The sequence below is a fragment of the Dipodomys spectabilis genome, unplaced genomic scaffold (assembly GCF_019054845.1).
Source record: "Dipodomys spectabilis isolate Male_0828 unplaced genomic scaffold, ASM1905484v1 ptg000102l, whole genome shotgun sequence".
Classification (NCBI taxonomy): domain Eukaryota; kingdom Metazoa; phylum Chordata; class Mammalia; order Rodentia; family Heteromyidae; genus Dipodomys; species Dipodomys spectabilis.
In genome coordinates this window covers 2,615,043-3,079,198 of record NW_024870779.1, presented here as the reverse complement: position 1 = coordinate 3,079,198, position 464,156 = coordinate 2,615,043, and the positions used below count along the sequence as shown (strand labels likewise).

Below are 464,156 nucleotides of genomic sequence, written 5' to 3'. Positions count from 1 at the left end.
CCATATCTCCATCTAAATAAATAGAGATAGTTATGTATATTTAATATAGCTATTTATAATCTATCTATATATAGATCATCTATTTATAGGTGATCTATAGATACATATAGATATACATATATATCTAAACATTTAGAGATATAAATATGTATATATATGTGAATATGTATTTATATGTATATATGTATATCTTCAGTCTATATCACAAAACAGCACAAATCTGCCAAGATGATGACTCAGAAAATAGGGTGGAGGGGAGAATGATGGAAGGGGGTGACCTTGATCAAGTTGCATTGTACACATAATTGACACGTTGAATCGAATCTCCTTTGTACAACTACTTACAGATAATAAAATACTTTTTAAACAATAGATTATGTATTCATTTCTTGGGACTGTTTTACTAATGACTTGTGGGCAATTAATAGCAAAGGAGATTATATGAAGTCCTTTCCGTCACAGGTAAAGTAGGCAGACAAACAAAACATTATTGGTTAATAAACTAGAATATCATCCTTTAAAAAAATCTCATCAATAGCATTATAAATGTTGATACCCAATTTACCAAGTTAAAGATACTCTCTTTTTTTGGGGGGGGGGTCTGAACTCTGGGCCTGGGTGCTGTCCCTCAGCTCTTCAGCTCAAGGCTAGCGCTCTACCACTGAGCCACCTCCCCAGCCCCAAGATACTCTCTTTTTAAACCAAACCTGGTAGCACAGACCTGGGAAGCTGAGATCAGACTGAGTTACACAGCTACATAGCAAACCTGAATCAATCAGTCAATCAACTCTGTAATATTCTCTCTCTCTCTTTCTCTCCCCCCTCCCCCTCCCTCTCTCTCTCTCTCTCTCTCTCTTTCTCTGTCTCTGTCTCTGTCTCTCTCTGTCTCTTTATCCTTTCTTCTTTCCTTTTTGTTTTTCTGTGCCAAGGCTTCAGGACCTCTTGCTTCTCAATTTCATCATTCATGGCTTGTGCTCTACCACTTGATCCACCCTTCCAGTCCAGCATTTTTCAGGTTGGTTGGATATGGAGTATCTGGTTTTGTGTTTTTTGGTTTTTTTTGTTTTTGTTTTTGTTTTTGTTTTTGCTCAGGCTGGCTTTACACTGAGATCCTCCAAATCTCAGCCTCCTGAGTAGCTAGGATTACAGACATGAGCCACAGTGCTTGGCTCAATTCTCTTTTTGACATGCAAACTGCAGACAGGTCCAGGAAATATGTACATGCATGGATTTAAGTTTTTACGAATTGCATGGTGGCAATGTGCAGTTATTACTGAGGAACACCAAGGTCTGTCTAGGAGAGCTTGCCATATCACACAGGTGCGGAGGGTGGATGTATAAAGGAATGACCCTCACCATTGAACTAGCTGATTCCCATACCTCCACCATCAGACACATCTGTTTCCATCCTCAGCAGCACACTGACAACCAGTATCTTTTCCCCTGAACTTATTTATGACTTAACACATGTAAAACTGCATTTTTTGCAGGTGTAGTCTTTCTGGGTCTAGCCTATCTTGATTTAAAAAATATTAATAATGTTTATTAAGATGAAGGTTCTTGCGTGTGAAATGAACTGTCTCTTCTAGAATGGATATCATAGAAGTGTGGACTATCCACACTCCCTACAGGTGGGTTCTGATGTGGGTGAAATGTCTGCCTGAGCTATAGAGTAATGTACACCACCAGGACAACACTATGAAAGGGTTGGATTGGGCTATTATTCCTTAGAAAGCACACTCCACAGCAAACCAGGTGTAATGTCCCCAGGAGAAAAACCCCAGAGAATGCTGGGACTGTATGATTCACCCTGCACTGAACAATTTTATAGATGTATCCAGTCCCAATGAAGCAGAGAGGAGTAGAGCCCAAGTTCAGATAAATGAGAGGAAATGACCCAGTGTGCCTTTATGCATCTAGACAATACCAGTGGAAGTCTACTAGAGTTATTTCTTCTGAAAATATCCAGATAATTAGAAATTAATTTATATGTTGTTGTTGTTGTTGTTTTATTGCTTTGTTTTGATGACAAGTATGAGGCTTCAACTTGGGGCTTTATACTGTTTCACTTATAGTGAGTGTTCTATCACTTGAGCCATACTTTAGGTTCTGGCTTTTTGCTGGTTAGTTGGAAATAAGAGTCTCTCAGATTTTCCTGGCTGGGCTAGATTCAAATCTAGATTTCAGCCTCCTGAGTAGCTAGGATTATAGACATGAGCTAGAAGTACCTAGAAAAGATTCAGTGTTGTATTTTGTGAAAATTGAGTTCTTCATCATTGTGGTGTAGGGAAATATATGTTATCCTTTGGACTAGATGTTTAATATTACTATTATTTTATTTTGTGTGTGCATGTGCCTATACTGGAGCTTGAACTCTAACCTGGTTTGGTTTGGTTTGGTTTTGCTTTTTGCTTAAGTCCGTTGCTCTACCACCTGAGCCACAAGTCTACCTTTTGATGGTTAATTGAAAATAAGCTTCTCTGAGGTTTGTCTGTGCAGGCTGGCTTTGAACCACAATCCCCAGGTCTCCTGAGTAGCTAAGATTACCTAGGATTACAGATGTGACTCATCAGTGCCCAGCCTTGTTTGTTTTAAAATAGTGTCGGGAAAAGCTCAGGGCCAACAGAGCATGTCATGTAATTAAATTAGGGAGTGTTGCTACCTTCAGATTATGATCTGCAGTTTCACTAGTCATACACTGTATGTGCAACCAACAGTCTCTCTCCCTCCCCCCCTCAAGTGAATTTATGAAGGCTTTCCCCTCGAGAATCATTATTCAGACTAAAGCATTTCCTACCCAATCCACAGAGGAAGAATGCCATTAAAAACTATTAGAAATGTGTGCTTTGTACACAGTCAATGAGGAACTGATTTTCAACACACATTATTAATACAGGGCTGCATCCTTTCCCACCGCTTCAGTGTGAGCATCCTGAGAACTGTGGCTGAACTTCAAGGAGGAGGAAATCATGAGATGCATTTGTTTTTAAATTGAATTAACAAATGTTGGCATGGTGGGGAGTAGAGAAGCAAACGAATTAGATAAGAACATACATCCATGCCTACAATATTTCTCCTACCTAGTTTCTTTCAAAACAATAGTGTGTGTGTGTGTGTGTGTGTGTGTGTGTGTCCGTATTGGGACTTGAACCCAAGGTCTCTCACCCTCCTTCAGCTTATTCCATTCAAAGCTGGAACTCTCCTACCGATCACAACTCCACTTCCAGCTTCTTGCTGGTGAATTGGAGATAAGAGTCTCATGGAATTTTCTGCCTGGCTGGCTGTGCTTGGTGATCCTCAGATCTCAGCCTTCTGAGTAGCCAGGATTAGAGATGTGTGCTACCAGTCTCCCACTGTATGTATTTGATGCTTTGCTTTGGCTTTGCTGATGGAGTCAAGGTTGCTCACATGGGACCAGTGTTCTACCATGAGCTGTACTCCAACCCCTAAAAAAAGTCCATGTAAACTTCCGTAGCATTAGAGGCAGCTGGGGGTGGAGGAATGAGATCATTTCATAATGAGCACAGCAAAATAAAAACTCACTGGAACTGAAGTCCTATTGGACACCAGAGAAGAGAAAGTTGGATTATAAAGAAGATAATTGCTTTAAGAAAAAAAAATCTATTTTTAAGCAAAGGATGTGAGCTATTTAGCATTCCCTCTAAATCAAGCAATGCATGATGATATTCTGTGATGAATGAGTTTACGGCTTAATGAAATCCTACAATTATATTCTAAAAATATGCTTTGGGACTATGATTTGGTAAGCCATTTAGCAATGTTTATGAGCTCTGTGTTTACAACCAACTCATCTCAAAGATGTAACCAACAACAAGAGAAAACATGCACACACACACACACAAAGACAATGGAGGGGAAATTATATATTAGCTAGTTATTTGGCATGAAAAGGATGTTGTGTTGTACTGGGTATAATCAGGTTTTACAATTAGAAAATGTGTGCCTTTTCTATTGATCTAATTATGCTTCTATTTAGATTTTATAAAACTTTAAAAGGAACAACGCTGTTTGCATTATCTGCAAATATTCATAATCAAATATCTACTTAACGTGCTAATAAGTAAAAGAAACACTGTCACACCTATAAATATTCATGAAATACTGGATTTAATTTTAAAAACAGAATGAGACCAACTTATTTGGGGGTGGATTAAGACACCATAGACCAACTTGGCCTTCATCTCAAGATCTTCTTGCCTCAGCCTCCTGAGTGCTTGTGATTAATCTGGCTATTTCTGTTTGTTTGCTTGTTTAAGGGGAGTGTGTGTGTGTGTGTGTGTGTGTGTGTGTGTGTGTGTGTGTGTGTGTCCTAGTGCTTTACCATTTGAGTCATAGCTCCACTTCTGGCTTTTTGGTGGTTAATTGGAGTTGAATCTCACAGAATTTCTTGCCTGAGATGGCTTTGAACCAGATCTTCAGATCTTAGTCTCCTGAATATTTAGGAGTACAGGCATGAGCCACCAGTGCCTAGCTTGGAGACTAGTTTAAGAAGCAGGTGGAATATTATTGTTTATATTTGCCTGAGCAAAGGAAGCAGTTGTATGTATATATTAGACATTAAAATTCCCACTTTCTTGCTGGTTTGCTTGTTATGAGTGATTAAAATTAACCCTGAAAGTTTATTATAGGATCACATTGCTACAGATCACAAACATCCTACTTGTTTTGTTGTTTGTTTATAACAAACTGGATAATATGCTTTCCTGCATGTTTTCCTTTGCTGAGCCAGTCACCGCCCACTCCAGCTCAGCACTTGAATTCTTAGTTGTGGGAGGATGTGTCTAGCAAATTCTTAAAAGGAAGTAGGACTTTTACTCTTTAGAAAATGAACGGAAAGCCCAGTGATTAGATACAAAGCCATATAGAAAAGTACGTTTTTCTCCACAAAGTTTTTAAGTGTATACCTAAGTTCTACATAGATAACTGGCAGGAAGGAGGGAAGTTGTTTTTTGTTTTGTTTTGTTTTAAAGTAGTGTCCTAGCTACTTGGGAGGCTGAGAACTGAGGGTTGCAGTGAAGCCAGCCTAGGCAGAAATGTTGTGATACTCTTTGTTCCAACTAACCAGCAAAAAGCCAAAAGTGGCAGAGTGGTTCAAGTAGTAGAGTGCCAGCCTTGAGCAAATATGCTAAGGGATAGCACCCAGGCATTGAGTTCAAGTAAAAGCCCCAGTACTGGCACAAAAAAGGAAAGGGAAAAAAATACAGCATGGGAGAAGAAGAGAGGAAAAGAGGTGTGGTGCATCATAATTGGCATCAGCTGTCAGCAGATGAAAGTGAATAACTTTCACGTAGGCTTTAAGTTTTCTGTAATAAGATCCATTTAAAATAGTATTGCCTTGGCGCAGTCGTCGCTCATCTCTGTTACTCCAGCTTGTGGGATAGAAATCAGAAAGATTGTGGTGTGAGGTCAACCTAGACAAAATATTAGTGAGACCCTATCGCAAAGAACAGCAGCTGCGGTTCTTCATGTCCATATTCCCAGCTACTCAGAAGGCAGAGGTGAGAGAATTAAGGTTCAAGGCTGGTCCCAGGCAAAAAAGCACAAAATCCTATCTGAAAAATAACTAAAGCAGAGCATGTAAATTCATGGCATGAGTTGTAGAGCACTTGCTTATCAAGTGTAAGACCTTGAGTTCAAAGCCCAATACCTCTACTTAAAAAATAACTCTTTGGATCCAACTAAGTATTTATATGGAGGTTACGTGATGCCAAACGTAATTAGAGAATGAAATTAATAACAATACTAATATGCATAGTAGCTACTGTTATTAAGCATTCATCAAGAAGGGCCAGGAGTAAGTTATAATTCCAGCTACTCAGAAGAAAAAAAAAAACACAAGAATTGTGATTCAAGACCAGAGCAAAAAGGTAGAGAGACAACCCCACCATCCCAATCAGTAAGTTAGGTGTCATAGTACATGCCTATAATCCTAGCTACAGTATCAAGATCACCGTCCAAGACTGACCCAAGACAAAAGGACACGACCCTATCCAAAATACAAACTACAGCAAAAAAAAAAGAAATGGAAGCATGGCTCAGATGGTACAGTATAACCTGAATAAAGAAAAAAAATAAACAAGAACAAAGTAAGGAAACTGGAAAGGTCTGCCTGCAGCAATTAGCTCATAAATCACCGGAAAAAGGGCTTCTTCCTTGCTTTTGTTCTCAAAATCCATCACCATATTGTTATGCTATGCCTCTCTGATAATCAAAGGGGAAAATACCAAGAAAGTCAGGCAGCCAGACAGCAACAGCTTGCAGAGCAAGGGAGAAGGTGGGAGCAGGAAATATCCATACAAAAGACAGACTCTCTGGAGGAAAATCTCCAGAGAGAAACATTCACAAATGTCGACTTTAATATTTGTTTTACAGCTGAGCAGGCCATGGTGTGTTTAATATTTGCATTTTTTACTTCCTTTGTCTAAAACTGAGGTCATGATGGGGCTCCCAGGAGAAATGCAACAAATAATCAGAGGCAGGAAAGTGCTTTGAAAAGAGGAATTATCTGAAAACTTGGTGCCTTGCTGCTTGCCTTTCCGCCACATTTTTAAATGGCTTACCAAATAATAGTCCCAAGAGGAAACTCAACCACATGATGGTCATAAGGGAGAGAGTACTTTGAAAAGCATTACAGGTTTGCATAAACATAAATGCAGGTGGGACAACAAAAAGTACATGAAAATTACAAAGCAGACATTTTTGTAAGCAAACATTACCTCTATAAAATAATTACCCGTTAAAGGAGTCAGAATCAACCATCAAACATCAAACAGTGAATTAATCATTTCAGTTACTTTCCTCATCAGGTGAGACCAAGGAGGTAGACAGTCACACAAGTGAGTGGTTTCCACCGGACTCCATGTTACCTTTCGTGTAAGGACCAAAGCAGTAGATACTTCCTCACCAAGACCAATGTCCCTGCTTGGGAAATTTGGCAACATTTCCAATCTTGATTTCTCAGAAGGTGAAATGGCTTAATTTCAGATGAGTGACTGGAATTTTCTTTCTTAAATTTTATTTATTTAGTTATTTATTCATTCTTCATTCATTCCTTTTTTGAGACAGGATCCCTTTGTGTAGCTCAGACTGGTTCACATTATCAGTCCATCTGCTTCAGCCTCAGATTACAAGTATGCACCACCGTGCTCAGCTTAGTGACCGGAACGTTAGTGCAATGGGTGACTTCTTTATTTCAGCCTAGTCTGTTGGGGTTCATGTAGAAGCCTAGTTCAAAACAATACCTCCCACACACATTGTTCATGTAATGCAGCATTCCATACTGCTTTTAATATATTCAATTGTCTTCTCTTACAGGCTGTAATCGATTAGTTGTAAACACTACAGCCCAAGTAGGCAAGGACTAACTAGGTGAAGAGACAACCGCAATTTTAAAGAAGAGTTGTGACACTGACAGCACTCTCTATAAGAATATACTTCTCAGAAGATTCTAGCTCCTATTATGTCTCCAGCTGTGGCGTTTTGATTTGGGACACAGCATGTTCAATGATAGTTACTCACCTCGTATGAGACATGGAGAAGAATCCTTTGGACACATAGCACATGACACCTCCTTCTTATTTGTAGTGTATCCTGGTGTCATTTTCTGTGAATGTGGTCAGGTAGAGTTGTATATGTATATGTCCAATATGTACTATTTTGTTTTTGTTTTGTGAGAAGAACCCATTTTTGATAACAAGAGTAAATGGCAGAAAATGGAAAAAATAAAATAAAAGCATTAGCAGTTCATGGGTGACTTTTTAGCCATTAAAAGTAGCATTACAAGCTAACTACTGGTGGCTCACACCTATAATCCTAGCTACTCAAGAGTCTGGCAGGAAAGTCTGTGAGACTCTTATCTCAAGAAAGGAAGGAAGGAACGAAGGAACGAAGGAACGAAGGAACGAAGGAAGGAAGGAAGGAAGGAGAAGGGAGGGAAGAAGGGAGGAAAGAAGGAAGAAGGAAAAGAAAGAAAGAAAGAAAGAAAGAAAGAAAGAATGAATGAAAGAAAGAAAGAAAGAAAGAAAGAAAGGAAGGAAGGAAGGAAGGAAGGAAAGAAGGAAGGAAGGAAAAAAAGATGGGCTGGGAAGGTGGCTCAGTGGTAGACTGCTTGCCTTGCATGCATGAGGCTCTGGGTTCGATTCCTCAGCACCACATAAGCAAAAAGAAAAAAGCCAGAAGTGGCGCTGTGGCTCAAGTGGTAGAGCGCTAGCCTTGAGCTGAATAACTGAGGGACAGCGGCCAGGCCCAGACTTCAAGCCCCACGACCGGACTCGTCCCCCCCCAAAAAAAAAAAGAAAGGAGAAAAAGAAAGGAGAAAGAGAAAAGAAAGCTGGAGCTATAGCTCAAGTGTGAGAGTGCTAGCCTTAAATAAACAAAAAAAACCCTACAACCGGCACACACATAAGCACATGTGTGTGCACATAAACACATGCACACACAAAATAACATTACAGAAGAGAATTAAATTATTGTGAATTGGAAACAAATTCACAGAAAGTTCATTGAAAGTGGCATATAATAAAAGAGCATTAAATGCATTAAGTATTAAAAGTATTAAGTAAACATACATATATGCGTATTGTATGTTATATGTATCTGAAATACATAAACCATAATTGCAAAGGTTATTTATCCTTGTGTTTTCTTACTTTGCACATTGACATTTTTGTTGTAATGACAAGAGAGGAAGGTCACTAAAAGTCATTTCCAGCCAGGTTCTGGTGACTCCTGCCTATAATCCCAGCTACTTGGGAGGCTGAAAACAGGAGGATCACAGTTCCAAGGACATCCCAGGTAGAAAAGCTCTCAAGACCCCTTCTCTATCTTACTTAGGTGCAGTAGTGTGAGCTATGTGGGAAAGTGAGATCAGAGGGGTGAGGTTCCAAGCCAGATTAGTAGAAAAGTCCCCACACCCCAACTCCCTCTCCACGGAGGGAAGCCAGACACAATGGCATGCACCAATAAATACAATGCCTACCCTAGGGGGATTGCATTGCAGGCATGTACAAGACAGGAAATGAGACTCTGTTTCAAGAATAACCAGTGAAAAATAGCACTGGAGACATGATTCATCTGTATTGTACCGCTCTCGCAAGCACCAGGCTCTGGGTTCAAACTCCAGTACTACAAAGAAAAGATATCACAACCATCATTTCTCCTTGAGGTGATTTTTGACTATTTGAGATTTTTGCTTGGTACAGCCTGCCTCACCTGTTGCTATGCACAATTTCAATGAGTTTGTCTCCAGATGATGAGATAATTGGACAATGAATGCAGTAGAATAGTATCTGTTGTGGTCTGGAATCCAACACCATTCACTTAATCCCTCTTAAGTTTCACTCACAGAAACAAAGAGAAAGAAACAATTACCCCATAATTCTTCAAATGAAAGTGGCTTTGCTTCCTGTGCTGGCCCTGGGTTTTCTGATTTTTTTTATCCTTCAGCTGTCTTGCATCTTTCGAATATTAGAACGCTGATTTTTTCCCCCTGGCTTTCTCCAGTGACATGCACTTGTGAGCCACAGATTGCCGTCGGGGCTCCCAGACATGGAACACGGAAGTGTTTTCATTGTTGGAGTTTACTGAAAGACAGGCTCCTGCCATTCTGCTGCTGCTGGTCCCAAGCGCAAGAAGACAGAAGAATACTGTGCACTTCCTCAGCTGGAGTTAAGCATGGCACCTTATTTGAACAGATCTATGATAGAAAGAGCCTTGGGGAGCCAGGGATAGTGGCTCACGCCTGTAATCCTAAGTACTCAGAAGGCTGAGATCTGAGAGTCTTGGCTCAAAGCCAGCCCAAGAATATAAATTCATGAGACTTATCTCCAATTAACCAGCAAAACTCCAGAAGGAGAGCTATGGCTCAAATGATACCGTTTTAGCTTTAGGTGAAAAAATCTAAAAGATAGTGCCAACCTGAGCTTAATCCCAAATATCCTCATGGAAAGAAATGGAAGGAAGGAAGGAAGGAAGGAAGGAAGAAAGGAAGGAAGGAAAGAAGGAAGGAAGGAGGGAAGGAAGAAAGGAGGGAAGGAGGTTCGAAGGAAGAAAGGAGGGAAGGAGGGAGGGAGGGAAGGAAGGAAAGAAGGAAGGAAGGAAAGAAAGAAAAAAGAAAAAGAAAGAAAGGGGCTGGAAAGGTGGCTCAGTGGTAGAGCGCTTGCCTTGCATGCATGAAGCCCTGGGTTCGATTCCTCAGCACCACATAAGCAAAAAGAAAAAAGCCAGAGTGGCACTGTGGCTCAAGTGGTAGAGCGCTAGCCTTGAGCTGAAGAGCTGAGGGACAGTGCCCAGGCCCAGAGTTCAGGCCCCACAACCGGACTCAAAAAAAAAAAAAAAAAAGAAAGAAAAAGAGAGAGAGAGAGAAAAAGAGGGAGGGTGGGAGGGAGGGAAACAGGAAGGAAAGAAGGAAGGAATGGAAGGAGGGAGGGAGAGAGGGAGGAAGGGAGAGGGGGAAGGGAGGAAGGAAGGAAGGAAGGAAAGGTGAGTCTTAGGAAAGAAGACCCCAACATTCAAGATGGTTTTGTTAAGTTTTGTCAAGTGATTTGGTTGTTCTCAACCCATTTTTCCAACTGTTAAATGTTCATGGCAACGCATGATCCCCATATTCTACCATAGATTGGTGGCCTCCACCATCGCCACCACCTCCCCTCTCCCAGTGGTGATAGCAAGGGTGGTGGAGAGCCAGTGCCATGGGAGGGGTGAGGCTGGAATGGGGGACAGAGGAGGCAACGCAGCAGCGTGAGGTTCAACCTAATCCAATCCCATCACCCAACCGTCCCTGCATCGCCCAGACTTACTTTCATTACCTAAAATGTGTTACTTGTTATGAGCTTTGTTTCTAACATAAACATCTTTTCTTTACAAAACATATTTTATTGCTTAGGTTTTTACACATAATTCTAAGCTGTTGAAAACATCGTCAAATATGTGAACATAAGAACGCAGGAATATTTCTTTTCAAAAATTGCTGACTTAATTAGTTGTAGCTTTGCTAAAGGAATGTGTGTGTATGTATACATTTCCTAAGCCAAATATTTCTTGTGTGTGCCAACAAAGTCTATTCTAATCTTCCATCCTCCCCCTCCTCCCCCCCCCCCCCCACCACCAGTAATGGGGCTTGAACTCAGGGCCCCACACTCTTGCTTAGCTTTTATCCTGGAGGCTGGCGCTCTACAACTTGAGCCACACCTCCACTTCTGGATTTTTGCTGGTTAACTGGAGATACTTGTCTCTTAGATTTGTCTGCCCAGAGTGTCTTTGCATGGGGATCCTTAAATCTCAGCTTCTTGATTAAGCTGAGATTACAGGTGTGAGCCACTGGTGCCTGGCCTATTCTCATCTTTGTGTAAGTGTCCTTGGAAGTTTAGTTATCTGTAAAACAAGTGCACTGGAACATAAATTAACAACATTGGTCAGAAAACAGATATACACAGTATTAAAATACTGAGCTTTAGCTACATACCAACAGGATAAAGTTCCAAGTGTTTTCTTCATATAAATAAAGGAGAATGAGAGAACAGGTTTAAGGAGACTGATAGTGTGACATTAGACATATTCTATCACGTAATTCTGTAGTAATTAATGCTATTCAAAATGAGCCAGGCACTGGTGGCTCAAGCCTGTAATCCTAGCTACTCAGAGGGCTGAGATCTGAGGATCATGGTTCAAAGCCAGCCTGGGCAGCAAACTCTGTAAGACTCTTATCTCCAGTTAACCACCAGAAGACTGGAAGTCCAGCTGTGGCTCAAAGTGGAAGAATGCTAGCCTGAGCACAAAAGCCCTGGTACATCACCCAGGCCCTCAGTTCGAGCCCCATAACTGAAAAAAACAAAAACAAAACAAAACTGAGTCCTGGTACTGGCCCTTGAACTCAGCACCTCTCACCTCTGGCTTGGTTTTTTGTTGTTTTTTTTTTAATGTAAGGCTACTGCTGTACCACCTGAGTCATGCCTCCACTTCCAGCTTTCTTCTAGTTAATCAGAGATGAGTTTCACATAGTTTTCTGCCTGGATTTGCTTTGAACCACAATCCTTAGACCTCAACCTCCTCACTTAGGTAGGATTACAGGCGTAAGCCACCAGAGCCTGGCTTCAAAATTGAAATTCTTGCTTTGGTTTGTTTTTGTGCTGGGCCTGGGGCTTGAACTCAGCTCCTGAGTGCTGTCCCTGAGCATTTGTGTTCAAAGCTAGTATTCTACTACTTGAGTCAGAGCTCTACTCCTGGCTTTTTTTTTTAGTGTTTAATTGGAAATAAGGGTCTCATAGACTTTTCTTCCCAGGCTGGCTTTGAACCACAATCCTCAGGTCTCAGCCTTTTGAGTAGCTAGGATTACAGGCATCAGCCATCACACCAGAACTGAAAATTCTTTAAATGAGCTTTGTTGGGAAAATGGAGGAGAATGGAAATGGAACAGGCCAGACTCAATCCTCAACAGGTGAGGACTGTTTATTGAGGAACAGTTAGGGGCACAGACCTTCCTGCTGGTTTGGAGGTTGTACAAGGGGACTGGATTTTGGAGTGGGTTTATATTTTGGGGTGGGCAGAGAATAAAAAATGAACAATGGTCTCTTGGAGGCCCAGGGCACTGTCCTTGGCCAGGCCCACAGTAGAAGCGGGGTATGGGAGAAGCTGGGTGTGGGGGCCATTGCCTCTTGGGGGCCAAGGTCAGAATGACCTGCCCATGGACAAGCACATGCGTACACCCCTGGTGCTTTGCTTGACCCTGGGGAATAAGGCAGGATTCAATCCTTCAAGCTTGATATGCCAAATAAAAAAAGATGCCTTTCATGCTCACTTCTGCAGCACATACACTAAAATTGGAGCAATACAGAGATTAGCATGGCCCCTGTGCGAGGCTGACATGCAAATTCATGAAGCATTCCGTATTTTTAAAAAACAAAAAACAGATGCCTTTTGGGAGACACTCTGTCAGAGTCTTCAGATCTACAGAGGTGAAAGCTGTTTGATAGCTTCTCCTGAATATTGTACAACTTCTTTGATTTTTATCTTTGAAGGGACAAAAATGGTTAGATATCAGTTTCCACGTAGGGCTTTTCTTACTCATTCAAGTATCTCAAACCTAAACTTAAAGTCTCAAGGTTTCAGAGTATTATTAAATGCTTTATCAGTACTGAGCAGGGCTTACTCTGAGGTGTATAAAGCTTGTGATGCTTCATTTTAGTGGTTCATTATCCTATTTATTCCACTGAGCAGCAAATGAATAGAGGCAGCAAATGTGTCTCAAGGTATATTGTTGCCAAAGCTGATTCTGGGTAAACCTAAGCAAAAACCCTTCTGTGTGCCACTGTTCCAAATATAAGCAAATACGTGTACCAAAGCCCTGTGATCAGGGGAAAGGAAATAGCAAAGAAGCAGCAGTCAGGTGGAGTTTGCCTGGAAAGGCTTCTAATGCTTTTATGATTAATCAACCTAAGGGAAAATCTAAAGCACGTTTGAAATGTTAAGAATGAACTTTTGGAGAACAACTGTGCTTCAGAGAGTAGCAAAGTATGCAAGGCTGTATGGGGGAGGGGTTGCTCACACCTCCCCAATTCATTCCTTAGAAAGAAGTAGAAAGACCAGGTGGTGGGTGCCTGTAGTTCCACTTCCTCAGAAAGCTGAGATCTGAGAATCCAAGCTAGCTTAAGCAGGCAAGGCCACGAGACTCTGATCTCCAATTAACCGCCTAAATACCAGAAGTGGAGCTGTGGCTCAAGTGGTAGAACACCAACCTGGAGCAAAAAAGTCACACAAAAGCAGGTGGCCCTGAGTTCAAGCCCCAGTACTGGCATTAAATAAATAGAATAAAATGAAGTAACTTGTGCTTATAATGTCGCTCTGTATGGCAGTAGGGGACTCTCAGTAATGATTTCATTCATTCCTATTTCACTTCCTTTTTTGTTCAATCAATGAATCGAGTTATTTAGGAGGAAGTGGAAAAGAAGAAAAAATAATATTAAGCAGGCCCCAATATGAATATCTTACTGATAAAACCTTAAAGCTAATGACTCTATAGAAGTATGAGAAGCTCAGGTATGTTATTAGGCAATTCTACATGATTGTCAGAAGGAGAAATCTGAGGTGACATGCAAAACTAGGTTCATGAAGTATGTGTGTAAAAGGCTACATACAAATTGACAGTTCCTTATCCTGCCCCTTTTTCGGTGATGAGATGTACAAGAAGCTGAATTGCAGCCTAAAATAGATACTACAAAGATGACTAATATTCTCTCTTTTGATTAGCTTATAGTTAGATACTAGATTACCCAGCTAGCCGGTATTTCCCAACCTCCTTTGCAAACAGATCCGGCCTGAAGACGAAGCTCTGGCCACACATAAAGAAATGTTGTGCATCCACAGGATCCAAGCCCAAGATAATCAGCCTGCATTCCTGTTAGGTATGGGTCAGGATGTTGGGGTGTGTTATTGGAATAAGGACACTACCTCTAAAGAACTCAGTAAGGCAAAGTTTAGTTTTGCAGAAGAAAGTGTCACCAGCCAAAAATCTGGCAAGCAAGCATAAAGAGCAGTAGGCTGCTCCCTTTCTACCTGTAACACAGCAGACCCCGCCCGTCTTCTCCAATTGGCTGAGATGTGTTTCACAATTACCTCATGATTGGCTAGTTTGAAGAGAGTAGGATGTATACATTACTCACACCCTCTGCTACTTTATTTGCTGAAATTGTCTTACAATAATCAACTCGAGCTAAGTTGGTAGCCCAATCAAGAACTGTTGAGCAACCCACTTTGATAGAAAAATTGACTTTTCTCACAATCCCCTGCCCCCTACCCTTTTATGTTTAGTTCTGCCTCTGGGAGAACCCAAATCTTCATTTTCCACCGCTAGTTTTATGTTTCTCTTAAAACAGCTCTCTAAAACAGCCATTTTTACTTGATATTAGTATTGTTGTTGTTCTAAAAAAAGCTGAGACCTAGGTACTTCCTTATGAAGACTTGTGTAGAGAATATACTAGATGAGTGAGCCTACAAGGAAATAAATAACTCATAAAACGTATGGGACTCATAAATTTGAACACAGGATCTGAACCAAGAATTCAATCTCTTTACCTATGCAACTCATACAATATGATTTTGCAATTTCAATGATAGATCAACAAAGAAAAACTTGAAGCTATTTGAGGAGCCCAAGTTCTGTGCCTGTTAATTCTATGTCAAGCAAAGCATGCAAACAAAGCAGAGAAAACCTTTCCCTTTTGTATTGACGCTGTCATCCATCCATACATGCTTTCCCAGTTAAGTGAACAGTCTGGTAGGGAAAAATCCTGCAAACTTGACACATAAGCCAGCACACTGGCTTTAAGTATCAACACTATAAATAGCATGGAAGTATTCCAAGATCTTAGAGGGAAGGAGAAAAAAAGACTGTGTTTACTCTTCACCACCTCTAGATAGAATCTAAACATCACATTCCTAAAAGTATAGGCTGTATCAGCCACATACACCCTGACCAATTGCATTCCTTCCGGTCAGCTGAGCTCTGCGGCATGATCTTAGGCTTTGGCTATTTGAGGTAAAGGAACCCTGTGGTCACGCCCGCTTCAGAAAGCTTAAAAATGTGGATTATCTTCAAAGCGGTAATGAGTCATTATTTACCCTTATTGGTTTCAGATTTGTTTAAATTCTTTTGTATTTTTTTTAATGTCAGATGTTTTAAAAATTATCTGTAAGTAGTTGTACAATTCATGTCAGTTTCTGAGTACAATGTTGATGTCAGATTTTCATAGGCAACATTTATCAAATAATGGCTGGGAAAGGATGTGAGCCAAAGCAAGCAATGCTGTCATCAGAAAGACTTCATGCGTACAGCAGATGCCATTGAGCTAATATGATCACATTTATGATTTTGATTCAGACTACAAGAATATCTACAGAACTACAGATTACAGAGGGTCCATGCTTATACCTTATAAACAGAATACATTGGAAACACACACTTATCTAACAAATGTTACATACACATCTAAGTAAAGGAAATTCTCATATCCAAAATCCACAATTCATTTGTCCAACGACCTACACATAGACATACGTAGATATACGAAGTTTAATTAACTAATGAAATGAAAATTATATGCATACTAAATTGAATTCATCTTCAAAAATCTCTCTTGCCAGGTGCTAATAGCTCACACCTGTAATCTTATGTGGTTAGGAATCTGAGATCTGAGGAGCATGGTTCAAAGCCAGCCTGGGCAGTAAAGTTCATGAAACTCTTATCTCCAATTAACCACGGAAAAACCTGGAAGTGGAGCTGTGTCTCAAGTGGTAGAGCACTAGCATTGAATGAAAGAGCTCAGGTACAGAACCCAGATTCTGAGTTCAAGCCCCAGGACCAACACACACACACACATACACACACACACACACACACCAAAGGGAGGGATGGGACTCCAAATGCTTTGGAAAAATGAAGACTAAGGGAGTATGAAAGAAACAATAATTATTTGTTTTGGGGTGTTTTTTTTGGGGGGGGTCCAGTTATGGGGCCTGAACTCTGGGCTTGGGCACTGTCCTTCAGCTCTTCAGCTCAAGGCTAGCGCTCTACCACTTGAGCCACAGCGCCACTTCCGGCTTTTTTCTTTTTGCTTATGTGATGCTGAGGAATCAAACCCAGGGCCTCATGCATGCAAGGCAAGCACTCTACCACTGAACCACCTTCCCAGCCCAAGAAACAATAATTATGCTGATAATTCAGGAACTCATGATTTATTTCTATAATTCTAGCTATTCAGTAGGTTGAATCTGAGGATCATGGTTCAAAGCCATAAAACTCTTATTCCCAATTAACCATTTAAAACTCAGATGTAGAAATGTGGCTCAAGTGGTAGAGTACCAGCCTTGAGTGAAAAGGCTAAGGGACAGTGCCTAGAAAATAATAATAATAATAAGGTTCAAGAATAAAAGATCATCTCAGCTAAGTGCTGGTGGCTCACACCTGTAATCCTAGCTACTCAGGGGCTGAGATAAAAAGATCCAGTTTCAGTCAGCCCATGATACTCTAATCTCCAATTAACCTCCAGAAAGCCAGAAGTGGGGCTATGGCTCAAGGAGATAGAGTGCTAGCTCTTGAGTGAAAGAGCTCAGGGACAGCATCCAAGTCCTGAGTTCAAGCCTCATGACCAACAGAGAAATAATAATGATAAAAGCTAGAAAAGCACTATGTTAAAAAAAAAAAAGTAGTATGTTTTTACTTTCATATTTTTTCCACATTTTGAAAGTAGTCTATAAAACTAATAGTCTCTGCAGTAAAGCGAACGCTTCACCAGGAAAGTCCAAAGGGAAAATGTGCTTCTGTATCTTTGCCTGTATCTCCTCTCAGCATGAGTCAAGTTCTGTAAGGGCTAACCTTTTTTAGAACAACAACAACAATAATAATAATAACATCCTTTTCATCATATCTGTCAAGAATCATTTTTCTTAGCTGGGCACTGGTGGCTCACACCTGTAATCCTAGCTACTCAAGAGAGTCAAATGATTAAGATTCAAAGCCAGCCTGGGCAAAAAAGTCCTCAAAACTCAACCCCCAAAATAACCAGCAAGAAGTTGGATTGTAGGTCTGGCTAAATTGGTAGATCATCAGCTAAGCAGGCATGAGGCGCCGAGTTTAAGTTCTGGTACCAGCGACAAAACTGTTGTTATTTTTTTAATTTAATTTTACTTTTCCATTACTGTACCGTAATAGTTTGAGGGGATTTCATTGTGATAATTCCACAGATGTGTACAATATCTAACTTTTTTTTTTCCTTTTGAGACAAAGGAAAGAAAAAAAGTTTGGGACTTTCGCAGATAGCCTCAAACTCCTAAATTCTCTTGCCTCTACTTCCCTAAGGATTACAGGTGCATGCCACCACCCCAGCCAGTCCAGGTTAGTACTCTATCACTTGAGACACAGCTCCCAGCTCCACTTCTAGACTTTTGCTGATTACTGGGGGATAAGAATCTTAAAGGCTTTCTTGCTCAAGCTTGCTCTGATTTCAATTCTCAGATCTCAGCCTTCTGAGTAGCCAGGATTAAGGCACAAGCCACCAGTACCTAACAGCTTGTCCATTTATACGACAGAATTTTTTTTTTTATTACATGTTTGCAGTACAATTATAAAATCCTCACTTATTTTGCAATACGCCAGAGAAACAAAATTCAAGACGCCAATAATAATACTTTATTTTGATGTAAAACTGGTTTTAATCATGGATTCATTCACATATAAAAAGGAAATTCTCAACATGAAGTGCTTTTGGTTTTCAGCAGAGTTGGTTGTTTTACTGTTCTACACTAATCAAACACTCGCTTGTGCTCACACTGCTGGATGGCATGTGAGTGCCCTCTGCTGGTCAACCTGTTTTATAGCATTCGTCTGAACCAATCTGAAGACACTGCATATTATCAGACTCAAAATCCAAATGCCAAATGAAAGTAAGTTATTCCTAGCCATACAAGGAATCGTCTGCTCAGAATTTGCAATCATGACTCTCACAGGACTCACAGAAGGGTATTTGGGGGGGGGGGGTGTCTTTTGTATTTTTAATTGTTATCATAAAGGTGATGCACAAAGGAGTTAGTTACGTAAGTCAGATAATAAGTACATTTCTTCTTTAAAAATGCCACCCCTTTTCTTGCTCTTTCCCAGTTTTTCCCCCTGGTCCCCACCCACAAGTTGTGTAGTTCATTTTCGACAGAGTGTCTAGCGGGTGCCGCTGCTGCATTTGTCACCCTTTGTCCCGCTATTTCTGTGCCCTCCCCTTGTATTCCCAAAGGCATACAGACAAAAAAAAAAAAAAAAAAAAAGGTGAGAAAACAAAAACAGCAAAAAAGGAAAATCCCTTGTTTCCTTTTCTTGGAGTTCATTTTGATAAATATTATTTTGTATGATCAGGTGCACATAGGCATTACACCTTTCTGTTCCTGTCCTAAGAGTATCCTCCTTTGGATGTCCACTCTCTCCACTTCTCTTCAATCTAGAATTAGAATGCCTAGCTACAGCAATAAGACAAGATGCAGACATAAAGGGGATCCAAATAAGGAAAGAAGAAATAAAACTCTCCCTCTTTACAGATGACATGATCTTGTATTTAAAGAATCCCATAGACTCCACTCCCAAATTACTCAAGCTGATTCAAAACTTTGGCAAAGTAGCAGGGTATAAAATTAACCCCCCAAAATCAATGGCTTTTCTGTATGCCAACAATGAAAAAAATGTGGCTAAAATTAGGAAAGCAACTCCATTTGTAATACCCCCACAAAAAATAAAATACCTAGGAATTAACTTAACCAAAGAAGTGAAGGACCTCTATGATGAAAACTTTAAAATCTTGAAAAAGGAAATCAAAACAGAACATAGAAAATGACAAAACTTCCCATGCTCCTGGATTGGAAAGATTAGCATCTTGAAAATGGCAATACTTCCCAAGGCTATCTACAAATTCAACACGATACCTATCAAAATTCCAACCTCATTCTTCAAGGAAATAGAAGAGGCAATCCAAAAATTCATATGGAACAATAAAAGACCCCGAGTAGCAAAAACGCTCCTCAATGGAAAGAACACTGCTGGAGGAATATCAATACCAAATTTCAAACTTTACTATAAAGCCATAGTAATAAAAACAGCTTGGTACTGGCATAAGAACAGACCTCAGGACCAATGGAATAGAACTGAAAACCCAGAAATGAACCTACAGACCTATAGCCATCTAATCTTCGATAAGGGAGCTAAAAAAAATAGAATGGAAGAAAGACAGCCTCTTTAGTAAATGGTGCTGGCAAAATTGGTCAACTACTTGTAGAAAACTAAAGCTAGATCCTTATATATCACCCTGCACCAGAACCAACTCCAAATGGATCAAAGACCTCAGAGTCAAAGCAGACACTCTGAAAACATTACAGGATGGAATAGGAGAAACCCTAGGTCTCCTTGGCGCAGGCCAAAATTTTCTTAATAGAGACCCGGAAACACAACAAATCAAAGAAAGGTTGGACAAATGGGATTGCATGAAGTTGCAGAGCTTCTGCATGGCAAAGGATATAGCTAGCAAGATCAACAGAAACCCCACAGATTGGGAGAAGATCTTCACTAGCCATACAATGGACAAGGGTCTCATATCTAAAATATACTTGGAACTTAAAAAATTAAATCCCCCAACAACAAATCCTCAAAGAAACAACTGCCCAATAAATAAGTGGGCTAAAGACTTACAGAGAAACTTCTCTGAAGAAGAAAGAAGGATGGCCAATAGACACATGAAGAAATGCTCAACCTCCCTAGACATAAAAGAAATGCAAATCAAACAACATTGAGATACCACCTCACCCCAGTTAGAATGGCAAAAATCAAGAACTCTAACAACAACAGATGCTGGAGGGGATGTGGACAGAAGGGAACTTTACTTCATTGTTGGTGGGAGTGTAAACTTGTTCAACCACTTTGGAAAGCAGTATGGAAGTTCCTCAAAAGACTTCACATAGAGCTCCCCTATGACCCAGCAATCCCACTTTTGGGCATTTACCCAAATGTTTACAAACAAGACCACACTAAAGCTACCAGCACAACTATGTTTATTGCAGCATTATTTACCATAGCTAAGATATGGAACCAACCCAGATGAATGTTTTCTCTCCTACATGGAAGCTAGATCTAAAACACAATGGGATGAATGGATCAAGAAAATGTGGTATATATATACACAATGGAATTCTATGCCTCCATCAGAAAGAATGACATTGCCCCATTTGTTAGGAAATGGAAAGGCTTGGAAAAAATTATATTAAGTGAAGTAAGCCAAGCCCAAAGAGGCATAGGTCCCATGGTTTCCCTTATTTGCAATATCTAGTATATGTCTGAGTCAAGCAGAAAAGGTCAGATAATGTGATGTTAGGAAAATGAACCCTTAGATATGTATTTAAAGATATTTTTCTTTCATGCATTTGTTTCTAACGCATTTATAAGATTATTTCTTTGTTGCTTTGTATGTCCCTCCCCCACAGTATAACCCCTGCTTTCACTATATTTGATGTCGGTATAATTTGTGGAGGAGATGGGGAAAAACAAGTCGTTTAAGGATACAGGTGGACCTGTTGCAACAATGAGAAGTACAAGTTGTCAAAAACGAACTTTACAACTTTGGTGCGGCGGGGGGGGGGGGGGGGGGGGGGGGGGGGGGGGGGGGAGAAGATTGGGGGGGCGGGGGGAGGCAGGGAAGGGATGTGAAGGGTAAACAAAGGAGGAGGCTGCAATGCTTGATAAGAAATGTACTCATTATCTTGCCCATGTAATTGTAACCCCTCTGTACAGTATGTTCACAAAAAATAAAAATTAAAAAAAAAGAGTATCCTCCTTTGGTCTCACCATGTGTGAATGACTAGAGACCTGTACAATTTATCATATCCCATTGTGTTTTAGATCTAGCTTCCATGTAGGAGAGAAAACATGTGGCATTTGTCTCTGAGCTTGGCTCACGTGTTTTGTTAGGTCCATCCAATTTCCCTGAAAGTAACATAATCTTATTCTCTCCAATGGTTGTATAAAATTCCTTTGTGAATAGGTACCACATTTTTCGGATCCACCCATCTATTGAAAGGCATCTGCACTGTTTCCACAACTTGGCTATTGTGAATAGAGCAGCAATGAACATGGATGTGCAAGTATCTTTATGGTATCCTAGCTTATGATGTTCCATTGTATTTTAGATCTAGATTCCACATAAGAGAGAAAACATGCATCCATTTGTCTCTCTGAGCTTGGTTTACCTCACTTAACATGATTTGTTCTAGGTCCATCCATTTTCCTCCAGCAGAATTTTTTTGGCTTTGTGTGTGTGTGTGTGTGTGTGTGTGAAAATACCATACATGGGCAATTACATGGGCAAGATAATGAGTACATTTCTTATCAAGCATTGTTGCCTTCTCCCTTGTTTCCCCTCCAGCAGAATTTTTTAAAAATAATATTTGCTTTCTTTCGCTTTCTCTCTATACTTTGTTATGTTCTCCTGCTAATCTATAAGTTAATTCCAGGCTTGGCATGGTGGCTCATGTCTGTAATCCTAGCTATTCAGAAGGCTGAGTTCAGAGGATCACCATTCACAGCCAGCCTAGCAAAAAAAAAAAGTCTTTGATGCATATTTCCAATTTACCAACAAAAAGCTGGAAGTGGAAGTGTGGCTCAAGTGGTAGAGTGCCAACCTTTTTTTTTTTTTTTGGGGGGGGGGTCCGGTCGTGGGGCCTGAACTCTGGGCCTGGGCACTGTCCCTCAGCTCTTCAGCTCAAGGCTAGCGCTCTACCACTTGAGCCACAGCGCCACTTCCGGCTTTTTTTTTTGCTTATGTGGTGCTGAGGAATTGAACCCAGGGCCTCAGGCATGCAAGGCAAGCACTCTACCACTGAGCCACCTTCCCAGCCCCTAGAGTGCCAACCTTAATCAGACAGAGCTAAATGAGAGCACAAGAATGTGTGAGATAATGAAGCCCCAGTATCAACACACACACACACACACCATTAAATTAAATTAAAACAGCAGAAAGCGTGGCTCAAGTAAAAGTCCTACCTAGCAAAGAATTTTAAAAGCACAAGTAGACAAGGGACTAATCTCCACTAATTCTGACAGGTCTGGAATGGAACAAGATGGATCAGTGAATTCTTAAAGCTCTTCTGATGATTTTGCGAGCCAGTTTTGGGGTTTTATTTTGTTTTGTTTTTTTCTGGTTGTGGGACTTGAACTCTGGGCCTGGGTGCTGTCCCCCAGCTCTTCAGCTCAAGGCAAGCACTCTACCACTTGAGCCACAGTGCCACTTCTTGTTTTCTGGTGATTAATTAGAGACAAGAGTCTCACAGACTTCCCTTCCCAAGCTGGCTTTGAACTGTGATCCTCAGATCTCAGCCTCCTGAGTAGCTAGGATTACAGGCGTGAGCCACTAGCGCCTGCATGAGCCAGGTTTTGTAAGTCTTAGGCTTCTCCATCTATGCAAATGTGCATTGTCTTAGCTGTTCTAATAGCTCAATCTATGCTAGCCAAGATGAAGTCACTAGAACCTCCATGTTTGTTTGAGGATCAGAGAGTGACATGCTCACCCCTGAGAATTTGGTTTCCCTAGGGATGAAAATGGTAGAAGCAGCTCCTTATTCGAAGGAAATGCATGCTGAAATATCAGGATGCTTCAACTTACTTCAACTGGTTCAGAAAAATAAAATAAACACACACACACACACACACACACACACGGGCATATGTGAGGCTTTTTCTGGGCCCTTGTGAATTAACTAAAAGTCCTCCATCTTTGTATTCAGGCCCTTGTCTCAGAGCAATTCTCTGTGGTGTCACTTTGCAATCACCTTGGAGTCCAGGAAACAAAAGCCACTGATAAGTAACTCTCCCTCAAATAAGCCACACCTTCTTCTTAGCATCTTAAAGTGAACAGCCAAAACCTCTGGAGATCCACCCCCTAACCCCCAGGCAACTGGTCTCTCCCCAACTCCTCCAAGGGCAAAGATGGAGCTCAAGATCAATCAGACTACAGCTTGGATTTTGGACCATTTTGACTCTGTACACCTTTCTCACACACACCCAGCAGTCCTTATTTATTTAGCCAGAAGCCAGAGCTGCACCCCTGAAGTTTAGTGTCTGCACCCCTGAAGTTCTACACCCAGTCTTCCCACAGCTGCTTCTTTTTTTTTTTTAAGAGGGTGTCCAGTCGTGGGGCCTGAACTCTGGCCCTGGGCACTGTCCCTCAGCTCTTCAGCTCAAGGCTAGCGCTCTACCACTTGAGCCACAGCACCACTTCTGGCTTTTTTTTTGCTTATGTGGTACTGAGGAATCGAACCAAGGGCCTCAGGCATGCAAGGCAAGCGCTCTACCACTGAGCCACCTTCCCAGCCCAGCTGCTTCTTAATAAATCTCCATTCTTTGCCCTTCATTTGCGTGTGGATGATGTGTTATACATGCAACTTTAGTGGGTATCCTTCATGAGGCAAGATAGATAGATGAGACAGGGAAATTACATTAATTTTTAACAAATATTGAAAGCCCCAGACACAAATTAGAGTCAACAAGTGAACATAAAAGTACTAGACATTGCCGGGCGCTGGTGGCTCACGCCTGTAATCCTAGCTACTCAGGAGGCTGAGATCTGAGGATCGCGGTTCAAAGCCAGCCAGGGCAGGAGAGACCGTGAGACTCCTATCTCCAATAAACCACCAGAAAACCAGAAGTGGTACTGTGGCTCAAGTGGTAGAGCGCTCGCCTTGAGCTGAAGAGCTGAGGGACAGCGCCCAGGCCCAGAGTTCAAGTCCCACGACCGACAAAAAAAAAAGTACTAGACATTGGGGCTGGGAAGGTGGCTTAGTGGTAGAGTGCTTACCTCACATGCATGAGGCCCTGGGTTCAATTTCTCAGCACTACATAACTAGAAAAAGCGGAAGTGGAGCTGTGGCTCAAGTGGTAGAGCACTAGCCTTGAGCTGAAGAGCTGAGGGACAGTGCCCAAGCCCAGAGTTCAAGTCCCATGACCAACATTAAAAAAAAAGTAATAGAAGAAAGAGCCATGTAAGTAAGGGTGGGGGACTCTTGGCAATAATTTTAGGTCTTCAGGAGGCTGAGATCTGAGGATCACAGTTCAAAGTCAACACTAGTACTAGTACCACCCAGCTGCAGAAACATCTGTTGGACTCTCATCTCCAATAAAACAGCACCCCCACCTTCAAAAAAACAGAAGTATGTACTTGTGTTTCTCTGAACTAAGCCATTCTTTCTGTAGTCAGTTTGCAATCATTTTGGAATTCAAGACAACATATCCCTGACCAGAAACATCTCTCTGGGGATCAGAACTGCTCTCAAAAGGGGCAACAAATGGTCCTCAGGACAACCTTCCCCCCTTCCCCCTCCTCCCTCCCTCCTTCCCTTCACCCTCCCTCCCCCACCCAGGCCAGGCAGCTAGGAAACATTCATCCTGACCAGCGATGCCCACAACTTCCTGCAGACCCCTCACAAGACAAGGACTGAAGTGAAGGTGACCACCCAGCTCCAGCTTGTTCCTGGGACTGTTGGCTATGTATACCTTTTGCCTTGTGCCTCACTTACCTGTCTACTAAAGCCTATAGTTCATGTCTGTACCTCAGAGATGGCTGAAAGCACTGAAGTGCTGTCTTCCCATGACTGCCATGAAATAAATCTCCTTTTTCTGCTCTCCACTGGGTATATTTGACATATAGGGTCGAGGGGCCAAACCTGACATGGGGAACTCATGGAGTCTGGGCCTGGAGTCAAAAACCTCGTTTCAATTTGAGATGGAACAAGAACATAATAAATAAATGAACTATATATGTGTGTGTGTGTGTGTGTGTGTATATACACATATATATTTAAGTATATATATCTATACATGTGTATGCATACCTATGTACATCTATACATATAAATACATATACATAGTTTATCTATACACATAAGCACATGTTATACATGTATGTACATGTTTACACACATATATTTACAAAGATACATATATATGTACCAACTATTGCATACTTTATTCAGACATTCATTCCTTTATTCATCGTGGCACAGAAATTGAACCCAGAAAGCCAGGCACCAGTGGCTCATGCCTGTAATCCTAGCTACTCAGGAGGCTGAGATCTGAGGATCATGGTTCAAAGCTAGCCCAGGCAGGAATGTCTATGAGACTCTTATCTCCAATAAACCACTAGAAAACCGGAAGTGGCACTGTGGCTCAAGCAGTAGAGTGCTGGCCTTGAGCTGAAAAGCACAGGGACAGTGCCCAAGCCCAGAGTTCAAGCCCTACAACTGACAAAAAAAAAGATAGCTAGCAAAATGCCAAATGATAGGTATGGGTCAAGGGGTGAAGGGCCAGCTGATCAAACAAGCCAAGCAAACACCAGGCCCTGAGTTCAAGACATGGTACTGGCAGAAAGAGAGAGAAAGAGAGTATGTGTGTGTTAATGAACAAGTCCCGGCACTAGGGCACACTTGCAAAGCTGGGACACCCTCTGGTAAAGCCATCTAGAAAAGACATTTTATCCCTACGTCTGCAAAGAAGGAAATTCTATGAATAACCTTTATGAACAAAGAAAAGATTCTCCCCATCCTCAAGTCTCTAGAACCATCCATGGCCCTGCTCATGTCTGAATTTTTAGACCCCTGACACCTCTACTGACTATAAGAAGGTAAGACAAATGTTTGCTCTATTTCAACATACCAGTCAATTGGGCACAAACAGAAGTCAGGGATGTGTGGATTCATCCTGCTAACTAGAGCTGGGCCTGCAAATACAGCAGAGCTCACAGACGGCCCTAGAATAGATCTTACCTTCATGATTTCTCTTCATGTTGCCACTGTGCTCTCGTGTGTGGGCCTCAGGGTTTCTATTGGGAAGCATTTTCTCTGGATCACAGAGGATGTGCACAGCTGAGGACAAAGCCAACTGCTTCATCTCCATCCAGTGGCCTCGGAGACAAGACTTCCCTTTTTGATGTTCTTATAAAATATTACATAGAAAATTCCTGACAGGCAGCAGCTAGCTCTGAGTGAGGGAGAAAGGCAATCGTTCCCAGAACAATAGATCTTCCACTGGCCTAGGTCAATAAAGCATGCCATAGGTGTCAAAGTTAGAATTGAGTCCACCTCCCGCAGCCTCGGGACAGTGAGTGACTGCCCCATGGGTTATGTCTAGAGAAGGACTGAGCTCTTCAAACCCCTTACACATTAATAAAAATGTGTGCAGGGTCATTCTCACCCTGGAGATGATCTGCTTGCAACCTTTGGAAAGTGTGTTCCAGCTGGGCGCAGGTGGAAGAACAGCCCTTCCCCCCCTCCCTCTTCCAGAAAGATAGCAGGTGGCCTTACCTGACATCACCTGCCTGTGAGCCAGCAAAGGACCTCAGGCTCTGAGGTCACTTCCGGAACTGTCCCATCCCACCTCCTTTGGAAAATAGGAGGTTCTCCAGGCTCTGAGACCCCTTCCCCATCCACTAGGGTCCAACCTCCCCACCTTTCCCTACCTAATCCCTCTCAAACACAAGTCCTCTCCTCTTTTTTTTCTTCTCTTTTCTCTCTGCACACCTCCATCTCTTGAGAGCCAGCAATTTGCTCTCTCCCCACCAATAAACTCTTTTCTGCCTTGACCATCTGGCAGTCTCCTATCAGCTGAATCTTACAGCTCACGCCTGTCATCCTAGCTATTCAGGAGGCTGAGATCTGAGGATTGTGGTTGAAAGACAGCCTGAGCAGGAAAGTCCGTGAGACTCTTATGTCCAATAAACCACCAGAAAACCGGAAGTAGCACTGTGGCTCAAAGTGATACAGTGCTAGCCTTAAGCTGAAGAGCTGAAGGACAGCGCCCAGGTCCAGAGTTCAGGCCCCATGACCCACCAAAAAAACAAAACAAAACAAAACAAAAAAGCTGGAAGTGGAGATATGGCTCCAGTGGCAGAATACCAACCTTGTGTAAAAAAGCTAAGGGAACAGAACCCAGTTTATGCCCTAGTCCACACCACACACACACACACACACACACACACACACACACACACACACACACACCACGCACACCAAAGGAAAAAAAGAAAAGAGAGAAAGGGGGGGGCAGGGGAGAAAGCATATTATTTTCCTAATGAACTTTCCTATAGCTTTCACTGCTGCGTTATGTCTTGCCTGACCACTTATTTCTATCATAGGAGGCAAAAACTGAAATAGCTATTCTGACCTTCTGGTAACAGCTACTTGTTTCAGATTAGATCAAGGAGGGACGGGGAAATCCCTGGAGGACACTATATAGAGAGATAGATATTGTATACATATATGTGTATATATACACTATATAATATATAATAATATATTTAGTTATTTATCTATCCCCCTTCCCCAGAGGATACAACATTTTATTTGGCCAAGTCAGGCCACATAAAGGGAACTGGGAAGGGAATAAAGGGAAGGGAGCTTGATTCTAGATTCAGCTGGGCTAGTCTAAGCAGCAGTTTCTCTGCTCATACCCAGGAGGCTCCAGTGATTTCATTCACACTGCACAGCCAGGATTTCCTCATCTGTGTAATTGTTAGAGGCAACTTGAAAGATGTGTTTACCAGGTTCTATGAACAAACTGAACATCCCCAACTTTATACCTGTGCCCTCTGAGTTCAGCCATTTTCTGCTGCAGTCCTTTTGCAAGCATCTTGTTTGGAGAGGGAAGAGAAGGTTCCCATAATCCTCTTGTGCAGAATGCAAGCTGCCCCTCAGTAAGCATAGGCATTCTTGTTCTGCTCCAGTAACAAAATGATAACTCCTCCAAAATCCCTCCAAGGACAAACATTGAGCTAACGGTCAACCAGGTCTCCCTCACTTGTGACCTGGGACTGTTTTAATTCTCTACCTCTTGACCCCAAGTCTCCCTATTCAATCTGGAGCCAATGTCTGCACCCCAAAGATTGCTGAGATGCACTGAAGCGCTGTCTTCTTGCTGCTGCCATGGAGCAAATCTCCTTTCTCTGCCCTTCACCAGGTCTTTTTATGTGGTATGTGGGGATGACTGGCTGGGCCTAACTTGGGATTCCTGGACTTTGAGTCTGGGGCCTAAAAACCTAGTTTCATAATGAGGCAAACAACACAGTTGTTAGAATGATCATTTATATGGTTATCACAAGTACATAAAGTACTTAATACAGTGTCTGACTTAGAGAACAGCTACACATAAAATTCCAGGGCTGGGAAGGTGGCTCAGTGGTAGAGCACTTGCCTTGCATGCATGAGGCCCTGGGTTCGATTCCTCAAAGCACCACATAAACAGAAAAAGTGACACTGTGGCTCAAGTGGTAGAGTGCTAGCCTTGAGCTGAAGAGCTAAGGGACAGCACCCAGGCCCAGAGTTCAGGCACCACTACCAACACCTAATAAATAAATAAATAAATAAAATTCCAAAAATCAAATCTATGCACTTCAAAGTGCTCCTTAACCAATAATACCACTATTTTATTAATTATGAATTATGTAGCAACATAATCTTCATGACATAATCATGACCCGATAGATAAGAAAGAAATTCATCTTTTTAGATAATTGTTTTAAGGATTACATTCGTTCTTTTCATTTTAACCAAGTCATAAATCTAATCATGATTTCAAAAATCACACAATCTCATCCAAACCTCTATTACTAATTTTCAAATCCATAGTGGAGCAGCAGTCACGTAGTAACTTTTTAATCAGGGGTCATTAATGAGTCATTAACAACAACAACAACAAATCAAAGAAATAATGGAATAAAAGACGGAAAACTCTTACCATAGCCACTGTCACTGTTTTCCAGAAGCTTCTGGGCATTATGTTTTGCTCAAACTGTTCAAAGATGGAAGGGTTTCAGAAATTGTTTCCCGATTCTTAAGTACCCAACAGAAAAATGTCTGTCCTTGGCTAGTTGAAAGGCAAAATAAAAGTGATAACACGCAAGGCATTTCCTTGCATTTTAGCAGCATTTCATTGTACTTCCAACTTACGTGTTCATGTTGCTTTAATTGTGGGGCTGTGTGGGAGGTATTGTCTGGACCCGGCATGCTGATTATTTGGTCAGATGGGAGACTCAGAAGAAAACAAGGGATACAATCTCACTTGCCCTGCTAGTAGGAGGCAAGTATGTGTTGAGGAAATATTTGTCATACTCACCACATTTTTGACATGTACTTGTCTCACGGAGCCAGTGAACAGCTTAGAAGAGAGAAGAATGGTGGCCGTGGCTTCTAGAACCCTCTTTTTAAAACCTCAGCTTTTCCATTTTGAGGTTTTCTTAAAATTGTTTTATTTTTTTTCATTTGTTTTTTGTTGTTTCTTTTGTTGGTTTGTTTTTTGAGATGGAAATTGCCTGAACAGCCCAGGTGGTCCTTGAATTCAGGGTGCCCCTACCACTTCCTCCCTCCTAAGTGCTAGGATGGCAGACATATGTGCCATCACAGCCAGCTTCAAATGTTCTCAAAGGAGGCTTCCGACGGTGGCTCATGCCTATAATCCTTGCTTCTTGGGGGTGGGAGATTGAGCAGATCTCAGTTGGAGACTAGCCAAGGCAAAATGTTCCTGAGACTACATCTCAATCAATAGCCAGACGTAGTAGCAAATGCTTCTCATCCCAGTGACGCTCATGGCAGCCACGAGAGAGAGCTATAAGTAAGAGGCTCTCAGCTGAAGCCAGCTCAAGTATAAACATGAGATGCTATCCTCCAAATAACTAAAGCACAAAGGGCTGGAGGGTGGCTTGGAAGTAGAGTCACCTCTGTCCTAACAGCACCTGTCCTCCCAGCTGCTTGAGATGGAGATCAGGAAGATCAGAACTTGAGACTCACCCAGGCATAAAAGGTAACAAGACATCATCTCAAAAAATCAGCCAACTGGGCATCCCAGTGGTTCACATCTGTAATCCTAGCTACCTAGGAAGCTAAAATCTGAGGATCATAGTTCAAGGCCAGGCAAGGCAGGAAAATCTGTGAGATCTTTATTTACACACATACACACACACACACACACACACACACACACACACACACACACACACGGCTGGAAGTAGAGCTGTGGCTCAAGTGATAGAGCTTCAGCCTTGAGCAAAAAAGCTAAAGGACAGTACTCAGGACCTGAGTTCAAGCCCTAGAAATCACACACACACACACACACACACACACACACACACACACACACACACAGAGCAGATATGATGATGTGTTTATCTGTAATCCCAGCTCCTCGGGATGCATAGGCAGCAGATTCATGGTCTGAGGATAGGCTGGGCACAACCCAGAGACCCTATCTCAAAAATAACTTGAAGGGGAAGGAGTGGCTGTGGGTATAGCTAAAGTTGTGGAACATCTGCCAGTTGTGAAGTCCTAACTTCAAATGTGAGAACTACTAAAACTTAATTAAAAATACCTACTCAGAATCATAAGGAACATGTTAGAGATGATAGAAGTGAGAAGGTGAAGAAATAATACACCCTTTTTGTGTGTATGGTACTGGGACTTGAACTCAGGACCTTACCCTCTTGCTTATTTTTTTTTTCTGCTCAAGGCTGTCATTGTGCCATTTGAGCCCCAATTCTACTAGCATTTTGTTGGTTAATTCAAAATAAGAGTTTCCCAGATTTGTTTACCTGGGCTAGTTTCAAACCTCAGTTCTCAGATCTCAGTTTCCTAAGTAACTAGGATTAAAGGTGTGAGTCATCAGTGTCTCGCTCAGAAATGATGCATCCTTAAAAACAATCATCTAGGGCTGGGAAGGTGGCTCAGTGGTAGAGCGCTTGCCTTGCATGCCAGAGGCCCTGGGTTCGATTCCTCAGCACCACATAAGCAAAAAGAAAAAAGCCAGAAGTGGCGCTGTGGCTCAAGTGGTAGAGCGCTAGCCTTGAGCTGAAGAGCTGAGGAACAGTGCCCAGGCCCAGAGTTCAGGCCCCATGACCAGACCCAAAAAACAACAACAACAACACAAAACAAATAAACTCTGGAGGATCACAGTTCAAAGCCAGCCCAAGCTAAAAAGTCTGTGATACTTCTTCAGCACCATGCTGCATTGGATGAACAGCAGAGTGCGAGCCATGAGCAAAAATACCGAGGAGGGCTTGAAGCTCTGAGTTCAAGCTCCACCATGGGCATTAAAATAATCATCATCATCATCATCATCATCATCATCATCTTCATCATCATCACAGATTCAAAACAGTTGTTTTTGAGCTTCCAGGAAATCTTTCAGATTTTGCTTGTGACTCATGACAGTAACCTTCTTTTACATTCTATCAGTAATTGCAGCTTAATCTAATAATAGTAAAAGAAAACAAAGAGGGTATTGTCTCTTCTTAGAAATTTCTGAAAACTCAGATCTTACAGTCTTTAAAACTGAGAGCAAAAAGCATAAAACTCACAAACCCTTCCCAAACATATTAGCACAAGTCTGACCTCAAGTGGTCAAAGGATGGCATAAGCTCTGACTTAACTAGTTTATGCAGAATACCGATGGCTCACGCCTGTAATCCTAGCTATTCAGGAGGCTGAGATCTGAGGATCTCAGTTCAAAGCCAGCCCGGGCAGGAAAGTCCGTGAGACTCTTATCTCCAATTAACCACTAGAAAACCAAAAGTGGATCTGTGACTCAAATGGTAGAGCTCTAGCCTTGAGCTGAGGGACAGTGCCCAGACCCAGAGTTCAAGACCCATGACTGACAAAAACAAACAAACAAATCAAAAACAAAACAAAACAAAAACTAGCTTGTGTTGGTGGGTATGTGGGGGAAAGGAGCCCATTGCACTGCTGGTGGGAATATAAACTAATACAACCACTCTGGACAGCAGTCGTGATTCCTCAATAAACTAAACATATGGGGCTGGGAAGGTGGCTCAGTGGTAGAGCACTTGCTTGCATGCCTGAGGCCCTGGGTTCAATTCCTCAGCACCACATAAGCAAAAAGAAAAAAGCCGGAAGTGGCGTTGTGGCTCAAGTGGTAGAGCACTAGCCTTGAGCTGAAGAGCTGAGGGACAGCGCCCAGGCCCAGAGTTCAGGCCCCACGACCGGACCCAAAAAATAAATAAATAAATAAACAAAATAAAATAAACATAGATCTTCCCTACGCCCCAGCCATACCACTCCTGAGCATCTACCCTAAACATCATGAGCCAGGATATCATAAAGACACTTGGACACTGGTTGAGGGACAGTGTCCAGACCCTGAGTTCAAGCCCTGACCAACCAAAAAAAAAAAAAGACACTTGCACCTTCATGTTCATTGTTGCACTATTCACAATAGCCACATTGTGGAAACAGCCCAGATTCCCAACAATAGATGAGTGGACAAAACAATGTGGTACCTATACACACAATAGAATTTTACACAGCCATTAGAAAGAATAATATTATGTCATTTGCAGAGAAATGGATAGACCTAGAACATATCATGTTAAGTGAAGTAAACCAAACTCAGAGAGATAGACAGCTTGTGTTTTTTCTCATATACAGAAGCTAGGCCAGGCACCCGTGGCTCACTTCTGTAATCCTAGCTACTCAGGAGGCTGAGATCTGAGGCTCACGGTTCAAAGCCAGCCCAGGCAGGAAAGTCCATGAAACTCTTATCTCCAATGAATCACCAGAAAAACTGGAAGTAGTGCTGTAGCTCAAGTGGTAGAGCGCTTGCCTTGAGGTGAAGAGCTGTGGGACAGCGCTCAGGCCCAGAGTTCAAGCCCCATGACCGACAAAAAAAAAAAAAAAAGAAGCTAGATCTAAAATACATCAGAACGTGATAAATTATACAGAACCGTAAAGAAGCTAACTTAGGGAAGAAACAAAGGCACAATTTCTATGTGTCTCTGATCTTATAAAATAATATATATGGAAATGAACTCCAAGAAATGGAAACGAGATTTTTTTCTTTGTTGTTATTTCTATTTTCTTTTCTTTCTGTCTAGTTAGGGGCAGGGGAGGAGGCCCACAGGATTTGAGGGACAAATGGTGAACAAATGTAGCAGTAGAACTCACTGGATACTATGTTGAAAGTGAACTCTACAACTTGCAGTTGGAGATGGGAGGGAGGGACTGAGAGAGAGCAAGGGAAGGGATGACACTGCGCACAAGGAAATGTGCTCATTACCTGACTTATGTAACTGTAATCCTTCTGTATATCACCTTTATAATGACAAAACAGTAAATTTTAAAGAAACTAGCCTATATTATTATGGTGTGCTTGAGATAATTCCACAGTCATTTAGTCAGTGTTAGCTTACCATCTGAGACTCATCATCAGTGCTATTTTTTTTTTTTTGGGTCCGGTCGTGGGGCCTAAACTCTGGGCCTGGGAGCTGTCCCTCAGCTCTTCAGCTCAAGGCTAGCACTCTACCACTTGTGCCACAGTGCCACTTCCGGCTTTTTTCTTTTTGCTTATGTGGTGCTAAGGAATCGAACCCAGGGCCTCATGCATGCAAGGCGAGCGCTCTACCACTGATCCACCTTCCCAGCCCATCAATGCTATTTTTTAGTTAATTTTTTAAATAAAAGGCATTAGCATTGATACTGTAAAAATTAAAATAAGTTAACAAAGTAGGAAACTTAATGCCCGACACACAATAAGTTCTACATCCAGATGAGCTTTGTATAGCATTAATGCCATGTTTGCTAGGAGACAGGGCCACGGGGGCAAGCTGGGGTGGGAGAATGGGGTCCAAAGTATGCAATGAAGACCTGTGATATACAAAAGAGATCAGGAACAGGTCCACACCTGTGACAGAGCACCAGACTTGAGCCACAAAGCTAAGGCTAAGGGGGAGTACCAGGCTCTGCATTTAAGGCATGTTCCAGTACAAAATGGAGAGTGACAGAGAGGAGGTGGGGAGAGAGAGAGGAAGGGAGAGAGAGGGAGAGAGATTGAGAGACAAGAGATCAATTCATTCTCAGGGCTTTATCTAAGAAGTTCTCCTTCCTCAGCAATAGACCACTGGCCATTACATTAGCAATCTATGATGTCCATTGCCTATATAATCAAGACTAGACATAAGTCATAGGATAGGGTCATCAAGCCTTTTGTTGTAAGAAGTTGGAGTGTGTGTCTGTCTGTCTGTGTCTGTATGTGTGTCTGTCTGTCCGTCTGTGTCTGTACCTGTGTCTGTGTATGTTGTGTGTGTATACTAGTACTGGAGCTTCAACTCAAGGCCACTCACTCTATTCATTTTTGCTTGGCTTTTTCCCTCATAGCTAGTGCTCTACCATTTGAACCATACCTCCAGACCAGCATTTTGCTGGTTAATTGAAGAGTCTCTTAGAAAATGCCTAAACTGACTTTAGATCCTTAGATCTCGGCCTCCTGAGTAATTAGGATAATAGGCATCAGCCATCAACATTTGGTTGGATTTCAGATTTATTTATTTATTTATGTATTGCGGATGGCTTAAATTCATGGCCTGGATACTGTCCCTGAGTTTCTTTTGTTCAAGGAGAGTAGTCTACCTCCTGAGCCATAGCTCCACTTCCAGATTTATGTTTGTCATTTATTGGAGATAAGAGTCTCATGGACTTTCCTGCCCAGGTTGGCTTTGAACTGCAGTCCTCAAATCTAACCTCCCTAAGATTACAGGCATGAACCACTGCTACCCAGCTAAAATTGAATTTTTGAGATGTTCACTTGAACCAAAAATGTAAATTAATTGTTCTCTAGGTAGTTCTGTATTCATAAAAATAGAAAAGACTGGGGCTGGGAAGGTGGCTCAGTGGTAGAGCGCTTGCCTTGCATGCATGAGGCCCTGGGTTTGATTCCTCAGCACCACATAAGCAAAAAAGAAAAAAGCCAGAAGTGGCACTGTGGCTCAAGTGGTAAAGTGTTAGCCTTGAGCTGAAGAGCTGAGGGACAACGCCCAGGCCCAGAGTTCAGGCCCCAGGACCAGACCCCCTCCCCCCCAAAAACAGGAAAGACTTGCCTACAGAGAAAAACGTATGTCCAGAGAGAGGCAGAAATGAGAGAGCTCTAGTGTCTCCTGAGAAACACAAAATCTTCTAAGGAAGCAATTTGCTGGTGTCCTGATAGTTTTCCAGATTGCAGTTCAAGACCTGAGAATACTCAGGGCTAAACTGATACCCTTGACGCCCAGAGATCCCCATGTTCCTTACAGTAAATTTCCATTCCTTCTTAAATCTTGCTTTAGTGAGTTTGTTATTTTCCACTACAATAATCTTGGCTTAGACCCAAGGTAAGTTTAGTATCAATTTCCCACCTAATAGTTGTCCTGAACAGTTAATATTTTACTCTTTAGATATCTGAATATCACTGTTACATAATATAATTTAACATGACAACAGATCAGATAGTGTTCCTCACCAACAGTGTGTGTGTGTGCGTGTGTGTGTGTGTGTGTGTGTGTGTGTGTGTGTGTGTAAATTTTTTGAGCCGGGTGCTGGTGGCTCACACCTGTAATCCTAGCTACTCAGGAGGTCTATGTATATATATAGTTACTCTGGCTGGGAATGTGTCTTAGTGGTAGAGTGCTTGCCTAGCATGCATGAAACCCTGGGTTTGATTCCTCACTACCACATGATCAGAAAAAGCCAGAAATGGCACGGTGGCTCAAGTGGTAGAGTGCTAGTCTTCAGCAAAAGAAGAGGGACAGTGCCCAGGCCCTGATTTCAAGCTCCAGATTTCAAGCTGTTGTTGTTGTTGTTATTGTTATTTGTTAGCTCTTCAGCTCATGGCTAGCACTCTACCACTTGAACCACAGCACCACTTCTGCTTATGTGGTGCTGAGGAATCGAACTCAGGGCCTCATACATGCGAGGCAAACACTCTTGATCCTTTGATTAAGGAGAAAATACCTTTATGCAAAACTACAGGAAAAAAAATCAGTATTTCTTGTCTGTAATCCTAGCTGCTCATCAGACTGAGATCTGAAGATTAGGGCTCAGAGACAGGCAGAATGGGAGTGATAGTGACTCTTATTTCCAATTAACCACCAAAAAGCGAGAAGGGGAACTGTGGCTCAAGTGGTAAAGTGCCAGCCTTGGGCAAAAAATTGCCAGCAAGAGCAGGAGGCCTTGAGTTCAAGACTCAGTTCTGGCACACACACACATACACACACACACGCACACACACACACACACACACACACACACATTCAGTACATTTGGATTTTAAATTCTACAGATATGCAACTTGGACATTTTTCTTAATTAGTTTCAATTAACAGTCACACATACTATTTGAAAGCACAATTATGCTAAACTAGAACTATAACAAAAACAAGTCATCTGGAGTAGAGATCAAGAGCAAGGAGGCCTGTTAGATCTCTGGCAAACCTTCCATGGCTTTTGCAGGTGTATCCCACTGTCATTGCATTTAAGTATATATAAAATAGAGGTAAAACTTGGAAATACTTAGATTTATTATACAGAAAATTTTCAGGAGGGGAGGGGAAGGGAAAAAACAAAATATTTAAATAGAGATACAGGTTGACCCATTATAACAATGAGATGTACAAAGCACTATGTTGAAAAACTAACTTTACAATTTAGGCAGGGGTGAGGGGTGGGGGATGGGGGAGTGTAGTTGTGGAGGTGGGAGGGAAGCGATGGTAGGGGAAAAACAAAGGAGGAGGCAACAATGCTTGCTGAGAAATGTACTCATGACCTTGCTCATGTAACTGTTAACCCCTCTGTACAGTATTTTTACAATAAAAAACTTATTAAAATTTTTTTTCAGGAGGATTTCATCTAACATCACCCACAATAGCCTGCATCAGCCTCCTGGTGCTGGGACTACAAGAAATGCCCCAGCATATCCTGCTGAAGGGCCCACTGGTAATTTTTCAGCACTTGTTTTGCTTCTTGGGTCTCCGTTCATTTACCTTCATCTCCATCCTATTTCTCATTTCATCCTTTCCAGATTTCCCTAAGAGTTCCATGTTTTCCTCACATTATCATGGGAGTCCCAGTCACAGCATAGGAAGAAGATATGCAGAACAGTATCTGGCTCAGTTTAATACGATCTGAACTTCTGGTATTAAAGAATAATGGTTTTAAAGCCACATGTCAGTGGCTCGCACCTGTAATCCTAGCTGCTCAAGAGGCTGTAATCTGAGGGTCACGGTTCAAAGCCATCCTGGGCAGACTAAACCAAGAGACTCCTAGCTCCAATTAACCAGCATTAAGCTCAAACCAGAAGTATGGTTCAAGTGGTAGGGCACCAGTCTTGAGCAAAAAACAAAAACAAAACATAAGCAAGAGGCCCTGAGTACAAACTATAATACTGTCACAAAAGATATTTTTGCCAGTCCTGGGGCTTGAACTCAGGGCCTGGGCACTGTCCCTGAGCTTTTTGCTCAAGGCTAGTACTCTACCATTTGAGCCACAGCGCCACTTCTGTCTTTCTTTGTTTATATGGTACTGAGGAATGGAACCCAGGGCTTCATGCATGCTAGGTAAGCACTTTACCACTAAGACACATTCCCAGCCCACCCCTGGTTATTTTTAACATCAGATTTAATGTTACTACTTACAAATCTAGAACTCAGATTATAATAGTTAAAACACAAATACTTGCTGGAGATGTTTCCCATGAGTTTGATCATAAATACCTTAGAAAAGAGCCCAAACATGAGATGACAAAAATTTACAACAGCCTTAGCTAAAATTTTGTAAAGCTGATTTTACAATTGACAGAAGTCTTGTGATTTTCATTGCATATGGCACTTGAGGATAATAATTATGATTGGCAACATTACACCTACACTATCAAAGCTCTCCTTGTTATAATTAGGAATGCAAGCTGGGTGCTGGTCCCTCACATCTATAATCCTAGCTACTCAGGAGGCTGAGATCTGAGGATCACGGCTCAAAGCCAGCCCAGGCAGCAAAGTCCTCATGAGACTCTCCAATAAACTAATAATTTTTTAAACCCACTGTGGTACTATGGCTTAAGTGATAAAGCGCTAGCCTTGAGCACAAAGAGGCTCAGATACAGTGCCCAGGCCCTGAGCTCAAGCCCAAGGACTGGCAAACATAAAAAATAAAAAATTAGGAATGCAAGCACACATACTTGTAAAAGCCTAGTGGCACTAACAATTTGGAAATTGCTGGTAAAATGTTGGTAAAGTATTCCCCTGGCATTTTAGATATACGTTATATATTCTTAGGGAACACAACTGGAGTTAATGTATATAGGAGTCAGCAACAATTAGCATCATAGTTACCCAGATGGCACACATACATATTAATTTAGTTTTTAGCTTTGGAGTAAAGTGAGAATCTGTGGCTAGGTACAATAAGTGTATTCATAGAAGAAAAAGATTTAAGTTTCTTGCAAAACAGTATCCCTGGCCATCCAATAGGCTATGTATCAGATGATAAACAGATGGGCATAGCATATCTTGCATGTACAACAATGTCCACTTAGCTCGAAGAATAGGGCACAATGAGAGCACTTAATGGTTATCTTGTATGTATAAATACACATAGCCTCTAACGTTGTACATTTTGGCATACCATTTGAATAAAATGTAGATCTATATAGCTGCTGAAGGTGTAGTTCAGGGCCATGCAAGCAAGAGGAGCTGAGTTCAAGCCCTAGTTAGCACTACCACCACACACACACACACACACACACACACACACACACACACACACAAATCTGTTCAGCCAGGCACCGGTGGCTTGTGCCTCTAATACTAGCTACTCAGGAGGCTGAGATCACAGTTTGAAAGTAGCCTGGGCATAGGCTGAAAATACTGGGGTGGGTTGAAGATCTTCACCCTGACCTAAAGCATCTACCAAATGACTTCAGTTGCTTGGGCAAGAGTGTACCTCTCTTTGCCTGAATAAGCCATATGTCTGTTCTTAAACAAGTTTTAAATTATTCACACCATCTCAGTGAACTTACCAAGGAATTCCCAATAATTAGCAAGATTGAGAAAAGAAAAATGTCTCCTTGTAATGATATTTGTGCCACATCCTGCCTGTCGGGTCCATCAGATCAAGATGGCTGCGCCAAGGCTTCTGAGAGGCCAGGCTCTTAGGCAGCTTAATTTTGCGGCCCTCTGTCAGGTGACTGGCACCCTGTAGCTCTGAAAATAACTCCCCTACACCCCACACAATAAGGTGATGAAGTTAAATCCCACTGGAGAGCTCTAGTCTCTTCCTAGTTAGTATTTATTTTCAGGCCCTGTTTGATGCATTTTCTTATCCTCTACCTATTGCACTGTTGTGAGACTTATTGGACATTGTTCCATTTTTGTACAAAAAAAGCCCTTTGTTATAGAAATCAGCATACTTTTTTTTTTTTGGTCAGTCGTGGGGCTTGAACTCTGAACCTGGGTGCTGTCCCTCAGCTCTTCAGCTCAAGGGGAGCGCTCTACCTCTTGAGCGAGTGGTTTATTGGAGATAAAAATCTCATGGACGGGGCTGGGAAGGTGGCTCAGTGGTAGAGTGTTTGCCTTGCATGCATGAGGCCCTGGGTTCGATTCCTCAGCACCACATAAGCAGAAAAAGCTGGAAGTAGTGCTTTGGCTCAAGTGGTAGGGCGCTAGCCTTGAGCTGAAGAGCTGAGGGACAGTGCTCAGGCCCAGAGTTCAGGCCCCATGACCGACAAAAAAAGAATCTCACGGACTTTCCTGCCCAGGCTGGCTTTGAACCACTCTCCTCAGATCTCAGCCTCCTGAGTAGTTAGGATTATAGGCGTGAGCCACCAGCGCCCGGCATCAGCATACTATTTTTTTTGGGGGGGGGGGGGGGGGTCCGGTCGTGGGGCCTGAACTCTGGGCCTGGACGCTGTCCCTCAGCTCTTCAGCTCAAGGCTAGCACTCTACCACTTGAGCCACAGCACCACTTCCGGCTTTTTTCTTTTTTGCTTATGTGGTGCTGAGGCATCGAACCCAGGGCTTCATGCATGCAAGGCAAGTGCTCTACCACTGAGCCACCGCCCCAGCCCCAGCATACTATTTTTTTAACCTGGAGAGAAGATATTATGGTGACTGAACATACAATCAGGTGTCAAATATAAATGTATAAATGCCTTTTTGCTGTCCTGTCAGACATAATATATTCATTTTATATTTGCTGGCAATATTGACAGTTTTGTTTGTGTAAATTCTCATTTCTATCAGGGCGTCATAGATTTCTGAAATTACTATTACAAATGTCTCAACATTGGTTAACTAATTTTTGCCAAGACTATTATTGATCAAGAAAATAAATTCAGGAAGTGGCGCTGTGGCTCAACTGGTAGAGTGTTAGCCTTGAGCTGATAGAGCTCAGGAACAGTGCCCAGGCCCAGAGTTCAAGCCCCACACCCAACCAAAAAAAAAAAAAGAAAAGAAATTCAACAGTCATTAGCAGGGAGGGTGAGAAAGTAGCCTGGCAGAAAAGTGCATGAGACTATCTCCAGTTAACAAGCAACAAGATCAGGCTGGAGGTATAGCTCAAGTGGCAGATCAAAGATGAAAGAATAGATAGGAAAGAAGTTTCAGAAGATTAAAGGATCATTGTAGAAAATTCAATAGTCTACATGCTAAGAGTTCTAGGAAGAACAAGGAAATGAAGAAATGTTCAAGGAAATACTTAACACTTTGAAGGAGATTAATACAGTTCCAGCATAGGTGGAAAATGCCCATATTGAAATGTACTGCTATAAATGGTGATATATAAGGTCTTAAGATATACTGAATAAGAAAAAGTAAAAGGCATATACAAAGAATCAAGAAGCTAGGCACTGATGGCTCATGCCTGTAATCCAAGCTACTCAGGAGGCTGAGACATGAGGATCACGGTTCAAAGCCAGCCCAGGCAGGAAAGTTCATGAGACTCTTATCTCCAACTAACCACCAGAAAACCAGAAGTAGAACTGTGGCTCAAGGTGGTAGAGTGCTTACCTTGAGCAGAAAAGCTCAGAGACAGAGCCTAGTACCTGAGTTCAAGCACCATGACTGACAAAAAAAAAAAAAAAATCAGGAACCTAGATGATAATAACTGTTTCTTGTAAGTGCAATGCTTTGGAATTTTTTTTCTCTTGTGCCAGTCCTAGGACCTGAACTCAGGGCCTGTGCACTTTCCCTGAGCTTTTTTTGCTCATGGCAGGTACTCTTTGACTCCACTCCCAGCTCTTGGATTTTCCCGCCCAGCTGGCTTCAAACTGTGATCCTCAGATCTCAGCCTCCTGAGTAGCTAAGATTACAGGCATGAGCCTCTGGTGCCCAGCAGGGAAATATATTTTGAATGAGTGACCAAATGAGTGAATGAATAAAATTAATACAGAGATATTTAATGGTATCCTAAAGTCATTTGTAAGGAGAACCAGATAGGCTCTTTTACAAGCTATCACCTACAGAATTATTTCATCTGCCTAATTGCTCTATAAAATCCCACTTGAAATAATACATGCTTTTTCTCTATTGAGGCTTTTCAGATTTCAGTGATAAATAATGGCCAGATGGTAAGAGCTTTTCCACAGCAGGTCCTGATGTGGAGATGGACACAGTGTGGGTCTCTGGGAGGGAGCCCATGAGAGCATCTCTGGGGAACTACAAGACTGCTGGGTAAAAAATGGTCAAACAAGGAGATGGGGACAAACAAGTCGTTTAAGGATTCAGGTGGACCTGTTGCAACAATGAGAAGTACAAAATGTCATGTCAAAACCAGCTTTACAATGTCGGTGGGGGGGGGGGAGGGGGGGTATGATTGGGTGGGGGGGAGGGGGGAGGCTGGGAAGGGAGGTGAAGGGTAAACAAAGGAGGAGGCTGCAATGCTTGGTAAGAAATATATGCATTATCCTGCCCATGTAATTGTAACCCCTCTGTACAGTATGTTCTCAAATAAAATAAAATAAAATTTTAAAAAAATGGTCAAACAACAACTAGCTGAGGCCATCCATGGTATACATAGAGAAGATTGTATTTACATAGTACACAATTATATACGCATGTATGTATATGGTAATATGCTGCATAAAGATGGTGGACAATGGTGATTCCACAACACTATATTTGCCTAGTGATGTAGCCTTTTTAGTAAAATACACTATTTGATGGTGTGTGGGTGTGTGTGTGTGCCAGTATTGGAGCTTGAACTTGGGGCATGGGCACTATCCCCTGGCTTTTTTCACACAAGGCCTTACCACTTGAATCACATCTCTACTGGCTCTTTGGTCTCACAGCATTTCCTACATGAGCTGGCTTGGAATCTTTTTCTTTTTTTTTTTTTTCGGGTCCAGTTGTGGGGCCTGAACTCTGGGCGTGGGCACTGTCCCTTAGCTCTTGAGCTCAAGGCTAGTGCTCTACCACTTGAGCCAAAACGCCACTTCTGGCTTTTTTCTTTTTGCTTACGTGGGGCTAAGGGATCAAACCCAGGGCCTCAAGCATGCAAGGCAAGTGCTCTACCACTGAGCCACCTTCCCAGCCCTGGCTTGAAATCTTGATCCTCAGATCTCACCTCCTGAGTAGCTAGGATTATAGGTGTGAGCCATTAGCTGCAGATATGCTTTCAGAACTATGAGGTGAATTCATTTATATTCACCATCACACACCATCCAAACTTTGAAGCAACTGTGAGGATAAAATAAAAATAGTCTGGATTAGTGATTACAATCGTCTCTCATTTCTGAGATTGAAGTATGAAATTATAGCAGCTTCCTTTCCCCTACTTCATGGATTGTTTGCTAATCAATCAGTGCCTGCAAGTCTTCCAGAGGCAATGTCTATGGCCCCAGGGTTCGTGACTGCTTGAGGCCATGACGATGAGGGGTCTGAAGCTGCATCTGGGACTGCTCCAGGCCAGGGTGAGGGATGCAGAACCTCTAGGGGAGGAGGCCTTTGTCCTGATTGCCTGGCTAGGCTCTTCTGCTCTCCTGGGGCCCACTTATGAATCATAGGAATCTCTTCTCCTCTCACAATGGGAAATCAAACAAATGCAAAATTGAACAAGAGAAAAAAAACTGGTGCTTTTCCAGTATCTGACATGGTGATAAACAGGTAGTTACTTACTAACCTACTTTATAACTCCTTCTCCTCTTCCTACTCTTCCTCCTCCTCCCTCCCCCCCTCCACCCCCTTCTCCTCCTCCTTATCATCTTCTTCTTTTGTTGGCTGTAGGGCTTGAAATCTGGGCCTTGGTGCTGTCCCTCACCTCTTCAACTCAAGGCTAGCGCTCTACCACTTGAGTCACAGTGCCACTTCTGGTTTTCTGAGTGATTTATTGGAGGTAAGAGTCTCACAGACTTTCCTGCCTGGGCTGGCTTTGAACCACTCTCCTCAGATCTCAGCCTCCTAAGTAGATAGGATTATAGGCATGAGCCACCAGCACCTGGCTGTCCTCTTCTTCTTCTCCTTCTCTTCTTTCTTCTCCTCCTTCTCTTTCTCCTTCTCCTTCTTCTTTGCCTTCACAGTCACCTTTGCTGTCACCTTCTTCTTCTATCTGAGGATATTATGGTTTGGTGGGTCATGGCAAGATTAGTGGGCTAAAATTTCAATAAGGTCCAATCTCGTACAAGAATTAAAAGACAAAGACTGGGAATGTGGCTTAGTGGTAGAGTCTTGCCTAGCATGCATGAAACCCTGGGTTTCATTCCTCAGTACCACATACACAGAAAAGGCCAGAAGTTCACTGTGGCTCAAGTGGTAGAGCACTAACCTTGAGCTGAAGACCTGAGGGACAGCGCCCAGGACCAGACTTCAAGCCCCACAACCGAAAAATAAAAATAAAAACAAAATAATTTTTAAAAAGATAACATTTCAAGTCCAAAACCCAGAGGGCTAGTTTACTCCATTACTTCTTTGATGCTCTGAAGATTTAAGTTTATTAACCTTAATAAGCTTAATAAATAAAAAGAGCCATTCGAGCCAGGCACTGTTGGCTCACACCTGTAATCCTAGACACTCAGGAGGCCGAGATCTGAGGATCAAGGCTCCAAGTCAACCCAGGCAGAAAAGATCCTGTGAGACTGCGATCAACCACTCAAAAACTGGAAGTGGAGATGTGGCTCCAGTGATAGAGCACTAGCCTTGAGCAAAAGAGCTCAGGGACAACACCACCAGGACCTGAGTTCAAGCCCCACAATCAAGAAAGAAAGAAAGAAAGGAAAGAAGGAAGGGAGGGGAGGAGGGAGAGAGGAAGGAAAGAAAAAGCAATTCAAATTGCAAAGTGAAGTTAACAAATGTAAAATTTTCCGTGCACCAGTGACTCATGCTTGTCATCATAGCTACTGGGGTCGATGATAGCTGAGGGTCACAGCTCAGGCAGAAAACCCTGTGAGACTCATATCTCCATTTAAGCACCAAAAATTCCATAAGTGGAGCTATGGCTCAAGTGGTAGAGTGCTAGCCTTGAGCACAAAAGCTCAGGGACAGTGCCCAGGCACTAAGTTCATGCCCCAGGATCAGAGCGGGGAGGGAGGGAATGCAAAATCCCCTTGAATATGGTATAGTTCATTCCTGTTGATTTGAAGGGCAAAATGTTCCAGAGATTCCATTTCAACACACACACACACACACACACACACACACACACACACACACAATTGTATATATTTGGGTGTGGTAGTATAAATCTGACATTCAATGTACGCAGGAAGTACAAGAGGAGAATTGCTGTCCAGGCCAGACTGGGCCTAGTCACAAGACTTTTTTTTTTTCTCGTTGGTTGTGGGGCCTGAACTCTGGGCCTGGGCACTGTCCCTCAGCATTTCAGCTCAAGGCTAGGGCCCTACCACTTGAGCCACAGTGCTACTTCCAGCCTTTTCTGCTAATGCGGTGCTGAGGAGTCAAACCCAGGGCCTCATGCATGCAAGACAAGCACTCTACCACTGAGACACCTTCCCAGCCCAAGACTCTGTGTGTGTGTGTGTGTGTGTGTGTGTGTGTGTGTGTATGTGTAGTCCTGGAGCTTGAACTTAGGACCTGGGCACTGTCCCTGAGCTTCTTTTGCTCAAAGCTAGCACCCTACTACTTAAGATACAGCCCCACTTCTGACTTTTTTCTGTGTATGAGATACTGAGGAATGGAACCCAGGGTTTCGCGCATGCTAGGCAAGCACTCTACCACGAAGCCACATTCCCAGTCCAAGACTCCATTTTAAAAATAACCAAAGCCTAAAAGGGCAGGGATATGGCTCAATTTGTAGAGTACCTGCCTAGCAAGCCATAAATTTTAACTTGTTGAGGGGGAGGGGATGGGGAGCAAAATCTCATTCACTTTTTTTTTTCCTCATTCATTTTTAATCTGGAGTCAGCAGTAGCGAAGAGGACTTTCAGAAAAGGGCATTACAAGCCACATTTCCTCCTTAACTGGAGATGATAAATGAAGAATGAATAGCCACAAAGAAAGGCAAATTGTGACATTGACACACAGGACAACTACAGTACCGATAATGTGGAAAAGTTCCATTCGTAAGCATGATTTCTTACTTTCAAATTTCCTTATAGGCCTGCCCATTCTATTTTAGTCCTCATACATAGTAATGAGAAAACTTGAACTTCAGAGTGTAAACGCACCCAGATGCCAGGCCCAGTTTGACAGTTTTTCTGGCTGAGTCACCTTGGCAAAGTCATTTAGCCTTACAGTCTCAGATTCCACTGATAATGTAAAAATAATGGCTGCTGTATGAGCAGTGTTGCCCTGGGAATCTGGAGAGTATACCTAGCATATCTGACAACATTGTTTTTACATAATCCACACTTATATTACCTTGACCAGCAGTTTTACTATTACCTTTTCTTTTTTATTTATTTGTTTACTTCTTTTGGTGCCGGGATACTCAGGCTTGAGCTTAGAGCCTGTAGCTCTCACTAAGCTTTCTTGCTCACAGTTAGTGCTCTAGCACTTGAGAAATACCTCCAGTCAAGCTTTTTACTGGTTAATTAAAGATGGAGTCTCTTAGACTTTTCTACCCAGACTCGTGGTTTCACTATTATCTTTGAGCTTATTAGAAATACAAATTAGTGGGTTCCTCTCAGACTTAATGAATCACATAGTCTTGGAGAGGGTCACTTGAGCCACAGCTCCACTTTTGGCTCTTTGCTGGTTAACTAGATTATAGGCTCTTGGATTTGTCTACCTAGACTGGATTTGAACTGTGATCCTCATATCTCAGCCTCCTGAGAGACATGAGCCACTAATACCAGGGTTCTATGTTCTTTCTAAAGCTGTAAATCCTTTTACATTTCAGAGAGCATTTCTTCTATTTGAGAAAGATTTAAAATGCTGTATAGCCTGGAGCCAGTGGCTCACACCTGTAATCTTAGCTACTTAAGAGGCTGAGAACTTGGGGGGAGGGGTAGTGGCGGCGGGGGGGGGGGGGGGGGGGGGGGGGGGGAGACTGAGATCTGAGGATCCTGGTTCAAAGCCAGCCCGGGGCAGAAATGTCTGTGAGACTCTTATCTCCAATTAACCAGACTCTTTTTTTTGGGGGGGGGGGGGGTCCGGTCATGGGCCTGAACTCTGGGCCTAGGCGCTGTCCCTCAGCTCTTCAGCTCAAGGCTAGCACTCTACCACTTGAGCCATAGCGCCACTTCCAGTTTGTTTTTTTTCTGGTTATGTGGTGCTGAGGAATCGAACTCAGGGCCTCATGCATGAAAGGCAAGCGCTCTACCACTGAGCAACCTTCCCAGCCCCCAATTAACCAGACTCTTATCTCTAATAAATTATTCAGAAAAAAGCCAGAAGTGGTGTTGTGGCTGGAGTGGTATCCTTAAACACAAAAAGGCTCAAGGACAGAGCCCAGGCCCTGAGGACTGGCATTAAAAAAAAAAAAAATGCTGCTGGGCGCCAGTGGCTCACACCTGTAATCCTGGCTACACTGGAGGCTAAGATCTGAGGATCACGGTTCAAAGCCAGACTGGGCAGGAAAGACTGTGAGACTTTTATCTCCAATTAACCACCAGAAAACCAGAAGTGGCTCAAGTGGTAGAGCACTTGCCTTGAGCTGAAGAGCTCAGGGACAGCACACAGGCCCAGAGTTCAAGCCCCACTGTATGAAGAAAACTGTGCTTTCAAAGAAGTGTATTAAAACCTGGTTACTATTTAATTACTAACTATAAATCCTTACCCATATGGAATATGGGTTACTTTGTTTCAAATAGTTTCAAATTTGTGGTGGCACTGCTGTTTGAACTCAGGGTTTTCAACTTGCTAGCCAGGCACTCTACCACTTGAGCCCCTACAAATAGTTTTATATAAAGCATTATTTTTCCCATTTAAATTTTCTCTAAGTTGTTGTACAAAGAGGTTTCAATTTTTTTCTTTTTGATACAGGGCCCATGTAACCCAGATTGGCTTCAAACATGCAATCCTGCCTTAGGCTCCCAATACTGGGATTACAGGTGTACATTACTGGATTGGGCTATGTGTATAGCACTTTATTTTTTTCTTAATTTTTTTTATTGTAAAGATACTGTACAGAGGAGTTATAGTTACATGAGCAAAGTAATTAGTACATTTCCTATCGAGCATTGTTTTCTTCCCTACCATCCATTCCCTCCCCACCTCCCCAACTCCTCCCTCCCTCTACCAAAGTTGTAAATTTTGTTTTCAATATATTGTCTTATACATCTTATTATTACAATGGGTCATCCTGAATCCTTATTCAGCATTTTGTTATTTCCCTTCCCCTCCCCAAATTAGAAAAATGTATATACAAAATGCAGGACACCGGAATCAAATACAGAGACAACAGGGGTTGTACCATGGGGGGAAGAACATACAAAGAAACAAACAAAAAAATCACATAGTACATTATAAGTACATTAAAAAAGAACAGCAACAAAGATAAACCTCTTGTGTCCCTATCTTGGGGTCCATTTCGTTTAGTATCAGGTTATATGGTCATATGTACATAGCTTTTGACCTCTTCTGCTTCTCCGAGACATATATTAGTTATTGCAGATAAGGTAAACCATGGAACCTATGTTTCTTTGAGTCTGGTTTGCTTCACTTAATATAATTTTTTCCAAGTCTTTCCATTTCCTAACAAATGGGTCAATGTCATTCTTTCTGATGGAGGCAAAGATTTCCATTGTGTGTGTGTGTGTGTGTGTGTGTGTGTGTGTGTGTGTGACATTTTCTTGATCCATTCATCTACTGAGGGGCATCTGGGTTGGTTCCATATCTTAGCTATGGTGAATAATGGTGTGATAAACATAGTTGTGCTGGTAGCTTTAGTATGGCCTTGTTTGTGGTCATTTGGGTAAATGCCCAAAAGTGGGATTGCTGGGTCATAGGGGAGCTCTATGTGGAGTCTTTTGAGGAACCTCCATACTGCTTTCCAAAGTGGTTGAACAAATTTACACTCCCACCAACAATGGAGTAAGGTTTCCTTTTGACCACATCCCCTCCAGCATCTGTTGTTATTAGATTTCTTGATTCTAGCCATTCTAACTGGGGTGAGGTGGAATCTCAATGTTCTTTTGATTTGCATTTCTTTTATGGCTAGAGAGGTTGAACATTTCTTCATGTGTGTACAGCACTTTAAACCATACTAAATTAGAGGAGACTCTAGGATTTATAGCCTTGGACAAAACAAAACTTCATTATTCTGTATGTATAACCAATCAACTGAGATCTTTCTTCTACCAGTCCCCAATCTCACTGAATCAAATGATCTCAGCAATGTAATCACACACAGATTACTGATACTTTTTAAAATTACTTTTCCCTATTTTACAACCACAATGTTATTTGAGGCATAGATATTTTCTTGAGTTCTGAGAAATATTGTATTACATGGTCTATCAGGGCTCTAAATCTCAGAATTCCATGACTTTGAATTTTCCTTAAGAAAAATATTTTAAACATGTTATATCCACCTGTTTATTCACTTGAGATTTGTACTACTGTCTATTGACTCAGTCAAAAACTGTATTGCCTGGGCTGGGAAGGTGGCTCAGTGGTAGAGTGCTTGCCTTGCATGCATGAGGCCCTGGATTCGAGTCCTCAATACCACGTAAGCAGAAAAGCCAGAAGTAGCACTAGCCTTGAGCTGAAGAGTTGAGGGACAGTGCCAAGGCCCAGAGTTCAGGCCCCATGACTGACAAAAAACAAACTGCATTGGAAGATCCTTTTCCAGTTCATAAGGGTGATGTTTGGGTTCTCTCATGCTGTGTGACATGTGCCTTTCTCTAAACTCTGTTATGATGTGGGCACATAATCTGTCTGATGTGGAAAAAAAAAAAACTTCATTGCCATTGGGGGTGTAGCTCACTGGTTGAATGCTTGCCTAGCAAGCACAAGATCCCCACACCACAGAAATAAAATCATCATCATCATCATCATCATCATCATCATCATCATCATCATCATCATCATCTAAGGATCACAGTTTTAGGCCAATGTGGACAGAGAAGTTTATGAGACTCTTATCTCCAAGTCCCACCAGAAGCTAGAATCGCAACTGTGACTCAAGTGGTAGACTCACAGCCTTAAGTGGAAAAAGTAAGGGGCAGCACCTATGCCCTGAGTTCAAGCCATAATATTGGCACACACATGCATACAAAACAAAGCAATATAGCGCCAGAAGGAGAGAAATAATACTCTTCTCAATGCTCTGACACAACACTGCTCAAATTATTATATTGTCTTGAATGGGAATATATAATCTCATATATCAAGTCCTTAAATGGCAAGCTAAAAATATTTGAAGAATATTTTCTATGAGTATGCCAATCTGAGGGCTTGAACTTAGGGCCTGGGCAGTATCCTTGAGCTTTATTTTCCCAGGACTAGTACTCTACTACTTGAGCCACAGCACCACTTCTAGTTTTGTACTGGTTAATGAAAGATAAGAATATCACAGACTCACCTGCCCAGGTCGGCCTCAAACCATGATCAACAGGTCTCTACCTCCTAAGTAGCTGGGATTATAGGAGTAAGCTATCAGTTCCTGGCCTTAACTCCCAGACAAATTTTATGATGGTTTATTGGAAAATAGAGTTATGCAAAATTTAAAGCATTTCTTGCAAAATCGCAAGTACACAGAAATCACAAAAGGAAATTTGGACAGAGCTAGGGTTGAATATTAGCATTTTGTTAGACACAATTCACACATTTGGGGTTTTAAGTAAATGATGATGGTCAACTTTTAAGGCTCACTCAACTCTGAGATTTAAAAATTCTCTTATGCTTAAAGACCACTTTTGTCATATTTTTGTACCCAGACATTCAAGAAAATCTGTCATACTACTCTGTGAAGGTAAAAGAGGAGCCATCAGAAAGACCTCTTCCCATTTTGAAGCTACCTTATCCTTGAGGAAAGAGAACCAGTAACAAAAATCCCTCCAATGTTAGATAATACCATGTCTAGTCCATATCACAGTGCCCAACACAATATTTTCATCTAGGTTTGATTAATGTCAAAATTAACATTCCTAAAATATTTTACTAAAAAAAATATCCATTCCATACCCAACATGGACAAGTTGAGGAATTTTCCATGATGTAATAGAATAAGCCCCAGTAGAACACAATTTACAATTTTGACAGACACATTGTTACAATATGGCTTTCCAAGAACCCTAAAAAGTACTGATACATAGCTTAAGATTGAAGATTGGTGTGATTCCTTATCCCCAGCATAAACTGTATCAGTTTTTACTATTAATTTCATGAATTCCAATTGGTAAATAGAGTACTAGGCCTATACATTAATAAGTGTTTAGGTAACTTAGAAGAGATCTAAATCTCTGGGAGAAATAATAGATGACCATACATTAGTGAATCAGCACTATTTCTCAGGGAGCTGTTTGTTGAAAGTAAAATAATATCACTTTTGTTGAAATTTATTCAAGGTGTATTTTGGCTTGACCACCCACCACTACAAAAGAAACACAGTATTTGTCCCAGTAATATGAATCTCTGGTCCACAAGCTGCATATGAACTCTGAAATCAGTAGGTCTGGTCCTGGCTTCTGAGGTCAGGACCCAAAGTTTGATTAATCTGAGAGCCTGTTTCAAAGTGAAATTTAATAAATCTAGACCCCTAAGGGACATCATAAATATCCAATGGACCTTGGCAGAAAAAAACAGTTCCTTATCCTTGAAATTGTCAGTTAAATGCCTCAATTGAATAAGAAGAGATGTACAGAGAGAGAGAGAGAGAGAGAGAGAGAGAGAGAGAACTATGTGCTGTGCATTGTGTTAAGTCCTTTACATATATGAATTCATTGGATCCACATCACCACTGGACATGGGTGTTGCATTATCATTTCCATTTTTACACACAGAGAAGGTGACAACAGAAAGACACCCCAAACTGACTCACACACTTGCCCAAGAAGTGGTAGAGCCTTTGGTGCCCATTCTCTCACATGACAACAGTCCCTTGCATTTCTGTTCCCCATGAGATCATGAGTGCCCTGAGGCAGATGCTAGCCTTTTGGTATCCCTACAGTATTTCTAAAGGCCATGCGTGAATTCTGAATTCTGCTGGAATGGATAAAATCCAGAGAAATACAGTTGCTTTGAAGTGGACATTTTTTATTTTGGGGGGGTCCGGTCATGGAGCCTGAACTCTGGGGCTGAGCACTGTCCCTCAGCTCTTCAGCTCAAGGCTTGCGCTCTACTACTTGAGCCACAGCGCCACTTCCGGCTTTTTTCTTTTTGCTTATGTGGTGCTGAGGAATCGAACCCAGGGCCTCAGGCATGCAAGGCAAGCACTCTACCACTGAGCCACCTTCCCAGCCTGAAGTGGAATTTTTTTTCTTTTTACTTTTCTCTTTTTTTTTCTTTTTTGTTGTTGGTCATGGGGCTTGAACTCTGGGCCTGGGCACTGTCCCTCAGCTCTTCAGCTAAAGACTTGTGCTCTAGCACTTGAGCCACAGCTCTGCTTCCGGCTTTTTCTGCTTATGTGGTGCTGAGGAATAGAACCCAGGGCCTCATGCATGCAAGGCAAGCGCTCTACCACTGAACCAAGTTCCAAGCCCCCTTTTTACTTTTTTTTGTCGGTCATGGGGCTTGAACTCTAGGCTTGGGCGCTATCCCTCAGCTTTTCAGCTCAAGGCAAGTGCTCTACCACTTGAGCCACAGCTCCATTTCTGGTTTTCTAGTGGTTTATTGGAGATAAGAGTCTCAGGGACTTTCCTGTCAAGGCTGGCTTTGAATCATGATCCTCAGATCTCAGCCTCTTAAGTAGCAAGGATTACAGGCGTGAGCCATTGGCGCCCAGCCCCTTTTTATTTTTCTTAATGCTTTTCTCCCATAGATAACTTTGCTCATGGAGCCACTGTTAGGAAAGCCTTGGCTCAGGATATGGAATGGCAAGAACAATTCCTCCTCCCAAGAAAGTGAGATTACTTATCTGGTCCGTTGGTGCAAAATAGGAAAACCTCCAAAAGAAGGTGTCTATGAACTAGCTACTTTTCAGATAAAGCCTGGGGCACATCTCTGAGGGCTGATGCATTTAGAAGGACAATTAATACTCATGTCAACCTAGGCTATGCTAAACTCATGGGTGTTTTCTACACTGAATATGGAACACTCTACAGAGTTCATGTTCTTTGGTTGAATGAGATCGTGAATAGTCCTGCTGTGGGGGGGGGGGGGGCACCAGTTTCATGAGGACCCCTGAGTAGTAGCTACTATTCAGGAAAGCATCAACTACCTGGAGACTCAGCAGAATATGCTTCTGATACATCATTTTCATCATTGAAAGAATTTTCTATTAAAATACCAAACATTGCGTTCACATGGCATTAAGCTGTGTCTGCAAATGGTGCTTAAACTCTCCCAAGAGGATTATTCTTCCTATGATACAAAGGAGGTAGTAAGTTAAGTCACTGGGTCCCTTGCATTTTCTAAAGCAATCACTGATTACTTTTAAAATCACCGATCACCTCAAGAATCAGCTGTGTTCATTTCCCCGAGTATGTATTATCCTAGAAATGCTTGTTACTTTAAGATCTTGATAAGGGCTGGGAAGGTGGCTCAGTGGTAGAGTGCTTGCCTTGCATGCATGGGGCTCTGGGTTCAATTTCTCAGCACCACATAAGCAGAAGAAAAAAAAAAGATGGAAGTGGCACTGTGGCTCAAGTGGTAGAGTGCTAGCCTTGAGCTGAAGAGCTAAGGGACAGCGCCCAGGCCCAGAGTGCAGGCCCCACGACCAGATCAAAAAAAAAGAAAAAAAGAAGATCTTGATAATTCATTTATTTCAGTGTATCTTGACAATCCTTTAAGTCATTTTTCTATATTCCAATAGTGACTTTTTTTGGGGGGGGGGGGGTTCTGGTCGTGGGGCCTGAACTCTGGGCCTGGGCACTGTCCCTCAGCTCTTCAGCTCAAGGCTAGCGGTCTACCACTTTAGTCACAGCACCACTTCTGGCTTTTTTTTTCTTTCTGCTTTTGTGGTGCTGAGGAATTGAACCCAGGGCCCCACGCATGCAAGGCAAGCGCTCTACCACTGAGCCACCTTCCCAGCCTCCAATAGTGATTTTTTACATTCTTTTGCCTGGCAATATTTTAAAATTACTATTATTATTTTATTTTTTTCTCCCCCCACTCCCTTCCACTCTATTTTAAAATTATATACACACAATAGCTTTCACTAACTTTATTTTTTCTGAGATTTAAAAATATTATGTACTCAGTACAGCTTACTGTGTCATATCAAATGCAATCCATAAAAGTGTTGGACCAAGTATATCTCTTTACTTTGGAAAAAGTGTACTCATGTGTCATCTGTATTCATTATGGTTTTCACTTTAATGATTACATCAGGCTACTTGGATCTTATGTAATTAGATCACTGCATTAAAAATCTAGAGACTTGAAAAAAATAATAAAATACATAGCAGGTGGAGGGTTTAAAGGAGGTTGTTTAAAAAGCTAGGAGCCAACCATGAACATAGGTGAGATTCTTATCTCCAATTAATCACCAAAAATGCTAGAAATGAAGCTGTGGCTTAAGTAGTAGAGCACTAGACTTGAGGGGGAAAAAAACTAAGGAGTTCAAGCCCCTGAGTTCAAGCTCCAGGTCTGGCCAAAAAAAAAAAAGGAAAAAAAAGGGAAAGTATAGGTAAGTGGTGGAGAATAATTGGGTTGATTTCCAGTGTAGCAAAAAGTAATAAGCCACCAAATCAGAAGGTAGTTGGAGGCTAATGGACAAGGCTACAGGATAATGCTAGGGATGGAAGACCTGGGATCTTAGGTTATTTTCCTAACAACAAGGGGAAAATGTTTAATACCACCTCTACATCCTCTTCCTTCCCCTCCTCCCCCTCCTCCCCCTCCTCCCCCCCTTCTTCACCTTTCTTTCCCTTCCACCTCCACATCCTCTTCACCTTTCTCCCACCTCCTCCACCTCCTCCCACCTCCTCTCTCTCCTCTTTCTCCTCCCATTTGAAACAGTGTTTCAATATTCATTCCAGGTTGGCCTTGAACTTGTGATCTTCCTGTTTTACATTTCAAGTAGTGGGATTATAGGCAAGGGACACTATGCCCAGCTCAAGCTCAAGGGTTTTTATTGTTGTTGTTGGGGTGGGGGGGGGGGAGAGAAAGGAGATTTATTTCATGACAGCCACAATAATACAGCATTCAGTATATCTTCAGCCATCTTCCCAGTCAAGGTTGTAAACAGTCTTGTGATCTCACACACACACACACACACACACACACACACATACATACTTAAAGAATTTTTTTAAATGTAATCCTTGTGTGAAAATGAATTAGAGCAGGACAGAGATTAAAGTAATAACCTGTTTGAGGCTGTTATTATAGCAATACAGCTGGGAAGTTACTGTGACTATAAATAGTACAGACATCAGAACTGGAAAATGAATTTAAGAGGTAAGTCAGGAAGGTTTTTACTGGAGGAGGGAAAAAATGGAGGAAGAGGAAAGAAGGAAGGACAGAAAGAAAAGCGATAGTGGTTCCTAGCTGTATGGCTTTGGGAAAGTGGGTAGAAGGCAATGCGGTTCACTTTTATCTAAGCATTGAGGATGCAAGCAGCTTTAGGAAGGGTCTGTTGATCTTAGGAGAGGGCTGGTGCTCTACTACAAAGAGAATACATTCGGGGCTGGGAAGGTGGCTCAGTGGTAGAGCACTTGCCTTGCTTGCATGAGGCCCTGGGTTCGATGCCTCAGTACCACATAAACAAAAAAGAAAAAAGCTGGAAGTGGCGCTGTGGCTCAAGTGGTAGAGCGCTAGCCTTGAGCTGAAGAGCTGAGGGACAGTGCCCAGGCCCAGCATTCAGGCCCCACAACCGGACCCCAAAAAACAAACAAACAAACAAAAACAAAGAGAATACATTCTAATGAACTAGGGAGTAGAGTATTGAGAAGATACTAGGGTATGGGACACATTGGAATGTGAAGGGGTGGTTAAGAGATCATCTCTACTGTAATCCTTGCTACTCAAGAGAGTGAGATCTAAGGATCCTGGCAGGAAGGTCCAAGAGATTCTTATCTCTAACTACCAGACAACTCAGAAGTGGTGCTATGGTTCAAGTGGTAGATTGCTCACCTTGACCTGAAGAGCTCAGGGATAGCAACTAGGCCTAGAGTTCAAGCCCCATGACCAACACCCCCCCCCAAAAAAAAAAAAAAAACCCATCTCTATTATAAATTGGGAAATAAAAAAATTAGAATAGGTAGATATAGGTGCTGTAGTCCTCTAAGTCCTTTCTCCCCTCTCCCCCTTTCTTTCTTTCCTTCTTTCTTTCTCCCCCCCCCTTTTTTTTTTTGCCAGTCCTGGGGCTTGAACTCAGGGTCTCGTATGTCCCTGATACTGCTCAAGGCTAGCACTCTACCACTTGAGCCACAGATCTGTTTCTAGCCTTTTGGTAGCTAATGGAAGGTGAGTCTCATGGGCTTTCCTACCCAAGCTGGCTTTGAACTACAGTCCTCATAGCTCAGTCTCCTAAATAGCTAGGATTAGGCATGAGCTGGCTTATTTTTCTTTCTTTCTTTCTTTTTTTTTTTTTTTGGTTTGTTGTGGGGCTTGAACTGTGGGCCTGAGCACTGTCGCTGTGATCTTCAGCTCAAGGTGAGTGCTCTACCGCTTTAGCCACAGCACCACTTCTGGTTTTCTAGTGGTTTATTGGAGATAAGAGTCTCAGGGAGGGCTGGGAAGGTGGCTCAGTGGTAGAGCGCTTGCTTTGCATGTCTGAGGTCCTGGGTTCAATTCCTCAGCATCACATAAGCAAAAAAGAAAAAAGCCAGAAGTGGCGTTGTGGCTCAAGTGGTAGAGCGCTAGCCTTGAGCTGAAGAGCTGAGGGATAGTGCCCAGCTCAGAGTTCAGACCCCAAAACTGGACCCCCCCCCAAAAAAAAAAGAGTCTCAGGGACTTTCCTGTTTGGCTGGCTTTGAACCACGATCCTCAGATCTCAGCCTCCTGAGTAGCTAGGATTACAGGCGTCAGCCACTGGCGCCCAGCTTTATTTTTCTTTCTTTTAAAACATAAGCCACATGTAAAACTAAGGGAGTAGTTTATACAAGAATGCCTAAATGTGCATTTAATTTGAGTAGGCTACAGCTATGCTGGTGGGTTAACTGCAAAACCTGGGCTGCATGCTGTGGCCAAATATCCTAATGGGTTATAAAGAGAATGAGTGTTCTCCTACAAAGAAAATAAATTCTGATGGGCTAGATCTGGGGAGATTGAGAAGGTATTAGGGTAGGAGACACATTGGATATGTGAAGGGATGATTTAAGAGAGAGAGATCATCTCTTATAAATCAGGAAATAAAAAATAAAATAGGTAGTTATAGGTGCAGATAGTTTCAGTTAACTAAAAGGAATGCATGTCTTGTTACTTGTATCTTTCTCTAAAGTTAAGAAGCAAGGAATTCCATTTGAGTGGTGGGGAAAGGGTTGAAGAAACCTGAAGGGTTGAGGAATACCATAGGACGGACGATAGTGCTGAAATTCCCTATAAGGTGACACAGGAGGTTGATATTTTAGTTGAACTGGTCTTCACTTCTTTTTCTTTTTTCTTTTTTTGGTCAGTCATGCGGCCTGAACTCCAGGCCTAGGCGCAGTCCCTCAGCTCTTCAGCTCAAGGCTAGCACCTTACCACTTGAGCCACAGCACCACTACTGGCTTTTCTGCTAATATGGTGCTGAGGAATCAAACCCAGGGCCTCATACATGCAAGGCAAGCACTCTACCACTGAGCCACCTTCCCAGCCCCTGGTCTCAATGGAAGGAATTTTCTTCTGCCATACTCTCTACGTCCCAACTAGGAAAGTGGATAATGAGATTTATTCAGATTAAGGGCTTTGGGAGAGAGAAGTAGGAAAGGATAGAGATAATCAAGAAAAAGTAGCTAGGTGTGGTGGTCTATTTTTATAATCCTAGCTACCTGAAGGGCTGAGATTGAGACAAAGTGTTCAGCAAGTGGGGTACCAGTGGCTCACACCTATAATCCTAGCTACTCAGGAGGCTGAGATCTGAGGGTCACACTCAAAGCCAGTCCAGGCAGAAAAGTTTGCAAGATTCTTTTTCTTTTCTTTTTTTTTTTTTTGTTGGTTGTGGGGCCTGAACTCTGGTTCTGGGCTCTGTCTTTGAGCCCTTCAGCTCAAGGCTAGCACTTTACTACTTGAACCACAGTGCCACTTCCAGCTTTTTGTGCTTATGAAGAATCGAAGCCAGGGTCTCATGCATGCAAGGCAAGCACTCTACCACTAAGCCACCTTCCCAGTCCTTGTCTTTTAATTCTTGTACGAGATTGGACCTTATTGAAATTTGAGTCCACTAATCTTGCCATAACCCACCAAACCATAATATCCTTAGATAGAAGAAGAAGGTGACGGCAAAGGTAACAGTGAAGGCGAAGGAGAAGGAGAAAGAGAAGGAGGAGAAGAAGGAGGAGAAAGAGAAAAAGAAGAGGACAGCCAGGTGCCAGTGGCTCACGCTTATAATCCTATCTACTTAGGAGGCTGAGATCTGAGGAGAGTGGTTCAAAGCCAGCACGGGCAGAAAAGTCCGTGAGACTCTTACCTCCAATAAACTACTCAGAAAACCAGAAGTGGCACTGTGACTCAAGTGGTAGAGTGCTAGCCTTGAGCTGAAGAGCTGAAGGACAATACCCAGGCCCAGAGTTCAAGCCCTACAGCCAACAAAAGAAGGAGAAGATGAGGAGGAGAAGGGGGGGGGGGGGGGGGGAGGAAGAGGAAGAGTAGGAAGAGGAGGAGTTATAAAGTAGGTTAATAAGTAACTACCTGTTTATCACCATGTCAGATACTGGAAAAGCACCAGTTTTATTTCTCGTGTTTAATTTTGCATTTGTTTGATTTCCCATTGTGAGAGGTTTGATTTCCCATTGTGAGAGGAGTAGAGATTCCTATGATTCGTAAGTGGGCCCCAGGAGAGCAGAAGGGCCTAGCCAGGCAATCAGGACAAAGGCCTCCTCCCCTAGAGGTTCTGCATCCCTCACCCTGGCCTGGAGCAGTCCCAGATGCAGCTTCAGACCCCTCATTGCCATGGCCTCAAGCAGTCATGAACCCTGGGGCCATAGATGTTGCCTCTGGAAGACTTGCAGGCACTGATTGGTTCCCAAAGGTGGATGCCAGAATAGGTAGCTAGTAGGAGGTGCTAAAGGATACATGGAGAGCTGGTGCAGGCTGTGCGGGACTTCTGATTGGCACTGAGAGGACTTGGAGACTGCCAGTGATCTTTAGAGTTAGGTAGGTCTCTCTCTCTCTCTCTCTCTGTCTCTGTCTGTCTCTCTGTCTCTGTCTGTCTCTCTCTATATGTCTTTCTGTCTGTCTGTCTCTCTCTCTCTCTCTCTTTGTCGGTTGTGGGGCCTGAACTCTGGGCCTGGGCGCTGTCCCTCAGCTCTTCAGCTCAAGGCTAGCGCTCTACCACTTGAGCCGCAGCGCCACTTCTGGCTTTTTTTTTCTTTTTTTTGCTTATGTGGTGCTGGGGAATCAAACCCAGGGCCTCAGGCATGCAAGGCAAGCGCTCTACCACTGAGCCACCTTCCCAGCCCCTATATTCCTATTTGTGAGGTGGAGATAAGTACAATTCTGGTCCAAGGCCAGACTTAGGTGGGGAGTAAGACAGATATATCTTCTCAACAGAAAGAGATAGACATGGTGGCACATCCCTGCATCTCAGCCATGCAGAAGTATAAATAGGAAGATCATAGTCCATGCTGGTCTGGGTAAAAAGTGAGACCCTACTAAAAAATGAGAGCAAATAAGGATTGGAGGTATGGTTTAAAGAGCAGAAGACCTGCCTACCAAACAGTAAGCCTCACCCCCATCTCAAATCCCAGTACTGCAAATAAATAAATAAATAAATAAATTTAAAAAGGAAATGAAATAATGTGCCTTGGAATCTGAACTAGGTAGGGAGAAAAGTAAATGTAAGTGAAGACACAGAAAAGTGAGAGCTGGGTGCCAGTGGCTCATACCTGTAATCTCAGGAGGCTGGGATCTAAGGACTACAGCTTGGGCAGGGAAGCCCACGAGACTCTCAATCATCTTCCATGAACCCACAAAAAGCCAGAGGTGGAGCTGTGGCACAAGTGGTAGAGTGCCAGTCTTGAGCAAAAAAGATAAGGGTCCAAGACCTAGGCCCTGAGTTCAAGTCCTAGTACCAGGGCAAAAAGAAAGCAAGAAAGCAAGGAAGGAAGGAAGAAAGGAAGGAAAAAAGAAGTAGGAGTCACTGGGTCTAGAGATTGCATGGAGATTAAGGATGGTCATAGTAGTTGTGGGATGTTTGAATGTGGAAGAGAAGCAGATCCAAGATGAGATGTTGGACATGGATAATCAGAGTATGTATATCAGAAAGGCTGGTTATGGGCTGGGAAGGTGGCTCAGTGGTAGAGTGCTTGCCTTGCATGCTTGAGGCCCCAGGTTCGATTCTCAGCACCACATAAGCAAAAAAGAAAAAAGCCGGAAGTGGCGCTGTGACTCAAGTGGTAGAGAGCTAGCCTTGAGCTAAAGAGCTGAGGGACAGCGCCCAGGCCCAGAGTTCAGGCGCCACGACCGGACCCCCCTCCAAAAAAAAAAAACACAGAAAGGCTGGTTATGATGGTGTATGCTTGTAATCTCAGCACTTGGGAGGTGTAAAATTCAAGGCCAGTCTGGGCTACACAGGAAGACCTTGGATCAGAAAACAATCTCTGCCCCCACCTTCCAAAAAACAAGAACAACAGAAAATGTTAGGTTTGTATTTTTGTAAATTACTAAATACACAATATTTCAAGGACATATTCTAATTTTGAAACTTTTTTGGTTAAAAACTATGTAAATAGATACACAATTCTATCAATTCTTAATCATACTCCTTTGGAATAGCAGTAAAGAAAATGTATTTAACATATACTTGAAAACAGACACTGATCATTGCACTTGCAATTGCAGACTTAGAATAATTAAACTGGAAAGTAATTTAGAGATGCTTGAATGTAATGATTTCAAAATATGGTCATGCGCTTAGCTGCATGTACATTACTTGTGCACTTTCAGAAATGGTTTCTTTGGTCTCCCTCTATTCTCACTGAATCAGACTCTGAAGGTGGGACAAAGTAACCTGTTTTAACAAATCTTTTAGGTGATTGTTTTAATTTATACCTCTGCTTTGCAGTTACCAAATTCCCACAGACCTTAGCTGAACTAAGTAAAAGCTCAAAAAGGACCCAGGCATGGGCTGGGAAGGTGGCTCAGTAGTAGAGCACCTGCCTTGCATGCCTGAGGCCCTGGGTTCTATTCCTCAGCACCACATAAGCAAAAAAAAAGAAAAAAAAAAGCCAAAAGTGGCACTGTGGCTCAAGTGGTAGAGCGCTAGCCTTGAGCTGAGGAGCTGAGGGACAGCGCCCAGGCCCAGAGTTCAGGCCCCAAGACTGGACCCCCCCCCCCCCCAAAAAAAAAGAAGGACCCAGGCACTGGTGACTTAAGCCTGTAACCCTAGCTACTAAGGAGACTGAGATCTGAGTATCACAATTCGAACCCAGCTTAGACAAATCTGACTTATCAACAATGAACCAGCAAAAAGCCAGAAGCGGCAGTGTTGCTCAAGTGGTAGAGTGCCAGCCTTGCTTTAAGAAAAAAGAAAAAAAAAAGCTAAGGGATTGCACCTAGACCCAGAGTTTAAGTTCCCAGTATCAGCACTAACAAAATAATGGAAACTCCTGGGCTTTGACAGATTGTTTGTTTCAGAAGATACACTTGTTTTTAATTCCCTGTGCATTCTTTTTCATGGTTGCTACAAGGTTACTACACCCCTAGTTTGGCAACTTACCATACATTCTTTTACATTGTCCTCAGGTTAGCTGGACATTTTGCCTGTCTCTACGTGCTAAAAGCAAGGTGTTTTTTCTCCTGGAGGCTCTAGGGGGAGAACTAATTTCCTGCCATTGCCACTTCCAGGAGCTACCCACCATATTCTTTCACTTCTGGTTCCTTCCATTTGACAAACCAGATGGTTTAAACAAATAGTTTATTTCTTTAGACATCTGGAGCATGGACCTAAGACTAGTTGTGTCATATCTACCTCTATAACGGCTCAGTATTGTGTCATTGGCTTATCACAGCAAGTTCATGAAATTTCCTCAAACAAAATAGAATAAATTACATTCATTACATTCTTCTCACCAAGTCAGAAAGGTCACTGGTTCTCTGTGAGACAGATAAGCAAAGGAACTATATGCCCAAAAGACTTCCTGAGTAAGTCCTGGTTACGGGGACAAGTTATTGTCCAAAGGATGTATTTAACCATTAAAATAATAATTCTAGGGGGCGTCAGTGGCTCAGGCCTGTAATCCTAGCTACTCAGGAGGCTGAGAGCTGAGGATCGCGGTTCAAAGCCAGCCCTGGCAGGAGAGTCTGTGAGACTCTTAACTCCAATAAAACCCACCAGGAAACCGGAAGTGACGTTGTGGCTCAAGCGATAGAGCACTCATCTTGAGCTGAAGAGCTGAGGGACAACGCCCAGGCCCAGAGTTCAAGCCCCACGACCGACAACAACAAAAATCTGCTGTTGACTATGGTACAGTGTAGATTTTTGTTGTCGTCTTAAAGATCAATATCGAACAAGTTAAGAAAACCTGATCGCGGGAGCTGAACTGCAGTTGCGAGGCTACGTGGGAGAACTTTGAAAAAGTTGACATCTCCCTTAATAGAAAATGGACTCTTTTTGAAAAAGAAGGGAATGAAAGAAACCGCAAAAGGCCACGAACGATCAACCTGCTACGGGGTCTGGAAGCCATGGGTGCCGACTTGTCAGGTGGGCTGGTTGTTGATTTCTCTTAAAAAGTCTCCTAAAAGGAGAAGAAGGGCGTGGTGCTAGAAGCTTCTCTGACCCGGTCTCTGGAACATTCCCGTGGGGAGGGCCGTCCCCCCCACCTCCCCCGCTGAATGACTGTGTTCCCTCTCCACCGTTTGAAGCTTCAGGTAGCTTTTCCCCCCATTTCCCTTTTTCTTTTTTCCCTTTTTAATGGTTTAATTCCAAGGCCTTCGGAAAGACGTGAACTTTGCAGACTGACGCCAAATACCGCAGCGGCGCGGCCCGCCCTGGCGGCCCCCGGGGCCCGGCCCCACCGGCAGCCTGGACGCAGGGCGGCGGGCGCCTCCCGTCCGGGCCCGGGAGCCCAGCCGGGGCCGCGGGGGGGGAGCCCAGCCGGGGCCGCGGGGGGGGGGGGCGGCGGCGGCTCCGGCGCCCGGGGTGGGGTGGGGGCGGGGAAGCGGCGGCGGCGGCGGCGACCGACGCGACGGAGAGGCGTCCGCACGGCCGGCGCTGATGCACTCACGCCGGGGCGGGGTGTGCGCACGGCCTGAGCGGCGGCAGCAGCAGCAACAGCAGCAGCGACGGCGGCGGCCACTGCCGCAGAACTGAGGGGATCCGGGCGGGGACGCCTGACGGGTGGGCGAAGACCTCGCCGCCCGGACGCGGCGGGTGCGGCCATTTTCGGGCCGGGGACGCAGGGCGGCGTGCGTGTGTCCGTGTGAGCGCCCGCCCGCCCGCCTTCTCCCTCCGGAGGACCCGCGGCCGGGAGAAGCTTCTCGCGCGGCCCGGGCGGGCCGTGGATGGGGGATTCGCGGGCCGAGCGCCGCCGGACCCGGGAAGCGTCGCCGCCGCCGCCCGCGCTCCGCCGGAGGAGGCCGAGGAGGAGGCCCCGGGGCCGCGGCGCCGCCCGCCTCCGCCTCCGCGCCGCCCGCCTCCGCGCCGCCCGCCTCCCCGCCGCGGGGCCCCGCGCGTCAGGGGCCTGCTTTTGTGAAGGCCTCTCCGGACGCGGGGCCGCCGCTCGCCTGACGCGGAGCCCGAGGCCCGCAACCCTGAGGCGGCTACCTTCCCCGGGCGCGGCCCCTCATCCCCGCGAGCACGGTGGCGGCCTGGGCCATGGATTAAGGAGGCGGCGGCGTGGGAGGAGGAAGATGGCGGCCGGCAAGAGCGGCGGCGGCGGCGGCGGTGGCGGCGGCGGCAGCTGCAGCGCCGAGGAGATGACTTTCCTGGAAGGTAACGACGTGTTTTCTGCCCTCCCGGGAGCGGGACCCGTGCGGGAGGGGGGTGTGGGGGGGGAGTCCGGGGCCGCCGCGGCCCCCGGCGCTGGGTGGACTCGAGCCGAGCGGGGCGCGCGGCGGGCGATGGCGGGGAGGGGGCGCGCTGCGACCGCGCCGCGTTCCGGGCCGCCCCGGGGCGAGGGGCTGCGCGGGCCTCGCTGCGGCCCGGCCCGGCCCGGCCCGGCCCGGCCCGGTCCGGCCTGGGGGGGGGGCGGGGGGCGGCCTGGGAGGCGGCGCGCGGGGATCGGGGGCTTTTTTTCCGTGTTGATTTCTCGATGGTGGCCCGAGAGTGCGAGAGCCGACTACATCCGGGCATCGTTAGAAAGTTTGGGGTCGTCGGGGGTGGGTTTGGAAAAGGGGGAAGACCTACTTTGGGGGGGGGGGTTCTGCGGAGTCCCCGGGCTTGGCCTGTGCCACTCAGCGTCCACAGGAGGCCTGGGCCCTGCCTGATCACTTACAAAATAGGTTTTGCTAACATTAAAGAATACATATAAGATTAAGGATAATTGTGACACAATCTGAGGGTCACGGGGTCAGCTGGGTGTGGGGCGGAGAGTCGGGGTAGGTAATGGACGAAGTTTCGTGTTGCCATTCAAGAATTTTTATTCAGTGAAATGTTTACGGTGGGTGGATTCAACCCGTCTTTAGAGGGGGGGGGGAATAAAAGAGAAAGAGGTTTTGCGTCTGGGGTCCGTGGTATTAAGTGTCGTGGTGGCTTTGGGCCGGTTTATTTGTAAATTCTTCCCCCTACCCCTCCGCCTCCTCGGGTAGCTAAATTTCACTTTATTCCAGGCCCGAGAACTTTACATGTTTCTGTTACTTCACTGTCGGTTCCGTGTTGGCTGTCCGTAATCGAGCTTATTGTCAGTACGGTTGGGAAAGTGAGTCTCCGTGTTGGTTAAAAATAATTACACTTGGCGTAATTTTTGCCATTACCGCCCTCCCCCCCCCCCCTCCAGATTCGCTGCGCCTTAGGAGATAAAGTCTAATTGAATCGAAAACCTGTTACCTTGGTTGTTACAGGTTCTGTCGGAGGATGTGGAGGGTTTGGGTGTGCCTTGTTTACTGCTTTGATAACGGCATTTCAGTTATGAAGAGAGGTGTGGGGGGAAAGTGTGTGTGTGTGTTTGTGCACACGCACGCGTGCGCGCAGATCCTGGGGGTTGAACTCAGCCTGGATGCTGTCCCTGAGCTGTTTTGCTCAAGGCTAAGAGTCTTACAGAGTATTCTTGCCCTGGTTGGCTTTTGGCTTCGAACCACGAGCCTCAGAGGATTACAGGCGTGAACCACCAGCACTCTGCTAGTAATTTTCTTAATTCTTGCTATGTCTAAGTGATGAGAGAGCTTTATATGAGATTCTTACCAAGATGATGAAGCTGTGAGTTTTTCTTGAGTTCAGGAAAAGTCTTTGGAACACAATAGGTAACCTGTCAAGAAGCTGATACAGTAGTGCACCTCGTGTTACAGGTAATGATTGTGTTTTTGGTTAATACTGCAAACTCAAAAGATGCTTTCAGCTGTTTATTGTATTCAATGTACACATGATCATACTTTTGTGCTGTATTAGTTTGAGGTTCTCTAGGCTTTTGATTCCATTTAAGTTCTGATTAGGTGGACATAGGGGGAAAAAGAACACAATGGCAACAGATAATGGCTGATCTGAATTGCAAATGATTATTTTAGTTTATGTAAGCAAAGGGTTTTTGGATGTATTTTCACCATGTCTCAGCACTTTTTTTAAGAAAATGGTAGCTTGTTTAGAAATTGAGCATAAGGGGCGAAAGGGTCTTGATTCCTCATAACCAGTTATCATGCATTGTTTTGAATCTTCCTAAATAATGGATAATAGCTAGTACTACTTGCATATGATACTATTTTTCCATTATTCTTTTGGTTCCTTACAGTTTTATTATTGATTGATTGGTTATGCCAGTACAGGGGCTTGAGAATGGGCCCATGCTCTCGCTTGGCCATTTTGCACAAAGTTGGCCCTCTACCACTTGAGCCACACTTATTTCCAGCTTTTTGCTGGTTAATTGGAACTAAGGATCTCAGACTTTTCTGCTTGGGCTGGTTTGAGCCATTGGATCCTGGCAACCTGACAGTCTTACTAATAAAATATTCCATTATAATTTGCCACAGATTTTTGTCTTTCCATGTTTGTGTTTTCAAAGTGTGTCTCCTGTCTCCATAGGTTTTTAAATTTTATTATTAAGACATCGATATACTTATTTCGGTTTTAATATCTACAGCACATTTCTTGAAAATCGGAAGTAGATTTTCATTTATTCATCAGACGTTTATAGCAGTATACACTGCACTGTACCAAGGTGAATAAAAGAGTGCATCAAATAGTCACCAAAGTCCCTATCTTCATAGAGCTTGCATTTTAGTGGGAGATATTCAATAAACAAGTAAAAATAATCCCTTTGGAGCAGTATCTCCAATTTACATATAGTTCCTTTTGCTTTGTTCATGTCTGCTTAGATGTCCTGGCACCACTGCATGGTTTCATGTGTACACATTTACACATAAAATATTTATTTTTATATTCTGTATCAGCACTTAACCAAATGATAAGTTTGTTCCTTTCCAGCCCTACTAAAAAATAGGCTCTGTGAAAGCAATGAGTTTGTTTCTTCACTGTCATATTTCTTATATCTAGAACCTATTTGTTTAAGAAATAAAGCAGACTATACTAGTGTTATGGAAGAAACATACCCAGGACAGATGGAGAAGTTGCTTTCTGGTGTGTAAGCAGGAAAGGCACCCTTCAGGATGATACTGAATAAATGCTTCAAGTATGAGGCTCTCCCAAGGGGATGATTATGAAAGGTTCAAAGGCAATATGGTTCTATTGTTTTCTTTCTTTTTTTGTCTTCCTCATATCTGTTCACCTAACTGTTATCCCTTTCACTTGGTTTTAGCAGGTTCCCCTTAGTTCATTAACCCAATGTGTATTTATTGGATTATCTGCAATGTTAGACACTAAATGATTTACAGTGGTGAGGGGAAATAAACCTATAGTATCTCCACAGAATTTCCCACATGCTGAAGAAAATCACTATCGCCAAGTAATGACATAGGTAAACTTACAACTGTCCTGTACTGTAAAGGAAAGTAGAGATATTTATTAGACAGAAAATTTGATCTAACCAGGGTGGTTTGAAGGGTGAATCAAAAGGGAGGTCGGTGGGAGACAGCTTTCTAGACAGAGGGGATAAAATAAAAGAGTGGGGCACATTTAGGGAAGTAGAGCAGGACAGTGTGGTGCCTGGAAAGAGAATGGAAGGTCATTGGTTACCACATGAAGAAAACTTTAGAGGGGCAAAAACCAGTTAGTGGTTGAAATATAGGGCAAAGATAATGGTAGGTAGCCTGTTTTCCCATTCTTCCTTTTGATAAGCTCCCCCTTTTTTCTACTTTTTGGGAGCACTAACAGTCTACTTATTCTCACATTTATTTCTTCTTTGTACTTGTTTCTATCTAGCTTTTTTGTTATTATTTTCTTCCATTTGAATTACTTTATGTACATTTTATCCCACTTTTCCTCTCCTCCTCTCTCCCCATTAAATTTTCAACCTCTGCTAAAGTATTTGTTTTTTTTGGGGGGGGGGGTCCGGTTGTGGGGCCTGAACTCTGGGCCTGGGTGCTGTCCCTCAGCTCTTCAGCTCAAGGCTAGTGCTCTACCACTTGAGCCACAGCGCCACTTCCGGCTTTTTTCTTTTTGCTTATATGGTGCTGAGGAATCGAACCCAGGGCCTCGAGCATGCAAGGCAAGTGCTCTACCACTGAGCCACCTTCCCAGCCCTGCTAAAGTATTATTACTTTGGTTTGTTTCCCTTTTCATTCCTGGTCTATTTCTCTTGGTAGACCTTAATCTATTAGGTTGAAAAACTGATACTGAGCTAGTGTCCTCTTAGCAACAACAACAAGAAAGCTTTTGCTCTATGAAAAGTGTTCTCCATTACTAGTAGCTTCCTGTATAATGAATAAGAACAGTCCAAAGCTCAATTAGTTTGCCACTTAACCAGAGACAACATATACTTGTATTATAGATTGAATCCAGGGCTTGGCACTTGCTAGGCAAGTGCTCCACCACTTAACTACACCTCCAGCCGTTTTTGTTTTTTGTGTGTTTTTTTTTATTGTGAAAATACTGTACAGAGGGGTTACAATTTTTACATGGGCAAGATAATGAGTACATTTCTTATCAAGCATTGTAGCCTCCTCCTTTGTTTACCCTTCCCATCCCATCCTCCCCCCAGCCCTCCCACCCAACCCTCCTCCACCCACTACCAAAGTTGTAAAGTTTGTATTTCTCATTGTTGCAATGGGTCCATCTGTATCCCTATTTAAACGATTTGTTTTTTCCCTTTCCCTCCACAAATTATAACATCATCAAATACAGTGAAAGCAGGGGTTATACCGTGGGGGAGGGACATACAAAGCAACAAAGAAATAATCTTATAAATGTGTTAGAAACAATCACATGAAAGAAAAAAACATTTGAATACATATCTTAGGGGTCATTTCCCTAACATCAACTTATCTGACTTTTTCTGCTTGACTCAGACATATACTAGTAATTGCAAATAAGGGAAACCATGAGACCTATGTTTCTTTGGGCCTGTCTTACTTCACTTAATATAATTTTTTCCAAGCCTTTCCATTTCCTAACAAATGGGGCAATGTCATTCTTTCTGATGAAGGCATAGAATTCCATTGTGTATATATACCACATTTTCTTGATCCATTCATCTACTGAGGGGCATCTGGGTTGGTTCCATATCTTAGCTATGTAACTAAGGCTGCAATAAATATAGTTGTGCTGGTAGCTTTACTGTGGTCTTGTTTGTGATCATTTGGGTAAATGCCAAAAAGGGGGATTGCTGGGTCATAGGGGAGCTCCATGTGGAGTCTTTTGAGGAACCTCCATACCACTTTCCAAAGTGGTTGAACAAGTTTACACTCCCACCAACAATGCAGTAGGGTTCCCTGCTGTCCACATCCCCTCCAGCATCTGTTATTAGAGTTCTTGATGATAGCCATTCTAACTGGGCTGAGGTGGTATCTCAATGTTGTTTTGATTTGCATTTCTTTTATGGCTAGAGAGGTTGCGCATTTCTTCATGTGTCTATTGCCAGCCGTTTTGTTTTTATTTTATTTTTGCCCTAGAGTATCACCAATTTTTCCCTGGCTGGCCTTGAATTTGCAATACTCTTGCCTCTGTCTCTGGGGTTACTGGCATGTGCAACTATGTGCCTGGCTATTTCGTGCTCTCAACTAAAGCACAGTTTCTCCTACATGGTAGGCATCTTGTGGAGTATGACCAAGGTCTTTAGTTTTCGATGACTCAGGAATATATATCAAAGTTCTCCACTTAGCGCTGCTCTCTTCTCTTCTGATTGTCCTACTTTGAGAAATATCCTTACATTCTGTATTCCTGTAGTAGTTTGTTCCTTGTTCTCATTCCAATTGAAGTAATTCATTTAAATACTCAATTTCATGGATTTACATGAGCTAGAGGAGTAGAACCAAGATTTTACTTGTAGCTCTATTACTTCAAAACACTGTGTGTGCTGTTGGAAAGTCATTAGGCAGCTCATGTTGCTAGGAGTGAGAGCAGAATGGGATGGAGTCCAGTACCCCTTTAAGGGAATGTCCTAACTTTCGTTTTTTTTGGGGTCCGGTCATGGGGCCTGAACTCTGGGCCTGGGCACTGTCCCTCAGCTCTTCAGCTCAAGGCTAGCGCCCTACCACTTGAGCCACAGCGCCACTTCCGGCTTTTTTTTCTTTTTGCTTATGTGGTGCTGAGGAATCCAACCCAGGGCCTCATGCATGCAAGGTAAGCACTCTACCACTGAGCCACCTTCCCAGCCCTGTTCTAACTTTCTTGAAGTAGGTTCCACCTACTAGAGTTCTATACCTCCCATAGAGCCACAAGCTGTTTGGGACACACCTATCCAAATGTACTTATTGCATTCTGAATAGCAGAATGAGATCTTAGCACTGTGTCTTGCTATTCCACCCCCAGTTTGAATTAATCCATTCTGCTGCCCCTGCCCCCCCTGGATTGGGGTTTAATTTAACGGTCTTATGCTTGCTAGACAGGCATTCTTTCCCTTTTTTGTTATGTTTGAGGTGGAATCATCACATCCTGCCTGGGCATGCATGTGGCCCCTGATCTGCCTAATTTAAGTTAGGCTTTCTATTATAGCTAGGTGGCAGGCAAGCCGCCACATGCAGCTTCTTTTGTTGAGATAGAGTTTCATGGACTAATTGGACTAGATCCTCCCAACCTCAGCCTCATGTAGCTAGGATGACAGATTTGCACTACTGTGCCAGCTATGGGTTCAGAAGGGGGCCTGTGTGTGTGCCCAGGCTGGCCTGGGGACCTAGACCTTCCTGTTCTTAAGCCTAAGTGTGTGTGTGTGTGTGTGTGTGTGTGTGTGTGTGTGTGTGTGTAAGTGTAATAATAACCACTGGTGTTTGGCTGTTCTGAGCCTCCTGTGTGTGTGTGTAATAACCACTGGTGTTTGGCTCCTATCTTTTCTGTGTTTTATTTACTGCCTGCCCATTCATCATTTAGTGATCATCTTGGTTTTGGGATGGACTGTACTGGCATCATGGTATTAGTGTTCAGTTTCATTTCCTGACTGTACGGTTGTGATAAGACTGTCTTATCACTGCTTTGAACTGCAGGTACCAGATCTCAGCCTCCTAAGGGGGGGAGGAAAAATCACCAGGACAGTTGATGCTGTGTTGAACCCATTTCTTTTTACTTCCTTCTCTCCTCCAGTTATTTATATTAATTAATTAAAATACATTAGTTGTATGAGGGGCAGTTCCCTGTGAACTTGTGCAAACAGAGTATGGCAATTAAACCCTAGCATTTCTTCTGACCCTTTTCCCCCTTAAGACAATTTCAGCAGGTCTTATTCTTCTATTCTCATGCATTGAAATAAACTACATCAACCATATTCATCCCCATTGACTCATCCTTTCCTCCTACAGGTCTCCACCACACACAAAGAGCCTGTTTTCCAAATGTGTATTAATTGTGCCAGAGTTTACCATATAGTACTCTAGACATGAATACATTTTGACCAGAATAATTTCTGTATTGATCAGCAACTTGTCCATGCTGTATTTTTTGTTTGTTTTGTGCTGGTCCTGGAGCTGGTACTCAAGGCTTGGATAGTGTCCAGAAACTTTTTCGTATCAAGGCTAGTGCTCTAGATGTAATCGAATTACATTTCTATTTTGCCTAAGGATATTGAATGTTTTTTTCATGTAACTATTAGCTGTTTATATTTCTTTTGAGTCTATCTGTTCAGTTTGCTTGTCTATTACTTGGTTTATTTGTTCTTTTGTTTTTTAGTTTTGTGAGTTCTTCGTATATTCTGAATATTAATCCTTTATTTGTTGAAGATTTTCTCATGTTCTATTCTCTTAGTTCTGGTGATTGTTTCTTTTGCTGTGCAGAAACCTTGATGTCTGGGCAGTAAGTCTTTAGTTATTCCTGCATTTTTGGAGTTCTAGTAAAAAAATTACCTGTGCCTATAACTCCCCTCTCTCCATGTTGTCCTGTGTTAGATTTAAAGTTTCAGGTATTACAGTTTGTCATCCGTTTGGAGTTGATTTTTGTACTGCGTGAGAGAGATTATAGTCTTGTGCAAATGAATCAACAGTTTCTTCAACTTAATTGAAGAGGCTGCCTTTTCTCGTGTGTGTGTGTGTGTGTGTGTGTGTGTGTGTGTGTGTGTGTGTGTGTGTGTGTGTCCTCTGACAAAATAAATAGATATAGGTATGTGGAATTTTTTAAATTTGTTTTAGGGTTTTTTGTGTGTGTGTGTGTTTGTGTTCGTCCTGGGGCTTGAACTCTGGTCCTGGGCACTGTCCCTGAACTTCTTTGCTCATAGCAAATGCTTTACCACCTGAACCACAGATTCACTTCTGGCGCTCTCTCTCTCTCTCTCTCTCTCTCTCTCTCTCTCCCCTCCCCTCCCCCCCTCTGTCTCTTTTGGTAGTTAATTGGAGATGAATCTCATGGACACTTCTTCCTGGGCTGGGTTGAAACCACAGTCCTCAAATCTCAGCCTCCTGACTAGCTAGGATTACTGCCTGTGTGGCTTTATTCCTCGATCTTTTATTGTGTTGCATTGGTCTTGGGTCTATTTCTGTGCCAGTACCAAGCTGTTTTTGTTACCGTGGTTCTGTAATATAATTTGAAGGCCAGTATAATGATACCTCCAGGGCTGGGAAGGTGGCTCAGTGGTAGAGCGCTTGCCTTGCATGCATGAGGCCCTGGGTTCAATTCCTCAGCACCACATAAGCAAAAAGAAAAAAACTGGAAGTGGTGCTGTGGCTCAAGTGGTAGAGTGCTAGCCTTGAGCTGAAGAGCTGAGGGACAGCATCCAGGCCCAGAGTTCAGGCCCCACGACTGGACTAAAACAAAACAAAACAATGATACCTCCAGTGTTGCTGTTTTTATTGGAGATTGCTTTTGCTACTTGGAGTCTTTTCATACTTCCACAAGAATTTTTGGATTATTTCTGTATTTCTGTGCAGAATGGCATTGGGATTTTAGTCGGTATTGCATTGAATCTGTAAATTGCTTTTGGAACATGGCTATTTTCTGCCAGTCCATGATCATGGGAGGTCTTTCCATCTTTTGGTGTTGTCAGTATTTTTCTTCATGGTTTTCAGTGGAGGTTTTTCCCTTCCTTGGTTAATACCTAAGTATACCGTTGTTTTAAGGCTATTGAGAATTGTTTTCCTGATTTTTTTTTTCCCTTAGACACACAGATTTTTGAATGTTGATTTTATACAAGAGGCAGACTTTAGTTTGATAGTTACTATTTCCCATGTGTCTTTTTATACTTTATGTGTCTCTGAATTATAAATACATACAACATACTTATATGCATATGCACTTATACACAAGGTATACCTATATAGAGAGAATATACAAAATTAGGTAAGTAAATCATATACTGCATTTGTTCTTTGGCAGCTTCTTATTGTTTGGAGTATTTAACAATGTTGATAACATAGTGAGTGGTTTACTTTTTCTCTTGTTATGAGATATAGTCTTGCTAGCTATGTGACTCAGGCTAACTTTAACTCAAGATACTCTGCCCCTGAGCACTGGGTTTACAAATATGTACCATCACACATGGCTTACTTATTTATTTGCCAGTCCTGGGGCTTGAACTCAGGGCATGGGCACTGCCCCTGAGCTTTTTGCTCAAGGGTAGCACTCTGCCACTTGAGCCACAGTGCCACTTCTGGCATTTTTTATTCTAAAATATAAACATACACTCATTCCTTGGTATCCCAGAAGATGGGTTCCAGGAGCACCAAAATCCTCAATGCTCAAGTCTCTTACATAAAATGATATAGTAATTACCTGTAACCTATGCATATGTTTCTGTATACTTTATCTCTAGATTACTAGTAATACCCAGTACAATATAAGTGCTATGTAAATAGTTGTATCATTTACAGAATGGTGTATTTGCTCATAACACACATTTGTGTTGTTTTTGTTGCTTATTGTTTTCATTTCTTGCCAGTTCTGGGGCTTGGACTCAGGGCCTGGGCACTGTCCCTGAGCTTCTTTTGCTCAAGGCTAGTGCTCTACCATTTGAGCCACAGTACCACTTCCGGCTTTTTCTGTTTATGTGGTACTGTGGAATTGAATCCAGGGCTTCATGCATGCTATGCAAGCTCTCTACGCTCTCTACCACTAAGCCACATTCCCAGCCCTACACATTCTTTTTTTTTTGTATATTCCCTATATGTGGTGGGTTAAAATTGTGCATGTAGAATTTGAGAATACAGATAACTGACTATATACTTTTTTTTTTTTTTTTTTGCCAGTCCTTGGTCTTGAATTCATGGCCTGGGCACTGTCCCTGAGCTTTTGCTCAAGGCTAACTAGCACTCTACCACTTGAGCCACCGTGCCACTTTCAGCTTTTTCTGTTTGTGGTACTGAGGAATTTAACCCAGGGCTTCATGCATTCTAGGCAAGCACTCTACCACTAAACCACATTCCCAGACCTATACTGTTTTTTAAAAAATACAGTCTGTTTATGGAAATATATTGTATGCATTTTGCAACATACATGCAAGTTACTATTGAATACATTGCTACTGTGAACATTTTACTATGTTTTAAATTACTATTGTGAACATTTTTTAAAGTTCATTTCCTTTTCACATATGTATGTATGTGTGTATGGATGGCAGAAGTTGGCAATGTTTCTCTGTAAAAAAAACCCAGAAAGTGGTGGAAATCTTAACTTTTCATAGTTCATAGTCTGTCACAATTATTGAACATGTGCCAGTTCATCAAGAAGACAGATACATATACAAGAGAGTAATGTGTTCCAATGAGACTACTTTTGGGCATTGACATTTTAATATATAATTTTTTTTTTTTTTTTTTGGATCCGGTCGTGGGGCCTGAACTCTGGGCCTGGGCGCTGTCCCTCAGCTCTTCAGCTCAAGGCTAGTGCTCTACCACTTGAGCCACAGCGCCACTTCCAGCTTTTTTCTTTTTGCTTATGTGGTGCTGAGGAATTGAACCCAGGGCCTCAGGCATGCAAGGCAAGCGCTCTGCCACTGAGCCACCTTCCCAGCCCCTTTCCCCTTCATTTTTGGGTCTGTCATTCTCTTAAACTAACACAGTGCAGTTATCAAAGTCAGAAAGTTAATGCTGATATTATACTGTTGTATATTATATATTATATAAATTTTCATCATTTGACTTAAAAATACTTATTAATAGCAAAAGAACAAACTTGTTCAGGATCCTATCTCTTAATCTGGCAATCACTTTTCGGTCTTTTAATTCTAGTTTGCAAAGGTTTTGTTGTGAATGGGTGTTGTCAATTAAATTTGTTGTGAATTATATGTTTTGCTGGGAATGAGTGTTATGAGTTGAATTTATGGTCTTTAAATATTAACTTTGCAGTTTGGAATAAACCCTACTTAAAAGTACCATTGTCAGATTTTGGATCAAATATTCAGACTTCATAGCTACACAATGTTCTTTCTTTCTTTCTTTCTTTCTTTCTTTCTTTCTTTCTTTCTTTCTTTCTTTCTTTCTTTCTTTCTTTCTTTCTCTCCCTTCCTTCCTTTCTTTCTTCCTTTCTTCCTTCCTTCCTTTCCTTCTTTCCTTCTTTCTTTCTTTTTTGGTGCCAGTAGTTACCAGAACTTGAAATCAGGACCTTACACTCCTGCTTGAGTTTTTCTGCTAGTAATTGGTACACTATCACTTAAGCTCTGCCTCCAATCCAATTTTACCTTGGTTAATTAGAGATAAAAGGCTTTCTGACTTTTCTGCCTAGGTAGGCTAGCTTCATATCTTAAGATCTCAGCTTTCTGGCATGGGCCACTGCTGCCTGGCTGATATTTCATTTCTTTCTTTTTTTGGGGGGGAGGAGGTGTCCGGTCGTGGGTCCTGAACTCTGGGCCTGGGCACTGTCCCTCAGCTCAAGGCTAGTGCTCTACCACTTAAGCCACAGCGCCATTTCCGGCTTTTTTTCTTTTTGCTTATGTGGTGCTGAGGAATCGAACCCAGGGCCTCAGGCATGCAAGGCAAGTGCTCTACCACTGAGCCACCTTCCCAGCCCCTGATACTTTCTTTTTAATGTTTGGAAAGGTTTAGGTGAGGTTGGTATTGTTTCATAAAGTATGGAAAAGAATAAGTAGCAAAGCTTTCTGAGTTTTTCTTTGTAGAAAAATTGTAATAATGGTTTTTGTTCTTGAGGTGGTTGTTTTTTGTTGCGGTCCTGAGGCTTGCACTCAGAGTCTGGGTGCTATTCCTGAGCTGCTTTTGCTCAAGGCTATTCTACCACTTGAGCCAGAGCTCTACTTCTGGCTTTTTGGGGGGCGGGAGAAGAGTAGTTTATTGGAGATGAGACTCTCACGGGCTTTTCCTGCTCCTTCCTGCTGGAGTCAAACTGTGATACTCAGATCTCAGCCTCCTACGTGGCTGTGATTATAGGTGCGAGCCACTTGTACCTGGCTCAGATTTTGTTTTGTTTAAATTGCTATTGTGATGTTACAAAATCTTATGTCAGAGTGTAATAGGTATCTTTACAGGCATTTAGGCTTTTTGCTTTTTTGTCTGTGTGTGGTGGTTGTGGTGGTGTTGGGGTTTGAACCCAGGGTCTTGTGCATTCTAGTCAAGTACGTGCTGTAACTATGGAAACATACTCCCTAGACCAGGTTTGTAAGTGTTGATTATACTTGAACTCAGGGCCAGGATATTCTCTGAGCTTTTTTGCTCAAGGCTAGTTACCCTACCACTTGAGCCATAGCTCCATGTCTGGCTTTTTGTGGTTAACTGGAGATGAGTCTCATTCATTTTCCTGCTTGGTCTGGCTTGGAATAGAGTCAGATCTCAGCCTCCTGAGTAGCCAGGATTACAGACCTGAGTCACAAGAGCCCGGCTACATACTTTTTTTTTTTTTTACCAGTCCTTGGGCTTGAACTCAGGACCTGGCACTGTCCCTGAGCTGCTTCTACTCAAGGCTACCACTTGAGCCACATGCCACTTCTGTCTTTTTCTGTGTATGTGGTACTGAGGAATCGAACCCAAGGCCTCATGCATGCTAGGCGAGCGCTCTACAACCAGGCACATTCCCAGCCTACATACTTTTTTTTAATGTAGTAAATACAAAGTTGGTATGGAGGCCCATCTGACCTTCAGAAGGAGTAGAAGGCTTTGAACTACCATCCTCAGTTCTCATCCTCCTGAGAGATAGGTAGTCCAGTAATTTTTAATCTGTCTGTCTCTGTCTGTCTGTCTGTCTGTCTGTCTGTCTCTCTCCCCACCTCTTCCTCCTCCTTCTTTCTCCCTCTTTCTCACTCTTTCCATGCCTCTCTGCCTCCACTCCTCTTCCCCTCCTCTTCCCCTCCTCCTTCCCTTCCTCTGCTGTACACAGAAAGAAAATTGCATAATGGTGCCAATCTTAAAAGCCTCATCTGCACATTATTTATAACTTGTAATAAGGGAGAACATTTGTTATTTTTTGAAAAAATTAATGTTTTTATTAGTGTTTTATTTATATGTTTTCAGGGAGGATTTATATTTTGTTAATCCTGTAGAGGCTCTTTCCTCCCTTAAAAAATTTTAATAAGTTTTTTTATTGTGAAAATACTGTACAGAGGGATTACAGTTACATGAACAAGGTAATGAGTACATTTCTTAGCAAGCATTGTTGCCTCCTCCTTTGTTTTTCCCGTACCATCCCTTCCCTACCACCTCTACAACTATACTCTTTCCCCCCCCCTCCCCCCCAATTTTTTTTTAAATTGTAAGCTGGGTGTTGGCTACTCAGGCCTGTAAGCCTAGATACTCAGGAGGCTGAATCTGAGGTTCAAAGTTAAAAGCCAACCCAGACAGAAAAGTTTGTGACACTGATCTCCAATTAATCAAACAAGCCAGAAGTACAGGTGTGGCTCAAGTAGTAGAGCACCCATCCTTGAGTGAGAATAATCCAAGTGAATACAAGGCCCTCAGCTCAAGCCTCTATACTAGCACACAGAGTTTTTGTTTTGTTTTGTTTTGTCAGTCATAGGGCTTGAACTCTGGGCCTGGATGCTGTCCCTCAGCTCTTCAGCTTAAGGAGAGTACTCTACCATTTGAGCCACAGCGCCATTTTGGTTTTCTGGTAGTTAATTGGAGATAAGCGACTCACGGACTTTCCAACCTGGGCTGGCTTTGAACCGTGATCTTCAGATCTCAGCTTCCTGAGTAGCTAGAATTGCAGGCGTGAGCCACCTGCACCTAGCTCAGAAAGTTTTTTTTAATATTAAATGCACAACTTGAAATTTGCCATTTTAACCATCACCAACCACTGCCATTTCTAGAATTTCTAATTTTTTTCAAATAACTCAGTGTACATTTTTAAATGAATTCTATAGGGCTTGCCTAAGTGTGCATGAAGCCTTGGGTTCAATTCCTCAATACCACATAAACAGAAAAAGAGGAAGTGGCACTGTGGCTCAAGTGGTAGAGTGCTAGCCTTGAGCAAAAAGAAGTTCAGGGACAGTACCTAGGCCCTGAGTTCGAGCCCCAGGACCCCTCCCCCCAAAAAAAATAAAAATAAAAAAACAAAAAAAGAATTCTACATTCCCCTCTAGCTCCTGGTAAGCTCTCTGCTTTTGGTCTGGGAATATACCTATTAAAGCATGTCATGTAAGTGGGATCATATACTATTTGTACTTGTCTTTTCATTGTCTATTTTGTAGTGTGTGCGTAAGTATATCATACTTTTAAAAATTCATCCAGTAACAGACGTTTGGATTGGTTCCACCTTTGGCTTTCTGTGAGTAGTGCGATGCTATGAGCGCTGGGATAGGTTCAAGTCCATGTTTTCAGTTAGTAGCAGTATGTATCTAGAAGTGCAGTTGCTGGATTGTGTATGATAATTTTTTTGGATTTTTTTTATGTTTATATGCTGGTCATGGGCCTTGAACTCAGGGCCTGGGCACTGTCCCTGTGCTTTGAGCCATTTCTAACTTTTACATTGGAGAAAAGACACTTGTGGATTTTCCTGTCCAGGCTGGCTTCAAACCATGATCCTCAGATTTTAGCCTCCTAAGTATTTTAGGATTACAGGCCTGAGCCACCAGCTATCACTTCTGTTTAACTTTTTGAGGAACTTGGAAAAAGAATTTTTAAAAGACTTTTTTTGGGGGAGTGAGGTAGCAGTGCTGGGGGTCGAAACTCATGACCTTATCAAGACAGGCAGTCTTTATTTTTTTTGGGGGGGGTCCGGTTGTGGGGCCTGAACGCCAGGCCTGGGCACTGTCCCTCAGCTCTTCAGCTCAAGGCTAGCGCTCTACCACTTGAGCCACAGCGCCACTTCCAACTTTTTTCTTTTTGCTTATGTGATGCTGAGGAATCGAACCCAGGGTCTCAGGCATGCAAGGCAAGCACTCTACCACTGAGCCACCTTCCCAGCCCAAGACAGGCAATCTTGATCTAGGCCCCAACTGGATTTTTTTTTCTTTTGTAATTCCCACCAACAGTGCACAAGTTTGATTTTTTTCTGTCTCCTATTCAATATTCAGTACTTGCCAGTTTTTTAAAATAGTTCATTGTTATTATAAAGGCAATGTACTTTATAATACAATTGTATTATAAAGGCAACTGTACAATGTACAGTTATATAAGTCAGTTAAAGAGTTTATTACTTTTTTTTTTTGGGGGGTTCGGTCGTGGGGCCTGAACTCTGGGCCTGGGCGCTGTCCCTCAGCTCTTCAGCTCAAGGCTAGCGCTCTACCACTTGAGCCACAGCACCACTTCCGGCTTTTTTGTTTTTACTTATGTGGTGCTGAGGAATCGAACCCAGGGCCTCATGCATGCAAGGCAAGCGCTCTACCACTGAGCCACCTTCCCAGCCCGAGTTCATTACTTTTTGGGCAGTTTTACCCCTTCCCCCTCACTCCCAGTTTCTCCCTCCTGTCTCCACCCACAACTTGAATAGTTCATTTTCAACATAGTGCCTAATGAGTACTACTGCTGCATTTGTTCAGCCTTTTCCCTCCATTTCTGTATCCTCTCCTAAAGACAAATAAACAAGACAGAAAACAGAAACAATAGAGAAAAAAGCCTTGTTTCATTTCCTGAAGTTCTCATTTCATTAAAAATTATTTTATATATTTTATATATTTTAAATATATTAAGATATCTATCCTGATGCTAGAGTACAGTTTACATGGTAGAATGCTTACATAGCAAGCACAAGGCCCTAGGTTCAGTATATGCAAATTTTAAAACATTCTTGCAATTTAGCAGGTAGAGATAGGAGGATCACAGTTGTAGGCCAACGTAGGCAGTTAGCATGCAGTACTAAGTACCTTTTGAACAACACATTTCTCAGAGTTCTTTTTTTTTTTTTGGGTCCGGTCGTGAGGCCTGAATTTCTGGGCCTGGGCCCTGTCCCTCAGCTCTTCAGCTCAAGGCTAGTGCTCTACCACTTGAGCCACAGCGCCACTTCCGGCTTTTTTCTTTTTGCTTATGTGGTGCTGAGGAATCGAACCCAGGGCCTCTGGCATGCAAGGCAAGCGCTCTACCACCTTCCCAGCCCCCACATTTCTCAGAGTTCTGAAGATAATGGTCAAATGAAGTTTCCAGGTTAAATATCTGCGTTCTCCTAGATAGTGCTCTCTCAGTATGTCCTACTCTGATGAAAGGACACGCTCCCTTTGGATCTTTGAGGAGGGCATTAATCCCAGTATCTCCAAAGGCCCTCTTTCTTAGCACCATCATCTTTGGGGTTTGGCTTTCACCATCTGAATTTTTTGGGGGGAGGGTCTGGTCGTGGGGCCTGAACTCTGGGCCTGGGCGCTGTTCCTCAGCTTTTCAGCTCAAGGCTAGCGCTCTACCACTTGAGCCACAGCGCCACCTCCGGCTTTTTTCTTTTTGCTTATGTGGTGCTGAGGAATCGAACCCAGGGCCTCAGGCATGCAAGGCAAGTACTCTATCACTGAGCCATCTTCCCAGCCCCATCACCATCTGAATTTTGAGGCAACATTTAAACCATAGCATTTGCCATGAGGTAGCTATTTTTTTTTAATGGTGTTTGGATTGAACCCAGGTTGTTGAGCATGAGAGAAAGCACAGTCACTGCACTATACTCCCAGTGTATAGATATACTTTTATTTGTGTCTCAGCTCAAAAGTCCAGAGCCATAAATATCTGTACTACATTTTCTTTTAGTAAAATCTCTTTCCCTCCCTCCCTACTTTCTTTTTCCATTGCCCTTTAAGGCATTCAGGTTTCTTCCTGAATTCTTCTGCTGCTGGGACCTTGAACTTTAGTTTTTTGTCAGGAGAGTTCAGGACAAATTCAGCTTTTGAACTTTATTTTTCTCACCATATTCTAATGCTTCAGAGGATATTTCTTTGGTTTTCTGATCTAGTTTTTCTTGTCATCAACCATACTATCTACAGAAAAAACTTTGTTTTTTTATTAATGTGCAGACATGATTGAATTTGAGAAAAAGGTTAGTGCTCTGGGTGAATGAATAAGAATCTGATCCAAGATTGAAAAGCCTTATTTTCTACATTTCATAATACTCAGGTTCCTCCCTCTCCTTGTTTTTATTGTATCTTACTAATTTGAGTTTCTTTCTTTAGCACACACATATATAGATGTTTGTATAGTAGAAAAGACATTTATTGTGTTGTCTCTTTAAAGAAATACGGTATTTACAAGAAATAGAAGAGCAAGTTAAAAGAAAATCTAGAATCATCAGAGAGCTTGGAAATGCTCAAACTTGTTTTACATTGACTAGTTCTATTAATGAATACTTATCTCAGTTTGTTTTTATTTCAGCTTTGGCTAGATCAGAGTCTAAGAAAGATGGAGGTTTTAAAAATAATTGGAGCTTTGATCATGAAGAAGGAAGTGAAGGAGATACAGATAAAGAGTAAGGATTTCTTTCTTGCCTTAGATATTTTATAAGAATTGAACTATTCATTAGAGAATTAATTCCATAGAAAAATTTTTTAACAGTATGGTGGCTTTTGTTTAACTCTAAAATAGTAACAGTAAGGAAAGATAAAACAATTCTTTATTGGTAGTTAATTTGGTGTACTATGTATACATAAATATGATAGCTTAAAAGTGTACCACAGGAGATTTCAAATTAAGACAATAGTTCTTTTTAAGAGAGGGAAAAAAACATTCCATTCAGGCAATAAGTTTTAAAAAGCCTTTATCATATGTAAGTGAGCTGAGATCCCTTGAATTTCATGTAAATTTAAATCTTGTTTTCTTAGGTCAGGTTTTTGCCATTTACAAAATGCTTTCATCTTAGATCAGATTTCCACCAAAGAAATGAATGTTGGTATAGATGATAAACCTAGGTGTTCACCCAGGCAGACGTTAAGAGAAGTGTTCCCTACATTCTGTTGAAATACTGGAAAGTATACGGTGTTAAAAATATATTTTATCTAAGCACCAGTGGCTCACACCTATAATCCTAGCTACTCCATAGGCTGAGCTCTGAGGATCATGGTTCAAAGCCAGCCTGGGCAGATAAATCTGTATCTCCAATTAGCCAGTAAAAAAGCTGGAAGTGGAGTCATGGCTAAAATGGTAGATTACTAGCTCTGAAAAGGGAGAGCAAGAACAGGAGACCCTGAGTTCAAACCCTAGTACCAGTATGTAAAAATATAAGATTTTTGAAACAAGGTCTTGCTATATAATGCAGAATGGCTTGGAACTTGCTATGTTCCTCAGGCTGGCTTCAAACTTGGTGATCCTAGTGCCTTGGCAATCCTTAGTGCTAGGGTTACAGGTATATGTAATTTTTTCCCCCCAGTGCTGGAGATTGAATCTTGGTCCTTGCCCTTGTTAGGCAATCAGTACAGACTACTTCCCCAACCCTAAAATAATAGTTTAGTGTATTTTCATGCTGTAAGTGCAGGAAGTGGAGCTGTGGCTCAAAGTGGTAGATCACTAGCCTTGAGCAGAAAATCTCAGGGTCAGTGCCCACACTATGGGTTTCAAGCCCTACAACTAACAAAAAAAGAAAAAAAAATTTTTATGATGCAAATTCATCTTGTTTCCAGATCCTTGTTACTGGATTAATTCTGAAAGAAACAAACTCAGAAAGAAATACATAATATACATACAAAAGTCTATCAGAACTATAAATGGTTTTTAAAGAAATCTGAACACATGAAAACACTCAGTATATCGAATCAAAATTATAAGTGCTTTATTTCTCTGAGAAATAGCTCTGTTAATGTGATCATTTTAGATTCCTTTAGGTTTTATGTAATGAGAATTTTTAAAAAATAAGTTGGCATAGTTTTTTTCAATCCAAATCAGTTCATAGGTACAGTATATCTTAGTGTCACCTGTGGAGAACTTTGAACTAGTAAATTTCTAATTTAAAGTCAATATCTTATGGTCTTATTTCTTGATTTTTAAATATTTAAAATATTTTCTCTCATAAATACTTTTTATTCATGTAGTTTTGAAAAAAATTAAATGTGTAATTAAGCTGAAAGTTTACATATTTTTCTACTCCTTGTATCATTAAATATAAGGTGGTTTCCAGCATTAAAGGTGGGATTATTAGAAAAGAAATGAAACAAAACAGTTTACATTTTTATTATAAGTAGGTTATAATAGTAGGATTTTACTATGTGTAACAGAATTGTCTTACAAAGTAGATTTTATTTCCTTTGGAAGATTCACCATGGTTAATATATATGTCCTTTGAATGTACTGCTTTGTTCATAAGGTCCTAAGGGACCTTAGTGTTTTTTATCATGTTGAGATTAACATGACCTATTAATATATTAGTCTGATCTTTTAGAATCAGGCTAATGAATCTTAGTGAAAGGTTGATAGTTCCAAGAGTGGTGAACTTATATCATGGTAATATCATTGAAATTACTTTCTTGTCATTAGCTATTTTTTTCCTTCGAAAGAGTGTTTCTTCTGTATTTTGTTTTTAAATTCTTCTCTAAATTTTAATGCAAAACAAAAAGGGAAAATGAATGAGAATATAAAATACATACTTAGCAAAACACAAAATTATGTGTTCATTTAGGGATCAGCAAACCATAGCCTATGGATCAGATCCTGGCAGCCACCTAGTTTGTTAATGTATTGTAACACAGCCATGTATATAATTTGTGCTTGTTTTTATATACTACAATGACAAGAATAAATAGTTGCTATGCAGACCATATTGCCTGCAGAGCCTGAAATACTTAATATTTGGTCCTTTTCAGAAAAAGTATGCTGATTCCTTGATTCAGTAAAAGCATAGAGGGACAGACCTACTGAATTTAATGTGGTGATTATAATTGTTACTTAAGGAATTTTTCTCCCTTATTTCCTATATAGTGGGGCACATCTACTCAGTGTAGAAGATAAGGATTCTCAAACTTCAAATGGAGAAAAGGCAAGTGTTGATTTTTAAAGTGTTTTTCTTTTGGACTACATATTTAAAAATGTTACCTTCAAAAGATCTGCATATTTTCAAATATATTTTTAAGGAGTTGTACAGAGGGATTACAATTCCATAAGTCAGGTAATAAGTACAATTCTTCCTGGGCAATGTCTCCCCTTCCTTTGCTTCCCCTTCCTGTCCCTGCCTATAGTTGTATAGTTCATTTTTTACATAGTGTGTATTGAATACCATGACTGTATTTGTTTATCCTTCCTCCATTTCTGTGACCCCTTCCTTTTGCCCCCTTTAAGAAGACAAAATCAAAACAACTAAAAAATAATAGCAAAAATAAATAAATAAAACATGTTTGAAATTTTGGGGGGGGGGGGTCGGTCGCGGGGCTTGAACTCTGGGCCTGGGCGCTGCCCCTCAGCTCTTCAGCTCAAGGCTAGCACTCTCCCACTTGAGCTGCAGCGCCACTTCTGGTTTTCTGGTAGTTTATTGAAAATAGAGTTCACGCACTTTCTTGCCCAGGCTGGTTTTGAACCGTGATCTTCAGATCTCAGCCTCCTGAGTAGCTAGGATTATAGCCGTGAGCCATCAGCACCCGGTACATGTTTGAAATTTTAAGTCCCAACCTTCCTCTTTCCCACCTGAAACAAATATTCCCAGTTTCATGATTTTAAGTTTAATTGGCAGGTAGCTTTGTATTACTGTAACAAAATACTTACCAAAATATCTATATGAACTAAATAAGGGAAGAACTTTGTTTTGGCTCTCAAAGTTTTGGAGCTTTTACTCTATGGCGCTTGGGCCTATGTAGCAGGGTAGCATCATGGAGTGAGCCAGGTAGTATAGGCAGCTTGTTGCTTCTTGACAGCTGAAGCAAAGAGAGAAAAGGAAGGAGCCAAAGTCTCCACATCTCTTTCAAGGACATTCCCCTAGCCACCTAATTGCCTCCCATTTCCAAAAGGTTCAGTCCAGAGCCTTGCACATGCTAAGGAGGTTCTCTACCTTTGAGCTATATCTCTTGGCCTAAGACAGGTACATTTCTACATTTTTGGTATATACTTAACTTATATACTTTATTGCAGTGTGTCATTTCCCCACATTTTTACCAAAATGTAATATTACATAACTTTTATTTTTTTGTTGATTGTGGGGGCTGAACTTGGCCTGGGTATTGTCCCTCAGCTCTTTAGCTCAAGGCTAGTACCCTACCACTTGAGCCACAGTGCTTATGTGGTGCTGAGGAATTGAACCCAGGGCTTCATGCATGTGAGGCAAGCACTCTACCACTGAGCCAACTTCCCAGCCCCTAGATAATGTTCTTGTAACTGAAAGGTTCTAAGTTTTTAGAAAACCAAATTTCTATAGTTATGAATACTTGAACCAATATATTTATGATTATTAAACCTATGCTGTAAAATAAATATTGCAAGGATCACAGCTCTGGAACAATGAAAACCTTAAATAAAAGTGCTGAGAAATTCCAGTTTCGTTATAGTGTCAGTGTTTTATGCCAAAAATGATGTAAATATTGAGCATTTAAAAATTAATAAGGGGGCTGGGAAGGTAGCTCAGTGGTAGAGCGCTTGCCTTGCATGCATGAGGCCCTAGGTTCAATTCCTCAGCTCCATATAAGCAGAAAGAAAAAAGCTGGAAGTGGCGCTGTGGCTCAAGTGGTAGAGCACTAACCTTGAGCTGAGGAGCTGAGGGACAGCGCCCAGGCCCAGAGTTCAGGCCCCACGACCGGACCCCCAAAAAACAAAAATTTCTATCACTTTTGCTTTTCCATTTTACGATGTAACTCACTGAAGAAGATATTATCTTGGCTCAAAACTTCCAATTCCAAGCCTTGCTTCACCTTTGAAGGGAATAGACATGAAGCAAGGGAAGGCAAGAAGCCCTACAATTGTTTTGTAGCCAGAAGAGATTTCAGATACCAATATTATAAATTGTTTCTTTTTTTTTTTTTATTTTAAACTTTTTATTTGGAAATAATTTCAAATGTTACAAAATAAAAATAGTACGGTGTTAAAAGAGTACAAAAATACACGTTCTATATCTAGATCAACCTTTGTTGATATGCCACACTTTTTGTCCTTGTTTCTTAAACTTTTTTCTTCCAATAGGGTAATCTGCATATCTATCACCATCCTTCAGTGTGTATTTCCTAGTGGTAGGAAGATGATGTTACCTAATGTACATGTGAAACAATGAAATAAGCAAATCTGTCATTCTGAATTCCTGTTTAGTCAGTTTGCCCAATAATACCCTGTCGTTTCCTTCTGAAGAATAGGACTCAGGAGAGGCCAAACAATGCATCTTGTTGGCATATCTCTAACCTGTTTTAAACTACAACAAGAAGTAGCCGTTGTAAACAATGCACCTGATGTATTGAAGAACCTGAACTTCGAGGGCAAGGGCTTGGCTGGTCCTGAGTGCTGCCCAGAGCACTACCTCTTTCACTGCCACCCCCCCCCATCCCCAAGTGGTGAGAGAGTGACTGAGGGTGGGTGTTCACACTAGGCGTGAGTGACGTTGGTCTTGGGCAATAAATTGTTTCTTACAGAAGCTTTTTTAGACCCTAATACCATAGACAGTTAATACTTTTATAAAACGAAAAGTATTCTATCAGGAAGGGAGAAATCAATCAGTATATGAAAAATGGAGACTGGGGATTGAGAAGTTGATTCTTTTAAAAAGATTAGTACTTTTTTATTCTTTACAAATGCTTAGTGGATTCTTCAGCTCATATACTTGAATTTTGAGTGACTTAATAACAAGTAGGTACATACAGATCAGGAGTGGATAACCTGTTTATCTGTTGCTGCTAATTGTGATATTTCTAACATTCTTAGGCTATATAAAAATTACCAATACTGGTAGATGCTTCTGTTTGTCTCATAGTATACTAAATAATTTCAAAGGCCTATAACAACCAGGCTGTGTGATTTCCCCCTACCCCACCCTGGTTTAAATCAATATTGTTTCTTTTCTCTATTTGAAAGTGTACATGGAATTAGAATTTACTTTCCTGTTTTGTTTCACAGAATAATCCTTTTGCCTTTGGGCTTCTACAGTTACAATGACATTTATATAAAGATTCTTTGGTTGTGAAAGCATTAGTGATTATCTCTGTATATTGCCTTTTTACATTTTGGGGAGATTCATTATAGATAGAGTAGGACCATCATTTTTCATGTTCTTTTAGAGCCTGTGTTTTATTTTTAAAAGGAAAAAGAAAAGAATAAAGGAACAAGAAAAATCTTTTTCTTTTTTTTTGGTCGGTAGTGGGGCTTGAACTCTGGGCTTGGGCGCTGTCCCTACGCTCTTCAGCTCAAGGTGAGCGTTCTACCGCTTGAGCCACAGCACCTCTTCCAGTTTTTTAGTTGTTAATTGGAGATAAGAGTCTCACTGATTTTTTTTTTTTTTTTTTTTTTTGGCCTGGACTGGCTTTGAACCGTGATCCTCAGATCTCAGTCTCCTCAGTAGCTAGGATTACAAGTGTGAGCCACTGGCGCCGGGCAAGAAAAATCTAGTAATTTCCTCATCTCTACCTCCGTTTATTTTCAGCTATATCTGATCTGCTGAGTAATTGATTTATTCTTCCTCCCTCTTTCCTCTCCTTCCTCCTCCCTCCCCTCTCCCATCTCTTCCCCTTCCTTCCTCCCCCTCCTTCCCTTCTTTCTCTTCCTCCTCTTCCTCCTCCTCTTCCTCCCTCCTTCATCATTGCTTGTCTTGGGGCTTCAACTCATGGTGCTATCCCTGAGCTTTTGTGGTCAAGGCTAGCACTCTACCACTTGTGCCACAGCTCCACTTAATTGGAGATAAGTCTCATGAACTTTCCTGCCTAGGCTGGCTTTGAACCACGGTCCTCAGAGCTCAACCTTCTAAATAGCTAAGACTACAGACTTTCATTGCTTACTATTTATTTAGTAGTCAGTTGTGGGGCTTGAACTCAGGGCCTAGGCTGAATACTTTTTAAAAATTGGTTTGTGATCATTTTTGGTGAAATACACCACATATTGGTAATTTTATCAACATTTCTCATTTCCAGGGAAATTGTAATTCATGCAGGAAAACATCTTGAACAGTGCTAAAAATGTTAGTCAATTTATGGTTCATTGCTAGAATGATTTTTACATCTTTCAGTGCTTGAAAAGGATCAGAATACTACTATTCATGTCAAATGAAAATGATATAAAATTCAAATTGATGGGCATAAGTAAAATTGCACTGGGCCATATTCATTTATTCATTGTATTTGGCTGGTTTTATGCTACCATAAAAGGTTTTGGACAGTTAAGTTAAATGTAGAAAGACTTGTCTGAAAGACTTGTCTGACCAACAAAACCTAAAATATTTATTATCTGGCCATTTACAGAAAAAAGCTGTTCTCTGTATATTCTTTGTAGTGATGTCCAGTGTTTTGGAGCGGATGGGGGACCGCTGACATAATATGAATCAGAATATCAATTCCAAACTTGCTAAGAACTATTCACTTCATAAGATGGTTGTGAGGTTTATGTCAGACTGTAGTTTATATAATGCATAACACTAGCAGTTTTCCACAGAAGCTACATTAGCAGCATTATATGCAATTATTGCATATAATATTGTAAGTTTATAGTATATAATTGACTTCTGTTATGCCCATGTTTATAGTGAGTTTTCTAATGTGATTGGTTTGTGCTAATCCATCTGTTCACAATAGTTCTGTTTTTTCAGGGAGAGGATTTTTGTTTTTGTTTTTTTCCCCTGGGCCTAGGGCTTAAACTCAAGGCCTAGACTCTGTCCCTGACCCTCTCTTTGCTCAGGGCTAGTGCTCTACCACTTAGGCCACAGTGCCACTTCTGCTCACGGACTTTCCTGCCTAGGCTTGCTTTGAATCACAATCCTCAGATTTCAGCTTCCTGAGTAGCTAGGATTACAGGCGTTTGCCACTGCTGCCTGGTGAGAGTATATCTTTTTTCTTTTTTTAAATTTCTTTATTGAGCTTAAGTGATTACATAAATTTCACAGTATTGTGGGATAGTGATGCTTAACTAAAGTCACAAGCACATTTTAACCTTCACAAGGCGAATTGTCATTGTCATGATCTATAAAGCTTATGAACTCTACAAACTTTGACAATACAACTATTTCTTTCAGATCAGGTGGTAAGTACATTTCTTAGCTTTGCTTAGTGTCAGCTGTTTCCTCTTTCCCTCATCCCTCCCTCCCATCACTGCCCTTGAGTTGCTTAGGTCACTGTCATCAATGTCCAGTGCAGCTGATGGGCCCTTCCGATTCTGTCTAGCTTTCCTCATATGTGCACATGTATCTACCATGTAGGGTCAAGAATATAAAGTCATCTAAAAACCATGTGACAAATTAAGAAGAGGCGCTTCGTTTCTTGAGTCCTGTTTACTTTGTCACATGCAAGAGAACATTTTTTAATTATCTTTTCGTGATACTGCAGTTCAAACTCTGCCTTGTACTTACTAAGCAGTCTACCATTTGAGTCTCATCTTTTTGCTTTTTTTTTGTTTTCTTCAGATAGGGCCTTGGGCCTTGGACCTTTCCTCCTACTCTTGGCCTTTCAAGTTGGTGGGATTATAGGCATGTACCACCTTGCTTGGCTCAAATTTAGATCTTTTTTTTTTTTTTGCCAGTCTTGAACTCAGGCCTGGCCACTGTCCCTGAGCTTCTTTTGCTCAAGGCTACCACTCTACCACTTGAGCCACAGTACCACTTCCAGCCTCTTCTGTTTATGTGGTACTGAAGAATCAAACCCAGGGCTTTATGCATGCTAGGCAAGCACTCTACCACTGAGCCACATTCCCAGTCCCTCAAATTGAAATCTTAATACCACGGCCTCCTGCATCGCTGTATTGCAGGCAAGCACCACCCCACTTTGTTTGGCATTTGAGACAAGGTTTCAATCAATATGTAGCCCAGGTTTACTACCTTGAACTTGCATTCCTTCTAGTATAGCCTCCTGAGTGCTAAAGTTCATGCATTACTTGGAAAATTGTTTTATGCTGAGGAAGAAGGGCAGATTAACTGTGCTTTTTCAAGGATTTTTATACATCATCTGAGTTTTATGAATATAGGAGTACTCTAAATCTTGACTTACTTGTACTTTTTTTTTTTTTTTTTTTGTGCCAGTTATGGGGCTTGATCTCTGGGTCTGGGCATTGTCCCTCAGTTCTTCAGTTCAAGGTTAGCACTCTACCACTTGAGCCACAGTGCCACTTTTGGCTTTTTCTGCTTATGTAGTGCTGAGGAATCAAACCCAGGGCCTCATGCATGCAAAGCAAGTACTCTACCACTGATCCACCTTCCCAGCCCTTACTTGTACTTTTTTCCTTCCCAAAGCAGTAATTTGGTGTAGATGATCAATTTAGGACAAAAATAAAGTCATGAAAAGGAAAAACTATTTGGAGAGTTTGCCAACTGTCTAAAATAGTTTGTGTTGTATTTTAATTTTGCCTTTGCCTATGAATTTTCTGGCAGCTGGAATTGTGTTTTACAATTTTGTACTTGGAAATCTGTACAAATTTACATTGAATGATTCTTTTATAGAGTGACATTTTCCTGTAGCTATGTGTCAAGTGTAACATATAGAAACCTTTTCTAAAGGAACTTGACAAAATAATAAATGCTATCTTTGATGACATACATAGTTACCTGAAGAAGCTGGAACAACTGGTTGTTTATTGCTGACTAAAGTTATCTAGCCTATAGACAACCTATAGGCAACAGAAGTAATTAAATTTTTTTTTCATGTATCCTCCTTTTTTTGGCCAGTCCTGGGGCTTGAACTCAGGGTCTGGGCACTGTCCCTGAGCTGCATTTGTTCAATGATAGCACTCTACCACTTGAACTATAGTGCCCCTTCCAGGTTTTTCTGTTTATGTGGTACTGAGGAATTGAATCCATGCATGCTAGGCAAGCCTTCTACCACTGAGCCACATTCCCAGCTCCTCATGTATTCTCTTGTTCTGTTAATAGGTTGAGGTTTGTCTATGGCTATGCTGTCTTTTTTCTTTTTTGGTCGGTCATGGGGCTTGAACTCTGGGCCTAGGCATTGTCCCTCAGCTCTTCAGCTCAAGGCAAGCACTCTACCACTTGAGCCACAGCACCACTTCCGGTTTTCTGGTGGTTAATTGGAGATGAGTCTCTTGGACTTTGCGGCCTGGGTTGGTTTTAAACCACTATCCTCAGATCTCAGGCTCCTGAGTAGCTAGGATACAGGTCTGAGCCACCGGTGCCTGGCTCCAAATGCTTTCTTAAAAAGAAATTTTGAAAGCCCAGTTCTTTAATTAGAAGCACTTGAGTTAACTATATTGGGATAAGTAAATATGGCTTAAACAATTTTAAGATAAAAAATTAGCACAAAGGACTTTTTAGTGTAAGTACATTGATTTTTGAGATGTTCTGTATCCTATTGTTTTTGAGTTTTTATTGGAATAACATTTTTTTTTCCTCATTTTGCTGCCAATCGGCAATATTTATACAAGCAATACTAAAAAATTCCTCATATTGAAAGGGAAGCATAGGCTTGGGAGCCAGACCAGTCTTTGGCCTAATCCAGTTACTAGTTTGCACATATTTTTGGTTTTTCAGTTCAATTTGCACACAATACTTTCCCTTTTCCAGTTTATCAACAAAGGGGGTAAAGATTTTTGAAAAGAACTGAATTGGGAAATTTGAGGGTTTTCTTTTCTTCTTTTTTTGGGGGGTCTGGTAGTGGGGCCTGAACTGTGGGCTTGGGCGCTGTCCCTTAGCTCTTCAGCTGAAGGCTAGTGCTCTACCACTTGAGCCATAGCACCACTTCCGGCTTTTTTCTTTTTGCTTATGTGGTGCTGAGGCATCGAATCCAGGGTCTCAGGCATGCAAGGCAAGCGCTCTACCACTGAGCCACCTTCCCAGCCCAAATTTGAGGGTTTTCTATCTGTTATTCAACAAGGTCAAGTAATCTGCTCTCTGAGGCACAATAACTGGATCTCAATCTGAACAATGAATGAAATGTATAAAGAAAGAGGTAAAATCAGATATGACATAATTAGCATAATGAATTCTCATAGTAAGTAGCCAGTAAATACTAGTTTCAATAATCTATATGTAGATAAAATAATATGGTTAGTGGGTATTTTGTTTAGTTTTTTGTTTATACAGTAATATTACTTCTATATAAAAAGATAACTAAATGCGAAAGTGATTGTATTCTCTTATTTAGGAAAAGAAAATGAAAGTGATAATCGCATTGTCTATATTCCCTATAGTTCCTGTTTTCCACTGTTTCTCTTGACCTATTTTGCTATGAGTCTGGTTGAAGAATGTGTATTGCATATAAAAATTAGGACTTAATTCATCACATCAGATGAGTTTTAGAGTAGCTACACATTTGCTTTTGCTAGTGCAGATTCTCGGGTCCTTCTCAAGAGTATTGAATCAGAAGAAAATGGAAGATAACACTTGGCTTAGTATATCATCCAGGTAATTGTGGTATGTGCTAAAATTTGAGAACTACTACCATAATCCACCTAGAAATTGAAATGGTTAGCAAAACATTACATTTCCGTCTAATTCAGATTTATTTGCAGGCTGTAATCCTAATCCATACTTCAAGTTGTTTATATAGCCCTTTGTGCTTGTTTCATGTATCCAGAACTCCCATTTTTGCCTCTATAACTTTGGAAGTCCATTGGAAATGTAGCTTCTCAGCATAGGAAAACAGCGCAGAATTTCAATTTGACTCTCTGGATTTCCTGTCCCAATAGTCTCACAAATCAGAAGAGATGAAGAAGAGAAAATGATAAGCAGGGTGTCAAAATAGATATTTTTGGATGAACGAAGACAAGAACTATATTGGGTAATGAACTCTCAGGAGACTTGTTTAGTAGAAGGTACATTTTGAGGTATTGTGAGGGTTCTGTGGGAAGACAGAGGGTCTTATTTGTGAAGAACTAGGGGTCCTGTTATACTGTGAGATCCCCAAGATGATTGTAATAGGTTTATACCTATTGTAATAGGTTTATACCTATACGTGTATACCTATGAAGCATTACCTCACTTTCTGTGTTTATACAGAAACTTTCACACAGGAGACACATATAGAGGCTGGGTGAGATGGTTCATGTTTGTAATGCTAGTTACTTGGGAGTTAGTTAGGGTAGGGTCTTGGCTTGAGGATAGCCTGGCAGAGGAAAGGTAGTAAGACCTCAGCAAATGAACTGGGTGTGGTGGTATACATCTGTACTCCCAGGTTTGTGGTGGGCTATTGGTAGAAACCACTGGCTTGAAAGCTGGCCCTGGACAAAGTATGGAGATCCTACCAAGAAAACAGCTGAAACAAAAATGGCTGAAGGCGAGACTGAGTCTAGCAAGCTCAAGGCCCTGAGTTCAAACCCTGGTACTGCCAAAAAAGAAAAGACATAAGTTAAGATGAGAACTTATTGCTACATTTGGCAATACTACCCTGCATAGTAGTAAGGCCTATCAAGCTGTGTAAATGCTTATATTTTTAACTGTCTAGAGAAAGCTAGCCTAAAATCCACTATCCTTATCTTTTCAAATCTTTGAAAACATTGACATTAAAAGAAAAATCCCATATTCCTTCAAATTTGCATTATCAGATAGTACAATTGAATTACTCTCAGATGGGCACCACTGCTGTCTCCATACATTCTTACTTGGTTTTTAAATAAATGAATTTTCAAGTCATTGTTAATAAATATCATATTATGGTGTTTATTTACTCTAACATTTATGGATCTTTTTACAGTTAAATCGTCCGTCTGAATTTGTTGATAATTCTGGTGATTACATCTTGAAGACATATGTAAAACGAAACAAGGCTGAAAGTTTTAAAACTTTGAAAGGCAACCCAATTGGACTTAACATGTTGAGCAGCAATAAGAAATTGAGGTATAGGCACTTACCACACTTCCTACAGAAAATATAAAGCTAATAGGCCCACTCTGTAGCCTTTGTTTTGAATTTTCCACTTATAACGAGGTAGAGTAGTTCCAATAAGTGGATTTTGCAGTGATTTTTGAGTTCCAAATAAAACATACTGCAAAAAAAATAAAATGTTGGTAGGCTGACATCTTGTGTAGTTGCTTTCAAAAAAAAGAGGAAAGTCTCAGTCCCTAGTTTTAATAATGGAAGTAGAAAGCATAGGGTAGGGTGATCTTGACTCAGAAAATGCTAATTCAGATTATCTCAACAAGAGACTTGTGTTTTTCTTTATATCATCTAGATATAGCCCACGATTCCTATTGGCTATCATCCTAAATTACTGATGCTGTGGGATTGGGCTATCAGTAACAACACAAATAGGGCTGAGACATCAATATTTGATTGCTGCTCTATTTGTAAATCCACTGGTATGATCTATAAATGTTAAATAACTTGAATTAGTGGCATTATCATAAGTAGGATTTAGAACTCCTAGTTTCTACTTGGATTAGAAACATTTGAAAGATGAATTCAGGAAGTAGATAATTAGTGAACAGTTTTACAGTGTAAATTGAATTTATGTTTTGTTTTTTAAGTGATAAAGGTTATTTCTGTATGTGTTCAGATGTTAAAGGATTTAATTTCAGTGTGTATGTAATTTTTTCCCTATTCAAGTTATTCTTTGTTTATTGGCTCTGCAGTGAAAATACACAAACTGCATCATTATGTTCTGGAACAGTAGTTCATGGTAGACGTTTTCATCATGCTCATGTACAGATACCAGTAGTAAAAACCGCAGCCCAAAGGTAAGGATTCTATGTCTCCTTGTAGAGTATATTCAGACACTCTTTAATAGGGATTTCTACTTCAAAAATAACTTTTCTCCTTTGTGTTACTTTACTGTTGTCACTTTATATAAGGAGCTATATCTCTGAAATCACTCATGCTCTGATGATTTTATCATTTTCTGTTTGCATTTTTCACATTCTGTAAGTAAGAATAAAACTTTTATTGGCTTTATAAGGTTTATTAAATTTCATGGTACCAAATGACATGGTTAAATATTTGAGAAATTGTTGATTTTAGCAGTTTCATACAAATTTAGAGATTCTTATTGATCTTGAAAGCACTGTAATAGGAAATGTTTTTGAGGAATTCAGAATTACTTGGGAAGTTGATTTTCCTTCTTAGTTTAAAATTTTTAAGCTTCAGCAGTTAGTCTGTTGATTATAAATACTTTTTTATAACTGGTAAGATTTAATTTTTGATATCCTTTTATGTGCTATATTCTTCACTTTTAAGAATGTCGATCTAGGTCAGTATTCATTAAGACAGTATCATTTGAACCTTTGGAGCCCACACGTTTACGTAGATTTTCAACAACATAAGATACTTGAAATTTAAATTTCCTTCATACTTTTAAGATTTTTTTTTTTATAAAGAAACCTTTCTCTTGTTTACATGTTACTTTATCAGTTTCCATGTGATATTTTAAAAGAAATTTAGTTTAAAATAGAGGAAGGCATTACTGCACATAACACGAATGTGCTAACCATAATGCACAGTACAAACAAATCAAGCTCTTGGACCTACCTGTGGCACAAGCTACAGTGTAGATTGAAAGTAATTTGAGGAAGGTAGGGAAGGAAAGAAGGAAGGGAGGGAGGGAGGGAGGGGAAAGAAAGAAGACACTGTTCATACACAAGTCAACTGAAAGTATAATCAAGTTAACTGATGTATTTTATAGCCAGGTACTAGCTTAATACTGCTTTTGAAGTTTCTGTAGTTTGAATTATTTACAGTGACTTACTCATTTTTATTTTCCTGTTAGAACATTTGAAAAATGATTACAATCTGAAAATTAGGTTGTGTTTTGTTTCATTTCCAAGTCTCACCACCTATTATAGCTTCTAATGCGTATCATTGTTCATCTACATTAAGGTTTAGATTTATTCTATAAGAGCTAATGTTTATTGGTAAAATAGTGAATAGTGTTCCTTAAGAAATAACAATAAGATGTGTGTGTAATCCTTACATTTAGAAAGTTATGCTAAGAACATCATGTCTTTGAGACCAGTCTGGGACTATATTGTAATACCTTGTCTCTGAAAAGAAAAAAAATGAGGAAATGAAATAATAAAAACTTTTATATTCAAAGATAATTTCAGGTGAAAATACTTGGCAAGGATTACTGGGAGCAGTAAAGGAAACTGGAATCAAATAAGCAGGGCAGATTTGTCTGTCTTTTATTCTGGGTATAAATGAACATTTCTTATTCCAGCTGTGGTTTAATTGTCATTAAAAAGATTTTGAAGTTCAAAGATATGTTTTTTTCAGTTTTCTTCAAAAATACGTGGTTTTTAAGCTGTGAAACAGGCATAGATGAGAAGTAGGATATTTGGAGATGAACATATATGATGCAGTCCCTGCTCTTGGAGCTCAGGTTTAATTAGGGTAGAGATAGGTAAGCAGTGATTACATGGTAAGTTCAATAGTAGAGATGTATGTAAGAATATCACAGAGCAGTGAAGAAGTCACAGGACAGGATGTTTTAAAGGGCTTTTGAACCAGGTGCTGGTGGCTTATGCCTGTAATTGTAGCTACACCAGAGGCTGAGATCTGAGGATCATGGTTTGAAGTTAACTGGGGCAACAAAGTCTATGAGAGTCTTATTGAACTACCAGAAAACTGGAAGTGGAGCTGTGGCTAGCCTTGAGCGAAAAAGCTCAGGGACAGCACTCCGGCCCTTAGTTCAATTCCCCCATGACCAACCAAAATAAAAGAGAGCTTTTGAGTGTCCTAGTTAAAAGAGGACATTCTGTGTCTTTAAAAGCACATCGTGTTCAAAGCCACTCGAGAAAAACTTAAGATAGTTGCCTCCAAACAGTTGGCACTACTATGAACCTCAAAGGGAAACACAATAGCTTCCCTACATTTTCTTTTTTTCTGACTTTAAAATTTAAAGTGATGCTTCCAGTTTGGTAACTCACAGAACATTCTTCTTGGGGTGAGTAGTATAGCCTTGTTTTAAAGTGAGTCATAATTGCATGCTGAGTGATTTAAGTTAAGAAAACAAATACTACATACCTTTTTAATCAGAAAGAGGCATGTGAAAATTGTTAAAATATCCCATTTATTTAGTCATGAGAGAGAAATAAGATTTCAGTTTGTTTTCTTAGGCTCTCTTCTTAAATATTTGACCATGCCTTTTCAAGAATTTTTCAGAATTCTACATATCCTTTTTCTGTTGAACAATACATATGAGATTGCTTATATTAAATTAGTTTGTGTATTGATAAGCAAGATTTAAAACATAGTATGTAGTGTATATGAATGTCTTTAAAACAAATTGATCCTATTATAGTTTTGCATTATTGACTATAGTTACTACAACTACAATGACATCAATGAGGTCTTGCCTCTTACATTTTTTTCTTTTTATGTTTTAAGCAATCAGGACCGAAAAGAAAGGTAAGCTTAATATTCATAAAATTAGAGCATGAGTATAGAAGTAAAGCATCAGATTGTTTATATGATTTGAAAAATATCCATTTAATTAGCATTCACATTAAAGCTTATTTTATGAAAGGAAATGTAATGGTACAGTATGATATTTGACTGATATTTTATGTGTGGTTTTGTTTTAGCATTAATTCCTAATGGCCTTTAGAAAAAAAAGTCTCTTATTCCAGACTAGGGTAGTGGTATTTACCTATAGGACTTGCAGCCCATCTCAACAAACAAGCTTAGTGTAAATTTGTATACCTATAACCCCAGCAAGTTGGGAGATACATTAGTAAGCTCCAAAGCTAATCCTGGGCAAGACCCTGTCTGAAAAATGAGTGAAACATAAGAAGCACTGGGGATATGGCTTAAGTGTTGGAGCTCCTAGAGTATGTATACAAGGCCCTGAATTAAACCTCAGTACTGCCAATAAAACTTCCTGCAAAACAAAACTTTCAACTCACTGTGAGGGTGCACCTCTGTAATCCTAGCATTCAGGAGCAGCAGGAGAATCATGAGTTTGAGGCCAGCCTGGACTACATAGTGAGCTCAAGGCCAGTCTATGCTACACAGTGATACCTTGTCTCAAAAAAGAACAAAAATCTTTTATGGTAATACTTTTGTAGTAATACTCCTAATTTCAGTATGGAAGAGGAATAGAATTTAGCACCGTAAGCTTGGAACTAAAACTTCTTTTTTTTTTTTTTTGGTCAGTCATGGGGCCTGAACTCTCGGCCTGGGCGCTGTCCCTCAGCTCTTCAGCTCAAGGCTAGCGCTCTACCACTTGAGCCACAGCACCCACTTCTGGCTTTTTCTGCTTATATGGGGCTGAGGAATCGAACCCAGGGCCTCATGCATGCAAGGCGAGCACTCTACCACTGAGCTACCTTCCCATCCCCAGAACTAAAACTTTTAAACATCAAATGTTTTCTATTTTGGCCCCAAAAAAATTGTAATAGAATTTCATGATCAGCTCTCTATTCTGTCAGTATTTTTTCCATTTAAAAAAACATTTTTAAGTGGAGTTCAAATGTTAAACTGCTAGCCTTTAACAAGAAAACTCAGGGACAGTGCCCAGGTCCTGAGTTCAAGCTCCAGAAGCCACTGGTCCATGCCTTTAATCCTAGAGATTTGAGGATAGTTTGAAACCAGCCCAGGCAAGAAAGTCTGTGAAACTCTTACCTCTAATTAACCACCAAAAAGCTGGAAGTGGAGCTATGGCTCAAGTAGTAGAGTGCCAGCTTTGAGCAAAAAAGATCAGTGCCCAGGCCCCGAGTTCAAATTCAAGCCCAGGACAGTACAGTACATTAATATTATACGTACATATATATGTATGTATATGCATCAACATACAAGATTTCATTTTATCCATAAATGCATACAGTGTACCTTTTTCAGACACACCATCTCCCTGGTTCTCGTTTCTTCCCTTTGTAAGAACACCAGCAGCCAGTGTTTCTTTAGTAATTTGAATTAACATAAATGACATGGACAAAATGATTTTTAAGAATACACGTTTTTGTCAATAGTGAAATGATTGTAATTATTCTAAACTAAGTATCTCTAAGAGCTCCCCCTTCATCCCCCTCACCTCCAATGACAGATAAGTAGAGAAGTGAGTGTGCTTATCTAGTTATACTTTCCTGAGATACCAAAAGTAGTTTTGTTGACACCACCCTTATAACTCCCAAGCAGTTAAAGGCCCTTAAAGCAATACCTTCCCCTGATTGGTGAGTATAGAAGAAGGGAATTCCTATCATTTTATTTCACTTCATAAGAATCATGAAAAAGAAATGTTTTCTTGTCAGTTTTTCTCTTTCAATAAGTCATTACTTCTTGTCAGATACATATCAGTCATTTTATATCATCTTAATTTTTGACTAGCAGAGACTACCTTTGTAGCAAGGCTATAACAAAACATTTAAAATAAAATTGCTGGTAATGGGCATTAAATATATGCAGTCACATGTTTCATCCAAATAATTATTTACCTGTATGTTACAGTTTTAGGTACTGTTACATTCTCAGAATGTTAGATCTTAGATAATTTTCTCTTTCACAGTAACCTTAGTGAGTTTATGTGATTCTTTCCCACTGCTTTTACCGCTTATGCATATTTCTGTACTGGTAGCTTATTCATGGATACATTGAGCAAATATTTACATGCCTAAATGTGCCAGGTATGCTGCAAGTATCAGACTGAAATCCTTAACTCTGGTAGCTTGCAGAAAAGGCCAGAAAACAGATAGTTAACTAGCATAGACCACAGGCTCATTTTTTGTTATGCAATGAATTAATAATCTTTGCCCAACTTTAAAGGAAAAGTTGGGACAAATGAGATAATTATATATTGACTGCACTGTAATAAAAGTAAGATTACTGAAAATAAGTAGTTATAGCATTGAAATTTTTTCATAAAGATTAACTCTAGAGAATGTAAAACTCTTAGATGTATAGGCACAATGTTTTGAAAAGACCCTGTATCACATACACCTGAGTACTCCGCAACTTACTTATTGTTAGGACTAATTTAACCCAGGTCCTTTGGATCCTTCTGTTAAATTACTTTGTTTCTCTCTTTCCACTGGTTTGTGCTAGGAACCTAATACTTTGCACATGCAATACCTTGCATAAGTCTGCTGGTGAGCTGTATCCCCAGGCCTATTTTGAATTTTTCAAAAGTTAAACTAAGAAGAGCCTTTGTGTAATTAACAGATTTTACTTGGTAGTTTTTTATTTCTGTGTTTTCCTCCTCCTGAGTAATAAACGACATTTTTTTTTCTGATCTCTAATGAGTCATCTCTTATCTTACCACATATCTTGTACATAATGAACTGTGAATCTCTGAAATGAATTGCTTATAGAAATACAGTTAATGACGTCGTTTAAGGATTCAGGTGGACCTGTTGCAACAATGAGAAGTACAAAATGTCATGTCAAAACCAGCTTTACAATGTCGGTGGGGGGGTGGAGGGGGGGGTATGATTGGGTGGGGGGGAGGGGGAGGCTGGGAAGGGAGGTGAAGGGTAAACAAAGGAGGAGGCTGCAATGCTTGGTAAGAAATGTATGCATTATCCTGCCCATGTAATTGTAACCCCTCAGTACAGTATGTTCTCAAATAAAATAAAATAAAATAAAAAAAAACAAAAAAACAAAAACCCTATTTGGACAACATTAAAAAAAAAAAGAAATACAGTTAATGTAATGAAAGCAAGGAAGTTATAAAATGTTAATTTGCCCTTGGTTTTTCCATTTGCATATAATAAGGGACATTGGTATATGTTGTAAACTTAAAACCCATTTAAAAAACCATACAAATAAATATACTAAGTTTAGAGTCTGCTAACTTAGAAAAACTGCTGCCAGTTTTCTTTTTATGAGTAATCTTAATAATGTAAATAAACCAGTTTTTTTGAGGGTATTGAGTCTTGAAGTTAGGGCTTTAACATTGCTGCTTTGCTCTTTGACTCAAGGCTGTAGCCTTACCACTTCAGCCATAATTCCTCTAAAATTCTTCCCTGGCTCATGAACAGATGAATTGTGAGTGCAGTTTTGTGCTTGTTCCAGCACCCTAGAATATATAATCTGGTATTTGAATTGCTTATTTTCTTTCTTTGCCCTCTCCCTGGATAAGGAATATAATGACCCATTATAAAATTAAGCACAAACTGGGCACTGATGCTTATCACGCCTGTCATCCTAGCTATTCAGGAGGCTGAGATCTGAGGATCACCGTTCAAAACCAGCTCGGGCAGGGAACTCTGTGAGACTCTTTATCTCCAATAAACCACTCAGAAAACTGGAAATGGTGCTAAGGCTCAAGTGGTAGAGTGCTAGCTTTGAGCTGAAGAACAGCATCTAGGCCCAGAGTTCAAGCCCCACAACTGGACCTTCCCCCAACCACCCCCCCAAAAAATAAAGCACATAGTAGTTATTTTAATTTAAAGCACATAGTAGTTATTTTAATTTAGGATATACTTTCATTATTCTTATTATAAAGAATGTTTCATATTTTAGAGAAGTTTGAAACAAAAACAGTACAAAAGTGAAAAGGATCAAATCAAAACAGGAAATACAAGAGTTGTTTACTATCAGGGTGAGTTTGAAGATGGAGTGTGGTTCTGCACAATACATCCCAGCCACGCAGGTCTGAGATGGGAAGGTTGTAGTTCAAGACAGGCTGGGCAATAGATGGAGAACCCCATCTCCAAAAAGAGAAAAGTATAGCTAGAGATTATAGTTTTTAAAAAGCCACCAAAGAATTGAATGTTATTACATTGTTGCAGTTCATTTCTTTTTTATCTTTTTTTCAATATACCTTTAAATATATTTAACATTCACTATGTGTAGTCATAATGAAAATACAACTCTGTTCTGAATTTTCACCTAATAAATAAGACCTAAACATTTACCTGTATCATTAAATTGGCTTCTAGGAAAACTTTTAATAACCTCATAGAAGTTTATCTTACAAATAAATATAACTTACCCATTTTCCATTTCTGGTTTTCTTTTTTTGGAGGGGGAGGGGGGTCCGGTCTTGGGCCTGAACTCAGCCTGGGTACTGTCCCTTGAGCTCTTCAGCTCAAGGCTAGCGCTCTACCACTTGAGCCATAGCGCCACTTCTGGCTTTTTTCTTTTTGCTTGTGTGGTGCTTGAGAATCGAACCCAGGGCCTCAGGCTTGCAAGGCAAGCGCTCTACCACTGAGCCACCTTCCCAGCCCTATTTCTGGTTTTCTTTACTATCATATAAAACAGATTCATGCAACAACGTTGCATTAAAAATCTTTAACTGCATCTCTTAGAAAAGTCTCTGATAAAAAGGATTCGTTGAGCTAGCCTACAAATGTTTCAGTGAGTACTGCTAAATTTTTATAGGGAAACCAGTACTATAAATTACTGCCTCAAGGTATCTGAAGATTAAATTACATTCAGATGATACTTTCATTCTTGGAATTATAAGAGAGTTGTCTGAAATTTTAAAAATAAAAAGAATTCATCAAGGTAACAGTCAAGGATACTAAAAGCACTTTCACATCTAGTCAGCTGAAGTATGTATGTAAAGAAATTTCATGCATGGTAGTACCTAAAATTAAGTAAATTCACTTACTCATATGTATAAAGAACCAAATTATGATGCATGTATGTGTTATTTAAATCATTTTTCTTTAAAGTGAATTAATATATTAAAATCTGCGGGGGGGGGTTATTAAAGAAATTTGAGTATTTGATTTTCAAACTGATTTGAAAGCATAAATACATGACAAAGAGTTTCCTTTGGAAAAGAATAACTGGACCAGACACTGGTGGCTTATGCCTGTTATAAAAAATATCTGGAGACAAGAGAGATATATCTGCTATATAAAATCTACTGTGAAGAAAATTGAGATTAAACATGGTAATACTAGGAAAAAACTATAAGTATTGTAAGATAGTAAACAAACTAGAGTATCTTTGTATACTCAACTTCCTGTCACCCCTTTCTGTCAATAAGTCAGAGTAAGTCTACAAATGTTTTCAAGTCCATGAATAATGGCATGTGTACTTCAGCTGATGATATGGTAGTTGGGCAGAGTAGCCAGTGGTTTGGTTTTGGACAGCATTGCCATCCTTGTGTGGATTTTGTTTATTGACCTGATGGCTTTGCCTCTGAGCTAGTGCAAGACCTTGAGTATTGTTGTTTTTTTTTTTGGGGGTGGGGGAAGGGGTCCGGTCGTGGGCCTGAACTCTGGGCCTGGGCACTCACTGTCCCTCAGCTCTTCAGCTCAAGGCTAGCGCTCTACCACTTGAGCCACAGCGCCACTTCCGACTTTTTTTCTTTTTGCTTATGTGGTGTTGAGGGATCGAACCCAGGGCCTCATGCATGCAAGGCAAGTGCTCTACCACTGAGCCACCTTCCCAGCCTGACCTTGAGTGTTTTAAACCTCAGTATTGTCAAAATAAAACTCACTCAGGTTCTGGCTTTCAGACAATCACTTTCTAATGAAAGAACCATGGAAAAATGCTGATTCTGGGGACCTGATAAAAGCACAAATTGACTTATGCCAGAAGCCCAGCAATTAAAAGGGTGAATGCTTCAGAAGCAGCATGTGTACTAAAACTTGCAGTGATTCAGGAATGATTGAAATGTGACCCACAAACTAGTATTCTATATTTTATAAATATTGTTACATTTTCCTGTAGTTAATTTAAAAACCAACAACAAAAAGGATAGGTAAGCATACAGGAGCCAACTAAAAGAACTCCCAAGGGATCTACTAAAATTAGATTCTAATCATATAGGTAAAGTAAATGTTATACTGCTATATATAAATCATGTATTAAATCTGGTGCTGGTGACCCATGTTTGTAATCTTAGCTACCTAAAACACTGAGTTCTGAGGATGCTATTCAAAGTCAGCCGGGGAAGAAAATTATGAGATTCTTTTCTCCAATTAATTACCAAGAAGGAAGCTGTGGCCCAAGTGGCAGAGTGCTAGTCTTGAGCAAAAAAAGAAGAAGCTCAATGATAGTGCCAAGGCCCTGAGTCCAAGCCCTAACAATGACACCAAAAAAAGAAAAAAAAATGTATTTTATTATTTTAGCTATCTCAAACAATTTTAGACTAATACTGGATTTGCAAATGAAGTGTAACAAGCTACATAAAATGAACCGGGAGACACAGTAAAGTTCTTTTCCTTAGAGAAGAATTTCATAGTAATGATACTCCCCTCTTCAGACACTCAAGCTTGATGACCCTCCGTCTTTTTCAGTGTGGGCTGGTCTTGTTGCCCAGCAGAGTATGGAAAGAAAAAAAAATAGTTATGCAAGAGATAAATCTGGTAAAGATTACCTTAAGCAAGAAACTAAATTTAATATCAGGGAAAAGTGATATTGATACCATGTACCCCAACTGATATAAGAAGGGAAGTTTACCTCTGGAGTTTTACCCCAGACGTACAACGTCAATCTAATCCTGAGAAAACAGACTGGGGAAGAGAACAAACGTGGTCACCTAATGAATACAGGTGCCCTGAATTAGATCCTGGAAGACAAAACAGGTACTATTGGAATAGCTGAGACAATCCAAATAATGTTGAAAGTTTCACTAGGAATAACTGTTCCAATAATTATTCTTAGGTTTTGTTTTTGTGGCAATACTGGAGGTAGAGCCTAGGGTCTTGCCCTTGGCACACAGGTACTTTCCCACTTGAATCAAGCCCTCACCCTTGATTTATATGTGTGTGTGTATATATATATACATATATATATACATGCATATACATATATGCATGTATATACACAAAGTGTACTTTCCCACTTGAATCAAGCCCTCAGCCCTTGACTTATATGTGTGTGTGTATATATATATATATATATATATACACACACACGCATATACATATATGTATGTATATATACAAAGTGTACTTTCCCACTTGAATCAAGCCCTCAGCCCTTGATTTATATGTATGTATATATACATACGTATGTATATATGTATGTGTGTGTTTTACTATATGTCTTTTGTTTTGTGATTTGGTGCCGGTACTGGAGTAGGACCTAGCTGCTATCTGTGAGATTTTTTTTTTTTTGGCACAACCTGGCACTCCACCATTTGAGTCACGCATCCACTTTCAGCTTCTTTGGATGTTAAATTGGAGTTAAGAGTCTCCTGGGCATTCCCGCTCCAGGCTGGCTTCAAACAACAGTCTTCAGATCTCAGCTTTCAGAGTAGCTGTGATTACATGGTGTCCTAATCTAGGCTGCTACGTATTCAGGTATTAACATTAGGACAAGGAACGCGAGGGAATTACTAAGTGTCTTCACAACTGTTTTGCAAACTTAAAATTACTTCAAAATTAAGTTTACTAGGAAAACTTATTAAACCTTGAACCTTAGTAAACCTTGAACAAAGAGGCCCTTTGATATTATTTTAACAATTCTGGGTCTGGGTGTGTGATTCAAGTGCTATCTGGGAAGCATAACATCCTAAATCCAAATCCCATCAGTGGGGAAGAAAATTATGGATAGAGATTTTGCAATAAATTTTATGCATCTTATAAAATCTTAGGTTCATAAAGTGGGGCTTCTAAAAGATCTAACAAAACAAACACTAAGAAGCAGCAAATTCTACCTGCCTACAAAGAGAGATGAGATGAGAAGAAAATTTGCCTGGTTCTGCTTGATTTGCTACTGAAAAGTAAGACCATAGGTTTGAACTTCATACCAGTTGGGAGTTTTAGATTTCTTTTTGTAAGAATGAATGTATTGATTGCCAGGTATTGGTGGCTAACGCCTGTAAACCTACCTACTCAGGAGGCTGATATCTGAGTGTCACAGTTGGAAGCCAGCCCAGGTAGGAAAGTCCATGAGTTTCTGATCTTTAATCAATCACCAAAAAGCTGGAAGAGCTGTAGCTCAAGTGGTAGAGCACTAGCCTTGAGCAAAAAAGCTCAGGGATGGTGTCCATATCCTGGGTTCAAGTCCCAGGACTGGCACAAGAAAAAAAAAATGAAAGTATCATCAAACTAAGATGCCAACATAGATTAAAGTGATAGAGGGAATGGGAACATATGTGTACATGTGTGGAAATGTTAACAGAATCCCATTGGGCCACTAATTGTGCTCATATTTAAAAATACACTTTTAGAAAAGATTATTTAACAAAATTAAATTTAGAACTGTATTTTAGGCCAGGTGTTGTTGTACACATCTGTCTGTAGTATTGACTGAAGGGAAACTGAGGCAAAGGATTAAATAGTCATGGCTAGCTCTTGTCTCCAAAAGCAAAAGAAAACAATATTTTAGAGATAAGATAGTTTATGACTAGAAAGTTAATTCTTTTATAAATCATATACATCAAGTTATAGTAAAAGTCCTATGTTCTTGCTTTAAAGTGAAGGTATACTTTCTGTATTTTGTTTGTTGTGTCTTTTTTAAATTTTTTAATGGCAGGTATTAGTTGTACATAGGAATTCCATTTGATGTTTCCCTAAGTGCTTACTGTGTATCCCAATTAAGCCCATCCCCTCCAACTCTCCATTATCCTCCCCACCTTCGGGAAGAATTTCACTAGGTTTTATTTTATCTTCATGTATGTAGAATCCTTGACAATATTTTCCTACCTTTACCTTGTTCTTTGCCCTTCCCCATCCTGCTTGCATCCACCCATCTATTTCACATTCTTGACAGTTTTTTTTAGGACTAGATTGTGCAAATTAGAACATGCGATATTTGACTTTCTTAGCCTGGCTTATTTTGTTTAACATAATCTCTAGTTCTACCTATTTTCTTGCAAGTGATATAATTTCATTATTTATAACTTAATAATGCTTATGTGTATACTAATTTTTTCTTGCCCATTTATTGGTTCATGGTTTTAAAACAACACTTAATTTTTTTCTATTTTTATGAAAGAACAGGAAAACTGGCTGTAAAGCCTGAAAATAGGGACAGATTTACATAATTATTAATACTATTGTTACATAATTATTGATATTACATTAATATTTCAGTACACGATAAGATTATGGATATCATGTGATGTTTTCACTGTGTTGATCCTTATTAGCAATGTATGGCTCAGTGTACTGTGTCAAACTGGAAATAACATAGTTCATTGTAGTTTATTTTAATTAATCACTGTGCATGCAAATATGATTTACTATTTCAGATTATTTATATCAGTTATTTTTACTGAATAATCCAGTGCTTTTGGCTTGCCCCAGTGTAAGTAATTAGCAAGTTTGAAATAAAAATAGAAATCTTTTTTTTCCCCAAATTTTTTATTGTGATTAAGTGGTTACATAATTTCCCAAATTTCACAGTATTGTGGGATAGTGATGCTTAGTTAAAGTCACAAACACATTCTAACTTTCATGGAGCAAATTGTCTATCATGGTCTATAACAAAATAGAAATCTTTTATTTCCAGACCTTGTGTCATTCTGTGTCAAAGAATTGCTTTCCTTGTTTCGTTGTCCACATTTTAAGAATGTGCAAGACAGTTGATATTGTGTTCACATTGGTAATATTTTGTTTATATCAGATTCAATTTCTGTGTACAAAGTTGGACATTTTTTCCAGAATATAGAGTTATAAAAATTAGGGTTTGTAAAGCAATTATTTGATTTAAACAAAAGTATTGCATTATATGTATGTAATTCTTCAGTGGACAATGGGAAGACTATAAGAATATGTACTTTGTTTTAGTCCTAATACAGTATAGTTAAAAACTGAAAGCATGTTTCCTTTTTTAGAGCATCATTACTCCCATGACAACATGACACATTCTCAGCATTATAACGTGCACCCTTGTAAATCTTCAGATCTTGGCAGGGTGGAAATTGCTCACTTGTACCAGATGTTGCTCACCTCATCAACACTGGTACAGTATGCCAGGATTCTGTTTCTGGCATTGACATTTAATAATTTTATTACTATGGACAAGTTAATTGTTTTTATTGTGCCTCATCATCAAATACTTTATAACATCATTTGGAATAAAAGAACAAATAGATAATAGATACAAAGCACTTGGAACTGTACCTGGCACATCAACTCAAATGTTTGCTAACTGCTGTTACAGATAGACCATGATCATCACTCTTAATAGCCTTTTATTTGTTTCTTTGTTTTTTCTTTCTCATTTTTTGGTGGTACTGGAGTTTGAGCTTACGGTCTTGTGTTTTTAAGGCAGGTGCTCTACCACTTGGCCTATATTCCCAGCTGTGTCATTGTTATATTTTGTTTTCATTTTAAGTGCTTTTGAGTTTCACAATGTAGGAATATGCCCTGAAAATATTGATCACCAGTGTGAATTGATTTATAAATAATAGGGTAGCCTCTTTTTAATCACCTGATTACAGAGGTCTAGTATTAGTAGATCTTATTAACAGTCAGAAAGTATGTTAAGTATGGTAACTCCTGTAGTTTATTATATACTTTATTGTATACTGTCCCACAGCTAGTTACAGGATTTCTGTTTCACGTATTACAAGGATTATTATTTAAATTGGTTGTATGCTGGGCTGCATCTAGTGATGCATGCATAGAATCCCAACATCTGATAGGCTTAGGTAGGAGGATCTCAAGTTCAAGGCCACCTTTGGTGTATAGTAATTGTGTCAAAAATTTTAAAAACCTGTGAAAGTAGGTTAATATTTAAGGCAGGTGTACTTATTTCCCTCTCATAATGTCATATTACAACTAAAATACTTGTTCCACAGTTGCTAATTTTATACATGGCATTTTGTTTTAGTGATTTTTGTCATTGTTCTCAAGATCAGTGTTTTTACTTAACGTTTCTTAATTGATTTGTTTCTAAAACTAAAGACATTTATAGTAAACTGGACAAATTTAACAATATTGTAGTGTGTAATTCCTTATCCAAAATGTATGACTTTTAATGTTTTTCTTAAAGGTGAGTTTTAGAAAAATTGTACAGGTTTGTACATTTGAGAGATATATAGCACTTTCTAAAGTGATTATTTTGAAAGCTAGATATATCTAGGGTCTGTAGTTCCACTTAGTTGGGAAGCTGAGGCAAGAGGATTGCTTGAGTTCAGGAGTTTGAGGCTGTAGTGAGACATGAATCTCTAAAAATAAAGATCATTAAATTTAATTGAACTGATTACTTTGAAAGGACACTAATTTCAATGTATCAAATACTTATTCAACAATCTGCCTGTATTGACATCTGGGGGATTGATTTTAAGTGAGATAGTCAGTACTTTTTAGAGATTTTACAGTGCCTCTAGCTTTACTTAGTATATTTACATAACATAGTTTTAATATTTTATAGTGTTACTTTCTATATGACAGTGAAGCTAGATTACTTTCAATCCATGTATCCATGTATTTTAAGTATCCCCTTAACATAACATTTTGAAAAGTATATTTCCTATTTGAGTAAAACTATAAATTTCCTTTTATAGGAAGGAATATCCACCTCATGTCCAAAAAGCTGAAATTAATGCTATAAGGATAAGTCGGCCCCAAAGTGTTGGTAAGTGTGAAATTTTTTTTTTTAATTTAATTTTATTTTATTTGAGACCATACTGTACAGAGGGGTTACAATTACATGGGCAGGATAATGCATACATTTCTTACCAAGCATTGCAGCCTCCTCCTTTGTTTACACTTCACCTCCCTTCCCAGCCTCCCCCCTCCCAATCCTTCCCCCCCTCCGCCCCACACCGACATTGTAAAGCTCGTTTTTGACATGACATTTTGTACTTCTCATTGTTGCAACAGGTCCACCTGAATTAAGTGTGAAATTTTATGTGTCACCTGTGAAATATTTTGAATTGCTGCATGAAAAATACAAAATACAACTCTGACTGTAGAACATTCACAGGAGTAATAGAAATATACAGAAAAAATTGTAATTAGAAATTAAGATTTTTGTAATTAGAATTAAAATTTTGACTTTGATAGCAAGATGGTTGCACAGTCAACTGAAAATAGTTGGAAATCTTTCATTGTATTCCTTTTTAAGAAATCCAAAGGTTAACTGTAGATGAGCTATAATATTAGGCTGTATTGTCTTGTATTTTAATGCAAAAATAAAATATGAGGAAGTAACATTTACTTTTACTATTTGAAATCACAGTTTTTTTTTTGAGATGTGTTTCACAGTGTTGGAGGCTGGCCTTGAACTCACAATTCTCTTGCCTAGGCTTCCTAAATACCTGAGACAATAGGCAAATGCCACTGTGCACCATTGTGCCCAGCTGAAAATAGTGATTCTTAACAGTTGTCTTTCCTTGTTTTTAAAGTTGTGATGAGGGCTGGGAAGGTGGCTCAGTGGTAGAGTGTTTGCCTTGCATGCCTGAGGCCCTGGGTTCAATTCCTCAGCACCACATAAACAAAAAGAAAAAAAACCAAAGTGGCGCTGTGGCTCAAGTGGTAGAGCGCTAGCCTTGAGCTGAAGGGCTGAGGGACAGCGCGCAGGCCCAGAGTTTGGGCCCCATGACTGACCAAAAAAAAAAAAGCAAACTTGTGTTGGCTTTCAGTTCTGAACTCTTCAATTATTTTAAACATATAGATTTTCTTGATAGCCAAGAGTTAATGTGAAACTTTCATTCTTTTTTACATTGGGTGAATATCTTTTCTATGTGCCTTGAATATAACCTCTGTTTTATAAAGAGGATTTTTCCAAGCCTGTTTTTATCTTTTCCCTTTAACCTTTAGTTGTTACGTTTGTGAATTATTGCACTTTGCAATACATTGCTTATTCTGTGTTTCCATTTAACAATTTCATTTCAGACAGGTTAAGTGATCTGTTGGTCCATTGATTATGCCATTGATTATGGCTTTAGATGTCAGCATCTAAAAAAAGTAACTTTTTTTTTTGTGGTATTGGAGGTTGAACACCATTTTTACCATTTGAGCTAGTCCCCAAGCCCCTGATAGAAACTTTTTTTTCCCCAGTAACATTAATTAAGTTGTTAGGAATAATTTTTCTTTTTTTGCTGTTAACTTTATTTTATATCTAAAACCAGGACTCAAACTGGCTCTCTGACATTTTTATTCGTTGGCTGATGCCCTGAGCCCCATCCAGCTTTTCATAATTAACATCTTCCTAATCATAGGACCTTTATCAAAACTAAGAAATTGGGAATCAGAAGATTCTCACTTTAGTGGCTTTGTTCAAATTCACCAATTCTTCAGTAATGCCCTTCCCACATTGCAATTAATTGTCATGTTTTATTAGTTTCCTTGACCTTTGTTTTTTGTGAGGTGGGGGTGCTATATCTGAGCTTTGTGCTCAAGGCTAGCTAGCTCTTTATCATTTAAGTCAAAACTTCACTTCCAGCCTTTTTGTTAGTTTATTGGAGATAAAGAGTCTCTCAAACTTCCTGCCCAGGGCTGTGTTCTTAAAAATTTGTAAGCCATAATCCTCAGATCTCAGCCACCTGAGTAACTATTATTACAGGAATGAGCTACTTGCACCAAGCTCTTCCTTGACAATTTTGAAGATGAGGACTCATACATATAGTTAGCTTTGTGTAATGTTTCTCAGTTTTAGGTTAATGACTTTGAATGTGTGGGGTTGGAAATTGTGGCTGTGAGGTTTCTAGGCAGTCATTCTATAACTAGATCCACATTCTACCCCAGGTGATATTAAATGCAATTGAGTATATGAAGTTTTGGCAAGAATCACAAAAATTATGCCCTTTTCAGTGTATCACCTGTTATCTAATGTTGATCTGGTTGGTGACAACCAGATGATCACTTGGTTTAAGGTAGTTTCTATTTAGGTATCTTCACTGTAAATGACTGTTTCTCCTGTAGTAGTTGATAAAGTTCTTAGAGACTTTGAGACTCCTGTTTTTCCTTGGACTTTGACCTACTGATTTGAATACGGCCTTGGTGGACCACACTGGCACAATTCCTTGGTGTGTGTTTAGTGGTAATTTTCTATTCTGATCATTTTATTTGATTATATGTGGACTTGTGGCTTCATGGGACAATTTTTGTAAACTCAGGAGAGGGATATTGATATTTAAGATGTAAACTTTTTATTTTGAGAAGAAGAGTGCTACATTGAGATGCTGGCCTGTTTGTTTAATTACATTAGAGGACAGCAGAGCTGTTTTCAGCTCCTGTTATGTTAGGTAGGTGCTTGTATGTAGGATGAACAGCAATACTAAACTAATACTGTGTGTGTTGTTAACTGAAGATTACATTTGACTAAGTTTCCTTTAGAGATCTTTGATCACAATTCCTGACCTAACTCTTGGAAAAATTTTGTCTTAAAAAGAAATTTGCAAAAATGGTGCTGTGGCTCTAAGCGGTAGAGCACGAGTTGAGCAAAAGAGCTCAGAGACAGTGCCCAGGCCCTGAGTTCAAGCCTTATGACTAACCAAAAAAAAATTATTTTTTTTTTTTTTTGTTGGTCGTGGGGCTTGAACTCGGATTGGGCGCCGCTGTCCCTGTGCTCTTCAGCTCAAGGTGATCGCTCTACTGCTTGAGCCACAGTGTCACTTCCAGTTTTCTAGTGGCTTATTGGAGATAAGAGTCTCGCGGACTGCTGGGGCTGGCTTTGAACCGAGATCCTCAGATCTCAGCCTCCTGAGTAGCTAGGATTACAGGCGTGAGCCACCAGCACCTGGCTAAAAAAAATTTGGGGGGGGGGAGGGGTCGGGTTGTGGGGCCTGAACTCTGGGCCTGGGCACTGTCCCTCAGCTCTTCAGCTCAAGGCTAGCGCTCTACCACTTGAGCCACAGCGCCACTTCCGGCTTTTTTTTCTTTTTGCTTATGTGGTGCTGAGGAATAGAACCCAGGGCCTCATGCATGCAAGGCAAGTACTCTACCACTGAGCCACCTTCTCAGCCCCCTAAAAAAATGTTTTAAAAAGTGTAACAATTTAGCCGGTTGCTGGTGGCTCACACCTGTTGTAATCCTAGCTACTCAGGAAGTTGAGATCTGAGGATCGATCATGGTTCAGAGCCGGCCAGGGCAGGAATGTCTGTGAGACTCTTAATGCCTCTTAATCCCCAGAAAACTGGAAGTGATGCTGTGGCTCAAGTGGTAGAATGCTAGTCTTGAGCTGAAGAGCTGAAGGACAGCTCCCAGGCCCAGAAGTTCAAGCCCTACAACTGACAGGAAAAAGAAAAAAATCTGCAGCCAGGTGCTGGTGGCTCATGCCTGTAATCCTAGCTACTGGGAGGCTGAGATCTAAGGATCATAGTTCAAAGCCAGTCAGGGCAGAAAGTGACCCAGATACTCTTATCTCCAATTAACACTCAGAAACTGGAAGTAGCCCTGTGGCTCAAGTGGTAGAGCTCTAACCTTGAACACAAAGAGGCTTAGAGTTCAAGCCCCACAACTGACAAAAAAAAAAACCTACACGAGTGGAGCTCTGGGGTTCAGGTGGTAGAACTAGAACACTAGTTTTGAGCATAAAAGCTCAACCCCTAGGATAGGCACACACACACACAAATGAAGAGAAATCTGCCTTTTGTATCATCCAAGGTATGTTTCTTTGTTGCTGCCCTATTTATTTTGAATTTAAGATACATTTAATATGAATTTTTAGAATGTAGTCACATCTGTGCTTATCATCCCAGTATCTCCTTTTGTGGTTAAAAAAAAAAAAGCTTCTAAATTGCTAAGCATCATTTTAGATACAAGTCGTGCGTGTGTGTGTGTGTGTGTGTGTGCGCGTGCGTGTGTGCGTGCGCGCGTGCGTGTGTGCGTGTGTGCGTGCGTGTGTGCGTGCGTGCATTTGCGTGCGCGTGCTCGCACTTGTGCAGTTCTGGGGGTTTGAACAACTCCAGTTCTTGCTTTTTGATAGGTAGTTGGGCTGACATTGAACAGCAATCCTCACATTTCAACTTCCTGAGTAGCTAAGATTACAGGCATGAGCCACCAGCCTTAGCCTACATTATATTTTACATCAGATTTGGCCAATTATGGGTTAGATAAATTAAAAAAGTAAAAATTAAATTTGTACTAAGCATGGAGGGCTTTTTGTTGTTTTTAAACAACAGAATAACTTGTGATTCATCTTTACAATATATTAGCCTTTATATGTAATCTTGAGGTGATTTCATTTATATGGGAGGAATTGCACAGATTGTGTGCTACTATACTATCTCATGAAAGTGACTTCAGCATTTGTATATTTTACTATTTGTAAGGGATCTAGGAACCAGTCTTAGGAGACTAGTTTAAAAATGTCCATGTTGCTTGTTTTAAAGCCACAGCACCACTTCTGGCTTTTTCTGCTTATGTGGTGCTGAGGAATCTAACCCAGGGCCTCATGCATGCAAGGCAAGCACTCTACAACTGAGCCACCTTCCCAGCCCTACATAGATTCTTTGTTTCTAAAAGGTTTAGTAAAAAGTTGTGGTAAGGAAAAGGCTTTTCTTTCTGTACATAATTGAATTTTGTAAGACCAAACAAACAGGAAGTGGGATAGGAAAGAGAGCCCAGGCTTGACTTGAATTCCTAGGCTCCTTCAGTCTTCCTGCCTCAGCTTCCCAAGTAGCTGAGAGTATAAGCACACAGCACTGTGCCCTGCTTAGGTAGCCATATTTTAAGACTGGTTTGCTGCAAATTCAGTTTTATAGGTAATAGGTTATAATTTAGATGACTGTTATTTTCTGAAATCTAAAATGTTCTGTTCCTCATTTGTAAACTTATAGTGTGTTACTATATAGCTCTTTAGTAATCTTTTATGTGGACGATCTTTTTTGGGGGGGAGGGGGGGCGGTCCGGTTGTGGGGCCTGAACTCTGGGCCTGGGCACTGTCCCTCAGCTCTTCAGCTCAAGGCTAGCGCTCTACCACTTGAGCCACAGCGCCACTTCCAGCTTTTTCTGTTTTGCTTATGTGGTGCTGAGGAATTGAACCCAGGGCCTCAGGCATGCAAGGCAAGCGCTCTACCACTGAGCCACCTTCCCAGCCCTGTGGACGATCTTTTTATATATCCACTCAGTCAACAAATAAGTTAGCCTCTATAGAAATATAGGAATGATAAAATGATAAAATACAGAATAAACTATAGAAATATAGAAACATCCAGAAGCTGTAGATTCTTCTCTGACACCTCAATTATAAAATCTTGGAAAGGGATAAAAAAGAAGAAAAAAGAGATCATCATTTAGTTTCTTTCTTGCTCGAAGTTAAAAGGTTCTAGCTCTGTGTGTGGTAATAGTTAAGTCACTTTCAGAGATGACATAGAAGCGTCAGCTGTCCTCCTGCATGTACCCTTGTAATTTCATCTTTAAAAATATGTCACATCATTTTGTCTTTGAGTGATTCTTTAATCCAGGAAGCACTTTTTTGTTTCCTACCTTGTACCGTTTCTAGGTGAAAAGTGATGACTAAATTATGATTTCTGCTCTTTTAAAGCTGGAGGAAACATGAGTATGAACAAGTATTAGATTATGAATGAGTGCTACTTGAAATATAAAGTGCTGTAGACACTGAAGTACTGCTTAGTTACCTAGGGTGAGACAGAGTATTTTAGCAAAGAAGAATTTCAATTCATAAGGTAGATTGAGTAGGTTTTGCTTGTAAAGAAAACAGCACATGTTGTATTTAACTGGGTAAAGAGAAAACACTGTGGAGAAATTCACCTTTTTGAAGTAACGTTTAGAAGTAAGGCAAGAATATTATCATGTCTTTCATGCCAAAAATTGGAGTTTAATTAGACATTTAGTTACTAGAATCACGGAAAGATATGTGTTAGAATTGCAGGGTCACAAGGTCGGGGAGTATATATAACCAAGTAATAGGATGCTTGCCACAGATAAATCTGTGTTTATTGCTAAGTACTGCTTCTGCCTTAGTAGCACAGACCAAGCTGATACATTTCTCTTTACAAAGTAATCAAAGTTCTGATTGCTCTTTATTGTATATGTTAAAACACTGGTTTATTTTAGCTAAAACATAATGTTTGCAAATGTACATTTTTTCAGTACTGTTATTTTTTCTCTGTTTCAGAATGTATAATGAAGAAAACAGAAGAGTCTGAATCACAAGTAGAGCCTGAAATTAAGAGGAAAGTACAACAGAAACGACACTGTAGTGCATATCAGCCTACTTCTCCTCTGCCTCCTGCTTCAAAAAAATGTTTAACCCATTTAGAGGTGGGTAGAGAAATTATTCTTTGTTACTGGTCACATAGTATTTTTGTTAATATTGTGTTACTCATTAAATTCTAGGTGATCTTAAGTCATAGAATCATAAGAAACCTAGAAAAGTGAAATAGGCAAACCTGTTAGTACAGACCTGACACACATCACAGATAATGGCTGAAGTTGGGGGGGAGGGGAGTAGACCAACTATCTATATTATTTGCACAAATTCCCCAGTTTTTTGTATTTTTTTATTCCTCTACCTTCCCTTACCCTTTTCCCCTATGATACATACATTTGAGTGGAAATTACAGGCATGATATCCAATGTTTCCTTTTTTTTTTTTTTTTTGTCTTGTCAGTCATGGGGCTTGAACTCTGGGCCTGGGTGCTGTCCCTGAGCTCTTTAGCTCAAGGCTTGTGTTCTGCCACATGAGTCACAGCACCACTTCTGGTTTTCTAACAGTTAATTGGAGATAAGAGTCACAGACTTTCTTGCCCTGGCTGGCTTTGAACTGCAATCCTCAGATCTCAGCTTCCTAAGTAGCTAGGATGATAGGCATGAGCCACTGGCGCCCAGCTTCCTTTTTTTTTTTTTTTTTTCTTTTAAGTGGGATGGCTTTCATATAACCAGAGTACAAGTCTCAAAATTAGAAAACAGTGACTCAAACTTACTATCTATTCCATAACCATTTCATATTTTACCTAAAGAATCTATTTCTGCATAGATGCTTTTAATTTTGAATAATTCCAGTAAATTTTGTCTTTCATGACTTCAGTGTTTGTGTGGAGTACAGGTTATTTACTTTGTATATCTCAAATTGGGTTTATTTGATGTTGCTTCTTTTTTGGGGGGGGGGGGGGGTCCGGTTGTGGGGCCTGAACTCTGGGCCTGGGCGCTGTCTCTCAGCTCTTCAGCTCAAGGCTAGCGCTCAACCACTTGAGTCACAGCGCCACTTCCGGCTTATTTCTTTTTGCTTATGTGGTGCTGAGGAATTGAACCCAGGGCCTCAGGCATACAAGGCAAGCGCTCTACCACTGAGCCAACTTCCCAGCCCCATTGATGTTGCTTCTTAATACTTTTTTCCCAAGAATTCTTCAGAAATGAAACTGATTTCTTTTTTTTAAATATATTTTTATTGTGAAAATACTGTATATAGGGGTTACAATTACATGGGTAAGATAATGAGCACATTTCTTACTAAGCATTGTAGCCTCCTGCTTTGTTTCCCCTTCCCATCCTTTTGCTCCCCCATCCCCCCACCAAAGTTGTAAAGTTCGTTTTTCGACATAACGACTTGTACATGTCATTATTGCAATAGGTCCTCCTGTATCCCTGTTTTATCAATTTGTTTTTTCCCTTCCCCTTCATATATACCAACATCATATATAGTGAAAGCAGGGGTTATACCATGGGGGAGGGACATACAAGGCAACAAAGACATAATCTTATAAATATGAAACTGATTTCTCATTGTACATAACATATCAGGAGTCATGATACCTGTTTTCATATCAGTGATATTTCAACTCTAGTTGTTTCCTAAATATCTATACTGTAAAGTTAATGAGTTTCCGTACCCCTTCCTCCCTCCCTCCCTCCCTCCCTCCCTCCCTTCCTTCTTCCTTCCCTCCCTCCCTCTCTCTCCTTTCCCTTCCCTCCTTCCCTCTCTCTCTTCCCCTCTTTCTCTCTCCTTCTTTTTCCCTTTCTCCTCTTCTCCACGCCCCCCACCCCCACCCCTTGGCTTTAGGGATTTTACCTGTAGTCTGCTCCATGCTGTGATTGTACTCTACCAATTAGATATACTTTAGCCCCGTACTCATTTTATTATTAAAATTCAGGCCATTTTTTCATCTTACCTATTTATGTTGACATGGGAACACAGTTTTTTTTTTTTTCCTTGTTTCCATTTCCTAGAGTTAATTTCAATTTTATATGATCAGAGGCACATAAACATAGATCCTCTGTGTTCCTCCCTTAAGGAAACACAGGATTCTACTTCACTCAAAAGAATTATTTTGACTTTCTGGTGTTTATCAGTTTAGGTTTTTGTGAGTAGTAGTGGTACTGAGGTTTGCATTCATGGCCTCATGCTTATATTAGGATGGTGCTATACTAAAAGCCAAACCTCCAGCTATTTTAATTTGTACTCTTTGGTGGCTTTTTTTTTGTTTTGTTTTGTTTTGTTTTGTTTTGTTTTTGGTTGGTTGGTTGGTTGGTCTGTCATGGGGCTTGAATTCAAGGCCTGGACACTGTTTCTGACCTTTTTTGTTCAAGGCTAGCACTCTATCACTTTGAACCACAGCCCCACTTCTGTTTTTTAGGTGGTTAATTGAAGATTAGAGTCTCAAGTATGTCCTACTTGGCTGGCACTTGGCTGGCTTCCATCCTCAGATCTCAGCCTTCTGAGTATACCCATTATTCTTTGAGTATTCTTTACTGTTTGAGATAACAAGGAGGTCTAGGCTTTTGTTTTCTCTGTTTCAGCTCTACAGTCATCAGTTTCCCCAAGGAACTTTGTTCCTTGAAGTAGAAGGAAAAGTATGCAGGCATTAGTTATTAGTTATGTTCATATATATTGTGTCTGACAGTAGTTCTTCTCTGTAGACAGGACTAGGAAATAATCGTTTGTGTTTTATATCGTTTAGTATGTGAATTAATGTTATATGTATTAAAATTATTTCACACTGGTTACTTTAATGCTAGTCTAATATTACAGTGTTTATTTTAGCTTTTCCCATTTTGCATGATAGTAACTTCATCAATGAGAAACTTGACTCCCTCTTCATGTGTTTTGTTATTTACTCAGTTTTTCTTTGTGTGATCAGTCTCTTGTCTTGCCAGCTGAAGCTCAGCTCAGGCTCTCTTGGCATCTTCTGCTAGGTCCAGATAAGGAAGGAGGAAAAAGGGAGGGAAACTTTTCCTCAGTAGTTTTTGTCTCCTGGGTTACTAGCTGAATACCTCAGAATTTTCAAAAGTTTCCCAAGTAAAGCTAACTTCTTATTTTACTTTAGTTCCAGGACAGTTCTTATTATTTTTCTTAGTGGAGATAAAGAACTGTAGCCAGCTTCTATGGCATTTTTGATTGTGAGCAAAGTAGATGGCTTATCTTCCCATTCATAGTGAATGGAAGTCCACACTATGTACTCCTTCTAAGAAAACAACATTGTTATCTCAGTGTTCCATCACACGAGCTCCTTCTTAAGTATATAGATGAGTATTTGCATGTAACAAGTAACTTTACTTGTACTTTAGTGTTTTTGTTTGTTTGGTTTTTGTTTTCTCAGTGCTAAATTACTGTTCCAGCTCCTTATCACTGAGCTATACCCCTCAGTCCTATAATTGGATGTTTTTTAATTTTGTAAATTTTCCATGTACCAAAAGGGAAGAATGAGATTTTAATTACTTTTTATTTTTAAGAAGAAATTATCCTTAATAAAAATTTTATGAAAAATACATTGTATATTCTTCAGTAAAACTACCTGAGGCAGTATTCAGTATTAAATTCTAAGGGCTAGCCTGGTGCTAGTGGCTCACACCTGTAATCCTAGCTACTTAGGGGCAAGGAAGTCTGTGAAACTTATCTCCAGTTAACCACCAGCATTGGAAGTGGAGCTATAGCTCAAGTAGTAGAGCATGAGCCTTGATCACAGAAGCTCAGGACAGCATCTAGGCCCTGAGTTCAATCCCAGGACTGGCACTAAACAGTGAGCTGGGGGGGTGGGGGTGCAATGTGGAGATTCTTAAGGGTTTTTGTTTTTCTTGGTTTGGTTCCTTTTTATTTATTGTTTTATATTTTGAGTGCTGGGGAATCTAAGCCATGGAGGGTCTTGTACATGTTCTGTAAGCACTCTGTCTTTGAAATAAATCTCCAGCCTTATGAAATTATTAATCTCTAGTTATAAAGACTCTGTAGTTGCTGCAAACAGTTCTAAGACAAGTGTTCTTAGCTGTTGAAAGATGATGTGCCAAGGCTCAGGATTCCTTTTTTTTCTTTTCTTTTTGTCGGTCATGGGGCTTGAACTCGGCCTGAGCGCTGTCCTTCAGCTCTTCAGCTCAAGAGGAGCACTCTATATCTTGAACCACAGCGCCACTTCCGGTTTTCTAGTGTTTTATTGGATATAAGAGTCTTATGGACTTTCTTGCCTGGGCTGGCTCCTCAGATCTCAGCCTCCCAAGTAGCTAGGATTACAGGTGTGAGTCACTGGTACCCGGCATATTTTTTCTTAATATTAGGGATTTCAGTAATAGGGATATACCTTTATTTTTCACTGTCAATTTTTGAAAGTAAATACCTGGGACTTGGCTTTTTCATGAAATTTTGTATGTATGTATGTATATGTTCTGTATACCTTTATTATAGACAGTAAAGTATTGAAGTCAGTCACAGTTTGGTCTCATAGCCTCAGAGTTTTTGCAGTACTGGAAACTAGCACAGAGCCTTGCGCATGCTCTCTATGCTTTCTATCATTAAGGTACACTCCCAGCCTTCTCTTAATTCTTTCCTTTTTTAAAGATTTTCTTGGGGCTGGGAAGGTGGCTTAGTGGTAGAGTGCTTGCCTTGAGCTGAAGAGCTGAGGGACAGTGCCCCTCCTCGCCTCAAAAAAGATTTTCTTAACTAGCATATAATTCTTTTATAAGAGGGGTTTTATTGTGACTTTTTTTTGTATATGTAATGTACCTCATTGAACTCAACTGCCTATGTTCTTCTCTCTTCTCCCTCTCCTTTCTTTCTTTTTTTTTTTTTGGTTGGTGGTGGGGCTAGATCTCTGGGCCTGGGCACTGTCCCCGTGCTCTTCAGCTCAAGGTGAGCACTCTACCGCTTGAGCCACAGCGCCACTTCCTCCCTCTCTTTTCTTAAAATGAGTTCAAAATTGTTTTATTTCCATATATGCACATAAAATACATATTTACCATCTCTATTATCCCTCTCCTTTCCCACTGGTACCAGCTCCCCAACGGAGTTTATTCTCCTGTCATTCACTTTGTTAATATATATTAATTATAATAATGTTTTTCACCTTCCTTACCCTCCAGTTCTTACAGATAGATTAGCTTACATATAGCTTACTGTTGTACTACATAGACATGAAACTCTCCCATATTCTCATGCCTATTGTTGTTATCAGGACCTCGTGATAGTGATGATGGGGAAAAGAGGATTTATATTTGAGACTTCTAGAAGTAGTTTTTTGATGCTAAAGTATACCAAAATATTTTCTTTCTTTTGTTCTTTTGGAACATAAGGTTTCTGAACAGCGTGAATGTTGCCCAAAATGTGGAAAAGAAAAAGAAAACCAGACCAAATGCCAAAGTTGTGGTATTATTTTTCATAATGATTTGCAAAGAAATTGCAGACAAACTGTAACATTAAATGACTCTACTGCAGCATTATTAAGAACGTCAATTCATCAGAATTCTGGTGGACAAAAGTTACAAAACACAGGATTAACAACCAAGAAATTTTATGGAAATAATATGGAAAAGATTCCAATTGATATTATTGTGAACCGTGATGATAGTAGACATCATTATTTGCATGCTAATGGGAAAGTCATTTTGCCGACAAAAATACCCAAAGCCACAAATTTGAAAGAAAGAAAAACAAGCTTGTCTGACCTAAATGACCCAAGTAAGTATATTTTTAAATAATACATTTATTCAATGTCTTCATGTACATTTTTTAGTTTGAATGTATATATACTTGAGAAATGTGGTGTTACTAGGTATCTTGTGTCCAATAAATAACATCCTTTACAGGTACATGATTAAAACATGTCCACATCCTTGGGAAAAAAAATAACAGACTTTGTAAAAGAGAACTGGGTTGGTCCAAGTACTAGTAGTGCTGAGCTTTCTCTTTTAGCATAGTGAATCTGTCTGATTATAAATGCATGTATTTCCTTCTGATAGTGTTTTGGGGCAGATAGATAAAACGGTATATAAGTGCCAAGTAAGTATGACCTGATGTTATATTTGACATATAGCAAGGACTCAGTGAAAATCAGGTTTGCTTTTGTTGTTGTTTAACCACTTTCCTTCTTTCCCTAAAGTTATTTTTGTCTTTGGATATGCTAGAAACGTTCATTCTAAAAGGGAAAAGTTAATTAGGGACTGGTTGATTGAACTACAAGGTACATAGTTGTAGAGCTAGAAGAAGAGTGTATACTTTAGATCTTAGGTATAGACACAGCTGTACATTATATGTAGTGAGAGAATAAATACAGGTTTTACTTACTTTGTGTATTTTTGTGTATGTGATAAGGAGATTTGAACTTGAGGCCTTGAGCTTACTAGGAAGTTCCTCTACTACTTGAGCCATTTCTCCAGGCCTGAATGTGGTTTTTAGGTAGATTATCAAAAACTATAGAAAAAAGTAGTTGATTTGAAAGGGAGCAGACAATGTAGGCATTAAGAATAGATACAAGATTTTGTAAAATACACCTTTAATAATTTAGCCTTAGGAATACATATTATTTTATGTAACTTTAAAATGTGATTTTTACCTATTCATTGGACCTTGTGCTTTCTTAGGCAAGAGCAGTCCCACTTGCACTATGGCTCTAACCCTTTTTGCTTAAGTTATTTTTCACAGAGTCACATTTGTTGCCAGGGCCAACTTCAGACTGCATTTTTGCTCTCGGCCTTTCCATCATGATGGTACAGACATGAGCCATAATATGGCTTTGAGACAAAAGTGTTGCTAACTTTGAAGGGCGGAGTGGTGGGAAGACTTGCTGGCCTTAAATTACCATCTTTTAAACTCTGGCTCATAGTAGCTGGGATTGCAGTCAGGAGCTCCCCCTTACACATGGCCCTACAAAAAATTTAAAATAAAACTTTGTTTTTAATAACAAAAGTTAACCGGTTACATATTTAGTTAATGGGGGAACACAGTTATTTCAAGTGATTAAAGTATTGTGGTTGTACATCCTTAATGTGATATGTTTATTTAAGGTTAACTAGAACTACACAGGAATTCTAGGTCTGTTAAATAGTATTGTTATTTTTGAAAGCATTGACAAAGCAAATGAGTACTTACATTATTGTATCTTTCAGTGTTAGAGAAAAGGAACACAAAAAATAAAATCAAAGAAGCAAAAGACCTGTGTCTTTAAGCTTGAATTATAGATAATGGTGTGAATTTACTATACAAAATATGAAAGACATATTTCCTATATTCATGCATAGAAATACTGAGAAGCAATAAATAAACCCTGGTGTAGAGATGAATGACTTAAAAAACAAAAGAACAGCAATAGTTTTCATATTCATATCTTAAAATGCTATTCTTTACTAATAATAATCAGTTGCTCAGATGTCTTTTTTTTTTTTTTTTTCCTGGTCATGGGGCTTGAACTCTGGGCCTGGGCGTTCCCTCAGCTCTTCAGCTCAAGGTGAGCGCTCTACCACTTGAGCCACAGCGCCACTTCCAGTTTTCTGAGTCCTTTATTGGAGATAAGAGTCTCACAAGCCGGGCGCTGGTGGCTCACGCCTGTAATCCTAGCTACTCAGGAGGCTGAGATCTGAGGATTGTGGTTCAAAGCCAGCCCGGGCAGGGCAGGAGAGACCGTGAGACTCCTATCTCCAATAACCACCAGAAACACCGGAAGTGGCGCTGTAGCTCAAGTGGTAGAGCGCTCGCCTTGAGCTGAAGAGCTGAGGGACAGTGCCCAGGCCCAGAGTTCAAGCCCCACGGCCGACCAAAAAAAAAAAATCTTACAGACTTTCCTCCTCAGGCTGGCTTTGAACTGTAATCCTCAGATCTCAGCCTCCAAAGTAGCTAGGGATTACAGGTGTGAGCCACTGGCACCCAGCCTTAGATGTCTTATTCCAAGTCTGAAGCACTAGATCATCATATGAGAAAGTAATAATTTAAAAAAAAATGTAAAGCTCTATGAACTTGTCAAAAGTATACAGGAGCTAAAGTTGAAGAGCTGCCACTAACCACAAATGAGAGATTTTTTTTGTTTTGTTTTGTTTTTTGTTTTTTGCCAGTCCTGGACTTGAACTCTAGGTCTGGGCGCTGTCCCTCAGCGCTCAAGGCTAGCACTCTACCATTTGAGCCACAGCGCCACTTCTGGCTTTTTCTGCTTATGTGGTGCTGAGGAATCGAACCCAGGGCCTCATGCATGCAAGGCAAGCGCTCTACCACTGAGCCACCTTCCCAGCCTCGAGAGATTTTTGAGTGGCAAAAAGAGTTAAAACTATTAGTCATTGAAATGTTCTGATGTATTAAAAAAAAGAAACTTTAGTTATAATACATCCCACCTCTCAAAGAGATAGGAAAAAAGGTTTTCATTTGTTACCTTGGGACATTGTTTAGAGTTTCAAAGCATTATTCTGAAAACCAGTTAAAATAAAGGGGAATAAGAGATATAAATCAAATCCTATTATAATTCAGTTTAATATAAAAATCTCAATCTATACAGCATTTTACATTATTTTTTCAAAAAGAACTCAGACTTTGTGTTCCCAGCTGTGATACTTTGTAAGGAAGTGTAGATATGAAGCACTTGAGAAGTATATCGATGCATTATCAAAAACTTAACAGTATTTGAATCTTTCCTACTGGTAAGGTATGTATAATAGTTACCTAATAGACACTTATTGGATATTATCACTAAGCCAGCCTTTCAATGAGAAACTAAAGATCCTGAGTAGAGCTGTTATGGTAGGAACCACTAGTGGGAAGGTTTGGTTTATCAAAGAGGTGGTAGAGGATGGGGATGGTGGAAGTAGATTGCTTATATGAATATAGAAAATTAAACATACTGAAATTGTTTTAGGATAGGGAGAGGGTGAACTCGGGGGCAAGATTGATTGGAATACATTGTATACGTGAATTGAAATGTCACAGTGAAATTCCTCCTTGTGGCAGAAATGTATGCCAATAAAAAGTTAACAGCACCAGGCACCAGTGGTTCACACCTGTTATCCTAGCTGGTCAGGAGGCTGAGATCTGAGGATCTTGGTTCAAAGCCAGCCAGCCAGCCTGGGCAGTAAAGTTTGTGAGATCCTTTTCTCCAATGAATTACTAGAAAACCAGAAGTGGCACTGACTCAGAGTGATAGAGTGAAAAAGCTCAAGAGACAGCGCCTAGGTCTTGAGTTCAAGCCCCATGACCAGCCCCCTCCCCCCAAAAAATTACAGCAACAAAAATAATGAAATAAATGAATGTAAGTTAACTCTTTATTATTTTTTTTATTGATGGCAGAGGTGGGTTCTGGTCCTAGGGCTTCAACTCGAGGTTTTTGTATGCTGTTCCCGAGCTTGTTTTGCTCAAGGCTAGTATTCCACCACTGGAACCATAGCTCCACTTCTGACTGTTTTGGTGATTAATTGAAGATACAATCTCATGGACTTAATTGCCCAAGATGGCTTTGAACCATTGATTCTCAGATCTTAGCCTTCTGAGTAGCTTGAATTACAAGGCCTGAGCTGTACCTGGCTGTCCATGTGGTTTTTCCAATACAAATTGTACATGAATTTTTTAAAAGCAATGTTGAGTGCATGCAACTATCTCTCTCTCTGTCTCTCTCTCTCTCTCTCTAACACACACACAGTACTGTGCCAAGCATCTTAAATATATCATTTGTTCTTTGCAGCAGTACTGTGCAGTAGTTACCCTTGTCTCTTCTCACATTGCATACAGAAGAGAAATTAAGCCAACATATAACTAGTTCTGCAAAAAATAAAGGTCAGCATTTGCCCCTGAGACTGGGCAACAATAAAAAGAGACTAGAAGCATAATGGGTATGATGCTCTAGGACATGTACATTAATCAGTAAATATTAACTTGTCATTTATGTGTGGGATATTAAAAATGAGAACTGTTATACATTCATACAGCATAATTTTTCAAGACCCTTCTCAAGGTTTGAAATACTGCAGTGTACAAGACTGTATCTATCCCTGCTTTCTTGCAAAATAAACATTGAAAACAAACCCAAATATTTAATCAGCTGATACAATTGAGTACTGTACATTTATGCTTACTTTAGGTTGGATTGTTAGTCAATATGATATTTAATATTTGATAACAAAGTAGCATATTGAAGGACAAGCAGTCTAAGCAGAACTAAACCTATGATCTTTGAGAAATACTAGCTTGTCTGCCTGAAGCATAAAGAGAGAAAAACAAGAACATTATGGCATAGTTGTAAAATGGTCAGATTGTGTATGTTTAAAAGTAAGAATAAGAAAGTTGGAATTACAATCAAGAATTGTATGGGTGGCTCTGGAAGATTACTATTTAGAGATAATAAGGTTCAGTAATATGTTGAAGGAGTAATTTATCTTCATATGGTAATTTTTCAGGGTCAGAAATGAGCCTGAGTTGACAACTGCCTACTTTTTGGCTTCCCACTATTACAGGGATCATAGGCTCACATCACTGTGACTAGCTTCCCTCAGGGGAGATAGAGTCTCTTGGACCTTTCTGTCCAAGTTGACTGGACCCACTGTCCTCAGCCTTCAAAGTAACTAGGTTTACAGGCATGAGTCACTGGCACTGGCCAGTGGTTTTGTGGTAATAGGAGGTTTCATATTAAAAATACATACATTTTGAAGCTGGGTGCTGGTGGCTCACGCCTGTAACCCTAGATAATCAGAAGGCTGAGATCTAAGGATCGCAGTTCAAAGCCAGCCCAGGCAGTAACACCTGTGAGACTCTATTTCCAGTGAACCACCAGAAAAGCAGAAGTGGCGTTGTGGCCCAAGTGGTAGTGCACTAGCCTTTAGCCTTGAGCTGAAGAGCTCAGGGACCAGTGCTCGGGTCCAGAGTTCAAGACCCACAACCAAAAAAAAAAAGAAAAAAAGAAAAAGCCATTTTGAAAACAGCTTGTAAATAATTTCCATACTTGAAACTTTCTGAAGTTCTAAAGTAAACTTGCTGATAAACATTTAATTTTTGTAACTTGTTTAATTTTTGTAACTTGTTGCTGTAGCTGCATTAATAGTTGTGATTATAGAATTTGTACAATTATAGCACCAATTGCATATTCCTGTAATAAATTTTAAAAGTTGCCAAATAGGGCTGGAGGTGTAGTTCCTACCTTCATGGAATAGAAGATTACTATGAACCTGATCTTAATGTAAAATTTTCTTTATAATATTAGTCATTCTGTCCAGTGATGATGATGATGACGGTGACAGGACTAAGAGAAGAGAGAGCATATCCCCACGACCTGCTGACTCAGCATGTTCTTCCCCAGCTCCATCCACTGGAAAAGTGGAAGCAGCACTAAATGCAAATACCTGCAGAGCAGAGCATGAACTAAGGAGCATTTCGGCAGAGTCAGAGCTAAATACAATTTCATTGCCAAGAAAAGCAAGAATGAAAGACCAGGTACTCTTTATCTTTGTTGTCATGTTTTTTGATAGACTCTTTTGGATGAATTGTTTTTGAAAGCCAATTTGGAAGTGTCAATGGGGAGAAAAATATGGATTATCTACCCATTGGAGCTTAAATACCACTTACAAGATTATTTTAGAAGACTATTAACTACTTATAACAATAAGCTTGAATTAAATAGACTTGAATTAAACTTGTGACAGATTCTTTGCCTTACAGCAAAGTGTGACAGTACAGGTTGAATATTCTTGTCCAGAATATTTGAGGCAGGAACTGTTTTGAATTTCAGATTTCTTTTTCAAATTTTGTAATTTGAATATAAATCTAACCAGCTATGCAGAAATGAGACCAAAATATACATAGGAAATCTCTTTATGTTTGATGTATAAATTATACAGGTATCCTCAAGATAATTTTGAACAATATTTGTAGTGTATCTGACTCTGAACTTACCATTTCAGATCCTATATGAAGTCTTCTACTTTGTCCTAATGCTAACACTCAAAGTTAGGATTTCCCAAAGGGTTGCTCAGCTATATACAAACAGATTTCTTGTGAAATCTAGTAGACAGGAGAAGTCATTTTTTAATTTGTATGTATTTTTCTATAAAGCAGGGTTTTTTGCTTTTGAAGATTTCCTTTTTTTTTTTTTTGGGTCCAGTCGTGAGGCCTGAACTCTGGGCCTGGGCGCTGTCCCTCAGCTCTTCAGCTCAAGGCTAGCGCTCTACCACTTGAGCCACAGCGCCACTTCTGGCTTTTTTTCTTTTTGCTTATGTGGTGCTGAGGAATCGAACCCAGGGCCTCAGGCATGCAAGGCAAGCGCTCTACCACTGAGCCACTTTCCCAGCTCCAAGATTTCCTTTTTTAATTGTTATAAAGGTGATGTACAGAGAGATTACTGTCTGTTTTATTTCTTACAAGATAAAAATTTCAATTCACAGAAAATGTAACAGTAAATATAAAAGAGATCTAAAGATGAATATTTATAATGTAAATGTCAATGTTGTCTGTCATCAGTTATATGCTTTTAAGAGTTTAGAGGAGAAAAATAACAGGAAAAAAAGATAAAGGTTAAAGGAAACAAATACACAAGGAACATTCTCATCAGCCCACTTTATCAAAGTAAGGAAGGTCCTATATGATCAGCAAGGAAGTGTAAGTTAAGAATGAAATGGACTTACACAATTAATACAAAATAATTAGAACTGCTGGCAAGAATACAAAGATCAAATGCATTTTCCCAATTTGCTTATAGAAAAGAAAGTACTTTTGAAAGGGTATGAATTAATGTATACTAATTTTTAAAATATATGCCATATATTGATTAAATTATTCAATCAACTAATTGCCTAGAATAATTACCAGTTATTTGATCAAGTAATTACCTAGAGTCCTCAGTGGAATTCCTCCCCTTTCCTAGCATGTAAGAGTATGCATACAAACATAATGTGTGTTGATAAATAGTACGGACAAAAATAATTGTCCACTAATATAGATGTGGCCGAGGAAGTTATGGTATGATGACGCATTGACCATTGAAAATAAATAAAAATTAAATGAATTAATTTTAGAATTTTATATACTTAACGTTGAGTGGGAATACTGAAAGAGACATATATCTTCTCCTAATTTTTTGAGGGATAAAAACATTTTATAAAATTTGTACATTAAGGGTTTGGGAATGTGGCCTGGGGTAGAGTGCTTGCCTAGCATGTCTGAAACCCCAGGTTCGATTCCTCAGTATCACCTAAACAGAAAAAACTGTAAGTGGCACTGTGACTCAAGTGGTAAAATGCTGGTCTTGAGCAAAAAAAAAAAAGTACAAGCTCAGGGACAGTGCCCAGGCCCTGAGTTCAAGCCCAGTATACCTTTCAAAATGGTGGTCTCACAAATAAACTATGAAATTAAGAGATGAATGTTTTTAACAAAATACTATAAACAGTATTAGATTAGTAAATGCAAAATGAGGTAGGGGAATATAGCGAATTAACTACATGACAAAGTTATAGGCTAGTCTTTTATCTATATTTTAAAATTAGTTGTTTATTTTGCCAGTACTGGTGTTTGAATTCAGCTTTGTACTTGCTGAGCTTGCTCGCTTGGCTCTTTTACTCAGCTGGCACTCTACCACTTGAGCCACCACTCCAGAACCTTATTCCTACAGATCTCAGTTTCCTGAGTATAGCTAGACTTATAAGCATGAGTCACCAGTACCCAACTCTTTTATGTATTTTTAACATTTTTTTTTTATGTTTTTTTTTGTTTTTTTTCCCTTAGTGTTGGGGATCGAACCCAGGGCTTGGTGCTTGCTAGGCAAGTGCTTTATCATTGAACCCTAACCCCAGCCCTTGTATTTTTAATTTCTTAATAATCAAGAAAGAGAAGCAAAGCATTAAAAAGTGAGTAAAGTGTATGACTAAAGTTGAACAAAGTTAGTAATCAAAATAGTGAATATGAATTGAAAAGATTTGGTGTTAACTGTTTAGATTGCCAAAATTTTTAAAAATATGATAGTGTCTCATCTTGATTAGTGTTTGAAGAAATAGACATTTTCTTGGAATTCACTGTAGAAACACTTGTTAATGATAGCTTGCCACTGGGGAAGGTTGTTCAGCATAAAAGAGTTCAATTAAGTCAATAATAAATTTTCCTATATAGAATTGTTAGTTGTAAGTTTTCAGATTAGTAACTGAACCATATGCTATTCAGTGGTCTTTACAGTGATGCTCAATCGGAAGGTGTGTACTGTGGATTCAGCTAGAGCAGCTCTTAACATATAGTACTCAGTTAAATAATCTCACTTGAAAAATAAATCAAAAGATTTTTTTTAAAGTAATCCTTTAGAACTCTTCAGTAAGACCGTTAAAAAAAGATGGAAGCCAGGCACAGGTGGCTTACGTCTGTAATCCTAGCTACCTCAGGAGGCTGGGGTTTTTTTGGTTGTGGGGCTTGAACTCTGGGCGTGGGTGCTGTCCCTCAGCTCTTCAGCTCAAGGCGAGCGCTCTACCACTTGAGCTACAGCGCCACTTCCGGTTTTCTGGTGGTTTATTGGAGATAGGAGTCTCACGGTCTTTCCTGCCCGGGCTGGCTTTGAACCGCGACCCTCAGATCTCAGCCTCCTGAGTAGCTAGGATTACAGGCGTGAGCCACCAGTGCCCGGCTGTCCCTCAGCTCTTGAGCTAATAGAGCCACTTTTGGTTTTCTGGTGGTTAATTGGCGATGAGTCTCACATGTTTTCCTGCCCAGGCTTGCTTTGATCCGCTATCCTCAGATGTCAGCAGAGGCAGGAAAGTCCATGAGACTCTTTGTCTCCAATAAACTACTCAGTAAAAGCTGGAAGTAGCACTGTGGCTCAAGTGGTAGATCGCTGACCTTGAGCATAAAGAGGCTTAGGAACAGTGCCAAGGTCCTGAGTTTAAGCCCCAGGACCTGAAAAGAAAAAAAGACAATATGGAAAAATTTTCCTAAGTGTTAGTATGCTTGAAAAGGCAATTAATATAATAGATGCTATATGATCATAGCATGTTGTTTTATTTTATTGTATTTTTATGTGTTACATTAAACAATTACAGGGTATCATGCTATTTTATACACATGTAGCATAATGTTTAAGTCAGATTAAACATGCCCTTGCTTCCTCAAACATAATTTCTTTATGTTCACAATTTTCAAATTTTTTTTCGTTCTTTTTTTGGTCCATTCGTGGGGCCTGAACTCTGGGCCTGGGTGCTGTCCCTCAGCTCTTCAGCTCAAGGCTAGCGCTCTACCACTTGAGCCACAGCGCCACTTCCGGTTTTTTTCTTTCTGCTATGTGGTGCTGAGGAATCGAACCTAGGGCCTCATGCATGCAAGGCAAGCACTCTACCACTGAGCCACCTTCCCAGCCCATTTTTTGGCTTTTTTTAAATAGTAGAATTTCTAGATCTTATGATAGCTGTTTTTAATTTTTTAGGAGCATTGTTTCAATGCTGTTTTTTTGTGTGTGAAAAAACTGTACATAGGGGTTACAATTACATGGGCAAGATAATGAGTACATTTCTTATCAAGCATTGTAGCCTCCTCCTTTGTTTCCCCTTCCCATCCCTTCCAAGCCTCCCTCCCCACCCAATCCTCTCCCCCCACCCACCAAAGTTGTAAAGTTTGTTTTCGACATGCCAACTTGTATTTCTCATTGTTGCAACGGGTCCACCTGTATCCTTATTTAAACCACTTGTTTTTCCCCTTCCCCTCCACAAATTATACCAACATCAAATACAGTGAAAGCAGAGGTTGGTTATACTGTGGGGGAGGGACATACAAAGCAACAAAGAAATAATCATATAAATGCGTTAGAAGCAAATGCATGAAAGAAAAAAAAAACATTTAAATACATATCTTAGGGTTCATTTTCCTAATATCACCTTACCTGACCTTTTCTGCTTGACTCATACATATACTAACTATTGCAAATGAGGGAAACCATGGGACCTATGTTTCTTTGGGCTTGGCTTACTTCACTTAATATAATTTTTTCCAAGTCTTTCCATTTACTAACAAATGGGGCAATGTCATTCTTTGTGATGGAGGCATAGAATTCCATTGTGTATATATACCACATTTTCTTGATCCATTCATCTACTGAGGGGCATCTGGGTTGGTTCCATTTCTTAGCTATGGTAAATAATGCTGCAATAAACATAGTTGTGCTGGTAGCTTTAGTGTGGTCTTGTTTGTGATCATTTGGGTAAATGCCCAAAAGTGGGATTGCTGAGTCATAGGGGAGCTCTATGTGGAGTCTTTTGAGGAACCTCCATACTACTTTCCAAAGTGGTTGAACAAGTTCACACTCCCACCAACAATGAAGTAAGGTTCCCTTCTGTCCACATCCCCTCCAGCATCTGTTGTTGTTAGAGTTCTTGATTTTTGCCATTCTAACTGGGCTGAGGTGGTATCTTAATATTGTTTTGATTTGCATTTCTTTTATGGCTAGGGAGGTTGAGCATTTCTTCATGTGTCTATTGGCCATCCTTCTTTCTTCTTCAGAGAAGTTTCTCTGTAAGTCTTTAGCCCACTTATTTATTGGGCAGTTGTTTCTTTGAGGATTTGTTGTTGGGGATTTAATTTTTTGAGTTCCAAGTATATTTTAGATATGAGACCCTTGTCCATTGTATGGCTAGTGAAGATCTTCTCCCAATCCGTGGGCTTTCTATTGATCTTGCTAGCTATGTCCTTTGCCATGCAGAAGCTCTGCAACTTCATGCAGTCCCATTTGTCCAACCTTCTTTGGTATGTTGTGTTTCCGGGTCTCTATTAAGAAAATTTTGGCGTGAGCCAAGGAGACCTAAGGTTTCTCCTATTCCATCCTGTAATGTTTTCAGAGTGTCTGCTTTGACTCTGAGGTCTTTGATCCATTTGGAGTTGATTCTGGTGCAGATATATAAGAATCCATTTGGAGTTGATTCTGGTGCAGATATATAAGAATCTAGCTTTATGGGGCTGGGAAGGTGGCTCAGTGGTAGAGCGCTTGCCTTCCATGCCTGAGGCCCTGGGTTTGAGTCCTCAGCACCACATAAGCAAAAAGAAAAAAGCCGGAGGTGGCACTGTGGCTTACGTGGTAGAGCACTAGCCTTGAGCTGAAGAGCTGAGGGACAGTGCCCAGGCCCAGAGTTCAGGTCCCACGACCAGACCCAAAAAAAAAAAAAGGATCTAGCTTTAGATTTCTACAAGTAGTTAACCAATTTTGCCAGCACCATTTAGTGAGGAGGCTGTCTTTCTTCCATTCTATTTTTTTAGCTCCCTTATCAAAAATTAGATGGCTATAGGTCTGTAGGTTCATTTCTGGGTTTTCAATTCTATTCCATTGATCCTGAGGTCTGTTCTTATGCCAGTACATGGTTATCCCAATAGATGCAGAAAAAGCATTCAACAAGATCCAACACCCCTTTATGATGAAGGTTTTGGAAAAATTAGGAATCCATGGAACATTCCTCAATACAATAAAGGCTGTATATGACAAACCTACAGCCAGCATTATACTTAATGGTGAAAAACTAAAGCCATTTTCTCTTAACTCAGGAACAAGACAAGGATGTCCACTCTCTCCACTTCTCTTCAATCTAGAATTAGAATGCCTAGCTACAGCAATAAGGCAAGATGCAAACATAAAGGGGATCCAAATAGGGAAAGAAGAAATAAAACTCTCCCTCTTTGCAGATGACATGATCTTGTATTTAAAGAATCCCATAGACTCCACTTCCAAATTACTCAAGCTGATTCAAAACTTTGGCAAAGTAGCAGGGTATAAAATTAACCCCCTCCAAAAAATCAGTGGCTTTTCTGTATGCCAACAATGAGAAAAGTGTGGCTGAAATTAGGAAAGCAACTCCATTTGTAATAGCCCCACAAAAAATAAAATACCTAGGAATTAACTTAACCAAAGAAGTGAAGGACCTCTATGTGAAAACTTTAAAAACTTGAAAAAGGAAATCAAAACAGAACTTAGAAAATGGGAAAAACTCCCATGCTCCTGGATTGGAAAGATTAACATCGTGAAAATGGCAATACTTCCCAAGGCTATCTACAAATTCAATGCGATACTTATCAAAATTCCAACCTCATTCTTCAAGGAAATAGAAGAGGCAATCCAAAAATTCATATGGAACAATAAAAGACCCCGAATAGCAAAAACGCTCCTCAATGGAAAGAACGCTGCTGGAGGAATATCAGTACCAAATTTCAAACTCTACTATAAAGTCAATGCTGTTTCTGTAATAGTTGTAGTAATTTATGTTCTCACCAACAGTGTATATTAGTATTTCTCTTTTTCTACATTCTTATCAGTATTTGTTATATTTACATCTTTCTGGTAGCAGCCATCCTTACTAGAGTGAGGTAATACCTCCTCTGGTTTTGATTTGGATTTTCTTGATGATTAAGAAGGTTGTACATTATTTTTTCTATGTACCTTTTGGGCATTTGCATGTCATCTTTTGAGAAGTGTCTCTTAAATATATTGCCCAGTTTTTAAATTGGGTTATTTGCATTTTTCTTTATGTATTCCAGATATTGAACCCTTGTTGTGATACATAGTTTGAAAATATTTTCTCTTTCCTTTGTTAATAATTTTCTTTGTTATGCAGTAGTATTTTCATTTGATATGGTCCCATTTCTCTGTTTGTGCCTTTTTTTGGGGGAGGAGGAGGGTCCAGTCGTGGGGCCTGAACTCTGGGCCTGGGTGCTGTCCCTCAGCTCTTCAGCTCAAGGCTAGCGCTCTACCACTTGAGCCACAGCACCACTTCCGGCTTTTTTTCTTTTTGCTTATGTGGTGCTGGGGAATCAAACTCAGGGCCTCATGCATGCAAGGTATGCGCTCTACCACTGAGCCACCTTCTCAGGGGTTTGTACCTTTATTACTGTGCTTTTGTGGTCTTAGAAAATATCTTTTCTGATAAGTGTCTTAAAGTATTCCCTCTCTTCCTGCTAATTTCAAACTTTCAGAATTCATTATTTACCTATTAATTCATTTCTTTGGATTCTCTGTGTAGTGAGAGAGCTTTTTCATTCTTGTGTGTGTATGCATCCAGTTTCTCCAGCATCAGTTATTGGAAAGGGTTATCCTTTCTCTAGTATGTGTTCTTACCATTTCTGTCAAAATCAGTTGCCTGTGTGTGCAGCATGGGTTACTACTGGTCTTTCCATTCTGTTCCACTGGTCTGCAAATGTATATTTACTCAAATATTTTGATTACTACAGATTTCTAGTATATTTTAGAGTCAGTTTACTACCTTGTGTTGTTCTTTTTATTCAAGACCAATTTGGTTAGTTAGGTTTAGGTTTGGTTTTTTGGTTTTTTTTTAACTAGTTAGGTTTTTGTGATTCTTATAAAACCTTCAGGATTTTCATACTTCAGACTCCAAAAACAATGTCATTAGTATTTGATAGAGATTATGTTACATCTATAAATCACATTAGATAGTATGGATAGTAACAGTATTGATTCTTCCTATGGTCTTTCCGTGTGTGTGTGTGTGTGTGTGTGTGTGTGTGTGTGTTCGTTCTTCCAGTTCTTTCTCTTCTGTTACAGAGATCTCTTACTTACTGATTTATTTGGTTTTAAATTTTGTATTTCAAGCAATTTCCTACTGGTATATAGCAACATTACAGGTTTTTGTATGTTTATTTCATATTCTACAATTTTGTTGAATTTTCTTAATCTGGTAGTTATTAATGGAGTTTAGGGGGTTTTCTGTGCATACTGTTTATGTATTTTGTTAAGACATAGATCATAGAAATATCTCAAAAAGGATAATGAAGTTAACTTTCCTAACTCCTAACCATGACAATAGTTCCCATTGACCAGCTTTCTCAGTGCCCCTCTGGGCATATTTTCCTGTTTTTCTGGTTACAGATTTCGAACCCAAAAATTCCATAGTCTGACAAACCTTTTGAAAATTCTCGTATCATGCTCGAGGTTTTAGATTTCAGATTTTTGGATTTTTCAGTAAGATCTACACAAGTATTACAAAAAACCTGAAACACCCCAGTGTGTGCAACCTGTAGTATAATTGTTTTTATTTGAAATTATAGGTATGTAATTTTGTAAGTAATTTGTATATGAGGTATGAAATTATTTAACTGACCAAGTAATTTAACGTATATAAACAGGAACAGTGTTCCTTTTTTTTTTTTTTTTTTGGTCAGTTGTGGAGCTTGAATCCTTGGCCTGGGTGCTGTTCCTAGATTAGAATGATGACTATCATTGTGAAGTTTCAAAGGTGTTTGTGACTTTAGCTAAGTACAACTACACCAAAACACTGAAATTTATGTAGTTACATCATCTAAAGAAAGAAATCTTTGGGGAAGAAAAAGAAAGAAAATCATTAATGGATGGCTTAATTGGTGATTTAAACCCAGGCAATGATTTTCAGAGTACCATTCCTAGCTTTATTTAAATTTGAATTACTACTAAGCTAGAGCTAGATAAAATAGGTAAATCTTGATTTATATAAAAATCATAAATTTATATTTCATCTAACATTGCTGAAAGAAAATCAACTTTATGTATATTATTATACTGTTTCAATGTGCCAGTACTGGAGTTTGAGCTTTTGCTACTTGAGCCATGCCTCTAGTTCTCGGGGGGAGGGGTTGTTTTTTGTTGTTGTTTTTTTTTGTGGGGATTTTGGTTATTGGGAGATAAAAGTGTTTCAGATTTGTCTTCCTGGGCTGAGCCCCAATCTGTAGCCTAAGGTCACAGCTACAGTATAGGTCTGAGGTACCATCACCTAACGTGCCAATTTAGTTTCTTGTATTAAGTTGTTGTGCACATTACTTACTTTATGCTTTGTTTTATAGTAATTTATAACATTTTCTTTTCAGTTTGGCAATTCTCTTGTTAGCACACCTCTAAAACGTCGAAAATTAATTTCTCAAGAAGCTTTAATCAATCCTGTATCTTTAAGCTGCCAAAACACCTTTGAAAGTGTCATTTTAAACTGTCGAAGTATACGAGTAGGAACACTCTTCAGACTACTAATAGAACCTGTAATTGTAAGTATATTATTAAGCTATTTGCTGTATCAATTATATAAGATTTTAAATTCTGTCACCAAGAGTAATCTGTAAGGTATTTACAATTTTTATTAAAGTTAATATCTTAACTGTTATAAGACTTCATATTGCTGCCTATATGAACTTCTCACTGTTGAAATTGTGGATAAAAATGTATCATTAATTTTGTGTTGAGTTTACTACATAGGAAGCTACATTTGATTCTCAACAAATTAGAAAATCTTGCCATATGTTAGTATTGTTAGTATTTGTTCTCATGTTTGCTTAGTGTGTGAAAAAAAATATATTCAGGAACTGTAGTGAGAGAAGTAAGAATCCAAAAGCTTTGGGTTTGCTGTGAACTGCATTATAGCTAGCATTCTACCACTTGAGACTCAGCTCTACTTCCAGCTTTTTTGGTAGTTTAGTGGAGATAAGAGCCTCACAGATTTTCCTGCCTTAGGCTGGCTTAAATTAAATCTGCATGGGCTGGTTAAAATTTTGTTTCCCCAGATCTCAGATTACAGGTATGAGCCACCACTACCCGGACTAGCGTTTGTATTGTATTTATAAGTTCCCCCCTAAGGTGCATTATGTATTTAGACTAGTTAAGCTAGTCTGCAAGATTTTCTGTAGTCTCTACCACTTGTTATTCTGCTGTCACCAGTCCCATTCAAGTGTTTGCTTCTTGTTTGAAACTTTAATGTAATCTTCTTTGTCATCATATTTCTTCTTTCTAATATGTTCTAATCATTGGTAGGTTAATTAATCTTCCATAAATTAATCTTGTGTAAAGCCCTCTGCTTTCTAGACATTGTAATGTGAATTATAACCCTTCCTTCATGGACTAACCCCTCAAACTATACACCAAAATAAATTCTTCTTTTGGGGGGACGGGGGCGGTTTGGTCGTGGTGCCTGAACTCTGGGCCTGGAAACTGTCCTTCAGCTCTTCAGCTCAAGGTTAGCGCTCTGCCACTTGAGCCACAGCGCCACTTCCGGCTTTTTTCTTTTTGCTTATGTGGTGCTGAGGAAATTGAACCCAGAGCCTCATGCATGCAAGGCAAGCACTTTACCACTGAGCCACCTTCCCAGACCCAAAATAAATTCTTCTTAACACCCTTTTCTCCCCCCCCCAAAAAAACAATACAACACAGTGCTGTACTTAATTTCCTTAAGTTTTGCTTTATATTGTTATCTCTATGTTGAACTCTTTCAAGTCCTGTGTTTTATTGTTTATGTATGAACAAAATCTTTTAAGAAAACATAGTTTCGCAGTAGGGAACTTAAAATGTAGTTTTATTATTGTTATTTTCTGGTTAAAAAAAAAGTAGCAACAAGATATATGATCAAAAGAAAAAAATTGTGTATTTATTGGTTAAAATGAAATGTGGCCAGGTTCTGGTGGCTCATGCCTGTAATCCTAGCTACTCAGTAGGCTGAGATAGGGGGATCAAGGTTCAAAGCCAGACCAAGCAAGAAAGTTCTTAACACTCTTCAGTTAACCACCAGAAAACCAGAAGTGGCACTGTGGCTCAAGTGGTAGAGCTCTAGCTTTGAGCTGAAGAACTCAAGGACAGCACCCAGGCCCAGGGTTCAAACCCCATGACCAACAAAAAAAAAAAGTGAAAGGTTTTTTTAGACTAAAACTATGAGTAACTGGCTCCAGCTTGTCATGATTTGAAAAGTAGGAAATGTCAGAAATACTGCAGAGATTTTAAAAGCAAACGATGGCTGTCGTTACCCAATATTATTCTAATCTGGGTCTTTTTCAGTGATATATGAAGCTTACATTTTGTTAACATGGGTTCATAGTGCATATTACCTTCTCTGGTTTCTACTATTTAACAAAAATGTCATTATTTTGGCAAGGCTGGGAACTTGAGTCACATCCCGCATTGTTTTTATAATTTTTTATTTTATTTATTTATTTTTTGGTCAGTCACGGACCTGAACACTGGACCTGGCCACTGTCCCTCAGCTCTTCATCTCAAGGCTAGTGCTCTACCACTTGAGCCACATTGCCACTTCCGGCCTTTTCTGCTTATGTGGTGCTAAGGAATCAAACCCAGGGCCTCATACATGCAGGGCATGAGCCACCTTCCTAGCCTCCTGTTTTTATTTTTATACCTCAAAAATATCCAGGAATACCCTATAGGATTTATGACTCCCTCTTAATACTGTTAAAACTCAGCATATAATCATTATGGTTTTACAGGTTATTTAGACACTTAATAAAATGCTGCATGTTGTTTTGTTTTTTTGTTGGTCATGGAGCTTGACCTCAGAGCCTGGGCGCTGTCCCTGAACTCTTTGGCTCTACAACTTTGAACCACAGTGCCACTTCTAATTTTCTGGTAGTTAATTGAAGATAAGAATCTCACAGACTTTCCTGCCCTGGCTGGCTTCAGACTGTGATCCTCAGATCTCAGCCTCAGATCTCAGGATTACAGGTATAAACCATCAGTGCCCAGCTGCATTATTATTCTTAAAGCTATCAAATGAAGTGGAAGTATAGCTCAAATGGTAGAGTGCCAGCCTTAAACAAAAAAAGCTAAGGAACAGCAGTGCCCAGGCCCTGAGTTCAAGACCTAGTACTAGCACCAAAAACAAAATAAAACCAAAAAAATCTACTATGAACTATACTAAAATTTGGATGAATATTTTTTTCATCAAGTTATGAGTTAGCTTGGAATGCTATGGAGAAGTAGAATTAACATTGTATACTCGCATAGTATTAAAATGTACTGGTATACTTTTGGTAAGTGAAATATATTAGCTGTAAAGTACTTGCTGTATAGTATTAACTTTATAGCATGGGGCTTTCCTAAAGGTTACATTTTGTAGTGAAATGATTTATCTGCAAAGTCATGAATTACCTAAGAAGCAGATGTTTTAGCAAATTCCATATTTATTTAATATTAGGTTATTTAACCTTAAATTCATTCTGATAAGAGCACTATATAGAAATGCCAATTTCAGGGCTGGGAAGGTAGCTCAGTGGTAGAGCACTTGCCTTGCATGCCTGAGGCCCTGGGTTCAATTCCTCAGCGCCACATAAGAAAAAAGCTGGAAGTAGTGCTGTGGCTGAAGTGGTAGAGCGCTAGCCTTGAGCTGAGGGATAGTGCCTAGGCCCAGAGTTCAGGCCCCACGACCGGACCAAAAAAAAAAAAAAAGAAAGAAACACCAATTTCATTTAAATGCAAATACTGTTTTTGAAATAATGTTTTAGTACTAGCCACATAACATATGCCAAAATAGATTCCCTTTCTTGTTTTTCTATTGAAGACACATAAAACCAAAACTTGTTGTTTCCTGTACTATAGTGTAAACTCAGGGACTTGAGACTTCTTGTCTTGCTTGCTCAGGTGGAACTCAACCATTTAAGTCACACTTCAGCCAGGCTTTTTGCTGGTTATTTTGAAGATGGAATATAGCAGGCTTTTTTCTACTTTGGCTGGCTTCTAAACACTATCTCAAGCCTCCTGAATAACTAAAATTACAGTTGTGAACCACTAGTCCCCAGCTTCTCTAAACTAGCAATTAGGGAAAGTTTTGTGAACTCACAAAAAAGGTGAAGCTTCACTTGCTAAAAGTTTTTTTTTTTGTTTGTTTGCTTGTTTTTTTTTGCGAGGGAAGTATTTTGTCTAAACTTGAAACAGTCAATAGCTCAACTTTTCTGCCCCTTGTCATTTAAGATATGTGTAGCAAAATCTTCTTAAGTTTATGATCAGTACTAATTTATTTTATTTTTCTTTTTTAGTTTTCTTTAAATCTTATCAAGATACATCTAGATGGTAAGCTGTTTAACATCTGTTTACTCTTTAGGATTTTATTTATACTGAAGTATTCCATAAGAATAAAAGATTAAATCTTATTTGTCACTAACATAGTCATTCATATAATATATATTTAACAAGGGACATAAATCTTGATGCAATTTCATACTGTAACAAATCTTATTAGAGCCTATTTTTATTTGTAAAATAATGTAGAATCTTCTTTAACATACTGACAGCATTATTAGATACATGCTTAATGTTAAACTTTTCGTTCATGATTTGTCTATCTTAACAGTTGATGTCTTTCCCTTTTGTTTTCCTCCAGGACCAGAGAGTGATCCTATAGAGATTATTTTAAATACCTCTGATCTAACTAAATGTGAATGGTGTAATGTTAGGAAATTACCAGTCGTGTTTCTTCAGGCAACACCAGCAGTTTATCACAAGTTGAGCATGCAACTGCAAATGAGTAAGGAGGATAAAGTTTGGAATGACTGTAAAGGAATCAGTAAGCTAACAAGTAAGTGTGTTAAACAACTTCTAACAAGAGTCACAAACTACTGAATAGCAAAGAGTGAGTACAAGACAGTTGATGTCTATAGATGTGTGTACTTTGAAAGAAGGCATTGTAATATTGTTCAGATGAGGAAAAGCCCCACAAAAATAGGCTAAAGGGGGCTGGGAAGGTGGCTCAGTGGTAGAGCCTTGCATGCATGAGGCCCTGGGTTCGATTCCTCAGCACCACATAAGCAAAAAGAAAAAAGCCGGAGGTGGCACTGTGACTCAAGTGGTAGAGCGCTAGCCTTGAGCTGAAGAGCTGAGGGACAGTGCCCAAGCCTAGAGTTCAGGCCCCACAACAGACCCCCCCCAAAAAAAAAAAAAAAGGCTGAAGATAAACTTGTCCATTTGAAACCTTTTCAAAGTGGGCTAAAATCCAGATCATCTGCATCTGTAATACTCCCTAATCCAAGTAAAGTGAATATGACTTGATATCAATGTTAAGTTTATATTTACCATATATATCTGAAAATCCTTGAGGTAGAAAGTTTACAAGTTCATAGTCTTCATCCTATATAATGAAGAGACTGTTGTCTAGTTTCTTTCCCTCCACATGAATAACAAGGCACAACTGTTAGCACATTTCAGTAGGATTTACTGTTTCAGCTTAATAATGAGTGAATGGTAGCGGTCACTAGTGTTGCACTTGACAATTTCACCTTTATATTTTCTAGAGAATTATCTATTAACTTGTTAAAATTATATATTAACTTGTTCCTTTAGCCTTACAGTCGTATTTGTTTTTTTTTTTAGGTTTGGAAGAACAATACATAATTTTAATTTTTCAGAATGCTCTTGATCCTCATGCAAACATGGTATTTGAAAGTATCATTACTGACATTGGTTTGAAGAATAATGTTTCCAATTTTTTTGCAAAAATTCCTTTTGAAGAAGCCAATAGCAGACTTGTTGCCTGTACAAGAAGCTATGAAGAAAGTATCAAAGGAAGTTGTACACAAAAAGAAAACAAAGTTAAAACTGTAATTATATTTAAGTTTTTTAAAATAATTTTAAATGGTTAATCTTATTTATTTGGTTTTGTGGTACTGGTTTGATCCAAACCCAGAGCCTCACAAATGCTCTGAAAGCACCCTCCCACTGAATCACAACCCCAGCTCCAATAAATGGGTAATTTAAGAAAATGTTTTATTATAATACTGTACACTTCTGTGTTTGTTTTGTTTAATGTCTGTGCGGGTGCCAGAGCTTGACCATAGGGCCTTGAGTTCTCACTCATGGCAGGTGCTCTGTCTCTTGAGCCATGCCTCCAGTTAGTATGCTTTTGGATTTTTAAATTCTGTTTGGAATTTTTGCTTATGATGTAATCTTACATCAAAGCATTAATAATGGATAAGGTTTTTTTTTTTAATATCATGGTACTTAATATAGATCTCAGAATCGCTTTATGTTCCTTTCAGCACTTTTGCTTCTGTTCCATCTGGTTTCCTCTGCTATACATGTATGCACAATACTACATTCAAATAGATTGTTACCTCGTGTCTTAGGTTTGAAGGAGTTTTGGTCTCTTGTCTGCAGTATCATACATTTATATGTTACCTTTACATACATAGTTGAAAACTGGGGAAGTAAGGAATGTATACTATCTGACCTTAATGGTCAAAAGTGTATCTCAGATTATACAGAACTGACATGAGTCAGTTAGATAATGCTGAAGTGAAATGAATGAAACAAGTATGGTATCACTGTACTAATATAACACTTCTACAGTTACAGTGTTACAGTATTGCTGATTGAATTTGTCAGGAATAATTCTCTCAGCCTGGGCCTATATACTTGGAAATATGACAATCTGAAGCACAATATTTTGTTGTTTTTTCCAAGATAGTTCTTTGTTTTTGTAGTTCTAACTGGCATCATCACACCCAGCTGAAACTTTTTTTTTGATTGTGGGGCTTAAACTCAGCCTGGGCGCTGTCCCTCAGCTCTTCAGCTCAAGGTGAGCACTCTACCACTTGAGCCACAGTGCCACTTCCAGATTTTTGGTGGTTAATTGGAGATAAGAGTCTCATAGACTTTCCTTACCTGGGCTGGTTTTGAACTTGGATCCTCAGATCAGCCTCCTGAGTAGCTAGGATTATAGGCGTGAGCCACCAACACCTGGCCAACTTTTTTTTTTTACACTTCTGTGATTCAAACCCAGGTCCTCAAGGATGATAAGCAAATGCTGTTGCAGTTAGTTACACCTCCAGCCCTAAGGCACAGTCTTAATAGTTGAACAAGGCCTCACACAAGTTTTTCAGACATCCTTTTCAAAGTTGTCTCTGCTGTGGAAGGAAAGAGCTGTACAAGCCATAAGACAACTGGAATGAACTCAAATTTCAATGGAAATCTCTTCCCTCTAGGACCCCATGCTTCATTTAGCTCTGTGGAGGGCTGCATCTCATGGCACTGTGCTCCTGAGCCTCTGCCCCACATCCCACAGGTTGCTCGTCATTGAACTTAGGCAACCATGTAATTAATTCTATGTTGCAAGGATAAAGCACTGGAAAACCATTACTTACATACATTGGGGGACTATCATTGTCTAGAAGCTGCAGTGTAAATAGAAGGTACCTCCAAGTCCTGCCTTTTTCTTGCTTTAACTGTTCAGCATCTTGCATACTTTTCAAGATTTATATTTTTAATCTCTTACTTGAAAAGTTTTCTGAGTTGTGCTTGCTATTTTTATAGAAAAATTTCCTGATATAACTTTGTGAATGATTATTTAACTTCCTTTACTTAGGTGTCCTTTGAATCTAAAGTGCAAGCTAGAAATAAGCAGGAATTTCAGTTTTTTGATGATGAGGATGAAACTGGAGAGAACCATACCATCTTCATTGGACCTATAGAAAAGTGAGAAACTCTTCTTCATTTGCAGTGCTTTAGATTTCTTTTCTGTTTCCTTACATTTCAGTTATATATACCTAAAGCTTGCTTTTATTTTATTTTACTACAGATTGATAGTATACCCACCACCTCCAGCTAAGGGGGGCATCTCTGTTACTAATGAAGACCTGCACTGTCTAAGTGAAGGAGAATTTTTAAATGATGTTATTATAGACTTTTATTTGAAGTAAGTTTAATATTTTACAACTTTTTAACATTGTTATTTTATATCTATTTTTATTCTAAAATCAAAAGTGCTTCATTTAGTTCCCTTTATTGCTTTTTTGACCATGTTTAGTCTATCTCTTCTGTGTTTCTGTATTGAACCCAGAGTCTTATGTATGGAAGGCAAGTGCTCCATATTCTGTTTTCACATTTTTTTAAATGAGAATAATTTCTAAAGTGGCTTTGAGGATTAAATGAAATAATACCTGATAAGTGGTAGAGAAAATTTCCAGCATATATACAGAATCTCCCTAAATTAAGGCTTATTGTGTGCTTACTGGTTTGCAATATACAATGCGCATGTGTATGAAACAAAAGTGGACTTACCATCAATATGCCTAGTGCTAATGTTTTCTATTTCACTTCAGTGTCTGTCAAAGCAAAACATTTTTATTCTGGCAGTTGACACCCATTCAGTTGACTTTAGAGCCTACTAATGATTTTACACAACTATTTGGTGTGAAAAAAGTTGTAAAGAGAAATGCTATCATGGCTAATTTTTCTTAAGGCCACCTTGATAGGCATGTGCATTATGGAAGTCTAGAAGAGAGATGATGTAAAAAGGTTTGTTAAGATGCTTCATTTGGAGTTAAGAAGTAACACTGAGAGATCTTGCAAGAGCATGAATTAGAAATAGAGCCAAGAGGACTCTATTTGATTAAATAGATATTAAGGAGTATAGACGATCAGGGAACTCTTAGTTTTCTGGCAAAAAGATGTTGGGACAAAGAAAGCACTAAGTGCAAAAGCAGAACTGCCCCAAGATCCAGCAACCTTACTGTAGGTAACTATTCAAAAGACTTTGAAATGGAAACCACTCTATTATTCATCGATAGATAATGAATAAACAAAATATGGTACATACATATAATGGAATATTCTTACAGAGAGAAAGAAATACTATCACATTTTACAGTAAGGTGGATCTACTTTGAGGATTGACCTCTAATCATGTTCTTCTAGATCTCAGCCTTCTAATTAGGTAGGATTACAGGCAGGAGCCATTATGTCCGGTTTCAATTCTGTTCTTAAAAGAAAATGTTATAGTTCTAGCCAGTGTGGTTCCCCTTATGTTAGTTACATTTTTGAAGAAATCAACAATTCATTCACATCATCCAGTGAGCTGATGCCTTTTGTAGGAATCTGAGTTGGCTTAATGCAAGTGGTATTTCAAGTAACATAGTTTTCATTATAAACTGAGCTTTGGTATTAGCAAATGTTTTAAGTAACAGGTCTCAGGGTTGGAGTCTTGGCTTGGAGTGTCACCCAATGAACAAGAATGTCAAATACCGAGTGTAAGTCCTAGTCTTGGCTAAAAAGAAGTAACAGGTCTCAAGAAAGAATATGCTCTGAGCCGGGCGCTAGTGGTTTACATCTATAATCCTAGCTTCTGGGCAGGCTGAGATTTGAGGATCGTGGTTCAAAATCAACCCAAGCAAGGAAAGTCCGGGAGAATCTTATCTTCAGTAAACCAATCAGAAAACCGGAAGTTGTGCTGTGGCTCAAGTGGTAGAGCACTCACCTTGAGCTGAAGAGTTGAGGGACAGCACCGAGGCCCAGAGGTCAAGCCCCACAACCGACAAAAAAAAAAAAAAGAGAAAAGAATACGCTCTGAAGGTGGCCAAACAAAAGCATTTTTGTTTTTCATTCGACTTTTAGAATATCCTTGTGATAGAATGAAGTTGGTCATAAGCTTGTTTGTATGCCTTCTATAAGAAACTTTATAACAGACAATTAAGTTTATTATAATTTACCTTTGCAAAGTAAAGGCCATTGCTGTTTGTTTTGATATAGAAATAGATCCATGGATAGGATATATATAATTCAAGGAATTGTTTAAAGTGAAATAAATCATACACAGACAGTAGCTTAAGATAGAATCCCCAACTTAAAGTCAACAGTTTAGTGAGCTTCTAATACATTCAGAAATTGTATAACTGTCATTGCAATTAATATTAGAAAATTTTCATTACTCTGGTGGGTAATAGCCCTCATTCTATATTTCTTACCAACCTTACTCCTAGGTAACCACCAGACGGTCTCTATGGATTTGCACTTTCTGGATGACTTATAAAAATGGTGTTATTTGGGGCTGGCTTCTTTCATTTAGCATAATGTTTTCGGGATTCTTCTGTGTTATTGTATATATTAACACTTGATTTCTCTTTGTTGATATATAATAACCCATTGTACATTTTATTTTTCCAACTACTAATGAGCATGTCTATCATTTATGGTTGATTATTTTTAATTATAATGCTATGAGCATTCCTTAAATTTTTTTTTTAACCCTGAAGATTTTTATGTAGATACATAGTTACTTCTCTGACTTGGAGTATGTTCTTGTTTTAAGTCATGAGATCTTCTGGGCACTGGTATCTCATACCTGTAATCCCAGCAACTGAGGAGGTTGAGTGAGGATTGAGGTTCCAAGCCATCCCGGGCAGGAAAGTCCCTGAGACTCTTATCTCCAATGAACTACCAGAAAACCAAAGGGTCTCAAAGTGATACAGCACTCACCTTGAGCAAAAAAAGCTCAGGGACAGAGCCCACGCCTCAAGTTTATCATTACCTGAAACTAATCTGGTGATTATCACATCTAGAATATGAGGCAAACTTAACTAATGACTTATTTCATCTTTAAAGGATAGGTACGATTGCTTATAGCCAAATAAATATTTGTTCACTGCTTAATTAAACTTTACCTGAGCTTTTGGCTGAGGATATAGTGATGTAGCTCAATAGTACATTATGTATGTGGCAGTTAACATTCCCAAGACCTTGAGTTTGACTTGAGCACCACAAAAATTAAAAAATAACAAAAATAATTGTTACATCTATCATACTGAAATTATTTTTGCTTAAAATAGATACTTGGTGCTTGAAAAACTGAAGAAAGAAGAAGCTGACCGAATTCATATATTCAGTTCTTTTTTCTACAAACGCCTTAATCAGAGAGAGAGGAGAAATCATGAAACAAGTAATCTGTCGTAAGTCAAACTCTGAAAATACTTAACAAACATAAGTCACTTGAATTGAATATTTATACTTACCTACTTAATAACTAATTATACTTAAGTATACTTTATAGTTATCCTTCTAAGAAGAATTGGTCCTAGATTCCCCTCACCTTTGAGAAGTCCTATATATAAAATGTTGGAATATTTTGCTTATATGTCCTCCATATACTCTTATTTCCAGATTACCTATTGAACAGTGTAACTGTCATATCAAGTATTTGTTCTGTGTTCTTCACCAGGCATTGTGATCTACATGGTCAGTACAAGTGCAGTTTTTCCTCCCAGATATTTTCTGTCCTCAGTTGAATTTATAGATTGCAGTGGTATTTGAAATACAAAGTAGTAACCTTTGTAATTCACTTGCTTACTATTTTAATTAAATGCAGCCAGGAGGGTTCATTTCTGTTCTTTACAGGTTCATCTTCAGCTGACTTAAGGTCATCTTGTTCTAGCTTTAAGGTATAGCTTTTTTGTTTATATGTTTTTTGTTTTTCACCACTTTCTCTTGAGACAACATTATTTTATTACTAGTTTGTAAATTTAATGCAATTCATAGTTTTGAAATCTCCTGTATATTTGAGATCTAGAGCAGTGTTTCCAATATTTCTTAGATGCTTATAAAATGCAGACTGGTTCTGTTTCATTCTAGCCTTTTCTTTCTTTTCTTTCTTTCTTTTTTTGGGGGGGTGGGGTCCAGTCGTCGGGCCTGAACTCTGGGCCTGGGCGCTGTCCCTCAGCTCTTCAGCTCAAGGCTAGCACTCTACCACTTGAGCCACAGCACCACTTCTGGCTTTTTTCTTTTTGTTTATGTGGTGCTGGAGAATCGAACCCAGGGCCTCATGCATGCAAGGCAAGCGCTCTACCACTGAGCCACCTTCCCAGCCCCACACTCTTGCTTTTTCATCTAAGAGGAATTGTAAGAATAAGCTTTTTTTTTTTTCTTTTTTTTTCCTGGTCTTAGGGCCCTGAGCTCTATTCTTGAGCTTCTTTTCTCAAGGCTAGCACTCTACCAGCTTGATCCACAGCACCACTTCAGGCCTTTTCTGAGTAGTTTATTGGAGATAAGAGTCTCTTAGACTTTTCTGCACAGGCTGGCTGCAAACCACAATCCTCATATCTTGGCCTACTGAGAAACTAGGATTACAGCTGTGAGCCACCAGCACCTGGCAAGAATCTACTTTTAGTGAGCTTTTTGGATAGTTACTCTCAGACAAGTTAAGATAATATCACACCTGAGTAATTTTACTTAACTTCCTGCCCATATAGTGACGGCTTCCTGCTCTGATCCTTGCTGTTAATTGTGCATACAAGATCGGTACATTTTCTTATAGTTGCTGTTGTCTTGAATTTATCTATGGTATGAATATAAACAATATTTTCTGTTTCAGAAGTTCCTAATCTTGTGTCTTCTTGTTGATGGTAGTTAATGATTTTGACCAGTGTTCACAATCTATCCTGCTTTATCTGCTATCAGCTTGTGCTTACTTTTCTTTTCTCCTCACTTATCATAATTCATGTTCCACTGTCTCTCAAATCTGTGGGAATTAAATATTATGGAGAGAAGTTTAGGCCAAGAATCACTTGGCTCTGGACTTAAATAGGATTACAAGACAATAAATTTGTGTTGCTTTACCTACAGAAACAGAAGGAGAGCTACTTTTAAATGCTTCCAGATTCAGTAGTGGGCAATTCCTTATAGTTTTACATTAAATGATCTGCTTTTCCCAGCCTCTTAAACCATCTCATGTAACTCAGCTGTTACTGCTGAGTTTTCATAATTTATAAATCAATACGGACACATTAAGATTATCTCCAAAGCTTACAGTTTATCTCTTTGTTATAGAATACAACAAAAACGACATGGGAGAGTGAAAACATGGACTCGGCATGTAGATATTTTTGAGAAGGATTTTATTTTTGTACCCCTTAATGAAGCGTGAGTAAGAATTTTGTGTAAAAGTAATAGTAGTGTTTTGAAAATATGTTTAATAAGGTGAAGAACTTGTTTTTAAAACTATTTATGTATTATGTGTATTATCTTGTGAAAGTAATGTAATTTAAAACACTAAATCTGGCAAAGAATAGACGACATCATGTACCTTATTCTAAGTTGTCATGATGGTCAATGTGGAATACAGTTATTTTAAGAGTTAATAGTGTTTGTGGTCTAGAAAATATCTACAGATATTTTACTTTATGCATTGTTAATAGAACCTGTTTGTGCAAAGAAGAAACATTGAGAACTAGAAGGAGTTTTCTAAGTAAACAGAGATGCTTAAATTCTTTGTATTCTGATGACTACAGGCTACTCCTCCTCTGCTGACTACAGAGGCAGTAATACACAATATAGAATTACTAAGCAGTTAGGACTCAAGGGTTTTCTTGGTTTGTTTTTCTATGTCCTCCAGCCAGACAGCATGAGGAACTAAACTTGTAGTTGGAAAATTGGGTTTATCTTTTCAGCAGGGTTAGCATGCACCCTGGACGACTCAAATTTCTCAGTAAAGGGTTATTTAAAGGAACTTAAGAAAGAAAACTTAGGTTCCCGTTTGGTGATTTGTGCAGAGTCTTGAGTAGTGGTAGTATGTGTGGATAAAGAAGAAACATTCACTGGGTGCCAGGGGCTCATGCCAGCTACTCAGGAGGTTGAGATCTGGGGATCTCGGTTCAAAGCCAGTCCAGGCAGGAAAGTCCTTGAGACTTATCTCCACCTAACCACCAGAAAAATGGGAAGTGGCACTGTAGTTCAAAGTGGTAGAGTGCTAGCCTTGAGTAAAAGAGCTCAGGGTCAGCACCCAGGCTCCAAGTTCAAGCCCATGACCAAACAAGAATATTCATATTTAACAAAAGAGGGAGATTATTGGTGTTTTGTGACACAGTGTTGACCTCTACACAAATTGTGAAATGGCCATTGTCTCGGTTTTTATTATGGTTGCATCTTTTTATTATGATTATAGCTTTGCAATTGGTTTTTGTGATTGTTCGTGCTTGTTAATAAACCTAGTGGCGCAAGGCTAACTTCTGGCTGTGCTTCTTCACTCTGTCTTTACATCCTTCTCACTGTGAAAACACATTCATTCCCTTTCAGTATGCCCAAACTAAATCTTTTACCTCTTCCCACAAGAAAAAATTATTAATTATGAGACATGTGCTCTGTACTTAGCCCAGTTTTGATTGGGCTAAGGTTATAGGTAACATTGGTTATAGATAACTGTGAAGCACAAATTTTTCAATTCTATGTATATTTTAAAATCATAGTGTCATAATAAAATTTAATTTCTTTATTCTCCTAAATATAAGATTTCTTGAAATTTTATCATATACAGTAACGTGAGACCTATGTATAAGATGAAAGAGAGGAAAGCTATGGTAAGAAATGGATTTCAGAAATTTCTTATAGAAATGAAAATTAATTTAGGGATAGAAGTACAGTCCTCGTAGGAACTGTGTTGATGGAAGCTAATGCCAGTGCTTCTAGCCATCTATGTAAGACTGTGAACAAACATAAAGGTCAGCACAATTTTCTGCAAGAGGACTACGCCATTATAGATGAAAAAATAGCCAACAAATTTTAAAAAAAGTAACACCATAAATACTGATATCTAATAATTATGTTAATTGGGCTTTTATATGCTGTCATTTTCCAGGTGATGGTAATTTATTTAAAGTTAAGGTCATAAAGTATTTGTTAGAAATAATTGCAGTAAATGCTTCAGAAAAGCAAAACTGGGTTTTTTTTAAATTAGAAGTGATCATTTGACTCAGCTTTGTCCTTTTAGACAGACAAAAAGAAAAGGGTTTTTCCTAATTTTTAGATGAAACAAAATCTGTAGTTTATCCATATTGTAATAATTAAGAAATATTACAAAATCTGCTAGTCCAATTTTTTTTTCTCTTTTTGGTGCCAGTCCTGGCACTTGAACTCAGGGCCTGGGTGCTGTCCCTGATCTTTGTTTTGCTAAAGGCTAGTGCTCTACCACTTGAGCCATAGCTCCTTTTTTGACCCTTTGGTGATTAATTGGAGGTAAGAGTATTGGGAGTTCATTGCCCGAGCTGACTTTGAACCATGATCTTCAGTTGCAGCCACCTCAGTAGCTAGGATTACAGGAGTGAGCCACCAGCGACCAGCTTACACTAAATTTTTGTAATATAAATTCTTAGTCATATAAACAAGTGAAAACAGTTTTGGGTTTTTTTTGGGGGGGGAGGTCTGGTCGTGGGGCCTGAACTCTGGGCCTGGGCGCTGTCCCTCAGCTCTTCAGCTCAAGGCTAGCACTCTACCATTTAAGCCACAGCGCCACTTCCAGCTTTTTTCTTTTTGCTTATGTGGTGCTGAGGAATTGAACCCAGGGCCTCAGGTATGCAAGGCAAGCACTCTACCACTGAGCCACCTTCCCAGCCCCAAGTGAAAACAGTTATAAGCAACTATAAATAATTGTTTGAAAAACATCAGCATTGGTAATTTGTTGACAAAGCCAGTGAAAATATTTTAATAGATATTAATTGCCAAGTATTTTTCTAGTAATAGATTTAATCGTTTCTTTATTTTTTTTTACAGTGCACACTGGTTTTTGGCTGTTGTTTGTTTCCCTGGTTTGGAAAAACCAAAATATGAACCTAATCCTCATTACCATGAAAATGGAACCATGCAGAAAAGTTCAGCTGTGGAGGACAGTTGTCTTTCTTCTCCTTTGACCAGTGAAATGGACAGTGGTTCACAAAACTCTCCTGCCAAGCCTGTAATTAAGAAGATGCTAAACAAAAAGCATTGCCTAGCTGTAACGGATTCAAGTGCTGGTCAGGGAGAAAGTGACCTGTGTTATCGAAGAAACATAGGCAGTGTGAAATGTACTGTGAAAAAGAAAAATCATACTACAAGTGAAAATGAAGACACAAATAAAGGAGAAGCTGCAAGCCAGAAGGTGGTTGATAGGTCTAAAAGTGAGAATGGCCTACAGGATGAATGTTTAAGTTCAGTGCATCATCCAGGTATGTACCTTCAAGTTTTGAAATAATTCAGATAGGACTTCTAAAAGGATTATCAGTTTTCTTTTTGTCAGGCATTTTCAGGTAGAATTTACATAAAATGACTTTTCTCATTTTATGTGGTTGCATTTTGTAATTGTATATAGTCATATAATCACTGCCATAAGGAAGACTAAGCTTTTTATCACTACAAAGATGTCTGGTGTCCCTTTTGCAGTTACGTTCTTTCCTCATTCCTTAGACAACGGCTTTGAAACTATAGTAAAGGCTGAGCATCCCTAGTCTGAAATTTGAAATGCTCTAAAATCTGGACTTTTTTTTTTTTTTTGGCAATTGTGGGGCTTGAACTCTGGGCCTGGGCACTGTCCCTTAGCTCTTCAGCTCATGGCTAGCACTCTACCACTTGAGACACAGCACCACTTCCAAATCTGGACCTTTTTGAATATCAACATTCAGGTGTAAAAAAGTCTATACCTGATCTCATAGGTCAGATATATACACAAAATCAAAACACAGATGCACTAAAAATGTTGTATAAAGTTATTCTCTGATGATGCATGAAATATGTGATAATTCACAAATTCAGGATAAATTAGTTGCATAGTCTTTGCTGTTTAAGTTAAATTGAATTCAAGTTGACAATGAAAACATTATTGGATCAGTTAAAGCTCAGTTCCTCACTCCGCACATTCCTGTATTGTGTTCCAGTAGGAAGCTGACAGCTTTTGCCTTTTCTTCTTTCCCGTCTCCTAGTAAGTTGGTTTTCATTTCCTTGAATAAGTTTCATATTTTTAGTCCATTATAAAAACCTTACATTTTATTCAGATTCTTTGCTATGTAGTCGGTTGTATATTCAATCCACAAGTAGTCTTTATACCCTGATAGGGGCATTACACAATGTAGAGACGTATCAAAACATTAGCTGGGAGTCCATTGCTCATATTTGGCATCCAAGCTACTCACTAGGCTGAGTGATTTCTGAGGATCATGGTTTGAAGGCAGACCAGGCAAGAAAGTACTTGAGACTATTTCCAATAGACTACCAAAAAAGCTGAGGTGTGGAGGTGTAGAGGTGTGGCTTGAGCAAAAGAAGCTCTGGGAGCCAGTGCCTCACCCATGAGGTCAAGCCCCAGGACTTGGACCAAAATAAAATAAAACCAGAATCACCAGTACAAAAAATGTTCCTTTGGGCAGTAATCTTAAATGGTCTAAGGTGACTTCAAATAAGAAATGAATTAAAAATTGAAATGTGGGATTTAAAGCAATGGGACAAAACTTGGAGATTCTTAGTGCCCTATCCTACAGGTTAATGTTTTGGTTGATTAAATAGCTAGTTATTCCTGAGGAAATAGTCTCAGAATTTCCAGTAAATATTGAAGTAAAAACATGTTGAATGTGAATTGTGTAATTAATATCCCTGTCCTATTTACAGTATTTGTCTTTTGGTTATGGCCTGTACAGTTATATTTGTTTAGCTTTTAGTATGAATTTAAATACATAAATTGACAAAATGTTTGACAAAACATTAATTTATCACTTTAGTGTGTGGTAACACTTAATATTCTATGTTTTTCTTAATGATTTAATCCAGTGTTGATAATGTCCCTCAGTTTGAAAAGCAATTCTCTAAAGTGTTTTTCTTTGTTTTTCATTAGTGGAAAACTTGAGCAAAACTTTATGCTTCCCAAGAGCTCACATGACCAAAAGCTCAGGGAGTAAGCGTATAGGTCAGCTGAGCCTCCCACGCCACATCTGAGGGGTGTTGAGGCAGTGTGTGCTGTGCACACAGTGGTGGCATATTGAAGGAATAAGAAAAATCTGTAAACATGCTGTCATTTCATTAATAACTCTGCAATTAACCATAGGTCCCTTTATTAAAGCTGACAGCCTATAAATGTATTTTACACAGTTTTAACATAATTTCATCTCTCAAATAGTCACTAGTATTAACCCCTTAGTATCAGATAACATACTAAGTGAGAATTATCTTACTTTAGAGATTACATTGTGTGTGTGTGTGTGTGTGTGTGTGTGTGTGTGTGTGTGTGTGTGTGTGTGTGTGTGTGTCTTGGTCATGGGACTTGAACTCTGGACATGGGTGCTGTCCCTCAGCTCTTCAAGGCAAGCACTCTACCACTTGAGCCACAGCTGGATGCCACCAGTGCCTGCTAAGCCCTTATTTGCTTTAGGTTATTTTATAGGCAGGGTCTTGCTTTTTAACCATTTAAAAATAACTTAAAAGCCTACAAAGGTAAATTCATGCTTTTAAATTTTTGAAATGGCATATATTTTTAAACAGGTCTTAACTTTAATATTGACGATGCTGACTCAATTCCCTTGTAAATCTTCTTTTTAGAGTTTCATTTCCTAAGATTCTTTCAGCAAAAGAATGACTTTTAACAACTTAGATTCTTAGAATGGACCTTTAAAAGTATCCATTTCAGCCGAGCGCGGGTGGCTCATGCCTGTAATCCTCAGGAAGCTGAGATCTGAGGATCACTGTTCAAAGCCAGCCTGGGCAGAAAAGTCCATGAGACTCTTATCCCCAATAAACCACTAGAAAACTGGAAGTGGCGCTGTGGCTCAAGAGGTAGAGCACTTGCCTTGAGCTGAAGAGCTCAGGGATAGCTCCCAGGCCCAGAGTTCAAGCCCCATGACCAAAAAAAGTATCCATTTCAACCTTTTTTTCCCATGAAGCGTTCATTTTCTGCTACCAACACCTATATTTTCCCCAAAGCAACTGTGTTTACTTTTTGTGATCTTTCAATCTTTAGTGGATAATTTTCTTTATTTCACAATTTTAATTTTAATATACTGTGTTATTTTGTGTTCTACAGTTTGCTGTTCCTGTTATTTGGGCATTTGTATTATTTTTCAGACTACAATAGCTCCCATTATATCTGAGCTGGGTACCAGTGGCTCTACTTGTAATCCTAGCTACTCAGGAGGCTAAGATCTAAGGATTGCAATTCAAAGCCAGCTCAAGCAGGAAGGTCCATGAGACGCTTATCTCTAACCACCATAAAGTCTTAAATAGAGCTATAGTTTAAGTATAAAGTGACAATGTTGGGCAAAAAAAAAAGGTGTCTGGTATATCTAGTACACTCAATATGTACATGTATATACATATGTATTTAAGCATAATCTATAAGTATATTTAAATGTAATCATGAATCTGAGAACTTTTAAATTTTAATGAATCTCAGACCCTAAGTAGTAGAAACATTTCTATAATTAACATGTTTTTCTATAATTAACAGGTTTTTATTGAAACTTACTTTTTACCTGGGATATTACATGCTAAAGCAAATTTATCTACTCTGCAGTAATCAATTCATTACTAGCATAGGATTCCTTTAAATTATATAGGGATAGCCTTTTTATTTTAGGATATTTCTTATTATTCTAGATGGCTTAAGCAAAATCAGGCTAAACTATGGTGACCAATCAGCTGAAGGAGCTAAAATGCTCGAAGAGGGACTCATTGACTTCTCAGAGGATCAGGACAACCAGGTAAAGCCTGATACTTGCAAAAGTTCCAATGCGTGTTTTGTTTTGTTGTGTTTGTTCCAGTCCTGGGGCTTGAACTCAGGGCCTGGGCACTGTCCCTGACCTTCTTTTGCGCACTTTTATCACTTGAGCTACAGCTCCACTTACGGCATTTTCTGTTTATTTGATACTGAAGAATCGAGGCCAGGGCTTCATTCATGCAAGCACTCTACCACTAAGCCACATTCCCAGCCTCCAATGTTTTATCTAAGTTTTTCTTTAGAATCTAAGAAGCTACACCTTTGACAATAACTCATCATACTTCCTAGATGTGGATCATATCTCAAAACATGTCTGGTTTTCAAGTTGGAAATCCCCAGGATTAATGTATTCATATTAATACCTTGCAGTTTTTGTTTGGTTTGCTATTATGAATGGGCTGAACTCTTAATATTGCCTCAGAATGTTTTCATATAAAGTTCTTTTTTGCCAAAGTCTGTCAAGCTCAGTGGTAGTCCGCGGGCTTTGATTCCCAATGTCATATTTTAAGAAAGCAATTCTTTCTTTCCAGTTCAGCCACCACCATGCCTGCTTCCTCTGTCGATATAATCATGGGCCATACTTTACCTTTAGTTTAACGACACTGAAGAAAATTTGGTTTATTTTTCAGATATGTGTGGTACACAAGCACAGGAAATATTTTTTAAAGATAAATTTTGTGGCTTCAGTTAAAAAGGAGTGTTTTTTGAGAAGAAAGATCATAAGAATCCTACAGCATACTATTTTCTTAATTTTCTAACTTTTGTTTAGTTAGAACAAACTTTGAGTTTACCCTAACAAAGAAGACGATGAGTTCATTCTCTCCAATATCTTCTTGGGAACAACAGAACTTAGGGGGGAACAGGGGCTTGTGGAGAAGAGTGGTGGTTCTTTGGTTTGCATTGTATTGCTGTAAAGCGTTGTTGTTTTTCCCTTTAGTTTTTATAGGTTGAGTATTCCTAATCTGAAACCCAAAATAACCCTCAAATTTTTTATGTGAATTTCAGATATTTAGATTAAGAATGTTTATGTGGTAATGTCTATGCACATATTCTAGAATCCAGAAAACTTTGAAATCTGAATCATTTCTGGGTTTATAGCACTTATCTGTTAATGTAATCTAATTATTGCTACTATTGATTATTCCAGCCTAAAATTCTAGAGTTTTTCTCAGTGAAAAAATAAGAAAAGCCTCGTTCACTTTACATTCATGACAGAGAAAGATACATCCTAAAATCATTTTCTCTCAAATGAAGTAAATATGTAGTTTTGTTTAAAAAATTAAAAGTTGCCAAATCCCCTTAAATTTTTTTGCTATGAGAAAAATTATAAAAGAAATAAATGTTATTCATGTCCCATTGTAAAATAATTTGTAATCTTTTAGAACTTTATTTATTCTATATGGAGTAAATGGAATTTCTAGTAAATTTCTGATTGTTCTCACTAAAATGTCGGTGTTGTAGCATTAGATAATTGGAATAAAGTAACAATGAAAGTTAGTGTTTGATTACTTACATAGAAATTTTTTCCCCATAATTGGTACAAGGAATTTTTTTGTCCTTGATGCTATTACATTTGGTTATTGTTTATTTAGATAACAGTTTCTAATACTAACTGTAGACTGTTTTTATAGGATGATAGCAGCGATGATGGATTCCTGGCTGATGACAACTGCAATTCAGAAATAGGGCAGTGGCACTTAAAGCCTACTCTGTGTAAACAGTAAGTATTAATTCTATATTTTATAAGCAGTATGATGTTTCATTTACGTACATTCTGAATAAAATATGACTGGGAAGTTTTTATATAAAAACACTTCAGGAGAATTCACAAATGTTGCCAGAATCTTTGAGAAAGGATGAGACATTCTCTCCACGGCAAGGAGTAATAAATTTAGCCTTCTCTTTGTTAGTGTTAAATAGTATCATGTATGTCAGTAAGTAACATGGGCGCGATACCAGTGGCTCACACCTGTTGTAATCCTAGCTACTCAGAAGGCTGAGATCTGAGGATCACAGTTCAAAGTCAGCCAGGGCAGGAAAGCCTGTGAGACTCTTTATCTCCAATAAACCACTCAGAAAACAGAAGTGGTGCTGTGACTCAACTGGTAGAGCACTAGCTAGCCTTGAACTGAAGAGCTGAGGGACAGCGCCTAGGCCCAGAGTTCAAGCCCTAGGACCAACAAAACAAAAAACAAAATATAGTAACATGGGCTTGGGCCTTGTTTATCTTAGGTCTGTAGCTAGTTTAAGAGGACTAAAGGACAGGGTTCAGATGCTATACCTGGAAAAGTCATTGTTGGTTTTCAGAAGGACATGTGCATTCTCAAACTCCTTAGACGATAAAGTATGACCTACATATAGACCTACATATAGAAAATGTTGGCAGAAACTCAAGGAACTTGTATGGCAAACCTCCTTTATATAAGAAAATCTGGAGACCATCAATAGTTGATAATTTGTTCCAGAGTTGGGGTATGGCTTGATGGAAGCATGTGATTAGTATGCACAAGGCTCTGGGTTCACTTCTTAATGTGGAGCTGGGACAGAGAAAGGTATGTGCTCCAAATCCATAAAATATTAGCTAGGAAGAACTGAGGTCCTCAAATATTTCAGAACTTTGACATTATGTTAGAGTCCTTACTTTAGATAAATACTGTTTTATAAAAGTTTGGATCGACCTAGTGAGTGTTTTGAAGTAGAATCATGGGGCAAATAATACTACTACATTGGATATATTTTGTTTTCTACAATAGACTTTAATTAAAAATGAGATTTTTTTAGGTCTGGGAATGTGGCTTAATGGTAGATTGCTTACCTAGCATGCATGACACCCTGGGTTTGATTCTTCAGTAACACATAAACAGAAAAAGCCAGAAGTGGCACTGTGGCTAAAGTGATAGAGAGGCTCAGGGACAGTCCCAGGTCTTGAGTTCAAGCCTCAGGATTGGCCCCCCTCCAAAAAAAAGATTTTTAGAGTATTATATGTCTCTATTTTTCTTTCATTTGTTTTTAGAATATGAGGTTTAAATTTTAATACTTGTGTCAGGGACCCAGTATACACCTGTAATCCTAGCTGCTCAGGAGGCTGAGATCTGAGGATCCCAGTTCAAAGTCAGTCCGAGCAAGAAAGTCTGTGAGACTCTTAGTCCAGTTAGCCACCAAAATGCTGAAAGTGGAACTGTGGCTCATATGGTAGAATGAGCATTAGCCTTAAGACAAGAGTTTAGGGACAGCACTAGACCCTAAGTTCAAGCCTCAGGACTGACACAAACAATGACATTTTCAAGTTTATTTTGACTTTCTACTAAATTCTGAAGAAATTTAGGAACCTTTTGGTGATGTAATGTCTAAAACTCAAATATAGTTATATTATCAAAACTTAGTGTTTAATCATATAATGTTTAATGTAGCTATAGATATTAAAATATTATTGGACTATATATGTCTTTAAGGATTACTTCTCCCTCCTCCCAGTAATTACTGGACAAATAAGAATAATTTTGAAAGTTTTAAATCTTTTTTTTTTTTTTTTTTTGTCAGTCATGGATCTTGAACTCTGGGCCTGGGCACTGTCCCTGAGCTCTTTAACTCAAGGCTAGTGCTCTGCCACTTGAGCCACAGCGCCACTTCTGGTTTTCTGGTGGTTAATTGGAGATAAGAGTCTCAATGGACTTTCCTGCCCAGACTGGCTTTGAATTGTTACCCTCAGATGTCAGCCTCTGAGTAGTTACGATTACAGGAGTGAGCCACCGGCACCCAGCGGTTTTAAATCCTGCTGTACTATTTCAATCTGTTCATGCTTTGTAACATTATAAAGTCTGCAACTTTTGGTCCTTTCTACCCTACAGACCTTGTATCTTACTTATGGACTCACTTAGAGGCCCTTCTCGGTCAAACGTTGTCAAAATTCTAAGAGAGTAAGTTTAAAATTGCACCCCTGCTTTGTTTCATATTCCAGTAGAGATGAGGTAGTATGTGCATTTACATATCTGTGTATTCTTACTACATATGCATTATTGTAGGTATTTAGAAGTGGAATGGGAAGTTAAAAAAGGAAGTAAAAGAAGCTTTTCCAAAGATGTTATGAAAGGCTCTAATCCAAAAGTTCCACAGCAAAACAACTTCAGTGATTGTGGTGTGTACATCTTGCAATACGTAGAGAGCTTTTTTGAGGTAAGTTTCACTTCATTGGATTTCATATAATAATGAAATGCTGTATTTGACTTTATTTTCATATAATAAATATAATGAGTAGGTATTTTGTAGAGAGTTTGCAAAGTAAATTTTTTTTTTATTAAGTAATTGTTCAGAGAGGTTACAATTCCATGTTAAGTTATGAGTACAATGTTAATTGACCAATGTCACCTCTTCCCATTGTATTTCAAAAATTATTCCAGGGAGCAAACAAATTTCCCAAATTGGAGAACTTTTAAGAAAAAATGCTATTTATTGGGCTGAAGACACAGGTCAAGAGATAAAGTGCCTAGCATACACAACGCCCCAAGTCCAGCCTCCAGCACCAACAAAACAAATGAAAAATACTGCATTTAAAAGCTAGGCATCAGTGGCTCACACCTGTAATACTAGCTACTCAGGAGGCTGAGATCTGAGGATCACAGTTCAAAGTAAGCCCAAACAGAAAACTGCATCAGACTCTTTCTAATTAATCACCAAAAAACCAGAAGTGGAGTTGTGGCTCAAGTAATAGACTATTAACCTTTAGCAAAGAAAAGCTTAGAAACAGCAGTCAGCTCCTGAGTTCAATTTCCAAATCTGGGACTAAGCAAGAAAAAATAAACAGTTTACGGATCTCTAGTCTAAGGCTTGTTGACCTGCCCTGACACTGACCAACTTCCCCTCCCACTGGTGCTGTTCACCTTAACAGAAACTTGCTGTGATCCAGACTAACTCCTGCTTCTGCTTCCCCCTCACACATATACTGCTTGAGGTATTTATGCTCCCAGCTCCATTTGCCACTGTTCGTCTTTTTTTAATCATTCTCCCTTTGAGTTCAAAAGGAGACTATCTTTCTAGTTAGGTTATCTCCTTTCTTCCAAATGCATGCATTATCCCTGCTGCTTCTCTGAGCTCAGCAGTACTCTAAGCGTGCTACCAGTTTCTTTTGGGTGCTGTCCTGGAGTCTCTTTGTGCTCAAGACTACATTCTATCACTTAAGCCACAGCGCCACTTCTGTTTTTTCTGAGTAGTTTACTGGAGATGAGTTTCCCTTTTCTGCCCTGGCTGGCTTGGAACCCTGATCCTCAGATCTGAGCCTTCTGAACAGCTAGGATTACAGGCATGAGCCACTGGCTTGCTACACCAGTTTCTTGATGCTTTTCCTACTTTACATTTTATAGGGGCTTTTTGTTGCTGTTAAAAAGGAAATTTTTCATATGGCCTAACAGTGCTTGTGTGAACCAGTCTTTATTAAAGCATATTGCTTCATTTTTCTAATTCTGGTAGATTTCATCCAGCTAGAAGTCATTGTTTCTTTTTTTGTTTGATGTCTTTTTTTTTTTTTTTTGTCTCCATACCATTCTGCCCTGTTGCTTCTGTTACTCCTTGCCTGGCTGACATCTGCATATTGTTCAGGTTTAGTGTAAAGAACAGATCTTTTTGAAATTGTGTTGAGCTCCCAGATGTTTATTTTCAAACTTCCTGCTCTACATTCCTGCCTGTCTTTGTCATATCCATTGTTTTAGTTGTTGAATTATTACATACCTTTCATTTGTTTATTGTGCCAAAACTGGAGCTTGAACTCCGAGCCTCATACTCTCACCTAGCTTTTTTCTCTTAAGGCAGGTACTCTACTGTTTAAGCCAGAGCTTCAATAAAAAGCCAGACAGTAAATATTTTAGGGTTTCTAGTCATATGGCTGTTAGGTAAATTAAAGTAGGCAGGTTTAATTAAGTAGCCAATAAATAGAACACCATGTCAGTATTGTGGTAGGAAGAGACGTTTATTTATTCTGAACTGCCTGCCCCCTGCCTAGTGGAGAGGCTTGGCCAAAAGGGCCTTGAGGGCTGGTTTTCCCTGCCTTAACTAGGAAGGGGTTGGGGGTGGTGGTGGTGGTGTTTGTGGCCAGATAAGGGAACGTGTGGCACCGCCAGATTTGGATGTGACCTTAGAGCTTAACTAGGACCTTCCCATAGTGTGTCCCATGGGAGGTGTGGTTGGGGTGAGGCCCAGAATGTGACTTCGGAGGAGGGGGAGGTGACTGGCTCCAAGTGTGCCAGTTACTAGGTGACATAGGTACTGGGGAGACTTAGCCAAGAGGAGTCTGCCTCACCTTCCCAGGGTGGACCTTACAATGGCCTATCTTTGCGACTCTCAGTTCAACTGTTGTAAAAATAGTTAACAAACCATATGTGAGTTAGTGTGTCCATGTTCCAGTAAGACTTTATTACAAAGGCAGGTGGTGTGTAGATTTTGGCTTGTCTGTAGGTTGCCAATCCTGAATCTAGAGCATAGCACCGATGTGTAGGCAGAAATTGTCCTGTCTCTCCAGTGCCTAGCACAGTGTTTGGCATGCAAAATGTTCATAGTTCATTTTTTAACTTTGGAGTGTTTTGTGATTGAAACTAAAATGTTAGGGGTTCATATATGTGAGTTTTCTAATAGGTATTTACTCTTTATTTTCAGAATCCAATACTTAATTTTGAACTACCTATGAACTTAATGAACTGGTTTCCTCCACCAAGAATGAGAACAAAAAGAGAAGAAATTCGAAACATAATTCTAAAGCTTCAGGAAGCTCAGAGCAAAGAGAAGCAGCAGCACAAGGACACTTGCTCAGAAGCAGCACCGGGCGAGGGAGTGGGGCAGTGTGTCGGCCATGTCTCACACTGACCTGCGGTCATTTGTCCCCTGCCCCGCCTTACTCAGTGACTTCCAACTCTGGCTCTAGACAGTAAAGACCTGAAGTGATTTGGAAATGTTAATGCTTGTATAAATGTCATATAAGAAATTTTCAAAGGAGTATGTATTAAGTAAAAGTGTGTAAATATGTTAATGAGGCCAATTTTTCCAGCATTTATAATTATTTTTTTCACTTGTTAGGAAGCTTTTATGTTTTTTCTGTTAATAGTACTTAAAACTACAACTTCTAAACACAAAATAAAAGAAACTATTTATAGGAAAAATAATAATTTGATTTTTTATCTTTTTTTTGGGTCGGTCGTGGGTTTTGAATTCTGGGCCTGGGCCCAGCTCTTCAGCTCAAGGCGAGTGCTCTACCACTTAAGCCACAGCTCCATTTTCGGATTTCTGGTGGCTAATTGGAGATAAGAGTCTCACAGACTTTCCTGCCCAGGCTGGCTTTGAATTTCGAGCCTCAGATCTCAGCCTCCTAAGTAGCTAGGAATACGGGCGTGAGCCACCGGCACCGTGCTAATTTGATATTCTTTAGTTAACTTGTATATACAGTTCTTCAGTGTGTATGATTTATTTCATGGGAATAGTCAATGATCTATGATAATCCTTTAGAGATCTTCTACATATTTTCTAAAAATGTGAAAATTAAATTAAATCTAAGGCGTTTTGAACTAAAAAGGCATCTTCATATGCTTGAAGAGAAGGAAAAAAGTTTTTGATTCATACGTGTGTTGAGAACCCCAAAATGTAAATATTACTGAATTTATTCAAATAGTTAAGAAACAGTATTAAGAGCAATTTAAAGAAGTCTACCCTTGAATTATACTCCAAAAAATTCTACTTTCATTGTGGCAAATGTATGAAGATATTGAAGACTCAGGTTAAAACTATTTGATAAGTACAGCTTGACTGTCAAATATCCAATGTTACCTTTCTATATTACAGCTCACAGTATGCTGCAATCTGTGTGATATGTATGACAAACATTTTTAATCTGTGTAAACACAGGCTTTAAATAGGAATTTACTATTTTTTGTAATGTCTTTTGCTATTTTTTCATTGATCATTTGTTCTTGTTATTTTGATAAAGTATCAAGACTTTTTGCTTTGAGTTTTTTTGTGCAAATTATTTTTAAACATGAAAGTACTGTCTTTAATCTCATAATGCAGCAGAAATCTTCCACTTTGAATTTCCCTTTAAAAATGCTAAAAGGTAGGATTGAGTGGTAGGTAGCTCCTAAAACACACAAGGCCAGGGGTTTGTATCCCAGTAAAGAAAATACTAAAATGTGAAGCTTTTGATGACACATTTACAACTCACATAGCTATCTTGAATATGTCTGTACAATACTCATTATTGAAAAAGAGTGGTACACCTTTTTTTTTTAATCAACTTTTGAGACTTGAAATTTACATTTTAATTTATTTAAATGTACATGTAACAAAAATAGAATAAACAGGCCATTTTCATCAGCAGCAAGTATTCTGTTTCTAATGACCATCTGGCATGGTGACCACTAATTAGGTCATTTTCTTGAATTTAATAAAATCCATGGGTATTTGGGTCATTGAGTATGTGGTTAACAAAAAAGGCCTATGGAGATTCAGTACTTAAAATGTAAACCTCAGATCACCACTGGTGGTATGGATTTTATGTTTCTGTGTTTTGAGCTGTCGTAACATTCTGCATTTCTGATTATTTCATTTTGTTTTTTACTAATACCTTAGAGCTACTGCCAGACATGAAAAAAAAAAGTTTTATTTTACTAAACTAAATATAACCAAATACTTTTGGATCTCTATCAAGCTAAGACAAGTGAAAACACTTAAAAACAAAATAGAAGTAGCTGTAAGTAAAACTGGCATACTTACATCTATAAATGATGAACTGTGTTCGCCAGAATGTGTTGGCACTGAAAGAACAATTTTAAGAGCCAGGCATGGGGGATTGCTGATCATTCCAGAGGCCTGGGAGCCACAAGCATTGCCTGAGTCTGGGAACTCAAGGACAGCCTGCCTGGGCATCATAATCAAACAAAAGTTGTTCTAAAATGATTTCTTGTTTTTCTTTTCTTTTCTGGTTACATTTTATTCTCTTCAGTTTTGATAAGCTAAAATCACAACTTTTCCCTTGGGCCAACACGTCAAATATTTTTTATTTCTACATGAGATATAGATTGATGCACGTCAACTTCCTAGAGGAGAATACTGAGCTATTTGATAGTATTTGTCCCACCCTGTGTGAACTTTTCGTTTTGAAAATTAAGCTAATGACTGCAGTATATATATTGAAACATTTGGAAGTTGTATGGTTGTGCCTCTAGACATGAGAATCTTTAATATCTGTGCATTCCCTTTATAATTGTGTACTCTGGTCCTTCTAAATGTGGTATAAAGTGGATGGCAACCTTTTAAAATGTGTGATGAGTACTTACGTGTTGTGAAACAGAACTTTAAGGTCTAGAGTTTGTTACTAGACACTGAAACTGCATGACAGGTATCTGATGTCTTAAATTATTAAATAGGTCTGTTGTATTGATTTTCTCACTGGGTAGAATTACAGTTAATCATTTTTAGAAGAGTTTTAGATTACTTGCCATAAATTTTGTATGTGTCCCAGGTGTTGGTATTTGAGGGAACAAAGGTAATGCTTAGTCCCTTCCTTTGCCGTTGCTGAACATACTTCAGACAACTGAAAACTAGTATTTCAAGTTCACTCAGACCTAAAAGGCTAGCTTTCCTTTGCATGTAACCTAGACTTAAACTCTTAGTGAATTAAATGTAGGGGGTTTTATTTGAAAACAGAAAGTGATCATATTTGTATCTTGTTTTAAGTCACCAAAGTGAATTCAGTATTTATCTCCTTAAAACTATTTCTGGTCTCTATGGTAGAATGTAAAAACAATTCCCCCAAAAGTAAAGACCCAAGTGAAATCACAGAATGGGACAGGACCTAGCATAGATGAAGCAGGATGGTGCCACATGCCTAGAAGAGATACGGTAACCTGCCGCTCTGTCTAGAGGTGGAAGGAGTGGCTGGAGACTGGAAGGCAGGCAGCCTAACATGTTCATGAATGAATAGCTTTCTAAAATGGCTACCAGTGTACAGAGGCTTGTCTCTGCAGATCAGAATGCCACAGGTGCTGCCTGCTAAAGCAAATGGGCGGACATTTTTCAGAATTTTTCTTTTCTTTTTTTTTTTTTTTGTTGCTACATTTTGTCCCTTTACCTTCAGGAAGCAAAAAGGTCCGAAAGTTACTGTTCCAAACATTAAATTTTCCCAAATAGGGCTGACCCAGTGAAGGAATGTGAACCTTGGAAAGAAGCCAGTCCAAGTACGTAATGGCAGAGTATCCTCCATCGCACTTGTGGTCCCAAAGCTTGGAAAGGTTCAAAGCTTCCAGGTTCTTAGTGCAGGCCATTCTGGTTGAGTTGTGCTAGAGTAAGGAGTATCTAAAACCAAGAAAGGTGCCAAAAGAAAAAAAGTACTCAGTGAAAATAATAGCATATATATTTACCTTTATATTTTTTCTTTAACTGAAAAGGTATTCAAGCCTGTTAACAGTTTGTTACCATAATTTGGTTTATACATGGTAATAGCATAAGACTTACTTCGATGAAAAGAAACATCCCTACTATGAGCCACTACGTGCCGGAGGTGAAACAAAACCAAATGTTTTCTTACCTTCGTTACAGATGGGCCTTCTCCAGTGTATGCCTTTTGGATAAAGCAGAGTGTATTAAGGGAATTCAGCCTAATCTAGAAGGTTAAGAATTTTCCAGAGGTGTAACATTTGAACTATTGGTAGACATAACTTTCTAGAGGTGATGTAAGGAATAGCACTCAGACTGTCAAAGGCCATGAGGTAGGAAAAATGATTTGTTCTAAATAATAATAGCTTTGTTTATGAAACAAATACTAGACATTGGTTTAGATAAATTCATTTAATCTTTCACAATGACCTTGTGAGATAATATTTGTACAGTTGCTACCCAACTTAATGTGACAAACAAGCCCAAAAAGAAGAGTCATGGCATTTGGACTCAATCTTGCTCAAAGAGCATAGGAGCTGTACTAGATCAAAAATGAAAATAAATTAGATGATCATATTTTACAGAATGTGGCAGAATCTTTATTATTGAAACTAGGCTTCCGGGAGTTGGTTGGATTACATTAATTTTTTAGGGTATGTTTCTTAGAAGGCCTGTGTAAATGAGGTTCAGGATAAATAGCCTAGAACCTGTGTTGAAGATGTCAGTTCTTTACCATGAAAGTCATGCTGCAAGCATTTCATGTAGAGGAGGAATGTGTTCACATGTGATGAAAAAATCACAACAGTAGGAGAGAAGAATGAGCATGAGTCACTACTAATTATGAATTGCTGTAGTAGCTAAATTAGACAGTTAACTTGTGATAGAAATAAGACTTGGATATTTCATTTGAAACTTCCTTTAAGAAATACGAACCATCAGCTGGAAAGGATCTTTTGTTAAAGTCAAAAACCTTTTTTTTTTCTTTTTCTTCATGAGCTAAGCATTGGTAAAGATAGTTTAAACATGTAAAGCTAAAAATGAAAAGAACTAGCTGAATACATTATTGACAAAACTATCTTCTCAAATGAAGCTACCAAAGAAAAGCCAGCTTTGACAAATTTTAAACTTATATTTTCTATAAATACCATGAAAAGAAAATGTAAAATTAGAACTAAATGAAAGTATTCTGTTTACTAGGTAAAGTACTGTACAGCTGTAAAAGCAATTCTTTCTACTTGACTATTTCTGCAATATTTCCAAATATGCTGGGAGGACCTCCTAGAATGCCTGTAACTTAGTTATGTTTCCTATCGTGTGCCGCCATCCAGTCCTCCGCCACAGCTAATTGGATGTCAGTGATGTTGAGGAAAATCGACTTGTAGTATCCACATGACCTACCTAGGAAATAAAAATTGTTCAAGCAGATCTGGGCATCAGGAAATTGAGTTGAGAATAGGAAAGAAATTTGTATGTTGGAAAAAATGTAGATGTGTTGTTTTTTTATTAATGACAGTCTCATAGATTACCTTGTTTTGAAGATCATTTTCCCCACACATTTTTACCTGTGAAATCTTAAGCTTGCATTAGAACTGCAAGGACAGCTGGCCTGGTCTCCATAGTTTTGGATTTAGGTTGGCCATGAGGCCTGTAGAATAATATCACCAGCGTTCTGCAGAGTACGGTATGAAATTATTTTACCCTATTTAACAATGTTTTATTTGTACTTACAAGAAAACATGAATAGCTGGAGCAAGTGAATCAACACTAAAACATTTTGCTCGTTTTTAACTTTTAACCTGTTTTTACTTACCAATTTTTCTTTTTTCTTTCTTTTTTTTTGGGGGGGGGTGGTCTGGTTGTGGGGCCTGAACTCTGGGCCTGGGCGCTGTCCCTCAGCTCTTCAGCTCAAGGCTAGTGCTCTACCACTTGAGCCACAGCGCCACTTCCGGCTTTTTTCTTTTTGCATATGTGGTGCTGAGGAATCGAACCCAAGGCCTCAGGCATGCAAGGCAAGTGCTCTACCACTAAGCCACCTTCCCAGCCCCACCAATTTTTCTTATTTTCCCTATATTCGTATTTTTTTTTTTTTTTGCTATACATCCTATATAGGAATATATGTATAGATTTGTTACAGCCAGAGGGATAGCTCAAATGATAGACATGCCAGATGTGAGTGAAGTAAAATGGAGACCATAAGACCCTGAGTTCAAGCCCCACCATGGTTAAAATAGAAAAGTTAATTTTGTGTGTGTGTGTGTGTGTCAAACCTAGGAGAATTCCTCTCCTCCCCCCCCCCAACCCCGCTAGGAGAATTCTAGAAGCACTTTTCAAAACCTTTTGTCTTTGAGCAATATCTTGTGGGAGTTATTCAGCTGTTGCCTTACTTGGTCAATCTTGCTAGACTTTGTTGTGCCATAATGATAATTGTAAAGACTCAGGACTACTCCCCCACCCCCACCCAGAAGTTTCCTGACTTGGGTCAGGCTGTCTGTCCCACAGAGGAAAGCAGCGGAGCTCTGCTGCTTCGCTCCACTTCCCAGAGCAATGGAGCTGTAAGTTGATCTGGCTTTCATGGCTGCTCCAGAATGGGACAGCAAACTTCAGCTCCACAATTGACCCCTAAAATTCCCATGAGGCAGAAGCAGCATCATTGCCAGCGGCCTGAGCAAGTCAATGCACACTTCGATCTCCAAAGAGAACTAGCAGTCAGTCACCTGTTCCTTCTTGTGACTACCACACCATGAATTCATGAACAAAAAACATTTTCTCCCCGTTCCTTTATATGCCCGCCATCCTGTTTTCCTGGAATAAACTGCCAGGATTGGACAAAGGTCATGCATTCAGGTTTTTCCAATTATTATGAACATCTTCCCAAAGGATCGCAAGCGTTTCCATTTCCTGTAATGACATTGAAATACCTTTTCCCACCAGGCATGGTGGCTCACATCTGTAATCCTAGCTAATTGGGAGGCTGTGATCAATGAGATCATGGTTTTTGAAGCCAGCCCAGGCAAAAGAAAAGTTTGTGAGACTTCATATCAACCAATAAAGTTGGGAGTGGTGGTTCATATATGCCCTACCAGCTACATTGGAGAACTGTGGCCCACGTCCTTGGGCATAAACACAAGTTTCTAGTTTTTAAAAATACAGCAAAACAGAACAGGGGCATGGAACAAATGGTAAGAGTACCTGCCTGGCAAATGTAAGGCTCTGAGTTCATACCCCAGTCCTGCCAAAAAAAAATCCCATATATGTATGTGCCTATACACATGTGTTTATGTACATCAGAACCAATAACATTATAGATCTTTAAATTATGTCTTTCACATATAAAGTTACTGTTATTTGATTTGCATCTCTTTGATCATCAGTTTCAATCGGCATTTTTTTTTACAATGGCTACTCTTTGCCCATTAATATTTAGATTTTGATATTTAATATTGCCATCTGTGTTTTTTGGGTTTTTGTTGTTGCTGCTGTGGTTTTTGCTGTTGTTGTTGTTGTTGTTCTTTTGTTGTGGTTTTTGAGGCAGAATCTTGCATGACCTCATGATCTTCCTGTCTCAGCCTCCCCAGTGCTGGGATTACAGATAGGTAGTACCAGGCCTGGTTACTAAATGTACTTCATCAATGTGTTATTTCTAGGCTTTGTTTACATTTTTCATAGTAGAATTTTTGCATATGCTTTTGAGTTCTCAATACTGATTAAGAAGCCGCTTCTTGACTCAGGATAGTATATACAGTCAAATATTTCTCAGAAACTTTTTAAATTTTAAGTAATAAAAATGTGGCATTTATTTCTGTACGTGACAAAAAATTTATGCGTGTTTTATTCTCAAGAATTTTTTCAAGATTATCATTTGTGCCAGTACCCCTTTATTAAAAGCCCAGTTTCACATTAAAGTTCTGTATTTCTCATGTCTTACTGAGATTTATTTCTGAAGTTTCTACTTTGTAATTTGTGCATTGCTTCATTTGAGTAACTATAGGACACAGTAAAAAAAAAAAACAGGAAAAATATATAAATTTAAGTACTTCCATTATTAGACACACAATGAAAGATAAAAGAACTGAAACTCCATGCTAAAATTCAGTAAGAAAACAATCCATTTGTTTCAAAAAAAAAACTTGGAAGAGGAATTTAAAAATTAAAGCCTGTGAACTGAAACTTATTCTTCCATGCTACTATGCTATCAGGAAAAAAATCATAAAAGATAAATTATCTTTGTTTTGTTTTCGCTGGTCGTGGGCCTGAACTCTGAGGCGCTGTCCCTCAGCTCTTCAGCTCAAGGCCAGCACTCTAGCTACTTGAGCTACAGCACCACTTCCAGCTTTTTCTGCTTATGTGGTACTGAGGAATTGAACCCAGGGCTTCATGCATGCAAGGCAAGCGCTCTACCACTGAGCCACCTTCTCAGCCCCAGATAAATTATCTTTTGAGCCTGATAAAACATCAAAATTTTAAAGGCCAAAAGAAAGACATTACAGATAGATGAATTAAACAGAGATTAACATTTAATTCTATGATCACAATTTGGAAGCTTGAGGGACATAAAGGAATTCTCTGAATGTCAGAAAATACCAGAGCTGATTCAGCAGGTAGACAACTTGATTAGATATTGGTAAAATGATAAAGAGTTGCTACCAAAAAATGTGCCAGAGTTAGATCAACTGATTGGGCGTGTGGGTGGCTTTTTTCTTTTTCTTTGAATGGGCAGATAGAGTGGTGCTGCAGATCAAACCTCAGCCCTGCACTAGGCATACACTAAACCAGCCAGCTACATCTCCAGCCCTACCGCAACTCTTGCTTTTATTTTAGTCTGTTATGGGCCTTGAACTCAGGGCCTGGGCTCTGTCCTTGAGCTTTTTTTTTTTTTTCCTTCCTCAAGGCTTGTGCTGTACCACTTTGAGCCACAGCTCCATTTCCCCTAGATCAACTCTCTTTTTTGTTTTTGTTTTTTAATTTTATTGTGAAAATACTGTACAGAGGGGTTACAATTACATGGGTAAGATAATGAGTACATTTCTTTCTTTTTTTTTTTTTAGATCAACTCTTACATTCAAAGTTTTAACTTAAATCTGAGGCAACTATTCCAGACCATGAAAAGATCGAAACTATCCCAAATTATTTATGAATTCAATTATGCCTTTAAAAAAAATGGTAAATCAGTTCAGAAGTGAGAAGATAGAAGTGGAGCTCTGGGGCGGGGGGGGGGGGGGGGGGGGTGGTCTGGGTTCCATCCAAGCACTGATGAGGGGAGGGGAAGGAACAAGTAGTACATACATGTCAGAAACAAAACCTTTTAAATTAAGGTCAAGAACTAGCTAGGGTCTCTCCTACTTTATTCAATAGTATTTTGTTTGTTTTGTGCCAGTCTTTAACTTGGGCACGTATTCTGAGTTTTTTTGCTAAAGGTTAATGCTCTACCATTTGAACCACAGCTCCGCTTCCAGTTTTATGGTGGTTAATTGGAGATAATGAAGCTCACAGACTTTCTTGCCTAGACTGGCTTCCAACTGCGATCCTTGGATCTCAGCCTCCTGAATAGCTGGGATTGCAGGCATACGCCACCAGTGCCCTGCTTAACAGTGTTAGTAGGATCATAGGAAAAGTACGGAGATTAGCCAGGTGCCTGTAATCCTAACTTCTCAGGAGGCTGAGATGTGAGCATTGAGGCTCGAAGCCAGCCCAAGCAGACAGTTGAGAGACTCTCATTTCCACTTAACCAGCAAAAGCCAGTGTGGATCTATTTAGCTCAAGTGGTAAAGGGCCAGCCTTTAGTGAAAAAGCTGGACAAGACCTTGAGTTTCAAGCTCCCCGAACAAATTAATTAGCAAATAAAAATTGTAAAAGATTAACAAGAAGGGCATATGACCAGAAAGAAAAAAATGCCAGTTTTACTGATGGATATATACCAAAACCTGTCAGACTGGAGAGATATAGTCTTGACTTTTAGATGGAAAGATGAAAAACTTTCTATTTTTAGGGCATAGTTGAGAACATTGCAAGTACTGAAGTGAGCCAGAAATCCAAATTCCTCATTGTTATTACTCTTCTCTGGGCCGTCCATTTCGCTTGGGAGTTTTAGGTTAAACATTCTGCTTATTATCCACAGAATTTGAAATGTTAGTTAGCAGATCTTCAGAACAGTTCTGCAGTTGTTTTTAATCATTAAATCTTCAGAGACTTGGCTATAAATAGGATCATCATGAGACTCCTAGGGAGAAAATATTCTCAAGATACAGCCCTTGGCCATCATTTTCTTAAGTTGCCATGTAACCTACCAAGCCCAGGCAGCAATGGCTCACCAGCTGGAGACAGTATCTACTGGGATTTGCACTCTGGGCTTTGTACTTGCTATGTGGGTGCTCTGCCACCTGAACTATATACCCCCATAGCCTTTTTGCTCTGGTTACTTTTTTAGACGGTGACTTGTTTTTTTACCCAGCCTGGACCCTGATCCTCCAATTTACACTAACATAGCTGAGATGCACACAAGTACACTTGCAGGACAGTGCCCAGCTTTGTCTTGTTGAGATAGCTTCCTGCTACCTTTTTGCATGGATTGGCCTGATAGGAATAAGTTATAAGCAGATAGAATCACAGACATGAGGCACCCATCCAGCTAAATCTGTGTAGTTTTTTCTATAATGTCCTTTCTCTTTTCCTCCTCCACACACAACTGAAAATTTTCAAGAACTAATTCTTATACTTTTGAAAGAGGTGCATTCTGATAACATACTTTACTCTTCAAAAAACTGTTCCTAGACGGGCGCTAGTGGCTCACACCTGTAATCCCATAAGACTTATCTCCAGCTGGAAGTGGCGCTGTGGCTCAAATGGTAGAGTGCTAGCCTTGAGCACACAAAGAGGCTCAGGGACAGTGCCCAGGCCCTGAGTTCAAGGATTGGGGGAAGGGGGAGTTTCTTAGCCAGGTGCCAGTGTCTCATGCCTAAAATCCTAGCTACTCAGGAGGCTGAGATAGGAAAATCATGGTTCAAAGCCAGCCTGGGCAGGAAACGTGGTTAAAAAATGGCGTTATGGCTCAAAGTGGTAGAACGCTAGCCTTGAACAAAAGAGCTCAGGAACAATGCCCAGGCTCTAAGTTCATGCCCCAGGACACACACACACAATGTTGCTTAAAAACCATTACATGGATGCTAACTAACATCCACATGTGAATAACATCAACACTAAGATCCAATATATCATGAAAGATTTAAATGTACATGAGTAAGACTCTCTAATGCCAACTTTGATATGTTGCTGTACTCTCATGACAATAATTATAAAATCTCACTCAAAAGTTCTCAGTGTTTTACATTTGAATGTAAAGTTTAACCCACTTGTATTTGAAATTTTTGAACTTTCCAAATATTTAGATATTGAGGCAAATGGTTTTGTAATTCCCTGGGGTTTATTTTTTTGTGTGTGTTTGTTTTTGTATTGGACTTGTGGCTTAAACATAGGGCCTGTGGGCTATCCCTAAACTTTTTTGCTCAAAGATAGGTCTCTACCACTTGAGCCACAGCTCCACCACTGGCTTTTTGGTGATTAACTGGAGATAAGAGTGTCACAGACTTTCTTGCCCAAGTTAGCTGGTAACCACAATTTTCAGATCTCAGCCTCTGGAATAGCTAGGTTATGGGTGTGAGCCATTGGTGCTTAGATCTCTAGTTTTTTTTTTTTTGGTCGGTCGTGGGGCTTGAACTCTGGGCTTGGGTGCTGTCCCTGTGCTCTTCAGCTCAAAACGAGTGCTTTACTGCTTGAGCCACAGCGCCACTTCCATCTAGTTATTTTTATCATTGTTGGCATGACTAATTATTATTTTGATTGTGATACTGGAGATCAATCTCATGGCCTTATGCATGCTAGGCAAGACTTGCCCACTAACCAGTACTTCTAACTCCACATTGGCTTGATTTTTAGATAAGATATGTCAATATTTCCAAGCTGGCCTGAGCGCCTGAGTTAAATGACCCTGTACCCCAGCCTCCTTAATCGCTGGATCTACAGGTATATACCACCACACCCATGCAGGGTCAAATGGTTGGATCTAAGCATTTAACTACTTATTTTAGTTCTTTCTATCATCTTAAAGTTGTTCCACAGAAGGGTGTCATTTCAACAAGTTAGTGTATGAGTATAGTGCATCTTGAGCAATGTCACCCCTTCCATCATTCTCCCCCATCTCTCCCAACCCCACCCATCCCCTCAAGTGACTGGGTTCCACTTTCACATGTGTATACTAAATATTATGACAATATTCACCCACCCTTCCTCACTCCATCTACCTTCTCTTCCCTTGACCTCCCTAAACATTTATTTTAAAAGATCAAGGGGCTGGGAAGATGGCTCAGTAGTAGAGCGCTTGCCTTGTATGCATAAGGCCCTGGGTTCGATTCCTCAGCACCACATAAACAGAAAAAGCTGGAAGTGTCGCTGTGGCTCAAGTGATAAGAGCTGAAGAGCTGAGAGGGACAATGCCCAGGCCACAACCAAAAAAAAAAAAAGATCAAAAGCACAGTTAAAAGGTTGATTGCACCCAGAAAGCACCTTAGAAATGTTTGTGAACTAGCTTGAGTTAATTTGAATTAGTTTTATATCATCAATAAATATGCAAATGTAATTTTTTTGTTGTTGTTGTTGGTTGTGGGGCTTGAACTCTGGGACTGGGCACTGTCCCTCAGCTCTTCTCTTAAGGTGAGCACTCTACCACTTGAGCCGCAGTGCCACTTCTGGTTTTCTGGTAGTTTATTGGAGATAAGAGTCTCACAGCTTTTCCTGCCTTGGCTGGCTTTGAACCATGATCCTCAGATCTCAGCCTCCTGAGTAGCTAGGATTACAGGCATGAGCACTTGTGCCTGGCTTTACCTATAATGTTGGCAACTTTAAAAACCTTTTCTGTGACAGAACAAGCAGCAAAAAGACAAGTGGATTCACAGAGGTTTATAAAATTGTAATCTGGATTTTTACTATATTTATCAACAAAAGAGAAACATTGTTTTTAAGTATATAGTGTTCTCAATACAAAGAGAGAAAGCTCATGAAAGACTCTACTCAAAAACTAAAACCAGGAGGCTGATCGCCTATAATCCTAGTTACTCAGTAGGCTGAGATCTGAAGAATGAGATTCAAAGCCAGTCTGGGCAGGAAAGTCCATGAGACTCTTTTTTCCAATTGACCAGCAAAAAACTGGAAATGGGGCTGGGGCTCAAGTGGTAGAGCAGTAGCTTTGAGCACAAAAAAGCTCTGAATTCAAGCCCCAGGACTGTTGTGCGCATGAGTACACACACAGACAGGCACAGGAGTTCCCTTCCTCTTTTCCAGACCTCTTAAGTTTCTTAACTTCAAAGAGAAGACCGAGGTGACTGAAGGTCATATTCCCAGGTAACAGCTTGCTGTGTGGATAAATTCTATTCCTTGAATGGCTTCCTGACACTATCTTTTTAAATTTTTATTTAGAAAAATATTTTGAGGGCTGGGAAGGTGGCTCAGTGGCAGAGCGCTTGCCTTGCATGCTCGAGGCCCTGGGTTCGATTCCTCAGCACCACATAAGCAAAAAGAAAAAAGCCGGAAGTGGCGCTGTGGCTCAAGTGGTAGAGTGCTAGCCTTGAGCTGAAGAGCTGAGGGACAGTGCCCAGGCCCAGAGTTCAGGCCCCACGACTGGACCCAAAAAAAAATATATATAAGAAAAATATTTTGATGCCTGTACTAGTGCTTGAACTGGAGCCATGTGTGTGTGTGCTTTGCGGGGAAAGAGGGCTTGAACTTGGTGCCTGGGCGCTATCCCTGTGCTTTTATGATCAAGGTTAGCACCTACCTTTTGAGCCACAGATTCACTTCTGGCTTTTTTTTTTTTTTTTTTTTTTTTGTGGTTAATTGGAGATAAAAGTGTTACAGGCTTTCCTGCCTACATTGGCTTTGAACTGAGCCTCAAATCACAGCCTCCTGAGTAGCTAGGATTATAAGCATGAGCTACTGGTGCTCCACTGGGCCTTGTGTTCTCAGATTTTTCACTCAAGGCTGGCCATTTACTACTTGAACCACAGCTCAGCTTCTAGTTTTTGCTGTACAGTTGAAGATGAGAGTCTCTCCAATTTGTCTGCCCAAGGTGGCTTCGAACCTCAGTCAGTGCTCCTATCTCAGCCACCTGAATAGTTAGGATTACAGGTGTGAGCCACTGACCCTTAGCCCAATTGTATTTTTTAAACATTCACTTAGTGTTGCTTCCATTGGGTCTTTAATTTCACACCCAATCTCTGGCCTGCGTGGAGGAGAGGGTGGCTGGGCACTCACCGGCCATGGTGGCTAACCTGGCACCAATCAGGATGCTTTTGAAAGGGGGTGTGCCTGGAAAGGGAAGGTGTGTGCCAGGCTGTGAATGTGTCTCCCAAGGTTCATGTGCTAGAAACGTAATCCCAAACTCAGACTTCAGTGGAGATGGAAGTGAGCCTTGGGGAGGCCGTGAGGGGACCTGTGATGTGTGAAGAGTGGTGCCAGCATGCTTTTTCTGTCTTACCATGTGAGCCCCTCTGTCATGTTACCACGCTACCAGGAAGCCCTCACCATCCCCGCCACCTAGATACGGACTTTTTGGTCTGCAAAACCATGAACAAAAGAAACCTCTATTCTAAATTACCCAAACTCAGGCTGGGAAGGTGGCTTGGAGGTAGAGTGCTTGCCTCGCATGCATGAAGCCCTGGGTTTGATTCCTCAGTACCCCATAAACAGAAAAAGTTAGAAGTGGCACTGTGGCTCAAGAGGTAGAGCGCTAGCCTTGAGCAAAAAGAAACTCAGGGACAGTGCTCAGGCCCTGAGTTCAGACCCCAGGACTGCCAAAAAAGAAAAAATAAAATAAAAAAATACCTAAACTCAGGTATATGTTATGGCCATCGAAAGTAGGCTAAGACCACATGGAAAGCCCCAAGACCTTTGTCCCTCTTCCATTTGGATGTTCCTCAGTTCTAAATGTTTCCTCAAGTTGTGAGTTATTCCAGTAAATCATCAAACCTAAGAAAGGTGGGGTTCACAAGAACCCCAGTTTATAGGTGCTTGGCTTTTTAATTTTTTTTTTTTTGCCAGTTTGTTTGGGGTATAGCTTCGGTGGTAGAGTGTAACATGTGAGCTGCTTAATTCACAGAGCCAATGTTTTTTTTTCTGTAAACATACACATAAAAATAACTTGAGTTTAACATTTTTACACCAGAATCCAAATACACAAGGCTGGGTATGCTAGTACATGCCTGTAGTCTCAGCTTCTAGGGCAACTCAGGAAGGAGAAATACTTGAGCCCAGGAGTTTGATTGTTTAGATTATTGGGTTATAATAATTCTTTCACAGACATCTTTCTCCTTCCCTCCCTCCCTCTCTCCTCCCTCCCTCTGTTTTCTTTCTTTTTTTCTTCTTTTCTTTTTCTTTTTATGTGCTGGTACTAGGGCTTAAATTCAGGGTCTGGATGTTGTCTCTTAGCTTTTTCACTCAAGGCTAGTACTAGCTCTGCCACTTGAGCCACATGTCCACCCTAAGCTTTTTGCTGGTTAATTGGCAATAAGAGTCTCATGGACTTTCCTGTCCAGGCTGGCTTTGCACCATGACACACTCAGATCTCAGCCTCCTGAGTTGCTAGGATTACAGGCGTGAGCCACTGGTACCAGCCTTCAGAGAGATCATGTCTATGAAAAGACTATTCCTCCTGCTCTCCTCCCACCCTTACCCCATTTGTGGGGAGGAGAAGGGTACCAGCATTGAACTCAGAACCCCACACCTGCTAGAGAAGCACACTTCTATTTTAGCCATGCCCAAGTCCTTTTACTTTGAGTTTGTTTTTTAGATAGAGTCTCACATGATTTTGCCCAGGATCCTGTTTGTCTCCTGAGTGGCGTGGGACCCCAGGTAGCAAAGCCCAGCCTGGCTTCATCCTAACCCACTGATGCTGGGCTTGGTTGTGTGACTTCCTTTGGCCAATAGAATGTGAGCTGCAGTGGTACATACTAATTCTGAGTGTAACTTTGAAGAGGCACCAGAGGCTCTGACCTCTGACCCGAGGAGGACTCACCAGGCTGCTGTGCTGGTGAGCTGCCTAACTAGAGCTGCCCGCGGTGCCCACGTGCTTGCCAGGAGTGAAGCAGCATGTGCCACTGAGATTTTGTTGATTGGCCAGTAAAGATGAGTTGTATAATAAATCTAAATCTCAAGAAAGCCCAGGTGAGTGAATGCGGGGTACAGTATTTCTCTGGGAATTCATTTCATGTCATGTCATGTCATGTCATGTTTACTTCAAGCTCGTGGTTATTAACTATTGGGTCATATTTATGACAGATACCAAATTAGAAACTTTCTGGCTAAAGATTCTTTGGTGCATCCTCGATCTATTTTAAGAAAGTGCTATTTTTAAAGCAAGGAAACCAGCCCAAGGAACATTTTCATTTACTTAATAAACATTTTCAGGAACAATGCGGCAAATCCCCTCTTTCAGCTTTGTGTGTTGATGCCAGTGCTAGGGCTTGAACTCAGGGTCTAGGTGCTGTCCCTGAGCTTTTGTACTCAAGGCTAGCACTCCATCATTTGAGCCACAGCTCTACTTCCTGCTTTGAGTGGTTAGTTGGAGATAAAGAGTCTCACAGACTTTTTTTGCCCCGGCTGGCTGTGAACAGTGATCCTCAGATTGGTATAGGAAAGCCATAGCCTAGTTTTTCTTGAGCCTTTGTTTTCTACAGTAACTTTTGTATTATATAGTATCAATGTTGCATATTTTATTTTAACCTTGATAACAGGTTACAGTTTTATGTATGTATGTATGTATATATGCATGCATGTAAATTCTGGGGCTTGAACTCAGGGCCTGGGTGCTGTCCCTGAGCTCTTTCTCTAGAGGCTAATACTCTACCCTTTGAGCCACAACTCCACTTACAGTTTTTTGGTTCATTGGAGATAAGAGTCTCATGGACTTTCCTGCTGAGCTGGCTTTGAACTGAGATTCTCAGATCTCAATCTCCTGAGTAGCTAGGATTATAGGCGTGAGCCACCAGTGCCCAGCTGGAAACCCAGTTATGTAACCAGTGTTTAAGAGCTGGGCTCAAGTGGCTTATGCTTGTAATCCTAGTTACTCAGGAGGCTGAGATATGAGGGTCATGGTTTGAAGCCAGCCTAGGTAAGAATGTCCATGAGACTCTTATCTCCAATTAACCAACAGAAAGCTGGAAATGGCACGGTGGCTCATAGTGGTAGAATGCTAACCTTGAGTGAACCGGCTTAGGGATAGTGCACAGGTCCAGAGTTCAAGCCCCATCAAAAAAAAAAAAAGATTTTATAAGCTATCTTAAGACCAGGACTGTAGATCAGTGGTAGAAAGCTCATCCAGCATGTCCAAGGTTCTAGTTTTCGTTTCCAGCAGAAGAACAAGTAAAAAAAAATATTGAAGGGATTGGAGTTTATACTGAGACCAGAGGAGACCATAATTATTATTATTATTATTTTTTTAGTAGAGCAAATCATCACTCTTATTTTTTGTGCTGGTGGGGTTTAAACTCAAGGGCTGGGTGCTGTCCCTGAGCTTTTGTGCTCTAAGATTTGAGCCACAGCTCCACACTTCCGGCTTCTTGGTCATTAACTGGAGAGGAGAGTCTTTCAGAAGTTTCCTCCCTAGGCTGGTTTTGAATCTCATCCACAGATCTCAGCCTCCTGAATTGTTAGGATTACAGGTGTGAGCCACGGGCATCAGTCTTTTATTTTAGAGATGATTAACTGGTGGCCTTGTAGAGCATGGGTTACAGGAGGGTACTACTATCATCTGGCCAACTGAAGAGTAGCCGATGGATAGGCAAGACTTGGAATGGTGGTGACCTGGAAAAAGATAATGGTGGTATCTAATGAAGAGACATCCTGGAACTAAAACCAAAGGGACTCAGTCATGGGTGGCAAGTAGGGAGACCAAAGCAAACAAAAAAGGCAGAAGCGATCAGTTACAGGGAATCCTCAGCTGCAATAATGGCATCCATTGGGTGGCCGAAGACTCTTCATATTAAATGCAAAATGAAGGCAAAGCAGTGGACTGAGCACAGAGCCATATTCATTTTTTTTGAATTCAGATTTTTCCTTTGATGCCAGCACTGGAGCTTTTCTTCAGGGGATGGGTGCTGTCCTGAGCTTTTTCCTCTCAGAGCTGGCACTCTATCACTTGAGCCACAGCTCTGCTTCCGATTTTTTGCAGGTTTGAGTCTCAGGGATTTATCTGCCGGGGCTGGCTTCGAACCGAGCTCGGATGGCCGCTTCGCGCGTGGCTAGGATTCCGGGAGCGGGCCGTGGGCGCGGGGCCTGGCTTTGTTTTGGAGTTGAGTCGGGTAAATTTAACAATCTGGACTCCGACTTCTGCCACGGCTGTGAGTTGAAGTTTCCTATTTTGGTTTTCCTTCCTCTTTCCCACCGCCGGGCCTTGTTCTTCACACCGCACCTGGAGACACGCGAGGTCGCCCCGTGCGCCGAGCCCGCCACCGGCCCCCCGCGGCTCCGTGCGCGTGGGTCCCGCACGCCGCACCGCCCACGGTGCGACACGGGAGGATGCGCTCGGGACAGTCCATCTCTCCCGCAAGCAGCCTGGGGACGCCGCTGCGGCCCCGGGCGGCCACCGACCGCACCTGCCCGGCCGCGAACCTGTGACCTGCTCGGGGGTGTACCTGGGTCCCGGAGTCGCGCGCGCTCCTGCCCGCCCGGCGCGGCCCGGGCTCGCTCACTTTCGGGGCAGCTGTGCTCAGACTGCGGCGCACCGCAACCTGACGCACAGGACGCGCTTGGCGGCGGCCGCGACCAACCCACGGCCAGGGAGCAACAAGGACCCCCGGGCGGGCGCCGGGCTGCGGAGGGACCGCGGACGCCGCGCGCCCCCGCGCCACGCACTCCCTCCGCGTTCCCCGCCGCGCGCCCCCGCCATGCCCCTGCCCGCCGCACGCCCCAGGGCTCTCTGAAGCGCGTGTCCGTACTCCTCGCCGCGCGCCCCCGCCGGCAGCACGCTCTGCGCTCGCCCTCCTTCTGCCGCGCGCCCCCGTGTCTCTCCCGCCGCGCGCCCCCGTGTCCTTCCCACCGCGCGCCCCCGTGCCCCCCCGCCGCGCGCCCCCGCGCCCCGCCCTCCAAGGCCCCGCCCCCTCGGGCGCTCCGTAGCCGTGACGTGCGCGCGGCGGGGCCGGGGACTTGGTGGGGCGCCGGCCGGCAGGCGGAGACCGACCGGCTGGTGTCCGAGCAGGAAGCGAGCCTCCGCCTGGTCGGCGACGTCGCCCGGTCCTGCGGCTCATCCGCGCCGTCGTGCTCCCCCTCGCTCTCCTCGCCCGCACCCGTCCCGCAGCCTCGCCGGCCACCGGGCGCTCGGCCGCCGCGCACCTGCCCGCGCTCCCCGCTCCCCGGTGAGTCGTGGGGTCGCGCGGGGCGCCGTCGCTGCTCCCGGGCCCGGCCCCGCCGCGGCCTCCTCGGGCTCGGCGGGCCCGGGGCAGCGCCTGGGGGGGAGCGGGTGAGGGGCCCTGGCTCGCTCCTTCCCCGGGACCCCCCTTCGTACGTCCCCGGCGGACGCGGGCGCTCAGGTGTTCCCCCCGGACCCGAACCCCCGCCGCAGCCGCATCTTCTCCTTGGTCGACGCTCAGAGCCGGGAGGAGAGCGCGGTGGTGTCCGCCGAGGGGACACGAGTGAACCACGTCCGAGACCTGCGTGGACGCGCGGAGGCTCTAGGCGGTCCGGGGCCTTGGGACGGTGCCAGTTTACTGGTGTGGGACGGGAGGAGAACTAGATATTCGTCCTGGCCACCCCGACACACTCCCTAAAGCCAGGCGACTGCTCTCCGTCGGCCGTGGCTTTTCCTTTTAAAGAAAGCATTGCTAGAACGTCCGAGTCAGAAATGCTTCCCCAGGGTCTCAGAAAACCATTACTGACTGAATCACGTAATGGAGAGGGTTACGCGGTAACTCCGATACTACAGGGTGCCCCCGAACACCGCCCTGTGGGATCGGTGTGCTGGGTAAGTTTTATTCGTGCTAGGCACTGGTGGGGTAGATGCATAAACTGGGTGCAAATACAGTCAAGAGTTCGAGAGTGGCGCCCCCCCCCCCCTTAAAACCTCTTCAAGGTTTCTCAGAGGCGATGGTCACACCATAAAACGCGAATCTTGAACTTGGTTGGTGGTGGTCATGGTGCAAAGGTTAGCAGCAAAACATTCCTGTACAAATTAACTCTCCTCTACGTCTTGAGTTGGGGTTTTCCATCTGGACAAAGTTCCGGGGGGAAAAAAAACGACCCTAGTACCTTCTAGCATTATTATTATTATTATTACTATTTTTAAACAGCCACAAATGTTACAAAGTAGTTTGGCTAGAGGTGTGGCTGGGGAGGGGGGGGCGGTGGCGGCTGGGAACAATGTGGCCCTTGAGAATCGCTCATTGACTTTTAAATCTCCAGCTCATTCCCAGTGTTTTCTGTTGCGCAGGAATTACGTGCACGGTGGTAAACAGAAAATCATTTTAGTGTAATGCAGATGTGCGTTGTTGATTTCCATGCCTTATTTATGGATTTATTGGCCTTCCCTGCTGAAGTTACTTACTTGTTTTCCGGATTGAATTGTAGAGAGGAGAGGAGAGCAGGGAGGAATGGATATAGGGTGGGAAGGGAGGTTTGAATTGGTTCAAAGCATAACGTTGCATGCGTGGAAATATCACAGGGAAATCCTCTCCTAAATCCAATAATATAAAAGTCAGGAACAGAAGTACCATCTTTAGGAAAAGATGATCATGATCGAAACTGACATACTTCAGGAAATGATAATCTGCTCTAGAATATGCCTGTGGAAGGAGAAATGTGGGCAGCTTTAATATTTAATGTAAACTCAAAGGAGATATTAAAAGCAAAGATCCGAAGTCAGTCCCACGGGGCTTCTGTGAAAAGAGTTTTCCCCTGTTTATGTTTATGTGATCAAGCTTTAAAATAACAGAGGCCAGGAAATTGGAGAGGCCCAGCCTCTTTTCTCATCCTGTTGTGGCTCGGCCTGGAGTCTGTGGTGTATCATGTAGCCCATTGTTTAGACAACTGGGCTGTCTCTGGTTCGAAAATGCAGCTTTCTTTAGAAAGTTGAAACGATTTGGAGGACCATGCCAGGTTTCAATAAATATGTAAGCACTCAACATTAAAAAAAAACAATGAACCAATTTTCCTTTCATTGATAGTTAATGCTCCATGTTTGCTATATGTAAAATGTTGTCAGGCTGAGAAGAGCACTGGTTTCAAATGTGTGAGGCCCTGACTTCAATCCCCAGTACTGAATGAGGGAAAGAATAAAGTTTTCCATCCTCAGAATTTTTGAACTGGGGAGGGAGGATAGAAGGAGAAGGAGGGAGAAAGAAAGGGAGAGAGAAAGAGAGATGGGGAGGTGCAAAGAGGGGGTAGAGCCATGTACTGGACTTGTGCCAGGATGGGAGGGAACACAAGTAATTTTCCAGTCCGATGGTCTGATCCCTTTCTAGAGCAGAACCTCAAGGCTCTGAGACTGAAATATATAAAGGTTGTGCAGCCTGAGGGTCAAAGTGTGGATTCTTGCCAGGGGCTTCTGCCGCCTCCTCTGTCCTTGCACCAGAGCCTTCAGCTCCTTTGGTGAACTATTAAACCCACCTACGGGACTGGAAGGAAGGCTTGAAAAAGGCCCCCAGGAGGTAGGGCTGGAAGGCGCGCCTCTGATGTGGTTTTGGAGCTTACTTGGAACTTGTTCTTGTGTGTACATCAATTCCCCAGTGATCAGTGGGTGAGGGCGGGTGTTAGCCTTTCTGGTGAAGTTGCAGCATGCTGTCCATAGCATGTGCTTTTATTTTGACAGGTTTCATAGGAAGTAGACTTAAAACTACTCCAACACTGGATTTCATTATCACTAAAATAAGCAATATAATGTTCTTGGTTAGGGTGGAATTTCAAACTTTTTCTTAGATGGGATAGATGTTGCTCATACATGCAGTAGCTACTTTTAAATGGTACATAGTTACCTCTGTAATCTAAGGGGGGAGATTATGATAACTCTTCACCTATTGGGACACTTTAAAAAGAATCAGTGCTAGTACTGGGGCTTGAACTCAGCGCCTTGCCCTGCCCCTTCGCTTTCTCACTAAAGGCTGACCCCTCCGCCACTAGAGCCACATCTTCCTTCCTTCCTTTCTTTTTCTTCCTTCCTCCCTTCCTTCCTCCCTCCCTCCCTCTCTCTCTCTTTCTTCTTTCCTTCCTTCCTTCCTTTCCTTTCTTTCGATGGTAAATAGGAATAAAAGACTCAGGGGCTTTTCTGACTTTACACTATAATCCTCCTATCTCAGCCCCCTGAATAGTTAGGATTACAGGGGTGAGCCACCGGCACCTGGCTAGCACCAATCTTTTTTTTATTGCTTACTTCAGGACTATCTCTTAGCTAAGTATGAAAAAGACAATAAAGTTCCTCTTGTGGAACAAATTAGGAGTCTTACATTGCAGTAGTGTAATGTAAAAAGGCTGAGTTGGGTGGTTGGTTACTTTTACAGGTGTTTTCATTATTTGATCTATTAGGAGTTTTGGAGTACAGGGACACTGGAATCCAAATAAAAATACCAGTCTGACCTCCAGGGGCTTAACATGTAATTACTGGATGACCCACTCTTTTTTTTTTTTTTGAACAGAATCAAACACTGACTAGCATTAAACAAGAGTAATTTAGGAGGCACTATTTATAATGCTCAGAGGTTCTAGAATCTTTTGTATTTAAAATAGTAGCTGGATGCCAGTGGCTCAAGCCTATAACCCTAGCTACTCAGGAAGCTGAGATCTAAGGATCGTGGTTCGAAGCCTGCTGGGGCAGAAAAGTCCATGAGACTCTTATCTCCAAAACCACTCAGCAAAAGCCAGAAGTGGCCGTATGGCTCAAGTAACAGGGGGCTACCCTTGAGCACAAAGAGGTTCAGGGACAGCACCCAGACCCTGAGTTCAAGCCCCAGGACTGGCAATAAAATAAATAAAAAAAGGAAAGTTATACTTTTGAACTTGAGATAACTCAACTGGTATGTCACTTCCCTAGGTAAGGCCTTGAATTCAATTCTCAGTAGTCAAAAAACAAAAAAAAAAAAAAATGGCTGGGCACCCGGAGGAGGTAGCAGGAAGTTGTGATCTGAGGATTAGGTTTCAAAGCCTGTCCTGACAAGACGTCTGAGACTTATTTCCGATTAACCAGCAAAAAGCAAAAAGCCAGATAGTGGAGGTGTGGCTTAGGTGATAGAGTACCAGCACTGAGCAAAAAAGTGAGAAAATGAGGCCACTCTCCAACTCTTTCTCTCTCTCTTTCTCTCTCTCTCTCTCTCTCTCTTTCTCTCTGTCTCTGTCTGTCTGTCTGTCTGTGTGTGTCTCTCTCTCTCTCATGCACACACACACACACAAGTAATTAAAAAACACCTTGATCTTTCATTGATGAATGGACTGGTGGTAATCTTAAAACCTAAGTGTCAGAATATATTTTTGGCTTATAAAAATAAATATATTTTCCTATTGGCTAATAAAGGAGTGCCATGTAGGCTTCAGAAATGGCCACAAGTCCAGCAGAAGTCTGTCTGAGGAGGGAAGCACAGGAAATAAACCCCACCAGACACTTCTGGGCATTGGAAGACTCTTGCTAAGAGAGAGGAAATAATTTGCTGTTGCAGAAAGCATTGTGTCAAACGAAACCAAAACAAGGCAGCACATTCCTGCAGGGCTGCTCACGCGGGTGGATGTGGCATTACCACGCACCTCATAGGAGTCTCCAGACAAAAATACAGGCGCCACCCAGGTGGGCAGTGACGTCACTTGTTGTTGAACTTGAAAAGATCCAGTCACCTTTACAAGGTGAAATATTCTGCATGGCACAATTTTGATTTCTAATAGATGTGCTTAAGCATCTTTTTTTGTTTGTTTGTTTGTTTTTGTTGGTTGTGGGGCCTGAACTCTGGGCCTGGGTGCTGTCCCTCAGCTCTTCAGCTGTAGACTAGCACTCTACCACCTGAACCTCAGCCCCACTTCCGGCTTTTTCTGCTTATGTGATGCTGAGGAATCGAATTGAGGGCCTCATGCATGCAAGGCAAGCACTCTACCACTGAGCCACCTTCCCAGCCCTCTTTCTTTCTTTCTTTTTTTTTTTTTTAAATAAATATTTAGTACTGGCCTGTGCTTTAGATTTCTAGATTTTTCTAGAGTGAAAGATCTTGGGATGTAAGAAATAAGGAAGGAGTGGCAGAGGTGTGGAAACATCATTCATGTGAAATTGAAGGATGAGTTGGGCATTGGTGACTCACACTTCTAATCGTAGCTACTCAGGAGGCTGAGGACTGAGCATCATGGTTCAAAGCCAGATTGTGCAGGAAAGTCTGTGAGAGACACGTGTAATCCTAGCTACTCAGGAGGCTGAGATCTGAGGATGGAGATTCAAAACTAGCCTGGGCAGGATAATCTGTGAGACTCTTATCTCCAAATAACCACCAGAAAACCCGAAGTGAAGCTATGTCTCAAAGTGGTAAAATGCTAGCCTTGAGCAAAAGAGCTCACAGACAGTGTCCAGGCCCTGAGTTCAAGCCCTACCACTGACAATATACGTACATACATACATACATACATACATAAAGTCGAAAGTCAAGCTGGGCTCTGTAGCATACATCTGTAGTCCCAGGACTTGAAGAGGAGCCGGGACAACATAATGAGATACCCTCCAGTTCAACCCAAAACCAAAGGTTACAATGTGAAGATATTTATATCAAAAACTAATACCTTACATTTATATGACTTTATTGCTTTGGAAAATGTTTTATGTTCATTTTGTTCTTAAGGTGATACAGTAGATGTAGTAAGTTTATTCTTGTTCTGAGGATGAGATACATGAAGACGCAAAAACATTGAAAGATGTTTGTTTATGTTAAGACCTGGGGTTTGAACTCAGGGGCTGGGTGCTGTCTCTGAGCTTTTGTACTTATGACTCGCGCTCTACCACTTGTGCCCCACAGCTCCACTTCTGGCTTTCTTGGTGTTTGATTGGAGTCTCATGAACTTTCCTATTTGGGCTGCCTTTGAATTTCATCCTCAGCTCTCAGCCTACTGAGTAGTGAGGGCTATAGGCACGAGCCACCAGGACCTGGCTTCATTGTAGAGTTTTAAGTCAGATCATGTAGGAATCTGAAGAATCAGGGTCACTAAACTTTGTTGCATGCTATTTATTTGGTGACAGCTTGTAGGAAATAGCTCTGGCTACTTGGACCTGCATATCCTCTCTCCAACTCCGAGTGCTGGGATTACAGGTTATTTACTTGTATGCCTGTTGTTTTTTTAAAAAATGGAAGGTTGAAGATGAGCAGGAGGCATTATTATGGAACTAGTTTAACATTTGTAATATACTAATGGACTCAGGTTGGTAAGTAACTTGTAGTTAGAGACTTTTTCAAGAAAATCAGCAGTCAGAAAAGGAAGGAGAAATGTGTTCTGGGCAGTTTGGAGAATATATTTTATTACTTGGAGAGTAGATATTGGTCTAATGATAGTGTCAGTTCTTTGAGGAATCACTGTGCACTTTCATTCTGTGTATGTCTAAAGACCATGCACTGTTCTCAGTACTGAGCATACATGATTAAAACTAAGTCCTTATGCTGAGTATTTTATTGTTGTTTTGAATTAAGTTAATTATAGATTCTTCATGCTGCTATGTAATCAACAGGGCTGATCCCAAAGTCGGGAAATAGTAGTTATGAAAGGGGTGCAATTTGAGGGCTACCTAAAGGTTGATTTGCTCTGAAATGTTCTACTCCTGACCCTCAGTCCGTTGGTGATGTCTGGTGCATTGTGTGACAGTTCTACTCCTGACCCTCAGTCTATTGGTGATGTCCAGTGCATTGTTCAACAGTTCTGTTACTGCCCAGCTCCTAGAAAACAGGGGTGTGTTTCACCAGCTCAGAAAAGATGGCTAAAAGAAAAAATGAAAGGAAAAGAAAAAATGAAAGGGAGCTAAGGACTGATTGTGGGTGTTATAACACAGCAGGGAGTGGCAAGTTGTCCTTCACATGGTGGCTATTGTTTACTAAGTGTTTGCTGTGTGGTAGAGGCTGTGCCAAGTAAGTACTTCTGTACATTAGCTGTTGATCATTCTATCAAGTCAGTGGTACTTCCATTGTGACTGGTTTTACAGATTAGGAAACTGAAGTAGAGATGTTCAGCTTGCTTAAATTCACAGCCAGTACTTGGTGGCAATAGCATTTTAAATGAACATATATACAAGGGGTCTTATTGAGATATTTTCACACATGTATGCAATGTATCTCACTCAACCTCACCCTCCCACTACTTTCTCTTAGCCCACTTCATCTGCTTAAAACAATTCCAAGAGGTTTCATTGTTCTACTCTCATACATACAAATAAAGTTCTTTGACCAGTGTGTCCTCATTTTCCCTTTCCATTAGACTACTTCTGTCCTCACAAATAGCCTGCCTTCCCGCAGGGCCTGCTTTACTTCCCATCATTCATTTTAGTATGTGTTAGTTTCATGAAGGGCTTTACCATAGTATTCAGACATGTGTGCATTATATTTTGCTTAGAATAACTATTGCTTTTCCGCCCATCCCCATCCTCTTCTTAATCAACAGCTTTCATTAAGATTCCTTACACCATCTTCATACACAGTTGTGATGTATCTTGAAATTATTTACCCTTTGTCTTTTTTCTACTCCACTTTCCCTTCTCTCCCTAAATAGTGCCTTAGTTATATAAAATAAATATATACGTATTATATAAAAATAAATTTATAAACTGTAGCTATAATTTAGGATTATTTAGAATTACAGATTATAAATATAAGAATATAAAATTATGAATGTATATATTTATAAATGTAAAATTACATAAATTATAAATTTACATATTTAGAGGTATAACTTATCTAAACTGTCATTTATAAATATAAATATAAAGTACAATTTCAATTCATTTATATGTATATTTTATATGTAAAATATTAGGTCTAGCTTCTGTATTTGAGTGAAAGCATGATACTTGATTTTTGGAGTTTGGCTTATCTCTCACTGACCATGATGGTTCTTAATTCCATCTACTTTCCTGTGCATGACACAATTGGCTGAGTAATATCCCATCTATTGTTGGGCATCTGGGCTGATTTTGTGTTTTGGCTCTTGGGTAGTGTTCACATTTAATCTCTCTGGGACTTTGCATACAGTCTTATGGAAAGAGAGCTCAAGTGCATAAACAGAGAGGGTGCCCAGGAGCACATTGTTGTCTCTGTGCTCTGTCTTTAGACTTACTGCTTCCTGTGACAGCCTGAGGCCTGCCGAATCACTGTATATATGTATGCATGTATATATATATATATGCATGTATGTATGTATTTTTGTTGGTCATAGGGATTTAACTCAGTCTGGGCAATGTCTCTGAGCTCTTTCTGCTCAAGGCTAGAGCTCTATCACTTTAAGCCTCAGCTCCACTTCCAGTTTTCTGGTGGTTCATTGGAGATAAGAGTCTCATGGACTTTCCTGCCTAGGCTGGCTTTGAACACAATCCTCAGATCTCAACCTCCTGAGTAGCTAGGATTACAGGCTTGAGCCACCAGCACCTGGTACAGAGTTGCTTAAATCACAAATACTGACTTGTCCTATTTACTGGATAAGAAGACCCATACACCTGATGGGTTTTGTTTTTGCCACTTCTTTTTCTTTTTTTCTTTTTTTTCCTCCAGGGAAACTCAGGGCCTGGGCACTGTCCCTGAGCTGCTTTTTTTCTTTTTTTTGAGTCCGGTCATGGGGCCTGAACTCTGGGCCTGGGCGCTGTCCTTCAGGTCTTCAGCTCAAGGCTAGCGCTCTACCACTTGAGCCACAGCGCCACTTCCAGCTTTTTTCTTTTTGCTTATGTGGTGCTAAGGAATCGAACCCAGGGCCTCTGGCATGCAAGGCAAGAACTCTACCACTGAGCCACCTTCCTAGCCCTTTTTTTTGCCACTTCTTAACAGGCTTAAATAAATTAATTTCCCTGGCTTTCTGTTTGCTCATTTGTAAAGTGGAGATGATAATATTTTTTGCAAGGTGTGCTTCCGGTGAGGACTGAATTCAATATAGAGGCCTGCACAGCACTGACTCACTGTGAACCCAAAGACACATTATTGTTGTTACTCTTTTCTCCCTCTTCTTCTTCCTCCTCTTCCTCCTCGTCTTCTTTTTAAAATATTAATTGGCTTTACAATTCTAGAATTGGCAGCAGTTCAGAATGCCTGTGTTTTCTCCTCCTCCTCCTGCACCTCTGTGTAAGTGTGTATGTGCACATGAGCACACATGCACCCACACCCACACACCTGCACACCTGCCAGGATCAGGGCTTGAACTCAGTGCCTCATGCTCTTCCTTGACTTTCCAGCTTTCCCGCTTGAGGCTAATACTTGAGCCACTCCTTCACTTCCAGATTTTTGGTTGATTGGAGATGAGAGCCTCTAGGATGTGTCTCAAACTTCAATCCTCATATCTCAGCCTTGTGAGTAGCTAGGATTACTGGTGCCTAGCACTCTTCTTCTTTTGTTTGGCTGTATTTAATAGGGAATTATTATCCAAGAGGTAAACAGCATAAACAGTAGTTTGGGTGGGCCACCAGTTAAAAGGTTCTGAAAATTTTGGGGTGCATCAGAATTCCCTGGGGATCTGGTGAGAACACAGGAGGGGTGTGGCGTTAGGATGTCATCGCCTTCCTCCCCAGAACTTGCACTCAGAACCTGACAACCGAAGCTATCCTGTGCTTAGGGGGCTCCATGTAGAAAGACAAGTCAGATTAACCAGGCCCTGCGTGATTGAAGGAAGTGAAGGCTGAAATACCAAAACTCCACTCGTGTGTGTGTGTGTGTGTGTGTGTGTGTGTGTGTGTGTGTGTGTGTGTTTTAATATCTTATTTGGGGCTAACAGCATTTAGTTCAAGAGGACAATGCAGTGTGAAATTTCACACTTAAGTTGGAATGGCTGTTTTAGCTTATCAGCCAGCTTTGTTGAGAAGTGAATTAGTTATATTTAATATTTTGATTATTATAAAAGTAGCAGTAATATACAAATGCATGCTTGTATAGATCTTAAGAACTAAAACAAGTGATCTTTTACATCAGATTTCTTTAGATAGTGCGCTATTGAGTGATGATTGGGTGGCTCAGGTAGTGGAATCCTTGCCTGGCAAGACATGACTTTGTTGAGTTCACAGTCCTATGCTGCCAAACCAAAACCAAACCAAAACAAAGATCCAAAGCAAAACTAGAGAAAACTATGGAATACGCAGGCTTAGTGATTTCCTTCATTTAGTACCAGGCAAAGAGCCACCAGGGAGGAGAAAGGATGGGTCAATAGGAGGGGGGGGGGAGGGAGAAGTGGAGGGAGAGGGAGGGATAGGGGGGAGGGAGAGAGGGGGGAGGACAAGGAGAGGGGGAAAGGGGGAAGGAAGGAGCTGGTAGAGGCACAATTGCAGATACAGGGAATATCCAGGGAATACCTAGTTACCAGCAGCAGCACGAAGCCCTTACTTCTCCAGAGATGTCCAGAGCTGGGAGGGAGTGGAGGAGGGAGGAGGGAAGAACAGGAGGAGGGAGGGGAGGCCCCAGATGGGGCTCTCTGCCCAAGTGCCGGCCCAGTGGTGATCATCTGTGCAGGCCTCCCCTGGCCAGAGCAGAGCAGGGAGAATAGCTAGGGCAGTAATTAGAACCTTGGGAATTTGTAGCATTTCCTTGGGGAATTTCAAACAACTTAGCATTTTGATACATCTGCAGATAGCTTGAGACTATTTGTCACATCTACGCTTTTTAGAAAATCACTTAACCACACAATTATTTTAGTAATTTTGTGTGTGTGTGTGTGTGTGTGTGTGTGTGTGTGTGTGTGTGTGTGCGTGCGCATGTGCGCGTGCGTGAACTCAGGTCCTCATGTTTACTCAGCTTACTTGCTTAGAAGGCATCTTAACACTTGAGCCATGTTTCCAGCCTATTTTTTGCTGGTTAACTGGAGATGGAGTCTCACGGACTTTTCTGACAAGACTTTGGACCTTTCTTGTCTGGATCTCGGCTTCTTACGTAGCTAGGATTATGGGCATGAACCATAGCACCCTGCTCCACTTAGGTTTTTCCTGATGGTGAAACACAGTTCTCACAGCAACAATGACTAGAAGTGAAGCTATCGCAAGATAATAATTCCTCCTCTCCAAGACCTTTGGAAGACATTGGATTTCTGACTGCATCCTTGGCCATCTCTGTTACTCACCTGTCTTCTGCTATGCCACTTTCTCCTCCCAGCTTGCTTTTTGGTGCTGTGGTTCTTCTTAATTCTGGAGGAAAGTTCATGTTCCTTGTTTTGGATAGATCCTTGTGAGTTACTAAAGAGTTTCTTCTCTTAAAAGAGATGACACAAAAGATTCTAGCATATAAACAGTACTCCTCCCAAATAATTGGATTATGATTCATATTTTCTTTCTTCGATTGCAAGTTCCATGGAAAAACTAAGTATAGGGCCCTGTTCTCAGCTTCCAGAGAAGGAAGAGCTGTATTGCCTAGGTTGAGCAATTAACCTGGCTTACAAGGATTCAGGAAACAAGTAAAGACTCCATTTGGTGGTAAAGGTTATAAGTGAAGTTAAAAAAAAGTTTCTCAGCTTGTCTTTAGAATATAGTAAAAATAAAACAGGTGTGTTATCTACTGAGCTAGCACCTTTCCTTAGAACTGTGTCTTCAGGGTATGTTTCTATGTATCCACATCTGCTGTTTGGCGTGGAAATTTCAAACTTTATGGAATCTTCTAAAAGACTGTTTCTTGTTTGGATTTGATACCGACAGACTTTGGCACCCCACAGCAGAGAATTGAGGTTGTTGATTTTCCCATGTGGCGTCCTTTGAATTTGAAGATGGAGTTATTTCAGAGAGAACTTTTCTCTTCTTCCTTGTTATTTCTTTTTCTAAAATTAGATGAACCAGCTGTGTTTTTGGTTTGTGGGCATGATTTGCTGTCTGTTATTCTTTTGGCCTTAGCATTTGAGGCAAGAACAAAGAGCTGTGTGTATGTTGGGGAGGAATGTATTAGTTCCTCTGATTTTCCCCTTCATTATTCCTGATCTTGAAGGGAGGACGAGCAAGATGATTTATTTATCCATTGTGATGGTGGCTGAGATATTAAACAAATCCACTGCTTACGGTAGCCCTTGAGATCATGAGGAAAACCAATGAAACAAAGAAAGGAAAAAATTAGTGCTTGTATATTCAAAGGGCTAGTTGATAGTTATGTTCATTATGTGTGTGTGTGTGTGTGTGTGAGAGAGAGAGAGAGAGAAAGAGAGAGAGAGAGAGAGAGTCACCACTGGGGCTTGAACTCAATGCCTAGACACTGTCCCTTAGCTTTTTCACACAAGGCTGGTGCTCTACCACTTGAGCCATAACTCTGCCTCCAGTTTTTTTTTGGTGGTTAATTGGACATAAAAATCTTACAGACTTTCCTTCAACCATGATGCTCAGATCTTAGCCTCTTGAGTAATTAGAATTAGAGGGGCGAGCCATAGGGACCAAGTAGGGCTGTGTTAATTTAAGAAAGATTGTCTTTTGTGGGGGGAGGGGAGGAAGGGAGAATGATGCAGAGTGAATGTGATTATATGATTCGATGTGACTATAAATGTTGTAGGTGCCAGAAAAATATTCATTCAATCAGGATTTTTATGTTTTATGTTCTTCTATGTTTTGTAAAGATATTTTCTACTAAAAAGTTTCCTTGGAAAGTAAGGTCTCATGAATTAGTGGTTTCATTTGGTAATATTAACAAATCAACAACAAAGCCAAGATAGTGTGGTAGTTGCACTGTGTTCTGTTCTTGGAGCAGAACATGAGCTATTGTGTGCTAAAGGCGTGTCCCTAGAACTGGTCAGCATGACCTGGACTTTGATTCTCTTCCTTGAGATCTGACTGTTTAGCTATGCAGATTTTCCTTTGTAACAGGAAAAAGAACACACACATACATACACATGTACACAATTTGTTATGAGCCTCAGTAGGGCAGTTTTAGACTCCTAGATCGCCTCCAACATCTGTGGACAACAGAGAGGCTTTGGGTCACATGATTGGTGGCAAAGCTATATGTTCTAATGGTTGGTTGGGTGAGTGATCTAAGGCCTCCAGGAACAATTATGTTATTACGATTATAGTATTACAATATTATTACAATTATGCCAGTTCTCAAGGGCTCTCAATACACCACCATTCTGAATATCTCCCAGTCATTTTCTCCATGAATTCTCACAGACACCATGAGGCGGCTATTATGATTGCCCCATTTCACAGCTGGGCGATGTGAGGCCTAAGGTTTCCTTTGCAGAGCTGATACCTTCACAGAGATTCTGCCTCAAGAGTCTGGGCTTAATTTGGAATTCCACATTGTCAATATTTGTGTGTTCTTTTAGAGACACATAGCTTTGAAAAATTCCATAAGGATTAATCTGTTCATTCTCTCTTTATTGCCACACACACATCATAACACGCACACAGCTGTTGCTTATTTTTAAGTCCAAAGCAGACATCTGTACTGTGTAGCACAGAGCCCCTACTCCAGGTGTAGACCCTCAGATTCCCATTGTACAACAGGCCCAGGCAGGGTGTAAGCCATGCCTATTTTATTTTTATTTATTTATTTGGGTCCGGTCGTGAGCCTGAACTCTGGGCCTGGGCACTGTCCCTCAGCTCTTCAGCTCAAGGCTAGCGCTCTAGCACTTGAGCCACAGTGCCACTTCCGGCTTTTTTCTTTTTGCTTATGTGGTGCTGAGGAATTGAACCCAGGGCCTCTGGCATGCAAGGCATGCACTCTACCACTGAGCCACCTTCCCAGCCCCCATGCCTATTTTAATTGCACACTTTTTTGTGCTCTAAACAATTGCATTTGTGTAAAGCTTTGTGTACAAATTCCATAGTGAATTGAATTATAGGTTGGTTTTTGTTGTTGTTGTGAGACAAGATATTGTTATATCATGCTTGCCTGCCTTGAACTCACAGTTCTCCTGATTCTGCCTCCCAAGTACTGGCTGGCTTTGAATCGAGATTCTCAGATTTCAGCCTCCTGAGTAGCTAGGATTACAGGCCTGTCCAGCATGTGTTTTGACCCGCTTTGGTATGCTGGTATTCTGTACACATCTGTCATTCTATGCTCTAGCTTCATCCACCGACTCCTTAATCACATGCCAGTTTTTCCTCTCTCTCTCTTCTTGCTCAAACAGGGGTTTTATGTGGAATGAGTCAGTCTTACCACCTTTCAGAACTTGCTAGAATTTACTTTGTGTCCTTTAATGCAAGAGATGTAGCTCAGTGGTGGAGCATTTGTCATCAGGAGCAAGGCCATAGGTTTGGTTTCCAACAGCACAAAACAAAGTAACAGAAACACTAAACCCAACACAATTTACTATATGGAGTTATACTTGTAATACATATCAGAATTAGGTGATGTATGTGTATCTTCCATAACTATGTCATGCATTACATTTTTTTTTTTTTGCCGGTCCTGGGGCTTGAACTCAGGGCCTGAGCACTCTGTGTTCAAGGTAAGCACTCTACCACTTGAGCCACAGCACCACTTTCGGCTGTGGTACTGAGGAATCAAACCTTGGGCTTCATGCATGCTAGGCAAGCCCTCTACCACTGAGCTACATTCCCAGCTCTTCATACATTTTAAGTGACTATAGATGCCTGCCTGCCTGCTCACCCTCATCCCCTTCTCTCCCCTCCTCTATCCTTCTCCCTCCTTCCTTCTTTTCTTTTGACAGTGTCTTACCGTGTAGCCCAGAATGGCCTCAAACTTGAAATCTCCCTGTCTTATCCTCCTGAGGGCTTAGATTACAGAAGCATACACCCCCCCCTGGGTGACTATACCTACGAACATTGTAAGATTTTGTGTACACTACTAGATCGCACATCTCAGCATTCCTTTATGCTCTTAAAAGTGATTGAGGATTCCATAAACGTTTTGTTGATGTAGGTTTTGTCTGTATAGGTTTTATTTACTTATGCATTAAAAATTAAAACCTGAGGGTTGGAGGCATGGCTCAGTGAATAGAACACCATACATTGAGTGTATGCATCAGGAACTGAGTTCAAATCCCAGCCTTGGGTCAAAAAAAAAAAAAAAAGGAAATGAAAATGAAAATTTAGAAGTTGAAAATTGTTTAATCCATTTAGTTCTTAGTTCTTATAAGTGTACATTAGCAACAGTGACTTTTTAAAATTTTGAAAAATGGCTTTTCCAAAAAGGTTCAGCAGAAAAAATGGCATTATTTTGCATTTATGTAATTCTCTTCGTTGTCATATTCATTTTTGTTTGCACTTTCTTGTAGTATGTCATTTTGATCAAAATACCAATGTGAAGGAAAACCTGTTCTTGCACCAGATAAGTTGTTGGGAAGGGGAGAATTTTTTGACCTTTTCAGATAACTATTCTTTTTTTTTTGGCTCCTTCACCAAAACTCTGAAGTAGTGACTCTTAAAGTCCTGAGGGCAGTCTTTATCCCAAGACATGGTGTTCTCTGTGTGATAGCATCGCTGGTCTTCTTTGCTTTGTGCGCATCATCAATCTCGCCACGATTCATAGCGTGATGTCTTATGCTTTGGAACATGCTGTTTCACTGAGTTGCCAAATTTAGGTAATACTAACAATTCATTCTGATTGCATGAGAAACATCTTTTAAGTATTGGAAAGCAGTTCTATTCAGAGGGGCACATCTAGACTCTACTTTTCTTTTTCCTTTCTTCTTCTTCTTCTTCTTTTTTTTGTCTGATGTGGGGCCAGACCTCTGGGCCTGGGCTCTGTTTCTCAGCTCTTCAGCTCAAGGCCAGCGCTCTACCACTTGAGCCACAGCGCCACTTACGGTTTTCTGGTGGTTAATTGGAGATAAGAGTCTCAATGGACTTTCCTGCCTGGGCTGGCTTTGAACCGTGTTCCTCAGATCTCAGCCTCCTGAGTAGCTAGGATTACAGGCATGAGCCACTGATGCCAGCTTTATATTCTACTTTTCTACTATTTATTTTTGTATTTGGTGCTGGTATTGGGGCTTGAACTGAGGACCTAGGTGCTGTTCCTTTGCTTTTTCACTCAAGGCGGATGCTATGCCACTTAAGCCCCAACTCTACTTCCAGCCTTTTGGTAACTAATTGGAGATTAGAGTCTCATGGACTGTTGTGTCCAGCCTGGCTTTGAACAATGATCATAATATTTCAGCCTCCTGAGTAGCTAGGATTACAGGTATGAGCCACCTGCCTGGCTATACTTTTCACTTTCTTGAAAACACACTTTTATCACTGCCAACAATATCAACTGCGTTCCCAGGCCAGAACAATGAACGTTTCCAATTTGCCAAATCCTCAAGGTTGACTGGCTGTGGTATGATGCCATTTAGTCTTTCAGTCAAAACAGTGTTTCATGAAATAAAAGGGTAGGTCAAAACACTCAAGTATTTGCCTCGAGGCAGAAATCATTCTGTAAGTGGCAGAAAGACTATTGTATGTGTCTGCTCATCATACAGAATAGCAAAAGCATGCATATTCAGAGATGATTCGGGCACTGTAATCTTTTCTGCTTCATTAAAAGCATTGTGTGTGTGTGTGCGTGTAGATCCTGGGGTTTGAACTCTGGGCTTGGACACTTTCTCAGCGTTTTTTGCTTAAAGCTAGTGTTTTATTACTTGAGCCATATATCCACTTCCAGCTTTTTGGTAGTTAATTGGAGATAAAAGTCTGCACGGCCTGACTTTGAACTGTGATTCTCTGATCTCAGCCTACTGACTAACTAGGATTAAAGCTGTGAGTCACCAGTGTCTGAAGTCAAGGTCATTCTTATGTCACCATCTTTTCTCTATCAGTGCAATGATTTCTGGTACATTTTGTGCCACTCTTCTGATAAAGGCTTAAGTTCTGGAAGTTTTAGCCACCATTGCTTTTCATTCTTATTCAAGCAAGCAGGCACTGTCCTAGGGTTGTTAAGAAAATAATTGTAACCTTGTTGACTACTGATAGTGTCCCAGGGGTCTCCAGAGCATACTGGGAACACTGCTAGGTTTGGGCGATTGCCCTCTTGTATATGTGTTCCAGCTTCCAGTACATTAGACATGGGAAGCCACACGATTCAGATCACCACTTGCCAAGAACATAGCTCCATGTTTTCACTGAGGACTTAAGAAAACTGAGGGACAGTAGGGTAAGAGGCATGCATGGATCCCTGAGGACTGAAAGACAGCGCGCATGGCTTATAGTTTCCAGTTCTCCTCCTCCTCCTCCTCCTCCTCCTCCTCCTCCTCCTCCTCCTCCTCCTCCTCCTCCTCCTCCTCCTCCTCCTCCTCCTCCTCCTCCTCCTCCTCCTCCTCCTCCTCCTCCTCCTCCTCCTCCTCCTCCTCCTCCTCCTCCTCCTCCTCCTCCTCCTCCTCCTCCTCCTCCTCCTCCTCCTCCTCCTCCTCCTCCTCCTCCTCCTCCTCCCCCTCCTCCCCCTCCCCCTCCTCCCCCTCCCCCTCCTCCCCCTCCTCCTCCTCCTCCCCCTCCCCCTCCTCCCCCTCCTCCCCCTCCTCCTCCTCCTCCTCCTCCTCCTCCTCCTCCTCCTCCTCCCTCTCCCCCCCCCCTCCTCCCCCTCCTCCCCCTCCTCCCCCTCCTCCTCCTCTTCCTTTTTTTGTTAGAACTGTGCAGTTACAAATTTGAGTGGTAATTTCAGACACTTTTTATATAAAACTCTGACCAAGCTTTTCTTGTTGTACAACAATATAGACACAATCAAAATTCCTTGGGGGTCAATTTTGAACTCTTAGAATTCTAGGATCAACGTTCATCTATTTCTTCTTTTCAATCCATTTAGTTTGAAATTGCTGTTGTGATCAAATGACAGATTACAAGGCAAGTGGAGATAATTGGACATTTAATGCATAGCCATTGCTTTCCACAAACCTCAAAATATACCCTGGCTAAAATGGCTGTCATCATTTTGGCATTTAATAAGAGAATAACATATGATTATATGTACAAGTGAAAAATATTTGAAGACAATTTGGAGGTGGAGACGGAACCCAGGGTCTCACGGAGGGTGTGGCACTCAATCCCCTGCCCTATTTCTTTTTTAAAAATACGATTTTATTGTTATTATTAAGGTATTGTACAGAGTGACTACACTTTCCTAAGTCAGGTAATGAGTACACGTCTATTTTTCCTTTGCTTTCCCTGTTTCCCACTCCCATTCCCACCCACACTTTGCATAATTCATTTCCCACCTAGTGTCTACTGCGTATCACGAAGGGATATTTCTTTTAAAAAGCATTTCAGTGTGGCAGCATATTCAGAAAAAAGGATGAGCACAGAGACCATTATATTCTCCTTGTTCAGATTCAAGTGATCAATTCACGTGAAACCTGTTTTTCTTTTCCTTTGTATTTATTTCTCCTTTCCATGTATGATTTTAAATTAAATTTCAAGTATTTTATAATTTCACATCCATGTTTGTTTTCAGAAGACAGTATATTTGTTTTGAAATTATTTTTATTAGCTGGGTACCCATGGCTCACGCCTGTAATGCTAGAAGGCTGAGATCTGATGATCGAAGTTCAAAGCCAGTCCAGGCAGGAAAGTCTGTGAGGCTCTTATCTCCAATAAACTACCAGAAAACCGGAAGTGGCGCTGTGGCTCAAGTGGTAGAGCATTCGCCTTGAGCTGAAGAGCTGAGGGACAGAGCCCAGGCCCAGAGTTCAAGCCCCACAACTAACAACAACAACAGTAACAACAAAATTATTTATTAGTATTCATAAATTGTATAAGGGAAATTTTAATTGTGATATTCCCACACATGCATCCAGTTTATCCCTCTCAAACTCACCCACTCAACTGCTCTTCCTTACCCCATCCCTTTTATGTATTAGCATGCCATAGTTGTACAAGGGGGAGTCCAGTGGCATTTACACACATGTAGACAGGTGACCTGATCACCCCTCCCACTCTCCCCCATCCCATCCCCGCTTCTGAAAACAGTTTCAACAATTCTGTCATGCTATTTCCAGCATGCCGGCACACCACATTGGCCATAAGCATCCCATTCACCCTCGTCCTTAGCCCTACCCTGTGCTGATGTCCATCCACTCCACAGAGAGGGCAGACTTGGGGATGTAAAATAAGTTTGAATTCATCTCTTACTAAATTTGGCTTAGTCTCTTCTAGCCTCAACACAAATTAGCAACAAACTTGGATTCTGCCATGAGCCTTGTGTGACCTCTCTGGAGACAAGCTCTGCTAATGGTTCTTATTTTGACTTTCCTCTGGTTCCTCCTTAGCCTCTGTGAATCAGTTCTGCCTTGGTGACTTGACTGAAACTACTCAGCGATGACTGCTGCCCAGTTTGCCTCCACTTACACTCGTTTGTTTTCACATGTCAGTTTCCTCTTCTCATGCATTGATGACAGCCTCTTTCCCTCCCTTCCTCCCTCCCTCCCCCCCCTTCCTCTCTTCCTCCCTCCTTTCCTCCTTCCTCCCTCCCTTCCCCTCTCCTTCCCTTTCTTCCTTCCTGCTAGTCATGGGGCTGGGCTCTGTCCCTTAGCCTTTTTTTTGCTCAAGGCTGACACTCTATGACTTGAGCCACACCTCCACTTTCAGCTTTTTCCCGGTTAATTAGAGATGAGAGGTTCATGAATTTTTCTCCCTAGGCTAGCTTTGAACCATGATCCTCAGATCTCAGCACCCTGAGGAGCTGGGATGGCAGGTGTGAGCCCCCAGTGCCTGCTGTCAACCTCTTCTTGCTGAGACTTCTTGCCCCTTGCACATCATGCTTCCTGCCAAAGGCATATTCTACCTTTCTGGCTCCTTTTCTCCATGGATTCTCACTCTTCCTTTAAAACATCCTGTTTTCTTTCACTGTTAAACTGCTGGTGCTCTAGTAGGTTAGACCTGGTGTGTTCTTTTAAATGACTTAATAATACATCCTTCACTTACTGAAATTACCTGACAGTATTGCCTGTATGTTCATGTTACATGAATATGTGTGTATACATATATAAATAAAAAATTAACATGGTAGACAAAAGGCAATGATTAAATCATGTATATTAATTAATTGGAGTATTAATTTATTTGCTGCAGCATGTGAAGACCCAGGCAGTCCTAAATTCTACAAGGCAGAAAAAAGTAATCAGGTGTTAACATCATTATGTAGAATAATCAGGAATGCAGCTGCCACAATTAGATTAATGAATAGGTGTGTTAAATTGGCAGTTCAAAGACTATGATTAACATTGTTTCAGTAACATGATTTTTCTAGAATGACAAACATCTTTTGGTAAGGTTCCAAATTAAGGTCAGTCTTCTTTCAGTGTGTGTAGCCTTCTATTTCTGGAAAAGTCAAATGTATACTAAAACAATGTAAACATGTTCTGAATATAGATCTGCATATTGTGAATGAGATTCTGAGCTTGTCCATCTTCTCCTGAAAACAGGTTTGCGCTTTAAACTTAGTTTATTGTCATTAATTGGCATCAGAATTAATGGAAAATGTGAAATAAAAAGTAAGAAGCGCTCGTTGTGACACATGCAGGATGGATAGTTTGGTGCATCTTTGCTGTTACTTATTTAGCTACGAGGGCTCACTCTTCAAGTGAGGCGCTGAAGACTTAGATTTGGAATAGGAGGCATTGGAGGTGTGGCCAGTCTTGAGCGAGAAAATTGAGGGACAGCACCCAGACCTGGAGTTCAGGTTCCAGTACTAGGACAAAAAAAATGTTAAATTCTGAATAGGAAAGATGTAGAGTAAATGAAATAAAAATGTTTCATTTTTACTGCTATAAGTAGAAACTGTAATAAATAGGTCATCTTTAAATAACATGACTTACAAATTCCATTCTTAAAGAATTAAACTGATGGAAATTTCCTACATTAAAATAGGAGTTTACTGGGCTGGGAATGTGGCTTAGTGGTAGAGTGCTTGCCTAGCATGCATGAAGCCCTGGGTTCAATTCCTCAGTACCACATAAACAGAAAAAGCCGGAAGTGGTGCTGTGGCTGAAGTGGTAGAGCACTAGCTCTAAACCCAGAGAGGTTCAGGGACAGAGCCCAGGCCCTGAGTTCAAACTCAGAAATGGCAAAAAAAAAAAAAGGAATTTACTATAAAAATAGTATTTTTACTTCTCCGAATATTTTACTGTTGACATTTTTTAAGGTCATTATCTCTTTTGCAAAATACTATTCCAAAATATTGAGGTTTCACTAATCTGTTCTATTTTGGATGTAAATTTAAATACAAAAAATTTTCTTTACAAAGCAAAGTATCTTTCCAATGATAAATAATTCATTTTTATACCATCAAGGGGTATGGCGTATATGAATAAATAAATGAGTTATTTTACAACTGAGACATTGCAATTAAGATACATAAACAGATTCCTTTAAACAGATACTAACTTGAAAGCAAAGCCTTAAATAATTTTCTTTTGTACCATATTCATAAGGAGTTGTTTATTGTTTTGTATTCAGTAATTGAACTTCTAACCTACTTGTGGACCTTAAGTTTTATAGACATTTCCAATGACTATTGTTTGTGTAATTGAAAGATAATTGTGTGTATGAGTGTGTGTGTGTATGTGTGTATGTGAGTTCTTGAGCTTAAACTCAGGGTTTAAGTGCTGTCCCTTAGCTTTTTCACTCAAGACTGGCACTCTACCACTTGCGCCACAGCTCCACTTCTGGATTTTATTTTATTTGTGTGTATGTGTGCAATTGGAGATAAGAGTCTCACAAACTTTCCTACCTGGGCTGGCTTCAAACCATAATTCTCAGATCTCAGCTTCCTGAGTAGGTAGGATTCTAGGCATGAGCCACAGGTGCCTGGTACGGAAAGCTAGATTTTGAATCTTGATGGCTAAATATCATAGCATTGTTGATAAGGACAGGTGGCATTCCTTAAGAAATGTGCACAAATGGGGACTGCTAAGATACACCTTAGTCAGCAGTTCCTTTCCTTACAGAAGTTTCTTTATAATAGGAGCCTGCAAAGGGCCCCTTTATGGCCTCTGCTGGTGTGTGTGGTAGATAGTCCAAGAAGTTGATGAGTAAACCTTTTGGTTCATTCTTTTCTTTTTAGAAAGGAATAGATATATATTTTTTAATTTAAGATCATTTGTGTGTTTCTTTGTTAGAACTACAGCATGTGTATTTGGACAACAGATAACAGATAATAAATATCTTTCTGTGCAAATAAAATTTGAAGGGAGAAATCACCTATATAAAGACATATCCCGAACAATTACATACAATTTATCACATTAAAAACAAACAAAAACCAAAGCTTACCACATTGGGCCATCTGTAATCCCAACACTCAGGAGGCGGAGGCCGAAGATCAGAAGTTCAAGGCCAGCCTGGGCTATATAATGAGAATGTCTCAAATCCCAACAAAGTGAAACAAAACAAAATTTCTCCCAAATTTTTAATTAGATAGCATGAAACTTTTCTTCTTGTCCTCTTTCTAATATAAATGCGATTCAGGGATCTCTTTCCAAATAATTATACCATCGGGAACATGATGAAATACGCACTTGTTGCTGTTGAGGTCAGAGGACATAATTGTAGGGTTGTCACACAGCTCGGACCATCAATCCCAGAATCAAAGGATAGGACCTGCATATCAGACTTTTGTAGAGGTCTCCAAGGATTTCAATGTACAGTTCTCTTTTCCCTACTCTCCTCCTTTCTTCCTTCCCTTCTTTCCTCCCTCACTAGCTTCCTCTGCTTTTTTTTTCTCTTGTCTCTGTCTCTCTTTCTCGCTTCTCTCTCTCTGGGCCTCATGCTTGAACTCAGAGCCTTGGCACTGTCCCTGAGATTATTTTGCTTGGGGCTAGTGCTCTACCACTTTGAGCCACAGCACCACTTCTCTTTTTGGTGTTCTAATTGGAGACAAAAGTCTCACAGATTTTCTTGCCTGAGCTGGCTTTGAACCATGATCTTCAGATATCTGCCTCTTGAGTAGCTAGAAATACAGCCGAGGCACTGGCACCTGGCTTTCTCTGTCTCTGTGTCTCCATCTCTCTCCCTTTTTTCTGGAATCAGAATTGAGGCTATGAATATTCTAGGCAAGTGTTGTACCACTGAGCTACAATCTCAGCCCTCATTTGTTGTTTTTTAAATTTTTAATCTGAGTTTACTGAGGAAACTCATGGTAAAGGGAATGGTTAGAGTTTTCAGCTTTTTTATATTAATGATTAAAATGTGTGGTATCTGAAGGAAGAATTAAAAAAAAAAAACAAAATATTTTCTCATGGTAGAAACGTACTGATTTTAAAATGATTGAAATGGGGGCTAGATGTGTGGCTCAGCATGCAAGTCCTGAGTTCAAACCCTATTGCCACCAAAAAACCCAAACAAAAACAAAAAACCCAGAAACAAACGCAGCTTCGTTTGCATGCTGGTAATAGTGGAGAGTAGAGAGAATGCCCTGCGCTCACTGTGAATAGGAGACTGCTCTGTCCATGTGCGAGGGACATTGTTAACACTTGGTGGAATTTCCCCCAACCATATGTAAAATTACTAAGACTTTCTCTAATAGTGTTTAGTAGTAAATAAGAATTGGAATGTGTGGCTGAATGCTTAGAGCTTAGGGACATAGAGTTTAGAGTGAGAGCCACAGGTGGAGGTGTTTTGGAAGCTGGACTTGATTGAATTGGAAATCAGGTGGCTTAGACACATTTTCAGATTCAGAAGACAGTTAACATATGTCAATCGGTTCTTTTTAGAAGTAGCCACCCAGGAAGGATTAGTGTGTGGGCTGTGTTCTCATCGATTTTAGAGCAGCTTGCTCGTTTATTCACTTAAAAAGTTTATTCTCTTAAAGGTGTGGAGGCCTGGGGCCGTGTTCCAGGGATGGATTTGTGAGCCGTGCAGCTTGCATGCGTCATCAAGCTCATGTTCCAGTACAGAAAGAGACTTGAAAAGCCGTTGTCTGGCTGTGCTTCAGAGGAGCTGTGAGTTAGGAGGGCACGGGGCAGGGATGAGAAGGAACAGTGTGAGAGGTAGTGAGACATTAGTAGGACAGGGTACAAAACAGTCGTGCCTAATCAGTCCCCTTTAAAAATATGCCCCTCCCACCCCAGCCCCACAGCCTCAACCAAAAACAAGTGAATATTTGAAGGCATATTTAAGTGCATTTTCTTTGGGCACTGGTGGCTCACGCCTGTAATCCTCACCACTCAGGAGGCTGAGAGCTGAGGATCACAGTTTGAAGCCATCTGGGCAGGAAAGTATGAGACACTTTTTCTTCAATTACCCAACAAAAAGAGAATTGTCACTTCTTAATAGTTTCCCAAAACATTTTCTTTTTTTTGTTGGTCATGGGGCCTCGGCGCTGTCCCTCAGCTTTTCAGCTCAACGCTAGCATTCTACCACTTGAGCCACAGTGCCAGTTCTGGTTTTCTGGTGGTTTATTGGAGATAAGAGTCTCACAAACTTTCCTGCCTGGACTGGCTTTGAACTGTGATCCTCAGATCTCAGCTTCCTGTGGAGGATTTCAGGCCCTGGATCCTGTTCATCTTTTGATTATCTGTTCCCAATAGATTTCTTTGTCCTTTGTCCTTGTGTCTGTCCTTTACTGCCCCCTCCCCACGCTTTGTGTCAGCACTTTATGCCTCCCGGAGCTATGAGGCACAGCACATGCCTTCCTCCTCAAGTAGGTTATAAACAGCGAGTTTTCATCTTGGGTCTCGAGGACCTAGTACTTTGACCCGTTGTAAAAGAAACTCAATAGAAACTCAATGTAAATGATTTTTGTCATACATTTTAAATGACAGTGTACACTGGCAACTTCTTTTAAAAGTTCCCTTGCTCTAGGCAAGTTTGGGTGAAGGTGGCTGTCCCAGTTTTCATTGCTGGATGGCGTTCTGCAGCCAGGGGCTCACTTCTTGTCTTCTCTCCCAGTTTCCAGTGCTATCTCACCATCCGGGCTGGAGGGAGGTGAGCTAGCTCTGGGGCTCACCTGCTTACAGCTACAGCCACTCTGCCTGAGAGCAGCTTGTGGCTGGCGGGGAGAAAGGAGTGTGTGTGTGTGTGTGTGTGTAGGTATGTATATATACATATAGTGTGTGTGTGTGTGTGTGTGTGTGTGTGTGTGTGTGTGTGTGTGTAGGTATGTATATATACATATAGTGTATGTGTGTGTGTTGTGTGTAGGTATGTATATATACATATAGTGTATGTGTGTGTGTTGTGTGTAGGTATGTATATATACATATCTTCCCAAAGGGGAAATGTCAGAATTTAGTGATAAAAATGGATAAAGTACAGTTTTCTGGAATAATTATTTGCACACTTTATTGTGTGTGTGCTGGTCCTAGTATTTGAACTCAGGACCTGGATGCTGTCCCTGAACTTTTTTGCTCAAGGCTAACCCTCTACCACTGGAGCACACCTCCCATCTGGCTTTCTGCTGGTTATTTGGACATTAGCATCTCAGAGATTTGCCTTCGTGGGCTGGCTTTGAACCTCGAGTCTCCGGAATAGCTAGGATTACAGATGTGAGCCACCAGCACTCAGCCTCAGTTATCTTTTAACACCATGGCATACCCAGAGTGTCTTGATCTGTAGTAGCACCATCCTTGCAGAGCCGGGAGTGGCAAGATGTTGTGTGTGTGTGTGTGTGTGTGTGTGTGTGTGTGTGTGTGTGTGTGTGTGTGTGTGTGTGTGTGTGTATGTACTTATTTATGTGTGGCTGGTGGAGCCAGGTGTGTGTGTGTGTGTGTGTGTGTGTGTGTGTGTGTGTGTGTGTGTGTGTGTGTGTGTGTGTGTGTGTGTATGTACTTATTTATGTGTGGCTGGTGGAGCCCGGTGTGTGGAGGATGGGATTGGGGAACTCAGGTCATTCTGAACAGCTCCTTCTCCATCCTCTCTCTGTCCCGGCTGTTGATGGTGGTGGTGATAGTTCTCTTTTCCTGCCCAGTGTAGCTGGGAGAAGCCATGACTATTCAAGATAGGAGAAGACAAAGGATTGGGGCGGGGGGTGGGGGTGGGGAGGGAAGGCTGTCACCTAAACCACACAGGCACAGATGATCCCCTGTGCAGGGAGTCATCTGATTAACTTTACTCCAGCTGTGAAAGTCTGGAGATAACTTTAATAAAACAAATGACTGTGAACACACTTTCCTTCACGTTTTAAATCTGATCTGCAGCTGGGCATTTTTAAGTCTGTAATTTAATTATTATTTTGTTGTTATTAGGGTGTTGTACAGAGGGGTTACCAGCCCATAAGTAGGTAATGAATACACTTATTTTTAAACAGCGTCACCCCTTTGGAGATGAGCATTTTGTTGGAGGTTGGTGATGGGTTCAAATGCCTTTACTGTTTATTAATGATCTCAGTTTGTATCCATTTCAAGTAGCTTCACGTGTTCTGGATTTATAACCAAGGTTTTGGTGTCTTAAGGCTGCTGCTTTGTCTTTTTTTTTTTTTTTAAATCCTTTTTCTAGAGCTGGTTAAAATCAAAAGTAGAAAGAACGTTCATGCTTTACCCATTGACCGCAGTGATCACTTCACATCTCTGTCATTCGGTTGTATGCTATGTGGCTTGCATTTTCTCCACCAGGCTCTGGTGGCTGTTAACACTTTTCATCCTAGCTCCAACATGCCATCCCGAGATTCAAGTTTCCTTTCTCCTCTTTCCTTCTCCCTGTTAAGCCTGCTTTCCATCTGCCCTTGTTTCTTTGCCCCGTATCTATTATTTTGTGCCATCTCCCAAGCTGGAAGCCATTCTCTCTTTGACCAAGGATCCTGGTGACAGCCGGGTCTCTCTGATATCTGCTTGTTTCGAGTTTTAGCTTTTCACAAAAGAACAAATGATAGTCTCAGATATCCCAGATGCCCTCTTAGCCTCCAGGTGCTTCTAGTTTTCCTACTGTAGGGCTAGCTTTGTTTTGAGTGGCACGTACTGCAGAAGTCACACGCTTGTGTTTGCTTTCGTCCAGATGTGTGACTCTCATGCATCCTCTATTTTGGTGATAGCTCATGGATGGGATTCTTTATTGTACTAATGGAATCCTTCAATTATTCTTTACTTGTTCTTTATTTTATTAATGTAATACTTTTCACAGAGGGGTGGTATTTTCCACTTCCAAGATGGTCTTTGATTTCTCATTAGGGCCTGGGGCTATGTCCATGAAATTCATAAAATTGGTTATTTGGACCAACAACTACTCCTTTGCTAGCATCTTGGATCCATCTATGATGGTCATTTTGATTAGCATTCAGTGCTTTCCAGGATGGTCAGAATTGGAAACTCATTATCTAGGTTGAAATACATTTAAATTATCTTTACTTTTATTTGTGATTCTTTTAAGTGTGTGTGTGTGTGTGTGTGTGTGTGTGTGTGTGTGTGTGAGTGAGTGTTTGTGTGAGTGGGTATGAGTGAGAACAAATGTTTCAAGGATAAGTCTGGCCTCTGCCTTAAGACTGAGAAGGGGGAAGATGTGTGGATGAACTTCTCCACCAGTTTGCTCCTGGTAGAAAGAAGTGAAGTTGAAAGCCTGCATCAGGAGTAAGAGAATCAAGTGGGAGAAAACCAATGGCTTAGCCACACAATATGGAGGTAGGAGCAAAGGAGAAGTTTGGACTTAAGGGTAGAGAAAAATAAAGGTTGCAGCTCTGTTGTAGATAAACGAAAGTCACTTGTCATTTTAATTGTTAGTCCTTGGAGTTGGTAAATGAAAGCCAAGTGTGGTGAAGAGGGGAGTCACTTGGTAACTTTATTTATTTATTTATGCATTTAGTAGGGAGTGCCAGAGATTGAACTCAGGGCCTTGTGTTTGCCAGGCCCTAGCTGCACCATTTGGGCCAAACCTTCAGCGCTTTGGCTGATCAGTTTCTTTTTTAGGCAAGATCTCAAGCTTTTGCCCAGCCTTGGACTCAAATTCTCCCACCTCTGTCTGCCAAACAGGTAGGATTACAGGCATGCGCTACTTTGCCAAGCTTGTTTGTGAGGTAAGGTCTTACTAACTTGTGCCCAGGCTGGCTTTAACTCTAATCCTCCTATCTCTCCCTACCTAGTGGTCATCATGTTTTAGTATTTACACTTTCATGTGTTTTCAAGTGTAGGTTTATTACCTGTATAATGTTTTTCATTAATATGTATAAATTTTAACTTATTTATCTAGTCATTTATTCAGTGGATGATCTATTGGACACCAACTGTTTGCCAAGCTTTATAACTAAGGAGAGGGGATAGAGAGATGTAAATAGGTACATTCTGTTCTATTTAGCACCAATAAGAATGAATTCATATGTGCCAGTCCAGGGGCTTCAACCTAGGTCTTTGTTCTTGAGCCTTTTTGTGCTCAAAGCTAGGGCTCTACCACTTGAGCCACAGCACCACTTCCAGCTTTTTCTGAGTAGTTTATTGGAGATAAGTGTCTCATGGACTTTTCTGCCTAGGCTGGCTTTTAAGCTGCAATCTTCAGATCTCAGCCTTCTGAGTAGCTAGGATTACAGGCACAAACCACCAGTGCCCAGCTAATAAACATTTTTTGATAGAGAGTAGCGAGGTCTGTCAAATAAGCCACAAAGAAAAGCTGAAATTCTACTGAAGTGCATTTGTTTATAATAATTAAGAACACATGCCTTAATTTGTTACATTTAACCATTCTTTTCTAAGTTGGCACATATTTGTACATTGATAATGCATATGTACAACATGCAATAATCAAATCAGAGTGATGAGCTATTCTGCCTTCTCAAATATGATCATTTCTATGTGTTGAAAATCTTTAATTTTTCCTTCAGGTTATTTTGAAATGCACACTAAATTGAAGGCTGTAGTTACTCTGCTGTGCTCCAGAATATTAGAATTAATCCCTTCCCTTTAACTGCATGTGGGTACTTATTATCAAACATTTCCAATCTCTCACTGTGCCTGCCTACCCTTCCTAATCTCTAATGACCCCTAATTATTCTTCACTTATATGTGATCGGCTTTTAGCATGTATACCTGAGTGGGAACTTGCATCATTTGTCTTCTGTGGTTGGCTTATTTCATGTAACATATCTTGTTGTTCTATACATGTTAGGGTACATGATAAGATTTCCTTGTTTTTATGGCTAGATAATATTCCATGTAAATATAGCACTTTTTTCTCCATTAATCCATTGAAGGACATGTGGGTTGATTCCATATTTTGATAGCTGCAGTAGTTATGGGCATGCACCTGCCTCTTTGGTATAATGGTCTCATTTCCTTTGAATAGATACCCAGTAGTGGAATTCCTGGGTCATAGATGAGCTCTCTTGTCAGTTTTAGAGGATTCCTTATGCTGACTTCCATAATGACTATGCTAATTTATATCCCTGCCAACATAGTGCAAGAATTTCCCTCTCTCTGCATCTTCAGTAGCATTTGCTATGTTTAGTTTTACGAATCACTGTCGTTCCATCTGGGGTGAGTAAAAATACCAGAAGAAAACACAGGAAAAATAGACTTAACACATTGGCATAGGCATAAGACCCTAAAAACATTGGCAATAAAAAAATCTTAGATAAACTAAGAAGCTTCTGCATAGCAAAGGAAACAACAGAGTAAAGACAACCTATAGAAGGGGGGAGCATTTGCAATTTTTTTTTATCCGACAGAGGATTAATATGCAACTCAACAGCAAAAAAAAAATCCCCAATAATCAATCACATTACAAATATAAAGTGGTAACTCCTTTGTACAACTACTTAAAGATAATAAAATAAACAAAAAATGGTAGGGAACAGAACAGACATTTTTACTTAAGACATACAAATGTCTAACATGTCTATAAAAATGTTCAACATTCACTTAATCATCAGAGAAATGCAAATCAAAGTAATAATGATATTTATGCATCTTTTTCTTTGTGATTAATGCTGTGTTGGGTCTTATTTTAAATTCTCTGTTCTGAAGTGATGAATGTAATCTATTTTAAGTTATAGAAGAATTATTGTTATTATTTCTGGGCAAGTGCTCTACCACTGAGCGACACCCCAGCCCCTCTCCCTGAACTCTTTGGGTATAAGTTGCAAGCCTACACACTGTCCCTATTCACATAAATGCTTTAGTGTGAGTCATTCTCCCACTTGATAATTGGCAAAAGTGATGTTATTTAAGGTCTGCAGACCTTATTAAAAAATCACCTGTTGTCCCAAAGGTGGCATTCATAACAAATCCAAATCCTAGATAATGCAATAATGCCTGCTCACATGCATTTGTCCAGGCTTTTGTCATCCAAAACAGTTTTTAATCTTTCTTCGTGTTTCATACCTTGACATATTTGAAGCAGTTTGGTGAGTTATTTTGTGTGGCAGCTCTTAATTTGGGATTGTCTGGTATGTTCTTATAAGGAGGTTGGAGCCTATGTTTTGGCAGGAATGCCACCTAAGAAGCAGTGTAATTGCTAAGCAGAATTTTAATGTTGGGGTAAGGTGACATCTGCTGTCTCAGAGATGAAGTTTGTTTTCTGCTTTGTGATTATTAAATATCTTTGGGGAGATGTACATACTTTGAATTTAACATTTATTTCTAAGTACTTGATTTTTTTTTTTTGGTCTGTTGTGGGTCTTGAACTCTAGGTCTGGGCACTGTCCCCCAGCTCTTCAACTCAAGGCAAGTACTTTACCACTTGAGCCACAGTGCCACTTCCGGTTTCCTAGTGGTTTATTAGAGATAAGAGTCTCATGGACTTTCCTGCCTGGAATGGCTTTGAACTGTGATTCTCAGATCTCAGCCTTCTGAGTAGCTAGGATTACAGGTGTGAGCCACCATGCCTGGCAGTACTGGATTTTTTTTTTATGGTATTGTAAATGTTATCTTAGAAAAATTTATTTTCTAAGTTTATTGTATATGGAAACATCAGTCACTTGAAGCCATTGACCTTATACTCCACAAACTTAGTAACCCCCCTTGTTATTACACTTTTTTGTGTGTGCCAGTACTGGGGCTTGAACTCAGGGCCTGGATATTGTACTTCGGCTTCTGTGCTTAAGGCTGTTACTCTACCACTTGAGCTAAAATCACAGTATATCTTGATCAGTGTCACCCCTTCCATCCTTCCCATCTCTGTCAGCTTTTTGGTGGTTGACTGGAGATAAGAGTCTTAGTAATTTTCCTACCCTGGCTGGCTTCAAACCAGGATCCTCAGATCTCAGGCATCCTGAGTAGCTAGGATTACAAGTATGTGCCATCAGTGTCTGGCTACACTATATATTTGTGTCAGCAAGCTTTTGTTGCTATGAGAAAACATGCAAGGAACAACCTAAGGAAGAAGGACTGGTTTTGGCTTTGTTGCTTCTGGACCCTTCATGCTGAGACACACATAATGGCAGCAGGGTATGAGGCAGAAGGGACCTGACCTAATGGAGCCTAGGAAGCAAAGGCAGGAGAGACAGGGCTTGGAGCACCCTCCTTTCTTCAGTGACCTCTTCCTGAGAAAGGCCCTTCTCCCGATGGCCCAGTAAGCTGTGGACTTGCCGAGGGATGAACCTATTCGTGAAGTTGGCATCTCATGGTTCAGTTACCTCCACAGCGCCCCTAGCTGGCGGCCCCATCTCAATGCCTTTTTGGCTCTTCACATCCAATCCATGACAGTACTTACAATATAATGCCTGCATGTAGGGATGTTTTACTGCTTCTTTTGCATCTTTTGTTTCTTTTTCTTTCTGCTGTGACCAAGACCTCAAGTAAAATGTGAAAATGTTGCACAGAACAGGTGGCAGCTGGCATGCTTACTTGGTTTTCAGTCCCAAACCTTGGAAACTTTCCAGGTTTCACAGATATGTATAGATTTTTTCATGTGCACTCACATCAGATTAAGAATTTACCTTCTCTCTAGTTTCCTAGGGGCCCTTTTTTTAAATCACAACTGGTTATTACATATTTTCTGCCTTTTCTTCTTTGTGGTACTGAGATTTGAACTCTGGGCTCTGCCCTTGTTAGGCAAATGCTATACTACTTGTGCCATGCTGCCATACCTTTTGCTTTAGTTATTTTTCAGGCAGGATCTTACACTTTTTGCTTAGGCTGACCTCAGATTGTGTCTATTCTTCTTATATCTTTAACTGTAGCTGGAATTGCAGGTGTGAACCACTGCTCCTGGTATTTTTTTTTTTTTTAGTTTGTTTTTCCACATAGGGGCTTTGTGCTGAGTCAGCCTTGAACTTTAATCCTCCTATTTTTACCTCCCGAGCTGCAAATACAGCATGTGCTACATGGCTAGGATTTTTTTAGTTCTGGATTTGAACTTACGTTTGCTAAGCAATTATTCTACCACTTTAGTCATGCAATGAGCTCTTTTTTGCTCTGGTTATTATTATTATTTTTTTTGGTCCAGTCGTGGGGCCTGAACTCTGGGCCTAGGCGCTGTCCCTCAGCTCTTCAGCTCAAGGAGAGTGCTCTACCACTTGAGCCACAGCGCCACTTCCGGCCTTTTCTTTTTCTGCTTATGTGGTGCTGAGGAATAGAACCCAGGGCCTCATGTATGCAAGGCAAGCGCTCTACCACTGAGCCACCTTCCCAGCCCTCTGGTTATTTTTTTGAGATAGTCATCTTTTGCCCAAGCAGGCCTGGACAATTACTCTCCTATTTATGTTTTCTACAGTAGTTGAGATAACAGGCACACACCACAGTGTCCTGCCTTTTCTGCTAAGATGGGGTCTTGTGAACTTCTTTGTTTGGCTTGGCATGGAATTGCAGTCCCCTGATCTCAACCTCATGATCACCTGGGATTAGAGGCATGAACCAAACCAAATGTGGCTTGAATTTGAAATATACTCTTGAAAATTTTGCCTGGTCTGTCTTTGTCTTCCAAGTATCTGGTTATCAGACTTTTATACTATTAATTTGGTAAGTTTTCTTGATTGTTTTTTAAAAACTACATTTATTGAGGAATAATGTACATTCAGTAAAATTCTTCTTTTATAGGATTTCAGTTGGAGATACAGAGTAGTTTCCACAAAAGTTATCTTACCCTGTTATAGTCAGTTCCAGTTGCTGTTGTGAGCTCTGTCCTTTCGAATAGCTTTATCTGTCCTGTATTTTCGCACAAATGGAGTCTTATACCACTCACTCCTGGCTTCTGGCATTTACTCCGAGGAATGCTTTGAGATTGTCCTTGCTTTTTTGTGGCCCTCACACAATTTGCTGGGTAGTTTTTCATTGTTTGGCCATGCATTTATCTGTACTGGTTATTGAAATTGTTTTCAGCTTGGGGCAATTACCTATGCAGCCACAGTACACACTCACTGACCAAGTCATTGTGTGATGACGTTTCCCTGGCGGCTGTAACAATGTGCAGAGAATGACAAGCACTCGCGATGGCTCTGGTTCATTCGGAACTTGCATCCTCCCCTTTTTATGCTCTTGAATTGTGTATACTAGAGCATTTTGAACTGTGTATACTAGAGCATTTCCGTTAGTTTTTTTTTTTTTGTGAAGCTTATTTTCATTTCACAGTGTTTTTGCTTTGTTTTCTTGGAGATGAATGTTTCACTAGGTTAGCTAGTCTGGTTTCAGATTTGTGAGCTCCACTGATCTTCCATCTCAGCCTCCGGAGTCGCTGAGATTACAGTTGTATCACTATGGCTAGCAATGCTAATTTAAAAAACTTAACAGGTCTCCAAAGATGTAACTAGGCCTTATGATTAGCCTTCTGTCTCCTTACGGAACGCATTTCCAATTATATATTGAGAAAACAAGTCAAAATTGTCTTCCTGAAATGTGTTTTATAAAAAGCCCCCCCCCCCTTTTTCCCTGTGCTGGTGGTTGAACCCAGGGCTTCAAATATTTTACTAAACCATATCCACAACCCAGCAATTTTAGAGATTTAGTTGAAGCTTTTATGTGAATTATAATTGTATAATAAACTACCAATGCTTTAAAATAATCACAATTTAAATGATAATTCATGATAATAATTAAAATATGACAGATATGAAAATATCAGATCAATAAACTTGTTTATGTGCGCTCAAGGCGACAATGAAAATGCTGGAACAGAAAGATGCTTTGTTACAAATCAGACTTCTTGTAAAACATGGACACTTGCTACAAATATGTCTTCTCTCTCTTCTGAAATGTCACCAAAATGACAATCCAGGAATTCAAACAAGAAACCTATAAAGCTATGGGATCAAAGAGGGGAGGAGAAACCACAGTAGCAGGTGAGAAATTGCAGCATGGTTCTGAAAGCAAACACAATTGAAGTCTCCCTTCAAGGCTTGGAGATTGTGGGTGGGGTGGGCAGCACACAGGGCAGGTGTTACCGGCGTGACATCTGTGTCAGAGCTTAGTTCTCTGCCCTGTGCCCATCTTGCCCGAGACCAGAGGTGCCTTGGTTTCTGAAACATGGACTTCAGCAGCAGAAGCCCAACAGCTGAGTGCTAGCCTACAGGAAGGTAACTGGTGCGGCCTGGTTACCGCAGAGTGAAAGCTGCAGAGGGGCTGCTCACCTGCACCAGGCATGGGGGAAGCCTTCCCATGAAGGAGATCAGAACGGTAGCAAACAAGTGAACAGAGACACAGTGGGCGGGGGAATTAACAATGGGACCCTTAGAGCTGGGTGTCAGTGGCTCACGCCTGTAATCCTAGCTAGAGGCTGAGAGCTGAGGATCCTGGTCCAAAGCCAGCCCGGGCAGACACATCTAAGAGACTCTTCATGTCCAATTAAACCTCCCAGGAGTGGAGGTAGGTGTGGCTCAAGTGCTAGAGTGTCAGCCTTGAGCAGAAATACTAAGCAAGAGTATAAGGCCCTCAGTTCAAGTCCCAGTAGCAGCACAAACAAACAAAAAATGTGATTACAGAGTGTTTCAAATGGAAGGGTTAGAGAGTCAAGTGGAAGCCATCTCCAAGCAGATAGGATTCAGGAATGAAGAATTTGGATAAGCTGGGCACTAGTAGCTCACACCTGTAATTCTAGCTACGCTGGAGGTGCAGAGGCAAAGTTGGATCAGAGGAAATAAAAGCAATCTCCTTGAATCACAACATTGAAATATCAAACCTTTAAGGAGATAGAACAGAAAACAAGAAAACATTTAAAGAATAGAATGGGGGCGGACAAATGGAGTGAGGAAAGGTGGGTAAATATGGTCGTAATATTCAATGTACACGTGTGAAAATGGAGCCAGGGAACTTGAGGGGCAGGGTGGGGGTGAGCGAGATGGGGAGTATGATGGAAAGGGGACATTGATCAAGATGCATTGTACTCTCAAGCTCATTGTTGAGTTGAAGCTGCTTTGTACAACTACTTCGTTTGTTTTTGTTTTTTGGTTGGTCATGGGGCTTGAACTCTGGCCTGGGTGCTGTCCCTGAGCTCTTCAGCTCAAGGCTAGCACTCTACCTACCACTTGAGCCACAGCACCACTTCCTGTTTTCTGGTGGTTAATTAGAGATAAGAATATCACGGACTTTCCTGTCCAGGCTGGCTTTGACCCGTGATCATCAGATCTCAGCCTCCTGAGTAGCTAGGATTACAGGTATGAGCCACTGGCGCTTGCCTTTTGTACAGCTACTTGAGGATAATAACAAATATAGGCGATAACAGATAATATGCAGACAATTCCTGACTGCTTTCATGTGTGCAGAAGGGGAACCACCGTGACTTGCTGCGTGTGCAGCAAGCCACGCTATCATGGAAGTTTAGGTCATGTGTGGAGAAGATCCAACCCTCAGGCTTTCATGTCGCAGGGTGAGATAGAGGCAGGTGCCAGCGACTTGGAGCCAGAAAGGTGAAGGGGATTCCTCATGCTGAAACCGTGCAGTCCTGCCCTCCAAAGCCTGAAGAAAAGTGACTCACAATGAAGTTGTTTGTGTTTGGGTGCAGTGAGTCATGGAAGCATGAAGGAAGGTGAAAGACTTGGAACTGGAAAGGACTCAGCCATAAGCTCAGGAGAGGTGAAGGGAAGGCTCTTGCCCTCCCACCTCCCCATTCCAGCAGAGGGGAGCGAGCTTGCCTGCCTTCCTGCCTTCCTGCCTTCCTGCCTTCCTGCCTTCCTGCCTGCCTGCCTGCCTGCCTGCCTGCCTGCCTGCCTTCCTGCCTGTCTGTCTGCCTGCCTGCCTGCCTGCCTGCCTGCCTGCCTGCCTCCCCTCCTTCCACTCATCTTCCTTCCTTCCTTCCTTCCTTCCTTCCTTCCTTCCTTCCTTCCTTCCTTCCTTCCTTCCTTCCTTCCTTCCTTCCTTCCTTCCTTCCTTCCTTCCTTCCTTCCTTTCTCTCTCTCTCTCTCTCTCTTTCCTTCTTTCTTTCATGTTCCCTTTGGCTTTTGGAAAAATCCTAAATGAAAGATCTCTTTGCTTTAGTATAAAATTAACATGAGACGGTGTTGACTGGAAATGTGAGATTGTCATTGCATCTGGATACAGACGACAAAAGTAAGGAAAAGCAGATGCCAGCTTTGAATGTGAGGATATTCCTCCTTGCAGAGTGGCTGCGTGCTTCCAGCAGATTCTCTTCTGGGATGGGAGTGCCTGTGAGTTGAGACTGGATTGTAGCTGAGTGGCATGTTAATTGTTGAAGAATCATTGTGTCCCGAAGTCCAGGCAAAGAATGAGATGGGCAGCGTGGGAACTGAGCGGTGGACCTGCTCTGAAAGTTTTGGATCTAACTCACCTCATTAACGAGGAGCTTTAAAGTTAATCATGCAGAGACTCAGCTGAGTCTTGGTTTTGGTTTTTGGCTGAGAAATACGAAGTGGTTTCAGGAGATGTGTTTGGCGCAGAATGGCAGTTGAGCCGTGGCTTGCAGACTGCATCTGTAATGATTTTATTTCATGCGTCCGCGCCATCTTCAGGTCCCACTCTCCACCCCCAGCTCCTCCATGACTGAGTGTGCTCTGTCTCACCATCCACTGCTACTTGAAACAATTCTTCCTAATTATAGTCAGAAGATGACTGTAGTACCTCCAGGAGCTATTCCAGAATGAATTTGCCAGTTTGTTTGTTTGTTTGTTTGTTTGTTTTTGTTCGGTCGTGGGACCTGAACTCTGGGCCTCGGCACTGTCCCTCAGCTCTTTAGCTCAAGGCTAGCGCTCTACCACTTGAGCCACAGCGCCACTTCCGGCTTTTTTGTTTTTGCTTATGTGGTGCTGAGGAATCGAACCCGGGGCCTCATGCATGCAAGGCAAGTGCTCTACCACTGAGCCACCTTCCCAGCCCCTTGCCAGAGTTTTAATACTGTAACATTTTCACAGCTCCCTGTCCTCCCAGTAGTTGGTAGCTGAAAAATATAGATTGTTTCCCATCTCCATAAACACCTTTGTTTGTCCTTCCAAAAGTTGGTAAAATCACTACTGCCCACAAGAGTTGGAAAATACAATAAAGCAATATTGACAAACCATAAATTCTAGCACACTAAGCTGAGAACTAAATTAGGGAAAATGATTTATTTGTTCCATTATACTTGTTTGCTTTCTTTTTGGGTCAAGTATAATATTTACCCTGAGATTTTAATTAAAATTTTAAGTCATCTAGATGTGGTGTTGCGTGCCTGTAATTCCAGCTGCCCGGGAAGGGGTGGAGCATGGAGATCAAGAATGTGAGATCAGCCCGGGGGAAAAAGTGAGATACTATCTGAAAAACTTAGTAAAAGCAAGAGGGCTAGGAGAATGGCCAAAGCGGTGGAGTGTTTGTCTAGTATGGACCCGACCTGGATATCATCATAAAAATTTCAGTCAAAATATACGGACTGTTATGAAAACTGCTTGAAACCTTTTCAGGTTATCAAGAATCTTCTGAACCAGGTGTGGTAGCTCAGACCTATAATCTCAGCTACTCAGGAGCTGGAGATGGAAAGGAGCACAGTTTGAGGCTAGCTTAGGCAACAGTTAGCTGTCTCATTTCAACCCTTAAGCCATGTGTGGTGGTGCATGTCCTTAGTCCCATCTACATAGGGCGTATGAATAGGAGGATCATGGTCTGGCGCTAGCAATGGGCAGAACCTCAAGATTATCTCCAAAAAATAAAGTAAAAATGGGCTTGGGGTGTAATTGAAGTGACAGGGTGCCTGCTTAGGAAACACAAAGCCCAGAGTTCAAACCCCAATATGGTTCCCCTTGGTCCCCCCTCCCCCCACAAGTAGAGAAGAAAAAGAAAAGCTGGATCTCGGACAGAGGGCCTTGAGGTAGGAATACCGCACGGTGCACACACCCACTTAGCAACACCTTGCTCACCTTGCTCACAAGATGCTTGTAAACCTTTTCAACACAGAAGACCTTTTCTGCCTGAACGGTCACGTGGCATCTCCTCTCGGCACACCTTACCAATGGGAGGTGCACAGGAATAGGTGGAGAGAAGGTGAGAGGGCATGGAAGTGGGTGTAAGAGCTCAGGGGAGGGGCCGCAGTGAGGGAGGAGTGCGGGGATGGAGGGGAAGGAGGTGAGAGAGGAAGGACCAGGTGGGAGACTGGTGTGGAGATCACCCTGGCAGACTGAGGGAGAAAGTAGAATCATCTCTGAGACTGGCACTGGTGGCTCATGCCTGTAATCTTATCTCTTCTGGAGGCTGAGAGCTGAGCCTGGGCAGAAGAGTCTGTGAGACAGTACACTCCAATTAACCAGCAAAAAGCCAGAGGTGGAGGTGTGGCTCAAGCGGTACACTGCTGGCCTTGAGTGAAAAAGCTAACCGAAAGCATGAAGCTCTGAGTTCAAGCCCTACGAACACACACACATACACACACATACACACACAAACACACACACACACACACACACACACACACACACGAGTGGTCTCTGAAAAAGTGTAATGTGGCCTTTGCAACAACAGCTCACGGATGAGTAGATGTGATTATGAGAGCCTGAGAAATGATAAATTACTTTTACACGTGAGAAAATTTGCATTTTAGGGAGAGTATGTTGTTTTCCAAGCATGTTATATAGTAGAGTTGAAAACCAAGTGGCCTTCGAAAAGAAATAGAAGCTTTTCATTCCGTAGGACATCTGTGTGTGATATTGTAATGTATGCATCCAGTTTGATTTTCATTCATATTCCTGACTCATAACTTCCACCTCAAGGTAGGCCAGAGTGCAGAACTTTTCTTTTTAAAGGTGAATAGTAGAGTCTTCCTGCCATGGACTATGAACCAGGCCTGATCCTGCTTAGCTCCTGACATCAGACAAGATCAGCATGGTATGGCCATAGATGCCAACCTCTTCTAAAAGGCCATAAAGAAATGCTCACATGTAGTCTGTCTGGTAGTCAGAAGACCTCTTCATTCCAGAGGCTTCTGCCTGATCCCTGGGACAGACAAATGCTGCACAGAGAAGACGGAGAAAATGCCGAAGAAAACACATCTGGCTGCGTATCCCCAGCCTGCTGATTAGCGTCAGGTGCTACCATGTTCCTCTAATGTTTCTACAAGGTTTGTCTGGCTTCTGATATGCCCATGTAAATATTTCTTCACAAACCCCAAAAGGAGCAAGACTTAGTTCCTGTTCCTCACTCTACAGTTCTCTTTATTTGTATTCTTTGTAATATTTTTTTCTAATAGATCATAAATACAAGTATGAGCTGCCTGAGCAAGTTAATCAAACTCTAGGAGGGAGGTGATTTTTCGTTGTTGTTGTTGTTGTGTGTGTGTGTATGTATGTGTGTGTCTTTTTTTTTTTTTTGTCAGTCCTAGGGCTTGAACTCAGGACCTGGGCACTGACCCTGTGCCTTCTTTTGCTCAAGGCAAGCACTCTACTACTTGAGCCACAGCGCCACTTCTGACCTTTTCTGTTTATGCAGTACCCAGGAATTGAACCCAGAGCTTCATGCATGCTAGGCAAGCACTCTACCACTAAGCCACATTCCCAGCCCATGTGTATCTTTTTTTTTTTTTTTGTCGGTTGTGGGGCTTGTCATGGGGCTTGAACTCTGGGCTTAGGCGCTGTCCCTCAGCTCTCCATTTCAAGGCTAGCGCTCTACTGCTGGAGCACAGTGCCACTTTCAGTTTATTGGAGATAAGAGTCTCATGGACTTTCCTACCCGGGCTGGCTTTGAACTGTGATCCTCAGATCTCAGTCTCCTGAGTAGCTAGGAATACAGGCGTGAACCACCAACGCCTGGCTGTATCTTTGTTTGATATTGGTGTTGGAGCTTGAACTCAGGGCCTGGGTGCTGTCTTTGAGCTATTTTTTCATCAAGGATAGTTTTCTACCACTTGAGCCACATCTCCACATCCAGAATTTGGGTGATGAATTGGAAGAGTCTCATGGACTTTCCTACTTGGGCTGGCTTTGAACCTTGATCTTGAAGCCTCAACCTCTTGAGTAGCTAGAATTATGAGTGTGAATCACTAGCACCTGGCAAGAGACTCTTACATGCATTTAATCAGCAAAAAGCTGGAATTGGAGGCCTGGCTCAAGTGATAGAGAATGAGCCTTGAGTGTAATAGCTGAGGGAGAGCACGAGGCCCCGAGTTCAAGCCCTAGTACTGGCACAAACAAAAATCTGGGGGCTCGCCACTGCGTCTGAGGCAGAGGAGAAGGCAGTTGCAGAGACCTTGGCATGTGGGGTCTGACCCTTTCTCTCTGGGGTGACGTGTCAGCACTGAGCTGGGCTAGAATACCCAGAGGGGCGTGGGGCTGCAGAGCTTATGGCTTGCTCTCTGATGGGAGAAATCTTTGCACCTTTATAGGTCACAGAAGTCTTTTGTGTTGACTGAGGTGTGAGAATAAAAAAACAGGTTTAACCACACAAGATTTGATTCCCTGCGGCCCCATGGGGTCAGTGAATACAGCAGCAGCCACTGAGGAAGAAAGAGTATTAGTTACAAGATGGCAGGCTCTTGCCTTTTTTTTTTTTTCTTGTTCTGGGGCTTGAACTCAAGGCATAGACGCTGTCCCTGAGCTTTTTTTGCTCAAGATTAGCATTCTTCCATTTGGTAGTTAATTGGAGATGAGTTCTCACAGATTTTCCTGACAGGCTGGCTTTGAACTTCGATCCTCAGATCTCAGACTCCTGAATAACACTGTTAACTGGAAAACAAACAGTCTCCGTGTAAGAGATATGTTTAGCTTTTGGCAGTAGCCACTCAACCAAGAAGTTCTAGCTTTTACCTTTTTAAAAATTCATTTTATAATCTACCCATTTAAATCCAGGAGAAATGGGGAAACTGACAGAAAGGTGACATTCATCAAGATGCATTATACTCATACCTTGGCATATTGAACTGTAATCCCTTTGTACAATTACATAAAGATGATGAAAAAATAAAAGTAATTTAAATTTATATATAAATTAAGACTTTACAAGTCAGAAACAAGCATCTCTATGTTTATATAACAAATGATATGAGGAATTTCATAAAGCCTTTACAACTTTTAAACATTTTTTTCTTTTCTTTTTTTTTGCCAGTCGTAGGACTTGAACTCAGGGCCTGGGCACTATCCCTGAGCTTCATTTGCTCAAGGCTAGCACTCTACCACTTGAGCCACAGCACCCCTTCTGGCTTTTACTGTTTATGTGATACTGAGGAATCGAACCCAGGGCTACTTGCATGCTAGGCAAGCACTCTACCACTAGGCCATATACCCAGCCTTTTAAACTATTTTTAAAAAATCATTAAATAGTATGTTCAGACAATATTCTATGTATAACTCTTTTTTTTTTTCCAGATCTATTGACTAATGTTAGCTACTGGTGTCCACAGTCAGCTCTAGGAGGCAAAGTGGTTTCCAGAATTTGAATCTAGGATTTGGTCCTCTAAGTAACTGACAGAGTGTTAACTTGAAATGTTTTCTAGAAGGCTTTTCTAGAACTAATTCAGTGGTAAGGCCAAAGCGTGTGTAAATTTTGGCATGGAAATCAGCGGGAAGGCCCGGTGGAGATGGTGTTCAGTGCGTACAGACACCCATCATGGCCAAGTGCTATGTGCTGCCCAGTTTATTTATTTATTTATTTATTTTGGTCCGGTCGTGGGGTCTGAACTCTGGGGCGGGCACTGTCCCTCAGCTCTTCAGCTCAAGGCTAGCGCTCTACCACTTGAGCCACAGCGCCACTTCCAGCTTTTTTCTTTTTGCTTATGTGGTGCTGAGGAATCGAACCCAGGGCCTCTGGCATGCAAGGCAAGCGCTCTACCACTGAGCCACCTTCCCAGCCCCTGCCCAGTTTTCTTGTAGCATCTGGACAGCATGGAAGCTAATAGCCCTCACTTCACCGATAGACACAAGGGCACTTGCCAGTTTGAAGTTGCGTGCCAAAGGTACACATAACATTGTTTTGATGAGCAAGACCAGGGCCTGGCAAATTGGATCCATCTACTTTATCTCTTTATGCCTTCTGCCTCTACTGGAACTTGAGATCCCTCAGGACAGGAGTCTTGCCCATTCTGTTGACCCTTCAATTGCAATGAAGTGTTTCCTGTTAGATAGAAAGCTGCCGGGCATCGGTGGCTCACGCCTGTAATCCTAGGTACTCAGGAGGCTGAGATCTGAGGATCGAGGTTTAAAACCAGCCTAGGCAGGAAAGTCCGTGAGGCCTTTATCTCCAATAAAAACCACTAGAAAACTGGAAGTGGTGCTGTGGCTCAAGCGGTAGAGCTGAAGAGCGCAGGGACAGCACCCGAGCTCAGAGTTCAAGCCCCACGATGACCAAAAAAAAAAAAAAAAGAAAGAAAAGAAAGCTGCTGAAGGCCAGGCATCTTGTTCCTTTTTTGCTCACCATTGTATACCCAGGACCTGGCAGTCTGTGGCACAGAGCTGACGGCAAAATGAATACTAATTAACTGAAAGAATGGCTGTGGAAGGCATTGTTAGAAGTTTCTCCCTGCCTTCTTGTTTTGTGTAGTGCTAAGTATTTCTAATCTTGCTCCTTCTTCTTCCTCATTGTCCTCATCTTCGTTGTCCTTGTCAGTCATGGGGTTGAACCCAGGGCCTGGGCACTGTCCCCGAGCTTTTCTGCTCAAGGCTAGCGCTCTATCACTTTGAGCCACAGCTCTACTTCCGGTTTTCAGGTGGTTAATTAGAGATGAATCTCCTAGACTTTCCTGGCTTTGAACTGTTTTTCTCAGATCTCAACCTCCTGAGTAGCTAGGATTACAGGCGTGAGCCACCAGCACCTGGCCCATTCTTCTTTCTTTTCTTTTCTTTCCTTATTTTGTTCTTAATACTTTCTTTCTTTCTTCCTCCTTTTAATTCTTTTTTTCATTATCTTCACATAGTTGTATATTTTTTTTGTTATCTTCAGATAGTTTACATACGTGTGTGTGTGTGTGTGTGTGTGTGTGTGTGTGTGTGTGTGTTTGCCGGTCCTGGGGCTTGAATTAAGGGTTTGAGTACTGTCCTTGAGCCTCTCTGTGCTCAAGGCTAGCGTTCTACCACTTAAGCCACAGCACCATTTCCGGCTTTTTCTGTGTATGTGGTATCGAACCCAGGGCTTCATGCATGCTAGGCAAGCACTCTACCACTAAGCCACATTCTCAGCCAGTTGCTTCATTTTGACATATGTATATGTAGCTTGATCAGAATCACCCCTTCCATGGTTCCCCCACATCCCATCCCCACGCCTGCCCTCCCCATGGAAAGGGAATTGTAACACCACCCCTGCGTATCCCATGATGCTTCACAGTTCTATTTGTGTGTAGGTACATGGAGCCTTGGATGCCTGCATTGTGTGGCTGATGCCTGGGGCACATTGCTCAGTCTGGACTCCAGTTTGCTGAAGTAGAGTTCTAGGTTGTAACTACATTTCCTTCAGAATTGTAAAAGCATAGCTTCACTGACTCACTGCTTTGAGTGTCTCTCAGCCCATTTAATTTGTGGTCTCTTGGAAGTCACTTGTTCTTTGGCCCCTTCTATGAAAATGGTTACCTTCCTTCCTTTATTTTCAGTGTCTGGAAATTCAACCAGGGGTATCTGTTTATGTGTGTCTTGTTTTTCAGTTATTTTGTTAAGGACTCAGTGAATATATTTTGGCTAGATTCTAGAAACCCATGCCTTTCTGTGCTATTTAGTTTTTTTTAGGTATTTTATAACCTTTCTATCTTAGGGGGCTGGAGGTTTTTTATTTTTATCCCTCTTGCATACTTTTATTTATTTCATATCTTTTCTTTGTCATTCCTTTTTTATCTCTCTGAAAGAAAACCTCAATTTTATCTTTTATACCTTCTAATGAGTATTATCTTGTAATATTAACTACTTAGGAGGCTGAGACCTGAGGATTATGGTTTGAAGGTAGCCTGGGGAGGAAAGTCCATGAGACTCTTGATTTTCTAAGCACCAAAAAGCAGGAAATGGAGCTGTGGCTCAAGTGGTAGTACACTATCCTTGAGCACAGAAAAGCTCAGGGACAGCACTCAGGCCCTGAGTTCAAGCCCCAGGACCAGCACACACATATACACACCCCCTTCCCTAAAAAAATACACATAAAAAACAAATCCCTCTCTGACTAGAACCCTACCTTTCTGACCTTAGTCATACTCTCCCTCCTAATAGTTTCACCTCCAAATACAGAGACATGGCGGGTTAAGGCTTCCGCACATGCACCTGTGGAGTTATACTGATCTGGTCACACACATTCGGTTTATAACAAGGGATATCGCAGTAGGGACAGCTGGGGCTCACCTCTGAATGCAAAGAACTATGATAGTGGGGGGATTTTTAGTTAAATGACAGTGTGGGGGGTCAGCAGATGGAAATTGCTACAAGGAGTCATGAAGAATTTTGCTAAGCTGACTTAACAGGATTCTTGCTGAGGCAGATCAAGGTCATTTTCCTCAAATATGGGGGAGAAGAAATCTAATCAAATATCTAGGGTGAAGAATTCTCCCTCAAGAGACTCAGAAGGATTCTTGCTATAACCAGGTGATGAAGATCTCTCCAGGTGGGAATCTTAGGAGAAGTATGGCAGGTTCATGTGTACAACCTTTATTGTTCCTGATGATTTTCAGTCCAGACAACAACTTCTAAACTTCTCCTGGCCAGGGGAGAACCTGGTGCATTTGGCCGGCAGTATGGAGTGAGTCTATTGGTTCTAGAAAGTCTCTTTCTCAGTTTCCATCAAGTCATCCTTATTTAAGATATTTCTCTTCACCCTAGTTTTACCTTGTACATCCTTGTGTCTTTTGAGGATTCTGTAGCTTTATAAAAATTTGAGTTGTTTTTCATCCTTCCCAAGTCCTCATCAGGGATTCAGCTCTCTGAGTTTGCTAAGTCAATTGTCTCTCAGCTGTTTATTTACTTTGTTCAAAATGGAGCCATTGTCTCCTCTTTGGTTGTGCCCAACCTTGTGGTGATGTACTCTCTCGCTGATGAATTCTCTCGCTGTGGACTTAGGGCTTTGGTGAGGGAACAGCATTTGGTGTATGTCTTTTAACTTTCCCATTGAAACTGGAAAGCCGCAGGAAATAGTTTAGAATAGTTGAAGTTGCTGTTCTGTTTGGGACTTGGAAGTTTTTGCTTTGGTGATTTCATTTTAATTTTTTTTCATCTCTTTTAAGGATAGTCATGACTGAGTGATCACTCCTAACTGTTCTGTCCTAATTATTTAGAACCATCACAAGACCATTGTTTTGAAAAATTGATAAGTAGTTTGAAGCAGAAGGAGGAGGAGGAAGAACCATGATGAGCAATGATTGGGTGCCGTTAGAGTGGTGATCTCAGTTTTATGTCACTTAATCCTCCCGGCAATTCTATAATGTAAGTGATATTATCCACCATATGGATAAGGATAAAGATAAAGATCAGAACGGTTAAATAACTCGTTGGAGAGCCAGTCTGAGTGTGGTAGCAGTGAGTTTCGTCTGGGTTTTAAGAGTAGTCTCCCATTTCCCTTTCTTCTTTCCCAGTGTATGCCCACCCCCTTCGAGGCAATGGGGGACAGCCATGGTCTGGTGGAGCCAGAATCACGTGATGAGATTTACTTTGAAATAAGTTGACGGGCCTGCTTGGGGGGGGGGGGGGGGAGGGAAGGAGTGGCAGTACTAGAAGCAGGCAGCTAAGTTAATTGCAGAAATCTTAGTAAAGGATAATGTTGGCTTATGCCAGAGTTGATGGAGGAAGTGGGTTTTGGGGAGAAAGCTGACAAGATTCGGAGCTGGAGGAACTGAGGAGGACTCCAGGTTTGATGTGAACTGAATGTTGTCATTGCCTTCATCAATATGGGAAAGAACAAGTTGGGAATGATAGAACAGAGAAATAAATAGCCTACAATAAAATGACTAATCTGATACTCACCCACAAAGATGTGTCAAATAGGTAAATAAACGCCTAGGAACTCAATGGGGGGCTGGGCTGGAGAAATCTATTTATGTATAACTGAAAGATAAATGGCATTTAGAGCCTGGGAATGAGCCAGGATTAGGGAAGGCGTTCACAGTCATGTCTTGTAACACAAGATTCTGGGAAGAATCTTTGTGTCATTTGGTGACTTGGAATTACTGGCAAAGCCAGCAGCCCTGGCTCGGGGGAAGCCACCCACCCCACCCTGCGGCCTCTGCGTAGAAAAGGGTGCAGTAAGCACCGTGCGAGAATGCTAGTCACTGGCACCTTCTTCACTGAACTTGACCCTCACAAGAGACTAGCCCTGTGAACATCCACTCTCCTCATGGAGAGTCCAGCCCCACAGGATGCCCATTAGGGTACTGAGCACACTCATCTTTATGTATAGGTTAATAGTGAAAAAACTAAGTTCCCACTGACATGCTGGAAGCTGGCGATCCGGGATGACCTGCTAGCTGAGGCGCTGTTACGTGTCAGTCTCATAGCATACAATCTCATTAAAACAAAGGACTCTGGCTGTTACATCCGCAGGCTGCTTTAAATTTACCAATGGAATTATACGTGCTATAATTATAAATGCAGCATTACAAGTCAAGAAGCTTTAGAGAATAATTGTAGAACTAGACTGAAATCAACAATAAGCAAAAACTAGAGGCAGTTCACAGTGCCTCTCCATAGATCAATCAGTAACCTGTTGTCAAGCGGTCATTCATTGGCCTAGTACCTAGAGCAGTGTGGTTGAATAGCAAAGTGTTTTGTTCTTTCTGTAATCCTAGCTAACCCGGAGGCTGATTTCTGAGGATTAAGGTTCAAGGCCAGTCCAGGCAAGAAGCCCAAGAGACTTATCTTCAGTTAATCACCAAAAAACCAAAAGTAGAGATATGTCTTAAAAGGTAGAGTACTGGCCTTGAATGAAGATACCAAACAAGAGCACAAGGCCTTGAATTCAAGCCCCTGTACCAGCATACACATGCACACACACACACACACACACAGAAGCTAGAGACAAAAGAATACATAATACCATACATGATATATGGCACCATTTTTATGAAATTTAGAAACAGGTGAAAAAAGGATAGGGAGGATGAAGATGGACCAAAAAGGAGACAGGAGACAACTTTGAGGGGTAAGGGGAATGTTTTGTGTATTGACTAGGTGTTGGTTAAATTGATATATTCGTTTCATCAGATCCAAAATGACCTATTTTCAGTTCCTAGCTAACTATCTCACATAGCATCTCTTCCTACAGTGCAAGCCAGGATACAGTGTAAACAGGAAGTGCTGTGACACGTCTGTCCCTGTGTGGGTGGGGTCAAGTGTGGTTCTCCTCATAGGCATGATGGACAGCAGGCAGTGGCAGAGTTGGTTCTGGTGAAACAAAATGGTGGTAGCCTGCGTCTGCCTGGCCTTCTCCAGAGGTGGCTCAAGGGGGTGGGGAGGGAGAAGGCAGCTGATTACCTGGCTGCCAGGCACAGGCAGGTTTTGATGGGTTGTGATTTACTTGTAAACTTCCCAAGTTATTTGCTCCCTGTTTCCCGAGTTACTCACGGGGCTCCCTTGGCTCCTTGCCCGCAGGAATAAGTGGGTGACGCTCTTCAAAGATGGAAGATGGGAAGCCCGTGTGGGCGCCACACCCCACTGATGGGTTCCAGATGGGCAACATCGTGGACATTGGCCCCGACAGCCTCACCATCGAACCTTTGAACCAAAGGGGCAAGGTGAGTTTCCGAGGGAGACTTAAAAATGTGATGGATTCCAAAAATAGGCATTTTCCCCCCTCCAAAGAGACAGGTGTCTTTCTTCTTACTTATTGAAGCAGAAACACTTGCAATCGTGAAGAAAAAATGAATTTCTAGTAAGATAATCTCAGTTTTCTGCTGACCTCTGTGATTGTTAGAATTCAGATCCCAGGGGAAAAATGAGGTCCAGTGATAAAGTGAGACCGAAAGGTGATGTAGGTCTTTCACAATCACATCATTGAAGAGCTTAGGGACAAAGTGGAAACATTTATTAACTTTTTAATTGCTTATGCCACACTACTGTATGTCTGTGATACAGTCAGCACATTGTAAAAAAATGTGAAAAATTAATAGGAGTCTGTTACTAAATTGAGTCTTTTTGCCTTTATATCTTTGTTTTTTTTGGAGAGTGCTTTTTACTTAATTAGAAGTTAGCATTGATGGACCCATTGCAACAATGAGATGTACTAGTCATTATGTCGAAAACAAACTTTACAACTTTGGTGGGGGAAGTGGCGCTGTGGCTTACGCCGCAGAGCGCAGAGCGCTTGCCTTGAGCTCGGGGACAGTGCCGACGCCCGGAGTTCAAGCTCCACGACTGACAAAAAAAAAAAAAATCTTATTTCCAATACAACTTTGGTGGGGGTGGAGGGGTGGAGGGGGGAGGATGGGAAGGGATGGGAAGGGGAAACAAAGGAGGAGGCTACAATGCTTGATAAGAAATGTACTCGTTATCTTGCCCATGTAATTGTAACCCCTCTGTACAGTATTTTCACAATAAAAAAAAATCTACAAAAAAAAAAAGAAAAAAAAAAAAAAAGAAGTTAGCATTGAGCTGGGCACCAATGGCTCATGCCTATAATCCTAGCTACTCGGGAGGCTGAGCTATGAGAATTGAGTTGTGTAGCCAGCCTGGGCAGACAAATCTGTGAGACTTACCTTAAATTAACCAGTAAAAAGCCAGAACTGGAGGTGTGGCTCAAGTGGTAGAGTGCCAGCTGGGAGCAATGAAAGCTGAACAAAAGCTCGAGGCCCTGAGTTCCAATTCTGGTGCTGGCACACAAAATAATTATTAACATGGAATTTGGGTAAACATATTTTATTAAGTGAAGAGACTAAAGTCTTAAGACTTCCCATCTTACAAATTTTGTGATGATAATGTAAAAGTATGCCTTAATTCTGCAAACATATTTGTTTCCTTTTATAATAGCTTAGACATAGACGAGACAGTGATACAAAATGGAAAATGTGGGGACGGGTGACTGGGATTGGATAATTGCTTACAGAGCAGGCCTCTGTGGTAAACACACCTTTCAGTCTGCAGGAGGACTGGTAAGGCCTTTTTTTTTTTTTTTGTGGGAAAGCCTCACAATTTTCCGCTAGCCAAATATTTCTGTTAAACATTTCTTCTGGCTGAATTAAATTTGTGTATGACATTTCTGTTTACTTTAGACTCTGCAAATGTTCATGAATAATTTATACTCCACTGATACACGGTTAACTAATGCCATATGACTGCCATCCTCCTGGGAACGTTAGAAAAACAGGGCGGCTCTCTCCTGAGGTCTTGGCGGAGAAGATGCTATCGTGTTACTGTAAACAACCCAGGAACCGAAATGCATAATATATATCTTGCTGCGCTAGAGGCGGCCAGCTCTTACTGGGCATTTCTGCAGGAAAGGCAGGGCTTTTCCTCTTATTAATTGTACTTAACAGTGCAGTCCATGTTAAAACAAAGCATCTAAGACTCATTATTTTATGTGTCTGAAAGCTTTTGCTTTTCTTTAGTATGTTTTATAAACCGTAAATCAAAAGGCCAAAGTGAGATGAGAATTTAAGCATCGAGGAAACTTAATCTAAGATGACATGCTTTTTTATATTTTAAATATTTTAATGTGTTATGAGTTGTGCCTTATTAGTGTGAATCAGTTACATAGTAGAACGAATGGGCACATTTTAAATTCTGGAGTTGTGTAGATCTTACTGTTTTCTAGATAATTCTATAAAGTCTTTAGTTCAACATATTCACGTTTATTTTCACCAAAGGTTATTTTCCCTCTTTTTTTGAGGATTAGCATAGTCTGAGATTACGTTTACACTTCCTTCTTCCTCGTCCTCCCCTACCGCTCTATGATCAAGGTCGTAATAGATTGAGTGTCATAATAACCACAAGTTTAAAAAGATCCGTAAGTACAAGAAGTTTTTGCCTACGCTGTTCAAGGTCAAGAGGCTGTCAGCTTATAAATATTAACACGTTAAGAGCATGAAGCGATGGACCACCCAGGTTCACCAGGTGTACTGGTACATCCAGGCGTACTGGCCTAGAGGAAGGACAGGGAGCAGCTGGCAGCTGTTCTGAGAACACTGCTATGATGGTAGCAGTACTTTTTGTTACTGTTTTTTTTTTTTTCCTTTTTAATTTTTTTTCTCTTTTTCTTTGATGTCAGAATGGGGGTTTGAATGATTTCTCTTGGCTTTTTTCTCTCAAGGCTGATGCTCTCCCACATGAGTACCTCCACTCCTGGCTTTTTGGTGGTTAACTGGAGATAAGAGTCTCATGGACTCTTCTGCCTGCGCTGGCTTTGGACCATAGTCCTTAGATCTCAGTCTCCTGAGTAGCTAGGATTGCAGGTGTGAACCACCAGGGCCTGGTAGCAATGGCTGTTAAGTTTTATGTTTGTGATAGATGTTAGTAATAGATTTGATACTGTATTAGGTATGTGGATTGTGTATGTTTGAACTTAGAAGAAATAGATTTACCAAGTGTGTGTATTGTTTATATGTTTGGGTATGTATGTATGCACTAACCAAACAGTTAATCCACTGAAACATTGCCGGCGCAGGCTATAGATCTTCTGTTAAAAAAAGTGTGTTAAAGCCAGGTATGGCAGTGCCTGCCTGGTCTCCCAGCTAGCACTGGCAAGATGAGGCAGAAGCATCGTGAATTGGTTGCCAACCTGGGTCACTATATAGCCAGTTCCAGGTCAGCCTGGCCTACAGAGCAAAACCCTGTTACAAATACACAAGACAACACAAACAGATCTGCCTTGACCATTTAACTATTTGCAATGGACAGGCCTTCAGGCAGAAGCCCCAAGTCGATGGCACGTAGGGCTTGCATTTTCTTCTAACTGTGGACTTTGCTGGTCTTCCCTTACAACAGTCTGGCCTTCATCCTCCTGTCCTGCCTTATTCTTTTGTTTCCACCTCCACCCGTCCTTCTCCAAGGGCTTGAGGATTGCTGCCTCAGTGCCCACCGCTCTCTTTTCCTGGAATGCCACTCTTTATAGCTCTTTGCTTAGCCGGTATCTGTTTACTTTTGAGACCGATTGAGGTCACCCTTCTGAAAAGTTTCCATGGATACTCCTTCTCCTGCTCCCCTGAAATAGAGGAGTAAGTATTGATTATGTTTTCCTTTGAGACTGGTAGTCTTCATTTGTCTGCCCTGCTCTCCCCTCCTTCCTAGGTACTCTGAAAGGAGCAGTTTTATTTGTTCTGTTGTTGGAGTTTGGAGCACTATATTTGCTATGCAGTTTGTGTCCAGTGCTGAGTGGTTAATGTGCCCTTTCAAAGGAAATAATGGATTTGATGGAACAGATTCTGTTCTTGGTGGGGAGAAAGACAGTGGGTCTGGTTGATAATTTGGGGGGTGAAGAAGGGAGAGAAATATCTTTCCGAGCTTGTTTCAGCCCGATGCTCTCATTCTCATCTCAGCAACCATTTGTCTCCCCTTCCCCTCCACCTTTTTTTCTTTAGCTTCTGACTTCCTGCAATCTTTTTACTTGGCATAGTTCCAGCAGCCCTGGCTTTAGCCCGGGTACCCAGGCTGTGGCAAGCAGTGTGCAGTTCTGTGACTTTAGGAGTTATTTTGGAGTGAATTTTTCTGTAGCACCATTGCAATAAAGTGCAGATTGCTTTACCATTCATATACTTTTTTTAAAATAAGTTTTTTATTGTGAAAATACTGTAAGAGGGGTTACAGTTACATGAGCAAGGCAGTGAGTACATTTCTTATCAAGCATTGTTGCCTCCTCCTTTGTTTTTCCCCTACCATCCTTCCCTCCCTCCCACCTCCTCAACTACATTCCCCCTCCTCCCGCCTACCCTCCCCTGCGTGTGTCCCCCCTCCCCTAAATTGTAAAGTTCATTTTTCAACATAGCGTCTTATATATCTCATTGTTGCAATGGGTCAACCTGTATCCTTAAACACTTTGTTTTTTCTCTTTCCCTCCCCAAATTATACCAACATCAAATATAGGAAAAACAGGGGTTATACCGTGGGGGTGGTGTATACAAAGCAACAAAAAAAAAATCACATGGTCATTCATATATTTTTTGTGGTCTATCCTCCAAACTTTTCCATATTTATAATATTGAGAGAGCAAGTGTATAGGCTTACAAAATGATGAAGTATGGGGAGCTTTTGGAGCATAACTGCTTTTTAAGTAGGGGATGACTTGGATTTTACACTGTAAATTAAAATGACAGCCTAGTCTTCTTGTCTTATACAATAATCTTATGTATTTTATATGTGCATATATGTAAGTACACACATGTGTATAAACCTTAGAAGTATTATTATTACTTAGAAGTATTATTATTATTGTTTTGGTGCTAGAGATCAAGCCCAGGGCTTTGCACATGCTAAACATTTACTCCAATACTCTAGTGTGTCCCCAACCTTACAAATATTATTTTAAAATAGTGGAACTATTTTTTCCTGGAAGTTTTACTTGATATAGGTTGGAAACTTCAACCACAAGAGTAGTTGTAAGCATTTAGAGGTATAAATTTATAAATAACTGTTAGAATAGCATAGATTAAAATTTAATTCTTTAGATGTAATTTGAGATCATTTGTTCTCTCTTACAAGATACTGTCTCAGTTCTGCAGAGGGGATCTTAGCACTTAAAGGACAAATAAATGCTATTTTGTGGATACTTGTAATTTCATGGACCAAATATTTGTGGTTACTGTTTTTTATACGACACATATTTATACATGAATGTGTGTCAAATATGTATTACTTACATAATAATATATAGTTTGTTTTGTTTTATCTTACTGAATATTACTTTTTGTTTTAAAAACAATGAAATTATTATATACACTCTAATTTTTTTTGAAAATTTAGCATTTGCTAACTAGCACATTTACAAACTAATATATTTTTTCCCCTTCTGTACTGAGGCTTGAACTCAGGGTCTCATACTCTTGCTTTTTCACTCAAGCTAGCATTTGAGCCACAGTTCCACTTCTGACTCTTTTGATGTTTAGTTGGAGGTAAGTGTCTCAAGGACTAGTGTACCCAGGTTGGCTTTGAACCACATTTCAGCCTCCTGAGTAGCTAGGATTACAGCTCTCAGCTTGGATAGTATTTTCACTAAAGTTATTATCCTGCTTTGGATTAATGCCTTGTTAAGTAGTAGGACCTCTATTATGTGTTAATAAAGAACATATTGGGGCTGGGAAGGTGGTAGAGTGCTTGCCTTATGCACCACATAAGTAGAAAAACCCAGAAGTGGTGCTGTGGCTCAAGTGGTAGAGCACTAGCCTTGAGTTGAAGAGCTGAGGGACAGCACTCAGGCCCCATGACCAAAAAAAAAAAAAAAAAAAGAGAACATATTGTTGTCATTATTACAATGTACACAACCAATTAAGCGCTTGTATTTTTCTCACTATAACAAGTCTCCAGTTTAATGAGCTTTTGTTTTGTTTGTCAGACATTTTTGGCTCTCATAAATCAAGTGTTCCCTGCAGAAGAGGACAGCAAAAAAGATGTAGAAGATAACTGTAAGTATCCTTCTTGGCCCAGAAAAAGAAGCCATCCTTCCAGGAACCAATGAATGGACATTCTGCTTCTCCACTCCCCTGCTCCAAGAGGAAGCGAGGCCCCTGTGACACTGCATTGAGTGAATGGGGATGCACAGTACTAATGCCAGCATGTGCAGGAAAAAGAGGCTTTTTGACTGTCCTTTTTGTGTTATTGCAGCCGTGTCAATGTAGGGCATGGCTGTGACTTCCTGAAAGCTTGAACTCAAAGGTCCCTGAACCTTATCTAGAGTCACGTGATTTTTATGGGCATATATGTGGTTCAGTAGTTTGGAAGCTGAATCTATTAAGATCAGTTAAGATCGCTGTTTGAAGCAACAAATATTTGAGAAAATATTGCATAATTGAAAAATTTATTTTAGAACACTATTTAAATGCTATATTAATTGGACTTATAATAAATATCTTAGCATGTTTAGTGATTAAAAAAAACCCTTTATCCAGCTGGATGCTGGTGGCTCATGGTAATAAGCCTAATTACTCTGGAAACTGAGATCTGTGAGGATTGCAGTTTGAAAGTTGGCCCAGACAATAACATCTACGAGATTCTTGTCTCCAGTTAACCAGAAAAAAAGCTGGAATGGATGTGTTGCTCAAGTGGTAGAGTGCCAGCCTTGAGAAAAAAAACCAAGTGAGAGGGTAAGGCTCTGAGTTTGAGCACACACACACACACACACACACACACACACACACACACACACACACACACACACACACACACACACACGAAAAATTATTATCCGGTGAGCCAGCCTTATTTATTCTTGTATTTTTCCAGCTCTAAGAAGTAATCACTTTTAAGGGGTAGTCTATGTTAGTTGCTTTTCTGTTATTGTAACAAAATACCTGAGTTAACAAGGAGAGGATAGGTTGTTTTAGAGGTTTTGATCTATGGTTGGATGGTTCCATTGCTTATGGGGTTTTGGTGAGGTCATGTGACATGGCAGGAATGCCTGGTAGAGGTCATGTGATATGTCAGGAGTCCATGGTAGTGGTCATGTGACACAGTAGGAGTGCATGGTAGAGGTCATGTGACATGGTAGGAGTGCCTGGTAGAGGTCACATGACACAGCAGGAGCACATGGTAGAGGAGCTGCTCCGGCAGCCCAGAAGCAAAGATAGCTTGAAAGATCAAGGTGTTGCAGTGCCACCATTTTCTTAGATTGAAGGCTTCTTGGGTGGGTCATTCAGTCTGCCTGCAACATGAAATGGATCAAGAAGCAGCATAGATCATAAAAACCAAGTAGTGAAAAATTATGGAAAAAAGTTCCTTTGAATGCAGGTTAACTAAGAGCAGAGTCCGAAACAACAGATAAATAAGAGACTACTGGATTCACAGGAGAGGCCATCAGACCTTAACAGGGACTGTCGGTGGAAAGAGGGAGAAGGGAAAGAGGCTTGGTAGAGATCCAGCTGATATTGTTGGCATGCTTACCATGAACCTGGCGCCACTCTACTTCTTAATGTCATGTAGAAGACTTGGAAGCTCATTTAGAACAAGGAGGATGAGAGAAGATGGCTCTGGTGTCGCCTAAGGTTACAATTTGGATGACTGAGGAAACGATGAGGTGGTTGGTGCTTTTCTGTCTGGCACGCAGTGCAGAGGGAGCATAGGAGATTGGAAACAGATATTGGAAACGGCCATGGTCTGGCTTCCTGTGTGTGTAACCACAGCATGTTTTCTGGTGGACTCTTTCCCGGTCCTGTCAGCGGTGAAGCTCTAGTGACCGGCCTGAGAGTCTCTGCCATCCTTAAGTTTCTTCTGATGTTTCACCTGTGAGCTTCTGAGCCGCAGACTGGATTCATGTCTCACTTTCCCCTTGAACTTGACCTGACTGTCCCTCTCCAGGGTGCATTGTTGAAAGTTCCCACCCAACACATATGCAGACTGGGTTTATTAAAAGCAAGCCTCGTACCGTTGTACTCGCTTTGCTAGATTTATTTTAAATCCCTGGAGTTTATGTCTACTTGAGTTTTATTTTTTTAAATTATTTTTGTGGATCATAGGGCTTGAACTCTGGGCCTGGGCCCTGTCCCTGAGCTTTTTTGTTCAAGGCTAGCACTCTACAACTTTGAGCCACAGCACCGCTTCTGTTTTTCTGGAGTTCATTGGAGATAAGAGTCTCAGGGCCTTTCCTCCCAGGGCTGACTTTGAGCCATGATCCTCAAATCTCAGCCTCCTGAATAGTTAGGATTACAGGTATGAGTCACCAACACCCAGGTGTACCTGAGTTTCAAGAAGATGGAATCCAATCTAACCTAACAAGTAAATTTCAGCTCGGGCCTAAGTGATTACAATGAGGTCAATATATTGTTTTTATCTTAACTGTTTTTGCATTTTCACCTAATGCTTTATGTATTCTTATGTCTTAGGTTCACTAATGTACTTAAATGAAGCCACACTCCTCCATAATATCAAAGTTCGATATAGTAAAGACAGAATCTATGTAAGTATGTGAACTGTGGATTGTGTTTTTGTGGGGATAATGGATTTACATGATTTTGTTAGCTTTGGAATTTTGCAAAAGGAGACCACATGTAATCTGAGCACAATGAAAAGCATATTGTCTGTGAAGACTTATTTTCTCTTTTCTCCCCCATTTATTGCTATACCTCCAGGGCACAGAACAATGCCAAGTACAGAGAGGGCACTGAGTTAAGTAGCTGTGCAGTGACATAGGGAACTCAGATCATCGTGTAATAGCTTTCAGGCTTGAAAATGTTTAATTTTAGTGCCTTAAAAAATACTTCTTACTTCTGGTTTATTTCAATAAATTTTTTGTTTAAATATAATTTTTCATGTTGTTTTGGAGAGAATTTAAGTTAGCCTCTGAAGAATATATGTTAAATTAAATTTGAATGAGGAAAAATATACAAATTAGGATAGAAGGCAGTATCTGAGGAAATATTTGTTAGGTCCTAGAGATACTGTACCTTGAAAGTCTAGACTATTACAAAAAAGAAAGATCATGCTTTTTAAAAATTACTTTCCAACAATGGAAGGGGTAACAATGCTCAATAGGAAGTGTACTCATTACCTTGCTCATGTAACTGTAACCCTCTGTATAGTATCTTTACAATAAAAAAATTAAAAAAAATTATCTTCCAATAGTTGTACAGAGGAGTTTCCATTCAACAAAAGCAGTTTATGATTCATGTGTCTTGATCCATTTCATCATTCTCCCCCATCCCTCCCAGCCCACCCCTTCCTTCAATGTCCTTAATTTTGTAGGATATGCATTGAATTTTATGACTGACTTCTCTTCCCTTTCTCTCTTTATTTGTCTACCCCTCTCTCCTTGTCCCACCCCTGCTTTTGAGTATCCATTTCCTGGTATACATTTTGTTGGACTGTGAGTTAGCCTTTTAAGCAGTTGTACCATTTTGAGTTATCCCCTGAATCTACCATATTTCAGTTAATACACTTACGTACCCTTGCATGCCACCCCAAAGTGTTTACTTATATATTTATAAAATAATTCTAGGTTCCACATAAGAAAAATGTTCACCCTTTGACTCTCCCAGCCTAATTTACTTCACCTAACATTTTTCCAGGTTTGTTTGCAAATGATGCAATATTATTCTTTCTAATGCACAAATAAAGTTCAGTTATGTATGTATATCATATTTTCTTGATCTTTTCCTCTATTGAGGGGAATCTGGGCTGATAAAATAATGTTTTTAACACAAGCACTATTGAAGTGGATACTAAACTATATTTGATTATGTTTGTACTGGGTTTTACTCATAATTATTTATTGGTCATGTACAAAATTTTATTCTCCTATCACCTAGTCATAGATTCCCTTGCTGGATGGAGATAAATTACCTCTATATCATTCTCCTGTTATAAAGATGGGACTCTTCATTATTTTTGAACGAAGAAAGCAATGGCTTCTTGACACTAACTAGATCAAATGACATCCTTAATCTTTTATATCACTCTCAATCTGTCTAATTGTACTTACTTAATTCTGACTAAATTACATTTAGTCTTTGCCATCTGTCCAAGTACTGACAGCTGGGAAATAGAACTAGTCTGTTCCAAGAGAGTTTACTTGCCATCTTCTGCTTATGCACAACATTAACACTTTGCTTTTCTCTTTGATTTTTTTTTTCAAAACCAACAAAATAAAGAGTACATTCAGGTTTACATATTGGTGTTCTTGAGAGGAAATATATTTAAAAGCAACATTCAATCAGCAACTTCATGTTGAGTGGATTCTAATGTGAGCTAAATGCTAGTTTAGAAACTGAATTAATACAAAGTTTGGAGTTTTAAAGCAGTTTAGTTTGTAATAAATCAATGTAAGTTAATTTGGATATAACCAGGAAATGCCAATGCCATCTTCCAAGTAGAACTGAGAATCAGTATCTTCATAGTTTCTGTTATGGTTGGTATGGTTTCTCCCCAGCAAATTACCCTTTTTAATCATAAAACTAGTAAATGTGAGTAATACATAAACAGAACTGTTTTATTATATGTAAATGGAGACAATTTACAATTGTATAATTAATATAAGTGAAGGAAGCAATGTAGAATAGTAGTTTGAATTTGTTGTTTCTTGTTAATCAGTTATCATTAGTCTCTCTTAGATTGAATGAAACAACAGCTAACTCATGTACATATAGAGAGAGACACATATAATATATATGTATATGTATATATTTGTGTGTGTGTGTGTGCACATATGCCAGTCCTGGGGTTTGAACTCAGGGCCTAGCCACTGTCCCTGAGCTTTTTTGTTCTACCTCTTGAGCCACAGCTCCACTTCCAGCTTGTTCTTAATTGGAAATAAGAACCTCACTTTCCTGCCTTAGCTGGCTTTGAACCATGATCCTCAGATCTCAGCCTCCTGAGTAGTTAGGATTACAAGTGTGAGCTTTTGGCACCTGGCCACATTTAGTATTTTTATGATTACTAATATCTTTGACTCTTTGTCTTTGCTAGAAAAGTCATAATCTGAAATTTTTAATTTTTTATTCCAGGAAACAATTTTGGGAATGTCTTTTACATTTCTACATTAATAGTCTGAGACTTCAGTATTTCTACAACATTTCTTTTCCACAATTAGAAACAGAAAAGAGGAAAACAATGACCTTGTGTGTCCTAGTTTTGTCAGTATTACTGAACCACAACTAGGAATTTTATAAATCTGCCTAGTGAATTTTCCTGACCTTTTAAAGCCACAGTTAAATTCCAGAATTTAAAAGAAAATTTAGAGTTGCTCTTGGGGCCCATCAATTGGTAGCATATGTTGTTTTGCAGAACTCTGGGGCCAAGTAATCACCAAAGAGCTAAATCACCACTTAGCATTCACTGATGGAGATGGGGCCAGAGAAGCTGTAACTTCTAACCAGGCCTTCAGTAGCAGGGGAAGTAGGCTATGTGAGAATCTATGCAGATGACCGAAACTCAGTTATAGGAACAGAACAAGGGAAGAAGTAGATTCCATAAATGGAGTCAACAGACACAGCCTAATTGAGGTAGAGAGGGCTAGAAACTCAGATTTCTGTCCGTGGTCCCTTTACTTGGGAGCATATGTGGGAGTAGCATGATTCTTCTGAGATAGCCGAAAGAAGGAAGGAAGGAAAACTGGAAGGAAGGAAGGAAGGAGTAACTTGATTTTGCATTTGCTGACTCTGAGACACTTGTGGAATGCTAAATATATTTATATTATATATATATGTATTTTATATTTATAAAATATTTATTAGGAATTAGAGAAATAATGGCTCCGGTAAGGTTAGGAAAGAGTTGGAGCTGGCAATGCAGATTGTGGCTTCCTGACTGTAGAGAGAATTGCAAGTATCTGTTTGGTGCATATTTATTTTCTTCCATTAGCTTTGCTCAGTTTTTAATAGAAAGTAGTAACCAGGAAATTCCATGTTTCTGTTTTCTGTGTAGACGTATGTTGCCAACATTCTGATTGCAGTAAATCCATACTTCGATATACCTAAAATCTATTCTTCAGATACAATAAAGTCATATCAAGGAAAATCTCTTGGCACAATGCCACCTCATGTCTTTGCCATTGGTAAGTGATTTAACTATATTTTAATCCTTGTCTTTATGTCCTTCAGATTTACTCAGTTTTTCTCTTGGGCTAATGAGGGGGTGCTCTGGATTGAACTGACCTTTTGAAAGATCTGCGTCCTTGTTGCTGTATCAGCATTGTTGGGAGCAGGCATCCTAAGCAGGGGGAACCGATTCTGTGGCCAGCTCATCCGTCACGTTGTCTTTGGAAAATGCCTGTGTCCTCTTGGGTGTGGCTGTGCCGCTGAAAGTAGGAAAATGGTACTTAGTTTTGTGGTGCCAATCCTGGGGCTTGGACTCAGGGCCTGGGCTCTGTCCCTCAATTTTTTGTACAAGGCTAGCATTCTACCACAGCTCCACTTCTCACTTTTTGGAAGCTTTGAACCATGATCCTCAGATCTCAGCCTCCTGAGATTATAAACATGAACCACTGACACTGGCTTGGAAAATGGTACTCTCTGACTCCTCGAGATGGCTGCTCCACCTTAGAAGTGTTCTTCCCAGTTTGAGTCCACGCCTGGCCACGTGTGAGGCCACATTGGTCACATTTGAGCTGTGAGAGCAGACCTCTTCCCTGAGTTCTCCTGGCATCAGAGCTTTATAAAACTAAAAGATGGGAAGTGCTAGTTTCCTGTCTCTCAAGAATCTGTACAAGAAAACAATGTCTCTGTTGAGTTTTTTTCAGCCTTCTTCAAAGCTGAAACCCTTCAGCTCTGAGACACACATTAATTTGATCATAAATAGAAATTACATCCCACATCACCTCTACCAAGGTAGGAGGTTAGCCAGCTCCTTTGCAAACAGACAAAAGCAACTGCTGTCCGCCACGCTTGATGTTGGTGTAAGTGCAGTCTGTTTCACTCTAGGCCCAGCCAGGCTTCACTTCCAGATTTGGTTGATGTGTTTGCTCCGCAACGCTGACTTACATTTGGCTCTGTGATGCCAAGGTGACTTACATTTGGCTCTGTGATGAAAATGTTCTTCTCAGCCTGCAGTTTTTAGAACCTGAATATGAACAAGCACATCACTGGAGATAAGTTACATGTTAAAAAGGCCATTAAAGCAGCTTCTACTTTTTTAGCCTTTTATTGCTAAGAAGTATTTCAAATAGTTCAGTAACAGTGCACAGAACAAGTTGCTGATAAATTGGACGAAAGATAAGTGTCTTCTGGCCTATGGTATTTTAGTTAGTTTTGCATTGCTGTAATGAAATAACTGGCATAGGCTACTTATGAAGAAGAAAGGCTTTATTGTGCTCATAGTTTTGGAGATTCCGAGTCCAAAAGACATAGCACAGGCTCTGTGATGTGGGCCATTCTCTGAGCAGCTGAACCAGTGGTTTGAAGAAGCCAGTACATCCCAGACCAGGAGCAGAGAGGACAGGCGGATGTGCTCATCTGCTGACAACTGTCTCGTGAGAAGTCAAGGGTTGCTGTGAAGGCTCAGGAGCTACCTTCACCAGGACATGTGCTGACCCAGCGGCCTCTCCTTCTGTCACCTTGCAAGGCTTCGCCCTCTCCAGACAGTTCCACTCTGCAGACAGAGGCTTCTGTCATACCCCTGGGGTCTATGTCCAAACCATGGCATTTGGCTCAAATTCTGGCCTTAGCAATAACCAAGGGTGTGGCATATTGCTATTCATTGGTATTAATTCATGGGTAGCACACGCTTGAGAGGAGAAATAGTTGTCTAATTAAGCTGTATAGGTTAGGAACTAACTTTGATGTAGAAGTATCTAAAATTTTAAATCACTTAGACAGATTTAAACTCTGCTTCTTTGTTGTTGTCTTAAAAGTTTATAGCTTAAATTGTTGGAGCGTAAGGGAGATAATTTAAAATTGTATACAAAGCCAGAATTCTGATCCCGGCTGGCTGCTGGTGGCTCATGCCTGTAATCCCAGCTGCTCAGGAGGCTGAGATAGAAGGATTGTGGTTTGAAGCTAGCCCAGGTAGGAAAGTCCAAGAGACTCTTACCTTCAGTGACCCACCAGAAAACCAGAAGTGGCACTGTGGCTCAAAGTGATAGAGCACTAGCCTTTAATGAAAGAACTCAGGGACAGGGTTCAAGCCCGAGTCAAGCCCTATGACTGAAAAAAAATTACACAAATTACAAATCAAGAAAATTTAAAGGAATCAATTTTTCCTACCTTTGAAATGCTGATATATTCTACAAGATATTTAAATTTAATAGTTTTACAAGGAAAACACCCAGAGAATTTTGTCATCATGTGTTGTTTGTTTCCTCCAGCAGAATTTTTGGTTGCCAGATTTCTTAATTGGAAGCTCATTATTTATTTTTCACTGGGGACCTCATTAGCTATGCATTGAGAGCATTTTTTTTAATCCCTCTGCTGATCTGCTCTGGTATTAGGGAGAGTTGAGCCACAGCTCCTAAATATGGAGATATTCTGGCACTAAGTCAGGAGTTGCTTATCTGGATTTCATATTAGCTAGCTGTTAGGAAAGCAGAACATTGAAAGTAAATACCTTCAGAAACATTGTGAACACACTGTGCGACTTTCTGTTGAGTTTGCACTAACCATTAGCATGCATTTATGATTTCATTAGAAACCAGGGCTCCGGAAGTGAACTTCCTTCCCTTCACAGCTATGCTTCCCTCACAGTGTGTGTTTCCCTGCAGCTGACAAGGCCTTCCGAGACATGAAGGTGCTCAAGATGAGCCAGTCCATCATTGTGTCTGGAGAATCCGGAGCTGGCAAAACAGAAAACACAAAATTTGTTCTTAGGTGAGTTACTGGCTAACCTGACATAATTCAAACAGGCTGACATTGTTTCAGTGGTAAAAAAAAAAAAAAAATTGCATAACACAAAATTTTCCCCATTAGGTCTTTTCTGGTACACAGTTTAGTAATATTAAGCAGATACCCATTGCCGTGCTGACAGATTGCACGTGGATTTTCCTCCTGTAAACAGATCCTATGTTCCCGTTTAACAGTTTTCTCCCTTTATCCACTTGCTCCAGGCTCTTGTTTTTCAGTTTCTATCAGTTTAATTACTCCCATTGTCTCCTGTAAGTAGAATCATAGAGTACTTATGTTTTAATATTATTATTTTATGTGACTCCAAATACAGTTCACTTGTGTTTGAGCTGACTAAAGTGGCATATACCTACAGTCCCAGCTACTTGGGATGATGCAGTAGGTGGACTGCTTGAGCTGTGCAGTTAAGGAAAAAAAAAAAAGATTCTCCTGTGTTGTACTACATATGCTAATTTCCTCCCTACATTCTGAAGGTTGAGGAACACTCCCTTATATTTATAGACTACATTTTATTTATCCATGGATTTGTTAGCAATTACTTATATTATTTCTATATCTTGGCTACTGTGAATACTACAGTTATGGAAGCACAAATAACTCTGAAAATTTGAACAGATTGATTTTTTAATACCTTTGCATAATTTACAGCACTTTTTTTTTTTTTTGTGGTTGTGGGGCTTGAACTCAGGGCCTGGGTGCTGTCCCTGAGCCTCTTTGTACTCAAGGCTAGTGATCTACCACTTGAGTCACAGCACCACTTCTGGTTTTTGAGTGGTTTATTGGAGATAAGAGCCTCACTGAGACTTTTCTACCTGGGCTGGCTTCAAACTGCAGTCCTCAGATTTCAGCCTCCAGAGTAGCTAGGATTATAGGCATGAACCACTGGTGCCAGCACAGCATACTTTAGAACGATTTTTTTGTGTGTGTCAGTCCTGGGACTTGAACTCGTGGTGCTGTTCCTGAGCTTTTTTATTTTTATATTTTTTGCTCAAAGCTAATGGTCTACCATTTGACCCACAGCTTTACATCTGACTTTTTGGTGGTTGATTGGAGATAAGAATCTCATGGACTTTCCTGGCTGGGCTGGCTTCAAACTGTGATGCTCAGATCTCAGCCTTCTGAGTAACTAGGATTACAGGCGTGAGCCACCTGTGTGTGGCTACATTCTACCATTTTTAGGAAGCAAATCTGTAGGTTGTTGAATGCCAGCTCTGACATGTTATTTCCATGAAGACCCTAGCAGAGGCTTATGCTGGCTAGGCCAACAGGAAATGTTCCTTCAAACTCCAGAGGCCCAGTGGACATTCTGGTCTCAGGGTTTCTGAGTTTGAAACCTTTTTTTAATTTAAAAAACAATTTTTTTTTTTTTTTGGTCTGGTCGTGGGGCCTGAACTCTGGACCTGGGCGCTGTCCCCCAGCTCTTCAGCTCAAGGCTAACGCTCTACCACTTGAGCCACAGCGCCACTTCTGGCTTTTTTTCTTTTTACTTATGTGGTGCTGGGGAATCGAACCCAGGGCCTCAGGCATGCAAGGCAAGCGCTCTACCACTGAGCCACCTTCCCAGCTCCTGAGTTTGAAACTTTTAAGAATAATTTCAAACCTGTAACAGGATAATTACATTGGAACATAAATTTGTAATTTTTAAAGCTATAATGATGGTTTTGTTTTCCACTTTCCATGTATTAAATGATATTAAAATTGGAATATACTATATGCAATATTTTCATGATTTAATATTTTTTAATCTTGTATTTTAAATAGATACCTGACAGAATCATACGGAACAGGTCAAGATATTGATGATAGAATTGTTGAAGGTATTGCCAGTTTTTAATTTTTTATTGTTAGGAGCATAATAAAATTAACTTAGAAGTATCTGTAGTGTGTGTGTCTACATGTTTGTGTGCCTAGGTGCATGCGCACACATGGTTGTGTGTTTGTGTAGTGTGTGTGCACATGCTGTCACTGGGATTGATTTTAAGGATTCCTGTCCTTGCTTAGCTTTTTTGACTCAAGGCTGGCATTCTACCACTTGGACCACACTTGCATTTCTAGTTTTTTTGCTGGTAAATTGTTAAGAATCTCTCAGATTTGCCTGCTATGGCTAGCTTTGAACCGCTATCCTCAGATCTCAGCCTTCTCTCAGTCACTGGGCTTACACGTTTGAGCCACCAGCACCTGGCTAGATATATTTTTTTGCTTACTCAACACACATTATCTCTCCTGCCACCCTGCACCATGTAGGCACTAAGAAGGAAGGGGTTAAGGATTTCGATTTCATATCCAAACCCCTATAATTAAGGCCTTGAATAAAGTGTAAAGACTGAAAGAAAAAGTATAGGAAACTATCTTCCTGTTTATTTTCTTAACTGTGTGTTCTGTAGAGAAGGAAAGAAGAGTTATTTTATATTAAAGTGCTTTTTCTGGGAGATGACGTATTGTAACAAAATACCATCTCAGAAGGCAGGAGTGCGAGTTGACTCCCGATGCTCTGTCGCTGTCTCACCCCTGTGAAAGTGCTTGTACCTGTCTGGAGCTGCTGCTCTGTGCTGACACCTTGTTGAATCTGCACCTCCTGGGTGCTATGGGCCCTCTCTGGTGTCCTTCCTCACAGATGCTCTCCTCCTGCAGGGAAGTAGGGCTGTCATTGTTGGTTTAAATCTGTTCTGTATCGCCCTCCTGATAGTGCTCCAAGGCCATGAGGCCAGCCAGGCTGCTCTGTGAGGCTTGGCTCCCACTTCTTCCGGTTTAACCTTGCCCCTGTTTTCTCTCGCTCCTATGCCTTAGCCCTGTTGGTTTTCCTGCACGTCTTTGAGGTCTACGCTCTCTCCTTCTTCGCTTTGCCTTCCAGTGTTGTCACTTTTAAAAACAGAATAAGTAATTAATAGAAAAGATAAACCATGGGTTAATTAAAAAAATACTAATTAGTATTCTGGCTTATTTACTTGGGCTGCAGACTCCCTGGGGAATTGGAGCCCCGCCCAGTTTCTTCCATGGCAGTGAGCCTGGTGGGTACAGTGAGCTCCAGTTGAGGGAAGCAATCATTCCAGGAGCAATCATTCCAAGTGCTCCCAGCCCCTGTAACTGGAGAGCTAGGGGAGCACTGGTACTCTATGGAAAGGTGGTTGTCGGTTCAAAAATGACTATATTACTAAAAGCACAAATATGACTGTGTGGTTCAGAGGTCATTATCCTATTATTTTATTTCTATTAACTTTTTAAAAAAATTATTCAGTAAATTACTAGTAAGAGAGTTGTAATGGAGCCCCCTTTGGTCAGTGGCTGGTCATCTGGGCTTCTAGGAGTCCGTTCAGCTTGTTTGCCTCAGTTTTTTTGTCATCTGAAAAGCAAAGAACATACGATACTCTTTAGTTTTAATCATTTATTTCTTTTAGCAAGTGAAATAAATGGAGATTTATCTTTAAGAGGATTTTAAGGCTAGTTTGACTTTCTACTGTGGATTTTTTTACATGAAACATTCTGACTATAAATATGATGAAGCTTTTTTTTATGTTTATGGCCGAAGAATCTTTAAGATTATCATTAAGCTGGTGTGTTTATAACTGAGACTTCGGTGAGTACAAGAATAGATTTGATTCAGTTTTTTTTTTGGGGGGGTGTTCAAGACTTAAACTCAGTACCTGATACTTTCACTCATTGGTTTAGTGCTCTACCAATCCCAAGAATAGAATCTAATATCCAGTCATGAAGTGTGTATGTATATGATGATACAGTAGTAATTAAAATGTTATATTTCATCAAAGGGATTTAAAAAATAGTTGCTTTTAGGGGCCAGTCAGTATTGAGGTTTAAACTCAGAGTCTCAAGTGTGCTAGGCAATCTGTCACTTGAGTTGCACCCCAGTCCTGAAAACTATTATTCTGAATGCTTTTATCATGTAGTTGCATAAACTCTTACTTTGCTAACCCCCATCAGATGCCCCTATGACGTGTTTAATCTGGAGGTTAAATTAAAATACAGCATATTTTAGAAAAGTAAGTCAAACAGTAACTTTCTTACCTGCATTTTGTCTAAGAACTTTGTTGTTTTATCTATTATATTCATTATTCTCAGAGAGATGGTGTACTTGTTAAAACATTGATCATCCTAAGAGTGATTTATTAGTTTTTAATTTTAGAAGCTCATCAATTTGCTGATATCCTTAACTTGCGCAGTCATTAAGGGGGATTTATTTACTTATTGCTGGTCCTGGGGCTTGAACTCAAGTCCTAGACACTGTCCCTGAGCTTCTTTTGCTCGAGGCTAGCACTCTACCACTTGAGCCACAGCGCTACTTCCGGCCTTTTCTGTGTATGTAGTACTGAGGAATTGAAAGGGCTTCGTGCAGGCTAGGCAAGCACTCCACCACTAAGTCACATTCCCAGTGCAAAAGTTAATTTTTAATTAGCATTGTAGGAGTAACTTTTTAACACTGTATTTAAACTTTGTAATCCAGTGACTTTTTGAAGTTTTTTCCTGTAACATTTATATTTCCTTTTTATATCACTTGAGTAGTACTTGAACACAGTGAGTAACTATTAAATATTTATTTGACATCATTTGATAGGTTATGTTAATATTTTTGTGGCCATTTATTATAGCACTTTTTCTAACATTTTTCCCCCTGTGGAGACATACTCTCCATGCTGTTTTTTATCCTTTTCCCACACTCATTTTCTTCATGAGATATTTTCCTTTCTTATTAGCTAATCCACTCTTAGAAGCCTTTGGAAATGCAAAGACCGTTCGCAACAATAATAGCAGTCGATTTGGAAAATTTGTAGAAATTCATTTCAATGAAAAGGTGAGTGCAAGTGACTTTTGGGATATGCTTGGGGAGTGTGTAAAAACACAGGGTTTTAGTAAAATTGATGCTGTATTTGGACTTATGGTAAATAGCTGTGTGTGTGTGTGTGTGTGTGTGTGTGTGTGTGTGTGTGTGTGTGTGTGTGTGTTTGTCCTGTATCCCAGGCTGGCCTTGAGCTTGTGATCCTCCTGCCTCAGTCTTTTGAGCGCTATGTTTACTACATATACTACACACCTAGCTTCTTTGTTATTTTATATAGGAGAATATATATATATATATATATATATATATATATATATATACACACACACATATATACATATGTATATACTGACCAAAAGCACTTTTCACAATTTATAGCCTATCGAATACTGTATTTACTGGAGCTGAAACTTTATAATTTATTATAACTATATAATTTATTCTTTGTCTTGATTACCATGCATCAGTTGTCCATAATCATGGTCTATATAGTATGCTATTTTAGCATATATACAAGTATATATACACACACATACGTAGATAGAGTATACACTGACCAAGTCAGTGAAATTGATATTTTCATCTTCTATATATGTTTACATTTGGAGCCTTTGAGCTCCTGTCTTTACAGACTGTATAATAGATTATTGTAGATACCATCACTGAAGCATAGTCAGTTCTGATCCACTGAGGCTCAAAACTTAGATCTAGGTAGAGACTTATAAAGATTTTGGGGGGGGGGGGGTCGATCATGGGGCTTGAACTCAGGGCCTGGGTACTATCCCTGAACTTTTCTGCTAAAGACTAGCCTAACTCTACCATTTTGAGCCATAGCTCCACTTCCAGTTTTCTGGTAGTTTATTGGAGGTAAGATTCTTGTGGACTTTTCTGCCTGGGCTTCCTTTGACCTCCGATCCTCAGATGTCAACCTCCTGAGTTGCTAGGATTATAAACGTGAGCCACCAATGCCCAGGTTATTAAAGATATCTAAAATGAAAGATGACATCTATGAGACTCAAAGTTAGTCAGTTGTCTTTTTTTTTCCAGTACTGAGACTTAAACTCAGGTCCTGGGTGCTGTCCCTTTAGTTTTTTGTTTTACTGTAGGCTAGCACTCTACCACTTGAACCACAGCACCACTTCTGGCTTTTTGATGGTTAATTGGAGACTAGAGTCTCATGAACTTTCTTGTCTGAGCTGGCTTTGAATATCCATCCTCAGCTTCCAGCCTCCCTAGTAGCTAGGATTACAGGCAGGAACCACAGGTGTCTGGCTGATTGTTTTTTGCTCCTGTATTTGATGAATATTATGACTTCTTTGGTAAACACATTTGTTAGGAACATTTAGCATAATTACCTTATACTTCACCTTTAAATGCAAAAATATATTTTCTCTTAATTTTGTTTTTTAGAGTTCAGTTGTTGGAGGATTTGTTTCACATTATCTTCTGGAGAAATCTAGGATCTGCGTTCAAGGCAAAGAAGAAAGGAATTACCATATCTTTTACAGGTTATGCGCTGGTGCTTCTGAAGATATTAGGGAAAAACTTCATTTGAGCTCTCCAGATAATTTCCGGGTAGGTTGGAAGAAAAGAAATTTCATTTAAGCTTGAAAATGGAATTGCCTTCAGTCCTAAATGATGAAAAAATTATGTATGTTTACTGAGGGTGACTTCCCCAAACAGTAGATGTTAGCAGTGCTCTACATAGCATTAACACTGTGTTAATTGCAAGCAATTGAGAGGGGATTTGGTGCATAAGACAGGACACCAATGAGGTATGTCAAGTGCCATGCTGTTTTGTGGCAGGAGCATCTGCAGGTTTTGATGTCCGGTATCCCTAGGAGGTCAAGGAGCCAGCTCCCTAGAGACACTGAGGATGGCCACATAGGTGTCAGAATGATCACAATACTGATATGCAGATGCCTCTGTTGAGGCAAATTGTTGAGTTTGTAAATGCTGGTTGAGTATCTTACTTCAAATCTCCCAGATGCTAAGCATTATAAAATTGAAGGTGTGGTGTGTATGTGTGTGTGTGTATGTGTTTTTGTGATTGTTTTCAACTCGGGATGCTCAATTGGGAAGTTTATGCAAATACTCAAATTTGTTTAAATATTTATCTGTTTACGTATTTTTGTGCTAGTTCTGGGGCTTGAACTCAGGGCTTGGGTACTGTCGCTGAGCTCACTCGCTCGCTCGCTCTTTCTTTCTTTCTTTCTCTCTATTTCTTTCTCTCTCTCTTTCTTTCTTTCTGTCTCCCTCCCTTCTTTCCTTCTTTCCATCCATCCTTCCTTCCTTCCTTCTTCCTTCCTTCCTTCCTTTCTCTCTCTCTCTCTCCCTCCCTTCTTTCCTTCTTTCTTTCCATCCATCCTTCCTTCCTTCCTTCCTTCCTTCCTTCCTTCCTTCCTTCCTTCCTTTCTCTCTCTCTCTCTCTCTCCCTCCCTCCCTCCCTCCCTCCCTCCCTCCCTCCCTCCCTTCCTTTCTTCTTTCCTTCCTTCCTTTTTCTCAGTCGTGGAGCCTGAACTCTGGGCCTGGGTGCTTCCCCTCAGCTCTTCAGCTCAAGGCTAGCACTCTACCACTTGAGCCACAGCGCCACTTCTGGCTTTTTCTGCTTATGTGGTGCTGAGGAATTGAAGGCAAGCACTCTACCACTGAGCCACCTTCCCACCCTGAGCTTTTACTTTCAAGGCTGGTGTTCTACCACTTGAGCCACAGCCCTGGATTTTTGGTGGCTAACTGGAGGTAAGGGTCTCTTGAGGCTTTCTTGTGTAGACTGGCTTTGGATTACAATCCTCTGATCTTAGCCCCCTGGATAGCAGGGATTACAGGCAGAGGTGCCTGGCTACTCTAAGGTTTTTTAAAACGCTAAAATCCAGACCATTTGGTTTCAAGAACTCAGATATGTGATACTTTACCTGTATAGCTTATAGGAGAGGGCATGTAATTCACTAAGTTAAAAGCCAAATTAATTTAAACTCAGAAATTTATAATAGTTCTATAATATTAGCTTTAAGCTTACCTCTTGATTTACCTATAAGAAAGTTTGCTCAACAGATTAATATTCATAAAGGCCACATGATTATATTCTTCAATTAAACAACAAATAGTTATTGCTTACTTCCTGGACATTGTGCTAGGGTTAAAAAAAATAAATAAGACACAAGATCTGTTCCTGAGCATCTTAGAAGGTGACAGGAATTGCACAGTTTGACAGGTTGAATAATAAGGAGAGATATACCTAGACTAGATCTGCCTGGAGCAGACACGCCTCAGATCCTGTGGCACTTAGGGAGTTTGAAAGGTTTGGCTGAAGGAAGACTTGAGTAACTTGGTAAGAATCCTGAAGTATGTCAAGTGTTAGTTGGCTAGCTGAAGAAAGATGTATTTTTTCCCATGGTAGATGGAAAGGATGAACAAAGAGAGGAAAGAAGCATCTCAAAGGATATAACAGGAAGTGGCAAGGTGGAGACTAGAGAGCTATTAGAAGGCTTTAGGTAGAAAGTTAAGTCTCAGAATCATGCTTTTCTGGCTTTATTTGGAGGTTGGCTTTAAGGTATGTGTAGGAGGATGGGTAGACATTGAAAAACATAGGCAGATTGCTTAGAAGCCTATAGCGGTGGTAGAAGAGTTACTAAAGTGCCTGATTTGGCTCATGGATGACATAGTTATCAGAGGAGGGGAAAAATTAGAAATTAATACAAAGCATTAGAAGGTGGAATTAGACTGACTATAGCAGAAAGAAAGTCTACGGTGATGTTCAAAGATGTGACTGTGGTCACTCGGTGGATATTGTTGTGGGAGCCAGGCATATGGTTGTAGCATGGACAATGGCTAGTTTGAGCTTGCGGATCACTTCAGGGCAGACAACTAGAAGACAGTGGGGACCACTCTCTCCAGATCAGCACCATGCTGGAGGAGGAGGTTTGGGAGGCTTCGGTACTCTGGCGATGGTTACACCATGAGAGTGAGTAGCTGAGGCTGTTTAGAAGAAGGCATCGTGGAGAGAAAGGATGTGCATGTCGCTGTTTTCTTTGTTGTTTTTAATCTGTGCACAGCTAAGTGAGTGCCCTCTGCTCCGCTGTCTCCCTGGCCTGTGCACTGAGGTTTTATGATGCTTCTGGGAAACAGCATTAAATTTGGAGACAGGAATGCTGAAATGATTCATTGCGTAGAACAAGTATTGTACTATGTATAATTTACAGTGGTAACACTGCTGCCCATGAACAGGTAGAAGTCATTATATTGAGGAACTAAGTTTAAAAATTAGATATTGGGGGGCTGGGGGTTTAGCCCAGCAGAAGGGCGCCTGCCCGGCACGCTCAAGGCCCTGGGTTCGGTCCTCAGCCCTGGAAAAAAAAATTAGAGCTTAGGAAAAGCAAACTTCTTTTAAAAAAATAATTTTATTGTTATTATTAAGGTGTTCTACAGAGAGGTTATCATTTTGTAAGTCAGGTGATGAGTACATGTCTGTTTTTGGACAATGTCACCCGTTCCTTTGCTTTTCCATAGTTTCTTCCTCCTTTCCCTGCCCACAAGTTACATAGGTCATTTTTCATATAATATATACTGAATAGCACAATTGCATTTGTTCATCCCTCCCCCTCCCTCCCCCTAAGAGGGGGATAAAAAGCAAAAACAAATACCACCCCACCACCAATAATAGCAACAAAACCCCCCCATGTTTCCATTTTCCATTTTCTGGAAGTATATTTCTTACTTACTTTTTTTTTTTTTTTGGCTAGTCCTGGGGCTTGAACTCAGGGCCTGGGCACTGTCCCTGAGCTTCTTTTGCTCACGGCTAGCACTCTACCACTTGAGCCACAGCTCCACTTCCGGCCTTTTCTGTTTATGTAGTATTGAGGAATTGAACCCAGGGTTTCATGCATGCTAGGCAAGCACTCTACCACTAAGTCACATTCCCAGCCCCAGGATATTATTTCGTAATTGTTCAGAATTCAAAATATTACTCAAAATATTTAGCCACAGTGATTCCACAGATTCAGTAGAAAGGTGATTTCCATGATTGTTTCTAATACTTTAGTTTGGAATCATTTTTGATTTTTATCTTATTTTTATTAACTTATTTTTTATTATCTTTAATTGTACAAAAGGGTTTCAATTCAACATATCAATTTATGATTGCAATGCATCTTGATTAATGTCCATGGGCTATAGATCCTTTTTACTTTCATTAGTTTTTTTTCTGTTTTTTTTTTTTAAATTATCTTTAAGTGGTTGTATAAACGAGTTGCCCTCCAGCAAAGCAGCTTATGAATTCGATGTGTCTTGATCAGTGTCACCCCTTTCATCATTCTCCCATCCCTTCTAACTCCACCCCCTTTAATGGGCTATATCTTTAAAAAGATGTTTGATACTACAACGATGTAATAATATTGACCTTTAAAGTAGGAAATTATGGTGTCAATTTTTTTAATCTTAATCATTTTATTAAACTACATTCAGGTATTAGAACTTTAATATCTCTGGTTTGATCAGGAGGAACACAATGTTTTTAAAATAATAGTCCTGATTTTAACTGAGAGATTAACTAATGCTGATATTATATTTAGAAATTCTTTAAGGTTGCTACTATTTGGCAAGCTGAGTTTTTTTTTTTTTTTTTTTTTTGCTGTGCTACTTCCCTGTGAATCACATATGCTAATTATAATTTAAATTTCTTTGTCACAGTACTTAAACCGTGGCTGTACCAGATACTTTGCTAACAAAGAAACTGACAAACAGATTTTGCAGAATCGCAAAAGTCCTGAGGTATAGTAGACTGTTTTCACTTCAAATGTTTAATGTAAATTTAAAAATTATGCTTTATTTTGGAGTCCCAGTAGGATTTCTTACTCATAAGCTGATGTTTTAAGACCCTAAATAGTTGTGCAAGTCTCCTTCCCACTGATACACCTCTGCTGGTGTCTGCACAGCAGAGTTTCTTAGATTATTAGGCACTTCAAGACTGCAGTAGGGTTTGAAGTAGACAATAGGTTTCATTAAGCATTTGTATGTAAGGATGCTTGTACATTAGAGTATTGCTTTTTTAAAACACAATATTTCTGTAATATAGTGTAAAATATTGTTTCATATTGTTCTTGATAAGTTGTTATAGTATGTCTAGGATTATTTAGATGTAATCATAGCATTATTATTTTTTAAAAGTCATTCACTCTTTAAAGATCTCCAACTTTGTAAATTTTAGTGTATAGTGTTTCAGTAGCAAGTGGTATTGTGTCTATATAAAGGCTTACATTATGAAAACTAAGTCAAGATTATTATAATTAATCTAGTCTCTATTGATTTTATGAAAACCAAGCATTCAGTGGCAAGATAAATTAAATATTTAATTGAACAAGTTTTTGTCATAGTTTTTAATTCTACTTATGTAAACCAGGTATTTTGACTCTTTTTAGATTAGCGTGAAATGGGTTATATATTAAATATATTCATATCAAAGAAACAAAAAGCAAACAAAATTCTAATTATGTCAAATTCTAAGCAGATGAGCCCACAGCTAATTCTTGCTTTACTTGATATTTTATATCCTTTTAAGCATAGATGCCTGAATTTTAAGTCATAAGTTTCATGTTACAGCCATAATCAAATCTTTGCAAAGGAACATTAGTATTTATGTACTTTGCTAAGACTGTTTCCTAGACTTGGCACTGGTGGCTCCCACCTGTAATCCTAGCTACTCAGAAAGCTGAGATCTGAGGACTGTAGTTTGAAGCTAGCCAGCTAGACCCACAAGACACTTACTTTGAATTAGCCAGCAAAAAGCTGGAAGTGGAGCTGTGGCTCAAGTGGTAGATCACTAGCCTCGAGCAAAAAAGCCAACACACACACACACACACACACACACACACACACACACACACACACACACACACACACACACACACACACACACACACACACACACACACACACACACACACACACACACACACACACACACACACACACACACACACACACACGTGTTTTGCCATAGAAAAAACTGAATAGAAAGGAAAGAAAGCTGGTGATTACTCTCCAGAGGGTAGCATGGATGCCTTTCACTAGTGTCAACAACCTTACTCACATTAAAAGAGACAGAATGTGTGCATGTATCATGTCTACAGGTGAACAATGAATTAATGTGTTTAAATTACTTTTTTATGTCTTCATCAGGAAGATGAGGTGATCATTTTGATGATTAAATCCTTTGCTTAATTTCACCGACTGTCCTTCAACTCTGTGTGATTTTTTTTGAGAATGCAGTATTTTCAGTCTGCCATAAAGCAAGTGCATTCACTAGCATTTGATTAAAACTAATTTCTAAGTGAAGCAGGCTTTAATTGTGAGACTAAAAATTCTGCATGATACATATTTCCTGGGAACTTGGGCTGCATGTGATTGTTTCCTTTACTGCTTTTTAAAGAATAAAATGGAATTTCATTTTCTAGACATTTTCCAGAAACTTTGTATTTTATTTGAACATTTTAAAGAACTTTGTGAATTGAGTTCTGACTTCAGCTGGGAACAAAATATTTCCTAGAGGTGACACTTATGCCTGTTAGCCCTCAGGATGTTGTTTCATTATTTGGGCTTTCCTTCTTTATTCTCAAGTTCTGGAAAATTTCCTAGACCAGCTTTTGTGTTCAGGAACTTTTATGCTTCTCTACTAGCTACCGAAGCCCTAACTTTCTTCTTTCCCTTTTCTGAGTTTGTTATAGGTCCTAACAAATGAGTGCTTCAGATGCAAATTTTCTCTTCTCCCCTTTCCTCATGTTTTGAGTCAGTGCATAAATTGCTAGAGTAAGTCTACCAGTGCTTGTTAGTGTACTTTACTTCATACATACATACACAGAAAAGTGAAAATAACCTTTCAGGTCCTGAAAATTGTGCCACCCCATCCATCATTGACTTCTGCTTAACAATGGGGCAGTTGAAAGCGGCTAACCTAAAATAATGCCCTGCTAATTGTCAGAATGAAAACTTCATCATGATTTTTACCTGATTTTTGTTTGCCTATTTTTAGCTGAAAAAAATTGCATGCATTTAAAAAACATTTGGTATCATACATGTGGTGGGATAATTAAATCAGATGGCTAAATCTGTTGGTTCCTCAGTTGTGGGATAATTAAATCAGGTTAATAAATCTGTTACTCCCTTAGTTCTTTTTGGTCTGAGTAATAGATTCATTGCAACTATGACCATTTTCAAAATTCAATTTGTATCTTTAAGATCCTGGAATCATAAGACTTTACAGTTAAAAACATCTTTGAATGGCAAAACGCCTCCATTCTTTCCATTGAAATGATTGTAGATTCACATGTAGTTGTAAGAAATTGCAGGGCCAGATCCTGTGTCCCCTTCCCCCAGCCACTCAGTTTTAGGATGTGTTAGAACACTCCAGCTTCTCTTTGGACGGATTTTACTTTTGCATGTTATGTATGACATTAATAGACTGGTGTAGAGGTTTGGGTTTCCGCAAAAGATGTGACAGTCCATTGATGGCTCTCCTCTTGTTTTCTAGTATGTGAAGGCTGGTTCCCTGAAGGACCCTCTCCTAGATGACCACGGAGATTTTATCCGCATGTGCACAGCCATGAAGAAAATTGGTTTGGGTGATGAAGAAAAGCTCGATCTGTTCCGAGTGGTGGCTGGCGTGCTGCACCTTGGGAACATTGACTTTGAGGAAGCCGGCAGCACTTCAGGTGGTTTCTTTGTGTTTAAAGAGAAGAATAGTATCAGGTGGAATTTTCTAATTTCTTGGATGAAAATCCAGTCTGTGATGTGCATATTCATTAAAATTTCGAGCAGATTACTCACTGACTGCTCCTATGTTTATATTTAGTTAAAATTTCCAACTAACACTTTACTTTTTAAAAAAATAGCCATTAATAGAGAACTTGAACCTTTCCTGGTTCATGTTCCATAGATCTAAACCTGGGTCAGTTCCATTAAGGAAAGCTGATACATAAAAACCTACAGACTTTACCAGTGAGCAATGAAAACATTCAGTCTTAGAGAAACTGAACAGCCTTTAAATGCCCAGTGCCAGTAACTGTTCACCTATAGTCTTTCAGCCTGTATATGCATTAAAGCTTTGGCACAGTTCTGGCTTGGCACACTGGGGCCCATGGGCCCGATCCGGCCCACTGTCTGTTTTTGTGAATGAAATATTATCTATGCCAGTTTCCATGTGGCAGAAGGGTGTTGGGGCAGAGATTACAGGTCCTGTAATGATGACAGTATTTACTATTTGCCTCTATAAAGTCAGCGATTATCCCTTTCCTGCATTGATGCACTCTGTTAGAATCTTACACCAAGGCTGAGTTGAGAACAGTGTGAAGGACCACCTGACTTCGTGGTTAGCAACATAAGCCTTTGCATCAGATCCCTGAGCTCTCTGAACCTTGGTTTCTTCATTTGCAAGAGGAAATCATCCATAAGAAGTGCTTTGGGAGTATAGTACCTTCAACAATATGCGCGAGGAAAGGGGCACAGAGGAAGGGAAGAGCTATTTCAGTATATATGTCAGTCCAGAGGCTTACACTGTGATCCTAGCTACTCCAGATCCTAGCTAGCCATTTCCAAGCTGGTAGAATCAGGAGTAAAGTAGTTGGATAAGCTGGGTGCCAGTAGTTCATGCCTGTAAGCCTTGTTACTTGGGAGGCTGCGATCTGAGGCTCGTGGTTTAGAGCCAGATCATGCAGGAAAACCCTTGAGACTCTTACGTTGAATTAACCACCAAAATGCTGGAATTGGGGCTGTGGCACAAGTGATAGAGCACCATTATTGAGAAAAAGAGCTTAAGAGGCAGCACCCAGGCCTCGAGTTCAAGTCTTAGTACTGGTACCAAAAAAAAAAAAAAAAAAGTCAGTGATAAGAGTTGTACCTGAGTAGAAGTGTTTCCTTAAGCATGTTTCATACCTAGCACTGCTCTCTGCCTTGAAAAAGGAAAAAAATGAGCTATGTGTATGATGTATCATATTGTGCGTTCTATCATGAACATCCTTATCCTGATTGAAACCTTGTAACAATATTGAGGTAGGAGATTTTATGTCTGTTTTGCAGTGGAACCTATGCAGAAGTAATGACTGTGATCATTATTTAATGTAATGAACATAATTCTAATGAGGTTATTAGATGTGAGAGGCTGGGTCTATCCATGTCCGATGAACTCAGCAGCTTGTGTTAATTGTCCCTTGTTTCCCCCAGGCCACCAAGCCTTGTGATCTATGAATGAGCAGACTAAAGTAGACAGTCTCTAATGACTTTCAGATTTAATGTCCTGGGCTGTTTGCAGTCAATACAGTGAGAACAGAGCATTGTGCCCATGCGCATGTTCTTTGACCCCCTCCTCCCCCACAGTGCTATGGGCATGTGTGACCTTGAGGATGTGACCTTGGGAAAGAACTTATGCATCCTGTATCTCAATTTTCCCTCTGTAAAGGGTTGAGAGTATAGCTCTACCTTAATGTTGCAAAGGGATTGAATGGATGAGCTGAATAATTACATGTTTTGAATACTCGAACACAATTGTAATCATGATAAATGTAAGTGAATAAATACAAAATAAAATATACAATTTCTATTTAAAATGCAAATGATTCAAGCAAACTTAAATATTTTTTAATGTGCATTAAAATGTTGCATGAGTATTTTTTAGAGGAATTGGAAAAATAATTTTGAAAATTTGCATATTGCTCTGCAGCTTTGTTATGCAAAGGGAACAGGAGGGAGGGTTGAAGTACCACACGGAATAATCAGCCACACCTTGGCGAATGTGAGAGGTGATCCGTGGCTTTTTCCTGTGTGGTATCTTTGGTCCTGTGAGGGAGCATGCAGATGTCAACTGGCATAGTATTTACGATATCATAAGTTATTATCTCGATAGCTGGAGAGAACTATATATTCAAAAGGAAAATAGTGCATGTTCACATCTTTTCCTCGTTTTTATTCTCAAAGTTCTTTTGATTGTAGGGAAAATGAGAAGAATGTGGATTACATTGGAGTGAGGCAGTGAATTAATTAAGATAGTGAACCTGTTATCTTTTAGTTTATTGACTTTTTTTGGGCTATATTGGGATTTGAATTGAAGGCCTGTACTTGCTAAGCAAACTCTACCACTTGAGCTACACCCTCAACTCTTAGATTATTTTAATATTTGTAGCTAAGATTTTTTTCTATTAGTCTTTGTCTCTTCTGTGACTCTTACCTTAGACCTAAGTGAGGATCACTTGTATTAGTGAATTTAATTTGGCATTTCATGGCAATTTGGGGGAAAAAGAAAACCACTGCAATTATTTTATTGAAAAGTTTATTCCCAATAAATAATTTGACTGTCAGAATTTATTTTTTATTTTTGCACAGTTAAACTGTAGAAAGCACCTCTTAGAACTGCCTATGTTAGATTCCATTTAGCAAAAATGTATGTTATTAAGTAACAGATTTAAGAAAATGAGGAATGTTTTTGCATGAAACCAGAATTATTTTATATAGCTTTTAGCCCTTTTATTTCCTTTTCTTTTCTTTTTTTTTTTTTTTGTGTTGGTCCTGGTGCTCGAACTCAGGGCTTGGGTGCTATCCATGAGCTTCTTTTTGCTCAAGGCTGGTGCTCTACTGCCTGAAATAGCTCCATTTCTACCTTATGCCTATTTAAGATAAAAAAATTAATTTTTTTCTAGGACATTTTGTAAGGAAGAGGAAACATATAGATGAATTCGAGGTTTGTCAGTGCCAGGGCTGGGCAGTCGTGTGGCTCTGCGTGTGGGCTTCAGAAGGGGGGTGATTCACACCCTTTGCAGAATGGCAAGCCCTTCACATAGAGCACAGTGATGGACTGCTGGCTTCTGGAATTTTCTTTCTTTCTTTTTTTTTGGGGGGGGGGTCCGGTCATGGGGCCTGAACTCTGGGCCTGGGCGCTGTCCCTCAGCTCTTCAGCTCAAGGCTAGCACGCTACCACTTGAGCCACAGCGCCACTTCCAGCTTTTTTTTTTTTTCCTTATGTGGTGTTGAGGAATCGAACCCAGGGCCTCATGCATGCAAGGCAAGTGCTCTACCACTGAGCCACCTTCCCAGCCCCTGCTTCTGGAATTTTCTACCCAATACTTTTAGACTGTGGTTGTCAGCAGTTAAACCATGGTTAAGGAGCTGGGAGTTGGTGGCTCATGCCTGTAATCCTAGCCACTCAGGAGGCTGAGATCTGAGGATCACAGTTCCAGGCCAGCCTGGGCAGGAAAGTCCTGAGACTCTTGTCTCTAATTAACCATCAAAAAGGCAGGAGTAGAGCTCTGCCAAACGGTAGGGCACCAGCTTGAAAGAAATAGCTAAGGGATAATGCCCAGTACTAATACAAAACAACAACACAACACAATGACAGAAACTGTCATTACAGGTGCTCTGCCACTCTGGACTTGTCCTGAGCCACTGCGTCTTGTTGATTTTGATTGCCAGGGATGGGGGTGAGGGTGGTCCCCATCAAGGATGGGAAAAAAGTCAAGTGGATTCAGGAATTACAAGTGAACTTTATTCCACAGGTTTACGTAAGTGACGTATAATTCGAAGAAATAGGTTTTGAGACTGCCTTATAGAATGCTTTTTAACTTGGAGTTAAAATTGATTTGATTAGGTGGCTGTAATCTGAAGAATAAATCTGCGCCATCCCTGGAGTACTGTGCGGAGTTGCTGGGTTTGGATCAGGACGATCTCCGAGTGAGTTTAACCACCAGAGTCATGCTCACAACGGCAGGGGGCACCAAAGGAACAGTTATAAAGTAAGTCTCCCAACCGCCCTGAAGCAGTCAAGCTTGCAGTTTGTCAGGGAGAGAGAAATGGGAACACTGAGGTTTATAAGGTGGTGGATCCTCATGCTTCTGCCTTCTCATTTTAGTATTCAGAAAGCTCTGCTGGCTAGATCAAAATTCTGGGAGTCTGGCTGCAGTAAGCCAGTGCATATGTTAATGAGGATTTGCATAGCTTAGAGCCATTCCCTACAGACATGTGACAGCAACAGAATTTATAAGGGAAGAGAAAGGTTTACTTTTGTACGACTGTGGAAATATGAGTTGATTATGTAAATAACTTTCTGACTGTTTCAGGCAACATATCAATTTACCTTAAAAGTAATTTTCTATGCAAATGGCGTGTGCTAAAACTTCTACCAAGTCGAACTTACTTGAGTAAAATATTCAGCCAAAGGAGCTTCTCCTTACCCTGAGATTCTTCATGTTAGAAGAAATTACAAATGATCATAAGTATCTCACTAAGATTTAAAAAATAAACAATTAAGAACTAGAATTGTACCTACATGTGCATATACTTTCAACTCAAATGTTTTCTCTGTGGTATGTCCACACATTTCAGGAACGATTACAGAACATGAAAGTAGAAAAAGGACTATTTAAAAAAATTTAAATTTTATTTTATTTGTTATTTTAAAGGTGATATACAGAGGGTTACAGTTTCATAGCTTGGTAGTGAGTGTATTCTTGAAAAAGGACTATTTTGAGTTTGAGTATCAGACTGACATGAATGACTTCCAAGCCTGCCTGTGGTCTTGGAGCTTGCCCCCTGCTCTGTGGTCATAATTATGCTAGGATTCAGCACGGTGTGTGGAAAAGCTGCTTTATTACAATCTCCTTTCATCATGCACTGATTTTCTTGAGGGACAACAGCTGTGTCTGTGTCTGCCCCTTCTAATAATGTTGTGCTGAGCAGCTACTTTCTGGGCAAGTTGGACAGTCCTAAATAAGGTAAAATAAATCACCAGAGTTGCAAGTTATCTTGAATAAATCCAGTTCATTTCACATTTATAAAAAAAATCAAAAGGATGGTTATTCCTCTGAATAACCCTGATTCTTAATTACTTCTTAATTCTTAAGAATTTATCATGTCGAGTGAAATATAAATTAAGGTTAAAATGATTTTTCAGAAGTGGAGGCATGGCTCAAGTGGTAGAGCGCCATCCTTGAACAAAGAAGCTAAGGGACAACACCTAGGCCCTGACGTTAAGCCCCAGAATAATTAAAAACAACAACATTTTCAAGCCTAAGATTCTTTTGCCCAATAACAGATTTGACTGGATTCTAGATGACTGGATTCTAGGTAATTCCTTTAGTTTCTCTCTTGGACTTTTCTTCTTGGCTCTACTTCAACTTCCTCCTCATCTCTCACCATTGGTGAGAACCAGTCCTTCGTAGGGACACACTCAGGCCCACTGTGACTTCAGGCATCTGTCAATTTGTATGTATATGCAAATTTGTATTATTTGCATATGTGTTGTTTTAAGGAGTTTTTAATTGATGTGGTCTTTTTCTCTAACAGGGTTCCCTTGAAAGTGGAGCAAGCAAATAATGCCCGTGATGCCCTGGCAAAGACAGTGTATAGCCATCTTTTTGACCACGTGGTCAACAGAGTAAACCAGTGTTTTCCTTTTGAAACATCATCCTATTTCATTGGAGTCTTAGATATTGCTGGATTTGGTAAGTTTAGTATCTTTTGTAAGTTATATTTGAGATCTTTTTTTTTGGTGTTATACTAGAGCTTGAACTCAGAGCCTTGTGTTTTTGCTTAGCTTTTTTTGCTTAGGTCTGTTGCTTTACCATTTGTGCCACACTTTCTCTTCTAGCTTTTTACTGGTTGGTTGAGGTAACAGTCTCATGGACTTTTCTGCCTGGTCTAGTTTTGAATCACGATCCTCAGATCTCAGCTTCCAGAGTAGCTAGCTATCGCCACCAGCATCTGACAATATTTGAAATACTTTTGTACATATCAAAAATGTTTTTAAAAAGCCTTTTTTCTCCTTGTACTGCTATTCTCTTGATGTATATATGTTAATAACTGTGTGTTTGTCATGATGCTTGAAAAACTCCAGGAGTAGTTTTGATCCCAGTAAGGCTAAAATTAATACACACTGATCTACACTTCTATAGCGAAGATGTCTGCATGCTCTTAAATGAAAAAACTGAAATAAAAGTAAACTTTTAAGGCTACTAATAAAGAGAATAAGATATATATATATATTTATATATATGTATATATATAAAACAAATGTGTGTGTGCATACACACACACACACATATAAAACACAAATATTTAACAAAGCTATGAAAGCCACTAGTGAACATGTAGAGCCGTGAATAGTTGACATACAATCCTAGTTTATTATTATGTGTAAAAATTACTGCAAGCATTGGCTATTAGTAGCTCTTTCCAATTTCTTTGCCATCACTCAAGTGAAGGTATGTCATTGTTGGGCAAGTTTGGAGCTGCCCAGCCAGAAATGGAACGGACCATTAGTACTGGAACACTGGGTTCTGAATGACTAGTCCGTAAAACCTTGACATGAATCTGATGGTTTTATAATGGGCATGTAAAGTTGTTTCTCCTTTGTGGTTGGTTGGTTTCTGTCAAGTGAAGATTAGAGCTTTTACATTTTGAGAAGAAGGCTTGGCTTTTGATGTGATTAGTGTTTTTAACATTTACGATAAATCTCTATCTTCAGTTCACAGGCAGGTAAAAAAACCTGTTGTTAAAGGGGATGTGGCCAAAAGGGAACCCTACTACATTGTTGATGGGAGTCTAAACTTGTTCAATCACTTTGGAAAGCAATATAGAGGTTCCTCAAAATATCCCACATAGAGCTCCCCTATGACCCAGTAATCCCACTTTTGGGCATTTACCCAAATGATCACAAGCAAGGCCATACTAAAGCTATTGGCACAACTATGTTTCTTGCAGCATTACTTACCATAGCCAAGATATGGAACCAACTCAGATGCCCCTCAGTTGATGAATGGATCAAGAAAATGTAACACACACACACACACACACACACACACACACACACACACACACACACACACACACACACACACACACACACACACACACACACACACACACACACACACACACACACACACACACACACACACACACACACACACACACACACACACACACACACACACTGGAACTCTTTGCCTCCATCATAAAGAGTGATACCGCCCCATTTGTTAGGAAATGGAAAGACTTGGAAAAAAAATTATATTAAGTGAAGTAAGCCAGACCCAAAGAAAAATAGGTACCATGGTTTCTCTTATTTGCAATAACTAGTTTACGTCTAGGATAATCTTACCAGACAAGCAGGAAAGGTCAAAAGCTATACACATATGACCATATAAGATGGTGCTAAGTGAAATGAATTCCAAGATAGGGACACAAGAGTTTTTGTCTTTGTTGCTGTTGTTTTGTAATGTAATATGTGCTTTTTTTGTTTCTTTTGTATATTCTTTCCCCATGGTATAACCTGTTTTCACTGTATTTGATTTTGGTCCTCTGAATCTTGTATATACATCTTTCTGATTTGGGGAGAAGGAAAATAACAAAATGCTGAAACAAGGATACAAGTTGACCCATTGTAACAATGAGATGTACAAGACACTGTGTTGAAAATGAACTTTAAAACTTGAGGGGGGGGAGGAAGGAGTTGTGGAGGTGGGGACAGAAGGGATAGTAGGGGAAAAACAAAGGAGGGGTAACAACGCTCGATAGGAAATGTACTAATTACCTTACTCATTTATCTGTAACCCCTCTGTACAGTATCTTTACAATAAAATATATATTTTAAAAAAGGCAGGTAGGGCTGGGAAGGTGGCTCAGTGGTAGAGTGCTTGCCTTGCATGTATGAGGCCCTGGGTTCTATTCCTCAGCACCACATAAGAAAAAAGAAAAAAGCTGGAAGTGGTGCTGTGGCTCAAGTGGTAGAGTGCTAGTCTTGAGCTGAAGAGCTGAGGGACAGTGCCCAGGCCCAGAGTTCAGGCCCCATGTCTGGACCCTTCCCCCCCCCCCCCCCAAAAAAAAAAAAGTCAGGTAAATCTCCCTCACTGACTGACAAGATTTCATTGTTGGGACATTTGTTTCCTTGTCTACATGAGTTTTAGATTGGTACCCACACCTGCAGTCATAAAATTTTAGAGCTTATGGCTCTTGGTCATTATGTAATACAGCCCTTAAATTTACAAGTGAACAAGTACACTTGCATTTTGAATCATTATTATGATTTAGATTGTTTTAATACTCGTGCTTTCAAAAAATACATTACAAATAGAAGGTAATTTCAGCTACTCAGGAGGCAGAGACAGTTTGAGGATTACAGTTTGAGGATAGTCATGGTAAAAAGTTAGTGAGATCCCATCTTATAAACAAGCCAGGTGTGGTGGTTCATGTCCCAGTTTCTTGGGAAGTAGAGGTGAGAAGAACATGTGTGAGGCCAGCTGGAGCGAAAGGTGAGATCCTGTTAGAGAAAGCAAACGAAAGCACAAAGAACTGGGGCCTGGATCCAAGAGCGAGGCCTGGAGTTCAATCCCCAGTACTGCCGAAAGGAAAAAAGGAGCCAGGTGTAGGACTCTGCAGGGCTCTCATCCCAGCTACACAGGAAGTATAAATAGCAGGGTCGCCTCAGCTTGAATGTAAGAGCCTACATGAAGAATAAAGCACAAGAGGGAGACATGGCTCAAGTGGTAGAACACCCATCCAGCAGGTATAAGGTTTTGAGTTCACACTCCAGTACCATAAAAAGTTACAAATAGTTGATATTTTATCAATGAATTGTAAATATTCATTGAATTATGAATAGTTTATTAATAATTTTTACCATAGAACATTTAGGGTTTCCTGCTTATTAAGCATGTATTTTCCCCTTGAGCCATGTGTCCAGCCCATTTTAGCTGCATAGAATTGAAGGTGTGTAAGTCAGCGCACAGCCAATGTGCTGGTTTTTTTTTTTTTTTTGTCAGTTGTGGGGCTTGAACTCAGGGCCTACATACTGTACCTGATTTTTCTTGCTCAAGGCTAGCAATCCATCACTTTGAGCCATAGCACCACTTCTGGTTTTCTGGTGATTAATTGGAGATAAGAGTCTCATAGACTTTCCTGCCTGGGCTGGCTTCAAGCCTCAATCCTCAGTCTCAACCTCTTGAGCAGCTAGACGTGAGCTACCAGTATCTGGCAGTGTGCTCCATAAGTTTTGAGAAAGGTTCTTTCTCCTTTGTGTTCTCATACCTAGACTATGATTATTCTGTGTGTACTTGCTGCTCTCGATGGAGACAGGCACACACACTTTTGTACCTTGGGATTGGTTGAGGTGAGGCTCTTGTGGACTCTTTTTCTGGGCTGGCCCTGAACCGTAATTCTCTCCACCTCTGCCTCCTAAGTACTTAGGATTATAACCATGTGCCACCAGCATTTAGCCTACATAAAAAAAAAATAGTTTATATTAATTGTACAAAGGGATTTTATTGATGTTAATGAATATTCATATAAACTGCTTTGATGCAATTTTACTCTTATTCCTTCCTCCCCTACTTTTAAAATAATTGTAATGGGTTTATATCGTTTACATACATATGTATGTTGTGCTTTGGTCATCTTCACTGCTGTACTTTGTCCTACCCTTTCACTGTCCAACTCCTGCTGGTGTCCAGCCCCACATAGACCCTCTGCCTCCCCGTTATACCACAGCACTTCTGTGAGAGAGCACATGTGGCGTGTGTCTTTTGCAGCCTGCCTTGCTTCGCTTCATGTGATGCTCTCCAGTTCCACTCATTTTCCTGCAAGTGACATTCGTGTCAATGGCTGAAGACTCCTCCACTTGTTATATGTTCCCCATTGTCTTTCTCATCCTGTGGTTGATGGACACCTAGGAGAGTCCATTAATGTGAATAATGCTGCTGTAAACAAGGATGTATGTGTGGCACCTTGGCTGCAAGCTGACTTACACGCTCTGGATTCTATGCAGGAGTGCTACAGCAGGATCATTTACTTCTAGTTTCCTGAGAGCCTCCATACCAACTGACTTCCATAGCATTTGCGTGAATTGCTTTCATACCCATGGTGTATCTCAGTTCTTCCCTGCCCTTAGCACTACAAAAGTGAGACCAGCATTTGTTGTTTGTTTTACGGATGGCTGATATTCTGATTGGGGTGAGATGGAACCTCAGTATAGGTTTGATTTAGAGAAAGCTATTTCTAAGGCTGAATTTGAGTGCCCAGCAAATTTGTCTTGAAATAAAAACACCTGAGAGAGTGTCGAATAATTGTATTTATTTTTAAGCCTAATTTTAAATGAATTTATTGAGATGCCAGCCTCTTATACCAAAGTCCATTTGTGGGAGTTGATCGCTGATGGCCTTGCTTCTGGTTTTATGTTTTCAGAGTACTTTGAGCACAACAGTTTTGAACAGTTTTGCATCAACTATTGCAACGAGAAACTTCAACAGTTTTTTAACGAAAGGATTCTGAAGGAGGTAATTGCAGCTGTAATTTGAAACTCCGATTTGCATTGAATTGTTTTAACTTCCAGGGAAGAGAAAGACTGAGTGGGTGCTGTGATTAAGGGGAGGAGGTGAGGGAAGGGAGAGGGGCACCCAGCAAGCAGGGGTAGCTGAAGTTTAAGACCCTGATGAATACTTTTGGTGGTAAGGTTTGAACACAGAACCTTGTACTTGGAAGGCAGTGCTCTACCACTTGAGCCATGCACCTCAGATTGTGATGACACACTCTTAGTAGGTACTTCCTCAGAAGGGAAGAGCTGCAACTTCTTGCTAGCAACTTCAGCCAGACTTCGTCCAGCTTACTTCTTTTTCTGATTCTGGTCATCTCTACGTGCGCCATTACTAACCTGCCCTCTCATCCCTCACCTTGCCTCTCTGTCCTTCATCCTGAGTCTGCTTCTGCCACTGCCGCTGCAGCCTGCTTACATCTGTTGCCAGAGGCCAGGGAGCCCCAAGCTCCAGGCTCTGGGGTGTACTGCTGTGGCCTTTAAGCAGCCAGCCCTGGCCAACCATCTTCCATTTCTGGTTCATTAAGAACTTCCCTCCTCTGCCCACAGTAAGGACAGAGGCTAACACCTACAATACTGATGCCAGAACGTTCCTTTCTAATCCAAAGGTAGCTTTGGATCCATGAACTCGTGATTAGACACATTATTTTACCCCTTACATTTGAATTCTCCACAACATTTTCCTGTATTTTTATTTTTATTTATTTATTTTATTTATTTGTTTGTTGCTCGTTTGGCTTGAACTCTTGGCCTGGGTGCTGTCCCTCAGCCCTTCAGCTCAAGGCTAGTGCTCTACCACTTGAGCCATGGTGCCATTTCCATTTTCCAGTATTTTTATTTGTACCTTTGATTTACCTTCCTTTGTATCATTGGAGCGGTTTTTTGCTGCTTGCAGATGCCAGGGATAAGGAGAGTTTAAGTCCAGCTCCATCTTTTCTGGATGGACAAGAAATCAGTTTCCAGAGCACTTTAGCTGTTTTAGGGGTGTCAGCAGGCTGAGCCCCCTTTCCCACCTGCTGCTGGCCCGAGGCCTCTGCTTCTTCTGTGTGAGCACTGCTAGCTCTTCCTGTGCTCACCTCAGCCCCACTCTTTCCCGAGTTCTGCCCTGTGCTGCGTTTGGCTGAGGTGTGCTGGGCCTCCTGTATGCCTTGCCCAACAGTCAGTGCAGTTCTGTCTCTGTGGCTTCCCAGCTGTCATACACGTCACTCATGGGCTCAAGCTAGGTTGTGACATAGATAAATGGGTGTCCTGGATTCTTATTGGTGAGAGAGTTGCTCTGGAAATGCTCTGGCCAGAGGCTTAGGTCTTCCATTGCCTGTTGACGTTTCCCATGCTTGCCCCTTACCTCCCATGCCCATCTTCCATCCAACTAACCCGGCCCCAAGGTCCATCCAGAAGTCACAGCCACCTAAAGAGAAGACATGCCTTCATGTATGGTGACTCTGGGTGTGTGTGTGTGTGTGTGTGTGTGTGAGTGTGAGTGTGTGTGTGTGTGTGTGTGTGTGTGTGTGTGTGTGTATGTGTGTTGAACTCAGGGCCTGGGATCTGTCTCTTGAACTTTTTACATTCAAGGCTGATTCTTTACCATTTGAGCCACAGCTCTACTTCCAGGTTCTTGATGGTTAATTGGACATGAGTCTCAGAGACCTTCCTGCCTAGACTGGATTCAAAGTGTGATCCTCAGAGCTCAGCTTCCTTTGTAGCTAGGATTATAGGCGTGAGCCACAGGCATTCACTTATGGTGACTTTTATAATCATTACAATAAATGAATTTCAAATTTAGACTAAGCTCAAGTGGTCAGTACCTTCTAGAATATCAGAAAACTTTTCTAGTACAGTTCAGGGGAGAAAAGATTTAGATATTCAGAAAGAAAATATGAGGGCACATTAACCTAATCTCACCCATGGGTCATCCATCTGATAATATCCTTTACATTAAAAAAAAATCTGAGTATCCATGAGCTTAGTATATTGACTCTTCCATATTGCATAAGTATTTCCATAGCTGTAATTGCAATGACTTTATTTACAGGAACAAGAACTATATCAGAAGGAAGGTTTGGGTGTGAATGAAGTTCATTATGTGGATAATCAGGATTGCATAGGTATGTATTGTTTTCCATTTATGGAAAGTATGGGATACATACAATGGATACATTTATGAGAATTTTTCTGGGCTCTGATTTTATACACATCACCAGTTACAGGGTGGGAACTGTGGTATTTGAGAGAGGTTTACTTTTGTTTTTTTTTTGGTGCTGCTATTGGGGCTTGAACTGACAGTCTCACATTTTAGCTTTGCTTTTGTGCTCAGAGCTGGTACTCTACCACTTGAGCCATACCTCCACTTCTGGACTTTTTGCTGATCAACTGGGAGGTAAGAGTCTCTTGGACTTTCCTCCTAGGCTGGCTTCAAACTAGGGTCCTCAGATCTCAGACTCTTGAGCTAAGATTATGGGCATGAGCCACTAGCACTTGGCAAGAAGTTTACTTTTTTTTTTTGGTCCATTGTGGGGCTTGACCTCTGGGCCTGGGCACTGTCCCTCAGCTCTTCAGCTCAAGGCTAGCGCTCTACCACTTGAGCCACAGCACCACTTCCGGTTTTCTGGTGGTTAATTGGAGATAAGAGTCTCACAGACTTTCCTGCTGGGGCTAGCTTTGAACCATGATCTTCAGATCTCAGCCTTCTCAGTAGCTAGGATTACAGGCATGAGCCACCGGTGCCCTGCTGAAGTTTACTTCTTTAGTGCTGTTGAGAAGTAATTTTTCTAGGTATCAAAATCAAGCCTTTTCTAAAACCTCTTCTGTTATTGGGATATGTAGACAAGTGAGGAGGAGGCGTCAGAGGCTGGGAGCCGATGGCTTTGTCACCTCAGATGACAAGGCCTTGGGCTTGCCGGGGCTTGCCTCGGGCCTGTTCAGAGAGGCCAGGCCAGCATTGCTCTGGCTGTAAGGGGTCCTCTGTGGTCCCACACGTCCGGTCCAGATAACACCACACCATCCACCAGGACCCCGCTTTCCATGTCTGTCTCAGCAGTGCAGTGTAGCCACCGTTCCCTGTGGTCCCCCAACAGCTGCCCATCTCTTTCTTTTCTTCCCGCCCCATCTCTGAAATCAGATGTTGGGCAAGCTGTTTGTTTTACAAGCCAAATTTGGTGATCCATCAGTAACTTGTGTACTAGACTTGGACATCATAACATTACACTAATAGTAATGTTAGTTTACACTTTTCAAACCACTTTGGCATCCTTCCTGCCCCCCTGCCCCCCCACATTCCCTTAACACACAGTCCTGTCTTCCTTCAGTGCCTTTGACTGTGTGGTTGGCAGTCTGGGTGGAGTCCCTCCCCTTCCGGGTGTTTCCAGTTCATCCTCATCTCTTCCTCCATCTGTGACTCTGCTCTCGTCAGCAGCTTGCGTCACCACACTCTTCCCGCCACCAACTGCCCAAACTATCCTTTTTGGACTGATTTAATTAGAATCTTGATTTCTCTTCTTGCTCAATTCAGCCCTATCCCAGTCAATAGTTTATATAGTGTTTAAGGAGTTGAAATTTTATACTTACTTTGAACAAACAGAAAAAAGCATAATGAAAGCTTTTGCTGTATAAAAACCCGGGCAGGCCAAAGCTTCTGTCGTTTTACTTCGTGTTCAGAAGAGGAGTTAGCTGGGTGAAGGGGAGTTTCTAGTTCTCAGCCTGCTATGCTGGCTTGCAAATGGAGTGGTGATTAGTCACTCTCCTTATGAGTTGTTTTTTTCTAATGCATTAAAGCTATGATGTTACCTTCCAACAAGTGGCCAGATTTGAAATAAAGTTCCATTTGCTCTCAATCCCCTTTGATAGAATACTTTCAAAGTATTATCTGTCATATTGTAGGTAACCAGTCCTTTGAAATTTATGACTCATAAATTGTGAAGTGTTGTTTTTTATCCTATCCTGAGTATTTTGGTTTTTGAAATAGATTTAATTGAAGTGAAGTTAGTGGGAATACTGGATATTTTGGATGAAGAAAATCGCCTTCCCCAGCCCAGTGACCAGCACTTCACATCTGCTGTTCACCAGAAGCACAAGGACCATTTCCGACTCACTGTGAGTTTGCCATTTAATGTGCTGACTGTGCTTGGGGGGAGGGGAGGCGGGGAGATCCACTACACAGTGGACATTGCTGGCCAGAAACATAAGTCATAGAAGGTTTAGAGTGACGATGGCTCAGCATCCTCTACAGATAGACTCTATCAATCTGTTATCTATCTGTCTGTCTATTATGTATCTGTCATCTATAGCTATTATTTACCTTTCAGTTACCTATCATCTATCAATCTATTACCTATCATATCTATGTCTATCAAATATCTATCTTGTGTACATATTTATCATGTAATCTATCCATCTATTACATATCTACCATATCTATCTGCCTTTCTATATGAATCTATTTATCTATTATATGTATCTATCATCTATCTGTCCTATATATATATATATTTATCATGTACTCTACTCTCTATGTTTTTCTATCATCTATTCATCGTTGAGCTATCATCTCTCTCTCTCTCTACATATATGTATCATCTGTATCATCTGTTTCTTACCTATTCATATATCAATTGTCTGTCTATCTGTGTTTGTGTTTTTATCTATGTATGTATCTGTAATGGTAAAGCTCTATATAATCAAATCTCTTTTTCTCTGAATGGAAAGAATTTTGTCTGTCTATACAAAGAAATTTACCTATTGGTCTCATGTTCTTCCTTCTGAACTAAGTGGCCTTTGGTGGCTTTGTTTTGTATCACATGACCTAGGCAATGTTCTAGGGGATGACATTCGTGTGTGTGGCTTAGAACTCTGGTGGAAGAGGGGCTGGGAAGTTGGCACAGTGGTAGAGCGCTTGCTTTGCATGCATGAGGCCCTGGGTTTGATTCCTAAGTACCACATAAGCAAAAAGAAGAAAAGCCGGAAGTGGTGCTGTGGCTCAAGTGGTAGAGCGCTAGCCTTGAGCTGAAGAGCTGAGGGACAGTGCCCAGGCCCAGAGTTCAGGCCCCATGACCGGACCCCCCCCCCAAAAAAACCAAAAAAAAACAAAAAAAAACTCTGGTGGAAGAAACCTGGATTAGGTGGTGATGACCAATTCATTTTGGTCTCCTTCCTGGGAGTTTTGAGTGGGAAATGCACTCAGAGAGGGAGATAGAAGCTGAAGCAACAGGACTAGGTAGTATAAAGGGAAAATAGACATAGACAGTGGTAGAAATAAGTAAGACCACACTTCTGGAAAAGCCAAAGACTAGGTTCCCAAGCCCACTTGAAGCTGAAGTGCTTGCTGTGTTTGTATAAGGTTTTGTTGGTATCCCCTCTCAGCTGTCATCCCCTGAGATCCTACAAGTGGGACTTTATTCTTACACCCAGAAAGTGCCAGGCAGGCACTGAGCAATGAGGATGCCAGTTCCCACCACAGAGGTCAGCGCTGCTCTGCCTTCCCCTGCCTTCCTCCTTCAGTCACCCCGTGAAAAGAGGGGAAAAGAAGATAAAAGCTGCTTAGGGTCACTTGTGGAATTAGGGTGCTAGCAGGCAAACGTCTCCCCTTCTGGGAATTATTCTGAGATTGCAGCATAGCTGTCATTGCTCTGATGACCTCAGGAGGTATGGTAACAAGTATTTTTATTTCCTTTCATGATTGACACCATCCCAGTATATACACAAATCAACCATTGTGCTTGCTACTCATTACTATGTTTTTAAAAAATAGAAAGCCCAAAAGAAAAATGTTATAAAAAACACACACTACAAACAAACCAGAAACCAAACACCTTGATGATGCCCATGTATTAAGTCAGTGGTAAATAGGCTAAGTAGGTTTACTTGAAAAACAGATGTGATTGCATGAACTCCTCTGTGATCTGGAATCCTAGACTAGCCGCCTGCTCAGGTGACTTGTCCTTCTTCTGTGTCCTCGTTATTTCACGTAATACTCAACCTGTGACACTGTTACCTCGGTGGAGATGGAGACACCGTGTACTCCCCACAAAGCTTGTACTCAACGCTGAAAATATCTGTGGAGCTCTCTGTGTTGACAACTCACAGGCTGGAGACCCAGTTTCCTTTTCCAAGTGGACCACGGGTCTAGTCCACAAAACTGGGCTCAGGACCTCAGAGACATGTCATATGGGGAAGGACCTGGCAATTTTTTTTCAAAGAGGAATCAGAACAAGACAGCACATAAATCCTCATTTATGTAGGCTGGTACTTGGTGTTCCTTTGGGACTACCAAGTAAAGAACTCTTAGCATGGGCACTCTTGGAGTGCTTTCACTTGAACATTTGCATTTAATCCTAGTAATTTCCACAAGCTATGGGAGAGGAGACAAATAGGGGAAGCGGAAGAGACCTGCCTGGAAGCCTAGATTACAAGCAGGCAGGAGATCTCACACAGAGCTTCTATTCCTACTCGATGGAGAAGAGCTTCTGTGTTCTAAACATTCTCTAACCTTGAGCAAGCCTCTGCGCCTCCCAACTCATAGATCACTTGTGTGATCATAGATGTGATCACTCTCCCTCGTTAAAAAAAGAGGTGATAGTGGGTGCCGATGGCTCACACCTGTAATCCTAGATACATAGGAGGCTGAGATCTGAAGATCCTGGGTTAAAGCCAGCCTGGGCAGGAAAGTCTGTGAGATTCTTATCTCTAAATACCACCCAAAAGCCACAGTGGAGTTGTGGCTCAAGTGGTAAAGCACTATCTTTGAGCACAAAGATTTATGGATAGAGCTCAGGACAAGAGTTCAAGCCCCAGGCCCAGGACTGGCGCGCGCACACACACACACACACACACACACACACACACACACACACACACACACACACACACACACACACACACACACACACACACACACACACACACACACACACACACACACACACACACACACACACTCTGATAGGCTGTTTTGAGGATCAGATAATGATCACATATGTTGAAAGTATTTCAGAAACTTTAATTCAAACACGAGATCCCACAATTAAATGGTACAACCTTTAAAATGATGTAATTGCTTTGAAAGAGGTTCAGGATCATTGTCCAAGAACCTGTTCAGATGGTTGGTTTTTTTTTTTGTTTTTTTTTTTTTTTTTTTGGGTCCAGTCGTAGGGCCTGAACTCTGGGCCTGGGTGCTGTCCCTCAGCTCTTCAGCTCAAGGCTAGCACTCTACCACGTGAGCCACAGCGCCACTTCTGGCTTTTTTCTTATGTGGTGCTGAGGAATTGAACCCAGGGCCTCGAGCATGCAAGGCAAGTGCTCTACCACTGAGCCACCTTCCCAGCCCCCAGATGGTTGGTTTTGAAACTGTGGACAAGTTCCTGTGCTGAGTTCAGGTGTTTCCTTACCTGGCTGCACATGAAAATTTATCCTTAAAACAAGTGCCACATGCTTTGGGAGGCTTAAAATTCTCTGAAAAATTCTAATCAGCATGAGAATCAAACATCATGTTGTAGATGGAAAGTTTGTATGTTTTTGCATGTGAACCTGAATAACACGTGTGTACATGTATGTGTGTGCTTTTGTGTGTGTTGTCCTTAGCACCTACTTTTTTCCCCTTAGAGATTACAACCAAATACTTTTTAGATTTCACTTATAGTTCAAGCATTGTCCAAAAGCAGTGCAATTATAAAAAAAAAAGTTTGAAAATGCCCTTACAATTTATTCTCCATCTAATGTTGTCCAAAGGAAAGTTTGTAACACCTTCACGTATTGTTTTCCAGATTCCCAGGAAATCTAAGCTGGCAGTCCATAGGAATCTCAGAGATGATGAAGGTTTTATTATCAGGCATTTTGCAGGGGCAGTGTGCTATGAAACAGTGAGTATGATTTATAAGCAGAAAACCTCTTAATGTTGGAGCTGTACGGTAGTGTGGTATTCCCCCCACCGACTTGGAATGGCAATGTAAATCTTCACGTCAGTGAAATGAAGTGAGTAGTTCTGCCCCAAGCTGCCCCAGCCATGCTCGGTGCTAACCATCCACCATTACCCCATAGTGACTGTGTTGGGCAGCTGGGATATGATCACTTAAAGTTCTGTCAGGCAGAGCTGAGGTTCGGGGGATTTACCTCAGCTAGGCTGAACTGTTCTTCTTGCTTTAACTTGCAGACTCAGTTTGTGGAGAAAAATAACGATGCATTGCATATGTCTCTGGAATCCTTAATATGTGAATCCAGGGATAAGTTTATACGGGAATTATTTGAATCGTCTACAAATAACAAAGATACGAAACAGAAAGCCGGAAAACTTAGCTTCATCAGTGTGGGAAACAAATTTAAGGTATTCATATTAAATGAATCTTTAAAAAAATTGTATTTAAAATAACATACATTGTTCTCTATTCTAAAGTGGATAATGTAAATGACAGTCAGATATGCTGTATGTGCCAGGAGAAGACCGGCACTGTTTATACCTGTACTGTAAGAGGGCCTGATGAAGCCCCCGCCACTGAACACAGAAATGTTGGGATCGTGTCCTTTTTCAGGGCGTCACACACCTGAGAGCTCTCCTAATGTCCCTCCTGCCTTCTACTGCGTGGCTGACCTTCAAACCTTCTCTTCTCCTTGTGTTTTCTGTCTCCTTCCTTCAGCAGTTTTGGTTTAGCTGGAATAGTCCAGCTCCGAATGGCTAGAGAAAACTAGTTGAGAGGACAATCAGGCCCAGCCCGGCCTCCAGGTAACGATCGCCTTGGGACTGCCATCCATCCAGTGGCTGGGCATGTTAAGGAGAGTTCCTTGCAAGTGGTCAGCCAGTGTGTAACTCATTTCCATGTGTTTTTCTCTCACAGTGGTGTTAGGAGCATGCACACGACACTAAAATTGAATGAAAGCTTTTGATAATGTCCATCACAGATAAAGGCTCAGGTGTAGCAAACTTGTTAAAGTGCTTATTTAACATTAAAGAATATTTCATCTCTTTTGTTAGTTTTTGATTAGGAATTCTTGGAAAGCCGAGAAGAGGTTGTCTTAGAAATAGAATGCTATTAATTAGTTACAATTATTGAGCAGTTAGTACAAAACAACTTTAAAATCTTTTAATTAAAAAAAAATCTTTTAGTGAACAAAGCTTTATAATATATCCAGTGAAGAGATGGGGATGTAGAAATGTGACTTAAGTGGTAGAATACCAGTTTTGATGGAAAAGTCAAGCAAAGCCCTGAGTTTAAGCCCAAGTACTGGTACACAAAAAAAGTAGTGATCTGTAAGTGCTTAAAAAGAATCATAGAAGGGGCTGGGAAGTTGGCTCAGTGGTAGAGCGCTTGCCTTGCATGCCTGAGGCCCTGGGTTCGATTCCTCAGCACCACATAAGCAAAAAGAAAAAAGCGGGAAGTGGTGCTGTGGCTCACAGTGGTAGAGTGCTAGCCTTGAGCTGAAGAGCTGAGGGACAGCGTTCAGGCCCCACGACCGGACCCAAAAACAAAACAAAACAAAAAAAAAAGAATCATAGAAGTGAAATTAATTTTTCTATGTTACATAAACTATTGCTCTTATATTTATAAAAAATCCATATTTGCTCTATAAAACATGTACTTTAAATATTAAAAATGATACAATCAGGAATGATAATTAATATCAGAATTCTATTAATTAATAGTATAAAACTTCTTTTAGATTGAATGGGCCCCAAATCTGCAGTTTGATGAAATCATATTTCTAAAAGCTAAGGCTTTTTAAAAGTTAAATATAGGCAAAAGCTCATAATACATTTTAGATGAATAAATAAAAAAGCTTTGAATTTTGTCTTAAAATTGTATTCATTAATTAGGAGTTCCTAATGCACTTAATAAGCAACAATTTGAATATTTTTCTATTCTTGAATAGACTTTTTAAAAAATGTGTTCTGTTTTGTTTTTGTGCCAGCTTAGCCTTTTGCTCAGAGCTAGTGCTGTACTACTTGAGCCACAGCTCCACTTCTGGCTCTTTGGTGGTTAATTGGAGATAATAGTCGCATGGACTTGCTTGCACAGGCTAGCTTTGAACTTCAGTCCTCCGATCTCAGCCTCCTGAGTAGCTAGGATTATAGGCATAAGCCACCGGTGCCTTGATAATAGATGGGTTTTAAAATAGTGAAACTGGTGTATATGCAGTGCAACCTGTAGTCTCATGTTATTTGGGAAATGGAGACAGAAAGATCAGTTGTGGCAAGGAGTTGCCGACCTAGGCAGCATGGAAAGACTGTCTCAAAAGAAAAATGAATTTGCTTCATTGAAATGGATATAATTTGTTATGTATATTTCTGCAGTAATAATATAGTATTATTACTAGTAAGAACATACTGAAATTTTAGGTAACATGAATAAAAATGAAGACATTCTCAAAGTTTCTCTTTGATTTGTATAATCTTCATTGAACCTAGAAATGTCTTAGAACTGTTTCTAGACAGCATCATGTAAGCTGGGCACTGGTGGCTTATGCCTGTGTTTCTAGTTCTTCAAAGGCTGAGATCTGAGGATGGAAGCCAGCCTGGACAGAAAAGTTCATGAGGTTCTTATTTCCAGTTAACCAGGAAAAAGCCAGAAGTGGGGGTGTGGTTCAAGTTGTAGAACACCAGTCTCCAGAGCTCGACACCCTGGGTTCAAGCCCCAGTACATAAAGAAGCAAAGGAACAAACAATTATGTACTTTTTACATTAACTGCTGAAAGCTATAACTGAATATTACTAATAAAATATTTCCTATGTGTTTCTGTGGGATACTTTGATGTAAAATGTGAACCTTAATTTTAAACATAAGTCAAGGAGTTCATATTTTTGTATGACACTCAGTTACCCCGTCTCAGGGACCCAGGGCTCCCACGCAAAGGATCATTTCCAGGCTCCTGAAACAACCCTCTTAACTGCTGATGCTTTCGAAGAAGGAATTCTTTTCTATGAAAATCTTACTCATATAAACAGATAGTTGTATGTTTCAAAACTAAAATAAAACATGAGTTGCTCAGTGCCTTACCTTTCTGCTTTATGATTCTTGACTTCTGTTCTTTGGAGATGGACTTTTCTCTTTTCTTTTTTTCCTACTGTTATTAGTTGAATTTTGTTTTTTCTAGTCTTCTGACTCCATCTCAATTTTTTCGGGGGAGGGAGGGAATATCAAGATTAGTTTGTGGATGAAGGCACCTGGATGAAAGGCAAGTTATTTTCTTTCTGCCTTGGTGGCTCTCCTACTTGCTTTTCTGCTAGAATCCAGGTTGATTAAAGTTGTTAGAACTCTGCCCACCAGATAAATGGGGATAATTGGATCTCTTTAATCCAACCTCAAATTCTTTTGAATAACTTAAGCTTGTAATATGGAGTCATACATTACTGTCATAGATAGGAGAATGTAAAATTTTGCTATGACTGTCCATGACTGGACAAATTTTTAATCTCCCTGGATCTCAGTGTCTTCCCTGTATAATGAAGGCAATAATATATTCTTAAGCACAGTGATGCTCTTGAAACATTTTGAGCAGTACTTACTCACAGAAAAACATCATGTAAAAGCACACATGTTATTATAAATTGTACCTATGATTAATATATTAATTTGAGAATTATATCTTAGTGGCTGACACCTATAATCCCAACTATTGGGAAAATCTCTACTCAAGGAAAGCTCACATAAAAAGCTAGCACAACCTATCTCAAGAAAGTAAAATAAAATAGCTACTTGAAATGCACAGTTAGGATGATTCTGGTTCCAAGTGGATCAGTAGGGCAGAGGATGTAAGATCTCATCTAAAAAGAAATAATGAAAGCAAAGTGAGGCTGAGAACCTGCCTAATAAGTGGGTGGCTGTGAGTGTAATACCCTGGTACTATTAAAAAAAAAAAAAAAAACAAGGGGAAAAAATCCTCTTAATTGGTCTTTTCTAAATTGTATAATAAGTATCTCCATATAAAAATCCAGATAAAGATTTTTACACAGTTTATTTTGCAGAGCAGTAAATAAATGATAATGTCCTGAACCAGGATTAATAATAATTATTAATATTAAAAATGTAGGAAAGTAGTAACAGTATTCATTGTTGTTACATAATATTCACTGCCAACTTTATTTTAGAAAACACAAAGTTTTAGAAAGCAATTGAAATTTTAAAATAGTGAAGAACATTCTTGCAGGTTAACCAAAGAATTTTATGTATGCTGTATTACATATACACCAACCCCAGTCTTTAGTTTACACCTCGCTTGCATGTGTTCAAACACAACCTCACTGATCTCACAGTGAACGCATCCCCATCCTCTCATTTACTTCCTTCATTGTCTGCAGTCATTCCCTTATTCATCTTCCCTGCAGACATGCATGTGTGTTAGCATTACTCCTTGCCATTCTTTCTGATGACACAAGTTCTGCTGTTTTAATTCCATATATGCCCTTGGCTGCATTGTGCTCTCTGCCAGTCTGTGCCCTGGAGGTGGCCGCGCTGTGATGTGTTGTGTGTGAATGTCATCTGTGCATGTAATGGAGAGTGAGCGTGAACTCACCCTACTACACGTGCTTTCACTCTCAAATGAGCTGCTTTCCTATCTTTTACAGACACAGTTAAATTTGCTTCTGGATAAACTTCGAAGTACCGTGAGTATATTTAAAAACAAAATATCTGTTTTTGAAGATCCTTTAAAACCATTACTAGCAATTAGAACAAGAATCCTGGAATGATGAGAAGTATATTTTAAATCAGTTTCCTCTTATTAAAAAGAAATTATTTTTTTAAAAGCTGGGTGGAGTATATCATGCCACTAATCTCAGCTCTTTGGAAGCATAAATGGGAGATTGCAGTTTTAAATCAATCTGGGCAAAAAAAGTTAGTGAGACTTTATCTCAACAAATGAGCTGGCTATGGTGGCATGCACATGTAATGGCCAGGTATGTGGCAGGTGTAGGTAGAAGACTGAAGACTGAAATTTGAAGTCTAGCCCCTGGTAAAAATGAGAGATCAAGCCTGGTGCCCTGTAATCTTAGCCACTTTAGAGGCTGAGTTCTGAGGATCATGGTTTGAAACCAACTTGGGCAGGAAAGCCTATAAGACTCTTATCTCTAATAATCACTAAAACACAAAATGGAATTGTGACTTAAGTGACAGAGCACTAGCCTTCCGCAGAGAAATGCTAAGGGACATCACTGAATCCCTGAGTTTAAGCCCCAGGATGAGAGAGAGAGAGAGAGGGAGAGAAGGAGAGAGAAAAGGAGAGGGAGAGAGGGAGAAGGAGAGAGAGGGAGGGAGAAGGAGAGGGAGAGAGGGAGAAGGAAAGGGAGAGGGAGGGGGGAGGGGGAAAAAGAGAGAGAGAGAGACTAATTGAAAAATAACAAGCAAAAAGGGACACTTATGTGTAGCTCAAGTGGTAGAGCACTTGCCTAGCAAGTATGAGGCCCTAATTTCTAAACTCTAATACTGCTAAAAAGAAAGAAAAGAAATTAGTTTCTAAAATGGTTATTGTTTTGGCTAAGTTTGTTCTGGAGAAATGTCAAATATATATGTGAAGTCAAATTATTGTATAAACACATGGCACTCTTGAGCTTATTAAAATTATTTTGTACTTCACAAAGGTGGAAAGAATGAATAACTGATGAAAGAGGCTATTACTTTTTTAAGATCAAGTCTAGGATATAATTTAACTTGATTGTGTTATTCTTGCAGTTTTGATATGGACAAAAATACACCCAATAGTTTTATGTCTTTTTATAAAAGCAAAATTTATTAAGGGCTTATATTTAACTATGCATTTTAGTGGTTCACCCTGCGATTTTTTTTTCTTTTCCTTTCTTTACTTTTCCCCATGTAGTGATGGGCATTGAACCTACAAGCACTCTTATTACTGAACTATATCCCCAGCCTTTGTTTATTTGTGAGACAGAGTCTCATATGTAGTTTAGGTTTTAACCAATAGAAGTACGATAATACATTTTTATGTTCCTTGGTGATTTTCATGTGCTAATATTTAATATGCACCGAAGGTTACTGTTATTTCTAGAAACAAAAAGTGACCATGTTATCATATGTGTTATCTCAAAAATTGCCTTTCTTCCCCCAGGGAGCGAGCTTTATTCGCTGCATCAAACCTAATTTAAAGATGACAAGCCACCACTTCGAAGGGGCTCAGATTCTGTCTCAACTTCAGTGTTCAGGTAGTTCCCTGTTTCCCAAATCTGTGTCACTGTGTGTGTCCGTAGCTATAACTCAAGGGCTACTTACTGATTTACTTCTGTGCTGCTGGGGATTGAGTCCTGGATGCCAGACATGCCAGGTCTACCCCAGTCCTTCAGCAGACTTTATTGGGGTCAATATATACACATGTACATGATTCCATACATAATTTCAAATAATTTATCATTACCTTGATCACTTGAAGTACAATGAAATTTAAAAAATATTCCCATTAGCTATAAGAAAAGCATAGATGGCAAATTATTTGAGCAATAGTGTGAAACAATTTATTGTGAAATAAAACTTTTTTGTTTTTGTCAGTTGTGGGACTTGAACTCAGGGCCTGGGTGCTGTCCCTGAACTTTTACGCTGAAGGCTAGCACTCTACCATGTTGAGCCATAGCACCTCTCTGGTTTCTGGTGGTTAATTGGAGATAAGAGTCTCATGGAAAAGTCTCATGGACTTTCCTGCCTGGGCTTTTTTTTTTTTTTTTTTTAAGTTTACTTTTTGTCATTTGTGGGGCTTGAACTCTGGGCCTGGACACTGTCCTTCAGCTCTTTAGTGCAAGGCAAGCGCTCTACCACTTGAGTCCCAGTGCCATTTCTGGTTTTCTGGTGGTTAATTGGAGATGAGTTTCATGGACTTTCCTGCCCGCCGCTAGCTTTGAACCACAATCCTTGGATCTCAATCACCTGAGTAGCGTGGATTGCATGTATGAGCCACCAGAACCTGTCTAAATAAAACTTTTAAAACACTGAAGCTAAGTTTACAAGCCCACTCATCCCTTTTGGTATCTGATTGAATTCAGGACTTTACACTTACTAAGCAGATGCTCTATCACTTGAGCCACACCTCCAGCCCCTTTTTGAATTGGGTGTTTTCCAGGTAGGGTCTGACTTTGTGCCTGGGCTAGCCTGGACTGAGATCCTCCCATTTGTGCTTCCCTGACCCCTGTCTCTTGGGATAACCAGTGCACACCATCATGCGCAGCCATTGGCTGTGATGGAGTTTCAGGAATTTCTTTTGCCCAAGCTGACCTTGAACTTCTGCCCCTTGATCATTGCCTGCTAGGATTACAAGCTTGAGCCACCATGTCTGGTATTACCCCTCCCCCCTTAAAATTTATATAATTAAAAATCATTAGGTACTTGTACAAAAGGACTTCAATTCAACATGCCAGTATATGAGTATAATGCATCTTGATCAGTGTCTCCCTTCCATCGTTCTTCCATCATCCCTTCCAATCCCACCCATCCTTTCATTACGATATTCCTATATCCTTCATCACCACACATGTACATTGAATATTATGACTGTATTCTCCCACCCTCTCTCCATTTGTCTGCCCTTCCTCCCCTTGATCTCTGCCCCTCCTAACAATACATTTTGGGAAGTGGAGGTGTGGGTCACATAGTAGAGGACCAGCCTTGAACAGAAAAACTGAAACAAAGTTGTTTAAGAGTCTCCCCTACATCTGCTCTGCCTCCTTGTGGACTCAACAGCCCCAGGTCATTCCTGGCTCCCATACAACCAGTCAGGAGGGCGTGGCCTCACTCCTCCTCCTGTGAGAACTGTAGTCCTTGGATTTCCCAGTTCTCGCCTTCCACTCCCTTTCTCCTCAGGAGGATCAGCTTCCTCTAGTTAAGGTGCAGTGGTCACTTGGCTCCTAAGTCAGATGTGGCCGCCATGGCCAATCCCTCCAGCCCAGCTTCTCCCTCCCCTGCCCCCACACCAACCATACCATTTCTCTTGTGCATTACTGGCCGTTCTCAATCCTTCTACAGATGTGTTTCCTTCCACCTGGATGCTATTTTTAGGGAATTTTTGAGTTTAGAATGGACTTGTTTTTGTCATTCTCTATCAGTTGTGGCGCGTGAAACTTTCCAGGATGATTGAAGTACTTAGTGTCTGTGTTATTCAATATGGCAGGCACTAGGTGGACACATTTGACTTGCATGCATTTGAAATGTGACTACAAGCCTTATTTAAAACTGAAATAAACTTTAAAAATAATTTAATTTTAATCTATTAAAATTTAAATAGTCATCTGTGAATAGGCATTGCTATATTCCCTTGGCCGTACTTGACATTTATTCTTTATTCAAGTATTGATTCTGTGTGTGTGTGTGTGCTAGTACTGGGGCTTGAACTTGTGGCCTCATGCTCAAAGTGGTAGAGTGCTAGCCTTGAGCAGAAGCCTGGGGGGGGTTACCCAGGCCCCGAGTTCAAGCCCTGTGACCAAAAACAACAACAACAAAGGTTCTTACATACTTTCCTGCCCGGGCTTGCTTCTGGGTATATATCCAGTCATAGTTTCATGAAACAAAATGGCTAGTCACCTGTTCCAACATTTTTTATTAACTAATCATTTCTGGATTGATTTCAGCAGTCTCAGCTTCAACACCTGAAAGCCAGGTGTTGTAAAGGAAAGTCTTGGTGTTGCCTTTAGCTGTTGAGTCTTTCCCAACCAATTTCACCCTTTTCTTGAAAAGTTCACATTAATAAGGCTGAAATTAAGCACCTAGTAGACTTGAACTGATAATACAATTATCCTATAGGTTTCCCAACTGGTTAGTTTTATTTCACAGGTAAATAAAAGGTTTTTATAGTGAGCTCTCTAGTCTTTTCCTTCTGCTTTATTTGATCCCTTGGGAAAAGTTGTGTTTGAATATTTTAGGGAAGACTGTCAGAACACTGTTCTAAAATTAGCCTCAGTACTTAGAAAATGGCCATGTGTAGGGCTTTGCTTTATATATTGTTATCTATGATAGAGATTCTAAAACAATGTGAACTAGACTCAAGCGTTCTAGAGAGCAGTAGTTTGCCTCTAAGAAACGTTCAAGCTGGCTGTAGATGGCCTTGCACTGGAGAAGTTGCAGGCTGTGGATCAGTTGGGGTATGTTGACTAGAACAATGTCATTTCTCACTGGTGGTAATGGGCCTGATGTGTGTTTCTGAATCTAGGTATGGTGTCTGTTTTGGACTTGATGCAAGGTGGTTTCCCATCTCGAGCTTCATTTCATGAACTCTACAACATGTACAAAAAGTATATGCCGGATAAACTTGCAAGATTGGATCCAAGGCTATTTTGTAAGGTACAGCTGCCACTAAAATGGAAATTTCTGAACAATGAATTATTTCCTATTACTAATTGGAATTTCTATTTTTCAGGCTCTTTTTAAAGCTTTAGGCTTAAATGAAGTTGACTATAAGTTTGGATTAACAAAAGTATTTTTCAGACCTGGCAAAGTAAGTCTATTTTTATTTTAAACATTAACATCATGAATCTGTTAGGGGTTAGTAGATTTTTATTTTTTAAAATTTTTATTTATTTATTTGTTTGTTTGTTTGTTTGTTTGGTCATGGAGCTTGAACTCAGGGCCTGGGCACTGTCCCTGAGCTTTTTCATTCAAGGCTAGTGCTCTACCACTTTGAGCCACAGTGCCACTTCCAGTTTTCTGGTGGTAAACTGGAGATAAGAGTCTCACAGACTTTTCTGCCCTGGCTGGCTTTGAACTGAAATGCTCAGATCTTAGCCTCCTGAGTAGCTAGGATGACAGGTGGAGCTACCAGCATTCAGCATTAGTAGATAGGTAATAATGGTAATAATTTAGGTAATAATGGTTTAATGGTTTATATTGTTATTAGGATTGTATGGTATCAACAGCATGAAATATATGTGTATACACACATACATAATTTTCCCATTTTTTTCAGTTTTACTTAGTGTTAGAATCAGAACATTGAATTTTTTTCTTAAATAGAGGTTAATATTTAAACAAGTTGAAAGTTTTTCTAAAATGTCTTCATGCAGTCTTCAATGACTTGAGATTTCATAGTACTTAGAGTTTCCATTGTTAAGGAAAAGGTATATTAAATAGATGTTATACCTGTACTTAATAGTATTAGAGATTGGACTAGAGTTTGGACTCTCCCCTCCTAAAACCTAGACAGAATGAATAAGTAAATCCTTTCATGTGTAACTATGGAAATATAATCCTATAGTTTTGATATTCATAGATTGTAGAATACTTTATAAGTAATGTGTTCAGAACAGAAGTACCTAACTCCCATTCTCATTTTTCCTGAATTCTTCAATATTGATTTAGTAATTGCATCCTCTAATTGTAAACACAATTGTTACTGAATTTAAATAGCCAAGAAACTAGTTAGATTAAGTAAAACCTTAAGAACTAGCTCTTTTATCTAGTTAATCACAAATCTGATTTCACTTTTTTGTTGTTGGTGGTGGTCGTGGAGCTTGAACTCTGGGCTTGGATGCTGTCTTCAGCTGAAGGCTAGAGCTCTACCGCTTGAACCACAGCACCAGTTCCGGTTTTCTAGTGGTTCATTGGAGATAAGAGTCTCATGGACTTTCCTGCCCAGGCTGGCTTTGAACCTTGATCCTCAGATCTCAGCTTCCTGAGTAGCTAGGATTACAGGCATGAGCCACTGACAGCCAGCTTGATTTCACATTTTTAAGCATGAGATGAATGTTAAATATTTGTTACCAATGAGTGTTCTTTCCTGTGAGTACTTTTTATCATAGGTGATCCATACCACTTCCTACAAAAAAAAATTAAGAGAAAAAGAACATAAAACTCTTGAGACACTTTAGTTTCACTCAGACACATATCATAAACTCAGTGTTTTTCTTACTTGAGAGAGGTCACAATTACTTAATAATTAATGGCTGGATTGGGAAAGTACATGGTCTTACCTCCCCCCAAATCAGAAAGATTTCTTCACCACCTAGAACAATAGACTCTCAAATCACATAGAACAAATAGACTCTCAAATCTGTAATCTCATTATGTTACCTTTAATCTAATTTTGATTAGTGTGATATTCTGGTAAGACATTTCACTCTAATTATTAATAACTAAAGGTCTATTTTATTTGTGTTATCTTTAATCTCCTAGCAGTATTTCCTTATCTTTGTTTAAAATGTGGCTGGTAAGGAAGTGGTGCTGTGGCTCAAGTGGTAGAGTGCTAGCTAGCCTTGAGCTGAAGAGCTGAGGGACAGTGCCCAGGCCCAGAGTTCAAACCCCATGACTGACCAAAACAAACAAAAAAATAGGTTAAAATGGGGTGGTGATTGGGAGAAACAGAATAATCTCAATAGTGAAATAAATAAAACAGGACCTTCACTAGTCCAGGGCTAAAGAATCTGCTAGGGCAGAGATATTTCTGTCCTTTTCTATCATCTTTCTCAATAAAAATCTTTTTTGCTAGTCCTCTGTAATTAACCCATTTAAGATTTTTTTTCAACTTTTATGATTGAATCTGCTACCTAGTAATCAGTGACCTTCTTTACTCCTCAAAAAAGACTCTGAAGGAAAGAGGGAAGAGAAAGGCCACATTTCAGTGCAGCTACTGCTTGGAGCTCGCATTACACCATGCTAAGCTGTGGCTGTGATTGGCATGCAACCATTTTTAGAAAGTCAAATTTGGGCCAAACACTGGCCCATACCAGTGGCTCATCCTGGCTACTGAGGAGGCTCAGATATGAGGATAGTGGTTTGAAGCCAGCACAGGCAGGAAAGTCTGTGAAACTTTTATTTCCAACCACCAAAAAGTTGGAAGTGAAGCTGTGGTTTAAACGGTAGTGTATCAGTCTTGAGTGAAAAGGCTAAGGGACAGAGCCCAGGCCCCATGTTCAAGCCCTTGTAGTGGCATGCACACACACACATGTGCATGCACATACACAGAGGTAACATTTGGCATTTAAATTCAATTTTTTTCTTTGTGTGTTGGAACATACTGCTTTCTAATACTGGTACTAAGTTATTTTACCTTCTAGTTTGCAGAATTTGATCAGATTATGAAGTCTGATCCTGACCATTTAGCAGAGCTGGTTAAGAGAGTCAACCATTGGTTAGTCTGCAGTCGCTGGAAGAAAGTTCAGTGGTGTTCACTCTCAGTCATTAAACGTAAGTATGTTTTTACCAGGCATGGTGGCATGTACCTGAAACTCAGGCATATGGTAGAGATGAGAGTTTAAACAGCCAGCCTGAGCTACAGAGCCAGATAAATCAGACCCTGTCTGAAAAAGCAATCAGTAGTTACAGAAACAAACCTCACAAAGCATAGCCTGTACTGAGGAGGCTGAGGCAGGAGGGTCACAAGTTTGAGACCATTGTAGGCTCACAGGTGGACCTGGACTCAAAGCAAGATAAGACAAACACCATTTCTTCTTCTTTTTGGAAAATACCCAACCATGTTTCATTCTGGACCTAGATTTTGTTCCTTTGGAGGTGGATGGAGTGTGGAATGTTACAAGGTCATCTCAAGGTGGACACTAGGTGACGGACATGATTTCCTTCATACTGTGTGCCTGGAGCCTTGTGTGGAGCATGTGCTAAACCAGCGCTTGTACTCTTCCCTCCTGCTTTTAGATCTGAGTGTGTGAGACATATTTCCTTACGTTACAGCAGTGTGATTTCATTGTGCCCTCTCCAATACAGAATTCACTCTCTTGATTAGTTCTCTTTCTCTCTCTCTCCCTCTCTCTTATTTCCCTTGACCCCCAAAGCTATCCCCACAATTTCAGATTTAAAGCACTCTCCTCTGTCCACATTGCATCTACAATAGATATCTTGAAATTCCAAGGTGATAATAGTCTAAGCATTCTTCTATGCACTGGACCAAGTTGCATTTGTAGCTGTTTCTGCAACTTCTTATCTCTGACCCAAAGTAAGAATCAGGGCAGAATATTTTCAGGTTACTTGCAGGGGTGTGGCAAACCTTTAGTTGTTGAGAACTATTTAATTACATTTATACCTGTGTCCCCTTCTTACCAGACTGCCTGAAATAATGCTGGATAAGGATTCAATAAATCATTTCTTCATAATAGAGAAATTAAAATTTCCCTTGGCGTTAGAAGAAGCATGTAACCAAAGATGATCTTGAGATGTTTTGTTGCATGCTTGTAACTATGGATAAAAAGAAACCTGCAGTAAAGGAAAAAGATAATCTCTTTCCAAGTAAAATATAAACAGATTTGTCAGGGAGTTCAGTGCAGTTAGCGTTTACATGTTGCATTTTGATGGGTGACAAATGGTATTAAAATATGTGTGCTGTTCCAGCCATTCGGCACTCTGCGGTCAGCGAGCAGACAGGGATCTTTGCAGAATGTTAATAGGAAGTACTAGAAATATCTTTCAAGGTCAGGTTGTCCTAGAAAATTGGTTGGGTGCCTGAAGTTAAAAAAGATTCCTGCCTAATATGTTCATTGTGGTTTCTCATAAAAAAGAAGTACTTCTCTTTCTTTTTTGATTTTTAAAAAGATATACTTATTTACATTTCATTGAACAAAAGTGGTCCTGGACAGTTTGGGAAATAGTTGTGTCTAATCATAAGGAAATAGGACAATTTAAAGAGTCTAGGCACATGTGTGATAGGCTTTAGTTTTTATTTGTTTGGTTTTTTTTTTTGTGCCAATCTGGGGACTTGAACTCAAGACCTGGGCATTGTCCTTGAGCTTTTTTGCTTAAGGCTAGTGCTCTGCTCTTTGAGCCACAGCTCCACTTACACCTTTTTGCTGGGCTAGCTTTGAATTCTGATTCTCAGGTCTCAGCATCCTGAGTAATGAGGATTATAAGCATGAGCCACCAACACACGGTATTATATACTTTTCATTTTTAAGAAGTACAGAAAGTTACCAGGTGTTGCCTATAATTCTAGCTACTCAAGAGACTGAGGATAAAGGGTAGGGTCGAAGCCATCCCAGCAGAAAAGTCTGTGAGACTCTTATCTCCAGTTAACCAGCAGAAAGCTAGAAGTGGAGGTAGACCACCAAGCCTTGAGCGAAAGATCCAAATGAGAGTGACAAGGCCCTGAGTTCAAGTCCCCGGAAGACCACACACACACACTCACGCTCACATATATACTCACAATAATATAGGAAATTAATGTTTAAGTTCTTGATTTTAGTGTCTCTGATCTAATGTAACCAAAGTTTCATGTTTCTAGAGAATTGCTTGGTGGGAATGCTTGGCTTTTTAAGAACACATGTTCAATTTAAACTGAACCTTTTCTATCATTTTCTTTTATCCTTATGCATAGTGAAAAACAAAATAAAATACAGAGCAGAAGCTTGTATTAAGATGCAAAAGACTGTCCGAATGTGGCTCTGCAAAAGGAGACACAAACCTCGGTAAGATGCGCATTGTTGGAAGGTGAGCCCAGTGAACCTCGCAGTTAAGGCATAGTGAAAAGCAGCTTGTAGCCTAGGTTCTCCGGAGGACGGTGTTTTAGTCTGTTACCTGTGTCAAATGAGCTCGTTTATTCATCATTTGCCCCACTCTACAAAAGGGTTTGAAGTGGCTTGCCAACACAGAAGAGACAGAAGTAGCTGTTGGAGAGAATTTTGGTTATTTTAATGATCGTGGTGGTTTGAGTTCCTTGATAATGTCAAGTTGACTTTGTTTTTAAAAAAAAATCTCATTCACATTTTGACTGTACTTTGCAAGATTATTTGTAAAATGATTTTGTTTCACTTGGTTACAGTTTTATTGTGAATTGAGTTTTTATTACTTATTTAATCAGTATTACTATAATATACTTTATATATTATAAATTATATTATTATTGTTTAGTATTAGTTTAATTTTTTTATACTTGGAGGTCTGAATTAACTACTGAATCACCACCTTTTCAAAGAGATAATTAAGCTAGGCATTGTGGCTCATACCTATAATACTAGCTACTCAGAATGCTGAGATGATTATGGTTCAAAGCCAGCCTGTGAAGGAAAGTCTGTGAGACTTTGATCTCCAGTTAACCACCCAAAAAGGTCAGAAGTAGGGGTGTGGGAGAGCCACCAGTACCTATGCCCTGAGTTTGAGTCCCAGTACTGCACACATGCACGTAGAAAGGCGTAACTAGATAAGCTCTATGATTTGGAAACGGTTTCCAGGTGAGGAGAGCCGATGAAGTCTTTCACTCCTAGTGTTTGTTTTTTTTTTTTTTCACCTTCATGCATGAAATCCAAACACAGAAAAATGTACGAGATGAAGTGCCCTAGCCAGTAGCATTAGTGTAGTGTTAGGTTTTACTATGAAAAGTCTGCGGGATCATTAAATGGTAAAGTGCCATTTTTCCAGCATCGATGGCCTGGTGAAGGTGGGCACGCTGAAAAAACGGCTGGACAAGTTTAATGAAGTGGTCAGCGCACTAAAAGATGGGAAGCCGGAGGTGATCCGACAGATCAAAGATCTAGAAGTTTCCATCGATGCTTTGATGGCCAAAATTAAGGTAATTTTAACCCAATGACTCTGACTTTTTACTTAGCCTAGTATCTTTTGTGATTGTTATTGAAATGCTATAGAAAAATGTTCTTCATTTTTTAAGTTATTGAAGAGGAGTCTCACTCCAGTATTTTCTCTTAATTTCATAGCAGAAAGATAAAAAAGTAATTTTTTGATTTTGGTGGTTGTTAGCAAAAATATTTTCTTCTTTTTCTTTCTTTTTTTCTTCCTGTGTGTGTATATGTGTGTGTGTGTGTGTGTGTGTATGTGTGTGTGTGTGTGTGTGTGTGTGTGTGTGTGTGTTAGTGCTGGAGCTTGAACTCAAGGCTTCAAGCTCTCACTTAGCTTTTTCTGCTTAAGGTGGTATTCTGTCACTTGAGTCTTACCTATACTTCTGTTTTTTTGGTGGCTAATTGAAGGTAAGAGTTGAATTTATCTGCCAGAGCTGGCTTCAAACTGTGATCTTTTAATCTTAGCCTCCTGAGTAGCGAGTTTTACAGGAGTGAGCCACTAGCACTTGGCCTCATTTCTTACAACTAAAATGCTGTATTTGGTTGGTAAGTTTTTACATAATCGTGACTCAGCAGAATAATTGTTTTGTTTGATGCTTTTCTACTTTCAGAAGCCAACTTTTATTTTACTCGTTTTTCTTTTTGCTGAGTAGGCTACGCAAGTACTCTCCCACTAAGCTCTGGACACAGCCCCCCAGAAACAAACTATTGCATAATAAAAGTAACACATTAGTAAAAATTCATAGAACCCCCAATCACCTTATACCCACACCTTAACATATTCAACAAGTTTGTTGCATATTTTCCTATCTTCCTGAACATGTGTACCTTTTTACATAGTGCTTCATTTTACTTTGTAGTTCATTTTACATCGCTGCCATTATGTTACCTGCTTTGGTCATGCTAATTCCTCATCTTCACAGACACTGTAACATGATTTACTTAGCCAGTATAAAAATGGTAATTAATTTACACCTCAATTTTGTAGAAAAAATTTGGTTCACTTTCTTGATTTTTATTTGATTATCAGTGGGATTATAATTTTTTATTTATTTTTTACTATTTTTTATTGTAGGGATTATAATTTTTTACATGCTAGTTTGCTAAACAAATTTTCTCTTTTTCTTCCTATCATTGCCTCAATTATATTTTTGGATTTCACAGTTTTTCTCAACTAGTTTTCTCTTAGACTAGTGTCAATTCTGTAGCCATAATAAGTTGGTCATATCTTTTGTAGATAGTTTATAGAAAGGGAATAAATAAGAGAAGATAAAAATGCTGCAGACAGATTTAGCTGATTTAAAAAAATCTCTCAAGTGCCATTCTTAATTATTAGGTATTATTATCAATTAAAATTAACCCCATCAGCCAGGCGCTGGTGGCTCATGCCTAAAATCCTAGGTACTCAGGAAGCCACGATCTGAGGATCATGGTTTGATGCCAGGTTGGCAAGAAACTCCAGGAGACTCTTATCTTCAAGTAACCAGCAAAAGATTGGAATTGGAGCTGTGGCTTAAGTGGTAGAGGGCTAGCTTTGAGCAAAAAGACATATCAAGTAATTTTTTTGTGTGTGTGTACTGGTCCTGGGGCTTGAACTTGGGGCCTGGGCACTGTTTTCTGAGCTTCTTTGGCTCAAGGATAGCACTCTACCACTTGAGCCATAGTTCTACTCCTGGCTTTTTTTGGTGTTTAATTGGAGATTAAGAGTCTCATGGACTTTCCTTCCTGGGCTGGCTTGAACTGGGATCCTCAGATCTCAGCCTCCTGAGCTAGGATTACAGGTATGATGGCCATGAAGTAATTGCATAACTACTTCTTAGGAACAATTTGAATTGCTATCAAAGGGAAAAAACTTTAGCTATTTGAGCTAATCATTCCTTAAAAAGTAATTTGTTTCTGGTGGTACTGGGGCATGGGGTACTGATTGTTTTGGGATACCAGGGTTGATCTAGGCTTCCAGCTCTGTTTTTTTTTAAATTTTTATTTTGGAGATGGAGTCTCATGGACTTTTCTGCCCTGGCTGGCTTTGAACTAAGTCACTAAGTGACTTCTATTTGAACAACTGAGCAGTCAGTTGTTACTGGGTCATTTCTGAGGTGATCTTTCTGTCGGTTCTACAAAGAAGCTACATGGACAGTGACACAGATCATCCTCTGTCTCAGCTTCCTGAGGAGCTGGGAGTGTAGGCATGAGCCACTACTCTCCTGGAAAAAAATAGTTTTTAATTGCAACTTTGTTACATTATCCACAGTATGACTACAGATTTTGGTGTCTTCCTTGATAGAAAGTAAGAGTCAACTATTTCTGTTCAAAACATCTTAATAAAAATGTACAAATATTATTTAATATACAAACAGTGAAGATAATTGGCTGTTGCATGCCAGTTTTTTTTTTTACCAGTTTCTGCTATTTATGTGCATATTGGAATCATTTTTAAGAACCATGGCAAAAACCACATGAAATGAAACTTTGAATCGTAACTGCATTTCAGTATATCCTTCAGCAGGATTGAGCATGCTCACATTGTTGTGGGGAAGAAGTAGCTTTTCAAGTATGTGTTTCTGGCTTTGTTGGTACAGTCCACCATGATGACAAGGGAGCAAATACAGAAAGAGTACGACGCGCTTGTGAGATGCTCCGAGAACCTCCTCAGCGCACTGCAGAAAAAGAAGCAGCAAGAGGAGGAAGCAGAGAGGCTGAGGCGGATCCAGGAGGAGATGGAGAAGGAGAGGAAGAGGCGTGAGGAGGACGAGCATCGGCGGAGGAAGGAGGAGGAGGAAAGGCGGATGTAAGGCCTTCTCATTTTCACTCTGACACTACACTGCAGCGCAGACTTGCTAATCACTATGCTTAAGACTGTCTTGATCTGAAAGAGCCCAGCGAGGCCGGCCATCCAGTCCAGGTCTTTCCTTTAGACCTCGAGGAGCAAGTGAATTGTCTAGTCATGTTAATGTAGCGGCAGAAGGGACCCAGAGCTCAGACCCGACTTCAAGCTCCAGGCCTCCGTGTGGCTTCATTAGTCTCTGAGCTTCAGGAGAAGGCAAGGAGGGCAATAAAAAAGAAAATCAGAGTAGAGAAGGGACATTCCGTACAGGTGATGCTAGGACACAGATGACCCTCCTTCCTGTGTGCACCCCACCCGATGTGCCCCAAATGTCACTTCATACCCTTATCCTGGTACCCTCAAACTGAGCGCACAAGGATGAAGGAGACAGCATCTCACTTGGAACTTCTTTAACATGAAAAGATGCAGAAACAACCCATGCACAGGAATAGTCATCATTAAGATAGAATTTCAGGCTTCATTGGGAAATATCACCTCCCAAATCCAGGCAGAATTCCTGCCTATTTGTCTGATAAAGGCACAGATGTCTGGAAGGGAAATGGAAAAATACCAGAGCACGGCTATAACAGAAGGGAGGAGGTTGAGGGGGGACAGGGCGCAGGCCTGCAGGCAGTTAGTAAATCCTCAGCTCTGTCCTCAGCGCAGGGAGAAGCAGGCAGCTGAGGGTTGAGAACAGCTTTCTGGAACTGCCCCAAATTTCCTGACCCCGGCCAACAGTGTGGGAAGTCGCAAGGTTTTTGTGAAGCTTTTTTCTTAGGCTGTCCACTTAGACACCTACATCATAGAAGTGCATGCAGAAACCAGAAAAATGTCTGCCTGTGCGTGTCCCTCGTAGACTGCCAGGCCACCCTGGGTTCATAGCGTCGTTCTCGATGTTGCATGAATTTCCCTTGGAGCCTTGCCAGACTTTCTTGTCTAATAATGTCTCCTGTCTACGGCTTCAGCCATACAACTTTGGAAGCCTGAACTTGGATGGCATCACAGAAGCCTCCAAAAGTCTGGAAGCACAGTGACCCCTGTTTGAACAACTGAGCAGTCAGGTGTTTCTGTGTCACTTCCTAGGCTGCCCTTTGGTCAGCTCCTACAAAGAAGTCAGATGGAAAGGGACAATTTAGCCCCATGTGAGGGGCCTGCCCACCGGACACCTGGTCCCTTCCTCCAGAGGATGTCGAGGTCTCTCCACGCCTCTTCCTCTCTCTGTTCTGATGTCACTGCCCTGTGTATTCCCCAGGGCACAGCTGCAGCATGCCCCCCTTCCCTTCCTGCCACAAGCCTGCCCCTGTGGCCACCAAGAATGGCACATTACAGGTTCCTCCTGCTTCGTCCTCTTTCAGATTTCCTGTGGACCAAGTGAAGCTAGGAACTCTCGGGTTCTAGAAAGATGCATCTACAAAGATGCCCACGGAGTTCAGGAGTTCTGCAGTTTAGAACACCAGGGGAGTGAGCACACGGCCCTCGATGTGCCTTCCGGTCTCTGGAAATCGTTCAGTGATTTTCTAGTGTGGGCATCAAAACAGCTGTGTGGATGGGCTTCAGTCACCGTAGTCTCAGTGTGTTCAAATCACTTCAATTCTCTAACCACATAATTGAGATTTGAGCTCCAGATTTGATGAGGCACCCAAAAATGTCTAAAGATGATTATAGTGAGGTAGAAATCCGCAACCTTATTTAAATGCTGCCAAATTGATTTCTCTGATGGCCTCTCTCTGCCTAACATTCATGAGGTGGCTCTAGGTTAATTCTTCCCTGATTCTTAGAAGATGTCATTCCTCTGAGGGCATGGCAAAGTGTCTACCAGGTCATAGTGATGATGACAGGCAGCAGCCAGAAGCAGCAAACGTCACTCCTTCCTTCTTTAGATGTCCATGTCCAATGTGGAAGTTTAAAAAACATGTTTACTGTTTGGTATTTCTATGCTTAACTCATTCAAGCAATGGATGTTCCAACTTTTCTATTTCCTTTTCCTGCATAACACACACAGTATGATTTTCTATTCCTTATGTCAGAGAATGTATAAAATGGATCACCTGCTGTGTCAGCTGCCCTCACCCCTGTGTAGTAGAGACGTCTTCCACTGTGGGATCTGGGAGGAGATGGGCTGCCCCTCCCCACCCCATCAGCAGACCCCTCTGCATTTACACTTTATCTGCTAAGTGCTTCTGGCTAAGATTGCTATTAGTATAAAACAAGCCCTGTATTATTTACTTTAGTCAACTCATTTTAGAATGAATGTAAAAAAATGGAGAATGAGGAATTGAAAATTGACAATGAGATAGCTAGATCATATGGTAGATCTGTTTTTAAGGGTGCGTGTGTGTGTGTGTGTGTGTGTGTGTGTGTGTGTGTGTGTGTGTGTGTGTGTGTGCTTAGGGGCTTGAGCTCAAGGCTTCCAGTTCTCATTTGGCTTTTTTGCTTAAGATCATCATTCTGCCATTTGAGCAATACCTCCATTTCTGGCTTTTTGCCGCTTAATTGGAGATAAAAGTTTCACAGACTTTCCCTGCCTGGGCTGGGGAATCCTCAGATCTCAGACTCCTGAGTAGCTAGCACTACAGGTGTGAGCCACCAGTGCTCAGCTTTAGCCTTTTGTTGTTATTTACATTCCCTTGAAGTAGTTGTATAATCACATTGCAATTCAACCCATCAGTTTATGAGCACAATTCATCTTGATCAGTTCCATCATTCTCCGCCATCTCTCTCAACCTCACCTATCCCCTCATGGTACCTGGCTCCATTTTCATTTTGTATACTGAATATTATGACTCCATTTGCCCACCCTTCCTTTTTCCATCTATCTGCCCTCTTAACTTCTTTTTAGAGTGGTGGCTGTGTATATTTCTAAAGCTAGTATGACTTCTTTCTACCTCCTCAAAGTTTTAAAACAGGTAACATTTTGGAAGATTGCCAGGTAGAGTGAACAGAGGAACGTGGTTGTTTATTTGTTGCAAGACTAAAGGGAAGTACTTGTAGCTAGGACTTTATAACCAAGTGAATCTAAAAGTATAAATCTTATGGAATAAAATTATACTTTATTGAAGAATTGCTGACAGTGGAGTTAGATTTTATTTTATTCAGAACAAATTGATTATATATGTGGCCTTCAGGTTAATCTGAGTTCCCATTCTGTCACCTTTGTTTATGGTTAATTTACCTTCTTAAGGAGTCTGTATTTTCTAAAAACATTTTGAAGAGTTTTCTATTTTTCCATTAGGAAACTTGAGATGGAAGCAAAGAGAAAACAAGAAGAGGAGGAGAGGAAGAGAAGGGAAGATGATGAAAAGCGCATTCAGGTATCTACTTATGGGACTAAAAGAAGTGAAAATGAGATCAACTGCTAAATCAGCTGGCAGCTGGCTCATCTGGTGTGCCTCAGGGTTTGGGATGGGACTTTGGAGCTAGGGAGGTGGGTTCCAAACCAGGAACTGTCACCAACAGAAAAGGGGCATTGTGTATGGCATAATGAATCGTGTGTGGGTCAGAGTTTCTCTCTGTGTTATTCAGTGGGAGACATAACACATGTATTAAATGAGCTAACATACATGAAAGCATTTAGAATGGTGCCTAGCTCAATTAATATGGCTGATGGTATGCTTAGTGGAAAGTCAGGAAAACATTTACTTAAAAGATACATTTTATGGTTTAAAATATTTCATAACTTTACAGATGCTGGTGTTAAAAGGTTAGGATTAAAGTATTCTTTCCTAAAGTATTTTGAAATTGAGTTGGGGGCTGATAGCTCATGACTATAATTGTAGCTACTCCGAAGGCTGAGATGTAAGAATCTACCGATTGAAGTTTAAAGCCAGTGTGTGTGTGTGTGTGTGTGTGTGTGTGTGTGTGTGTGTGTGTGTGTGTGTAATTAGCAGAAAGTTAGAAGTGGAGCTATGGCTCATATGGTAGAGCGCAGCCTTGAACTAAACAAGAATGTAAAGCCTTAATGTCTTCAAGTCCCAGTAGGGCACACACACAACTGTTACTTTCTAACTTCATAGATGTGGCATTAATAGGATAGGATTCAAGTATTCTTTCTATTCCCAGCTTTTACCAAGATCTCTGTCTGGGAATAACTGGTCATGTATTCAGGTGTGTCTGTCTGGGCTCTGATATGGCCACATGACACTACCAGCTACCCTGCGGGTGTCGGCGGTAATTCGAGCCCCAGGATTCTCACGACGTTTGGGACTCTCAGAACCAGAGTGACAGGGCCAGGTTTGCTCTGCCTTTCCTGCGGCTGTGGGCAAGTGAAGCACCAGGGATAACCTGGGAGGAAACAAGGACTGCCTGCTGGCTAACCCGGGCAGAGTATGTTTCTTGGCCTCGCGAAAGACCTGGTGTGGGGTCCGGGCTTTGGGTCCGCTGGAAGCTATGCCTTGTGATTGGTTAACGGGCCTTTGCGCTCCTCGTGATTGGCTAACGGGTCTCTGTGCGCCTCGTGATTGGCTAACGGGCCTGTGTGCCGGGCAGGCGGAGGTGGAGCTGCAGCTGGCGCGGCAGCGGGAGGAGGAGGCGCAGCAGCAGGCGGTGCTGGAGCAGGAGCGCCGGGACCGCGAGCTGGCCCTGCGCATCGTCCAGAGCGAGGCGGAGCTCATCACCGACGAGGCCCAGGGCGACCTGGCCCTCCGCAGGTACGGGCCGGGCGGGCTGTGCCCTCTCCCCTCTGCCGCGCTTTCCATGTGAGGGAGCAGCGGGAAAACCACAGGAGGAGCTCTGGGGTCCTGCCAGGTCTCGAGGCACGGTCACCTCCGAATCACTTGTATCCGAGGACGGCAGCAGTAGACCCTCCCACCCACATATTAGACTAGTGAAAAAGAAAACGGAAATTGTAATTCGAGCTGTGCAGCAGACCGAAATTGGAAGATCACAGTTCAAAGCCAGCCCAGGCAGAAAAGTCCATTAGCCAGCAAAACATCAGACTGGAGGCATGGCTCAAGTGGTAGAGCACCAGTCATGAACAAAGTAGCTGAGCAAGAGTAAAGGCACCGAGTTCAGGCCCAGAACCAGCAAATGAACGAACGAATGAATAAATTAACAAAAAATAAGAAAATGACTCAGATCTTACTCTAAAACTGCCTGAGTATTGTAACAATTATTTTCTGACTACTTTGTCTCCTCAGATTATAACTACTTGTCAACTACTGTGATTCCTCAGTTTTCTAAAGATTGACACAAGATCTAGTATCTATATTATGTAGTTTAATATAGTTGAGGATGGGATTTTTTTTCTTTTTTTCCTTTTGGTTGGTTCTGAGGTTTGAACTCAGGGCCTTGCATTTGCACAGCTTGCTTGCTCACAGCTGACACTCTACCACAAGAGCCGCACCTACAGTCTGGCATTTTCCTGGTTAATTGGGGATGGAATCTCTTGGACCTTTTTGCTCAGGCTGACTTCAAACTATCATCCTTTGTGTCTCAGCCTTCTGAGTAGCTAGGATTATAGGTGTGAGCCACTGGCAGCAGGCTATTTTTAAATATTGTAGTAGATATGAGAAAGGTTATGGGAGATCTTAATAGTCACAGGAAACTACAAGTCAGTTTTATTTATTACCTAAAAATTCAGAATATAAAACAATAGTTATTTTGATTACTTATAAAAGCAAAGCAAACTTGTTTTTGTGTTAATTTCTTTTACATTTAGGTATAATAAAAAGCACATAAACATAACTTCAGAACAATTTAGGACAAAATACAGTCACTAGATGGAGCTATTTCCTCATGACAAAAGACTGGGTTTCAATTGATTGCAATTCAGATGGTTGAATTTTATTGAATTTTATTGGGCTGAACGCAAAAATGAGGAGGGAAAGAGTTTGTTAAGTTGCTTGCACACACGTTTCTCGTAAGTGATTATTGAAGATGCCCCGAGTCTGAATTATAAATGTTGTAAATATACTGGCTAAGCTATACCACAAAAGTTGTTACAGTAATTATTTGTTGGGTTTATGCCCAGCTCTTGGGCCATTTAATAACAATTCAGTTTAATTAAGCTGTTTTGGTCTGACTGTGGCCATTGTAAATGCATATGGCCTGGCTGCTCTTGTTCCTCCCAGTATGTGTTGGGGTGGCTGGGAGCTTTTGCAGCCTCAGTCGTAGCCAAATTAAGCTTTTAGTAGTGAGGCTCTTGTAGCTCCTCTTCCTGATTTCTTTGAGATGTATTTTAGGTGACAGCACAGGATTTGTCATGGCTCAAGTTCATTTCTTGGGGGCTTGTTACTGGAATAATGGTTAGCACTCACTTCCAAGCTTGATGCTAAACATTTGAGATAGAGAACTGTGTCCTGTGCCAATCGGTATACCGACAGGCCCTCTGTGCACAGTCACTGGCTTGCACGCATCTCCTTCCTGCTGTCAGGGATGTGCACCAGGGGCGGGAATTCACGACCTCTCATGTAGGGGTTGGGAGACTTGGGATTAAGTGAAGCAGAACGAACTACACAATGGGAGCGCTTATAAGTAATGAGGTGGCCAAGCCGTCCCCAATCAAAGGGCAGAAGAGTGGGTGCTAGTGCTCCTGTCTGTAGTCCTGGCGATGGTCCCCTTCTCTGAACCCCGGGTCCTCTCAGCCCCTCCTCTTCTTGGAGTTATTTTAGATGCTGTACTGCAGGATTTATGGCTTCATTATAGATGACGGATGGTCTATACAGATACTCCACATTGGAGGTTTTCTTTTTCTTATTCAGAGGACTGCAAATAAATGTTTTTATTTTTCCCTTGTTAGTGTTGAACTTTTTCTATAACCCACTTACGAGTGAGATTCTCTAAGCCTGTTGTGAAAATATAACAAAAAAAAGTGTTGTTTTGGGTATCTGTGCTGTGTTTTAAAAATTACATATAAATGGATTCTGCTGCAATAAACAATTTTATTTTTTCAGCTTGACTTCCTGCCAAGTAACTCCTAAGTAAGAACTGTTTCCACATATATGTGTTTTAGAATATCTCAATCAGTTACATGTGCAATGCTTGATGCAGTGATTTCAACTGCCTGAAATTATAAAGTAATACATTTTATCAAGGACAAATGTCACAATGTAAGAATTACCCAGTCTATATGTGTTTGCACACTTCTTTATTCTTTCATAATCCTCTGAATGAAGATTTCCAAATATATAACAATTCTGAGTAATCTCACCTAGATTAAAAATAACTGAATTTTCAAAATCAATGAATGAATAATTGGAACCCAAATTTATTACTGGAACCACAGATTTTTACAGTTTGGAATTAGTGATGATATTAACTGAAATATATTCTTTTCACAGAAATGATGGAACAAGACCTAAAATAACTCCGTATGTTATTTCCCTTCTTCTTTTAAAAATAACTTATGTGCACTTTTTGAAGAGAAGTGGTTTCCTCCTTGGAGTAAATTTTAAATTATTTCTTTTGTTAGAAGAGAATGAGATAAGCCATTTTTTTCCATGCAGAGGGAAACTGTTTTAGGCTGTTGTTTAAGCTCTCAGTAATTTATGCTCTGGTCCTTTCTCTGTGTTGTCTTTGCTAAAACTTCAATATCAGTTTGTTGTATGTGCTTTAACTCTCCTTTATCTTAGTCAGAATAGCAGATGTAGAGGGGTAAATAGGAAAACATGAATTATTTAGTTGGTGGTTTCTACCAATATCAAAAAGAGGTCACGATCTGAAGTTGTATGTATAATGTATATTTTTGCAATTTAAGTCCCTTCACAGAGAAACAACCCTAGCAAAGCTTGAAAAGGAAAACATTATACAATATATTCTACAAAGTATGTACATATAGTTATTTATATCTATATCTGAATCTTACCAGCTTCAAGAACTCCAACCCTTATAGTGATAGTCCTCAACTCTGTATCAGATTTTACTACCAATAACAAATACCTTATAAATGATGGAAGCTATGTAGATAACTCTCTACAAATAATACATGTAAAGGAAAAATAAAAGAACACTTACTAATGATAAAATAACACTGTGTTAGTTGCAGCAGAAGACAGAAGTCAGGCGCTTGTGTCCTGCTCATGCACAGAATCCCCTCCAGCCCCAGGTGCATGCTGATACAGGAAGTTGTCTGAGGAACTCAGATGTCATGAAATTTGGATAAATCCTTTCCAAATCCTTAGTCCTCATGAAGGACTAAATCCAACCTCCTGGTGATTGCCTTATATCCACATCCCTAGAAGAACTACTTGTTACAACTATAGTCCTGGTGCCTGTAGCTTACCCCTATAATCCTAGCTACTCAGGAGGCTGAGATCTGAGGATCGTGATTCAAAGCTAGAGCATGAAGAAAGTCCTATTTGATAGTTAATTGGAGGAGTGGTGAAAAAGCTAAGGCCTGGAACTGCCCTGAGTTCAAGCCTCAGTACTGGCACACACACACAAACGCACACTTATTTATTGCAACTGTCAGAACAGTATTGACGTACAAATCTTGGGTTATATATGAAGATGTATCTGCACGTGTGTGTTTCACCGTCACATGTCTGCAGACATGGAAGCTACAGTTCTTTGGGTGGATGGCATTTGGTATGCCTGCTGTTACCCCACTAATGCCAGCAGAGCACACTTACATCAGGGTGTCACCCCACTTCTACCCCAGCCATAGAAACTGCCTCTGAAGGGCTACTCTTGCCATCCCGCTATTACAACAGCGACTGCTATGTGGACAATTTATGCTTGGATTAAAAAATCCTTGCAACCCATGTCTCAGGGAAGTGCATGTGCTGAGGTATAGTTTAGTGAGGCAGCAGAGTAGGAAGTACAAGGTAGTCTAAAGGAAGGGGGAGGCTGAGAGGAAGAGAGCAGGAACTAATGCTGCGAGGACATGGAAATGCCAGGAAATGCAGGATGTCTTGGGAATCAGAAATGGAGAGAGCAATTAGAGACAAATGGGCAGAAGTAGTATATAGCAGACTCACAGGCTACAGGGAACAGAGCTTGACAAATCAAAATGCCAAAAGGTGTGGGCAGGCTGCGGTCTGGCCCTGTGCCAGGCTGGCAGTAGCACTCTCAGCATTTGGTTTTACCTGATTTCCCTTCTAAGATTCTTCTGGACGTGTAGGCATACACTTGCACAGTCCTCTACAAAGCCTCTGGGCCCTGGCTTGTCAGGGTGCGGCCCGGATGCAGTGTTCTGTGATCATTAGGACAGCAGCTGGACGGTTTCACCCACCTGCCCACCCAGGGACAGGTGGACGGGCCCTGCGTCTGCCCACCTTTGGCCCACAGTTGCTCCTGGACTGCTTAACTCACAGCCAAAGGCTGAGCTGGACTGGGTTACACCCTCAGGACTCAAATTCATCAAATCAGGAGAGACGCATGTAGATGCTGGCCTCTTTTCTGTCTGGGGAACTTGGCCGTGCTGAGAGGAGGGGTAATGATCAGTGCATCTTCGCTCACATGGGCTCAGGTAGGAGAACCAGTCACCAGAGACTTACTGCAGCAGTGCCACACAAAGAGAAAGCTTGGTACGCTCATAAGCCTGCTAAAGCCACTTGGCTCTTGAAAGCGGCTCTGCAAACACCAGTGCAGCAGTAGGCTGTCAAAGAGATGGTCCGAACACACCGGAACCTTGAGGCAGATGGTGATAGAATTAAAAATTCTTAACACAATCACACTGAGTTCTAAAGTGAGAAAATTCGGAGAAATCACTGGCTTAAAGAGAGATTGATTGGTAGTATATTGCTCAAAAGATACAGTTTCCAAAAAAAAATTAGATTGCATTTCTTTATGTTTTGTTGCTTGTCCTTCCTAAGTCAGTTTGTAAAGATTGCTTTCCTGGCTATGCCTGCTCAGATAGACTCCCGCCAGCGTCTCGCTGGGGCCAGTGTTCATTGCCAGAGCAGATCCAGTGTCCTGGCTCTTGGCTGGCATCCAGGAAACTGCTCTACAGCAAGTATAACTGATTTGTGAGGTTTGACGTTTACTAGGGTTGGTGGAATAGAATGAATGAGAAACTACTTAACTATGAAGGAAAAGAGCAAATAGCACAAAAAGGAAATAATGAACTTAATGAAGTGTTAATGAGCACATGGAAATTTCCGGCCCACTTCACAGCATTAAGCAAATGCTAAGAAAGGTCACACTCTCCTGGGTGAGGAAAGAAAAATAGGCTCTTCTTCTGTTCATCCTTGGAAGGGCAGAGTGTGCCAGAACTTTCCTGGAGCATGTATGCGTATTGATTTCCTTTTTCTTGTTCTTTTCTGTAAAACAAAAACAAAAAAATCCAAATGATTTGAAATTTTAGAGCTTTGAATGCATTTGATTTTTTAAAAACTCTGACACTGTAAAATATATCAGCTGAATTTACCACCGTTATGGTTTATCTAATTAGTTTATCTAATCACTAAATGTTTCTGGTGCAGAAATCTTGTTTAGAATCTGTACCCTCGCAAACTTTCTGCATTTATTTAGATCATACTGTTTATATTTGGTACATGAAAAATATGAAAAAAAATGGTGTGACTTTACCTGAAAGTTCTTATGTAAAAATAGAGAAGTGGCTCACACCATTAATTCTAGCTACTCATAGAGGCTAAGATCTCAGAAATTGAGGTTCAAAGCCAGTCTGGGCAGAAAGTGCATGGGACTCTTAATCTCCAGTTAACCAGCTAAAAGCTGGAAGTGTAACTGTGCTCAAGTTGATAGAACACCAGCTTTAGTGAAGAGCTCAGGGATAGTGCTCAGGCCCTGAGTTCAAGCCACAGTAGAACTTCAAGCGCGCGCGCACACACACACACACACACACACACAAACACGTTCAAGCATCTTTAACTGGATTTACCATATTTTATGGTTAGCTTGGCTGAGAAGTATATCCTAGCTTTACAAAGTAAAATAATTGTGAATGGTTAATAAACTGATAATAATTGTTAACAAATTGATAGAAGCAATCAGTGTGTGTTGGATGTGTGTAACTGTTGTATTTGTCATTTTTCTTATAGGGAACAAATGGCCAAAGAAATGTCAGAATTTTTGAGTAGGTCAGTGCAGTGTGTTTGGTGAAATACATTTTCATCACAAAAAAATCAAATCAAATCACATTTTAAAATTACTTTTGATTATTTGGACTACAGCCTGTTATATGAATAGCCCACGTTTTCCGTGTAAAATCTCTGTGTAGGAAATACCACTTTGCCCTTACCCCCAGCCCAATACCAAAGAGCTGGAAAAAGTGGGGTTCGGGTTGAGGGTATGGCTCAGTTGATAAGAGTGCTAGCCAATGAGTGAAAACAGCACCAGGTACCGAGTTCAAGTCCTGGTCTCAGACCTGGAAAACAAAAAGAAAAGAAAAAGTAGGGTTCCTGCCCTCATGGCTGTTCCCTGGGGCACAATTGTGTTCAGAGTGGGGGTGAGCCCTTGTTAGCGCTGCTTACCCCTAACAGTGTCCTTATCCTCCCCAGGGAGGGGCTGCTGCCTACTCTTCCCCCATCCCACCCCCCGGGGAGGGGCTACCCCTGTTTGGGAACCAGGTTCCTGCCTGAAGTAAGGGGAGGAAGAGGGTGGCTTCTGAGGCACTGCACGCCACAGGCTGTAGTGGAAAACCCACCTGTCCAAAGCATGCGACTTCCCGGCAGGGTCTGGTCCATTGCTTTAGAAGTGAGTAGGAATCAAAGGCATTTTAATCTTCAACTTTCAAGTTATAAAGTTAATTAAAAATGTTCACTTAATAGATTTTTAAAAAATCAAGTCAGCTTTGCTACTACTTTAATGAATTGTTTACCTGATTGTCTTTATCACAAGTCTAATGATCAGCAAATTGCACCTTTGCTTTGCTATTTTAATTACTTGAAAGCTGAGGGGAGGCATGTGTTTAAGTGTATTTGCATTCATGTACTTCTTCAACCACAGGATATATTTTGCAGCAGGTATATTCTTGTTTGAAGTAACGTGAATGAAAAGCATTAATTATTGGAACTCACAGTGTTACTTCTTAAAAGTATCAAACCACACCTCATGTATATTCTGACAATCTATGAAATTGCATATTTGTCTTGCAAAGAAGAGTAAAAAAAAATGATAATAATTCTCAATTGCTCTTGTAGAAAGACTCCAGGAAGAGCTCTGGCATGGGGGAAGAGAATGTTTTTCATTCATTTTGTTGAATGGCAGTTTAGGGGTCTAGAAGAGAAAAGAATATTTGGTAACTGTTAAATCATCATTTACCATGAAGGGGAGAGCACTTGCTGGTGTGCAGTATGCAGCAGTATGTGGTGTTTGGTGCATAGTGTAGTGTTGCAGAAGTGAAGGCTACACGCAAAGCTGCTGCTCCCATGGCAGGTGAAAAATACAGATTGTACAGAAAAGTAAAACCAATCAGAACGGTAAGACTGAATGGTCATGCCTTGCCTTTACCATGTCAAACACTTCAAAGAGGACATCGTGTAAAACATGCTGGTTTTATTCTCCAAAATAAAAACCTACATCGGCAACAGTAACTTACTAACTTCATTTTAAGCCAACCAGTGAAAAAGTATTCCTTCCTCCCCTTTTTGGAGATAAAAGTCTCATGGCCTTTTTAAAATTGGCGATAAGAGTCTCATGGACTTTTCTACCTGTGCTGGCTTTGAAATGTGGTTCTCAGATCTCAGCCTCCTGAATAGGTTGGATTACAAGTGTGACCCTCCAGTGCCCATGGCGTAATGTCCCCTGACTCAGGAAGAAAGTGACACATTGTTAAATACTATTTCCAGTCAATTAGTTGCTAAGTGACTATGTCTTGAGCATTTGCTGGGATTTCTGTTATCTTTCAAAATGTAACATGGTGAGAAAATATCTGTTGCTTTTTGGGTAGTATACCTTGATAACCCCTCTAAAGAGTAAATCGTGTCCAAGTAGAAGATGAAGAAAGAGAATTTACTTGTGTGATGCCCAGGAAGCATTATTTTGGCTCTTTTTTCCATGTCCTGAAGACTCCAGGATTTAAAGTCTTCCTTTGTTACACTGAGCATAAAGTGCTGCAACTGATTCTGCCTATCTTGTCATGTACAAAGCATAAATCTTTTGCTGAAAAATACTCAGTATTACAGAAAAATTGTTCAGATATTTTCTCAGATGGTTTGCATAAAAACCACATCTTAGCCTGGTGTGGAGGCACATTCTTGTATTTCCAGCAGGAAGATCATGGATTCAAGACCATCCTGGACTCCACAGCAACAATGTATCTCAAATACAAGAAGCTAGCTACTGGTGGCTGATGCATGTATTCCTAGCTACTCAGGAGGCTGAGATCTGAGTCTCTTATCTCCAGTTAATCAGCAAAAAGTCTGGCTCAAGTGGTGGAGCACTACTAGCCTTGAGCAAAAACTGTCAGACAGTGCCCAGGCCCTGAGTTCAAGTCCCAAGAATGGCACACAATTAAAGTCATGTCCTTTGAAACTTCTGTTATGATACCTCATGAGCCCAACGGATCTTCTCCCAACAAGATGGCTCACTAACTGGAAGATTCTGCATGAGGTGTCCTCAGAGTCTCTGGGCTCCAGTAGTTCTTCCAGCCGATCTGTGAGCTGTGGTAGGGTGTGGCTTAGCTGCTCAACTATGGAGGTTGTGTGTATCCAGATGCCCAAGGCGGTTCAGAGCCAGTGAATCTGAAGGGAGCTGAGCAGCTGTGGCTTTCAGAAGTGATCTTACTGGGTGACCTAGGGGCTCAGACACAAACAATATTGTTCAAATGTCATACACAAACATGGTCATTCAAATCTGTTGAAAATTTCTTGACTTTGAGAAATTGGTGCAAATGTAGTTGTGAACTTTATAAATGTTTCCATTATGTAAGAACATTTAAGCTGCTTTCTGGGTCAAATCCAAGGCATATTGGAATGATGGGATCATGATTTTTAACATAAAACCTAATGTAATTATCAAGTAGCACAATGGAAATGCTGATTGACTTGGATTTTATTTTCTTAGTGTACCTTTTCTTTTTCCTTTGTCATGGTGCTGGGGAGTGAACCCAAGGTCTTGCTCTTTCTTGCTCAGTGCTCTACCACAGAGCTACAACCCAGATCTAGCACATCATTCTTAATCGAGTCTGTCAGAGACTCTTTTTTTTTTTTAGAAGTTTCCAGTTTTCAAACTTAAGGACCCTTATATTTGCCTCTTTAGTCAATGTTTCATTCTTATTTCTAGTTTACATATGTAAATATGTATACCCATTTCAGAGGCCCTGCTGTGCAAGCAACCAAGGCAGCTGCTGGAACCAAGAAACACGATCTCAGCAAGTGGAAATATGCCGAACTCCGTGACACCATCAATACTTCATGTGGTGAGTGTGGGAGGCTGGGCAAACGGCGGTCCCTAGTGATGGGTAACAGAACCATACTAGGTCAGGGGACATATAGGTATATTTGTATGAATCAGCTTAAGGCAGTCTTGAAGACGTTGAGGAGGAGCAAATGTTGAAAGGGGTGACACTGATCAAGAGGCATTGTATTCATAAACTGCTTGGCTTGTGCTCTGTTAATGCCTGGCCCTTCTACTGCTAATACCTCTATATATCTAAATAGTTTGTTCATAAATGCAGAGGAGCAGCACTGCAGCCTTTCTTTAGAAAGCAGTTTTTCCTCCAAGGGAAGAATTGCGTTAAACACAACATCCAGAGGATGTCACGTGGTTATAGTTTTGTTTACATTACTGTCTTAATGCAGGGCTCTCATAGGAATGAAAGGATTGCAGTGGGCAGAATTTCTCACTATGTTCTTTTCCTTCTCACTCGAGTATATAACTATAAAAAATGTGTTGCATTCAAACATGGCTTACATTTGAGCACAGACTTTTTATTCTATTTTTCACTTTTATGATTTCGTTTCTTCATCTGAATACTTGTTTCACCCAGATTTTTGTGTGTGGAACAAATGATATAAGATATTAATATTTGAGAAAATGCTTTGTGAATTTGAAACATAATATCACATAATGCTTATTATTACTATTATTATCGTTGTTGTTATTTGTGCTTGAACCCGTGGTTCTGTCTGGGTGCTGTCCTTGAACTTTTTTGCTCAAGGCTAGCACTCTACGACTTGAGCCACTTCTGGCTTTTTGGTGGCTAATTGGAAGTAAGAGTCTCATGGACTTTCCTGCCCTGGTTGGCTATGAACCACTGGCTTTGAAACCTTATTTTGTATGTATCTCTTTATGCTACAAGATAGTTACATTATATGGATAAATTGGGATGTTAATGCTTCCCCCTCTTCACCCTTTCTATGTAATCAATAGATATTGAGCTACTGGCAGCCTGCAGAGAAGAATTCCATAGGCGACTAAAAGTGTATCACGCATGGAAATCTAAGAACAAGAAGAGAAATACTGAAACCGAGCAGCGTGCTCCAAAGTCTGTTACTGATTATGGTAAAAACAAATCTGTATTTCTGAATGTTCCAAAGTCTGTATATTTATGAATGCCTGTAACTCTAGACATGAGATATTTGAGTAAAATATCCAGTGTCATTTTTCTCTCACTGCAGGTGGAGATCAACTGAACTTAGTAGTTATAATGGCCTGTCTCTTATAGCATTCTTTTCATTGAACATACCTTGGAAGTAATATTTGTTAGTATAATTGAATTTGCTCATTGAAATAAGCTACAGGAAAGAATTTTCTTGACTTCAATACAGGTTGTTCAATACTGTTGTGGCGAGATAGTTTTCCCTACGCATACAAACAGAGAGCAAGATTATATGTGAAAATGTAAAGATTACTATAATTCACTTGCTTGGTAAATAAGTTTTACAGATGAAAATGACTATTTTATATTTGCTAAGTAAGATCTGACTTAATTTTTTGTTTTTAAATTTTCCTTTATTTCTAGGTTTCATGTCATTAAGATTTGCTTAGACTACACAAGTTTTTATTTACTTATTTATTCTTACTGGTCTCTTTTTATGCAAAAGACCACATGTATACTTGAATGTAGAAAATAGAGCAGTCTAGCCCAACCCTAGTCAAAGCCACATGGACTTCAGCATGCACTAAGAAGACTTCTGATACATGATTTATTAGTATTTTCATTTTCTAAAAGGTGAAATTGGAACTTCAGTTGTCAACTTGCTACTTTTATACTGGCACAAATTATTTGCTTGATTCCCATTAATATCAAGGTGAGGGGAGGTTAAATATCTTTTTTAAAAGAACGTATTCTGTATACATCACAGTGGTTAGCAGTGCATGAACCAAGTTTACTTAGACATCAGCTCTTGGATATGTTTGATTTTTTTAAATTGTTATTATAAAGGTGGTATACAATGGGGTTACCAGTTTATGTTTGATTTTCTTTCTTGCCATCTTTTTTTTGGGAGGGGGCGGTCCAGTCATGAGGCCTGAACTCTAGGCCTGGGCACTGTCCCTCAGCTCTTCAGCTCAAGGCTAGCGCTCTACCACTTGAGCCACAGCGCCACTTCTGGCTTTTTTCTTTTTGCTTATGTAGTGCTGAGGAATCGAACCCAGGGCCTCAGGCATGCAAGGCAAGCGCTCTACCACTGAGCCACCTTCCCAGCCCTCTTTCTTGCCATCTTACAAGTAAATAATAGCAATCTTCAAATGAAGTCCATCAAATAATGCCATGTTAGTGTTTGTAAGTTGTTGAAGAACAGATTGTGGGTGGGACTGCTGTCACCTCAGCAATCATTAGCGCCAGTAACTGCTCAAGGGTTGTTAGGCAGATGGCAGCTTCTTGAGCGGTACTGTGGTCATATCGGCCACACGATCCTCACAGATACCTCTTCCCTTATGTTTCTGCTCTGTGATTTGCAGATGGCAGGGTGATTCCATTGCCTGCTCATTGTCTGCATATCAGGTTCTGCCATGTTACCTTTGTTTTGTGAAAAAAACAAAACAATATGCTCTCATTCAGTGCAATCTGTTGAGCTGTAAATGTTCCAATGGTGACGATTGCCTTCAACCTGATACGACCAAAGTGATGGATTTAAAAATGTGTATGTCTGAGCAAGTGCACTTTTTATAAGAAGAAGCAATCAGTATGGCGATGCAATCAATATTGTAACAGGTTTTAAGTGAATATACACATATACTTGATCTAACAGCACACAAAAAAAAGGTGCACTTAATACAGAGCTCGCCTGGTTGGTCCAAGTATTGTTTCTACTCCTGATTTATTTAAAAGAACAAATAAAGGAGATTGAGAATTTTTCTGGGTTCCATCCAGGTGTCTGAATAAATTTAGGAATTTTTTTTGTGACTATAGCCCACGTGTATTTAACGGTCATATGTACGAACCCCTTTAAGGATAAAAATCTAATTTCCACTCAGACAAGTACTTCTCTTGCTTTTGCTGATGCAAAACTTCATCTGATCCAGGAGCAGCGGAAGGCAGCCAGGCGCCCATCAGCTCCGTGGGGGAAATCAGTTCTTAGGGGCATCCAGACACCTGTAAAATAGTCTGCTATTACTAGTTAGCAACATTGCACTTCACGAATCTGAGAACTGATGACACCTAGGAGGCAAACAAGATGTAACCTGGCATAGTCAGCTACAAGACTGACACACTAGAAGCCATGGCAAATCCCACAGAATGAGAGATCCACCCCAGGCCTGGCCGAGCTCTCTGCAGGTGGGAGTATCGCTGGCAACCCACTTCCAGGAACTGCAGAGGAGTTTTCAGAAGTGGTTTTTGGGGAGCAGTGGAAATTACCCAGTTAATATTCACAACATTTAATCATTGACAGTAGTGATTGTGGTAATTACTGCATTGTTTCTCAAATTAAAATGGCATAAGCTTTCAAGAGTTAGAAAATCTGAAGAAATTAAGACATGCTGATTATGTGAAAAATGACCCATGTCTGTAGTCACCATTTAAGGATTTTGTTTGGCTATGTCTCAGAATGAAACTGAAATATAGATTTAAATTTCAGTCCTTTTGTGACCTGTACCTCAAATAGAAATAGCCTAAAACATCATGAATCAAAGTGCCATTCCTTCCAAAATCAGAAAGCAGCACTTACTTTGTAGGTATCTGTCTTATAAATAGGGTATTTATTTGTCGCCCCCCCCCCTCCTCAATTGATGGGATGGATTTATAAATTAGAAAATGCTAATTTAACAAGTATTTTTGGCATTTTTATCTTTTCTTCATCGTCAAATATTTATTCACAGATTTTGCACCATTTTTGAACAATTCACGTAAGTCAATGGGGGGATGGTAACTCATGAGCTAACTGGAAAATGGGTTAAAATACTTTATAAAGCACTAACTGGTTTCAAACATTGTTTTGCTACAATGCAAAGTGGAGTTGTAGTACTTTGAACTTGGTCTGCCTATTCCATATATAATATTTAAATTTGAAATGAGGCATTTATTTGGTTCATCCCAAAATGGATATGAAAAACAAAACATGGGGCTGAGAAGGTGTCTCAGTGGTAGAGTGCTTGCCTTGCATGCATGAGGCCCTGAGTTCTATTCCTCAGCTCCAAATAAGCAGAAAAAGCTGGAAGTGGCGCTGTGTCTCAGGTGGTACAGCTCTAGACTTGAGCTGAAGAGCTGAGGGACAGCGCCCAGACCCAGAGTTCAGGCCCCACAACTAGAAAAACAAAACAAAACAAAACACATATCTGAAGATTTTTGTTCTTTTTAAACTTTTGAAACTTTTGAGTATACTACAATTTGCATTGTAGCCAAACTGTATCTTATATAGCAGCTGATCTTTTAGAAGAAAGACTAACTTCTAGGTGCTGGTTTCAGATGCTGCTTTTTCAAGCACTATGTGGTATCTGCATTTCTACCTAAAAAAGATTTGAGGGTTTGCTTTTTTTTTTTTTAATGTTAGCAAATATTTCTTGCAAATAGGGGCAGAGCAGGAAGACTAGAGAGAGGAAACATTGCCTGACATGCAGGAGGGGGAGCAAGAGGCTCAAAAATGGGGATCCTTGTCCTGGGTATATTTGTTTCTTTTTCTTTTTTTGTCTGTACGGCTTGAACTCAGGGCCTGGACACTACCCCTGAGCCTCTTTGTGCTCAAGGTTAGCACTCTACCACTTGAGCCACAGTACCACTTCCAGTGTGTGTTTTTTGAGTGGTTAATTGGAGATAAGAGTCTCAGGGGTACTTTTCTGCCCCACCTGGCTTTGAACTACGATCCTCAGATTTCAGCCTCCTGACTAGCTAGCTAGGATTACAGGCGTGAGCCACCAGCACCTGGCTTCTTTCTCTTTATCAAAAAATAAAATTTATTTTTATTATCCTTCTGTAATTGTACAAAAGGGTTCAGTTCCACATGTCAGTTTGTGAGTACAATGCATCTTGATGAATGTCACCCCTTATTTACATCTGAGCTGGGGCAATTCTAGCCTAAACCCTTACCTAGATTTAGGGTCATGTCAGTAGCAAACTGTAATCATTTTACCGAATTCCTAAGCATTCAGACAATGGGTATAGGGTGAGTCTATTATTACCCAAAACATGGAGTATAGGGTGAGTCTATTATTACCCAAAACATGGAGATAATGACATAACACTTTAGAGTTCCTTTTTTTGTACAGTATTATGTACAATTTTAATAATGGAAAGAGAAGATAATTTTGTTACTTCCTTGTTTTCCTATGAGGCATATCCTTCTCTAAGTTAGAAACTTTAGAGTACAGTAAATCTCTTCTAGAATCAGTTGAGCAGTAATGATTTGGATATGACACTATATTCATTTACCAGCTGGTTAGACCTGATTCTTTTAAGTCCTTTGCATGATTTATGATTTATGTGGTTATGTTTGAAACCTGTTTACACTTTTGAAGATAATACAATTGGATGTGCAAGGAAATTGTTTAGTTTCTAGCTTTTAATTTTCTCTTTTTTTTTTGTTTTGGCCTTTTTTGGGGCTTGAACTGTCCCCGAGCTTCTTTGCTCATGACTAGCACTTTACCACTTGAGCCCAGTGCCACTTCCAGCGTTTTCTGTTTATGTGGTACTGAGGAATAGAATCCAGGGCTTCATGCATGCTAGGCAAGCACTCTACTACAAAACTACATTCCCACCCCCAGTTTTCTGTTTTTGAACTTTCTAGATAGAGCCGACCGGTTTTTTGCCTTTCTCTTCAACAAAACTTCAGTTCTCCAATTAGTAGAAAAGGTTATCAAATACTTTGGTTTCTCAATTTTACTCAATATATTCAGTTACAAGAGACTTATGAGAAAAAAAGTAAGTTAATGGATGACTACCAATATTAAAATAAAGTTTGAACCAACTGAACATAACATTGTCCCTACTTAAAGTGTCAAGAAGGATTGTCTTTTTGATTTTTTCAGCACCTTTAATGTTTAGTGTATTTCCTCCATGGTAGGTAAGGTTTTAAACTTCAAGTATGATCACTGAGTTCTATGTAGCCTCCAGAAACAGGAACAAAAGAATAAGTAAGCTGATCTCTCTTAATACGCTAAAGGTGACCTTGGTGTTTAAAGTCACTAACAGAACTGGCTTCTTATTCTTTCATCGCATATGCAGCATTTGCTAACTGCTCTTGCCTTTCTCTTGTTTGCAATGAAAGCAATTCTGCTCCTGTACCCCTTTGCTGTTCCTTGGTGTGAAAAGTAGAGTGAAGAGTATTTTCATCCTTTCAGTATTTGCAAATTCTTACAAAAGCCATGTGGCTGTTCTTGATTTTTTGATTATATACTTTGTAAGTATGAAGTAAGTGATTGGATCACTTTCAAAGCTGTGAAGATAAAGCATATTAAACAGGCTTGGCAAAATTTTGCTGCTAAAGATGTAAAGCCCCTCAGGGAAATTCTCATATTCGGAGATAAAATAAAAACCCAGTTATTTGTGGGAAAACAGCACAATACTTCACTCTAGCAGATTAGCAAGGGTTTTTCTCTCCTATTGGCAAAGGCTACCCTTTCTACTGATGTCAGTGGATTTTATTCTCAGTGAAATCGCATTTCAAAGTAAGTAAACATTTGAAAGGAAGTTCATTCTTACTGTAATGATTTTTGTGTTTTTGATAGAAGTCTGTTTAATTATCATCTATGTTATCTTGGCCTTCTGAAATCCCCAACTCAATTGACAACACAGACGATTTTTTAAAAAAATACAGCTTCTACTTTGTGTGTGTGAAAATTTTACCTAAATAAATGTTAAATAATTAAATTTTAACTAAAGTCAATAATGTTATTCGGACTTCAAAAATTTTGTTGATTGTAAACAACACAGTAAACACTATGGTAAACTTTAATTCGGAATCTTTTATTTTTGTCCATCATGTGGCTTGAACTCTGGGCCTGGGCGCTGCCCCTCAGCTCTTTAACTCAAGGCTAGTGCTCTGCCACTTGAGCCACAGCACCACTTCCGGTTTCCTGGTGGTTCATTGGAGATCAGAGTCTCACAGACTTTCCTGCCCAGGCTGGTTTTGAACTGCGATCCTCAGATCTCAGCCTCCTGAGTAGCTAGGATTACAGGCGTGAGCCACCGGCGCTTGGTTTAATGGACAATATGAATCTAATAGCATGTTTTCTGACCACGTGAGGTATTTCAGGCCCCTGTAACAGTGGCTTGTGGGTGGGCTGTTGGTGGTGGCTGGGGTGTGTGTCTGTACTGAGCCATCATCTCTTGGGAAAGGCAGGTGTAAGCAAGGCCTTCCGCGCGTGCCCTTCGTGGGCAGCGCTCGCGGCGCTGTCCCGGGTGGGTGCGCGGCGCCCCCGGCCCGGCCCGCCCCGCGTGTCTAACGCCCCGCTCTGTGCACACAGCGCAGCGCAACCCCGCGGCCCAGCTCCCCGCCCGGCAGCAGGAGGTGGAAATGAGCCGGCAGCAGCGCTTCTTCCGCATCCCCTTCATCCGCCCGGCTGACCAGTACAAAGACCCCCAGAGCAAGAAGAAGGGCTGGTGGTACGCGCACTTCGACGGCCCGTGGATCGCCCGGCAGATGGAGCTCCACCCGGACAAGCCGCCCATCCTGCTGGTAGCCGGTGTGTGCGCTTCCCGCGTCCGCTTCCGCTCCCCAGGGCGCCGCAGGGGAGGCTGGGGCCGAGGCCTCCGCGGCGGCGGCGAGGCCGGCAGTGGAACCCCGTCTCCGGGCTAGCTGCTCTCGAACTGATTTCCAACCCCCGTCCCGCGGCGGCGGCGAGGCCGGCAGTGGAACCCCGTCTCCGGGCTAGCTGCTCTCGAACTGATTTCCAACCCCCGTCCCGAGACACTGCACTGGCGTGGGGCGGACGCCGCGTGCCCTCGGGGACCGGCTGGGCCGAGGGTGCGGAGGGTGTTGGGGGGGGTTGGAAGGGTCCTCGGCGGGAGTGGGGGGGCGCGCGCACGCACGCACGCACGCACGCGGATGGTAACTCCCGTCCTCCTGTCCACGCAGGCAAGGACGACATGGAAATGTGCGAGCTGAACCTGGAGGAGACCGGCCTGACCCGCAAGCGCGGGGCGGAGATCCTGCCGCGCCAGTTCGAGGAGATCTGGGAGCGCTGCGGCGGCATCCAGTACCTGCAGAGCGCCATCGAGAGCCGCCAGGCGCGGCCCACCTACGCCACGGCCATGCTGCAGAGCCTGCTCAAGTAGGCCTCGGCCTGGGCGCAAGGCCTGGGCCTGGGCCTGAGGGCGGGGCCTGGGAGCAAGGCCGGGGGCGGGGCCTGGGGCGGGGCCTGGGCCTGGGGGCGGGGCCTGGGCCGGGAGCCCAGCCTGGACCCCCCCACCCCCCAGCCCCCCTACCCTCACCAGCCCACCCCAGCCAGCTGTTCTCATGAATCATGGCTTTGTGTCCCGTGGTTTAAGGTTAATTAAGGTTGTGGATGTGAACTTCTTCCCTTATGCAGCAGCTACTGTAGCTCGCACACCGCCCCTTCCTCTCCTGCTGTACTTGTCAGCAGACTACCTAAGCCTAGCATCACGATTTCTTTTCAAGGAAAAGGGAATCTGGGAGAACCTTCCAAGTCCTTGCTCTTACAGGATGACGTAGTACCTTACAGCTGGAATAATGAAACGTGGGCTGAAAGGTCTTACAAGAATCAAGGTACTTTAAAATGAGCCAAGAATTCCGGTGATTTCGTTCCGGAAAGCAGTGTATTTTTGTCTGCGTTTTCAGGAGCTCATAAAAATACGGGAATTGTGACTTCCCCCTTTCGTTTTGTAGTATGTCCTAGTTTGGGTGAAGCAGTTCTTTCTTCAGTTCTTGAACTCTGGAAAGAGCCTTACTAGGTGTAATAATCGATGCACTACCTGTGCTAATTAAAGGTGGCACTGCTAATCGAGTCCCTCCAGCACGCACTTGGGTTTTCTTTTCTAACAAAGCGTACGCTGCCATCTGAATGTTCTTTTTCTATTTCATAGGCAAATAAAAGAAATGCAGATACTTCTGAGATCTGTTTTGTTTCCTTGGCAAGGGGCACATGGTTTAGGTAGCACCTGTGACTTAACTGGACTGAAATCAGATCTTTTCATTTCATCTCATGGTGATTTTTATATGAGAATCTTGTCCAAGTTTTTTCCTGTGAGTTGGTGTTCTGCTTCAGATTTCTCTTTTTTTTCCTTACATTCCTGGTGTCTTTTCAGCCTTTGAGATTTTTTTTTTGTAATTGTAGAGCTGTTTTATAAGCTTTGTAATTCAAAAATGTCCTGATACTTTGTAATTGTGCGTTTCATGCTACAGAGAATTTCAGAAGAGTTTTCTTGTGTGCTTTTAGTCTTGATCAAATGTCAGCAGTTTCAAGCCTAATATTTATGACTTTCATATTAGGAATTTAGGAACAAAAAATTTATCAAGGAGTTACATTGACATCCTAAGGCATCTTGTTTGTATTTTAGAATAAAATTAGACAGTAAAATTATTCTCTCTACTTTTTCATTGTTGATTTTTAAATACCCTAACCTTTGAAATGAAATTTCAGTGGTTTTTGTTTGTTTCTTAGGAAGAATATCCCAGTTAGGAAAATATTTCCAGGTGGAATAGATTAATGTTTGTAACCACAGTCTCTGTTCTGGGAGCTGCTTCTCTGACAATATGATAATGTGTCTTAACAGAGATATTTATTTATTATGATACTGTGCAAATGATTGCCTTGAGTTAAGGAAATTGCAAAGCACCATCTGTGCTATTAATTGAGAATGTGAATGTGATTGGATTCTGGAGGTTCCACACCCAGGGTCATTTGGGCCTGTGATTGGTGGCACTGGGTGTAGATGCTGAAATAAATGACCGGTTTTCTCTCTCTTGCATCTCTTTGCTTTTAATTGGGGTTTTTATTTGTGTAAGAGAGTGAATGGTAAGCCCAATTTCTTAGGAATGAGTAAAGTCCTTAAAAAAAAAATTAACAGCCCAATTGATTTTTAATGACTCTTTAGTACAGTTTTCTGAAGTACTCTCATATACCTTCTAGATACTTGATAGGTCTAGATGGGAAACAAATCAAGAAGGTTTAAATTCACTAATGAAAGAACTTAATGTTTTGAAGAATTTGTACGAAATACGTGACAGCGATGCACTGTGTTGTCTTTTTTGGTTTTTGACTGATAGTTAATAAAATGACAGTTAATCCGAAGCCAGTTTGTTTCTAATTATGCCACCAACTGCCTAGAAGTTGTCTATTTAAACTTGTCTCCTGAGTTCATCTTGCCTCCTAGGAGAACTGCCCTGATTCAGTTAGTGTGACCTACATTTAGTAAATGCATACACCGCATGCATACATGCACATGCAAGTGCACACGCACGCACACACTCCCTCGCTGGAGGAACTGTCAGCCTATTAGAAATGGCAGAAATGCAATCTTGTGCTCACAACCAAACCCCAAAGACTTAGGAATTAAAATTTACGAAGTCCTTTAACATCAGCCATGTTCACTGAGATTTAAAATGAAATGTTTAAGCCAATATAATGTATACTAATCTTAATGCTTGTCAATACAAGTTCCTCCCCAAAAGAAAATTATTAAAAAGAAGGAACAAAGTGTGTCCACATTCCGCTCCATATTAACGGCCCCTCTAATCCACTTGTATTAAGAGAACATAGGTTTTTTTTTTGTTTTGTTTTTGTGTGTGGTATCTGTCCTGAGGCTTGAACTCAGGGCCTGGGCACTGTCCCTGAACTATTTTGCTCAAGGTCAGTGTGCTACCACTTGAGCCACAGCTTCACTTCTAGCTTTTTGGTGATGAAGTGGAGATAAGAGTCTTATGGACTTTCCTGCCTGGGCTGGCTTCAAATTTTAATCCTCAGATCTCAGCCTCCTGAGTAGCTAGGATTACAGGTGTAAGCCACTGGTGCTCAGCAAGAAAAGTTTTTTTTGTTAGTTGTAAAGTTGGGGTGATGATATCTTCCCAGAGGCTTATATGAGGAAGAAATAAAATAACTTAGGGGCACAAGCGCCCACAAAAGACATTCCCTTGTTATTTGGTTTCTGTTGTGTTTTGTTTCTTGGGAGATGTTGTTGGGTTTGTGAACTCAGGACCTTTAGCTTCCTAGGCTGGTGTTTTAACCATTAAGTCATGCCTTCAGCCAAGCTTCTTGCTCGCTAATTTGTAGAGAGATTCTTGCAAACTTTTCTCCCCAGGACAGCTTTGAACTTTGCTCCTCTGGATTTTAGCCTCCTGAGTAGCTCGTGTGAGCCACTAACACCTGGCTATAGTGATTTTTTATAAGTCATTTCCCCCTCTAACCTAACAAAACCTTTTTCTTTTTTTGTTAAGTAGACAACCCATCAACATCCATAAGGAGCAAATAGATGGTGTTTGTAGAAGATTAGTCAACAGAAACACAAATTAAATAAGAATATACTTTTTTTATTCGTAGGACTTTATTGGTTGGATTTTGTGGGGTATTTTGGTACTGGGGATGAATTTAGGATTACACACACGCTAGGCAAATGCACTTACTATATCCATAGCCCCTAATGGATATTTGTGTGTGTGTGTGTGTGTGTGTGTGTATGTGTGTGTGTGTGTGTGTGTGTGTGTGTGTGTGTGTGTGTGTGTGTGTGTATGCTAGAGCTTGAACTCAGGCCTTGGGTGCTATTCCTGAGTTTCTTTCGCTAATGACTAACACTCTACCACTTGAGCCACAGTTCTGCTTCCAGCTTTTCTTGAGCAGTTTATTAGAGATCAGAATCTCATGTACTTCCCTGACCAGGCTGGCTTTGAGCCACAATCCTTAGATCTCAGCCTCCTGAGTAGCTAGGATTACAGGTGTGAGCCACTGGTACCTAGCTCCTCATGGATATTTTTAAAAGGTATTTTCACTCACAGGTTATTACTGCGGTTCTCAGGACATCCAAATATGTAGACCTTTGGTTCCTCTCACTTGAAAAACCAGGGTTAAGTACATGGATCAGCAAAATATTTACTGAACCAGTGAGTTAATAGCAAGTTAGTACTGGACCTACTTCTGTATATGAAGGAGGAAGCAGAGGTCCAAGGAGGTCAAGCAATTTAGTTCTAGACCTTAAAAAAGATAGACATGGCTTTGCTCTAATCAGGTAGCCAAAAGAATGAAATAACAAAATCATTTTCAGCAACCCTTGCAGATGTACAAAGGGTGATTCCTCTCCCATTCCCCAGCTTCCAGAACGTGAGAGCTTGTCTTTCCCTACTTATTGTTACTGGTGGTCAACAAGCATTGAGTTCCATTTCTCCCCATACATGCATGGAGGATATCTTGTTGTTGTTTGCTTTTTGTTTTTGTGCCAGTCCTAGGGCTTGAACTCAGGGCCTGGGAACTGTCCCTGAAATTCTCCTTTGCTCAAGGATAGCGCTCTACCACTTGAGCTATAGCTCTACTTCCAGCTTTTTGGTAGGTTTTTTGGAGATAAGAATCTCACGGATATTTTTGCCCTGGCTGGCTTCGAACTGTGATCCTCAGGTCTCAGCCTCCTGAGTAGCTAGGATGACAGGTGTGAGCCCCTGGCACCTGGCTGGAAAAGATGTCTTTGAGGAAAGATTTGTAACTGTAGGAGAGGGCCGTGGAGGAGGAGCATTTCAGGTAACAAAGCACACATGGAACTTTGCTGTTTTCACATGAATTAGATAAACTGTAAGAGCAGAACTCAGTTATTAAACTTGGCCAGCAGCAAATTGGCGTTCTATAAATGTGCTTCATAACAGGGTAAGGTGGACAGACTTTGAGAAGTAGAGTTTTGAATGCAGTTAGGTTGAATTAGAGTCAGTGCATTCTTTTTCCCATCAGCAATTTAATGTGTGATGCTAATTCCACTGTTGTTTCAGAAGGTTTATGAGGAGATAATAGGGAAAATGAATGCACATTTGCATGAAGAATCTTTCTTCTTAATTTGTACCAGTGTAGAAAACTCATTTGCAAAACACAAATAGGTTTATTCATTGATCAGTTTCTACTTCTAAAACAATGTATTTGCAATTGTTACTTAATTTTTTCTTGTTTCATGAAAAATAAATGTGCACGCAGTACTTTCCTAAAATACTGATGTACTGAAATTCAAATAAATGCTTTCTACATAGAACATCCTCTTGTGTGTTGTGGTTTAATGCAGTTATGAAGCTGTAGATGGCGCATTTGGCTGGTGTCTCCTGTCGAAATGAGGGAAAAAGTCTGGATTTTGGAAGCTTCATTCAGTCACCTGGGCTTGAGTCTCTAATTCCCCAAGACAAGGGACTCTAAGGGATGGGAACTTCCTTAAACTTTGGTGCCAAACTCTTACCCAGGGAAAAGGCAGGACCAGTGGTGAACCATTACTATCCATTTTGCCCATCTTGCCTGTCTTTCCACCAGTCCTTACTCTTCTGTTTGTGAGAAGACAAACAGGAAGTAAGACTAGGCACCCAAATACTAGGGACCCTTTTCTTTAAGACTGTGCCCCAGGTCTGGAATCTTCCATACCTCTTTGTAGGTCCTCTGTGAGTGGAGATTGGCTCTCTTACCACCTCAGCTCCTAACTGGTGAATGGCCAACAGCTGGGTGCTCCAAAGAGTAAAGAGCTCCCCACATCCCAGAGGACCCCTCTTGTGGAGAACAGAGCATGCGCCCACTTGTCATTCTCCATCACATTATATTCGTGCATGTGTCACACCAGGGCTGAAATGGAGTAGATGGGAGGGAACATATGTTAGCCCATAAATGTGGACACACATGTTCTGTCTTGATGAAATGTTTTTCATGTGCTTTGGGTCATGCTTCTAACAAACTTTGTCTTGGTCTGGGAAGGACCTGGATACAGGTGTGGGTAAGTCTATCCCTTGTTGCCAATCCTTGCTCTGTCACATCGCATACCATACTCCTGATTGAGTCTTTATTCCACACATGATGGGTACCCACTTTTGTGGGAACCTTGGGTGGGGGGAGAGGAGTGGGTACAAAAGCTGTGCACTTGTGAGAACTGCTGGGATTAATTCTTAAGGATTTGTATCCTTTCTTCACAGGGGATTTCCACTTCTCAAAAGATCCATCTCCATTATTAGGAAACATTTGGTTTTATTTTTGGTACCTTATTGTTAAATGTTATTATATTTTGCTGTCTTCATATGTGTGTGTGTGTGTGCATGTGTGCACATGCACATTAGCTGGGGTTTGAACTGTCGCTTTCCCTTAGGCTTTCTGCTCAAGGTTAGTGCTCTATCACTTGAGCCACAGCACTACTTTTTGGTGGTGGTTAATTGTAGGTAAGAGTCTCATGGATTTTCCTGCCTGGGTTGGCTTTGTACTTCCATCCGCAGTTTTTAGTATCCCGAGGGTTAGGATTACAAGTGTGGATGACCAGCATCTGCCAATTTTGCTATCTTTTGGCAGAAGCAAAATCCTCTGCTTAAAATCATTTATCAAACCCATAAAGAAAATCCAGTGGACATCTAGTAAAACAGACTCATTTTATTAAACCTCTAAAAGTTAAGATTTTACAACAAACAAATTGGATGAGAGTTGTACGATTGTAATAATTAGAGAGATGAATTTTTATCAAGTAGGTAAATGAGCTGAATTATATTAATTCCATTTTAGGGGTAAGCAGAGAACAGTTGGTATGACAAAGTATTCCATGCATTTATGTTAGGTAAATGATGGTCAGTGGTGGAAAGTGGGAGTTCATTACGTTATACACCAGAACTTCAGCTTCCCAACCCCTTACCAACACAGTGTCTTCTCTTAAAAGAGCTTTGTGTGATAACAAGAAAGGCCAGATATTTCCTCATGCGATGTGTGTTTCTATGTTATTGTATTTCTCTTCCTCTTAATGAACAATTCAGAAGCTATTGGCAAAAAAATTACTGTCTAGGGAGTACTTGCTTAAGTAAATAAAACCAATGTGCCCAAAATGTTCTTAAAAACTGAAGACTGAACAGAATGCCGGTGGCTCGTGCCTGCAATCTTAGCTACTCAGGAGGCTGAGATCTGAGGATCATGCTTTAAACCCAGGCCAGGTAGGAAAGTCTGTGAGACTCTTATCTCCAATAAACTACTCACAAAACAGGAGGTGGCGCTGTGGCTCAAGTGGTAGAGCACTTGCCTTGAGCTGAAGAGCTGAGGGACAGTGCCCAGGCCCAGAGTTCAAGCCCCATGACTGACCACCCCCCCCCCAAATAAATAAATAAATAAATAAAAAGAAAAAAGAAAAAGAAAAACAAGACTGGAGCTGGACACCTGTGGCTTATACCTGCTATCCTAGCTACTCTGGAGGCTGAGATCTGAGGATTGTGGTTTGAAGCCAGCCTGAGCACAAAAGTCCCAATGTGACTCACCTCTAATTACCCACTCAAAAACCAAAAGTGATGCTGTGGACCAAGAAGTAGAGTGCTAGCCTTGCCCAAGAAGGCTCAGGAACAAAGTCCAGGCCCTGAGTTTAAGCCCCACAAACTGACCAACAAACAAACAAAACCCCCCAAACTAAAACAACCCAGAAAAGTGAAGAATGTGTGTATGTCTGTGTGCAAGCCTCACATTGTATTGTAGAGTATATATATATGGTCAACAAAGTGCTTACATATTACATACATTCAAGCATTTAAGAGAGATGGGTCTCCTCATCTTTGTGTATGTGTGTGTGTGTGTGTGCATATGTACGTGCCATTCCTGGGGCTTAAACTCAGGACCTGGGTGTTGTCCTGGAGCTTTTTCTCCTGAAGGCTAATGCTCTACCACTTGAGCTACAGCTCCACTTCTGGCTTTTTGATGGTCAATTGAAGATAAGAGTCTCACAGACATTCCTGCCTGGACTGGTCTTGAACTGTGATCCTCAGATCTCAGCTTCCCAAGTAGCGAGGGTTACAGGCGTGAGCCTGCAGCACCTGGCACTTCCTCACTCATGTTTGAAATGCATATTGTAATATATCAAGAGCTTGCTTCCTGATAATTTTCAGTCCTCAAAATTATAGCTTGGATATGTTGCAACTGCTCTTTCAGGTGGCTAGAAGTATACTTAATTTTTTAAATCACATTTACTATTATCGAAGATAATCAAAATATATTTTAGATTGTTTTGAGTTTTGATTAAGAGTGTCTTTCTTGTTCAGTTGTCAGATGTATGATTCTTCTACACCTGAGCCTGTCTGGGGCTGGTTTGCAGCGAGGATGAATCTGTGTTCTGATGACCAGTGACTATGCTTGCCTGTGTTTGCACAATGTTCACGGAGTAGATGCAGTTTTCCTTGAGAAAGCAAATCATCTTTCTTGAAATAGGTTATAAGACAGTTCAAATGTTTTCAGTCTCTAATTTGCTTCCCATTCTGTTGGTTGAAGTCTTCAAATCCTACAGCTAGTAATTCAAAATTTCTTTTTTCAGCTACCTGGAAGAGAAAATGTTTTAAAACTTAAGAAAAACCATCCTAGGTCAAATCACATAGTTCATTTCAATATTCCACTCACAGATGAGAAGGTATCTTCCTTTGAAAGACTGTCGAAATATTACTTTTTGTGTGTGTGCCAGACTTGGGGTTAGAACTCAGAGCCTGGCACTGTCCTTGAGCTTTTTGCTCAAGGCTAGCAGTCTACCACTTGAGCCACAGTTCTACTTCCTGCTTTTTAAAAAAGTAGTTAATTGGAGATAAGAATCTCATGGACTTTTTGTGCCCAGGCTGGCTTTAATCACAATCCTCACATCTCAGCCTCCTGAGTAGCTGAGATTATAGGCATGAACCACTGGTACCTGGCTGTTCAAATATTCCTAATGACAATCTACTAGGAATGTATCCCATCTCTTGGAGCAGAGATGGAAAATTATACATGAAATTTACCCTGTTCCTTCCAACTCATACAGACATCATTTCCCATGGCATACATAGAAATCAGGAAGCCTGCGATAATCAACATTTCCATGTAGTTGTTGTCATTACTTTCCTGAAGTAAAATGCCATTACTTCTTTATTTCCTACTGTGGAAAATCAGTTCCTTTTATTTTCTGTAAACTACTTCCTTTAACATGTGGCTTTGAACTCTAGTACGTCACTATTGAATTAGGGCTGTTAGTGCCAGTGGCTTACACCTGTAATCTTAGCTATTCAGGAGGCTGAGATCTAAGGATTATGGTTCAAAGCCAACCTGAGTAGGACAATCCAATTAACCACCAAAAACTGCAAATGGAGCTGTGGGCTCAAGTGGTACAGTTCTAGCTTTGAGCAATAAAGCTCAGGGAAAGTACCCAGGCCTTGAGTTCAAGATCCAGTACTGACACATACATGAAAAGGTTTATTATCCTGCATATTTGACCAATACTGGATCCTGTATCGTGTGTCCTGTCATTTGGCGGTCCTAGTTGAAATGTTTTCTGTTTCTCCATTTTCTCTTTGTTGCAAGAAATTAAAATGGCACCTCTTCCTCACAGTGGCTCCCGATGGCGACACCTTATGGCATTGCTTCCAGGGCCCTGACTGGGTTTGAGTCTGGTAACTTTTTCAAATGCAAGTGTTGAGAGCATTTCCATCTCAAGGGGAATGGATGCTGGCGATTCTCACTCTCTGTTACCATCAAAGATAGTGTAATTTTTGAAACTAGGTCATTTTAGACTATAAATGTCAATGTTTTCTGCCAAAATTATATATTTTTTTAAGCCTTGAAACTCTATGAAGGCTATGTACAACCTGGCTAGAGATACAGTATTTTCTCTTATAAACTAAACATGTGTGTGTGTGTGTGTGTGTGTGTGTGTGTGTGTGTGCCTCTGTGTGTGTGTTGGTGCTTGAGCTCAGGACTTCACGCTCCTGCTCAGCTTTTTCACTCACAGCTGGTGCTCTACCATTTGAGTCATACCTTCAGCTCTAGCTTTTTGCTGGTTAATTAGGGCTAAGAATCTCTTGGATTTGTCTTCCAGGGCTGGATAAAAATTATTATTGTAGGGGCTGGGAAGGTGGCTCAGTGGTAAAGTGCTTGCCCTGCATGCATGAGGCCCTGGGTTCGATTCCTCAGCACCACATAAGCAGAAAAAGTCAGAAATGGCACTGGGCTCAAGTGGTAGAGCACTAGCCTTGAGCTGAAGAGCTGACCTCACAACTGACCAAAAAAAAAAAAAAAAAAAATATTATTGTAAAAATAAGTAATTAATAGAATGAGGATTTTATGAGGGAGACACGCAGGGCACGGAGCAAAACATTTATCCAATGATAAGGTTTTAGGAGTTTTTGAAGGTGGTCCTTTACATAAATCATGTTACTTCTACATGTTTTTACTTTAGCTGACTAGTTGAAATCAAATGTTTTAAAAATAGTTTATATTGAACTATTCTGTGGTGGGAATATTATAAAACACTTGGATGATGTCTGTTATTTTATACACATTCCAGTTCACGTTAACATTCTCTCTCCATCCTTTTCACACCAGTAAATAGTTTCCCTCCTCTTAAAATACTTAATTCAAAAGCCTGGCAAGGAACTGGAGGAGTGGCTCATGTGGTAGAGTGCCAGCCATGAGCAGAAAAAAAAACAAGCAAGAACTCAGGGCCTTGGTTCAAGGCCCAGTGCATACACGTGCGCGTGCAGGTGTGCACACACACACACACACACACACACACACACACACACATTCACACACACACAGAGGCTAATAAAAACTGCTTTACTCATTCCTATTTAAAATAACAGTTGAAGTGGGAGTTAGGTACAGAGATGATTTTCATTGCTTTCACAATTCAAATTCAATTAAAATCATCATGTATAAGCAAGCATGATTTACCTTAGTATTTTGCTCATGTCAGAACTTTTTAACATGAGTTTCATACTCCTGAGAGTGATCTGGTGACCTACAAAAAAAAAAGCAAAAAAAAAAATCTTTGATACATATCCTGTTTTTGGGGGGGCTCATCAACCACAATGGCTATCTTATTTTCTACAGTCTTAATTTTAGAATTCTAACATGTTAGCCCAATAGCCTCATTTCTCATAGCTTAGCACGCTCTTTCTCTAGGCAGCACTCAGCCCATTTAGTAAAGGGTGCAAATGATTAGCCTCGACCCCCTAACCTGAGAGAGCTCTCCTTTGGGATAGCTATAACCATATAGGTTTAAGATCCCTTAAACCTCACAGGTCATCTGGGTCACCTGAGAGGACACTCCTTTGGGGGCAGCTATCACCATAAAAGGCAGCAAGATCCCCCAAATCTCCAAGGTTATAAAAGTTGCCTGAGACAATAGCTTGCACTTCTCTCTTGTGAGAAGGGGTCTTGCTGTCCCTTTATTGGTACTAAACCTTTTCTTGGTTCTTTGTACCTGGATGTCTGTGTGGTTTTGCTGGCAAAGTCTAATTTACTCTAATATAACAAGTGAAGATAGATAGCATATTTGTGTGGGTGTCTTCTGTTAGAGTTGGGGGTTGTGTTCTGAATCCTGACTTTGACTTTCAGTTGGCTTCCTGCTGCTTGGGCATTTTCTCAGAAGGATGGAAGGAAATTCTCCAGAATGATGAGACACTAAAGTCATCTTTTAAAGAGTGGGGTCTATGCAAATTCTGAAACGAGGCTGCTATAAAAATAACTCTACAATAGCATTTTGTTCTTTATTTTTTTTTGTCAGACATGGGGCTTTCTGGGCCTGGGTGCTGTCCTTGAGCTCTAAATTTAGCTCAAGGCTAGTACTCTACCACTTGAGCCACAGCACCACTTCTGGTTTTTGAGTGGTTAAGTGGAGATAAGAGTCTCATCAATGTTCCTGCCTGAGCTGGCTTTGAACTGCGATCCTCATATCTCAGCCTGAGTAGCTAGGATTACAGGTGTGAGCCACCGGCACCCAGCTTAGCATTTTGTTCTTAAAACTTAAAAATATGCTTTAATTTTAGAGATTGATTGATTGTTATTGTTATTATTATTATTACTATTTGTGCCAATTCTGGGGCTTGAACTCAGAGCCTGGGCACTGTCCCTGAGCTTCTTTTTGTCAAGGCTAGCATTCTACCCACTCGAACCACAGCTCCATTTCAGGGATTTTGTTTTTTTTGTTTTTGTTTTTGGTAGTTTAGTGGAGATAAAGGTCTCATGGACTTTCCTGTCTGGGCTGGCTTCAAACCCTGTTCCTGAGATCTTAGCCTCCTGAGTAGCTAGGATTGCAGGTATGAGCCACCGCCGTCAGCCTAAACATATTTTTAACTTAGGATAGATGAGGGTGGGGGGGGATGATGGAAGGAGTGGCACCTATCAAGATGCATTAATTGATATGTTAAATAGAAGCACCTTTGTACAACTATTTAAGAAATAATAATGAAAACTAGAGTTTTATTTTTAAATTTGCTGCCTATGCTTTCAGACATCCATGTGCCTATCGTATATAATTGCTGTTGATCACATGTGCATATTTTGCACGTTATCTTTTCTTGTTACATTAGAAAATAAGCATAACACATCAAGGATATGTTCCTATATAAACTCTTTTATCAGCAAATTTGCTTACGTTATTGTCTTAGAGGTGATATATAGAAGGCTTACCTTTACATACCTCAGGTAATAAGTCCATTTCCTTTCCTGTAGTATCTGCTCCCTCATTCTCTCCCATTCCCTCCCTCCCATCTCTATCCACAAGATGCATGGTTCACTTCCATCAGTGTCCAGTGCAGCCAGTGAGCTCCACTGCTGCTCTTTTTCACCCCTTTCTCTCATTCTGTGTCCTCCCCCTTGCCTTCCCACAGATGTGCACGTGAATACAGTGTATATAATGTAAAGAATACAATCATCAGATAAAAGAAAAACCAATTTAAGAAAAAAGTCCTTTGCTTACATGTCTTTGGAGTTCATTTCAGTATGTGTATAATTTTATATACATATGAAGAGGTGATTGGGTATGGCACCTTTGTGATATTCTCCTCTTTTGGTCTCTCTGTCTATAAGTATCTAGAATTTCGTGTATTTTGTCATGTACCACTGTGTTTTAGAGCTAATTTCTGCATATCAGGGAGAACAGAGGCCATTTGTCTCTCTGATCTTGGCTTACCTCACTTATTTTATTCTAAGTGCTATGTGAAATTCCATTGTGTACTGGTAGCACACTTTTTGGATCCACTCATCTATTGTGGGGGCATCTGAGCTGTTTCCAGATCTTGGCTGTTGTGATTAGTGTAGCAATGAATATGGATGTGCAGGTGTATTTTTCATATCCTGGTTCATGATGTTCAGGGTAGATGCCCAGGAGTTTTTTAGTCCTTTGTGGAACCTCCAGACTGCTTTCCAGAGTGGTTCTGCTAGTTTACATTCCCACCAGCAGTGCAGTAGGGTTACTTTTTCTCCACATCCCAACCAGCATTTGTTGTTGTGAGAATTCAAAATGTTGGCCAATCTAACTGGGGTAAGATGGTGTGTCAGGGTTGTTTTGATTTGCATTTCCTTTATGGCCAGGAATGATGAGCATTTTCCCATGTGTTTTTTTTGTGCCACGTTTACCTTTTCTTCTGAAAAGTCTGTTCTTATCTTCCTTGTCCATTTAGTAATTGGTGTGTTAAGTTCAGGTAGGGTTAGTTTCTTGAACTCCTTGTGTATATTTGATATTAGGTCTTTGTCTGATGTATTGTTGGTAAAGATCTTTTCCCAATTGGTTGGTTGTATTTCTCATTTACTAACTATGTCCTTAGCTGTGCAGAAACTTTTTATTTTAATGTGGTCCCATTTGTCAAGTCTCACTACTATCTGTTGTGCCCCTTGGATTCTATGCAAGAAGTTCCTGCCTGTACTTGTAAGTTATAATGTCTCTTACTCTCTCTTGCAGTAGTATCAGAGTTTGGGGTCTGATGTTGAGGTCTTTCATCTGCTTTGAATTGAGGTTGGTGCATGGGAACAAGCAGGGATCTACTTTTAGTTTTATCCACTTTTGCCAGCACCAATAGTTGAAGAGCCTGTTTTTTCCACTGCATGTCTTTGGTTTCTTTGCCAAATATCAGATGACTGTAAGAATGTGGCTTAATTTCTGGGCCTTCTAATCTGATCCATTGATTCTGGGGTCTATTTTTGTACCAACACCAAGCTGTTTTTGTTCTTATGGGTTTGTAGTTGAGCTTGAAATCTGCTATGGTCATATTGCCTACATTGTTTTTAGTTAGAATTGCTTTGGCTATTCTTGATCTTTTGTTGTTCCATATGAGTATTTGGTTTGTTTTCTCTATCTTGGTATGAGGTTTTGATGGGATTTCATTGACTTGGATATCATTTTTGGCAGTATGGCCATTTTCACACTATTGATTCTACCTATCCATGAACATGGAAAGTCTTTCCATTTCCCAGTGTCCTCTTTGATTTCTTCCTTTAGATTTTTATAGTTTTTACTATAAAGACCTTTTAAGTCTTTGGTTAGGTTAATTCCTAGGGTATTTTTTTGAGGCTATTGCAAATGGAGTTATATTCATGATTTCCCATTCTGCTTGTACATTGTTGGCAAACAGAAAGGCTACTGATTTTTGTGGGCTAATTTTGTATCCTGCTACTTTGCTGAAGTGATTAATTAGTTCTAGGAGTTTGGGGGTGGAGTTTTTTGGGTCTTTTAGGTATAAGATCATGTCATCTGCAAATAGGAACAGTTTATTTTCCTTTTTCCCTATGCAAATCCCTTTAATGTTGTTTCTTGCCTTTTTGTTCTGGCTAAGAATTCCAGGACTATACTGAAGAGGAGAGAGTGGGTATCCTTGCCTTGCTCCTGATTTTAGGGGAAATGGTTTTAGTTTTTCCCCACTTAGTATGATATTGGCTGTTAGTCTGTTGGATATGGATTTTATTGTTTTAAGGAATGTTCCTTCTATTCCTAGTTTCTCCAAAGCTTTTTTTTTTTTTTTGTCAGTCATGGGGCCTGAACTCTCAGCTCTTCAGCTCAAGACCAGCACTCTACCACTTGAGCCATAGTACTACTTCTGGCTTTATCCACTTATGTGGTGCTGAGGAATCGAACCCAGGGCCTCATGCATGCAAGGCAAGAACTCTAACACTGAGCCACCTTCCCAGCCCTCTCCAAAGCTTTTTAACATGAATGGATGTTATATTTTGTCCAAGTCTTTTTCTACATCTATTGAAATGATCATGTGGTTCTTGACCTTGCTTTGTTGACATGTTGAATTACATTTATTGATTTATGTATGTTAAACCAGCCCTGCATCTGTGGGATGAAGCCTAGTTGGTCATACTGTATGATTTTTTAAGTTTGTTTCTCGATTCTGTTGGCTAATATTTTATTGAGGAGCTTTGCATCTGTGTTCATCAGAGAAATTTGTCTGTAGTTCTCTCTCTGTTTTTTTTTTTTTGATCCTTACCAGGTTTTGGGATGAGTGTGATATTAGCTTTATAGAACAAGTTTGGGATTCTCCCTCTGCTTCTATTTCATGAAAAAGCTTGAGGAGTATTGGTATTAGTTCATATTTAGAAGTCTTATAGAATTCAGTGGTGAATCTATCTGGGCCTGGGCTTTTTTCCTTGTTGGAAGACTTTCAATTATTTCCACTATCTCATTGTGTGTTTTTGGTTTGTTTAGCTGGTTAATATCATCTTGGTTCAGTTTAGGCAGTTTGATGCTTCTAGAAATGTGTCCATTTCTGCTAGGTTTTCCTTCTTTAGTGAGTATAGTAGGTTTGAAAGTAGTCTTTTATACTCATTTGGATTTCTTGGCTGTTGTAATGTTTCCTGTGGCATCTCTGATCTTGTTGATTTGAATTTCCTCTCTTCTTTTTTCATTAATCTCACAAGTGGTCTGTCAATTTTATTAATTTTTTTTAAAAAGCCAGCTTTTAGTTTCATTGATTTTATGTATATTTTTATTTCTATTTCATTGATTTCTGCCCTAATCTTTGCAATCTCTCTCCATCTAGTTGTTTTAGACTTGATTTTTTTTCTTGTTTTCCTAGCAGTTTTAATTGCATCATGAGGTTATTTACTTGAGCTGTTTCTGTTTCTTTATATGTGTGCTTAGGCTATGAACTTTCCCCTCAGTACTGCCTTTGCTGTATCCCAGATGTTCAGTTGTGATATATTTTCATTTTCATTGAGTTGTAAGAATTTCTTCCTTAATTTCTTCTGTGACCCAGGTGTTATTCAGTAGTGTGCTGTTCAGTCTCCATTTATTTGACTAATTTCTGCAATATGTTTTCTTGTTGAGAACTAGTTTAATTCCACTGTGGTTGGATAGGATGCAAGGGATTATGCCCATCCTCTTGTATTTGCTTAGGCTCTTTGTGTGAACTATGATATAGTCAATTTTGGAGAATGTTTCGTGGGCTGCTGAGAAGAATGTGAATTGGGTCGTTTTTGGGTGGAATACTCTGTAGATCTCTGTTTAGACCATTTGGGTTATGGTATCATGTGGTTCAAAGGCTTCTTTGCTTATCTTTTGTTTGGTTGACCTGTCCTTTGGTGAGAGTGGGGTGTTAAAATCTCCCACTATCATTGTGTTTGGGTCTATCTTGTTCTGTAAGTCCGAGAGTATTTGTTTAATGTATTTAGGTGCTCCATTATTTGCTACATAAATATTGACCACTGGGATTTCCTCTTTATGTATCATTCCCTTTATTAATATAATAACCTTTCTTGTCTCTTCATACTGATTTTAATGAGAAGTCTATTTTATCAGATATCACAATGGCTACTCCTGCTTTCTTGCAGGGTGCATTTGTGTGTAAGATTTTTTTCCATCCCTTTACATGGAGTTTGTTTTTATCTTTGACTGTGAGTTCTGTCTCTTGGAGACAATAAAGGTATGGATCTTGGTTTTTGGATCCAATCTGCTGTTCTTTTTCTTTGATTGGGGAATTGAGACCATTAATGTTTAGGCTACTATAGAGAGATATGTCATGTTTCCTGCCATTTTTTGATTTCTTGTATTTTGCTTATTTCATCTTTCTGTGCTTACTAAATTGGTTTTCTAGTGATTTTTGTCTGATGTGTTTCCTTGATTTTGATTGTTTTCTTCAGATTCTGCTCTTCCCTTTAGTATTCTTTGTAATGCTGGCTTAGTGTTCATGAATTCCTTTAATTTTTGTTTGTCATGGAAGGTTTTGGTTTTACTATGAAGTACACCAGTTTGGATTGGCAGCTGTTGATCTTCAGGGTTGGGATTATACCATTCCAGGCTCACCTTTCATTAAGAGTTTGTGTGGAGAGGTCTGAAGTGATTCTGATTTTCTTTCCATTGTAATATAGCTCCTTCTTTGATTTTGCAGCATTTAAAATCAATTGATCTAATGTTTTTACTATGATGTGTCTAGAAGTGTTTCTTCTTGGATCCTGTCTACTAGGGTTTCTATGTATTTCTGTTAGGTGGGTGAGATTTTTCTTACAAGTGGGGAAATTCTTAGTTACTATTTTACTGAATAGATTTTCAAATTCTTGCCCCTCATCAATCCCAATTATGCATAGATTTGATTTCTTAGCTGAGTCTGCCAATTCTAGGATTTCTCCTTGGTAAGTTGTGGGTGTTTTATCCGTACCTTTGAGTTTTTGTTCTAGCACAAACAAAGCTAGAACAAAAAGTCTAGCACCTCTGTTTTATCCTTGACTCCTGATAGTCAATTTTCCAATTCACTTATTCTGTTACCTATGGATTCCACTGTGGTTTGTATTGTGGAAATTGAACCATTGGTGCTTCTGCGTTCTTTGTTGAGATCAGTTCTCATAATGTTATTCATCTTTTATTGAGTTGTATAGCATTTGTTTGTATCTCCATATCTTTTGGGGAGGTCTGGATCTTCTTAGTCATTTCTTCTCTGTAGTCTTGTAATTACTTTTGCCTCTCCCCCTTTTATTTCATTGGCATTGCATTGCCATCATTCTTTAATGGTTCATTGTCCTTCCTTTCTTCTTCACTTTCACTGGGGTCCTTCCCTGAATTGTTGTTGGCTTTTGGATTTGGTTTATCTTGTCTGTTCATGAATCTTGTAATCTTTCGTTGGGATTCAGGGAGTGTCGGGACTGCGGAGTTTGGCTTGTTCATGCCCCATGGGTGGCAGCCCTCACTTTGTCTCGGGCACTCTGGGTGCTTAGGCCAGAAAGCTCCTTGTGGATGTTCGGCCCCAAGGTAGCTGAAAGGAGCTTGGTGCAGTCTACAGCGGGGGCTGGGAAGATTCCATTCAGACTTCCAGGATGGAGGTGACCTTCGGAAGGAGTGGGATTTTGTTTTCCCTTGGGTCCCGAGTGGGTTCCCTCTGCCAGGGTATGGTGCTTGGATTGTGTCTTGTGTGTGCGTGCTCCTCTGTCTGCCCACAGTTGCTGATTAGACCTGTCTGCTGTGGGGGGCTGTGGGGGGCTGTGGGAGTGGCTTCAGGCCTCCGGGGAAGGTGGGCTTCGGGAGGGGGTGCTCCCAGTGGAACACAAAAAGTTTGTGTTGCTTCCAAACAGGCCGCATTTCCCTACAGGTGGCCAGGTCTGCGGAGGGCACTGCGGCCCAGCGCCCACCCGGTATGGGGCCTGGCAGCCCCCCACTAGAAGTCAACAGGGGGTGGGGGTGGGGCGGGGGCATGAGGGGTGAGGGGGGAGAGCAGGACCAGGGCCTCTTCGTCCTTCTTGGGCGGGATGGAGAGCTTCTGGGACAGGCTCTGGGGGTCACTGGCAGTGCGGGTCTCCCGTCGGGGGTCCCGTGCAGGATACCCGCTGGTCCTGGAGCTGGCTGTGGGCTGACCTGCAGCACTGCTTGCTGGCCAGAGTGCTGGGCAGCCATGGGTCTGGGAGTTCTCCAGTCCGGGCGGTACCTGGCCGCCTTCTCTGCTCCTTTCTGTGACGTCCAGGGCGGGAGTTGACTGTGACTGAAAGCTGCGGTCCGTGGGCCGGTCCTGGGGTCCATCTGAGCAGGGGCTGTTTTCGCTGCAGGCATGGGATGGGGGGGCTGGGGGTTGGGGGGGCTGGGGAGGTGGGGGGGGCTGAAGGCTGGGGGGAATGGGGGGATGGGGGGATGGAGAGATAGGAGTGGGGAATGGGAGTGGGGGATGGGGGTGGGAGATGGGGGATGGGAGGATGGGGAAAGGGGATGGGAGGATAGAGGGATGGGGATGGGGGATAGGAGGATAGGGGAATGGGAGATGGGGGAAGGAGGGATGGAGTGATGGGGTGGAGGGATGGGGGAGTGGGGGTGGGGGCTGGGGAAGTGGGGGTGGGGGCTGGGGGAGTGGGGCTGGGGGAGTGGGGAATGGGAGAAGGATCTCTGCAGTTTTCCATCCTGATGTATACAGGTTATGAGGTTTGTTCAGTTCCTGCGATTCTCCGCTTGTTCACCTGTTCTTTGCTGTTGATCTCTTGGTGGGGGGGGGGGGGTGCATGTGAAGATCCCAACTCTCTGGTTAGAGAGCTGGGGAAGTTCCCTACTGTTTTGCCATCATCTTCCAAAACTTGCCTTTTTCCTCCCAACATTCTGTCCACTATAATATTAAGAAAAGAGGAAAGGAAGGAAAATCATCTTCCAATCCCAGTGCTTGATGCCAAGATGGCAGAGAGAGAAAAAAAAGGGGTGTGATTTAGGAAACTGAGTAACAAGCTACTTGCTCCCTCTCCCACCACAGGGACATTATTTTTATTTTTATTTTTTTTGGGTCCGGTTGTGGGGCCTGAACTCGGGGCCTGGGCGCTGTCCCTCAGCTCTTCAGCTTAAGGCTACCGCTCTACCACTTGAGCCACAGCACCACTTCCAGCTTTTTCTGCTTATGTGGTACTGAGGAATCGAACCCAGGGCCTCATGCATGCAAGGCAAGTGCTCCACCACTGAGCCACCTTCCCAGCCCTGGGACATCATTTTTTGTTCCTAACTTGCCTTGGTTGGAAGACCCAGAAGCTTCCAGCATATCAGGGAAGTAGATTCCAGGGAGCATAGTCGTCTGTACTAGAGGGGTTGGGGAAAATGGGACTTGAAATGTTCCCACAGGGAGCTCAGGACCTGCATAGGCATTCCAGGAGGATTGAGCTCCCTAATATGGTTGCTTAAATTACTAATCAGACATAAAATTCAAAACAGGACTAGACTATAACTATATCAAACTCCAATCCTTTCTCCCTCTCCTTCAGACTCCCGGTATTCAGGAGAGCAAGGACTCAAGAGAAAATTAGCAACAGCTCCTTAGAAACAACCAGTGCCTCTCCCCGGCCTCTTTCCCACCTGCAGCTGCAGACTGTGACCCTGTAACCTTGCTGACGTTATTGCAGATGCTTCCCTATTATTAAAACCTCCTTGGAAATGCCGCTTTATAAAATCGTTTACTTAAACTTGTTTCCCCAAATTTGGAAACAAGTTTCACTATTATACATATTGTTTCAGAACATTTAATTAGGCTCACTTGATTCTAGGACAAAAATTGGAAATTTATAGAAGAGGAAAACTCAGAAACAATTTACCCTGTTGTAGGCTGAACTGAATTTTCTGCAAAGGTGTAATAAGAATGATGAAAAAGGAAAACTCAGCAAAAGGGGCCTTTGACCATGAAATTTTTCTTGATTCTTGGGAGTTTTTTTTTTTTTTTTGAAGTTCTCAGCACCACTGAATTCATGTATGGAATATCTGAACTGAAGGAGATGAAAAAACGTAGAGGGTATATTCATAAATAATTGAATGGTGAAAAAGAATAGAATGAAAATAAAATGTGTGTGCGTGTGTGCGCGCGCACACGTGCACGTGTGTAATGAGTGACCCCAACTTCGCAGCAGGACGATAGATCACTACATTGATGGAAGTTGCTCTCTGCCTCTCACCAGCCCTCAATCCTGCTCTCCCTTTCCTTCCCTTTCAGATGAATAAGAACAATGAAGCCAACTTTACGGTTCTTTGGAGAAGGCTGTTGCATTGTTCCAGCACTGTGGTTATATCAGATTTGCATCTGAGTGTTGGTTTCAGTGGCAGGCAGGGAATCTGTTTTGCCTTCCAGGTCTACTGTATGCCAAAGGACCCAGACCTCCACTCGTGCCAATGTTTGAGCAGTTTATATCGAGAGTCATCTCATTTATCCCTCATGGAGCCTTTGAATTTATTCCTACGACTATATTAGATGAGGACTTTGAAGCTTATAACAAGGGATGGGGAGACAATGTGGCTCAACTTAGGGGCAGAACTCTAGGTTGTGTGTACATCTACTTCTGAAGTCTTTAACCAGTATGGAATCCATGGCTGTGAGTGTGGACCAAGAAGCTGGATAAACTTAGCGTAGGCCATGGAAACTGGAGAGAACTACTCCTATCAAACTACTATCAAACATTGCTGGTAACAATGTAACACTCCTTTCCCAGAGAAATTTGTCAGTAGCAGCTACTACTACGTTTTACATTTGACTCAGGTACTCTGCTTTTAGGCAATGTTAGCTGCTTCTCAGGTAATGAATGATCAGGTGCAAAATCGATGGCCTCCACTTAGGAACTGGAATGACTGATGGACATGGAGCAGGTCCTGGGACCCTCTGAGCACCCACGGTGCTCCACCTGTGCCCCCACATTGAAGTGGAGGAACCTTCTGGGGGCCACAGAGGTTTGTGATGGAAAGAGGGAATAGGGCTCCACATCGAACATTCTAGAAGGGAATATGGAATCAGGAAATTAAAAGGGCAAGATGGAGGTTCTCTGGGAATTTCTCTCATCTCTGAAAATAAAATAAGCCTCCCTCTTCCCCCTCCCTTCTCCCTACCCCCCATTTCTTTTAGCTGACCCCCACCACCCAGCATCTCGCATGGTTGCTGGTGCCTGGTACCCAGAGAAGTTTGTTGGGTTTGTCTAAAGAGCATCAACATTCCTGTGTATCTGAATTTCTCAAGTCCAAATCATGGCTTTGGGCAAGTTGAGGAAGCGGCGTGTTCTGCCCTCTAGTGGGAGCTGTGTGTCTCCGGATCACTGAGTTCATTCAAGACAATCACTCATGGAGTGATGGGAGGGATGCATTTTGTGTGGGCCTAGGCGCTGTCCCTGAGCTGCATTTCGGTCGAGGCTAGTGCTTTACTACTTGAGCCACAGCCCCACTTCTGGGGCATTTTGGTGGTTGATTGGAGGTAAGACCCTCCTGGTCTTTCCTGCCTAGATTGGCTTCAAACCGTGACCCTCAGATCTCAGATCTCAGGGTTGGAGGAGGGAGCCATAGGCACCTGGTTGCAACTAGGTTTTAGGACTCATTGTCTAAAAGCAGAGTGCCTGAGTCAAATGTAAAATGTAGTAGGTGTTACAATTTTCCCTCCCACCAGCAGTGCTTGATAGAAGTGGTTCTCTCCAGTTTCCATGGCCTACGTTGGTTTTATCCAGCTTCTTTGTGCAAAGTCACAAGTGACAAAGGATATTTTCTTTCTTTCTTTCTTTCTTTTTGAGTTCTCTGGTTATGGGGAGACTGAATATCTTCTATATTTCATCAGACATTTGGATTTCTCCATCTTTTCCTCTTCCTCTTCTTCCTCTCCCCTCCTCCCCCTCCCCTTCCTCCTTTCACCCTTCCCCTCCTCCTCCTCCTTCTCTTCCTCCTCCTCCTCCTTCTCTTCCTCCTCCTCTTCCTCCTCTTCTTCTGGTACTGGTATTTAAATTCAAAATGCTCTTGCTTGGCTTGCTGAGCCATGCCGTTAGCCTGGCATTTTTCTGGTTAATTGCAGATGGAGTCTTGAAGATTTTTCTGTCTGGGCTGGCTTGGAACTGTGATCCTCTAGCTCTCACCTGCTCTAGTAGTTAGGAGTATAGGCATGAGCCATTGTCATTGCACTTTTGGGTTATGTTGCTCATTTTAATATTAGGGTTCTTGTCTCATTGATATATAAGGTTTTATTACCGATGTTCAATCTTTGTCTATGGTATAGACTACAAATATTTTTCTTTGGTCTTATTATTGTTAGCTTTATTCATGACAATTTCTTTCCATAGAAACCTTGATATCTGGGAGTTGGTGTCATAGTTAGGGTGGCCTTTTAGGACAAGATTTATAGAAACATTAAAAATTATTATGTTCATAGTTTGGATAGATTTGGATCTTTGATGTAGAATTGATTTTCTCTAATATGAAATGAATTTTTTAATAAACGAAAGGCCAATTGTACTCTAGCCACATTGACTTGTCCATATTCCCCTGACTAATTTGAAATGCCTGTTAACACGAATTCCCTAATGTATACAGGTCTGAGGAGGGGCATTTGCTCCATCTCTTGTCTATCTGATGGAAGAACCCACAAACATATGCTGTCCAGGTTCACCTGCCAGAGGGCTTGAGAAGAGCGCAGTGTTGTGCTCTCTAGCTCTAGGCCTCCCCACACCCCAAGTCTGGTTGTGCACAGAAACCAACTGTACCCCTCCACATTTCCCCTTTCCACCTAGCACTTCCTGTCTTGCAGTGAAGACCGATTCAACTGAGCATGCCATCCTCAGCTCTAGAGAATGGACTGCGACGCTCATTACAACTGAGGCTACACAAAATATTTAATGGCAGGAAGAAATATTCTAGGTTAAAAGAACAGCAAAAACTGACTATAAACTGCCCAGTACAAGTGGCTCACGCCTGTAATCCTGGCTACTCAAGAGGCTGAGATCTGAGGGTCAGAAATATCCAAGAGACACTAATCTTGAATGAACCAGGAAAAAGCCAGAAGTAGAGTTGTGACTCAAGTGGTAGAGCTCCATTTTGAGTGAAAAAGCTCAGGGACAGCACCTAGACTCTGAGTTTGAGCTCTAGTAATGGCACATGTGCACACATACGTGTGTGTGTGCACACACACACTGACTACAAGACAAGAACTCATTCTAATTCCATTTTGGATTCTTACAAACCAATTCTATAAAATCTAACCACCAAATGGGGATGATAGCAGAGGATTCTTGCTTACCTCTGACTTCTCCATCTTTTGTACCATTCTTAAGATGAACGTTATAATGCTTACAAATGGAGAAGATCCTCACAGTTCTGCAGTGATTAAGGTAGTAGTGGTGTGTTCCCACCCAGATTCTCCCATCCTCTCCTACTGGGCTCATAGAAGCACAGCCCAAGGACCAGAACAGGGTTTTCTAAGGTGACCTTGAGGTGGCCGTGTGCAGCTGTGGAGGCAGAGCAGAGCAGGGCTGGCCTGGCTGGCCTGTGGGTTTGCCCAGAGGCTAAGCTGCGGGAACCACAGACTTAAGGGGCCGTATGATTTAAGCAAAAATTAAAATTGTTACTATAAATCTGATGTACAGAGGGGTTACAGTATATAAGTCAGGAAAAGCGTACATTTCTGTTTGGACAATGTCACCTTTTCCCTCACTGTCTCCCAGTTTTCCCATCCCATCCCAACCCAAGACCGTATGAATTTTGAACCACAACATGATGTAATTTTTGTCATCTACAACATGCACAAACTGCAATCATATTATTTTGCTGGATTTCTTAAACATTACCTCTGTATGTATTAATATATGTTTATGTCTAAGAAATGGAGTGCCTTAAACAAGACTGCTATAGTTTCTTAATATATTTTAATGTATGATTATAGATGTTATAATTAAATATATTAATTAAATTGCAATATGCTAGCTCTATATTTAAATATACATCTAAATCATACATAAGTATAGTGATACATGTTTGCATCAACAAATAAATAATGCATTCTACATTATACAATTAACCATATATTAATATAGAAATAGTACGTAATCTTTGAAATCACAAAACTATCTCTTATGGCTTAGAGGACCATATGAATTTTTCTCTGTGTGTGTGTGTGTGTGTGTGTGCTGGTCCTGAGTCTTGGACTCAGAGCCTTGGGTGCAGACTCTGAGCTTCTGTGCTCAAGGCTGGCACTCTACCACTTGAGTGGTCACATCTTCGGGTGTTGTGGTGATTAATGGCAGATAAGGGTCTCAAGACCCATGGGCTGATGAGCTTCAGAGCCGGGGTTACAGGCGGGAGTTGCTGGCGCCCTGTGTTCTAAGGGGACGCTGGGACGCGTGGCCTACCTGATGGCGCCCTCCGCAGGGGCGCAGCGCTGGGCATCCCCGAGCCCTTGCTCCAGCTGGCAGCGGCACTCAGCCTCCTGGGTCCACGCGTTCCAGACGCACTGGGCGGATTCCCCGCAGGCCAGGAAGCGGCAGGGGTCGGCCTGGTCGCCTGGAAGAGAGGATGGCGGCTGAGCTCAGTGCAGAGGCCAGGGCCCTACTGGGGAGAGAGGCCGAGGTGGGGCGGCCAGACGCGATTGCGGCCGCAGGGGCCACGGGGCCACCCTGGGCTCCTAGACACGCCTGGTCCCGCCCCAGTGTGCCCGCTCCGCTCGCCCCGCCCCACCGGTGGCCACCACCTACCCAGACTTCCTGGGCTGGCTGCATCTACACCTGCTGATGGACAGATGGCGAGAAGCCACGGCCCAGGCCCACGCGGTGCCCAGACCCGTTTCCCGTCCCGTCCTGCTGCTCCATCTTCTGAGTGGCCTTCCCGTCCCTTTTCTAAAGAAGCTCTTTCTAGCCCTTCCCCCCGCCTAGCACGCGCCTTCCCCCTTCCACAGCTTGGCATGCTCCCTTCCTAGGCAACACTAGGCCCATGCTGCGAAGGCAGTCAATAATCAGCCTCCAACCCCCTCTACCTTGGGATGGCACTCCACTGGGGCAGCGACCACCATAGAAGGCAGCAAGAGCCCCTTAGAGTGACCTTCAGGTCTGGGCAGCTGCAGAGCCCTTAGTTACTACGTGGGCAGCAGCCATACATCCTAGTCCACCACGATGAAGCCTCTGGTCCTCATGGCCACACCTAGATCGCCACCTCCTAGCCCCTTCTAGCCCCTCCTAGCTCCAGTAGGTTATATAGGTCAGCTCAGACAAGAGCTGGTGCTTCCTCTCACTCCTCTCTTGTGAGAAGGGGGTCTTGCCGGTCCCTTTACAGGCAATAAAACTTTTCTTTGTTCTTTGTTTCTGGATGTCTGCATGGTTCTCTGGCAAAGTCTAATAAATTCTAACAAACAGTGCTCATCCCTGTTCTTGGTATTATTATTATTATTGTTTTGGGTCCGGTCATGGGGCCTGAACTCTGGGCCTGAGCGCTGTCCCTCAGCTCTTCAGCTCAAGGCTAGTGCGCTACCACTGAGCCACCTTCCCAGCCCCTGGTATTATTTAGGTACTGAGGGAGAACAAGAGGTCATCATGCTTGTGTCTCCTGCATCCAGTGCTCACTGGAAGGGCTTCTTGCTCAATCAGTCATCAATCAATCAATCAATCAGTCACTGGCCTTCTAAGGATTGCCACCAGCATCCCTTATAGACAAGGAACTAGGAAACAGGCTACCAGGTATGCAACTGTCCTTTCAAGAAGTCTGGAGGAAGTAAGAGACGCCTAAAGGTGATTCTACACTGAGAGCCCGAGGCCTTGTCTGTTGACTGAAGCCTTACCACCAAGGGAAGTTTAGAAAAGAGACCATCCTGCAAGAGGTTGCTCTGGGTAGAGTTGTAAAAGGGGTTATGTTTACATGAAAATGAGTGTTTCCACAAGAGAGGGCAGAACAAACAAGAGCACAGGGAAGAGGAAACAGATCAAGGAGCAAGCAGGGGAGGCCCAGTTAGGAAGGAGTAGACTTGTGGAAGGGAAGGGAGAGAAGGAAGACTGGAAAGATAGGAAAGGGCCAAGTTCTGAAAGCCATGTCGAAGGAATTTGAGGTTTTCCCCTCCTCCCCACTGCCGTCCCTAAAGTCCCCCCCCCCCCCCAAACCTGGATTTTACAGCCAGCTGTGAGTCACCAAGGATTTCTCCACAAGGAAAGAATACAATCAGAATTCAGAACTGTGCTGCAGGAGATAGAGAAATTGAACTTTTAATTCTTGGAATTACATCGACCTCAGAGATCATCTGGTCTAATATATTTCCCAAGTGAGGACATTTACAGAGCTCAAATTCAGCAGATTTTATCTATCTTATGCTAAAACAGAAGTGGGATGACTAACAACTTTTTGTAAAAGGCTGTGTGACTCGGTGCAAATGTAAAATTTGTACAGCCAATATGAAAAATGGCATGGAAGTTCCTTTCAAGAGTGCAAATAGCTGGGTGATCATGGCTTATGCTGAGATCTAAGGATGGGGGTTTGGAACCAGCCTGGAGAGAAAAACTCATGTGATGCTTATCTCCAATAAGAGATGGCTCAAATGGGAGAAGATCTATCTTGGGCAAAAAGCCAAGTGAAAGCAGGAGGCGGAATTCAACCCTAGTATCTGCAGACACGCGCGCACACACACACACACACACACACACACACACACACACACACAGAGGAGTAAAAATAGAAGTAGAAATCCCACTGTTGGGAAAGGAAATCAATATATTGAAACCAATATTTTGAAAAGATAACTATTCTCACATTACTGCAGCATTATTCATTAGGGCCAACCTATATCGACCTAAAACTCCACTACTGATGAACTGAAAAAAGTTGTGGTACGTATACCCAATGAATCTCTTCCTTTACAAAAGCATGGACAAGCCCAGAGGGCCTTATGTGAAGTGAAATAAACCAGGCACAGACAAGTGATCTCATTTGTCTATGGAAGCTAAAAATCTTGGTTTGATGAGTGTAGTAGAGAGAAAGGTGGAGCTAGATGTCAAGGAGAGGTGGTGGATGTGAGGGTTGGAGAGATGTGAGTCCCAGACAGGAGGAATAATATCTGTGTCCTACTATACACTAGGGTGACTGGAGTAAACAAAAACAAGCATCATATATTTCAAAATTCAGCAAGAAAAAATACAACATACAAATAGGAGAAAGATTTTTGGATGTTCTCATCAAGTAATAAATTGAGGATCAAGTGTTGACTCCATGTTTTATCCTGACTTGGTGATTACCCATGAATGCATGTTATTCAAATATCATTGTATGCCACAAGTACGCACATTTATGTTTTGATCAGAAATGACAATAAGGGCGCAGTAGACTTCAACTGTAGTCAGAGCTCTTGGTAATTTCCCTTGAGCACAGAAGTTCGGGATCAACCTAGGCAACATAGCAAGCTCCATCTCAAAACAACAAAATAAAAATGACACAAAAGAAAATAATGTATTTTATCAAGGAAATAGAAGAGGCAATCCAAAAATTCATATGGAACAATAAAAGACCCCGAATAGCAAAAATGATCCTTAACAGAAAGAACAGTGCTGGAGGAATGTCAATACCAAATTTCAAACTCTACTACAAAGCCATAGTAATCAAAACAGCTTGGTACTGGCACAAGAACAGACCTCAGGACCAATGGATTAGAATTGAAAACCCAGAAATGAACCTACAGACATATAGCCATCTAATCTTTGATAAGGGAGCTAGAAAAATAGAATGGAAGAAAGACAGCCTCTTCGGTAAATGGCGCTGGCAAAATTGGTTAACTACTTGTAGAAAACTAAAGCTTTATCCTTATATATCACCCTGCACCAGAATCAACTCCAAATGGATCAAAGACCTCGGAGTCAAAGCAGACACTCTGAAAACATTACAGGATGGAATAGGAGAAACCCTAGGTCTCCTTGGCGCAGGCCAAAATTTTCTTAATAGAGACCCGGAAACACAACAAATCAAAGAAAGGTTGGACAAATGGGATTGCATGAAATTGCAGAGCTTCTGCATGGCAAAGGACATAGCTAGCAAGATCAATAGAAAGCCCACGGATTGGGAGAAGATCTTCACTAGCCATACAGTGGACAAGGGTCTCATATCTAAAATATACCTGGAACTCAAATAATTAAATCCCCCAACAACAAATTCTCAGAGAAACAACTACCCAATAAATAAATGGGCTAAAGACTTAAAGAGAAACTTCTCTTTAAAAAGAAGGATGGCTAATAGACACATGAAGAAATGCTCAACCTCTCTAGCCATAAAAGAAATGCAAATCAAAACAACATTGAGATACCACCTCACCCTAGGTAGAATATCTATAATCAAGAACTCCAATAACAACAGATGCTGGAGGGGATGTGGACAGAAGGGAACCTTACTGTATTTTTGGTGGGAGTGTAAACTCGTTCAACCACTTTGGAAAGTAGTATGGAGGTTCCTCAAAAGACTCCACATAGAGCTCCCCTATGACCCAGCAATCCCACTTTTGGGCATTTACCCAAATGATCACAAACAAGACCACACTAAAGCTACCAGCACGACTATGTTTATTGCAGCATTATTTACCATAGCTAAGATATGGAACCATCCCAGATGCCCCTCAGTAGATGAATGGATCAAGAAAATGTGGTATATATACACAATGGAATTTTATGCCTCTATCAGAAAAAATGACATCGCCCCATTTGTTAGGAAATGGAAAGACTTGGAAAAAATTATCTTAAGTGAGGTAAGCCAGGCCCAAAGAAACATAGGTCCCATGGTTTCCCTTATTTGCAATAACTAGTATATATCTGAGACAAGCAGAAAAGGTTGGATAAGTTGAAGTTAGGGGAATGAACCCCAAGATAAGTATTCAAATGTTTCTTTCTTTCATGCAATTGTTTCTAACATATTTATAAGATAATTTCTTTGTTGCTTTGTATGTCCCTCCCCCACGGTATAACCCCTGCTTTCATTGTATTTGATGTTGGTATAATTTGAGGAGGGGAAGGGAAAAAGCAAATTGCTTAAATAGGGATACAGGTGGACCCATTGCAACAATGAGATGTACAAATCGTTATATCGAAAAACGAACTTTACAACTTTGGCTGGGGTGGTGAGGGGTGGGAGATGGGAAGGGATGGGAAGGGGAAACAAAGGAGGAGGCAACAATCCTTGATAAGAAATGTACTCATTATCTTGCCCATGTAATTGTAACCCCTCTGTAAGGTATTTTCACAATTAAAAAAAAAAAAGAAAATAATGTATTTTATGAAACAAATAGAACAGATTTTCTTTGTCCTGCTCTCTTTTTACTGTCCAACATTATCCCCTCCCCTCTTTTTTGTGCTGGTCTTGGGTCTTGAACTCAGGTCCTGGGCACTGTCCTTGACCATTTTTGCTCAAGGTTAATGCTCCTCTGAGGAGATACAGCAAAGGTAGAAAAACTAATGGTGCAGTTTGCCATTTTACTGTAATTTTGTGTAGCTCAGCTAAGCCTAGTCTACGCAGACAACACAGCAAAGCAGTGTTGGAACAATGAGTTTATCCACGTTTGAGGGCCTACATCAGGGATATTTGAAGATTGAATGCAGTCAGTTTACACACTGCTTGATTTCCCCATGTTATTTATTTCAATCAGTCAACAGAGGAGCTCAAGCCTTGTTTGCTGTGTGTAGCTTCCCAGGTACTAAAGACAACAGAGCCATTCAACAAATATCAACTTGACCTTTCAAAACTTTCAGCACTCAAACTTCACATGGGCTCATTTATTTAGAGTATGTATTCATTTGTTTGCTTGTTGGTTGTTTTGTGCTAGTATTGGGGCTCAGACTCAGGGCCTGGGTTTCTAGTTGACTTTCTTTATTTGTTTGGGCAATTCTGAGTTTTAGGCAAACACTGACAATTGGGATGATTCTGGGAAGAAGAGCCTTAGAAAGAACAGAAGGGAACAGATTGGCATTATGAGTAAACATTTTTCATGTGCTGGGGCCGTACTTGAACTCAGGACCTCCCGTCCTCATTTGGCTTTTGTGCTCAAGGGGGGCACTCTATGACTTGAGCCACACCTCCATTTCCAGCTTCTTTCTGGTGAATTGGAGATGAGAGTTTCAAGGACTTTGCTGCCTAGGCTGGCTCTGAACTTGATCCTCAGCTCTCAGCCTCCTGAGTAGTTAGGATTATAAGTGTGAGCCACCCAGGCCTAGCTACCTAGAAGACATTTCTAAGGTATTTCCTTATGTTACTGTTTTTTTTCCTTGTCATACTATAAAGACATTTATCTTTGGGATCATAGATTCATTCATAATAGGCCACAAAATGATTTCTCTCCGCCTTAACAATCCCTGGACATTTGTATAAAATAAATTAGTATGAACTTTTATTCACGTTGTTCTTGATTTGGCCAATAGAAATAAGAATCTATTATTTATGATTACGTAGCACTATCTGAGGAGGGTCTCACGGCTTGGAAAGAGGGAAGAGGTGGAGACTTGAGATCAACAGTAAAAAAAATCATATGCCATTTTCTAGCTGAATACTTTCAAGTCATAGATTGTGGGCGGGGCTGAGGATGTGAAGGGTCATGATTGGCATGTGGAATTTCCCCTGCTTCCTGGCTTTTAAATCCCTTTTAAACAGATTCTTTTTCTGTTGCCACTATGGCTGGATATCTCTAGAACAAATATTTAATATGGTTTGGGTCATCCTTTGGGCTTACTAGAATTGCTTGATGGTGAGATGACTTCATTGTCTGAACGGGTGTGGAGAGCTCTACTGCCAAGCAGTCCTGGCTCTCTCCTGGGGAAGGGGTAGGCAGCCCAGGACTCAGGCAGCCCAGGACTCAGCCACGGTGTGCGGAGCGGGTTAGCAGCTGATGAGAGATGCCAGCCTCCTCTTCACCCACTGGCCCTGGCCTGGTGCTTAGCGTTCCACAAGGCTTCTGGCTGTAGTCAGAGTATTTGTGTCATTCCACTTCACACCAGGTCCTGGAGTGTCTTTAGGGACCTTGACCTTGAGCCCAGTGGCTTCTGGGAAGTCTGACACGTCAACCATGCTCATTGGTTGACATGTCAGACTTCCCAGAATTCCTTCTACAAATGTCTCCCCAACTTAAATGCTCACATCCACCATCTGCCCAGCTTTTCATGAGGTAGAGTGTTTCTCTGCTAGCAAAAGCATGGTTTGAAGCCAGACCTGGCCGAAAAGTCTGTGAGACTCTTATTTCCAACTAGGAAACAGGGAGTGAAGCTATGGCTCAAGTGGTAGGGAACCAGCCTTGAGTGACAAAAGTTAGGGACACTGCCCAGGCCCTGAGTTCAAGTCCCAGTACTGAAAAATGCGAAAGAAGAAAAAAGCAAGCAAGCGAGCTCGAGTGACTGGCTATGCGACAGAACCTCCAGATCTTTCTCCCTTGTTCACATGCGCCATGCAGCCGGCTCAGGGAGGAGCTACTGTGCTGGGCTGGGCTGGGCATCTCTGCATGATTCTCGGGGTTCTGCTGTGGACAGTTTGGAGTATCCGTGCTCCCTTGGATAAACGTCCCCTCCTTCCCTCCCCCCTCCCCAAGGCTGGACGGCTCTCCATTGTGGTGGCTTTGAATTCAGTGAGAAAGATCACCAGGCTCGTAGTGGACAATCGTGTAAGTTCACGGGGCTCCTAGGTTCTGGACACTCCACGGCTTTCCAGTCTCCAAACCTGTGCCTGATCCCCGGGGCATTCACGCTTGGCAGGCGTGGACTGTGCCTCAGTTTCCCCCTCTGCGTACTGCTGGGTGCTCCCAGCCTTTCCTTTCTCTTCTCAGCTCTACCTTTCAAAGGATAAAAAGGATAAAGGTGTCCTTGTCGCCCCTCAATCTGGGGTTGGCCCCCAAACAAAGCATCGCCTCTCCTGGTCCCAAAGCCAGACCTGATGATATCCAGTCCAGCTTCGCCCCGGGCTCGCGGGGGGGGGGGGGGGGGGGGGGGGCGGGGGTTTGGTCCCCCGTGCGATGACGCACGACGGCCGCTGGGTGGCGCCCACGAGCCAAGGATGTGAGACCAGCCTGGGAGGAAAAGGATCGCGAAGCGCAGAAGGGATTTGGTGCCCCCCTGGACCCCTCAGCTTCTGCCCCGAACCCCCGAACCCCTCAGTGCGACCGACGGACGGCAGCGAGGTCTGGTGGTCGGGGCAGCGGCAGGCGACCGTCGAGAGGGCCAGGATGACCCGTGATGGCCTCCTGCGCACCCCGTTCCCCACCCTATTCTTTGCGTGGGGCCTGGGAGAAAAGCAACCTCACATCGCGATCAAAACATTCTGGAAAGGGGGAACACGGACATGGAGGGGCGGGGGGGGGGGGAAGGCAGCTGTGGTCCTCACTGGACACGGCGTTGGAAATGATCGACACAACTTGGGGGTGCGGATGGGGGTGGGATGGGAGGGAGCGAGGAAGGGGAGACACTGCCAGCCAGACTGGACTACAGGTGGCTTTTTACCCAGGCAGTTTCAAGATACAATGAAAAGATTCCTGAGAATGACTATTAATAGTATATTAATACGATTACTATTCTGGGGGAGGGGCTTGAATTGAGAGCCTAGGTGCCATCTTTTAGCTCTTTGCTCAAGGCTGGTGCTCTCCCATTTGAGCCACAGCTCTATGGCTTTTTGCCCCCGGGTTAATTGGAGAGGAGAGTCTCATGGACTTTTCTGCCAGGGTTGGCTTCAAGCTCTGATCCTCAGATCTCAACCTCCTGCGGAGCCAAGATTGCAGGTGGAAGGCACATGCCTGGTCATATTAATGTTTTTTTTTTTTTTTATTGCTATGCCTGAAGGCTGTGAGAGGGCCCCTAGCTCTGGAAATGATGATGACGCATGCGCAGGTGGGCTCTCCGCTTCTTAACTTGTATCACTTTTACATCGGGTGTAGCCATCAGTACTTTGACTGTGTCTCTCTACTGGTGATCCATCTGAGATGGAGTATGGCGGGGGACCTCTCGTTCTGCACAGGCCCATTGGGTCTCTCCCTCCAAGTCCTGACGCATTGTGGGCTTGTGGATCCTCGGAGGAAGTAGATCTGCCCCCTCCCTTCTGTGGAGGCCCAATCCTGTGGAGAACCCCACCAGCAAAGGCCTGCTTCTCAGGCTTGTCCTGGGCCTTGGGGATGGGGGAGGGTGTCTTTAGGTCTCCCTTCTCCTTTCTAGAAAATGACTTTTTTTTTTTTTTTTTTTGGTAGAAATACTGGGGATTGAGCTCAGAATCTCACCCTCCTGCTTAGTTTTGCTAATCCCTGGTGCTCTACCACTTGAGCTCTACCACTCTTTGCTGGTGAATTGGAAATAAGCATCTCAGATTTGTCTGCCAGGGATGGCTGGAACTTCCATCTTCAGATCTCAGCCTCCAGAGTAGCTAGGATTTCAGGTGTGAGCCACCAGCCTGGAGCCAAAGTGAAATATTGAAATGTGGAGATCCTTAACATCCCCGCTGCTCTAATATGGAGCCAAGAGGAGCTTCCTGCCAGACACAGCTGGATGTAATCAGTGATCCCTAGCAAATGTAAGGATCTGTGTTCAAGTTACTATTTCACTGCTTGGTTGGTTGTTTATTGCTGGCTACAAATGTTGTGTTTCTGGCTTATTGTTGAAAGGTATCATTCGAGTGTGTGTAATTATTCAGTGACAATGTATTCTATCTAACAGAGTAATGTGCGTGTGATTGGTGTTTAATGCATACTTGTGGCTAAGAGTGGATTTGTAAGGATCATGGTTTGAAGCCTACTGGGGCTGGAAAGTCCTTGAGACTGTTATCTCCAATGAACCATTACAGAACTGCAAGTGGAGGTGTGGCTCAGGTGGTAGAGTGTTAGCCTTGAGTGGAAAAGTTAAGGAATCAACAATCAGGGCTGTGTTCAAGCCCCAATGCTGAAAAACAAACAAACAGAACCAACAAACCAACCCAAAACAAAACAGCCAAAACAAAGGGGAGATTTGTAAATTTGTGACTTTTTTCTTTGCAAGAATGCAGTTTTCTTTTTAAATCTTTGGATTCTTAGAGCATAACAACCCATTCCAAGAAATTGCATTTGGTGTAGAGTTTTACAGAGTTCATTGAGGAGGAATGAAATGGAAGTATGTTGTCGATCCTTCTCAGTAAACAGCTGCTATGTACCCAGCAGGAGAGTTTAGATGTTTGGGGATTTTGTTTTGTCTTGTTTTAAAAATGAAGCCCCAGGGGAGATGGCAGGAGTCACTGGAACCTAACTCTGAGCCCCAGCTATAGCAGCTGGCCTTTTTGTGTGACCAGTAGAAGGTAAATGAGTTACATGGCTCCCCAATAAACTTCTCTGATTGTATAAGCAGGGATGGAAGTTGGGGTGCTGGCGCCTCATGTCTGCAACCCTAGCTGCTCAGGAGGCTGACATCTTGGAAGACTGAGATTCAAAGTCAGCCTGGGCAGAAAGGTTCATGAGACTCCATCTCCAATCAACCAGCAAAAAGCTGAATGGTGGGTATGATCCAACTGGTGGAGTGCCAAGCAAATAAGCAAGCTAAGCAAGTACACGATCTTGAGTGCAAACCCCAGTATTGGGGGAAAAAGAAAGGGGAGCAATCCCATGTGCTTTCTGTAGTTATTAGGAATACAAGAGATGTAAGAACCGTGGCTATTGTGAATGGTTTTTGTGGTCCGTGTGGCAGTGGGTGATGTCTGCTCCCCTCAAAGCTGGCGATTAAATACATTTTACAAAGAAAATGCTCAACGGCAACCAGTTGACACGTTTGCCATTCGCTAGCTTCTGGTCTCATCTTTACAGAGGCTCTTTATGAATTCAGGGAGACAAGTTCCACGTGGGTTTGAGGTGTTTGAAATCTTCAACCCACACAGCTAACTACCATGAAAGCCCCCCATGCTGGTGAGGCGCCCGACACCCGCTGGAAACGGGTGCAGAATGCACAGCAAGCCCGAGCTACCTCTTCCCCTTGGCAGGCCTCAGTCACAGAAGGGCCTTACGTGGTGTGTACGGCTTATGTCACAGGCTCTCTTCGCCATGCATTCTCTCAGGGCAACTCAAACCAAAGGCGGGAATGACAGCACGGGGCTCTGTGAGTGTGGCCCGCAGAGTGGACTTGGGACCTGGGGACACCCAAGCCAGGCCACCCACCTGGAAACCACGGGGGACTTCCAGTTCTCTCCCCCGCATCTCTCTTCCATCCCCCCTCTTGGCATCAAACCCATGAGCTTGTGAATAATATTTTTCCCAGTATTGCTATCACAAACCTACATTCCTCTCCCTTTTTCTCTTTCTTTTCTTTCCTTCCCTCCCTTCCCTCCCTATCTCCCTCTTTCCATCCCTTCTTCCCTTCTCTTCCCTTCCCTTCCCTCCCTCCTTCCCTCCCTCAATCCCCCTCTTCTTCCTTTCTTCCCTTCCTCCCTCAATCCCTCTTTTTCCCTTCTTCCCTCCCTCTCTTCCCTCCCTCCCTCCCTCCCTCCATTCCTTCCTTCCCTCCCTCCCTCCCTCCCTCCTTCCTTCCTTCCTTCCTTCCTCTATCTTTTATCAATCTATCATCTATCTATCTATCTATCTGACTTTTTCCTTCCTTTTGGGAATGAACTCCATGTGAGTATCTCCTGTCCTCCCTTGCTTCTGCTGACAATATTATTTCTGCATTCACCATTGGAATTTCTCAGCGATCCATTCCCACATCTCTTCCACCCATTTCCAGCCCCCCGCTTTGCTCTGGGCTTGGGCTGACCCCTCCACACACCTGCTCCCTAGAAACAGGTCAATCTGTGAGTGCCCATTTCCTTAGAACCAGTTTTCCATGCCCACCTATTTTTTGGGGGAGAGTGGGGAGTATTTGTAAATCCTTAAGAGATCACATGAATATTGAGTTTAGTTTTTTGCACTTAAAAATCTGAAAAAAATTAACCTAGGTACTATCATAATCATACATTTTAACTAAGTTTTTTTTGTTTTGTTTTGTTTTTTGTCAGTCCTGGGTCTTGAACTATGGGCCTGGTTGCTGTCCCTCAGCTCTTCAGCTCAAGGCAAGCACTCTACCACTTGAGCTACAGTACCACTTCTGGTTTTCTGGTGGTTCATTGGAGATAAGAGTCTCACAGACTTTCCTGCCTGGTCTGGCTTTGAACTGCAACCCTCAGATCTCAGCTTCCTGAGTAGCTAGGATTACAGGCATGAGCCACTGGCTCCTGGCTAGCAGTATTTTAGTTTAAAGCTCTTTTGAGTTTTCCAAAAGCTCACAGCTGTCTACCTTTTGTAAGCCCCATGCACTAAGGATGGAGTTAACATTTTTTGCATGGTTGAATTACATACAAATGGTTATGTAAGTCCTTACACAACCTTCCATCCTGCCTTTTGGCTTGTGTGGCCTAAAACATGTCCTGTCTGGCTCTGGAAGGAACCAAGCAGAGCTGGCTGGGGGTGTCCCTGTCACCTTCACGGCTCTGTGATGGTGGAAGGAATGGGTAGCTGTCCCGATGGGGCTCCTGGGTTTTTTCTTCATTCTCATTCGCTCTCTGGCTATCTACAGACCCCAGCATTGTCACCTCAATGGGTTTTTTCCCCCCCTGTTAATTAATAGGGTGAAATGCATCTTTGGATGGCTCACTAGTGTGCCACCATTAGGTTTCCACGTCTTGAGGCTGAGCCTCTGTGTTGGGGGGGGGGTGGGTAGGACGAATAGGTGACAGGTAGGAAGAGCCTGGCTTGTGCTTCACTGTGTGGAAGGGTACTAGGTAGGACTTCCTACTTCTTTCCTCCCAAGAAGATGGTAAGGAATGTGTGTGTGTGTGTGTGGAGAGAGGGGAGAGAGAGAGAGAGACAGAGGAATCCAGGAACTCAGTGGTGCTCAGCCATATTGCCTGGGAAAAAGTCAAGCTTGGGCTGAACACTGTAATCCTGAAGTAAGGAGGTCAGGTCTGGATGGCGCCATACTGGCCTCATGGTGAATGGTAGGGTCTGGCCTCTGGTCTGCATGCTGGGGGAAGGAAACGCCCCACCCATCACCTGCCTCCCACCTGATGGGCGTGTCTGGATCCCTGGAGGCAGGCACTTGTCTGATAGGTTACTGAATCTGTCAGTCCAGTGCCTGGGACTGGGAGTTTCCTGTGGCCCTGCCCCCTGGGCGGACCTATTTAGGCCCAGACCAGCACAAGAGCCATGACTCCATGCCACGTGTGTCTCCATGATTGTGTCCGGTGTCTTGGCTTCTGGCTCATCTCCATTTATCGTGGCGTCCCAGTTCATCTCTCTATTGGAGCTGAAGTGGCTTGTTGGTATTGTTTCTGTTCTTTCCTCTTTAGTCTGTTTCCAAGCTGTGTTCTGTGCATTTGGGGGCTGCAGGCCTTTGTAACAGTGGGCCGCCTGCTGCCTGCTAACTGTGTAATAAAGACTCTGTCTTCAGTGACTAATTTAGGATCCCCAGTGTGAGGAAGCCTACCTGGGCCTGGCCTCCCTTCCAGCCCCTCTTCCCTTCCTTTCTGTTATTGTTGATGGAACACAAAGCTTCTGAGTGCCTCTTGGCATGGTGGTTTCTTCATTGTGCATAGCCTGGTATCAATAGGAGCCCTTTCTGGGATTACAGGCATGCTCAATCACACACTCTGCTGCTTCTGAAATTTCTAATGAAGCTATTTGTCTCTCTGGGGGTAGGAGTAGGAGTGGGGGTGGGAAACTAAACTAAAAAGGAGCTCTGTTGGATATTGAGTTTATCTGTTGATTTCTATGGGACCTATAAAGTTTCTTCTCTAACTTTTTTTTTTAGTTGTGAAAATACTGGACAGAGACATTCTTTAACTTCTCTAAAGCTGTATTTGATTTTCGAATTCTTCTGCCGTCAAACATTGAAAGGTGGAAACATGGCTGGTATTTTAGCTGCCAGCAGATTTCTTACTTTCTTTCATTCATCCATCCATCCATTCATTCATTTATTTCTAAGTTGTCCATGACTTTAAAATATAGGCTTTTGGACCCTCCCTTATCTAGAAAGGAATATAGATTATGACTTCACTGAAAAGCTGAGGGTAACACCTCAGTGACTTTTGAAAAGTATCGGTCTTCCTTAGAGATTACATGAGTGCCCATTCATTCATTCATTCATTCATTCATTCATTCAAAGTTATCATTCAGACGTACTGCTTCCTCTTGTTTTAGCACCTTTACTGTGCTGGAAGTTTCTGAGCTGGTCAGGCTCAGTTTCAAGCAAGCTCTGGACTGCCTACAGGCCCTCTTCCCAGGCCCTCTGACACAGGAAGGCATGTGGCACTTGACATTGGGTCCCTCCCAACTCTTCCCACCCCACCCCTGTCCCCCCTAAAAGTACAAATTGGGCCTGCATTCCCTCGGGGCAGCTGGAGACACTTTCAGCTTGGGGAATTCAGCATAAGTTTGGCGCTGGAATGGATGTTAACACCATCTCACATTTGCTGGCTGCTTAGAGGAAAAGCAACACAGCAGAAGTGTTCGCAAGAAATTAGTGAAATTAATTTTAGTTCCAACCTCCACATCCACATTTTCTTCTTCCTGATGGTACTCTATGAAAGTCACGATTAATAGTCAAGGTAATGATGGTACTATTACAGTAATAATTACTAACATATATTAGGCAAGTACCGTGTGTTGATTTTTATACTCAGGAGCATAGGCATGTGCTTGGTTAATTCTCACAAGAGTGACCATGGAGACTTCTCTTCGTGCCAGTCCTGGGGCTTGAACTCAGGGCCAGAGTGCTGTTCTTTAGCTTTGTTTGCTCAAGGTTAGCACTCTGTTATTTGAGCCACAGCTCCAGTTCCGGGTTTTTTTTTTTTTTTTTCTGGTTAATTGGAGATAGCAGTCTCATGGACTTTCCTGCCCTGGCTGGTTTTGAACCACAGTCCACAGATCTCAACCTCCTGAGTAGCTAGGCTCACAGGCATGACAGTGTCTGGCTCCAGATTGACATTGTTCCAGTAGTAGAAGTACACAGGATTCAAATGCAAGGCTATGGATACCCATGGCCTATGTGGGTCCTTCTAGTATCAACCAGTGTTCTTTATAGACTTAGCAAGCACTACCACCTTCTCACCTTCATGCTAAACATATCTTGTGCTCAACAGCACAACAATCTCCCCAGCTTTAACTTGATTTTTTTTCTTGTCAGTGTGTGGCTTGAACTCAGGACCTAGGTGCTGTACCTGAGCTCTTTTGCTCAAGGCTAGTGCTTTGAGCCACAGCTCCACTTCTGTTTCTCTGGTGGTTCATTGGAGATAAAGTCTCACAGACTTTCCTGTCCAGGGCTGGCTTTGAACTGTGATCTTCAGATCTCAGACTCCTGAGTAGCTAGGATTACAGGCGTGAGCCACTGGTGCTTGACTAACCTGACTCTGTACACAGACACTGAAAAGCTGGATGGTCCCTAAACACTCTCAGCTCTCAGCTGGAGTGAGGATGGAGGGGCGGGCCCTCACATCACGTGTGATATCCTTCCTATCTTCTTTATCAATGGCTGACAGGAAGAAGACACCCCATCATAACTGGCAGGACCCCTACTTCCCTCTCCACCCCACCCCACTGGCATTTGGAAGGTCTCTTTTTCTTGGGGTGTTCTAGGGTACACTCATCTGCCACCCTTTGGAGGAGCTCCTAGCAGTGTTAGTGCCTTAGGCTGGTGTCTTTTTAAGGCTCCTGTTTACTAAGGTACTAAGGCAAATTTCCTCCAGTTGCTTCAAAGCCTGCTCTGTCAGTGATAAATGTTTCCCACTGAGCTTTCTGGGCTTGCATTTTTGCCCAAGGCCTTTTCCCTCAGCCTCATCCCTGATCAGCCCATGGAGAGCCAAGAAGGCACAGCCAAGGTTCACCTCACTAACTCAGGGCTGATCAGGGAGCTGCGATTTGAACCTCACTAGAAGCTCATTCTGGTCAGAGGTCAAGGGTGTGAAATCTATCGGACACTCCAGGAACAAATACACTTCCTTCAGATGCTTAGAAAACAAAACTTTGAAGTTAATAATAAAAACAGCTTGTGGTGTACACATCACCCATTATATTCACTCTGCTTCATTATAGAAGGAAATGTGTGTGTGTGTGTGTGTGTGTGTGTGTGTGTGTGTGTGTGTGTGTGTGGTGTGTATGCCAGTCAGGGCTTGAATTCAGGCTTTTGCTCAAGGTTAGCACTTTACCACTTGAGCCACACCTCTACTTCCCGGACTTTTGGTGATTAATTGGAGATGAGCATTTCACAGACTTTCCTACCTCGGCTGCCTTGGAACAATGATCCTCAGACCTCAGCCTCCTGAGTAGCTGGGATTCCAGGCAGAGCCAGCAGCACCTGGCTGGCTTCATATTTGAATTTTACTATACTGTTCCAGCTAACTCTTTGTTTTATTCTTATATAGAAGCTGACCTTGGACATAAAACTGGGAAAGAAAGTTATTTTGTTCTTTCTTTAGTGACTATGAAGTAAATCACTTCAGGTTGAGATTTTGATCTGATTATTTTCCTCTCCTTAAGGGGCCATTCTGAGAATTTACAGTGACTGGAAGCTTTCTAACATAGAAACCAAAATAAGTACTAGGAAACAGGTACTTGCAAGGGTCAGGGGTCAAGAGCAGAGGGGTAGAAGCATGAACAGGGACAATGAATAGAATGCAGGCAAGCATGCATTGTCTGCCACAGAACTGAGGAAAGTAAGGACAGGGATGGGGGGAAGAGGGGTGGAGATGTGGAAGGGACGACACAGATCAAGATGCACTGTACACATACATTGCTTTGGTAAATGGCAAAAAATTCAATATATAACCTAAAAATTAAGCAAAGCGAAGGAAGGGGAGAGGGGGGAGGGGGGAGAATGATGAAAGGGGTGTCTTTGATTAAGAGGCCCTGTGTTCACAAACTGCTCTGTTGAAAAGGCAACTCCTCCGTACAACTACTTAAAGAAAACAAAGATACATTAAAAAAAACAAAAGAAAAACCCTCAGATTGTTTGTTTTAGGTCACTAACTGAGAAAGTACTGTTGACTTCTAGCTTAATGTAAATTAGCTTAGCCTGGAGCTACAAAGTAAAAGGAAGTTGTTCTGGAATGAAAGCTTTCTTCTCTCTCTCTCTCTCTCTGTCTGTCCGTCTGTCTGTCTCTGTCTGTCTGTCTGTCTGTCTGTCTGTCTCTGTCTCTTTCTCTCTTATTGTTCTTGGTCATGAAGCTTGAACTCAGGGCTTGGGCCAAGGCTCCTGAACTCTTTTGCTCAAGGCTAATGCTCTACCATTTTGTGCCACAGAACCATTTCTGGTTGTCTAGTGGTTAATTGAAGATGAGAGACTCTGGTGGCTTATTGGAGATGAGAATCTCGTGGACTTTTCCTGTCTGGGCTGGCTTTGAAGTGTGATCTTCAGATCTCATCTCAGCCTCTTGAGTAGCTAGGATTCCAGGCAGAGCCCCAGGTGCTGCTTACTCTATCTTTTGATGTAGAAAAACATTAACCAGCTGCTTCCTTCCTAATGGGGGGGGGTTGCTCCCCAAAAGTTGTTTTTATCAAGTGTGATTTTAATTACACTTTTGTGGCTTGGGAGTTACCTAGCCTGCTCAAAATCAAAACAAAGGGAATCCCCCCCCTCAAATGACCCTCCAGGCACTCTGCTGGGTTTACCTGGTTCAATGTTGAGAGAGTTGCTGTCAATTTCCAGGTCCAGTTCAGCTGCTGAGGACCGAAAATCCTCCAGGACCCCGTGCACAGCCTGGGTGAGGTTGTAGGGCACCCAGCGAGCAAAATGCACCTTGCTGTTCACGATCACGCTCCCATTGCGGAAGCTGAGTATTTCCAGCTGCCTGAATCCAGTGAGATTGGACTGCAGATACGGGACCAGCTGCAAACAAAAGAGCGGTTACCCAGTTATTGTGCTCTAAGTGCTCAGGGCCGCGGATTCCACTTCTCCTCACTTCCTACTATTCAAGACATCTATCTCAATTCTTTTTTTTTTAATTTTTATTGTTCTTATAGTGTTATGCTGCTACTGGGGTTTGAACTCAGGACTTGGGTGCTTTCTCTTAGTTTTTTCACTCTACTACTTTTTGGTGATCAATTGGAGATGAGAGTCTCATGAAGACTTTCTTGTTCAGGCTGGCTTCAAACCTCCATCCTCAGAGCTCAGTCTCCTGGGTAGCTGTGATTAAAGGTGTGAACCATGAGTTCCTGGCTCTTACTTTTATTTTTAGATTTCATGGGAGCCCAGAGCACTGCTACTCAGTGCCTATTTGCAATAATCATGGCTGAGTTTCTACCTTGTTATCAGTCCATTGAGATGGATGGCCAGATACTTCCTTATGAGGATTTGTAAGAACAGATGATTTTCTTTTTAAACCCAAGCCAATGAAATCGGCAAGAAATGCTAGGTTTAGTCACTGTGTGTGTGTATGTGTGTGTGGTATGTGTGCACATGTGCACACACGCACACATGTGCACTGGAACTGGGACTCGTGCTTGGCTTTTTCTGCTCAAGGCTGGCCCTCTATTGGAGATGAGTCTCATTGATTTTGCTACCTGGGCTGGCATGGAACCATGATCCTCAGATCTGAGCTTCCGGAGTATTAGAATTACAGATATGAGCCATTGGTGCCAGGCTACATTTAGTAATTTTGTTTTTTTAAAAAAAGTAAACAAAATATGTTGAGCAGACTGACCTAGGCTTGTATAAATAAATGGGAGTCTATGTAAGTGACCAGACCTATCAGATAAACAAGCTCTGTCAGTCTAGGCAGGCAATGAATGGGTCCTGGGCCAACTTGGCTGGAAATAGCTTCCTGGCCTTCATCCCCCTGGGGGACCATTGCGATGTAGGTCCACCCCCTTATCTGCAGTGTGTGGAGGGGAGAAAGTGGTTCTCAGAGGCTTCTCTCTAAACTGGAACTTAATGACTGGAAGGACCCTTAGGGCATTGTTCTGTGGCTGTCTCTACAGAGCCTCCGATCATCTCCAAGGTCATTCCCCAGAAATATTTGAATCCTAAGTGGTTTCTGCCTCATCCCCCATAGCCACAAGCAGCGAGGAAAGGCAAAGAGATCGAACAGGGATGATGGGATCACATATGCGCTGCGAAATAAATATGGCAATTCAACTTGGGGACTCAGGCAGAGCTCTGCAGCCTTCCCCAACGATAGGAATTTCTCACAGGCGATCTCAGCAAAGACCCAAACCCTTGCCGTCTCCGGAGAGGGTGCGTCCTGGGTGCTCAGCTGGTCTTGGCGGCCTTGAATTCAAGGAAAGCAAGAGGAAGGCCTGGTACCCGGGCCTCCATTTTGTGTTTGTCCTGGTTCTAAGCTGTTCATAGGATCACTTTACAGTTAATCACAGTGGGTTCCAGGAAAGACAGGATGGATCAGTAGTATCGTTATGACCAAGGACTGCTCTTTGCAGGCCAGATTAACCCCCACAGGGGACAATTACCAATAATGAGCAGCCGCACCTGGAGTCAGAGAAATCATCTCATGAGAACCAGATAGCGACCTTCAAATGCCCCCAGCGACCCCTTTCTCTGCCACCAGGGCAACCAGGCCACACTGCCAGCTTGCACTCCTAAATCAAGCAAACTGTGCCTTCTTTGAGTGCTCCTGTCTATACCCCAAAGAGGGCTGAAGAGGATCCAAAGTGCCATTTTCCCGGGCCTCATGGTCCTGTCCTCCTCCTCTCCCAACCTATTTCTTGCCTATCCCTTTCACGAAGTCTCATTTTGCTTCAGTTTTTCTGTTGGACTCAAGGATGGAAGTTGATGAGGTTTGCTGGCTTTCCAGTAACACATCTGGCCCAAGGATGAACCCACAAACTCCACACCCAGGGACCCCCAAGCACAGACAGGTAAGCTGAGAGCTGGTCCCCCCTTCCCCCCCCCCCCTTCCTCTCCAAGGGGGATTCCTCTAACCTGCATTGTACAAGACGATGAGTATCCCATGAGTATCCACGCCACAGACAGACAGACAGAGGGAGGGGAGTCAGAGGAGACCCATGCCACGCCACAGACAGAGAGACAGACAGACAGACAGCAGGAGGGGAGTCAGAGGATACCCATGCCATGCCACAGACAGAGAGACAGACAGAGAGACAGACAGACAGCGGGAGCGGAGTCAGAGGAGACCCATGCCATGCCACAGACAGAGAGACAGACAGACAGACAGACAGACAGCGGGAGCGGAGTCAGAGGAGACCCATGCCATGCTACAGACAGACAGACAGAAAGCAGAAGGGAAGTCAGGGGAGACCCACGCCACGCCACAGACAAACACAGACTGACAGACAGCGGGAGGGGAGTCAGAGGAGACCCACGCCACGCCACGCCACAGACAGACAGACAGCGGGAGGGGAGTCAGGAGACGCGTGTGCACGCACCAGCTGCGTGAAGCGCCGCTCCAGCGCGCGGTACTCGGGCGAGCTCCTGTCGGCCAGGTCCGGGGAGAAGGGCAGGTTGGCCACGCGCAGGCTGAAGAACACCACGAGCTCTGCGCCCCGGCCTGGGCCTGCGGTGCTGGGGCCTGCGGTGCTGGGGCCCGCGGTGAGGTGCGGCCACCCCGGGGCCGCGGACCGGTCCGCACCTTCGCGGTCTCCACGCGCGTCATGGCTCCTCGTGGGTGAGCCGCTGGCGTCCCAGGGCGCAGGTGCGGGCGAGGGCAGCGCAGACCCGGGGCCGGAGGCTGGAGAATCCGCGGGGAAGAGCGTGGGCCCTGGGCGTGCAGCGTCTGCGGGGAGAAGGCGCGAGGTAAGGGAAGGGGGAGTGCCCGAGGGCCAGGCCGCCCAGGGCGGAGGCGGGAGCCGTCCACGGAGGGGAGCTGTCCACGGAGGCGACCTGTCCACGGAGGGGACCCGTCCACGGAGGAGACCCGTCCACGGAGGAGACCCGTCCACGGAGGGGACCCGTCCATGGAGGGGACCCGTCCACGAAGGGGAGCCGTCCACGGAGGAGACCCGTCCACGGAGGAGACCCGTCCACGGAGGAGACCCGTCCACGGAGAACCCGTCCACGGAGGGGACCCATCCATAGAGAACCCGTCCACGGAGGAGACCCGTCCACGGAGGGGACCCGTCCACGGAGAACCCGTCCACGGAGGGGACCCGTCCACGGAGGAGACCCGTCCACAGAGGGGACCCGTCCACGGAGAACCCGTCCACGGAGGAGACCCGTCCACGGAGGAGACCCGTCCACGGAAGAGGCTCCGCGGCCAGCGCATCGCGTCCAGTTTTCCCAAAGAAGAGAAAAGAAGAACCAGCTGCGGTTACCGGTGCTGGTGCGGATGGCCCCGGTCATTTCAACCCTGGGATCGCAGAACAGAGAAGTCGATGCTGGACAGGGAGGAAGGGTCCAAAAGTAGGGAGACCAAGAGTGGGGGTGTTTCTCACTCCATTCAGGCCCACCTTTGACCCCACCCCCTGAATTTGCCAATCCGGTAACAGAAACTAACCACGGACACAGAATGGAACAGAAATTTATGCCCAGGCAAGGAGCTGCACGATTTGAGCTCTGAATTTTCATTCACTTTCTAAGAATCCAAACTTGTATTTTATGCATCTGATTTGTGTGTGTGTGTGTGTGAGAGAGAGAGAGACTGAGAGACAGAGACAGAGAGACAGAGAGAGACAGAGAGAGAGACAAAGAGAGAAATTGTGTCTTGGGCTTGAACTCAGTGCCTGGGTGCTTTTGTTCCAGGCTAGAGCTCTACCATCTGAGCCATGGCTCCACTTCTGACGATTGTTTGGAGTTGAGTCTCATGGACTTTCCTGCAATCCACAGATCTCAGCCTCCTGAGCAGTGAGGATTACAGGTGTGAGCCACCGATGCCTAGATGCACCTGAATTCTTTTGGAATTAATGGTCACATCTTCCTGGACTTACTACTTAAATTTAATCATGCTTTTTCAAAGCTGCATTATTGATTAAGTAATTTGTAATTTGCAAAATTGCAAAATGACATTGACAGGGTAAAGATGTGTTACATGTAATTATATATAATATATATTATATGTTATATAATATATAATTATGTTACATATATACTTACATACTTATGTAATTATACATTAATACATATATTACTAAATGTATACTATACAACACTATACAATAATATACTATATGTATACTGTATGCACTGTAATATATTAATATATTATTTATCAATGTATATATTTCTTCTATATAATTTGAACTTTGTATTGATCAACTTGCTAAATATTTGATCATATGAAAACCTTTTCCAGTGTTAGATTATTATACTCTTTGCATTACTTTTGTAGATGACTGCACATTTGAACTATTGTACTCCCTCATGTTTTCTGTACAAAATTAAAATCAGTAAGTACGTGTACGTTAAGACAGTGGTGCCATGAAATTTTCTGATAAAGAAGATTGATGGGTTATTAACATTTTCCAATAAGCCTAGATCCAGAGCCGCTGATGATATTGAAGGCAGTGGATGTTGGAGGCAGGGGCCGGGGTGGGGAGCGGTGTTTTGTAATTACTTCAGTGGCATTTTGGCAAATATGTGCAGAAGCTTTATTGAAATCGAAATGCTAAGTATGAATGCATTGGCATGAAGATAGCATCTTTGGACTTGCAGTCAGCTAATTCATTACAGCACAAATCAGCAAGTTGGAAGCTTCAGGTGATAAACAGCTCTGAAGGGTAGAATTGTTTTAGTTTTATTACTTTGTTAAAGTGAAACCAGACTATTGAGGTTCTGTCCAGATTTTAGATTTCACCTTATTTTTGCACCCACCTGCAGAGAGTGCTAAGATGTGTGTGTCCAAACCTCAAGATGTCCTTCCAGAAGGCCAGGGCTCACGCCTGTCATTCTAGCTACTCAGCAGGCTGAGATCTAAGGCCAGCCTAAGAAGCAAATTCCATGAGACTCTTATTTCAAATTAGCTAGCAAAAAAAGCCAGAGATAGACTTTGCACCATGGGAAATGCATTGGAATCCAGGCTCTTCTGCTGGGATCCTGATGCTGGTACCATGACAGAGAAGGAGAAAATCTGAAGCAAGAAGCCCAGCGATGGATGTCTTCATTCTGTTCCCAGGCCAGCGGCTCATTACTCAGGGATTAAAACTGTCCTCTGTACTGTGTCAGCGGTCAATTTCTAGCCTTCTTCTGTGGCATCTTAATGTTAAGCCTTCAGAGCCACAACAAACCTCACCAAGGGATTTCCCTGACAGAGCAATTAACTATTTAAATGTAAGGTTGTTGGATAAAACAGACTTGACATGCATCATTGTTAAAAATTACATTTTAAATGGAATTCAAATTTAGTGGAACATCATGTTTTTAAAATTTAATGTAATTTGTTGCAGAACCTAGCAGTTCTATTTAAATGTGATTTCAGAAAATTTTTCTTCTTCCTTCTCTTCTCCTCTTCTCCTCCTCCTCTTCCTCCTCTTCCTGTTCAATATCAAAATTACTAAGGCAATATAGTCAATCCTTTGGGGGGCACTCTTATTTGTGCAGTTATTGGGGCTTGAACTCAAGGCCTTGTGCTCTTGTTTAGCATTTTCTGCTCAAGCCTTGAGCTCTACCATTTGAGTCACACCTCCAGTGTGATCCTCATATCTCTGCTTCCTGAGTATATAGGATTGCAAGTACGAGCCAACAGCACCCACATAAAGTAGTTTGGTTTTTTTTTTTTTTTTTGTTGGTCATGGGGCTTGACCTCTGGGCCTGGGCGCTGTCCCTCAGCTCTTCAGCTCAAGGCGAGTGCTCTACCACTTGAGCTACAGCGCCACTTCTGGTTTTCTGGTGGCTTATTGGAGATAGGAGTCTCACGGTCTCTCCTGCCCGGGCTGGCTTTGAACCGCGATCCTCAGATCTCAGCCTCCTGAGTAGCTAGGATTACAGGCGTGAGCCATTGGTGCCTGGCCACATAAAGTAGTTTTTAAGCACAGATTTTCAAAGCATTTCTCCAAGGTAGTCTTTCTTGGTGACTATTTACCCAAAATAAGGGTGCATTCCAAGAAATCAGAAGAGACACTAAATAAAGTAGGGAAAATTCTAGGAAGATGGTGAGTGGATTTCTTATGGAGACAGATAACTCAGGTATAAAAGTCAACTAAGGCTAAGTTTATCTCAAGAGATAAGAATAGGTCATTTATCTAATAGAACACAAGGCCACACTAAAGCAATCCATGTCATGACAACATTGTTTACCATAGCCAACATGGGGAATCAACCCAGATGCCCCTCAGTTGATGAATGGATCAAGAAAAGGTGGTGTATACACACAATGGAATTCTACTCATCTACAGGAACGAATGATATTGTATCACTTTTAAGGAAATGGGAATACTTGGAAAAAATTACCTGAAGTAAATCAGACCTAGAGAAACATAGGCTGCATGGTCTCCCTCATCTGTGGTAACTAGAATGTGCCTATAAATCTACAAGTAAGCACACTGGATGGTAAGAGAAAAAAAATACCCTGGGTCATGATAAATTATACAGGTCTCTAAGCATTCACATAGTGAGACCAAGGGAGGATATTCTTAGGAGAGGATAACAGTGGCTCAATAACTATGTGCATATGACCATATAAAATAGTATTTATCAAAATGAGCGCTAAGAGATGGGGTTTTTTTCTTTGTTGCTGTTTTTGTTTTTATTTCCCTTTGTCTTGTTTGTTCATTGATCTGTCTTTAGGAAGGTAAAGGGAAGCCCAGAAATGGTGGAACGAAGGGTGAACAAATGTAGCAGACCCTCACTAGACACTGTGTTGAAAATGAACTATACAACTCATGGGAATAGGCCAGAAAAAGTGGGAGAATGAGGGAAGGGCTGACACTGTTAAAAAAGAATGCTACTCATTACCTGACTTATGCAACTGTAAGCCCTCAGCACATCACCTTTACAATAACAATAAATTAATTTTAAAAAGAGACAAGGATATAAAATGCTTGTGTTATCAGGTCCTCTGACACTGTGCTAATGTTTTAAATTTTTTCTTATAATTTTATTAAGCTATAACTAGAGAAAGCAAAAATCATGTGCCAAATATTTTAACATAATGAAATGACTGAAGGATACATTCAACAGAATAAGAGGAAGCCAGAGACAGAGGTGTTAGAGAAAACAAACCAGAAGAAAAGCAAGGGAATTTTAGGGATGATAGTGAAGAGAAAAGTTTGGGAGAACTGTAGTCCAGAGAGAAAGAGTAAGAGGTTTGTAAAAATGGAAATTATAAGTTACTGATGTGGAAAGACATGCTAGAAATTGCAGTGGAGAGTTTGGGTAGAATGTAGCAGTAAGTACAAAAACAAATGAACAAAATGGATGAAATTTAAAAATATTCAAAGGAAACATTAACTTTAGGAAACCAGAAAGGAAACCAAACAAGTAAGTCATCTGTGAATCTGTAATCTGAACTTGGTCAACTGCTTTAAACAAATAAGCAGCAATCAGGGTTGACTGATTAAGAAAAATTGGCTAAATTTTGGTAGACATGCTGAATTTTGGGGCAATTTTGTTTTTCCTTGTTCTTATTCCCTCCTCTCTAGCTCAGTGGTAGACAGGCTCTCAGGGGGCAGCCTAGGCCTCCTTAGCAAAGAATTGTTTGTTTGTTTTGATCTGTCTCCTGACTGCCTGGCAGACAAAGTCAAAGACAGGCCTTTATCTCTCCTAACTAGGAACTCTAGGGAGGAGGCTGATGTGGCTGTCCAGGAGAGTTTGCTGGGAACCCACAAAACTTCTTGCCACTACACCAGGCCGTGAAGAACAGCTGGGGAGGAATCCATAGACCAACCAGAAAGACAGGGTGGGAAGGCTGGAGAAGGAGATCCCCTGGGAACCAGCCTTTCCAAGACTTGGAGCCAGTTCTGAGAAGAATTCTACCCCCTCCCCAGGGCTGTCTGAGTTCTCAGGAGAGATTCCAGAAGGACCTAAGTTCTCTTTCCTCTTGGCCCCAAACTCAGGCCCCCAGCAAAAACATACATGCAAACACATAGAGGATCCCATGCATGATACGGCCCACCTAGCTAAACCCTGGTATTGGTGGGCGTGAGGTACTATGGTGAAATCACTCTGAGCAGTGGACGGGCAGTGTGAGGAGGAAGCACATCAGGAAGTGAAAGTATGTCTGGAGTGGGTGTGGGTAGTGCTGGGAGGGGGCAGGTGAACTGAGAGGGGTAAGAGATCCAACGGAGTGGGGATAATCTATGTGTGAAAGTGGGACAAAGAAAGTGGACGAGACTAGGAAGGAGGGGCTGATTCTGACCAATGCATTGTATTGATAAATGGACATGTTAAAGCAAACACTCTCCTACAACTAATCAATGCTAAGGAGAACAGAAGCAAAACCACCCAGGCTTCTGCCAAAGCAGGGAATGAAGCTTGAAGTTGCAGGGGGGAGAGTACTTTATAATTACAGGTTTCTTTTGGGGGTGATGCAAGGCTTCTGGAATTAGTAGGGAGGATGTACAACATTGACTATACTAAAAAATGACTAAAAAATGACTAATATGGTCAGGTGCTGGTGGCTCACACCTGTAATCTAGCTACTCAGAACACTGAGATCTGAGGACTGTGGTTCCAAGTCAGCGAAGGGAAATAAAGTCCATGAGATTTTTATCTCCAATTAACCAGCAAAAAGCCTGAAGTGGAAGTGTGGCTCAAGTGGTAGAGCACCAGCCTATCCTGAGTTCAAGCTCCTGTGCTGGCACAAAGACAAAAAAAACACGTGAAAACAACTAAAATGATAGAATAATTTATCTCAGTAAAGAGAAATATACTCTATGACATTTCTATATAACATCCAGCCCAGTTGAACCAGGGTGTTTACTGTGATAGTCTAGACCCAGAATAATAGCGTCTCGGTCTTTCCTCTCCCCTTCTGCCCCCACTCCAACAGCTGGCAACCAAGAATCTGTTTTCCATTTTTACAAGTTTTTCATTTTAAATATCACAAACATGGAATAATATAGCATTAGCTAATTTAGTTTAATTTCCTAAAATTCATCAAATTGTTCTATGTATCATTATTTTGTTATATATATATTACATATGATATATGATACAAGTATATAATATAAATCAATCCTACTATATATGATACTTGTGTGTGTGTGTGTGTGTGTGTATGTGTGCCAGTCCTGAGGCTTGGGCAGTTTTTTTTTTTCTCAAGGCTAGCTTTTTTGGGTTTATTGGAGATGAGAGTCTCACAGACTTTCCTACCCAGCTAGCTTTGAACTATGATTCTCAGATCTTAGCCCCTGAGTAGCTAAGATTACAAGTGTGACCTACCAGTTTCTGGCTAGTTTGCTTCTTTTTATTGCAGAGTAGCATTTACACGATATAGTCAAGGCTCAGAAGCTCTAGTCATTCACCCACAGAAGGGCATTTGGGTCATTTTTAATATGTTTGGAGCTGTGGTGAACACAGTTGCTGTGAGCATCCTCCTGCAATGTTTTGTACTAACACAAGTTTCCTTTCTCTACAATAAATGGCTTGAAACATTTCAGCCTTCCTGGCTGTTGTGTGTTAGTCTTTGGGAAACACAAGACTATGGGTGGGGCTCAGTGAATAGATGATCGATTATCTAACAAGTGTGAGGCCCTGAGTTCAAGCCCCAGCACCTCCCATAATCCTTCCCCCACAAAAGGAAAGAAACTCTGACGATAAGGCTCAGCAAGCACCGGCCTTGTGATTTTCAGGGCATTGTGGGATAAGAAAAGTTCTTCCTGGTGTGACAGTGACGGAAGCTTTGTGTTGGACCCTCAGCCTTCATCCATCATCCCACAAGACTACAATGGGTTTCTTTGAAGTCATTTGGTTTCTACTTCTTTATTCTCTTTTGCTAGTAAGAACTCAGGTCAATAAGAGCTACACAAATATTTACATTTAATACCTAAATCTAGTGAAGTCCACGTGGATAATTCTGATTCAAAATTGATTCAATGGAAGGCAATTTTTTTTTCAACTTTAGGCATTCACTTTATACCTTGAAAGAAAGGCATCATCACACAAGCACACTGAAGTTCCTTTAGAAACATTCTTCCATTTGACATTTACAACGCTTTTTATATCAATGAATGTCATTTTGGAAAAATAAATGACATTTTTCTACTGTGCATCTAAAGAACTTGTGAAAAAGAAAATGCATGTTGAAATGCATGGCTGAATTTCTAAGTTGTTTTCATTCCAAGCTGGTTAATAACCTTCTTAGCTGGGCACTGGTGGCTCACTGTAATCCTAACTACTCAGGAGGCTGAGATCTGAAGACTGCAGTTTGAAGTCAGCCAGGAAAGAAAGAAAGAAAGTTCATATAACCTTTATCTCCAATAGAACACCAAAAAAAAAAGCCCAGTGGAGCTGTAGTTCAAGTAGTAGAGCACCCATCTATAGCTTACCCATCTATAGCTCTATCTATCTTTCTATCTATCTATCTATCTATCTATCTATCTATCTATCTATCTATCTATCTATCTATCTATCTATCTATCTATGCCTCTCTCTCTCTGAATCTGTCTGCTGAGCTACCTTCCAGTCCTGTAAACATGTGTTTTGAACATATTACTCTAGTAGGTCAGAGTTGAGCTAGGGAGAACCGTTTTGGGCACAGATTTGAAAAAAGATAAAAGACAGGGTCCAAGCTTCTGCTTCTAAGAGATAGTTTGGAAGCATGAACTTTTTTTCAGAATACCTTCGGAGCTCCAAGGGGAATGATTTCCCACTCAAGCTTCTGAGGATCACTCAGCTCCAAGTGATCTCCGAAATGCACTTGATCTTCCTTTGGAGCATCAGATGACTATTTAATTTCATGTCCTTGATTCTGACAAGGCTACATAAACTGGTATTTGAGGCTGGGTGCAGGTGGCTTGCACCTTTCTTCTTAGCTATTCAAGAGCCTGGAACTAGGGGATCTCGGTTCAAACCAGTCCAGAAGCCAGCCTGGGCAGAAAAGTCAGCAAGAGTCCATCTCTAAAATAATCAGGAAAAAGCCCAGCTGGAGGTGTGGCTCAAGTGGTAGAATCATACACTAGCAATCAGGCTGACAGAACTTGAGACTAAGTTAAAAAAATTCCACAGGACATGTTGGCAGCAGTGGTGTGTGGGTGAAGGCATAATAGATCTGCTGAGCCTGACATGTAAGGGATGTAAGCACAAGGAACTCTGGCTGGGCGCTGTTGCCTCCTATGGGTAATCCTAGCTACGCAGGAGGCTGAGATCTGACCATTACTGTGTGAAGCCATTGTCATGGTCAGAAAGACAGTGAAACTGACTCATCTCCAGTTAACCAGCAAGAAGCCAGAAGCAGAGGCATGGCTCAAGTGGTAGAGTTGCTTGAGTAGAAAAGATAGATGCCATCCATCTCTCACCTGTATTGAAGAATGCCCTAAAGATGCCTAGCTTTCTGAACAAGTAGCCTTTTTCTTTTAGTGTGTTAGCTATGGTTTGAAGACAAAATATTATGTTGAAGGGGTTTACATTTTGCATTAGGACTGCATAAACCAAGGACTTTAATAGTGCCTACTAACACCCCCCCCCCCACAAATAAAATCTGGGAATATTCACAAATTGAAAATCCTATGCCATTACTACAATCATCCACTATCACCCATCTCTAAATTTAATTCCTCCCTCCCTCCCTCCCTCCCTCCCTCCTTCCTTCCTTCCTTCCTTCCTCCCTTCCTCCCTTCCTTCCTTCTTCCTTCCTTCCTTCCATAGAGAATGCCCCTGAGCCAGAGGAAAGCAAGAGAATGGACAGGAGTTGATACAGAAAGAGTGAAAGAGTGTGTTAGGTTAGGTGTAGAAGCTTTCTGGTTGGGTCTGGCCCACATGGAGGAGGCACTGAGCAGAAGAGGTAGACAATTGCTCTCTTCTTCCCTCTGTGTGCCAAGTGATGTCTGCGGCCATGACCTTGTCTCTCCTGTGACTTCTCCAGACAGGTGTCACAGGTCATCAACTTCCTTCAGGTGAGCTGGTCTGGACTCAGGCAATACTCTCTGCTTTCTTACCTTTGGCTCTTTGCTGATGGGTAGAGAAATCACCTGCTTATTTATTTGGTGCTGGTACTGGGACTTGAATTCACTGTCTCTTAGCCTTTCTTTCAGGGCTAGTGCTTTACCACTATGAGCCAAAGCTCCACTTCTAGCCTTCTGGTGGTCAATTGGAGATAACAGTTTCATGGACTTTCCTGCCAGCCTGGCTTTGAACCATAATCCTCAGATCTCAGCCTTCCAAGTAGTTAGGATTACAGGTGTGAGCCCCCAGCACCCAACCGATCTGTAGAATCTTAAAGTAACTCTTTTTCCTCTTTGGCTTCTCTACTCCTTCACCATTGGAGCACCACGTTCTGTACACTGGCTTCTTTATTGTGGTAGTCATTTGAGCCACTGAAGTTGGAGGTACTGGACCATTTTTACTTAGGAAAACTGGGTGCTAAGGAAGGAACTGACCACCAAAAGGGGATTTGAAAAAAAGTCAGGCCAGGCATGGGAGAGGTGGTGTGGGAAGCAGCCAGGAGCCCAGCTTGCAGAGCTGAGATGGGTGAGGAGGCAGAGGAAGTAGGGTCACCTGTTAATTCAGGCATGAGCCAGCATTTTCCAGGTGGTGAGATCAGAATTCAGTCTTAAATAGAATGTTTGAGTCATTAGGAGAAAAGAAAAGCTAATTCCAGAACCTCGCTGCAAACTATTTAGACGTCAGTGAATACTTGAAAAATGAATACACTTCTCATTTAAAATAATGCTTTCATGACTTTTTTTTTCTTGTTTTATTTTTGGTGCTAATTGTGGGGCTTGAACTCAGGGCTTAGGCTTTTCTATGGTATATTGGGGATAAGTCTCTCAGATTTATCTGTCCTGGCTGGCTTTGAACTTCCATCCTCAAATCTCAGCCTCCTGAATCAAAGACCTTGAACTCAAAGCAGACACTCTGAAAACATTACAGGATGGAATAGGAGAAACCCTGGGTCTCCTCGGCTCAGGCCGAAATTTTCTGAATAGAGACCCGGAAACACAACAAATCAAAGAAAGGTTGGACAAATGGGATTGTATAAGGTTGCAGAGCTTCTGCAGGGCAAATGACATAGCTAGCAAGATCAATAGAAAGCCCACGGATTGGGAGAAGATCTTTACTAGCCATACAACGGACAAGGGTCTCATATCTAAAATATACTTGGAACTCAAAAAATTAAACCACCCAACAACAAATCCTCAAAGAAACAACTGCCCAATAAGTAAGTGGGCGAAAGACCTAAAGAGAAGCTTCTCTGAAGAAGAAAGAAGGATGGCCAATAGACACATAAAGAAATGTTCAACATCCCTAGCCATAAAAGAAATGCAAATCAAAACAACATTGAGATATCACCTCACTCCAGTTAGAACGGCAAAAATCAAGAACTCTAACAACAACAGATGCTGGAGGGGATGTGGACAGAGAGGAACCTTACTTCATTGTTGGTGGGAATGTAAACTTGTTCAACCACTTTGGAAAGCAGTATGGAGGTTCCTCAAAAGACTCCATATAGAGCTCCCCAATGACCCAGCAATCCCACTTTTGGGCATTTACCCAAATGACCACAAACAAGTCCACACTAAAGCTACCAGCACAACTATGTTTATTGCAGCATTATTTACCATAGCTAAGATATGGAACCAACCCAGATGCCCCTCAGTAGATGAATGGATCAAGAAGATGTGGTATATATACACAATGGAATTCTATGCCTCCATCAGAAAGAAGGACATTGCCCCATTTGTTAGGAAATGGAAAGGCTTGGAAAAAATTATATTAAGTGAAGTAAGCCAGGCCCAAAGAAACATAGGTCCCATGGTTTCCCTTATTTGCAATATCTAGTATAGGTATGAGTCAAGCGGAAAAAGTCAGAGAATGTGATGTTAGGAAAATGAACCCTCAAATATGTATTTTAATGTTTTTGTTTCTTTCATGCATGTGTTTCTAACGCATTTATAATATTATTTCTTTGTTGCTTTGTATGTCCCTCCCCGACAGTGTAACCCCCGCTTTCACTATATTTGATGTCAGTATAACATGTGGAGGAGACGGGGACAAACAAGTCGTTTAAGGATTCAGGTGGACCTGTTGCAACAATGAGAAGTACAAAATGTCATGTCAAAACCAGCTTTACAATGTCGGTGGGGGGGGGGAGGGGGGGTATGATTGGGTGGGGGGGAGGGGGGAGGCTGGGAAGGGAGGTGAAGGGTAAACAAAGGAGGAGGCTGCAATGCTTGGTAAGAAATGTATGCATTTTCCTGCCCATGTAATTGTAACCCCTCTGTACAGTATGTTCTCAATTAAAATAAAATAAAATTAAAAAAAAAAAATCTCAGCCTCCTGAGTAGCTAAGATTACAGGCGTGAGCCTCAGCACTGAGATTGGCATTTTTCCATTGTGAGTTTGCACACTGATGTTAATGTTCTGCTGTTTTGAAATACTGCACGTAAAATATTCTGTGAAGTACGGAATTTTAGGCTGTCCTTGAACTTTTGTCCCCAAGTCTAGGGTTTTACTCCCAGCACTCTAGTCCTGGTTCTGTCACACAGAATGCGGACATTAGAGGAAGAGAGAGCCAGCATCTGTACAGCAATTCTCAGCAGGAAGATTCTATGGAGTGGAGAAAAAATAATAGCCCATTGTGCACTGCGGTGGGGGAGGGGGGATTCAGGATTATTGTAATACAGTCTGAGGGAAAAAAGAGGTCTGTCAAATCCTGTACAAATTGGTCTTGAATTGGTGGTAAGGTTATTGAAGGCTTAGACAGAGATAGAGCTCTGTATAAAGAGATCTTATTGCTGATCATGAGTTTGCAGAGAAAGTTGGAAATTAGGAAAATGGCCTTAGAATACAAGAGAATGATGCTTGTAATACAACTTGTTTTTGTCAAGAAAAAAACTTCTCCAGAATGAGGGCTGAAAGACACCATTATAGGAATATTGCTAGGAAAAAAATGCCTGAAATGTCAAATTGAATTTCTTGTCCAGCCTGTGACTCACAAAAAGAAAAAAAAAGAAAGCAGGAAAAGTTAACGATGAGGAGAGAAGGTGAGAGTGTTCAGGAGAGAAAGGAATGGAAAAGACATTAGTTTATAGGTGGGAAATGCAAACTTCCAAACCAAAGAAGTCAAGTCAGGAGAAGTTGAGAGAACTAACAAAACAGAAATTTCACATCTAATAAAACAATGGGATCAAATTCTTTTAGAAATGAGACTACTAAAATATATAATGAACATAATGAATCTCAGGAAAAATTTCTCAAAATCACACACACACTCACACACACTCACACACACATACTCACTCACAGGCACCTACCTGCTGTAGGTCTGGAGTGGATGAACATCCTTTCACACTGCTTTCCTAAGGGAATGCCTAGGGGGCAGCCTGGGCTTCCTTCCCAGAAGCCCTTGGGTCTCAGGGTCAACATGTCCACCCAGCATGGTTGTCTTGCTCAGTACTCTCAGTACTGCTGGACTTTCAGAGTCTCTCTCATGTAACTTCTCTTCTTCTGCCTGTCTTGAGTATTTTTCAACTGGGTATCAAGGACTTACACCTATAACCCCAGCTACTCAGTGAAGCTGAGATCTGACTGTTGTGGTTCAAAGCCAGGCAGGGAAACTTATGAGACTTTTATCTCCAACTGAACAGCAAAAAAGCAGGAAGTAGAGGTGTGGCTCAAGTGGTAGAACACCAGTTTTGAGTGGAAAAAAGCCAAGTGAAAACATGAATCTCTGAGTTCAAGTCCCAGTACTGGCACACAGACAGACAGACAGACAGACAGACAGACAGACAGACAGACAGACAGACAGACACACACAGATCATCTTGTAGCTAGAGGTGTGGCTCAAGTGGGAGAGTATCTACCTAGCAAGAGTGAGGCCCTGAGTTCCATACCACCAAAGAAATTACTGAAAATTTACTGTTTACATTAAATATATGTGCAATTGTTTTAAAAAAGTAAAGTCAACATGTACTTATTCAAACTAAGCTTATCTATGTATATATATTCTCATTCAAAATAATCTTATATATGTATGTATCATATAGCATTTAGCATATATATTATATTATGTATATATATAGTCAAATATTAATTTACCCCTCTCTAAATGCTTGCAATTTGCTCTCTATAAACAAAGATTGGCAAGCTTAATGCTGACATCAGATGACATTTAGTAAGCATTTTATTAAAGTCCTGTGGATTAGTGCTTGTTTTAACATTTCCAAGAGCACAAAGCCCCCTCATGAGCTCTGGCGAGGATAGTGCTTATCCTGACAGCTCTGAGGATGTACCAGCCAGCAATGGAGAGCTGTTACTTTTCTTCCCCATTTGTTGCCAAGGAAGATAAAGAGAGGCAGAAGGTACCCAAATCCTATCATCTTTTGGTTTACTCAGTGGTCAAAACATGGCAAATTCTCCCTGAGATGACTGAAATCATCATTTAAACAGAGAGTCCATTTTCCTGACATTTGTGTTTTTTTAAGGTCGGGTGGATGACGTGGCCTGTCACTTTAAGCAGAAGTGTACAACAGTTCTAGAAGGTTGCTGGTTGCCCAAGGACCTTCCTCCTCTACAGAAACACCACTGCAGGCATCGTGCAATCTACTGGTACTTGTAGAAATGCAGTTTCTCCCCTTCCTTCTCTGTCTCTTTTTCCTCTTCCTTCTCTTCTTCCTATCCTTCTTCTTATCAGTGATACTGGGGTTTCAACTCAGGGCCTTGTGTTTGCTAAGCAGGTGCTCTACCACTTGAGCCATACCTTTTTTCTTGCTTTAGTTACTTTCCGGATAGGGTCTTGTGTATTTGAGAGATCCGGCTGGCCTCAAACCCTGATCCTCTAATCCCTGTCTCTCCCAAGTAGTTGGGGTGAGCATGTGCCAGTCACTGTGCTTTGCAAAACCTACTCCTCTGATTAAAATTCAGATTTCTGGGATGGGTACTTCTGTGACACTCCAGCGGGACCCATGAGACAGGTCTTCCTGATGGTCCCACAGGGGCAATGTCAACGTGTGCTTCCACTCTAGCCTCCAACTATAGGTGCCATCAGCAGCTGCACTCTGCAGAAATGTGCAAAGAGGGCAGGAATAGTGGCCTTCCCCTTGATTCTCATGTTTCTTCCTGTCAGCCAATAAGAGGAACACAAGGCAGAAATTCTGTGTGTGTGTGTGTGTGTGTGTGTGTGTGTGTGTGTGTGTGTGTGTCTTGGGGCTTGAATTCAGGGCCTGAGTGCTGATCCTTAGCTTTTTCACTCAAGCATGGTACTCTGCCACTTGAGCCACAGTTCCACTTCCAGCTTTTTTTGCTGATTAATTGGAGATGAGAGTCTCATGGCCTTCCCTGCTAGGGTTGGCTTTGAACTGCAGTCCTTTGATCTCAGCCTCCTGAGTAGTTTAGATTACAGGCATCAGCAACCTCACCCAGCCTCCCCCCTGTGTTTCTTATTATAAATATGCTGCCCATGACCTCATTTCCTGCAGAGGCTCCGCCTGCAAATGCACTCATCACCTTCAGGCTTCAAAGTAAAAATATTGGCAGGATGCAAAACAGTCTTCAACGACAGTGACATATTTTCTCCAGCATTTCTACCCCTCCCCAATGTTGTCTTAATCTCTCTTCCTTCAGTTCTACAGTAACCTTTCTTTTTCTTCGGAAAATGTTCTACATGTAACATCTGAATGATACGTTTTTTAAGGTTTCTGTTAAAATAGCCATAATGGCTTAATCTTGAAATGCATTTAAGGGTTTATTCATGCAGAGCCTTTCTCCTTGTCATTAGAGCTGTTTACCACGAAGCAATGATCCAGTCCATGAAGCTCCACAGTCTACCCTAATGGCAGCAGTGCCTCTAAGTGGAAAGGGAAGGGAAGGGGGAGGAAAGGGCCTCCAGCCATTTGCAAAGAGGCTGCAGAGCTGGGGATGGGTGTGTTGAATTGGGCATGGAGATATAGCACCTCTTGTAGTTTGGCCAGGTAGGTTGCTGGGGGACTGCTGGCTTTGGATGCCAGGGACTCTCTCGCATCGAGATAGCATTAGGAAGACAAAAACTCAACTCTTGGGGAGAGATTGCAGCTGCTATACCCAAAGCGAAAAATACCCAGACACCTCAAACTAAATGAAATAGCAACCAAACATCCAGAGCAAGACTAAATGATCGAATTGCCAGATGCTGATGGCTCCTGCCTGTCATCCCAGCTACTCAGGAGGCTGAGATCTGAGGACCATGGTTCAACGTCAAACTGGGCAGGAAAGTCTGTGAGACTCTTATCTCCAATGAACCACCGGAAAACTGGAAGTGGAGGTATGGCTCAACGTGGTAGAGCACTAGCCCTGAGCAGAAAAGTTTAGAGACAGCACCAGGCCCTGAGTTCAAGCCCCATGATCGACCAAAAAGAAATAGACTTGTCAAACCGAACACTGGCTCAGGATCTGTACGAGAAGAAAGTAGCTCTGTTGAAGTGATCATGGCCACAATATCCTAACCAGCATTGTGAAGAGAATTGGAAGGTGTGGGAGTTTTTCTGTTTTTCAATTTAATTTCCAGTATTTAGTGACCTATTGTTTTTCCTGTCAAATACTGGCTAGATGGTGTGTACGTGTGAGCCCCAAGATCAGAGGAGGAGACAAAGGGGCCAGGAAAGGTTGGCACCTCTGCCTATGTGCTCACCAGGCACTCGAGCAACCACAACAGATAATGGGAAGGCGTTTTGTGGCAGCCCAGGGCTAAGGCCAAGTTCACCGCAGAAACCCACCCACAGCTGCTACTGCTGCCCCAGTGGGCTCTGCATACAAGGGCTCTACAGCTCAGCCTACTCTCCCTCTTCTCTCCCTCCCTCTCTCCTTCCTTCCCTCCCTTCCCCCTACTTTTGATCCTTCCTTCCTTTTTTCTTTTTTTCCCTTCCTACCTTCCTTCCCTTTTACCTTCTATCTTTTTCCTCCCTTCCTCCTTCCTTCTTCCATTTTCCTCCATCCCTTTTTTCTTTTCTTCCTCTTTCCCTCTTTCCTTCCTTCCCTCCTTTCTCTTTTATCTCCTTCCTTCCTTTTTCTCCCCTCCCTCCTCCTCCCTTCCTCCTTCCCTTCCTCCCTCCCTCCCTCCCTTCCTTCCTTTCTTCCTTCCTTCCTTCCTTCCTACCTTCCTTCCTTCCTCCCTCCCTGTCTACCTCCCTCCCTCCCTCCCTCCCTCCCTCCCTCCCTCCTTCCCTCCCTCCCTCTTTTCATTCCTGACAAGGTCACTACATCGCCCAGCCGGCAGGCCTAGTGCTCCTTGCCTCCACTTCCCCACTGGAGCTCACAGCATTAACATTAGCTAGCATTAGCTGTTTTTGGTTTCCTTCTCTTTTCCTCTGCACTTCCTCATGCCCTCACACTGGGTTTCCTTTGGTCATATCTTCCATATGCACTCCTTGAGTGCAGAACCCAAAGCAGGAGAAGCATGGGTGTATCTGCAGGAGAGTCATGAGGTGTGTCTGTCTGCACGACACTCTGCAATTCCTGGTATCTAACAGGCACCATGTCCGGACCTGAAAGCACAGCTTTGGGGGACACAGAACTAAGGCTTATTCCTCCATGGTCTATGGAGACAGGAAGAGATTTCTTGAATCTTCAGAGCCTCACTATTCCTAACATAAGGAGGAAGGAAGATAGAGGAGCCTCAAGGTGACAGGAAGCTGCCTAGAGTTCCAGAAAAATGTAGTGTGTGTGTGTGTGTGTGTGTATCTTCGTGGAGGAAGATGCAATTTCTTACTACAATTGTGCAGATCCGTTCCTCCTGTAGATTTTGATGGATTTGCCTCAGACACACGTGACCAGTTCAATCAAACACTGCAAAGACAACCAGCCCCTACCGCTAAGCAGGTAAGGCCCATCCACTCCACCTGCGGGGACTGGGCAGTGGAGGGCGCTGTTCCTGAGGAGAGGCGAAGAACACGGAATTGGGCAGGAAGATGGAGAACCATAGCTCAGGAGAGAGTCAGAATGTGGGTGTTCTTAAAAAATACCCCTCAGATGGACAGAGCACTGGATTCCCTCAACGGAAAGCCCAAAGGACTGCATGCCTAGTTCAATCTAAGAGAACCAAATTGGAGAGTTTGGAGAATTTCAACTTTGTGTGTGTGTGTGTGTGTGTGTGTGTGTGTGTGTGTGTGCCAACTGGGGTTTGAACTCAGTACTTTGTGCTGTCTTCAGCTTTTTTTTTCTTTCTCAAGGCTAGTGCTCTACCACTTGGGCCATACCTTTACTGGTGGATTTTTGCTGGTGAAGTGCAGATAAGAGTCCGACAGACTTTTCTACTCAGGCTGGCTTCAAATCTGAATCCTCAGATCTCAGCCTCCAATGTAACTATGGTGATGGGTGTTGTCATAGCACTCTCTTTGGACAAAAGGAGGATGACATTTGCTAAAAAAATGCCGAACTTTGCCCAAGTGGGGAGAAAGTGTGGGGAGCTGTTTGGAGATGAGAAGAGGGAATGCTCAGGAGCCCAGCCTCCAGGCATTACTTGCTAGATACCGATGACACAGATCAGCCTACGTGAGGACAGCGGTGACAGAGTTATGAAATCGTAATCATATGCCAGACATATGATTCCCTGGGAATGGGAAAAACGGGAATAAAAACATGATTTTAATTTAAGTATGCAGTCTGGGAGAGATCCCAGACACACTCAACCATAATTTCAGTGCTGTGTGGCAAATGCTTGATGGCAGTATATATGATTTTTCTGTCCTCTTCTTTTCATCGTGGGACCCGAGAACAGATGGTATTCATGACTCATGGATCTGTGGCAGGTTGACTGGACCTGACAGCATGGATTGGAGGCCTCGGGCTGGAAGAATGGAAAGGCATTCCAGGCAGGAAGGGAAAATACTTTGCACAAGGGAAAAGGAAAGACAGTAGGTGCCATATTTTGATAAAGGTGCCTGGTGTGAGCAGTTTATAGCCAAATGCTACTTCTCTACTATTGCTTGGACCTTGGGCTTCTTAGAGAAGATTAAAAAGAGAAGTAGATTCTCTTCATTAGCGCTGACGTTCATGGAGCCAGAATAGGTCACCTTTGTTCGTTCTCTCCTCTCATCCACACACATCATTCCCGACTTAGTTATCCATCAAGTAGGTGGTAGATACTGCAATGAATGAGACAGACCACCGTCCCTGACCTCACAAAACCTTAATATCTGGGTTCTGTTTTGAGTTCATTCAACTTAGCTATTCTCACTGATTTCTTCTGATGAAGTCAAAGACTGAGAAGGGATGGAGAATAATTAGAAATGTGCTAATTTCAACACATTACTCAGGGAATAAAAAGGGTAATAGAAGAATAGCTCTGTCTACAGTTTACTTCACTTAACTGGGCTTGAATTCAGGGCTGGGTACTGTTCCTTGGAGGTTTTGCTCAAGATTGGCACTCTACCCTTTGAGCCCTACTTCCTCTTCTGGCTTTTGGATGGTTAATTGGAGAGGAGAGTCTCAAGAACTTTCCTGCCCTAGGCTGGTTTTGAACTGGGATCCTCAGATCTTAAACACTTGAGTAGCTACATAGTCATGGAAAACTGGCACCTGGCTACGATAGCAAATTATTAAGAGACCTGGATTATGTTCTAAATTGTACAGTTTAGAAATTAAAAATGTGTAATTTGGGAGGGAAATGCTGAAGAGCTGCTTTTGATAGGTCAGATGATCATTCTTAGTGAAGAAAACCAGAGTCCTATCTCTTCCTATACACATCAAAAGCAAACCAAGCCACATGAAATTCTTGCCCCAATGATTTGATACTATTTTTGATTGAATTTGATGCATCTTGTATGGAGGACAGAATGTTGAGTTTCCTTTCTAACTCTCATTTTTATGAAATACAAGTGATCTTAATATAATGGGCTGTGCAAGCAAGAACGACTTGGGATCAATTGCTCTAAAAATATTCCTAATAGAGGACTTCATAATTCTATTCAACATGCCAGTACACTTGGTTTTCTAGAGGCATATTTTGCAAGTCCTTTATCTCAGAGAATTACCTATTAAATTAAACTGCTTAGACTAAAAAATTTCTATGAGCGTTTTACTGAAACTTTAATGACTGGGTAGGCGTTTGGTGACACTAACCTTAGAGATTTTTCTAGGCTAAAATTATCTTAGTAATATCCTGCAGCAGAGTTTTGGAGCCCAGGGTTTCATTTGACTGAAGAAGAGAGAGAGAGCGAGCCAGAATTGATTTGCAGGAAGGAAGTCACAGACTTGTCCAGAACATTCTTCTCTTTGGGTTTGCCCATGTATAAGTGGCACATTTTGCTCTTAGGAATGTTGCCTACTTTGAATTTCCATTTCTCTTTCATTAAGATATGCCATTTATCTCCCCATCTGCACTGATTTAGGAAGCAGATGAATCTGCCCTTAATTACCAACACAGACTATTTGCATTCTTGGCCTATGTTACCAAATATATCTCTCCTTGCTGAACACTAACCAAAATCTCAGTTGAGAGAGAGAATTTTTTACTTGTACAGCTTTGGTTTAAAGTTGCCCTATGAAACCACTCCTCTAGTTATTCTAATTATTCTAAAAGCAGTCCTTGAACAGGGAAGACTGTCAGAACAGAGCTCTTGAGCATCATGGGTGTGTTGGCATCTGTGCTCTTTCTCTACTGAGAACCAGGACGGAAATCCTGACACTGGCTTGGTCCACTGTGGAGGTGGAGCCAGATTCATCACCACCCAGACCAACTACTGAATGAGGATCCGAAGGAGAAAGTTTTCTCCCAAGTAATTTCTCTCTATAAGCATTCAGATCTAAAATTTCATCATTGATTATATTTCCTTTCTAGGAGCTCTGAGCTAAACCACTGAAACATGTCTCTTTAGAATATGATTTCCTCCACAGTCTTCTGATTTCCTACAAAAATGATTAAGGTAAAACTTATGCAACATAAAATCAACCATTTAAAATAAACCATGTAAAGCCATTCAATAGGTTTTAGTACATAAAGTTGTGCCATCACTATTAATAACTAGATTTTTCAATTTCACCATGAGTCATCTTAGTTTTGTCTTTTCCTTTGATTCTTTTTTAAAAACAATTATTATTATTTTTTAAATTTGTGTTGATACTAGGGCTTGAACTCAGGACCTGGGCATTAATGTTTTTGCTCGAGGCTGGCTCTCTACCACTGAAACCACATCTCCACTTCTGGCTTTTTTGGTGGGTAATTGGAGATCAGAGTCTCACAGACTTTCCTGGCTAGACTGGCTTTGATCCTCAGACCTCAGATCTCAACCTCCTGAGTAACTAGAATTTATGGATGTAAGCCACCAGTGCTTTGTTTTGTTTTGATTCTTTTTTATGGTTGGTTGGGGCCTGAACTTTGGGCCTGGGCGCTGTCCCTCAACTCTTTAGCCCAAGGCTAGCGCTCTACCACTTAAGCCACAGTGCCACTTCTGGCATTTTCTGCTAATGTGGTACTGAGGAATCAAACCCAGGGCCTCATGTATGCAAGGCAAGCACTCTACCACTGAGCCACCTTCCCAGTCCTGTTTTGATTCTTTGAAATGAAACCTTATTATGTTACACACATGCATACAAAGTATCATAATTAAAAAAATAAAGTAAGGTTTTAGTGAACACATTAGAAAAATCTAAAAGAAGCTCAAGTGCAAGAGCTCAAGGAAGAGTAATCACCAAATAGATGAATCCAAGGGTTATTTTGTGGAAGCTAGTTGAAGAAGTTTCAAGAAGGGAGTGGTCAGCAAGAGCCCCAGACCAGAAATGTCACACAGAGGCAGAACAAACTCACCCGGCAGGCCAGGTCCTTCCCTGTGCTCTGTCTCCTGCCTGGGTTCACCAAAAGGAAGTGTTGAACTCAAAGTCACATTCTGAAGATAGAAGTTAGGAGGACAGATATTGAGAGAGACATTCTTTGAACTTGAGAAGGCTTATCTTTCCTGTCCTTTAATATTGCTATTTAAATTTCAGCATATCATTTTGGACTTAGGAGTTTTTACTGTAGAAGAAGGTTCTGATTTAAAAATTCTGTCCTCAAGGACAATATGTAGCAGCACATGATCCAAGCTTCTAGGTTAACTCACTTTGTCTGACTAGACACTTGAAATACTTGAAAATGAGTCAATCACATTTCATTTCTTTTGAGTTCTTTCATTTCAAGCGGGACACAACTTAGTCTACACTTCCATTGCTGACCACTAAAATGAGAACTTTGAGCAGACGTTAAATGCATGTAGCTTTCAATGAAATATAAAAATACAAGGAAAAACTGGGAGAGAGGGAGGAAAAAGATGATATTGTCCAAAAGGACATGTACTCCTTGCCTGACTTATGCAACTGTAACCCCTCTGTTTTTAGCATTTTCAAAAAAAATGTAAAAATAACTACTGAATTATCACTTTTACTCTTTAAGACATTCATTTACATTTGCCATATTCCACAAATAAATATGTAGTTAAGATCTTTAGAATTAAAAATAAATTTACAGAATAAATTTTCAAATATTTTTTGTATCTGTATAATACTGAAGGTATGTGTATCTATTTATATAAAAGTCAAAATTAAGATCAAAATTAAAATGAGTCAAAATTAAATAATATGTCCTGGTTTATTCTTTTGAGTTTATAAGATGTGTTTGTGTAATCAACTCCAGGGCGCAGCCTCATTTTAATTGAAACAAAGATCTAACCAAATTTGAGGAATCTTTGAACTTTAGGATATTTGAAATGTATTTGAATTCCATTTTATTAGTACAGTTACTGAAAGTGGGTTGACCAAGTATATTTTTGCAAAAACAGAGAAGCATTGTAATTGGCTTGGCAAAAGGGATTTTTCTCTCTAGTTAGTCAATAAACTGACTTTTGTTGCTGTTGTCGGAAATGTTTGAAGCATTGCTCCTCTTTGAACAAAAGAAGGACAACAAATTCACCTACCTGGGTGATACTGGCTGGAGTGGTAGGCAGTCCTGACTGGGTATCGGGTTCAGAGACTGGAGATGACACCATCACTTCTGTGGGTGAAAAACACACAAGGTTTGGGTATTTATCCTTTTTTTTTCTTTTATGATTGGGGCAATGAAAATAATAAAGTGGAAAAATGTGGCAATAGCCAATTTTTAAAGAATTCTACAAGTAATCATTAAAAAAATTGGGTCTGTGGGGCCTGAACTCTGGGCCTGGGTGCTGTCCTTCAGCTCTTCAGCTCAAGGCTAGTGCTCTACCACTTGAGCCACAGCACCACTTCCAGCCTTTTCTGCTAATGTGGTGCTGAGGAATCGAACCCAGGGCTTCAAGCATGCAAGGCAAGCCTTCTGCCACTGAGCCACCCATGCACTGAAGGACAGACATGAAGGTCACATCTGTAGGTGGATGTGATAAGAATTTCAGTAAAGGGGAGGGTAAAATGGGGAGAAGTTGGTCAGTGGGTGCAAGCATGTGTGTGAACAGAGAGGAGAAATGAGCTGGTCTGCTATTGCTCAGTGGGGTGACTATAGATATGGCAAGATCACTAAAAGCTTCCTGAGTGCTCTCATCCCAGAGAAAGGATAAATGTATGAATATGGAAAAGGATGATTTGACTACATAATGTGTACACATAGCACATCAACACACTGTACTCATAAATATGCACACAATGTATCATGTAGCTACTCAGGAGGCTGATATCTTAGGATTGTGGGGTAAAGACAGACTGGGCTTCATCTCTAATTAACCATCAAAATGCTGGACTGGAGGTGTGGAGAGTGTGAGGCCTATAGTTTAAACCTCATTACCAACACACACACACACACACACACAATTACAAAAAGAATAGTTGGACGGTAGATTTGCAAGTGTTCACTTTTACTGTGCGTATTTATGCCAAGCCTTGAGCCTGATTGGTAAGGCCAGTAGTGATAAAAATCCAACTAAGTTGCAGATTCTTGGTGGCTCATGCCTGTAATCCTAGCTACTCAGGAATCTGAGAGCTGAGCATTGTAGTTGAAAGCCAACACAAGCAGGAAAAGTCCGTGAGACTCTTATCTCCAATTAACTATGCCCTAAAAGCCAGAAGCGGAGCTGTGGCTCAAGTGGTAGAGCACCAACCATGAACACAAACACTCAGAGACAGTATCTAGAATCAGCCTCCCCCCCCCCAAACATGACTAAGCTGACTAAAAAATAAATAGTGAGGATGAATCTCATAATGAAAGACCAATTGTGGAGTCTTCGTTCCATTCTAAATCCTGATTCTCAGGACCCTCCCTCTCTTTCAAGACTCCACAAAGGGAATATCCCAGTCAATGAGCTGATCTTTGAGCTGAATGTGAGCTTGACCTCTTTTACCTTTGGCCTTGTCCCTGAGACCTTTGTGAGTGGGAAGAGTTTGCAGAGCTAAATCAGAGAAACAGAATTGGCAAACAACCATAGTTTCATGCGGCCATGCCTATTTCCTTGTCCACCTATGCCACTGTCTATGGGGTTGCTAGTGAATGCCAGCCTCCTCTCTCTTCAGGTACCCTTTGAGGCTCCTGAGGGTGTCTGATTGCCTTAATGACCACTTTGGGACATTCTCTCTTTGCTGTTACTCTCTCCCCAGGAGGCTGCCTTATATAACTGTGTCAGAGGTGCCTGGCTTCTGTCTGGGATGGCTTAGAATCATTAAGAAACTCTTCAGGCCTGGAGAGAGTGAAGAGACCTTGCTGCTTCTAGCCCTAGGAAGCTGCCTCCTTCCTGTGAGTAGAGGCGAGCTCTTAGGAACAGTTCCTTTATCAACTGCTCTTCAGATGATCCGGATTTCAATGCAACATCTGTCTCCTGCTGCGATCTGACCAACTTATTAGATCAGAGAATCAGTTTAGTTTGTGTCAAGGGAATGGCATTATCCAGGGGTTCTCTCTGCAGGAACCCAGGGGCAGACTGTGGATGACCTGTGCAGGTCTGAAAAAGGTGGATTCTCTAGGTGCTGTCAATAGAAAATAGTCACCAAAGGCTTGTTAAACCAGTTCTAGGAGAGTGAAGAGGAACAGAAATACTGCCACCCGTGGCGTACCTGTCATAGTAGCCATGACTGGCTTTATAGGACCTCAGTTAAAAATTACAGTTTTCATGAGACAGGCAAGCTTCTCTGTGGGAGTTGAGGTGAAGCTTGGAATTAAGACATAGCCCACTGACCTTCAGAGATCTGCGCTGTCCCCGTGTCCAAGGACTGGTCTTCTACTATTCTGCTGAGGAGTTTTTTCAGGTCTACAGGTGGGAGGTTGATTTCTGGTCTTTTGTCCTCTTCCACGGTTCCTTGGTGGGCTCCTTCAGGTTCAATTTTGTTGGAATCGAAAGGCAGGAGATCACCTGGGGGGCGTTTTGCTCGGTCTCTCTTAAAGATGGCTGCCAGTTGTACCTCGATGGAGTTCGAACTGCGAACACAGACAACACATCCCACTGAAAGCCATTAGTGGCTGCAGCCTCTAGCAGCCTCTCAAGAAGTGTCCTACTTAAAACGGTGCATGTTTAGCAGACATTTGAAGGCGTGAAAAAAATAGATATATATACATATTTTAATTCTGAAATTTAGTTTGGAAATTGAATGCCAGCTTCAGGAAGGATTAGGAGCTGAATATTTCCTATATTTATATAATTTTCTTTATATGGTATTTTCTTTTCCTTTTTTTGCCTTTTATTTTATTTTTTAACACTTTTTTTTGTGAGAATACCGTACAGAGGAGTTACAATTACATGGGCAAGATAACGAGTACGTTTCTTATCAAGCATTGTTGCTTCCTCTTTGTTTCCCCTTCCCATCCCTTCCCATACTCCCCCCCCCCCCCCCCCCGCTCCTCCCACCCGCCCCTCCGCCCCTCACCAAAGTTGTAAAGTTCTTTTTTCGACATAACGACTTGTACATCTTATTGTTGCAATGGGTCCACCTGTATCCCTATTTAAACAATTTGTATTTTCCCTTCCCCTCCACAAATTATACCAACATCAAATACAGTGAAAGCAGGGGTTATACTGTGTGGGAGGGACATACAAAGCAACAAAGAAATCATCTTATAAATATGTTAGAAACAATCGCATGAAAGAAAAAAAGCATTCGAATACATATCTTAGGGTTCAGTTCCCTAACATCAACTTATCTGACCTTTTCTGCTTGACTCAGACATACACTAGTTATTGCAAATAAGGGAAACCATGGGACCTATGTTTCTTTGGGCCTGGCTTACTTCACTTAATAGAATTTTTTCCAAGTCTTTCCATTTCCTAACAAATGGGGCAATGTCATTCTTTCTCATGGAGGCATAGAATTCCATTGTGTATATATACCACATCTTCTTGATCCATTCATCTACTGAGGGACATCTGGGTTGGTTCCAGATCTTAGCTATGGTAAATAATGCTGCAATAAACATAGTTGTGCTGGTAGCTTTAGTGTGGTCTTGTTTGTGATCATTTGGGTAAATGTCCAAAAGTGGGATTGCTGGGTCATAGGGGAGCTCTATGTGGAGTCTTTTGAGGAACCTCCATACTGCTTTCCAAAGTGGTTGAGCAAGTTTACACTCCCACCAACAATGCAGTATGGTTCCCTTCTGTCCACATCCCCTCCAGCATTTGTTGTTATTAGAGTTCTTGATTATAGATATCCTACCTGGGGTGAGGTGGTATCTCAATGTTGTTTTGATTTGCATTTCTTTATGGCTAGGGAGGTTGAGCATTTCTTCATGTGTCTATTGGCCATCCTTTTTTCCTCTTCAGTTGTATTTTCTTTATATCATTTGGAAAATAATGTAAGTGGTCCAATGTTAATGGACCTGTGTGTGTGTGTGTGTGTGTGTGTGTGTGTTTTAAAAATCATGAAGTCAGGAAAAGAGATGAATTGTCCTTTCTTTGAAAAATAGAAGTCTTTATGAAGCTCTATGAAATACCAATATAATTTGCAGTAGTAGGACAAAAGGTTATGCATACTGAAACCAGTTCTGTAGGCCATTTGTTTACACAAAGTAATTTTTAGGAAGAACAAAGCCCAAACAATACTTTGGTTGGGCGATGTGGTGGATGTAATCCCAACACTGATAAGGCTGAAGCAGAAGGAAAGGCAATCTGAGGCTAGTAAGGATTGCACAGTAAGACTCTCTAAAATAAACAAACAACACAAAGAAACCTACAAAAATAAGCAGAAGGAGTGTATAAAATAACAGACAGAAGAGAAGAGAAAAGGAGGAAATCAATACATTGTATGGTTCACTGGGTTTACTATCATAGTTATAAACAGAATGCCTTTTTGTATGCAAAAACAGAAACAAGATTATAGCTTGTCCTTGAGCTATAGCTCTGGCTGCAAGAATCAGGGTTGGCCTTTTGGTTCATGCTGTAAATCTACACAGAGGACTGCAGAAGTATTTTAAAGGCCACCGGGATGGATAATGTGTGTTTTTGACATTTCTTCAGACCACACAATTGGGTAGAGTTCATTATTTCACTGGTCAATTGTAGGATCTCAATTACTGAGCACTGCAAAGAATGGAGTATCCTTTCTCACATTCAAAATGACCTTGAAACCAAGGAACACATTCATTTCTCTGTATTAACGCAGATGGGTGCATGTTTGTGTGTGCAGTCACACGAAATCCCCTTACAAGCAATATGTAAGAAATTGTTAAGTCATATTTGCATTGCAACCACACATTTTCACATTTATCTAGTTAGATCTTAGGCTTGATAGGATCTTAACCAAATCAATGTTTCCCTGACTTTCTCATATAGATTTTTTTTCTAATGATATAAAGGTTTAAACTCAAGATCTTGTAGTGGCTTGTTTAGCTGGAACGCTACCACTTGAGCCATACTCCCAGTCCAACTTTTGGCTGATTATTTTGGAGATGAAGTCTCATGAACTTTTCTGCCCCAGCTGCCTTTGAACCAAATCTCAGCCTCCTGAGATGCTAAGATTATAGGCATGAGCCACTGACTCCTGTCTTCACATAGATTATTTATTTTTTTTGAAATTTAATTTAATTTTATTTGTGAACGAACATACTGTACAGAGGGGTTACAATTACATGGGCAGGATAATGCGTACATTTCTTACCAAGCATTGCAGCCTCCTCCTTTGTTTACCCTTCACCTCCCTTCCCAGCCTGCCCCCCTCCCCCCGCAATCCCAATCCTTCTCCTTCCCCCTGGCGCCCCCCCCCCCCCCCCCCCCCCGCCCTGCACCGATGACCAACCTTGTAAAGCTTGTTTTGGACATGACAACTTGTACTTCTCATTGTTGCAACAGGTCCACATTCACATAGATTATTGACCTGTGAGTTTTTATGATTATTTTAATCAACTGCTTCCATTTAAATAAGAAACTTCTAAAAACACATTGGTTTGACACAACCATAATATATAAATACTATTTGTTCAAAAACTAGCATATACATTTGTGGAGGAAAAATATACTGTATTTAAAACATTTAAAAGAATTACCCATCTCTTTCTTTCTTTGGTCTTCATTTTATCCATCATATGCCACAGAAATATGCAAAGGAAGAGAGAATTTTTATAAGACTCATTGAAGTAATTAACGAATTATTTCATATACACAACTTTTTCCCTTGCACTTTCTTCTATATGTGCCTGGAGCTTTGAAGAAAACATACAAAATGCCATCAGAACTTGGGTGGAAACTCTGAAAACTATTTGAATCTCAGGATGTAAGTATCATTATGCCATGTTTATGATGAGAATTTGAGATTTTATTCTTCATGTATCACTGGTTAAAGAAGTTGCAAATTGACTACATGTATTATGCTTTAGGTGGTACTATTGCTAGGGGAGTTTACAAAAAGTTTTTTTTTCTTTTTTTTGTTTTGGTCGGTTGTAGGGCTTGAACTCTGGGCTTGGGCGCTGTCCCTGAACTCTTCAGCTCAAGGTGAGCGCTGTACTGCTTGAGCCACAGTACCACTTCCAGTTTTCTAGTGGTTTATTGGAGATAAGAGTCTCACAGACTTTCCTGCCCGGGCTGGCTTTGAACTTCAATCCTTAGATCTCAGCCTCCTGAGTCACTAGGATTATAGGCGTAAGCCACTGGTACCCAGCTCAAAAAGTGTATTATAAACACCTGCCTTTTTTTCCATTAAATGATTAGTAGTTTATTCTTGAAAGTAATAATCTGATATTGACCCCTAGAACTAGTTTTTGGCCAATAATAATAATAATTCTTATTATTATTAGTGTGTGTGTGTGTGTGTGTGTGTGTGTGTGTGTGTGTGTGGACTAGAGCTTGAACTCAAGTCCTAGGTATTATCTCTTAACATTTTCAATCTAGGCTGGTACTCTGCCACTTGAGCCACACCCTCACTTCTTGCTTTTTGCTGGTTAACTGGAGAGAAGAGGTTGACTTTGAATGGCAACCCTCAGATCTCAGTCTTTTGAGTAGATAGGATTACAGGTGTGAGGCTCAGTGCCTGGCTGAATTCTTCTTTAGTGGATTCATCACACAAGCCCCCCCTTCACGGATATGGGACTACATTCAGAGAGGCAAAGTTTCAGTTAGATGTGGCTGAGGTGGGATTTGAACCCTGGCCTGAGCTTATTTTGCCATGCCACTATTTGCTGGTGCCTAAAAAGAAGGCCCTTTGGTCCATACGGCCAGAACCATTTTAGACTTCGGTGAGCCTATGTGTGGATTTGCTTTAGAAGCCATGTTCAGCTTTTTCGTTTTCCATTTCAAATGCTGGTTGCTTACAAAAATAGCCTACACTTTAGTTGGGTTTTAGGTTAGGGTGACAGTGGTCCTTGGTCATTCTGTGTGGAGTGTCAATTCATCCACCGTTCTTCCTCTCTTGTCACAAGACAGAGATAGACATGCTGTAGACACTTCCACTTTCTACCATGGAGACTGGGCAATCTAGGATTGACCAATCAACACTGAGCTCTGTGAACAGCCTTCCTTCTCCACCAATCAGACATCCATCCACTAGCAGTAAATGCCCCAGGCTTGTTTTCATCTATAGTTTGTAATCTATGGAACTCAGAGAGATGCCAGACTTCTTGGGCCAAGACCCTAGTCTTGCAAACATTTTTTTAAATTTTCAATTGCTTTATAGATGTATCAGTGTGTAAACAAATCGGGCACATCCGCCCTTTCCCCCTACCCTCTTGATACAACTGTTCATCTCTTCTCTGGAACTACAGATCAGTTTGCATTTTGTACAGTTTACTATAAATGGAATCATAGGACACTTCTGTCTGGCTTCTTTCATTCAACATAGGCTTTTTGTTTTTTTTGAGAAGTCGCCATGTTGTTCTGGATTCCATTACTACAGTAAGGATGACTCCACAGTGAAAATTAGCTTCAGTTGTTTTTCTTTTCTTTCTTTCTTTCTTTCTCTTCTCTTTCTTTCTTTCTTTCTTTCTTTCTTTCTTTCTTTCTTTCTTTCTTTCTTTCTTTCTTTCTTTCTTTCTTTCTTTCTTTCTTCCTTTCTTTCTTCCTTCCTTTCTTTCTTTCTTTCTTTCTTTCTTTCTTTCTTTCTTTCTTTCTTTCTTTCTTTCTTTCTTTCTTTCTTTCTTTCTTTCTTTCTTTCTTCCTTCCTTTCTTTCTTTCTTTCTTTCTTGTCATGGAGCCTGAACTCTGGGCCTGGGTGCTGTCCCTCAGCTCTTCAGCTCAAGGCTAGCACTCAGCACTCTACCACTTGAGCCACAGCACCACTTCCGTTTTTTTTTTTCTTTTTGCTTATGTGGGGCTGAGGAATCGAACCCAGGGCCTCGAGCATGCAAGGCAAGCGGTCTACCACTGAGCCACCTTCCCAATCTTTCTTTCTTTCTTTCTTTCTCTCTCTCCTTCCTCCCTTCCTTCCTTTCCTTCTTTCCTCCCTTCCTCCCTTCCTTCCTTTCCTTCTTTCCTCCCTTCCTCCCTTCTTCCCTTCCTCCCTTCCTCCCTTTCTCTCTTTCTTTTCTTTCTTTCTCTTTCTTTCTTTCTTTCTTTCTTTCTTTCTTTCTTTCTTTCTTTCTTTCTTTCTTTCTTTCTTTTCTTTCTTTCTTTCTTTCTTTCTTTCTTTCTTTCTTTCTTTCTTTCCTTCTTTCTTTCCTTCTTGTTGTTTCTGAGGCTTGAACTCTGGGCCTAGGTGTTGTCCCTCAGCTTTTCAGCTCAAGGCTAGCAATCTACCACTTGAATTACAGCGACACTTCCAGTTTTCTGAGTGATTTATTAGAGATAAGAGTCTCACAGCCTTTCCTGCCTAGGCTGGCTTTGAACTGCAATCCTCAGATTTCAGCCTCTTGAGTAGCTAGGATTACAGGCGTGAGCCACTAGTGCCAGGCCTTGGGTTATTTTTCTGTTGCTCTGATGATGGAGCATTTTTGCTTGTTTCCAGCTCTTGGATATTATGCATGAAGCTGCTAAGGATATTTGTGTACCAGCCTGTGGAACACTCTATTCTTGTACTAGATTGAATGACTATTGACACTTTCCCATGCTGGCTGTAAAGGTAAAGCGACATTTACAGCAGAGAGTATGCTCAGTAGATTTAGAGGTGGTCAGGGAATGAAGGAGAAGGGGTGCACTTGAGGGAAGGACGCTGCACACACTTGTGCAATCATGCCAGGGACGGCCCTTTATACTACGAATGTGTGCTGAGAGACGAACTGTAAAAACAATTGTGCTAATAGTAGACATCCTAATGACTCTCCAATTGTGTGGAGGGATTCAAATGATCTCACTGATGGGTAAGTACTTGTGAACTTTGGAGTCAGATTTTATACAAGTGGAAGGAAAGATAGTACCGTGGCACTCACAGGATTTTCAGTCTTCTGTAGGAATCTGGCTTCAGAAGGAAAGCAATTTCCTTATAATGAGTTTACTTTACAATATCCTGAGCACGCCTGTTAATGACTGAAAGTTTGTTCTGCTCCGGAGCTAATTGGTTATTACATTCAAGGGCAAAAATAATGCCAGTACCGGGGATTGAACTCAAGACCTTGGTGCTGTCCCTTAGACTTTTCCCTCAAGGCTGATGCTCCTCCAATCTGAGCCACAGCTCCACTTCTGTTGTTCTTTTTGGTGGTTAGTTGGAGATAAGATTCTCACAGATTTTTCTGCCCCATCTGGCTTCGATTCCTGATACTTAGAACTCAGCCTCTAGAGTAGCCAGGATTGCAGATGTGAGCAACCAGTGCCCTGTCCAGGCATAAAATATTCTCTGGTGGACCCAATTTAACACAATTAAAATCAGCAGTAAAATGTGAATCACACTAGCTTCATAAGCACCTTTGGCAGAAATGAACATAAATCCTTACAGAGATAAACGCCGGGGGGAAATTCAGCTTCCAGTGATAAATCTTTAAAAGCTTTAGCATGGAAAGTTTCATCTTCTAACATTTTGGTTTTCTTCTGAAATAGATTTTGCAAATTGGTTTTTCATTTATTGAAGGGAGGCGCTATGAACATTTAATCATTCACCAGGAGAAGTATTCTCATAGATTCCTTCGGCTTTAGATTAAAATTTTCTTCTTTAACTGCAGTGGTTTATTTAGAAGATCTTGCCATCGATGCAAAATATTTCTCTATCACTTTTTATTTTTCTCTAATCCATCTGATTTCATGTGGAGAACTGCAGAGTAGTGTCTTGAAACTAAAATGAATTTGTTTTGATAGATAATGAGAGTTTCATCTTTGATTACTTTTCAATATTTTCTTCCTTTGGGCAAATCAATAGAACTTTACAGATGGGGAGAAGAAATTAGGTGTGTGCACCCGGAAGCTCTTCTTTACAAGCATTGCTGCCCCGGAAGCTCTTTTATTTTATTTTTTAAAAATAGTTTCATTATCTTTCAGTAGTTGTACAAAGTAGTTGCCATTCAACAAAGTTTATGAATACAAAGCATCTTGACCAGTGTCACCTTTTTTTTTTTTTTAAGCCTTGTTGCATCTAGCATCCTCCTTAAGATGGGAGGTAGGAGAAATTCTGGTGAGGCTGTCTCCATTCTCAGATCCCTTCGGAGCATGGAATCTTAACCTGTTCACACCAAGACTAATATTTACTTGGTGGCATTCCTTTTTTTTTTTTTTAAGCCTTGTTGCATCTAGCATCCTCCTTAAGATGGGAGGTAGGAGAAATTCTGGTGAGGCTGTCTCCATTCTCAGATCCCTTCGGAGCATGGAATCTTAACCTGTTCACACCAAGACTAATATTTACTTGGTGGCATTGTTAAAACAAATAGAGAGGCAAATCATCTTGTTTTTCTCCCAAACTAACTATCTTGTTTTTAATTTTTGTTTTTGGTCCGGTTGTGGGGCCTGAACTCTGGGCCTGGGCGCTGTCCCTCAGCTCTTCAGCTCAAGGCTAGTGCTCTACCTCTTGAGCCACAGCACCACTTCCGGCTTTTTTCTTTTTGCTTATGTGGTGCTGAGGAATCGAACCCAGGGCCTCAGGCATGCAAGGCAAGCGCTCTACCACTGAGCCACCTTCTCAGCCCCCAAACTATCTTATGACCCTTCCTATAGATTTTGGAAATAATGAGCATCTAGGGGGAGACATAAAAATTTTTCCCCAAATCCCTTGAACCTGCCTTACTCTCGGGGTAGAACTGGCTGCATGCCTGTTTGTGCCAAAGCTATGGAAACAGGGTGACATGACATGGCTTTATGATTTCATTTCTTTATTTAAAAATTTAATTTAACAATATCCAAGATGTAACACATTACTGAAGTTCATATGTTCAAGTAAGGTGAAAGATCTTTGTTAGAAATCTGGCTTTTAACCCTGTGCCCATAGGGGCCGTGTTTTCTCCATGTAAGCTTTCCTATCTCTCTTGGGTAACACGGTGAGAGTTAAGCTTGGGTAGGAAGCCAGGTAACCTGAAACCCCAGCAATTCTTTGCTGCTTGTGAGATATTTTCCCGAAAGGTTCATTAGCGTCATTGTCAAGGTCAGCTCTGGAGGAGGCAGCATTTCTGACTCCCAGAAGAAGGAAGGAATACACTTCTGTGCTAACTCTTAAAAATCACTGGGAGTCATATTCTAATTAGACATTTCCTTTATGTGAAATGTATTCAGTCCTCAGGACTTGGCAGAGCTAAACAATGGAGGAAAAAGACCTTATAATTCTCATGACATCTCTTTTAAAATTAGATAAGAAGAAAGTAATTTCAAAATTGAGAAGAGTCCCATTCTCTTACTTACCTAAATCCTAACACATGGATTTCTTTGAATCCTGGAACTTTCTTAAATTCCTTTTGCAACTGCAGAGAGAAAGATATTTGTGACATGTTCTTTGGTTCCACTGGGGCAGATTACCAAAGTGAAAAAAGCCTAAATACTTTTGATGAGCTAGGGGAGAAAATGAAAATGGAAAATTGAAACTTGAAACAACCAAAGAGGTCAAACTCTTTGTTCTCAGTTATTTCTGAAACTCAGAGGAAATTATTTTGCTATTTATTTAGAAGACATGACTGGGTAGTTCTGAGCTGCTTTTATAGTTACTTTATATAATATAGAAAATAACTTTAAGGTGGTATTTGGAGAAAACTTTTCTGGCTACTTGGTAATTTTACTGACACAGAATAATATATTTTCAAACTCTGATTAGAGTTAATTATAGTACTGCTACTATCATGTGTTTTGAATCAAATTGGATGAACTGAGAAATATCTATCATATTAATGATATTCTTAACATCAGAACAACTGCTGTGACTAATTGAACAAGAAGATATATTCTAATCTAACAGATTAGATTTTCTCTTGGAGTTTTGTAGATGTCCAATAAGTTTTAAACATTTGTCCTTATTAATGATTTAGAATTGTTGTACGCAACCACTCCCTCGCCCTCGCCCTATGTCTCCTCCATACACGCTGGCCTTTCCAGGAAGCTCTCTCCTAGCTAAAGTCTCTCATAAAGGTGCTCATTAAATCCTGTGTCACTCTGTGTTCCCTCTTCACCATGGCCTGTCTGTCCTTTCCTGGCTCTATTCCATCCCTCTCAGCAGTCCCTCAGTCTCTTTGCCCCATTTTATTCCTGTCTTAACTCAATCTAGTGAATCTGCAAGCTCCCATCCCTAAACCTGCAGTGAACCCCATAAGCAAAGCAGCCAGCTCTGTACTAGGCCCCATACCCTACCACCCATCCATCTTTCCTGCAGAAAGGGTGGAAGGCGAGAGCAACGAGGGAGAAAAGCTTGGTGGGAGAACCCACTGGACAGTGAGTAGGAACCTCGCCTTGCCTTCCCTCACTCTCTTGTGGCTCCAGCAATCACATGACACATATGAACATCTCCACCTTAGCCACTAACTGAACCTGGCCAAAGCAAGGCCACTCTCTTCCTCTGCAGTCTGCCTTAGCCCTAGGCCTGACTCCGCCTCAGTGAAGGTCAGGAGTATGCATGCTGGCTGCACCAGAGAGCCCAGCAGCCCTAGATCCTGTTTCCCTATGATGCTCGCTACCATGTGATCACCAGACTCCTGCTAGTGTGACTCCCACGAGGTGTTTGCTCCCATCATGTCTGCCTCTTTCTCATTCCCGTGGCTGACACACCCTTCCTCTGAAACTATTGAAATGGGTTTCTTGATTATGGAGGAGAAAGAAGAGGAGGAGGAGGAAGTTGAGGAGGAGAAGAAGGAAAAGGATGAAGAAAGGAAGAAAGGGGAGGAAAAGTCTTTCCCTTTCTAAATTAATTGTTCTATAATCGGTGAATTTTGGGTAAATATCCCAATATGGGCTGCACTCTCTGTTGAATAAGGTCTAATTCTTTTTTCTTTTTCCATCCTGGAGCTCAGGAGCTGTCCCTGAGCTTCTTTTGCTCAAAGAAACTAGCAGTCTACCACTTGAACTATAGCTCCATTTCCAACTTTATTTTTGGTAATTTATTAGCTAATTTATTTGGCAATTTATTTATTTATTTTTGGTAATTTATTAGAAATAAAAGTTCCACAGACTTTCCTGTCAAAGCTGGTTTTGAACTGGGATCCTCAGATCTCAGCCTCCCCAGTAGCTAGGATTACAGGTGTGAACTAGTGGTGCCCAGCAGTTTTAATTATTTTAGAAAGTCTCTTTTGAATCAGTGCCTCTCATTCCATGCAGTCTGGCTGTCATATTTCCTGTCATTTTTTTATGCTCTAGTTCATTTTACACTATATACCATATGAGGTGTGTACCTTGTCCATTTCCTATTCTAAGATCATGCTCCCTGCCCCATGATCTCCCACTCTCGTGTGTGTGTGTGTGTGTGTGTGTGTGTTGGCTTTGCGGCTTGGACTCAGGGCCTCACACTTTTGTGTGGCTTTTTCACTGAAGGCTCACACTCTACCTCTTTAGCCACACCCATATTTCTAGAGTTTTGCTGGTTAGTCGGAGATAAGGGTCTCATGGACTTCTCTTCCCCAGACTGGCTTTGAACTGAGATCTCAGGAGGCTACTCAGCCTCCTGAGTAGCTCTGATTACTGGCATGAGCCACCAGCACCTGGCTCTATGTCTTGTTTTTACATTGTAACCTTTCTTATCCTTAACATCTAGCCAATTGTGGTTGGCAAAGAGGGAATGAGTAGATAGTGTATGAATTGAGTGGATGTCTCCCTCCCATCTGTTCACTCCACTGAGTGTCACCATGGTGCTGTCACCACATCTAACATCACTGCGTCTGTGTTTCTGGTACCCAGGTTCAGAGCAGTCATGTGTACTCAGTCAATCCCCAAATCAGTCGAGGAACTGATTAATGGCCAAGAGCAAGGATACAGCTGGTCACAGACCCCTGGGTAGAAATCTTGGCTATCTCAGGCAATAGCTTTGGATTATATCATGGATCCACCCCCCCCCCCCCCCCCCCCCCGCCCCCACACGCTCCATGGTGGACTGATTCACTTTCTCATTGTACTTTCTTGTACCAATATTAACACTAGTTTTTATTTCCTGAATATCTACAGTGACAAAAATGACTGAAGTTTGGGGACAACAAGGAGATACTTGGGTTTAAATATGGGTTCTATTAGCTAGCTTCTAGCTCTAAGACTGCGTTTATTGCTTAGTCTCTTTACATCTTGGTCTCCTTAGGACAAGGGGATAACCAAATCCATTTGTTAAGGGATCACTAGCAAGTCACAGGTGTCTGGCACACATCTGGCAGACTGGCAGACTGGTGAAGCTCTGTGATTTATTTGCTTCTGCTCCACTTGCCCTATGGGATTCCAGCTGCACCAAAGCTTGTTCTTCTCTGTTTCCCCAGGGATCACAGAACCTGGGACCTGGCAAGGACACAGATACCCTTCAATTAAAAAAAAAACTCAGTGGGAAAAAGCACGATGATAAGGTTCCTTCCCCAGACCAGCAGGAGATCTGGAGAGCTGGATCTCCTGATGTGAAAAGACTGAGAAGCATCACTCTTTGCAGAACTACTCTTCCGCCTGTGAAAATAGTCCATAAGTGCCCAAAGCTTTGCAGAGCTTGGGGTTACCCGGTGAGCAGTGGGGACCAGCCCTGGGAAGGCAGTGGCTTGCGCCTGGAACTCTCCAGAGCGCCCAGTGCTCTGTTGGAGGAGGCAGGGCAGGAGGGTTTACTATTTGCCTGGTCCAGGCCTCTTCTGTGAACATCTCTGTCATCAATTAAGAGTCAGCTTTGCTTAGGAGGGTGTAAAAGATGACCCCCCCAAAAGCTGTGGGTTAATACTGCTTGGGTTATCTTTAGGGCGAACCTTCCGATTGTGCTCTAAGCACTAAATTTCTAATTAAGTGCCCAGTTAATCTTATTAATAATACTAATGCACAAGAGGTTTGTTTGATTCTGCTGGAATGGATGTTAATGGGCTATTATATATATATAAAAAAGCAGCTCTGTTGAGTTTCCCTGAATGTTTACACAGGAGAAAGTATTCAGACAACAGCTAAGCGATCCTGTTTGACATTTGTATTAAATTGCTCATTAGGTTTATTGTGAAAATTAAATTGCTGCAAAGCACTGTCCATTAATTCCTGGTTAGTCCCTAATAGATGTGCTAATGCAGATGGTGGGCTGTGGGGGTGCTCTGGGGTGTGTGTGATTTCCTAATGGCTTACCCTGTGGTGGGGGTGGTCTGGATCAGGAGCTGGGAGGAGACTAAAGGCTGCAGACAGAGGGACTTCTTTTTAGAGGAATGAGACTGCACAAAGCAAATATCAGGATTGAGGAGCTGAGTCTTTGCAACAGGGGTGAGCAAGTTACAGTCTTTGACTAGTTAATATTTTTTTTTGTTTTGTTTTTGTCGGTTGTGGGGCTTGAATGCTGAGCTTGGGTGCTGTCCCTTAGCTCTTCAACTCAAGGCTAACACTCTATCACTTTGAGCCATTGTGTCACTTCTGGTTTTCTGAGTGGTTTATTGGAGATAAGAGTCTCATGGACTTTCCTGCTCAGGCTGGCTTTGAACTGCAATCCTCAGATCTCAGCCTCTTGAGTAGCTAGGATTACAGGCTTGAGTCACTGGTGCCTGACCTGTCTAATTTGCAGAGACTAGAAAAGGGGTGACCAATGGGGTATGATCCAATGGGCGTTTCTCTAGAAATCTGCATCTAGGAAATAGGAGGAACTGGATGATGGCCAAGAGCAAGGATGCAGGCGTGACAGACTGCCTGGGTAGAAATCTTGGTTATACCAAGTAACAGATCTGCCCTTTGTCTGGCAGATTAGTCTTCTCAGGCCCCAGTTGAGAAATAGTTGGGTCCTGTGGCTTATGCCTGTAATCCTTGCTACTCTGAAGGCTGATATCTGAAAGTTGTAGAAAGAAGCCAGCCTGAGGTTTATGAGATTCTTAGCTCCCATTAACTAACAAAATCCAGAACTGGAGGTGTGGCTCGAGTAATAGAACAGCAATATTGAGCAAAGAAGCTAAAAGAGATCCCTCTGGTTCTACTTACTTATAGGATTGTATGAAATATTCAGTGAATTTATACATGTAAATCATCCTAGCATTAGCCATTATTTCTTTACATGGCAGTTAGAAAGTTAGATGTGGAAAGGCATTTTGAGGTCATTTTCAATATGTGAGGGAGGAAACGAAACAGGAAAGCAAGTCATCCTAAATTTTCACAGCTCATTATTGGTAGAGATGAGAATTAAGACTCAGATTTCTTAAGACATACCCAGTACATTTGTTGCTGTCTATTACATTGCTTAGAGAATTAACAACAGATTAGTAGAGAGTCTATGGCCAATTATATAACTTTGAAATACTCTGACTTTATTTTATTTTATTCTTTGTACTAGTTCTGGAGCTTGAACTCAGGGTCTGGGCTCTGATCCTGAGCTTTTGTGCTCAAGACTAGTAGTCTACCACTTGAACCACAGCTCCACTTCTGGCTTTTTGGTGGTTAATTGGAGATATGAGTCTCAGATTTTTCTGCCCAGGTTGGCTTTGAACCATGACCCTCAGATCTCAGGATTCTGAGTAGCTAGGATTGATTACAGGCATGAGCCACCAGCACTCAGCTTACTCTGACTTCCTTCAAGATTTGATAGAAAGAATGATTCAAGGAGCAAATTGAAAGGTCAACAAACTATTCTTTAGTTCATTCTGTCTGCTAATCCATGTTTAAGTACTTGTGTATTTTAGGTGTCAGCACTGGGGCTTGAACTTGGGGCTTGTCTGTTTGCAGCCTGGTGCTCTACCACTTGAGCCACACCTCCACTTCCGGTTTTGTATTTTATGAATCCCTTATGCTGACCTGAAGTTTGTGGAAAGGATGCTATGTGTTTTACTGGCCAAATGCTGATGCAGGGAGAGGTCGGAGGATATTTTGCATCTGGACCTTCTCCTTGGGTGAGGGATGGGAGTATCAGAGTCTCACGTGTGAGAAGCCCGGGGTCTTGGTGTACACTGGCCATGCTGGGTGTGAGGCATGTGCTCATAGGCTAGCCACAAATGTGTTCTGTGAAGTTAGATCTAAATCATAAAAATACATGAAAATATAGACAGGGCCACCTGCATCCACAGACAAACATCTAGACGGAAATGTGGTATACTCAGGAGGGATTTGCAATGGCGAGACTTACAGTTTAACCAAATGAATACCAGGAAGCTGAAATGCATGGGGTGGGGTGAAGTCAAGTGGAAAGAGGGAAGACAAATGGAGGGAGGCAAGGTGAATTAATGCAGTCATAACATTCTGTGTATGACGTGGACATGGAAGCAGGTGCCTTGAGGGGGTGGCTAAGGGTGGGGGAGAAAGGGGAGAACCACAGAAGGGTCACATTGTACTTATACCCTGATGTGTCGGATTGAAACCTTTTTGTACAACTACTTATGGATAATAAAAAATTATATACATGAGCGGGGTGCTGTAATAATAAGTTCATGCCTGTAATCTTAGCTACTCAGGAGGCTGAGATCTGAGCATCCAGATTCCCAGCCAATTCTTGAAACTCCAATCTCCAATTAACTAACAACAAGCCATGGTGGTGCTGTGGCTCAAGTGATAGAACACTAGCCTGGAGTGAAGAAAAAAAGACAAATTTCAGGGACAGGGCCCAAGGCTGAGGTTCTGAGTTCAAGCCCTGGGACAGGCACATTTGCACCTACCTGTGTGCACACATGCACACACACATACACAAATATGAATACAAAATTAAACCTTGTGATTGCGTGATCTCTCAGTGCCAATGTTTTGCAACTGCCTTGTTAATAATTACAGTCCCCTGTTCTCTATTAGGGCATTAGAGTTCAAGATTGTTCTGTCTCAGGGATCCTCAGAGCCTGCTGGTGCTCAGAGTTGGCCAGGAGGGAAGGAGCCACAGAAGTAGCAACACAGACTTGTAAACAAACCAGTGCCATCACGGTCATGGTGAGCCATGTGTACCGCGCTGTGGCCGCAACGCACATTGGGAGTTAGTATGGGCAGTAGAGGGGCTCTGTTTCCACTCCGACCCCTAACCCCAGGACCTAAAATGACACTTGGAGGAAACAAGAAGTGGTGGTGGGGGATGTGCACATAGTTTGCATTTCTGGAAACTGGAATGCGAAGAAGAGAGATGATTCAAAACTGTTCCAAGATACGGCTGGGAAAAAAAGGCAGGAGCTTATCATTGGTATGTAAGTGTGACATTCAGCATTGTAGTTGGATTTAGCCTGCAGGGAATTAGAGCCCTTGAATCCAACCAGGGCCAGATAGATACATGGCTGATTGGAGATGGAGGAGACAAGGTGGGGAAATTCTGCCTTTAGTAATTGATGTCATGTAATAGAGCTGCTTTCACCATCAGCCATGAAAAATGTCATGTTCTTAAATAGCATTGAACTACAAAAGCAGAAATATGGGTTACACCTCTAATTCCTGGCCACTCAGCATTCTGAGGCCTAAGGATCATGGTTCAAAGCCAGCCCTGGCAGAAAAGTCTATGAGATTCTTCTCTCTCATTACTCAGCAAAAAGCCAGAAGTAGAATGATGACTCAAGTGGTAGAGTGCCACCCTTGAGTGAAAAAGCTAAGACATAGTATCCAGGGTCCTAAGTTCAAGCCCCAGGACTGGCATCCACCCCCACCCCAAATACTTCGTAAAGACATAGTAGATGAATTAAAAATTCATATTACAACCCAGCATATTTTCTCATTGGTCTCTATGGGCTCGTTTTATTATTTATTTTTTTCTTAAAAAATTTTAATCTGCTTTACTGATGTTGGATTGACATACAAATAGCGAAACATGCCAGCCATGGTGGCGCCTACCTATAATCCCAGAACCTAGGAGGGGAAGGTCAGATGATTGAGAGTTCAAGGCTAGCCTGGGCTAGAGTGAGTGCTTGTGCGAAAAAAGAATCATAAAATGTGTATGTCTGATTGAATGTTGGAATTAGCACTCATGTAACGTCCTTCAGATACACAGGATGTCTGTAGCTGTTTGTTACATGAAGTCTAAAAACCTACTGATATTCAGAGAAAGCCTCCATGTGAATAATGTCTAAGAATGGAACAGTGACAATGGACAGTTTTCAACTTGGGGACTTCTAGTGTTTGTTTCCTTTTTCATGGTTAAAATAAATTTCTAGGCATGAGAAATTGGAGCCAAAAGGATGTAAGTGCTGCTGACATACTGACTGCTAGCCTCCTGTGACGACCTGATGTGGGGTATATGGTGTGGGCTGGGTCCACTCACCCACCTGCAGCCGTGACTTTTCTGCCAGTTCTTGGTGGTATGGAGATCTGGGATCAGCAAGTTCCGCCTTGAACTTCTGATTTGGGAGAAAGATGCTGAACTCTACCTTCTGATCCAGCAGGCCTTCAGACACGTGAGTGAATCCTGCTTCTCTTTCCTGAGTGAACACAAACAAACAACAAGCCAAAACCCAAAAAGATTTCTGTTCATGCAAACCACATAGCTATTTTACTATAAGATATTGGTTATTATATCAAGAAGCTGATTGTGAATAATCACAAGCCTTTGGAATAAAAGTCCTATGAACTAGAAGCAGCCTCTGAATTTTTCTGAGAGACAAAATAATAAAGCTCCAATGAGTTAACTGTTTTATGGCCCGAGTCCTCATGACTTCACTTACATACAAACATATATACTCCTGCTTTCTCAAATCCAGGGCTATTTTCATATATCAATGTTGCCAAGCACCAGTGGTTCATGCTTATAATCCTAGTTACTCAGGAGACTGAGATATGAGGATCAAGGTTTGAAGCTAGCTTGTACAGGAAAGTCTGTGAGACTCCTATCTCCAATTAATCAGCAAAAACCCAGAAGTAGAGCTGCTGCTTAAGTGGTAGAGCACCAGCCTTGAGTGGAAAAAGCTAAGGGACAGTACGCGCGCACACACACACACACACACACACACACTGTGAGATTGTCTATAAATATTCTATTGCGAACTGGATTAAGGAAAGTAACCTATGGATGCTGACAGATTAATATAATCCTTTTTATAGAGAAGAGTCTAGACTGGTTTAATGATGGAGCATTTGCACCTAAACTTCACACTGAAACTAGTTGAAAAATCCTGGCAAACAGCGCATTTGCGATTTTTCTCAGCAGGAATGACAGATTTGGGTCACCTTTAGAGACAGGCATATGGCTGAGAACAGAATCACTGCTCCCAGGACCTGGATTTGGCCTTGACCATAGAGTGCCAGAGCCTAGAGCATCCTTGTCTGTGGGTCTGGGAAGAAGTGGGTGGCTTTCGTCACTCCGGATTCCCATGTACTCCCAGGACACAGAGAGAGGCCTGGAGTCAGTTTTCAAATGTGGAGTTGGACAGATTTTCAGCCTCAGATATCCAGGTGATACGGAGATATTTACAGCTTCAAGAAATATGTTAGAAAAATGTCTGGAGAAATTAAAGAAGCTGAACGATGAGGACAATCAATGGAAATTGCCATGACAACAGAGATGGACGTGGGTGTGTCAAGAATAAATATTTGGCTGGGTGCTAATGTACCTTCTTAGTAACTTTGAGGTATGTGGTATTACTTGTTTAGAATCAGCATTCTGCACCTTTATGTGCAATCGTTGTACCCTTTTGCCCCTCATGGATTCTCCATGGATTCTTCCCCAGACTTCCTAGATGGGGAGTAGTCTTGATAATCTATATGTATAAAAAGTGGATTAATTTTCAGGCCTCTCCCCCAGTATGTTCAGATTTCTTATGATGTGTTTGGCTGAAATCCACACACGTTTTCCTGAAAGGTTCTCTGGCATCGGATTTCAACCTGTCTGAACTACGTCAGTCTCTCTTCTCTGTTTCCACTGCTAGATTGTCCTCAACCTATGGTGCTTGTGCTCATCTCCTTGCTGGGAACTTTCCCCAAGATTCCTCACCTCAGAATCTATCTCTCTCTCTCTTCTCCCCACAAATGCAGCACTCCACTGCCCTGACCACATTCACACATTTTTTTTTAAAGAAAAAAAAGCAACCAATATCTAAAGGTAGTATTAATCCTAAATCATATTTTCTTTCATCATTTAGGATCTAGAAGTCTTTGCCTCTTTTTAGCTTTTGTAGCACTCATTAACATCTGAACCTACCCTCTATTCATCTGTCTGTCTGTCTGTCTGTCTGTCTGTCTTTCTGCCTCTCTTTCTCTCCTTGTGCCATTACTTGGGCTTGAACTCAAGCCCTAACCACTGTCCCTGAGGCTTTTTCACTCAAGGCTGGTGCTCTACCACTTGTGTTATGTGCTATTTCTGGTTTTCTGGTGGATAACTAAAGATAAGAGACTTAGGGACTTTCCTGCTGGAGCTGGCTCTGAATTGCAATCCTCCGACCTCAGCCTCCTGAGTAGCTAGGATGGCAGGTGTGAGCCACTGCTGCCTGGCTTGACAGGCAAGGTTTATATCCATTTGACCTATTCAGGATGGACATGATTAAGACAAAACTTTGACTCTTGCTGTTAACATGGACATATTCTGTTTCAGTGGAGAAGGAACTTGAGCGATCAGTTGATTCGCATGTAGATGAGAGTCTGTTAGAGTAAGGGTGCCTAAGTTTAGAGTAAGCTGCTTCTTGAATTATTCCCAGATCTCAATCTGTTTCCCTCAGTTCTTCAGCGGCAGTGGATTGTGGAGAGTTCAGGGGGGAGTTTGTCAGGGAAGGACGTGATGGGGAGTGGGCTGGGCCTCTGTTCTCCTGTTTTGCTACACTAGGTAATGAAGTGCTAGACAGACTGGGGACTTCTTACTGTCGCAGGCTTCCTGATGTCTTTCAGAGTGTCATTGAAGATTTCGTTGTCGTGTGTGTCATCAGGAATCAGAGGAAAGGGGCTAAGTGAGACATCGACAGCATCTGTGGAAGCAGAAAAAAATTACAGGCACAAAACAAAGAGACAAGAGTTTATGGTAGGACAAGGTCAAAATTCCACATGCCTTTTCTGTCGCTCTGGTATGTATGGAAAAGTGCACTCTGATTATTAGGATTATGTTTTTTCTGCTGGTACTAGGACTTGAACTCTGGGCCTCACAATTCTTGCTTGGCTTCTCTTGCTCAAGGCTGGTGCTCTACCACTGGAGCCACACCTCCACTTCCAGCTTTTTGCTAGTTAATTGGACCCAAGGGTCTCACATACTTTTCTGCCTGGGCTAACTTTGAACTGTGATCTTCAGATCTCAGCGTCCTGTATAGCCAGGCTTATTATTATTATTACTACTACTTCCATTGTTTATTTTCTTTTTTTAATTTTTTAATTTTTATTTTTTTATTGTGAAAATACTGTACAGAGGGGTTACAATTACATGGGCAAGATAATGAGTACATTTCTTATCAAGCATTGTAGCCTCCGCCATTGTTTCCCCTTTCCATCCCTTCCCATCCACCCCCGGCCCCCCCCCATCCTCCCCCCCCCCCAAATCCACTGTTATTTTTTAAAGATCACAAATAGCCAGGTTAACCTGGAACAAAAAAAAAAAGCTAAGGGTCAACATCCAAGCCCTAGATTCAATCCCCAAAACTGGCATATACACAGAAAAAGCGATCATATAAATAAAGATCATACACACAGACACAGACAGACAGACACATTCGATACTCCTAATCCTAATTACATCCTAATTAAATTCTTTATTCTAGGACCCAAATTGGTCTTTCCCTATGAATGGCATTGTCAAATGCTTTGGCCTGATGAGATCTGATTGTTTTTGTGACTAACAGATGCAAAGACAGACATTTATCTTGAGTTTGTTCTTATGAATTTATTTTTAAAGAGAACCTGCTAATGTTTTAAAGCTTAGATTGCTTTAGCAATCTGAGGCACTAAAAATTTAATCATAAACTCTTAGAGAGGAAAGAACATTAACATATCAATTCTACCTCTTTTAAAAACAGACCACCATAAACCATTTCAGATACCTGAAGAATATTTAATATATTTAAAGAGCTCTTGGAATGGGTTTTGTCTAAGGGAAAAAAATCCTTGTAATACACATGCATTATTATTTTACTTTTTTGTGTGTGCTGGTACTGGGACTTGAACTCCATGTCTGGGCATTTTTGCTCAAGGCCAGTGTTCTCCCATTTGAGCCACAACTCCATTTTCAGCTGGTGATTTTTAAGGCAAAAAGTACATATCCTTTGGCCAAACAGACCCTCAGGAAATGGTACCTGAGCTCTTCCATTGTGTCTAGCTGAGAAACCCTGTGGCAGAGATGGATTGGCAGTGTTACCCTGGCCTTAATTCAAAGTGGTTTCAAACTCTGAAATCCTATGGATAACCATTTATATATAATATATATATAATATATATAAAATAACTATTATATATGATATATGATAATATATGGCATGTGTAAAACAATTCTCCCTCTATTTTACAATAAAGAACTGCTTAGCTATTATATGAGGAGTACATTTTCTTTGTTGTTATTTGTGTATACTATTAGATTGGAAAGAGAAATTATCTAGCCTGTGAAAACAAAGAGCAATTTCTAGGGAGACTGGATTTATCTTCTAGCACATTTAACCTCCTTTGAAAAGCGCTCCCATTTCCTTCACGCCTAAGGTACTTGGTAATGTTTCCAATCAAAACCTAATCTCAGGAAAATGTATTGTAACTGGGAAATTTAGTTACTGAATATTTTCAGTTACAGTAAGTGCAATGAATATCTGATCCTACTTAATCTTCTCCTATCTCTGAATGCTGCATTTATATTTTACGAATTCAAGGCTGAAGCCAAAGAAAGTATTATTATTATTATTATTGGTGGCACTGGGATTTGAACTGGCTTTTGCTCAGCTTATTGGCTGGGCTAGTGCTCGACCATTTGAACCATGTCACTAGCCATGGCTTTTGCTGGTTATTTTGGAGATTGAGTCTCATGGACTTTTCTGCCCAAGCTGGCTTTGAATCTTGATCCTCTAGATCTCAGCCTCCTAAATGGCAGTTACAAGGATTACACGTGAGTCGTGGTACCTGGCTCATCCATTTAACTTTTGAATCTCAAACTTATATATCCAAGTTCTACTCTTCTTGTGCAAATTCATCAATTACGATGATGGGCGGGTCTGGGTGGGAAGTGTTGGGAGAAGAAAGTTTTCTTTTGAGTAAAACAAACGAAACTTACATTTGTAGTGTAAAGATATTCTATTTTTTTTTTACATTAGATTGTCACTGATGCCAGATCTTGGATAAGTGTGAAGAGAATGACTTAGAACCAGGCAGGTTTTTTTTTTTAAGCTGTATTTTTTGAAATTATCTCAAGGTCATAGGATGCATGCATGGTCTCTGCCCTGGATGGGCAGAAGCACTGGGAAAATACTTTTCAAACATTTCTTGCAGGAATCACTTTTGTGATAACATTTGTCAGGATACGGGTTTGATACAGGTTTGTTAGGAAAAATATGTAGTTTTGGAGAAAAAGCTAGTTTTAACTTACTCTTTAATTTATCCTACTAAATTTATTTTTTATTTCCAGAGTTTCTGTCAGGCAAAGCATATTGACCTCTATTTAATTTTTAGTTTTTATCATTATTACAAAGGTGATATTCAGAGGGGTTACAGTCACATAAGTCAGTTAAGGAGTACATTTCTTTTCAGAGACTGTCACGCCTTCCCTCATTCTCTCCTAGTTTATCCCTGCATTCCACCACCCACAAGTTGTACAGTTCATTTTCAACATGGCGTCGAGTAAGTACCGCTGCTAACTTCGATTTTTAAAAGTGAATTTTGAGCCAGGCACACGTAGCTCATGCCTGTAATCCTAGCTTCTTAGCAGACTGAGATCTAGAGAATTAAGGTTCAAAGCCAGCCTGAAAGTGGAACTGTGGCTCAAGTGGTAGAGGGCCCAGCCTTGCGTGAGAGTCAAGTGAGCGCATGAAGACGTGAGTTCAAGCACGAGCACAAAAATTGGATTTGGAAGGTTTTCTAATATAGAAATGTGATCCAGATGAAGCATTTTCAAAAATATACTATTCTTCTGTATTTAATTCATTTCTGAGGTCGACATAAGGTTAGGCCTCAGAGGTCCAATTTTATTGGCTTGTAAGGGCAGGGAACAATTTCGCAGCTCTTCTTATTTGTGTGTGTATGTTTTGCCAGTCAACTATTTATATACTGGGTTCACAAGCTCGTCTAGTGGCAGTAAATGAGCAGAATTTAAGAGAGATAATGAAGTTATAATCATAAGAATCTCCTACAATGTCAGAAAATAAAAAAAAATAGGGAAATGACATCACCATTGTATATAAAGCCCCTACGTTTCTCAGTTTACAAGTTTTTTTTTTTTTTTTTTTTGGGTCCGGTCGTGGGGCCTGAACTCTGGGCCTGGGTGCTGTCCCTCAGCTCTTCAGCTCAAGGCTAGCACTCTACCACTTGAGCCACAGCGCCACTTCCGGCTTTTTTCTTATGTGGTGCTGAGGAATCGAACCCAGGGCCTCAAGCATGCAAGGCAAGTGCTCTACCACTGAGCCACCTTCCCAGCCCAGTTTACAGGTTTTAAGTAACCAGAATTTGATTTCTTGAGACATTATTGCCATAGATAAAATGAAACACATTGAAAAAATTGCCTACAGGATTAATAATTTTGTCTTGAACATTTAAAAAGTGCGTGTATACATTATATATGTACAAAAATAAGACAAAGAATCGGGTGCTGGTGGCTCATTTCTGTAATCCTAGCCACTCAGGAGGCAGAGATCTGAGGATCACGGTTCAAAGCCAGCCCAGGCAGGAAAAGTCCATAAGATTCTTATCTCCAATAAACCACTAGAAAACCAGAAGTAGTGCTGTGGCTACAGTGGTAGAGCTCTAGCCTTGAGCTGAAGAGCTGAGGGACAGTACCCGGGTCCAGAGTTCAAACCTCATGAATGACAAAAAAAAGAAAAGACAAAGAAATCTACCAGAAATTAGTAGGAAGGAGGTGGTAGAAGGAGAGAAAAAGGTTGAAAAAGAGTAAGTTAGGTGGGGTGATTTTGGTCAAATTTATTGTACAGATGCTGTAAATATCACAATGAAGCTGCTTTGTGCAATTAACTTAGCCTAGTTAAAATTTAAAAATAAGTATAAAATATGTATATATATATATATATATATATATACATATACACATACATATACACATATATATCCACATCCATATAGTATTGTATTTTTGTGATAGGGTCTTTGAAGCCCTGTATGATCTTGAACTTGAGATTTACCTGCGTTAGTCTTCCAAATGCTGATATTATAGGAATGCATCACAATACTTAGCTAAGAATATTCTTAAATTATGTAGGGAAATGGTAAGACAAATATATGAAAGAGAAATTTCAACCGTCTAGTAAACATATGGAAAATATTTTTCTTTCTGACAATGATTAAAATATTCAACTTTATACAGTTTATCAACAGAGGATGCTTGAAAGGATCTTCTATTTTTACTTTGGTAAATGACTATTTGTGATTTGACTTTTAAATTTCTGCATTTGAAATCTTGTGAATTAGAGCAGCCCTATTAGAAATATAGTTAAAACCTGACAGTAAATATAAATGTATTTCAGCAATATAAAAAAATCTGTTTGCCGAGTATGCAACCTTTTTAACCAGTGAGTTAGATACAATTTCTGTAAGACAATTTGGTAAAAATTATTAAAAGCTTTAGAAGTTCAAGTGTTTTTAAACATTTTTATTATTGTTGTTGTTTCTTCCAGTGCTGGGAATTGAACCCAGGTCCTTCCTCATTTTATGCAAACATTTGGACATTGAAACTATAACTCTATGCCTAGAAACCCTTGTTTTAATTTAAAAAATTGGAATGTACATTGAGAAATTAGTGATTTCACAAAGATTTATATGCTTAAATAATTAAACATCACTTATATGGACACAAAACATCTAACTATGAGTAATATGGGTCTCATAGAATATCAGTAAATTAAAAAAATGGGGAAAGGATATCAATATTGCCTGAAATCCCCTGGTTTCTCAATTTACAGATTTTAAGTAATCAAAATTTGAGTTCTCAATATTACAAAATCAAATAAACAGAGGAAAACCTTTGCCTAGAGGATGAATAGTTCTGTCTTGAATGTTTAAAAGTGTGTGTGTGTGTGTTTGTTTATTTGTGTGTGTATAATGTATGTTTGAAAATAGTATAATGAAACCCACCAAAAACTGTTAAGGGTTATTAAAAATGACTTTTGAAAGAAAAGAGTAGAAGTACTAAGATAGTTTTGTATCATATAAAGTGGAAAATTCTTGGCTGGTGCTGGTAGTTCATGCTTGTAATTCTGTCATCCTAGCTACCCAACAGGCTGAGATTTGAGGATTGTGGTTTGAAGCCAACGCAGGCAGAAAAATCTGAGACATTTTTTTAATGTTTAGCTTTTATTTATTTATTTTGTTTATTTTTTCATGTTTTTCTTTCTATTATTATCTTTAGGTAGTTGTCCAAAGAGTTGCATTGAACAAAGCAGTTTCTGAAAACAATATAACTCACTCTTATCTCCAATTCATCAGCAGAAAGCTGGAAGTAGAGTTGTGGCTCAAGTGGTAGAGTGTCAGCCTTGAGTAGTTTGAGGCTCTGAGTTACTGGCAAATAAAGTAAATAAATAAAAAGCAGCAACAGCCACAATCTGGGTTCTGTAATACATGGATGTCTTTAGAAGGACGAAGGTCTTCTGAGAAAATGCTATTGTTTGCCCTCAAAATTGGGGAGTAATGAGTGACAGCATTTTGCTTTTATTCTATGGTTCTACTTTTCTAATTTTATACAACAAATGCAAATTATGTTACAAGGCTAGAGCACCTTCCAGTTAGAAATGAGAATGTACCTTATGAACTTTGCCCATTGCCCTTAAAGATTTTTTTTTTTGGTCAGTCGTGGGCCTTGAACTCTGGGCCTGGGTGCTGTCGCTCAGCTCTTCAGCTCTAGGCGAGCACTCTACCACTTGAGCCACAGCGCCACTTAAGGACTTGCCTTTATGATCACTGGACTTTTGTGTGGGAAGCAGATGAGAGCTAGGCTTACTTGTCGAGTGCAGATGAGATGATCCAGGCTTACCTGGAGAGTGTGCAGGAGTCTTTGCAGTCACTGTCTGTGTCTGCTCAGGAGACAGTTCATCTTTGCTATGAGGGCAACAGAAAAGAAGGAGGGGCGGGTGAGAGGAATTCCGGGAGAACAGAGCACTCCATGGGAGGCGTCCATGCTGAACAGACTTCAAAGTTGCAAGAAAAACATAAAATGAGATTTAGCTATTTTTCACTATGGAAATTAAGCTTGAAAATGTATTCATTGAAGAAAAGCCCATCCTCCCCTCCACCAATGGTTATGTTTGACCAAGGATCGTGGCTTTGTGTGGCCTTGGGAGCATTTCCTTGGTAGGCAAAGCGGGTCTTTGGGGCTTGATGTCTTAGTTCCATTGTGCATACAGAGTGCCCTTGATGGAAAAGATAATGGACAGGATTTGTGACTGTAATACTTTTTTCTAAAATCTAGGACCTTCAAGGCTGCCAATCCTCAGAGTTATGTTTCTATAATGACGCAACTCTGTGGTTAAAGTCATAGATTTCTAATACAGGTGTGTTAAATGTGCATTTTGGACATCGGCCCTGTCTGCCATGTAAGCAGCCAGCGGCTAGGCTCCGGGTCTCGGTGTGTGAAGGGTGAAAGACACTTCAGAATCAGGTCCAAGTCCTTTGTGGTAGAGTTGCTGCGTAGAGAATGTGGGCCCATGCCAGCGAACTTCATTTGTGATTTATTTTTATTTTGGGCAGCAGTGGAGTTTGAACTCAGGGTCTCATGATTTCACTCAGTTTGCTTGCTGATGGCTGGTGCTGTACTACTTGAACCACACCTCTAGTCCAGCAAGTGGTGTTTAGAACTTAGTGATGGCAGGGCTACCTTGTGAATCACACAGGAACGTTTGTTTCTAATAACTATAAGGCTCCCAAGGAATTGTATGTATGTTAGTGTCACCTATGTAACCTAATTTTCTGTGGCTTATGATGCTCTGAAGATCTAAATTAGTGGTTTGATGTTCCATATCTACAGGTTCTTCAAGCTTGGACAGGATCGAGAATGGCACCCATGTATTTCTGCCATGCCCCAAATTTCCAAGGAGTACAATATTCAAAAGGGTAACACTCATCCTTGCCTGAGGACTGACCCATCAAAATAGATGTCACTTGTGATAATGTCACAGGCCACTGATCAATTCAGACTCTTGTGGAAGTTGAGGCCACTGTTCTTGTCCTCCGCCCTCTCCCCGCATCCCACGGTCTTTATATACTATGAGCTTAATAAATACATTTTGGCTGGGTGCTGGTAGCACATGCCTGTCATCCTGGCTACTCAGGAGGCTGAGATGTGAAGGATCATGATGCCAGGCCACAGCTTGGGTAGAAAAAGTTCATTAGCCTCCATCTCCAGAATAAACTAGCAAAAGCAGGACTAGAGTGTGGTTCAAGTGGAAGAGCACCAGCTGAATAAGCAAGCAGAGCAGGAGCCAGGACCTGAATTCAAACCTCAATCCTACACCAAAAAGGAGATCATATTTAAATCAGCCCTCTCCATAGCCACCATTCTAGTAGCTCAGTTTCTTTTCTTTCTTATTTAATGGATATTTGTGGATAGTCAGATTTCCTTCCTCCCATGATGACTCCAGTTTCCTTGTTTTTCTCTGCTATGAAAAGGAAACGTATGCAGATGAGAGTTATAAAAAACACTGCCCATGGCAGTCGATATAAAGTAGCAGCCTGCATTGTGTAGGAGGAAGTGCCAGGTGCTCTTCCCTTGGCCTTTACGACCAGGTGTAATTCAGCCTCTAAGCTGGCAATCCACAACCACAGTCCAGAGAAATAATTGGCAAAGCTGGGCCACCCCGTCTTCCATTGGCTTTTATTTTAAAGTCATGTGAAACTGGCACACGCATAGGCTAGTGAGGTGAGAACATTTTCTTTGTCTTCTTGGAAAAGTTTGAGGGGAAAGAGAAAAGTTTCCCCTCTCCCTCCCTCCCTCCCTCCCTCCCTCCCTTCCTTCCTTCCCGTCTCTCTCATGTTCAGTTGCACAAAGGCTACTCAATTTAGTCACTCAGGATATGAGTACAATACCTTTGGATCCATGTCACCCCTTCCATTGTTCCCTCCAAATCCCAGCCAGCCCCTCATTTTAGCCGGTTCCATTTGCACATACGTACTTTGAATATTATGACTGCATTCACCCACTCTACCGCTCTTCATTTGTACACCCTTCCCCTTTGTGTACACTCAACCCTTGTCTGACAACCATTTTTTCAGCTTCCTGGCATTCTTTCTGTTAAAGTAGAAGTTGCTGAAAGGAGATACTCCCTTGCAGTCTTCACCTGTCTATGCTATGCTTTAATTAATGTGTTTTTGAATATATGCATATGACCACGTGTATGTTCACACACACACACATATATATTAATTTATGAGAGAAACATGCATCAGAAGTACTTATACTTCTCTAGATCTGGGATAGTCTGTGGGTATTTTTTTTACTAGTGGATGGTCATTGCTTTTCATTTCTGTTTTATTTATTTAGATTTGAAAGAGGAGGATTCAGTATCAGCCTATATTTGAACCAGGGGTGTCATTATCACTGTGTGTATGAAGAACAAAGTTAATTATCTCCTCCTGTGACATGCCTAAGCCAGCTTATTTCTCCTGGCAACACAGATTCGTAAGGCTGGTAACTTGGAATGGTGTGAACTACGTGTGAACTTGGCTCAGGTTTGTGCAGCAGACTGGAGAGTTCTGAGACAGTGTCTGCCCTTGAGGAGTTGATACTACTGCAGGAAATGTTCAATAAAAATGCCGTTGCCAACCAAGGAGTGGACTACAATGTTCAACAAGAAATGTACTCATTGCCTTACTTATGTAACTGTAACCCCCCAGTACAGCACCTTTACAATAAAATGAAAATAAAAAATAAATGCAAGTGCCTGTTAGGCACCGGTCACTCACCCCTGTAATCCTAGCTGCTCAGGAGGCTGAGATCTCAGGACTGAGGTTTGAAGCCAGCCTGGACAGGAAACTTTGTGAGATTCTTCTTTCCAATTAACCAGCCAAATGCCTGAAGTGGAACTGTGGCTCAAACGGTAGAGCACTAGCCTTGGGCAAAAAGGCTCAGGGATAGGTGCCGAAGCCCTGAGTTCAAGCCCACAGGACAACCTTCCCCACCCCTCAAGAAGAAGAGAAAAACAGGAGCTCATGGCAGGGAGGAATCACTGCAGGCTCAGCTGGGCTGTGATAGCATCCTGGAGGGGCAAGCATTGCTCAGAAGAGAGTAGGATTTTAGGACTTGGACAGAGGGATGGAGAAGGGAGGTTCTTTCAGGAAAAGGGATGGGGGAGAGGGAGAGGCAGCAGTGGAATCATGGGTAAGACAAGGAATATTGGAAGCGTCGGGGGGGGTGAAAGGTCTTGATAATAAGTCTGGCTTCCAATTCAGTCCTGGGCTGAAAGGGAACTCGTGCACAGTGGGGGTAATTTGGACAAGGTGAACGGAAGAATCATTAGCTCAGTTGTGGCAAGAATATAAGAGAAGCCACAGGGAAGAGTGCAGTACCTCTGGGGCTAGACGCAGTGGAGTTGGGGTGTCTAAAACCACCCCTGGCTTAGAAATGGCGAAAAGAAACCAGGAGCCAGAGAGAGGGGCCAGGCAGCAGCTGAGCTGTCCATGTTGAAGATCAGTAGTTCTCAACTACTTCAAGTGTGTGCGCATGCGTTTCTGTGTGTGTGATGAATGCCACGGCAGCATTTCCTCCACCCCCGGACCCCCTCTCTTCTCCCCTTTGGCTGGTCCTAACCGAAAGACAGAGAGACCCAGGGAGATCAGCTATACAGCTGTTCTTGTTCAGTTTCCTGTGCACAGGTGTCCCTGGCAGGAACTGCTAGTAAGATGCTCAGAAGAACAAGATAGATCTGGTCCTGAGGTCTTGGTCTTGTCTCTGATGAGCTGCAGAATCCCAGAGCTTCGATAGAACACAGTCATAACTGCTTGCTGAAAAATGTTTGCATTTAAAGGTACAAGGTGTTATAAACCTACATTAATACTGACACGTTTCCGATGATTTTTTTTTTCTTTCCCTAGTCCTGAGGCTTGGGGCTTGAACTCTGGTCCTGGGACTTGAACACTGGGCTTGGGCACAGTCCCTGAGCTCCTTTTACTCAAGGCTAGAATTCTACCATTTGAGCCACAGCACCATTTCTGGCTTTTTGGGTAGTTCATTGGAACTGAGTCTCACAGATTTTCCTGCTAGGTTGGCTTTGAACCAACATCCTCAAATGTCAGCCTCCTGAGCAAGTAGGATTACAGGCATGAGCCACTGGCATCTCTCAGTACCACTGCGCAGGACTCAATATAAGAGAAGGAATATGCCAGGCATATTAATTTAGCAGCAGTATGCAAGCTAGAGAGAAGAGGTTAGGGGCAAGGAACTTTATTAATGAAATCAGAGTTGACATTACTTTCATAAAGTAAGTTAATAATGGTGTTGGCTAGGTTGGTGACAAAGAGAATTAGAGCTAAGAAACAAACTTGAGTACCATGAAGAATTTCTAGGAATTCTCTCTTCACAGTATTATCTTAAGATTTAGATTGTGAAAAGTTAGAAAAAAATAGTTTATCACTGATCAACCATTTCTCTCTTTTTTAAGCATTTTAGTAAATGTACGTTTCCTGCCCTGTTTTCTTTTTTTGTTTTTCCTTTCTGGTTTTACAATTTAGCTTTTCTTTATTTGATATTCAGTTCTTATTAAGGATATAGTTCAATGCTTCAGTAATTTTGTTTGAGAAATACTAACACTTTATAGAATTCCGAATGAGTGTTCAAAATTCAGATTCTTCTTTGATTGTGTTCAATATTTCTCTGCAACTAATGGTTTTCCATTAATTCAAAAAATCAAACTTTTTAATCATTGTATAGCTTGCTTATGAAAACAGTCATACAGGGATGAATTTCTTTATTTCCCCTGCAAACAATGCAGCATTTACCTGAGCCTGTAGGGTTTCCCCATTTTCTTCTTATATACTTATTTATCTTTAGTAGAACAAAGGCATAAGATATCTATCAGAATAACTTCTACCAGTCTTGACGGCTGTCATAAAATCCTAAAATCCTTGTACTTACTCCATTAAATGATTTTTTTTTAAAAGTCAAGAGCACACAGCACTCTATTTTTGGTACATACCTCTCGGGGAAGCTTCTCTGTTTTATTCTCTGCAAAGAAAAAGATAAAAAAGCAATTTTTACCAGAAGATAATGGTAATGGAAGAGCTCAAGTCTATTTCCATTCCTTTCTCCCTTCAACTACACTTCAACCTGCCTGTATGATATTATTTCTCAGAAATCAAGCTCTTGTGAGTTTTATCAGGTATCTCAAGGCATTTCTTTTTTTTTTTTTTTGGGTCCGGTTGTGGGGCATGAACTCTGGGTCTGGGTGCTGTCCCTCAGTTCTTCAGTTCAAGGCTAGCGCTCTAACACTTGAGCCACAGCGCCACTTCCGGGTTTTTTCTTTTTTGCTTATGTGGTGTTGAGGAATTGAACCCAGGGCCTCATGCATGGAAGCAAGCGCTCTACCACTGAGCCACCTTCCCAACCCTCCCTCCAGGCATTTCTTAATAACCCTTCTATTGGAGACATCAATTCAAAAGGGGCTGGAGACCCAGGAGCTCTCTGACAGTGTTCCTAGGTCCCTCCCACAGGTGAGGCTCACCTGCTGAAGAAGATCCAAATGCTCCTTGGAATTGCTGAAGTTTTTCCCAATGTCAAAGAGGCAGAAGGTCTCCTGCTGGCACAGGCTGACCCAGTCCTGGTATTCGCCTGTGTCAGGGATGCGGTCCAGAAAGATCCGATATGCCTCCCACACTGCTTCCTGGCACACTGCAACACAGAGTTATCAGAGTAGAAGAGGACTGGGCTTAAAAAGAAACAAAATGAAAACCCTTCCCCCAGGTCACAGGCTCCTAAGAGGCAAAGTTCTTCCACGTTGTGTGTTGATGAATTCATTTACAGTCCATGGAAACGAATTCACTCAGTGAAATATTTATTGAGCACCTGCTATATGCTACACAGAGAGAGGAAGTGCTAGGTGCTAATGGCTCCTGCCTGTAGTCTTAGATACTTGGGAGGCTGAGATCTGAGGATCCCAGTGTGAAGATGGTCCAGGGAGAAAAGTTCATGAGACTCCAGTTAATCTGGAAGTGGAGCTGTGGTTCAAGTGACAGAGCACCAGCTTTGAGTGAAAAAGCCAAGAGAGAGGACAAGGCCTTGAGTTCTAGCCTAGTGCCTGCACACATAAAATAATTAAGTAGAATAAGGAAAGAAGCTGGATACTACTGGTTCATGCTTGTAATCCTACTCAGAGGCTGAGACCCGAGGATCATGGTTTGAAGCCAGCCAGGGCAGAAAATCTCTGAGCTTTTTATCTCCAGTTAATCACAAATATCTGGAAGTGAAGCTGTGGCTCAAGTTGTAGCGTGATAGTCTTTTTTTTGGGGGAGGGGTCCGGTCATGGGGCCTGAACTCTGGGCCTGGGCACTGTCCTTCAGCATTTCAGCTCAAGGATAATGCTCTACCACTTGAGTCACAGCACCACTTCTGGCTTTTTTCTTTTTGCTTATGTGGTGCTGAGAAATCAAACCCAGGGCCTCATGCATGCAAGGCAAGCGCTCTACCACTGATCCACCTTCCCAGCCCGAGTGATAGTCTTGAGAAAAAAAGCTCAGGAACAATGCCTTAGGCTGTGAATTCAAACCCCAGGACCTGCCCCCCAAATAAACCCAAACAAATCAAAACAAAAAAATTACATTGTTATAACAAAGCTTTATTCCTATCCGCTTATTTGTGGAAACCAATATTCTCCACATTACAATGAAGGTAAGTGAAAGAATAGGGATAAAATGAATCCCATTAAAGTCATTTTCACAATATGCAATATATACAGCGGTTGACAGATATACACCGTGACCCAGTATAACCTGATTGAATCAAAGGCTTAATCTAAGGAAATTTCAGCTATGGGTTTTTCATTTATTTTGGTCCCATCTGAAGTTTGCATTTCAAATTTTGTATTTATAAGCTCCAATACCTGTAAAAGCTATATCTCACCCTAAACACACCTGTCAATACACCAAGAAATTTGTCAAACTCATTGTATATTGTTCTAAGCAGTAATATATTAAAAAATGCAACTGAATTTAGAAGCATTTTCTTTATATACAGAAAGCCTATCTACAGTCATGGGAAATACAACTATGTAATTTCAATGCATGTATCACAGAGAAGAAGTTTGGAATGCCACTGACAAGTTTAAAGCGTAACAGGAATTACAATGAAACAATTGTCTGAGGGAAATTAGAATGGACTATGGATATATAATAAAAAGGAGTCATGTGACATTTCCTGCTTTATCTTGGTTGTTAGTGGTGGTAATAATGGGAATTGAACTCAGAGCCTTGCACTTGTTCAGCTGGTGCTTTCCCACTTGAGCCTTGCCTCTAATCCAGCTGCTTGCTGCTTATTTTGTTGATGGCATCTCATAGAAATTTCTATGTGGGCCAGCTTCAAATCTTGATCCTCCAAATCTGAGCCTCCAGATGAGGTAGGATCATAGATGAAGTCACTAGTGCCTGGTGCCATTTTCTACTCTTAAGGAGAGTGTTGTTAAGATAATTTGATGGCTTCACATGAATATTCAGTGGCTATAGGTTTTCTTCAGGGTCTTTGAGAGGTGTGTGTGTATTTGTGCAGGTGTGCATGTGTGTTTGTGCATTTTAATATCACTGTTTTTTTTTTTTCTGGCCTGAAAGTGTCCCATAACCCGAGAGGCCTGAACTCCTTTTGTGATTGGGACAGCCTGTGACCTACCAAAGACTCTCCCATTCTTTCTGAGAGAATGTCCTTGATAGTGGGAGAGTTCGACAGGGCTCAGGGCAGGGGGTGAGGAGAGAACTCAGCATTGGGTTGCACCTTTATTTGCTTGTTCGGCACTATCCTCCTGTGCAGTCTGGGGAGAGAGAGCTGCAGAGCCCGCTGGGAAAGCCAGCCCCTGGCCTCCTGGACCCTGATGACATCTGATTCTAGCACCTGTCCCTCTGCCCCGAGGACGCAGAGACAGGTCAGGGGATGCCTGCCTGCAAGTGGGGAGTATTATATGAGCCCAACGGCATGAGAAAGCTTGGAGCAAGGCTGGACACAGGACATGGAGGGATACACTGGGTGGGGTGTGTGTGTCAGGAGCTCTGTTCCTCCCCCTCTCTCCAGGCAGTATGTCGGGGCATGGTCACCGCACTGCTGATCTCAGTTTACCTACCTCTACAATGGCAGTATGGGTGTTCTCTTCCTCAGGGCTTCTAGAACTTTCAGCTACAAACAAATGGCCAGTGGATCTTGTTAAAATGCAGAGGCTGACCACACACCTGGGGTGGAATATGAGAACCTGTATTTCTAGCAAGTTCCCAGCTGTGGTTGGTCTGTGGGAACGACTCTGAGCATCAAGAATGATTTCATTCCTCTTTAGCCTGCTAAGTGGGACAGCACCTAGCTCTTGATATGCATTTGGAGAGGAAAAAGAGGGAAGAAAAGAGAGACAACACAATGCTGAAGCCCCAGTGTAATCTCTCCAGGAGACAGTTTCTTAGTAAATATTTATTAAGAGGAGACTGCATAGCTGCATTGGACCCCAGAGTTCAGCCTGCAGACAACCAGAAAACAGACTCGTCTGCATGTGTGCTTTGGGATGAGTGAGTGTAGGATTCTACCACAAATCTGAACATTTCCACTTGTGTTGCTTTGGGAAAAGAAATCGCTCAATATTCCATTTGATCTAGGAATATGGCAGCTCTCTCCCCCGAGGCTGTTGGAAGATAATTTTGAAAAGGCAATAACGAGAGCAGGAAGCGGACGACTCCACTAAAGAACATTTGCTTTATAGCTAAGTCTGATTTCTTGTTTCTTTGTGAACTAATTTGTTAGACTTGAAAAACCCACAGCTGTAAAGAAAATGGTGGCTCACGCCTGTAATCCTAGCTACTCAGGAGGCTGAGATCTGAGGATCATGGTTTAACGCCAGCCAGGGCAGGAAAAGTCCGTGAAATTGTTATTTCAAGTAAACCACCAGAAAACTAGAAGTGGCACTGTGGCTTAAGTGGTGGAGCACTCGCCTTGAGCTGAAGAGCTGAGGGACAGCGCTGTGGGAGAAAAGCAGTGGTTTCTCTTATCCAGAGAGAAAAGAATGAAAGAGACAAAGCTAATTAAGCATAAGAGCTAAGAAAAGAACTCAGGGCTGAAAATTTGGTTGCGGCAGTAAATTGTCTATCTTCCAAATATCTGTGGCCACTCCTATTTTGTGAGTATTGTAAAGAATTAGATTTTATGTGAAACTAGTTAACAACAGTGTTCATATTCAGCAGGATGCAAATAACTCGTATTTGAGTGTTTATACTTCTATGCTAAGGCACCAGGGAATTTGGCAGTGTCATTATCTGGTCAATGTGTAATTACATTCAAGATGAATAATTTATATGTCACTGTCTTTTCTTTGTATTGCCAGTGAATGAGATCGTTGCCTCTGTATCCACCAGTAAATATTTACTAAGAAACTGTCTCCTGGAGAGATTACACTGAGGCTTTAGAATAGTAACAGTGAACACTTCCTTTCTACAACTGGATGTTTCTCTCTGACTAGGAGCCCACACTTTTCTATATTTCTGTGGGTCTGGCTTTTATCAAAAAGCAAACCACTTTTCACTTCTGAATACAAAGAATATGAATTGATTTTCTTGGAAAAGTTTTAGCAAGGATTTACTTTACAATAATAGGGTGAATACAGGGAGAAACTGAGAAGAGAAACATCTTCTGTTTCCCACATAGAAAATAGGAGTGGATTATTTTTTGTGGAGGAGGGGGCGGTAATTGTTTATTAACTATGCCTCCACAGCCAAATAAAAACTCATCAGATTAATTTAGCCCTGTGAACAGGTTACAGAAGTAGATTTCCAAGAAAGTGACTGGCTGTTCATATGATGGAACATATTCTCAATTGTCAAAATGCATAGCATATCATAGGCTACAATGGAACCAGCTTGCTGGGATGGGCTTACAGCCTTGTATGATCAAGGCAGAAATCAGTAAAGTATTCAACTTCCACATGGAAGATAAATTGAACTTCAGCTTAACGCAGTCAAAATATTTTGAATTATTTGAAGCTACCTGGAGAATTCCAGACCAGCTAAAACACATTTTATATATATATATATATATATATATATATATAATATTATATTTCTAGTTTTTCTTTTACAGAATAAATAATGTTTTTTTCATCTATGGTAAATAAATAAAAAGAACAGTCACTGATGCTAAGTCCTCAGAATTTTCCAGGAACGCTCAATCCTTTCCTGTTATGCTGTTTTTGTCTCTCCTATCACTCTGAATTTGTGATTCCTCTGAATTCCAACTTCTTCTGGGCTCCCAAACTTCAGAACAGGATCAGCAAGAAGCACACTTATTTGGACTAGAGAGAGGACAGAAGGACAGAAATTGCTAGTGTTGCTTTTGAAACATGATTTGTGTGTGTGTGTGTGTGTGTGTGTGTGTGTGTGTGTGTGTGTGTGTGTGTGTGTGTGTATGTGCTCTGACACTGGGGCTTGAACTCAGGGGCTCCATGTTGTCCCTCAGCACTTTTTGCTCAAGGCTGGCAATCCATTACCTGAACCCACAGCCCCATTTCTGCCTTCTGGGCAGTTAATCGGAGTTCAGAGTCTCACAGACTTTTCTGTGGGACTGGCTTCTAACTGTCTCCTATGTAGCTAAGATTACAGGTGTGAGCCCCCAGCTTCAGGCAGATTCTGTGTGAAATCTTAAGTTCTAGATGAACTTGTTCAGATTTTCTAGGTTGTAATCATCTTCTACTTCTGTTGTTCTTTATAAGGGCACCAAGATTCAAAAGTAGATATTAGTTTACAACAATAGAGTAAGGTGGTCTGACCAGACTATCATAGTTTCCTGTTGATGTCTTAAAGGCCCTAAATGGTCCCCTGTCACCCCGGCATTATTATAAACCTCAAGAGCTGAGCAGGACTATGGCTTTGCAATGGTATAACTCATTCTAGCAGATTAGTGGGTGAGGTGTTGGAACTCCTATGGGTGAATGCAAGACCCTGCAGGTTTTAGGGTGAAGACAACAGATGTCTCCATGTTTGGATGATTGAGAGAGAAGAGATGAAAGGAGCTAAGAACTAATAGTTTGCATTGCTCTCCTTACCTCTCAATCTATAATAAGCTTGAAGACTGGCTACAATCTTCCTCATGGATTCCTGTGGACAGACATTAACTCCAGTTGGGAAGAGTGTCGATCTTTTGGTTCGAAGTTTTGTCAAATCAAATATTCGTCTCATGGTTGACACTTGGAATGGGTTTGCAGTACTCTCAGGCATTTCCATTCTTGGGAAATTGGCTAGATCTGTAGTTTGATATATTTTATTGGAAGTGTCTATAAGAGAAAAACAGAATTCCAGTGAATATATAAATTTATGTGAAATGGGTGACCTATATGGATAAATAAATGAAATCAATAAAAAATTGTAGCTATCCAGTTTATGATATTTCCTTTTTTTTTTTTTTGGGTCCGGTCGTGGGGCCTGAACTCTGGGCCTGGGGGCTGTCCTTCAGCTCTTCAGCTCAAGGCTAGCACTCTACCACTTGAGCCACAGCGCCACTTCTGGCTTTTTTCTTTTTGCTTATGTGGTGCTGAGGAATCGAACCCAGGGCCTCAGGCATGCAAGGCAAGCGCTCTACCACTGAGCCACCTTCCTAGCCCCCAGTTTATGATATTTCTTCTTCTTTGGTACAAATGCCAACAATAGTATTACAATGATAAGATCTTTTTAGAAAGAAGAGAATAGCATGATGAGCTCATAAATATATATAAATATATAATATATAAATATACATAAAATATATATGAGCTTCTTATATATTTAACCTGATCTACATATACAGATATATGTATATATCTATATCTGATAGACACACGTAGAGATGTATATATGTATACCTAATATACTCATAACACACATATATATACATATCACATATATTTATATCTGATATGTGTGCACCATATCAGATATAGATACATGCTATATATATTTATATGCGATTTATAGATCAGATTAAAATATATAATAATTAAAAATGTGCCTGATTAAAAACATATTTACATATATGTTAATCTGCTGGTACTGAGGTTTATACTCAGGGACTTGTGCTCTTGCCTGGCTTCTTTGTTCAAAGCTAGTGCTCTACCAACTTGAGCCACACCTCAACTTCCAAATATATATATTTTAGAAGAACCAGTATCTTAAATCATCTTTCCTTTAGGAATTGCAAAGCACCAGAGGCGTTTTGTGCACATCTCTGTGAGAGTCACTCCCCCTTAGCACTTAGGCATCGATAGACATTGTAATTCATGTGAAGGATGATATAGTAGTGCTACCCAGACATGTACTTTTGATCAGGATGGAATGCTTCTAAAATCCTACGAGGAGGCTAGGCGCTAGTGGCTCATGCCTATTATCCTAGCTACTGAGGAGGCTGAGATCTGAGGATCACAGTTAAAAGCCAGCCCAGGCAGGAAAGTCTGTGAGACTCTGATCTCCAATGAACCACCAGAAAACTGGAAGTGACGCTGTGGCTCAAGTGGTAGAGTGCTAGCCTTGAGCTGAAGAGCTGAGGGACAGCACCCAGGCCCAGAGTTCAAGCGCATGACAGACAATAAAAATCCTATGAGGAATAACAATAACAATAACAATAATAATAATAATAATAAATCCACAGCAAACTCACCTTCCTGCTTACTGAAAGATTAAAAATTGACCATTACCATTACTAACTTGCTAACTGCTGATTCTGCTTCTGTAAACTTGCTTAGCTAGCATTGACCCTTCCCTTCCCAGAAATGAGTTAAGAAGTTTCAGGGACCAGATGCCGGCTCCAGGACAAGGTCAGTGGTCGTAGACAAAAAAAAAAAAACAGTACGTGTTCCTCAGTTCCCATTTAGAAATTCCCCAGACAGGACCTTGAGATAACGACCACCTGGCAAGACCACAAGCTAAGCCAAATGTCAACCAATCATAGGCCTGTAACCATGTAAACCCCCCTTAAACCAACCATGGGCCAGTCATTTTACAAAGAGTGTTACAAAATTTCCCGCGTGGCAAAGTGATTGTTGGTGTATATGATGACCTTTAAATGGACCAATCATGGGATGCTTTGTGTTATGCGTTAATCTTGTGGTTTTTGCCTTTAAATTAGCCTGTAATCTCTGCTCGGGGCTCCCTGTCTGCTCGGGACAGAGAGTCCGTTTGCGCAAACAACAAATAAACTCCTCTTGCTTATTGCATCTCCCGGCCTGGAGTCTGAGTTTTCTGGGGCACCCTCCCGTTGACTAAAGTATCCCAGGAGTCTGGGGTCTTTCACTTACTAGTGGCAAGGCTAGGGTTTCTATATGAGAGAGCTCAGAGGGTGGTGAACTGTTTGAGAGAGAGTGAATTGTTTGAGAGAGAGTTGGGATTAGGATGAGCTTAGCATTGCCACTAGCTGCCATTTTTAACTGTCTAGTCCCCTCAGATTAAGAATTTACATCACTGAACTCATTTTTTAAATAAGTATTCAGTAAAGTAAGCCAGGCCCAGAAAGACAAAGTATACTTGCTTTCTCTTATATGTGCATCTAGGATTCCAGGTGTGAGCTACTGGGACCCAGCTGCTGCTAAAGTTAACACTATAGTGTTCATTAGTTGTGAAAGGAAAAGTCAGCCAGTAACAGCAATGATACTATGTCACTCAACCATTTACACTGTCTTAGCAGTGCTAATGGCATTCGGGGCAAAGGTGCTGTGTTACTCCCTGTAACTGTACTTGATTACCAAGTCCATCCTGAGTTTCTACTCCTATACAGTGAGGCAGGCTAATTCTTCCCTCACAGGGCTACTGGACTTTCAGTGACTGAAAACCTGAGTAGCACTTAAACTGGTATTGGGTACAATGTAGGTGCTCAGTAAAAACTCCTTTCTCTGAAACAGCAATAAGAGACCTCCCACCCAAGAAAAGCCCAGGACTGGCTGGATTTATAGCTGAATTCTATAGGGCCTTCAAAGCAGAACTTACACCAATACTACTCCAACTCTTCAATGAAATTGAAAGTGAAACCTTTTTTTTTTTTTGGGGTCCAGTCGTGGAGCCTGAACTCTGGGCCTGGGCGCTGTCCCTTAGTTCTTCACTCAAGGCTAGCACTCTACCACTTGAGCCATAGCACCACTTCTGGGTTTTTTCTTTTTGCTTATGTGGTGTTGAGGAATCGAACCCAGGGCCTCATGCATGCAAGGCAAGTGCTCTCCACTGAGCCCCTTTCCCAGCCCAAGTGAAACTCTTTCTATGAAGCCATCAAAACTCTCATCCCAAAACCAGGCAGGGACTGATCAAAGAAAGAGAACTATAAACCCATTTCTTTGATAAACATCGATGCAAAACTTCTCAACAAAATTTTGGCCAATTGACTTCAACAACTCATCAAAAAAATCATACATCACGTTCAAACAGGATTCATTTCAGGGATGCAAAGCTGGTTCAATATACACAAATCAATTAATATAATTCATCACATCAACAAGAGCAAGGATAAGAACCACATGGTTATCTCAATAGATGCAGAAAAAGCATTGACAGGTCCAACATTCCTTCATGATGAAAGCTCTGGAAAAACTAGTAATCCATGGAACATTCCTCAATATAATAAAGGCAGTATATGAAAAAACCTACAGCCAGCATTACACTTAATGGTGAAAAGTTAAAGCCATTTCCTCTAAACTCAGGAACGAGATAAGGATGTCTGCTCTCTCTACTCCTCTTCAAATTAGCATTAGAATGCCTAGCTAGGGCAATAAGACAAGATGCAAACATAAAGGGGATCCAAATAGGGATGTCATATCTGCAGATGACATGATCTTTAAAGAATCCCATGGGCTCCACTCTTAAATCACTTGAGCTGATTCAAAACTTAGGCAAAGTAGCAAGGTATGAAATTAACTCTCAGAAACCAATGGCTTTCCTGTATGCCAATAACGAGAAGAGCAGGCTGAAATTAGGAAACCAACTCCTTTTGTAATAACCGTTCCCCCACCCTCCTGAAAAATACCTAAGAGTTAACTAAAGAAGTAAAGGACCTCTATGAGGAAAGCTTTAAAACCTGAAAAAGGAAGTTAAAGCAGAACTAAGGAAGTGGAAAAATCTTCCATGCTCCTGGATTGGGAGGATTAACATCGTGAAAATGGCAATACTGCCAAAAGCTATTTACAAATTCAACGCAATACCTATCAATATTCCAACCTCATTTTTCAAGGGAGGCAATCCAAAAATTCATGTGGCACAATAAAAGACCCCGAATAGCAAAAACAATCCTTAACAGAAAGAACAGCGCTGGGGGAATATTGATTCCAAATTTCAAACTCTACTACAAAGCCATAGTAATCAAAACAGCTGCGTAATGGCTCAAGATCAGACCTGAAGACCAATGGAATAGAACTGAAGACCCAGAATGAACTCACAGACCTATATCCATCTAATCTTTGACAGGGAGCTAAAAAATAGAATGGAAGAAAGACAGCTTCTTCCGTAAATGTGCTGCAAAATTGGTTAATCACTTGTAGAAAACTAAAGCTAGATCCTTATATGTCACTGTACCAGAATCAACTCCAAATGGATCAAAGACCTCAAAATAAAAGCAGAAAACATTACAGGGACTAATAGGAGAAACTCTAGGGCTCCTTACCATATGTGGAAATTTTCTTTACAATAGAGACCCAGAAACATAACAAATCAAAGAAAGATTGGACAAATGGGATTGCATGAAACTGCAGAGCTTCTGCATGGCAAAGGACATAGCTAGCAATATCAATAGAAAGCCCAGGGATTGGGAGAAGATCTTCACTAGCTATACAACGGACAAGGGTCTCATATTTAAAATACCTGGAACTCAAAAAATTAAATCCCCCAACAACAAATCCTCAAAGAAACAACTGCCTGATAAATAAGTGGATTAAAGACTTAAAGAAAGACTTCTCTGAAGAGGAAATAAGAATGTCCAATGGACACACGAAGAAATGCTCAACCTCTCTAGCCATAAAAGAAATGCAAATGAAAACAACATTGAGATTCCACCTCACCCCAGTTAGAATGGCTATAATCAAGAACTCTAATAACAACAGATGCTGGAGGGGATGTGGACAAAAGGGAACCCTACTGCATTGTTGATGGGAGTGTAAACTTGTTCAACCACTTTGGAAAGAAGTGTGGAGGTTCCTCAAAAGACTTCCCTATGACCCAGCAATCCCACTTTTGGGCATTTACCCAAATGATCAAAAACAAGGTCATACTAAAGTTACCAGCACAACCATGTTTATCACAGCATTATTCACCATAGCTAAGATATGGAACCAACCCAGGTGCTCCTCAGTAGATGAATGGATCAAAAACTGTGATATCTATATCTATATCTGTGTGTGTGTGTGTGTGTGTGTGTGTGTGTATAATGGAATTCTATGACTCCATCAGAAAGAATGACATTGCCCCATTTGTTAGGAAATGGAAAGACTTGGAAAAAATTATATTAAGTGAAGTAAGCCAGGCCCAAAGAAACATAGGTCCCATGAATTCCCTTATTTGCAATAACTAGTACATGTCTAGGACAAGCATATATGTATGTATGACCATATAAGATGACGGTCTTTCTTGTGCCAGTACCAATTTGATTACTATAGTCACTTCAGTGCCCAGGTTTGTCTGCTCTTTCCTGTCAGAGGATTCTTTCCTTCCTGCCATTTGGTGGGTCCTGTTTTGCCTTTGCAGGCCAGCTGACATGCTACTTTCTCTTCTGAGCTTTCTCAGGTGTCACATTCAGAACCTATCCCTGTGTTCCTGGGGGCAGGGCGGGAGGCTCACATCCTGATATATTTATGCATGCACCAGTAAATATGAGTCTTATGGACCTGCCACGTTGGAGGCCCTTTGAGGGAACTCGTAGTAAGTGAAATACACACATGCATGAAATGCACATTGTAGTGTGTTTTCTCCTGCCTTGTGCAAGAATTTGGTGTTGACATCTGTCTCCCTTGAGATTGCAAATACTTTACAAAATCTGTGTTATAACTACAGCTTCCCATTTCCACTTTGCCTTGCAGCCTGCCTAGTGTTTACAGGTTTTGTATGTGGTAGGTACGCAATGCATATTTATTTGGAAGCAAAAGTAAATTGCCTATGGAAGTATTATTGGGTCTTTGAAAATATATGTATGAGTTAAAATGGTTTTAAAAACCACTAGAATGTTTGGACACCAGTGGCTCATACCAGTAATCCAAGCTAGTCAGGAGGCTGAGATCTGAGGAATGGGGGTTCAAAGCCAGCCTAGGCAGCAAAATCTGTGACACTGGTATTTCCAATTAACCAGCAAAAAGTCAGAAGTGGGGTGTGATTCAAGTGATAGAGCAGTAGCCTTGAACAAAAGAAGCCCAGGGAAAGCATCCAAGCCCTAAGTTCAAGCCCCAGGACAAGCACCAGAAACCAAAACCAAACAATCCACTAAACCATAAAAGATAGATTTATGTCTCCTGCCCACTTGCATTATTGCAACTCCCCTTTTATTTATTTAAATTATTTTTATTATTATTGTGAAAATGCCATACAGAGGGGTTGCAATTACATGGGCAAGATAGTGAGTACATATCTTATCAAGCATTGTTGCCTCCTCCTTTGTTTCCCCATACCATCCCTTCCCCTCTTCCCCTCCCACCCCTACTACTCCCTCCCCCACCCTGCAAAAGTTGTAAAGTTCATTTTTCAACATTTTCGACATTTAACGACTTGTACATCTCATTGTTGTAATGGGTACACCTGTAACCCTATTTAAACAATTTGTTTTTTCCCTTCCCCTCCACAAATTATATCAATATCAAATACAGTGAAAAGCAGAGTTTATCCCATGGGGGAGGTATGTACAAAGCAACAAAGAAATCATCTTATAAATATGTTGGAAACAATCACAAGAAAGAAAAATAAACTTTTGAATCCTTATCTTGGGGTTCATTTCACCTAACATCAACTTGTCTGATAGTTTCTGTTTGTCTCAGACATATACTAGTTATTGCAAATGAGGGAAACCATGGGACCTATATTTCTTTGGGCCTGGCTTACTTCACTTAATATAATTTTTTTCCAAGTCTTTCCATTTCCTAACAAATGGGGCAATGTAATTCTCCTGATCGAGGCATAGAATTCCATTGTGTAAATATACCACATTTTCTTGATCCATTCATCTACTGAGGGGCATCTGGGTTAGTTCATATCTTAGCTATGGTAAATAATGCTGTAATAATGCTGCAAGTATGGTCTTGTTTGTGATCATTTGGGTAAATGCCCAAAAGTGGGATTGCTGGGTCATAGGGAAGCTCTATGTAGAGTTTTTTGAGGAACTTCCACACTACTTTCCAAAGTGGTTGAACAAGTTTACACTCGCACCAACAATGCAGTAAGGTTCCTTTCTGTCCACATCCCCTCCAGCATCTGTTGTTATTAGAGTTCTTGATTATAGCCATTCTAACTGGGGTGAGGTGGAATCTCAATGTTGTTTTGATTTGCATTTCTTTTATGGTTAGGGAGGTTGAGCATTTCTTCATGTGTCTATTAACCATCCTTCTTTCCTCTTCAGAGAAGTTTCTCTGAAGTCTTTAGCCCGCTTATTTATTGGGCAGCAACTCCCTTTTTATATTTATGCCAATGCTCCAGTGTCTAATATCAGATGCTGGGAACATAGTGTCTTATTAAAGATAATATTCTAAGAAAAAAGATAAGCAAGAATATAAAGCAGATTTAATATGGACAAAAAAGGATGCTCTAGTAAAATCTGCATTCTTGGGCACTTTTAATGCATCTGTAGATAAATAGTAAATGAAATCATGTATCAGTGAGGAAGAGTATTAGTACCGCTATTCTGATAGTAGCTTCCAGCCCACCTGCATCCTTGTAGCTGAGAGTGAGGAGAACAGTAAGTCCCAGGACTTAACTTTACATATAGGATCTTAAATCAAATTATACTGTCTTTTCCTGGTCCCTTCAGTATCCTGTTTGCATGGACAGAAACACATATTTTCTCACATTTGCTATACTTCTTCCTCCTCCCCCCTCCTCTCCCTCCTCCTCCTTCTCTTCCTTTCACTTCCCCCCCCTCCTCCTTCCTCTTCTTCCTTTTTTGTGTCAACACTGAGGAATGTGGTTGCAGAGGGAAGTTTTGTTTTTCTTTGCTGTTCTTTCTTGGAGTGACCCAGATTCTGCAAACCAGTGTGGTTATGAGAAGTTTTGCAAATCCCAAATATTATAGAGAGGGCAATAGAAGAAATAATCAATGAATCACAACACTGAATTTAAACATCACTTAAATTTAATTTAAACATCTGGCCAAGGTGGGAGAGGAATGCCTGAATTGCTGGGCTTTTGAATCTTTATTTATTATTTAGAAGCAGAATTAGATTGCATAAATACATCTACTTGCTAATAAAAAGGCAAACCTTTCAGTCAAAAGTGCAGTTCTCCACCTTCCTCCCATTTTGTGTTCCAGTACTGGGACTTAGACTCAGGGTATCTCACTCTCGCTTAGCTTTTTTACTCAAGGCTGGTGGTCTACCACTTGAGCCATGCCTCTACTTCTGGCTTTGTGGGTTTATGGGAGATAAGAGTCTCGCAGATTTATCTACCTAGGCTGGTTCTCAACCTTGATCCTTAGATCTTAGCTTCCTGAGTAGCTAGGATTACAAGTGTGAGCCACCAATGCTTGGCTAAACACATATCTTTTCCACTGTAGGTTGTAAACCACTGGCCATGTGGCACCTGTGTTAACTGACATCCTGGAAGTCATCATTTGTATCATTTCTGTGAAGTCATTGAGGAGTTTTTTTAAATTATATTTTCTTCTTGTATAAAGATGGCCTCCAGGCTTAATCTTATTTATTCCAGGCACATCTTTTTCCTGGTTAGATGTTCACATGGATACAAGTACTTGCCAATGCTTTGTACTACTTCTCATTCACCTTTCTCTTCCAAAAGAATTCCATTTTCCAAGCCTCCATATAGCCTTTCCAAGTCTCCATATAGTCTTACTGCACATAGAGCAATAGCAGGAGACACCAAGATTAGGAGAGTGGCATGGCTTTGAAAGTGGTGGACACTGATATAAGCACTTAGAGAAGCATTACATCCGCCCAGGGGATGAAGCCTCAGCGTCATGATGAATGAATTAATGAGAGCAGAGACAAGACTTACTGGAATTTCTGTGCAACCAAATCTCCATTTGAAGAATAGAACTCCACAGAGACAAAGGGTAGAACAGTCTAGCACCAAATCAATGACTGGAAGTACTCAGAAATCATCTTTGTATCTTGTGTAATCTTTTCCCATCTTAATAAAAAGAGTTAGGGGATGTGGCTTTCATGTAAATACCAGCTTATGATTCATTATATCCAGGTCCTACCCTTACATAAATAGATTGTCGATTACATACTTGAAATGGCTTTTTTCAAGCAAGGGTAATTAACTCTATACCACAAGTAACATATCTGAGTATGTACCAGCAGATTTGCATGACACTTTGTTCATGCTGTTTCAGAAAATTGGTCTTACAGCCCTCCGTCTCTGGACGATCAGTAGAAGATATAAAAATGTTTACAACTTGCTTTTCTAGCTGCCTTCCTAGCATCTAATTTCCAACAACTTCATACAATTCTAATCCTAGTCTGTGCTGTAAGAATTATAATATAGTGGAATAAACCATGCAGAAAAGAATAATAGAAATTAAAGATATCTCCAGATAATTCTTTTGATGACTTATGAAGGTGAAGGAGTTCACAATGGTCAACATGTAGGCCAATGATTGGATGCTACATCATTTATACCCCACCCCCAACCTTTTTTTTACTTTTGGTTATAGGGATTGAACTTAGAGCCTGGGCACTGTCCTTGAGCTCTTTCTGAGCTCTTTTGTTCAAGACTAGTAGTCTACCACTTTGAGCCACAGCTTTACTTCCAGTTTTCTGGTGGTTAATTGGATATAAGAGTCTCACAGACTTTTCTTTCTGCCTGGACTCGTCTTTAACTGCAATCCTCAAGTCTCAACCTTCTGAATAGCTAAAATTACAGGTATGAGCCACCAGTGCCTGGCTCCAATGAAAACTGTTTGCCATGGTGCCCTTTCTTATGTCCAACTAGCTTATGTTCATCAATTGTACCCCTTGCTGAGCATGAAAATCTGTAGTTCCTCTTTTCAAAGGATCAGAACAATTGTACTATCTTTTCAAGCAATAAGAACCTGATAAACATTTACAAGAAATAGAAGGTTGCTACTTAAAGATAATAAAATAGATAAAATTTTAAAAAAATGTATGAGTCAGTGGCTCATACCTCTCATCCTAGCTTCTCAGGAGGCTGAGATATGAGGATTGTGGTTCAAAGCCAGCCCAGCCAGGAAAGTCTATGAGACTCTTATCTCCAGTTAATCACCAGAAAACCACAAGTGGCACTGTGGCTCAAGTGGTAGAGCACTATCTTTGAACTGAAGAGCTGAGGGACAGTGCCCAGGCCCAGAGTTCAAGCCTCACAACTGACAAAAAATCTCCCAAAACATCACCTGTAAAAAAACAGGCTGCTAACTTCTAATTTTTTATCCAATACATGTGCTCTTCTACTCCATGTCATTAGAAAAAGGAGAGGGAAAATAAGGAGAGAAAAATGCAGAGAAATTTACTGTGGTCTAATCATTGTTATTGAGGGCACACAGCATGGTGAATGAGCAGACACAGAGCTGGAGTTGAAGGGAGAGTTAGAGTAAGGAAGCAGATTGCTGTTTTTGTATGCAGCAGGGTAATCTCTTGAGCAGATGAAGCTGTAGAAATTCATTGGCCACTCCCTGGTCAGAGTCAGGGAGTGAAGTGGCAGAGGTCTAAAAGGGCTTTGTACTTAACCATACCTGGAGTGGAAATATATGTGAAGGCCCCATCCTTCGGGTAAAGACAGAGTTCAAGGCATTGCTGAGAGGAGAATTCTGAAGGCTGGCTGGGCTCTCTGGTTTGCAAAAGGAGAGAAAGACAATGGAGGGACTTGGTGTGGGTTTAGCAAGAAGGTACAGCACACCAACTCCTAAGGCATGAATACGTTTGATAATTAAGCCTCTGGGCCCAGGCCCCTTTGTATCCAGCTGCCTCTCTAGAGGTTGTGTCTGCTTCAACTGTAGAGCCATACCTGCAGATCAGGCATGCCTTCACCTCTCAAATATGGGTACGTGTACATAGTTATGTAGTGTTATGCCATGGGGACTGGGGTGGAGAGAGGGAGAGATCACAGGACACATTGTGTCTTTGTGGAATGCTAAATTCACGTGAGAATTTTAGCAAAAAAATATCAAAGAATGTGAAGTGTTAAGGATCCTAAAATATTTTTCATTTTGAATACCTAAGCAAACGCCTTTAAAAATTGAATTTCTCCACTTATGAGCCAGCCTTGAAAGTCAGAATCAGGGCTTTCTCACCCATGATGGTTAGTGATAGAATATGTTGCTTTGAAAAAGTGATGAGTGGAGTAGGATGAAATGGGAGGAATGCTGAGGTCGGGAAGAGGAGGGTGGAGGCAAGAACCACAGCAGGAAGGGAGGTTATTGGCTGGTTGGGCTAACTTCCCACAGCTTCATTTTCAGAGCTGACCATAGAAGCCAATGCTTTCACAGTATCTGGATTTCTCAGTATCTTTTTTTGGGGGGAGGGGGGTCCGGTCGTGGGGCCTGAACTCTGGGCCTGGGTGCTGTCCCTCAGCTGTTCAGCTCAAGGCTAGCACTCTACCACTTGAACCACAGCACCATTTCCGGCCTTTTTCTTTTTTGCTTATGTGGTGCTAAGGAATTGAACCCAGGGCCTCATGCATGCAAGGCAAGCGCTCTACCACTAAGCCACCTTCCCAGCCCAGTATCTTTCTTTTTATTTTATTTTATTGTTAAGATGTTGTATAGAGGGGTTACAGTTATATGAGTAAGGCAATGAGTACATTACTTGTTGATCATTGTTACCCCTTCCCTTCTTTGTTGTTGTCCCACTATCCCTTCCCTCCCTCCCTTCCCATACTCCTACCCCCCCTTGCCACCTGAAGTTGTAAAGTTCATTTCCAATATACTGTCCTGTGGGTATCATTGTTGCAATGGGTCATCCTGTGTCCTTGTTTCAGTATTTTGTTATTTTTCTTCCCCTCCTCAGATTAGACAGTTGTATATACAAGATGCAGGATATGAAAATCGAGTACAGTGACAACAGGGGATATACCATAGGGGAAAGAACATACAAAGGAAACAACAACAACAACAAAACATAAAATCATATGCTACATTTAAAACAATAACAGTAAAGACAGACCTCTTGTGTCCATATCTTGGGGTTCATTTCACTTAGCATAATCTTATATGGTCATATGTACATGGTTTTTGAGCTTTTCAGCTCATCTGATAAGATTATCCTATATATACTAATTATTGCAAATAAGGGAAACCATGGGACCTAAATTTCTTTGGGACTGGGTAACTTGATTTAATATAATTTTTCCCAAGTCTTTCCATTTTCTAACAAATGAGGTGGTATCATTCTTTCTGATGGAAGCATAGAATTCATATATCTATATCTATCATATTTTTATTTATACACTAATCTACTGAGGGGCCCAAAGTCTGTGCAACTGCAGGGTTTCTGGGTAAGTGTGTGCCTTGGAATTGTGCTTTGGCGTGTAATTGGATAGATATTCCCCAAAAAGGTGAGATAGAGTGAAAATACCCATCATTAATTCTAAACCTCCAAAATCTGTGCAACTACAGGGCTCTGGATTGGTACTTGTGTTCTAGGAGCAATTGGATTTGCCTTCACTCCCAAATGGGCAGAACAAGCCACAGAAACACAAGAAAAATGGCAAGTCAAAGAATTTCAACTCCCACACAGAATAAACAGGCAACAGAACAGTTAATAAAAAAAAATCCAGAGGATTTCTCTCAAAATGCTTTACAAACACTACTGGTAAACATGCTGAATGAAAAAATAGAAAGCCTACATGAGGCTACGTGTGAGCATGATGAGGCAAACAAAAGATTAATAGATGAGTTCATGGAATCCACAAACAGAAAGCTGAATGAATTTCAACAAAAGGAAAGAGAGTCCAGTGAAAGTATAGCCACTCAACTACAGGATCTGAGAATGAACACAGAATACCAAATCAAGGAGGCAAAGAAATCCATGCAAGATCTAAAACAAAGCTTCAAAAAAAAATTGAAGCCATTAAAACTGAGCAACTAGAAGGAAGGGAAATAAAAAAACAAAATAGAAAGTGTGGACAGTAGGCTAGACCTTACAGAAGATTGTATCTCTGGGTTAGAAGACAACCTAGACATTATAGAGAAAGTACAAACAAGTATTCAAAACAAATCCAAAAAATATGATAGATCTATTCAACATATAGAAGACACTATCAGAAGGCCTAATTTAAGTCTAATGGATGTAGAAGAAGGCCTAGAAACAAAAGCCAAAGTTCTGGGAAACTTATTTAACAGAATCCTAGCAGAGAACTTCCCCAAAATACAAAAGGATAGGTCCATCCAAATACAAGAAGCCTTTAGAACTCCAAATAGACCAGACCAGAACAAGACAGCCCACCCTCACATTAGAATCCGTACAGGATCAAATGAAACCTAGGAAAGGATCCTTAAAGCTGTCAAGAAGAAAAAGATCAATCACCTATAAAGGAAAACCAATCAGGATAAGTACAGATTTCTCAGCAAAGATCATGAAAGCAAGAAGTTCCTGGAATGAAGTATGCCATGCCCTAAAGACTAATAATTATCAACCTAGAATAGTGCACCCTGCTAAACTCTCCTTTATAAATGAGGGAAAAATAAAAACCTTGCACAGCAAAGAAAAATTGAAACAATATGTCTCCATAAAACCAGCACTACAAAAGATACTTAAAGATACCCTACACATAGAGAACCAACAAGAAAATGATGATGGCTATTTTATTGGGTTTTGGAACATTTTGGTTCCGTCTCTACAGGCTGGAGAATGTGACATATACATACAAGGTTACTTGAAGGAGAGTTGGAAGGGATTTCTGCATGGTTGCCTGAGTGTGTGGATGACAAACTGTGACTGGACCTCACTGGTATACAGGGACTTTTTAGAGCCCTTGTATGGCCTAATTTGACAAAAAGGTTGGAAATCGAAGATCTATGTCTGAAGCATATATTATTGTTATTGTTATTATTATTCATAGCAACAAACAGAAATTGAAAATTGAAGATCTATGCCTGAGGTATATATTATTATTGTTATTATTATTATTGTTAATAGCAATAAATGAGCAGAAGTGCAATCAGCCCACTATTTGTGAAGTCACCTTGGAGCTGGGTAAGGCAAGGAATTCACAGAAATAGTTTTAAAATATTTCTTAAAATAGATTTTAAATAATTCAGAAGAAGCTAACTTTTGAAGCCTGAGTGTACTAAGGTAGTATGAGAGGACAGGAATGTGACTTTTCTTATGGGATATATTAATGATGACTTGTTCCAGATACCCTCCTTTTATCTGTTCCAGCTGCATTGGGGTGTGTGGCATAGGTTTGTCTGAAACCACCAGGTGCGCTAATTTGTGCCATGTAATTCTTACTGTATCTGAAGCACTTATATCAGGATGAGCTCTAATTTACTTCGGCAACACTATTTTCTGGAGCTTTGTTTATGATTCTATTTATTTATTTATTTACTTATTTATTTATTTATTTTGGTGTCAGTCCTTGCGCTTGAACTCAGGATCTAGGTGCTATCCTCAATGAGTCACAGCTCCACTTCCAGCTTTTTGGTGATTAATTGAGGATAAGAATTTTATGTCCTTACTGGGGTGCTGGTGGCTCATGCTTGTGATTCTAGCTACTCAGGAGGCTGAGAGAATCGCGGTTCAAAGCTAGCCCAGGCAGGAAAGTCCGTGAGACACTTATCTGCAATAAACCACTCAGACAACCAGAAGTGGTGCTGTGGCTCAAATGGTAGAGTGTTAGTCTTGAGCTAAAGAACTGAGGGACAGCACCAAGGCCCAGAGTTCATGCCCCACAACTGATGATAAAAAAAAGAAAAAAAGAGAATCTTATGATCTTTTCTCTACTGGCTGGCTTTGAACCACAATATTCAGATCTCAGCCCCTCTGCTAGGATTGTAAGTTTAAGCCACCAGTGCCTGGCTACTGATTTTAAGACATCAATGTGACTTCTCAATACTGATTGAGAAAGAGATGTTTATAATTGGCTCCTATAACAAGCCAGTAACAATGCACAAGCAGATAGAACACATTATCAGGCAGACAGCATTCCAAAGATGAAGTCAGACACACAGCAATGGTAAACATTTAAATATCATAGAACCAGACACCCATGGCTCATGCCTGTAATCCCAGCTAACCAGAAGTCTGAGATTTCATGACTTGGATTTGAAGCCAGCCTGGGCAGACAAATTTGAGAGAATCCTACTTTCAATTAGTAAAAAGCCAGACTAGAGGTGTGGTTTGAGTAGTAGAGAGTCAGCTTTGAGTAAAACAGCTAAACATGAGTTTGAGGCCCTGAGTTCAAGCTCCAGTATCAGTACACACCCAATATCAGAGATTGTTGGTCACAGGAGGCTCACATCTAAAATCCTACCTACCTGAAGATCTGACACTGGGGATGAGGCTTGAGTGGAAAAGTCCATGAGACCCCCCATCTCAATGGAAGAAGCTGGGTATGGTAGCATGTGCCTGTCATCCTAGCTATAGTGAGAAGTGAAAAATAGGAGGTGCATGGTTCATGTGTGTGCTAAGGCAAGAAGAAATGAGATGCTTAATTTGTTTTGTTCAAGATCGGGACTCAAACCTGGTACCTGATGCTTTGCTCATTGTCTGATGGTCTGTCATCCAAGTCATGCCTTCAACCCTGAGAGCTCTTCCCTCTCTTTCTCTCTCTCAAAATAAAGTATAAAGTAAGGACAGGAGGTATGGTTCAGTAGTAGAATTCCTGCCTAACAAGAACGAGGCCCACAGTGCTACCATGTCATTGAAATACATAAAAAGCTAAAAATGCATGCACTTAATATTTATATAACTACTAGACATAAAATTCACAGACAATAAAAAAGAAAAAAATGTAACAATATTAGGGCAGTTTAAGACATTTTCTTTGTAAGTGGCACTCTGGCTCAAGTGGTAGAGCACTCGCCTTGAGCTAAAGAGCGCAAGGACAGCGCCCAAGCCCAGAGTTCAAGCCCCATGACTGACCCCTCCCCACCAAAAAAAGACATTTTCTTTAATTGATAGCATGAGCGCCAAAAGTTAATAAAGATAGAGAAAATTTGAAAAACAAGAGAGAGCCTGATGAAATGGAGTTAAAGGTAGTATTATTTCCCTGAGCTATGAAATATACAAAGGAAGTAAACAAAAATTGAATATGTTGGACTAAAATGCAAAACTCAGTAAATTTAAAAGAAGTGATATGATATGCATCATATTTTTGGACTAAGTTAGAAATTATCTTTAAAAACAACTGGAAAATCTCCATATATTTGAAAATAAAAAACAAAAACAAAATAATCATTCTAAAAAAACCATGGGTCTAAGAAAAATACAAGCATTATGGCTATTAGAAAATACTTTTGTCAAATGGCAAAAATACCACAAAATCGAACTTATAGATTGATTTCAAAACAGTGTCTAAAGATCCGAGTCATATAAAAAATGCTTATTTTCATTTTTAGTTTAATTTTTTTTTTTTTTGCCAGTCCTGGGGCTTGAATTCAGGGCCTGGGCACAGTCATTGAGCTCTTGAGCTCAAGGCTAGAGCTCTACAATTTTGAGCCACATCTCCATTTCTAGCTTTTTTGGGGTAATTAATTGGAGATAGCCTAACAGAAAGGCTGGAATAAAATCTACCAAGCAAATGGCCCCCATAAACAGGTGGAGTTGCAAACCTAATATCAGATAAAATAGACTTCAAATTAAAATTAGTGAGAAGAGATAAAGAAGGTTGCTGCATACTAATTAAGGGTCCTCTCCTTTAGGAGGATATTTCAATTCTAAATATCTATTCGCTAAACAATGGAGCACCCAAATTTATCCAAGAAACACCACTTTCCCTCAAATCTCACATAGATCCAAAGACATTAATTGTTGGGAACTTTAACACACCACTATCCCCACTAGATAGATCAACTTGGCAAAAACTCAACAGAGAAACCACAGATCTAAACAACTGCATAGATCAACTAGATTTAACCGCCATCTACTGAATAATTCACCCAGAAGCATCAGAATACACGTTTTCTCAGCAGTACATGGAACATTTTTAAAAATAGATGACATTTTAGGTCACAAAGCAAACTTGTCCAAATTCAGAAACATTGAAGTTATACCTTGCATTCTCTCAGACCACAAGGGAATAAAATTAGAACTAAACACCAGAAGCCACCAAAGAAAATCCTGTAACACATGGAGGCTGAAAAACACACTGCTGAATCACTAGTGGGTCATGAAAGAGATTAGAAAGGAAATTTAAATGTTCATGATATTCAACAAAAAAGAACACACAAATTATCAGCTCCTCTGGGACACAGCCAAGGCAGTACTCAGAGGGAAGTTTATAGTTCTGAGTTCCTACTTCAACAAATTGGAGAGATCTGAAATTAACAATTTAAAGAGACATCTGAAGCTCCTTGAAAAAAAGCAGCAGGATAAACCTCAATCCAGTAGATGGAAAGAAATAATTAAAATTAAATCAGAGGGGCTGGGAAGGTGACTCAGTGGTAGAGCGCCTGCCTTGCATGCATGAGGCCCTGGGTTCAATTCCTTAGCACCACATAAGCAAAAAGAAAAAAGCGAGAAGTGGTGCTGTGGCTCGAGTGGTAGAGTGCTAGCCTTGAGCTGAAGAGCTGAGGGACAGCACCCAGGCCCAGAGTTCAGACCTCACGACTGGACCCCCCCCCCCAAAAAATAAACAAAAAATAAAATTAAATCAGAGTTAAGTGAATTAGAATCCAAAAACAAAACCATAGAAAGAATCAACAAAACAAAGAGTTGGTTCTTCGAAAAAATTAACAAAATTGACAGACCCTTAGCAAATCTTATCAGAAAAAGAAGAGAACACACCCAAATAAATAAACTCAGAGATGAGAATGGAAACATCACCACAAAAACACCCAAGATTCAGAATATTATAAGGGAATACTTCTCAAATCTTTATGCTAATAAGTTTGAGAATCTTGAAGAAATGGATGATTTCCTATCAAATATCGACATGCCAAAACTAAACCAAGTTGAGTTAAATAAACTTAACAGGCCCATATCAAGCATTGAAATAGAAACAGCAATAAGAAACCTCCCATCTAAGAAAAGCCCAGGGCCCGATGGATTTACAGTGGAATTCTACAAGTCCTTCAAAGTAGAACTCACACCAATACTCTTCCAACTCTTCAATGAAATTGAAAGTTCACTACCGAACTCTTTCTATGAAGCCATCATAACCGTCATCCCAAAACCAGGCAGGGACTCATAAAAGAAAGAGAACTATAGACCCATTTCTTTGTTGAATCGATGCAAAACTTCTCAACAAAATTTTGGCCAATTGACTCATCAAAAAAATCACATATCACATTCAAACAGGATTCATTTCAGGGATGCAAAGCTGGTTCAATATACACAAATCAATTAATATAATTCATCACATCAACAAGAACAAGGATAAGAACCACATGGTTATCTCAATAGATGCAGAAAAAGCATTTTGACAAGATCCAACATCCCTATATGATGAAGGTTCCAGTAAAACTAGGAATCCATGGAACATTCCTCAATACAATAAAGGCTGTATATGACAAACCTACAGTCAGCATTATATTTAGTGGTGAAAAACTAGAGCCATTTCCTCTTAACTCAGGAACAAGACAAGGATGTCCACTCTCTCCACTTCTCTTAATTTAGCATCAGAATGCCTAGCTACAGCAATAAGATGCAAACATAAAGGGGATCCAAATAGGGAAAGATGAAGTAAAACTTTCCCTCTTTGTATTTAAAGAATCCTACCGGCTCCACTCCTAAATTACTAGAACTTATTAGAAACTTTGGCAAAGTAGCAGGGTATAAAATTAACCCTCAAAAGTCAATGGCTTTACATTGTTGGTGGACATTGTTGGTGGGAGTGTAAACTTGTTCAACCACTTTGGAAAGTAGTATGGCGGTTCCTCAAAAGATTCCACATAGAGCTCCTCTATGACCCAGCAATCCCACTTTTGGGCATTTACCCAAATGATCACAAGCAAGACCATACTAAAGCTACCAGCACAACTATGTTTATTGCAGCATTATTTACCATGGCTGGAACCACCCCTGATATCCCTCAGTAGATGAATGGATCAGGAAAATGTGGTGCATTTACACAATGGGATTCTACCCCTCCATCAGAAAGAATGACATTGCCCCATTTGTTAGGAAATGGAAAGACTTGGAAAAAATTATATTAAGTGAAGTAAGCCAGGTCCAAAGAAACATAGGTCCCATGTTTTCCCTTATTTGCAATAACTAGTATATGTCTGAGACAAGCAGAAACGGTCAGATAAATTGATGTTAAGTGAGATGAACCCCAAGATAGGAACTCAAATGTTTTTTCTTTCTTGCTATTGTTTCTAACATATTTATAAGATGATTTCTTTGTTGCTTTATATGTCCCTCCCCCACGGTATAACCCCTGTTTTCACTGTATTTGATGTTGGTATAATGTGGGAGTGGAAGGGAAAAAGCAAATTGTTTAAATAGGGGCACAGGGGTACAGGTGGACCCATTGCAACAATGAGAAGTACAAGATGTTATGCTGAAAAAAGAACTTTACAACTTTGCCTGAAGTGGGAGGGAGTGAGTTGGGAGGGCAGAGATGGTAAGGGAAACAAAGAGGAGGCAACGATGCTTGATAAGAAATGTACTCATTACCTTGCCCATGTAATTGTAACCCCTCTGTACAGTATTTTCACAATAAAAATTATTAATAATAAATAAAAAAATCAATGGCTTTTCTGTATGTCAACAATGAGAAGAGCACTGTTGAAATCAGGAAAGCAACCCCTTTTGTAATAGCCTCACAAAAAATAAAATACCTAGGAATTAACCAAAGTAGTGAAAGACCTCTATGATGAAAACTTTACAAACCTGAAAAAGGAAATCAGAACAGAACTTAGAAAGTGGAAAACCTCCCAGCTCCTGGATTGGAAGGATCAACATCGTGAAAATGGCAATACTTCCCAAGGCTATCTACAAATTCAATGCAATACCTATCAATATTCCAACCTCATTCTTCAAGGAAATAGAAGATACAATCCAAAAATTCATATGGAACAAAGAAGACCCCAAATAGCAAAAATGACCCTTAACAGAAAGAACAGTGCTGGAAGAATATCAATACCAAATTTCAAACTCTACTACAAAGCCATAGTAATCAAAACAGCTTGGTACTGGCACAAGAACAGATCTCAGGACCAATGGAAAAGAATTGAAAACCCAGAAATGAGCCCACATACTTACAGCCATCTATCTTTGATAAGGGAGCTAAAAAAATAGAATGGAAGAAAGACAGACTTTTCAGTAAATGGTGCTGGCAAAATTGGTTAATCACCTGTAGACAACTAAAGGTGGATCCTTATATATCACCCTGTACCAGAATCAACTCCAAATGGATCAAAGACCTTGGATTTGAAACATACACTCTGAAATTATTACAGGAAGAAATAGGAGAAACTCTAGGGCTCTTTACCACAGGTGGAAATTTTCTTTATAACAGAGATCCAGAAACACAACAAATCAAAGAAAGGTTGGACAAATGGGATTGCATGAAACTGCAGAGCTTCTGCATGGCAAAGGACATAGCTAGCAAGATCAATAGAAAGCCCACGGATTGGGAGAAGATCTTCACTAGCCATACAACAGACAAGGGTCTCATATCTAAAGTATGCTTAGAACTCAAAAAACTAAATCCCCCCCACAACAAATCCTCAAAGTAGGAACTGCCCAATAAATAAGTGGGCTAAAGACTTAAAAGAGACTTCTCTAAAGAGGAAATAAGAATGGCCAATAGACACACAAAGACATGCTCAGCTTCGGCTGGGAAGGTGGCTCAGTGGTAGAGTGCTTGCCTTGCATGCCTGAGGCCCTGGGTTCGATTCCTCAGCACCACATAAGCAAAAAGAAAAAAGCCGGAAGTGGCGCTGTGGCTCAAGTGGTAGAGTGCTAGCCTTGAGCTGAAGAGCTGAGGGACAGCGCCCAGGCCCAGAGTTCAGGCCCCATGACCGGACGCCCCCCCCCAAAAAAAAAGAAATGCTCAGCTTCTCTAGCCATAAAAGAAATGAAAATCAAAACAACATTGAGATACCACCTCATCCCAGGTAGAATGGCTATAATCAAGAACTCTAATAACAACAGATGCTGGAGGGGATGTGGCCAGATGGGAACCTTACTGCATTGTTGGTGGGAGTGTAAACTTGTTCAACCACTTTGGAAAGCAGTGTGGAGGTTCCTCAGAAGACTCCACATAGAGCTCCCCTATGACCCAGCAATCTTAATTTTGGGCATTTACCCAAATGGTCACATACTAAGCCATACTAAAGCTACCAGCATTATTTACCATAGGTAAGATATGGAATCAACCCAGATGCCCCTTAGTAGATGAATGGATCAAGAAAATGCGATATCTATCTATCTATCTATCTATCTATCTATCTATCTATCTATCTATCTATCTATCTATCTATCTATCTATCAGTATATATGCACACACACACACACACACACACACACACACACATACACACACACACTGGAATTCTATGCCTTCATTAGAAAGAATGACATCACCCCATTTGTTAGGAAATGGAAAGACTTGGAAAAAATAATATTAAATGAATTAAGCCAGGCCCCAAAACATAGGTCCCATAGTTTCCCTTTATTTTCAATAACTAGTATATGTCTGGGACAAGCAGAAAAGGCCAGATAAGATGATGTTAAGCTAAATGAACCCCCAAATAGGGACACAAATCATTTTTTCTTTCTTGCTATTGTTTGTAATGCATTTATAAGGTACTACGTGATTTTTTTATGCTTTGTATGTTACTCCCCCATAGTATAACCCCTGTTTTCATTGTATTTGATGTTTGTATAATTTGGGGAGGGAAAAGGAAAAAAACAAAGTGTTTAAATAGGGATACAGGTTGACCCATTGCAACAGTGGATGTACAAAACACTGTGTTGAAAAATGAGCTTTACAATTTAGGCAGGAGGAAGGCAGGGGGGCAGTGTAGTTGAGGAGGTGGGAGGGAAGGGTTGGTAGGGGATAACCAAAGGAGGAGGCAACAATACTTGATAAGAAATGTACTCATTACCTTGCTCATGTAACTGTAACCATTCTATACAGTATTTTCACATTAAAATTTTTATTAAAAAAAAGAGCTTCACAGACTTTCCTGCCCTGGGTAGTGCTTTTAACCACTATCCTCAGATCTCAGCCTCCTCAGTAGCTAGGATTACAGGGTGAGCAATCAGCACCAGGCTAATAGCCTTACTTTTGAAAACTAAAAACAACTAAATGTTAATAAGCTATGAATCCATCTCAAAAGATAAGTATAAGGAAACAAAATAAATGCAAAGAACTGAATAAGAATTATAGGATAAGAAGAAAAGAAATGAAAAAGAGGTCATAAATATAAATAAGGAAATGAAATCAAGAGTCAAAAATCTTTTCTTTGAATATATTAGTAATGAAAACTCCATAGGGGAGACTAGCTATGTATAGAAGGTAAGCCTATGTGAAAAATTTAAAGAGAAATCATTATATTTTCCATAGACTTGCTGTGAACATGAAAAAGAAGTTATAAGTAATGCTTTGTCAATACATGTTTTGAAGCAAATAACTTACAAAAATTAAGAAGAGATAGGATAACAAAAACAATAAATTTGAGTAGACATGTCTTTCTGAAAACATCCTTCTTGGAAATGCAGTCCAGGCAAAGGTCAACAAGCAAGTCACCTTGTATTACATCTGCTTTGCTTTCTTTCACTAACAAAGGTTTTTGGGGCTTATCCATGCTTACCATTATGTCTGTTTCCTGATGGCAGATTGAGTGACTGAGACAGTCCATGTGCCCAACAGAACAAAATGCCTGTCTGGATCTTTATAGACAAATGCTCCTAGGCTTAATGTAGTTAATGGTTCACAGTGGCTGCTGATATCCCAAGAAGAGAATCAAGCAGATGTTAGATGTGTGTGACAGAGGATACAGGCTCTTCTAGGAGGCCATTTTGGAAAATAATTTAAAGACCAGAACTGAATTGGATAGACTGAAATAGCAATTTCTAGAAAATATGAAGAACAGAAATGTTCCACAGTGTAATGCATTCCAGGAATTCCAGAAAATAGAGAATATGGGAAAATCTATAAAAAAAAAAATGACCAAGTTTTCAAAACAAATGATAAGATCCCAAACAAGGACCCAAACAAAGAGATCTACCGATTTGGATTTAATTAACTTCTTTTTTTTTTTGAATATTTTTTATTAGCTTTAGTTGTACAAAGCAGTTGCCTTTCACCAAAGCAGTTTATGAATAGAGTACATTTTCAGCACTGTCACCCCTTTCTACATCCTCACCACCCCCAACCCATCGCTCCCCTTACTTAACAACTCCCTTTGGGGTTTAGCAGAGATGTTCAGCAAATCTTCAAGGAAATGGTAACTCTACTTTTGTACAAAATCTTACAAAACTGGATAAGGGAAATATGAGAAAAAAATTCACTGTCCAAACTTATTTATCAATAAAAGATGAACAATTATGCAAAGCATAAAATTAGTATAACAATTAGCAAAGCAATGTATAGGCTACAGGACCAAGCTAGATTTATCTCAAGAATGTAGGAGAATGGATTAATGTAAATGATCATTTTAATGAGTGAAAAGAGGAAATAGTTAAACAAGCATAAAGAAGCTAAAATAAGCTTTAATTTATAAGACTGACTCAGCCATTCTACAATGGTAAAATGCAACAGTCCTTTAAAATTGTCAGCATGGTAGGAATGCCGGTTATCCATGTTTTTACTATATGACCTATGAAATACAGTAAGAAAATATGAAGAAATCAGAAATAAAAAGACCAAAAAGGAGACCCCACATTCCCTTCTCTCCACAAATAATTTGATTTTTAATAGAAAACTGTAACATTGCCAGTGAATTTTCAGAATGATTACGTTCAGCAAAGTTATTGAATACAATACAAAATGACCAATTGTTTTTCTATAAAGCACACTTATCAATAATATCACATCTATGATCAAACTATTATGGAGTACCAAGGGGAGAAATAGCTAAGCTCTGAAAAGCTGTAATTTTATTGAAGAGTATTAATAAAGGAAAAAATGTATTAAAAAAGAATTGATTCTCCATAGACAATACAAGTTCAGTCAAATATCAAGAAGCCAGCTAGATTCAGTAATTCTACAATGTGCACATACTTCAAAGCATCATGCTTCATTATATAGTATATACGTAATATATAATATAGTATGTAATATGTATAATTATATATAATATATATACAATAAATACATATAATATATAATATGCCATATAGAATACATAATACTGTATATATGTAAAGTTTTTTATTATATAATAATAATAATAATTTTTTATTGTGAAAATACTGTACAGAGAGGTTACAATTACATGGGCAAGGTAATGAGTGCATTTCTTATCAAGCACTGTTGCATCCTCCTTTGTTTCCCCTTCCCATCCTTTCCCATCTCCCCCCACCCCCCCCCCCCACCCTCCCCCCCCCCCCCCCCCCCCCCCGTGCCAAAGTTGTAAAGTTCATTTTCAGTTCAAAAGGCCAAATAAATTTCAGCTAAGTGTTTTGTGAAACTTTGCAAGTTCATTAAAAGTACATTATAAAGCCAAGTGATAGTAGGCTCATGCCTACTCAGGATGCTGAGATCTGAGGATTGCCCTTTGAAGTCAGCCCAGGCAGAAAAGTCTGTAAGACTCTTATCTCCAATAAACTACTCAGAAAAAGCTGGCAGTAGTGCTGTGGCTCAAGTGGTAGAGCACTAGCCTTGAGCACAGAAGATCAGGGTCAGTGCCCAGGCTGAGAGTTTGAGGCCCAGAACAGGCAAAACCAAAAACATTAAAGGAGATCTAAGGTCAAGAATACTTTCAACAACATAGAACATACTTCCTCTGTTTTATTCTCTTACAGAAAGAAAATAGAGTAGATGAGTCCACTTTCATGACCGAAGGGGCATTTTGGAGCAGAGAGGAGAGAAAAACTACGCAGTGTCTGATATGAAAGCACTGATTCAGTGGGTAGGGCACAGAAATGGAGGGACAAAGGGTGAACAAATGCACAGTGGTACTCACTAGACACTATATTAATAATGAACCCTACAACTTATGGGTGGGGTCAGGAAGGAAAAACTGTGAGAGAGTGAGGGAAGGGGTGACATTGTGAAAAAGAAATGTACTCATTACCTGATTTATATAACTGCAACCCCTATGTACATCACGTTTATAATAACAATAAAATAAGAAAGAAAACTCACAAAAAAGTTTTGACTTCATATTAGACATCCAGGCACACATCAGAGACACAGGCAACATGATTAATTCCAACCACCTAAATGTGAAAGACAAACTCTACAACCTTTGTAAGATGACAATGGAGGAAAATTTCATGACTTTGAAATAGGCAAGATTTTCTTAAAACAAGTTGTACAAGTTGTGATGTCAAAAACGAACTTTACAACTTTGGTGGCAGGGAGGGGAGGATGGGAAGGGATGGGAAGGGGAAACAAAGGAGGAGGCTACAAAGCTTGATAAGAAATGTACTCATTATCTTGCCCATGTAATTGTAACGCCTCTGTACTGTATTTTCACAATAAAAAAAAACAAAACAAAAAAACCAAAAAAAGACAAAATATCCCCAACCTTGCAATTAAGAAGCTTACAAAATTCTTAAGAATGTATTTTCATGAAGGAAAATTATTAAGAGACCAAGAAAGCATGCTACAAGCTGGAGATTATATGCAAAAGACATGAAGCGAGGAAAGAAGTTTTACAGCATTCCTCTAAATCAGTAAGAAAAAAAAATCAAACATTCTAAGCCTCCTAGTAAAAAATAATGAGCAAGATATTTCCTAGGAGAGGACACAGAATGGATGAGCCCAAATGTACGAAAATGATAAGAATGACATAATATGAAAAGTGGATGTACATATGTACATTTTACTCCATCATATCATTTACAATTAAGTAGCATACTTTATTTATTAAAACATAGGCCGTGCTAACTATGGATGAGGATTTGGAACAGAAGAAATTCTCATGGGTTGCTGCTGGCAGTATAAATTATAGCAATACAATCCAACAGGTTAGGGTTCTCCAGGGAGATCAAAAGATAATCAATTAACTTCTCAAAAGGCATCCTGGGAGACTGCCTGTAGTGTTGGGTGAGGTGAGGTATTTGTCCTGGCGTTGTTTGCAATAGCCAAGACCAACAGCAGAGGAATGAAGACACTGGCACATTTATATCAGACGATAGTGTGTCTCATTGTTGCTTTGCTTCTTATGTATGGTTTTATGTTAATATTATTTAATGTTTTTGTCTTTTGTGCCAGTGGTGGGCTTGAACTCATGGCCTGGGTGCTGTTCCTTAGCTTTTTTGCTCAAGGCTGGCACTATACTTCCACTTCAGGCTTTTTGGTGATTACTTGGAGATAAGAGCCTCTAGAATTTGTCTGCTTAGACTGGCTTCGAAACTTGAGTCTTAGACCTCAGCCTCCTGTGGAGCTGGGATTACAGGCATGAGCCTCTGGCACCTGGATGTATTAATGTTATTTAGAGTTAGCCATATTCACTGTCTTTTTACTCACTAATATTTCTCATTAGCTGCATATGATTAAGATGTACATGATTTTGTGTTACACATCCATAGCTTAATGACTCTTAGTCAAGCCAATGATCCACCTTGTCACCTAGTTAACTTTTTTGCTTTGTGGTATAAATACTTGAAATGAAGTTCTCACCTCCTTTAATTAAAGTGCTATTATATAATACACTATTTTAACCATTTCATCATGCTTTACATTAGATATCTAGACTTATGCATCCTACAAAGCTGCAGTTTTGTACATTTTGACCAATATGTCCCCTTCCTGCCTCTGCTAAGCATTGTCCTGCCCTCTTTCTATAACTTCAGCTTTGTTATGAAAGTGAGTTTGCACAGGAATTTTCTGTGTCTGATTTCTATTACTTACCCAGTCAGAGATGTCATAAGTGGTAATACTTTCTTTTTCTTGTTTATGCTAGTACTGGAGCTTGAACTCAGTGCCTGGGTGCTGTCCCTGAAGTTCTTTTGCTCAAGACTAGCACTCTACCAATTGAGCCACAGTTCTACTTCCAGTTAAACGACTTTCCTGACTGGGCTGGCTTTGAACTGTGGTCTTCAGATGGCAACCTCCTGAGTAACTAGGATTATAGGCCAATGGTTCCCAGCTGGGCTTTTTATTTTTAAAATAATTTTTACTTTTCTCCTTATTTAAAACAAGTTGACATATAAAATGCATTTATCACCTACAAGATGCTCGGAAGCCCATTCACATTGTGGAATGGCTGAATATAACTAAGGCATTTTCTCACATGGTTAGCAGTTTTATGATGAAAAGAGCTCAGTAACTACTCCCTTAACTTTTTTTTTTAAAACAGAACATATTGCTAATTATAGTCACCAGAATTATTGTACTTCCAGAATTATTCTTCTTATGGAATCAAGATCTTACACCAACATCCTTGTCCAACGTCAGCCAATCCTCCCACCCTCTTATTGCCCAAGCCTTGGGGATCCACCATTTTCCTCTCTGCTTCCCTTCAGATCAGCTTTTAGATTCTACACCGAACACGTGCTACTTGTGTTGCTGTGTCTGCCTTTTAAAAATTTCACCTAATCTGTTTTCTCAGCTCATCCTTGTAGGTGAAAGCAGGGAACTTTCCTTGTCCTTAGCTCATTGTGCAATGCCATATTTTCTTCATTCACCCTTTGATGGACAGATGCCTAAGCTGCTTCCATATCTTGATTTTAGGGAATAGTGCTATAATAAGAGGCATGTGGATACCATTTTTGATATCTTGACTTCAGTTCCTCAGAATGTGTACTCAGTAATAGGGTTTATTCTGAAAACATTGAAGAAGTTTTGAAAGTCCTTTGATTATTTCCTTTTTTTCCTACAAGAAGGATATATAAAATAGGTCATAAATCTCTATGATAGTTTTACTATGAAAAAAGTTCCTAATGGATGTCCCATATCTCTTACTTTCACAGGACAATAAAGATTGCTTCTAAACCACTGCTGCATGGGAGAATTACCTGATTAGTTGATTAGCTTTAATAATTATTCTATTATTGGACTACAAAAATGGAAACAGAATTTTCAAAGCTAGGGACCAGCTCTGGTTTGGTATGTGTATATGTGTGTGTGTGTATGTGTGTGTGTGTGTGTGTGTGTGTGTGTGTGTGTGTGTGTTGGTACTGGGGCTTGAACTTAGGGCCTGATCATCATTCTTTAGCTTTTCATTCAAGGCAGAGCCTCTATAATGGAACCCATAGCTCCAATTCTGGCTTTTGGGCAGTTAATTGGAGATAAGTTTCTCATAGACTTTGCTTCCCAAGCTGGCTTCGAACTGTGATCCTCAGATCTCAGTCTCCTGAGTAGCTATGATGACAAGTATGAATTGCCGGCTCCTGGCAGCACTTGTATTTTATGTTACACGAAAGCCTTTAGACTAGGAAATCAGAAAGGAGATTTGCAGAGGAAGGTCTTACAGGACCTGGTGGTAAGTGCAATTACACTCATTGGTAGATAGAAGTAACATTAGCACAGACATGGTATTGCTTAGTCCTCTCTGACACAAATGAGAATTAGAAGAGTTTGGAGAGATGCAGAGAAACTTCAGAACAGCAAGGAGAGACGAGTCAGATGAAGTTGAGTAACTTCACTGTTCTCAGCAAGGCGGAGGAGAGGAGTGGGAATAGTCATATGGTAGTCACCAGAGCCATTTTAGACGTTCCATTTCTTGCATTGTTATGGCAGATACTCTGCTAAGAGCAGGCGTTTCAATGATTGTTCCTACCTTCTAGATGAGGAAACCACAGAGTGAGTAATGGTATGAGATGAAGCAATTTGCCTGCTCATGTAGTTAGTGGGTGGCGGGGCCTCTCTGTAAGGCACAGAGCCCTGTGCAACCTCAAAACCTTTGCTCTTAACTAGGTTTCCATCATGGCTTCTGTGAAAGAGGACGTGCAAGCTGCAGGCTTCTGGGTGAAAGGGGAAGGTTGAGGCTCTGGCTAGAGTTAAGACAGGAAACCAACCAGAAGGAAGAATGAAGACTCACACTCAGGGCTCAGAGATGGTAATAGCTGGGCACCACTGTCTCACTCTTGTCATCCTAGCTACTTAGAAGACTGAGATCTGAGGATCATGATTTGAACCAGCCTGGACAGGAAAGCCTGTGAAGCTTTTAAAATCATCAATTGGTTAGCAAAAGGCAGAAGTGGAGCTGTGGCTCAAGTGGTAGAGCACTAGCATTGAGTGAGAAAGCTAAGGGACAGTGTCCAGGCCCTGAGTTTAAAACTTCAGTACTAGTGTATACACACACACACACACACACACACACACACACACACACACACATACACAAGATACAGTAAGAGTGCATTAATTTCATGGACAAACTGTTTCTTTGGGTTTCTCTCATAACAGAAGCTTGGGAATGATAGAAGAAAGAGGGGAAGTTTTCCAAGGTGAGAATAACAAGGCACATGCGGCATTAGGTGAAAGAATAAGGAAAGTGTTGAGAAAGGCAGGGAGCCAACTATTGCACGTAGGCGTGGCTGTGCCTAAGGCCTGGAGCTCTGGGTCAGCAGAGGAAGGGGAACCCTAGGAGAATGCAATCAACTCCTTCAAGAAATGACAAAATGGAGTGTTTTCCAACTTATTATCTCCAGCAGCCAAAAATATTGCAGATGTGAAATTTTTAGTGTCTTGAGTGGGGGGTGGGGTGGGGTGATGGTAGTGTGATGTTTTTGTTTGTTTGTTTACTAGAGGGTTTTTCCCACTGTGTCACATAGCATCCATTAGGCAAGGTCTGAAGTACTTGGTACTAAGTACTTAACACCTTCTTCAATAAATTGCTTACCCAGGAAGCATTAATAGTAGACATTTAAAACAACACTGGATAGTTCCTTCCATGATTCCCAACACCAGCTTCCTCTCTTAATGAATAATGGAAGTCCTGAGGTGGGCTGTTCCTCTTTCAGGCTAGTGCTGAAGACTGCCACTAGCCATTGTGAGGTCAATTAGTAGAGGTAGCTGCCATCAGTTAGATGGCAGAACTAGGTCACCAAGACACCTATACATGCTGTTAGCTCAGGAAAGTTGGCATTTGAATGAACAGCAAAAACCATAGAAATTTCATTTATTGTATTATATTGGAGTGGTTATTAGACTAAGCAGACACAAGGCACAACTGGATACAGTTCAAATCTCAGTTTGGGTTTTAAATTCATTAGAGTTACCTCACTCAATAGCTTTGCTTTGGACACATTTAGTGGTTTTAGGAGGATTATTTAGCATTCTGCCTTAGGTTCCTAACCATAAAGGAAGAAACCTAATATCCAGTGAAAAATCAAGAAATGAGATTAATTTAAAAAATACATTGAAGGGCTGGGAAGGTGGCTCAGTGGTAGAGCACTTGCCTTGCATGCCTGAGGCCCTGAGTTCGGTTCCTCAGCACCACATAAGCAAAAAGAAAAAAGCTGGAAGTGGCCCTGTGGCTCAAGTGGTAGAGAGCTAGCCTTGAGCTGAAGAGCTGAGGGACAGCGTCCAGGCCCAGAGTTCAGGCCCCACGACCAGATCCCCTCAAAAAATACCTTGAAGCTGGACATTCGTAGCTCATGTCTATAATCCTAGCTGCACAGGAGGCTGAGATCTGAGGATCACAGATTGATGCCTGCCTGAGCAGAAAAGTCTATGAGACTTTTATCTGACTAATCATCAAAAAGCCTGAAGTGTTGCTGCGGCTCAAGTGGTAGAATGCTAGCCTTGAGTAAAAAAGCTCAGGGACAGTACCTAGGCCCTGAGTTCAAGCCCCAGGACTGGCGCGTGCATGTGCATGCATGCGTGCACACACACACACACACACACACAAATATTGAGCTTTTGCATGAAAAACTAAATATTGCATAATTGCTGATTAATATGGTTACTGTGTACTGTAATTTTGATCAGGTCTGAAATGATCTGAGGATGATGAGTAAACCCTAATGCTTTTGTATTTCATAGTTCAGATTAGTGAGATGTTACCGTTGTTTATTTATGGATGCAGTGGAAACTTTAGAACATACAATTTAGCCGTATCTATGTTCTTTTCTTCCCTTCTCTTCCATTTCCTCCTTCCCTCCCTCCCCCCCTCCCTCCCTCCCCCCCTCCCTCCCTCCTTGCCTCCCTTCCTTCTTTCCTCCCTCCCTTCCTTCTTTCCTTCCTTCCTTCCTTCCTTCCTTCCTTCCTTCCTTCCTTCCTTCCTTCCTTCCTTCCTTCCTTCCTTCCTTCCTTCCTTCCTTCCTTCCTTCCTTCTTCTTTCCTCCTTCCCTCCCTCCTCCATTCTTTCCTTACTTTTTTGTTGGTACAGGGGCATGATTTTAGGGTCTCATGCTCTTGCTTGTCAGTTTTGCCTAAAGCTACTACTCTCCCACTATAGCCATTTTGGGTGGTTAATTAATTGCAGATATGAGTTTTGTGGGATTTTCTATCATGGCTGTCTTTGAACTGAGATTCTTGGCTCTTAGCCTCCTTAGTACCCAGGATTACAGGCATGCACCACCAGCACCCAGGTCATATTATCTTCTGTATGGAGTTAAAAGTTTTTCTTAAGTGGAAACTTTTCATTCCTTTTAAGCTCTCAACTTATCTCCACAAAATTCTTCTTGTTTTATCTTTCTTTAACCTATCTCCTAGGGGCAATTAGGAAATAGAGGGTGGCGGTGGTGAAGGAGCTTAAGAAGATTTAGTAAAGAAAACCCTGTTGAAACGAAGATGGCTTTTCAAAGGTACATGGAAAAATCCTTCCCCAAGAATGGCTGAATGTAAATGGGAAAATATTTCTGTACTGAATACAAACACAAACTTAGATGCAGCATTACTGTGCTATAGTTCTTTCCTATTCTCCTTGCATTCACTATGGCTAGAAGAAGGGTCCAGCCCTGGGGCAAGACATGCTCAATAAATAATTATAGAGTGCACGCTGCAGTTCTAAACTTGACAGCTTCATTTCCATAGATGAATGGTGGCTTTGTCAGTCAACCTCACAAGCTCACGTAATAGGATCTTTGGCATGCATGTAGGCACCGGCGCCCCTGGACCTGAGCAACAAAGGCACCCCCTCTTCCTTTATGGAAATGTTTTCACCTGACGTGCTCTTGCTTTGAGAGGCTCAGTTTGGAGTCTTGAGTGAAGAGATCTTCGAAGTCATTGTGCACAGGCTCTAGTTGTTGCTTTGTTAATTGAAATCTATCTACTTTGGAAGGCTAAAACTCCCATTTTCAGAAAAAATTTTTTATTTTATGTTATTATTTCTAAGTACCTGCACAAAATGCCTCGATCAGTGTCTCCCTGCAACAGTCTCAGTTATCTCTCTTCTACTCACCCCTTCTCTCATTCTTCTGAATTTTGTAGGATATACATCAGATTCTTGACTGCCTTCTCCCTCTCCTCTTCATCTGCCAATATTTTCATAAGACTTGTTAGAGCTACTGGAATGTATTTGAAAATTCTAAAAGAGCTTTTTCAAATTTTTAACAGAAAATTTCATGCATGTCCTTGGGCAAGTGGCGACTCTACCTTTTATTATTAACTACAAAGAGCAAAAGACAGGAAATAGTAAGCTTTCTATGCTGACATTGGATTAAAAGTTGAAATAAGAGGAAATATGGCTTGATAGGAAATGTACTCGTTATCTTGCCCATGTAATTGTAACCCCTCTGTATGGTATTTTCACAATAAAAAAATTATGAAAAAGTAAAAAAAAAAGAAATATGATTTCCTCTTGTATAGACTAATTCTTCCTTGTAAAACTCCTACTTTGAACCGCTCAACAAGGTGCTTGGTGTTATTCTAGAGATAGAATCACCAGGCCCCTTCCCCAGCTGCACGGGCCTCCATTCTTTTTGCTGTGAAATGGGGACCTCAGTGAACTCCAGTGTTGATGGCCCTTCATGATCGAGACCTCTTTTGACAGTCATTACAACCAATAAACTGAATTGTAATGTTAACCCAGAAACTAGTATTAAAAATGACCAACAAGCAAACTTGGTTATTCCCTCAGGGATTACTTAAAAAGAATGTAAAGTTTGTGAAAATGAGGCTAACACTCAGATATGTAGGATCTGATTTCCAGAGGTAATTGGCATGTAAACAGAGTTGGAGTTCAAGGAGAAGATCCTCTCCAGATGGAGAGAAATGACCAAGAAAGCTGTAGGTCACAGAAACCTTGTCTAATTTGATCTCAGATCCAGATATCTTTAGTGATATAAACCCTAAGGGGCTCCAGGCAGCATTGCTATTAATCAATTTATTTGTTTATTTATTTGATGCCAGTCCTGGGGCTTGAACTCAGGGCCTGGGCACTATCCCCGAGCTTATTTTTTTCTTTTCCTTTTAAACATTTTTTAAGTAGTTGCATTAAGAAGTTGCCATTCACCAAAGCAGTTTATGAATACAGTGTGTCTTGATCAAATTTGCCCCTTTCAATAGTCTCACCCACCCCTTCCCTTGCTTATCTTCATTTTAGGTTATGTATTGATTTTTTGGCCTTTTAATCAAGCAGTTTATGTGTGCAATGCATCTTGAGTCCTGTGATCACTTCAATATCTTCACTTCCAGTTTGACCCACCAGTCCCTTAAATTTCTCAATCCTGTGGTATATGCAAGGAATTCTTGCCTGCCTTCTCCCCCATTCCCTGTTCATTCTTCTACCTTTCCACTTCCTTCTTGTAAGTACCCATTTCCTGGTGCTTCTCTTGTTGGACTTTGACTTAGTCTTTTTAAAGTGTTATACTATTTGTGACCTCCATACTCTGCTACACTTTAGTTAATTCATTTGTAACCCCTTGCTTACCATCCAGTGTGTTCACTTGTAGCTGTGTCAGCACATTCTAGCTACCACAAAAGAGGGAAGTCATACAACCTATGTTTCTTTGTGTCTGACTTATACTCTATCACTTGAGCACAGCTCCACTTGCAGCTTTTGGCTGGTTTATTGGAGATATGGACTTTCCTGCCTGGGATGGCTTCAAACTGCAACCCTCAGATCTCATCTTTCTGAGTAGCTGGGATTACAGGTGTGAGCCGCTGATTCTGGGAAGCTCTTTAATTTTGAAGCAAGGATATCATCTGGAAAATAGTATCAGCGAGTTGCCACAGTTGGTTAATGGGATGTAACCATCTTCAACTCACACAGCTTGAGTTTTTATGAACACCTTTCTTGGATATAATTAAACAAAAAACATCTGTCAGGAAAGTTTGAATCGCACTGTCCTGAGATGATAGCACAAGGTAAGGAGCTGCAAAGTTAATGTCAGTGCCACTGGGCAGTGTCTCCGCTGTTCAGAGACAACCATGTTCTCTGCTAATGGAGCCACAGGTAGGGGACAATTCTCTTCTGGGGAATTTTCTAAAATGAGAACACATCCCAGCAGTACAGAATTAGCAAGAAAGTAGAGTATCTTCAAATGCAAATTTCCTGACATTTCCAGCTACTCAAATAATTATCCTACCTGGGTGAACTAATAATAACTTAGTTAAAGGTTTCAATTTAGTGTAACCAAATGTAATGCAAAAGTCACTTAGGAAGACAAACGTGAATTCCATTTTAGGACTTGCTGAAAGTGGGATGTCTCTGTCCTCTTCCTCCTTTCTTCTACTCCGAATGTCACAAGCAGTGGCATGAAGTGCTTTGGGCAGGATGGAAAGTAAGAACATCATGAAGTATGTTGCTTAGCCTGTGAAACTGGTGTCCCCTTGCTCATCCCAGGGAGGGAAGTCAGAGTCCCTGGGGGCAGTTGTCCCTTCATACCTTCAATTCTTTCTTTATTGTGCTAGAACCATTTTACCTAGTGAATACTTGAAAGCAAATCCATTTCACCAGTCTATCTCCATAGCAAAAATGACGTTCAGAATCTGTAGAGATTTAAAGAAACTTTTTGAAATCTTGGCATAATTTTTGAATCTCTGTATATATGTGTTTAGCACAGGGTCAGGTACATGGTAAGTACTCTACTCTGAATTAAATTGGGAAAAGGAAAGTTACTAAAGGGCATTGGAAACTTCTAGAAGGAATTTGTCAATATTCATCAGTTGACATAAAAGTGTTTATATGTCTTTGATCCAATAGTTTTGTTCTAGTGAATTTATAGAAAGTCTTAAGTTCTAAGAGATTTACTAATGAAGCTATTTGTTGCAAATATTGTGTTTGTAAAAAAATCAATTAAAACCAACGATTTCCCTGTGGTTGAGTATTTAATAACAACTCTTGATCATGGTTGGTATAGTGGCTCACATTGGTAATACCAGCTACTTTGGTAGTAGAGGTCAGAAGGACTGAAGTTCAAAGTCTAACTTGGTACAAAAATGAGCCAATCTCAAGCTATAGATGAGTATGGTGGTACAGATCTGCATCCCAACTAGATGCAAACATAAATAAGAGGACTGACATGTCCGCTGGAAAGACCCTATTTGAAATGTACAATTGGTGGCTGGCTCAAGTGCCTAGCAAGTGCAAGGCCCTGAGTGGAAAACCCATACATCAAATCATCATCATCATCATCATCATCATCATCATCATCATCACCATCATCATCACCATCATCATCACCATCAACATCATCACTGTGATAAATCTATTGAAATGAACATTATGCAGCCAATAAATGGATACTTGTCAAGACTAGATCACAATGTAAATATCTGATAGAAAGTTGTGTGTGTGTGTGTGTGTGTGTGTGTATAAAAATTAAATATGCAAACATAATAAAAAGGCTGTTTGAGTGAAAATCCTCCAGGTGAAAATTAGCTAGTGTTAATTATACAGGGGGAGATTTCCACAAACATTTGCACTGTATTCCAATTGATCTTCTATGGGTAATATTTTTTTAAAGATCATTTTGATATTTTCAAATCTCCTTGTATTGTTTTACAAAAGAAACTTTTAAATTTAGCTGAACATCCAATTGTCATACCTAACAGATACTTGAATTAAGTTGGCTTCTTCTTTCCTGTCCACAAACCATTTTCTATGCAAATAATTCACAATGATTAACGGTCATATAGAGATCAGGCTGAGGTCCATAAATTCTAAATAATTCACAACTCGCTAATTGGAGAGTTACAGAGAAGCACACATCCAAGCTTCTTATGGAATAAAAAGCCTACACTACTTGCATGTGAGGATTTCCTATTATGTAAGTAGAGCACATTGTTTTGTGGAAGTAGCCACATAACAAGTTGTATTTTTTTTTGCAGGGGATCTTATTTTCTGTAATTTGTTACATGTCATTATTTTATTTATAATTATACATAAGAAAGGATTTATAACATGAAAATAGAAAACATGGTCCATTAGTGTAATCCAATAAGCAAAGCTGATTCACATGGTTGAGTATTTTTTAATGTAGTTGCAATTATTTTATTTCATTTTTTATAGGTGTATATTAAATGGTACCCAATCAAGTTAATCAAACAGACAAATTGGTTGGCTTTACTATTTTAAGCTGAGAATATACTAGAATGTTACAATTTTTTCTAATTAAAATGTTTTTTTAGAGAAATAAATGCAAACATTTCTATAACATTGATAACTGAAAGGAAAGATAAGTAAACTTCTGGCTCATCTCCTATCATTGATAGCTAAAATAACTCAAAGAAGTTTTGATATTGTCTTTGACTAAAAGTTTGTTTCTTCCAAATGCAACCACAGGGAAGTTACATGTGAAATAATGAAAGGAATCACAGATATTTTGTGACTTACAAATGCAGTAATTATTTATTTTGCTTTTCTATGGACATTTAAAAATGAATAGTTCCATTACCATGTTTATTGGTCAAACATTTTAATGTCACTCTTAAAGAAGAACCTAACATTATTGACTTAAATTATCTTAGGAAGATTATAATGATTAGGCTTATGCTTAAATGAGTCAAACTGTCTTTAATAGATATTTAATAATGCAAAATCTGTTATTTTTCTTAAATAAGGCTGTTTTGTGGCTTATTTTCAAATTCTGTTGAAGACTGGTCATAAGTAGTAACTCAGCTAAGTTCTTTCATTTTTACAGCTTCAAAACAAACAAAACCAACCCAAAGCCAGGTGCTGGTGGCACATGCCTGTAAGCTTAGTTACTCAGGAGACTTAGAGACCTGAAGATTAAGGTTCAAAGCCAGCTTGGACAGTAAAGTGTGTGAGACTCTTATTTCATTTAACAACCAAAAATCAAGAAGTGGAGTTGTTGCTTAAGTGGTAGAGCACTACCCTTAAGTGAAAAAGCTGAAGGACAGCACTCAGGTCCTGAGTTCAAGCCCTAGTACCAGCCCAAAACCAAATAAGCAAACAAAAAACCAAGTTTAAGCAAGTTGTCATCATAAGCACTGGTGATGAAGCATTTATATTTCCTATGGAGAGGGAACTAATGATATAATTTTGAGAAGTATGAAACACATTCTAATCTGATTATAACTGTCTTAAGATATTGACTTCAAATTTACATTTAGTATGTTGGCTTTTGGTGGAGAAATGGAATCATTTTCACGGACCTACTGATGTTATTGGTATTAAAGATATGATTTTTCCGTAGATGCTTTGTCACAGCAAGTAGAATACCTTCACCTTTCTTATATCGTTAACACAAACTGCACTTAAGATTTGGTAGTAAATATAAAACATTATTAAACTAGTATTTCTGAAAATTAAAATTCCATCAGCCAACCAATTATTTACTCTTCCACCATATACCCACCCTCTGAGGCACAACGGTGACTTTGTTGAATCTGAGCACTCTCTTCTATAAATAGACTATCAATAAAAATACATTTAAACCAACATTTAAATAACTTACCTTTGCTTCCTTGAACTTGTAGAAAAATCCAACAAATAAAAATAGCTCTTTTTGTTTCCAAATACATCCTGGCTTTTGGGCATTAGCAGGTCTGAGAAGAAAATCACAGGACAACCTCTAGGATTGATGGAAAGAAGAAAAGGATGGAAGTCTGAAAATGACTGACGTTCTAGTGCCAGCTGAGTGAGAATATGAGAATCGCCTTCTTGCTTTAGTTTGCCTTAGTAAAGGTGTCAGCATGTGCAGAACATACTCAGTGTCTGTGTGTGGGATAATCTGTTTATCTTCCCCCTTAAGTGTAATCTCAGCTTAAGGGCCAGCTGGAGGTAGCTTTATCTCATTAACCTTCTGAAGAAGCAGCTGTCAGTCTCCCATCCTGGGTGCCATTGTACCCACATATCCACGGACAGCCTAACCCTGTTACTATGACACAGAGCTGGCTGGAGGCCTCCCCAAATTCCTAAGGCTGCCAGTTGAGGGCAGATATTTTCCGAAATGACATGTCCAAGCCGCATCTTTTGAAAATTCTTAATTGCTATCTTTGGAAGTCTGTGATTATTTATTTAATATGTGTAAGTTTCCACAGATAGCAAAGCAATCTCCACTTTCTTCTCTATACTGTTTTGTAATTGCGTGTGTTTCCATGGTAGAGTTTAGTGTGGGAACATATAGGCACAAGAGAGAAATGATCTGGACTGGGTGTCTGTCCATCACCTCAAACATTCGTCATTTCTTCTTAATGCTGGAAACATTCAAAAACATTTTTATTAGTTAGTTTGAAATATAGAATTAGCCAGCTCTGGTGGCTCATGCCTGAAATTCTGTCTACTAGATCGCAGGATTGTGAGGATCTGAGGAAATAATAAATTTGTGAGCCTCTTCTTTCCAATTGATAGTAAAAAGGCAGGTTCAAGTGGTAGAGCACTAGCTTTGAGAGAAAAAAGTGAGTAAGAATGCAAGGTCTTGAGTTTAAGTCCCAGAAATGGCATACACACACACATACTGAGAAATGTAAAATTATTCTTTGCTATCTGTAGTTGCTCTACTCTTACTGCACAATAGAATATTGGAAAATATATTCCTCTGATCCAATGGTATTCATGAACCCCTCAACTAAACCTCCTCTCTTTACCCGTTCCCCCTCCTCCCTGACCCTGGTAATTGTGATTGCATTCTCTATTTCTGTGAGATCAATTTTGTTAACTTCTGCACACGAATGATAACATTTCAGCATTTGCCTTTCCTTGCTTGATGTTATTCATTTAAAGTAGTATCTTGCAGTCTCATCCTTATTGTTGCAATTGACTAGAGTTTATACTCACTCTTTACCACTACTTGCTATGAAATTGTCTTATTTCTATTAGAGTTTTTTTTTAAGATATCCTGGAGTTTGAACTCAAGGCCTTGGGCTTGGTAGGATGGTGCTCTACTCCTTGAGACATATCTCTAGTCTTGCTTTTTGCTGGTGATTTTGGAGTTGGGATCTGGTAAATTTTCTGGCTGGGCTGGCCTCAAGCTATGAACACTTAGATCTCAGCCACTTGAGTGGCCAGGTTTATGGGTGTGAGCTACTGGTGCTGGCTATAAAAGTGTATCAAACTCAGTTTAAACTGTATGTGAGAAATATATCTTCATTGAGGCAACAGAGTGCTTTGTGGATTATCTTATTTTTTCTCTCTTATTTCTAAACATAAAACAATACATTTTCTCCAGATGTTACCCAACGTGTGTGAATTTTTGTCATACAGGTAAACACTGCAGAGTCTGTCTTTCCCAGGGCTTTCTTACCCGTTCCAGTATTGTTTAATTTCCTGTCATTGTGTTGACAGCAGTCTCTTAGAAATCTTTTTCAAGTCATCCAAAGGATTTCTTTCTTATAATGTGAATATGTATTTTTATGTCAAATTAATTGAAGAAAATGATAAATTAGCAAAGAAAATAAATGAAATAACCAAGTTGATCATAGAAGTAGTCAGAGAACATAGGAAAACTTTTGCAAATTCACTAACAATGAAAGGAAAACAAATTAAAGCAATAAGATAACATTATTTAGCCCTTCAGATGGCCTAAATCAGCCTAGAGAGGCACCTGGAAACATTACTAGTGGTTGCCCCTAGAGAAGAGCAGACAGGTAGGAAAGAGAAAAGAGAACTATAATTCTATTCATTCTAGTTTTCTTGAGCCCCTTTTCCATGTTGGATTCTGTGTTTTCTGTATTCTGCATTGTCTTCTTCTCCTCGTTCTCCTTCTTCTTTGACTTTGTTTGTTTAGAGATCTGACATGTTTGAAAATGCTTTCCATCTGCCTTTCTCCTTGATAGTCTAGCCATATATAGAATTCTTCTTAGACTACCAAAGACACCTGTTGCATGAATTCCAAAGCTTTCTTAACTATCATCCTCTCTGTTGTTGTTAGTTAAGGCTTCCCACTTAGAAGATTCTTTTGTTGGGCACCGGTGGCTCACTCCTGTAATCCTGGCTACTCGGAAGGTTGAGATCTGAGGGTCACAGTTTGAAGCCAACGCAGGCAGAAGAGTTCCCTCAAGACTCTTATCTCCAATTAAGCACTCAAAAACCAGAAGTGGAACTATGGCTCAAAGTGGTTGAGTGCTAGCCTTGAGCAAAAGAGCTCAGGGACAGCACCCAGGCCTGGAGTTCAAGTCCCCAACCCCCCAAAAAAGAGATTCTTTTGGCATTGTTTTATTTACAGTTTGTTTGGTTATATTTAAAGACAAGCAGCCATTTAATTATGTAGTATGTCTGCAAATAAACAATGAACTGGACATACTTGTACATAGATAACCCTATGAAGAAAGAGAGATGTGAGCATGCAGCAGAACTTGTCTAGAACTTGCTTGTCTAGAACTATTGCCAGATAGATGCATACAGGGCTAGAAAGCTGGTAGGAGTTAATGAAATACTTCTCTCAGCTTGTTGTATAGCTTTGTATTATACATAGAATCCTAACCCTGCTGTGAAAATCATGTGTTTTCTTTTTTGTTCTCTAGGAAAGAAAGTAAGCATTTCAAGTTGTGCAAACCATTTCCACCTGCTAGCCTTCTTA

The 464,156-nt window shown here is 41.0% G+C and overlaps 3 protein-coding genes and 2 non-coding genes across 14 annotated transcripts; 4 read left to right on the top strand and 1 right to left on the bottom strand.

Moving 5' to 3' along the window:
- Window positions 1-12,806: 12,806 nt before the first annotated feature.
- Window positions 12,807-12,910, top strand: LOC122114001. The gene has a single exon (XR_006148495.1). It is a non-coding gene; the product is annotated as a U6 spliceosomal RNA (small nuclear RNA).
- A 36,647-nt stretch (window positions 12,911-49,557) lies between these two features.
- LOC122114005 lies at window positions 49,558-49,661 on the top strand. Its single transcript, XR_006148498.1, has one exon. It is a non-coding gene; the product is annotated as a small nucleolar RNA U13 (small nucleolar RNA).
- Window positions 49,662-63,642: 13,981 nt separating this feature from the next.
- Window positions 63,643-162,928, top strand: Senp6 (SUMO specific peptidase 6). 4 transcript variants are annotated; one of them, XM_042687072.1, is made up of 24 exons: window positions 63,650-63,894; window positions 81,306-81,399; window positions 83,838-83,895; window positions 93,662-93,804; window positions 94,539-94,643; window positions 97,288-97,308; window positions 109,259-109,329; window positions 115,780-115,925; window positions 121,161-121,545; window positions 127,034-127,263; window positions 136,627-136,797; window positions 140,560-140,593; window positions 140,904-141,098; window positions 141,890-142,116; window positions 143,880-143,989; window positions 144,093-144,209; window positions 147,118-147,237; window positions 149,111-149,203; window positions 151,826-152,256; window positions 155,663-155,766; window positions 157,415-157,503; window positions 159,632-159,700; window positions 159,806-159,956; window positions 162,426-162,928. In XM_042687072.1, exons 1-24 carry the CDS (start codon window positions 63,813-63,815, stop codon window positions 162,630-162,632), a joined length of 3,453 nt encoding a protein of 1,150 aa, XP_042543006.1. In that variant the 5' UTR covers window positions 63,650-63,812; the 3' UTR covers window positions 162,633-162,928. The 4 variants fall into 4 exon arrangements, with proteins under 4 accessions (XP_042543009.1, XP_042543006.1, XP_042543007.1 ...); XM_042687073.1 differs by lacking the exon at window positions 97,288-97,308; XM_042687074.1 differs by lacking the exons at window positions 63,650-63,894; window positions 81,306-81,399; window positions 83,838-83,895; ... (1 more) ...; window positions 94,539-94,643; window positions 97,288-97,308 and adding an exon at window positions 105,502-105,523.
- Window positions 162,929-181,345: 18,417 nt separating this feature from the next.
- Window positions 181,346-316,721, top strand: Myo6 (myosin VI). Of its 7 annotated transcripts, XM_042687090.1 has the most exons (37): window positions 181,346-181,589; window positions 217,102-217,106; window positions 228,993-229,128; window positions 234,873-234,942; window positions 237,355-237,428; window positions 240,890-241,019; window positions 243,660-243,765; window positions 245,560-245,615; window positions 248,505-248,602; window positions 249,998-250,162; window positions 254,273-254,353; window positions 257,109-257,289; window positions 261,210-261,354; window positions 262,904-263,061; window positions 267,797-267,888; window positions 269,956-270,028; window positions 271,885-272,012; window positions 275,678-275,773; window positions 276,064-276,234; window positions 280,468-280,506; window positions 281,964-282,057; window positions 285,042-285,172; window positions 285,249-285,326; window positions 287,881-288,010; window positions 290,145-290,235; window positions 291,185-291,335; window positions 293,919-294,127; window positions 297,396-297,474; window positions 298,649-298,809; window positions 301,054-301,080; window positions 301,441-301,470; window positions 305,104-305,142; window positions 308,320-308,423; window positions 309,377-309,508; window positions 312,269-312,295; window positions 315,848-316,066; window positions 316,459-316,721. In XM_042687090.1, exons 3-37 carry the CDS (start codon window positions 229,012-229,014, stop codon window positions 316,656-316,658), a joined length of 3,882 nt encoding a protein of 1,293 aa, XP_042543024.1. In that variant the 5' UTR covers window positions 181,346-181,589; window positions 217,102-217,106; window positions 228,993-229,011; the 3' UTR covers window positions 316,659-316,721. The 7 variants fall into 7 exon arrangements, with proteins under 7 accessions (XP_042543024.1, XP_042543025.1, XP_042543027.1 ...); XM_042687091.1 differs by lacking the exon at window positions 217,102-217,106 and having other exon boundaries at window positions 181,346-181,585; window positions 228,986-229,128; XM_042687093.1 differs by lacking the exon at window positions 301,441-301,470.
- Window positions 316,722-334,902: 18,181 nt separating this feature from the next.
- Window positions 334,903-461,160, bottom strand: Impg1 (interphotoreceptor matrix proteoglycan 1). The gene is made up of 16 exons (XM_042687105.1): window positions 461,094-461,160; window positions 422,988-423,215; window positions 417,438-417,604; window positions 416,913-416,941; window positions 411,761-411,825; window positions 405,469-405,572; window positions 402,948-403,100; window positions 395,017-395,075; window positions 389,322-389,342; window positions 386,029-386,267; window positions 383,809-383,885; window positions 382,668-382,746; window positions 361,288-362,177; window positions 358,558-358,774; window positions 341,345-341,495; window positions 334,903-335,344 (listed from the first exon to the last, which is right to left on the bottom strand). Exons 1-16 carry the CDS (start codon window positions 461,158-461,160, stop codon window positions 334,903-334,905), a joined length of 2,988 nt encoding a protein of 995 aa, XP_042543039.1.
- Between the last annotated feature and the right edge of the window lie 2,996 nt (window positions 461,161-464,156).

Bases quoted from the DNA above. Each gene is read 5' to 3' on its own strand.
- Impg1 (XM_042687105.1), bottom strand. From the start codon at position 461,160: ATGTATTTGGAAACAAAAAGAGCTATTTTTATTTGTTGGATTTTTCTA. The intron at 417,605-422,987 runs GTAAGGAGAGCA...TCTGTGTTGCAG, and splicing joins AGCTTATTATAGATTGAGAG to TGTGCCAGGAAGCAGTGTGG. The intron at 335,345-341,344 runs GTAGGCCACGCG...CATTCCCCCCAG, and splicing joins CCTGCGGAGGGCGCCATCAG to CCTTCAGCCCCCCCCACCTC.
- Myo6 (XM_042687091.1), top strand. From the start codon at position 229,012: ATGGAAGATGGGAAGCCCGTGTGGGCGCCACACCCCACTGATGGGTTC. The intron at 241,020-243,659 runs GTAAGTGATTTA...GTTTCCCTGCAG, and splicing joins ACCTCATGTCTTTGCCATTG to CTGACAAGGCCTTCCGAGAC. The intron at 248,603-249,997 runs GTGAGTGCAAGT...TTTGTTTTTTAG, and splicing joins AAATTCATTTCAATGAAAAG to AGTTCAGTTGTTGGAGGATT.
- Senp6 (XM_042687072.1), top strand. From the start codon at position 63,813: ATGGCGGCCGGCAAGAGCGGCGGCGGCGGCGGCGGTGGCGGCGGCGGC. The intron at 109,330-115,779 runs GTAAGTGTGAAA...TCTCTGTTTCAG, and splicing joins AAGTCGGCCCCAAAGTGTTG to AATGTATAATGAAGAAAACA. The intron at 141,099-141,889 runs GTAAGTGTGTTA...TTTTTTTTTTAG, and splicing joins AGGAATCAGTAAGCTAACAA to GTTTGGAAGAACAATACATA.